General features: G+C 43.1%; 2 protein-coding genes and 1 non-coding gene across 9 annotated transcripts; all 3 read left to right on the top strand.

Annotated features, from left to right (window-relative positions):
* Positions 1 to 7,073: 7,073 nt before the first annotated feature.
* Positions 7,074 to 7,414, top strand: LOC128573997 (cytochrome b-c1 complex subunit 7-like). The gene has a single exon (XM_053574574.1). The coding sequence runs from the start codon at positions 7,175 to 7,177 to the stop codon at positions 7,412 to 7,414; it is 240 nt and encodes a 79-aa protein (XP_053430549.1). The 5' UTR covers positions 7,074 to 7,174.
* A 101,959-nt stretch (positions 7,415 to 109,373) lies between these two features.
* KIF16B (kinesin family member 16B) lies at positions 109,374 to 457,942 on the top strand. Of its 7 annotated transcripts, XR_008376486.1 has the most exons (28): positions 109,410 to 109,592; positions 166,396 to 166,465; positions 169,965 to 170,078; positions 176,979 to 177,095; positions 179,331 to 179,428; positions 180,363 to 180,472; positions 183,229 to 183,371; positions 184,748 to 184,916; positions 185,100 to 185,231; positions 186,584 to 186,759; positions 194,008 to 194,073; positions 201,035 to 201,094; positions 283,390 to 283,509; positions 284,339 to 284,390; positions 286,156 to 286,293; positions 321,120 to 321,202; positions 322,625 to 322,713; positions 338,626 to 338,658; positions 338,995 to 339,048; positions 340,541 to 341,899; positions 346,215 to 346,367; positions 347,765 to 347,861; positions 348,634 to 348,684; positions 363,627 to 363,749; positions 392,138 to 392,227; positions 411,660 to 411,743; positions 447,121 to 447,311; positions 456,669 to 456,800. XR_008376486.1 is itself a non-coding variant. In XM_053573823.1 (27 exons), exons 1-27 carry the CDS (start codon positions 109,546 to 109,548, stop codon positions 456,825 to 456,827), a joined length of 3,987 nt encoding a protein of 1,328 aa, XP_053429798.1. In that variant the 5' UTR covers positions 109,410 to 109,545; the 3' UTR covers positions 456,828 to 457,942. The 7 variants fall into 7 exon arrangements, 6 of the variants coding, with proteins under 6 accessions (XP_053429799.1, XP_053429801.1, XP_053429797.1 ...); XM_053573823.1 differs by lacking the exon at positions 447,121 to 447,311 and having other exon boundaries at positions 456,669 to 457,942; XM_053573824.1 differs by lacking the exons at positions 338,626 to 338,658; positions 447,121 to 447,311 and having other exon boundaries at positions 109,374 to 109,592; positions 456,669 to 457,942.
* LOC128574326 (U1 spliceosomal RNA) lies at positions 375,657 to 375,820 on the top strand. Its single transcript, XR_008376703.1, has one exon. It is a non-coding gene; the product is annotated as a U1 spliceosomal RNA (small nuclear RNA).
* Positions 457,943 to 576,716: the final 118,774 nt, after the last annotated feature.

Raw genomic sequence — 576,716 nt, forward strand, 5'->3', positions numbered from 1 at the left:
CAGCTGCTCCAGAAGCCTCCTGGCACCAGTAGCATCCATAGCCCCTGGGAACTTAACAGACATGCAGACCATGGGCCCCAGCCTCAGAATCAGAATTTGCATTGTTAGTAAGCTTCCCCGGTAATTAAGTTTGAGAAGCAGAGCTCCAACATTCTTTATGTAGATAGTTCAGCTACAAGATTTTCACCCCTGGCTATGCATTTGAACTACCTGAGAAGCTTTAAAACGTGCAGATGCCACGGCCCCACCCTCACAGTTTCTGTGTTAATTGTTCTAGCTGCAGGCAAATTAGAATGATCTGGCTGCATGCGACAATCAGGTGGGTTCCACCACAAACCAATTAAATCAGAATCTCTGATTTGGGGGTGGGTTTCTTGTCTAGTTTGAATAATTTCAGCAGGTTCTGGGACACGGGGGCTGTCCCTGATGGTCTGGGACCAGGCTCTGCGATGATTAGGGCAGGTGGATAGTAGCCTAATGTGCCAGATCCTGATAAAGGAGGTGTTTGGAGTTTGTGATCCAGATTGCTGACCTGTATTTTAAAGACATGCTTCTAAGCAAGCTGTTCACTATCTCCAGAAATTGGGTAGCCCTGTGATGAGCAATGCCTACAGATGGCAAAGCATCAGAATGCAGAAAATAAAAGTCTTGGTCATTACAAGGCTCCAGGAGGTCTATGTCCTCCTTGTTTCTCATTTGTTTTTTTGCTATCACGTGGTAACAACCATCATGCCGTCATCTGGCTAGTAACCCCTGACATTTCTTCACCCAGCAGGCCAACACTCTGCTATGTTTTAAACAAACAAGGGTATCTATTGGTTGCTTGCCTTAAAACTATATATATATTTTTTAAATACCCAGACAGAAGATTTAGGTCTGACAATGGAGGAATTAAATTCTATCACAAGGCCTCAAAAATCTATACAAAGTTCCGTTGTAAAGAATTAAATAGGGGGCGGCACCCATGGCTCTAGGAGTAGGGCACCAGCCCCATATACCAGGGGTGGTGGGTTCAAGCCTGGCCCGGGCCAAAACTGCTAATAAAAAAAAAAAAAAAGAATTAACTAGGGAGACAATTCTCTGCTTCTGGGATCTATTGGCTGCTTCTTTTAAAGAAGTTCACTGAGCCTGGCCAGAGAATGAAGTGTGATAAGGTTATTAAAATCTATTCCAGAATCTGCCCTCCCAGTCTACTACCCTGTTTCCCCTGTGCTCCCAAAGATGCGCTAGGTCTTATTTTCAGGGGACGTCTTATCTTTTCTGTAAGTAGGTCTTATTTTTGGAGGATGTCTTATTTTCGGGGAAACAGGGTAAAAAGGACTCTGATTCTTTTTTTTTTTTTTAGAAATCATTTTTATTTATTTATTTGTTTTTTGCAGTTTTTGGCCGGGGCCGGGTTTGAACCCACCACCTCTGGCATATGGGGCCGGTGCCCTACTCACTGAGCCACGGGCGCCACCCAGGACTCTGATTCTTACCACTGGATTCATTTGGGCCGTCAACAGGAAAGCCTCCTCATGGCCTCCCCACGTGGCCTGGGCTTCCTCACGGCATGGCAGCTGAGCAGCCAGTGTGCCGCATGCTGAGATCCAGGACATGGAAGCAGCTTGTCCTCTCACAGCTGGGACTGACACAGCATCACTTCTGTCCCATGCTATTGCTTAAGCAGCCACTGGGCCATTCCAGATTTCAGAGGAGGGGAATAAATTCCACCTCTCCATAGTGAGGGACAAAGACTCTGTAGTCATCTTCAGTCTAACTCAGAAGGTACAGCCAAATAGAAAAGAAACCAGATTCTCTTCTACATTCTGAAAGTTCCGGAAACAAAAGGAATATGGGTTTGGCCTGTGTGGAGAATGAAGCCATGTTTTGATGCTAATATCATCTCTTTTCTTCTTCCTGGCAGAGAAACATTTTATTATTTGTCCTTAATTCATAATTTTACCAGGATAGGCTGCAGTGTGAGTCTTTTCTCATTAATCACGTTTGAAACTCCATGAGCACTTTTGTCTGCAAACCAAGTCTTTTGTCAAACAAGCAAAGTTTCAATTACGAGTGTGATTAACTCCCCTCCATCTGCTCTGCTTTCCCCAGGTGGAATGCTGATTAGTCTCACTTAGGTCTCCGAGATCTGGCCTCCAAATCTCTTTTTTCTCTGCGTGGTTTCTGTTTCTGCATTGGTCTGTCTAATTTGAGAGAGATCTTTTTACTTTGCACCTCATCTTCTCAGCCACTAATTCAATTGTCAGCAGGGACTATTTCTATCCTTTGGAGGCAGAGGTTGGGGGAGGACTACACCTAACTTTAAAAAAAAATTCCTAAATTCTGGGAGGCCTTTGTCTATAACGTGTTGGGGTGGACGTGTGTGTTTGTGCCCGCATATGTGTGTGCAGTGTATCTAGGCAGATTTTCTACATATGGCATTTATGGAAATTTAGATAAGTGGTCATCTTTCCCTTTTGCTAATATTAGGACATACCCTTCATGAATTATTAATGATTTAATAAAAAATATTATGTCTTGAATATGTATTACACCTTGTTAAGAACAAAACAAATATCTTCCCACATAAATGATGTTATAGGCACTCCTTAAAAAAGGGAAAATTATAGTATTTTCATAGAACCACAAGGATACAAAACAGATAAGATAGCCAAAATTATTGCACACCCTCTCCTTGAAAATTAATCCTGCCTGGGTTTCCTCACATCTGAGTCTCTGCCTATAGCTATTTGTTTGAAGAAATGATCTGTGATGTTTGTTGAACTGCTGAGAATAAAAAGAGAAGGTGGGGCTGGGGGTTCAAACTGTCTGTACAATGTTTAAAGTCTCTGGAGTAGTAACCAAAACTCTAAACTTCCTTTAAAGTTACCCTTGCAGGGGGCCATCAGGAGGTAATTAAACCTTTGTCTGGCATCGTCCCACCCCCACCCCAAGCCTGCCAGCCACTGAGAAGTGAGTGGGGAAGGGGAGTCTGGACTGGTAAAGGCCTCCTGATCAGCATTCTTGCTCTCTGGGCTTGGTGGATTCTCAAAGCTCACGGGTCTCTGGTGGGAGGGGCACTTCCGTGGGTTCCACACTTGGAACTTTAGACTGCAGCACCCTTATTTGGGCGGCGCCTCTCCTACCAGCTGGCAGACCCTCAAGAAACTCTCCTTAGCTCCTGCATCCTAAAATACACCTTGACCCACTTCTAGGTCTAGTCTCGAATGACTGGCATTTATTATCATAATATTCAATATAACAAAGGACTATTCCACTTAGTCTTTCTAGACTAAATCTTCCCTATGAATTCATACACACATGTATTTGTTTGGGGTGGAGTAGAAGCCATACTGCCTGAACCTCTGGGGAGTCTGGGCAGGTGACCGCTGGACCATCACAGCAGGTAAGCTCCAGTAGGTGTGGGTGTTCCTTCCCTTCCAGGTGTCTGCTGAGGCCATCACTATGGTTTGGATCTTATCCAGGGACTTTTGTCAAAATGCGGTCCAGCAGCTTGGCTCACCAGCATTAGGCAAGCAGAGTTACAGCGTGCACTCCCCCTGTGGAGAGAGTAAGTCCCATTGAGCTGTGCACACCCATAGTTCTTTAAAAAAAAAAAAAAAAATTTTTTTTTTTTCCTTTGGAAGACAGGGTCTCACCATGTTGCCCAGGTTAGTCTCAAATTCTTGGCCTCAAATTATCCTCCTGCCTCAGCTTTCCAAAGTTCTGGGATGAGCCACCGTGTGCAATCCCCTGGTTTGATTTCTCTATAGAGGAACTTCTTCTCTGTGACTGATTCCCACCAGGGGCTTGCTTGCACTCCTTTGCTAAGATTTAATGCATTCAAATTAGCCAAGCTGAATCTATACTGACCATAGGAATGATTAGTGTACATGTTAGCTCTGGGTCCTACCTTCCCAAACTAGCCATCGGCAACCCTACCAGGTTGGTGATGATACTATAATTGGGGAGTGGGCACCATCATGTATTGCCACAGATATGTGGTCAGAACTAAGACTTTAAAGTCATAGTTATATGTTTATTTACTCTCAGACCCTACCAGACACAAGAACATCCTCTCAGTACACAACTCACTAGACGTCAGGGTAAGCAACTGCTTCCCTTTCTCCCAGGTGCTGGTGAAAGGTAAGGGGGAAATACAATATCCCTTTTTTATTAGAGAGAGGGGTCTCAGAACGTCAACTAAGCTGGAGTGCAGGGCTGTTCACAGGTGCAACCATGGTGCATGACAGTCTCAAACCCCCACACTCAAGTGATCCTCCTGCCTCAGCCTCCCAAGCAGCTGGGACTACAGAAACGCAGCACTGTGCCCAGCTGTGTATCCCTTCTACACCTAAGATGCAGGTGTTGGCCAGAACAATGACAAACAGTTCTTTTGAATGTTTGACCTAGAACTTGGGTATGAAATGGGAAAATTTGGCATCTGCTGTTTTGAGCCTACGGAGGCCTTGCTGGAAACTTGAGACAAGAGATTTTCATTTTAATAACCTTTTAAATATTGCTGTTCTTTTTAAATAAAAATACATTAAGGTTTACAGAAGAAAATCTACTCATGAAGCATTTACAAAATCAATAAAATATAAACAAGCAATACATAGGCTTTAAAATTGTAAAAAACATACTTATCAGTAAGCCCACTGACATTGTTTTAATAAGCCAGCTTCCCTGGGAGTCATTTTGAAAGGGAAGGAAAAGAGAAAATTGGTTCTTTTTTTCCTCTGTCTTTGTTGCTGAGATTGCTAAAATAATGAAAAAAGCTCCGTCAATGGCTTGAATTATTTTTTCAGTGAAATAAACTGATCTTCACAATTATCACCTTTTCTTTTTGACCCTGTGTATTATAGAAATTTGAATATGCCTGTTCAGGTGGTACTTGATATACAGCTTTAAGCATGAGAGTTTCAGATTGACCTTGGATGTCTGACTTGCCCTTAATCATTGATTTGAGATATACCACCTGTCTCTGTTGCATCATTATCGCCTGGAGTAGCAAAGATCAATGATCCCATCACATGCTGTAATTGCATACAAATTTGCTTTCCATATTTCCTAATTTTGTAATGGCATTTGATTTGGTGATCCTAGCCACCTAATATATTGAAATTTTTGCACAGCAGAAAGGTAGATTAACTTAACCTATCAGGGCGTATTTTACTTTTTTAAAGCGCTGCCATTAGTCAGTATTGAGTAAATTACCAGTAAAACTTCGATAAAATTCAAAATGGATTTTTAGTCTCCCAATAAACCACCATTAGATTAGTAAAAAAATAAAAACATTAAAAACATATTACTCTAGTAAGAGTATGGTGAAATAAGCACTGTAATAAAAGTTTGATAAGCTGGGCACAGTGGCACATGCCTGTAATCCTAGCACTTTGGGAGGCTGAGGCAGATGTATTTCCTGAGCTCATGAGTTTGAGACCAGCCTAAGCCAGAACAAGACCTCATCTCAAAAATAGGTGGGTATTGTGGTAGGTGTCTATAGTCCCAGCTATTTGGGAAGCTGAGGCAAGAGAATCACTTAAGCTCAAGAGTTTAAGGTTTCTGTGAGCTGTGATGCCATGGCACTCTACCAAGGGTAACAAAGTGAGACTGTCTCCAAAAAAAAAAAAAAAAAAGTCTGATAAAATTATAAATTGCCATTAATATGAAAAAAAGGCAAATAATTTTAGAACATTTATTAAAATTAAAAATTCTTATGCCCTTTGACCAGTCTTACAGAAATTAAAGCTTCACAACAGAAACATGTCATCAGTAACTTAATTATCCCTTCCCTTTTTTATGTAGATGCTTAAAAAAATAAATAAATAAAAACTCCCTGTGAGAGAAACTGGGCAAGGATGTTAGTGGTGAGACTGAGAAAGTTCATGGAACATCCTTCATGTCTATTACATACAAAGAGAAATCGCTTTTATCCTAGAGATGTTGATTTTGTGTTGTCCAAACTTTGCATTTCCCTGGAGTATTTTAAATGAAAATATAATTTGTTCAACAAATAGTTCTTGTTTACCACGAGGGAAGTTTCCTGAAGTTAGCCCCTTTCCCCTGTATCCAACCATATAATTTCAATTTCCTTGATATCCCTTTACAAGGATTCTGGGAAAATGAATAACATGGAATGTAAAGAAAGAGGTGAAAATGCAAAAGAAAAACTGATGGACACATAGAAAATTTAAAAAATGTCTTTATCTGCATACATGACTTCTCTCAAAACAATATCCATGATGTATGAATGAATGATGAATGTATGAATGACTGAATGATGCATGAATTCCCTATGTTCTTCCACTTTGCTTGCAATTCTGTCAAACTGCCACCAGGTGGCCATCTGCAGCTGGCATCTGACAACAGGAAATGGGTTTTAGTGCTTTGTTTTCTTTTCATTCACAGTAGCCACTGCATTCCTCCCTAGGCCTGCTAGTCTTTATTTTAAAAATAAAATTTAAAAAGTAGTTCTAAAAATATTTTTCTTCTTTCAAGAACATTTATTATGTAACATTCTGCTACGTATGTGGGAATAAAATAAAAACAAACAAAAACAGTTCCTGCTCTCAAAAACAAATGTCAGAAAGTATGGCCTTGTAGTTCAGAGAGTAGGGAATCCGAAGAAAAGCCTGCCTGTACAGAAGACAACGCAAGGTAGGAGAGTAAGGTGCCATGTCATTTTATGCCTGCTAAATGAATATTATCAACAAAAAGAGGTGGTTTGCACCCACTGCTGTCAAATGTGGGAGAAAGCAGATTTAGTCATACAATACGTGTAACATGAACTAGTAATCATTTCAGGGAAAAATATGACAGGCTCTATTATGGAAGATGCTCAGATGTTCATAGCCTTTGCTCCAATAATTTTGCACAGTAGAGAGAAAGCTAGGCTAATACAGGGATAAAAATGATAGTCAAAAATATATGGAAATTATCCAAATTGAAGGAGGCTAAGGAAACGTGAGAACTAAATGCAGTATTTGACCATAGAATGGATCGTGTACTAGAAGGAAAAGTTAATTCTATAAAGAAAATTACTGGAGTGTCCTCTAGGACTTACCCGAAGGCAGCGCTTCACTCTCAGGTCAAAATGGCTGGCAGGCCAGCTGTTGCAGCATCAGGCTGATGGCTGGATGGTATTCGAAAATGGTATTACAATGCTGCAGGATTCAATAAGCTGGGGTTAATGCAAGATGATACAATATATGAGGATGAAGATGTAAAAGGAACCATAAGAAGGCTTCCTGAGAACCTTTACAATGACAGGACGTTTCGCATTCAGAGAGCACTGGACCTGACGATGAGGCAGCAGATCTTGCCCAAAGAACAGTGGATAAAATACGAAGAGGATAAATTCTACCTTGAACCATACCTGAAAAAGGTTATTTGGGAAAGGAAAGAGAGAGAAGAAAGGGCAAAGAAATAATCATATAGTTGAACTTCATCATACAGTTGAAATCAATGGATGCAGCTGTCATCAAAGTATTTTTATGAAGATGGTTAGACCTTAAACATAAAATTTAAGAATTATTTCATCTGCAGATGTATTACTTTAAATAAATGTCTATAGTAATCAAAAAAAAAAAAGAAAGAAAATTACTGGGTCAACTGAGAGAATTTGGGCATTGGCTATAGATTAGATGAGATAAAGTGTTGTATTAATATAAGTTTATAGTTGACAACTCTATATCCTGTCTAAGGATACTGGAGAGATCCTTATTCTTGGAAAATACACCTGGAGGTATTTAGGAGTAAGAGTTCATGATGTATATAATTTACCTCAAATGGTTCAGAGAAAAGTTATCTAGCATCTACCTAGCTAGCTGGCCAGCTACTAAGCTAGAGCGAGGGAGCAAAGGATAATTTAAATGAGGCAAAATGTTAATAGCAGGTAAGTCTGAGTAAAGAGTGAATGGATGCTCTTTGTAATATTTTTACTGTTGCAAAATATATAAGTTTGATACTATTCCCAAAATTGTTTTAAAAGTACTCCTCTCGGGGTGGGGGGAATAGTCAGGAATAGTATACGCCTTATAGCACAAATGTAAAACAAAGAAAAAAAAGTTTTTTAAAGAACAGTATTCAAATAGAAATGGGTATTTTTATATTTACCTATGACATTAAGAGAAAAATAGGCAGAATATAAAAGTTGTCTGTATCTCAGGTAGGCAAGAAGTGGATGCTGCTGTTGCCTCTTTCCCCGGCAGGTTCCCCCAGCCCCTTGCCTCTAGGTTCTGGCCCTTCAGGGATCACCATGCACACCTCTTGGGGCCACTTCTCCTCCCTGGATCTGGCTCCCAAGCCCACTGCCCAGCATCCCCAGATCCAGGAGGAGATTACCAGTAGCACACCCAGGAGGCCAAGGCAAGCACAGCAACTCCCCTGCCCTTCCCATTATGTCCTGAGCACTCTGTTTCCTGGGGCATCGCGTGCACAGACCCTGCGTCCTTTCCCACCAGCCTCCCTCTGCTGTACTCCCCTCTGTATCCATGTCTCATCCCTCAGCCCTTCATCGCAACAGTGCTCACGCCCATAACTGAAATTCCTCCACCCCTTGTTTTATTCATTTAGCAAAATCCCAGTGCTTTTCCTATAAAGACAAGTCCTTGTGAAGCCGGAAAGGCCCTCGGAGGTGCCACCCCACCCTCCTCCCTCGGGAGGCACCAGCTGGTCGCGTTTCTTTCAGCATCTTGAACAGCTGCTCCCATGGGTCCCCAGGGCAGCTGCTCCTTCTGCGTGGTGCTCTTTCCCTCCACGTTCCCTATTAACCCCCTCTTCTTTAACATCAAATCTCAGCTCACTTTACACTTTTGCCAGAAAGCCTCCTCTGGGGTCTGTACACAGATCGATCCCTTTTAGCACTGCACACCCCCCTGCCCAGAACAAGTTTTAAACAGACTTTACATCATGAGCTCTAAGACAGTGGAAGCGAATCCCCTTGACTCACTGTCACATCAGCCGTGAGCACCACTGGTGCTGAGTGAAGCCCACAGTAGGAGGCAGGTAGCTCATGCTATGGGCCCTGGGCTAACCCTCCAAAGGGGAAGAAGCGCCAGGCTACCTCCTTGGCGTGTTGTCAAGACAACAAAACCAGCTACCTGCTCCTGGTGGTGAAGGGGTTCAAAACATGCCTCCCCCCAAATATGCCACTTGGCCATGTTGATTACTTTGAGAAACAGCAGATGCAGGAACAGCTTTCCGCTCTCCCTCCCCCTTTATACCTAAAAGCAGGTGATAAATTTTCCCACGAGAAAGGTGCCCACGCTGTAGCAGGAAGAGAAGAGCATTCTTATCACCAGAGCCTGGGGGTCGAGTCCCAAATGGAAATGTACAAACCAACCTACTAAAATAGCCCTGAGCGTCCATTAGTTAACCCCATGTATTTTCTAGACTCCTTTGCACAATTTACTGTCCCTAGCCTAAATCTGTTTCTCTTGTTGCTTCTTCACAAATTTATCGATTTCTTCAGGGTGATATTGTTTGGGGGTACTGGGTTTTATTTGGGAGACAAGGTCTCACTCTCTTACACAGGCTGGAATACATGGTGTCTTCGTAGCTCATAGCAATCACAAACTCCTGGGCTCTAGCAATCCCCCTGCCTCAGCCTCCAGAGTAGCTGGGACTACACCTGCCACCACACCCTGCTAATTTTTTTTTTCCTGTTTTTAGTAGAGAGGAGGTCCCACTCTTGCTCAGACTAGTCTCAAACTACTGGCCTCAAACAATCCTCCTACCTCAGCCTCCCAGAGTGCTAGGATTATAGCCTCCCATGCCTGGCCCCATTTCTTTATTTTAAAAAAGAAAAAATCTACACAATAAGCTCCAGATCCTAACTGCTTCTTCAGGTCTTTATTTTTCTTATGAGTATTCCCATGTGCATGTAAAAACATTCAGTACTTTGTACTGTTTTTCCTGTTGATCTGCTTTATGTTGGTTTAATTCTCAGGCCCAGCACCAAAACCTAGGAAAGCAGAGTTCTTCCTCCCTTCTGTGAGATGTGACTGCTGACAGCCTGCCTGCCTACCCTTGGTCAGAACGGGCTCAGAACTGGGTGTGTGGCACCTGAAGATTCCAGACTCAGCTTCCAACAAGATGAAGGTGAGGTCAGTTGTCAGGCATTCATTCCAGCAGCCAGGGAAGACATTCTGATTTAGGGGAGCGTGTATGCTCAGAGCTTGGCTGAGGTCTGAATCCCAGCCGTGGCTGGCAGTACATGGCCAGTGGACTCTGTCCAGAACATCTGAGTCACTGGTGTGGTCCAGGGTAAGATTGGAAGGTCAAGGCCCCTCATTAATGTCAACTGGCAGGAACCAAGATGCTAGAGGTGACCCTGAATTAATAACCTTCCAAAAAATCATCTGTCATTGGCATCTTTGTGTGCAAATGCTTATTATATCATCATTGAGATTAGAGGGGATACCGGGAAGATGGGGAACATCTACAGGTGTGTGGGTGAAGGAAAGGACGACAGTTTTGGACAGGAGAGATTTTGAAAACAAAACTATAAGCACATTAGAAGTAAGAAGCTGAAGACTGACTTTTGGCAGCTGAGAAAAGTGGCTCTAATAAGTCCATCTGTCGGTCAAGCAGGCAGAAAGAAGCGTGTGAGAGAAGGGGCCCGGCACTCTGATCTGCTTTAGCTTTGCGTTTCATTCATCCTCGGGCCTCATTTTCTTTCTGGCTTAGCTGATACAAAAAGAATTGTGTTTATTTTACATTGAGAAGCTGGGTCCCTTGGGCTTCTGCTTGCTTTGAGCAGCAGAAGAACCAAGAGGATGAATTCTGAGAAACTCTGAGAAAACAGATTTGTGGAAATACACTGGAGACGGTGTTGAAGAAGAGTTTGTTCAAGTGAAACCCGAGTCTTTATAACCCTGCCAAGGCCAGCGAATCCCACAGTGTTCCCCATGGATCAGCTTCCTCCCTTGCAGCCAAGAAGGGCCCAATCCTGCCCATGCAGGCTGCTCAGGAAGCTCCTGGTTCCATGGGGTCTTGCTATTCAAAGGCTCATTATTCTGCCCTGGCTCCTGCCTCCAGTCTGCTCCTGCCTATCACCTTTAGGCCATTTCAGCATGCGCTAGCATTGCTGTCAAGAGAGCAGCAGGGAAAATTAAAGGAGCTAAAGCATGAACCACCTGTTGTTGCTCCTGCCAAACAGGCTTGATGACTGGGGTGAAAGGGAAGTAAAACTCATCCCCCAAATAAAGGTTCAAAATATTCTGAGAATTTTGAGGTCTTAGCCTATCACTCATAGGAAATGTGAAAGCTGGCTGTGCCCAGCTCAGAAGGAAGGCAAAAATCAGAACCAAGCAGGTAAAAAAATAAGTTTACACTAAGTGATTGCCTTGAGAGTTTGAGTTTAGATTCTGACTTTTGGAGTGGGGAAGGGAAGTGAAGTAGTGGTTCTGGATACTGATGGGGCCACCCACTTCTAGAAAAATCTGCCCCGTGTCCCCTGATGCTAACGTAGCCAAATGATCTCTATCACGTGACACTTACCAGCACTCATTTAATGAGTCCAGAAGAAGCCTGTAATCAGTACTTGAGTTTGCTGTTAGCTTATGAAAATTTGAGCTTGAAATTCTCAGGAATTTGAATTAAGAAAACTGAAGGACACTTATTTTAGGTAATAGAACTAAGGCCAAAGAAGTCTTACTGGGCCAAGTTCAAGCAGCAATTACAAAGCAGTAGATAATCTGATGAGATTGACCAGTGGAAAGAAGTGGGCTCGTTAGCATGTAACAGGAACCACAGTTACCGCTGCCTCTGGGAACTGTCTTCAGAATCTGCAGCTTTGCTTGTGCAATTTTCCAACCAGTGATTATCACTAAAACAACAAATCTAAATGGATCTCCAGGATGATCTGACAGGAATTAAATAATGAGGATGACTGCTTTGAAGGCTACAGGGAAGACAGCACAAATTATTGTCATTCCAAAAGTCAGTGATTATTTGCCTACCTAAAGTTAGTCCCACATTCCCCTGTTACAAGTTCTGGAAAAAATAATGCTACAGGGATGTGGCATTTGGCAAGGTTAGAACATAACTTTGAATTTTGTCTTCTCTATTTAATTTGTTACCTTTACTGAATGTATTGAAGAATTACGTATAGACAGTATATCTTAAATATATAGTTTGACCAATTTTACAAACTGAGTCCACCTATATAACAAAGTAACTAGTAACCAAATCATGAAATAGACATGGCCAGCTGCCCAGCAGCCCCCTGTGACCATTCCTGGTCACCAACCCTCCCCTGCCACTGTTACTGCTCTTCTGGTTTTAGCAGTGTTGATTCATTTTGTGCTTTATGTAGATGGACTCATAAATACGTATGTTTTGGTGCCTGGGGTCTTTCCGTCAGCATTCTGTTGGTGAGATTCATCCACATCATTGCTCGTGATGATAGAATTCTGGTGAGCAGTATCCTGTCGGGTGGATAGAGCACAGTTGTTCTTTCTACTGTGGACAGACATTTGGGGCTAATATAAATAATGCTGCCATGGTCTTCCTGCGCCGTAACTTTTGCTCAACACAGGTACACATTTCTGTTCGGCATAGAGGAAGGAGTGAAATGGCAGGATAACAGGGTGAATGCTTCACTTTCGTGATACTGCTAAGGAGTTTTTCTTAAGTGGTTGATGTTAGCTGGGACTTTTACACTCTTATTGCAGCTCCTACATTTTTGTCCAGTCTTCACTGACTCCCACCACCACCTGTGTGTTCCTGAGCTCTTAAGTTTGCCTGCTGCCCAGGGATTGGCTGAATGTGCACACACACCTCTACCCTGACCTTGCACATCAGATATACTAGACCTTTTCCCTCTAAACTGAAATCCTTTTCTGAACTCCTGCCTCTACTACTCTCATCCCCAAGATGGTGGACTAACTGCCTCTGGGACTGATTATGTCTTTGTTTTTTTTTGTTTTTTAAGACAGAGTGTCACTATGTCACCCTCTGTAGAGTGCTATAGTGTCATAGCTCACAGCAACTTCCAACTCTTGGGCTTAAGTGATTCTTTTGTCTCAGCCTCCCAAGTAGCTGGGACTACAGGTGCCCGCCACAATGCCTGGCTATTTTCTTGTTGCAGTTGCCATTGTTATTTAGCTGGCCTGGGCCGGTCTCAAACCCACCATGTTCTGTGCGTGTGGCTGGAGCCATAACCACTGTGCTACAGGTGCCAAGCCTGATTATGTCTTCACACAGGGACACTTAAGGACCCAGTGACACATGGAACCTGCTCTTGCTGTGGTTCACATGCCTGGAGCCCCAGTCATCTTCTTTTATGCTTGACGTGCTCCAGTGTTGACTGAGCTCTGTCAGATCCAATGTACCCACCTCCCATGCTAGTGTTGACTGAGCTCTGTCAGATCCAGTGTACCCACCTCCCATGCCCAGTGCTGACTGAGCTCTTTCAGTTCCAGTATACCCATGTCCCACACCCAGTATTGACTGAGCTCTGTCAGATCCAGTGTACCCACCTCCCATGCCCAGTGTTGACTGAGCTCTGTCAGATCCAGTGTACCCACCTCTCATGACCTCCACAGTTTCCTGTATAAGAGCCAAGTTTCATTGCCTCTGCCCAAGCTGAGTGTGGCAATACGTGGTGCTGCAGTGTCCTCTCTGGGGCCCCTCCTTTTCTGGTGATCATCCCCTACAGATTCTGTGCCACAAAGCAGTTTTAGTCATGTGACATGACTTCTTTCGGAGAGACAGCATCTTGAGATCCAAACGAGGGCAACATTGACAAGTGAGCCTTCCTGCCCTCACCAAGGGGTCCAACAGTGCCACACATTTCCTTGACAGAGTTAGATGCCTATATGAAAAGCAGAGACCACCAGGGGAATGGTTTGAAAAAGATCTTTTATCATCCCTCAACTTCCATCTTTTAGCGGCTGCCGTCTGTGCTTCAATGTCACTCAGCGGAACTCTCTGAGTTCCTGTATTTTATTAATTCACTAAGGACCTAACAGGGTGGGGAGTATATATAGGGTATTTTTGAGTCATGATTGCAATGGTTTTTGTTCTCTGCATTTTAAAAATGAATAATGCAAAGAGTGCCTAGTTTATCATATGGAAGTAAGCGCTGAACAAACATAGGATTTTTATTAATGTTTATATTACAGAGGTATCAGTTTTGCTTCTATGTACAATTCAATTCAACAAATATTTGTTGACCATTTATTCTGTGTGAAGTATTGCTGATAAGTTGAAGCCCTCAGCCCTCAAGGAAATCGTCCTTAGAATTTAATCCTTATGGGAAGGATTATCCCTGAGGAATTAAGAGCCATAGGGATGTTTCCAGTAGTTCAGTGCTATTGGTTCTGCTTGCCTAAGGGCAAACCCTCGAGGGCAAGTTGTTTGCAAGGTGTCCTTGGTATTGTTGGTACCTTGCCCAGATCACCTCTACCTCACACCCATGGAGGTAGACCACAGCCAATGACTGAATAATGTGAGTAGTTGGGCATTAGGCAAAGTTCAGTCCCTTCAAATAAATAAATCAAAACAAAATTAACAAATAAAATTAAGGATGTCCCATTAAGTTTGAATTTCTGTGGTCTATAAAACCAGTGTATGGTGCCCCTTGATCGCATTAATGTACACAGCTATGATTTAACAATAAAAAAAATTTTAAAAAAAGTTTGAATTTCTGATTAACAGTGCAGAATTTTCAGTGCTATGTGGGACAGTGCAAGAATGTTCCACACAGTATTTGCAATAGGCTTAATGATAAAAGCCATCAGCTGGAGTAGCGAAAAAATGCTCGTCATCTTTTAATCATCAGAGAAATGCAAATCAAAACCACTTTGATATATTATCTAACTCCAGTAAGAGTGGCTCACATAGCAAAATTCCAAAACTACAGATGTTGACATGGATGTGGAGAAAAGGGAACACTTCTGCACTGCCGGTGGGAATGCAAGCTAATACATTCCTTTTGGAAAGAAGTTTGGAGAATACTCAGGGATCTAGAAGACCTGCGGTTTGATCCTGCAATTTCTCTACTAGGTATATATCCAAAAGACCAAAAATCACTTGCAACAAAGATATTTGAACCAGATTGTTCATTGCAGCTCAATTCATAATAGGCAAGTCATGGAAGAAGCCCAAATGCCCATTGACCCATGAATGGATTAATAAATTGTGGTATATGTATACCATGGAATACTATGCAGACTTAAAAAAGATGGAGACTTTACCTCTTTTATGTTAACATGGATGGAGCTGGAAAATATTCTTCTTAGTAAAGTATCTCAAGAATGGAAGAAAAAGTATCCAATGAACTCAGTACTTTTATGAAACCAATCTATAATTACTCACACCTTCTTATGAAAGATAGATCACAACTATAGCCCAGGATGAAGGAGAGAAGTAGAGGGGGATGAAAGCAGAGGGGGGAGGTTTGATAGAGGGAGTGTAAAGGACGGGACCACACCTATGGAGCATATTGCAAGGGTACAAGTCAAATCTACCAAGTATAGAACATAAATGTCTTAACACAATAATTAAGTAAATGAGGTGAAAGCTATATTTATTAGTTTGATGTAAGCATTCCAAATTGTATTAAAAAATCAACGAACTGTACCCCACAAATGCATAAATGTATCCATGATCGATGTGTATATGACTTAATAAAAGGGGGAAAAAAGGTGTAGTTGGAATGCAGGAGGGGTCAGAGTGAATGATGCTGTGTCAAGGAGAGATCTCAGAATTATTCCCTTCTGCCAAAATGTTAATCTTCTCACCAGGACCTTATCTCTAGTTCAGCCAGGTCCAGGGTAGGTGGCTTGTTCTGATGTTTCAGGAACACTGACCTTGAAGCATCCTAGGAGTGTGGGGAGAGGGTTGCTGTGACCATGCAGTTTGGTTTCTGGTCTGCTTTCTCTCACCAGCTGTGTCCCCAAATGGCTGTCCTCTTGTCAGAGTCAAAAGGACTCCTTCCCTACAACCTCCACTCATTCTATGGATGAGTCCAGAGTATGACTTCAGGCTGCGAAGGAGACTAACTGTTGCATTAAATTAAAATAGACTAAAGTGAATATGTTTGCATGTGTCTGTGACAGAAGATGTTAGAAAATGAACATGTCCTGAATGGTCATCCTGACTTGGAATTGTAGGAAGTGTCTGGGTAGTTCTAAAATTCTTTCTGAAACCGGGAAACAAGTTCTCTTTCCATTTGCAGTTGAACCATGAAGCCAAACAATTGTCTCTTCATCATCAGGGCAAATTTAATTTTAAAATTCTCTTTACACCGATAACTGTCAATACTATGGGTATGTGTTTTTATCATCAGTTCATTGAGTTTCCATTGCCATCTGCTCAAACACATGGGGAATGTATATTTTCTCTTGTTTTTACCATTCTTTGGGAATTGTTTAATCTCTAATCAAAGCCAGAGAAAATGAACAAGACATAATTTCAGTGTTATTTCTTCATTCATTGGGTAAATGTGTGTATCTTTTGGTCTGAAGGGCCAGGGCCCTGCTCAGGAAGAATACAATTCATTTAGACGGTGGTAAGAAATCACTTCTTCCCTTCTGGGTTCTCTTGGCTCAAACTACAGTTTTAAATCATGGGGAATAAATATAATTTGGTCTTGTGACATGTGATATATTCCATTGCTCTGGGGAAAGGGCAGAAAATATTAATGAAATGAAATATCTTTTAGTCTGGTGGCAGAGGTTGGAAGTTGAGTTTCATTGTTTCTAAATAATGCTAAGGACATTCACAGTCTTTTCCCCCCCTTTTTCCTCTCCTTAAAAGATGAGTACTCTATTTGACTCATGTTTACCTTTTTTTCTGTCTTTAAAAGGTAAGTATTCTATTTGATTCATTTTTAAAAGCCAGGTAATGAACCATAGCCCAGCCAATGAAACATGGCCTGTCTAAATTGGTCCATGAGCCAGCTATATTTCTACCCCAATCATTGTACCATTTCTGTCTTGAGAGGCAAATATTAACAGACAGTAGCCACGAACACCATGTATAGTTGTACAGGTTGTCAACAAAAATAATCGAACAGTTGAACTGGGGCTAAAATCCAGCACAGTCTACTCACTAAGCCATGTACATTGAGGCAGTGCTATTTCTTTCTCAGAGGAAGGGGTGCCTTTTCTTAATAAAGTTAGCTGAATAGATTAAAGTGAATCTTAATCATAGCCTTCAGAAGTCATGGGGTCTGCTGATTTTTAATCCAAATTGTTTAAGCAATCCTAGCAGATTTTTCGTTATTACCAACTTTATTATTGTACTTTACCAAGACATGACAGTTTATATATAGTATAGTATCCAGGGTCACTGTACACAGTTGCCGAATCCTTCTCCTCCATGCTTCTAGAAAAATGCAAAGCTGTCTATTTACACCATTGGGCAGGAAAAATGACTGCCAGCTCTCTGAGATGGGTAGAGGGTCCTGATTCTCATGGACAAATTGGGGATGAGGAATTTTCCAGGTCGTGTCAGGACAGCCATCACTATCGAGTTCTTGACCCTCAACAACCCTTGCAACACCTACCTTTGGGGAACGATTCTGAGGAGACAGCATAGGATGGGATAAGCGATTCTTCCCACCTTCGTGGTGAGTAACATGAAGGCAGGGTGTCCAGAAGTCTAGAGACAGTTGAATTTTTAATTAATTCAGGAGTATATATGCTATAAACTTACAACAAATAGTGTTCACAGGTTAGCTTAGTGAAAGCTAATGACAATTTTAGAATAGTGGTAAGTTCTCACTAAATTCAACATGCCCATCACTCTGTGCTATGCGTCGGTCAACTTTCAAGTGTTGTAAACCTTCATCAGATGCTGTTCAGTCAATACCCACGTGATAATTTTGATGGCACCCTCTCCAGTCACAGTCTTGCAGTGCTAGATGAGGTGGTGACAAGCAGGAGGACCCACTGGCCTGAGAAAGCACCACCCAGACACATTCAAAACATCAATTCAAAAGATATATTATTTAACAGTTATGAAATTAATTATGTGCAAAGTAAATGTAAACAGTCAAACTTTCAAATGCTGGTTTTTGTAAGTTCGTAACTTCTGAAGTTATTAAAGCTTAAAACTGCACACAGACTTTGGGGGAGGCCTGTGTGATGCTACATGGATGACACAAAACCACCATCACACATGATCTCATTTAATGTACATGGCATATTCTGAGGTCAGCAGTACTGTCCCCACTTTACAATTCAGTAAGTGAGGTCTCTGAACCAAGGCTGCCCAGCAGGGTAGCAGCTAGCCCTGCGTTGAAAACTGCAATCTCAGTGAGTTAGAACTGAGGCAGACTGGAAATATGAAATGCAGGCTCTATTCTCAAGACTTGGCACCAAAAAAGAGAATGTCAAATATTTCAGTAATAAATTTTAAATGTGGGTTATACATCAAAATAAAAAGAGTTTAAAGTGGGTTAAATAAAAGTTTTAAAAAATTAATTCCATCTATTTCTTTATGCTTTTTATGCTTTAAAATGCCATGTGTGGCTCACGTTACATTTCTATGGACAGCACTGCCCTAGGGCAATGCTTCAACACTGGCCGCCCACCAGTATAAACGTCCTGTCTCACAATTAGGAGTTGACTGGATTAAAGTGTTCTTCTTTGAGAATATCTGAATTTTCTTTTTTTTTTTTTTATTGTTGGGGATTCATTGAGGGTACAATAATCCAGGTTACACTGATTGCAATTGTTAGGTAAAGTCCCTCTTGCAATCATATCTTGCCCCCCATAAAGTGTGACACATACCAAAATTTTCTAGGAGACTTTTAGAGTCCACAAAGTTTAGCCTAAAGAAATGTGTTTCTAATGATGGAATTTTGGGGACAATTTCAAGTGTGTAGTAATTTACTCCACAGAGAGGCAAAGTTATTCTTGATGGGGTAAGAGAACAGGAGAAAGATTACCCTGCATATAAGCTCTCAGGAGCACAGCTTCCAGAAACTTCTATTCCTCTGATGACCTGGTAAATGGCATCACTATATCCACAAAACTCCTTCTAAAGCAGGAGATGAGAGCTGGGTTGGTGTGTAAGGTCATTCGCTCAGCTCAATGCTTTCTTGAATGTACGTTAGAAAAGCTAACAAATACCTAAAACTCCAGCATGGGAGTTCATATGAGTGAAAAGATATTTTTCTGCCTAAGAATGGAGTATAAATTCACTTTGTACCTTGTGTTTCTTCCTTAGAAACTATCTCAAGGATCTGGCAGTCAAGGAGACATCTACCTGGTATCAATGAGCCCTCACTCTCTATCTGCAAAGTGAAAGATAATGTCACATGCTTTGAAGGATTATTATGAGATTTAAATAAGACAAAATCGTGAAGGCAACCCGTATCAAGGCATATCAGTGAGTCTTTTCTGTGATAACTAATAACTCAAAGCTTAGTGACTTAAAATAAAAATCATTTTTTTAATTACTCAGCTTCAGGTTTGCCTGGGCCTCTTTCTGTGTGGTCTTCATTTTCAAGAGGGCAAGACTGGGCTTCCTCCTACGACGGTGGCAGCAATCCCAGAAGGAAGGCCCCATGCCCTCATCAAGCCTCGGCTTCAACGCTGACATCCTACTGGTGAAAACAAGTCACGTAGCCAAGTCTCTAATCAATGTGAGCCATGCCCACACCAGGAGGCACGTTTCACGGAGGGCCATTGATTATAACAATCTGCCACACCAGGTCACCGTTTGTTAGGTCTTCACTACAACCCAGACACATGACTGAGCATTATTTCACATATGTTATGTTATTAATGTATCAACATCCTGATTGCAACACATGCCAACATGCCCAGGATCCCATAACTGATAAATAATGGTGCCAGGATTTATGCATGGACTTCTCTAAAGCTTATATTTGAAACCACTAATTATACCTCTCACTAAATGTTAGAGGAAGGAAGAAAGGAAGAGAGGGGCAGGCCGGGCTCCGTGGCTCATGCCTGCTATCCCAGCACTCTTAGAGGCTGAGGTGGGTGAACTACTTGAGCTCAGGAGTTCGAGACCAGCCTGAGCAAAAGCGAGACCCCATCTAGTTCAGCGTTGTGGCTGGAACCTATAGTACCAGCTACTAGGGAGGCAAGAGGATCACTTGAGCCCAAGAGTTTGAGGTTGCTCTGAGATACGGCGCCACGGCACTCTACCCAGGGTGACAAAGTGAGAATCTGTCTCAAAAAAAAAAAAAAAAAAGAAGAGGGGTGGGGAGAGCCCACTATCTGCAGTGCCTTGAAATTGCCCTTGAGAACAACCCCTGGCCAATATCTCAGAGGCCTAATGAAACAAAGCAGAGGGGGCTCAAGGAACTAGGCAGCCCAGCTTGAAGCAATTAGATACGTCTTGCCCTTCCAAGAATAAGCCTAGTGTAAGCCCAGGAACCAGACGTCAAACCGGGAGTCTGCGGTGACCCCTTATTACACACGTTATACCAGCTCTGAAGTTGTTGGATAGAATTATTAATAAAGATAAAGAGCATAAAACCCATTGAGATTTTAGTAATATTTAATTTCCCATTTTGCCCAATTCCATGTTTGTTTTTAAACCCCACACACGAAGAAGCAAAGATATTAAACAAATTACATATTGCAACCAGCAGATAAAGTCAGTGAAAGAGATGGCTGACAAGCTCCAGCAGAACGGGAAGGCCGTTATCTTTCTTAGAAAATGGGGTACGGCTTAGAAAGTGAACGTCTCCATAGAGAAGCAGAAACCCTCTCCTTAGATAAAAATCTTATTAATAATTCTTTCCTCAAACAGGGGGAGAAGAAGAAAAGATTGGTGAAGATGGAGACAGCAGAGGCAGAGAGCAGCAGTCCCCGGCTGCAGCCTGGATGATTTGGAGGAAGGCACGAAAGGTTACATGAATGAGGATCGTTAATATTCACAGCAGCATCTGCTGCTATGTTGCCAGGAGACAGTAATGAGAACAGAGCATCTTCCAGGTCTAATGGCTCTGCGGCTGCCACATCAATCCTGCTGTCCCCAGAAATGAGATCTCTATCATTTGCAAACAGGGAAGCGTTGGTGGCTTGGCTGTCATTCCAGAAGGTCGCTAAAAGATATGCAGATGAGCTGCCCATATTTCTTGGGCTGACACCAGGTTCCCTGAACAGCTTTGCCTTTCCAGGGACACGGTCTGACAAGCCAACTTATAAAGGGGTTACTTCTGCAACCGCATATTTGTTCTTGATCCTCAGCACACTGGGTCAACTTCTGGCTTCTTGGATTGCATTTCCCTCCAAATATCTGCTACATGCACTTCTGTGGAGGAGTGCAGCCTTGTGAATCATGTTCTCTCAGAACTTGTGTGAAGGTTGTAGCTTCTTCCAACTGTAAACTCCTAAAGAATAGCAATCAAGAAAAGTAATCATGACACTTTACACCTGTTTCTCAGTTTGTATTCTCCCAGGAGCAGACCCTGAGGTTAAGATTCCACTTAAAGTGTTTGTCTCTTCCCATTGGCTAACTGGCTTCTGGAAACGAAGAGATGCTCTGAGATCTTTCTTGTCTCTACAGCCTCCATCGAAGGGCCAGAATTTTCCTTGTACATGCTTAGAGGCTAGGAGAACATAAAGCTCTTTTTACATTTGTATCATACTTTCCCACTTTATTAGCACTTTAAAATATACTCTGTCATGTCATCCTCACCACAATTCGATAGATTAAATCATTCAAAAACTATTTATTCCATGTTTGCTATAAACATATGCCAGGGATGGGCTACCATGTCAAATAAAACTAGACAAAGCCCCTCACCCTTATGGAATAACCAGTTGGCTTATAGGGGACAGACAAAAAATACAGAGATGGATTCACTCATTCATACATTGAACCAAGTAGTTACTGGTTCCATATTCCATGTTAGGCAGCCTTCCAGGTACTGAGGATACAGCATGAAATGGGACAAAAAAAATCCTGCTCTCTTAAAGATTATTACTTGGTAGAGGACACTGAAAACATAAAAATAGAAACCCATCTTAGGTAGAAATAAATACAATGAACTAAAAAACAAGAAGAGATAGAACGGTTGGGCACAGTTGTGTTATTTTATCAGGTAGTCAGGGAACGTGGCATTGAGCATGGACGTGGTTGGGTTGGACCCTGAGAGCCAGGGGGCACATGTCTGCCCAGCTCCATATTAAGAGACATCACATACATAGCTCAAAATCAATTAGAAGGAATTACATGCTAGCGACCAGTAAATGCTATGGATTAGGACGTTTTTTTTTTTTCCAGAGATTTGGCCATTAAGCATTTACCAGTAGCTAACTATGTGCAAATACCTGTGGGAGGATTCTTCTGGGCAGAAGGAACATCTAAACGAAGTCTCCAGGTTGGACAGCACTTTGTTGAGAAGGAAGACCAGCATATCTGCAATAGTGGTTCTCAAGGTGTGAATACCACGCCCACAGCATCAGCATCACCTGAGAAATTCTTAGAATTGCAAATTTGGGGGGCCCATCCCAGATTACTTACTAAACCAGAAACTCCGGGCATGGGGCCCCAAAATCTGTTTTTAAAAGCTCCATAGGTGATCCTGATGCCCGTGAAAGTTTGAGAATCAGTGGCATAGACCGAGCACAGTTATCACATAGGAGAGGGGTGGGAAGGAAGACTGGCGAAGTAATCGGGGCCTGATCAAGTAGGGCTCTACAAGCTTTGGTAAGGGCTTGCGATGGTTACGTTTATGCATCATTTGGCTGGGCCACAGTGCCAGATAATTGGCCAAAGGTTATACTCTGTGTTTCTGTGAAGGTATTTTTGGGTGAAATCGACATTGAAATTGATGGGCTTAGTAAAACAGATAACCCTCCATATTATGGGTGGGCTTCATCCAATTAGTTGAAGGTCTGACATGTCTCAAGCAAGAGAGAATTTAGCCAGCAGATATTCCTTAGACTTGAACTGCAATATTGGCTCTCCCCTGGGTTTCCAGACTGCTAGCCTACCTTGTATATTTTGGATTCACCAATCTCCATAATCACATGAGCTCATTACTTAAAATCTTTCTCTCTCTATATATATATATATATAATATATATATTCATATATGTGATGTAGTTCATATCTATCTATCTATATATATATATATATATCCTCAAACTGTGGCCCTTGGGCTACATGAAGCGGTGTGATTGTATTTGTTCCTGTTTTGTTTTTTTTAGTTCAAAATAAGATATGTGCAGTGTGCATAGGAATTTGTTCATAGTCTTGTTTTTTTTTAAACTGTAGTCTGGCCCTCCAATGGTCTGAGGGACAGTGAACTGGCCCCCTGTTTAAAAAGTTTGAGGATGCCTGATATAGACAGTCATATTTTTTAACCATTTTTTATCGCATGGCACCCTTGAACCTGTAGGTAAACTTCTGCAGTGCAATTGATCAAAAAAAAAAGAGTTCAAGGCGGCGCCTATGGCTCTGTGGGTAGGGCGCCAGCCCCATATACTGAGGGTGGTGGGTTCAAACCCAGCCCCAGTCGAACTACAACAAAAAATTATCTGGCGTCGAGGCAGGTGCCTATAGTCCCAGCTACTTGGGAGGCTGAGGCAAGAGAATCACCTAAGCCCAGGAGTTGGAGGTTGCTGTGAGCCGTGTGACTCCATGGCACTCTACCGAGGGCAATAAAGTAAAGCTCTGTCTCTCTAAAAAAAAAAAAAAAAAAGAGTTTAAAGAAAAGTATATACTTACTGTGCTTTGAAATTCTTTCATAAATAATTTAATTAATGATCTTTATAAATTTCTGTGGCACACCTAAAACCCTCTCACAGCACACCAGGGTGCAATGGCACACTGACTGAAAATCTCTGATATAGAGAGAGCTGTATTTGTGTGTGTGTACATACATACACATTCATACATCCTATTAGTTCTATGGTTCTGTTTCTTTGGAGAGCTAATACATCACACAAGTCTTTACTCTGAGTAAAGTTGAAAACCAAATTGGGGGCAGGGGGCGTTGAAGCAGAGCTACATCATTAACTGGCTTATATTTTCAAAGGTTCTCTCTACAGTTAGGGTCCCTTGGTGCACAGGCCAAACTCAGCCATCTCATTTCTGTACCCTGGGAACTAAGAATGGGTTTACGCTTTTAAATAATTATAAACACACATGCATAAACACAAAGAAAAATATGCCACAGAGACCATATCTGCTGCCCAAAGCTTAAAATGTTTACCATCTGATATTTTACTCCTCCTCAGAAATCTGCTGACTCTTGCTGTACCATATCACATGCCTCCTGATATGAAGCACAGAGAAAAACACAGTCACTTCCGTGCCATTCTTGCCAACAGTGCATAACCTGAATTTAAGCATGCAGAAACATCCAACAAGCCCAAGTTGAGGGATATTCTATAAAATAACTGGCCAATTCTCTTCAAAAGAGTCAAGGCCATGAAAAGTGAAGATTGGTAAACAGTCCGAAGTTGAAAGAGACTTAGGAGGACAAGACAACTCAATGCAACTCATGATCTTGGATTGGGATCTCGTCTAGGAACAAAAATTAATACAGTAAGTGGTGACATTTGAATAAGGTCTGTAGGTGAGTTAACAGGTTTGTATCAATGTTAATCTCATGGTATTAACACCTTATTTGTGATGTATTTAGATGTTAATATTTGGAGAAGCTACGTGAAGGGTATGCAGGAATTCTTTGTACTAATTTTGTGAAGTTCTTATAAATCATATATTATTTCAAAATGAAAAATTTCAAAAGAAAAAAATCAAATTGAGCAAAAACGAAGATTGCAAGCTACTTTTTGGGAAGGAAAATACACTATGGGACCACGAGAAACTGGCTTGGACCTAGATGAAAGCCACAAAGGACGAGTGATATAATTGACTAGAATAATGTCTGAAGTTGAAGCTGACATAACTTGTTGACTACGTTAGAATTCTTTCCTTCATAAAGCAAGAATCCTCCCATTTAAATAGACTTAAATGAAAAGGAATTTATTGACTTACAACAGAAAAGTCAGAGAACAGGCATGGCTGCTCAAACATCTTCATGGTCCTCTCCCCCTTTCTTTCTGGCTCTTTCAGTGACACGATTCTCAGATTGGCCACCATAGCCTCAGGCTATCAATAATATTGGACCACAGTACTTTAGAACCTTCCCATAGCTAGCAATACCAGAGGAAAGGGGGATTCTCTATTTCAAATGGTCAAAAAAGGAGCCTGGTGTTCTGTTCCCATTGCTGGACCAACTTTTCTTGGAGATCCACAGAATACTTTTATTTTCCAGTACTGGATCATCTGGTCACTGCTACAGCCAAGGTGGGTGGGATTATCTTCACTTGAAACTTGACCAAGAGTTTGGGGCAGAGGGTGATTCTAAAAGAAAAGATACTGTACCTGAGGGGGGACAGGGGACATATAAAATGAAACCAAATCCTATATGGTAATGTAGATAAGAGTTATAGTATTTGTGGGCAAGTTCAGTTGACTTGCTTAGAGCCAAAATAGTGAATAAATGTCTAATCAGGTGCTCCAATCAGTGTCTGAGAATTCTGTCTGGTTCCCCACTATCAGCTAGGAAGTTTCCCTTTGGATGGGTCTATGTCAAAGTCTATAAAGAGAATTTTAGTAACCATAGTTGAGAAATTAGAATATACTTGCATTTTCTTTACTTTCCAAATTCTCTTCAAAATGATAAGAGAAATGAATGTCAGGTTAACCTAACTTCTCAGTCTTGAAATTTTGGGATTTTAACCCTTCTGTCCTCCACAAAGCCTTTCCTCCCATTTGCTGAGAGTGAGATTGTGGTTCATGCCCTCCCACCCTCCATCTGTTATTCTGACATTCAATTACCACTAAAGAGAAAAGAAGAGCTGAAGTGATATTCTCCAGGAGGCCAGAACTCTGTGGAACTCCCTGCAGCTGGTACACTCATTGATCTTGGATCCGAGCAATCCATGGGGAAGGAAGGCTAGGGAATTGAGAGTCTGCAGCAGGGACCAGGACTATAGAGGGAGAGAAGGCAGGAGGGAATTTGGAAACCTCCCCAGGAGCAGCCTGTCCCCAGGTGCAGTGATGACCAAGAGATAGGGGAGAGCTAGGTTCCTGGGGTGGCTGGCTGCTAGCCCAGATATGGCCTCCCAAGGCATCTGCCCTGGGCATAAACAATATGGGCTTGTGATCTGGGCCTCATCTTTGAACATCTAGCATTATAATTGTTCATTTTTCAGTTCTGGTCAGAGATACTGATACACAAACTCACCCCATCAAAGACTAATTTGTACATCAAGAGGATACCAGTGAAGGGCGGCGCCTGTGGCTCAGTGAGTAGGGTGCCGGCCCCATATGCTGAGGGTGGCGGGTTCAAACCCAGCCCCAGCCAAACTGCAACAACGACAAAAAAAAATAGCCAGGCGTTGTGGTGGGCGCCTGTAGTCTCAGCTGTTTGGGAGGCTGAGGCAAGAGAATCGCGTAAGCCCAAGAGTTAGAGGTTGCTGTGAGCCATGTGAGGCCACGGCACTCTACCCGAGGGCGGTACAGTGAGACTCTGTCTCTACAAGAAAAAAAAAAAAAGGATACCAGTGAATAAATTGAAGCAGAAGAAATCCCTTTTCAGTGTTCAAAGTACTCAAGTTCTCCACCCAAGACAACTTTTCCCTAGGATGAAGGTAATTGGGAAGCCAAAGTAATCATTAAAATGTTGCTTGCAGGTGTTTGGGGAAGGAAACATATCTGTGGAAGAGAAGATGGCAGTCTAGATCATTTATTTTGCACGTGGCAGAGTTTGGCAGATTTATTCCACCACAGAAGGTTCTTTTCCAGGGACAAAATGGGGGCCAGATAAACCAATGTGCTGCGGCACTCCGGTGTGCCACAAAATTTTTAAAGATCACTAATTAAACTATTTCCAAAAGAAGTTGAAAGCACAGTGAGTATATTCTTTTTTTTTATCAACATAATTTAAGTGCACCACAGAAGTGTATCTATAGATTCAAGTGTGCCATGAGATAAAAAAGGTTGAAAACATTAGTATACACAGACCTTACTAAAATAACCCCAATCTTCCATTAGTTTCCGCCTTATGTTCCCTAATCACTTTCTGCCATGTTCACCCTTTCTTAAAATGTTATATAAGCCCCCAAATCTCACCACTTGTTTGAGTTTTTGTTTCCATGCATGTAAAAATATTAACATCATAAAAGTTGTACCTTTTCTCCTTTTAATGCCCCTTTGTCAGTTTAATTTACAGTCCTCAGACACTGTACCTAAGAAGGTAAAGTTTTTTCATCCTCAAACAATTCCAATAATTCCTCAATTTTCTCATAAATTAAAACAGGGGTCAGTGACTCCAAGATGCCTTCTACTACACATGATCCACAGATTTGAAAAAAATCATAATGGGATTACTTTTCCAGTAACAGCGTCTATTCAGAACTTTTATGAAACAATATATTTATTCATATTTGTAAACACTCAAACAGAGGATGAAGTTCCAACTCTTATTCCATGACCTGTCCTCGGTGAGCCAGACTTGTGACATTGGAAGACGAAGTGTCACCTCGGCCTTTAGCCTTCACTTAGGTTGTTGCAGCCACAGAAATGTACTTTCTTCAGGAAGTAGAAAGCAACATGGAATATTCCAGTTAGGTCACAGCAGAGGAGATGGGGGCTGGAAGAAAAGAAATTAAAGATGGCAAATATGTCCAACCAGGAATGGATGAAAGAATAAATTGAGTAGGAAAGGTACTGTAATTCTCTATTTCTTACTGTGTTGTACTGCTCAGAGCCCATTGTATTATACTTTAGCATATGAACTACTCCACAGCCTCTTATAAATGTTTCATGATGACTTTACAAATTTTCTTGGTGACATTCTTTTGTACTATAATTAAGAAATTATTAAAATGCACAAGTTGTCTAAGACTGTAAAGTTTATTCAGGAGGGGCCACAACCACCTCTGTGTATAGTAAATTTAGAATATTTCTGATTCTTTTTTTTATTAAATTATAGCTGTGTACATTAATGTGATCATGGGGCACCATATACTGTTTTTATAGACCGTTTGACACCTTTTCATCACACTGGTTAACACAGCCTTCCTGGCATTTTCTTAGTTACTGTGTTAAGACATTTACATTCTACATTTACTAAGTTTCACATATACCCTTGTAAGATGCACCGCAGGTATAATCCACCAATCACCCTCCCTTCGCCCACCTCCCCCCTCCCTCCCCTCCCTTTCCCCTTTCCCCCTATTCTTAGGTTATAACTGAGTTATAGCTTTCATGTGAAAGCCATAAATTAGTTTCATAGTAGGGCTGAATACATTGGATACTTTTTCTTCCATTCTTGAGATACTTTACTAAGAAGAATATGTTCCAGCTCCATCCATGTAAACATGAAAGAGGTAAAGTCTCCATCTTTCTTTAAGGCTGCATAATATATATTTCTGATTCTTTGTTTTTTTTTTTTGTTTTTTTTTTTGTAGAGACAGAGTCTCACTGTACCGCCCTCGGGTAGAGTGCCGTGGCGTCACACGGCTCACAGCAACCTCTAACTCTTGGGCTTAGGCTTACGCGATTCTCTTGCCTCAGCCTTTCTGATTCTTAATAAAGAACTAATTCATAAGACAGAAAAGAAAACAGACCTTTTCACAAACCGGGGCACCAAGGCCTTGCCCCCAAACACACACACACACGTGCACACATTCCCCTAATCAGCAGCTCTGCTGGAGTATCACTGGTCCCCACAGGGTATCCACTTCACCAAGCAGAAGCTGGTTGACTGAACAACCAAGCTAATTAATAGAGAAAAATCAGACATGTTAAAACCTGTATTCCTGGCAGGGGACAGTGGCTCATTCCTTGTAATCCCAGCACTCTAGGAGGCCTATGCTAGTAGATTGCCTGAGCTCAGAAGTTTGAGACCAGCCTGAGCAAGAACAAGACCTTGTCTCTACTAAAAATAGAAAAACTAGCCAGGCATTGTGGCAGGCACCTGTAGTCCCAGCTACTCAGGAGGCTGAGGCAAAAGAATTTGTTGAGCCCAAGAGTTTGAGGTTGCTGTGAGCTGTGACACCCATACTCACTCTACCCAGAGAGACTCTCTTGTCAAAAAGAAAAGAAAAGAATCTGTATTCTACACACAGCCAGAAAGATAAATATTTGGTTCTCACATAAGAAAAAAAATTTTTATTCATTTCTCTAAATTAGAAAGCTAACTACTTAATAAATAACAATAACTCCAAAATTACAAATTTAATATCAGATGATATTTTGATATTTAAATACCATTTTTCTCATGAACTTCAGTTCCTTTTTTCATTTAGTAATACATACTGAACCAGGCCATATTTACTCTCCTGCTGACTAATTTTGGTTTATTCAGAACGTTTCAGGTTTTAAGTGCCCAACAGGTATAGTATTGAAAGAAAGCTCAAAAATGTGTCAACAGGAAATAACATGGTTCAGTTGGACTAATACCTATTTCAGCCAGTTTGATAGAATGTCTATAATTATGTCAAGGTTCTATGAACACTAAAAAGTACAAAACAACCATGAGTCCCTTGAGAGGATCTGTTCACAAGTCTGTCCTGTATAGGATATTTTTGGCTTCCCTGTCCGAGGTCAATGACTTTTGTACAAGACAAATATTGACAGAGGGTTAGTGCTATTCCATCTGTGTGTAGCAACCTGGAGAAGGATAATTTGCGAGTCAGCTATTGATAATGATTTTTTTTTTTTTGCAGTTTTTGGCTGGGTCTGGGTTTGAATCCACCACCTCCGGCATATGGGGGCCAGCGCCCTCGTCCTTTGAGCCACAGGCACCGCCCTTGATAATGGTTTCTGATACTCAGTTCATGTGAGAAGATGGCAGTAAGGCCACACACAGTTGATTTCATAGGCTTGTATGGAACCCCGAAGCTGAGACCAGTGAACACCCCAACATTACTACTCAGGCTGCTGCTAATTTTATTTTTTATGAATAAAAATATAAAAATTTTTCTCTCAAGACCCTCAAAATGTGAGCTTTCCCAATGGAAGCCAGGATTGGGCAGCTGAAGCCTGAATGTGCCTCTTAGGCACAATATGAAAGAAAAACTCATGGAATGTGGTGAAGGCTGGACTCCCACCTGCCCAGACCCCAAACAAAGGGACTTTACTTGGAAGGTGACCCCACGAGGATCTGGCGGGGAGGGGAAGAGTGAGACGGGAGTTACAGAGGCTGTGATAGCTAGGGGTCCTCTGCCAGAGATTTTGGGGGGTGTGTAATAGTGGAAATGGGAGACGTGTTCCCATGGACCTGGGAGAAGGTAGGAGCACTGGGTAGGGGAAGTCTTAGAACCCAGTGAAGTTCTTTCTTCTTCTTCTTTTTTTTTTTTTTTTTTTTTTTTTAGAGACAGAGTCTCACTTTGTCACCCTCCTTAGAGTGCTGCTGCATCACAGCTCACAGCAACCTCCAGCTCTTGGGCTTAGGCCAATTCTCCTGCCTCAGCCTCCCAAACAGGTGGGACTACACGTGCCCCCCACAACGCCTGGCTATTTTTCTGTTGCAGTTTGCCCAGGTCTGGGTTTGAACCCGCCACCCTCGGTATATAGGGCCAGCGCCCTACCCACTGAGCCACAGGCTCCGGCCCTGCAGTGAAGTTCTAAGAAAGTTCTGCTAATGTCTGGGGTGGGGGTTGTCCTTCAGCCAAAATCCGCATTTAGAGGAGCCTGTTGGTGTCTCCCCCAAATGGGCCTGCCCCAGTGTCCCTGTCATGCTGAGACCGGGAACAGCCCGCGGGCGGGGAAGACAGGGACCCAACACCGCGGTGGTTTCCGAGCTCGTGAGCGGCCTCCACCTTCAACCTGAAGTCAGATCCGCGAGGCGCGTCTGCAGATGCCGCACACGGCAGGCGGGCGATGGAGGAGGAGCTAGCAGGTTGCAGACCCGGGTAGAAAGAGCTAGAAGAACTCGGGACGATGATCCCGGATGACCCGATTACCCCGCAGAGCACACTCCGGAGGTGGCAGCTGAGAGGGGAGGAAACTGCTGGATTTGTCGAGGGTGAGCTGCTCCGAGGCAGAGCCCCGCACTCTTTCCAGCCGGCCCCGCGGAACCGCTTGGGGCGCCCCGGAGGCCGCGGGGTACGCAGGCGACAGTTCCCAGGCGGGGAGGCGGCCGGGGCCGCAGGGACGGCGTGGGCACCCGGCAAGGACAGGGGAACAGAGCGATCACCCAGCTCGGAACCTGCTGCCCAGCCTCGCGGTGACCCGGTATCCTAAGGCCTTAGCTGGGGCGGGGGCAGCAAGTCACTCTTCTGCGGAGAATGAAGCCGGCAGAGTTCTGAGCAAGGACTCAGGTCACAGCAAGGACACTGGCATCCTCCGCTCGCTCTTGGTCTCCAGTCACTGACCCATGGGTCCCTTAGAATAAAGTGCGGGGAGAAAAGCTTCCAAATGAACGCCAGACGGCAGACGCTCATCCAGACGCCTCTAATAATCACAGCGGTCCTCAGGCGGTGCCCGGGGTGCCACCAGAGTTCCTAACGCCCCTACAACCTCTCTGAGCTCAGAACTTTGGGAGATGACTTTGGTCAGCCTCGTCCACGCGGACTGTTAGGGAGAAGGGCTGGGAATGAGGAGTCCCGTGTTCCCAGGGGGGCTTTGTGACTTCCCAGCAGGAGTCTGGCTTCCAGAACGTAAAACATCTCACTTAAATTACAAATTCTAATGCCATATCAAAAGCCAAATATAAATGTTTAGGTCATCCTCTGTTGCTTATTGTTCATTTCATCACTGATTAATGAATCAAAATGATTTGTTTCCATTAATGTGAGTGAATAATTCAGAGATGTTATTTCCAAGTAGAAATGTCCAGTCTTTGCCCTTCTTCGTCTTGGTTCTGTTCTGTTTCTCCCCCCCCACCCTCCAATCCAGTAGTAGTTTAATTGCAGATGTCAGAAGCCGCCCTATGTTAAACAGAAGGGGATTTACTACAAGGAAGTAGGTGCTTGCGGAACCACTGGAAGGATAGGAGCAGGGCTGGAGTTTCCAGAAAAATCCTTGCACAGCAGCTGCTGCCTTGGCCACGTTGGGAGCTGTCCTCACAGAATGAGCTCCAGCGACTTGTTACCTCAGCTTTAGTCCATCCTGATAAATGGGTTCCTCCTCATGCCCCACCTTCTGAGAGTCTGGGACCTCTGGCTGCACAGCTGCAGACAAACCACGCCTCCTTGCAAAAACACGAGAGAGGCCATAACAGTCTCCATTGCACAAAGGCCAGAGATGTCTGCTGGGAAGTAGCATGTCTTCGGGTGCCGGTGAGTCTGGTAAACGTAGGCTTTCTCATCGCTCCTGTACCAGTAAGACTCATGCCTCTGATCCTAGCACTCTGGGAGGCTGAGAAGGGTGGATTGCCTGAGCTCAGGAGTTTTGAGACCAGCCTGAGCAAGAGCGAGACCCTGTCTCTAAAAAAAGAAAACCAGCCTGGCATTGTGGCCGTGCCTGTAGTCTCAGCTACTAGGAGGGTGAGACAAAAGAATCACTTCAGTCCAAGAGTTTGAGGTTGTTGTGAGCTATGAATCCACCAACTCTACGAGAGCAACAAAGTAAAACTTCTGTCTCAAAAAAACAAAACAACAACAACAAAAAAAAAAAAACAGAAATGGAACTGAGTGGGCCTGATAGGAATATCTGCTCCAGCTTTCTTCATTTGGAAATTTCTTTCACACTAAAGTGGAAATGACTGATAGCAGTTAAGTGCTACTCTTTCCAGGTGGATATATATAAAGTGAAAATAAAAAATGGCAGGACTTTTTATTGGGTGAAATAAAAGCAAGCTTAAGGATGATATTCATGAATGAACACCACATTAGAAAAACTGTATGCATGTTTGTGCATGTGTGTGCATATACCCACATGTGCATGTTCAAAAACGTGAATGCTTATAGAAGATGTCTGTGTGATTCCACATCCATAAAGACAAGCATAGCAAAGGTCCCGGTATACCCTCCACCCCTTTACAAAGATTAAGTGGCAGGTCTTCTGGGAGTGATTACACGGGTATTGACATATGTAAAAACTCATCACTATCTGCATGTAAGATTCAAATAGTTTACCATGTGTGATTTGGTCTTCAATAAAACTAAACTTAAAACTAACAAACACTTTAAGTGAAACAATCTCAGTTACTTGGGAGACATGAGAGCATCATGGCAGCCACACCTAAATAATATCAAGTTATGTGCACCTCAGCAAGTTACTGAAATGCTCTGAAACTCAGTTTTACTCAACTGTAAAATGGGTATAATAATAATAGCTCTCTCAGTATGCTAGTGAGAATTAAATGAGTTCATTTATTTAAAAAATGATTGTAATTATGGAGGGAATCGTTGTTGTTCTTATCCATTGGGGTTTATATATTAGTTTTGTAAAGTTACTGTAACAAATTACCACAAACTAGGTGGTTTAAAACAATAGAAATTTATTTTTTCAAAATTTAAGATGCCAGAAATCCAAACTCAAGTTGTTGGCAGAGTAGGCTCCGTCCGGAGACTCAGGGAAAGAATGTACCCCATGCTTCTCTCCTGGGGCCTGGTGGTACCATCGACTTTGTCTTGTAGATACGCCAGTCCAGTCTCTGCCTCCATCCACACAGACTTCTTCCCTGGGTATTTGCCATCTTGCCTGGCTTCTCCTCTGTTTATAAGGACGTCAGGGCCTACCTAATCCAGTATGACCTCAATTTAACTAATTGCATCTGCAAAGACCCTATTTCCAAATAACATCACATTCTGAGGTCCTGCGTAGACATGAATTTGGGAGGGACATTATTCAACTTCCTGCTGTAAAGCAGTATTATTTGCCTCTGATGTTCATAAACATGTAAAGTGATGGGGTGTGTGACACCCATGACATACACCTGTAATTCCAGCACTTTGGGAGACCAATGGGGGAGAATCGCTTGAGCTCAGGAATTTGAGACCAGCCTGAGCAACATAGCAAGACCCTATCTCTATAAAATATTAAAAATAATCGTCATGGGGGTACATACCTGTAATCCCACTATTCGGGAGTCTGAGGCAAGAGGATCACGTGAGCGCAGAAATTTCAGGCTGCAGTAAGCAAAGATTGTGCCACTACACTTCAGCCTGAGTGACAGAGCAAGACCCTGTCTCTAAAAAAGAATTAATTTAAAAAAATATGTAAATGGCAAGAGCAGATGGGGGTGGTCTTATTCTTCAGGACCCAGAAACTCTGACTACTCGGTATTTATAGACCTTCCCTTATTCCTTGTAATAAAAAATTAAGTGCCAAGTGAAGATAAATCACAAAACTCCTATGGCTGTAATCCAGCCTATTATCGTGACAGCAATATCATTTTATATAACAAAATGCAAACTTTTCATCACACCCAGTAATAAACAAATACTATCAATCTCCCGGGTCTTGTGTAAAGTCTCTGTTTCCCTGAATTTTAATAGGCGAGACTGGCCTTTGTGAGGCTATTTTTCAAATGTGCCACTAGAGGGAGAAAAGGTTGTATGTTTGTTTTCAAAGTGCCTATTGCAGGATAATGAGGTTTTCTTTGTGCAATTACTACAAATATGAGCTCCATGTTTGTGATTGCAGGGTAATTTCATCTTAATGTTGATGATGCAGACCACGCTGCAGAGCAAAGTGAAGCAGCATAAATCACAAGCTGTGTTCCTATTAAAAGCATATTGTTTAGATGGAGATGGGAATCTATAACAATTCAAAAGCCTTCTTTAATCACTGAAGTTCAAATGCTATCTTTAAAATTAGGCATTTGCAACGTGAGGATGGGCATTGCATTACATATGGAGTGGCTTCTAAAAAGAACATGGTGTAGTGATGTGAAAAGATGGAAGACACAAACCAAATATTTTAAGATTTACTGTTTGGAGTCTGAGATATGACCTCTCACCTTTATTTTTCTGCAAATTTTGGCATCATGCAGCCAGCAGGGCAATCTAGAGCTGGGGAGAAAACAGCAATCATAATTAAATTTTGTGAAGTTCTTATAAATCCTATATTATTTCAAAATGAAAAATTTTAAAATAAAAAAATCAAATTTAGCAAAGTTGAGTGGTACTTATTCTGTTTCAGTGCTTTATAATACATCAACTTGGTTAATCTTCACAATAACCTGTTAAAGTAGACATCCTGTTATTATCCCCGTTTTACAGATGAAAAAACTGTGACCCATGTTCATAAAGGCAGTGAGTAGCAAAACTGACTGCGAGGCCTTGACTACTCAACCATGGTGCTATGCATTCTTTCAAGATGAATTTACATGATCCAAAGTCCCACCCAGATGTTTTAAGCTTCCACATCACTATACACTCCCTTATTGGAATGACTACAAACAGAAATTGACAATGCCAAGTGCTGATTGGGATGTGGAGCAACTGGAACTCTCAAGACTATTAGTGGAATGAACTGTGATTCAGACCCTTGGAACAGTTTCATTTCTTATAAAGTTAAATAGTTACCACATTATACATTTAGAATTCTTACTTCCAAGAATTTACCTAAGAAAATTAAAAACTTGTGTCCACACCAAACTCTTAGGTGAATATTTATAGTTGCTTTATTCATAATCACCAAACATAAACAATCTTGTTTATTGATTATTTTCAACTGGTGAATGGAAAAGCTACTTCACATTCCTGTAAAGGAATATTACTCAGCACCAAAATGGAACAGTCTTCTCATACAAAAATATGGATGAACTGTGTATGAATTATGCCAAACAAAAGAAGACAGGTTCAAAAGATTATAGTTTATATTTATATGACATTCTGGAAAAGAAAAATTATAGGAACAGAAAATAATCAGTGGTTGCCAAGATCTGGGGGTGGGGGAAGAATTAACTTTAATGAGACAACATAAGGAACAACATGAGGGAATCTGGGGGTGGTGATTTTATATCTTGCTTGTCGCGAAGATTATACAATTGCATGAATTTGTCAAAATTCATCGAACATATGACACGGAGATATTGGAGCTCTTCCCAGAGAAGGAAAGTGTTCTCCTGACACCCCTGGGTCATTCTAGGAGATGGGCAGGATTAGGTAATTCTGTTGCCTGGAAGGAGTCCTACACATAGTCCTTAGCTCAGCAAATCTTGTTGGCCAAATTTCTCTGGGAAAGTCAGCAACCTACAAGGTCACGTCACTCCTAGATCCTCCCCTGATCCTTAACCAATGTCTAAAAAATACAGGTTCCACTTCAAAACAAAGATGAAAATCCAGTTGCCTTTGCCCATTACATGTACGGATACTCGTTAACCATCTTTATAATGTTGATTTGACTTCATTATCCAGCGTCAGGGCTATTTTGATTGCCCTCGCTAGCTTTTTGCTAACATTGGAGCCAAATATACCTCTGGCTTAGAAGCCCCCCTCACATTCAGACAGAACATCATTCTCCACTCCCACTGACATGGGTGCTTCGGTGCCCTTTCCAGATGGCCTTTACCTTTACTGGCCAGTGCATCGAACTCCCAAACTCAGATGCTGTAAGTGTTGGCTGCTAACAGCCCCAGCTGCCCCTCCAAGAAATTACCTGTGATCATCTAGGAGCCCTTCACACACAAAGTTCCCACTCGTTGTGGGGCAGACCTTGGTCAAAAACTGATTAGTGTGGGTTACAAAAGTCCAGCCCCATTGCATCAAACTGGCACAAATTCCAGTGCAGTTTATGCTCTGGAGGTTCTTAGGGGACCAAGCTGAAGCTCCAGCTGAGCCCACAGCCTTGCCCAGTTTTCTCCTGGCCGGTCCTGCTTCCCTCACTGCCCGGGAAGTCCTCTCCCACCAAGTCACTCCCACAGGATTCTTTCCTGTCTCAGGATGTGCTGCTGGGGATCCTGACACAAGAGCCGCCGAAGTGAACCTCACAGGTGCCCCCAAGCAGTTACGTGCAAGTGTAGTCACCCCCTGCTGTGCTGGTGTCATTTCCCTAAGGAAATGTGTGCTCCAAGCCGTGTGCTCAGGGTTTACGATCCTCAGGGCACTGGGTTCCCGCAGGAAACTAGGGGGACAGGCCAGAGAGGACATGGGCATCCTGGATGGCAAAACAAGCTCCATTCTGTGCAAAGTGCTGTGGTCCTTGGTGGCCCAGGAATTGACTGATCAGATCCCGGTAACAAAATCAAACAATTAATGTCAAGGATGTTCTGTCAATATCTGCCTTACTCCAAATTCAGTTTTTGAAGTTTTTCTTCTTGGTGATTCTGAATTGTGTAATATTCTGTAGGGGAAAGACCATGAATTTGGGAGCTGGTTCTATGCTGTAGATACAGATCACCCAACTCCTCTGTGCCTCACTGTGCTCATCTGCAAAATAGGACACTAATACCTACCCTGCAGGGTCCTGATGAAAACTAATTACTTAAGGTGGGGCCTGGATCTTTTTAAGTGACAACCACTGTTTTTACTATCTTATTATCATGCAAATGAGCATTGAGAATACTATTGGCCTAAAGTACAATGACACTATGCTAACACCATCTTCCACTTGGGACTTCCTCTACCTTATACTCCCTCTTTTCCCTCCCCACATCTTTCTTCACCCCTTTTCTATCCCTCTTCTTTCTCTTCTCTTCCTTTTTTTAAACCCCTTTTTCCCTGAGCTCTATTCCAATGTCAATGGAAAGATGGGCTGATCCAACTTTTGCATCCCAGTAACAGCATCACATCCTTACATATTCTTCCTGTGAAAGATGCTCTTCCTGACCGTCCATACTCCCTTGACACTCACCTTTTCCAGGCATACCCTACAAGAACTAGGACCCGCGAAGGGCTTTGCCTGGCAAACTCAGCCCACTCATGGGACTGTCTGGCAGTGCCAGGGACACACCTGAGCCAAAGAGAAATGAGAGTTGGAAGATAAATGCCTCAGTTTACCCTCTTGGATAGATCAACCCTGAGGCCACAGTCTTCCAGATGTCCCCAGCAGGACTGAGACCTTGTTGCCTCTGGGGAAGCAACTGGATCTTTAACACACTTCGAATCGTCTTCCCTCCTGCCTTCCTATCGTACTCTCTCACCTCCACGCTGTTTCTTCAAATCTTTATCTCAGGCATTGCTTCCTAGGGCTCAGAGTCAGGAACCAGGCAAAATTTACAGTAGAAAGATAAGAGAAGAGAGAGGGGCTGTGGTGCACGTGCTACCTGGTTTGTTTCAAATAGAAAACATGATTACACTCATAACTCACTGGTTATCGTTACATCTCCTAGCTCTTGCTTCCACATGCATTTGTCAGCCAGCATTATCTCTTTATTACTTAACCAGAACTATTTCCCCATTTCTTGAAAGACAAAGCAACAGATCTATGAACAATGGAGACCAAATTGGCTGATAGGGGAAATATATTGAAGGGACCAAAAGCTTACCAGCAAATGTTATTAAAACATCTCCCTGGTACAGTTAAGAAAGGAAACCAACAAACTGCCCCATTTCAGCTGATGTGAGGTAGGGGGAGTCAGGAAAAAGAATGAAATTCCTCATAGACATTCTCATTTTTCTTGTCCCTAGCTCTGTAGCAATTATATGTCACCCAGGAACACCTATTCTTCATTTATTCCCTTACGAATTTATCTCCAGTCAACATGTTTGCCTGAAATTGGAAAGCTGAGAGAGGTACATTTTTTTTTTCTTCCAGGAAACTAACACTAATGGTCAAACTTAAGTGACAGACAGACATTCCTCATGATAAAAATAAAGCCCAAAGCTCCAGCACTGAGAGCATATTTTCTTCAATTCACCTAAATTCTTAATATTAGCAGAGGCTTAAGGACACAGTGAAAAAAGACTTCCACTAGATGATGTGTTCATTATGAATTTTTAAGATGTCTATCTAAAAAATACAGAAATAGGGCAGCGCCTGTGGCTCAGTGGGTAGGGCACCGGCCCCATATACTGAGCCTTAGCGGGTTCAAACCCGGCCCTGGCCAAACAGCAACAAAAAATAGCCAGGCATTGTGGGGCAGGCACCTGTAATGCCAGCTACTCAGAAGGCTGAGGCAATAGAATCACGTAAGCCCGGGAGTGTAGGTTGCTATAAGCTGTGACGCCACAGCACTCTACCGAGGGCAATAAAGTGAGACTCTGTCTCTAAAAAATAAATAAATAAATAGAAACACTATAAAAAAGTAAAATGATTTATAATTTCCTCCACTTTAAAATTTACATAAAATTAATAAAATTAACACCTCCCTTTCATCCCTCCGATCAATACCCCTCACTCCACAGGAGTCATAATTCCCCAGTAATAGACCTCTAGCTCCATTGTATGTCTACCATGAGTATTTACACTCACATATCTACATCCACTTGCCTACTATTTTGTTAAATGGAAATAAAGTAATTTATGCATGTTATCGAAGAATTCCTATTTCTACTTAATGTATCATGAATGGCCTTCTAAGAAATCTGGTATTAACCCACGGCATAATTTTTAATGGATTTATACTATTCCAGTGTTTAGAATTTCATTTCCTGTTGAACAGGCCCATATCAAGTTCGGAAATAGCATCAACCATACAAAACCTCCCAAAAAAGAAAAGCCCGGGACCAGATGGTTTCATGTCAGAATTCTACCAAACTTTTAAAGAGGAATTAGTACCTATATTACTCAACCTGTTCCAAAAGGTAGAACAAGAAGGAAGACTACCTAACACGTTCTATGAAGCAAACATCACCATGATCCCCAAACCAGGAAAAGACCCAACAAGAAAAGAAAATTATAGACCAATATCACTAATGAATATAGATGCAAAAATATTCAACAAGATCCTAACAAACAGAATCCAGCAACACATCAAACAAATTATACATCATGACCAAGTCAGTTTTATCCCACGGCCTCAAGGCTGCTTCAATATACATAAATCTATAAATGTTATCCAGCACATAAACAAATTAAAAAACAAAGACCATATGATTCTCTCAATCGATGCAGAAAAAGCTTTTGATAATATCCAGCATCCCTTCATGATCAGAACACTTAAGAAAATCGGTATAGAAGGGACATTTCTTAAACTGATAGAGACCATCAACCATCTACAGTAAACCCACAGCCAATATCATATTGAATGGAGTTAAATTGGAATCATTTCCACTCAGATCAGGAACCTGACAAGGCTGCCCATTGTCTCCATTGCTTTTTAACATTGTAATGGAAGTTTTAGCCACCACAATTAGGGAAGAAAAGGCGATCAAGGGTATCCATATAGGGTCAGAAGAGATCAAACTTTTGCTCTTCGCAGATGATATGATTGTATATCTGGAAAACACTAGGGACTCTACTACAAAACTCTTAGAAGTGATCAAGAAATACAGCAGCATCTCAGGTTACAAAATCAACATTCATAAATCAGTAGCCTTTATATATACCAACAATAGTCAAGTTGAAAAAACAGTTAAGGACTCTATCCCATTCACAGTAGTGCCAAAGAAGATGAAATATTTGGGAATTTATCTAACAAAGGACGTGAAAGATCTCTATAAAGAGAACTATGAAACTCTAAGAAAAGAAATAGCTGAAAATATTAACAAATGGAAAAACATACCATGCTCATGGCTGGGAAGAATCAACATTGTTAAAATCTCCATACTACCCAAAGCAATATATAATTTCAACGCAATTCCTATTAAAGCTCCACTGTCATACTTTAAAGATCTTGAAAAAACAATACTTCGTTTTATACGGAATCAGAAAAAACCTCGAATAGCCAAGACATTACTCAGAAATAAAAACAAAGCAGGAGGAATTACGCTACCAGACCTCAGACTATACTACAAATCGATAGTGATCAAAACAGCATGGTATTGGCACAAAAACAGAGAAGTAGATGTCTGGAACCGAATAGAGAACCAAGAGATGAACCCAGCTACTTACCGTTATTTAATCTTTGACAAGCCAATTAAAAACATTCAGTGGGGAAAAGATTCCCTATTTAACAAATGGTGCTGGGTGAAGTGGCTGGCAACCTGCAGAAGACTGAAACTGGACCCACACCTTTCACCATTAACTAAGATAGACTCTCACTGGATCAAAGATTTAAACTTAAGACATGAAACTATAAAGATACTAGAGGAGAGTGCAGGGAAAACCCTTGAAGAAATCGGTCTAGGCGAGTATTTTATGAGGAGGATCCCCCGGGCAATTGAAGCAGCTTCAAAAATACACTACTGGGACTTGATCAAACTAAAAAGCTTCTGCACAGCCAAGAACACAGTAAGTAAAGCAAGCAAACAGCCCTCAGAATGGGAGAAGACATTTGCAGGTTATGTCTCCGACAAAGGTTTAATAACCAGAATCCACAAAGAACTCAAACGCATTAGCAAGAATAGAAAAGGGATCCCATCGCAGGCTGGGCAAGGGACTTGAAGAGAAACTTCTCTGAAGAAGACAGGTGCGCGGCCTTCAGACATATGAAAAAATGCTCATCATCTTTAATCATCAGAGAAATGCAAATCAAAACTACTTTGAGATACCATCTAACTCCAGTGAGACTAGCCTGTATCACAAAATCCCAAGATCAGAGATGTTGGCGCGGATGCAGAGAAAAGGGAACACTTTTGCACTGCTGGTGGGAATGCAAATTAATACATTCCTTTTGGAAAGAGATATGGAGAACACTTAGAGATCTAAAAATAGATCTGCCATTCAATCCTGTAATCCCTATACTGGGCATATACCCAGAATACCAAAAATCACATCATAACAAAGATATTTGTACCAGAATGTTTATTGCAGCCCAATTCATAATTGCTAAGTCATGGAAGAAGCCCAAGTGCCCATCGATCCACGAATGGATTAATAAATTGTGGTATATGTACACCATGGAATATTATGCAGCCTTAAAGAAAGATGGAGACTTTGCCTCTTTCATGTTTACATGGATGGAGCTGGAACATATTCTTCTTAGTAAAGTATCTCAAGAATGGAAGAAAAAGTACCCAATGTACTCAACCCTACTATGAAACTAATTTAGGGTTTTCACACGAAAGCTATAACCCAGTTACAACCTAAGAATAGGGAGAAGGGGGAAAGAGAGGGGAGGGAGGGGGGAGGTGGGTAGAGGGAAGGGGATTGGTGGCATTACACCAGCGGTGCATCTTACAAGGGTATATGTGAAACTTGGTAAACGGTCTGTGAAGCTAGTGAGTAATGCCCCATGAATATATCAATGTACACAGCTATGATTTAATTAAAAAAATAATAATAAGAATTTCATTTCCCAAAGAGTGCGCAGTGACACCAGGTCCTCTGAGATGTGCCCTCTCTCATTTTATGTGTATGAATTACTGCAAATCACACTTTAACCCTTTGCAGATTTACAATGCATATTAGCCTGTTAAAAATCTCAATATGTCCTGCAAACCAAAAAGAAAGTTTATTTTGTCTAACATGCAATCCCAAATATCTTTGAAGAATCCTCTGTTATGGGAATGTCTACTATTCTACTAGAAAATATGTCTTGAAATCTCCTAGATTTCATCAAAAGTGAAAGAGAAAAGTCCCCTTTGAGCCATCTACAGAAAACACTGAGAAAGGCTCAGGGCTGACCCCCACCCCATCCCTGGCTGAATATAAAAAACCTGAGCTGCTCCCTGCCTCAAGGGTATTCTGAGGAGTCTTACCAGCACCCTGGTGCCCTGCCCCATTGGAGTCAGGGCAGAGTAGTGGGAATCAAGAATGGGCTACTGGCTCTTACCTATTAGGGCTTCCCCTTTAAAAGATGGAAATAATCATGAGAAGCAAAATCAAAGCAAATAAAGAGAGGATGGAAGAAATTTGCCATAACTAAACCAGCTCTTCAGGATATTCTCAGACCTATCCTCCATAATGAACAACACAATCCTCTACCACCAAAGTAAAATCACTCAGAAACTTTTGATCAAATTCTAACTTCCATAGTGGCAAAAGGATTAAAAATATTTACTGGACTTTCAAAAAACTCGATACCCGAAACTCTGTCTAGTTTATCATTACTCTCAATTAATGTGAATGTCTTAAATTGCCCTCTAAAGAGACACAGGTTGGCTGACTGGATACAAAAACTCAGGACAGACATCTGATGCATTCAAGAATCTCACCTTACCTTCAAAGATAAACATAGACTCAGGGTGAAGGGATGGTTATGTATAATTCAGGCAAATGGAAATCAGAAAAAAGCAGGTGTTGCAATTTTATTCCCAGACACAATAGGCTTTAAACCAATCAAAGTAAGAAAAGACAATGATGGTCACTTCTTATTTGTTAAAGGCAACACTCAACATGATGAGGTTTTAATTATCAGCATCTATGCACCCAACCAGAATGTGCCTCAATTTATAAGAGAAACTCTAACTGACATGAGCAATTTTATTTCCCCCAACAACATAATTGCTAGAGAATTTAACACTCCTCTGGCAGTGTTGAATAGATCCTCAAAAAAGAAGCTAAGCAAAGAAATTTTAGAATTAAACTTAACCATTCAACATTTGTATCTAATAGACATCTATAGAACATTTCATCCTAACAAAACTGAATACACATTCTTCTTATCAGCCCATGGATCATCCTCCATAATTAATCACATCTTAGGTCACAAGTCTAACCTCAGCAAATTTCAAAGAATAGAAATAATTCCTTGTATTTTCTCAGACCACCTTGGAATAAAAGTTGAACTCAGTAACAACAGGAACCTCCACATGCATACAAAAGCATGGAAACTAAATAGCCTCATGCTGAATGATAGCTGGGTCATAGACGAGATTAAGAAGGAAATTACCAAATTTTTGGAACAAAACAATAATGAAGAAATGAACAATCAGAACCTCTGGGATACAGCAAAGGCAGTCCTAAGAGGAAACTTTATAGCGTTGCAAACCTTCCTTAAGAGAACAGAAAGAGAGGAAGTCCATAACTTAATGGGTCATCTCAAGCAACTGGAAAAGGAAGAACTTTCCAACCCTAAACCCAGCAGAAGAAAAGAAATAACTAAAATTAGAGCAGAACTTAATGAAATTGAAAACAAAAGAATCATACAACAGATCAACCAATCAAAGAGTTGGGTTTTTGAAAAGGTCAATAAAATAGATAAACCATTGGCTAACCTAATCAGAAGTAGAAGAGTGAAGTCCCTAATTTTATCAATCAGAAATGATAAAGGCCAAATAACAACAGACTCCTCAGAAATTCAGCAAATCCTTAATGAATACTACATCAAACTCTCAGAAGTATGAAAATCTGAAGGAAATAGATCAATACTTGGAAACATGTCACCCTCCCACACTTAGCCAGAAAGAAGTGGAAATGTTGAACAAGCCTAGAACAAGGTCTGAAATAGCATCAACTATAAGAAATCTCCCCAAAAAGAAAAGCCCCGGACCAGATGGCTTCACATCAGAATTCTACCAAACTTTTAAAGAGGAACTAGTACCTATATTTATTAATCTTTTCCAAAACATAGAAAAAGAAGGAATACTTCCCAACTCATTCTATGAAACAAATATCACCCTGATACCCAAACCAGGAAAAGACCCAACAAAAAAAGAAAATTATAGACCAATATCTCTAATGAATATTGATGCAAAAATATTCAATAAGATCCTAGCAAGCAGAATCCAACAACACATCAAACAAATTATACCCCACGACCAGGTGGGTTTCATCCCAGGGTTCCAAGGATGGTTCAATATACGTAAATCCATAAATATAATACATCACATGAACAAATTAAATAACAAAGACCATATGATTCTCTCAATTGATGCAGAAAAAGCTTTTGACAATATCCGGCATCCTTTCTTGATCAGAACGCTTAAGAAAATAGATACAGAAGGAACATTTCTTAAACTGATAGAGGCCATCTACAGCAAACCCACAGCCAATATCATAGTGAATGGAGTAAAATTGAAATCATTTCCACTCAGACCAGGAACCAGGCAAGGATGCCCACTGTCTCCACTACTTTTTAACATTGTAATGGAAGTCTTAGCCACCGCAATCAGGCAAGAGAAGCAATCAAGGGGATCCAAATAGGACAAGAGAAGATCAAATTGTCACTTTTCACAGACGATAACATTATATATCTGGAAAACCCCAGGGAATCAACTACAAAACTCCTAGAAGTGATCAAGGAATATAGTAATGTCTCAGGATACAAAATTAACACTCATAAATCTGTAGCCTTTATATACACCAACAATAGTCAAGGGGAAAAAACAATCAAAGATTCTGTTCGCTTTACAATAGTGCCAAAGAAGATGAAATATCTGGGAGTGTATATAACTAAGGACATGAAAGATCTCTATAAAGAGAACTATGAAACTCTGAGAAAAGAAATAGCTGAAGATGTTAACAAATGGAAAAATATACCATGCTCATGGCTGGGAAGAATCAACATTGTTAAAATGTCTATACTACATAAAGCAATTTACAGATTTAACGCCATCCCTATTAAAACACCTCTCTCATATTTTAAAGACCTGGAAAAATTAGTACTTCGTTTTATATGGAAACAGAAAAAAGCCTCAAATAGCCAAGACATTACTCAGAAATAAAAACAAATCGGGAGGAATCACGCTTCCAGACTTCAAACTATATTATAAATTGATAGTGATCAAAACAGCATGGTATTGGCATAAAAATAGAAAGGAAGATGTATGGAACAAAGTTGAAGACCAAGAGGTGAACCCAGACACTTATCGTCATTTGATTTTTGATAAGCCTATTAAAAATATAAATTGGGAGAAAGATTCCCTATTCAATAAATGGTGCTGGATAAATTGGCTGGCAACTTATAGAAGACTGAAACTGGATCCACACCTTTCTCCTCTAACAAAAATTGACACTCACTGGTTAAAGGACTTAAACTTAAAACATGAAACTATAAATATTCTTAGAGAGAGTGCAGGGGAAACACTTGAGAAAATTGGCCTGGGACAATACTTCATGAGGAAGACACCTTGGGCAATTGAAGCAACATCAAAAATACATTACTGGGATCTGATCAAATTAAAAAGCTTCTGCACTGCCAAGAACACACTAAGTAAAGCAAATAGACAGCCCTCAGAATGGGAGAGGATTTTTGCTAGTTATACTACCGACAAAGGTCTAATAACCAGAATCCACAGAGAACTCAAACTTATTACTAAGCAAAAAACAAGTGATCCCATTTCATTGTGGGCAAGAGACATGAACAGAAGCTTCTCTGAAGAAGACAGGTGCATGGCCTACAGACACATGAAAAAATGCTCATCATCTTTAATCATCAGAGAAATGCAAACCAAAACTACTCTGAGATACCATCTAACTCCAGTAAGAGTAGCCCACATCACAAAATCCCAAAACATCAGATGTTGGCATGGACGTGGAGAAAAGGGAACACTTCTGCACTGCTGGTGGGAATGCAAGCTAGTACGTTCCTTTTGGAAGGAGGTTTGGAGAACACTCAGGGATTTAAATGTAGACCTGCTGTTTGATCCTGCAATTCCTCTTCTAGGTGTATATCCAAAGGACCAAAAATCATTTCGCAATAAAGATATCTGCGCCAGATTGTTCATTGCAGCTCAATTCATAATTGCCAAGTCATGGAAGAAGCCCAAGTGCCCATCGACCCATGAATGGATTAACAAATTGTGGTATATGTATACCATGCAGCAGTAAAAAAAAAAAAAAATGGAGACTTTACCTCCTTTATGTTTACATGAATGGAGCTGGAAAATATTCTTCTTAGGAAAGTATCTCAGGAATGGGGAAAAAAGTATCCAATGTAATCAGCACTGCTGTGAAACCAATTTATACTAACTCACACTTGCATATGAAAAATGAAACACAACTTTAAGATTAAGGAGGGAAGGGAAGGAGGAGGGATGAGGAGAGGATGGGAGGGATAGTAGGAGATAGTAGGGGGACCACAACTATGGAGCACATTGCTAGTACAAGTTGGTTCTATCATGTGTGGAACACAAATGTCCTAATGCTATAATTGGGTAAATGAGATGAAAGCTATGCTGATTAGCATGATGTAAGCACTCCAGTTTGTACAAATAATCAACACACTGAGATGGGCATAAATGTATTTATGATCTCTGTACAAAAGACTTAAAAAAATGAAAAAAAAAGAAAGAAGGAGAGGACGGAAGTGGGGAAGAAGAGAAGGAGAGAGGGAAAGAAGGAAGGAAGGAAGGAAGGGTATAAGGAAGGAAGGGGGGAGGGAGGAAGGAGGAAGGAGCACATCCTGAAAGACAAAGCCAGCACATCCTCAGATCAAGCTGAGTGGGAGACAGGCTGAGGAGTCACACCTCTCGAGGCCCTATTTCCATCCAGCCCTAAGCATCAGAGGGTGCCTTTGAAAGCTTTTGTGAGAAAGAAACCCTGTTTCCCTCTAATAGGACTCTAGAAATGCAGGAGATCTGGACACAAAGTCCTTTTTAGAAAGGCTGATGCTGCTTCAGCTTTAACAATGCTGCTTTGGGAATCTAAAAAAGCCCGGCTTCTCAGTAATATGTAGGCAGTAGAGAAAGCTTTAATAGCATGAGTCAATAAGGATCATGACTGTGCTTCTGCTTGAGTTTTTGTAATAATAATAGCTAATTTCATTTATGATTAAATAATAATAGTATAATAATAGGCATGATTTAGCACTCAATGTGACCACACTCTGGTGGGAAAGAACTCTCCAATGATTTAACTATCAAATTCTCAAAACAGTCCTCTGGGTGTGTACCAGGATTAACAGAAAGAAAATTGACAAGGAATGTTTACTGATTTTCCCAGGGTCACACAAATGACACAAATACGGCCCCAACTCAAACCCAGCAAGTCTGATTCTGGACTCCCCAGCCCAGTCCACACTGCCTGCCACGGTGTTTAGGGCTCCCTGGCACAGAACGTGAGGTTGGATGGGGCTCAGAACGTGAGGTTGGATGGACCTCCCAGGGGTCCTCAAACTGCGGCCCGCGGACTACATGAGGCGGTGTGATTGTATTTGTTCCCATTTTGTTTTTTTTTTACTTCAAAATAAGATATGTGCAGTGTGAATAGGAATTTGTTCATAGTTTGTTTTTTTTTTTAAACTATAGTCCGGCCCTCCAACGGTCTGAGGGACAGTGAATTGGCCCCCTATTTAAAAAGTTTGAGGACGCCTGTGACTACACTCTGCGGGTCTGCACCTTGCCAGGCCTGGAGCTGCTTTCTCTATCTTTGTTCTTTTACTAGCTGTCCCTACACCTGTGACATTTGAAAAATCCTAATGCTGATTGAGTTCTCTGTAGATTCTAGTTATCAATCCTTTGTCAGATTCGTAACATGCAATTATCTTCTCCCATTCTGAAGGTTGTCTATTTGCTTTAATTGTTGTGTTCTTAGCTGTCCAGAAGCTTTTCAGATTAAGTCCCATCTGTTTATTTTTTTGTTGTTACAATTAAGTCATCTCCATAAACTCTTTCCCCAGTTGACATCATCAAGTGTTTTTCCCATGTTTTCCTCTAGGATTTTTTTTTTTGGGGGGGGGTTTGTTTTTTTTTTTTGGCCGGGGCTGGGTTTGAACCCGCCACCTCTGGCATATGGGACTGGCACCCTACTCCTTGAGCCACAGGCGCTGTCCTCCTCTAGGATTTTTATTGTTTCATTGTCTTAGTTTTTCATTGTCTTAGATTTAAATCTTTTATCCATCTTGAGTCAATATTTGTAAGTGGTAGAAGGTGCGATTCCTGTTTCAGTCTTTTACATGTGGTTGTCCAGTTCTCCTGGCAAATAGAGATTATTTTCTCTCTTTATCAAATAGAGATTATTTTCCCCAGTGTATGCTTTTGTTTGGTTTATCAAAGATCAGATAGCTATAAGAGACTGGTTTCATCTCTTAGTTTTCTACGTCTATGTCTCATTTTTGTGCCAATACCATGTTATTTTGATCACTGTGGACTTGTAATATAGCCTAAAGTCTGAAAGAAGTATGGAGAATCCTCAAAGAACTCAAATTAGACCTCCCATTTGATCCCACAGTCCCAGCATTAGGCATCTACGCAGAAGAAAAAAAAAAATAATTTTAGGGCGGCGCCTGTGGCTCAGTCGGTAAGGTGCCGGCCCCATATACCGAGGGTGGCGGGTTCAAACCTGGCCCCGGCTGAACTGCAAACCAAAAAATAGCTGGGCGTTGTGGCAGGCGCCTGTAGTCCCAGCTACTCGGGAGGCTGAGGCAAGAGAATCGCTTAGGCCCAGGAGTTGGAGGTTGCTGTGAGCTGTGTGATGCCACAGCACTCCACCGAGGGACATAAAGTGAAACTCTGTCTCTACAAAAAAAAAAAAAAATAATTTTATCATAAAGACATTTGCACTAGGTTGTTCATTGCAGCTCAATTTACAATTGCCACGATGTGGAAACAACCTAAATGCCCATCAACCCAGGAATGGATTAAACTGTGGTGTATGTATACCATGGACTACTATTCATCCATAAAAAAGATGGAGGCTTTATATCTTTTGTATTAACCTGGATAGAGTTGAAGCACATCCTTCTTAGTAAAGTATCACAGGAAAGGAAAAGCAAGTATCCAATGTACTCAATACTAATATGAAACCAATAGGCAATCGTTCATCAATTCAAGCTGGGGGGAGGGGAACAAGGGAGCAGGGAAAGGAGAGGAAGAAAGGCGATTGTTGTGCTTCCACTTAATGGGCTCAGTGTAAGGATATATAACACACTTCTTGGGTGCAGGACTAACTACAAGAGGGACCCTACCCAACAAATGCAAACATTGTAACCTTGTTGTCTGTACCCTCCCATTAACCTGAAAATAAATCCTAATGCTGCTGATTGATGTAGGAATTAAAAGAAATGTTTTTGTGCGCCTTAATCAGAGATAGAAAGGAAAGCTGACAGGGGCTTGAGGGCCCACGGTGGGGAGTGGAGTGAACCAACTGTTGTTCAGGTTGGGTGTGAGGATGGAAGGACTAGGAAAGTATGAAAGTGTCGGTGGTCACCAAAGGGTCATGTGGGGGTAAAGCTCTCTCTTGCCTCTGTGGCTGGCACCTCCAAATCAGTAAGAGGATGGCAAAGAGCCTGTTAGTTATTAGTTACATTTGCCTCCCAGCCCGATTCTACCCCTGATTTTTATCGTGAGACAGTGGAAGAGGGAGGAAGGGGAGAAAGGCATAATTCAAAGCTGGCATCAGAAATCTTCTTAGGGCAGTGTTTATAAACCTTTTTTATCTCATAGCACACCTGAACCTATAGTTCAACTTCCATGGCAGCCTGAAATTATGTTGAAAAGGAAAAAAAAGAGTCAAAAAAGAAAAAGAATATAGTTACTGCGCTTTGAACTTCTTTAGAAAATAATTTAATTAATAACACTTAAAAATTTTCAAGGCACACCTGAGGATCCTCTCATAGCACCCTGGTTGAAAGTCATTGTTCTAGGGATGGGGAAGGGTGCATTGATTGACATGCTCCAGCCTGCCTCGGTCCTCTTTAGTCCATCACAGATGTGTTCGCTGAGGCCTTCTTTAACATCAGGCACTTACAGAAAAAAGAAAAAAAAAAGTTCATTTTCCAGCCCATTTTTCAGGGCAAAGGTAGAGAACAAAACCGCACCACCCAGGGCTCTCTTGTTCTCCCACACCCCAGAGCAGAAGTGCTCTGCGTTGCCCACCTCCAGGCTCCTCCTGTCCAGGGCTGGGTTCTCAGGTGCCCACCTTTCCTAAACCACAGAAAACCCTAAGTCCAGCTCAGCAATCCAGAGACACAACATGCTCATCTCCCACCCACACTCTCAAGCCCAGCTTCCAGGGCTGAGCCACCAAAGGTGGGATTCTTTCTCACTGGCCCATCTCTCCGCACTGCACAGAGAGAAGGGCTTGGACTACTGTTACTCAGCTCCTTCGACTTCCTTAGGGAGCAAGTTTGATGGAACAGAAATTGTTTTGGTTGGATTCTATAGACCAATAAAAAGATACCATTTCATTCATGATGCATTTTGAACCAGTATATATATTCAGGGCCAGGAAACTGACCATTCGTGAATGTAACCTTGAAATTTTTTAATATAATTTTTATGGAAGGATGACCATATATGTAGGAAAGTGTCATACACAGGCCAAAGCCTGCTTCACCTTCCTTCCCCCACTTTACCTAACCCATCGCAAGTTTAGGGAAAAAACATCCTCAAATCTCAGAAATGCCCTCTATGAGAGGGATGGGTCATTGGGACTTCTGACTGAGGAGGAGGAAGCCTCAGGACAGAACCAGGTCGAGGTAGCTGATCAGAGAGCTTGGGGACGGGTCTGCCATCATGTGGGAGCAATTCAGAGAATCTGGGAATAGCCTGAGGAGTGGGGTGTACCACAGGAGAATGCTGGCAGACAGGGAGGATGGCAGAGGAAATTACAAGGGAAGCTAGCTTGTCAGAAAGGTCATTTCTGAGCTCAGATTGTCTAACATTTACCTAAAGTTACCTGCCAGGCTTTTATTCTCCTGTGTAACCAATGTGTGTTGTGTGCCTGCATCCACACTCAGCTCCTAGCCCTGATGTGAAGCAGGCATGTTAAGGAAAGTTACTCTCCTGAGTTAAGCAGGAAGGATTCCATAGAGGCAAGATGTTGGGGACCCACATAAGGCTTCACTTTGTTCTTCCTCATGTTGGCCAACATTTTAAACTAGCAATTTCATATATATTTTATATATATATGAAATATATTTCATATATAGGAAATATATGAAATATATTTTATATATAGGAAATATATGAAATATATTTTATATATAGGAAATATATGAAATATATTTTATATATATGAATTATATATATATATATATATATAAATCCAGACTTTCAGCTTCTTTCTAAAAAGCAGAAGAACTAGCAAGGCAGGGCCAGCTACTGTTGGTTGAGGCTGAGTTCCAGGTGACCTCGTGAAATAGGGCCTGGAATCTCCATCTGCTACCATCAGGTCCCTCTCTAAAAGGTTTATTGCTGGTACGCCTGACTCAGCTAAGTTTCCTGGATCTGGCTGTAGCATGGTACGATGACCCCATCTCCCCTCTCTCCCAGTAGTCCAGTTCACAGCTGCCACATTCTCTGTGTAATCATTCTCAGTCAAAGGGGAGCCTCTTTCCTGGGAGATTCTGTGCCTTTCCACAAGGGGCAGCCCTGCCAATGACTGATTGACACAGCTGTACAAAAGGTGAGCCTTGTTGCCTCGAGGTGGAACCAACTCCCTGGCTCAGAGTTCATGCTCCAGAGCTACTGGTAGAATCAGGCAGAAGCGTGACCACCTGCGGCCCTATAGCCCAACCGGAGCTGACTTCTTCCCCCACTCTGCCCTACTCCCCACTCTCCTGTCCTAACAGTAATGCAGCAAATCAAATGCACCCCAATTCTCAGACCTGGCTCAGCTTCTGGGCAACAGCCCCTTGTGAAAATTTGAGTTTTCAATCCCTGGATTAGAGAGAGTGTGCTGAAATAGTTAAAATGGATTCTCACCACAGGCAGTGCTTGCCAGAGAGGCACGCTTCCTGTAGTCACTGTCAGTCTTTAGAGATCAACACAGACGGGCAGATGGACGCACATCATGAAGAAGCCAGGGCGCGCGCCTTCCCGGCCTGAGAGAGTGGCTGGTACGGGCAAGCACACAATTCTTTCTACCACATTCCACGGGCTACTTACCTCTCGATTACTGCTTATGCTGACGTGGGTGTCCTTCCTTTGCTGTCAGTGAGGCAGATGGCTCGTCCATTGTCAACACCATACAACAAATATGTCACCTAACTGTGGCCAGGAAGGGTCAGTGCATGGAATTTGCCTCCTTGACATTTGTCCTGCTAGAGGAATGTAGTCTCTGGGCACAGAATGGCTAGCCCATTATTTTAGACTAATGGGTGGTGCTTCATTTACAGACTCTGCTGGAAATAACGGAATCTCTGTGGGAATGCATACAACATCCTTGTATCTCTAAGAGAACCTTCTAAGGAGAATGTCCTTGGCACAGAGCCCCCTGCTGCTGCAGCGTTCACACGGGGGCAATGCTCCCCTCAGGTGGCTGCCAGCAAACGATTAAATATGGTAGGGGTGCAAGAGCCAGGCCACTGCTGTCAGGACTTGTCCTAGGTCAGTCCTTGCTCTAGGGTTCCCCACTGGCCTGTCCGTGCCTTACTCAGAGCTGCAGGGCGGTCTGGGGCTCATCCTACCCTCAATCCTCTTCTCTCTTCTCCTTTCCCAGGAGCCGGCCCTGAGCCTGCTCTGGAGTTTCTCCCTGCCCGCCCCTCTTCCTTCTCCCTTTCATGGTTTATAGGTGTAATGAGAGAAACGCCTTTGATGAGGTGGAAAACAGTAGGGAGAAAAGGCTCTTGCCCCTTTATGGTTCCCTGAAAAAAATCACTGACATGAGGTGGATTGATTAATAGGAGGAAAAAGATATAAATTTATGTTAATGTATATGCATGGGAGCCTTCAGAATGAAAACTCAAAGATGCAGGGGAAATGATCCATTTCCATGCTTAGGTTCAACAAAGTATGAACAACCATGTAGAGATGTGACTGGGCCAAAAGGGTACGATGTAATGCTGACAGGTGGCGAGGGAGGCCCCAGTGAGGCTGTCTGGTGCCTTCTGGGCTCTGAGCAACGCTCCCTCCCTCCTTCCTTCTGGGGAAGGTCCCTCTCTGGAATGGTGGGTGTACAGCTGACAGTAAAACAAGGCAGGTTGTATAATTAGTTTAAGGAAAGGGTTTACACAGTATCACTTTAGGTTTCATGGGTGGCTTTCAGGAAAGGGGGTTCTGGCTTTGATGAGCCACCTTGGGAAGAGAGATTTTACTTTCTTTGGCGGGACTCAGGGCTGAGAGGCAGAGGACAAGGGAAGGTCAGAGAAGGACTTTTGCTTCTGCTGCCTTCCTTTTGGAGTACTGTTTTCCACCTCATCAAAGGCGTTTCCCTCATTACATCTCTGGTGCTTCTCATTCCATCCTGACATTGGCTTCTCTTAGGACCCAAGTGGACATGCTGTACCTGAGCCCTGGGGTCTGACTTGTGGAGTGTTGGGTGGAAAATGCGTATCAAGTGCAGACAGGTCATTACGGTGGAATCCAAGGTAGCAGCGCTCAGAATGATAGTAGACATTTAACACTTGGCATGGAAAGATGTTCATGATGGATCAAATCAAGAAATTACAAAACAGAGCAGCACCTATGGTTCAGTGGTAAGGCGCCGGCCCCACATACCGAGGATGGCTGTTTTGAACCCGGCCCCAGTCAAACTGCAACAAAAATAGCCAGGCGTTGTGGTGGGCACCTGTAGTCCCAGCTACTCAGGAGGGTGAGAATCACCTAAGCCCAAGAGCTGGAAGTTGCTGTGAACTGTGACACCGCCGCACTCTACCGAGGGTGACAAAGTGAGACTCTGTCTCTAAAAAAAGAAAAAAAGAAATTACAAAACAGCACATAGTATGTATTCCACATTTGTAAACCAAAATATAGAGAGAGAAAGAGAAAAATCTTAGAAGGCTATGCATCAAAATACTGAGACTGGTCTGCTCTGGGTTACAGCACTTCTGCTTGTCTTTTCTGCACTTTTGCATTTTCAAATTTTTGCATAAATAAAATTGTTTCAATTTAAACACTGAGTTGAAAGGAGAAGCTTTTAACCTGGAAGAAGAGCATTTTAGAGCCTAGAACACTTTGGTAGGATAAGGCTGGTGTGAGTTTCCCCAAAGCCCCAGGGCTGCCCCATGAAGGGCACCACATGGTACAAAGGGCCTGGGGAGGACGGGAACTTGAGAGATGAAAGCGTAAAGATTGGAGGGAAAGGTCCAAGGGACTGCATGGCTGGGGCGGGGGTACCCTCCCTTCGAAGGGTACGGATCAGCTCAATTACTGATCATCTAGCTTATTCCTACGCTATTCTGTGTCTCCATAGATCTGACTGTGCATGTCCATTATAGCTCATGCATTCATCCAACCAATATTTATTGAGCTTCTTTACCCTTGGCTAGGCCTTCTGGTAAGGCCTTCTGAGGATTCTGAGATATGCCAGACATCTGCCCTTCTCAAAATCCCAATTTTGTTAAGGGCAGCAGCAAATCTGGTTACAAACCACATGTCCTAGCCCTCATTGCAGCTAAGAGAGGCCATGGGTGGTAAGCAAGAAACTCACCAAAAGGGGGTGGTTTAGTCAGAAGATGCTTTGCCTTTTATTCACTCTTCCTCTTCTCTGCGAAGTAGACAGGACCAGGAAATGAGCGTGAGGAACAAAGACCATGCATTAAAAATGTTAATGCAAAAATCTAAAGAGGATCAGTCACTGATGGCGTTATTGAACCTATAAAATGGGTTTCCAGACTTGTTCTTTGAGAAAAACAAGCCTCCTAATTTGTTTAAGCCACTATTTTGGTAATTTCTGTAACTTGCAGCTCAAAGAAGTCCTAAGACAGAGATGTCTGCCAGCCTGGGGTCCCCAGCACAGTGTCCCTGTCTGTGCCACTCTGCTAGTAAATAGAGTCTCTGTCACATGAAGTCTGAAGGTGACACAGTCCTGGGCAGCACAAAGGTAAAGCTCCAGTGAATTTATTGGAAATGATTGTTGCTTTGGCAGCAACTGAAGGAAACCAGAGGCGACAGCTGCAGCTTCTGCCCCAGTTCCTCAGGGAATGACGTTAGGGGTGGGAGGGGCTGGAGTGAAGGTCACTAGTGCAAATTGGTCCCACTCGATAAAGGAGCTGAAAATCTGCAAATCTACTTTGATTATGATATTTGAACCAGTAGAACAATCATCCTGGGGAACTAGCACTGGCCTCAGGGCAGTGAAGGACAGATTTGGGTAAGGACAAGCCCCTTCCAGCTTCTACCCTCATCCTAGGTCATTGTGAGCCATTGGGCAAAACTCTGCTAACAAGCAGCTCTAGAAGGAAAATGCCTATGACAACATCTTTCACAGCTCCAAGGCAATGTGAGCAGTGGCTACTTTTCCAGGCTCTGGAGTCGGAGTGACTGGATTTGAATGAAAACTCCAAGCTGTGTGTCCTTGCGGACGTTCCTTGTTCCTCCCTGTGCTTCAGTTCATTCAGCCATCGCTTGTGTTTGTTCTCTTCCTCCTACTGGGCTACAGGTTGCATTTCACTCATTTTTACCTTCTGGTGCCCTCTGATTGAAAGGGTCAACGTGCCTAACTCTGTCCATTTTAAGATTTAAGTTGGGAGCCACAACCAATAGGCGTTACTGGGATTCTAAAGAGGGAGACAGAGGTAATTTGTGGTGCTTGTGGTGGTTGTGCTTGGGAAGTTTTGGACAAGAGATAGTATTTAGGCTGGGATTGAGTAATTAGACATTAAGAGGTGCTGCAGGTGCAGAGAGATCTAGGGGCTCAGACGAGGTTACGAGGGCTCAGTGCCCTTCCTCCATCTCCCAGCCCAGCTCTCCTCTCTCCCTCTTCAGAGGAGCTTGCCTCATCTCAACCAGATGGACCCTACCGTGCAGGAAACATGGGAAGCTGCGAGTGACCTTGCTGTGATGTGGCTTCACTGCAGCCTTCCCAGGCATCCTTTATTACATTGTTTCTGTGAGAACATGCATCCTGGGTTCCACACAAGTGCTTTACCAACAAGCTTTTGGAATATAAGTAAGCAGAAGTTAGGAGTGCTTTGTTTACATTTGAACCGATACCCATTCATCTAGCTTCCCACCTTTGATAACAAAACAGCAGCTGACCGAAGTGCTCTCTGAGCAAAACCTGCAAGAGACCAAACTTGGCCCCAGAAGGTAGTTTAGACATTTTCATATTTTGACCACTTTGTCCTTTTATGTGACTTCTTTGCCTTCAGCCCCCTTCATTCATTCCTTAGCTCCACCCCAACACCACGATCTTTCCCTCCCACTCACTTCTGCCAAGTCAGACAACATCCGTGCTGGAAAGAAGTGGTAAGGATTGCACCTGTCTCCAAATGATCAGCTTATCTGCTGACTTGACAGTGCCCCTTTGACAGCCACGACCAGGTGATAGTGGAAGCAGGAACTCCCAGGAGAAGGAAGCCAACAGGCAGGTCACCTGAGCTGACCAAGGCAACCTCCCCACCCCCACCCCCGCCCGGGGTAGGGACTTCTGGGAAGGCAGCGCCTGGGCAAGGCTAAGGGTAGAAAGCAACATTGCAATGACTTGCAGTTTTATCTGTACAGGTCCTTTAAGTGCAAGCAAAAGAATCGCATCCTGGATCATCATGAATGGAGAAATGCAATTCATTAGAGGGACTTGGATGTCCACAAAAGAGGAAGGAAATTTGGCCAACTGCGTCTTAGAGAAGATAGGAATCAGAATGGTTCTGAGACCCTAGACACAGGAATCATTTTCTGTCCTTGTAAGATTTATTCAAGTTTCACATTTCCAGAGGTCTGGTTAACCCACCTTGAGAGCCTAGCTCTGCTCTGTGCAATGGAGCAAAGTTGATTCCCCACAGGAAAACCGAGGGCCTGTGACCAGGAAGCAGTCAAACCATGCATCTCCACTGCATGGGTCAGACTGCTGCGTGGGTGGTTTCCCCTGCAGACTCTGGGATTGCTGTTCTGGGCTGTTTCCCTCTTCCTCGCGAGAACTTCCGAGATAATGTTATTAAAATTCATTCAACAGCAACGCTTACAGGTGTTTTACTGAGTGTCCCTCTGCTGGTCGCTGCAGCCACAAAGGTAGAACTATAGCATTATCATGGCTGCCAAGGTTTAGAAGGGTCAGATGGATATGAAACTTATCTAGGATAATGCTGGTAATATGAGAGAAATATGTGTAAAGGCAATGGGGGCCAGAGGAGCATGGCCAGGTCTGCCCAGGGAACCGGGGCTTGAGAAAAGCATCCTCGGGGAGATGAGCCTGGGGTGGGCCTGGGGAGATGGGGTAGGCAGGGAACCGAGCCTGGGGCAAGTGGCTTGCAGAGTGGCATTCTAGACAGGAGTAGAGTACTCAGAAAGACGAAGGCACAGAGAGACCAAACAGCCTGGATTATTAAAGATGAAGAGTAAGTTTGCAAATGCAGATGATGAACTGGGTTATGTTGAAAGATAAGGCCAGGCCAGGTTATGGAAGGCCTTCTTAGTCCGTATTAAGACTTTGCAAAGAGTCTGTAGGCAAGGGTTTGAAGCAGAGCAGTGACAGAACCTGATTTGCATTTTAAAAAGATCCTGATAGCCTAGAATAAAGAATGGTTAGAAGGCTGGAAGACTAGAAGTAGAGAAAGATTAGAAAAGTGTTGCAAAAAGAGATTATACATGTCAGGGCAAGGACTAAAGCAGCTGCAATGAGAGTGGAGGAAAGGCAACACGTAGGCCAGGTGGGAAGCTGGAAACATGTACAGGAATTAGAGCTGAATTTTTAGGAGTGGTGTGGGAGGAGGAGGTATCTAGGATCACCCCAGGTTTATGGTTTGGCTGAAGACGCGGATGGTGACAATTTTCCCCAAAGCTAGAGTCTTCAGGAAAGAAGGGGAGTAGGTTGGGGAGATAAGTTCAGGGTCAGACAGTGGTCTTGGGATATTCAGTTGAGCACCCAGGAGGAACTCTCCAGGAGGATGGTGGATCTTGGCATCCCAGAGGCAGGAGGCTTCAGTATGTGGGGCATGGGTGGGAAATGAGAAGAGAAGGTGGCCTTCGCCTGGGGGCCTGGGAGCAGAGAGGGAGGAGCCAGTGGAGGAGTCTGGGGAGGAGCTCTTGGGAAAGAGCTCTCAGGGAGGTAGGAGAGAGCTCACAGAGTACTGTCGGAGAAGCCAGCAGAGGACAGTGTTTTAAGATGAGAAACTGCCCAACAAAATCAGGAGCCTCAGAGAAATCACCTACAATAAGGCTCAAAGAAAAGTCGGATTTAACATTTCAAAGGTCAATATTAGGCCTAAGCCAGAGAATTTTCAGTGGCGTAGTGGGCCAGGGCCAGACTCAGGTGAGTCCAAGGTGAGGGAGGGGTGCATTAAGCAGTGGGAACTGTGACCGCAGAAGCCTGCTCCCAACATATCTCCCTTCCAAAGGGCACCATTGGTCCTGGAGCACCTATGACCCCACACTGCTGGCACCAAGATGCCTGGGGCTCTGACAAGGAGATCATGAAGCCATTCATTCATTCAATTATCTGCTTTATCAAACATGTACAGTGTCTGCTATATGCCAGATACTATGCTAGGCACCTGGGCCCAAAAGATGAGTAAGATCCAGATGCTGACCTCATATCGCTGCCTGGAAGATCTTGATTTTCTTCTTTTTCTTTTTCCTTTCTTTTCTTTTCTTTTCTTTCCCTTCCCTTCCCTTCCCTTTTCTTTCTTTCTTTCTTTCTTTCTTTCTTTCTTTCTTTCTTTCTTTCTTTCTTTCTTTCTTTCTTTCTTTCTTTCTTTCTTTCTTTCCTTTTCTTTTCTTTCTTTTTCTTTCTTTCTTTCTTTCTTTTCCTTCCTTCCTACCATCCTTCTTTCCTTCATTCCTTCCTTGCTACCTTCCTTTCTTTCTTATATTTATAGAGATGGGGTCTTGTTATATGGCCTATCTGTCTGGTCTCAAACTTCTGGCCTCAAGTGATCTTCTCACATTGACCTCCCCAAGTCCTGAAATTACAGGTGTGAGCCACCATACCTATCTGAGATACTATTTAATGGAGGAAACACACACAGAGATCATACACGTTGCCTTATGATAGAGCCTGTGTTACAACTGAGTTAAGAAAGACAAGAGAAGTCATGGAAGACTTCGTGGAAAAGGGACAACTGAGCCAGGTGTTTAAAATCTGTCATGTAGATGAGAGCCAGCCAACAACCTCCTTGAAACAGGGGAGTTACATGATCAGACTTTTGTTGTAGTTTCATGCAGAAAAGTGATAAATTTTCACCAGTTTCATGCATTCATATAAGTAGTATCCAGATCAAGAGCAGGACATGACGTGCCCCCAGAAGCCCTCGTGTCTTTTCCTAGGCAACACTACTGTGACTTCTGTCGCCCTCCTTTCATATAAAATGTACATATAATCCTCATTTGTGGCTGGTGCTCAATATGACAAGTTTGGGATTCCTCCGCCTTGCTGCATACTTTGGTCACTTTCAGGTTTGTGTTTTTCGGAAAATATGATAAAAACATGAGTTGTATGTGGGAATTATGAAAATCAGTCTTTTCCTTTGTTCTGAGGTCCTAGGATGTACAATTAACCAATGGCCTTGGCTTCTTATCCCTCAACACATTTAAGTGGGTGCAGCCCACTCTCCCCACCTCCCCGCCTCCTCCTTAGGACTCATTATTCATCTCTCAAATTGCTCATAGTGCTCTTTTAAACGCAATTCTTGGCCAGGTGCAGTGGCTCACAGTTCTAATCCCAGCACTTTGGGAGGCTGAAACGGGAGGGTCACATGAAGCCAGCAGCTTGAGACCAGCCTGGGAAGCACAGCAAGAACCTATCTCTAAAAACAGATAAATTAATTAGCTAGATATGCTGTTATGTATCTGAATTCCCAGCTACTCGGCAGGCTGAGGCAGGAGGATACCTTGAGTCCAGGCATTTGAGGCTATGGCGATCAAACTGCTGCACTCCAGCCTGGGCAATAGAGCAAGACCCTGTATTTTTTTTTTTAAGAGAAAGTTTTCTTGTATGTCCATGTGTGTACATGTTGGTATATGCAGAAGTGTGCGTGTGCTTGTGTGTGCACGTGTGTGTGCACACGCACACATGTACTGGTCGGGGAGGGAAAATGGGACTTTGCAGGGTTTGCTCCAGTCTGTGCTCCACTTGGGGCAGTAGCAGGTGTGGTAGATGGGCGGTTCCAGAGACAGGCCAGATGGGCGTACAGCTGTGACAGAGTAATAAGGGGAACAGTGGCAGTGCCCAGTAATAAAGGAACCACCCTCGAAGGAGACCTAAGTCATTACTGTCATTCTAACTGCCATTCTCCGGAACACTCAGGAAGCTTGCAAATCTCAGAGCAATCCATTCCCCACTTCTGCTGGAAGAAAAAATGAGAAATAATACACCAGGAGGAATAAGTAATTCCTGCCCGTCTTCTTAAAAATACATCAAGACCCTGCAGAGAATACGCTTTCAAACCAAGGCCTTCAGATACTGAGCAGTCAGGCGGCTTCCACGGCTGCCTGACAGTGCCCCCATAAAACTCCTGAAGGAAGAGGCTATATTGCCAATAAAACCTTACCCCAGAGTCTCTCTTGGCTGAGGTTTGTCCTAGGAGTCCTCTATACTTTTCCTGGCCTTGTCCGAGGTTAATAAGCTCACATTTTCAAGGGCAATCATAGATGTATTAATGAAAGAGAACAGGCTCTTCTCCCTCTCCGCCTAGAATGAAGATTTGTTCTTTCTAAAATTGACAGTAGCAGAGCTGTGAGACCTGGCCTGCCATTTGAAAAGATCACAGCATAAATCTTGTAGGGGCAAGTTAGGAGTGATGTCCTGGGAGGTCTGGAAGACAACATCTTGTTGCCTGTAAAATAACCTGTATGTTGACTTTTCTCTCTAAGAGCATCCAAGCTAGCACTCTGCCCCCACGCCCCACCTGCCTATGAGTGTCTGATTATTTTATTTATTTATTTATTTGAATTAAATCATAGCTGTGTACATTAGTGCAATCAAGGGGTACAATGTGCTGGTTTCATATACAATCTGAAATATTTTTCATCAAACTATTTAATATAGCCTTCATGGCATTTTCTTAGTTATTGTATGAAGACATTTGTATTCTGCATTTAGTAAGTTTCACCTGTACCCATTCTAAGATGCACTGTAGGTATGGCCCTACCCATTACCCTCCCTCCACCCCAACCTCCCCCCTCCCCTCTCCTCCCTTGGCCCTTTCCCCATATTCTTGTGCTATTGTTGGGTTATAGTCTTCATATGAAAGCTTCATAGTAGGGCTGAGTACATTGGATACTTTTTGTTCCATTCTTGAGATACTTTGCTAAGAAGAGTATGTTCCAGCTCCATCCATGTAAACATGAAAGAGGTAAAGTCTCCATCTTTCTTTAAGACTGTGTAATATTCCATGGTATACATGTACCACAATTTATTAATCCATTCGTTGGTCGATGGGCACTTGGGCTTCTTCCATGACTTAGCAATTATGAATTGGGCTGCAATAAACATTCTGGTATAGATGTCTTTGTTATATTGTGATTTTTGGTCTTCTGGGTATATACCTAGTAAAGGAATTATAGGATCGAATGGCAGGTCTATTTTTAGATCTCCATGTATTCTCCGAACATCCTTCCAAAAGGAATGTATTAGTGTGCATTCCCACCAGCAGTGTAGAAGTGTGCCCTTTTCTCCACATCCATGCCAACATCTCTGGTTTTGGGATTTTGTTATGTGGGCTAATCTTACTGGAGTTAGGTGATAACTCAACCTAGTTTTGATTTGCATTTCTCTGATGGTTAAGGATGATGAGCATTTTTTCAAGTGTCTGTAGGCCGTGCACCTGTCTTCTTTAGAGAAGTTTCTCTTCAAGTCCTTTGCCCAGCCTGAGATGGGATCATTTGTTCTTTTCTTGCTTATACGTTTGAGTTCTCTGTGAATTCTGGTTATTAGACCTTTGTCGGAGGTATAACCTGCAAATATTTTCTCCCATTCTGAGGGCTGTCTGCTTGCTATACTTACTATGTTCTTGGCTGTGCAGAAGCTTTTTAGTTTGATCAGGTCCCAGTAGTGTATTTGATACTGCTTCAATTGCCTGGGGAATCCTCCTCATAAAATATTCACCCAGGCTGATACCTTCAAGAGTTTTCCCTGCACTTTCTTCTAGTATTTTTATAGTTTCATGTCTTAAGTTTAAATCTTTAATCCAGTGAGAGTCTATCTTAGTTAATGGTGAAAGGTGTGGGTCCAGTTTCAGTCTTCTACAGGTCGCCAGCCAGTTCACCCAGCACCATTTGTAAAATAGGGAATCTTTTCCCCACCGAATGTTTTTAATTGGCTTGTCAAAGATCAAATAATGGTAAGTAGCTGGATCCATCTCTTGGTTCTCTATTCTGTTCCAGACATCTATCTCTTTGTTTTTGTGCCAGTACCATACTGTTTTGATCACTATCGATTTATAGTACAGTCTCAGGTCTGGTAGCGTGATTCCTCCTGCTTTGTTTTTGTTTCTGAGTAATGTCTTGGCTATTTGAGGTTTTTTCTGATTCCATATAAAACTAAGTATTATTTTTTCAAGATCTTTAAAGTATGACAGTGGATCGTTAATAGGAATTGCATTAGAATTATATATTGCTCTGGGCAGTATGGACATTTTAATAATGTTGATTTTTCCCAGCCATGAGCATGGTATGTTTTTCCATTTGTTAACATCTTCAGCTATTTCTTTTCTTAAAGTTTCATAGTTCTCTTTATAGAGATCTTTTGCATCCTTTGTTAGGTAAATTCCCAAATATTTCATCTTCTTTGGCACTACTGTGAAATGAACACAGTCCTTGACTGTTTTTTTCGGCTTGGCTATTGTTGGTATATATAAAGGCTACAGATTTATGGGTGTTGATTTTGTAACCTGAGACATTGCTGTATTCCTTGATTACTTCTAAAGGTTTTATAGTAGAATCCCTGGTGTTTTCCAGATATACGATCATGTCATCTGTGAAGAGTGAAAGTTTGATCTCTTCTGACCCTACATGGATACCCTTGATCACCTTTTCTTCCCTAATTGCAATGGCTAAAACTTCCATTACAATGTTAAAGAGCAATGGAGACAATGGGCAACCTTGCCTGGTTCCTGACTAAGTGGACATGATTTCAATTTAACTCCATTTAATACGATATTGGCTGTGGGTTTGCTGTAGATGGCCTCTATTAATTTAAGAAATGTCCTTTCTATACCAATTTTATTAAGTGTTCTGATCATGAAGGGATGCTGGATATTATCAAAAGGATTTCCTGCATCAATTGAGAGAATCATATGGTCTTTGTTTTTTAATTTGTTTATGTGCTGAATTACATTTATAGATTTACATATACCGAACCAGCCTTGAGACCCTGGGATAAAGCCCATTTGGTCATGGTATATAATTTGTTTGATGTGTTGTTGGATTCTGTTTGTTAGGATCTTATTTTTGCATCTATATTTATTAGTGATATTGGTCTGTAATTTTCTTTTCTTGTTGGGTCTTTCCCTGGTTTAGAGATCAAGGTGATGTTTGCTTCATAGAATGTGTTGGGTAGTATTCCTTCTTTTTCTCTATTTTGGAAGAGATTTAGTAATATAGGTACTAGTTCTTTAAAGGTTTGGTAGGATTCTGACATGAAGCCATCTGGTCCTGGGCTTTTCTTTTTAGGGAGATTTTGTATAGTTGATTCTATTTCAGAACTTGATATAGCCCTGTTCAACATTTCCACTTCATTCTGGCTAAGTCTTGGTAGGTGGCGTGCTTCCAAGTATTGATCAATTTCCTTCAGATTTTTGTATTTCTGAGAGTAAAGTTTCTTGTAATGTTCTCTAAGAATTTTTTGAATTTCTGAGGGGTCTGTTGTTATTTCATCTTTACTATTTCTGATCAATGAATTAGAGATTTTACTTTTTTTTTTTTTTCTGGTTAGGTTAGCCAAAGGTTTATTTATTTTATTGACCTTTTTAAAAAAACAACTTTTTGATTTATTGATCTATTGTATAATTCTTTTGTTGTCAATTTCATTTAATTCTGCTCTAATTTTGGTTATTTCTTTTTTTCTACTGGGTTTGGGGTTGGCATGTTCTTCCTTCTCCAGTTGCTTGAGATGTCCCATTAAGTTGTTAGCTTCCTCTCTTTCCAGCTTCCTCTCTTCCGTTTTCTTGAGGAAGGCTTGCAGTGCTATAAATTTCCCTCTTAAGACTGCCTTTGCCGTATCCCAGAGGTTCTGATAATTCATGTCTTCATTGTTGTTTTGTTCCAAAAATTTGGTGATTTCCTTCTTAATCTTGGCTATAACCCATCTATACTTCAGCATAAGGTTATTTAGCTTCCATGTTTTTGTATGGGTATGCAGATTTCTGTTGTCATTGAGTTCAACTTTTATTCCATGATGGTCTGAGAAGATGCAAGGAATAATTTCTAGTTTTTAAAATTTGCTGAGGTTAGATTTGTGGCCTAGGATGTGGTCGATTTTGGAGTATGTTCCGTGGGCTGATGAGAAGAATGTGTATTCAGTTTTGTTGGGATGAAATGTTCTGTAGATGTCCGTTAAGTCCAGATGTTGAATGGCTAAGTTTAAATCTAAGATTTCTTTGCTTAGCTTCTTTTTGGAGGATCTATCCAGCACTGCTAAAGGGGTGTTAAAATCTCCAACTACTATGGAACTGGAGAAAATCGAGTTGCTCATGTCTGTTAGAGTTTCTCTTATAAATTGAGGTGCATTCTGGTTGGGTGCATAAATATTAATGATTGAAATCTCATCATATTGAGTATTACCTTTAAGAAATATGAAGTGTCCATCCTTATCCTTCCTTATTTGGGGGTTGGTTTAAAGCCTATTGCATCTGCAAATAGTATTGCAATGCCTGCTGTTTTCTGCTTTCCATTTGCCTGGTGTATAGATGACCATCCCTTCACCTTGAGTCTATATTTATCTTTTAAGGTAAGATGAGATTCTTGTATGCAGCAGATATCTGGCCTGAGTTTTCATATCTGGTCAGCCAAGCTGTGCCTCTTTAGAGGACAATTTAAGCCATTCACATTAATTGAGACTATTGATAAGCCTTTCGAAAGTCTGATGGACATTTTTTATCCTTTTCTGAGTGTGGAAGTTGGAATTTGATCAAAAATTTCTGTGTGAGTTTACTTTTGTGGTGGAGGATTATGCTGGTCTTTATGGAGGATAGGTCTGAGAATATCCTGGAGAGCTGGTTTAGTTATGGTAAATTTCTTCAACATGTGAATGTCATGAAAGTATTTAATTTCTCCATCATAAATAAAACTCAGTTTAACTGGATACAGGATCCTGGGTTGAAAGTTATTTTGTTTTAGGAGGTTAAAAGTTGATGACCATCCTCTTCTAGCTTGAAAGTTTTCAGAAGAGAGATCTGCAGTTATTCTAATATTCTTCCCCTTGTAGGTTATGGTTTTCTTATGTCTGGCTGCTTTCAGAAACTTCTCCTTCATATTAACTCTAGTGAAATTGATTATGATTTGTTGGGGGATGTCTTATTCGGGTTGAGTCATGCTGGAGTTCTGAAACTGTCTGCTGTCTGAATTTCAGAATCTGTTGGCATGTCTGGAAAGTTCTCTTTCATAATCTCGTGAAGAAGAGACTCTGTGCCTTGTGAAGATACTTTGTCATTTTCAGGGATCCCTATAAGGCAAATATTGCTTTTCTTCAAATTATCCCAGAGCTCTCTGTGAGAATGATCTGTTTTTGCTCTCCATTTCTCTTCCTCTTTGAAAGTTTGGGAGCGTTCAAAAGCTTTGTCTTCAATGTCAGAAATCCTTTCTTCTACTTGCTCCATTCTGTTACTGAGGGATTCTACTGTATTTTTCAGATCTTTGAGGGCTGCAAATTCTTGTCTCAATGTTTCAAAATATTTGGTCATTTGTTCTTTGAATTTTTTGAATTCTTGAGACATCATTTGGATTGCTGCTTGGAATTCTAATTCGATCTTATTTGCTATCCATATTCTGAATTCGGTTTCTGACATCTCAGCCATTTGTTTATGCATGGGATCTTGTACTGTGTCTGCCTTGTTGTTCTTTGGGGTAGTTAATCTACTCTGATTATTCATATTGCCAGAGTTTTTCCATTGATTCCGCCTCATGATTGTTTTTCACCGTTGCCTCTGGCCGTCCTCAGAGTTGGTAAGGTGTCTCTCCGAGATTAAACCCCTGCGAGATCACTCTATTATTGCTGGATATTTGTGGGGAGTGATCCTGTGTAGCTCCTCTGGGACTGCCCCAGCCAGGGAGTTCTAGCTGTGGGAGCAGCTCCGGAGTGTGGCACACCTGGATCCAGCAACAAGGCAGGGGATGCTGCACACCGTCTGTTAGTGCCTGGTGCCCAGTGACTTTAGCACAGAGAGCTCCAGCAGAGTAAGAGACTACTTTCAAGCTGAAAGGCATTCATTTACTCCCCTGAGAGGCTCCATCCCGATATTTCAGGCTATCCACTGGACAGGTATGCCCCTGGAATTGATATTTGTGGAGCATGCCAGTAAACATGGATGTTATGGGCATCTTGGGTCATCCTCAGACAAGTGTGAAATCCATTTCCCAGCTCCCGGGATGTCTGGTGTCCTCCCTACAGATCTCCCAGTACCTGCAGGTCACAGGGCCACAGAGGCTGCTGCACAGACACTTGGGATCTCCAGGAGATGGAACACCTGAAGAAGAGGCCCCAGCTCAGAGCCCAGCTCAAAAAGCTGTCTGATTATTTTATATGTTGGTGGAGTGGCTTCCAGCTTAGAAATGACATCCTCCACTCAACTTGGAACACTGACTGGGAAGCAAGGTCCTGAGAAGTGAAAGGGTTTGACCAAGAACTTCTAGCTACTTAGGGACAGAATTTTAACTAGATAATTTCAAAAGCCACTGTCTCTTCCCTCCTAAACAAGTTCTCTTTTCCATGTGTTCCTCAGTGACTTCCTGGCGGAATTTCTCTGCTAATCCCCGGTCCTATCTGTAAATGAGCAAGGTCACTTACTCTCTCCTTTGGATCTCCGGGAATGTTTTCCTCATTGCATCAAGTCTTATTTTAGGAGCCAGGCATAGTAGCTCACACCTGTAATCCCAACACTTTGGAAGGCCAAGAAGAGGGGATCCCTTGAGCCCACAAGTTCAAGACCAAACTGAACAACGTGGTGAGACCTTGTGTCTAAAAATAAAAAATGAAAAAAATTAGCCAAGCATAGTGATACCCACCTGTAGTCCCAGCTACTCAGAAGGCTGAAGGCAAGAGGATCACTTGAACCCAGGAGGCTGACTTCAGAATGAGCTATCATTGTGCCTCTGCACTGCAGTCCGGCCTGGACAACACAGCAAGACCCCATCTCTCTCTAGAGAAAGACACATTCTCAAAAAAAATATGATATAATAACCACATGAGTTCATTAATGGTGGCTGATGGGTCATATGTAGTCCCCATTACAGCAAATTTGCATTTCAATGGTGCATAGACACGTACACACCTCAGCACATCGTAGGCTGCACCTCTTCATGCTGGCATGTCACTTCTGTGGGAAGCTTTGAGAACTTACAGTGTGTGATTTGTCACGTTACTTCTGAAAGTGTTTGTCAAGGTGGAGCACCTGTGAGCCTGGATCCCTTAGTGACCACAGTGAGCAGAATCTCCCTACCCACCTGTGTTAGACCTGCAGGAGAGTGAGAAATAAGTTTTGCTGAATTAAGCTTCTGAGATTTGGGGGTCGTGTCTTATTGCAGCATGACCAGGCATACTCATTTTGATCTACATGAGGTGGAATTTCAGGCATTAAAAATTGTATCCCCAGCAGCACTGGCCTGTTGAGAGGTCACATCATTTTGCCCCAGACTTCTTCTACAACCACATGGACCAAGCCACAGTCTTGGGTACGTAGTGTGTACTTAGTATCTCTTGGTTGAACTTATTGGGAGTACTTGTCTTGAAGGCTGAAGAAGAGGTTGAAAGTGAGCACAGGTCACAAAACACATCCTTCATTTCTCTTCAAGGCCAAGTGCATCTCCAAGTCTGTGTGCCTGGAGCAGGGCCTGTTGGTGGGGTCCAGAAGATGATACAGTCTGGCCTATAAGCCCAGGCTCTGTAGCTTATTGAACTGCAGTACAATTCCTTTGTTCTGATTTGCCTTTTTCTTATATGGGTTAAAACTACTTGAATGACCTATTTGCTTTCCTCTACAAATAAAGCATAATCAAATCTTTGCAGTTAGTGTCAAAGAGGTAGAGCCAAATCTATCCCTGTCATCTATTGTAAATTCATTCACTATAAATTATGAAAAGCCTACTATGCACCCTTACAGATGGCTCCTGCCTTAGCATTACAGTCTAGTAGAGAAGAGAGGCACATCAACAAGTAGGAACAGAAAGTGAGCCCTGGGTGGTGCCTGTGGCTCAAAGGAGTAGGACACCGGCCCCATATGCCAGAGGTGGCAGGTTCAAACCCAGCCCAGAACAGAAACTGCAAAATAAAAAGAAAGTGAGCCCTGACTATAGCCCATTCATTTTGTGAACATTTACCCACAGCCATCACACCCTAAGCAACAGAATTCCTAGAAAGCATAGGTACAGGACAAAAGCAGGGTGGGAAGATTTGGAAGTGATGGCCTCTTTCTGGAGGAAGGGAGATGTCCTAGTTCCTATTGCTTCATAACAAACCCCTCCAAAACCTAGTGACCTAAAATAGCCATTGTTTTAAATGTATGGGTTCAGGGGTTGGGGATTCAGACAGGACACTACAAAAATTAGTTGTTTCTGACCCTTAACACCGTAAGACACTGAGGCTGCAGGTGACATCATGACTATGGACTGGAGTCATTTGGACCTCCTTCACTGACATATCTGGACTTGAGCTGGGGTGAGTTGAAGTCAGGGCTTAACTGCGACTGAAAGCCTACGTGTAGCCTTTCAACGTGGCTTGAGCTTCTCATAGCACAGAAGCTGGGGTCCACAAGGGAACATCCCAGAAGGGGCATCAAGAGACAGCAAGTGCTCCAAGAGAAGCAGGTGCACATTCCATGGCCTTTTGTGACCTGGCCTCAGAAGTCTTGGCAATGTCACGCCCTCTGCATTCAATATAACAGTCACAAGGGCCAGTCCAGATTCTACAAGTGGAACACAGATACCAACTTTCAATGGAGGAGTGTCCAAGAATTTGCAGACATCATGGTAAAGGAGGGAACAGAGTCTGCTAGTTGTCTACCAAGGTTCCATTTTTTACCTTCCTACTGACAACATCCCTATGTTAGGCAGTTAACTCTGTTTTGTTTTGTTTGTTTGTTTTTTTTTAATCTCCTTTTCCTGACCTCCCTTGAAGACTCATGCCCAATGAGAAGGAAGGAGAAGCCGCTGGATAAAGCTTCTTGGGAAGTTTCTTAAAGAACTTTAAGGAACGGCTCGGTGCCTGTAGCTGAAGTGGTTAAGGCGCCAGCCACATACACTAGAGCTGGTAGGTTCAAATCCAGCCTGGGCCTGCCAAACAGCAATAACAACTAACCAAAAAATAGCTGGGCATTATGGCGGGTGCCTGTAGTCTCAGCTACTTGGGAGGCTGAGGCAAGAGGATCGTTTAAGCCCAGGAGTTGGAGGTTGCTGTGAGCTGTGATGCCGCAGCACTCTATCTGGGCAACAGCTTGAGGCTCTGTCTAAATAAAAAAAATAAAAGAAGAAGAAGAATAACTTTAAGGAACATTTGGTATATTCTTTTGGAAAGTATCTGTTTTTTCCTCCACCTCTTCTTTGTTCTTCCCACCGGGAATGCAGATGATATTACAGTAGGAGTTCCATTAGCCATCTTGAGACCAGGAGACAACCTTGAAGACAAAAGCTGTACACTAAGGCTGATGGAGCAGAAAAATTAGAGACTGGGTCCTAAGAGAAACCGTGGAAGCAATATGCCAGCCCTGACTGACTTTTCTCCTTTGAATTTCAAGTTATGAGAGAGTGAAATAAATATCTTATTTGGTGATCTCTATCACCAAAATCAATCTCTAACTCACACAAGGGATGAAAATTACAGAAGAGGACATGTCACTTAACTTTTTTAAAGTAATAATTTTACAAGCATGTGCTAAAATGAGCATTAAGTTGCCAGGTAAACAATAAGCGGAAGAACATTCCATGCAGAAGGAACAGTAAGGTTAAAATGTTGAGCAAGTGGAGAAGTTCATAGTGAAGACATCCAAGCATTTTCTCTTGAAAAACAAGATATATTAACGTGGCTTAGTGAGGTTACTGGTAAGTTATCCCTGGTGACTCTAGAGGTAGAAATAACATGACTATAGGAAAGTTGAAAGAGGCAGGGGTGGCACACAGATATTTCCCAGTAAGTTGCAATGAAATAATTCCATATTTTGTACCCTAGTTAATAAATAGTATTAACTCCAAGTAACTAATAATAGAGAATAGAGAAACTCCAAGTAACTAAGTGATCAAGAACTACTTAGAGACTTTCTAGATGAGTTTGGAAACGTCTACATCTCAGTTAGTGATGAGACATCTTAATTTTGTGACTAAGTCAATTATGTGGTTGAGGATATGGTCACCCTAAGTGCCAGAAACACATATACAGTAGAACCTCTGTAAGCTGACCACCCCAGGGACTATAACAAACTGGTTGGCATACATGGTGGTCAGCATGAGGAACTGGGCCAGCTGTACTCATGCATACATGTGGTGTGCGTCTGGTCAGCGAGTATTAGGTCCATTTAAGGAGGTGGTCTGTGTAGGGAGGTGGCCAACCACAAAAGTTCTACTATATTTTGCAAGGAATCATTTTGCACCTGATTATTATTGATATAATCAGAAACAGTGACAATAATTTTTTTGGCCTAATATTCCATTCTACTTTTAAATGCACTTAAATGACTTATTTTCAAAGATTGTAAGATGGTGATGTGACTTCTATAAGCAAATGGGAGATTATTTTAATTTCTGGAAAAAATAGAAAAAAAGATGAGCCAAATTGCACACCTAATTTTTGAACATGCCTCCAGCTTTCATCTCTGGGCTGCTCTGATGAGCACAGGCTCCCAAGGGCTAGCCCCCAGACAAGCTGTACAATCTTGGGGTAGGCTTCAATTTCTTCAACATAAAATGGTAGTAATTCATGCCTACTTCAGAGAGTCATTGTGAGGTTTTAAAAGAGATAAGCTTTGAAAAATGCTTAGAACAGTATTTAAATTCAATAAATGTCAGTTAATTTTCAAAATAAGCCTCTGCCTCTTAGAACATCATCACTCCTCTGGGGGCACCCGTCTTGCCAATTTCACATAATGCTAGTTATACACATAATTTGTGCTCAGTCAATACTTGCTGGTTGAGTTTAACACCTCCTTTCAAGAAGTTGGCTCACACATAAAAATTGGGAAAGTGTGATGCTAGGAGAAATTAGCGTTTTTGTTGGTGGGGAGGGGAGCGGGTTGTTTTTTCTGATTTTGTAGCACATACTCATGATCCAAAAGTCTATTCTGATTTATTTATGACTCATTTTAATCCTCAAGTTTCAAGAACAAAACTTGTTTTAGAAGTCTACTAGGGAATTAGGTAAGTAAAAAAAAATCCACATTCCCCTCAAGTTATTTTATGATGGAATAATATTCACCTAGAGAAAGCTTTCTTTCTTTCTTTTCTTTTCTTTTTTTTTTTTTTTTTTTTTTGAGACAGAGTCTCACTCTGTTGCCCTGGTCTAGTAGAGTGCCATGCTGTCATCATAACTCATAGCAACCTCAAATGTTTGGGTTCAAGTGATCCTCCTTCTTACTCAAACTCCCAAGTAGCTGACTATAGGCACCCACCATGATGCCCAGCTAGTTTTTCTATCTTTAGTAGAAACAGGGTCTTGCTCTTGATAAGACTAATCTTGAACTCCTGAGCTCAAGCCATCCACCCACTTTAGCCTCTCAGAGTGCTAAGATTTCAGGAACGGAGCCACCACCCCCGGCCTAGAGAAAGCTTTCTTTGTAGATAGTGTTCTGGTGTTCTGATGTCATCTCTACTCATTACAACCCTCTCATCAATCCATTCACCAAACCATTGATCAACTCATACCATGTGCTAGGCCATAGGTCTGTGGTGCTATGTAAGTACACACATATCCCATACTCTTATGGTGTGTGCAGTTTAGTGGAAAGGCAGATTTGAAGTAATAACACAAAGAAATCAAAATTGTAATTATAAGTTCTGTAAAGAAAAATAGCGGCAGCAATGTTTTCCTGAAGAACTGAGGCACAAACACATACGCACAGGTATGCTTACATGTGTATATGGATAGGCACAGATGCCTTATTTGAGCTTTTGAATTTGCAGCGTCGTGAATTACAATGGTCAGTAGCTACATTCTAAACCAAACTGATACTTGTATGTGACCTTGGCATGAAAACAGCCAATCACCTTTTCTTTGTGCATATCCCATCTCTTGCTCCTTTCTGACTATAATACAACACTTGTTGAGGACTGACAGATCCTATGCTAAAGGCTAAAGACACACACAGCACTAGGAGGGAGGGGCTGCTATTATATTTCCAGATGAGGGAATGAGGCAAAGGGAAGTCAACCCGAAGTCAGCCATGAGGGGTTATGACTCAGTCTCTGCAACAGACGCAGCAGGCAGGTGGGGCCTGTGGGAGTCGACAGTGTGCAGGGGCCTCATGGAGATGCAGAAAGCCAGGATGTGCCAACAGGTCAGCCTGTATCACAAGAGGTGGGCCTGGGAGGGGCAGTAGAGTTGGATTCTTACTGGCACCAGCTGGCTCTGCTACTCCCATCACTGCAACAGCCTCTTCTGCTGGGATGGCATCTCATCTCAGCCCCTTCTAGAGCTCCCAGGGGTGAATTGCCAGCTCTGTTCAGGAAACTTCTACCTCATGGTGTCCAGCACTTCAAGCTTAAAAGTAGCAAACTCACGACCACCACCATCCCAACCCCATTTCCTTTCCCTCCTGTTCTCTCTTCTCCATTTATGGTGTGGATTTCAGAGTCATCTTCAGCTTTCTCCACCTCCCCCCAAGGTTAAGTTACTCACAAGCTGAGTTTTTGCAGCCCCCAAATTCTTACTTAACTCTTGTGGTTCTTGTCTTACAACAACTCCAGGAGTCCCCTATGAAATGTGTCATTTTCCACTGACATTCCTGTCCACTCAAAATCTGTGTCCCTGCATGACAGCCTACACATCCTCCCCATGCCTCTCAGCTTAGATGTTGAGAATCTTCACTGTACTTGAAATGTATTTCTGGCTACGTGAAAGACCCTAAGGGATTTCTGAGACAGGGAAGCAGGTCAAGTCTCCTTTGGGGATAGATGGTGGTGTCAGCGGATGCACACTGCTCTTTGAACATTGAACTTGGCAATTCCTCAGAAGCACTTGGATCCTCCCCAGCACTGTGTTAGCGGGCCCTCCAAAGAAGCAGGCTTCCTGACTGTCCTGAGATCATCTGTAAGGGGAGCCAGCTGCTCAGAGAATACAAGGCCAATTTTTCAGGGGCCTGTGCCAGATTACACTTCTGGGTAGTGTATGTCTCTGGCTGTGTAGATGGGAGGCTACATGTCTGTGCCTGGGCGTGTGGGCAGGTGGCATATAAATTTCTCAAGGCACAAGTGGGGGAAGGATGTCCAGCCAAAGAGAGACATGAGTCTATTAAAAATTGCTAGTGATCTGGACACTTCTCGAAGTATTGAATTTAAAAGAAAACTTCCATGTTTGCACCAGATGTTAATGACCATTATTATTTATAAAGAACTTAATGACTTAAAAGCATTTCACATATTTCACGTATCTCATTTAGTCCTTATAAGAATTCCAGAGCAAATTCTTATCACCCCACCATGTACTTCTTCTTCAAAGTAGTTGTCACAATGACAATTTTGCATTTATTTCTGAGATTTAAAACATTCGCTGTCTTCCCATTAAACTATAAGAAATACTCACTCACCATTCTAGGCTTAGCACCTACCACAATGTTCTGGAATTTAATAGGTGCTCAGTTAACAGCTAATGAGTGGGCCGGGCATGGTGCCATGTGCCTGTGATCACAGCCACTCCAGGGGCTGAGGCAGGAGGATTGATTGAGCCTCGGACTTTGAATTCAGCCTGGGCAACATCCTGGAAAATCCCTACCTTGAACTGGGAATCTCCCCTTTCCACTTGAATATGGAGGGCTAATGATAGCAGGCCCAGGGCCCCCACTGTGTGCACAAGGATGGGGTCCCAGAAGCACCTGTTTCCTGCTCCCCAACTCTGCCTTCCTTAGAGCCTCTTAGGGTCTCCTTGCCCCACCTCAGGCCTTGAGAGGAGTGCCTCAGAGTGGATTTTACCACTTTCTTGTGATTATTATGGCTGAGAAATTCATTTTCAGTGTTCTTTAGCAGTAATAGTTAGGGAATCAATGTGCACTTTTTTCACCTTTGTGAAGAGTATCTCTTGGAATGGAAAACTGACTCTTTGGAGGCTGGCATATTGTGCATTGGACCCCTTCCCTGGGCAATGAGCAATATGTAATCTTGACAAAAAACTCTGGAAAACATTTGACAAATCAGAGCCCAGCATGTGTTTTTCTTTGCAGTGTACCTGAGCCATTCTAAAGAAGGTTGGCTGACCACTGGTCCCATCTGCCACTCCTAACCTTGCTGAGAATTCAGCACTCTTTGTCCCTCCAGCCAAATCAGATAGATGGGCGAGAAGCTCAAAGATGAGTTGGAAGCAACAGATTTCTTCAAATTCCCAATGTGATATTCTGCTACCTAAGCACCTATCCAAAATGCTCAAATTGTTTATTCCAATCTCCACCCCCACTCTGTAAACAAATGGGAAGATGAGAGAGAGGATGGGGCTTCAAAGAGCTCTCTTACTAAGTGTTTGTGAATTCACTGAAGAATGAATTAAATCATTATTGAATGACAATTCTTGATTTGTTCTAAATAAAATCTGAACTGATGAGCTGCCCTTTTAAACATCCAGTTAACCTGGCCTAAATAAATCTTATGCCTAACTTTCCCCCATATGTTATTCTCTCTTGTTATTCTCTCCAAAACGGCATCATTTTGGGAGAACAGGCATAACTTAATTTCTTTTTTGTAGAGACAAGAGTCTCACTTTGTCACCCTCGGTAGAGTGCTGTGGCATCACAGCTCACAGCAACCTTCAACTCCTGAGTTTAGGCAATTCTCTTGCCTCAGCCTCCCAAGTAGCTGGGACTACAGGCACCCACCACAACACCCGGCTATTTTTTTGTTGCAGTTTGGCCGGGGCCGGGTTTGAACCCATCACCCTCGGCATATGGGGCTGGAGCCCTACCCAATAAGTCTTCTCCTCTGATGTCTCCCACATCTGCTTGTGGGCCAGGACTAGGATGCAAGGACATGGACAAACAGCAGAGGCACAGGGAAGGAACTCTGCACATTGTAGGGTGAAAGTTTGGGGCCTCTCTGGGTAACTGAAACCTCTGGGAAATTATGCATATGGAAAACTGGCTAAGCTGTGTTTTTAGCTTGGTTGCTTCAAGCTTAGTTGCTTCTCAGGAAGAACTTTTTAATTTTCTGTTTTCCTTTGTCTTAAGCTCAGCGGGTAGGGTGCCGGCCCCACATGCCGAGGGTGGTGGGTTCAAACCCGGCCCCGGCCAAACTGCAACAAAAAAATAGCCGGGCGTTGTGGCGGGCGCCTGTAATCCCAGCTACTTGGGAGGCTGAGGCAAGAGAATCGCCTAAGCCTAGGAGTTGGAGGTTGCTGTGAGCTGTGTGACGCCACGGCACTCTACCAAGGGTGATAAAGTGAGACTCTGTCTCTACAAAAAAAAAAAAAAAATTATCTCACTTGTTTGTCCACATGATGTTCAAACTCATGTTCAAAATTACCCACATATTTTGGCAGTAGGATATTACACAGTGGGGTTGACCTCAGATTTTATTTATTTTATTTTTTATGGTCCTGCTTATACTAGTAATGACCTCAGATTTTGAAAGGAAATGGGGAGGTGGAGTATGATGGCAGATGGGAAGGACGTTTAGCACAGCTCTGCTGGAACAACAGGTGAATGAATGGGCTAGATCATTCCCAATGTGGAATATTGGTGTAGAGTGGCAGTTCGGGGTGTGCAGTGAGGCGGCACATTGCTGGACTTGTAGTGTAATCCAGAGCTGCAGAGACTGCCAAGAAAGGTTCTGCCCTATGGCTGCAGTGGCTGCGGGCATGCTGCAGCAGCAACCAGCCCCACCATGGAGGATTGCAGTTCCAAGTTTGTGGGGAAACTGCATTGTGTGGAAATGTTGGTGAAGTGTAGACTCCTGAGCAGAATTAGGCGGCCAGAGTGGGGTGCCGTCTGGTGCGGAACCACCGCAGTTAGACAGTGGGAGAGACACTTAGATGGAAAAGATCCCGGATAGGAAGAGGCCATTGTTTTTGAATTTGGGAGATGGTGGTCACAACAGGCACCTTCTGTGCAGGCCAGGTGCAGCAATTTGAGTCTCACCCACAGACAGTCGTCCTATACCCAGAACTGGCCCAGGATATCCCACACTTCACAGGAATAGTTGCAAGGAGAATTTGTGAAACCTGCCTGTGAAGATTTTTTAAGATCGGTGGAATCAACAGTTAGGCAGATTCTAGGCACTGAGCGGGTAATCAGGCAAACACCAAGAACAATTTAAGCCAAGAAACAGGTATAATCACTGACAGTGCCACCTGGTGTCCAGAAAGTATATTGCAACATAAATATATTCCTACTAAAGTCAATCCCTACGCATATATATAGTCATATATATGCCTCAGATATATATATGACCTCAGATTTTATTTGAGTCTCACCCACAGACAGTCATCTGTACATATATATATAATATATGTCATCGTTTATATATATATAATTATATATATAAATATATAATTTTGTTGCCTTTTTTCTCTCTTCATTCCTTTTGCTTTTTTTCCTTTTCTCTTTCTTGCAGGAGTTTATTGTTAAAATTTTTTAAATTATTATTATTATTATATTTTTTCTCTGCTTCCCCCCCCCCTTTTTTTTTCTAGACAGATTCTCACTATGTCACCCTCAGTGGAGTGCTGTGGCATTGCAGCTCATGGCAACCTCTAACTCTCTTGGGCTGAGCAGGTCTCTTGTCTCAGCCTCCCAGGAGAGGGAGGCACCTGCCACAGTATCTGGCTGTTTTTTGGTTGTGGTTGGTGGGCCCTGAGCCGGGTTTGATCCCGCCAGCTGCGGTGTGTGTGGCTGGTGCCCTGGCTGCTGGGCTACAAGCGCCAAGCCCTCCCCTTCCTCTTATGGTTGTTGAAAGTGCTTACATTAGGCTATTCAAGTTTTTTTTGTTTGTTTGTTTTTGATTGTTTGTTTGTGTGTCTGTTTGTATGTTTTTGTGTCTTTTTTGTTTGTTTGTTTGTTTGTTCATTTTGTTTCAATGTGCTTTGTGTTCTGCTAAAACCATGGGTTGGCTGTTTTCTGTAACTCCAATTTTTACATTCAACAAGAGCAAAGTGGAGTGGGGGGTGATAGCCAACTGAAGCCAGCTTCCAACAGAAGCTCCCATCCAGAGGGAGAGAGGATGGCCAGAAAGAACCCAACAAAGCTGAAGGGTGGAGCTGAGCTGAGGGATGAGATTGATAATTGTATGACTTCTCTGCTGAGGCATGCTGCAATTACAAGGAAACAAATTTCAGGTACATAACCCACCCCAAAAAGTACGTGTGTCCATCCCCTCCCCCAAGAGAGTTGGTGCTTGTTTGCTTGCTGTGAGATCTCTACTAGTGAGTGGTGAACTGAGGTTCTCTTCTCTCACCCCATGGGAGAGAGTTGCTGGAAGCTGGAATTCCTTCACAGAGTCCCTGCTGTGAGCCTGGGCATTCTCTTGTCTGGCATGAAGGTTGAACAAATATTTTCCCTGCCACTTTGAACTCCCAGTCTACCCTTCCCCCTGGCCTGGCAGTCTAGAAGCCCAACACCTACAGAGACCAGAACATTCGTGGTTCTTTGTTAAGACTGGGAATTGCATGGTCTGAGGTAGCACAGCTACACTGTACTGTGAATCTGGTAACAGTGCAGGCACAGGGGAGAAAGTGTCTGGCTTGGCTCTGAGAAAGAGCTACTCTGAAGAGGGCAGAGGCTTGGGTCTCCATATGATGGGTAGAGGCTCAGGAACCACCCAGGCATGGGAACCTGAGTGGAGACACCTCCCACATAGCAGCAGCCTTAATAGAGTGATCCCACCAGGGTCAAATTTTGGAGAGACGCCTCCCCAATTCTGTGCTCTGCCGGAGGGAGCTAAATCTTGCATTGCAGAGATACCAGAGGAGCAGAGTGGCTGGGGCAGAGGCATGGTCTCTGAGGGTGAAAAACATTTGCTGCTTTGTTAACCTCTGGTTTGGAACAAGCTCAGGTGGAATACTCCCCACTTTCCATTGAGCACCCAAGGTAATCAGACCTCAACTCCCCTCGCCAGCTGATGGCAGAGTGTGGTCACTTAGCCAATGAGGCATTGACTTCCCTCTGACTCTGGAAGGCCCAAATCCCTGGTGCATTTGCTCATTGGAGGGAACCAGGCCACATGATTATTTTTGTGGGGCTACACCCCATGCCTGGATGTGATGGAGGTCCAAGGTGGGGAAGGAGGCACCAGCCCCCTGGGCTATTTTGCTAGGTGGGCCTTTCTGACTCCACAGAGCACCGGAGTAAGTTACACTTGAGCTGCCAGTGGACCCCTGCTGCCTAGATGCTGAAGACCTTTCGAACTCTCCCTCCTGATTGGTGTTTGTGTTGACTAGGACAATTGGTTTGGAACTCTTGACCTGGGCCAATCACCTGGGGACCCACCAAGTGTGCACTCTGGTTGTGTTGTTGTGGGAGTGTGGGATTCTCCTCTTCCAGTTGTCACCTGTCAGGGGGCAGGGTGTCTTCATTGCTTATATATCTCCATAGCTGAGATTTCAGCCTAAAGCCACTGATTTACTAGGATTGGACAGAGACTAGCTAAATATAGGTCACAGCCATCTAGCTCCACCACACCAAGAACATCCCTGCAGTTTCAGGCTGTACTACAGAATGGGACCATTGTAAAGCTCTAGGGGAAAAGCTACAATCACCAGTCCCAGTTCTTTGGTAAAGGGATTGTTAATTACAACTCCAGGAGCCCTCAATTCAATTTCACCTTACCAGCTTCTCTAGCCAAATGGTGAAAAATAATCATGGGGCGGAATCAGCAGAAAAACTCTGGCAACATGAATAATCAGAGTAGATCATCTGCCCCAAGGAATGACAAAGGAGACACAACAGAAAATCCCATTCATAAACAAATGGCTGAAATGTGAGAAATCAAATTCAGAATTTGAATTGCAAATAAGATTAACAGAACGGAGGTAAAGTTGGAATTAGAAATTCAAGGAGCAATTCAAAAGTTGTCTTAAGAATTCAATGAATTCAAAGACAAAATTACCAAAGATTTTGACACATTGAGGCAAGAACTTGTAGCCCTCAAAGATCTGAGAAATACAGTGGAATCCCTCAATAACAGAATGGAACAGGCAGAAGAAAGGATCTCTGACATTGAAGACAAAGCTTTTGAACACTCCAAAACACTCAATGAGGAAGAGACATGGAGAGCAAAAATAGATCATTTCCTGAGAGAATTGTGGGACCACTCCAAAAGAGCAAACATTCACCCTATAGGAATCCCTGAAGGAGAAGAGGATGGTCTAAAAGGCACAGATATTCTATTCCAAGAGATTATTGAGGAGAACTTCCCAAGCATGGCAAGAGATACTGAAATTCAGATAGCAGACAGTTTCAGAACCCCAGCACAACTCAACCCAAATAAAACATCTTCTGGACACATTGTAATTAACTTCACCAAAGTTTAATATGAAGGAGAAAATCCTGCAAGCAGCCAGATGTAAGAAAATCATAACCTACACGGGAAGAATATTACAATGACTGGTGATCTCTCTTTTGAAACTTTTCAAGCCATAAGAGGATGGTTATTGACCTTCAATCTCCTAAAACAAAACAACTTTCAGCCCAGGATCCTGTATCCAGCTAAATTGAGTTTCATTTATGATGGAGAAGTTAAATACTTTAATGACATACACACATTGAAGAAATTTGCCATAACCAAACCATCTTCAGGATATTCTCAGAATTATCCTCCATAATGACCAGCACAATGCTCTACCAAAAAAGTAAACTCACTCTGGAATTCTTGACCAAAACACAATTTCCACAGTGGGGAAAAGATTTAAAATGTTCACAGGACTTTTGATAAACTTAACACCCAAAATATTACCAGCTTATCAATACTCTCAATTAACGTAATGGCTTAAATTGTCCTCTTAAGAGGCACGGGTTGGCTGACTGGATACAAAACCTTAGGCCAGATATCTGCTGCATACAAGAAATCTCATCTTACTCTCATCTTACCCTTAACTTAAGGGATAAATATAGACTCAGGGTGAAGGGATGGACATCTGTAATCCAGGCAAACGGAAAGCACAAAAAAGCAGGGGTGACAATTTTATTTGCAGATATATTACACTTTAAACCAACAAAAGTAAAGGAAGACAAGGATGGTCACTTCATATTTGTTAAGGGAAACACTCAACATGATGAGATGTCAATTATTTTTTATTATTTTTTTATTTTTACATATACATGTGTTTATTAGGTGTCTATTTCTTTGCCTTCACAAAATTAAAAAGACTTAAAATTTAATAACAATGACAATGTTTAAGATAAGGACTAGAAACAAAAACCTCATAAAGAATGAATGAACATAAATACATTCAGAAAAGGAATCAGACAATTGCTACATAGAAATATTAAGCAATAATAATAATAGCGCAAATAAAGTAACATTCACATTGTCAAATAAGAGTATGTCTATTATAGAAAGCTTTGACTCTGAGATTCAGTATGGAGTCTTCAGTTTGCTTCTTCTTCTTATTTTTTTTAAGTCTCAAAAAATAGACAACTAATATTTATAAATAAAAGATAATTTTGAAAAACAGATCATGCCAAATCTTATAGACAATAGAAAAAGAAGAAATACTTCAAAATCATTCTACTTGATCTGGGTACACCTGATATTAAAATTGAAGAAAATATATTATCATAAAGGGGAAATTATAAACATATGTCACTTATAAATGAGGATGCAAGATCCTAAACAATTATTAACAAATTGAATTAAAAATTAATGTTAAGTAATGTACTTTGGTCAAATTTAAATCCAATTTATGTGAGAATTAGTCACTATTTTCTTTTCTTTTCTTGTTTTTTTCTTTTCCTTTCCTTCACCCCTTCCCTACTTCTCTGTCTGCTCTCCTCTTCCCCCATGCCCCGCCATATCATTAATTGTCATTACTTGTCTTCATATCAAAACTTCTCCATTCCTGTGATGCTTCACTAAGAATAATGTGTTCTAGCTTCATCCAGGTTAGTACAAATGATGCAAAATATCCATTTTTTATGGCTGAATAATATTCCATGGTATACATATACCACAGCTTATGGATCCATTCCTGGGTTGAAGGATATTTAGGTTGTTTCCACATTTTGGCAATTGTAAATTGGCTGTGATAAATAGCCTAGTACAAGTGTCTTTATAATAAAAGGTTTTTCCTTCTGGATAGATGCCCAGTAATGGGATTGCAGGATCAAACAGGAGGTCTAGGTTGAGTTCTTTGAGGTTTCTCCATACTTCCTTCCAAAAAGATTGTGTTAGTTTGCAGTCCCACCAGCAGTGTGAAAGTGTTCCTTTCTCTCCACATCCACGCCAGCATATGCAGTTTTGAGATTTTGTGATATAGGCCATTCTTGCTAGGGTTAGGTGATATCCCAGGGTGGTTTTAATTTGCATTTCTCTAATAATTAAGGATTATGGGCATTTTTTCATATGTTTGCTAGCCATTCATCTTTCATCTTTAGAGAAGATTCTATTCATCTCTCTTCCCTACTTGATCATGAGATGTAAATTATTAACATTTATGTGCCCAACCAGAATGCTCCTTAATTTATAAGGGAGATCCTAACAGACATGAGCAATTTAATGTCTTCCAGCACCATAATAGTTGGAGATTTTAACACCCCATTTGGCGGTGCTGGATAGATCCTCTAATAAGAAACTAAGCAAGGAAATTTTGGACTTAAACTTCACCATACAACAATTTAATTTAACCAATATCTACAGAACATTTCATCCTAACAAAACTGAATGCACATTCTTCTCATCAGCCCATGGAATATCCTCCAAAATTGATCACATCTGAGGTCAGAAGTCTAACCTCAGCAAATTTAAAAAGTATAGGAATTATTCCTTGTATAATTATTCCTTGGTTGAACTCACCAATAATAGGTATCTGCATACTCATACGGAGACATGGAAACTAAATAACCTTATGCTGAATGATAGCTGGGTCATAAATGAGATTAAGAAGGAAATTGCCAAATTTTTGGAACAAAATAATAATGAAGACACAAATTATTAGAACCTGTGGGAAACTGCAAAGGCAGTCCTAACAGGGAAATTTATAGCATTGCAAACCGTCCTCCAGAGAATGGAAAGGGAGGAATTCAATAACTTAATGGGACATCTTAAGTAACTGGAAAAGGAAAAACATTCCATCCTCAAACCCAGCAGAAGAACAGAAATAACTAAAATTAGAGCAGAATTAAATGAAATCAAAAACAAAAGAGTTATTCCAAAGATCAATGAATCAAAAAGTTGTTTTTTTGAAAAATTCAACAAAATTGATAAACCTTTGGCCAACCTAACCAAAAATAGAAAATTGAAGTCCCTAATATCATCAATGAGAAATGACAAAGACGAAATAACAACAGACACCTCAGAAACTCAAAGAATCCTTAATGAATACTACAAAACACTTTATTCTCAGAAATATGAAAATCTGAAAGAAATTGACCAATACCTGGAAGCATGCCAACTTCCTAGTCTTAATCAGAAAGAATTGGAAATGCTGAACAGACCTATATCAAGTACTGAAATAGAATCAACTATATGAAATCTCCCAAAAAAGAAGAGTCTGAGACCAGAAGACTTCACATCAGAATTCTACCAAACCTTAAAAGAGGAACTAGTACCTATATTACTTAACCTTTTCCAAAACATCAAAAAAGAAGAAATACTTCCCAACACATTCTATGAAGCAAATATCACCCTGATCCCCAAACCAGGAAAAGACCCAACAATAAAAGAAAATTATAAACCAGTATCTTTAATGAACATAGATGCAAAAATATTCAATAAGATCCTAGCAAACTATGCAGAATATAAATGTCTGAACACAATAACTAAGAAAATGCCATGAAGGCTCTGTTAACAAGTTTGATGAAAATATTTTAAATTGTATATAAAACCAGCACATTGTACCCCATGATTGCATTAATGTACACAGCTATGATTTAATTAAAAAATAATTAAAATAAAAAGATCCTAGCAAACAGAATCCAGCAACATATCAAACAAATTATACACCATGACCAAGTGGGTTTTATCCCAGGGTCTCAAGGTTAGTTCAATATATGTAAATCTATAAATATAATACAGCACATAAACAAACTAAAAAACAAATACCATATGATTCTCTCAATAGATGCAGAAAAAGCTTTTGACAATATCCAGCATCCTTTCATGATCAGAACACTTAAGAAAATAGGTATAGAAGGGACTTTTCTTAAACTAATAGAGGCCATCTACAGCAAACCCACAGCCAATATCATATTGAATGAAGCAAAATTGAAAACATTTCCACTCAGATCAGGAAACATGCAAGGTTGCCCATTGTCTCCACTGCTTTTTAACACTGTAATGGAAGTCTTAGCTATCGTAATCAGGCATGAGAAAGTGATCAAGCATATCCAAATAGGGTCAGAGGAGATCAAACTTTCACTCTTTGCAGATGATGTGATTTTGTACCTGGAAAACCCCAGGCTCTCAACTACAAAACTCTTAGAAATGATCAAGGAATTCAGTAGCATCTCAGGATACAAAATAAATACTCACAAATCAGTAGCTTTTATATATACCAAGAATAGTCAAGCCAAAAATACAGTCAAGGACTCTATTCCCTTTACATTTGTGCCAAAGAAGATGAAATATTTGGAAATTTACCTAATGAAGGACATGAAAGATCTCTATAAGGAGAATTATGAAACTCTGAGAAAAGAAATAACTGAAGATGTTAACAAATGGAAAAACATACCATGCTCATGGCATTGTTAAAATGCCCATATTACCCAAAGCAATTTACAAATTTAATGCAATCCCCATCAAAGCACCACTATCATACTTTAAAGATCCGGAAAAAATAGTACTTCATTTTATATGCAACCAGAAAAAACTTTGAATAGCCAAGACATTACTTAGAAATAAAAACAAATCAGGAGGAATCACACTATCAGACTTCAAACTACACTATAAATCTATAGTGATCAAAACAGCATGATATTGGCACAAAAATAGAGAGGTAGATGTATGGAACAACATTGAGAACCAAGAGCTGAACCCAGATACTTATTGTCATTTGATCTTTGATAAGCCCGTAAAAAATATAAATTGGGGGAAAAGATTCCTTATGTAACAAATGGTGCTGGGAGAATTGGTTGGCAACTTGTAGAAGACTGAAACTGGACCCACACCTTTCACCATTAGTAAAAATTGACTCTCACTGGATAAAAGATTTAAACTTAAGACATAGAACTATAAAGATTCTTGGAGAGAGTGCAGGAGAAACACTTGAAGAAATTGGCCTGGGAGAATACTTTATGAGGAGGACCCCTCTGGGCAATTGAGGCAACACTAAAAATACATTACTGGGATCTGATCAAACTAAAAAGCTTATGTATTGCCAAGAACACAGTAAGTAAAGCAAGCAGACAGTCCTCAGAATGGGAGAGGATATATTCAGGTTATGCTTCTGACAAAGGTTTGATAACAGGAATCCACAGAGAAGTCAAACTTATTAATAAGAAAAGAACAAGTGATCCCATTTCTTTGTGGGCAAGGGACTTGAACAGAAGCTTCTCTGAAGAAGACAGGTTCATGGCCTACAGACACATGAAAAAATGCTCATCATCTTTAATCATCAGAGAAACGCAGATCAAAACCACTTTGAGATATCATCTAATTCCAGTAAGAGTGGCTCGCATCACAAAATCCCAAAAATATAGATGTTGGTGTGTATGTGGAGGAAAGGGAACACTTCTGCACTGCTAGTGGAAGTACAAGCTAATGCGTCCCTTTTGGAAAGAAGTATGGAGAATACTAAGGGATCTAAAAGTGAACCCGCCGTTTGATCCTGCAATTCCTCAACTAGGTGTATATCCAAAAGACCAAAAATCACTTTATAACAAAGATATTTGCACCAGATTGTTCATTGCAGCTCAATTCATAATAGTCAAGTCATGGAAGAAGCCCAAGTGTCCATTGACCCATGAATGGATTAATAAATTGTGGTATATGTACACCATGGAAGATTATGCAGCCTTAAAAAAGATGGAGATAAAAAAAAAAAAAGATGGAGATTTTACCTCTTTTACATTTACATGGATGGAGTTGGAACATATCCTACTTAGTAAAGTAGCTCAAGAATGGAAGAAAAAATATCCAATGTACTCATTGAATAATTCAGCTTTGTCAGAATTTATGATTAGCCTAAAGACATCTTAGGCAGATTCCAAAAATTAAAATTAGAAGTCTTCAGGTAAATATAAAAACAAACCTTACTGTTGATTTCACAAAACAATACTAAGTTGTACCATTTGGAACGTTGGTACTCCACTTGCTCATCTACTATGATGAACGTCTATAAGCAGAAGCTTGCCTTAGGCTGCTGGGGAAAAGAATACCCCAACAAGCATTGTTGGAATGTCTCTTAGAGGTGTCTTCTGTCATTTCTTTTTTGTCTTGGTAGATATATTGTTCTGGTCCATTCTGTACCATTTCTTTCCAACTTATTAATTGCATGCAGATTTGACTGCCCTCATTCCAGGTTCTATGGGGTTAGAAGAATGTGAAAAAATAGAATACACAGTTCTGCCTCTTGAAGCACTTTAATTTAGACTGAGTTGGACAAACATATCACCACTAGAAGGGAAATTTTTTTATAAAGACTAGTATGTTAATTATGAAACATATAATCAGTCTCAACAACTCTGGGTATGTTGGCTCAAGCCTGTAATCCTAGCACACTGGGAGGATGAGGGAAGAGAATGCCTTGCTATCAGGAGTTTGAGACCAGCATGAACAATAGCAAGACCCCATTTCTACTAAAAAAAAAAAAAAAAAAAGAAAAATAGAAGAATTAGCTGGGTGTTGTGGTAGGCACCTGTAGTCCCAGCTACTCAGGAGGCTGAGATAGAAGGATCACTTGAGCCCAGAAGTTTGAGGTTACTATGAGCGAGGCTGATGCCACAGCACTCTAGCCTGGTCAAGAGTGAAACTGTCTCAAAAAAAAAAAAATTACTCTCAACATTAGCCTGATAAATATGGTGCTCCACATGGATACCTGTTGGACATTAATGTTCAAATGTAATTGAATGACTGATTATTTGGACTTGAGCAATTTCATATGAAACATGGGGCACAACTGATTGCTTTCTTTGAGCAAAGAAATGGAACAAAGGATTCTTTTCTTATCCTGGAGAAGATGCACAGGTGTGCCATGGGCAATGGGTCTAGTATTTCTAAGTATGCTATAGCTAAGTGGATAATGTAGCAGCCGGAGTATGGATTTCTGCTGCTTTATGTCCCTGACCAGGGGATAATGTTTTCCAAAGTTGGATATAAAACAGCCACTTTTCTTATTTCCCTCCTGGTGCTTTATGTCCTCACTCTCTTCGGGGTGAATAGCAGCAAATTTAGACAGCTAATTTGGAGGGCCTTTCTGTATGTGTCCAGATCCAATGCTCTGAAATTTTGCCTGGTGCTGTTAAATATCAGTGTATACGTTAGCCAAACATTATTGAAATTTTCTTTTTCTTTTCCATACCAATGTGTTCATGCTGAGCAAAAGATGGAGGAAAATGCTTATTTCCATATTTATTTTGTGCACCACTTCATCCCCAAGTGATTGATGATTTAAAGCCGAGTATTTAGCGTGCTTCTTTAAAGAACTGGATTCTCTCTCTCTTCCTCTGCAATACTGACTTCCAGCTTAGCAAGGCAAACAGTAATGCTAAAAACAAAAGCAAAACAAATAGTTTTTATGGGTTCTTTTAGCAGTTTATTGAGATGTAATTCATATACTATACAATTTAGCAATGCAATATATACAGACCAATGGTTTTCAGTATACTCACAGAATTGTGCAACTTTCACTACTATCTACTTTGAAAACATTTTCATCACCCCCTAAAAACTGTATCCATTTTTGGTCACTCTCATTCTCCCTTCCCTCAAGCCCCTAGCAACCACTAATCTATTTATAGATTTGACTATTAAGCACATTTCATAAAAATGGAATCGTATAACAGAAGATCATTTGTGCCTGGCTACTTTCCCTTAGCATAACGTTTTCAAGGTTTATTCACATTGTAGCATGTATTAGTATTTCACTTCTTTTCTTACCGCTGAGTATTATTCCATTGTATAGATATAACACATTTTGTTTATCCTTTCATCTCTTGTGGATATTTGGGTCATTTCCACTTTTTGCCTACCATCAAATAATACTGCTGTGGGGCGGTGCCTGTGGCTCAAGGAGTAGGGCGCCGGTCTCATATGCCCGAGGTGGAGGGTTCAAACCCAGCCCCGGCCAAAAACCACAAAAACAAAACAAAACAAAACAAAAAAACCAAAAAGCAAATAATACTGCTGTGGATATTTCTGTGTAAATGTTTTGGTGGACATACACCTTCATACCACTTAAGAGTGGAATTGCCAGGTCACACAGTAATTCCCTGTTTAACACGTTGAGAAACTGTCAAACTATCTTCCAAAGTGGCCAATTTTGCATTTGCACCAGCGATGAGTGAACATTTCAATTTTTTCTTTCTTTCTTTTTTTTTTTTTTTTTTTTGCAGTTTTTGGCCGGGGCTCCGTTTGAACCCACCATCTCCGGCATATGGGGCTGGCACCCGGCTCCTTGGAGCCACAGGTGCTGCCCTTCAATTTTTTCACATTCTTGTCAGTATCGGTAATAGTAAGTCTCTTTTTATTATAGCCATGCTAGTGGTGTTAAGTAGTATCTCATTGAGCTTTTAATTTGCATTTTTCTAATGACTAGTAATGTTGATCATCTTTCCATGTACACGTCAGACATTTGTGCATTTTCTTAAAGAAATGACTATTTAGACATTTTGCCTATATTTAAATTTGGTTTTCTTTTTATTGCTGAATTTATTGCCAGATTTCCTGTACAGATATATGATTTAAAAATATTTGAAAATATTTTCTCTCATCCTGTGGGTTGTGTTTTTCCTTTCATGATGATGTCTTTTAAAGCATAAAGTTTTAATTTTGTTAAAATCTAATTTATCTTATTTTCTTTCTTTTTTTTTGTCACTGATGCTTTTGGTGGCATAACTAAAAAAAAAAAAAATGAAAAAGCTATTGCCTAACCCAAGACCACAAAAATTTACTCCTATGTTTTCTTCTAAGAATTTTATAATTTTTGGCTCTAGCATTTAGGCCCATGATTTATTGAGTTAATTTTTGTATGTGCTATAAAGAAGAAGTCCAATCTTTTTTTTTTCTTTCTCTCTCTCTCTGCCTGCCTTCCTTCCTTCCTCTCTTTCTTTTTTTGCATGTGGACATCTAGTTTTCCCCACACCATTTGTTGACTCACACCGTTTGTTGAAACGTCTTGGCACCTTTGTCAAAATTCAATTGACCATAAAATAAGAGTTTATTTCTGGGCCAGGATATGGTCGCTCACGACTGTAATCTTAGCACTCTGGGAGGCCAAGATGGGTGGATTGCTTGAGCTCAGGAGTTTGAGATCAGCCTGAGCAAAAGTGAGACCCCATCTCTACAAAAAATAGAAAAACTAGCTGGGTCGTGGTGAGCACCTGTAGTCGCAGTTACTTAGGAGACTGTGGCAAGTGGATTGCTCAAGCCCAAGAGTTTGAGGTTCCATGGAGCTCTCCTAAGCATGATACAGTGAGACTCTGTCTAAAACAGAAAAGAAAGAAAGTTTATTTCAATTCTATTCCATGGATTGATAAGACCGTCCCTGTGCTGGTACCACACTGACTTAATTATTGTAGCTTTGCAGTAAGTTTTCAAATTGGGAAGTAGATTCCTCTATTTTCCTTTTTCTTTTTTTAATTTTTTTTTTATTTTTGCCTTAATGATTGGAAGAGTCTTCTATTTTTCATTCTTCTTTTTCAACATTGTTTTGGTTGTTCTGTATCCTTTAGATTTTCCTATGAATTCAGGATCAGTTTGGCCACTGTTGCAATAAAGTCAGTGGGATTTTGATAAGGATTGTGTTGGATCTGTACATTGGTGTGGGAATTATTACCATCTCATCTATTATATCATCTATATTTCCTTCTGTTATTCTTTTGTATTCATGAATGGGACATCTTTCCATTTATTTGGATCTTCTTCATTTCTTTCAACAACAATTTGTAGTTTTGAGAGTATAACTTTCATACTTTGCTATATTTATCCCTAAGTCTTTTCTTCTTTTTGAAAAAATGAACTTGTCATCTTAAAATCATTTTTGTATTGCTCCTTGCTGGGGCATAACAATGCAATTGATTTTGCATCACTAATTTGTATCCTGCATTTTTGCAGAATTCGTTTATTAGTACCATTTTCTTTTTCTAGTGGATTCTTTAGCATCTTCTACATACAAGATCATGTCTTCTGTAATTAGTATTTCTGCCTTGTATTTCCTTTTCTTGCCTGATTTTTCTGGCTAGAACCTCCAGTACGATACTGGATGAATGTGACGAGAGAAGATTGGTTTAGTTTCTGATGTTAAGGGGAGAGCATTCAGCCTCTCTCAAATATAATTAAAACTTTCATTTTTACTACGTAGAACTGCTTTCTATCTATGCTAGATAGGTAGAGTGTACCAAATGTCCCTGATTATGGAGTAAGGTTGTAAATGCAGATGTTATGATGCAAGACAGATAAATGATCATTGGATCTTCTTTTCTGTTGTTGTCGTTTTTTGCTTTATTTATTTATTTTTTGTTGTTGTTTGGCCCTCTGGTAATGAAACTGGAGTTCACTACACTCATCAGTTCTGTTGTTATTATCATCATCATGCTAATGTCAGTAGTCCACTAGAAGGTCCCTGATTTGTTTATTTTTTTCTCTGTATTCCTAATTCTCACACTCATTCTCCTTTCTCCCTTCTGGACACCCGTTCTGCTATACACTCCTCATATTCATATATCCTCAAACCTTTGGTTCACATTAGAAGTACAGCTGATAAACAAAATGTGCTATATACACGCAATGGAATATTATTTAGAGTTAAAAAGAAATGACTTCATGATTTATGCCACAACCTGGATAAACTTTGAAGACATTATGCTAAGTGAAATAAGCAAAAAGACAAATACTGCATGATTCCTCTTGTATGAGGTATGGAGAATAGTCAGACTCATAGAGACAGAAAGTAGAATGGCCTTCACCAAGAACGGAGGGGGAGAACGGAGAGTTCATGTTTAATGGGTACAGACTTTTACTCTGGGGTGATGAAAACGTTCTGGAGATGGATGGTAGTGATGTACAATAACATGAATGGACTTAATGCCCCTGAACATTAAAATGATACACTTTATGTTATATTTTGCTATAGTTGTTTTAAAACCCCACCAATGAACAAGTTGATGTTCACTCGCGGCACTCACTTATGTAAATGAATTAAAGATACTTGGATTCTGGGCCATCGGATTTTCTTCTACTCCTTGGGGAGAGACTGAGTTGAAGTCTGCTGTTGGACAATACCTGGGATGGAAGACCCCATAGTGTAGAGCTAATAATCTGATACCTGAAACTCAGATAGTAGGTCTGGTGACAGGCTGTGGCTGAGTAAGTGGGATTGGGAGACCAGGACATGAGTGACATTGCTTCCTGGTTTAGCAAGGATGAAACCGTGTGAGGCAGGAGGACCTGAGAACCCTCCTGTCATCCTCACTGTGGCTTGGCCACATGATCCCACTCACCTAGGCATGCCTTAGTGACAGATAAGGAGGGCACTGGGAAAAACTAACCCCTTCCACATCAAGTATATCCAGAACCCATTCTAGCCAACACCTCCACCCACCACATCCACACATCTGTGTGCCCCATTTCTGCTGCCCCATGAGCTAGTGGATTCTCAGCTTCTCATAGGTGGTTACCTCCAAATTCCCCAGGGAGCCAGGTCTGTGCTGGCAGGTGTCTCTCTACAGCTAAATGAATAACTGCAGCCACATCTTTTCTGAAAGGCAATGTACCTGGCGATAAGATAGACCCCCCAAAGTCATTTCTTCTGGAAAGAGTTCAAGGAGATTGGAGGGTGACTATGATGATGAACTGATCTATAATTGTGACAGGCTAATATTGTTTTCCAGCACTGCAACAGGCTGCAAGCATGAAAGAGCTCAGGAAACAATCTCTTTAAAAAAGATGAAGCACAGATAATGGTTTTATTTTGTCTGAACCAAATAGGAAGTCACATCCTAAACCCTTTCAATCACATTGCGATGTCATTATCCCACTCCATCTACACTGCTCATAACCTCTGACAGCTACAAGAAGACCTCCATGATGGCATTTATTTCAGCGAGATGGATGTATCAGCTATTCGTGTGACCTCAAGAGGAAATATTTGCAAGCTGAGAAGCGTCCATAGAAGCCATCTCTCTCGGAGGCTGTGTGTTGGGAGTGAAGTTGATGCTTGCCAGAATAAGATCTCTTTTTGAAGATAGATGTATGGGAGAAAATGCCAAACCTCTCTCCCTACCCCACTCTTTCTTTAGCACCACCCCCCATTTCTTCTCTGCCTGGTCTCAGGATAAATGTCTTTCTCTGTAATCAGGGAAGAAAGAACCGGGACTGCGTGCTCCCCTCTGGAGCTTCGCTGGCATCTGATGTTTATCCAGCAGCTCTCCTTTGTCCTGGCTCACGTTGCCTCTAACCTCCTCCATCTGGTGCTGAGAAAACTCAAGAAGGCTCTGCTCGTACACACCCCAGGGGGCAAAGGCCGTATCGGGCAAACTGACCTTTTAGTTTTCTCGTTCCACTCCTGACTATTATTTATTTATTCTTCTGTATGCAAAATCATACACCTCCCCCCACATCCAATGCGAGGATTTTAGAATTGTGAAACTTTGCACCTCCACAGTTCTACCACAAGAAAGGGCATCTCAAAGGGGTTTTCCAGCTCTGGAGTGTGGGGATTAGCACACTCAAAGGACACAAGAAATCCTCCTCCTCCGTTCTCAGGACAGAGGTGAGGGATGCATGACTCGTAAAGATCAAATGTGGCACAAGCAGCTAAGGCGCCAGCCACATACACCTGAGCTGGAGGATGCGAATCCAGCCCGGGCCTGCCAAACAATGATGGCAGCAACCAAAAAGTAGCCAGGAGCTGTGGCAGGCACCTATAGTCCCAGCTACTTGGGAGGAGGAGGCAGGAGAATTGCTTGAGCCCAGGAGTTGATGCCACGGCACTCTACCCAGGGCGACAGCTTGAGGCTCTGTCTCAAAAAAAAAAAAAATAAAAGATCAAATGATGGAAGATAATTTACTGAGGTCCTAGGAGACATGGATATGAGTAAGTAGCAGCTCTCATTAGATAGGAATCACATACATCTCTATGTCACGTGTGTGCATGCACACAAATACGTATATGCATGACTAGTGTATGTGTGCACACGTGTGCAGATGCATGCACTTACCTATAGATAAACATGGACATAGCTTTTAAGCCTGAAAAATTGGACCCAAAGAAAAGGATCTCAACTTAGTAAAAGAAGCTCTTCATGGCTGAGGGGAGGTGCTGAGATGGACGCAGCCGTGAACCGGGAGCAGCCCGGCAGCTGGTCTCAGAGGGGGATCTGGGTAGCGTGGACCTCATCACATCACTGAAGTAGATATTATTTCCATTCTACAAGTGAAGCATCTAAGTTCTACAAGTTCAAATTGCTTGCTTAAGGACACCCAAAATAAGATTTCCATGGACATGGGCTCAATGGACACATTCTGTTTCTGCCTGCCTGGCACCCACCCTCTTTCTTCCAGCGATAACAGTACAATTGGTCTTTTGGGAACCACCCTTCTCCAATCATGTGCAGACTTCCAGGGACTGTCCTTCAAGCGCCAGGCCATCCTTTGTCCAAACAGCACATAGGTGACCAAAGTCAAGGCCAGTACACTCTTTCTCCTGGGAATCTGTATCTTGAGAGAGCTGGCATAACTAAGGCTGGAGTTGATTCATTCCGGTGGTTGTTTCTGACTTCCAAACCCCATGGCTGCTCTGAGCCATGTCTTTCCAGAGGCCTCATCCTTCAGGTCATCCTTCTGTGCTGTGAGCTTCCCTGTATTCTTCCAGTAAAATGCCCTCTGCTTAGGTGGTGTGGGGGTTTCAGGCTGCACACTCAGACATCTCTCTGCGACCAAAGCACTCACTCTTCTGCAGCCAGCAGCACTGGCTGCTGATGCCTCCTCGCATCTGCCCTCAGCCACAGGGAGCTTCCTCAATTAGGTTGAGGTCCTCTTATAAGGGGCAGCCTGTTAGGGACAAAGGTCTACCCCCTTGCGCAACTCTAGAGCTTCACCAATATCAACTGAAGCCCCTGTTGCAACTGCAGTAGAACCTCCATGGTGACCCTCTCCCTACACTGACCACCTCCTTAAGCTGACCTTATTTTCATAGACAAGACAGACACCTCATGTGTGTATCAGTACAGCGGGGCTAGTTCCTTATGTTGAGCACCTCCACATGTTGCCACAGTCCCTTGGGTGGTCACTGTACAGAGGTTTTACTCTCTGCCGTAGTTCCTTCTCTCCCTCTCCCAGCTGCCTTCACCCATTGCAGGCGTAGCTCCTGGAAGCACTCCCGACACACCTGTTGTACTCAGACCTCTCTAGAGGAGCCCAGTGGACGTGACCCAGAACACCAGTCCTAACCAGATTCCTAAGACCTGCAACCGAAGGCCTCTCATTGACTCAGCCAGGTCTGTGCACCTCTGTGTCAGTTAGCTAGGGCAGCCATAACAAAGTGCCACAGATTGGGTGGTTTGGACAATAGAAATTTATTTTCCCATGGTTTTGGAGGCCAGAGGTCAGCCAGACTGGTTTCGTGCGAGGCGTCTCTCCTTGGCTTGCTGATCACTGTCTTCTATCTGTGCCTTCACAGGGGCTTCCTACTGGCCTTGTCTGTCTCCTGACTTCTCATAAGCACCCCAGTCACACTGATTTAGCCCACCCTCCCGACCTCACTTTCACTTCGTCTCTATCTCTAAATGCAGTTGTATTTTGAGGTACTAGAAGCTAAGAATTTAACATATGAATTTGAAGGCAGCAGGGACAATTCAACCCATAACAACCTCCAAAGGCTGAATTCCTTTTCCAACAGCTCCCCCTGACGTTTCATGGTTCAGGACCCACCTAGGCTGTGACCAGGTGGGTCCAAAGGCTTAGATGTCTCAGTTTTCAACTCTTCTCATTGGCAAATTGGATACACTACAATGCGCAACTCCAAAATATTATGAATTGACAGTCCAGGATATATTAAGTAGAAAGTGTAATTAAGGTATACTCATTTGAAGTGAAAAAGAGTCTTTTTTTTAAGATGCAGCCAAAATATCACATCAGTGGGGGAAGATGGATGATTCAGTGGAGCCAGAATAACCAGAAATCATGTTCAAATAAATCAGGTGGGAGCCTCTTCATATTATTTCTATCAAAGAGAAAACCATGAGAGAATTTATGGCATAATGTGGACTTGGGAAGTGCCTTCTTAAGAATATTACAAAACCAGAAGCAATTTTTAAAAAGGGATCTATTCAACTACATAAAAAAATCACTATCAAAATTCTGAGTGATGTGCAGCTGAGTAAGACTAGAGAAAGCGTGGCAGCTGGAGAAACCAGACAGCTGAACGTGCTGCCATCTCACCCTTCTCCTTGTCCATTGGACACCCAGAAGGTGTTGGACAAAGGCAGCTTCTGCAACCCCAAGTGCCTGCCATCATGGAAGAAACTCTGCATTCTTGCTTCCCGAAAGGCGTCCAGCACGTGGCCACCATCCGTCTGCCGATTGCTCATCCTCCGGTTGCAACAGTATCCTGTCCTACTATCCAACGGTACAAGCAGACCGTGGCTTTTTCTGTGGAGACCGACCCCACTTTCTCACCTGCTGAAAAGGTCAAAGCCTTCTTGACTGGTCCATCTGCACTGGTGGCCACTGCCCCCATGGCCACTGCTTCTCCTGCAGCCCCAGCCCCAGTCCCAACCAAGGCTGAAGCAAAGGAAGTCAGAGGAGTTGGAGGAAGAGATGGGATTGTTCTTCTGACTAATCACTGAAAAGCAACAGACTCAGCAAGCTTTATCTGTTAAACAAGGAAATAAAGACTTACTTCCTAAAACATCCCCCCAGAAATCTACAAGGAAATGAGAACACACTAAACCGCCCAAACTATGGGAGGAAATGTTTATAACAGACACCACTGGAATGCTGCTTCCCCCAATTTAGAAATAATTCCTACAGAGTAATAAGAAAATGATCCAGTGAACAAAAGAGCAAATTATGGGAACAGCTCAGAGATGAGGAAATAGGTGATTCCCAGACATTTGGAAAAGTACTCAACTTTACCAAAAATGGAAGAAAGTTCCTTTAAGCCCAATTAAGACATTTGGGGACGCCATGTTTTAGCTTTCATATTGATAAAGGTAAAAAGAAGGTGTGACACACTCAGGACTATTGAGGGTGTGGGGAATAAGTCACTCTCATATAACGTTGGGAAGGGGGTGAACTGGTACCTTCTCAGTGGATGCAATTGGTGATATCCATGAAAATTAAAAGGCACACAAGTTGTAACCCAGAAATTTCACAGATCTCCCCACACAATGTGAAATAGCACATGCTTGGATAGTCTACGCCAGCGTCATGTGTGAGATCAGAAGACCAGCAACAGTTCTGGAGCAGAATATTCATTCTGCCCTTGTTCTTTCTTAAGAGAACCCCCAATCTTGGGTTATGACTACATTTCTTACCCTCCCTTTTGTGTTTTGAAAAAGGGATGTAACTGAAAGCTGGGAAGTGTTCTTTTTGACAGGGAACATATTGGTCTTTCTTTAGGCTGGAGCATAGACATGAAGGCTGGAGCTCAAGCAGCCATGTTCAGACACAAAGAGAAACCCATGTGCTGAGAGCGAAGGAGCTATGGGCCGGGAGGACTTCAGTCTCGAGACTGTGGCTGCCTATGCCAGCCCTGAGACGCCTAACTCTGCTCATCTTTGATATGAAATAAACATGTATTGTTTAAGTCACTAAGTCATTATTTCAGATTTTTAGCAGTTTTTGGCTGGGGCCAGGTTTGAACCTGCCACCTCCAGTGTATGGGACGGGCACCCTACTCATTGAGCCACAGGTGCCACCCAATATTTCAGATTTTTAAAAAAGTTTTTGGTAACACAAATCATACTATATACACAACATTAAGAAGAATGAGTCACATCTGCTGAGGTATATTAATAGTATACTCAGGAATATTAATATGAAATGCTTTACAAGATATTGATTGTATTTTGCTATGTATAATGTGCACTTTTTGCCCAAATTTTTGAGGGAAAAATAAGGTGGTGCACTATACATGGGAAGTACTAATTTTGTATTTATCTAAATGTTGTAAGTTCTTTTATTTATGCTTATGTGTGACAAGTATACCACAATATGTTAAAAAATAAATGCTAAAATTCCTTTATAATACAAGAAGCAATTACATAAATATAAATGAATGAAAATTTGAATTAAAAATTAAAACACAAGATTTTTTTCTTTAAAGTTTGGGAAAAAAACATAGATGCACATTATACACAGGGTGTGCATTCTGCATGGCAAAACACGGCATTTTATGTAAAACAAGCAAGTTCCAGAAAGGTGTTATTACCTTAGTTTGTTACCATTTGTTCGTAAGTGTATAGAATATCTCTTTCTGGAAGGGGGGGTGACACTGGTGATAGGAATTACCTCTGAGCAAAGGAACTGGGAGCTGGGGGTGGGGGAAGCAAGGGAGTTTTAGGGTTATGGCCTTTTGCACCTTTCAAGTTTGTTCTTTGCACATGTATCATCTGTTTAAAATAAATGATTAATTCAAAACATAAAAAGATGCAGCTGAGTTGTACGTTATATTCATCTGTTTGTGGAAGAGACAATAAGGCAGAAAGATGGAGTGGGGGGGGAGAAAGGGACAGGTAAGGTAAAGAAGGCGTCACCTGTATCCCTCTAATGGCTAACAGCACACCAATGGCACCAGCAGATGGGACAGACGGATGCAAATGAATAAAGCATTAGCAAAGACATCCACAAAGAAGCAACAGGCCAGGGGGAGGAATTTGCATGACAAATCTGAGAGGACCAGGTTCTGACTACATGTGGTTCTGCCTGAGACAGGAAAATCAGCAGAGGTTACCTCTACAAAATTGCAGTGTAGGGCTATGTGTGTGTTGAGGGCTGAGCAGGCAAGTGTTTGAATTTTCTAGCAAAATGCTGAGTGTGATTTTGTTTACTGCAATGAAGGATTGTTTTTTCCTTCTCCAGTCTAGAACACTTTTTGACTGATAGATTCTTGAAAGGAGAAACCGGAGGGATGTTTTATTTTCCAGGCACAGAAAACCCATTTAAATAAGGGTCCTTAGAGGAAGGTTGCTGGGTGTTTTAAAGATGCCAAAAAGAAGCGAGGAGCTATAACTCTTAGGCAAATGCTGTAGGACAGCAGGCGGCAAGAATCAGGAGTTCTGCCTTTAGCCAGTGTGTTAAGGAAATTGGCATCTATTCTGTTTGAGATACAGACAACTAATCAAAGCTGGACTGAATATAAAAGTAACTCCAGTTAGGAACATCACCAAATGTTATTAAACTGCCTAATTAGATTGATTTTAAGTCTTCTCTGAAGACAACAATAAACTCTCTGAATATGTTGTTTATTTTCAAAAATCTGTGCCACATACCTAGTAAAATAGCTTTCTTAAAAACCCAGGAATGCTAAGTACTGGTGAGAACATGGAACAACTAAAACTCTGAGACGTTGCTGGTGGAAATGCAAAATGGTACACACACTCTAGGGAATGGACTTGCTTTGTTGTTATTTCCAAATGAAGTTAAATACGCATTGAGCACAGACTAAGAAAAATCCTACTTCTTAGGTTTTTACCCCAAAGAAATGAAAACTTAGGTTCATACAAAACCTTGCATGTGAATGATTATACCCTGTTTCCCCGAAAATAAGACATCCTCTGAAAATAAGATCTACTTACAGGACAGATAAGACGTCCCCTGAAAATAAGACCTAGCGCATCTTTGGGAGCACACCTTAAAATAAGACACTGTCTTATCTTCAGGGAAACAGCGTAGTATCTTTATTCATAATTGCCAAAATTGGAAACATCCAAATGCCCTTTAACTGGTGAATGAATGTACCGTGTGTGGGATAATTAAGTATGATTCAGTAATGAAAAGGAACTATCTATAGGCCAAACAACATGGATGAATTTCCAATGTACTGTGCCAAGTGAAAGAAGTCAAACTCAAAAGAGCAAATACTGGATGATTCCATTTATCTGATATTCTAGAAAAGACAAACTGAAGGAACAGAAAGCAGAGTGGTGGTTGCTAGGGGTTGGAGATAGTGGAAGAGGTTTACTACAAAGGAGCAAGGGGAAATTTGAGGGGTGGTGGCACCGTTTTGTATCTTGATAGTGTTAGTAGGTATGCATAGTACAACTAGCATTTGTCAGAACTCATAGAACTGTGCATAAAACATTCTGAATGCAACTGTATGAAAACGATGCCTTAATACATCTGATTTTAAAATAAGCCATCTGGACCTTCAGGGAGGTTTCTAGGTTGGTGGAAAGTCTCTGAATCTCATCTGGGTGGTGTTCACAAGGGTATACATACACATATGAAATATTTCACCCAGTTGGACATTTAGTATTTGTATATATTATGCATTCCACTGAATGAATTTTATATCTTAATTTTAAAAATAAGAGGAAAAAATGTTCATATCTTATATAAACTTATAACTAAGAAAAAAGAGAGAGTGAATGTGTGTCTACATATGTTTGTATGAGAGAGAAAAACAGAGAGAAGGAATAGGATGGGGGGATGGAAGGGATTAAATGAATCTACAATGCAGTTTGGATTGACATGAGACTCTTCGTATGGTGCTTGATAATATAATGGCAGGAAGGTAGGCAGCAGCCACAAGAGACAAATATCACCAATGTCATAGTCTTGGGTAAGACTGGCCCTTTTATCCATGTGTGTGTGTTTTTTTCTATTTCTTTAGTTCTGTTTCTAAAGCTCCTTTTCCATTTCTAGCAATTTCTCCCACATATCTCTGCTGAAGAGGAGGGGCTAAAGGAGAAGGCCTGAGCGCTGAGGATGTAGATATCTGGGTTCAGATCCTAGCTTCAATATTTGAAAGCTGGATGAACCACAAACTTGTCCCTATTTTTTCATTTGGCATATTTCTTCTCTCTGAGTCACATATGTATACAGAAATCTTAGTATCTCAGGGACCTCCAGGAACATTACAAATCTCTTGGCAATGACTCTGAAACATCTCGTTTTATACTAATTCTCCTTTTTGAGCGTTTGAACGATTTCCGTCATGTACTTTCTGGAGCAATAACAGTGAACCGTAAGAACTCCATGGCCTCATTATCAAGTCATCTGCGCAGGGCCAATTGATTTGGATGATATCAATCCTGTTAATCCTTTCCTGGAGTGCAGTGGGGCAGAGGCCCACTTATTTATTTTACAGAACAAAAAAACTGCTGAAACTCCTAGGCATCTCAGCTTTATTCCTGGAAATACTCAAAAGTCCAAATGCGTGGCCATCCCCTCCTGGCAATCTACTCTATTCCCAGGAGAGCATGGCGCCCTCCCATGGACAAAAGAACACTTCCCTGACTGCCTGCTGAGGCCATGAGAAAGAGAACTTAAATGCAAACAGGAGTATCGGAATTGGGTGGGGGTCATGAGCAGGCAGATGGAGTTCATTTCCAGGTTGTTAGTTACTCCAAGCTTTTCAGAGTCCCAGCCTCTGAGGAACTCAGAGTGGAGCATCTTTTACAGTTCAGCCTGCTGCCACCAAATCCTGGACTTTATCCCAGATTGACAAATGAGGTCTCAGCCCTGGAGTTGTCCATCATGAGCCTCAGGGGCTGCTTTGCTGTGACTGGACGCTCCACCATCTGTGTGTCAGCTTTGAAACTCTTCCCTCTTTCATCCCAGGAATGCAATTAAGCAAGTTACTTGGAACTGTGTCTTCAGTAATCTCACCCAAGGCTTGAACAGTTGTGGGTGGGTTAACAGGGTGAGGGTATAATCAGGTGAAGTGGATGAACGAAATACTTTGTTTCCTGGTTTGGTTTTGCGCTGTGATATTTGTCTCCTTACGCAGAGAGCGTGCAAACTGCTGTCCTGCCATCTTCCCTACTGTATTGAACTACCGGTATCATTGTAATCAGCACTTCTGGAAAGTGCCGATGGCCTACTTTGTACTCATTTGTGTTAATCAATGTTAATTACAAAGCAAGCACAGGAGTTAACGAATTATAATGGGCTTAATTAAGTCTGACAGTAACAAATGGCATAACCTTTATGTTATGGCCTGGTGAAAGAAACACAAAGGAACAAAATAGGCCAGAAAACCACCACGTAAGAGTTCATTTTTATATACTGGCCATCTACAAAAACAGAATAGTATAATGAGTTCACTAGTCTGCTAATCATCAAGTTAAATTTTTACCAAGCCGGTACTACTCGCAGTATTGAGAACTATAAGGCTCACTGTTTACCCTTGAAGGGTTTGTAAGCTTACTGGAAAAGAGACACAGAAAACTACTTTTAAAATTCTCCAGTGAGTCACAATGAATGGTGCTAACCCGTTACATCACATCAGAGGAGGGCGTGATCACCATCAGTTGGAGTAGTGGGGGAAGACCAGGGCTTACCACTGGGTGGAGGAGAGGAGAGAAGTTAGCCTTCTTGCTGGATGTACAGTACAGGTGGGGTAAAGATTTAGACATGGGATGCAGATAATGGGTTTAGAGAGCAGCCATACCCCTCTGAGTCTGCATCATTGATTTAAGTTCCACAGAGGGGTAAGGAAAGTGGTATCTGAAAGGTGCTTTACTAATAACCAAGCTGATGGGGAAAAAAATATCAAGCCGAAAGTAAGAGAAATGAACTCAAAAAACACTGTTGCCCCTTGGAAAAGAAACTACCCTCTTTGTTTTGTTTAATTAAAACACCTGCAGCCTAATGTGTTTGCTTTAGGACTTTGCTTCCTTAGCCTTGGAGAGCCCTGAGGAGACAGTGAGGGTGTGAGCTCCCTGCTCCAACTCTCTGCTCAGTTTCGGCTAGAAATACCTTTCAAGGACTCAGATATGCTGGCTTCCCAGATAAAAGAAGATAAATAGAAAAAGCAAACACTGTTCCATGGCTGCTCCTGTTATCTGTCTGCTGAAGCAGAAAAAAAAAAAAAAGCCATTTTTACCTTTTATAATACCAGCTGCCTTTCCTCAGCTGCCTGGCATTTTCACTCCTTTCTCTGCCTGGCACGGCTACTCTCTCTTTCTCTTTTCCTCTGTATCTCACTTTCTTTTTTTAATTTTTTTTCTTTCTCAGGAAAATAAACTTTGCACTCTATCCATCCTGATCACTGTGTGTGAATTCTTTCTCTAACCTGGCAGGAACACCTTCTAAATTCTCACCCTAACAGTGTCCACAGTCATGTTGCCTGAGTCTCGATTTCTTCATGTATAAAGAGGAAATGACCGCAGAGACTCTTGCAGCTCCACACTACGGGTGCAAAGGCTTTTGAGCAGGGCCATTTTTCATTTCAGGTTATATTGGGATGCAAGCAATAACACACACACCCTGAAGTGGAAGGCTTACTTGACAACCATTCTTTTATTGTTCATAAATCTACAGGTCATCTTAGTAGTTCTACTGGTCTGGATGGGATCAGTCATTCTGAGCTGCCCCTCCTCAGACATCTGACATCTGCTGATGAGATGGCAGAGGTTGGCTGGTCTGAGGTGGCCCAACTCACACATCTGGTGGTTGACTGGCTGTTGGTTGCAGTGCTGGGCTCCACAGGACACACACTCAAGAGTCAAGTCAAACCTGGGCCTGTACACATGGCAGCAGCAGGTTTCCCAGGGTCAGAGGTAGGAAGCATGTGGGCCTGTTGAGGCGAAGGCTGGGAAACCACATGAAGTCAGCTCTGCTGCATTCTGTGGGTCCCAGCAGGTTTCAGGGCTAGCCATGTTGAAGAAGTGCAGGAAGAGATTCTACCTCTGCTTGAGAGGAGCTGCAAAAAGACATTGTAGGGTGTGAGTACAGGCAGGGGGGAATTTGTAACTGTTTCTAAACCTCTCACAGGATGCTTCATGCAAAGAAAGTTTCTCACCATTCCCGGAGCAGAACTTGCTTTCCCAATTCTGAACATTTGTTCAAGGTATTTATTTATTTATTTTTTGTCTCAGAAGTCACCTCTTCATCATCTTGGGGGTTCAAATCCTGTCCCTCCAGCAAAGCCCATCTCCAAAGTGAATTCATCCATGAAACTTTCCCCTATTCCTTCAACTAAATGTGACTTCTCACTCTTAAGAAGTTAAAATTCCACCAGAGTCTACAAGTCCATTAGTTCTGAACTATTTGTGACCATACGTATAGTTACATGAGATTAAAAGCAATCTTTTTTATCTTAGTATAAGAAATGACTATTATTTCAGGTGATAGTCTCTATTAAATTGAATATGCTGTGATTTCTTCATTCACTTACAGTGTAAAAGAAAGTTTTATTTATTTATTTTTTATTAACTCATAGCTGTGTACATTGATATGATCATGGGGCATCATACACTAGTTTCACAGAGCGTTTGACACACTTTCATCACAATTGTTGAAATAGCCTTCCTGGCATTTTCTCAGTTATTGTGCTAAGATATTTACATTCCACATTTACTAAGTTTCACATACACCCTTGTAAGATGCACCGCAGGTGTAATCCCATCAATCCCCCTCCCTCTACTCCATCCCTCCTCCTTTCCCTCTCTTTCCCCCCTCCCCCTATTCTTAGGTTGTAACTGGGTTATAGCTTTCATGTGAAAGCCCTAAATTAGTTTCATAGTAGGGCTGAATACATTGGATACTTTTTCTTCTATTCTTGAGATACTTTACTAAGAAGGATATGTTCCAGCTCCATCCATGTAAACATGAAAGAGGTAAAGTCTCCATCTTTCTTTAAGGCTGCATAATATTCCATGGTGTACATATACCACAATTTATTAATCCATTCGTGGATCGATGGGCACTTGGGCTTTTTCCATGACTTAACAATTATGAATTGGGCTGCAATAAACATTCTGGTACAAATATCTTTGTTATGATGTGATTTTTGGACTTCTGGGTATATGCCCACTAGGGGAATTGCAGGATTGAATGGCAGCTCTATTTTTAGATCTCTAAGTGTTCTCCATATATCTTTAAAAGAAAGTTTTAATTTCTGGCTGTGTGCCTAAAGCTTTACAAAATCACTAAGTATGATTTTTTTGCGATTATCTTTATTGCTATTTTGGAGCTCAAATTTTCTCTCGGGCCCCAAAGTACAGTTTTTTGAATGATCTCTGCTTTCTTTTTTTTTTTTGTGGTTAATCAATTTTTTTTTTTTTTATTGTTGGGGATTCATTGAGGGTACAATAAGCCAGGTTACACTAATTGCATTTGTTAAGTAAAGTCCCTCTTGCAATCGTGTCTTGCCCCCAGAAAGTGTGGCACACAACCGAGGCTCCACCCCCCTCCCTCCTTCCCTCTCTCTGCTTTTCCTCCCCTCCATGACCTTAATTGTCATTAATTGTTCTCATATCAAAATTGAGTACATAGGATTCATGCTTCTCCATTCTTGTGATGCTTTACTAAGAATAATGTCTTCCACTTCCATCCAGGTTAATACCAAGGATGTAAAGTCTCCATTTTTTTTAATAGCTGAATAGTATTCCATGGTATACATATACCACAGCTTGTTAATCCATTCCTGGATTGAGGGGCATTTAGGCTGTTTCCACATTTTAGCGATTGTAAATTGAGCTGCAATAAACAGTCTAGTACAAGTATCCTTATAATAAAAGGATTTTTTTCCTCCTGGGTAGATGCCCAGTAATGGGATTGCAGGATCATTAGAATATTCTAAATATACCTTTAAGTTTTATGACATAGAAAATGGTTTAGATTTGGTATGTATGATTTCTGTTTTGGATACTATCATACATTTCTTTGAAAACCAGGCAAACACTTGTTTTTGTTTATTGCCTCACTCCATAGCTTATAAGTCCCTTGGTGTCAGGAACACTATAAGGAGAGATTGAGTGTATCTCGTGATGTAATACCTTTGGCCAGCATTTCTAGCACAGAGGAGAACAGATGGGTTTTTGAGATATTAGTTGTATCTAATGGCCCAATTGAAGTGAGCAGTCTGCTGTTTATTGAGGATTTTTAAAAGTTATATTTGTGAGAGAGTAAATCAGTTTTATTCTTTAGAGGCTAGGAAGAAAAAAGCAGAGCTGATGTGGACATGGTATTTTTCTTCTAATGATAGTATTTCTAGATGATTCAAATATTTTGAGGTGAAGTGAACATTTTATTACAATACTATTTCACTTTGAAATGACGAAGCTAAGACTAAGGGAGTTTTGCTCACATTTTATGAATAGAGAGAATGTTAAACATCAGGAAAAAATGTCAACAACAAATGAAGATCAAAATAAATTACATCAAAAAACCCCAAACAATCTTCTTCCTACCTTATACATGAACCTTTTTGGTAATAAGAATTTATACTCTACCAAAACGTTTTTGGTTTTGCTCTAAGTCTCAGAATCTTCCCTTCTTCTTTCAATCACAATTAAAGCTTTTTTGAAAAATAGAAATCCCTTCATCCATACATTTGACTGTGCAAATCAAAGGTTCTCAAACATTTTTGTGCCATGGACCCTTTTGGTTGGTTGGTGAAAACATTTTCAGAATAACATTTTTCAATGCAGTAAAATATATGAGATTAAAAGGAAAATAAATTGTACTGAACTGCATGAAAATGTTAGAAAATACATTTGCGATAGCATAATATATATGCACACATTATTATCTCTCTCTTTTATTTTAGAGACAGGGGTCTCTGTGTGTTGCCCAGGCTGGACTTTGAGTCCTGGACTCAAGGAATCCTCCTGCCGCAGCCTTCTGAGTAGCTGGGACAACAGACGCCTCCACTCACAGCTCTGTGCTTACATTAAGTAGTGAGATCTAAAAATAACTGATAAACTCAATAATAAATAAATAAGTAGCAAGATCTAGCAATAGTATCAAGACTACTATATTTCCAAAGTCATGAATGTCAGAACAATTTGAGAGACCTGCAGCAACTCTAAGATGAAAATATCTGTCATTTCTAGCAGTGTTGGTCTTAGACATTAATAAAAGGTACATATGACTCGGAAGCTATTAAAGGTGTAATCTGTTTCTCACCCAAGTGCAAGGACCTGATGGAAAATTTGTTTCCTTAGTGGCTCCTGAGTGTCCGCCCCCTCCTGGTGAGGTGGCCCCTCCAACACTGACTGGGCTTGGTCGTCTGATCTCAAACAATGGCTTGTGCTCTGGGCTCTCTTGGAAAGGAATTTTGCCACAAGAAGAAACCTAATCCAACTTTTTTGGGGACGGAAGAGAACAAGAGGCATCAACTTACCCACACTTGAACTGAAACCAGTCACCAGTCACATACGTCAACCAGACTAGGCCGGCAACATGCAGAATTGTGAGAAGTAATAACCAGAGTCTATTTGAAGCCACAAAGTTTTGGGCCATTTGTTGCTCAGCATACATAACTGATACAGACTCCTGAATTCTGTCTACTGGCCTTGGGACTTAGACTTAGAACCACTGTGAGTATTTTGCACTTTGTTTAGAGACATTTAGCTCCACAAAGGGCGGGTTACAGACCTGCAGCATCCTCACTTCCTCACTTGCTGGAAAGCTTCACCCCATACCTACCGCGTACCGAATCTGCAGTTTTTCAAGACCCCCAGGTGATTCACATTCAAGTTTTCAAAACTCCTCCAAGTATGCACATTAAAGACTGAATTGAGCAAACCTCGTATTTTATAATTACTCGTCCCTTTCAGAAACTTCTTTCACTCTCCTGTAGAAATATTCTTTGCTACGTGTTGGTCAGGTCTGCAGCGAGATGAAGGTTACTGCCTTCTGTTCAAACTCCAGGAGTGCTGGTGTGGGTCTAAAGTTAGTGGGGCTGCGATGCCTTGCTTTGAGTCAAACAGTAATGCTACAGATGGACGGTGGGGGTGGTGTGGGGTTAAACGCTTGTAGGTTGTTGGAAATACATTTTAAAAAATCAATGAATAAAAACTTCTTAACTACAAATAAATTACCAGACACAGAAAATTGCTTTAATGAATTAGCTAGAACTCCTCCCAAAAAATTTAATTCTGTTGTCCTTAAGAATTTAGGCAGTGTCTTGCGTGCCGAACCCCTCCCCAGCCACTTGGCCCGGGAAATTCAGCGCAGGTGTAGCGGTCTCCGCTCCGCGCGGAAAGGCTGCCCGCGCAGTTTGTCCCCACGCAGCTCCCATATAAGGCGGGCCACACCCCTGCCCAGGGCCGCCAAGGCGCAGCTCCGGCTCCCTACCCAGCTTCTCAAACCAACCCGTGAAGACTGCGCATGCTCAGCTCGCTCGCCAGCTCAAGTGTTTGGAGCCCTGGGATTTCCCGCCGCCTACTTGTTGAATCCGCATCCATCTCCGTGCGGATAGAGGGGGGAAAACCAGGGATTTCAGGGCTCTAGAAATGAAGGGGATTGTTTTGATTCAGGGCTGGCGTTGAGGTTCTAATGAAGGCGATGGGATAATGATTATCTTTCTTTTTTTTTTTTTTTGTAGAGACAGAGTCTCACTGTACCGCCCGAGGGTAGAGTCCCGTGGCGTCACACAGCTCACAGCAACCTCCAGCTCTTGGGCTTACGCGATTCTCTCGCCTCAGCCTCCGGAGCAGCTGGGACTACAGGCGCCCGCCACAACGCCCAGCTATTTTTTTGTTGCAGTTTGGCCGGGGCTGGGCTTGAACCCATCACCCTCGGTATATGGGGCCGGTGCCCTACTCACTGAGCCACAGGCGTCACCCAATGATTACCTTTCTAAGTGGGTTAGCTATTAGCAGTCATGATCTCACTTAGTGCATTAACCACTTCCGTGGTGGTATTCCTGATGTGCAGGTGACGCAAAGCCTCGGAGGCAGCCAGTTTTGCGGCCTGGAGGATTGTCAAAGCCGGAGTTGGAGTGGGGGCTCACAAACAGGAGCCTTGCCTCCCTTGCTTGGATGGAGCCGGGCTGTGAAAGCTTGGCTTTCTGGAGGAGCACTCTCTCCTGCCTTGTCTTGCCTCCTTGATTTGAACAAGGGTCCTGAGGCCAGCTCCCAGGAGCCTTAGGAGTGTGAAATACCAGCAGGGAAAAGCATGGGGCAGAGCAGCTCTTTGCAGCCCCTTTAGGGACAAGGAAGCCAAGGTTGACCTGCAGGTCACGGATATGACCTTTGGTGCCTGTGGCTCAAAGGAGTAGGGCGCCAGCTCCATATGCCAGAGGTGGCGGGTTCAAACCCAGCCCTGGCCAAAAACTGCAAAGAAAAAAAAAAAAAAGAGAGTGCATTGAATAGGCTTGCCAGTCATTATCTGTCAGCTTTGGGGCTTGAGGCAGAAGGGTAGGAGTTTGGGGCTAAGCTGGATGGGCGGTTGTGCTAAGCGGAGGAAGGCCGAGTTTATGCCTTGGTTAAAGTGACCCACAGGTAACCCTGTGGCTCACAGGTGGACTCCTGAATGTGTATGAACCATGCATGCCTAAATTAATGAATTTATATTCTATGGGACAAGGGAGTGAGTTCTACCAGAATACCTAAGCCTTAAGATAAGGGATATCCTCACCCCTCTTCTAATTAAACTAAAATTACTCAGCTCTAACAAAAGTGCAAAACAAGTCTGATTAAAATCTGATCCCAGGGCGGCGCCTGTGGCTCAAAGGGGTAGGGCGCCGGCCCCATATGCCAGAGGTGGCGGGTTCAAACCCAGCCCCGGCCAAAAACCGCAAAAAAAAAAAAATCTGATCCCAGCTGATATAATGACATTTCTGCCTACATTTAAAACATCTATTACTTTTTAAATTTTCATTTCTCAGTACCCTGAATTGACGGGTTCAGAACACAAGCTTGGGACCTCCTTAGGGTAACAGAGAAAGCCCTATTGGGAGTTCTCGCAGTTTGCCTGTAAAATTAACTCATGCACACCTGGGTAAACTCAGGTCTTTGTAAAGAGCTGAAAAACTGTTACCGGTAACCTAAGCATAGTCTTTGTTCTGGCCCTAAATTGCTGCATGCCCTCCTCTGGAATTTTTCGGGAGATGAGGGTGGTGGCAGCTTCCCTGAAATCATCCCCTGACCAACGCCACCGGGTCACCGTTCCATCCCCTCTCGGTGACCCCGGGAGGCGGTGCCCTGGCCCGTAGGCCCCGCCCATGCCCCGAAGCCCCGCCTCCTCCGCGCCGCGCGGCCTCCGTCAAACCCCGGCGCGCGGATCACGCAGGCCGGGGCCGCTCTGGGCATGCTCAGTGGCTCGGCAGGTGGGGCACCGCGGAACTCCTGGTCCGGCCCAGTGCAGAGGGGCGGGGGCGAGAGGGAAGTAGGCGGGATCTGCGAGCCGAGTAGCCAGGGTCGCAGGCGGCCACGGGGTTCTGGGCTGGTGGGAGCCCACGCGGGCCGGGCCGGGATGAGCAATGGCATCGGTCAAGGTGGCCGTGAGGGTCCGGCCCCTGAATCGCAGGTGAGTGGGGCCGTCTGCGCCCCGCCCCCTCTTCGCTCTCCCACTCTGAGGGAGCGGGTCTCCAGCTTCCCTCAGAGGCGGCCTGAACTTAAGTGTCACAGGCCGACCACTCGCCACCGGCCGCAGGTTGTGGCCTCTGGGGGACCTGGAGACCTGATGTTTTGCTGTGCCTTTTCTAGTTGCCCTGGAGGTAAAGAGTTCACAAGGCCAAGGAGAAGATTCGTATAAACTCTCCCCATCCCATTGACTGGAGGTTTGCCTGTCTCCCCTTTGAAAAGCATCAAGGATCACTTCCATGAAGATGTGACAGAGCTTGGGGTGAACATGGGAGTGGTTAGGGGACCCCCCCAGGAGCTGTCAGGCTACTTCCTCGTTTGTGCCAGCTCAGAAGTTCTCTTAACTATTAATCATGTTACTTTTAATGTCTTAATGAGACGGTTTTGATCTCCAACGTAGCAGTTCTTAACTTTAGGTTAAAGGGTGGATGAGAAAACTTTGACAAAGTTTTGACTCCTAGAAAAAAGTCAAGGATGCTTTGGACGTGTTTGAAACATGCTGATTTAAGAGAGAGGAAGGGCTGTAAACTTAGAATTTAATCTTGTTATGTATTTCTACAAAGAATTATTTTCAGAATGATTTTTGTCTTCAATAACTGAAAAATACTCTGTGCTTCCTTTTCAATGACTTTTTAAAATCAGTTTAAAAAGATACTTTGGAAAAGTTATTTTTTAAATTGGTTTAACTTTAAAGATTGAAGTAGACCCTAGGTGGAGTGTGTCATCAAGTGGATAGAACCGATCCCACACAGCCATCAGTTTTTTGTTTGTTTGTTTTTTGGGACAGAGTCTCACTTTGCTGCCTTTGGTAGAGTGCTGTGGCCTCATCATAGCTCACAGCAACCTCAAAATCTTGGGCTCAAGTGATTCTCTTGCCTCAGCCTCCTAAGTAGCTGGGACTACTGGCGCCTACCACAACACCTGGCTATTTTTAGAGACAGGGTCTGGCTCTTGTAGAACTCCTGAGCTCAAGCAATCCACCCACCTCAGCCTGCCAGAATGCTAGGATTATAGGCACAAGCCATTGCTCCCGGCCAAAGCCATCAGTTTTTATTGACTTATCAACTGGATTGGTGGACAGCTGACTTACCACATGGCATTTAGTCATATCAACTTGTTGAGGTCAATGTTTGATGGTTCTGAGAGCTGATTGGGGCATCAGAAAATTATAAAATCAGGAGATCTCCAGAACCTGGTATGACTCATCTGGATCTGTTTTTCTGTTGGCAGGTAGGGAATCATGACATTGGTTTGTAACCATTGAAAAGCAGTGCTTTTAGAAACAAGTGCTTTTCCGTTTTTTTTTTTTTTTGTTTGTTTGTTTCTAATGTTATTTAGGGAAAGAGTTTCACTTTTTTGTGTGAACACTAAGAAAATATTTTTGTCTTCATGCACACCCAATCATGAAAGGTGAACAGAGCCCAAAGCCATTTAGATGATTTAAGATTTTTCTTTGTATGTAGAAGTTTATATGTATGTGGAAGTTCTTTTTCTTCTTTGGAATAATGTGAGCACATGTGAGAAAGTTGTATCTCCTAACTTTAGACAGTGTTTATTAAGTGTCTCCCAGATGCCCAGCATTGTGCTGTGTGCTGTCTGGGGTACAGGTGAATCAGTCCTGAGGAGCATCTTCCAGGAGTCCACAGTTTGGTGAGGGAGGGGCTCTAAACTGGCATGACTCTTGTAAAACAGCAGGCCTGCTGGGAGGGGTGCCGTGAGTGGTGCTTTGCCATTTGAGGCCTGGTGCTGAGGTACTTGGAGGAATGGCAGGAAACAGGTTCAGAGATCATGGGTTTTGAGGAGATAGATTGATATGATGACATTTGTGCTCTGAGCAGAGAACTCTGGTGGCAAGAGGTAAGGAAGCAGTGATCTGGGCCAGAGGTGGAAATGAGAAGGCGGAATTGACAGGAGTTGGTAGCTCAGTGGATGGGAAGGAGGGATCAAGGGAGGAGTGCAGAGTCATTAACTGAGGTTTGCTGCACAAGGAGGTGGACAGTTAGGGAAGGTGTATGATGAAGTTGGTGCATTCTCTCTTGGAGGAGAAGTTTTATGAGATGCACTGAGTGTCACATATAAGCATAGCTCATTGCAAGCAGCGCTAGACACTTGTTTTCCTTGTTCCTTATCTGAAGTGTGGGAAGGACATTCATTCTGTCTGCTTGGTGTGTTCAGTGGACAGTTGAAAATGTCATTGTAGGTCTCAGATAATTTGAGTACTGATATTTGAAAATTTTTTGCATGTAGTCAACAGTTTAAGAGTTAGGTGATGCTGGATGCAGTGGCTTATGCCTGTAATCCTCATACTTTAAGAGGCTGAGGTGGGAGGATAGTTGAGCCTGGGAGTTTGAGATTATTTCACGCAACATAGAGATCCCATCTCTATAAAAGAGAAAAAGAGAAATTAGTTCGGGGGTGATTGTGTGCATCTGTAGTCCCAGTTTCTCAGGAGGCTGAGGCAGGGGTATCACTTGAGCACAGGAGTTGGCATCACGCTGGCACCACTGTGCTCTAGCCTGGGCAGTGGTCCCAAAAAGAAAATAAAAGAATGTTAGGTGAGAAGAAAAGGGAGCCAGGGATTGATTTGGGGGTATGTCCCTCTTTAGAATTCCAGGGAGTGGAGAACTGGCAGAGCAGTTGTCATGACAGGAAGGAGAGAAGTCTCTGAAAGAGGTGGTGTTTGTTGCTCAGATGACCCCAAGATGATGAGAGGAAGATGAGGACCTTGGTCTTGGAGACAAGGATGCTGGTAACCTTCCGAAGAGAAGTTTCACGGAGAGTCAGTGATCCAGAAAGTTATCAGTGAAGTAGGAAGAGATAAAGTGACCAACCAAAAAATACTTGACTAGCTCATAAGGAAAGACAGTCAAATTATAACAATGATAAGAAGCTTTTTTTTTTTTTTAACCCATGAGATTGGTAAATATTAACTAAACATCAATGGCTGGTGAAGGAATGGTGAAACAGACTCCTCTGTGTTAGTCATGGAAACAAAAAGGGCCAAAACTTTTGAAACGTTCATATTGGGAAATTTGACAGTAGCTATCAAGCTTAGACCTCTATAAACCCTTGATCTGTCAGTTTTATTTTTAATTTTCTTTTTAAAAAATTTTTTCTAATTTCTAATTTTTATTATATGGATTATACAACTACCTACCAAGATGTGTAAGGATGTTTGTTGCATCATTGTTTGTAACAACAAAAAACTCATAAATGACCTGAATATACAAAGACGGAGAATTTGTTAAATTATGACCTGAGTTGTTCGGCAGAATGCTCTGTAGCACTTAGAGTGAGTTGATCTTAAAAGAGTTCCAGGGTGATGCTGGAGTGAGACTGTGAGTTGTGTATATGTGTGATTATCTTGAAAAGCAAGATACACACATATACACATGTGGTAGTCCAGAGGGTGGAGTTGTGTGTATGTTTAAAAATGTACACACACGAGGCTTTATCTGTATATAAGAAACCTAACGGTATACCTCTAAAGAAGAGTACTAATCAGTCTATTAGGCAAAGATAGAAGGCTTTACTTTTCCTTTTCACTGTTCAAATGTTTACTGTTCTCCTTCATAGTTTTATTAATAACAATTAAAAGCTTGTTTATATCATTTAAAAAAGTTACCTAAGAAAGTCACTGGCACAGGAGAAAGAAGTTTCAGTTGGGGCTTGGCGCTGGTAGCACAGTGGTTATGGCGCCAGCCAAATACTCTGAAGTTGGCGGGTTTGAACCCGGCCTGGGCCTGCTAACCAACAATGACAACTGCAACAAAAAATAGCCTGGCATTGTGGCAGGCACCTGTAGACCCAGCTACTTGGGAGGCTGAGGCAAGAGAATCGCTTCAGCCCAAGAGTTTGAGGTTGCTGTGAGCTGTGATGCCACAGCACTCTATCGAGGGTGGCATGGTGAGACTCTGTCTCAAAACAACAACAAAAAAAAGCAGTTTCAGTTAGTTGTCTAGGAGAACTGAAGGTTGTTCAAAATTTGTTTAATATTAATTTTTAGATCAGAGGAGCTTTAGGCAAAAGGCAAGCAGGTGACAGACACAGAAGCCCCGGGAGTGAGTGGGAAATGAGGATTGCTGTTGCAGCCAGGCTCTGAGGTTGGGGGGGAAGGTGGTAGAATGCTGAGTTTGACTGAGTTTCTGAACTAGAAGCCTTTGCTGCAATCAGGAGTGCTTGAGTTGGACCAAGATGTGATGAGTTTGTTTTTACAGCCATAGTGTTTTTGGATCTGTGGCAGAAGTTGTCATTTCAGATGTGAAAGAGTGATCGTTGCAAAGGCATAATAGCTGCCACCTTTACTGAGAGTTTGCTCTGTGCCAGACTCTCAGGCCTAAGCAACTGGTGCAAAATTTATTTTAATCTTTGCAACAATCTCAGCAGGCATAGACTATTATTGTTGTGCCATTTTACAGATTGGGACATAATGACTTAGTTGTTTTGGATTGCTATAACAAAGCACCATAGACTTAGTGGCTTATAAACATCTCCCTTCCCCCTCTCAAGTGGAATCTAGTGTCCTATATATTAAGTTCAGAAAAGAAAAAGGAGAAAAAAGAAGAAAAAACAAAGCAGTAGTGTTTTGACTGATATTGGTAATCTTTTTTTTTTTTTTTTTTTTTTTTTTTTTGTAGAGACAGAGTCTCACTTTATGGCCCTCGGTAGAGTGCCGTGGCCTCACACAGCTCACAGCAACCTCCAACTCCTGGGCTTAAGCGATTCTCTTGCCTCAGCCTCCCGAGTAGCTGGGACTACAGGCGCCCGCCACAACGCCCGGCTATTTTTTTTTTGGTTGCAGTTTGGCCGGGGCCGGGTTTGAACCCGCCACCCTCGGTATATGGGGCTGGCGCCCTATGGACTGAGCCACAGGCACCGCCCAGATATTGGTAATCTTTTTAAGAGCAAGGTAGTGTCAAAGGGAAAACAGTTTATGTTTAGCCCCTCAGTTCATTGATAATAGGGAGTGTCTGTCCGGATGCGGCCAGGAAGCAGGTGTCACGCCCGTGCCCATTTCTTTACCCTGGCAACTGTTTCCTCCTCCCATCTGAATGACCCAGGGCCTTTTATCAGGGATTTAAAGAGGAGAGACTGAGACCTAGCAGACGATAAAGCTGGCTCCTGTTCCCTGCAGAGCCCTTTGTGGTGACTTGTTGTCTTGGGGCTCACAGACAGAAACCGTTGGCCTCAGGGAAATGCTGGTCTAGTGTGAGAGAAGGTATAAACACCCAGCATACAAAAATAGCTAGAATAATCTGTGGAGATGGAGCCCCTAGGGCAGTGGTTCTCAACCTTCCTAATGCCCCGACCCTTTAATACAGTTGCTCATGTTGTGGTGATCCCCAACGAAAATAATTTTATGGTTTGGGGTCACTACAACATGAGGAACTGTGTTAAAGGGTCGGGGCTTTAGGAAGGTTGAGAACTATGGCTCCAGGGGATTCTGGAGGCCGAGGAAGTGCTCTCCTGGGCTTCTGCAGGTCTCTTAGCTAAGAAAGTGGAGTTTGAAGTGAGCCCTGGAGGGGTATTACCAGCGACCATAAAAGTGTATCCATTAATAGTAAGTGCTTAGCTGGTGCTCCTTGAAATTTAGCACTGCCAACTGGTTCTACAGACTAGGAACTGGGGCTGGGGACTAATGCAACCTGACCGTCCACAGCCAGGACACTGTGGCGCCGAGTTGAACCTCAGTCTGCCTTACTCTCTGACTTCCTAAAGTCCTTAAGTCCTTCCGATATACAGAAAACTTAGATGAGGGGGTGGGGTGGCTGGGAGGTAGGAACAGGTTTAGTTTGTCAGGGATTTTGGACTGACTGAAGTTTTTTTTTTTTTTTTTTGAGACAGAGTCTCACTTTTGTCGCCCTCGATAGAGTGCTGTGGCATTACAGCTCACAGCAACCTCAAACTCTTGGGCTCAAGCAATTCTCTTGCCTCAGCCTCCCAAGTAGCTGGGACTACAGGCACCTGCCACAACGTCTGGCTATTTTTTGTTGCAGTTGTCATCATTTTAGCAGGCCCAGTCCTGGTTTGAACCCGCCAACTTCTGGGTATGTGGCTGGCGCCATAACCTCTGTGTAAGAACTAGTTTCAGGGCAGGTGGGCACAGTGAGTGAGGGCTTTATTGTATTAAGCCTGCACATTTGGGCTTTTGATCTCTAGAATCTTGTGCTGGCCTTGTGTTATGGATACTGATTATTTCGGTTAAATTGAATGAAATCAAAATTTTAGTTAGTCACCCTGGGCACATGCAAATGCTCAGCAGTCACGGATTGAACAGCATAGACACATGCAGAGCTATCGTCCTGAGCCAGACTGAGCAGGCCTGAACCCGGCTCTGCCGCTTCCTAGCCTCCTGCCTTGGCACTTACCTGCTCTGTGCCTTCACCTGTAAAACGGACACCTTCACACCTTCACAGGTCATGGGGCTGAAGTAGTGATCGAATGAGGTAACGTTTCTAACAGTGCTGGGCCCGAGTGACTTGGGCAAGGTGATTTCACTATTAAGGCTCAGGTTCTTTTTCGTAAAACAATGACTCTCCATGTGCGGTCCAGGAACAACTGGAATCACTGAGACTCCTTGAGGGGGTTCATAAAGTCAGAACTGTCTTTACAGGAATGCCAAGATGTTATTTGCCATTTCCACTTTGATTCCCTCACAAGGGTACAGTGGCGTTCCCAGGAGCGACATGATGTGTGACTTCGTGGCTCTGCGGTCTGTTCATTTGGTTTCAAAGATTTCTCAGGTGTAATTTCTACTATGGTAACTATCGATAAATGTAATTGATGTTAACAGAACTCTTTGGGGCTCCTCAGCAATTTTTAAGAGTGCGAAAGGGTCCTGAGGCCACAGCATTGGAGAACTGTAAAATAACGCTGCGTCAGCATTGAGATGAAATATGCAGTCGTCTGTGTTGTGTGTTCACACCTCCATATGTGTGGTCACCTTTCTTTCTTTTTTTTTTTTGAGACAGAGTCTTACTATGTTGTCCTCGGTAGAGTGCAGTTGAGTCACAGCTTACAGCAACCTCAAACTCTTTGAGCTTAAGCGATTCTCTTGCCTAAGCCTGCCACAATGCCTGGCTAATTTTTGTTACAGTTGTCATTGTTAGCAGGCTTGGGCTGGGTTTGAACCCGCCACCCTTGGGTATGTGGCTGGCACCATAACCACTGTGCTACGGGCACCAAGCCATGTGGTCACCTTTCAGTAAATCATAGCTGGTCTTATTTTTATAATCAGTGCTGTTACTGACAGCCACACTTCAGGAGGTAGGAACTGAGGACCTAGCACTGGAGAAAGAGGGAGAGAGGAAGGCAGGAGAAGAGAGTGTCATGGCCAACCAAGAGGCCTGGGGCTCAGGAGGGGAGAAGGTTGCCAGTGTGGGAGGCCACGTAGGCCATCTTCAGTTGAGTGGGGGAGGCTTGGGGATGTGAGTGGGTGTGGAGGGGTCCCCTGTTAACTTCTCTTCCAACTAATGGAGAGATGAAAAGGAGACAGCACAGTTCCTGTTCACCTGTGTGGAGTTTGACTCCTGTTAATCAAATCTTTCAAACTTTTTTACTCCTTACTTGAGGCGTGGCCTGGCTCGGATCCCAGTTCTCACCTGACACCACAAACCCAGACTTGCCAGAAGAGAGATGTTTTGTTTGTTTTTGTTTTAAAGAAGAGAAGAGGAAGACAAGGAGTTGGCTGAGGAGCAAGGGAGGGAAGTGGGGGCTGGCTGGAAAGAAAGGCGGTATCTGGTTTCTTGGCGGAGAGTCAGGTGGGCCTGCCTGGTAGGGGGCAGCTAGACCAACTCTTAGAGTTTGCAGCCTGTGGAAGTTTTTTCTGTCTTTTAGGTGAATTTGACAAGTAATGTGAAGCAAATGACTTATTTTGTTTTTTCATGTACATATAGTAAAAATTCTGTAAGTTGACCACCCAAGGGACTGTAACAAACTGGTCAACATACAGAGGTAGTCATCATAAGGAACTAGGCCTACTGTGCTGATCTGTACATGTGGTGCATGTCTGGTCTGTGAAAATTAGGTCAACTTAAGGAGGGGGATCAGTGCAGACAGGTGGTCAACTGTGGAGGGTTGATTGTATTTAATAATATCTTAGGGTATATAACACACTTATACAAGGTACATGTGTAATATCTTCTGTGAGTATATTGGAGTAGTTTAAAAATATTCTTCAGTGACTTAGAGTACACATATTTACTAAACGTGTTTTAAACTATTGTATTTTAAACATGTAGCCAGTATGTGAGAGCGTGCAGGAGAGGGAGAGGGAGATCAAGTGTATGTGTGTGTCTTTTTGTCAGAGAAAGAGGTTATTTAGAAATGTCTAGTTGATTTATTTTAGACATCCTCATTTCGTGATTATTTTTCTAAATTATTTCAATAGCATTGGCTATTTTTGTAGGTTTCAGAATTGGTATGCAATCTTTCTGAAGCTTGTTTTGTGAAAGTGAATTTGTTAATTGTGGTTACACTACGGCCTGGGGGAAGAGGTGATAGTGATTTATCCTACCCAGCCCCTTATTGAGGACTGAGAGCCTCTGGTTTCATGGCTTTGAGTACCATCTCTCAAGGTCAGGTTCTAAAAAAATGGGACACATCCTTCATAGGAAGTTGGTTATTTCTGTGTTCAGTCCATTAATTTACCTTAAACACAGAGGCGGTAACGGCCAGTAGGGCCTGGGAGCTTTTATTTGATCATTTACACTGGCTCTGGGTTTTTTTATGTTTCCTGCTCTGTCCATTCCAAATACATTGTTGCTGCCCAATGGAGGGGAAATAGCCCTTTTCGGATCAGTGATTTATTCATAGACATTTCCAGTAAATTTCTGTTTTGTCTTCTTCTTTTTTTGTTTTTTCCTGTTTTTAGAGACTGAGTCTCCGTCTCTTGTCACCCAGGCTAGAATGCAATGATATTATCATAGCTCACTGCAACCTTAAAGTACTGGCTGGGCTCAAATGATCCTCCTGCCTCAGCCTCCTGAGCAGCTGAGTAGCTAGGACTACAAGCACATGACATCACACCCAGCTAATTTTATTATTATTATTATTTTTTATAGAGATGGAGTCTCACTTAATCGCCCTCGGTAGAGTGCTGTGGTATCACAGCTCACAGCAACCTTGAACTCCTGGGCTTAGGCAATTCTCCTTGCCTCAGCTAGGACTACGAGTGCCCACCACAGCACCTGGCTATTTTTTTTGTTGTTGCAGTTTGACCAGGGCTGGGTTTGAACCTGCCACCCTTGGTATATGGGACCAGCACCCTACCCACTAAAGTGCAGGTGCTGCCCACACCCAGCTGGTCTTGAACTCTCATCCTCACTCTGTCCTCCCAGGTAGGCCTCCCCAAATGCTGGGATTACAGGCATTAGCCACTGTGCCCAGCCCACTTTCAGTAAATTTCAATAGAATGTGAAGAATTTAAAATAAATTAAGAAAGTTAGTGCATTCCTCGTAATGGCCTTCATAAGCAATTTTGGTCATTACTATTTGTGGCCATTCATTCACTTACTGGGAATGCCACTAAATCCTGTGCTGTGTTATCTAATTCTTAACAGCAGTTCTACAGGGTGGATATTGTTAGCTTCATTTTATAGATGGGAAACTGATGATTAGAGAGAAGGATCAGGTTCTGGCTCAAATGTCACTTCTTCAGAGGAGAAGTTTCTTTATTCAAAGCCTTTCTGCTTTTTTGATATAGGCATTTATTACTACAAACTTTCTTCTTATTACTGGTTTTAATGTATCCCGGATATTTTGTTATGTTGTATTTTCACTTTCATTTGTTTTGAGAAATGTTTATATTTCCTTCTTAATCTCTTCATTGACCCCCTGGCTATTCAGGAGTATTTGTTTAATTTCCATGGGTTTGTGCATTTTTCAGTGTTCATCTTGTCATTGATTTCTGGTTTTATTACACTGTGATCAGAGAAAAGACTTGATATGATTTTAGCTTTGTTTCTTTCTTTCTTTTCTTTTGAATTTTTTAAGACTTGTTTTGTGGCTTAGCATATGGTTTTCTCTTTGAGAATGACCCATGAGCTGAGCAGAAGAATGTGAATTCTGCAGCTATTGGATGAAACATTCTGAAATATCTGTTAGGTCCATTTGGTCTGTAGCGCAGGTTTAGTCCAGTGTTACTTTGTTGATTTTCTGCCTGGATGACCTGTTCAATGCTGAAAGTGGAGTGTTGAGGTCTTCAATTGTTCTTGTATTGAGGTCTGTCTATCTCTTTAGCTCTGATAATATTTGCTTATATAACTGGGCGCTCCAGTTTTGGGTACGTATGTATATTTTGAATGGTTATATCGTCTTGCTGAAGTGACCCCTTTATCATTATATAATGACCTTCTTTGTCTCTTTTTACAGTTTTTGTCTTGAACTGTCTGATAGAAATATAGCTACTTTAACATTTGCATGGAATATCTTTTTCCATTCCTTTATTTTCAGTCTTTGTAAGTAAACTGTTTCCTGCAAACAGCATATATTTGGTTCTTGTTTTGTTATCCATTCAGCTGCTCTTAGTCTTTTGATTGGTGAATTTACTCCATTCACATTCGATGTTGTTTTTAATAGGTAACCATTTCCTACTGCCATGTTATTATTTGTTTTCTAGTCCTCCTTTCTGTCCTTCCTTCTTTCATTGTTAAAAGTGATTTTCTTTGGTATGTTTTAATTTCTTGCTTTTTATTTTTGTGTATCCATTATTAAGTTTTTTGGTTGGTTTGATGTTACTTGCGAAAAAACATTTTATAACCAATTATGTTAAACATATGAGAATTCTGCCTACAAATAAGCAAAGAGATATTAATAGAAATTCCCCCTTTTAACTCCATTTCCCCGCCCCTGCTTTTTAACTTTTTGTTGTTTTCAAGCCATATCTTTTATACTACCTATCTTTCAAAAAGTTGTTGTAGTTATTTTTGATAGGTTTGTATTTTATTTTTCCTATTATGTGATTTATGCACTACCATAATAGCAATAGAGCATTTTGTATTTTTGTATTTACTATTACCAATTAGTTTTATACTTTCAGATGCTGTCTTATTCATTAACACCTTTTTCTTTCAGACTGAAGAACAGCATTTAGCATTTCTTGTAGGACAGGTCTGGGAAAGTCCTTATTTCTCCTTCATGTTTGAAGGATATCTTTGCAGGACACAATATTCTAAGGTTAAGGTTTTTTCCATTCAGCGCTTTGACTATGTCATGCCACCCTTTCCTGGCCAGCAGATTGAGAAGTCTGCTGTCAGATGTATCAGAGCTTCTTTACATGTAATATGTTATTTTTATTCTTCTCCTTGGACCTTTGGAAGTTTAATTATTAAATGCCTTGAGGTAATCTTGCTTCAGAAGATTAAATCTGCTTGGTGTGTTCTATGACCTTCTTGTATCTGAATATTGATATCTTTCTCTAGATTTGGAAAGTTTTCTATTATTACTTCTTTGAATAAACTTTACATCCCAATCTTTCTATCTCCTATTTAAGGCCAATAATGCTTAGGTTTTTCCCTCTTGAGGCTGGTTTCTAAGTCTTTTGGGCATACTTCATTCCTTTTTATTCTTTGTTCTCTTCTAACTGTATTTTCAAATAGGCTGTCTTTACATTCACTAATTCTTTCTTCTGCTTGGTCAATTCTGCTGTTGAGAGGCTCTGATACATTTTCCAATTTGGCCATTGAATTCTTAAGCTCCAGAATTTCTGCTTGATTTGTTTTTTCATAATTTCAGTCTCTTTATTAAATTTCTCTGATAGACTTCTAAATTCTTTTTGTATGTTGTCCTGAAATTCATTGAGCTTCTTCAGGACAGCTATTTTGAATTCTTTGAAATGTCATGATCTTAATTTTAGAAGTGTTATATTGATTAGTTGTTTTTTAGAGTTGTCCTCAATTTGGGTTTCTCTGACAGTTTATCCTGATTAGATTGAAGTTGTACAATTTTGGCAAGAATACTAAAAAGGTGACTTTGTTCCCGTCATCTGATATTGGGGATGCGTGATGTTAATATCTTATTACTGGTGAGGATGACCTTGATTATAAGATTGTGTCTGCTGGGTTTCTCCACTGTAATGTTTTATTTTTCCTCTTTGTAATTAATAAATATCTTAGTGGGGATATGTTGCAGAAGAAGACTTTTGACTTCAGTTTGCAGGTGCGTTATTGTAAATGTAAGTTTTATTTGAAGCATTTTTTTCCCTCTGACTGAAAAAGGATTTGTCATATTATCCAAAGTGAAGAACATTTGTTTTCTTGAATGCTGATGGTTGTATAGAACCGTGTACTTCAAACGAAATCCACAGCAAGACATATATCTGCTCAGTGCACACTGGTATTTTCTACTTTTTACTACTTCTTTTTTTTTTTTAACGCAAAAGGTGGTTGTTACCCACTAAAATGATTTTATAATCTGTAGTTTGAAAAACTCTGATGTACTTGTTACTAGACGGACAGGATCTGCTTGTCACTGTCAGCCAATATGCAGAGACTGGTATAGGTCCACCAAACATTTTCAGAAGGCCAGCAGTCCTGGAGAACAGTGAGTGTAGCCCCTCCAAGACTGTTCGGTTTTTTCCATTTCCAAAACCACAGTTTTATATGTGAAAGTTCAAAGCAAAAACCATGTTAACCCTTATCTTAAACAACAATAATGGGCATAACCCATGACCTATAATAAACAATAATCAGTAGGATTAATAATCAGGACCCAAAACAACATTCCAATTCAAAAGTTAATCTCCTAAATCAATTGCCCTAAACTATTCAAGATAAACACTTTTAGATGAATTTATGAAATAGCAAGAATGGGAGACATGAAGGTCATGTAGGACCTAAACGGACCACAGCAGCTATGTCCTCTCAGCCCTTGCTGACCGACTCCTTCCTGCTCTCACTACATGTGTCTCACAGTGAATTTATCATCCAGAGAAGCTGGTAAAATCAGATGCTTTTATATGAAAAAACATCATGCCCTTAGAAGATGTTTGTTTTGTTTCCTCTTGGGGCCTCTAGATCCCAAGAGGATAAATAGAGCTTAGAATGAGAATTTTAAACTTTTTTTTTTTGAGACAGAGTCTCACTCTGTCACCCTTGGTAGAGTGTCATAGTGTCACAGCTCACAGCAACCTCAAATTCTTGGGCTCAAGATGTTCTCTTGCCTCAGGGGAGTTTTAAGCTTTTAAGAGTTTAGGATTTTGAACTCAGTGTAAAATGTCTGCTCTCTGGACCCTGGTTTCCTTAGTCCAAGTGGTCTCATGGTTTCTCACCTGGTTGCACTTGCTGTTTCTTGTTTTCAGAGTCTTATTAACATAATCTCTACATCAGCGGTTCTCAACCTTCCTAATGCTGCAGACCTTTAATACAGTTCCTGTGGGTTGTGACCCACAGGTTGAGAATGCTGCTGTAAGTCATCAAAGTGACTCAGCTAGAGACACAGGAGTTCACTGTGTGAACTGCTCTGAATGAGCCTTTAGTTCCTTAGGGGACTTTGGAGAAAATAAGCGATTCAAGGTGTTAGAGACTAGCTCAAAACTGAAGCAATTTGCAGAGATGAAGCTTTTCGAAATAGATTTAGATCTGTCTTTTACCCCGCTTAGTGTTTTCATACCAGCTCTCTGCTTGATTAGAGATGGGCAATTGGGAGAAAAGTGTCAGTAGTCTTGGGCTGGTGCCTATGTATGATTACTCAATTAAGGCACTTTTTCTTTTTTTTTTTTTAATTTTAACTTTTTATCTTGAAATGTTTATGAGAAGTTGCAAAAATAATGCAGGTTACCATGTATCTTTTACTCTGAACTTCTCTGAACGATACTATCTTCTACCATCCTGTAATTATCCAAACCAGGAATATAACAGTGTCTTTTATGTAGTCCCAGTATTGTCTTTTATGCAGTTCACTTTCCAAGATGACACAGTGAATACATTTAGTTGTCATGTAAATACTTCATTCTTACTTAAACTCTCCTTGTCATTAGGGCTAACTTTCCATGTAACTGATGTCACATTAAGGGTCAAGTAGATAAGGTTTCCCCCAGAATGCCTCTGTCCATTCAGAAAATTGAGGAATTCTGCTTCCTGGCATCCTTTGTTGGAATATATAGATAGGCACTTTGAGCTAACATTGTCATTAGATTAACTGTTCAGTCATGCAGGTTAAATGGTAAAGACATGTGGGGGGCCTTTAATCCTTAATGGGGTAAAAGAGGTTAGAGTTTAGAGTGAGTTGGGAGAAGACAGGTCCCAGTGGTATGTCAAGGGGTTGTTGTAGGCAGAATTAGTTAAATATGTGGTGGTATAGGGGTCACAAAATCAATGTCTAGAGGGGCTAGGCCGACCTAGGATAATTCCACATTAGAGAGCCTGAGTGGAGATGGAGGGTAACTAGCAGCAGGTTCTGAGATTCACAGTCAAGGGGTAACAGGGTGTGGAAGGACACTTGCAAGCTTCTGTGACAAACCTGCACCCCTGTTTTGGTGGCTAAGCACTGAAGACACGGAAGAAGTTTATCTTTGGCTGGTGTAAGCAGACCTTTGTGCTTGGTTCCCAGTCAGCAGGTGCTTTTCTTCCATCTCGTGGAGCCCCTGCTCTCTGGGCCACACTGTCAGCTCTTACAGCCAGTGGAAGGAGTGAGAGGTGGAGGAGGCACACCCACTTCTTGGCTACTTCGGTGTGGAAGACACTCTATTGGTGAGAACTGGTCACATGATCACACTCAAAATGCAAGGAAGGCTGGGAACTGTAGTTACTGGCTAGGAGCCACTTTCTGATGACAGTTCTGAACCCCAAGGGGGAACATCTTATGTCTAGAGAGACGATGTTTCTCCTTTCCGACTAGTGATGCATTCAGGACCTCCAGACTCTCCCTTCCATCTGCTAGAGGCATTGTTTCCCAGATGTTTGCTTCTCCCACTTCTTCCCTCCTGAGTTTTTGTCAAACATCATCTCAGTGTGGGCTTCTTGAATTATCCCATTGAAAATAGCACCACCCCCCTCCAGATTTTCTATCCCTCTTCTCTGTTTTTTCTTCTTGTATAGCACTTATCACAATTTGTCCTCTTAGGTACTTTTCGTACTTATTGGTTTGCTGTCTGAGTCCCTCCACGAGCCCTGGAGCCATTTCTGTCTCATTCTTAGAATACCTTGCTTGTGCTTGGAGTATAGCAAGTGTTCACATGTTGAATGAAAGTGGGAACCTGGACTGTTAAAATTCCTAAAATTTCAAATGTTGACAAGGATTACAGCTAAAACATGTAAGCAGACAGAGCCCTGGGTCGGCCAAACAGATCATCTCTGTGGGTAGGAAGCTGTCGCTGGCTGCCAGCCCAAGCCTCAGGCTCAGGGCTAGGTGCTGTGGCTGTGGCTGGACGGTACTGGTTTGCATGCTGGATCTGCCACTTGCTCATTTTGTGAGCTTAGATGTATTATTGAACTTTTCTGGGCTTCAGATCCTAGTACTAAAACATGAGTCTAATAGCTCTTCCTCTTCTTCCTCCAGTGTTATTGTGACAACCAAGGGTAGATGATACATCTGAATACCCAATGTAGATGCTCAGCAAATTAATGGACTTAGGGAGTGTCCGAACGTGCCGGCCCCTGTGCTGGCTACTGGGGGAATAGGTGCCAGGTTGGGCAATTTCAGAAAGCTTCCAGGAAGAAGGGAGGCTTCATCTGGACATTTTAAGATGGGAAAGATTCATAGCAAGGGGAGATTCTTTGAACTGTCAAATCTTGACTGCATGCCTCTGTGCATAGGCCTCTGCTCGAAGTTTGGAGATTCATTGGTGAAGAGGACGATAAAGTGGCTGCAGTCTGGGAGCTTATATTCTAGTGTAGTAAAAATGCAATGTGAGCCACATGTGTAATTTAAATTTTTCTGGTTGCCACATTAAAAATGTAAAAAGAAATAGATGAAATTAACTTTAATGATCTATTTAATTTAACCTGATATATTCAAAATGTTATTCAAAATGCAGTCAATATAAAATGTATTAATGAGATGTTTTACAGTTTTTTCTGCTAAATAAGTCATTGAAATCTGGTGTGTTTTTTGTCCTTAGAGCACAGCTCAGTTTTAATTATTCATGTATCAAGTGTTCAGTAGCCTGTGTGACTAGTAGCTTCTGGTGGCTGAAAGTTCTATAAAGAAAATAAAGCACAGCAGACGGGGGTAAATAACCATAGATAACAGTGGTCAGGAATGAGCTGTCTGTGCAGGTGATACTGGTGAAAGAAGTAGGGTGATGAACAATGGGAATATCTGGCAAGAATGTTCTAGGCGGAAGTAACAGCAAGTACAGAGGCCCTGTGGCAGGAGTGTACCTGGAATGTGCCGTGGGTGGCCTGAGTGCAGGGCCGTGGGGAGGTGTGGCTCATGTAGGGCCTAGTAAGCCCTGGTAAGGTTTTAGGCTTTATTCTAAGTGTGGCTAGGGCCTTTGGCAGGGTGAGGACATGGGGTGATCAGATCTGACTTATGTTGTTTAAAGATCACTTGTGCTTTTGGTGGAGAATGGGCTCTAAGAGAGCAAGAACAGACACAGAATGGTTTGGGCCAGGGGCATGAGGTGTTTGATCCTAATCATTTGCTCAGTGAGCATTTTCTGAGCATCTACAGAGCACGGAGCTTCATGTTGGGCGCTGGGGACTCACTGGGCATGGTCCTTGCCCTCAGGAAGCTCAGACTAGAATACGGAGCTTCATGTCAGGCAGTGGGGACTCACTGGGCATGTCCCTGCCCTCAGAAAGCTCAGACTAGAGGGTGGAGCTTCATGTCAGGCGGTGGGGACTCACTGGGCATGGTCCCTGCCCTCAGGAAGCTCAGACTAGAATATGGAACTTCATGTCAGGCACTGGGGACTCAGTGGGCATGGTCTGGACCCTCAGGAAGCTCAGACTAGAGGACGGAGCTTCATGTCAGGCACTGGGGACTCACTGGGCATGGTCCCTGCCCTCAGAAAGCTCAGACTAGAGTGTGGAGCTTCATGTCGGGTGGTGGGGACTCACTGGGCATGGTCCCTCCCCTCAGGAAGCTCAGACTAGAGTGTAGAGCTTCATGTCGGGCACTGGGGACTCACTGGGTGTGGTCCCTGCCCTCAGGAAGCTCAGACTAGAGTGTAGAGCTTCATGTCGGGCACTGGGGACTCACTGGGCGTGGTCCCTGCCCTCAGGAAGCTCAGACTAGAGTGTGGAGCTTCATGTCGGGCGGTGGGGACTCACTGGGCATGGTCCCTGCCCTCAGAAAGCTCAGACTAGAGCACGGAGCTTCATGTCGGGCGGTGGGGACTCACTGGGCATGGTCCCTGCCCTCAGAAAGCTCAGACTAGAGTATGGAGCTTCATGTCAGACGGTGGGGACTCACTGGGCATGGTCCCTGCCCTCAGGAAGCTTAGGGAGGGAGTGAATGGTTGGTTGGTTCAGGCAGAAAGGTTGAGTGGAGAAGGCGGGGAGCCTTCTGTGAGGAGGAGGTGTGATGCCACCTGTCTGCTGCTCAGTTCCCGAGTGCTCGTGGAACTGATTTGATTGTCTTTGAATTGATCTTGGTGTGAATTCTTTCTTCTTTTGACTTTGAAGAATCAGATTTTGTGGGTGTTTATTTTTGATTTTGTCATCTTTCTCCCTTTCCTTTTCATTCTGCTCTGACTTCTGAGAGGAGACCCTCACTAAGCAGTCCTGGACAGAGCTGATGTGTTTTCCATACGTCAGCTTAGCCTGTGAGGCACATTTTAGTGGGTGATTTGCTGAGGCACATTTTAGTGGGTGATTTGCTGTTGCTTATCCATTCATGCGTCCGTCTAGTCAGTAAACAGTAAGTGCTTTCTGCTCATGGGAAACTGCCTTTTTCTTACATGAGCTCATCCTTGGAGGATGGCTGTTGGACTGTGGCTTGATTAAATCAGTAAAATTTCTTTGGCGATTTCCTTGTCCCATAATCCCAAACTTTGGCACTGTGCTCAGTGTGGTGCAGGGTGTGACAGAGGAACAGATGTGGAAAGGTTGGTTGAATCAGGTGGTCCTAAGAGCGAATCCTGGCATTGCCACTAACTACCCGCCTCATTTTACACATGGCATTTGGTCTTCTGATTTTGTCTTTTCTCATCTGTACAGTGAGAATAATAATACCTTATTGATAGGATTACTTTGAGAGGTTAAGGAATTAATGGCTGTGAAGGCCTTACACAGTCAACTGTTATAATTGTCATAACTAACTCATAACTCAATAAGTGCTGATTTCTATTGTAGATAGTATAGTACAGTAGGTGTTTGGAGAAAGGAAGAACGTGAACCTAAGTCTACAAGCAAGGGGGGTGGTCAGGGGGAAAGCTGAGCTTTTAAGGTACAGAAGAGCTTAGCTGGTAAAGAGGAGATGGTTTCTTGGTGACCTGGCCATATATCCAGCCATCAAGCTTTTATTGAGCCCTTTCTTTGGCCTAATGGACAAGGGCATGATCCCCATTCTCAAGTAGCTCATGATCTCCTGGGAACAACAGAAACAAACAAAGCCTGGAAGGTTTTCTAGTTAATATTGTTGCAGTCAAGGTGCAACACTGTGGGTGTGGGGAGGTGTTGGCTGGAGCTCCTCCTGACAGTAGGGGATACCAGGACTGTGGGCAGGGCTCCTCTGCAGAGTGCATGGGCTGGGCAGCGTAGGCCAGCACCCCAACTCTGGAGTGTGAATGGGTAGCTGTAAAGTATTGTGAAGACTGGAGCCTGACTGTTCTCTCAGGTGAGTGGTGAGAGTGGGGGATTGAGAGGGGGGAGGTCCATATTGTGGGGTGCTTGTTTGACAACTTGTGCTCTTTGGAGTTTTTTTTTTTTTTTTAGAGACAGAGTCTCACTTTGTCACCCTCGGTAGAGTGCTGTGAGGTCACAGCTCACAGCAACCTCCAGCTCTTGGGCTTAGGCGATTCTGCCTCAGCCTCCCAAGTAGCTAGGACTACAGGTGCCTACCACAACACCCAGCTATTTTTTTGTTGCAGTTTGCCCGGGTCCGGGTTCGAATCCCTCACCCTCGGTATATGGGGCTGGTGCCCTACTCCCTGAGCCACAGGTGCTGCCCTGGTCTTTGATTTTATTTTATTTGTTCCTATTGCTTCTTCTAAAAACGATTTCATTTTTTCAGCTTATTGTGCAGGTGATGGGAGCTGTTTTATAAATGGGTGTGAAGAACTGTGTGTTAGTAAGCTAGGGAGTGAGACTGTAGCTACTAGACCTGTTTGGGAGACTGATGGTGTAAGACTGAAGAAAGGGGGGATCCAGCCCTAGTGCTTTGCAGTTGGGGGATCTGCTCTCCCACTCAGCTCCCTACCGAGCCATCCACACACCCAGCCAGCCAGGCATCTCTCCATCATCCCCCATTCACGCAGTCACCCCTGCGCCCACCTACCTACACACACGACCACACAGCCAGTATCCTGTTCCAACCGCCTGAACCCCATCAGTTAGCGGCCCCACCAGTCCTCTGTCTGTCATTTATTAAGCTCTGCTCTGTCGGAGGCTCTGTGCCCGGTGCTCAGGATACCATGTAAACAAGGCCAGCCACGTCCCAGGCCTTCTAGACTTACAGTCTAGTTAGGAAGGCAGGCAATGCCACAGATTAATGGGTGTGTCTTTAGAGGCTGAGGGAAGTGATCTAGAAGAAAGGAAAAAGGTTTCTGTAAGAGCCTTTAATACAGGGACATGATCCAGTCTAGGGAGAAGGGGCTAGGAAATCTCCTGGAGGAAGGGCTGTCCAAGCTAATCCTGGAGGACTGGAGAGATAATTAAGAGGTAGAATTCATAGTGATGGGTGACAACTTTGGGTGACTGGGGGATGTGGTGGGTGACATAGTCTTTGGCCAGTTTCTAAACAGTGTAGGAATATAGTATTCACTACGCCAGAACATGCTGGAGAGGGTTATGAGAGAGGATGGTGTGACTCACTGATAGGCTCTGAGGGTCCCGACTCTTTCTCCCGTGATGGTTCCTCAGATCTGATTCTCTTCCTTCTTAGTCAAGAGAGAGTGAACTGACTCCTGGGCACCTCCTCTCCCCACTTCTTATCCATAACAGATCATAACCTAGACCTTAATGTATTACTAGAAAGAGATTCCATCCATCCCTCACTGATCATTGTTGCATGGATTCATCCATTGTCTGTGAAGTATTTAAAGATTGTTTGGTATGTGCAGGCCTTGTGCCAGACTAGCAGTTCTCAAAGTTGGTTGTGAGACTCCTTCGACTCTTAAAAATTATTAAGAACCCCAAAGAGCTTATGTTTTTGCCATATGAGAAATTAAAATCTATATTTTAATTAATACTTACCATATTAGAAGTTAAAACAGAAGCTTGTAAAACATAGGGCTACATAAGCACATGTTCCCTTAGCCATCAGTAAGGTGAGCATGCAGAAAGCAAATACTGCCCCTGGTGTCGTTGTGAAAATAGTTTGAACCTTGCAGAGACTCCCAGAACCTTTATAAACTACTGTGCTGCATGCTGGTGATACCACATGTCACGCTCGGCCCAGTACTTGCCTTTGCTGTGCTAGGTCCTAATAGACCTGGAAGCCCATGGGGTTGGGTCTGACTGAGACCTGGGGCATCAGGTCAGGTACTAGGGCCTGGAGTGGGGACTGGCCTGGGATGACAGGTGTAGAGGTGGAGGGAGTGGCGTGTGGGGAGCTGGACACCTCATTTGAGAACCTGCAGGGAGCTTGTCATGGCTGCATGTTAACATCGCATTTGCTGGGACGGCACCAACAGCTTGATTCTCCCTGTGGCTTCCTTGTTATGTGATTTTATTCACTTATTTTCAGAGGCACACATGGCTGTTCTCACATCCCTAGTCTGTGTGACTTCAGGGTGCTCAGGACCTCCTTGTGTTAGAGAGCTTCCTATTTCAAGTGCGAACTGGGTTTGTCAAACTTTGAAAATGCGAATGGATGGAGCTGTGAAACGTGAAGGAGGTGCTCAGAGGAGGCACAGTGAGCAGGAGAACGGAGCCTGAACTAAAAAGCATTATTAATCATGAAAGAACAGAAGGGTGACACTTGAGAATTGAGGACTTGAGTGAAACACAAGTGGACTGCTCATTTGATGTCATCGTCTTATCTCAAGATGAGGCCTCTTGGCCTTGGACAGTGAGTGGCTTTACATTGTGTTAGCTTCGGCCCCTCCTTCCCTCCTCCTTTGAAATGAGTTCCAAATTAGAGGTGTAACTGTCCTGCCCTCCTGTAGCTGCTCTGGGAGGGGCCTGCCTTCTGAGGCTCAGAGCATTTGACCAGCTGAGCCACAGAAATGAGGCCAGACCTGTTTTGCTCTCTGTTTCTCTTTTATGGGGAGGAACAGTGACGGTATCAGAGGGCTTTCTTACCTAAGGCCCTGCTGGGTTGAGGACAATGTTATTTCTATCATTCCCTCTGTAGATTGTGGTAGTGTATTCAATTTCAAGGATCCTGGGACAAATTCTTGAGTGATAAGAGCCTGCTGTTATTGTACCTGCTTTATGGCTTGGCAGCCTCTTTATGCAGAAGTTGCATACCTTGAGGGCTCAGGAGGTGAAGATACCCTCAAAGAGCCAGAGGGAGGAAAGTTATGAAGATACATCTCACATTGATAAAACAGCAGAAAGAGAGAGAGAGAGAGAGAGAGAGAGAGAGAGAGAGAGAGAGAGAGAGAGGGGAAGCCCTTCTCTGCTGGTTTCTAAACAAGTCCTAAATGGGAAATTAGAATACCTGGACAAATCAGACCTTATTTTTCCCTATCTGGGTTAAAGCATATGTTGTTTTGTTAGAAGTAGACTCCATTAGTTTCATCATATCAGCCAACACTTTCCTTGCTTCTGTATGCTTTACAGCTGCATTTCCAACTCCCAGGCTGTGGTCCCACCCCCTGGGCTTCAGACCAGTACCTGTGTGTGGCTTGTTAGGAGCTGGGTGGGGGCACAGCCCGAGGTGAGCTGCAGGCCAGCAGACAGAGCATCATCTGTGTTTACAGCCCTTCCCCACAGCTGAGTCACTGCCTGAGCTCTGTCTTCTGTTGGATCTCCCCAACCTCAGGCTGTAGAAAAATTGTCTTCCATGGAACTGGTACCTGGTGCCAAAAGGTTGGGGATGGCTGCTTCAGAGTCACCATGGATGGTGAGAGAGCCCGCCGTCCAGCAGGTAGCAGATAGTGGTGGTTTGAGAAGCCACATCAGATCCTTTAGATTTGCTACCAGTTAGTCATTTAGAAAGTGTCCTGCTGTTGTGGACAGAATCTCTTCCCTGGCCTCACAGTTTCCAGTGGGACTCTGAGGTCCCTTGTCTGGGGAGCTGGGCTTGGCGCAGCTGACTGAGGCTGGACCCTGAGTAGGCCAGAGCCCCTTCTGGGGGGACAGGTGCTGCTTAGTACTCACCTCTGCTTTCCTCTGGAAAGTGGGCACAGGAGGGTCATGTTTTGGGAGAAATAGGAAATCCAGGCTTTTATGTAAAATCTTTTTTTTCTTTTTTTGTAAAATCTTCTTATTTAAAAATACTGACAATTAAAAATGTTTTAGAGCACCAGGCCTATGCACTGGGATACCATTTTAAAACCTCTGGTTTAGAAAGAATGTTTTAAAATCCTTTTTTATTTGCTTTTATTAAAAATTGTTTACTTTAGAGTTTAGACTATTTCCCTTACCATTTCCCACAATATTCTGGTTTTTAGTGTCATTTTGAGTGATCTTTACTTATTCCATTATTGTGCCATAAGTGGCCTTGGATTTCACTTAATGCTTAGAGAAGCTGGTCCCGTCCTGGTGGCTACAAAGATCAGGGAAGGAGGACTCCTGGGGGGCGACGTAGCCAGGGACCTGGGCCTCCTGAAGAGCCAGTGGGACTGGTGATGCTGGACAGCGACTTGCCTCAGTGTAAGCCCTGTTCACTGCGTGCTGTGGAGCCACCCTCTGAATCTCGTACCTCCCCCTGAGGTAGACAGAGCAGGCAAGACTTGTCCCTGTTTTAGTGAGGGGTGGACAGGCTGAGTGGCTGTCAAAGTGCTGGTGAGTTAGAGACGTGGCCTGGAACTGGTTCCTGGGACTTTGAAGCTCAGCGCGTTGCCCTCACCCTGTGCCCTCAACCCGTGCCCTCACCCTGTGCACTCTGCGTAAAGGTGTTTTTTCTTCGCCGAGGGTTTCGCTGTGGGTCTGGGTCCTCTTCCTCTCTGTCCTGTGGTTCTATGCAGGTCCATATCATAGCTCATTTTCTTCTCTGGGTGTAGGTATTGACTTCAGGTTTTGGGGTTCGCCACAGGCTGTCCCTCTGAAACATTTAATGTGGGAGGCAGAGAAACAGGCGTTTCTCTGAATGTCGACTTTCACAGTTGAGGTGCCTTTCTCTCCCCCAGAAAGTCAGAAAGTCAGATCTCAGTAAGCATCAGGATTTTTAAAGGCCCCGGGAGCTTCCTGGGTGTAGTGAAGTTGAACTCCAGGGTTGGGAGTCCTTCACTGGAAACTCACGTACAGTAAGCCTTGCATGGGGTCACATGCTCTGTCGTGGATGCCCCAATTCGTCCCAGGTTGATGGCCAAATGAACACGCACCTCAGTTTGCAGTGTTGCCACTTATCCTGATTTGTTTCCTTGTGCCATGTGCTCAGAAAGCCCAGGTGAGGAATAACGGCGTTGTCTGTCTGACCCGGGGGCCTGAGTAGGAGTGAGGGCAGAGGCACTCAGGGCGCCGAGGCTGTTCAGTAGATGCCGAGGAAGGTGGTCTGACAAGGTTTCAAAGAACATTCTAAGAATACCCTGGGAAAGAATGCTCTGGTGACCTACCCTTCTCCCCTAGTATAAAAAAATGTGATTAGACCAACTTTTTCCCTCACCAAGCAAACCAAAGTCAGGACTCTGCTTGGTGTGGCCACACGTGCCTGGGGTGGGGTGAAGCTCTCATCTAACCCTCAAACTAGCTTTGCTTTTATGCAGCATTACCTGCCATCTGTGGGTGATGGTGGGCAGTTGAGGCATGAGCCATGATGACACTTCTTGGGACCCTCCCAGTGCCTTGTAAAGGGCCGGGAGGCCTCTGTCTTTGTCCCCGGCCTCTTCCTGTCTGTGTGCACTGTGGCTCTCTGTGATTCAGCACGTGAGGGGGCAGTGTGGGCTTGCCTCAGGGAAGTGACGGAGGAGGCTGCTGAGAGCCGGGGCAGGAGGGGCAGAGTATGTCTTTAGATGCGACGGTGTGTAATCAGAATAATGAGACATAATTCACAAGTGTTTAAAAATAAGCGAAGGAATTTTCAAGTATCTGATAATCTTCTCTTTTTTATGAATAGAGGCCTCTGGATTGTGTTGATGAAGACTGTGTTTCATGAACAAACCTATGAAAGCTTCATAAAATCAAGTGTATGGCGGTTTTTCACTATTGTGAAATCTGGTCAGAAAATTTGGCAAAATGTATTTTCTAGGTAACCTCCATTTCCACCCATTGGGGGAAAGGGTTGGAGAGGTTATGTTAAATGGAACCTCGCCTTGAGAATGTAAGCTCCCAGAGGGTAGGGCTTTTTGTTGATTTTGTTCACTGGTTTATATTCAGTGCCTCAAATGGTACCTGGCTCATGGTGGAAACATGATAAACGTTGGTTTAATAAATGGCGGATCTTGACTTTGTGATGGAAGTGAACCCAGATCTCTGCTCAGTGGCTGGCTGTGTATTGCCTCCTATTTTCTGTCACATCTTTTTAGCAAAAAGATTATTTATCAGTGTAACTCAGCAACCACAGCATTGCTGTGTACTTTTTGAGTATAGGTTTTACTCAACACCATCATGCAGGTGGGAACGCCAGGGCTCAGCAAAGTCATATAATGTGTCCAAAGTCACACAGCTGGTAAGAGTCGGAATTTTGCTCCAGGAACCCTAAGCTCAGCATCCCCTCCCCCAGTTATTAAACCATTGTGCTTGACAAAGTATTAGGTGCTATGCTTGGCAAAAAAGTTACAACATAGTGGAAAACTAAAGTTATTCCACTATGACTCAAAGTGAGGTCTTTTGAAGAAAAATCCTGTACTGTAGTTTGAATTTATGCCAATACCCACCTCCTGAGTAGTATACAGTGGTTAGCTGGTGGTGTTGCACAAGGATCAATCTTTTTACAGACCAGCTATTGTATTTTTTTTTCCAAACACTGTCACTGACAGCATTTTTCTATAGAGATCAATCTGGGGAGAGGGCTACAGGGATGTGGATGAAAAGCAGAGAACACACATTTCCTTGAGTTTCATAGTGCTGCAGTGCTGTCAAATAGTCAGCTTTATTCTGAACTTAGGAAAACACAAAGAAGTATTCATGCTTTTATGTTCTTAATGTTTAAACTTACAATATCCCCTTTTACATTTTCGTTTTTTGAAATGAATATGTTGCTTGTGTCTCTTGGGGAAGCATATCAAAGCCATTTGGCCATATGCACATCCTTGTTTTTCTCTTTCCTGTGACACTCAGGAGGAGACAAAAGACCCCTCGTGCCTTGGTCCTGGAGTCAGAGACACAGTTGTGGGTCTGTGGAAAGAGTCAAGCTTCATTTCTGCCGTTGAGGTTAACATTTGCCAAGTGAACTGACACTTATGAGGAAAATGCATCTACACTTAAAAATTAAACATGTGCACGAAGCCTGAGTTCAAGAACAATGTCTTGTTTTCTGTTCACCGGTTTCGGTCGTTCTGCGTTTGCTTATATGCTGTTCATTCACCCAAGTGCTCGCCGTGTGGCGCAGTGCTGGGTGCTGTGAGACTAAGCAGGTGGGCATCAGCTCTGCCCTCAGGAAGCATCTAGACCGCTGGAGAAGACAAGCATGTAGCTTCCAGCAGTAAGTCGGATGAATGTGGTAACTGCCATAGTGTGTTACAGTTGCTGCAGGTGAGATACTGGCTGGGGGGTCTGGGAAGGCCTCCTGGAGGAAGAGACAGTTCTTTGGGCTTCGGAGGATAAGTCACATGGAGGTGATAGAACTGTAGGGGTGAGGGGAAACTTGTCCTTTTCACTGAAAGTTCGCTAAAAGATTAACTCACAATTAAGGTAAATTAGAGAAAGATGTATTTATCAAGTGTGCAGGAGAATTACAGGGTGACCTGTCTTTTACATGAGGAGTATAGTACTCACGGTAAATAGACCTTTCCCTTACTGTGAGCTCATCTTTCAGTGAACTTTGGGGGAAACGACACGTTTCTCCTCATCCCTACAGTACATTGCAGGCAGAAGGACCAGCATGAAGAGGCCCAGAGGCAGGACTTTGTGAGTCCTGTGCGCAGGAACAGGTTGGAATGGGATGGAGGGCAGGGAGAGGTGTGTGGTGGGAGATGAGGTTGGGGGGCTTCTTATGCCCCCTGTCCGGTGCTGCTGCATCCGATGACCTTTGCCCTGTTTAGAGAGTAATCTTCATGCAGATTCTTTAAATGTTCTGATGGCTCATTGTGTTCCCATGGGAGCCAAGCTTACATGCCTCCCATCTTTGGAAAAATGTAGCTGAAATCAAATTAATGGCTTTGTTCTCAGCAGTTCCCTGTGGCTCTGAAGTATTGATTGCTTGAGTTCCTGTAACCTTTTACAACTCTGACTCTTTAGTAGCAATGTTGAGTGCTCTATCACTTAGCCTCTCTGGGCACCTCTATCACTTAGCCTCTCTGGGCCCCCGTTTCTCTGTATGTGAGATGAGGTCACAGGCTGAGTCTCTTCTACTCTGAGTCTGTCCCTTGCCAGGTGCTCCATTTCGTGAAACCTCATCTAGATTTTTGAGCCCCTGACCAGCATGGCCTGCAGATATTCTCCCTGTAGAGTATCCAACATTCTCTGTGGAAGTGTCAGTGTCATCGTTGGTCTTTTTTTTTTTTTTCTTTGGTGACTTCTTTTATTATTAAATCATAGCTGTGTACATTAATGTGATCATGGGGCAACGTACACTGGTTTTATAGACCGTTTGAACCATTTTCATCACACTGGTTAACATAGCCTTCCTGGCATTTTCTTAGTTATTGTGTTAAGACATTTATATTCCACATTTACTAAGTTTCACATGTACCCTTGTAAGATGCACCGCAGGTGTAATCCCAGCAGTCACCCTCCCTCTGCCCATCATCCCCCTCCCTTCTCTCTCTCTCCCCCTTCCCCTATTTTTAGGTTATAACTGGGTTATAGCTTTCATGTGAAAGCCATTAATTAGTTTCATAGTAGGGCTGAGTACATTGGATACTTTTTCTTCCATTTTTGAGATACTTTACTAAGAAGAATATGTTCAGCTCCATCCATGTAAACATGAAAGAGGTAAAGTCTCCATCTTTTTTTCAGGCTGCATAGTATTCCATGGTATACATGTACCACCATTTGCTAGTCCATTCGTGGGTCGATGGGCACTTGGGCTTCTTCCATGACTTAGCAATTATGAATTGGGCTGCAATAAATATTCTGGTATAAACATCTTTGTTATAATGTGATTTTTGGTCTTCTGGGTATATACCTAGTAGAGGAGTTATAGGATTGAATAGCAGATCTATTTTTAGATCTCTAAGTGTTTTCCAAACATCTTTTCAAAAAGAATGTATTAATTTGCATTCCCACCAGCAGTGTAGAAGTGTTCCCTTTTCTCCACATCCACGCCAACATCTCTGGTCTTGGGATTTTGTGATATGGGCTAATCTTACTGGAGTTAGATGATATCTCAAGGTAGTTTTGATTTGCATTTCTCTGATGATTAAAGATGATGAGCATTTTTTCATATGTCTGTAGGCCGTGCACCTGTCTTCTTCAGAGAAGTTTCTCTTCAAGTCCCTTGCCCAGCCTGCGATGGGATCACTTGTTCTTTTCTTGCTTATATGTTTGAGTTCTCTGTGGATTCTGGTTATTAAACCTTTGTCAGAGACATAACCTGCAAATATCTTCTCCATTCTGAAGGCTATTTGCTTGCTTTACTTACTGTGTTCTTGGCTGTGTAGAAGCTTTTTAGTTTGATCAGGTCCCAGTAGTGTATTTTTGAAGCTGCTTCAATTGCCCGGGGGCCCTCCTCATAAAATACTCACCCAGATGATTTCTTCAAAGGTTTTCCCTGCACTCTTGTCTAATATTTTTATAGTTTCATGTCTGAAGTTTAAATCTTTAATCCAGTGAGAGTCTATCTTCGTTAATGATGAAAGATGTGGGTCCAGTTTCAGTCTTCTACAGGTTGCCAGCGAGTTCACCCAGCACCATTTGTTAAATAGGGAATATTTCCCAACTGAATGTTTTTAATTGGCTTGTCAAAGATCAAATAATGGTAAGTAGCTGGATTCACCTCTTGGTTCTCTATTCTGTTCCAGACATCTACTTCTCTGTTTTTGTGCCAGTACCATGCTTTTTGATCACTATTGATTTGTAGTATAGTCTGAGGTCTGGTAGCGTGATTCCTCCTGCTTTTTTTTTTATTTCTGAGTAGTGTTTTGGCTATTCTAGGTGTTTTTCTGATTCCATATAAAATGAAGTATTACTTTTTTCAAGATCTTTAAAGTACGACAGTGGAGCTTTAATAGGGATTGCATTAAAATTGTATATTGCTTTGGGTAGTATGGACATTTTAACAATGTTGATTCTTCCCAGCCATGATCATGGTATGTTTTTCCATTTGTTAACATTTTCAGCTATTTCTTTTCTTAGAGTTTCATAGTCCTCTTTGTAGAGATCTTTCATGTCCTTTGTTAGATAAACTCCCAAATATTTCATCTTCTTTGGCACTACTGTGAATGGAATAGAGTCCTTAACTGTTTTTTCAACTTGACTATTGTTGGTATATATAAAGGCTACCGATATATGAATGCTGATTTTGTAACCTGAGACGCTGCTGTATTCCTTGATCATTTCTAAGAGTTTTGTAGTAGAATCCCTGGTGTTTTCCAGATATATAATCATATCATCTGTGAGCAGCAAAAGTTTCATCTCTTCTGACCCTATATGGATACCCTTGATTGCCTTTTCTTCCCTAATTGCGGTGGCTAAAACTTCCATTACAGTGTTAAAGAGCAGTGGAGACAATGGGCAGCCTTTTCTGGTTCCTGATCTTAGTGGAAATGATTTCAATTTAACTCCATTCAGTATGATATTGGCTGTGGGTTTGCTGTAGATGGCCTCTATCAGTTTAAGAAATGTTCCTTCTATACCAATTTTCTTAAGTGTTCTGATCATGGAGGGATGCTGGATATTATCAAAAGCTTTTTCTGCATCGATTGAGAGAATCATATAGTCTTTGTTTTTTAATTTGTTTATGTGCTGAATTATACTTATAGATTTACGTATATTGAAGCAGCCTTGAGACTGTGGGATAAAACCGACTTGGTCATGATGTATAATTTTTTTGATGTGTTGCTGGATTCTGTTTGTTAGGATGTTTTTGAATATTTTTGCATCTATATTCTTTAGTGATGTATGTCTATAATTTTCTTTTCTTGTTGGGTCTTTTCCTGGTTTGGGGATCAGGGTGATGTTTGCTTCATAGAACGTGTTGGGTAGTCTTCCTTCTTTTTCTACATTTTGGAGCAGGTTGAGTAATATAGGTACTAGTTCCTCTTTAAAGGTTTGGTAGAATTCTGACATGAAGCCATCTGGTCCAAGGCTTTTCTTTTTATGGAGATTTTGTACAGTTGATGCTATTTCAGAACTTGATATTGGCCTGTTCAACATTTCCCCTTGATTCTGGCTAAGTCTTGGAAGGTGACGTGCTTTCAAGTATTAGTCAATTTCCTTCAGATTTTCATATTTCTGAGAATAAAGTTTCTTGTAATATTCATTGAGGGTTTTTTGAATTTCTGAGGAGTCTGTTGTTATTTCGTCTTTGTCGTTTCTGATTGATGAGATTAGAGATTTTACTCTTTTTTTCCTGGTTAGGTTAGCCAAAGGTTTATCTATTTTATTGACCTTTTCGAAAAACCAACTTTTTGATTTATTGATCTGTTGTATAATTCTTTTGTTTTTAATTTCATTTAATTCTGCTCTAATTTTGGTTATTTATTTTCTTCTACTGAGTTTGGGGTTGGAATGTTCTTCCTTTTCCAGTTGCTTGAGATGTCCCATTAAGTTGTTAACTTCCTCTCTTTCTGTTCTCTTGAGGAAGGTTTGCGGTGATATAAATTTCCCTCTTAGGACTGCCTTTGAAGTACCCCAGAGGTTCTGATAATTTGTGTCTTCGTTGTCATTTTGTTCCAAAAATTTGGCAGTTTCCTTCTTAATCTCATCTCTGACCCAGCTATCATTCAGCATAAGGTTATTTAACTTCCATGTTTTTGTATGAGTATGCAGGTTCCTGTTGTTACTGAGTTCAACTTTTATTCCATGGTGGTCCGAGGAGATGCAAGGAATAATTTCTATTCCTTTAAATTTACTGAGGTTAGACTTGTGACCTAAGATGTGATCGATTTTAGAGTATGTTCCGTGGGCTGATGAGAAGTATGTGTGTTCAGTTTTGTTGGGATGAAATGTTCTGCAGATGTCTGCTAAATCCAGATGTTGGATGGTTAGGTTTAAATCTAAAATTTCTTTGCTCAGCTTCTTATTGGAGGATCTATCCAACACTGCCAAAGGAGTGTTGAAATCTCCGACTATTATGGAGCTGGAAGAAATCAAGTTGCTCATGTCTGTTAGAGTTTCTCTTATAAATTGAGGCGCATTCTGGTTGGGTGCATAAATATTAATAATTGAAATCTCATCATATTGAGTATTACCCTTAACAAATATGAAGTTACCATTCTTATCCTTCCTTACTTTTATTGGTTTAAAGCCTATTGTATCTGCAAATAGAATTGCAACACCTGCTTTTTTCTGATTACCATTTGCCTGAAATATGGACGACCATCCTTTTACCCTGAGTCTATATTTGTGTTTTAAGGTAAGATGTGACTCTTGTATGCAGCAAATATCTGGCCTGAGTTTTTGTATCCAGTCAGCCAACCTGTGCCTCTTTAGAGGACAGTTTAAGCCGTTCACATTAATAGAGAATATTGATAAGTCTGGTAAAATTTTGGGTATCGAGTTTTTTGAAAGTCCAGTGGACAGTTTTAATCCTTTCGCCAGTGTGAAAGTTGGAGTTTGATCAAATGTTTCTGAGTGAGTTTACTTTTGTAGTATAGGATTGGGCTGGTCATTATGGAGGATAGGTCTGAGAATATCCTGACGAGCTGGTTTGGTTATGGCAAATTTCTTCAACATATGAATGTCATTGAAGTATTTAATTTCTCCATCATAAATGTAACTCATTTTAGCTGGATACAGGATCCGGGGTTGAAAGTTATTTTGCTTTAGGAGATTAAAAGTCGATGGCTACCCTCTTCTGGCTTGAAAAGTTTCAGCAGAGAGATCTGCAGTCATTCTAATATTCTTCCTTTTGTAGGTAATGGATTTCTTACGTCTGGCTGCTTTCAGAATTTTCTCCTTCATATTAACTTTAGTGAAGTTAATTATGATATGCCTGGGGGATCTCTTATTGGGATTGAGTCGTGCTGGGGTTCTGATACTGTCTGCTATCTGAATTTCAGCATCTCGTGTCATGTCTGGAAAATTCTTTCAGAATATCATGGAAAAGGGTCTCTGTGCCTTACAAGGCCACTTCATCACTTTCAGGTATTCCAATGATGTGGATGTTAGCCTTCTTCGAATTATTCCAGAGCTCTCTGAGAGAATGATCCGTTTTTTCTCTCCATTTCTCTTCCTCTTTGAGTTTGGGAGCATTCAAAGGCTTTGTCTTGAATGTCAGAAATCCTTTCTTCTGCTTGCTCCACTCTGTTACTGAGGGATTCTACTGTATTTTTCAGATCTTTGAGGGCTTCAAATTCTTGCTTCAGTGCATCAAAATCTTTGGTGGTTTTGTCTTTAAATTCGTTACATTCTTGAGAGAAGAATTTTGAATTTGAATTTTGAATTTCTCCTCGAATTTCTAATTCTGACTTTTGAATTTCTCCTCGAATTTCTCATTCCAAATTTTCCTCCATTCTATTAATCTTGTTTGCAATCCAATTTCTGAATTTGATTTCTGACATCTCAGCCAGCTGTTTATGAATGGGATTTTCAGTTACATCTGCCATATCTTTCCTTGGGGGAGTTGATATATTCTGGTTATTCATGTTACCAGAGTTTTTCCCCAGATTTTGCCCCATGATTGTTTTACACCATTTGATTTTCACCTGGACCTTTGTTGAGGACCCGTAAAATGCTATGGCCTGAGAAACTGGAGACCTGTTTGGTTGGTGGGGCTGAGTGTTTCTGTCTTATTTTCAGCTGGTCTTTGTTCAACCCCAGTGAAACAGTTATTCTGGGTTGAATTCTCAGCTGTTGAGAAATACCAGCAATTAAGTCACCCCGCTTCCCACAGGCAACAATTGGAAAAGGAAAATCAAACCTTTGTACAACCACACACCCAGGGCACCACTTGAATAGTCTTCGGGCGATTTGCTCAGTTCAAAAGGTCCAAATCAATTGTCTCAGTCAGCACCTGTCTCAGGTGGGAGAGTTTAAAAGGTCTTTGGCAACTGGTTCACAGGGGTGTTGTGATAACTCAGTTATGACTTGCTCCGGTGCTCCATGAAGTCAGGAAGACCCACCCAGCAAATAGATTAGTCTGGGAAGGTTGATGCCTCCTTCTCCACCTTGCACCTCTGTCACCCCCAATCACGGATAGCCCCACAGGGCTGTGACCCATTTGCCTCTAGTGAACAGATACTCCAGGGGTTTGCACCTGCCTGAATCACAAGGAAATCTGTATCTGCTCAGCCAGGCCGCTGTGTTCTGCCTCTGTCCAGCAGTGGGAGGTGAGGCCTGGGAACCTCAGGCGCTCGATGGAGGCTGGAGGGTGTTCACTCAGTTCCAGACCCGCCCCTGATTGATGTTACTGACAGAACAGAACAGAACAACTTTGTGGGAATTTGTTTCCGTCCCTGCTAAATTCCCCTGCAGAAGAGAAGCTGTTTTGAGTTCCCAGAGCCTGCGCCTCAGGCCCTGTCTTTGCTCCTGCAGGTTTGTATTCGGTTAGCTGTCAGTTCTAGCCTCCTGCCTTCCATTGTCTATAGGCTGACGATCCCCTGAGGGCCGGGTGCATCTTAGGCTCAGTAAAGTGATCCTGTGGGTCTGCCCCACCCTGGGAATTTCCCGGCTCTGTGCTCCACTCAGGCTGGTACCTCCTCAGGCAAACCCTTTACTCACAGGGCCTGTGTTTCCGTCCCAGATCTGTTCCACTGTGGTTGCCACCTGAGAAGATGCCCGGCCTCCTCTGGTTGCCCAGAGAGACAGGGGGTGTGCCTTCAGAATATCCAGGAGTGAGCCCTATTGTAGCTGAAAACGACTGCTGCTCTGCATCTTGGGGCACCGGCGCTGCGGTGTGGTTCCCTCTCAGGCGACCCTCCTCTCCTCACTCCCGTGCCACATAATCAGCATTGACCAGCTGCAGTCTAGGCCCTGTCCATACCCCTCGAGAAATCACCCAAGAATCTGGACTCCTGGGGGACAGGCTTCCAGACCTCAGAGTGAGAGTGGAGGGGAGTGCTGGGAGCTCAGAATTGCAGGTAGAGAATATATGCAGTTTTATGCCTGGCAGAACGCTGTGGCACCTAGTAGGGGAGGTAGGTCCAGTTGTTAGAGGGTCTCTCCTGTGGAGTGTAGTGGGAGGATCTTTGAACTCTGCTCATTTGTTTGTGGGGCACTCCGAGCCGTTCTCATTGGGGAGGGGACTCCCATCTGCTTGGTGATGGATTTTCTACCTTTTGTTTGTATCCTTGGGGTCGCAGATCACCTCAGCGGGGTTGATGTGTGTTCTTCAACCTTCTCTCTTGGTGCAGCTCAAATCCACCAGGTTACTTGCTAAATTTCTGTCCTTTAACTCTCCTGGACAGGAGCCTCTTTTAATAAAGGGAAAGATCAAGTATTCCAACCATCTCCTCAGTCATTCAGCAAAATAGCTTCGTCTATTTTCTCTGAGGGCTGCTTTCTGGGAAGTTCCATCCATAAAGTTCACATGCAATTTTAAAGTTCTGTTCAGGGTGTCCCTAAACTTCGTGTGCAATTTTAAATTGCACACTATTTTAAATTACACATGAACTTTATGGACACCCTGTATAACAAGACCCGTCATCGTTGGTCTTGAGCACACTTTAGTCCTTTATGGTTTGGGGTGTGAACTTCGTAATGTATCACATTCTTCAGCTGTCTGTCAGCTTTTCTCAACCAGGACCAGGATTCCAAGTTGGAATTAAGCCTTGCTGCCCTGAATAGGGCATCTGATTTATGTAGTGTGTAATGAATGAGTCTCTCACTTGTGCCTCTTTCTTTGGGCAAAGGGGGAAAATAGTAACTCAAGTGGCTTTGGTGTTTGAGGGTTCAGAAAAGGAACTACCCCTGTTGGAAGTGATGGTGAGAACCCAAAAGGTGTAGTCCTCTTGTGGACTTCTGGAACTGGGAGATGAGGTACCCTCCAGTAAACCCTGTCTCCGGAGGAGCCCAGGGGTACTGGAGTGCTCATGTTCTTTGGGAATCTCAGCTCCTCTGGGCTGCTGGACCATCACCTGTACATAGCTCTCTGAATGGGCTCCTTGCTGGACTCTCTCCCCACCTGGAGCTTGTGCAGAGCAGCTAAAGGGGCTTCTAAACATCAAGTGTGGTCTTGCCACTCCCCTGTACACAAAACCTTCCCATATGGTGGCTTCTGATCACACTTCCTGTATTTTGCTATGTCTAACACACTGCATTTTGGGGCCACACTTTCAGGAAAAAATACTATTTTAATTTTCTCAGTGGGGGAAGTTGCGGCCCAGTGGTGCCCCCTTCTCTTGCGAGAGGCGGGAGGTGCAGAGCCGGCTGCTGTGGAGAAGCCCGGAGCGAATCAAACAGCAGTGACAATGGTCTGGATGGCCTGCGCCCCCGACGTCCCCCAGCTGTCCCCTCCATGCCCACCCTCATCCCCTCATCCTCTGGTTTCCTACTCCCACCCATGGTGGTCAGTGGAAATGTTCCACGGCTGCTCTGCAGATCCCTGGTGGGCTTATTTCCTGGTGTGAGGGGCCCAACTGGCTCTGCCTGCCCCAGGCTCCTGGTGGTAGATCCCAGGCTGCTCATCTCTCCCTCAGCTGGCCCTGTTCCAAGCCCCTGGGATACTGTGCTGGGATTCCTGATGATGCCCCATTGAAGTACTCTGCATACATTTCTGTTTAGTGACCGTGCCCTTCTTGGGCCACCAGACCTCGGGCACTAAGTACTGAGACACAGTGAATGACATCCGCCTTCCCCAAACTTGCAAATCCTACAATTCACCTGGGTGACTGGTTAATGAGAGTCCTGAACCACACCCAAATCCACTGCATTAGCTCTCCAGGAGAAAGACCTGGGCGTCTGTTCCATTAACAAGCGTTTTAGATGGTTTTTTCCTAGTGGCAAGTTTGGAAAATTATGCCAACTCAATACCACGGGGGTTTAGACAAGTCAGAGGCTCAAAGTTAACAATCTATGGGATCAGGTACTACCAAGCTTTCATGTTTCGCTGACAGGTACCCTGCAGACAGAAACTTCATGGGGACTGAGGCCTGAGGTCACAGCGGTGGGCTATTAGTAGAACCGGGTCTCAGAACTCAAGTCTCCAGGACCCAGGTCAGGGATCTTCCTCCTCATTGTGGTGTCCCACATGCCTCAGAAGATGGCCAGCTGTGTGAGAAGTGAGGCAGCCCAGAAATGGCAGGGTTCTACTGTCAGGAGCTTGGGGCAGGGAGGGCTGGCCCTGGCCCCTTCTGCCAGCTTCTGGGGAAAGAAGCCTGCTGGAGTTCTCAGCAGAACGGCAGTGGCTGTGTTCCCACTGATGGACTTGGGTGGGAACAGGAAATGAGAAGATGTGGGGATGAGGACAAGCTGGGAGGGGCCGGTTGGGGGAGGTCAGGAGTTTGGGCCAGCAGGATCACTCTCACCTGCTGTGTGAACTTGCTCCTGGCTTCCCTGTAGCTGCAGGCCCTGGGCCTCATGCCTCTCATGAGTAAAGGAGGAGGGGCAGCATGGCCACTCCTGCCCTCCTTTTGCCATGGTCTTGATGCTAACTGCCGTGGCCGTCGGTGGCATGTCTGCTCCAAGGTGGTGGTGTGGTGGTGTGCGGCGCAGTCGGCTGGCCGGGCTGGAGGCTCTCGTAGCTGTGCTGCCTGTGGGGGCCACCGTGGAGGGGGATGGTGGGGAGGCGCAGTTACCATATTCCAGGGTATTATTCGGCATATAGATATTGTTATTGCTTTCTAGAGTTATGCCTTGAATGCATAAAAATATGTAAAATAATTAAAAATATTTATATAGATATGAAATTAGTACTACCCATGTGTAAGGTGCATCCTTAATTTTCCTTTTAAAATTTGGGCAAAAAAGTACAGATCATACAGAACAGTGTGCAGAAAGTTCCAGTTCTTAGCCACTTAGCCAAAGCCGGGGCAGACAGGCATGACGTGGCCCTGCCTCCGCCTTTCTGGTTTCCTCGTCCATTTTGCTTCCCTTTCTCTCTTTTGCAAACACAATGGCCTTCTCACCCTTCCCCAGACCTGCTGGTTGTTTGCTCCCTCAGGCCTGTGTACTTGCTGCCCTTTTACCTGGAATGCCCTTCCCACGCGTCTCTGCCTGGCCCGGGCCTAGGTCCATTCAGGACTTTGTTGTCAGGCCCCACCCTAGAAAGGTCCTTCCTGGCTGCTGCCTCCTCTGTCTGCCAGTCCTATCCCACAACAGACCTTTCTTTCTTTCTTCTTCTTTTTTTTTTTTTTTTGAGACAGTCTCACTATGTCACCCTGGGTAGAGTGTTGTGGCGTCACAGCTCACAGCAACCTCCAACTCTTGGGCTTGAGCAATTCTCTTGCCTCAGCCTCCCAAGTAGCTGGGACTACAGGTGCCTGCCACAACGCGTGGCTATTTTTTGTTGCAGTTGTCATTGTCATTTAGCTGGCCCGGACCAGGTTTGAACCTGCCACCCTTGGTGTATGTGGCTGGCTCCATAACCACTGTGCTACGGGCGCCGAGCCAGACCTTTATTTCTTTATAGTACTTACAACTATCTAAAATGATAGTGTGTTAGTTCTTGTTTTTCCCAAGCCCCTCACCCTGAAATGCAGTCTTCCCGAGGGCACAGTGTTTACACTTTATTCCTACATGGAGGATATTGCTTGGCATGTGACTAAACTCACTACATACTTGTGGGATGAAGGAATGTATAAACTCCCCACAGAGTGCCCCCGATAAGGGTCTCTCTAGCCCCTGACTCAGTCTCTTCAGTAATTATTCTGCACATCTTCAGGCAACTCATTCTGTACTGAGAAAATTCTGATACTTAGGCTATTCACCCTTTAACTAAAAATATAAAGTATCTGCTTTTCTTCTTGTTTCACATCCCCAACTCATTGCTTTGCTGGAGAGCTGGCATAGGGTTAACACTGCCACTGGTGTGTGTCCTACAAGCATCATTTTTAAGGAGGTTTGGTGTGGTGGGCACTGTGCTCCCACAAAGAAGACCTCCCTTTTTTGAGGGCTTGTTGCCTGACTGCGGAGTGTGGTTGGCCCAGCCTTCAGCTGTTAGGCCCTTGGGGATGGTCTTGCTCAGTTGCTGCCCTTCTCCAGCAACCCGTAGTGCCTGATGGCTCAGTGCAGGACTATAAAAGCCTGACTATCTTGTCCCATCCTGGGACAACTCTGAAGGGGCACCTGGCTCTAGAAGTGCCCATGGGGTTGGCCAAGGCTGTTGCTGGGTCTGTGTCGCAGCCCTGCTTCTCTCTCCGCCAGCTCTGCCTAGCTCGCCTCTGTTTCCTCCTCTTCCCGGAGTTGAGCCCTAGGCTACAACCTACTGGACGTGCCGCACTCTGTGCTTTCTACCACTGTCTGCTTTTCCAGGATCCCAACCTGTAACCTACAAAAGTTGATGCTTTGCCTAATTTTAAAGGTTTATTACACCTGCTCTAGGCTCAGGATGATAATAAACGGCTCAAGTTAATACCTCCCGCTTGCCATGGCAGGGGTCACCTGAGGATTTCACTTAGCTTGGGAGACTCATAATATCTGTGAGGCTGTCACAGCACAGCATTTGAATGTCCTCTGCTCACTCATGGTGGAGTAGAGTGGAGGCCGTGCCAGTGTCTCACCAGCTGCTACCTGGAGTTGGCATTTGATTAGGTCATGGTGCTACTGAGCTCTGTCTGACAGTAGAGTGGTGAGGTATACTCTGAGAAGCTGATATGAAGCCAGGGTGATTGCCTGAAAAGCCCACTCTACAACGTAATGCAGTAGTTCTCAACCTTCCTAATGCTGTGGCCCTTTAATACAGTTCCTGTGGGTCGTGAGTCACAGGTTGAGAACCGCTGATGTTTTTCTAAAAATTGAGCTGAAGGCTTTTATGATTCCATGGAGAGCAGCTAAGTGTATTGGTAGTCCCAGCCTATGCACTAATTTCTCTTTATAATTTCATATAAGTGCTCAGGATCCAGTTGGGAAGGAACACCATGGGAAGAGATGGTTTCAGGGAGGAGAATAGCCCTCCCTGAGTTTGTGTCAAGGTGGTTTTGAGGTAGGTGAAGTGACACATACTTACAGAGCCTCTGCCCCTCTGCTGGGTGCCAAGACTGCACGCACTACTCAAGACTCAGCTTGCTTGCTCTTTGGACTCGAGGCAGGAAGGCCAATACCTCTGTATCAAACTGTGGAAGTGCATGATGAGTGCAAACTCTGGGCAAGAAGTGGTGGTGTTGCTGGGCATGGCGGTCCACGCCTGTGGTCTTGGCTGCTCAGGAGGCTGAGGTAGGAGGATCACTTGAGCCCAGGAGTTAAAGAATGTAATGTGCTATCGTGGTGTCTGTAAATGGGCACTACACTCCAGTCAGGGCAACAGAGTAAGGCTTTGTCTCTTGGGAAAAAAAAAAAAAATCCAAAAACCAGTGGTGTCAGAGTTAGTTAGCAAAAATGAAGCATGAGTCTATTTCATGCAGTATTTGGGTTAGAACAGTATTAGGCTGAACAATTCACTGAGCCTCGGGGCTTCCTGACAAAGGGGGATTTGGACTGGATTTGAATGTTAGGCAAGTTTTGCCTGGTGGAAAAGCTGAGGGATAGAGAGGGGAAGAGGCAGGTCTAGGCAATGCATGAGGTTGGAATGCAAGGCCAGAGCTGGGGGGACTGTCCTCTGCGACTGTAGTCAGGAACCTGCCCACGTGTTCATGCCACCTAAGGAGGTGGCCTTGTCCTCAAGTGTGAGGAGCTACCCAGAGTTTCAAAGCAGGAGCTTTTTGTCTTTCAATTATCTGAATTTAATTGTAGTGGGATTATCGAATTTTGCTAAAATGAATTCCGGCAGTGAAATGTTTGAGTTCATCTTCTCAGCTTCTGAAGCCCTGTTCCCACTCACTCTCCAGAGGTAACCGCTGTGAACAGCTTCCTGTTTGTCCTTTCAGAAATGCCCAGGAATGTCTTGCGCATCTGGAATTCTAGGTGTGCGTCTTGTTTTGGCTGTATTAATCTATTTACTGAGCTGCAGACTTGGTCACCATCCACGCTTGGTTTGCTACTTGCTCTTTGTCTCGCTTACAGCGTTCCTTGGACTTCTTTCCATATTAGTACACATGGAACTTAGGTATTCTTTTTAAAAATAGAGTTTTAGACTTTATTCTTATATTGAGTGCCTTGCCACCAAAATGAAGGTGGTTAAATATTGCTTCACAGTATGAAACTTCTAAGGTGCATTTGGGGATGCTGGTTTGATTCTAAACTTGAGTGGACAAGCCAGTCTTTAGAATCTTGCAGGCAATGGCTCAGTTTGGAGATCTCAGCATTATCTAGTCTGGCCTGTACTTTGTAGGGACTAAATACCATCAGGAAAACCAGTGGTTCTCAACCTTCCTAATGCCACGGCCCTTTAACACAGTGCCTGTGGGTCGCGACCCACAGGTTGAGAACTGCTGAGCTAAACCAGCTGGATCAATTTGAATTACTGAATAACTAAAACAAATTTCAATATAATTGAATTAACTAACATGTTTTTTTTTTTTTTTTTTCATTGTTGGGGATTCATTGAGGGTACAATAAGCCAGGTTACACTGATTGCAATTGTTAGGTAAAGTCCCTCTTGCAATCATGTCTTGCCCCCATAAAGTGTGACACACACCAAGGCCCCACCCCCCTCCCTCCTTCCCTCTTTCTATTTCCCCCCCCATAACCATAATTGTCATTAATTGTCCTCATATCAAAATTGAGTACATAGGATTCATGCTTCTCCATTCTTGTGATGCTTTACTAAGAATAATGTCTTCCACGTCCATCCAGGTTAATACGAAGGATGTAAAGTCTCCATTTTTTTTTAATGGCTGATTAGTATTCCATGGTATACATATACCACAGCTTGTTAATCCATTCCTGGGTTGGTGGGCATTTAGGCTGTTTCCACATTTTGGCAATTGTAAATTGAGCTGCAGTAAAAAGTCTAGTACAAGTGTCCTTATGATAAAAGGATTTCTTTCCTTCTGGGTAGATGCCCAGTAATGGGATTGCAGGATCAAATGGGAGGTCTAGCTTGAGTGCTTTGAGGTTTCTCCATACTTCCTTCCAGAAAGGTTGTACTAGTTTGCAGTCCCACCAGCAGTGTAAAAGTGTTCCCTTCTCTCCACATCCACGCCAGCATCTGCAGTTTTGAGATTTTGTGATGTGGGCCATTCTCACTGGGGTTAGATGATATCTCAGTGTTGTTTTGATTTGCATTTCTCTAATATATAGAGATGATGAACATTTTTTCATGTGTTTGTTAGCCATTCATCTGTCATCTTTAGAGAAAGTTCTATTCATGTCTCTTGCCCATTGATATATGGGATTGTTGGCTTTTTTCATGTGGATTAATTTGAGTTCTCTATAGATCCTAGTTATCAAGCTTTTGTCTGATTGAAAATATGCAAATATCCTTTCCCATTGTGTAGGTTGTCTCTTTGCTTTGGTTATTGTCTCCTTAGCTGTACAGAAGCTTTTCAGTTTAATGAAGTCCCATTTGTTTATTTTTGTTGTTGTTGCAATTGCCATGGCAGTCTTCTTCATGAAGTCTTTCCCCAGGCCAATATTTTTCAGTGTTTTTCCTATGCTTTCTTTGAGGATTTTTATTGTTTCATGCCTTAAATTTAAGTCCTTTATCCATCTTGAATCAATTTTTGTGAGTGGGGAAAGGTGTGGGTCCAGTTTCAGTCTTTTACATGTAGACATCCAGTTCTCCCAACACCATTTATTGAATAGGGAGTCTTTCCCCCAAGGTATGTTCTTGTTTGGTTTATCAAAGATTAGGTGGTTGTAAGATGTTAGTTTCATTTCTTGGTTTTCAATTTGATTCCAAGTGTCTATGTCTCTGTTTTTGTGCCACTACCATGCTGTCTTGAGCACTATGGCTTTGTAGTACAGACTAAAATCAGGTATGCTGATGCCCCCAGCTTTATTTTTGTTACAGAGAACTGCCTTACTTATACGGGGTTTTTTCCAGTTCCATACAAAATGCAGAATCATTTTTTCCAAATCTTGAAAGTACGATGTTGGTATTTTGATAGGAATGGCATTGAATAGGTAGATTGCTTTGGGAAGTATAGACATTTTAACAATGTTGATTCTTCCCATCCATGAGCATGGTGTGTTCTTCCATTTGTTAATATCCTCTGCTATTTCCTTTCTGAGGATTTCATAGTTTTCTTTATAGAGGTCCTTCACCTCCTTCGTTAGGTATACTCCTAGGTATTTCATTTTCTTTGAGACTATGGTGAAGGGAGTTGTGTCCTTAATTAGCTTCTCATCTTGACTGTTTTTGGTGTACAGAAAGGCTACTGACTTGTGGACATTGATTTTATATCCTGAAACATTACTGTATTTTTTGATGACTTCTAGGAGTCTTGTGGTTGAGTCTTTGGGGTTCTCTAAGTATAAGATCATGTCGACAGCAAAGAGGGAGAGTTTGACCTCCTCTGCTCCGATTTGGATTCCCTTTATTTCCTTGTCTTGCCTAATTGTATTGGCTAGAACTTCCAGCACTATGTCGAATAGTAAAGGTGACAGAGGACAACCTTGTCTGGTTCCAGTTCTAAGAGGAAAAGCTTTCTGTTTTACTCCATTCAGTAAAATCTTGGCTGTGGGTTTGTCATAGATAGCTTCAATCAGTTTTAGAAATGTGCCACCTATGCCTATACTCTTCAGTGTTCTAATTAAAAAAGGATGCTGGATTTTATCAAATGCTTTTTCTGCATCTATTGAGAGGATCATGTGATCTTTATTTTTGCTTCTGTTAATGTGGTGGATAACGTTTATATGCATATGTTAAACCAGCCTTGCATCCCTGGGATGAAGCCTACTTGATCATGATGCATGACTTTTTTGATGATAAGCTGCAATCTATTGGCTAGGATTTTGTTCAGAATTTTTGCGTCTATATTCATGAGTGAGATTGGTCTGAAATTGTCCTTTTTGTTTGTGTCTTTTCCTGGTTTTGGTATCAGGGTGATGTTTGCTTCATAGAATGTGTTGGGGAAGATTCCTTCTTCCTCAATTTTTTGGAATAATTTCTGCAGTACAGGAATAAGCTCATCCTTGAAGGTTTGATAGAATTCTGGAGTGAAGCCATCTGGACCAGGGCATTTTTTGGTTGGAAGCTTTTTTATTGTTTCTTTGATCTCAGTGCTTGAAATTGGTCTGTTCAGGAGCTCTATTTCTTCCTGGCTGAGTCTAGGGAGAGGGTGTGATTCCAAATATTGATCCATTTCTTTCACATTGTCAAATTTCTGGGCATAGAGTTTCTGGTAGTATTCAGAGATGATCTCTTGTATCTCTGTGGGATCAGTTGTTATTTCCCCTTTATCATTTCTGATTGAGGTTACTACAGATTTCACTTTTCTATTCCTCGTTAGTCTGGCCAATGGTTTATCTATTTAATTTATTTTTTCAAAAAACCAACTCCTTGTTTCATTAATTTTCTGAATGATTCTTTTGTTTTCAATTTCATTGATCTCTGATTTGATTTTGGATATTTCTTTTCTTCTACTGAGTTTAGGCTTAGATTGTTCCTCTTTTTGCAATTCCATAAGATCTCTTGTGAGATTGTTGATGTGCTCTCTGTTTTTCGAATGTAGGCATCTAAAGCGATGAATTTTCCTCTCAAAACTGCTTTTGCAGTATCCCACAGGTTTTTGTAGCTTGTGTCTTCATTGTTGTTATGCTCAAGGAAGTTAATGATTTCCTGTTTTATTTCTTCCTACACCCATCTGTTATTCAACAGAAGATTGTTTAATTTCCATGCCTTTGGGTGGGGTCGAGCGTTTTTGTTAGAGTTGAGTTCCACCTTTAGTGCCTTATGGTCTGAGAAGATACAAGGTAAATTTTCAATTTTTTTGATTCTGTTGATATTTGTTTTGTGTCCCAGGATATGATCAATTTTGGATAATGTTCCATGGGGTGATGAGAAGAATGTATATTCTTTATCTTTGGGATGGAGTGTTCTATATGCATCTATCAAGCACAGTTGTTCTAGGGTCTCATTTAAATCTCTTATATCCTTGTTTAATTTCTGTTTAGAGGATCTGTCCAGCTCTGTAAGAGGAGTGTTAAGGTCCCCTGTTATTATGGTATTATCAGATATCATACTGCTCAGACTGAGTAAGGTCTGTTTCAAGAATCTGGGAGCATTTAAATTGGGTGCCTAGATATTTAGAATTGAAATGTCTTCTTGTTGTATTTTTCCCTTGACCAATATAAAGTGACCATCTTTGTCTTTTTTGACTTTAGTTGCTTTAAATCCACATGTATCTGAAGATAAGATTACAACTCCTCTTTTCTTCTGAATTCCATTTGCCTGAAAAATTGTCTTCCAACCGTTGACTCGGAGCTTTAATTTGTCTTTTGAAGCCAGGTGTGTTTCTTGCAGACAGCAAATGGATGGCTTGTGTTTTTTAATCCAGTCAACCAATCTATGTCTCTTCAGTGGGGAATTCAAGCCATTAACATTTATTGAGATAATTGATAAGTGTGGTAGAATTCTATTCGTCTTATTTTGTGAGAGTCCATTGCTTAGTTTTATCTTTTGCAACGGTGTGGAGGTTAGGTTCTGTCCTTTAATTTCTGAGTTCTTACTTTGCTGCTGATCCATTGTGGTGGTCAGTGTGCAGAACAGGTTGAAGTATTTCCTGTAGAGCTGGTCTTGTTATGGCGAATTTCCTCAATGTTTGTATATCCGTAAATGATTTGATTTCTCCGTCAATTTTGAAGCTTAGCTTAGCAGGGTACAGAATTCTGGGCTGGAAATTGTTCTGTTTAAGTAGATTAAAGGTAGATGACCATTGTCTTCTTGCTTGGAAAGTTTCATTAGAGAAGTCTGCGGTCACTCTGATGGATTTGCCCCTGTAGGTCAACTGGCGCTTACTCCTGGCAGCTTGCAGAATCTTTTCTTTTGTCTTGACTTTGGACAGGTTCATCACAATGTGTCTTGGAGAAGCTCGGTTAGAGTTGAGGCGACCTGGGGTCCGATAGCCCTCTGAAAGCAGAGTGTCAGAATCTTTGGTGATATTTGGGAAATTTTCTTTTATAATATTCTCTAGTATGGCTTCCATTCCTCTGGGGCATTCTTCTTCCCCTTCTGGGATTCCTATAACTTGTATGTTGGAACGCTTCATAAAGTCCCATATTTCTGACAGTGAACGTTCTGCTTTCCTCTCTTCTTTTCTACCTCTTTTACTATCTGAGTTGTCTCAAAAACTTTGTCTTCTAACTCGGAAATTCTTTCTTCTGCATGGTCTAACCTGTTGCTGATACTTTCCATTGCATCTTTAAGTTCCCTGATTGTTTCATTTCCTTCAGCTCTGCTATGTCCTTTTTATATTCTTCATATCGTTCATCTCTTATTTGATTCTGTTTTTGAATTTCCTTTTGGTTAATTTCCACTTTATTAGCAGTTTCCTTCATTGTTTCCGTCATTTCTTTCATTGTTTTCAACATGTGTATTCTAAATTCCCTTTCTGTCATTCCTAGCATTTCTGTATAGGTGGAATCCTGTGCAGTAGCTACCTCATGGTCCCTTGGCGGGGTTGTTCTGGACTGGTTCTTCATGTTGCCTGGAGTTTTCTGCTGATTCTTCCTCATGAGTGATTTCTTTTATCTGTTTCCTTGCCCTAATTTTCCTTTCACTTCCTTTTGCTCTTTGAGTTCTCGTGCCTGTGGACTAAGGGTTACAGGACCAGAAGGGTGAGAAGGTTGAAGAGCAAAAAGGGATGAAAGAAAAGAGGACCGAGTGATAAGAAAATAAAAAAAGAAAAATAGAGAAAGGAGAGGGGGTGGGTAAAAGGAATATTGACAAAAAGAAGAGAGGCACAGGAAGAGGGAGACAGAGCAATATAGGTGTATAGTAGGGTACTTTGATTCAACCTTAAAAAACAAACCACCTTTTGGGGGTGCCCAGTTGGGTGGTTCCCTTGAGGTCAGCAGCTCTTTGCTAACCTGATCAGACACAGTACCCCACCTCCACCAAGTAGAGAGGAAAGACAAAAATGCTATAAATCAAACCAAAACAAGCCAACAGAAAACTTTACGGGATAAAATTGGCTGGAAAAAGCAAATAATAGCGGTAGAAACACTAACAAAAATGAAGTTCTAATTATTGAAATAGGCAGCAATGGGAAATAATAATTAAAGTAGAAAAATTGAGAAAGAAAAAGGATCTGCATGGAAAAGGTTGAACTTAAAAAACAAAACAACGTCAACAACATCAAAATAAACAAAAAAAACAACCAAACCAAAAAAAAAAAAAGAAAAAAAACACAACCAAAAACAAAGCAGTATGTATATGTTATTGAATATTGTCTGGGCAACACGTGGTGTTCTGGGGTATGAGGTGTTAATTACAGCTCTGATACGACTAGAGGCTGCTAGTTTCTCAAACCCCAGCAGGTAGACACCCTAAATCTCTCTTCAGCCCACTTAAAAGGCACTTTGAACTTGTTCACTTGCTGAGCAGAAGCTTTCCCAGGGGAAGTGCTTGTCGCTGGAATCATTGCTGAAGCCGCTATCCACTTACCCTGTGTGCCAAAACTGGTCTCCCTCTGCCCCCGAGGGTTAGGGCTGCAAGGCGGCTCAGACCCCGCCCTTAGGCTACTTGGTGGCTGGGTTACCAGCTCCCACCCAATTCTAGCTCTGCAACCCTGAGGGCGGAGCTTGCCGGGGCAGATCGCTCAGAATGGCTACCTGTGACCCAGAGCCAAACACTATTAGCTCCGTCTGGCTCAGCGGCTCAGACTGGGGCCCTAGACAACGGCCAAAGTTCTCCGCACTCCCGCTCAGGCTCTCCCCAAGGCAGTTCAGCTGAGTGCCAAGTCCAAAGACACCAAAACAGTGCACAGGTAAGGCCTTTCTTGTTTGCAGTCTCGCTGCTACTGATCTTACAGTTGTGGGCGGGTTTAGACGGATTGAACACACGCGACCACTTGCCGGTTTTCCACTGTTTTAGTCCTCGTCTTAGGGTCCAGAAGTCTCTCGCTGGCTCCCTGTATCCTCTCAGGGGTGATGATAGGCAGATCCCACCAGCCAGAGATGGCTGGAGTCCTATCTCCCCAGACTCACGGTGCCCAGATGCAAGGAAGCTGTTACTCAGCTGCCATCTTGCTCCGCCTCCCCTCAACATAGGTTTTTTTTTTGCCTATAAACTTTTCCTGCTCATCTGAGAGCTGACATAATTTATCTTCTGCTGATTGCATATTTTCAATCTTTTCTTTCCTTCTGTTCTCCCCATATTGATCAAAACTCAGTATAGTTTCTGCAGCTAGTTCATTTGTAGCATCTTACCGTCCAGTTTCCAGACCTTTCAAATAAATTACTTATTTATATGAGGGGAAGTGAATTGACTTTTCGGTTGAGAAATCCAGTTCACCAGAGTAGCCAGGAGAGACATATTTCATTTTGCCCTAATATCAAATCAATGCTCAAATAATATTTTAGGATTATTTATTTCCCTCAATATAAGAAAAATGTCAAGATTTATTTCCCATGTTTCTTAAATGTCAAAGGAAATTGACCTGAGGCTGGGGTGCTCTCAGTGCTTGGTGTTTTACGGTTTCCAGCTGGAGGATTAAGAGGCAGAGCACCCAGTGTTGATGTGTGTTACCCCTGTGCTCAGTGGGCTCAGGCTGTGGATGTGCAGGAAGCCGGGTCCTTGCTGCTCTGAGACTCTCCAGAGTAACTGGAGAGGTGACATCACCAGAGGTGCAAGCCCTGTGAGTGGGGTGAGCCTGGTAGGTGTACGAGGGGACGTTGTTTCCAAAGGTACCCCAAATAAACTTTGAGAATGTGGGTAGAAAGTGGGAAGATCTCACCGTGAATGGGAAGGAAGGCAAGAACTGAGAACCAAGAATGGTAGGGGATGGGGAGGGAGACCAGTGTGGGGAGCCAGGGGATGTAACCCTGGATTGGCAGAATACTTACTTTTAAGGAGTTCACCGTCTGGTGGGTGAGACAAGCTGGAGGGCCATCCAACTAGGGCATAGGCAGAGGGCCTGGTGAGGTTTTCCAGAGTGTGTGATGTCTGAGCTGAATCCAGAAGGATAGTTGGGAATAGGCCGGGGGAAGAGGATGGGACAGAATGACAGGGTCGGAATGGCAATGTGAGTCAGAGTCAGACCATGAAGACCTTGGATAATAGCCCTGAGAGTTGGACTTTATCCTTTGGCCTTTAAGAAATCACTGAAAGAGTTTAAAGGGAGGGGACCATCATGGTGAGATGTGTATTTGAAAGGTGTCTTTGGCAGCAGAGAATGGTGCGTGGATGGGAGGGGACAGGGCTGAAGGCAAAGAGCCTGAAATGGGACAGATGTTGCGGAGTGGGGAGATGAGGCTCAGGTCAGTAGGTGGTAGCTGGACAGAACCAGGTGACTAGATGCTGGGTAGGGAGTTGGGGGTGAGACTGTTTCGTGGAGTGTCACAGGGACACTGAAGCCACCTATCACAGTTAAAGCCTCTGAAGGTGAAGAGAAGGCCCAGAGCAGAAGCCAGTGTCTCAAGTAGATAATGGGATGGGCCACCAGGGCGTGGAGGGAACGAGCATCCTGGGACCTTTCTTCTTCCTTTCTTTCATCTTTCAAGTGTTTGGAAGTTTGACATCCCTCCTGGAATCTGGAAGGAATGTTTTTTGTGGGTTTCATATGAAGTTTTGCTGTGTGCACAGAATGTGTGATGATGAAGTAAAGGTATTAGGTATCACCTGATTATTAATCATTCTGTGTGTTGGGTACATTTCAAGTCCTCTCTTCTAGGTTTTAACAAATGAAACATATTGTTTATAACTGTCATCACCCTACTCTGTTATTAGACATTAGAACTTATTCTTTCTATCTAACTGTATGTTTCTACCCATGCATCAGCTCCTTCCCCCCAGTACACCCCTTCTGGCCTCTGGTGTCCATCATTATTCTACTTTCTACCTGACTGTGGTTAACTATGTTGTTATAGCTCCCACTTAGGAGTGAGAACACATGATATCTGTCTTTTTGTGTCTGGCTTATTTCACTTAACACAGTGACCTTTAGTTCCACTCATGTTGCTGCAAATGACACGATTTCATTCCTTCTAATGGCTGAATGGTCTTTCATTGTTTATATACACCACCTTTTCTTTATTCAGCCGTCCACTGTGGATTTCACATCTTTGCTATTGTGAATAGTGCTATAGTCACCATGGCGCAGGAGTACAGATATATCTTTGATATACTGATTTATTTTTCCAGTGATGGGTTTGCTGGATTGTATGGTAGTTCTAGTTTTGGTTTTTTGAGAAATCTTCACACTGATTTTCATAATGACTGTACTAATTTGCATTCTCACCAACAGCATATAAAAGTCCCCTTTTATCCACATCCTGATGACATCTGTTTTTTATTTATTTATTTTTTTGTCTTTTTAGTAATAGCCCTAACTGGGGTGAGAGGGTATCTCATTGTGGTTTTGATTTGCATTTCTCTGATGATTAGTCATGTTGGGTGCTCTTACACGTACTTGTGAGCCTTTGTATGTCTTCTTTTGAAAAATGTTTATTTGGCTCGGTGCCTGTGGCTCAAGCGGCTAAAGCGCCAACCACATACACTTGAGCGGGCAGATTTGAATCCAGCCCGGGCCCGCCAAACAACGACGGCTGTAACCAAACAATAGCCGGGCATTGTAGCGGGCGCCTGTAGTCCCAGCTGCTTGAGTTGGAGGTTGCTGTGAGCTGTGATGCCATGGCACTCTACCCAGGGCGACCCCTTGAGGCTCTGTCTCAAAAAAAAAAAAAAAAGTCTATTCATATCATTTCCCTATTTTTAAATGGAATTATTTGTTTTCCAAAATAATAAAGGCCATATATGACAAACCCATGGCTAATGTCATACCGAATGGGGAAAAGCTAAAAGCCTTTCCTCTAAGAACTGGAACAAGACAAGGATGCCCACCTTCACCACTCTTACTCAATGTAGTACTAGAAGTCCTAGCCAGAGTAATCAGTCAAGAAAAAGACAAGGCATTCAAGTTGGAAAAGAGGAAGTCAGATTGTCTCTCTTTGCAGATGCCATTGTCTTATATATATATTTTTTCTTTTATTAAATCATAGCTGTGTACATTGATATGATCATGGGGCATCATTCACTAGCTTCACAGACTGTTTACCAAGTTTCACATATACCCTTGTAAGATGCACCGCTGGTGTAATCCCACCAATCCCCTTTCCTCTACCCACCTACCCCTTCCCTCCCCTCCCCTTCCCCCTTCCCCCTATTCTTAGATTGTAACTGGGTTATAGCTTTCATGTGAAAACCCTAAATTAGTCTCATAGTAGGGCTGAGTACATTGGGTACTTTCTCTTCCATTCTTGAGATACTTTACTAAGAAAAATATGTTCCAGCTCCATCCACGTAAACATGAAAGAGGTAAAGTCTCCATCTTTCTTTAAGGCTGCATAATATTCCATGGTGTACATGTACCACAATTTATTAATGCATTCGTGGATCGATGGGCACCTGGGCTTCTTCCATGACTTAGCAATTATGAATTGGGCTGCAGTAAACATTCTGGTACAAATATCTTCATTATGATGTGATTTTTGGTCTTCTGGGTATATGCCCAGTAGAGGAATTACAGGATTGAATGGCAGATCTATTTTTAGATCTCTAAGTGTTCTCCATATCTCTTTCCAAAAGGAATGTATTAATTTGCATTCCCACCAGCAGTGCAAAAGTGTTCCCTTTTCTCCACATCCGCGCCAACATCTCTGATCTTGGGATTTTGTGATATAGGCTAGTCTCAATGGAGTTAGATGGTATCTCAAAGTAGTTTTGATTTGCATTTCTCTGATGATTAAAGATGATGAGCATTCATTGTCTTATATTTTAAAAAGCCAAATGATTCCACCAAAAAATCATCTTAGAACTGATAAACAAATTCAATACAATCGCAGGATACAAAATCATTGGCATACAAAAAATAAATAGCATTCCTATTCACCAATAATGAAATAGCTAAAAAAGAAATCAAGAAGGCAATCCCATTTTCATTAGCTAAACAAAACAAAATAAAATGAAGCAAAAAAACAAACTCTAGGAATAATTTAACCAAGGAGGTGAAAGAGCTCTACAAGGAAAACTGTAAAACACTAATGAAAGAAATTGAAGAGGACAGAAACAAATTGCGAAGACATTTCATGATCGTGGATTAGAAGAATTAATGTCTTTAAAATGACCACACCACACAAAACAATCTATAGATTCAATGCAATTCATATCAAAATATCAACACCAGTTTTCATAGAAATAGAAAAAACAATCCTGAAATTCATATGGATCCAAAAAAGATCCTGGATAGCCAAAGCAATCTTGAGCAAACTTGAGCACTATCAGACTTCGAAATACATTACAAGGTTGTAGTAAGCAGAACAGCATGGTATCGATATAAAAGCAGACACATAGACCAGTGAAAGAGACTACAGAACCAAGAAATAATCCATGTATTTACAGCAAACTAATTTTCAACAAAGCTGTCAAGAACATACATTGGGGAAGGGACACCCTCTTCCATAAATGGTGCTTGGAAAACTTGATAACCAGGAAACTGGTCTCTTTCATTATATAAAAACAGTAACTCAAGATGGTTTAAAGCAGTGGTTCTCAACCTGTGGGTTGCGACCCACAGGAACAGTATTAAAGGGCCTCGGCATTAGGAAGTTTGAGAGCCACTGGTTTAAAGACTTAAGACTGAAACATAAAACTACTAGAAGAAAACACACGGAAAACTCTTCAGGACCTTGGTGTAGGCAGAGATTTTATGGATAAGACTTCAAAAGCACAGGTAACAAAAACAAAAGATAGACAATGGGACAATATTACACTAAAATAGCTTCTTCACACCAAAATGGATATCCGAGGGAAGAGACAGTCTGTGAATGGGAGGAAATATTTTCAAACTACCCATTTGACAGAGGATTAATATCTGTAGTATGCAAGGGACTCAGCAATAAAATATACATTGGATTTTCTATAACAATTTTTAGAAACTAAGGATGATTTTTGCTCTTTATGGCTCAAACTGTAGCCATAAGCCATTTGCTGTAAATACCAAACTTAGAGATTGATTTTGAAGTCAAGATACATCCTTTTCTTATAATTTCAGTTCTTATGCTTAAGCTAAGAAATTATTTGTGAAATTTCCTTTCTGGAACAGATGGTCTTCACCTTAATCTTGATAACCTGTGATGATTTTTTAAAATGATTTCAAACTATTGGCTGTGGCCTTCTATTGGCATTGGGAAACACTTTGGGTATGAAAAGGGCTAGAAGCTGATGGTTTGGCAGGTGCTGAGAATGAGGGAACACGGGTGTCATGACATTCGCCTGACTTCCTAGATCAGATCGTGTCAGACATTTCTTGCTCTTGGTCAGAAGCCAGTGTACGACTTAAGAGCAAAGAATAGAGACAGTGTTAGCTGCTGACTCATGTTCTATCCGTATTCTGCCATGTGATTTTAAAACTACAATTTAAAGGTCAAAGGAGAAAGTTAGTGAGTTTCCCTGTGTAAGAAGTAGATAAAATTGTGGAGTTCATTTCATAAGAGTAAGACCAGTATATCACTGTGTCAAGGAAAATGTAATGTCAGAGGATAATGTGTTCACCGGAATCATTTACTGCTCTTGCTAAAATGCAGGTTCCCATTCTGGATTCTAACAAATTAGTGTGAGCACTGCCATGCCATGGTGACTTCTAGTGATCCTGGGTACCTGAATAATTTTGTGTTCATGAGAGGTATTTCTTTCTTTCTTTTTTTTTTATTTTTTGAGACAGAGTCTCATTCTGTTGCCCTGGGTAGAGTGCTGTGACATCACAGCTCACAGCAACCTCAAACTCTTTGGGCTCAAGTGATCTTCTTGCCTCAGCCTCCTGAGTAGCTGGGACTACAGGCACCTGCCACAATGCTTGGCTAGTTTTTCTATTTTTAGTAGAGACAGGGTGTTGCTTGTACTCAGGCTGGTCTTGAACTCCTGAGATCAGGCAATCCTCCCATGTTGGCCTTCCAGAGTGCTATGATTACAGGAGTGAGCCACCATGCCCTGCCCATGAGAGGTATTTGTTGATAGTAACAGTTTTATAATTAAAAATCTAAACTCATTAAGTTAGTGAGTGAGTGATGAGTGAGCCACTGTGGGAATGGGAAGATGTGGCAAACTAAATTTTTAGTTTTCTTGCTGGGCAGGCCAGTGCTTTGGGGTAAGGTGTAATTTTATGAAGTATTTGTTTTACACTCACATGAACACTGGGTGTCCCTGATGCTGTTCTCACTTTTGGTTCCACAATGGACTTGCCAAACTCCTGGTGGATCAGAATGGAGACATTCCTCAGACTGGCTCAGGGGTGTTCAGCCAGGCCCCGGGGATCCTCTGTAGTTCTTGAGTGGCGTTTACTGCAGCTGCTCTTTGGGTTCAATTATTATGGCTCCTATTTATTCTCTCTCTGTTCATCCTCAGGTGGCCAGGAAGTTGCCCCCAAGCTGGTTTTCCCACATTTGGCTTACTTAAAATAAATTCCAGAATCCTATAATTTCATTCATAAATATTTCAGTATGTATCTCTATTTCAGTATTTTTTTTTAGTTATAGTGCTGTTATCATGCTTAAAATACATATATAAGTAATAATTCCTTATTATCATCAAATGGTCAGTGTTAACGTTCCTGTATGTATGGTGTAATTTTTAAAAGTGCCCTTTCTGTTTGGATCAAGGTCAAGTTGGTTGACGAGTCTTTGAAGTCTTCTTAACCTACAGGTCTCCCTTCTGTCTTTATACTGCTGCAGTCTGCTGTCATTTTGGAGTCTGCTGGGTGGTTTTATCTGGTTGCCATTCCACAGGCTGCATTTTGCTGGTCCCCTCCCCTGATGATTTTGGCATATTCCCACGTGGTTTGCCTTGCTTGGTGGTTCCCTGTAGATCAGCTCTGGATCAGACTCAGGCTGCTCAGGTGAGGGAGGGATGAGACAGGTTGGGGCAGTGGTGCTGGGGTTGCCGGAATTTCACTGTATTGGAGTCTTTTGATCTCGGGGTTTGAAGAATGAAACCACGGACTCCACCGATAAGTGAAAAACAGAGTTTATTGACAGAGAAAAAAATAGATAAGGGAAAGAAGATCAACAGAACCTCTGGCAGTGGAGGTAGGGAACCCAATCCAGTGGGAAGCCCTGTGGGCCTTTGTGTAGGCCAGTAGTTCTCAACCTTCCTAATGCCGTGACCCTTTAATACAGTTCCTCATGTTGTGGTGACTCCCAACCATAAAATTATTTTCGTTGCTACTTTAGAACTGTAATTTTTCTTCTGTTACGAATTGTAATGTAAATATCTGATATGCAGGATGTGTTTTCATTGTTACAAAGGGGTTGCAACCCCCAAGTTGAGAACTGCTGGTCTAGGGGTTTATATACTGCTTGCCAGCAGGGGCTGCTGGGGAATGCCATATCCAGAATATGTCACACTGGGGCAGGGGCCAGCAGACAGACAACAACTAGCAATGAATATATTAGCAATTGAACAAAGGCCTTACAGTCCCTGTCCCAGGTGTGGCAGCACGGTGCATGCTGTCTACTCCTGGAGGGACAGATGAGCTAGTCATAGGCTGTTTTTCTAGGACTCTGCCTGAGTCCAGAGAATGTGGTCTGGAAAAGGCATGTTTGCCCAGACCTAGAAAATCTGGGGTCCCTGTCCAGCTCTGGACAGGGGAACCTTACGTCATTGGTACTTTGATTGGATCATATATCCTGAGACCTTGTAGCTGTCTCACAGGGGCTGGTGTCGCAGCCATGATGGTCACTCCCTAGAGCCATTAGTTCAGCAGAGGTGACAAAGTGATATTTTTATTCTATCTTTCACTCTTCATTATTACCTGGAATACCTCTAAAAGAGAAATTTCCTTTAATAGGTATTTTTGTTACCTTGAAGGATAGATAGTTTAGGAAATCCAGGATGGATGATTGATTGTTTCTCTTACCAGTTTTCAAAATAATGTGATGGATCCTTTGATCCTTCGAGTGGACCGTTGCGCTTTTATTCTTTAATTATGTGTTTATATGCTCAGGTGTTTATCCTTTATCCTTGCTGCTGTCCATATTTCTCAATTCTGGCAGCAGGAACTTATTCAGATTGGCTCCTGGGTGCTTTTGATGTGGCCCGTACATTAGTTTTCTCTTACTGTGCAACAAATTCCCCCAAGACTTAGAGGCTTGAGACAATGTGTATTATCTCCCAGTCCCTGTGGGTCGGGAATCCGGGTGGGTTTTAGCTGGGTCTCCAAGCTCAGGCCTCACAGGCGGCTGTCTGTGCAGTCAGGGCATCTGCTGGCTCCCGGTCATCTCCCTGGTCTTTTCCTTGAATGGCTGAGGTGCGTCCACGTGCTGACCTGCTGGCCTGCTGCCGACAGCTTCCTTTCCATGTTGGGTGGGTCTCTCCACAGGGCTAAGTGGCCTCTGGCTTTCCCCATTGCCAGGGCCCTGAGAGAGAGCGAGCACAGGAGAGAGCAGGAAGACCAAGGTTACAGTCTTGCATTAACCCTGGGAAGGGACAGGTGTGCTGGGTGTGTTTGAGTCCTAGGAATGGGCAGTGACTCACTAGACCCAAGCACACTCACAGGAGTGAGGGTCATCCGGACCTATCACAGAAGTCACCTGTCATAGCTCCAGTCATCTTTGGTGGTGTTCCTTCTTGCTTGTGTGAGGAGATGGTTCAGATATTTGGATGGAGTCATTTCTCCAAGGAATCCTGACTTTGTGGAAAAATATTATTTATAGGCTATAAATTAAGCATGAAATTCTGGGTCTTTTTAGTGGACATATTTTTTATTTTTTTTCAGTTTCAGATAATGTTAATGCTATTTAGATGAAGTTCATTCAGTTCAGGACTACTTTAACCTTATGTTTGTATCTCTGTTCAACCACTTCAAAAATCTTGGTTCTCAAGGGCAGCAACATAATTACTCATGTATTATCACACAGTACACAGACATCTCAGTATGCCACTTAATTTACCAACAAAAATATGATTATGGGCAGTGCCTGTGGCTCAGTGAGTGGGGTGCTGGCCCCATATACTAAGGGTGGTGGGTTCAAACTCAGCCCCGGCCAAATTGCAAGGAAAAACAGCTGGGTGTTGTGGTGGGCGCCTGTAGTCCCAGCTACTGGGGAGGCTGAGGCAAGAGCTGGAGGTTGCTGTGAGCTGTAATGCCATGGCACTCAACTGAGGGCGACAAAGTGAGATCTGTCTCTAAAAAAATAAAATATATATATATGATTAGAAATTATATATATATATATGATTAGAAATGGTTTAAAATTTCCTCATGGTCTTTTTCTCCTTAGAATATATCCTATTACATTTTATAGTCACTTTCTACTGTGGTGTACAATTAAGTTCACTTGCTTCAACTTATATTTGAGTTTTTGGTTGTTTAAAAGATTTGTTTTGCTTTATTTTTGACTAAATTATTTTATCATTCTAAAGGCGACTTACAGGTCAACATACATTCACAGAAACCAGGCTTTTGTCCTTGTCCCTTCCATCCCATTTTTTTCTTTCTTCATAGGTAGCCTTTTGAAAAATACATACGTTTTAAAAATTTTTTTTAAGTCTAAATGGTAGCATTCTGTGTCTTATGTGTACTTTCTCCACCTCGTTTCTTCCCTGGACACTGCCCAGTGGCCGTGTTATGCTGTTTATAGTTTTCCCGTGGCTGGTCCGGTGGCGTGGCCTCCTTCCCGTAGATATGTGTGCCTTCTGCAGCACTGTACTCCTAGCAACGCTCTAGACCTCCTGTTTGGCTGTTCTCTGGGAAGTGCAGTTTCGGAGTGGACCTGGGAAGAGGTGGGGGAGGGGCCGCGACCTGCCTGCACCTGCTTGTGGCCACTCCCATTTGTCTGCTGAGCTTTCCTCCCGGGTACAGGGATGGAGTGCAGAACCAGGTGGGTGGGGCTGCTTTTTTTTCATGAGTCACAGCCCTTTATGGTGCCCATTATTTCATTTACTCTCCTTTTGGCTTACAGGTGGAAGTTCTTCCAGGTTTTGACAGCACATTTTTTATCAGTCACGGTTTTTGATGGTGGCATCTGTTTTGGCATCTCCATATTTATGTTAGTCAGGATTTGGGAAGGGTGGTGTTAGAGATTGCCTCTCAGATGCCACTCAAAAACAAACCCCTTATGTAAAAAATAAATAAACAAGGCAAGTGGTTTTTGTTTTTGGAAAGCTTTTCTCTTCTAACCAATACTGAATTATTTGTGTTGCAGGGAAAGGGACTTGGAGGCCAAGTTCATTATTCAGATGGAGAAAAGCAAAACAACAATCACCAACTTAAAGGCAAGTAGTGACCTGGCCTTGCTCCAGTTCCCAGGGCCCCCTGTTTGGTGTCCTGTGGGGATGAGCGGTGGGTAAACAAAGCGAGTCTGCTGTCTCTGAGTTCCTCCTCTCAGTGCAGTCGACCATAACAGCATGCTCCTAGAAGCAGGCTCCTTCTCCCTGGGCTCAGTCCTGAGGCAGAAGAGTGATCTCCGGACTCCACTCCCATCCCTGGTTTTATTTGATCTGGAAGGAGAACTTCAGCATTTTCATCCTGAGTCCTTGTGGTGGAGCCTTCGCCCGGAAATTGACTGCTTTTGTGGATTTAAATCAGCTTGGGGCCTAGATTTGTTTCCATTTTTAATTCAAATAATCATGTTTGTAATCCTTGAAAAAGAGCTGATATTGTTCAAAAATCCACAGGTGAAAAATTAAAAAAAGCAACTCTCTTTCCTGGGGAAAAAATGGGAAAAAGAAATATTTTTTTCCATAGTGGCAAGTTCTTCCTTTTACACTTAAAATATCCTATTTGTGGCCGGGGGCAGAGGTTAATGCCTGTAATCCTACCACTCTGGCTGATTTTTTAAGGCTTAAGAAAGATTGCTTAAGGTCAGGAGTTCAAGACCAGCCTGAGTAAGAGGGAAACCCCATCTCTACCAAAAAATAGAAAAATTAGCCAGGTGTGGTGGTTGCACACTTGCAGTCCCAGCTACTTGGGGGCAGAGAGGGGAGGATCCCTTACGCTCAGGAGATTGAGGGCACAGATATCTGTGATGGTGCCACTGCACTCTACTTACTGGCGACCGAGTGGAACTCTGCCTCAAAAAAAAGAAATCTTATGTGTTTCTTTGGTGTCCAGGACCCTGAATACTTTTCACTTACTAGGTAAACAAGGGTATAAAATTGATACCAAAGAAATCACATGATTGGTGGGTTCAGCAGTTTGAGTTTGGGTTTCTGAGGCTTGCTGCTCCATGGTCAAGTACAGCTCAGTCTCCTGTTCGTGTCTGAGGAACAGATTTCTATTAATTTGTGCCTCAAGAGACAGGACACTTTGAGGTCTGATTTCAAAGTAGTGCAAGTTGATCTGTAGTGATAGAAGCTGGGAAATGCTCCTGTCTTCCAGCTGGGGATGCTCGGGATCATTTGTAGGCCTCCTCTGGGGCTCTGGTGTCTCCTTACCTGACACATTCTTCACTGAAATGTTTTCTCTGCGTACACGATCCTGTGTGTCGGTCCTGTGCGTCCCAGCTCTGTCTGGCCCACACTGAGCTCTCTGTCCTTTGTCTCCTGCATCTTCCCTCTTTTCCACCAGTCGCCACCCGTGCGTCCCCCGCTGGTGGTCACCTTTTCCACCAGTCGCCACCCGTGCGTCCCCCGCTGGTGGTCACCTTTTCCACCAGTCGCCACCCGTGCGTCCCCCGCTGGTGGTCACCTTTTCCACCAGTCGCCACCCATGCGTTCCCCGCTGGTGGTCACCTTTTCTACCAGTCGCCACCCGTGCGTCCCCCGCTGGTGGTCACCTTTTCCACCAGTCGCCACCCGTGCGTCCCCCGCTGGTGGTCACCTTTTTCACCAGTCGCCACTCGTGTCTTCCCTGCTGGTGGTCACCTTTTCCACCAGTCGCCACCTGTGCGTCCCCCGCTGGTGGTCACCTTTTCCACCAGTCGCCACTCGTGTGTTCCCCGCTGGTGGTCACCTTTTCCACCAGTCGCCACTCGTGCGTCCCCCGCTGGTGGTCACCTTTTCCACCAGTCGCCACTCGTGCGTCCCCCGCTGGTGGTCACCTTTTCCACCAGTCGCCACCCGTGCATCCCCCGCTGGTGGTCACCTTTTCCACCAGTCGCCACCCGTGCGTTCCCTGCTGGTGGTCACCTTTTCCACCAGTCGCCACTCGTGCGTCCCCCGCTGGTGGTCACCTTTTCCACCAGTCGCCACCCGTGCGTCCCCCACTGGTGGTCACCTTTTCTTTGCTCCATGCTTCTCTTCTGCTCATAGTACTTTTGTAAAAAGACCTCTGGCCTTGAGTGAGTCTCCCTTTTTTGTACATTGTGGCATTTATTTTCCTCAGTTATGCTGTTGCCCTTTGGTTACAAACGTTTTTTCACCTGATGTTGAGTAACCAGAACAGATGCCCAGATTTTTGATGTTTTAGTAAGGATCGTAACAATATTTTCTTTATGTGAATCATATTGGAAAATGTGGTGCTTGTTGAAAGCTATTCGCATGTTTCCAAGGACCTGTTTGGGGCTTTGTGGGAATGTGAAGACTTTTTATTTTTTTGAGGCAGAGTCTCACTTTGTTGCCCTTGGTAGAGTGCTGTGACATCACAGCTCACAGCAATCTCCAGCTCTTGGGCTTAATGTGATCTCTTGCCTCAGCCTCCTAAGTAGCTGGGACTACAGGTGCCTGCCAAAATGCTGGGCTTTTTTTTTTTTTTTTTGATTGAAGTTGTCATTGTTGTTTTAGCAGGCCTGGGCGGAGCTCGAACCTGCCAGCTTTGGTGTATGTGGCTAGCACCCTACTCACTGAGCTACAGGTGCTGGGCTAAATGTGAAGTTTTTGTTTTTTGTTTTTTTTTTGAGAAAGAGCTTCAAGCTGTCACCCTGGGTCGGGTAGCATGACATCACAGCTCACAGCAACCTCCAACTCCTGGGCTCAAGCGAGTCTCCTGCCTCTGCCTCCCAAGTAGCTGGGACCACAGGCGCCCACCACAACACCCGGCTACTTTTTGGTTGCAGCTGTCATTGTTGTTTGGTGGGCCTGGGCTGGATTTGAACCTGCCAGCTCAGGTGTATGTGCCTGGTGCCTTAGCCACTTGAGCCACAGGTGCCGAGTCCAAATGTGAAGATTTTTAAACATAGTTTTTTTTTGTTAACTTTAAGCATATAGCAAGGCAGACAAGATCTATGCAAACATCCGCAGTAAATTCATGATATGATGTGTCCTAGGAGTCTAGATTGTCAGAGGTGGTAGAAACTACGTTTGCACAGAGTGCTCCAAGGAAACTTCATGAAAGGAGGCGTCTGACCTGGAGTTTTCAAAGAGTACAACAGATCTCAGGGAGCGGCCGGTCGCATTGTGATCAAGGTGAATTGCACACCCTGGAGTTGTGCAGAGCCCAGCTCTGGAGGACTTAAGGAGGAGAAAATAGTAAATAAAAATAATTAAAACTGGCAAAACAGTCTAGCTAGAGCATTGAGCTCTTAGCAGTTAAATAGTGATGAAGAAAGGCCAGAATAGTACTCCTGGGTTGCAGAGAACTTGAATTGCTGGAAGGAGTTTAGGTAGTATTTAGGTTTTATTTATTTAGTTTTTTATGGAAGCTAGAAAGAATTAAGTGCTTTTTATCTAGGGTATAAATATGGAAAGTAGTGATCATTTAATTTAATATTTTTTAGGAGGAAAGATTTCTTATTTCCCTATTCGGGTCACTTGTCAAGTGGCAGTGCTCTAATTTATATTGTTATTATTCTGTTTACTGTATTTTGTTACTATTATAATAATCATCTCTTTCTAGATACCAGAAGGAGGGACTGGGGACTCAGGAAGAGAACGAACCAAGACGTTCACCTATGACTTCTCTTTTTATTCTGCTGATACAAAAAGCCCAGATTATGTTTCCCAAGAAACGGTATGACATGATATTTTCAAAATATTTTGATTTATTTTCATATTGAGAAAAACATGCCTGTTCTAAAATACCTTAAACGATCTTGCTAATTTTTCCTGAATATTATTCATATAAAATCACTTTTGGTAACTTTGTCTTTTGATTATTATATAGGATCATTTATTTAAGCCTGAGAAGAATTCAGTTCTGTAAAGGTTGATTTTTCTTTTTCATCTCTGAGCATGATGATTGTAACTTTTAATTTGTGTTGAAACTTGGACATGGCTCCTGTTTTGAAGGAACTCTATAAACAATGAATTTTGGGGGGAACATTTACATGCTGCTAACCCTGGTAAAATAAGCTGCTTAACCTTGAGTCCCACTGAAGTGTGGAGTTTTGGGAGGTGGGCTTCAAACTCGAGTTATTTCCCTTGCTTGTGCAGTTCATTGTAGGTTCTCAAAAGGATTCTAGAAAGGAAGAATGTTTCATCAAGAATCTTTCTAGAATGTAGAATGATACTGACATTTGTCCAAGAAACCTGCCTAAGGGCTGAAATGTAGATGGGAAGTAGGCAGATAAGAACAGACATGAAGGTTCCCCCAGGAGACCATCACGACACTGACAGGCGTCTTCCCCTGGGTGAGGAGAAGCTGGATGTTTGAGCACAGTGGGGTCATGAGGGAGCATTAGGATGGGTGGAAAAGCTCAGGCTTCTTTGCTGGGCTTCTTCCTGGCTTGTCGACGGCTTCTTTAGCTACATTGCTTCAGGTCTCCATGTCTGTCCTGGGTTGTGATACATGCGGCGGCATCATGAAAAGCAGAGCATGGAAACAGTATTAATTCCCTGCAGCTGGCAGTGTCCATGCACCAGAATCACTGGCATTGTCTGAGATGCCATGAGGAATGTGGGCTCTCAGGGCCTAGTCCACAGCCTGCTCAGACTTTCAGTGTTTAGCAAGATCCCCAGTGATTCACATGAACCTTACATTGGAGAAATGTAGGTGGTCGAGAACTGGTTTGTGGAGCAGATTGGCTTTCTGAGGAAATGTAAATGTTGGAGTTAGGGACTAGAGTGGCCGAATCTAGAAGATTTTGAGTCCAACATGAGAGAAAAACAGGAGCCAGACACGGTGGCCTGGAGTCCAGCTGCAAGGAGGGTCTCCGGAGCCCTGAAGTTTGAGACCAGCCTGGGCAACGTAAAAAGATCTCTGTCTCTAAAAAAGACAAAACAAAAAAATGACAACAACAACAAAAAAATGTAGGGAGAAATGGAAAGGGACAGCAGTGATAGGAACAGGAGCCATTCAGAGAGAGGAGGCGTGCGGGTGTGGAGGTGGCCAGGAGAGGAGAGTGGGGCTGGGACTGCCAGGGTTTTGTTGGAGCCAGAGACTCTGCCTGGGGTCCCTCTCCTTCAGTCCTCACGAGAACCAAACGAGGTAAACTTTAGCTCCATCTTTCTTTTTTAAAACTTTATTATTTCATTTTAATTTCAGACCATTATAGGGGTCTGCATGTTTTGGTGACATGAATTGCTTTTGTTCTGCTTGAGCCTGAGTTATATTTTCTTTGTCAAAGAGACTTAGTAAGCTTAAGGAACTTGTTCAAGTTCATAGATCTAATTGACTTTTAATAGTAGCAGAGTAGAGCCCTGGGGCTGTTGCACAGGGCAGTGCAGATGCCACTGGGTCTTAAGGATGTGTGAGAAAGGTGTGGTACGTCCTAGAGGCAGGTGGGTAGGGCAGCCCTGCTGAGTGAATAAATGAACAAGTGAGTGAGTGAAGATGACCTTGGATTAGTCAACACTGGTAACTACTAGTCTGGTGAGGAATAGAAATTGTTATAGATATTGGAATCCATATTTTGGTATAAATATGGGAATGAGAAGGAAGTGGCAGGTATGAAGGAATTTGTTAAGGTTAAAACCAGTTCACTATAGCGATCTCCAGAGTGTCTTCTTCTTCTTCTTCTTTTTTTTTTGTAGAGACAGAGCTTCATTTTGTCACCCTTGGTAGAGTGCTCTGGCGTCACTGCTCACAGCAACCTGTAGTTCCTGGGCTCAGGTGATCCTCTTGCCTCAGCCTCCTGAGTAGCTGGGACTACAGGTGCCCACCACAATGCCCAGCTATTTTTTTATTGTGGTTCGGCCGGGGCTGGGTTTGAACCTGCCACCCTCGGTATATGGTGCTGGCACCCACCTCACTGAGCCACAGGCACAACCCTCCGGAGTGTCTTCTACAGAGGACGAATGGAGAGCCTTGAGGGTCTTCCCTTCTCATTTATCTAATGAGCTTCTTGACTTTCTCCTTATTTAATGGGAATTCTAAGTCTTCTACAGACATGGGCTGTGCTAAGAGAAAGCTAAGGGTTGGAGAAGAGGGTGTTGTCTGACAGCAGGGCTGGCACGCTGGAGATGCTCAGTAAATGTTTGCTGATCAAATGAACATGGTTACATGTGGCTGTTAACTTATGGGAGCAGGGGACGTTTCCTGGGTTCCACAGGAATCAAGATCAGGGAAGCAGTGACAAAATTAGATCTTTGTTTAAAAATAGATGTCCAGAGTGTAAAAATAAAATGAGAAACTTTCAGCCAACAAGAATAACTTCAATGCATCAGGTGTATGTGCAACATCTCTGCTCAGATGCTTTTGGGGCTTTAGCTCCACATGAATAACCTGAGTGTTCCATTAAATTACAAAACGAGAAGAGCTGGGAGATACATTAGTAACACTACTGTCTCGCAGAACCTTGAAAATCTCTCAATTAGAGATCTTCCTTCCTTCTTCTCTAGTTTTAATACCTGCTGTTACAAAAAAGGTTTCAGGACGGCGCCTGTGGCTCAGTGGGTAGGACGCCGGTCCCATATACTGAGGGTGGCAGGTTTGAACCCAGCCTGGCCAAACGGCAAAACAAAAAAATAGCCGGGTGTTGTGGCGGCACCTGTAGTCCCAGTTACTTGGAGGCTGAGGCAAGAGAATTGCCTAAGCCCAGGAATTGGAGGTTGCTGTGAGCTGTGACGCCACGGCACTCTACCAAGGGCGATAAAGTGAGACTGTCTCCAAAAAATAAAATAAAATAAAATAAAATAAAAGCTTCAATTCTGAGTATGGACAAAGGTTTTCATGCTGCCGTTTCAGGCCCAGGGAGGGAGCTGACAGGTGTTGTAAAGGGGAACTTGCCAGGGTGGCCTGATGCTGGCCCTCTTTGGTTTTTTTTTTTTTTTTAATTTTTAAAAATCATGTTAATGTAAAGGCATATTGAGAAAATAGATTGTGCCTATTACTGTAGTTCAATTCAAGTTTCCCTTAAATAAATATCAGGTAAGATGACCATCAATGTTTCTTCCTTCCAAATTAATTTTAGAATTAGAAAAAAAAAATCAATGAGCAATTTAAATCCACAGTCATGTAAATTAAAGACCATTAAATAAGGTCTAATTTTCTTAATGGCTCTTGGAAGCCCCCAAGGGAGCCTTTGATTTCACACAACCCATTCCCTAATTCAACCCTGGAGAAACTGGAAACCTAACATCTCCCACTTGGCAAGCTGGATGGGAGAGTCTTTGTTTTAACAGTGCCCTCTTGTGGGCAGTTTCTTCTCAGGTGAATGCCCTGAACTACTCTGACAATCAGCTTTAGAGTCCTGTGCTCTGACAAGCAGCAAGGTGGATTTCAGGTCATTGGGCCAGGTGAGGGAGCTCAGCGGGTTCTGCTGCCTGTCAGCCTGAGAAGCAGGGCTTCCTTCCCACCTTGGTGTGTGAGCTTTCATGGCCCGATTTCCTTGCCAAGACCCCTGGAGGTGTGGGCAGTGTCTGTGGCTTCTGTGGGTCCCAGGCCTGACCTGGGTGGGTCTGGAAGCTGAGACTGAGTCAGGTGTGTGTCTGTGTGCCCCCCAGGCCTGCATTGTCTAGTCCTGTTTGAGTCATGCCCCCCAGCCTCAGTGCCCCTGACCCCTTGAGTCTGTCAGAAAAGTTCCTAAGCTAACTTTCTGGACAATAAAGTAATAGTAAGATGGGAGGTGCAGATTTTAGCCCTTGAGAAGAATTTCATTCTGAAAACCTTTGGGTTTTGTTTATATATATAGTATTTTCCATGTCTTTGTTTTAGCCAGAGATCAAAGTATGAGAAAAGATCCTTCTTTTATCCTTTGAGAAATTTATAGAAATGTTTTTTTCCCCTGTCCAGTGAACTCATAAAAATGATATTTGCTTTTTGTGTTTTATTTAATCTGAGAGAATTGGAGAAATACTCAAGAGTTTTTACTCACTTTCCGTATACAGTGCTGACATTAAGCCTCGGCCTGGTGGGCTGAGTCCTGAGTGTCTGGGATTCCTTCTTCTTCTTGTCAGAAGTTTGGGAGGGACCTTTCCAGGTGGGACTGGGGCCGAGCCGTTGATGTCGCAGGTTTGGAACAAGGGCACAGTGATGAGGAAGGCTGGATGCAGTCCCAGCCCTGCCACTCAGTGGTGGGTGTCTAGTTACCCGACCTCTGCCCCTTCAGCGTCCTTATCTGAAAAATGCGTCTAGCAACACTGCTGGCCCTGCACTGTCCCCATGAGGATTGGAGCACAGATGCAGGAGAGGGGGAGAGAGTGTGAGCCCAGTGAGTGGGAGCTCCCACGATAGTTGAAAATAGGATCAGAAACTGTCTGCTCCTAAAGATGACATGGTTAAAAATGAACTCAGATCGAAAGAGCCTGGCCTTTCTGGAAGTGACTCAATTGAAATGATAGTTTGTAAATCTTTTACTAATGAAACTAAGGAAACAAAGGCCATGCAAGATGGTGTGATGATGGCACCTAAGGGAAACTGAAGTCCAGTTGGTTGTATTTGTATCTGTCCTTGGATGACGACTGCTTTATCAGCAGGGGTGGTTTATGTGGAGCTGAGATGGAGATGGTTCACCAGGTCTATCAAGAGTGTGGGTGTTCCTGCCAAGGGCCCAGATCCCTGCAGGGGGGTGAGCTGTCCCCACACATTCCCTCTGGTGTGGGCCTGTGTGTGCACCCTACCAGGAATGTGGCTGTCCCTGCAGAATCCCTGGCATCCCATATGTGCTCTAGGCCACTTCTCAAGTTTTGCTATACTCTGAAATTACATGGGGAGTTTGGAATAGTACTAATTGCTGGGTTCATACCCTCTCGGATTCATTTTATTTGGGCTGGCTTGCCAGCTTGGCCATTGGACTTTTCGTTGCTTCCTGAGTGATTTTAACGTACAGCGAAGTGTGAGGCCTGCTGGTCTCCGTGGTTTGCAGTAGTTGGAGATGACTTTCTGGTTGATCCATCTGGGTCTCGTGAGTTTGGGTAGAGTAGCATCATTCACAGACTGAATGCTTCTGTGCTGTTGGTGGGGACCCCTCCCTGGACTGTGGTGACTCCACCAAAGAACCCTTCACCCTTCTGTGGCTCTGACTGAGACCTGACTGAGCTGTCGCCTCTGTGTGACATCTCTTCAGCTGCTGATGTGCCCACTTTGTAAAGCAGGGAGATGTTTTATGTGCCTTTAGTGTGCTGGGCTGAGGGCGGAGATGACAGGAGAGCTTTGGCTCATCCCTTCCCTGCTGGGTAGAACTAGGACAACCTTGCCTCTCATTTTGCCTCATTTACAGTTGTACGGGTGAAATATTTGTGGCATCACTCCTCAAATTGACATTGTGTAGTACATTGGACATGGACTCAGGCCTTTGTAGGTGTGGCCCCCAACCCTACACAGCTTGCCCCCAACCCTGTCTTCTCCTGTCTGGACAATGACACGGGGGAGCCCAGCCCTCCTAGCCTCATCCACACCTACCTACCACTCAGCTCCGGCAACACCTGCAGAGGTTTACTTTGACGAATAGCTGGACCCTTAAAAGGATGGCAGTGATTTGGCTTGTGTTGGGCAATCCTTTCTGGCTGCTGGGACCTTCAGGTTTTGCATACTTAGTTTCTGGAAGCTCTGATAGAATGAGCTTTAGAAGTTTATACAATGCTGAATAGTAAATCATCATGCTTCGAAATCATCGTTGCTTCTAGACGTTGATTGTCACTTCACCTTGTTTACATTTTTATATTTCAGGATTCTTTTTATGTAAACTTAAACAAAAAGAGGATGCTCTTTGCTTACTAAAATTTATTTTTGATCAAAAACTGGGATACATACATACTCTGTTTTTAATGGTTCTGTGGTGATTTATTTATGGTGTAATCCTTAAGAGCAGAAAGTCAGTTGGGCTTTTTCCATGACTTGGCAAATATGAATTGAGCTGCAATGAACAATCTGGTGCAAATATCTTTATTGTCAAATGATTTTTGGCACATCGACCCATGAATGGATTAACAAATTGTGGTATATGTATACTGTGGAATACTATGCAGCATTAAAAAAATGGAGACTTTACCTCTTTTATGTTTGCATGGATGGAGCTGGAAAATATTCTTCTTAGTAAAGTATCTCAGGAATGGAAAAAAAATATCCATTGTACTCAGTACTACTGTGAAACCAATTTATAATCACTCACACTTGCATATGAAAAATGAAACACAACTGCAGCCTAGGATGAAGGAGAGGGGAGGGGAGGGGGGTGGATTGATAGAGAGAGGGTTAGTAGGGGGACCACACCTATGGAGCACATTGCAAGTACAAGTTGGATCTATCAGGTGTAGAACACAAATGTCTTAATGCTGTAATTGGGTAAATGAGGTGAAAGCTATGTTGATTAGTAGGATGTAAGCACTCCAATTTGTACAAATAATCAACACATCGAATCCCATAATGGCATAAATGTATTAATGATCTATGTACAAATGACTTAATAAAAAAAATAAAGTGAGATTAAAAAAAAAGAGCAGAAAGTCACATTCAAGAATATTGTCAACATTGAAGGGTCTTTTATTAAAATCCATGGTAATTGTATCCTTTGTGTGTTTTTTTGGCTTTCAGGTTTTCAAAACCCTTGGCACAGATGTTGTGAAATCCGCCTTTGAAGGTTACAACGCTTGTGTCTTTGCGTATGGACAGACTGGATCTGGGAAATCCTACACGATGATGGGTGATGCTGTACGTTGTTCATACTGTGGGGAAGGCAGCGCCTCGTTATCTTTCTCTGCACCCGTAGATTTATCTCTTTTATCTACTTGGGCTGTACTAACGTGCTTTTTGTGTTGCTGATCATTCTTTAGTAATGAGATAAAACTCAGTAATAAGTGAGACTAAATTTCCTTTGAGAGATTTTAAATTAGAAGTAGTTTTAAGTTTATAAGCATGAATAATGGATGCAAGTCCCAGTTCATTTTCTGTTTTTGAAGGCCTTATAATCTTATCAAGAAAGTATGCTAGGCCCATAAGTAATTTATTCTTCTTTTCTGCCAGCACAACAGTTTGAATAAAATTACTGAAGTCTGTTCTTTTTAAAATTCTTCAAAACATTTTTTCACCAAGAAAAATGTAAGAAAAAAATCCAACTCTTTGTTCAAAGAGTACTATGTGAATCTTGCAAATATTAAAAAAAAGTTATATGGTTTAGTTATAAATGTAGTATGTTCTGAGAAATGTGTCTATGTGAAAAAAATTATAAAAAACATTGTATGTACAGTTTAGTAGTTAAACTATGTAAATTAGCAGATGTTAATGTGATACTTGCCCCCAAACATGGAAGATTACAAACTAGACATTAGAGGAACTTTGTGTCTTCTGCGTTTTTTCCAGATTTAGATCATGTAGTGTGTTGTATTTTTCTTACATCATAGTGAACATTCTGTCCAGCATCTGCCAAGCTTGTGGCCTGGTCTGGATGTGGAGATACTGGTGGAGGACTGAGGGCTTCTGGCATCAGGCACAGAGGTATCTTCTGTGCTGAAAGTTTTGGGTTTCATGGAGTGAACAGGTCTTCCCAGATGAGATTATTTCAGTGCATGTAACTTGCTTTTTAAGCCCAGGCTTTTCCTTTATGTGAGAAGCCAACAAATGCTTTCCTGTGAGTCCTCAATGCTGAAAAGCAGAGAAGAGCAAGCAGATAATTTGCTAAGAGTTTTATATTTCCCTTTATCATTATTTCTTTCTTCCCACTTTCCTACAGTGGTTTTTGAGGGGGAAAAAAACACCTCAAAACCTGTAAAAATGAAATTTGCATGTTGATTCCCTGGTAGTTATTTAATTATTATTATTATTTTTTGCAGCAAAGTCTTACTCTGTTGCCCTGGGTAGAGTGCTGTGGCATCACAGCTCACAGCAACGTCCAGCTCCTGGGCTTTAGTGATTCTCTTGCCTCAGCCTCCCAAGTAGCTGGGACTATAGGTGCCCACCACAATGCACGGCTATTTTTTTGGATGTAGTTGTCATTGCTTTTTGGCAGGCCTGGGCTGGATTTGAACCCGCCAGCTCTGGTGTATGTGGCTGGCACCTTAGCTGGTTGAGCTACAGGCACCAAGTCCCTGGTAGTTACTTAATGTAAATTAAATATTTATAAAGCACTAATAAATTACAAGTGTTTTTCTAGGACCTTACAGTTGAGTATTGCTTGGGTATCCTAGCTGTCTATCTTAAAGTGGGGACCAAAAACGTGGTGAAAGTCTGATTTTTCCTTGATAAGAATTGGTATTGATTTAATGAAGCAAAGAGAAATATCTCTTAAAGCAGTGATGACATTTCTTTTATTTTGTGAGTGGGGGCTTGGGTGGATGTAGGGGGAACTTAAGAATAAAGCATTGAAGCTCCGTTTGGCTTCCTGTTCTTACTAGAATGGTTTTGTCTGATCTTTAGTATCACTCTGAGGTTCATCAGCTTGTTAATATTGATTGAACATGAGTATTGTACCTGCATTGTGTAAGTACTGTGGTATATAAAAATCTTTCTATGTAGGAAGGTCAGGGTGGGGGTTACAGTGTGAGTTTTAATGTGGCCTTACCACCTAAATGTTATTAACTCCTTTGAGGACTTACTAAGATTTTCTTGGTGTTTCTTCTCTGCCTGGTGTGTTTTACCTTCTTTGGTCATTTTACCAGATACCTAACATTTTATCCTGCAGTTGTAGACTATCTTTGAAAGTTAGAGAATGAGTCTTCTCCCTGATTTAATGGATTAATAATTATAACCATATATTACTAAAGTCCCAGCTTGCAGAAGTCAAGAAGGCTCCATCCTCTCATTCAGAGAGTGGGAGGCAGGCCCAGGGCAGGTAATGGTGTGTCTGGAGTCCTGTGTGGTAGGCAAGGTTGTGTGCAGGAAATGGCACGTTCCGTCATCAGTTGCTCTTATTTCAAATGACAGCTGTGACATTCTTCTTTCCCATTGCAGGGTGACTGTGGCTTAATACCTCGTATCTGTGAAGGGCTCTTCAGTCGGATAAATGAAACCACCAGATGGGATGAAGCATCTTTTCGAACTGAAGTCAGGTAGGGCTGGGGGCCTGAGGTACGGGTGCTTGGCTTGCTTTTAGACAGTAGGAATGGATAAGGCCTTTAGATTCCTGAAGAAAGAGTCTGCCCCTTTCCCCTCCTGGACTCATCACAGTAGCTGGGAAAAAAGCTTACCACTGAGGTTAAAGATTTTCAATGAAAGTTTTCAGTGGTTTCCATGGGGACAGTTTGGACAAGGATCTGGGAGGCTGGTAGAAACAACACAGCTTGGTGGAGAACTAACACAGGATGTTCACCTCAAATGAAGTAGACTTTGACTTCGAAGTGTGTGTCCGATAACATTCCTCATTCTTTAGCTGAGTAACGTTTGTAGCATCCTTTACTTTGGTAGGGTCACTATAAATCTAATCTATAAATAAATCCGAATTGGTCGAGGTGCTTTTTCTTTCTTGAAATTAAACCTAAGTTGAGAGCCAAGTTTCTTTAGTAGTTTGGAGGGCAGAAGTGGCAATTTAGGTTTCTCCCAGATGCTTGATGGTTGTGTGGCCTTGGATAAGTGTTTAAACCAAAAAATGAGATAGTAGTGGTACCTACCCTTGGGCTCTTGGAGGGATTCAGTGAAATAAACCACATCAAGTACTTCGCATTGTACAGTAAGATGTCTCTCTGTGTCATCCCATCAGTAGGTTCCTGGAACCTGCTATTTTAAGTGAAATGTTGTATAATGAGACCAATTATTTTCCTCATCATTATAATGTGACGACATTGAAAGGAACATTATCTGAGGACCTGCCATACTTCATTTTGCTTAGATTCCCACTTTCCAAGGACCTGCCAGTGACGCCAAGTGAGGACTTTCTGTCCCTGATATATGGTCACCATCCATAGACAGGTGTTGCTGCTGTGTGTTGTTACTGTTGCTAATGTCTGAAATAATTTATCTGAATTCAATTTTATTTAAAATTTTTAGCTACTTAGAAATTTACAATGAACGTGTGAGAGATCTCCTTAGGCGGAAGTCTTCTAAAACCTTCAATCTAAGAGTCCGTGAGCATCCCAAGGAAGGGCCTTATGTGGAGGGTGAGTGTGAGTAAAGAATAAATAACACTATCAAAGGAAAAAGGGAGCATCATGGAGATTTAAAAAATTTGTTTCATTTTGGAATTTTATTACAGTAACAAAAAGTCATGAGCTTTGACTCCACAGTGGACTTTAGTGAATTCACACTGTGCTGGGCATCCCCTCCACACTGTGCTGGGCGTCCCCTCCTCCACGTCCTGTGGAGCTCACCAGGGCGTGTCCTCTGGCTTTAGAAATCTCTGGAGATTTGTTTTCTAATGTTCTTAACAGGGTAAACATGCCTATAGCTTGTCTCTTGTAACAGCTTTGCCTTTTAGCAGTATATCTTTACTGATCATAATGATAATATATGATAGTAAAGATACTCTAAGAATGCTTATCTGTTAAAAAGAGCTATTATAGGATTTCCTTTGTGTGTTGTGATATGCTGGTTGTGGCACAGTCATTTTTGAGGAACGCCACAAGTAATGATGGGTAAAGGACTGGACCTTGCTAATTATTATAGCGGGCATTTCAAATCAATGCCTTATACAGCAAGAAAAAGAATAGACTGGGCTTTAGGCCGTCTCTGTCATGTGGCTGTCCTCACTGTCTATGGTCACTCAGTGCTGGGGATGGGCTTTCGTGTCCTTCACATGTGTCTCTTTGGAGGCAATGACTGAACTGGTCATGGGTTTAAAGACTATGAACTGGTCATGGTTTAAAGTTATTTCTGGTTTGGGCTGAGTTTTTTACCTAGAGATATCGGGTGCACCGATTGGACCTCATCCGTATTTTATTAAATTTCAATATGAACTTTCGCCTTCTATACCTGAAGCAAGGAGTGCCCTTGTGTAGTTGTTTCATGGAATAGCTGTTACTGTTAATACACCTTTAAGGGGATGGGCACACTAAAATCCAGACTTTACCACCACACAGTATGTACATGTAACAAAATAAAAAAATAATGAATAAGCCACCGTGTACCCCATTTATATGTGTAATTGTTATTTGTCAATTAGAAATATATTAAAAAATAGGTTAGAATAACTCATTCCTTCAGGTTTTCCCTTTAATTGTCTTGTCAGGTGTTCAGACATATAAAACCGGTACATGAAGAGACATAGTGATAAGCGGGGCAGATCATCCAGAATCTGACCTAGACACGTATGCAGGTTTAGTGTCTAATTCAAACACTGGAGGAATTGTTGGAAGGATTATTAAACCATCTCGGAGGAAAAAAAGTAGCTTGGTACTGTAGCTCAACATGTGTACCAGAATAAATGGCAAATGGATCAAAGGTTTAGGCATAAAATACAGATAATTAAAGAAACCCTGGGCTAATTTTTTTTTTCCAGAAACTTGGAGGAGGGAAGGTTTTTTAAGACTTGATTTGAAATTCAGAAAACACAAAATAAAGAATGTTAAATTTGAAATGGTAAAAAATATAAATATATAAAATTTTATGCTTGGTAGAAACATTGGAAGAAAAGTAAAAAATCTTATGAAATAGGGAAGATATTTTCAGTTCAGACTTATTTTCATAATATATAAAGAACACCTATAAATCATTCAGTATAGATCCAACAAACAGTAGAAAAATGTACAAAGAATGTGAGTAGATTGTTCACAGAAATGGAAATACAGATGATTTTTAGGTGGAGGAAGGAATGCTCATAACAAGGGAAAAAAAGTATAAAAATACTTTGAGATAACACTTGCCACCCATCTTCGGCAGACATAAATGGTCTGATAGGGCATTGTCAGGAGGGTGCTGGGAGATAAGTTCTCTCAAACATTATTACTGCTGAGTGCAGACTGCCCTCTGGGCAGGACAATGTTGGAATAGCTGTCAAAATTTAGAATGACCACTGGCCTAGCCATTCCACCTCTAAGAATTTATTCTTCAGAAACATTCACATGCATTTCAAAAGACCTATGTACAAGATTATTTGTAGCAGCATTACTTGTAATTGGAAGTAAAATGTAAACAACCTCTGTAGTCTCATTAGGACACTGGTGAAGTTGGTTATGGTACAAATGTAGATTCAAATGCTCTGCAGCCTTAAAAATGAATGAGTAATCACCTTAACTGTCAGAGAATGTTCTTCAATATGAGTTTTTCTAGAAGACTCAAATGTACCATTTGGTTACCTGACAAAAGGGGAGGTGGGGGCCTCTAAGGTAGGGATTAGGAACCCTTTACCCAGCATAACTTTTTTTTTTTTTGCCGTGGCTAGGTTTGAACCTGCCACTTCTGGCATATGGGGCTGGCGCCCTACCCCTTTGAGCCACAGGCGCTGACCCTACCCAGCATAACTTTTGAAGCTTTTATTTTTCGGAGCATATGGTTCCAAAAAATTTTTTTAAGAAAAATATTCATAAAATGCTTTTGGGTTTTGCATGAAGGTAAAAAATGTGCGTTTACATTTTTCTTCTTTGTGCTGTGATTGATACTAACGAGTTTGGTGACAAGAGCTAACATTTATCCCAAATACCTATGTGATAAGGACACAGCATCAGATGAGGCAGCCAAAATACAGTGAGCCTGAGCAGCTTGTCCCTGACTGTGTAAGTCTGTGGCTAGTCAGTAGCAGAGCTGGGACTAGCTCCTAGGTTGCACCACCACGTGGAGAGGCCAGTGAGCTCGTTACACAGGCTGGCTGATTTGTAGAGTTGTGTATTTCATAGCGAGCAATTTCGTGTTCTGTTTATTATATTAGGGAGATTTTTTCATCTTCTCTGTTTTTTTTTTTTTTGTTGTTGTTGTTGTTCAGATTTATCCAAACATTTGGTACAGAATTATGGTGACGTGGAAGAACTCATGGATGCAGGAAATATCAATCGCACCACGGCAGCCACTGGGATGAACGATGTCAGTAGCAGGTCTCATGCCATCTTCACCATCAAGTTCACTCAGGTAGGGCCGCTGTGGGGCCGGCCGGCTCTGTCCCTGCAGTCTTTGCTTTCTGATTAGCACCAGCTGAGGACTGGTTGAACCAGGAGCAGCAGCAGGTAAAGGTGACTGCCTGTCACTTTCTCGTTAATTAGAGTTGAACAAGGAAGCGCGCTGAGCTTCTCTGTGAAGTGTCCTGATGTGTACCCTTAAGAAATATTTAGCAGGCCTTCTACACTGTTCTAGACATGAAAAAAAAAACAACAAAACTTAATTAAGCAAAAGTTTTCATTGTTGCAAACTCTGTGGGAGATAATGGATTGCCAGTGAGCAGCTGGAAGCGGAGGTGAGTGACTTCGGGCATGCATTATCGCTCCGTGGTGCTGAGCAGTGATGATCACCTTGATGTTAGAGGACGTGAGGATTCATTAGGATCAAGAGGAGGGGAGCATCTTGAATATGTGCGGGAAGTGTTGAGGGTAAACATCTTAACACCGAGGTCAGTAGAACAGATGAATGTGAAAATGTCAGGTCTTCTCAGGGCTAATGCATGTGTTGGCAGCCAGGGCACGTCCTCGCCGGGGGTAACAGGAGAGCACATGAATGAGGGGATCAGAAATCCAGAAAATGGGAGCATCCTCTGAGGTCAATCAGAACAACTGCCTTCAAATTCTCCATGTCTTCACCTTTTATTAGACCCTTGCTTTTGATTTATTACAGTTTATTGGATTTTCTGCTGCTTGGTTAATACTTAATTAGGATATAGACCATCTGTAGTTTCTGAGAGGTTTACATTTATATTAAAATATGGTAATTTGGGGGGCATTTTGGTTCAAAATTTAAATGAAGTTAAGTCTTTTGGGAAAATAAAATTTTGATAGAGTTGAGAAACAAGGACTATAGTAGTTAAGATTTCATAATTTTTATAATTTGGGGAACAAGATGTTTCAACATTGAACAGTGGTTGAATGATCTTTTATGTACTTGTTTGCATTTATGACGTTTTGGAGAGCCTTTGCATTGGGAAAGCTAGAGATTCCAGATGAGAATAAATGTAATTATTTGTTTACTTCACGTTATTCTCTGTCGAGTGCCCCTCAGTCCCTAGTTTTTTGTTCTGCCACCGTCTGATTCAGTAGGGCTTTGGTGAGAATGACTGAGTGATTTGAGTAATTGACTACTTCTTCAGAAAGGTTAAGAATCATATATGGTAGACTCCTCTTGTATTGAATTTAATTTTGAAAGCTTTATAATTAGTATGAAGGCCAATAATATAGTGATAAAGAAAAAAAAAATCTGCTCTGAGACATCTCAGTGAGGAGTGGAAACTAATTAGAATTTGTACCATAAATAACATCAGGGTCCTTTACACCTCTTCAATTTTATATTTTCAACCACAGGCAAAATTTGATTCTGAAATGCCATGTGAAACTGTGAGTAAGATCCACTTGGTCGATCTTGCTGGAAGTGAGCGCGCAGATGCCACTGGAGCCACCGGGGTCAGGCTTAAGGAAGGAGGGAATATTAACAAGTCCCTCGTGACTCTGGGGAACGTCATTTCTGCCTTAGGTAGGTTTCTACTTGTCTCCTGCCTCTTTTTCCTGGTGGCACTGTATTAACATGAAGCAATTATGTTTAATGTTTGTGTTGCAAACTGAGGTAACATCCTCAAGGTTTTTTGAAGCAAAATTAGAAGTAAAAAGGAACTTTACTAATTGTCCTTTCCCCCTCCGTTTCTGTTTCTCCCTGCAGCTGATTTATCTCAGGATGCAGCAAATCCTCTTGTAAAGAAGAAGCAAGTTTTTGTGCCTTACAGGGATTCTGTTTTGACCTGGTTGTTAAAAGATAGCCTTGGAGGAAACTCTAAAACCATCATGATTGCCAGTAAGAGTTTTAGGTTATTTTCCTGAGCATACAATGTTTCCTGTGTGTTAACTGAAAATATTTAAGTTTAAAGTGTCTAATTAGGAAGTAGCACACTTTTTATCTTACAACACTAATGGTTTTTCTATTTTGTAAAGTCCCACCTACCATGCTCGAGTCTGTAGTCACATATTACTAAGTTACTTAGCCTCGCCATAGTGTGGAAACTGATAACATGCAGAAAGATTCTCAGTTTGTTCTTGCTTCAAATAGAAACTCTTAACTTTACTAAGTAACTCATCACGGGGACACAGAGTAAAAACAACCCAACTTTGGTTCTTCCATTTAAAGCAGTAAATGTGGAATTTATAACTAAGATTGAGAGGGAAAATACAACAAGTAATTATAACACTAATATGCTATATTTCACGTTTGGGCCAATTAGCTTTGAAGACACAGAATAGAGAAAAAACACAGAAAGGGGAGATGAGAAAAACTCAAAACTGTTCCTCTTCGTCCATCCCCTCTTTCCTCCTCTCTGTGTCCTTCCCACACCCAGTGTTGCCTATCAGCCACGGACACAAGGGATCTACCCTGGGACCTTCTCCGTATTCAAATGTATAGTCACCTAAACCTAGCCAAAATTTTTTTTTTGTTTTTGTTTTTTTGTAGAGACAGAGTTTCACTTTATGGCCCTCGGTAGAGTGCCGTGGCCTCACACAGCTCACAGCAACCTCCAACTCCTGGGCTTAAGCGATTCTCTTGCCTCAGCCTCCCAAGTAGCTGGGACTACAGGCGCCCGCCATAACGCTGGCTATTTTTTTGTTGCAGTTTGGCCGGGGCCGGGTTTGAACCCGCCACTCTCGGTATATGGGGCTGGCACCTTACCGACTGAGCCACAGGTGCCGCCCAACCTAGCCAAAATTTTAAGAACAAAGAACTAACTGATCTACTGACTCTTTTAAAAGGTTATCATGTTCTGCATTTTTGTAGATGGTAGACTTTGCCAGAACTTGAGAAAATTTTTTAATTCTTACTTAATGTTGACATTACAAATAGTTTTGAAAACCTTTGCTTTTTATATTCTCAACAGAGAAAGCTCCCTAACTATAGCGGGGGATCTCATATCTCATTTTAGAGTCATTTACATGTTTGATTCTAGACTTCAGAAGAGCAGAATGACACTTAATTTGGTATCGGGAACACTCTTTCCTATAAATCTCAGATAATTTTTAATATTCATTACTGTGACCATGAATATTTAGTCTATCCAATGACCTGGGGTTAATCTAACTTTTAAATTACAAATCAACTTTGTGTTAAATGGAACAGGGAGTGCTAGATAAATTGTTTTTTGAATTCATTCTTCACAGCCATTTCACCTGCTGATGTCAATTATGGAGAAACCCTGAGTACTCTTCGCTATGCAAATAGAGCCAAAAACATCATCAACAAGCCCACCATTAACGAGGACGCCAACGTCAAACTCATCCGTGAGCTGCGAGCTGAGATAGCCAGACTGAAGACGCTGCTTGCGCAAGGGAATCAGGTTGGGTTTTCCTGAGATTTATGGATAATTTTCTTTGAGTAATGGCATCTATTTCTAGATCTTAATGAGACAATTATCTCACTTATAGTATTGATTTGAGTAAATAAGTGCTAAGTAAAGCTTTGAATGAGTCAGACAGTCCTTACTTTCCATCAGCTGCCTGTTGGCCTTTGCATTCATTATGAGCTCCGTGTGTAAGATTTTATCCACTAAACCTCTGAAATGATTAACTATCTAGTAGTATCAATTATGGATGGAGATTTAGTGTGCAATAGGATTAGTGCATAATCTTCTTTAGTGGGAAGAAATTGAGATGCTTAGAGTAATATTTAAAATTCTATCCATGCATTTTATGACTTTAAACTGTATCTTTACAAAATGAAAAAAACTGTTTGAGTGCCTTTCTGAATCTCTGATTCCTATCACTGTGATAGAGGTGGTTATGGTGTTTCACTGACACATGCGACATTAGACGCAAAGCCTGGCTGAAGTGCCATGCCTGGGGCTTCACTTGGGTGTTAAATGGGTTCACTTCAGGATCAGTTGCCGTCTTCTGATGATACCTGGTCCTTTCGTGTTTTTCACAGGAAACTTCCTTGTAGTCTACATGGTGTGCTGGCACAGTTACAGTCTATGTGTTAAGTTCTGGTCGGCTTAGGTATGGCTGTGAAGAAAGGCCACCATTGAAAGAAAATCAAGGATGACTTTTTAAGATGTTGAAGTTAGACTGCAGTTAGAAATAAAATATACATTCCGGGGCAGTGCCTGTGGCTCAAAGGAGTAGGGTGTTGGCCCCATATACCGGAGGTGGTGGGTTGAAACCCAGCCTTGGCCAAAAAAACTGCAAAAAAAATGCAAAAAAAAGATACATTTCCTCCTATTTTCTTAACCTGTGAATGGATGTGTTAAATGTATCATGAAAAGAAATACTTTGCTTTAAATGCAAACTGGTCTCTCTTGCGCGGTGCTTTTCATGTAAGATTATGTGGCATTTGACATCCCATAAATGGTTTGATCTATGAAAATATTGAAACGTCACTGGATTTCCTGTGTCCTGAAATCTGCCTGTCGGTTCTTCCCCCAAGATGGCAAACTTGGATAGGATGGTTCATTGCACTTGAAAATGTCTCCACTGGCACTTTGTTCAGCGATGTGCAGCTTCCCTGCGGTGGAGGGAGGTTGTCGTGATGTCATCAGGCCCCACAACTCACAACACAGACCACAGTAGGCACCTACACAGTTGGTTATAGGGATCTTTTTTCAGTGTCTTTGAAACATTATTTGTCAAAGGTAATCCCTTGACAATAATGGATAGGACCACTGAAAGTACTGTATGTGAAGGAAAGTATTTGGAAAATTCTAGTGCAGCTTCTCTTTTACTAGGTTAAGAGAATGAAGGGAAAAAAGAGAGGTTATCCTTGTTAAATGAAACTGAGGAAATGCTTGAAATAAGCCTTATTATAAGGACAGAAAAACTTTAAAACTTTTTTATATTCTCTCTGAAGAATGCCTGTAGAGGTACTGGTATGCCAAATAGTTGCCTTTTATTTTGTGGTCTTTTGTTTGTTTGTTGTTTGTTTCATGACCTAAGATCCTTGCTGTACTTAAGGGAGTATTTTTGTTCCTGCAGTTTTGGGGATGAGGATGAAAAAAGATAGTGAAGTTTATTTTAGAACACATTGAAGATAAAATTTTTTGATAAACTTAATACATTAAAATATAAAAATGTAAGCCCAACTTAAAGTAATTTATCATACTGTGAAGCTGTAAGTTGTTTTGAGACAATACAGGCTTATCCTAAATTAGTTCAGTTTGTGATGCTTAATAAAAAAGTAGCTGTTCTTAAATGGTCATTAAACATCGCTGTATAAATTTTTCTGAGGACACTGATCGATTCCTAGAATATTCTATTCTAAATGCTACCAAGGTTCATTGAGAATGTTATTCAAATCAAAGTTACATTTCTAGGGTTATTTATTTAAGCACAGCTAAATGAAAATCACCTCCTACTTTGCCATTGAAAAATGTCACATACATTAGAGTTTTTTGTTGTTGTTCCAGTTTGGCTGGAGCTGGGTTCGAACCTACCACCTCATTATATGGGGCCAGCGCCTTACCCACTAAGCCACAGGCGCTGCCCCACATACATTAGAGCTTTAAAGGCTCAGGTTTTTTGGTTTATTTATTTTTAAGAGACAGAGTTTTGCTTTGTCTCCTAGTCTGGAGTGCAGTGTGCAGTCGTAGCTCACTGCAGCCTCAAACTCCGGGGCTCAGGTGATCCTCTACCTCAGCCTCCCAAGTATCTGGGACTACAAACATATGCCATCACACCTAGATAATTAATTTTTTGTTTGTTTGTTTTTCATCAAGACAGAGATTCCCTGTGTTGCCCAGGCTGGTTTTGTACTTCTGGTCTCAAGAAATCCTTCTGCTTTGGTCTCCCAAAGTGCTGGGATTACAGCCCTAAAAGCACAGTTTTGTTGAGGCAAAAGATTTTGACATGTGTTTGCTTCTCCTCGTACGTAGATATTTATGTAGTAGCCTATATACTATATGAGCCTTTTATTGAAATGTTGTGTACATGTAGAAAAATTGCAAGTTAGATGTGTACAGTTCAGTGATTTTTCAGAAGCTACATTCACACATCTGCCTGTATCCACCTTAAGAGACAGAACATTACCAGCACCCTACAGGCCCCACTTATGCCTCTTTTCAGGAACTACTCACCCTTCCTCTCAAGAGTGATCAGTTACTGACTTCTAAAGGTATAAATCTGTTTTTAGTTTTGCCTGTTGTCGCTCATCATAAATGGGTCACTCAGTATCTACCCCACTGAACTCACCTTTTGCAGTTGTCCTTGTGTTTGTGAGGCTCAACCTTGGAACTGCAGTTCCACTCGTTCTCATCACTGTGTCGTGTTCCGTGGTACACCTGTGCCCCAGCCCATTTATCCAGTCTACTTTCGAAGGGCATTTGGGGACCCTCTCTCTGGGACTGCTGTGAACTTTCTTTCACATGTCTTTTAGTGAGCAGACAGATGCCTGCATTAGACTTATGCTCAGAGTGGAGTTAGTGGGTCAAAAGGTAAATATAAGTTCAGTTTTAGTAGGTACTGCCAAACAGCTTTTCAAAAGTGATTTAACCCAGTTACCGTCCACTATTACTGCATGAAAGTGCCAGTTCTGGTTGCTACAGATTCTTGCCACCACTTGGTATCGTCCGGTTCTTATCGTAACCATTCTGATGGTTTCATACCAGTATCACGGAATAATTTTACTCTGTGCTTCTAAGATAGTTTATGGAATTGAGCATTTGAATATCTTCTTTGCTCAAATATTTGTTATCTTTATTATATTTAGTATATTTTCAGATAGTTCTACTTTTAATTTGGCAGAGATAGAATGTCTCTTGACTGCTTCATCTCGTGTATCTGTAGACAAGTAAATTAAGCAATATAGAAATAAAATAAGCAACAAAAGTTAGGAAACAAAGAGGAAAATGGGAAAAAATGAAAAAGTAGAATAAATATCTCATTTTTGTACATAGTAGCTGAAGTCAAAGATAAATTTTAAGTAGTAGAAGTATCATTATGTGTAAACTTTTAAAATATTTATTGATTGATTGAGACAGTCTTACTATATATCCTGGGTAGAGTGCTATGGCATCATAGCTCACAGCAATGTCAATCTCTTGGGCTCAAGTGATCCTCTTGCCTCAGCCTCCCAAGTAGCTAGGACTCTAGGTGCCCACCACAACACCTGGCTGTTTTTAGAGATGGGGTCTTGTTCTTGCTCGGGCTGGTCTCGAACTCCTGAGCTTAGGCAATCCACCTGCCTCTGCCTCCCAGAGTGCTGGGACTACAGGCATGAGCCCCAGAGCCTGACCAATGTGTAAACTTCTAAGGTAGTCACTGCGTCTCAGCTAAGGGTCACAAAGTGAAAGGCAGTTCTGTGGTATTTGAAAGAGTGGGTAAAGATATAATTCAGGGGGAAAAAAAGAGGTATTAAACACTATTATGTGAACTTAAGAAAGATTTCAAGAGTACAGTTCACAATTAAAATCCAGCGTGACATCAGTTTTCATAAAGAGAACAATAAAAGGGCGGCACCTTTGGCTCAGTGAGTAGGGCACTGGTCCCATATACTGAGGGTGGCGGGTTCAAAACCTGGCCCTGGCCAAACTGCAACAAAAAATAGCCTGGTGTTGTGGCTGGCACCTGTAGTCTCAGCTACTTGGGAGGCTGAGGCTAGGGAATCGTCTAAGCCCAAGAGCTGGAGGTTGGTGTGAGCTGTGATGCCACAGCGGGCAACAAAGTGAGACTCTGTCTCTAAAAAAAGAAGAAAAGAAAACAATAAAACTGTTGGAAATTGTAGGAGACCAATAGAGCCACACACATTTGTCATAGAAAATTTTAACTCTTCTCATTCTGTGAGAGCTTACTTAGACAAAAGGCATAGATAGCATATTTACATAACATAATGGAAATTTTCTTCAATCAACCTTAACCAAGAAAAGATTGCAAGTCATGAAGCAAAAACTGCCTTCCTTTCTCTGAAAAGAGATTCTATAAAAAAAAATAAGAAAAACATCACAACCCATCAGAAAAGTGAACAAAGAATGTGAGAACAACTCATAGAAAAAACAGATTATTCAAATGGTTTCTGAAGTGGACACAAATATGCTCAATGTAATTTGAACTAAAATAAACACAAATTTTAAGACTAGTGGAACAAGGTGTGTGTGTGTGTGTGTCTGTGTATGTACGTACATGAATACATCAAGTAGTGGACTTGCATATTTGCATGTAAATTATCTTCAAAGTTCTTAAAAAGCAGGGTGTTCTTTTCCTCTGTTTGATGAGCAGAGATCCAAAAGCTCAGTTGTACAGCATGTAGACAAGGCTGAAGGCAGAGGTGCTCTTGTAAGTTGGCAGTGGAGTTGTTACTACGCTTCTGTGGTAGTGTTTTTGAGGTAGCGTTACTCTTGGTTTAACAACATGTAGACTTAATTGGAATACTTTTAAATCCTGAATGTTTCTTCTAAACAGACATTTTGCAAATAATAATTATAATTCAAAGTTATTTACTTTTACCAATGATTTCTTTAAAAAGAATTTAGATAGGTCTTCCTTCACATGTGCTTCAAAATAATTTTCCAGAGGGCTTGTGGTCATAGTCACCTTTATGTATGTATTCAGTCAGTGATTATTTTCTGAGCTGATGATGTCATAGAAATATTTTAGCTTTAATGATAGATAAAAAGTCCCAACAATGGGTTCTATAAAATTACCCACATTATAAAGAGCTTTCTAATTAATCTGAAAGTCTTCAACCATATATAAATCATGCAGCCATACTAACATCTGCCACTTTCATTTCTTCAATGAAAAAGATTTATTAAGTGCCATCTGTGTGTAAGACAGCATGTTAGATGCAATGATGCATTGTAGTAATGCGTTAACAAAGCTTTCCCTTTACTGAGGATGGATTTGACCTTGGATTACCTCTGTGGCTTCGGTCTCTGTAAACAAGGTAAAAATGGGATGTCAGGTATCTAATTAAGCATCATCTCTAATGATAAAAATGACCCCTATTTGGTGAATTGCATCTGGATTAGGATAAACTATATATAAACTATATTACATTTGATCTTAGCCAAAGGCCAGGAAGTGATATATAAACTGTAAATGCCAATTGAGATGCCACAGCTTTGAGTTTCTCTAAAGACAGGGACTTTTGTAACTGTCCTTGTAATGACTCTAAAGGTGTGTTCCTTATAGGGACCTTAAAGCATGTGCCTATGGCATTGTTAAAAGAGATGCTGGGTCCTATGGGCATGGGCTTTTAAACCAGGTAGACCCCATGTGAATCTCACTCCTCACATATGAGAGGTTGCTCATGACAGCTGAAGACAATCGCTCCTGGACACCTGATCACTGTATGGACTGTCTTGAGGACCTTGCTCACCAAACAAACACAGCTGGGCAGCTCTGCTTTCTGTTAAGTACACAGACGCCCACATGCCAAGAGTGGCTCATGCTAGTCGTCTTAGTTTGAGTGTTTAACTGAGCCTGAGAAAGACTGTCTTATAAATGTTTTTGTTTGAATAGAAACTAGAAAAGTAAATAGTAATTAAAAATGCTGCAGCCTCTGAGGAAAACAACTTAGCAATTAAAAAAAAATACATGTAGATGACTTATAAACCCCCTTCTGGGCATTTATTCTATCGATAGAGCCATGTATACTAGGCAGTTCATGAAGAATAGTTGTTGTAGCATTGTTGGTAATGAAAAGGTTAGAAAAAGCTACATTATGTTAACAGGAAGGTACTAACATGAATCATAGGCTATTGGTAAAGTAGAGTGAAATTGGAATTATTAAGAAGAGTGAAGTAGTTTTATTTTTACTGAATTTTCCCCAAGATATATTGTTGAGTGAAAATGGCAATATTCAGAATAGTGTTTTTATGCCACTTATGTTTAAAAACACAACAAAAACCTGCTTGTGTACTACCAGAATAACTGTAGTTTTACACAGCCAACTTAGGAACTGTGGTTGCCTGTGAGTGAGGTGGAAGGTAGTCCCTTTTCTTTCTTCTTTCTGATGATCTCTGAGGCAGTGGGAGGGAGGGTGGGGTAGGGAACATCGTGTCCTCCCACTGGGCTCAGTGGCAAAAACAACATGAGTGCTCAGCCTGGTTCCCTTTTCCTTTCCAGTGCCTAACTGCTTGTCCCTCCAGCTCTAACCTGACTGGTGTTTAACATCCTCACATCAGTCTTCAAGTGGATAAGGAAATAGACCATAGATTGTAGAGTGACCACATCAGCAGTGAAAATATTTGCATATATCAACTTAGATGAACCTCAGAAGCCTATAGTTGATCAATACTTAAGCATTGTACCTTTTGAATTTTATACTTTACACATTTTCAAAAGGCAAATCCTTGAGATCTAGGGAGTTAGAGTGTGTTTGACTTTGGTGAAATGTCAATGTGTTACATCTTCATTTTGTTGACTTGTGTTGCAAATATAGGTTTACCAGGATGCCATGGTTTTGAATACTATGAGAGTGTAGCCCATAATAAAGACTCAGTTATAATCAATCCTTTTTTTTTGAGGGGTGGGAGCATTACTTTTGACCTTCATCTAATAGTATCTGTGGAAGTTTTTGATAATTTACTATGTTTATGGGAAAACCGTCTAGATCATTGCTGTTTATTAACAGTCAGTTCTTTTATGGTTTATTCTAGATTTCCCTCTTAGACTCCCCCACAGCTTTAAGTATGGAGGAAAAACTTCAGCAGAATGAAGCAAGAGTAAGTAGTACTTTGACTTTTTATGTTATTAAATCTTAACTTCCAGTAGTATTTTAAGTGCATGCCTTTTAAGACTTACTGTTTAAGACCCATTTTCTTTCTTTCTTATTACACTTAGCCTTTCCCACCTCCCCAGCCCTTGATTGTCTTTAAAGAAGCACAATGGTAGACTTTTCTGCATTGTATCACATTTTCTGTGATTTAGTGAATGGGATTTGCCTGGCACGTGATGGTTAGTTGCAATTAAATTCACACTCAGACCCTCCTGACAAAGCACTGAGGCCACTTGGGCCATCAGACAGGCCGGGTGGAGGGAGACTGTGTTGAGTGTCCCTGAAGCAGCAGTGGTACCTGCAGCTTAATCATGACCACCGTTCAGCTTTGTGTCACCCTTTTACTTTGTTACCAGTAGGAAGAACAGCATGTGGCAAATGTCTGATTACTCTAGGGATGTGCTTAATTTATTTTAAACCAGATGAGATTTGAGGCAAAGGGAGTGGGGTGGTGAGTAACCAGAAGAGAAAATTGCTTTGGAGGGTTACAACCTGAAGCCAACCTGTGTGTGCTCCTGCTTTTGGAAAACCAGTTTGGGGCTGACCTGATTCTGTACTTTTTAAAAAATCTTCTGTGAAAAGAGAAACAGACATTAAGAACAATTTTATGAGTGATTTTTTTTGTTCATGGTGCTGAATGGTTAAAACAGACTGAGAAAAAATTAGATAAATTAGATTCTGTTGGTAAAAGCTCTTTCAAGAATGTACAATATGGAAGATAAAAATGGGATTATACTCAGGAACTTGTTGACACATCCCTGCATAATCATGCTGATTAATACACTGATTATAGCATTAATAAAAACATTAATTTCTTAATCCCTGTTTTTCTTCATGAAGTTTTACATATTAGTGTTTCAGATTCTAATTTTGAATGCTATAATTTAAGATTAAATCCAGATAAAGTCTTAAAAATTATTTCTCAGTAATAGTTTTCATGAATACTTAACAAGTTAATATAAACCAATAAACATTAATTTGAATGTAATGTACGTGCTGTGACAGAAATGACTGCTTCTCTTAATGTTAACATTTTCTAAATTTTCATCTGTTTTTTGCTGACTCTTTTTTAATTGTTTATAATCTGTAATTGGCTTGGTTATAAATCTCATCACCTGGTCGCTTTATACTGGTCAAAGGAACAATACAACAAGATGATATTTCAATTCTAAATATTTATGCACCTAAGTGAAAAGCTCCCACATTTATGAAATGGACCTTAATTGGTCTGAGCAATACGATATCCTATAACACCACAATAGCTGGGGACATAACACCCCTCTGACAGAACTGGACAGATCCTCTAAAAATAAACCAAACAAAGATACAACGGTCTTAAATGTGACCCTAGAACCAATGGGCTTAATAGACATAAGTATATCCCAAAGCTAAGGAATATATGTTCTTCTCTTCAGCCCATGAAACATAACCCCAAATAGATCATATCCTAGGACACAAATCAAACCTCAAACGCCAACAAAATTAAAAGAATTGAAATAATACCTTGTATCTTCTCAGACCACAAGGCAATAAAGGTGGAACTGAACTGAACTCCAGCAAAAGTTTTCATCCCCACAAAAAGGCATAGAAATTAACCTTATGCTGAATGACAGTTGGGTCAAGGAGGAGATAAAGGAAGAAATTATTAAATTCTTCAAGCATAACAACAACCAAGCTACAACCTACCAAAACCTGTAAGATACTGCAAAAGTAGTCCTAAGAGGTAAATTTATCACATTAGATGCCTATAACTCAAAAACAGAAAGAGAACATACCTACATCCTATTGAATCATCTTAAGGAAATGAAAAAGGAAGAGCAATCCAATCCAAACCCAGTAGAAGAAAATAAATAACCAAAATTAAATCAGAAATAAATGAAATTGAAAACAAAGAATCATTCAGAAAATTAATAAAATAAAAAGTTCTTTGAAAAAAATAAAATCGATAAGCTTTTGGACAGATTAACTAGAAAAAGAAACGTAAAGTCTCTAATAACCTCAATGAGAAATGAAAAAGAAGAAATAACAACAGATACTATAGGGATACAAGAGATTATCTCTGACCACTGCAGGAAACTCTGTGCCCAGAGATTTGGCAATGTGGAGGAAATGGACCAATACCTGCTATCATACCTTCTCCCTAGACTTAACTGGGAAGAAATAAATGTCTTGAATAGCCCTATACAAAGCACTGAGATCGAAGAAACAATAAAAAAATCTTCCAACAAAAAAAGCTCTGGATCAGATGGCTTCACACCAGAGTTCTATCAAATCTTCAAAGATGAGCTTATACTTATACTACAGAACCTATTCCAAAACATTGAGAGGGAAGGAACGTCCCCCAACATGTTCTATGAAGCAGACGGCACCCTGATACCAAAATCAGGAAAGAACTCAACTGAAAAACAGAACTACAAAATTCACTAATGAATATTGATGCAGAAATACTCAATAAAATCGTAGCCAACAGATTACAGCTACACATTAAAAAAATTAAACATCATCATCAAGTAGGCTTTATTCCAGGAATGCAAGGGTGTTTTAATGCGCACAAATCCATAAACGTAATTCGCCATATCAATAGAAGCAAAAACGAAGACCATATAATCCTCTCAATGGATGCAGTAAAAGCATTTGACAAAATTCAACGTCCTTTTCTCATAAGAACATTTAAGAATATAGGCATAGGTGGTACATTTCTTAACCTGATTGAAGCCATTAGTGACCAACCCACAGATAATGTCATATTGAATAGAGCAAAACTGAAAGCTTTTCCACTTAGGACTGGAACCAGGCAAGTATATCCTCCATTGCTACTACTATTCAACATAGTGATGGAAGTTCTAGCCAATATAATCAGGCTAAAGAAGGAAATAAAGGGCATCCAAATGGGGGCAGAAGAGGTCAAACTCTAGGTGTTTGCTGATGATATGATTTTATACTTAAAAAACCCCAGAGACTCAACCACGAGACTCCTGGAAGTGATCAAAAAATATAGTAAAGTCTTGGGGTGTAAAATCAGTGTTCACAAATCAGTAGCCTTTCTATGTGCCAATAACAGCCAAGATGAGAATGTAATCAAGGACATAATTCCCTTCACAGTAGTCTCAAAACAAACAAACAAACAAACAAGAAATACCTAGGAATATACCTAACAAAAGAGGTGAAAGACCTCTGCAAAGAGAGTTATGAAACCCCAAGAAAAGAAGTAGCAGAAGACATTAGCAAATGGAAGAACATACCATGCTCTTGGCTAGGAAGAATCAAGATTGTTAAAATGTCTGTACTTCCCAAAGCAATCTACAGATTCATTGCAATCCCAATTAAAATACTATCATCATACTTTCAAGATTTGGAAAAAATTTGTTTGGTTTGGAACTAGAAAAAATTCTGTATGGCTAAGGTAATTTTTAGTAATAAAAACAAAGCCAGAGGCATCACTCTACCAGACTTTAGGTTATATTACAAGTCCACAGTGATCAAAATAGCATGGTGTTGCCACAAAAAAATAGAGACATAGACATATGGAACAGGATGGAAAACCAAAAGAAAAACTAGTCTGTAGTTGCCATCTGATTTTTGATAAACCAAACAAAAACATGCAGTAGGGAGAAGAATCCCTATTCAATAAATGGTATTGGGAGAACTGGATAACCACATGTAAAAGACTGTGAAGGACTGGACCTGCACCTTTCACCACTTACAACAATTGACTCAAGAGGATTAAAGATTTAAATATAAGACCTGAAAAGATAAAAATCTTAGAAGAAAGTATGGGAAAAACTCTTGAGGATGTCAGCCTAGATAAAGATTTCATGAAGAAGACTTCAGTGGCAATCCCAACAACAACAACAAAAAAAAAACAAATGGGACTTAATTAAGCTGAAAAGTTTCTGCACACCTAAGGACACAAGTAAAGCAAATAACATTCAGAATGGGAAAATATATTTGCATGTTACGAATTTAACAAAGGCTTGATAACTAGGATCTATAGAGAACTCAAATTAATCAACAAAAAAGAGCAAACAATCCCATCTATCACTGGGCAAGAGACATGAACAGAACCTTCTCTGAAGAAGACAGACAAATGGCTAAGAAACATGAAAAAAATGCTCATTGTCCCTAATCATCAGAACTAGCCTGAGATATCACCAAACCCCAGAGAGAATGGCCACATCACAAAGTCCCAAAGTTGCAGATGCTAGTGCAGATGTGGAGAGAGGGGAACACTTTTACACTGTTGGTAGGACTGCAAACTAATACTTTCTAAAGAAGAATGGAGAGTCTTCAAAGGACTCAAATTAGACCTCCCATTTGATCCCGCAATCCTGTTACTAGGCATCTGCCCAAAAGAAAAAATATCATTCTGTCATAAAGACATTTGTACTAGATTGTTTATTACAGCTCAATTTATAATTGCCAAGATGTGGAAACAATCTAAATGACCATCAACCCAGGAATGAATTAACAAACTGTGGTGTATGTATACCGTGGAATACTATGCAGCCCTACAAAGATGGAGACTTTACATCTTTTGTATTAACTTGGATGTCGTTGAGACATATTCTCCTTAGTAAAGTATCATAAGAATAGAAAACCAAATATCCAAGGTACTCAATAGTCAGTAGATGATCTAATATAGTGGTTCCCAACCTGTGGTCGCAACCCCTTTTTAACAATGAAAATACATTGCGGATTAGGAAGGTTGAGAACCTTCCTAATGTATTAGATTCTAATACGTGCCCACAGAAGAGAAAAACTCAATTCAATTCAAGTTAGGGGGAGAGGGATTAAGGGAGGGGGGAGAAGATAGGAGGGGAGGGAATTTGGGTTCTCCCACTTTATGGGCACAATGTTAGGTTGTATGGCACACCTTTTGGGTGTGGGACACAGCTACAAGAGGGACTCTACCTAACAAATGCAAATATTGTAACCTAGTTGTTTGTACTCTCACATTAACCTGAAATATAAATAAATAGTAACCTGAAATATAAATAAATAAATAAACAAGCAAACAAATAAATCTCATCACCTGATGACATTGTTAGAGGTGATATCACCTGATTATTTGACTTAAATGCAATGGTAAAATAAATCTAAGGCATACTTACAATTTTTTAAAGCTCGAATTATTTGATTTAAATTGAAAGTATTGATTTGCTCACCTTCTTCAGTGAGAACATATTGGTTGGTAAAATGCAGAATCATTTGTTATTTTATGCTGTGTGCTCTAAGATTAATTGCCAATGAGAAACTATTAACTGGTTAGTATAAATTACTAAATTCAATATGTTAGTCTTTTCCCCTTCTGTAGGGAGAGAAAGTGTAAGAATATTTCCTCTCTGAAAGAATTTTCAAAGCAAAAAGCCCTGAAAAGCCATCTAACTTTTAGTGCTATCATAAGAGTCTGTGGGGTTGGTGTCACTCAAATGGTGAAATGAAATATTGGAATGTAGGACTGGTTTCAGAGAAATTAGGACAGCTTGTCTTAGCAGACTATTTAAAACAGGCAAAAAAAAAACCAAAAAACCCTTAGGTTCTTTCAGTCTTGTTTTTTTTTGTTTTTCATCAGGAAGACGATAGATTTTGGCCTAGTGAAATAAGTGACATTTTTAAAGATAAGTTACTTTAGATTTCTCAGTCTTCTTCTTCTTTTTGTTTTTTTTAAGAGACAGAGTCTGACTTTATCACCTTTGGTAGAGTGCTGAGGTGTCACAGCTGACAGCAACTTCCAGCTCTTGGGCTTAGGTGATTCTAGGTGATTCTCTTGCCTCAGCCTCCCGAGTAACTGGGACTATAGGCACCTGCCATAATGCCCGGCTATTTTTTTGTTGCAGTTTGGCCAGGGTCAGATTTGTTCCTTTACACAGCATACATTTTTGATGCTTTTTTTTCTCTCTCTCTCAATTCAAGTATCACTTTTTGCTTCTTAGTGAATTAATCAGTAGGATCATTTAAAAATTTTAGGAAACTAGCAGAATATTTCCATCAACTTTTAGAGGTAATTTACAACTGTACTGTGTTCAATGGTTGGGGATATTTCCTCCCCTAAGGTAGAGCAGACTGGAAAGAAGTAATTTTTTTTTTTTGAGACAAAGTCTCACTTTGTAGCCCTTGGTTAGGGTGCTGTGGTATCATAGCTCACAGCAACCTCAACCTCTTGGGCTCAAGTGATTCTCTTGCCTCAGCCTCCCGAGTAGCTGGGACTGCAGACGCTTGCCACAATGCTTGGCTATTTTTAGAGATGGGTCTTACTCTTGCTTAGACTGGCCTCAAAGCCATGAGCTCAGGCAGTTCTTCTGCCTTAGTCTCCCAGAGTGCTAGAATTACAGGAGTGAGCCACCACGTCTGGCTAAAAGAAGTGATTTTTATCAAGAATTTTGCTTTTACTAAAAGAGTCAATTAAAGAAACACCTTTTTAAAAACAGAATGAGATTTATAAACACTATTAATTAGCTGCAAAAGCAAATTATCTCGTTAAAAAAAAAAAAAAAAAAAACCCTGCAGCATCCAAGGTGATTTAGTCACCACATCTAAGTAGAAAGAAAAATGAATCACTATTTCTTATGACCTAACGTGTAGTCAGGAAAAACTAACTCATTTAATGGGATGTTATCGTTGTTGAACTTAAATTTTGGTTAGTAATCCAAGGAAGCAGCTTTTATTTAAACACACCATGATAACAACTTTAGTAAAATTCTAAGCTAATTGACAAATTCTAGGCTTATAGGATGAGATGAGCTTATTTGATTTGTATTTGATGATAGTTCTTTCAGATGTAGCAATTGCTGTCTAATTAAAATTATAGTACATCTTTTCATGAGCAAATTAGAATTTGGAAACTTTCTAGAAGAAAATCATAAGGTTTCTTTATGGCTCATTTACATATGTTTATTTTTCTTTTTTAGGTTCAAGAATTGACCAAGGAATGGACAAATAAGTGGAATGAAACCCAAAATATTTTGAAAGTAAGGACTGTAAAAAGGTCTTTAGTTAATAAGCTGGGTTAAATGGGTAAAACTCCTTTTTTCTCCTCAAACATGACAATTGTGTGGTTTGCTTAAGGTAAGATCAGTGGAGCCATTCAATGACTTCCATGGGGTAGGGGTTCGGTTTGTGTGAAGACACGGGAAAGGAAGCTGTTAGACATTAAAGCTGTGTGTTGTAACATGCACAGGGTATCTTGACGTTTAGCATGTTTTCTTGTTGGAGTTTTTCCATTTTCACTCAGCACATATTATAACTCTGTTTAATATTCAAGGGCATACACTTTATCTTTCAGCTTTTGTTAAAGTCAATATGAAAGCAATAAGTTAAATGAAAAAAAAATACTTCCCATGGTAGTACCGTGGAATATGCTGGCAGAGCATGGCTCGAGTTTTCTAAGCTAGTGATTTTCTATCACAATATTTTTCTGTGTGTCTCCAGGACTAGATGGGGGTGATCTGCATTTCTGGCAAGACTCTCCATGAAAGGATCTCAGTAACAGCCTCCATTTTCATACTTGGTCCTTCAAAATACAAGTTTCTTCTTGTTCACGTTTTCTGCTGAGTTGGTAGGAAACCCCTGTCACCTGTTGAGGGTCAGCCGTACCAGGTTTGAGGTTCAGATTCGAATTTTGTGTTTTTGTGTTTTGAGAGCATCTGGCTGACTTTATGCCTGAGAAGAGGCGATTCAGAATCTGAGGTTTGTTTTTGAGGTCTGTTGAGGTAAACTATTGCAGGGGAGTAAATCTCCTGCTATTGGGGAGGCTGGACAAATGCGGTTTAACTGAATGTCTTAGGGGAATCCTAACGTGGTTCCCTTGCGCATGAAAATGGCATTCCCAATTTCTTTTTCATAGGAGTGAACCTCTGAAGACCTGGATGCCCTGCTGAGTAGAGCCAGGGGGTCAGCTTTGCCTTATGTAAAGTTCTCCATGTACTGTGTAGTCGATGTGGCCTGTTGCAGGGGTTTAACAGTCTGTTTCTTGAGATGTCAGAGGTTGTGTTTAAGTCGAGGTGGTGGTAGGAGGTGCAATACTCCTGGAGAGATTGTTTCAAGTGACTTCTGCTTTGCAGTAAGTGAGGGTTTCTGCATTTAGAGTTCTCTTCCCTGTGTCTTGATTGGAATGATAACAACTTACTATTTTGAGTATTTCAATGTTTCTTTTGTTGAGAGTTTTTTGTGCAGAAAACTGAACAAAGACTTCACTTATATTTTACAATAGTCAGGTGTGGATTAAGCTCACCGAAGATGTGACTTTTTTTGTTGTTTAAGTCGTATCTTCTCAAAGAAGTTGTTTGACTTTTCATGACATGATATGACTTCCCTCAGGAAAGTTGCCACAGAAGGATGATAAAAATCTATTCTGCTTAAGAAATCAAATAATTAGCTATTTGAGAAGTCATTGGTACGTATCATGCCTGTTATCATGGGAGGCAATGCAGGAAGAAACAGAGATTTAAGCTTCATCGCTTCTGCTGCTGTTGGTGGCGCCTGTCCTTGGGCTGCAGTTGGGGGGTTTTATGTCGTCTCTGCAAAGGTTTCCACACCACGTTGTGGCAGCGAGACCCCTGAACAAGTCACGCCTTTTCTCATAAGGTAGTTTTGGGCACAGAAGTTAAATCCTCCTCCAATTCCAATTCTGTTTTTTTTATAAGTCTGATTGTTTTTATTTTTTATGAGTTCAGATGAGAAGGAAGAAATGTAATAGGTGTTGGGTGTTAAAGGTTATGAGAAAGGCAAATGCTAGTTCAACTTTTCCCGCTCTTGACCGTGTAAGCCCATTTTAGATTGCTTTAACTCCACAGCCATTTTCTGGGAATTTGATATCTTCAGGACTGTCTTCAACTCATTGAAAAACAGTGTCTGAGGTCTAAGGAGAAGAGGCTACTCAGATGCTTTCTTATGCAAACATTCTTTAGAAGGTGATTGTTGGTGGATAGGTTTGTACCTGTGGTTCGTGTGATGCTCTTCCATATTTCTGCTGTGGGTTGTATCAGTTATTGTTCTAGTAATGCTGCATAAAACCTGGCCAACTCAGTGGCGGCCAACTCAGTGGCAGCCACCTGTTCTGTGTGCTTCTATTTACTGCGTCCTGAGCAATGTTGGAGTGCAGGAATGTGGGGGAGCCCTCTCTCATGCAGGAGCAGGAGTCTAACGTCAGTGTGTCAGGGAAAGGTCCCTTGAAGTCAGAAGCACTCTTGAAAATTCCCTAAATTTCCCTGGAAGTCACCAGGCCCTAAGCTCTTGGATGCTCGTAAACAAGTCACTTTGCTGTCTTTTTTTGTATCTAGCCTGTGGTTTCTTTTGCCCCTAATGAGTGGTACCCACGGTCTGCTGAGTGACGCTGAGGGAGAGTGAAAGACCATGGGGTGGGCATGAGCCCTGACGACAGGCCCTCACTGTTCTCCCAGAGCCGGTCGCAGCAGCGTGGCGATAGTGGCTGGAGACTCTGGCTTTGATCTGAGGGATCTAGAACTCGGGTCTTAGGCTTCTGTTCCCTTTCTGACTCACTGGGTCATGGCTCTGGTCCGTAACTCCCACACACCCTAGTTCCCAGCTTGGAAATCACACTGGATGTAGCCTCTTCCTCACATCCAGGTAAGCGGGGGAAGGGATCCTAGTGTCTGAGTTATTTTGGAAGTAGCTGGCAGTAGACCTATTCTTTATCTCCAAGAGGCAGCTCTTAGGTCACGAGAGGGTTTTATTATCCTCCGTGCTGTACTCTATGTGGGCAGACTGATTTCTTGCCCCTGAATCTGCCTGCCTCATTTTCATTAATGCTCATTTTCTAAGGTTTAAATAACCTTTCTGGGTCTCTGAGGCCCTGGTCTCCTTTTTCAGTTTCATCTGCCCTGTCACAGTTCTCCCCCAACACTGTTCTTTTTTTTCTTTCCTGGCCTTTGCCCTTGTTATTCCATCTCTCAGCTCGGAGCCCTCCCTGCCTTCGCTCCCTCCCCCCAGTCCTCAGTGAGGGTGTTGCAGCGGTTGGTTTTACTTCTGTCTCTCTCGGTGTGCATCATCATCTGAATGAGGTGGCCCTGGTTTCTCCCTCTTTCTGCCAACTCTCACACAAAGAAAACAGGAGCAGGCCCTGGCAAGGCCTGTCTCCTTACCGCTCTGTGAGCAGCTCCGAGAACGTGGCTTTTTCCAGAGCAGCCGTGCAGAGAAAATTTATAGGATTAAGTCAGTGTCAAGAAACACAAATAAAAACCTTTGTATAAATGTGTTGGGGCCGCCAAAACAAAACACCACAGTCTGAGGGGCTTAAACCACAGAAATGTATTTGCTTGTAGTTTAGAGGCGAGAAGTCCAACATCAAGGGGTTGGTAGTACGGGACATTCCGAGGCCACCTGCTCAGTGTCCCCATGTGGCCTCTTTCCTTTTCGCCGTAGCCCTGCCCCTCCCTCGATGGGCCCTGCCCCTCCCTCCGTGGGCCCTGCCCCTCCCTCCGTGGGCCTGGCTCTCTTATAAGGATACCAGCCAGGTTGGGTTAGGGCCCATCCCAACAGCCTTGTTTTAATCATCTTAATTAATTTTAGCTTAATTAAAGACACTATCTTCAAATGTACTCACATTCTGAGGTACTAGGGTCTAGGGCTTCGGCAGGGAGGGCAGCACAATTCAGCCCTGTGAACCATGCAAGTCTCATGGCCCAAGGAAAGACGGTGGGCGGTGGTGCTCCTCCCTGAATTCTGTCGCACTGTTCTCAGTCCTTCTTGGAAGGCTCACTTACAACTCTGCTGTTCTCGGAGGGAAGCTGGCTGATCCTTTTGATTATAGTTCTGGGTCTCATTTGAGTCAGTTAGATGTTGGCTGTTCTGAGTGTGGTTCCTGCACGTGCAGCATCAGTGTCATCCGGAGCGGGTTGGAGATGCAGGCCAGCTGCCCCTCTCCACACCTCTGACTCTGAATCCACTCTCAGGAAGAGCCCCACGCGATGTGTCTGCGGCTGGCTCCCCTACCTAAGGAAAGGTGGGGCAGCCTGGGACTTCTTTACCCTCAAATCTGTCTTCCCCCTTCTGCTCTGCTCTGTACTGGGGAGGGGAACCCTGTGGTCTTCCCTTCCCTGGGCTCCCTGTGAAGACAGAAACCAGACTCAGCCTTTTCTCTGAGGCCCCAGCACAGTGACTCATGGCCCATAGCAGTTGTAGTTGATCCTGGTGACACAGCCCTGGTGTCCAGAAACACTTCAGTTCTCTTTGCCCCTCCTGCCTAGGATGATGCTGGTCTTCTGCTGATGCCAGGTTGTGGGTGGCCTTACTGTCCCCAATAGCTTTCCAGGTCTTTCTTCATCTGAGTAACCAGTTCCTTGCATTGAAGCGCCTGGGATTTAAAAACTGAAGTAGTTTCTGTTTTGTGTTAGCCCTTGTTTGATACCCAAGTGTGCTCCACCCCCAGCCTGTGGACCTCACCACCAGCTCCTTGAAATCTGGTATGTCACGGTCCTCTAGAGCCTCAGAATGCTGCCCCGGTGTGATCTCCATCTTGGCTGATTTATCTCACAGCTCAGGGACTCTCGAAGTTACTGTTGAATAAACCGAGCTTCTACAAGCCTTGACATCCCTGGATCCGAGGCCCTTCCTCTTGGTCCCCATTTTGTGCAGCTCTGATACTGCGCTGATTGCGTAGCGTTCAAAGTGGTTTAGAAATGTCTACTCAGTACCCCTCGTGTGCACCTTCCAGCCTACTTAGTACCCTCGTGTGCACCTTCCAGCCTACTCAGTACCCTCTGTGTGCACCTTCCAGCCTACTCAGTGCCCCCCGTGTGCACCTTCCAGCCTACTCAGTACCCCCCGTGTGCACCTTCCAGCTTACTCAGTGCCCCCCGTGTGCACCTTCCAGCCTACTCGGTACCCGCCGTGTGCACCTTCCAGCCTACTCGGTGCCCCCCGTGTGCACCTTCCAGCCTACTCAGTACCCCCCGTGTCCACCTTCCAGCCTATTCAGTATCCCCCGTGTGCACCTTCTAGCCTACTCAGTACCCGCCGTGTGCACCTTCCAGCCTACTCAGTACCCGCCGTGTGCACCTTCCAGCCTACTCAGTGCCCCCCGTGTGCACCTTCCAGCCTACTCAGTGCCCCCCGTGTGCACCTTCCAGCCTACTCAGTGCCCCCCGTGTGCACCTTCCGGCCTACTCAGTGCCCCCCTGTGCACCTTCCAGCCTACTCAGTGCCCCCCGTGTGCACCTTCCAGCCTACTCAGTGCCCCCCGTGTGCACCTTCCAGCCTACTCAGTGCCCCCCGTGTGCAACTTCCAGCCTACTCAGTGCCCCCCGTGTGCACCTTCCAGCCTACTCAGTGCCCCCCGTGTGCACCTTCCAGCCTACTCAGTGCCCCCCGTGTGTACCTTCCAGCCTACTCAGTGCCCCTCGTGTGCACCTTCTCCCTGTGTTTTATTGCTGGTGAATTTTTTCAAGTGATCCTTTAGGAGGAGGAGGCCCCAGATTCTTTCTTTGCTCCCGTGTTCTCTTCCCCATCCCAGTCTTTATGCCCCTTTGGGGTTTATCTTCCCTGCACACATTTTGGCTTCCCTCTTCCAGCGTTTTATAAATAAAGAAAAATGCTCAAGTTATGTCATCTGGCTTCCAAATAACTCCTTGAGCTCTGTGCTTCAAAATAGCTCCCAGTTTGGACCAAGCTGGCAGCCCTCTGACAGATGGTGCGGCAGAAGGAGGGACTCCTCTGTCAGTGCCAGTCTGGGGTGGTGCTTCGCCCCAAGAGTGCTCTCAGTTTGAATCTCCCCAGCATTGCATATTCTTCTCATTGTTAAATAAATAGCATCTCTTCCTTGCTGAAAACATATCCTTTGATTGCTCCAGTGTTTGTCCGGACTTGGTGTTTTAATTGCCCTGTGGGGGTCTTCTGACTGCAGTGCAGCAGGTGGTCACATGCAGATACCAAACTGGAGAGGCTTTTCCTGGGAAGAGCAGTTTGTATGAGTTGAATCCAAGGTGTTTTTGTTTTTGTTTTTTTCCCCCAGACTTTTAATTATGTGGAATTTTTAGATGTCTTATACATGGCTAACAATTAATGTGTGTTGAACCGAATTTGGAGGATGGTACACGGCTGAGTCCCTATGATGATGGGGTCCTAACACAAATGTTTATGTCTAAATCATGGCGATGCCTTAATATTCCTCCTGTGGGGGGATAGAAGAAGCAGGATACTGCGAGTCCAAGGCAGGGGAGGACAAGGCACTGATGGAAAAGATCTTTACCCTCCTGCAAGAATGTTCTGACTAAAAAGATATGTGGTAAAATGAAGTTGGGATCCTTTTCTGGCTGAAGGTTTTCTGAGTTTAAATTTCACAGAAAGGCATGCTTTCAACCAACTTATTTCAGTTTTATAATAGAATCAATCCACAGAATTTTTTGTCTCAGAAGATTATGGCAACCTATAAAAGAGTTTTTCCCTGGCTGCCTGTAGTTTTCCGTTTCCTGGAGCAGACATGTGTTGGGAGTGCAATGAATTTGGAAGGAGCATGAATAATGGGGGCTGCTTCTCAGCAGGCTGGTGGCAGGTCAAGTTTATGGAACAAGCTCCTTGAGGATTCCTGCTGCTCAGGGCACCTGAATCCTTTGGTTACTGAGAGAGAACATATCTGTGGCATTGTCCTCTTCTCAGTGTAAGAATTGAGCCTGGGGCAGATGTGGGGTAGAATTTTGTTTATGGACCTCATCTCCCCAGGACTTTAGATTAAGAAGGAGGTGACTGTTGTCTCTAGAGCTCATATGGCTACTTGAAGATAATATATTGAATTTTCAAAGTGTTTATCCAAGTGTTTATCCAGGCAGAGGATAAACAGTGGGAATTTTAGAACCAAACTTCCCCTTTGGTTTCCTCGTAAAAATAGTCCAGCTCAGTGCTTGCATATTAGTGCAGCCCATGTGCAAGTCTTACCTTTAGGATGTCAGTCACATTTTTTTTTTTAGTTTAAAAAAACTAAAACTGGGTCCCTTGTACAGCCTTGAATGGAGGACCCCTTTTCAAGTGTTTGAAAGCTTTTTGCCAAAGTACAGATAAAAGGTGGTGAGCATCCTTTTGACATAGTGACATTCTAATAAACTGGGACTGCTGCCTCTGTTGATAGAGAAATTCCTCCCATCACTATGAGTTTAAAAAATATTCTCCCTTGGAGAGCAGGTATCTTCCCAGCTTGCCTCAGTTTGTCCCTCCCTTCCTCTCTCATTAAGCACATGTGTGTTGGGAGCTTCTTAGGGATCAGACGTAGTCCTGGGCATGGGTGTACTCAGTGAGCAAAACAAAATTTCCTGCCCTCACGGTACATTCTAGTGCTCTAAACTTTGCCCATAATCAGGTGTTGTTTTGTAAAGCTCTTATAGTCTGGTATTGTCTAGTCCTCTCGTTTCTAACAGAACAGACCTAAAATATGTTTGTTGATAAAACAATGTAGCTCTGCTCCCAGACTTTCTGATGTTTGAGGCCTGAGATTATGTAACATAAATAAGTCTTACTGTTTGAGTTCCAGTACTTTATTAATTACATTTACTTAAAAAGATAATGTTTGTTAAAAGAACTTATATATAATATGTTTGTGTATACACTTACGTGTGCATACACACACGTGCACCCTTAAGCATTTTAATTTTTTTGCTAATTTTACTTTTTATTTTTTTTAATTTTTTTTATTAAATCATAACTTTGTACATTGATGCATTTATGGGGTTCAGGGTACTGCTTTGATATACAATGTGAAATGCTTACATTGAACTAAGTAACACATCCATCACAATTATACTCATTTCTTAATAGTTTTGAAATGTATCATTGCATCGTGCACATTAGGTGAGGTCCTCCCAAATACCTTTCCTCCTCCCATATTCCCCCTCCCTCTCTTCTTCCCTTCTACTTTCTAGACTATAGGTATGTTTTGCCATTCGTGTGAGTGTTTAGGTGGTTATATATTGATTTCATAGTAGTGTTGAGTACATTGGATACTTTTTTTTTTATTCTTGAGATACTTTACTAAGAAGAATATGTTCCAGCTCCATCCAGGTAAACATAAAAGATGTGAAGTCTCCATCTTTTTTTATGACTGTACAATATTCCATGGTTTACATATACCACAATTTGGTAATCCATTCATGGGTCCATGGGCACTTGGGCTGTTTCCATGTCTTGGCTATTATGAATTAGGCTGCAATAAACATTCTGGTGCAAATGTCTTTATTGTAAAATAATTTTTGATCTTCTGGGTATATACCTAGTAAAGGAATTGCCGGATCGAATGGTAGGTCTACTTTTAGTTCCTTGACTGTTCTCCAAACTTCTTTCCAAAAAGGTTATATTAGCTTGCATTCCCACCAGCAGTGTAGAAGCATTTCCTTCTCTCTGCATCCACGCCAACATGTGTAGTTTTGGGATTTTGTGATGTGGTCTAATCTTATTGGAGTTAGATGATATCTCAAAGTGGTTTTGATTCGCATTTCTCTGATGATTAAGGATGATTAACTTTTTTTCATGTATTTGTAGGCCATGCATCTGTCTTCATCAAAGAAGTTTCTGTTCAAGTCTCTTGCCCACACAGAAATGGGGTTATTTATTCTTTTTTTATTGATCAGTTTGAGTTCTCTGTAGATTTTAGTTATCAGACCTTTGTCAGAAGCATAATCTGCAAAAATCTTCTGTTCTGAAGGCTGTCTGTTTGCCTTACTTACTGTGTTCTTGACTGTGCAAAAGCTTTTTCGTTTGATCAGATTCCAGTAATAATGGAATTGGTATTATTAATTGGTATTTTTGGTGTTGCTTCAATTGCCCAGGGGGAGGGTCCTCCTGATAAAATATTCTCCCAGGCCGATTTCTTCAAGTATTTTCCCTGCACTCTCTTCTAGTATTTTTATAGTTCATGTCCTAAGTGTAAATATTTTATCCAGTGAGAATCAATTTTTGTTAATGGTGAAAGGTGAGGGTCCAGTTTCAGTCTTCTACAGGTTGCCAGCCAGTTCACCCAGCACCGTTTGTTAAATAGGGAGTCTTTCCCCTACTGAATATTTTTGATAGGCTTGTCGAAGATCAAATGGCAATAAGTAGTGGGGTTCATCTTTTGGTTCTCTCTTCTGTTCCATAAATCTACCACTCCGTTTTTGTGCAAGTACCATGATGTTTTGATCACTATAGATTTATAGTATAGCCTGAAGTCTGGTAATGTGATACCTCCTGATTTGTTCTTATTTCTGAGTAATGTATTTGCTATTTGAGGTTTTTTTCTGATTCCATATAAAACAAAGTACTATTTTTTCCAGATCTTTAAAGTATGACAATGGTGCTTTAATAGGGATTGCATTAAATCTGTAGATTGCTTTGGGTAGTATGGAAATTTTAATAATGTTGATACTTCCCAGCCATGAACATGGTGTGTTTTTCCATTTGTTAACATCTTTAGCTATTTCTTTTCTCAGAGTTTCATAGTTCTCCTTATAGAGATCTTTTACATCCTTTGTTAGGTAAATTCCCAGGTATTTCATCTTCTTTGGCACATTGTAGAAGGAATAGAGTCCTTGATTGTTTTTTCAGCTTGACTATTGTTGGCGTATATAAAAGCTACTGACTTGTAAGTATTGATTTTGTATCCTGAGATGCTGCTGTATTCCTTGATCACTTCTAAGAGTTTTGAAATTGAGTCCCGGGGATTTTCTAGGTATAGGATCATATCAACGAAGAGTGAGAGTGTGACCTCCTCTGACCCTATTTGGATACTCTTGATCACTTTCCTTTGCCTGATTGCAATGGCTAAGACTTCCATTACTATTTATGTTGAATAGCAGTGTAGACAGTAGGCATCCTTGCCTCTTTCCTGATCTGAGTGGAAATGTTTTTAATTTTACACCATTCAATATGATATTGGCTGTGGGTTTGCTGTAGATGCCTCTATTAGTTTAAGAAATGTCCTTTCTATGCCAATTTTCTTAAGAATTCTGATCATGAAAGGATGCTGGATATTATCAAAGGCTTTTTCTGCATCAATTGAGAGAAGCATATGGTCTTTGTTTTTTTATTTTATTGATGTAATGTATTATATTTACAGGTTTGCATATATTGAACCAACCCTGTAACCCTGCAATAAAACCAACTTGGTCATGGTGTATAATTTTTTTGATGTTTTGTAGAATTCTGTTTGCTAAGATCTTATTGAATATTTTTGCATCGATATTCATTAATGATATCGGTCTATAATTTTCTTTGTTGGATCCTTTCCTGGCTTGGGGATCAGGGTGACATTTGCTTCATAGAATGTGTTGGGAAGTATTCCTTCTTTTTCTATGCTTTGTAAAACATTGTATAATATAGGTATTAGTTCCTCTTGAAAGGTTTGATAGAATTCAGATGTGAAGCAATCTTGTCCTGGACTTTTCCTTTTAGGGAGAGTTCATATTGTTGATGCTATTTCAGTGGTTGATATAGGTTTATTCAAGATTTCTCATTCTTTTTGGACGAGTGTAGGAAGGTGACATGCTTCCAGGTATTGGTCCATTTCCTTCAAAATTTCTTATTTCTGGGAATAGAGATTTTTGTAGTAATCATTAAGGATTTTTTGAATTTGTGAAGTGTCTGTTGTTATTTCTCCTTTATCGTTTCTGATAGATGATATTAAAGATTTTGCTTTTCTATTTCTGGTTAGGTTGGCCAAAGGTTTATCAATTTTGTTAATCTTTTCAAAAAACCAGCTTTTTGGTTCATTGATCTTCTGAACGATTCTTTTGTTTTCAATTTCCTTTAATTCTGCCCTAATTTTGGTTATTTCTTTTCTTCTGCTGAGTTTGGAGTTGCAACATTCTTCCTTTTCTAGTTGCTTGAGATGATCCGTTAAGTTTTTGGCTTCCTTTCTTTCTGTTTTCTTGATGAAGGCTTCCAATGCTATAAATTTCCCTCTTAGGACTGCCTTTGCAGTATCCCACAGGTTTTGATAATTTGTGTCGTTATCATTTTGTTCCACAAATTTGGTGATTTCTTTCTGAATCTTGTCTTTGACCCAGCTATCATTCAGCCTAAGATTATTTAGCTTCCATGATTTTTTTTTTTTTTTTCAGTTTCTGGCCGGGGCTGGGTTTGAACCCACCACCTCCGGTATATGGGGCCAGTGTCCTACTCCTTGAGCCACAGGCACCACCCAGCTTCCGTGATTTTGTTTGAGTAAGAAGATTCCTGTTGCTGTTGAGTTCAACTTTTTTTCCATGTTGGTTTGAGAAGATATAAGGAATAATTTCTACACTTTTAAATTTGCTGAGGTTAGACTTGTGTCCTAGGATATGATCTATTTTGGAGGATGATCCATGGGCTGATGAGAAGAATGTATATTCAGTTTTATTAGGGTGAAATGTTCTGTAGAGGTCTGTAAAGTCCATTTGTTCTAGGGTCAGGGTTAAGTCTAATATTTCGTTGTTTAGTTTCTTCTTGGAGGATCTATCCAAAACTGTCAAAGGGGTGTTAAAATCTCCAACTATTTCAGTGCAGGAAGATATCAAGTTGTTCATATCCATTAGGGTCTGCGTTATGAAATGAGGAGCATTCTGGTAGGGTGCATAAATGTTAATTATTGAAATCTCTTCATGTTGGGTGTTTTCCTTGACAAATTTGCAGTGACCTTCCTTATCTTTCTTTATCTTTGTTGGTTTGAAGCCAGTTGTATCTGCTACTAAAATTGCAACTCCTGCGTTTTTCTGGATTCCATTTGCCTGTATCATTCAAGTCCATCCCTTCACCCTGAGTCTATTTTTATCCATTAAGGTAGGGTGAGATTCTTGTATACTGGTCTGATATCCAGTCTGAGTTTATGTATCCAGTCAGCGAGTCTATGCCTCTTTAATGGACAATTTAGACCATTCACATTAATTGAGAGAATTGATAAGCCTGATTGTGTTTTGGGTGTCGTGATTTTCAGATGTCCAGTGGACATTTTTAATCCTTTCACCACTGTGGAAGTTGGGTTTTGTTCAGAAATTTCTGGGTGAGTTTACTTTGGAAGTAGAGCATTGCATTGGTCATTGTGGAGGATGGGTCTGAGAATATCGTGGCAAGCTGGTTTAGTTATGGCAAATTTCTTCAACATGTCTATGTCATTAAAGTATTTGATGTCTCCATCACAAATGAAACTCAGTTTAGCTCAATAGAGGATCCTGGGCTGGAAGTTGTTTTGTTTTAAGAAACTGAAGGTTGATAACCATCTTTTTCTAGCTTGAAACGTTTCTGCTGAGAGATCTGCAGTCATTCTGATATTTTCCTTTTGTAGGTATTGCTTTTCTTACATCTGGCTGCTTGCAGAATTTTCTCCTTTGTCTTAACTTTGCAAAGTTAATCACAATGTGTCTAAGAGATACTTTATTTGGATTGAGTCTTGCTGGGGTTCTGAGACTGTCTGCTGGCTGAAATTCTGTATCTCTTGCAATGCTCGCGAAATTCTCCTCCAAAATCTCTTGGAGTAGAACATCTGTACCTTTAGGACCATCCTTTTCTCCTTTGGGAATTCCTAGAAGATGAATGTTTGATCTTTTGGAGTGATCCCACAACTCTCTCAGGGAATGATCAGTTTTCGCTCTCCATTTTGTCTGCCTCTTTGAGTGTTTGGGTATATTCAAAAGCTTTGTCTTCAGTTTCGGAGATCCTTTCTTCTGCCTGGTCAACTCTATTACTGAGGGATTCTATTGTATTTTGGAGCTCCTCAATTAATTTTTTCATTTCCTTGAGCTCTGCTATCTCTTTTCTCATTATGTCCATATCTTTGTTGACTTGGACTTTGAATTCATTAATTTCTTGAGACAACTTTAGAACTACTCTTTGGAATTCAATTTCTATCTTTTCTTCCATTCTATTTATCTTATTTGCACTCCATATTCTGAATTCGATTTCTGACATTGCTGCCAATTGTCTATGCATGACATCTTCAGTTGTATCTCCTATATCATTTCTCGGGGTGGGTGGGAGTTTTATCTGGTATTCATGTTGCTGGAGTTCTTCTGTTGGGTCTGCACCATGTTTATTTTCCACTATTTGGTTAATAGAACTGGTAGGGTGAGATTGAATTGGGGTTCCCTGGTAGAGAAGATAGCCCCTTACCAAAGCTCTAGGCTTTGTAATTGTGGCTTATCTCCTATAACCTTACAAAGGCCCCTTTCAGCGTTTTAGCCAGAGACTTTGAGGACCTACACGGTGAGATAGCGCAAGCTAGCTCTATTTGATATCAGCCAACCTCTACCCTATCCTAAGGAACCACAGTATTAGGTTTAAATCTCAACTGTGAAGAGATACAAACAGCTGCAGCACCCAGCCGCCACCCTTCAGTTCTTTTCCACTACAGAACCTTGAATGTCTCCAAGTGGATAGCACCAGACATGGGTTCCAACCAAATTGTCTCAGGCAGTGCAAACCCTGCCCAACAGAGAGGGATTCAAGGGTCTCCAACAACACAATTGGAGCCAGGGATCCACACTCCTGTCCACCAGACTCAGTCCACACTGTTGTCTGCTTCTCTGCTCACAGGCCCAGCTGGAGTCAGGGGCCACGCCCCCACCCACTGGTCTCACTCCACATCCAGTTAGCCTCTACGTGCCAGAGCAGTTGGAGTCAGGGGACCATGCTCCCGCCTGCCAGACTCAGTCCACTGCCTGGCAAGCCTCTGTTCGCAGGCTCTATTGGAGTCAGGGCACCATGTCTTGCTCTCCAGTCTCAGTCCACACACAGCTAGCCTCTGCTTGCCAGACCAGTTGGAGTCAGGCAACCATGCCCCCACCTGCCAGTCTTAGTCCACTGCCTATCAGGCCTCTGTTCACAGGCTCTGTTAGAGTTAGGGCACCACACTCCACCTGCAGGTCTCAGTCCTCACCTGGTAAGCCTCTGCTTACTAGCCCTGCTGGAGACAGTGGACCACGCCCTAGACCTCAGGTCTTCGTTCACTCCCAGTAAGCCACTGCTTGAGAGCTTTGTTGGAATTAGGGTACCACGCCCTCGCTCTCAGGTTGCACTCCACAACTATCAAGCCTCTGCTGGCAGGCCCAGGAGGGGCTGGGAACCTGCCCTGTATGCTGAACTCAGTCTACAGGACAACCACTCTCCTGCTGTGGGTGCCCTCGGAGCCAGGGGTTCTGTATCCCATCCTGCCAGACACAGTCCAAGCCAAGGGTCAACACTACCACTGGCTGGGCATAGTCATAACCAGGGAACTGTTCGCCCTCCTGCTGAGTGTCTATTTCTTCCCACACCCTCTTTCTTCCCTGTTAGTCACAGATTCTGTCCTGATGGTTGGTGGTCCATACTATGCCCAGTTCTCTCAGAACAAGACCCAACACTCTGCTCTGCAGGGGGCAGAACTTCAGACTGCCATGCTAGGGGTAAAGGGTGGACTGGGAGTTTGGACTTGTGGGGGAAAATGTCTGTTCAATTTTATGCCTGGTGGGGTGGTGTTTAGGTTCATAATTGGGACCTCCCTAGAAAAAGAGACGTGGATTTTACTGGCTCTCTACAGTGAGGTAAAATGAGAGGTCTTTTGTTCCTTGCTTGTTAGCGAATAGCCTGTGGCAGGCCTTCTGCTTGGGGCAAAAGGTCAATAATGCCCATTAACACCAAGTCCTGGCCAAGTGTAATTCTCAGGATCTAAAACCCCTAGGCAGCCCAGGTAGAGTCTTCCCACTTGGGTCTTTCCCTCTGCCAGAAGTTCTGGTGCTTTTTAGTCCTTCTGTCTAGAAGCTATGGTGATTTTTTTTTTTACTCCCGTATTTCCTCTTTGTCTAATAAATCCTGTCGTAACAATGATCTGTGGTCAGTGGGTTCATTCTTCAAATCCCAGAAACCAAGGACCTATTGCAGAAAGAAATACTGGTAATGTCTGGAGGACTTAGAAAGAATGACACGTGTCCTTGGATATGGGAGGGATTCATGACATTCCATCATTGCTGTTGTTGTAACTGTCCATATGCCCATCATTGGCTATGTTCAATTACAAACTCCTTTAGGTTAGCGAACATGTTTTGCTCATCTTTGAATCTCTTACAACTTATAGTGTCTTATGTACTAGTTCTTTATAAATAGAAAGTGTTCAATGAATGATTGTTAAACTTGCCTTTTTCTCCCATTTCTGGGAAGTTTCAGGACAAGTTTAAGGACTTTGCTCTAGAACAAACCGCCATAAAACCATGTGTGTTCAATAGATTGTTGGGATTTCCCATGACTTTGTGGTTCAGCCGGGCTCAGTGGATTTCTCCCACCTTCACTCACTCCCTGGAATTGCATGGTCCAAGACGGCTTCACTTATGTGCCTGGCAGCTAGCTTGATGTCAGCTGGGGATGATTAGCCTTGTGTCTCTCATCCTCCATTGGGTTAGGCCTCAGGGTCTTGACCTGAGCATGGCAAGAGAGGATAAGCATCAACATCCCCAAGTGTTTTTTAAGCTTTCAGGGTATCTTATTTTCTAGCATCTCTTTGGCTAAAGCTGGTCACGTGACTAAAATCAGAGTTAGGTATGGGGGAATGGTCCAAAGGCACGAGCATAGGGAGAACAATGATTCTTGCCGTTTTTTGCAACACGAATCTACCACAAGTATCTTTTTTCTCTATTCTCTTTGCCTCTTTGCCTTTTACTAGCCCCAGGGCTTTGTGACTGACTGTATGTGTGTGTGTCTGTTTCCTTAGAGGACAGTATTGAAAGTAGGAGGTTTTAGAATAGGGAGTTGTGATGCAGATGACTTGAAAGAGAGTATGGGAAATCATTTGCCTCCCTACTTTAATTTGCAGACTAGCACAGATGACTTTGTGTCTGTTTGAACAAAAGTCACTGTCAGTACCCTCATGTGCAAATGCCTTTTATCTTTTTTCAGTGCATTCGCACATACTATCTCATTGGTTCTTCCTTGATCTTCAAGTGAGAGGAAAAAAGATATTACTGCACTTTATATAGTTTGTAGCTGTTAATTTGTCAACCTCTCATTAAAGTAAGATTCTGGCTATTAATTTCTGTCGAACTGTGTGTTCTTTCTTCTCTAAAGCTCTGTTCTTGCAACTGTTTTTTAAGATGAAAGGCAAAGTAATAAACATAGTTCATTGTTTGCTGCAACTGGGACTTGATAATTAATAGGGGAGATGACTGTCAGTGCTGTAGTACTTGGCAGGGTCAGAGGCCGAGCTGATCTATTCACAGAACCAGCTCTGATGTTGTTATTACTAATTCCAAGCACACCATATTTTCCATGGCAGTTTTTATCTGGGAAGAACTGTCGTAAATAAAGGTATTCAAAGTACATGCTGGTTCTTACTTTTGAATAACATTTTTGGAGTAAAAGGCTCAGAAATATGTCATATGCACCCTGTTAAATGTTGGAATCACGCGGTAAATTATTTTGAACACATAAGGGATTTTCTTTTTGATCTTTTTCAGTGAGGCATGTGTGCTGATGATCTTTTACTGCATATTATTGCCACAGTCAGCAAGGAAAAGATTTCCTGGTCATATGGAAGTGTGCTTTATGTACACCTGTACTCACTAGATGTTAAATTTTTGGAAATTAGTTTAGTAGGAAAAGAAGTTTTTTCTTTTAGCGACAGAGTCTCACTTTGTTGCCCTTGGTAGAGTGCCATGGCATGACAGCTCACAGCAACTCCAGCTCTTAGGCTTAGACAATTCTCTTTTCCTCGGCCTCCTGAGTAGTTAGGATTGCAGGCACCTGCCACAACCCTGGCTATTTTTTTGTTGTAGTTTGGCTGGGACCGGGTTCGAAACTGCCACCCTGGGTATATGGCACCAGTGCCCTACTCACTGAGACATGGACCTGCCTGGCAAAGAAGCTTTTAAAAGCAGCCATTTTATGATACAGACAAGTTTATTTTTATGTCATCATCAAGAATACAGTTGACTCACCTTGAGTGATTTCTAAGAGTTGTCAGTTAGGAGAAGAGTGAATGGTACAGGAGTAGCAGTGAACTTGGGAGTGAGAAGATGGTTTTCCATGTGCCTGGATTAGTAACCCCTCCTTATGCATTATTCTGGATGCATCTTGTATTATTTTTCATGAACTTAGTAACTTTGATTTTTCTGTTTTTCAAAACCTCACAATAAGATGTGGACAATAATAATGCCTATCAGATAAGGTGAGAAAGGAGCACAAGCAGAGTCAACAGTGTAAACATCACAGTGGTGTTGAGGATGATGCCTAGCATGCAGTCAATGCTGTAAACATCACAATGCTGTTAAGGGTGATGCCTAGCACACAGTCAACACTGTAAACATCACAGTGGTATTAAGGGTGATGCCTAGCATGCAGTCAACACTACACAACCCTGTGGTGTTGAGGATGATGTCTAGCACACTGTCAACACTGTAAACATCAAGTGGTGTAGAGGGTGATGTTTAGCACACAGTGAACAGTGTAAACATCACACTGGTATTGAGGGTGATGCCTAGCACACAGTCAACACTATAAACATCAAGTGGTGTTGAGGGTGATGTCTAGCACACAGTCAACAGTGTAAACCTCACACTGTGGGTGGCGCCTGTGGCTCAGTGAGTAGGGCACCGGCCCCATATGCCGAGGGTGGCGGGTTCAAACCCAGCCCCGGCCAAACTGCAACAAAAAAATAGCTGGGCATTGTGGCAGATGCCTGTAGTCCCAGCTGCTCAGGAGGCTGAGGGAAGAGAATCGCGGAAGCCCAAGAGCTGGAGGTTGCTGTGAGTCCTGTGACATTATGGCACTCTACCGAGGGCTGTAAAGTGAGACTCTGTCTCTACAAAAAAAAAAAACAAAACGCCTCACACTGGTATTGAAGGTGATGCCTAGCCCGCAGTCAACACTGTAAACATCATACTGGTTTTGAGGGTGATGCCTAACCTGCAGTCAGCACTATAAACATCACACTGGTATTGAGGGTGATGCCTAGCACACAGTCAACACTGTAAACATCACAGAGGGTGATGCCTAGAACCCAGTCAGTTACCCACTGTAAACATCACAGTTGTATTGAGAGTGATGCCTAGTATCAGTGATGCCTAGCACGCAGTCAACAGTGTACACAACACAGTGGTGTTGAGGATGATGCCTAGCACACAGTCAACACTGTAAACATCAAATGGTGTAGAGAGTGATGTCTAGCACACAGTCAACACTGTAAACATCACACTGGTATTGAGGATGATGCCTAGCATGCAGTCAACACTGTAAACATCACAGCGGTGTTGAGGGTGATGCCTATCATGCAGTCAACACTGTAAACATCACAGTGGTGTTGAGGGTGATGCCTAGAACCCAGTCAGCATTGTAAACATCACAATCATATTGAGGATGATGTCTAGCATGCAGTCAACACTGTAAACTCATAGTGGTGTTGAGGCTGATGCCTAGCACACAGAGTGGTAAACATTACAGTGCTGTTGAGTGTGATGCCTAGCACACAGTCAACACTGTAAACACAGCGATATTGAGGGTGATGTCTAGCACACAGTCAGCATTGTAAACATCACAGTGGTGTTGAGGATGATGCCTAGCGCACAATGCTATAATCATCACAGAGGTATTGAGCGTGATGCCTAGCACGCACTCAACACTGCAAATGTCGCAGCGGTGTTGAGGGTAATGCCTAGCACACAGTTAGCACTATAAACATCACAGTGGTGTTGAGGGTGATGCCCAGCACACAGTTAACACTGTAAATATCACAGCGGTGTTGAGGGTGATGCCTACCACACAGTCAACACTGTAAACATTGCAGCCGTGTTTAGGATGATGCCTAGCACACAGTCAACAATGCAGATGTCACAGTGGTGTTGAGAGTGATGCTTAGCACACAGTTAACACTCTAAACATCACAGCGGTATTGAGGGTGATGCCTAGCACACAGTCAACACTGTAAACATCACAGTGGTGTTGAGGGTGATGCCTAGCACACTGTCAACACTGTAAGCATCACAGTGGTATTGAGGCTGATGTCTAGCACAGTCAACACTGTAAACATCACAGTGGTGTTGAGGGTGATGTCTAGCACACAGTCAACACTGTAAACATTGCAGCTGTGTTTAGGGTGATGCCTAGCACACAGTCAACAATGCAGATGTCACATTGATATTGAGGGTGATGCCTAGCACACAGTCAACACTCTGAACATTACAGTGGTCTTGAGGGTGATGTCTAGCACGCAGTCAACACTGCAAACATCACAGCAGTGTTGATGATGATGTCTAGCACACGGTCAACACTGCAAACATCACAGTGGTGTTGAGGGTGAAACTAGAACCCAGTCAGCATTGTAAACATCACAGTCATTTTGAGGATGCTGTATAGCACACAGTCAACACTGTAAACATCAGAATGGTGTTGAGGATGATGCACAGCACGCAGTTAACACTGTAAACATCACAGTGGTGTTGAGGATGATGCCTAGTGCACAATGCTGTAAACATCACAGCGGTATTGAGGGTAATGCCTAGCACACAGTCAACACTGCAAACATCACAGTGGTATTTAGGGTGATGCCTAGCACACAGTCAACATTGTAAACATCACACTGGTATTGAGGATGATGGGTAGCACGCAGTTAACACTGTAAACATCACAGTGGTGTTGAGGATGATGCCTAGTGCACAATGCTGTAAACATCACAGCGGTATTGAGGGTAATGCCTAGCACACAGTCAACACTGCAAACATCACAGTGGTATTTAGGGTGATGCCTAGCATACAGTCAACATTGTAAACATCACACTGGTATTGAGGATGATGGGTAGCACGCAGTTAACACTGTAAACATCACAGTGGTGTTGAGGATGATGCCTAGTGCACAATGCTGTAAACATCACAACAGTATTGAGGGTGATGCCTAGCACACAATCAACACTGCAAACATCACAGTGGTATTTAGGGTGATGCCTAGCACACAGTCAACACTGTAAACATCACAGTGGTGTTGAGGGTGATACCTAGCACACAGTCAGCACTGTAAACATCACAGTGGTATTGAGGGTGATGCCTAGCATACAGTCAGCACTGTAAACATCACAGGGTGTTGAGGGTGATGCCTAGCACACTGTTAGCACTGTAAACATCACAGCGGTGTTGAGGATGATGCCTAGCACACAGTTAGCACTGTAAACATCACAGCGGTGTTGAGGGTGATGCCTAGCACACAGTCAACACTGTAAACATCACAGTGGTGTTGAGGGTGATGCCTAGCACACTGTCAACATTGTAAACATCACAGTGGTGTTGAGCGTGATGCCTAGCACACAGTCAACACTCTAAACATCACAGTGGTATTGAGATTGATGCCTAGCACACAATCAACACTGTAAACGTCGCAGCAGTTTTATCCATTTTTTTCTTACTAATTTTGTTTACTCTGAATCCATCCCAAGGAACTGTAACACAGTAGTCAGCATATCAATGTGGGCAAGGTAAGGAACTAGGCCTACTGTACTGATACATACATGTAGTAGATGTCCAGTCTCTGAAAATTAAATCAACTTAAGTAGGATGGTCAAGTACAGAATATATGTAGCTTTATACAGATGCAGTATGGCATTACTTAAAAGATATTTTTAACCAGTAGTATTTTATGTTTCTTTCTTAAAAATAGCAGAAAACCCCATTCCTAACTGGTTTCTATAGTATTAGAGTTTATTAGCTCACAGGAGTAATGGTAGGGTGGGATGTAGGCATGGTTTGTTTAGGTCTGTGGCTCATTGTGATTGTTCTTGGTTCTGCCTTTTGGTGTAGTGACTCCAGACTATCTACCCTCTGAATGACAAAGGAAGAACAGAAATTCTAGCTTTATATCTGCCTGAGACATTCTCTAAATTGAAGGAGTGTGAGTTTCTGAGTCCCAACAAAATTTTGAGCTTTGCATTGATTGATGTATTTCTGAAGCAATCCTCAGAGCCAGGGAGATACCGTGTGTTTGGCTGGCGTAGGCCTGGATTGTCTGAAGCATTCACTGTGATAGGGGAATGAGTTATCCTGGTTGGTTGAGATGAATCAGGACTCAACTTTGGAGTCCTATGGGGTGTGGTCAGAACATTCACCACAGCTGTTATGAGCTGGGTTTGGGGGGAGCAGGTAAAGCTTGACGACACCATCTACATTTTCTACCACAGATGCAGAACCTGGTTACTTACTGTCATGCAAAATAGATTCAAGGCAAACAGGAATCACACATTAGTTGAGGAATAACTTCTGTTTTGGGGTATTAGAATGAAGGGTGACATGCAGTGAATTCCATGTGTTTAAACACATTGTCCTTTTCTCCATTAGACAGATTACATGATTCAATAGGAGCTCCAAACGTGGAGGTGTTGTCTTCTCTTCTCCAGCCTTTCCCATGTAGTTTTGAATTTGACTGAATTTTCCATTAGCTCAGTGTGACCTTGCAACAGTTACTGTGAGCAGCAGCTTGGCATTGCCTTCTGTTTGTGTCACAACAGCAGGTTTTAAGAGATTATTTTCCTTAGCATCCTGGTTGATTTTGCCTTTGCATTATGTAAGGATGACAGCAGTTTCTCTTAACTCCAGGCAGCAGAGCTCTGAGTCTCTTAGCAGAAGTGATGGTTTTGAGAAGTAAGGTTCTGTAAGTCATATATTTTGCTAATCAGCATAATTAGCTAGTGGGGATCTACTGATAAAAGAAATATGGACTTATGTTGCTTGTTAATATCTATTACCAGGATGTCCTGATATTTGCAAGGAGGAAGACACTACTACTGCGTAGTGTCAGCTGTGCCAGCCAAAGCCAGCCTTCCTAAGCAAGTTGTCTCTGTCCCACAGATGAGAGGAGTTAATCCCAAATAACTGATTGCTCCTTGAAAGAATCTATCAACACAGACATCACTAAACATGATCAATTTTCCTCTAGATCCAATATATTATGTTGTATGTATATTACATATACATTTTTATATATATTACACTTAAACCTTTTTGGTGTTTGCCATTCAAGCAAAGATTGTATGACACTGCCATTCCTAGTATTTCAGTTCTATTGACTGAAATCCAGCAATAGAACTTGCAAAGACATTTCTTCAAGTTGCAAATTTCAGTTTTTCATCCCGGACAACGTAAGTATCAGTTATTCTTCATGTCATTAGAAGTTGATTTTCCATACAGAAGTGTTTCTATTCAAAATTACTTAAGGATCTTTAAAAAAAAATCATTTTTTCAGCCCTACTGCAGACTCATAGAGGGAGAATGATTATAGTGGTATCCCCATATCTCTAATTTAAACAAATGCCCTGAGCCTCACAGGGCTGGGTACCACAACCCTAAAGCAGGTGGAAGATTATCCCTTGAAAAAGGTCTCTCCGTTTTTATTGCATGGTTGTAGGCTCATGGTGTACCTGACTTCTTCCAGTGTTTTCTGGGAGACAGGTGTTTTTTTTTTTTTTTTTTTTTGAGACAGAGCCTCAAGCTGTGACCCTGAGTAGAGTGCTGGGGCATTACAGCTCACAGCAACCTCCAACTCCTGGGTTCAAGTGATTCTTCTGCCTCATCTTCCCAAGTAGCTGGGACTACAGGCGCCCGCCACAACGCCTGGCTATTTTTTGGCTGTAGCCATCATTTTTGTTTGGCAGGACCCGGCTGAATTTGAACCTGCCAGCTCAGGTGTATGTGGCTGGCACCTTAGCCGCTTGAGCCACAGGTGCTGAGCCTCTTTCAGTGTTTTCTAAATTATACACTCATGCAAGCATTTGGAGACATTGAGTGATACCATTTGAAAAGCAATTTTAGCCAAATAGATTCAGTTTTTTGTTAAACACAGTTATTTGTTTCACAGGACCTTAAAAAGCCTATTTGAATTTGTTTTTTAATTGAGATTTAACTTACACAGAGTGTGCAAATATAACGTGTAGTTTATGAATTTTTGTATCTGTTTATATCCAACATGACCTATGCTCAGATCAGGATATGGACACTGTCAGTTTCCCAGAAGTTTCCTCTTCTTCCTTCCTGGTCACTTACGCCCCATCCCCCTCTCAGTGGAGTGAACCACTGTTCTGACATCTGTCATAGGAGGAGTGCAGTATTTTCTATTTTTGTGTCTGGCTTTTTTGGTTGTGGTTAATTTTGTCTCTGAGGTTGGTCCATGTTATGTTTAGCAATTGTTTGTTCTTCTTTATTATGAGACTCCTTTTGTCCATTCTCCTAAGAGTGATCTTCAGTTGTATTAGAATCTCCACAAGTTGTCATTTATCGTTTTTGTTGGGTGAGTGTATTCACAGGGCTGCCTGTTCTGGCTCTCGTCCTGGTGAGAGTTTGGCTCCACCCTACATTTTCCTGAATATATCTGCGCCATCTTTATGGCCTGATGCAAATCCCCTGAACTGCCTTGCATCTGGTGATTAATAATGATAATAACATGAATAGGAATAACAGTATTATGAAATATTTATTGTACTCTTGGTATGTGCCAAGTATTGGTCCAAGCCAGCACTGTCTAATAGAAATGTCATATAAACCCTGTATGCAATTTCAGATCTTCTAGTAGCAACATAAAAAAAAAGTCAAATAAATAATGGAAACTAATTTTGACCGTACATTTTATTTAATCTATTGTCTGAAAAATATTACCTTTTTGACACATAAATAATATGTAAGTTACTGATGTATTTTACAATTTTTTTATAATAAATCTTTGACAGTTGGCACAAATTTTACATTTTCAGTGAATCTCAATTCAGATGCTGAATTTGTATCAGATACAGTTGATCTGTATTTTGATTTTATCAAATTTACATGTGATAAGTAGATTCTCATGCTAAGTATGCAACATACATTTTAAAAACTTTTCCAGTAATTTTAATTATCAGTTTAAAAATTTAAAACTAATAAATTCAGTTTTCCCAATGCATTAACCATATTTCTAGGATTCAGTAGCCTCATTCTGATGGGATAATTTTGTTATATGTATTTATTTATTTCATTTAACAACCCGATGAAGGTAGTATTCTAACTTTTTCATTTTACAGGGGAGGAAACTGACCCTGAAAGCAGACGTTCTCAGTTAAGGAAGGAAGGAAGGGGTGAGATCAGCATTTGGGCTTGCCTGGAGGTCTGGTCTTGTGGTCCCCCCACTAACTGCCTGGCTCTTACTGTTTGAAACTGACTTCACTTTAATTGTTGTATCAGTTCTGCTTTTTTTCATATTCAAATGAATTGACTTTTGTTTTGTTGTTCTCTGATCCTTATCCTTTTTGCTTTTTCATCTTACAAACGTTGATGGAAAACAGTAGTCTTAAAAAGTGATCCTTTATTTGTAGTGACTTTGGCTGTTTATCAGTATTTCGAAAACCAAAGTAGATGATGGCAATTGCTGAGCTCCATCTGCTCTTCATCTCCGTAAATGTCAAGATAAGATTTGCTTTCTGTGAAATAATGGCTCGGATTTCCCTTTGTGTTTTCTTTAATCACGACTCTGAGTTTTTATTTCTACCCAGGCTGGGCTTAGTTGTCTCTTTCGTGTTGGTTTGTTTCTGGGCTCTTTCCTGAGCAGAGTCCAGGTTATTTCCCTTGGGCGTCATGTTGTTTTTCTAATACGTTATTAGCATTTGATCTTACATTAATGATTTCTCTGAGCATCTTATGGAGGTTTAACTTTTTATTTTTTATGTATTCAGCCAGCCCTGTGTTCTTTGTAGGTAATATTGTATTTCATATGAGAACTTGCTTTTATGTGATTGTTCTATTGCTCTTTATTGCAATGATGCTTGTTTATAAAAGAGGGATCTAAAATTTGTTCTTTGGCAAGGAAAAATGGTGCAGCCATGCAAAGTATTATTTGCTGCCTATGAAGACGGGAAATGTGGAGGTGCAGTGGCAGTTCTGCTGTGTTGTCATCTGCAGCCTGCTCTGCTCCCAGATACCCCGACAGTTGGTTTCTGCCTCCTCCAGAGGTTCCTCTCCTGCTTGTGGGTGTTGCATCCTGTCGCCTTTTCACTGCTTATCTCATTTGGATGAAATGGACAAAAGCCTTATACTTTCTCTAGTTCTTACACATTCTGAGTTCTTGTACAAGTCACTATTTGGAAATTTATTATTATTATTTTTTTTCAGTTTTTGTCCCAGGCCGGGTTTGAACCCACCACCCCCGGTATATGGGGCTAGCACCCTACTCCTTGAGCCACAGGTACCATCCTGAAATATCTTGACTATTATAATTACTTAAGTTTTATTAACTGAAGTGTCCTGGCCTTGTCTTTGGCTTCCTCACTAAAGGAAGGTTGACCAAGGTTCTGTGAGGTTGACCAAGTTCTATCCTCTCTCACTTGCTTTAATCACAGTAGGCCGGCTGGTTCAGGTCAGTGCTCAGGATTTCGTCTGCCTAAAAAGGACTTGCATTGCTTCCTCCTCAGGAGGCTGCATGGAATTATTTCAGTAGGCCCTTACTTATTGTGGGTACAAGGACCTTGCCATGTTTCTCTGTCATCAAGGAACTTTATTGAGAGCTTCTTTTTGCCCTTTGCTTCTAGGGTTTGCTTTGGACAACTCTTCCTTTGAATATACACTTGGAGCCTTGCTTCAATCTCAGCATTCATATATTACATATACATGCAAATCACGAGTACTGCTTGGTGGATTTTCACAAACTAACACACACATATATTCAGCAAGTAGGTGGAGAAACAAAACATCATGAGCCCCTCAGAGTCCCTGCCATGCCCCCTTGTAGCACTTCTCCTTCTAAGGGAGACATGTAGCCTGATATTTAAAAGCTCAGCTTTGTTTATTCTGTTTTTGAACTTTTGTACATATGGAACATATAGAATATAGTTCTGTGTTGTTTAATGAGAGGGATTCTGGAAAATGGGTCGTTCAGCAATTTCGCTGTCATAGGGTGCACTTACACAAACCCGGACGGTACAGCCATGTGGTAAACACCACGGCTATCTGGTGTAGCTCATTGTTCCTGGGCTACAAACTGGCACAGCTTATTACTGTACTTAGTACTGTAGCAGTAGTAATACCATGGCATTTGTGCATCTAAACGTCAGAAAGGTACAGTAAAAATATATATTATAATCTTACAGAACCACTGTTGTATATGTAGTCTGTCATTGACTGAAATGTTGTAACACGGCACATGTTTTTTTTTGTTTGTTTGTTTGTTTGACTGGCTTTGTTAATTCAGTGTTGTGTTTGTGAGATCCACCCATGTCTTTGCCTTTAGATGTGTAGTGTTACACAATGTGACTATATCACAGTATATGCATTCTGTTTGAATTGTATTGTTTCCTGTTTTGGGCTGTTAGAAATAGTGTTGCCATGAACCTTCTTAGACACATCTTTGGTGAGTATCTGCACATATTTCTATTAGGTATGTACTTGGAAGTGGAATTGGTGGGTCATAGAGCAGGTGTGCAGTAGTCTCCCCTTATCCTTGAGGGATCTATTCTCTTGAAACCCTGGACAGTGCCAAGCCTTATATATCCTATGTTTTTCCCTGTGCATATATATGATAAAGTTTAATTTTTTAATTAGGTACAGTAAGAGTTAACAACAATAATAAAATAAAACAATTATAGCAATATGCCAGCATTACTGCTATTGTGCTTTGGAGCTGGCCGTTTTTAAGTAAAATGAGGGTGACTTGAACACCACAAGTACTATAGTTTCCTATGATCTGTGACCAACCCTTGAGTAGCGTGAATATACTGGACAAAGGGGATTCTCTTGAGTGAGAAGGTGAGAAATTTCATCACACTATTTGGAATAGTGTGCAATTTAAAACTTCTGAATTATTTCTTTCTGCGATTTTCCATTTAATAGTTTTGGACCACAGTTTACTGTGGGTAACTAAAATCTTGGAAAGTTAAACTGCAGATTAGAGGGGACTACCGTAGTTCAGCCTTAGTAGACGCTGACAATAGTTTTTCAAAGTGGTTGTACCATTTACATGAGGCTTAGTTGCTCCACGGGATCACCAACATTTACAGAGGGTTTTGTTTGTTTGTTCATTATTTGAGGCATTCTGGTGGGCCTCTAGTTTAATCACATTGTTTCATTTTGAATTTATCTGTTATTTTTAGTTAGCAGCATTTTTCCAGAGATTGCCTTCAGACCTTGTCATCTAGTGAGCTGTCCCAGGGCTTAGCGCCCTCAGCACTGGGCTCTCCTTCAGCTTTCTCCTGCTCACTCTACTCGCCGTCCTCGTTGTATTGCAGAGCTGTCACTCCATCACCAGCTCATCGCAGATGCCCAGCAGGGCCTTCTGAGGCACTCGGGGCACATCAGTGCAGTGCTCTGGAGCCTCCCAACCATGGGTGGGGCTTGGGCATTCAGCTTACCTCATTTCTTTCCTTTCTTCCTTCTAGAGTTTGACTACTCATTGTGCTGGTGGCCGCTCTCCCCACTCCCTTATATCCCTTTTTAGCTGTTGCCTTCCAAGCCATGGCTGTTTCTTTTTAGCCACCTTGTAGCTCTTTTTGCAAAGTAAGAGAGTAACAACCATAATTGTAGAAAACCATAGGCATATTTCGAATTACTTAGAATTCTGTCTCTATCTTACAAAACTTCTTCAACAAACATTCCTTGTAACCTAAACAAAGACCTAAACTTAACTCTGTTGGCAAAACCTCACTTACCCAGAATGTGCATGAAAATCCTGGTTTAGCGATTAAACCCACTTAAATGACGTGATTTCTGAAACTTTTTTTAATTTCAAATTAATGTGAGGGTACACATACAATATGTTACATTGTTTGCATTTGTAGAATCAACTCTAGGTTGTAATTTTTCCTCACCCAGGAAGTGTACTTATATTCATGTTGTTCTTTGAGTGGGAAATTGAAACTCTTTATTAAAAGGCTTAAAACAGTGTCCAGCCTACAGGCTGCATGCAGATTTTGTGAGAACTGTTTTTACTTATCTGTGGTGTTAGAAACTACAAAAAGTATGCACAGACTTTTTTTATTTCCCCTTTTCTCTTGGCTAATCAGCTTTCTTTCTTTAGAAAGTACAGAGTCATAGTGGATGAGATTTAATACATCTTTGATCCACATCAGGAGTCATCATCTAAAGAGATCTTGCAGAGGTGACCAACCTTCTTTTCACCTCTGCCTAAGACATTGGAAGAAGAGTTGTCTTGGCCACACAGTAAATGCCCAACACTAATGAAAGATGATTAGCAAAAAAAGGTCTGTGGTGCGTACTTTTGGGCATATCTGACACCACAGATAAGCAAAAAAGTCCTCACAAAATCAGCATATGGCCTATGGGCTGCAGATTGGACAGCCGGTACCAGTTTCAAGTCAAACCTGCTTTACTGCTTGAGTCTCAATGTATCTTAGCACTGTTAGACTGTTTTCCTCAAATTGCTGTGGTGTTATGTATGGTTTAAATAGTTTAAAAGATGTTTAAAGAGGTTTTAGAGATCACTTTGTTCCTAGAACGCAGACTAGAACAAAGGACTCAAAAAAGAATCTAGACTTTAGGCTAAACTCTTCCCTCAAAAGAAGAAGGTCCTCTCAACCTTCTTCTTTTTTTAAACAAAGAAATTGAAGCCAAGACAAATTAAATAACTTGGTCTCAAAGTTCTAGAGGCAGAACCAGGCTAATCCTGTTTTCTTACTCCCCATCCAGTGCTCTATAATTATGCTTTATTCATCTTTAAAAATGGCATCCAAACACCTATATTCTCAGAACCAAAACGGTACTTCTAAGATGTAAAATTTGGAGGCATGATTTAGCACATGGTGTACCTAAGTCAGAAACCATTCCACGATGGGCTTGATTTGCATTTAAATTGTTCTTTTTCAGAGATTTTAAAACTTGATTTTGAATAAATGGCTTGTATTTATTATTATATCAAGCCAGGGTCCTTTTTGTTAAATTTAACGGGAAGTATTTTAATGTCTGTAGAATATTCTACCATCCCAGTCTGCTGTTAGTAAAGACATGTTTGCATTTAAAGTAAACAAAAACATTGGAAAACAAAATGATTTCTTCACCTTAATAACCAAATGAGTATATCTTTTCAATGGGTGAATCTTACAAGATATTTTAAATTTGGGATTAGAAGATAATTGGCAATCCCAGTTATGGAAAAAGCTGTTTAGTTTGAGTTATATACACACTCCTGTTTCTTAATAGGCATTTAATGTGGTAATAATTGGGATAAATTGCTGTCTGTAGGGTGCGTTTTGGTTTCTTGGCACTAGATGTCACTAGAGATAGGAAAAACAAGCTCTGCCTATTTCTGTTTGTGGTTCCTGGTAGTAGAGTGTCTGAAAGGACCTGACGGGGGTCCTAAGCGGGCTCGGGCCTTGTTACCACTGACTTCTGGATGCCGCATCTGTGTGAGAGATAAGTTGTGAAGGATTCAGTCTAAGTAGTCATTCACGTGGATTGTCTTCTGGCAGCCACCCTGAGAATTGCTGCAGGAAGATGTAAACGTGTCTTCACTTTTCTAGAGGTTCTTTTTCTTGTTCTTTTCAAATAGTTTTTATAAAGTTGTTTCAAGAGCAGAATATCTGTTTACTGCTAAAAGGTTTTTCTTAATCTGGGCACTTAGGTGATCATTTTGATTAGCATGTCACTAGAAAGCTTTTTTTGGGGGGGGTAATTTATTTATATTTGTCACAAGACTTTTCTTGTATTATCTTTTTTTTTTTTTTTTTACTTCTCTCTATCCTCATCTTAACCTTTAGAAGGTCTTAAGAGAATAAAATGTACACTTGTTTGTTGTCCTTTCTCTCAGCATTTGCTGTACTTTTGATAATGCCCACTCTAGGCAAATAACTTTTCCTCGTGGTGTGGTGGATACAGAGTTCTCATCTTTAGTTTCCAGCTGGTTTATGGAAGAAAGAATCATCACAGACATTATCAAATTTTCTCCCAGCTCTTTCTTTGTTTACATAGAAACAGAAAGAAGAAAGTAGTGCCAGTTGGAGACTGAGGAGTGGCAGAGAATATCGGTAAGCACATGAACTCTGGAACCCAACTCCGGCATCCAGTTACAACTCTGCCTATTGCTAGATGTGTGACCTTGGCGACTTATTTAACCTCTGTGTGCTTCGGTTTCTTGGTCTGTGAAATGGGAATGACAGTATCCATCTCATTAGGTTGTTGTGAGAATAAAATGGGTCGTTTGTGGAAGCTTCGAAAGCAGTACCTGGCACACAGTACTTTGATCTAAGGGCTCGTTAAACAAACAGCTTTAGTTTCAGGCTCTCTGTGGCACTTCTGCAATTGCTGAATTCTTTAAAGAATATTCAGTGTAGTTCCAAATCTTTGTGATCCTTTAGAGTAATGTTGTTTCCTTATGAAGGAAGTGGAGACAAATTATGATTATCATTTTGTCATTTCATTCATTTAACTTTCATTGAGCACTCACTTGACAGAGGGGTTGTGTGAACATCAGTGAGACACTTTCATCTGTTAGAGAAAATGAACTCGTAAGCAGATAATGAGGTAAGTTGTGTCTGTACTGGGTTAATAATGAGTCAGTGGGATCAGACAGTAAAACTTGGCTTCAGGTAACAGCAACCTGAGAAAATGTAGGAGGAGGTCCCCCCGGCCCCCAGAACCAGATAGGCTGCTGTGGTTTGGGTTTAATGGTTCATGCTTCTCAGAGCTGAGGTCTGTTTGTAATTCTCTTGGTCTTTTTCTCATTTTTTTTGAAGGTTTTTTTGTTTGTTTTTTTGAGACAGAGTCTTACTCTGTCACTGTAGTAGAGTGTCATGGTGTCACAGCTCACAGCAACATCAAACTCTTGGTCTCAAGCAGTCCTCTTGCCTCAGCCTCCCAAGCATCCGGAACTATAGGCTCCTTCCACAACACCCAGCTAGTTTTTCTATATTTAGTAGTGACAAGGTCTTGCTCTTGCTGGGCTAGTCTGGAACTCTTGAGCTCATTCCTCATGGTTTTGAGAAGTTTTTGAAACTTCATTATCAAATCTGAGATTTGTCAGGAGAAGTAGGGAAGGGCAAAGAAGCATATGTGAGCTGAGTTTACCCCTCTTTTAAGCCCTGTTCAAAAATTCTGCTTTACATTTCATTGTGGAGGTATGCCACATGACCCCCTGCTTCAGAGAAGGTTAGGCAATAATTTCTTCAGCTGGGCACATTGCGATCCCCAACAAAATGGGGTTTCTGTTCATAATGAAGGATTAAAGGCAGGAGACTGTCCTGGGCACAAGCTCTGCTACATGCTAGATGCTGCTCTGAGCACTTTCCATGTGGGAATTCCACTGGAGTCCCATAAAAACCCTGTGATGAGTAAATGGAGGAAGAAGCAGGTAAGAAGCTTTTCACACAGCTAGTAAGTGACAAGGCCTGTGAAAACTCAGTGTTAGGATTGGTGGAATCACAAAGGAAGGCTTGGTCAGAAGGTCTTTGGAAGATGGTAATAAGGATGTCAGAGGGCTTCAAAGAGAGTTGACCTTGAAGGTAGCCGTACAACTAAATTGATGTTGGGAGTCTCGGGTTGGGTAAGAAAGACGTTCTGAGGTTCTAAGCCTTGAAGAATCTAATACCCTGGGGAATTAGGGCTTTTGGGCGAATGGGGTGAGCTTGGGGCAGGGGGCTAGGAGGATGGAAGAGCCAAGGCTGGAGAAGCATGGATTAGATCAGTGGTTCTCAACCTGTGGGTCGCGACCCACAGGAAGTGTATTAAGGGGCTGTGGCTTTGGGAAGATTGAGAACCGCTGGATTAGATGGTGCAGACATTAATTTCCCCATTAAAGCTCATACTGCTTCATTATTGCTACAGGAAAATTCTCAGAGCTAATTTAAATTCTGGACATTGATTCTGAAGACATTTTGCCAGTTTAGTTTCATTATCTGAGCCATCAGTATTTCTTTTGAAGTGTCTAAGTAGTGTATTGAAATTTCTCATTCGTCTCTCTCATTTCACATTGAGTTAATGACATAGAATGAATTCAGATTGGATGGAGTCTGAGTCGATCTTATCCCACCTTGTCATGTCGTAGCTGGGAGAATCTGAGGCCTGCACACGATGCGTTTCTTGCTGAGTGATCTTCAGGATCGCACAGGGAGTTATGTCCATGTTGAGGTCAGATCACCATCTCTGAGCCCCAGTCCAGGGTCCCTCCACCAATCAGCATCTCCCGGCACGCGTTCTCCAGCCTCTGTCATCTCTTTCACAGGATACTGATATTTACTTAATAACTTGCAGTTATGTGTTTAATTTGTATTCTCCCTGGAATCTAATTCTAGTCCTTAATTCTTTGCTTGTCACACAGCAGACTCTTGGGAAATGTTTGTTGATGGGCTATTGTGTATGATTCTTTAGAAAGAGAGAAGAAATAAATCCTTCCCCAATAGAGTCTGAGAAACACAGAGTTAAATTAAACAGGCTCATTTCTAGAAAGTTGGGAGAGCCAACATGCTGCCCTGCTCTGTGGCCTGAAGATCAGTGGCAGGGGTTTTCCTGCCCAAAACTTAATTGGGTTCTTAGATTTCTGTTTAGCTCAAAGCCAAATGCCCTTTTTAGTTTTGGTGTCCAGAACTTAAGATGATTTGTAGCCTAATGGATTCCTTATAGCGAAAGTGCTTTATATTCTCTTTTGGTTTCCTTTTTTTTTTTTTCCTGTTAAAATGGTGAAAAGTTTTCTGCTAAAAAAACATTTTTTTAGAAGATGATGGCAGTTTGAAAAATGAATAGTGAGCGTGCTTAGTTTCTGAGACCCTGGATTTCAGTTTTATCCACTGAGTGTTGATGTTCATTGTAGTTAGGTCTGAAGGTTGACCCCCCAAAGTCTCTCTAACTCAGAGAACAATGATATGCCCTCAGGTAATACTGTATTCAATAAACCTAGGGGATTGGCTTAGGAATGGCGCATGGAATAGGCTGGCAAGGGCAGAAGGTGGGGTCAGTAGGCCGTCAGTCAGCCTGGAGGTTTGGTCTTTACCCGTAAAGCAGATGGTGTGATGTTAACACAGAAGTTAAGACACTGTGGTGTTGGCAGGAATGAGGTGCTCTGGGAAGTGCTTCCTTGGAGTGTGGGGGTCTCTCTGTTCCTCAGAGTGGCTTAGGCCCTTTTCACCCTAGTGCTGGTGAACTTATGTAAAGTTAGGGTGATGGTACTCCCCGCAGCTCCTCCCCACGCAGCTTGGCAGTTTAGAATGTCCATTCTGGGGCCACCAAGTTTGGGGTCATAGCCTAACTTGACCACTTGTGACTTAATCTTGAAAACCCTGTTCCCTCTTCCTTAAAATGGAGATAAAAATCATTTCTCCCTCCCTAGAATCATCTGTGTAAAGAGATAATCTATGTAAGTACTTAGTACAATGCCTGCAAGAATTGGCAAAATTTTTCTGAGAAGAACCAAGTAGTAAAATATTGTCAGTTCCGTAGGCGTGTGGTCTGTCACAGTGACTCAAGTCTGTAGAGGGAGAGCCAGGGCAGATGCAGAGAGGCCATCAAAAGGGGTATGGCTGTGTCCAATAAAACTTTGTTCACAAAACAGCGAAAGTGCTAGATTTGGCGCTCAGACCGTTAGTTTGTGGACCCCAGATCAGATGTGCTTACGACCTCCTAGGAGCTCTGGGTTCATGTTCATGTTAGGACAGGCATGGAGTTCTTGGATTTTGAATGCATATTTATTTAAATATTTTGAGCTAGATATAAATAGGAAACTAGGTAAATAATATCATTATCTTTGGAGTTTGTACAATCATCACAGAATTTTAGAGGATTTAGTTAACAAAAAGTCTTAAAGAAAAAGAGTAAGAATACATACAGAAAGTTTCCAAATGCCGTAGAAGGTAAATCTGCTGCGCTTTCCGTGTCACTGAGAGCTCAGTGTGTGGAATCCACTCTGGGTGCTGTGGCCTCCGAGTCTGGGGCAGATGAGCCCCCGGCTTGCTTGTGCACAGTTCTGAGGTTGATTTTTTTTATTGTATTTTTATTAAGGTACTTATGATAAATACACTTTTTGAGGTATATCATTTTTTTATTTTTATTTTATTTTATTTTTTCATTTCAGGCCCCATATTCACAGGGTCTTCTGGTTTAATTTCAGGTTGAAAACACATGGAAGTGTCTAACTTAAATTCAGAGTCCATTGCTATATGTAATTTTTGTTATATCATTTTTTTAAATGAAGCCTTTCTGTAAGAGAAGTGCCTGAGCTGTGTGATTAAGTGTTGTGAGTTTCCATGGGAGTTCTGCCAGGAAGACTCCGGAATATATTCCTGAGGCAGAGATTCAAATCTTTGTAACAAGGTAAAAATTGTAACATCGATTGTGTGGAGCACCATTTGGGCGTCGCCATCATGTGGCTGGAGCCTCTCTGGATTTATTCGCTGCTCACAGCATGCGGGTCATGGGGCAGGACCGGCTCTGGTTGCTGGAAGGTGCCACTTAGCATCAGAGAGAAGCCGCTCATGTGGGATGTTGCCGTCACAGGATGGCCATGAGGATGTATTTTAGTGCCAATTATTTTATGCTTCCCAAATTGAAGAATTTTTTGAAAATGTTATCCTTTCATGCCACTATTGATACTGCTTTTCAATACAAAACTGACTTCTTTTTTGGTCAGTTCTTTCATTTTGTAAACTCACAGAGGGGGACGGGTTCCAGAGTGGGCATGTGGGTGGTTTGGTCAGCTGTCCCTCAGAGCCTCGCTTAGCACAGGGTATCTGGGGGTGGGGGTGGGGGGTGCCCTGCTCTACTCCACGTGTGGTTCTTCTCTTCCTGTTGGCAGTGGTCACTGTTTTACTGGTCAGTGGAGATGAGACCTGAGGAGGCCAGAGGAGGGTGAGGACGGGACAGAGGGAGGTGCTTCGCCCACATACCCTTGAGTAGAAGGGAGAAAGGGAGACCATCTAAGTACAATTTCACTTTCTAATTATTATTATTATTTTTTAATTAATAAACCTTATTTTTTAGACCAGGTTTAAACAAAATTGAGTAAAAAGTACCAAGTTCCCCTATACCCTCAGGCACACAACCTCCCCCCTTGCCAACATCTCCCACCAGAGTGGTACATTGTTACAATCGGTGAACGCCTCACTGACCCAGCATTATCACCCCAAATCCACACTTTACATCAGGGTTCATTCTCGGTGTGGTGCATTCCAGTGTGGGTTTTGACACGTGAGCCCAGAGACAGGCTCGTGTATAAAGACTCGTGTTTCCTGTTACAGCACCACACACAGCAGACGCGCTGACAGCAGGTCCTGTGTTCTGCCTGTTGTCCCTCCTCCCTAGCCCCTGACAGCCAGTGGGCCTTTTACTCAGTCCACGGTTTTGACTTTTCCATAATGTCATGCAGCTGGAATCTTAGCACAGGCAGCTTTTCAGATTGGCTCCTTTTACTTACCCCATTTCCCTGAAAATAAGACCTCCTCCGAAAATAAGACCTACTTACAGGAAAGATAAGACGTCCCCTGAAAATAAGACCTAGCGCATCTTTGGGAGCAAACCTTAATATAAGACACTGTCTTATTTTTGGGTAAACAGGGTAGTAATGTGCATTAAAGGTTCTTCTGTGTCTTTTCATGGTTCAGAGCTCATTTCTTTTTAGAGCTGATTAACATTTACTGCCTGGGTGTCCCGTGGTTTTTCCGATCATCCACCTGCTATAGGACTTCTCTGGTGCTTCCAAGTTTGGCAACTATGAATAAAGCTGCGGCAATTATCCATGAGAAGGTTTCTGTGTAGATGTAAGTTTCCAGTTCATTTGGGTAAATGCCAAGGAGTATGATTGCTGGGCAGTGTGGAAAGAAAACTGCCCAGCTGTCTTGTGACGTGGCTGTACCTCTTAGCACTTGCATCAGCAGTGAACTAGAGTCCCTGTCCTTCCACAGTCTTGTCACCACTTGATGTTGTCAGTGCTTTGACTTTTGGCCCTTCCTGGAGATGTGTAGTGACGTGGAGATAGGTTTCAGTTCTGTTTTTCTTTGAGATGAATCTCAGTGTTAACTGAAAAAAAATAATGGAGTTTGTAATTTAGAAAAGGAGACCTTTAATTCTCATAAAGTCTTGGCCATTCTTGTGTGCTGGGAAACGGGGTTCCTGGGACACACATTTCAAGGGAGGGACAAAGGGAACAGGATTTTATGCTGAACAGAGTGGCTACTTATACATATTTAAGAAGTGATAGGAGGAGCCATGAATGATTATTAAAAAAGAACCTGTGCCCACACAATGGGGTCTTTCTGTCCCTTTATGGCTGTGGTTCTCAACCTTCCTAATGCCACAACCCTTTAATACAGCTCCTCATGTTGTGGAGACCCCCAACCATAAAATTGTTTTCGTTGCTACTTCATAACTGTAATTTTGCTACTGTTATGAATCATAATGTAAATATCTGATATGCAGGATGTATTTAGGCGACCCCTGTGAAAGGTTCATTCAACCCTCAAAGGGGTCACGACCCGGTGCTTTATGGGATCCTTGTTTAAAAATGGCTGTCCTGTATGTCAGAAAGGTGGAGCAGGGACCTGAAAACCCTCTCTGCACATGTTCTGTAGATCGTTAAAAATACTTCATGGTCTGTGATTTTTTTATCAGGAGAGAATGTTGCTCAGCCTTTAGGAAATAAAGCCTGATGGCCATTCTCATGGGAGGAGTGGAAGGCCACCTGCTGACCCCAGTCCCACATGGCTGAGGCCTGGTTTCCCTCTATGTCCTCAGCAGTGAGGGCCCTGTCAGTAGGGGGATGAATGCGGAGTTTATTGTTTTATTTTTAGTTCACATCAGCCATGGGTTCTGACTGACGTCCTCATCTGTGTTTAATATTCTTTTGTCTGTTATAATAATTTCTGTTTCAGTGTAAACACTTCGCTTAGAACTGCTGCGTTGTGAGTCTCCTGCTTCCCTGCCCCTCACTTTGAAATGTGTGGTTGGAGCCATCACCCTTTGCATCTAGGTCACCACTGCATCATTTATTTAACTGTAGTCACTCGGTGCTCACTGGCTGCCAGGCAGGGTCCCAGGCCCCGGGATCAGAACAAGATAGAAAGGGCTTGGCTGTCCTGGCAGCTCCTGCCCATTTTTCTCTTACAAATTCCTTATGTTCAAGAGGGGAAAAAAAGAGAAGTAAGAGATGATTTGTTTATTCACTGAGAGTTCCACTTGGGATTTTTTTTTCTTTTCTTTTCTTTTTTTTTTTTAGTGAGAGAAAACAGAACTACTTTCTTTAGCTTTGCCTATGTAGAACTTACTATGTGCTATGATTAAACAAATGTCATGCACATATGTAAATATATGTTGGGTTCTTATTGGAATGCCTAAAAGTGATTTTTTTCTTTTACATTTAGTTGTTGAATTATTTAAAATAATTCATGTAGGGATTTTTACATATACACATGTATTTCTGTATAGGAATTTGTAGCTACCTGCTTGAAAATAACGTGTTAAAATGAATTAGAATGAGGAATACTGCCAGGGGCATCTACACTGCTGCACGTGGTACTTGAGAGGTGTGTGAAATGCCTCACTGGCTGAGGGCAGAGGCTGCCTGATAGACTGAGATTGTCTGACGCAGCCAAGGACTTGAGAGGCTGTGGGCCCTAAACTGCATTAGCCAAGGATCTTTTCTATTCAAGAAGCTCTTGACCTCCCTCCCATTCATTATAATTAAATACCAGTACAGCCCCCAGCACTGTGTGGAATCGGTTTGTTCAGGTCTTATCTGGAGGCAGAGAATACACCAAAGTAAGTGACTACTGGAAATCCTCTCTGTCCCAGTGTTAAGCACTTCTGTCTTCCAGGAGCGGGAAATGCTTTTCTGGGCATGTATTAATCTCCTTGAGCCCTCTTTTGTAATAGGCAAAGAGTCCGTATTCTTGTACGTTTATTTTTCAGTAGATGCAAAGCGGCATGAAGCATATAAAACAATTCAATGACTTACCAAAGGTCCTTCCTGGAATTAATGGTGTTTAGAAACTCACCCTCCGCTTCTCTGTATATATGGACCAGAGTTCAACCTCCTCCTGTCATTTCTTAAATATGTGTATGTAGCACTCTGCTCAGCATAAAATCCTGTTCCTTTTGTCCCTCCCTTGAACTGTGTGTCCCAGGAACCCCATTTCCCAGTCCACAAGAATGGCCAAGACTTTATGGGGTAGGTTGATAAATATTTAATTCGAATAGGTTCTCAGAGAGTAAGGAATTAATCTTTAATATTTGGCAAATGACATTTTATTTTATTTTGAAAACCAATAGGTTTAGGCAGTTGGGGTGCAAGTATGAAAGAGTGAATAAAGGAATTAAGCATACAAGGCGTTTGAAGAAGAATTTCACAGTATGTGCTCGGGTCCCCCAGAAAAACGATTGAATCTGAATCTTGGAATACCTGCCTGTCACAAGCCGCAGCTGCACTTGGAACTAGAGGGGAGGGATCTTGAGACCCGCTTCCTGTTTGCTAAAGGAATTTTGTAAAACTATGTACTCCCTTGAACATTTGTAAGTTAGCATCTGTGTTTTGTCATACACTTAACATTTGCACAATGGAATTTTTGGTTGATTTGAAATATTGGTACATTAAAATAGAATTTATGTCACTCTTAAATGTATCCAATGGAATCTAAAACTCTAGAGATTTGATATCCACCATCACCCATGTAAAAATTCATTAATGGTTTCTCTTTTAATTTAATTATTTATTTTTGAGACAGAGTCTCAGTGTGTCACTCCCGCTGGAGTGCAGTGGCGTCATCATAGCTCACTGCAACCTCAACCTTCTGGGCTCAAACGATCCTCCTGCCTCAGCCTCCTGAGGAGCTGAGACTACAGGCCCCCACCACCATACCTAGTTAATTTTTTCTATTTTTAGTAGAGATGGGGTCTCACTCTTGCTTAGGCTGGCCTTAAACTCTTGAGTTGAAGTGATCCTCCTGCATCAGCCTCCCAGAGTGCTAGGATGACGGACGTGAGCTGCTACACACAGCCCAGGTCTCTCTTTTTACCTCCCAGAAATGTTATATGATTTTCTTTTCTCCTTGAATTTGTATATCCAATCTGTCATACAAAATTTTTTTCTAGTTTAATGTATTTTTGTATTTGGAAGTTTTTTTCTGAGCATCCTAGTAATATAATCCCTCGCAATAAAATAGTATACATACATTTAAGTGTAAGTAAAATATTTTGTGTATTCAGGCAGCGCCTGTGGCTCATTGGGTAGGGCACTGGCCCCATATTCAGAGGGTGGCGGGTTCGGACCTGGCCTCGGCCAAACTGCAACAAAAGATAGCTGGGCGTTGTGGCAGGCGTCTGTAGTCCCAGCTTCTCTGGAGGCAGGAGGATTGCCTAAGCCCAAGAGTTGGAGGTTGCTGTGAGCTGTGACGCTAGGGCACTCTACTAAGGGTGACAAAGTGAGATTCTGTCTCAAAAAAAAATAAAAACAATTTCCCATATCAATAAGGCTCTAATTATTAAAGAAAATTTCTTTCAGAGCGAGTTATCATTGTGATTATTAGTGGTCCACACTTTTTCAAAGCAACGTAAGTATTAAACATTTTGTTAATTATTAAACCTAAAAATGCTATTAGGAATTGATCCTTTAACAAGTGTATGGGGCTTTCTTTCCCTTCAGTTAGATCATGTGCCTGTGGATGACTGCTGCCCGGGCGATGACAGCAGTCACAGATTCACCCTTGAGAAACCCTCTCAGGTTGATGAATGATGGAGTTGGAAGGAAAGTTGCTTTTGCAGAGTCCCTCGATTCTTTTTTAGTTTGTTTGTTTGTTTTGTAGAGACAGAGTCTCACTTTATGGCCCTCGGTAGAGTGCTGTGGCCTCACACAGCTCACGGCAACCTCCAACTCATGGGCTTAAGCGATTCTCTTGCCTCAGCCACCCAAGTAGTTGGGACTACAGGCGCCCGCCACAACGCCCGGCTATTTTTTGGTTGCAGTTTGGCCGGGGCCGGGTTTGAACCTGCCATCCTCGGTATATGGGGCCAGCGCCTTAACGACTGAGCCACAGGTGCCGCCCCTCGATTCTTCGAAATATTTCTGTGCAGTAAGAAAAAAGTCATATGGCCATCTGTGATCAAAAATTATCTTTAATATTTGGTATGTTGGACTTGAGACTCAGTCTCCCTTCAATTTTGTTGAAAGCCGAGAATTGAAAACTGCCTGACTTCCATTGGAATTATACACTTTCTCTGCTTATGCAAAGTTTACCAAAAAGCCTTTACCTGGTCTTGGAGCAGGCTGTCAGTCACATCTGTTGCTTTTTCACCTTAAGGTACCTTGTTAAACTCCATGTGACCTGGAAAGGTTGCACAGCACTTTTATATCCCGGGCTTAAGGGTCTTTTGGTCTTTCTATATAGTGTGCGTTTATGTGTGTGGTGAAAAGTGTGGATTTCTAGAATTAATTATTGTCTGTCCAGTTAGGAAATCAGACTTTTTGTTTAAAAATATCTGACTTCACTCTTCAATTCAAACAAATATGCTAAAGTCTCTGGCCTCTGTGACATTTCTGCCTTTTAATGTGACAGAGAGCTAGGTAGGGTCTTCTGGGACTCTGCCAGTATGAATGAAGGAGGCTATTTTCATCATGACATAAAAAGTTCCTTCTGTTTGCCATTATTTATTTTTTTCTTTTTTGAGGCAGAGTCTCACTCTGTTGCTCATGCTAGAGTGCTTTGGCGTCTTAGCTCACAGCAACCTCAGACTCTTGGGCTGAAGTGATCCTCTTGCCTCACCCTCTTGTACAGGGACTACAGGCCAAATGCCCGGCTAGTTTTTCTGTTTTTAGTAGAGAGAGGGTCTCACTCTTGTTCAGGCTGGTCTCTAATTCCTGAGCTCAAGCAATCCGCCCACCTCAGCCTCCCAGAATGTGAACATTATAGGCATGAGCCATTGCACTGGCCTGTTTGCCTTGCTTTCAAGAGTCGCTGATGTGTCTAAATTCAGAGCATTTATTCCATAGTCCGAAATATCCAGATTCTAACACTAGGTTTGCTTTTAACAGAAACTGGTGTAAGACAGGGAAAGAGAAGAAGTCCTATCAGATGCCTTGATTCAAGAAATTTCATGTACTATATATTTGAATTTTTCTTTGTTTGATACTTTGTATCATAAAAAATTAGGATGGGTAAAATGTATATCTTTCTGTTGTAAAATAAAAGAAAAGCAATTGTGAAAAACAAAATGGAAAAGATGAACAGGGTGAGGTGTTGCTGGTACCTTCTCAGGCCGACACGTTTTAGAAAAGTGTACATATGGAACTGAAGATCTAGAAATTGATATTCTTAAAACTGCCAATGCTTAGTGTTCTGCGGTAATTCTAGACCTTAGAAAACTTAAGTTTGAAGACTGCTGCTTTTGGATGGTGATTCTCAAATATCTGCCTTTATTTTAGAAGACCAGAAACCTATGAACAATTTACATCTCTTCTCTCATTTATTCATTCATTCATTTATTGTAAGACAGAGTCTCTAACTCCTGGCTCAAGCTATCCTCCTGTCCCAAGCTATCCTCCTGCTCCAGCCTCCTAAGTAGCTGGGACTACAGGTGCCCACCACCACCCCCGACATCTATAATTGCTCTGGGCATATGGTGCACATTTCTGCTGTGGGGCTTTGTTCTTTTATGTAACAGTTACTTGCTAGTTCAATAAAATTTGATATTTATATAGTTAAATTGGGAATTACTCACATATTTGGCTACTAGTTAGTATTCCATTAAGAAATCTGTCTGCTGGCTTGGCACCCGTAGCTCAGTGTGGTTAGGGTGCTGGCCATATACACTGGGGCTTGTGGGTTCAAACCTGGCCTGGGCCTGCTAAAAAAACAAAACAAAACAAACAACAACAATGACAACTATAACAAAAAAATAGCCAGGCATGTGGTAGGCGCCTATAGTCCCAGGTACGTGGGAGGCTGAGGCAAGAGAATCACTCAAGCCCATGAGTTTGAGGTTGCTGTGAGCTGTGAGGCCACGGCATTCTACTGAGGTGACAGTGAGACTGTCTCGAAAAATAAAAGAAAATAAAAAAAATCTGTCTGCTATTTTCAGGAAAAGTTCTTCTGTTTATGGTTTTCATTCATTAAACACCTTTGGTTTATTTTTTAATGTATAAATTAATAATTACCTTTAGTTTGGTTTCATTGTGATCAGTGTAGTTTATATGTTTTTAATGTTTTTATGTATAACGATAGATAAAATGGTTCTGTTTATTTTAAATAGAATTGACATGATTTTTTTTTCCCTACTTGTTGACATCTGTTCTTTTTCCGTGAGAATGTGGAACCAATAAGTTTCAAGAGCTTTTGGATAATTTATTCTAACTGGGTTAAATTAGGAAAACACTTGGAAAATTACTACTCAAAGATACAGAAAAGATATATTATAATTAAAACATTCTACATATTTCTTGTTAATAGCTTTATATATGTATATTTTTCTTTCTTATATTAGATATATCACGTTTTTGCTTTTTTATTTCTGTGTTGTTTTTAAATTTTGCATTTTTTCAAAAGGTTTATTTCTACATGTTTTACTTCTTTATTATTTAAAGAATTAATTTTTAGATTTTTTTGTATAATAGTAAAATTATAGGTATACATTTTCCTTTGAATGTGCATTTGGGTAATTTTGAAGTATAATATTTATTTTTTTTTACATTTTCTGGAAGTTTATAATTTTTGATTTATTTTCTTTGCTATCCCAGAAGGTATGCAGGAGAGTATTTGTCTTTTTAAATTTCCTTGAATTTTTGATATGTGTTGGGATTTGAATTCCAGATTATTGATTTACTGTTACACCTTATCTTTTCTCACGTCTCTTTTTCCAGTGTTTCTGTGTGTATCCAGACTATGTTTAGATTATTAAACTCAATGAATTCTTTTGGTTTTCATTGCTCCCCAGCACTGCGTTCGGCCATTGGTTGCTCCCTTGTTCTCTGAATGGGATTTATCTCTTGGATGACGGGGGCTGTCCTCACTGAAGTGACCTTGGCTTTTTGTCTTTGAATGACAGCTTGGTTGCCTGTAGGCTCATGGTGTTTTTTTAAATCTTAAACACCTCCATGTTCTTCCATACTCTAGAGCTAAGGAGACATCCTAGACCAACTTGATTTTTGATACTTTGAAGCCAGTCTATACTTTTTTTTTTTTTTTTTGTGGCAAGCATGAAACAAAATTGAGGAAGAAAAAAGGTTTACAGAGTAAGAGCAAGATAAAGGCTTACAGAGCAAGGTATGTTTGACAAGCACAGCGAGTGGGCCTCCCCTGCCAGGGCTAGTAGGCAAAGAGGCCCTTATTTTTTTTTATTTTTTTATTTTTTGGCCGGGACTGGGTTTGAACTTGCCACCTCTGGCATATGGGGCTGGCGGCACCCTACTCCTTTGAGCCACAGGTGCCGCCTGAGGCCCTTAAGTTTTCTTTGTACATTTTTGTGCCACTTTCTTTTTCTTTCCCTTTCTTTTTTTTTTTTTTGTAGAGACAGAATCTCACTTTATGGCCCTCGGTAGAGTGCCGTGGCCTCACACAGCTCACAGCAACCTCCAACTGCTGGGTTTAAGCGATTCTCTTGCCTCAGCCTCCCGAGCAGCTGGGACTACAGGCGCCTGCCACAACGCCCGGCTATTTTTTGGTTGCAGTTCAGCCGGGGCCGGGTTTGAACCCGCCACCCTCGGTATATGGGGCCGGCGCCTTACCGACTGAGCCACAGGTGCTTCCCCCCTTTCTTTTTTTTTTTAGACAGACTATCAAGCTGTTGCCCTGGGTAGAGTGCCGTGGTGTCACAGCTCATAGAAACCTCAAAATCTTGGACTCAAGCGATTCTCTTGCCTCACTCTCCCAAGTAGCTGGTACTATAGGCGCCTGCGACAATGCCCGGCTATTTTTGTGTTGTTGTTGCAGTTGTCATTGTTATTTTAACTGTCCCTGGTCGGGTTCAAATCCTCCAGCCTAGCTGTCTGTGGCCAGCGCCCTACCCACTGAGCTATGGGCGCCACCCTTGTACACTTTCTTTTGCTCTTAAAAGCATGATACAAGCAGGTGTTGGTCATTTCAGTCTCATTCTGTGTGGATTTATGGCAAAAAACAGGTTAAAATTTTTGGGATAGATATGCATGTATGTTATGGATAGTCTTGCTTTCTTGCCCAGGGTAGAGTGCAGTGGCACCATCATGGCTCGTTGCCACCTCAAACTCCTGGGTTCAGACTGTCCAACTCCCTCGTTCTCTCGGGTGGTTGAGGCTGCAGGCACATGCCTCAGCGCCTGGGTAGCTTTTTTTTTTTTTTTTTCCGGTAGAGATGGTGTCTCGCTCTTGCTCAGGCTAGTCTGAAACTACTATCTTAAGGAATCCTTCAGTCTTGGGCTCCCAGGGGTGCTAGGATTACAGCCTAAAGCCATCATGCCTGTAGATATTGCTTTTTTCTCCCAGTACTATTTATTTCCCCCCTTTTATATCTTACCATTCTTTTAAACGAGGCGTTTGTTTGTGATGAGTGGAGATGTGAGACACATTAGGATGGGATAGTTTCCACCACCTAGAAAACAGCCGAGTTCTAACACAGCAAACCCTTTGAGCCCAGGCCAAACGTCAAAGAAAGTATGGAAAATATTGGGCTGTTTTAGGAATTTTCAGTCACAGGAGAGACCCTTCAGTGCATACAACTTAAGATGTGGGTTTTAGTTTTCTAGCCCACAGGAGATTAGCAAAAATCAAATTAGAAGTGAGATGGGAGTTGTGAGGAGCAGGCCCAAGATAGCTCGCATAAGTGACAACCTGCTGATTTTAAAAGAGGCAGAATAATTTAAACAAATCCAAGCACTTTGATGACTCTCTGGTTTAGGATAAAAGCTGCCTCCACACCATTTTCTTAGGCCTCACCAAAGACGTGGACTAAGTTCTGCTACACTTGAGCCATTTGAGGTCCAGGTGATGACCCAGATACTCAGGGTCAAATCCTAGTACACTCCACTCTAGCCCCCAGGAAAGTATGCCACTACTTTTAGGAAAATTTCCCTTGAATGTAATTACATTTTAGAAAACTGTTTGGGACTCTATAGAAAAAGGCCAGGCCTTTGGGGGAATTCTTTTATGGAGAACATCTGACAGCCACCCCAGCCACAGTGTTGGTTAAATGTAATATTAATGTATAGTTTCTATATTTTATGCGTGAGTCACCCCCTTACAATTGTAAGCTTCTTGAGGTCAGGGGTTATACTTCATGCTTCTCGATATTAGTCAATGAACATTTCTGATGACTGCCTTGATTATCAGGACGTAATTCTCAAAAATCAGAAATACCACTATACCTGTAATTAAATTTGAAATTAAATCAGTTTGGCAAGAAATCATGACTTCAGGCACTTGTTAAAAAAATGATACTAATATAAGCATTAGAGTTGGTGAGTGGGGAATTGGTATTTGCTCAGTGTAAGTTCTGAAAGACTTCCTATTTGATTAATTTTCATTGTTAAAGGGGAACAGACTGGATATTAGTTGTATTAGGTTTCATCCTGACGTGAATGAAAATGCCTTTTAGGATAAGAAAATGAATACTTTCCATTTATATAGCCCCTTTCTTCCAAAGAGTTCAAAGTACTTTTCAGAAATTATCTCATTAATCTCTTTGGCTTGCCTGCAGAGTGGCTAATGGGAAGTGGTTTTGTGTGTGTGTGTGTGTGTGTGTGTGTGCATTCCCTCCCTCCTGACCTCCTCTCCCTCCCTTCGTCCCTCCCTCTAATTTTCCTTTTATTTTATAAGATGTGATGCAAGCTATTTTCTTAGTCTTACCTTGACTAGAACTTGCATTTTGTTAAGCCTCATGTTTCAAGGAATTGCATACCGTGTTTAGAATATTAACCCACATTTATTCATAAAGACAGAGTTTTCTGGAAAAAAAAATACAGCTTATGGCTACCCATACACATCAGATCATTAATGAAAAATTGATATCAGAAATGCTCTCAGAACATGAACTTCAGAACAAGCAGCTTCCTGTTTTGATTTTTCTGATAGAATCTGATTTCTTAATAATTGCTTTTATTTTCATGCCCACCCTTGGGCTGAGCGATTGCCTAGGTGACAAAGCAAGTAATTGATAGGAAAAGTGAAAATTGTGAGAAATGTTATTCCTAATGTAACAGTTTTTTTTTATGGAGCAGCCACATTAATTTCCTGTCATCGTCATTTCTTTGCTATGACTTGCTCATTTGGGCAGCTGTTTATGCAGCGTCTGTCACTCTCTTTAATTGATATTCATCTTCAGCAGCCATCAGTGCCTTTGTGGGTTGTTCTCACAGCAGCTGCATTTGGCAGTAAAGTGGCTCACAGCAAAACTACACCGTTTTGATCTGGGTTGTGGCAGAATCTTTAATGGATTTCCTGATTGATTAAAGTAGAAAGGCTTCATGAAGTCAAAAGAAAACTATTTCATTTCTTCCGTCTCCTAAAACACTGATTCTGAAGTTTTTCTCGTGGTTGTGCTTTACTTGTGTAGTGCAGGTTTGTTTTTTTTTCTTCTCAAAAGAATGAAAGGATTTTGCTTCCGTCTTTCTTGCTGTTGTCTTGGACCAGGGTCGCAGGCTGGTCAGGCCAGGAGGCTGTGCTCGGTCATCCTGATACCCTGATTCATATCCTTGCTGATGTCAAGGGGGAGCTCCTTATCTGGACCAGGCCTTACTGTGATTCTTTATAAACACATTGAGCTGGAAGCTTTAAGATTTCATGAGGTAAAGACTTTGTGGGGATTATTTCATAGCCCTCTTTATTCTCTACCCAAGACGAGGCTGGGCCGCATTCATGTAGGACTAGCCCTGCCGCTGACAGTCGGTTACACACAGCCCCCGCCAGGCTCTTCAGACAGCTACACGATGCTCACAGCACACTCTCCCCACCCTCAAACAGAAACAAAGGGCTGACTTGTCATTAAACCAAAAGTCTGTTATTTTATTTGAGCAAAGTCAGACACTGGACTTCCATTATTAAATAAAGTGAGTGTCAATTTTAAACAGAGATATAACTCAAATTTTACAACATGACATGTTTTCTGCTTTTTTTTTTTTTTTCCAGAACATGTATGATATGTCATTTGGTCATGAAGCACACAGATCTTATTTGGGGATAATAGGTTATTGGCATAGTTTGTTAATTTTCGTTTCCACAAAGAAGGAAATACTGGACTTGGACTGAGTCTCCCATAACGTGTACGAAAATAAAGTGTTTTTCTTTTTCCTCACCAAAAAAAGTCTTTCTTCTTCAGCAGGTACATGCACACCTACCATCCCTGATCTTCAGGGCCACCAAAATAAAATGTTTGCCATTGTCCTCAAGAATGGCAAGAGTAAGAGATTGCTGGCATTCTAACCTAGAACTCTTTTTATTTGTCTTAAGGGGGGCTACCTTATAAATGAAAGTAGTTGGGGAAAAAGAGGAGGGGAAAGTTATCATTTATGTTCTTGTCTTGATTTGACACACGAATGGACTCCTCAGGCATCTTAGATCTGTTTTTATCCTGAGGCGTTAGAAATAGACAGTTCCAGCCCCCGAGGCCAAAGCTGTGTATGAGCTTGGACTGAGGCTTGACTGCTCTGCGGCATTCGTGGGTCAGAAATGTGCCAATGAGTTTGGTTTCCATCTTCATATTCCTGCCCAAGCCAGTAGCAGAAACTTGGGCACATAATCCATGGTTTGTGGGGAAGGAGGAGATATGCTATTGGGAGAAAGTAGGGTGTTGTAATGTCATAGTCTCTGAGGTCAAATTACTTCAAGTCCAATACTGGTACACAATTAACCAGTTTTGTGATTGGAGCAAATTCCTTGTATTTTAGCTCTTACAATGTTAGCGATCTCTTTTAGTGCCTATTTGTTTTCTCTTTGGGGCTCAGAGGCTCTCACCCTCCATCAAGGATCTTATTGGTTAAGAGGGCACATGAAGTATATGTGTTTCAGAATACGGGGTGGGTGTGTGTGTGTATGCCTTAATTAGAATATGAAGAAAAGGGCCTATTTTTAGGAATACCCTGGAAGGGCTTTTCTGTTTGAGTTTTTGTTTTAAAGAAAGAAAAGCAATCAATTGCAGAGCCATTAATGTCAAGTTGAATTTTAGAAGTTAAGTATTTGAGAGCTACACGTACCAAATTGCGCCCCCCCCCCCAAGGAGATGCGAATCTGCCACTGTTTCTGTGAGTAAAGCGTGGTGAGTTGGATTCTGGGTGCCCAGAAATCTTCCCTCAATTAGGCCAGACTATCAGAATTACATTTGGACTGCATTGTATTAGCTCCCAGTAGAAATGCTTTTTTGAACTATGTTTTGGAAGAATGCCCTTAACCTATATTGAAGGTCACTGAGAAATGCCGGAGAAGGCACCTGGCCCTGTTATAGCCTGGGGTGTTGCCACGGATAGGTTGGTGTGGCTCTGTGAGACCCCGCGGGGCTGGTTCTCAGGATTCCTGTGTTACTAAGCTGAGGAAAGACACGACTCTGGTAGCCAGGCATGTTCTCTTTTTTGGCAGATAAGTTTAGGGTCACAGGTTTGTCCTCCCTGGACAAATGCGTGTGGCGGACTTCCTGGCAGGCAGTTTGTAACCTGTTCTCACTCCTTAATTGAACCTACTGCTCTTTTGTTTCTCTCCTTATTTTAAAATTTTCTGGTTTTCGTTTTTATTGTGTACAAAATCTTTTTGGACAGTAGAATGGAATAAAGAATAGAATATTTTCATTTTAGTTCACATAAACTGTTTCTTGGGGTTTTGACAATAGTTGACAATTCTTACCTAAACCAATGAGAAGACATTGCAGAATAATGATTTTCTAATTCTACCCCCCTTCCTGCTTTATTGTTGGTTAAGGTCAAGTTTCACCTTAATCACCAGGGTCCATTTCAATCCTTTGAAAAGGCAAGTTAAATGATCCTTTTTAATAATTTTTTTCCAAGATAAAGAAGTTGGTGTCATAGCCGTTTAAATGGTAACAAAGTTTTCCTCCCCTTTGGCTTTTTCTTCTTCTGATTGTTATTGCAGAGTCATGAGCTTGGCCAGATTCAGCGTGCCTCAGTCAGCTACAGACATTTTTCTTTTTTGATGCATAAACTCTCACAACTTTGTTCAGTGGCAGTTTTTCAACTCATGTCCTGACACAACCCTACAAATCTTTGAAAGCTTTCTTGGTTTCTGCCAGAACAAGATGTCCCAGGCACATACTGAACTTTTTCTGAGTGTTGAAGTCAGCCATTTCTTTAGGGATTCTGGTTTCTACTTTGGAGAACAGCAGCTGGGGTGCCCACTCCTGGGGTGCCCACAACTACTGGGATGCCCACTATTGCTGGGGTGCCCACTGCTGCTGGGTGCCCACTACTAGGGTGACCACCGCTGCTAGAGTACCCACTACTGGGGTGCCCACTGCTACTGGGTGCCCACTACTGGGGTGCCCACCGCTGCTGGAGTACCCACTACTGGGGTGCCCACTGCTACTGGGTGCCCACTACTGGGGTGCCCACCGCTGCTGGAGTACCCACTACTGGGGTACCCACAGCTGCTGGGGTGTCCACTACTGGGGTGCCCACCGCTGCTTTAGTACCCACTACTGGGATGCTACAGCTGCTGGGGTGTTCACTACTGGGTGCCCACTGCTACTGGGTGTCCACTACTGGGGTGCCCACTACTAGGGTGCCACAGCTGCTGGGGTGTCCACTACTGGGGTGCCACAGCTGCTGGGGTGTTCACTACTGGAGTGCCCACCGCTGCTGGAGTACCCACCACTGGGGTGCCCACCACTGGGGTGCCCACTACTGGGGTGCCACAGCTGCTGGGGTGTCCACTATTGGGGTGCCCACCGCTGCTGGAGTACCCACCACTGGGGTGCCCACTACTGGGGTGCCCACAGCTGCTGGGGTGTCCACTACTGGGGTGCCCACTGCTGCTGGATGCCCACTACTGGGGTGCCCACAGCTGCTGGGGTGTCCACTACTGGGGTGCCCACTGCTGCTGGGGTGTCCACTACCGGGGTGCCCACCGCTGCCGGAGTACCCACTACTGGGGTGCCCACAGCTGCTGGGGTGCCCACAGCTGCTGGGGTGTCCACTACTGGGGTGCCTACTGTTGCTGGGGTGCTCTCTGTGGCTGGGTGATCACTACTGGGGTTCCCGCTACTGGAATGCCCACTGCTGTTGGGGTGCGCACAGCTGCTGGAGTGCTGTTGTTTCTAAGCCACTTATTTCATAAACACAGTGCTTACATTTATTTTGATTTCATAATTAATTATCTTTCTCTTCTCTTACACTGAAAATCTAGATTCCTCAGACAATTAACAAATGATTTGGTTTATTTTTATTTTTTTACATATACATGTGTTTATTAGGTTTCCACTTTTGCCTTCACAGAATTAAAAAGGCTTAAAATTTAATAACAATAACTGTTTAAGATAAGGACTAGAAACAAAAACATCGTAAAGAACAAACTGCAATAAATACATTCAGAAAAGAAATCAGACGATTGCTGCATCGAAATATTAAGCAATAATAATAATAACAATGCAAAGAAAGTAACATTCACATTGTCAGATAAGAGTATGTCTATTATAGAATGCTTGGACTCTGAGGTTCGGTATGGAGTCATCAGTTAACTTCTTCTTATTTTTTCCAAACTCTCAAAAAATAGACAACTAATATTTATAAATAAAAGTAAAAAATAAATTCAAAAAAACAGATCATGCCAAATCTTATAGACAATAGAAAAAGAAGAAATACTTCAGAATCGTTCTATTTAATCTGGATACACCTGATAATAAAATTGGAGAAAATATATTATTATAAAGGGGAAATTACAAACATATTTCACTTATAAATGAGGATACAATATCCTAAACAACATATTAACAAGTTGAATTAAAAATTACTGTTTAAGTAATGTACTTTGGTCAAAATTAATAACCAGGATAAGAGAGAAATAATAACCAGGATAAGAGAGAATTAATCACTATTTTCTTTTCTTTCTTTTTTTCCCCTTCTTTTCTTTTCCTTGCCCACACCTCCTTCATCCTTCTCTGTCAGCTCTCCCCTTCCCCCATGCCCAACTGTGTCATTAATTGTCCTCATGTCAAAGTTGAATACATAGAATTCATACTCCATTCCTGTGATGCTTCACTAAGAATAATGTGTTCCACCTCCATCCAGATTAGTACAAATGCTGCAAAATCTCCATTTTTTTATGGCTGAATAATATTCCATGATATACATATACCACAGTTTACCAATCCATTGCTGGGTTGAGGGACATTTAGGCTGTTTCCACATTTTAGCGATTGTAAATTGGGCTGCGATAAACAGCCTAGTACAAGTGTCTTTATAATCAAAGGGTATTTTTCCTTCTGGATAAATGCTCAGTAATGGAATTGCAGGATCAAATGGGAGGTCTAGGTTGAGTTCTTTGAGGGTTCTCCATACTTTCTTCCAAAAAGGTTGTATTAGTTTACAGTCCCACCAGCTGTGCAAAAGTGTACCTTTCTCTCCACATCCACGCCAACATCTGCAGTTTTGAGATTTTGTGATATGGGCCATTCTCACTGGGGTTAGATGGTATCTCAGGGTAGTTTTAATTTGCATTTCTCTAATAATTAGGGATGATGAGCATTTTTTCATATGTTTGCTGGCCATTCGTCTGTCATCTTTAGAGAAGATTCTATTCATCTCTCTTCCCCATTGATGTATAGGATTGTTGGTTTTTTCTTGTGGATTAATTGAAGTTCTATATAGATCCTGGTTATCAAGCTTTTATCTGATTCAAAATATGCAAATATCCTTTCCCATTGTGTAGGTTGTCTATTTGCTTTAGTTGTTGTCTCCTTAGCTGTACAGAAGCTTTTCAGTTTAATTAAATCCCATTTGTTTATTATTGCTGTTGTTGCTATTGCCATGGCAGTCTTCCTCATAAAGTCTTTTCCCCAGGCTGCTATCTTCCAGTGTTTTTCCTATTCTTTCTTTGAGGATTTTTATTGTTTCATGCCTTAAATTTAAGTCTTTTATCCACCTTGAATCAATTTTTGTGAGTGGAAAGAGGTGCGGGTCCAGTTTCAGTCTTTTACACGTGGATATCCAGTTCTCCCAGCACCATTTATTGAATAGGGAGTCTTTTCCCCCAGTGGACGCTCTTGTTTGGTTTATCGAAGACTAGGTGGCTATAAGGTGTTGGTTTCAATTTCAGGTTTTCTATTTGATTCCAAATGTCTATGTCTCTATTTTTGTGCCAGTACCATGCTGTCTTGACCACTATGGCCTTGTAGTACAGCCTAAAATCTGGTATGGTGATACCCCCGGCTTTGTTTTTATTACTAACAACTGCCTTAGCTATACAGGGTTTTTTCTGGTTCCATACAAAACACAGTAAACCAAATGATTTGGTTTATTCTCTTAACTTACTTGATTTATTTGAAAGCATTCTGATTATAAATTCTTCTTAATAAAAGCATTCTAAGTACAAAACATCAATAAAGGTATTTTAAACTTCACTCAGTAGTTTTATCATTAGTTATAATGTTAGTAATATTATTTCAAAATGTCTTTCAAGCAAATCAAATAAGTAATAAATAGAATAAGTAAAACCATTTGCTATGGTCTTAGGGAGCAAGCACATGGCTACCTGAGGGGACAAGGATAAAACTAAGATTTATCTGTGTACACCTTTCTCTATTTGTTTAGATTGAAGAGTCGTATAAATGTAAACATATAAACTCATAAACATACATACACGTATTTTTATTTATGTAGAAAGCTTAGCATGTAAATGTGAATAATTTAAAATTTTAAACACTAAAATTGAAAAGTGTGGTGGACTGTAGCAGTAACTTTCATTATTGCATTTGTGGGTTTTCTTTTAGAAAATATGAGTAATATGAATAAGCTTTTTTAAAGCAAGTATGTATATATATGTTAATCTTCCACACTTGCTGTAAGACATAATAAATAAGGAACTATATACACTGTTCTCTACATCATATTTTTATTTACATGGCAGCATATCCCAGCGCTTAGAGATTTTTCTTTCTTTAACAACTGCAGAGTACATCATTATGTGGCTATCATTATAGATTACGCCAAGATTTCTCTGCTGCTCGGCATTTTTGTTTTCAATCATTTGAAGTATAAAGAGCATTGTAAGGAATAACTGAATAACGTGTGAGCATGTACATCTGAAGGTCATTTTGTGCTTCTTGCTGCAGATTCGGAAGTGTCTCCATAAGTGTTGTACTGTTTTGCTTTTCCACTGCGTTGTCAAACTGTAAAATTTGTCTGGTCTTATAGATTAGAGATAGATCATGATAGTTTTGATATGTGTTCCTCTTATTATGAATGAAATTAAGAGGATCTTTTATTGAAAATCCAGTTAATTATATCTTCTTTTCTGTGAATGATCTAGTCCTATAAAGCTTTTATTTTTCTATTTGCTATTTGGTCTTTCAACTTACTCAGAATTTCTAGGGCTCTTCATATATTAACCCTTCACGGCAATATATTTTTTCCCAGTTTTTATTTGTGTTTCCATTTTGTTTTTGATGTGTATGTGTATGAATTATGTAGAACTTTGTATTTACAGATGTATTTGTATTTATATTAAAATATTAGTCACACGGTCGTTTTCATAGTCAGATTTATTAATTATTTTATGGCTTCTGGAGTTCGAATTATAATTAGAAACTATTTTATATAGTTTGATATTTTATATTTACATCTTTGATCCACTCAGATATTATCCTGTGTAAAGTACGGAGTCTATTTTATCTTTTTATAAATGGCTTTCTCGTTGTCACACCACGGACATTTAGAACTTGGTCTTTCCTTTTGTGTGCCCTCGTTTGTTAAATTCCCAAACATAGTTAGGTCTGTTCAGAAACTTTTAGGTTTTCTCTACTGTGCGCCTATTTGCTCACACGTGTTACCTGTTTGCATCATTTAATTCTCTGTTGTTTAATGTCAAGACCATGTCACGACCTTTGCACTCTTGTAGTTTGCATTTTGCTCCTAACTTAATTTTGGATCATACTCATTTTGCATTAGATGTTTCTCGTACATGACATAGAAAAGGGTTTTCCTTCATGGATCTGTGGTTTCTGAATGAAGCCTTTTTATATGGATTGATAAGACCAGTGTGATTGCTTTAGTTCTGTGGGATTACTTTATGCTTTCTGTGTGCATGCTTGCTGTTTTAAAGGATCTTTCCCTACATCGTTTATTGAACAATGTTTTTTGTTTTGTTGTTTTGTATTTCTAGTGTGTAGAGAGGTCTAAATTTTGATTAGTGCTTACTTTTTAAAATTTATTTTATTTATTTTTTATTATTTTTAAATTAAATCTTAACTGTGTACATTAATGCATTTATGGGGTACAATGTGCTGATTTGATATACAATGTGGAAAGCTGACATCAAACTTGTTAACATAACCATCACCTCACTTATTTGTTGTGGTAAGGCACTTATACTCTACTCTTAATGGTTTTAAAATGTATCATTGCATTGTGCACAACGGAGGAGGTCCCACCAAACACCCTCCCTCCGCTGGACCCCCCCTCCCCTCTCCTCCTCTTCCCTCTTGCTTTCTGGACTATAGTTTTGTTTTATTATTCATATGAAAGCGTAGGTGAATATATATTGGTTTCATAATAGTATTGAGTGCATTGGGTCCTTTTTCTTCCATTATTTTTTAAATTTAGTTTAATTTTTATTATTTAAAATTTTTTTTTATTAAGTTATTTGTACATAGATCATGAATAGGTTTATGCCATTCTGGGATTCAATGTGTTGATTGGATTGGAGTGCTTACATCCAGCATAGAGTCCCAAAACCTCTGTCCCCTTTTCCTCTCCTTTAGAACACTTCTCTTGGTTTCTTGTAATGAACAATAGTGAAATTAACTTGTAATGTCTTCCAGTTTCCTACCTTTGGTCAATTGTGTGATGTCCCTTAGTATTACTTTGTATCCTTAAATAAGATTTATCAGGTTAGAAGGCCACCTTTCCTGCCTGACCCAGCTGCCTACCAGGTGGTCTGTGAGCTGCGCTGCTGCCACCCTGTGTGCGAGTGGCGTCCACGTGCGGCTGAGTCACCTCTGTCCCCACTCACGCTGATGCCTTACCCGCCACCCCGTGTGCGAGTGGCATTCACGTGCCGCTGAGTCACCTCTGTCCCCGCTCACGCTGACGTCTTACCCGCCACCCCGTGTGTGAGAGTGGCGTCCACGTGCGGCTGAGTCACCTCTGTCCCCGCTCACGCTGACGCCTTGCCCGCCACCTCGTGTGTGCGAGTGGCATCCACTTGCTGCTCAGTCACCTCTGTCCCCACTCACGCTGGCTTCTTACTTCTGCAGTGCATTGTACTTAGGCGTCTCCAGTTCTTTCTTGCTAAAGTTTGTCCAATCATTTCTGAGTTAGATTTAAAAACTTGTCCTTTGGTGGATTTCTCTCAAAGGGTTATCAGGGAACAATGCTCCCTCCAAGCCTGGTACCTGGCTCATTCCTTCTCCTTTGTAGCTGCGGCTGCGTTATATTCAGGCATTGAGTGCTGATGTTCAAGTCAACTGCAATCTCATTGCTCTCGCTTACAAGTGGCTTGGTATTTGTGTCCAAAGGGATTGTTCATCCTTAAAGTTCATCAGTTTCTCTAGCACACATTTTTCCAGGGATACAGTGTGCCGTCCAATTCAGGGCTTCCTGGAGCAAGGATGGATAAACTTTTTATGTAAAGGACCAGAAGGAAAAGAGTCTCAGCTCTGTGGGCCACGTGGTCTCAGCCAGAACATCTCACCTCTGCTGGTGTGGTGTGAAAATGGCCTCACATGCGTCCTGTATAAGCAGATGGAGCTGAATTTGGCCAGTGGGGTACAGTTTGTCAACCCTTATTTAGAGAATTACCTTATTTCAGGGAAGTTTGCTTGCATTAGATTGCAAATATTTGATCTGTTCCATTACTTTGTTTTTTTAATTTAGGTGGAGAGGTATGTATTTATTTCTTTATCCTGTCTGTTTTTTTTTTTTTTTTTTTACTATCACTTTTAGTAATACCTATCTGATTTTTATACCTTTTCTCATTTACTGTGGCTTTCTGGAGTCAGTTTTCCTGTATGTCTTGTACTTTACTCTTCATTTTCATTTCTTTTGTCCTTTCTTTTCTTTTTCCTTTTCTTTCTTTCTCTCTCTCTCTTCTTCTTCTTTTTTTTTTTTTATAGATAGGGTGTTGGTGTATTGCCCCAGGCTGGAGGGCAGTGACGGCTCACAGTTCAAAGCAGCCCCAAACGTGTGGGCTCAAGTGATCCTCCTGCCTCAGCTTCCCAAGTAGCTGGAACTACAGTCACGCAACACCTCGCCTGGCTGAGTTTTCTGTAATTTATGGAGATGGAGTCTTGCTCTGTTGCCCAGGCTGGTCTTGAACTCCTGGCCTCCCAAAAGTGCTGGGATTACAGGACTGAACCATCATACCCTGCCTACTCTTCAATTATTAAACATTTTCTTCTTCATTCTTCCCAAGTTTCATGTATTTTCTTTCCCCCTCCTGTTGTCTAGTCATACCTTTGAATTCTTAGAATGTCTTATTGTAGTTTTCTAGCTTTGTGATTGTATTTTTCTTGCCAATTTTTTTCTGAGAAATAATTATTTTTTTCTAGTAATGCATATGAGTTTTAGTTGCTTTTTTGCTCACCTTCAAATTATTTGTGTTTTTGTGAATTTTCCACTAGCAGGAGGGTCCCGTGAGGGAGAAGACTTACAGCAGCCTTCCTGGTTTCTGCGCATCCGCAGCTTCCTCCCTTGCTTCTGGAACCTGCAGTCTCTTTGCTACGTGGCACGGACACCTTTGCCCTCTGCCTCTTGCCGTGCTCCCTGCTCTACCCGACTCCTTCTCAGACCTGCCCAGAGCAGTTCCCACTGAGCCTGGGTTCCTCCCCTCTGTGGATGAACATTTGCTAGTGTTCTCTGGTGTTACTGACGGTGCCTCTCACTCCCTGCCCTGTTCTTCCCTGCCACCTTCTCTCCCCTGCACACAGTCATCCTTTCCCGAGTCACTGATTCTGGTGGTGTGGGTGCCTTCCCGCTCACAGTGTTTGAAATTAACATCATCAGGGGTTGTAGTTACTGTTCTATTTTCTTTTCATGGCCTTTAGGAGGAGGAGCAAGAAGAATCCATCTGGGCAGTTCCCATACTCCTTGTAGAACCTGGATAGATCCCACATACTCCTTTTAAATTACATGAACATTGGGTGGCGCCGGCCCCATATACCGAGGGTGGAGGGTTCAAGCCCGGCCTCGGCTGAACTGCAACCAAAAAATAGCTGGACGTTGTGGCGGGTGCCTGTAGTCCCAGCTGCTCGGGAGGCTGAGGCAAGAGAATCGCTTAAGCCCAGGAGTTGGAGGTTGCTGTGAGCTGTGTGAGGCCACGGCACCCTACCGAGGGGGATAAGGTGAGACTCTGTCTCTCTAAAACAAAAAAAAAAAAAAAAAAAATTACATGAACATGAACTTAATTTAAAAATGTTGAATATTAAAATAAATGACACCAAGGCCTGAAAAAAAATTTTGGTCCCCAACCCAAATATTGAGAATGTTTAAAATGTATTGAGTATGTAATCTTCAGCAGAACTGGATACAGTGAGCATGAATACAAAGTATGTTTAATAATTACTTCCTCTTCCGACTTCTGTTTGCCAAGTCCACAACCTAGGGCTTAGTGAACTTGACTAAAATCTTCTGGGAAATAATGATTTTTTTTTTTTAACATGGTAGGAAGTAGTTCCATTTAATGAAAATGGCGTAGTAATCCAAAGAAACCTTCAAATTATTTGGGGCCATTTGTGGATTTATCAGGAATTACCATTAGTGAAAATTTAAATACTAAGAGAAGCGCGGTTGTATACACTTCATCAACTTCCCAAGTAGCCAGAGGAGCTGCACTTTCTCCCGTCTCTCATTATTCTATGAAATGTGCCTTTATGTCTCCCAAGTCTAGCGGCATCTACATTTGGTGCCGTAAATGTCTCCCATCAGAAGGCCAAATAAGGAAGCTACAATTATAGAGATGTTTTCCCTGGAGATGTCAGCCACACGTGAAGCTGGCTGACTGTTCTGTCTCAGTCTTTCTCATTTGTAATTTGCAGACAAGCTTTCCATGTGAATTTGGAAGGCAGCTTGCAGAAGCTGTGCTGACACGGGTTATTTTCTATATAATGTGGAAGAAACATTGATAGAGAAATTTTGACTGACCCAAAGCTGCTTGTGAATGTGCAGGAGGGACTCAGGGTGCTGCTGTCACCTGCACTGCACTCTGTTCATACCTCATATTACCTGTTAGTGAAAAACAAATCGTGGTCATCTGGGGGAAAAATAGCAAGCTAGAACCTGCCAGCAGCATCTTACTGTTGATCTCTTCAGAGAGTGGCACATGCAGTCATCAAAGTGTGGAACTCCTGACATCTAAACATGGACGTGAAATGTGACTGTTTCCGCTTGTTGTGTGCTTCCTCTCGCTGGACACGGTCATCCCCACGCCGTTTGTCCAGCTTCCTCTCGCTGGACACCGTCACCCCCACCCCGTTTGTCCAGCTTCCTCTCGCTGGACACGGTCACCCCCACGCCGTTTGTCCAGCTTCCTCTCCCTGGACACGGTCACCCCCACGCCATTTGTCCAGCTTCCTCTCGCTAGACACGGTCATCCCCACGCCGTTTGTCCAGCTTCCTCTCGCTGGACACCGTCACCCCCACCCCGTTTGTCCAGCTTCCTCTCGCTGGACACAGTCACCCCCACGCCGTTTGTCCAGCTTCCTCTCCCTGGACACGGTCACCCCCATGCCGTTTGTCCAGCTTCCTCTCGCTGGACACCGTCACCCCCACGCCGTTTGTCCAGCTTCCTCTCGCTGGACACCGTCACCCCCACGCCGTTTGTCCAGCTTCCTCTCGCTGGACACGGTCACCCCCACGCCGTTTGTCCAGCTTCCTCTCGCTGGACACCGTCACCCCCACGCCGTTTGTCCAGCTTCCTCTCGCTGGACACCGTCACCCCCACGCCGTTTGTCCAGCTTCCTCTCGCTGGACACCGTCACCCCCACGCCGTTTGTCCAGCTTCCTCTCGCTGGACACAGTCATCCCCACGTCGTTTGTTCAACATGTAGCATGTACTGGGCACTGTTAGGTGCTGGGGTTTCAAACCTGAATGGGAGACTGCTTTTTCTGGGAGACCTCACAGCGCAGGAAGGGAGACAGCATGTAATCACAACCGACAGGGAGAACAGTGACAGAGTGCTCCTAACGAGGGGAGCCTGAGCAGAGGGCTGAGTCTGCTGGGCAGATGGGACAGGCTGCGTGTCTGTGAATGCGGCCGGGGTTTTCATGCTCTCCTGGGCTCTCCTGCTCGCCTTTGTCTACAAAGCTTTTTCTGTGGAACTTTGCCAGCCCTAAGCCCTGCCTGGCATTTTAAACTGCAGGCATTTGGTAGGTCTTTGGGTTCTGTGTGCAAATATTTAATGGTTAATATTGGGGCTTTTTTGTAAAGTTCATTTCTGTCGTGGTGAGTCCAGTTCCGAGTTATATAAACACCACCTCTGAGCTGTGCGTGTAGCTGTTTGTGTGTCTTCCAGCTTCGTATGTATTTCCTTTGCAAAGATTTATAAAGCAGCAAGAGGTTAAAATAGTCTGGATTGTATTTAGAATTTTAAAACACGTACGTTTGCCCTTCCCGTGCCAGGGCCCAGCCTGTCCATAGTGTATCAGTTTGCGTAACTTGCTTTTCTGAAAGACAGAAATCTTTCCTTTCTCCCTCTACTTCTGTACATTTTCTTCTAGTGTTTCTGCTGTTCAGTCTCATGCAAAGTGTTTCTAGTTCTCACCTTCACCTTCCCTGGTGTCCTGGTCACAAGGGTCCTCAGTGGATGTTTGCAGATGCAAATCACGTCAGCTCCGTTCTGTTCTACCAGCTATTTTCCCAGTGACTTTCTTGCCCATCCGCCGTCCATTTTACTGTTGTTGCTATAATAAGGGGTTTTACATCCTGTGATTCATAATTTTGTTTAATCTACCTATTTTGACACTTACATTCCATTTTATAACCTTATTAGCAACAAGTATTGAGATCCGTTTTCACTTTGATGTGGTTTAAACACTTGCTTCCACTCGGTTAGACCTCCTCTTCCTCCCCCCTCCACCTCCACGCCTCCGTTCTTAAATTCTTTATATAGATTATCACTCAGTTGTCATCTCAGAGTGATTGGGAGTAATTGTTTTCAGGGCACATTCATGGACCTTCTTTTGGTGCCTTTGCTGCCTTCACAAAGGAAAAGCTCTTCAGGTGTAGAATTATTTTCTCTTGATCTACCCCCCCTCCCCCGCCCCTTCAAAAATAACGTTGTGGAAGTCCCTTTCTTCTGTTCTGGAGTTTGATGTTACTAAGGGAAATTATTCCATCAATATTTTGTTTTCTTTTGTAAACATTTTCTCTTTTTTTTTTGATAAAGTTTTTTAAAGTTCATTTTTAAAATTTAAAATATTCCTCCGGATTCTACTTCTGCCTACCTATCCTGAGAACCTTTTTCTTAGTCAGACGCTGCCTCTTTTCAGCTTATTTCTGTTGACTCTTTCATTGTAGCTCCTCTCTCATCTATTCTCTTTCTCTTTTTTGGTGTTCTCATTGTCTTTATTTTTAAATTTTCTTTTCTTTTCTTTATGTCTTACTCTGGGGCAGATTGTTGTGGGGTCACCATAGCTCACTACAATCTCAAACTCCTGTGTTTAAGTGATCCTCTTGCCTCAGCCTCTGGAGGAGCTGGGACTACAGGTGCTGGGCATGGTGCCACACGCCTGTGGTCCCAGCTACTCCTCTTTTCTGTTTTTAGTAGAGATGGGGTCTCACTCTTGCTCAGGCTGATCTTGAGCTCCTGAGCTGAAGCAGTGCTCCTGGAGGGCTAGGATTACAGGCATGAGCCATTGTGCCTGGCCCCGTTACCTTTAACTTAGAATTTAATAGAATTTAGTTCATGTTCTCCTACATTGTTTGACACTTTGCCATTGATGACTGTATCCCATATTTTCTGATTTTGTTCATTTGTTTATTTGGAGTGTATATTTTATTCTGTCTTCTTCCGATACAGGATTAATTCTGCAAAACACTCCATTTTGGGTACTTTGAATACACTGTTGTTCTTATTTTACTTTGCAAAACCTTTTTGCTGAGAGTCTCTGCTGTTGTTGGCTCTTGTGGCCTGCTGTTGCTTATTTAAATTGTGAGGTTGTTCGTGGTTTATCATCAGTGCTGAAGGATGTTCGTTGCTGTTTACTGTTGTTGCTTATTTGCTTTTTCCTGTATGAGGAGTGGCCTATCCAGGCTTAGGAGGATCCTCTTTGGTCCCTGCCACCATCTGCCTTCTTGCTGTCAGAAATCTTTGTCAGGTTACAAGCTGAAGCACTGTTGTAAGTGGCCTGTGCTTTGCTAAATTCTTGGTATGTTCAAGTCATTTTCTAGCTCAGCTCGTCTTTCGGAATGAAAAGGTTTATTCCCCTCATATTTTAATGAATATTTAAAGGGATATTCATTCACAAGATATAGAAGCATCTGCATTTTTTTTTTCTTGGCATGAATGCAGCATGAGAAACTCTCCCCTGGTAGGATGCTGCATGGGCAGCTCTCACTGTCTGCCCCTCCTGTTGCTTCCCTGAGAGCCAAGACACAGCGTGCAGTGGCCTGTTCCTTTATCCTCGCTGAAATGATGAATGAGTGAGAATTGATGGAGAAAGAGTGATATGGGTGGGGATGGTTGGGGTTTGGGTGATGAAGTAGTCTAGGGTGGCTGCTTCAGAAAGGAGGGTCTTCCTACGAAGAATTGGCAATGGAGGTATACAGAGGCATGCACAGAAATCTGTCTTTCCATCTGAGCAGCTGGTTTTTTTGGACAACTGCTCATAGTTTCAATGATAGAAATATCTCTCAGGGCCAGGTGCAGTGTCTTACACCTGTAATCCTAGCAGGTAATATATAATCCTGCAATCCTGGTGAAGGTGGGAGGATTCCTTGAGCTTAGGAGTTCAAGACCAGCTCAGTAAGAGCAAGCCTAAAAATAAAAAATAAAAATGTCAGGCATTGTGGCAAGTTCCTGTAGTCCCAGATGCTCGGGAGGCTGAGGCAAGAGGATTGCTTAAACCCAGGAGTTTGAGGATGCTATGAGCTAGGCTGATGCCAGGGCACTCTAGTTTGGGTCGACAGAATGAGACTCTTGTCTCAGAATGTGCATCTCAGGATCTGGCCTATATTACCAATATTTATAAATTCTACAGTATTTGTTAGTTTGCATTTCTTTCTGAGTTTCATTATCATTTTGAATGGAAATAAATGAAGGTGGAACAGCTATCATCATAAGCCACGACTTTTCTTAGAGCTTTTCACTCTGGTAGATGTTTTAAATAGATTTTTTTAGTGTAAGTTTCCACCACACCTTTTCTTTTTCTGGTGACACTGCAGGCCTCCTTCTGGGATTCCCAACACTGCCCCCTCCCCCGCTCTGATCTCAGCTCAGGAAGGTGATCAAAACATATTGTATTTTTTACATCAAAGTGGGACTCTAATTTGTGCTTATCTATACCTATCTGATTCTTCGATTATCTGATGTAAGGATAACGTTTTTTAGACCATAGTAAATCTTTTTAGAACAAGGGGAACATGAAATGAAATGATATTCTAAGTGAATCAGATCAGTTCCTAAAGTGATGTGTTAAGCTCTTTTCTTTTTTCCTGTTTAAAGTATGTTTTGTGATTTGAGGAATTTAAAAAAAATACTCAATTAAGTCCCAAGGGAGCATTCATTTTATGCTTAGTGCTTGCCCTATGCTCTGCCCTGGTAGGAAGTCCAAATTTTAAAAGACCAAGGAGTTCTTGTTCTGGAGTAATGGGGGAGTAGAGTTGGTGAATGTGGGAAGATTTAATCCGGTGCAAGTTTGATTATTTTTATTCCAAATTCAGATTTGCCTGCAAGTTTTTTATAGGGGCATTTACTGTGCAATCTGCAAAGTCTTCAGAAATCCACAGTTTTATCTACCAAGCGTGTCTATTGATGTTTAAGCCTAAATTAATACTACAACGAGTATTTAAATAGAACGTTCTCTTTTAATTAGATTATCATTTTCCCTGTTTAGCATTTAGAATCCATGAACATTTTAGGTAATTGAGGTCTGGCAGCTATAGTTTCATATACATTTAAAATAATTAAAGATAGAGTCTGTTTTAAGGAATTGTTTTGATTTTGTTGATTTCCGTTACCTAGCATTTCTATAGTTAATTGGGTTAATAAAGCACAAATTGACTGCATTATCAGGGCACGGAACAGATGAGAATGCAGACGTAAAATGTCACTGCAGGCAAGAGTTAATGGGACCAGGGCGGTGCAGGAGAGCAGGCCACCAGTTCACTTGCTGCCCGAGGGTGCGCAGTGACATTTAAAAAATGTCTGCTGAAGCTGGACACCCAGTTCATTAGATTAATTACAGTAAAAACCAACATAGATCTGGTGTTTTGATAACAACCACAGGGCTGTTGCAGTTGGAATCATCTAATGTTTGACATTGTTCTCATTAAGATCATGATGGAATTGCCTTTGTGGTTTCTAAACTTTCAAATTCACCTTTTAGCAACAAAGTGAACTTTTCAGCTTTCTCAATTGTTTTCTCCTTGGCTTAACTGACAAACAAAAGTAAATTTTGTTTTTATTAAAGGTAACAACCTCCTTTCCCTGCCCCTTCTCCCAGAGTCTCTATGGGGCCTTGGAGAAATCAAGGCAGCAACAGCAGCCTTTTCTACCGCCCAGGCGTCTATCTGGCAGAGTCCCATAGGAAGAGGGGGTCGTCCACTCCATCTATGGTCAAATGCAGAGTTTTTAAAAAAAAAAAAACTTTTTGGGGGGAGGGGGGAATTTTAATCCATAGCACCTGATTCTTCTGTAAAGCACAATAAGAATGAATGATTATAATAAAATGATGAAAAGGAAAAAAGAGATATACAAAAATATAAGCCACCATATTTTATTTGGTACAGTGCTCATAAAATTACTTACCAGATTGCTCTTAAGATTCTGAATGATTGCATTTAATTTCTGTACTTATTATAGAAAGGTAGCAAATAGTTTGTAGACCATACTCTGAGTCATACTACCTTGGACTTGATGTCCCCACACAAGCGCCCTGCGACTCTGGGAAGTGGAGCCTAACATGCCTTCTCCCGCTAAAGATGCTAACTTAGATAAAAACATGATAGGAGCTTGGAAGTTCATATTTCTAGAAAAGGGCTGTCAGGATCGCACCTAGTTGGGACATTTGAGAGTGGTTGGAATTCTAAGCCATTTGTGACTGTTTTGTTATTCAGATTGCTCTCTTAGAAGTATAATTAAATTTTTGTAATGTCCCTGGTGAGAATGACTTCATATTAAAAATACATATAAATATATATGGATGTAAATATATGTGCACAATAAGAATGAATGAATAAATGTGCACACACATATGGTGTATTTATTTCTGAGGCTACGAACCTCCCCTGGAAGCAGGTTTAGTATAGAACCTAGTTAATTTAGAAGCCCAGGTTTTTGCCTCGTTTCTGATGTATAAATACATGATGAATGCCTGTCCTTTCCTTCAAATGGCACTGAAAGTTTTGAGATATGGGCAGCATTTTTCATCCCAGCATTGTTGGCAATAACTAGTGATTAGACAGTTTGGGAGCAACTTAGATGTCCATGAATGATGGGCAGCTTAAATAAATCCGGACATATCCACAAGGCAGGCTTCTATGCAACTGTGTAAAACCAAAGGGAGACCTGTAGACACTGCCATGGCCTGAGCTCCAGAGGAACTGTAAGTGGAGATCCAGACACAGAGAGGAGAAGCAGGGCACAGAGTGGCATCTGAAAGGTCCTGTCATTTGTGTGCAGAAGGGGAGAGAGGTGTAAAATAATGTAAAGATTTTGTCTGTCTCTCTGGAAGGAGTTACAGGAGCTTCAGGGGAAAGGAAGCTGGCTGGCATGTGGGAGCGGGGGCCAGCGCTTTCACTGCCTACTTCTTTCTGCATTTTGAATTTTGTTTCATGTCATCTATCAGTGATTTAAAAATAAGTTAGTTGAAATTATACAATCTGTTGATCGTTTGAAAAGGGACGTGTGAGTCAGTAACATTGAACCTGCTTGTGGGCTTGTGTCTCAACCCAGACGAGGCTGGCTCGAAAAGGCTGGCTCCGTTTCAGGAGAGAAAACTGTATTTTTCTAAGAGGAGTTTGGCCCTGTGGAGAAATGATTATGTGTCACAATTACGAAGTTGCAAGTATGCGGCATTCTTTGAGCTCCTGTTTGGTGCTGGGCACTGTCCTAAAGGGCACCGAGGTTCTCTGTGCTATCATCCTACTTTTCACTAACACACATTCTGAGGTAAGTAATGTCCCCTCTTTACAAAAACTGAGATAGGACAAGGTTATGAACTCACCTAAGGTCACAGGTCATGAGTGGGAACCCAGGATTCAGTGCAGGAAGTGGGTGACGGAACCCCGCCTCTCCTGACCAGCCCGGCGTGGGCCGTCTGCAGTGGCCCGACTCCCGGCAGTTCCCAAGTGTAGAAACCACCCAGAAACCACCTCTGCTATTGTCCACGGAGAGCACAGCACCGCACTTACTCAGGCCTCACGTCCACATGGAGTCACTGGATGGGCCATATTGTCCTTGGTCAAAACAAACAACAAACGTATTAGAACAAAAGAGTTATTTAGACTGAGTTGATACCTCTTGTCTTACTAATGTGATTTGTCAGATCTTAATAAGAACCACAGTATTCACCAGTCAAGCAAACAACAGTGTGTGCCTGGCACCCTGGGTGCAGAGAGAAGTGGGCACAGTCTTGTCCTCAGATAACTCCCATGAAATTGACTTGATAGTGATCTTGGTAAATATTTCTAACTTGTTTTGCCAAGCACATTATGAAACAGAGCTTGGGAAGCCATTCTTTCTTTGGGTGGTAGTTGTATTTTCCAGTCTGTATAATCTTCTATTTACGTAATCTATTTACATGTAAGTTTATGCATAAAATGGATGAAAAGAACATGGTGTCCTGTACTGTTCTGTGGATGACACCCTTTGTTCAGTGTTGAAGTACAAGTTAAGGAATGCATAGGTAATGCTGCCTCCGTAAGTATTACAGGGTGTATCACTAAATTAAGAATGGAAGGAAGGAAGGAAGGAAAAGAAAGAGTTGAGAATATTTTTAGAACAGACATGATAAAAGTGAGAGCTTAATCTATTCCTGCAACTGAATATTCTTTCAGATAGTTTGCTTAACTGCAGCTGGATATCCATGTATATACGTTTTATTCATTGTTGGTAGAAAGTGGTAGAAAAATTTAGTTTATTAACTAGTTTTAGCTAACATTAATTCTATGAAACTTCAGGTTTTAAGTGTCTCAGAAGAAGAAAAAATACTAGTTTTAAATATAGTAAGTACTTTCAGAAGTAAATGACCTTTATTCATTTTTGTGGTACACAGAGTTCTAAGTCTGCCCCCAGATTCTTGTCTTCTTCCATGCACACTGCTGTATAAGCTCTCTCCTTGAGTGTGGCGAAACATGAAAGATGATGGGACATCACCCCATGATTAGGTAGCATTAGTAAGATCCTTCCATCATAAGTCCAGGTGCAGCGCCTCACACCTGAATCCTAGCACACTGGAAGGCAGAGCAAGAGCGAGGCCCTGCCTTTAACTCAAAATAGAAAAACTAGCTGGGCGTTGTGGTGGGTGTCTGTAGTCCCAGCTACTCAGGAGGCTGAGGCAGGAGGGTCACTTGAGCCCAGGAGTTTGAGGTTGCTGTGAGCTAGGCTGAGACCATGTCACTCTAAGTGACAGAGCGAGACTCTGTCTCAAAACAAACAAAGAAAAAGATGCTACCACAGTAAGTTGGAGTCTCCTGCTGGCTTTGAAGAAGTAAACTGCTGTGTTGGGAGGGCCAGTGTCTGAGACATCAGGGTGTCCTCTAGGAGCTGAAGGTGTCCCTAGCTGGCAAAAAAACAAACAAATTGACTTCAGGTCTACAACTGGAAGGAACTGACTTCTTTCTATAGCAACTTGAATGAGTTTGAAATAGGACCTTGATCCTCAGATGAGATTGCAGCTCTGCCCAACACATCACTGCAGCCTGAGTAATGGTTAACACAGTTAACCCATTATAAACCCATTAATAGACTCTTCACCCTAGAAACTGTAAGAAAACAAGTTTGTATTGTTATAAGCCACTACACTGGGGATAATTCATTATTCAATAACTGAAAAGTACTATAATTTTTAATTTATATGCACTTTAGTTTTTTACTTTTTATAAAATTGCACAGGGTGAATGAATTATCAATGAGACTTTAATTTATCAGTGGAAGGAATTACCTTCTTGACTATGCAGAACCCTTATTATCTAATTCTGTCATAAGTGAAGCATTTGCTATAACTTTCTATTATTTTCTTGGTTACAAAGTTTTTCCTTAAAGCAAAGAAACATGCTATTCATTTGGGATGGAAATTGTTCAGAAAATAGTCAACACACCCACGATTTTAAATTAGTGTAGCAACAGAACAAGTGACTTCATACTTACCATTCTGGGCTTGTTTTTAGTGTTGATATAAACACGGACAGAATTACTAGGGAGGAAGAGGGGACCTCGGCAGTGTTGGAAAATAGTCCAGCCTTTTGTGGTCATCTTTGGAGAATGACCTCTCCCGGCTTGGGTAGATGGGATGACTACTACAGGTGGTTCAGAAGTGAAGAGTGAGATTTTACTATAGTGTCAAGGCACCGTAACAGTTCCTTAATCACCCAGATTGTTATCATTATGAAACATAGATGAATTGTATGCCCTTTCTGTATGCAGGGATCTACCGAGGGCATGATCAGTACTAGTTTGTATTCTTGTGTTTGGCAGGCTGCTAGAAGCAGCAATGAACGTGGGTGGAGTGGTCTATGTGCCAAGTCTTACGCTGAGCACTCTTTCCACTTTTCCTCTGGACATCTGACCTATAAAGGTCCCATCATTACCCCTGTACCTACCTCCAGTCACCTTCATCTCTAGTGCTCACTGGTCATTTCTACTCAGTTGTGGGTCAAAAAGTAACATTATCAAAAGTTACATTATAACTTTTCATTGAAGTGCTGGTTCAGAACCAATGTGTGTAAAATCCTAAGTGTCTAATTTGAATCATATGTACAAGGCGAATACATTTTGTAACTAACATCCAGGTAAAGAAATAGATCATTCTAGCCCTAAAGCCCTCCTGGCCACTGTTTCACTCCTTAATGGTAATTATCCTGACTTCTGTCTGCTGAGGGTATTTTGAGTATTTTTCAACCCTAGAGGAGTGGAATCTCCTACTTTTTCCTCTTGACACTATGTTTGTGATACTCATCTGTGGTGTTTTCTGCAGGTGTTGTTCATTGATTGTCATTAATATACACTATTCCATTGTATGAATGAGCAGTGATTTACCCACCCTACTCTGAATGGGCAGTTGGGTAGGTTACGGGAGGTTTGGTTTGCTGCAATGAACATCTGTGAGCATGTCTTTCAGTGAACACATGTGTGCATAGCGCAGAGGTGGGCAGACGGCTGCTGTAAGGGACCAGGTAGTAAGCAGTTCCCTCTTGTCCTGTGTCACAGCCACTCAACTCTCTCTGTTGTACAGCTCCATGGTAGTGAAAAGTAGCCATAGACAATTTGTGAATGAATGAACATGGAATGCGTATGAAATTAAACTTTATTTATGGACATTGAAATTTAAATTTCATATAGCTTAAACGTCATGAGATAATATTTTTGTTTTGTTTTTAGGCCATCTAATAATGTAAAGATCATTAGAATTCTGAGCCATATAAAACAGGCAACCCGCCTTATTTGGCCTTCAACTCTAACCACAGGGCCCCGGGGTGAGCTGCTGGTCCCATGGTGTGGGTATTATCTAACTAGACACTGCTCAACAGTTTTCCAAAGTGATTGTATCCAGCTTATGATGTATAAATGTTTTAACAAAGGAAGGATGTGGGTTTAGTGCTTGAATTTGTGATGATTTAGGGAAGAGTTTGCTTCCTTTTTGGTTGTGAGAAGTTAAATGTTCAGGTAAGTGGCTTGGATTCCTCCTTTCAGCAAAAGTAACTGATGTATGTGATTGGAAAGTGTTGCATGCACACCTTGTATTTGGTTTACTGCCTTACTATTAGTGAACCAGGTCCCCAAACACTGTTGATCTTTTGTCTTGAGTTTTGTATTTCCTTGACAAGTTCTATAACCGTAGCTACATATTCTTTACTTATAGAAGCTTTCTCATGTAATTTCTCTTTTTGAAATGGATTTTGTTTCTTGTTTTAATCAACTATTGGGACATGTGCAGTCAACATTCAAAATTATATTTGGGCTTTGGAATGTGCTTCTTTGATTTACTGCAGTTTATTTTGTTGCAGGTATATTAATAATGATCCAAAGTGTAATGTATCATGGGGATACTTACGTGTAATATTGTTAATCATAAGGATATTTATACAACCAAGATAAGTGTTTCTGTCAGGCCAGTTTAATGGGAGGAGGAGCTGGTCATTCGGATCCTTTGGGGTTGGTGTTCACATGAAGTATCGTGTTACGATGTAAACAGCATGAACTCTCAAAGGGACAGAATTTGAAGGGCAGATGGTTTTGCAAAGTATTAACTCTGGGTTCACAGAGGACAGTTCATTCAGTCATCTGTCAAGTGCCTGGGTGGGACTTTCCCTCTGTGCGGGGACTTCCTTCCTTTTCCCTGAGTTTGCTGCATGGGCAGGGCAGAAACCCCTTCTCTGCTGGTATGTGCTCTTGACAAACTATCACTGCTCATGGTGTAGCAGCAGCTTGAACAACTTGATTCCTTAAATTAATATGGCTTTAGTGATTGGAGTGCCTGTTTGGTTATTAGAGGAAGGGAGGGAGTTATGTTCTCTTTACGCCACAAAAAGTAGATTTTAGTACTGGTTGAGCAACTCTAATCTGAAACCCCAAATCCAAAATGCTCCAATGAGCATTTCCTTTGCATGTCATGGTGGTGCTCAAAATGTTTGGTGTGCGGGAGCATTTCAGATTTCAGATCTTGTATTAGGGATGCTCAGCTTGTACTAGCTGGGGGAAGCCGGGACCCCCTTGGTCAGGGGCTGGCCTTTGCTTGCTGTGCTTCACCACGGGGAGGGTAGGCCTTTCAGAAGGGAACTGGGAGGAGCGGGAAGTTGGCCCCTTTCCTTTTCTTCCTCCCTCTTGCTCTTCATCCCCTTCTTCCTTTTTCCTAAATTCTTTTCTGAGAATGACACTGGCTCAAGTGTCTGAAAATCAAAGCCTTGGCACCAGGTCCAGGAGTTAATGCCAGCCTCCTTTCTCCTGTTAAAGAAGACTTCTTTTGCTACTTTTTCTCCCCTATCTCCTTGAGTAACTCTAATCTGAAAATCCATTTCAAAAAGAGAAATTACATTTGAAAGCTTTTATAAGTGAAGGAAAAATGATAAAAAGGAGCTTGCAAAAAGATAAACTAGAGAATCTTTGCTTTAATGTATATTTCCTGTATAATTAAAAGAACTAGGAGTCCAGATGTGTGTGATGTCATAGAATCATGCCAAGGCATCATTAGAAGTTGCATGGGATTTAAAAAAGTTTTTTTTTCAAGGTGTGACTTGACATGTAAAATTGTATGTATTTGTCATGTACAGCATGATGTTTTGAAGTATCTGTACCATGTAGAAAGGTTAAATTTTGTTAATTAACAGCACTTTACCTTGCTTAGTTATTTTCTGGTAAGAACGCTTAACATCCCCTCTCAGCACTTCTCAAGAATACAGTATATCCTCATTAACTAAAGTCACCCCACTGTAGGATAGCTGTCTTGGATTTTTTTCCTCTTCTATCACTGTCAATTTGTATTCTTCAGCCAGCATCTCCCAACCACTCCACCCTGCCCAGCTTCTGCACCCACTTCCAGACTGTGAACATGCAGTCTGTGATATTCACACAAGGACAGTCAGCTGACGACACGTTTCTCAGAAGGTGACCCTGTCATTAAGCAACACACGGCTGTATGTCTGTAGATATTTTTGTGTAATACAGATATATCTTTACAAAGGATACAGAAACAGACCAAGATCAAAGGTAGGGATAGATATAGATCATATATTGGAGTCGTCTGCTTCACTAACTCTATCCCTCTACCCCCAATGTAGGCTAGCATCTGACAGGTAAGGATCACAGAAGAAGGGAACTGTCAAAGGAGGGACTCAGGTCACAGCACTTGCCCTGTCGAGCGCTCTCAGAGTGTACCAGCAGGATAGAGGTATTCATCGTTTGAAAGGTACAGAAAGTTATGACACAACCTGGAAGCTTAAAAGATACCAGTGCCTGAGCCCTGCCAGTGAGATGCTCCTTCAGAGAGGACAGGTGTGGATACAGGCCTGGTACTTTCTGAAGGCTCTTTGGGTGATCCATTGGTTTAGCAGGCGAAACAGGCAATGTGTGGATACAAAGTCATGGTCTGTGTTTGACCGAGATCTGTGTGACGAGACCAGATAGCCGTGGTCTTTGCTGAGGAAGGGGGCACAGTCGACCCAAGGAGGTTCTAAATGATTCCTGGGGGAGGAGAAAGGTGGGCAAGTTTGGGAACCTGAGGGCTGAGCAGAGACTGGGAGGTAGAGATGGGCCTGCAGGGCTTCTGTGGGTAGGATGAGAGCCAAGCGTGAGGCCGGTGGCAGGTTGATACTTTCTGGGTTTCAGTACCCCATTCAATGGAACCTTATCACTCACTGTCTCGCCTTGAGTAAGGAGTTTTTACTATCTAGAAAATGCCCTTGTAGAACCTTCCAGAGTGCCCGCGTGGATGTTTTGGTTTTCCATTTAGGTCAGACATACTAAAGTACTTGTGATCACGAGATCCCCCTCTACTTAAAAAGTCTAGTTAAATATTAATGTGAGGAAATTTGCTCTTGCATATTTTCACATGTAATTTCTTTAATTGGTATTATGCATTTTGCATAATTTAAAAACTGACATCTGGATGATTTGCTCAGCCAGCAGAGAGGACTGTTTCATCAGAAAGAGCCACACGGCATCGTCTCTGAGCTGCATGCCAATGGTAGCTGCTTGGCATTTGGATAAAGAATGATGTTTCTGCAGTGGGAAATGTAGTGGAAAATGAACTACCCCAAGAGTTTCTGCTCATTAAAAGGGCAATGTTAATTATATTTACTGTTTAGGGGCTGACTGCCAGGAGTGCCAGGACATTTAGGTTTGTTAGTACTGTGGAGTAGATGGCAGCCAGACCTTTCCCTTCCTAGTTTTACCCTGGTGAGTCCTGGGACTATCCACCATCTGCTCTAAATATGGTGGTTTGACCAGAGGTACTGTGATATGGATTGTTTCAAAGTCAAGGGAAAAGCAGTGTTTTTGCATTTTTAGTTTATTTTAGTGATATAATAGATGCCATTGTGACATCAGCTTTGCGTTAGTATATAGAGGGTTTCTTTGACACACCTATTAAATTATTTGTGATGATAGTCTGTTTCAGTCAAATCTTAACATGCTAACTAGGTTCCCTTATTAGCTTTTGGCTTTTTCTGGTTATAGTAATTACTGTTCTGAGGTTCAACAGCTGATTTTGCCTGTTCATAAAAAGGAACTGATAAGAGAGTCTTGACCCTGGCTGCTGTTTGGTTTTTTTTGTGTGTGTGTGTGTGGTTTTTGGCCGGGGCCGGGTTTGAACCCGCCACCTCTGGCATATGGGACCGGCGCCCTACTCCTTGAGCCACAGGCACCACCCAAGTATTTTTTTTTTTTTTTTTCCCATTCCAATCTCTCCTTCCCTGAGCTTGGTTTGTTGGCTTGGACCCATTGTTTGATGTCTGCAGGGGCAGATAGGCAGTGAACTAATGCTTGAAAAATTTTGATTTCCTCAAGCACTTTGAAGATAGTAAGCCAGGTAGAGTGATGGTGTGTGCTGGGTATCGAGAGAGGTCACTTGTGTAGGAGGGAAGCTCCATCTGAGCGAGGACCTTGTTGGTCCCATTCACTTGTATCTCTGGTCCCTGCGAGAATGCACAGAGGGTGAAGCAAGACCGGAAGGACAGAGACCAGGGCAGAGTTCCCCCAGCAGACAGATGGCCCATGGAGGGGCCCTCAGTGGGAGAGAGGAGGAGCAGAAGGACACCCAGACCGGCCCGAGTTCCCCCGGCAGACAGACGGCCCATGGAGGGGCCCTCAGTGGATGGAGTTTGGGGAGACGAGGTCAGAGAGGGCTCAGGGGCCAGGTTGAGTGAGATGTGGGACAAACCCTTGTATCTTTTTTGGGTAATTGATTGACATTTTTAAAAGGTATCTGTGGCTGACATGTGGAGGATAGAAACCAACTAGGGAGTGTCAGAGCCTCCAGGCGGGGTGCACAGGTGGCTGGGGTCGGCAGTAGCAGCAGGCACAGAAAGTCGTGGCTCATTCAGACTGTGTCATGCTGGTAGAGCTAATGGGATGTGACGGTCTGGCTGTGCGGTTTGAGGCTAAGAGAGGGAGCAAAGGCAAAGGGGACTTCTGGGCTGACCCACTTGCTTTTTCCTCAGTTTTTCAACCTGTGGATTCTGAAACCGTGCATCCCCCCAGCCTCCCCTGGGCCTGCTCCTGCCTGGGGCCTCGTTCTGTGAGAGGCTGGTCTCCGATAGATTTCCGGTCCTTGACTTTCACAGACTGTTCTTCCCTTTCTCTTTTTAGCTCTGTTTTTAAATCGGATTATGATTCAAAGAGCGTAATTAATAGAGCCCTCCCAAGAAGGGTTACATCTTGCCCATCAGGTCTGCAGGGACATAGGAAGCGTTCCTGGCCGACAGGGGTCTGCAGGGACATAGGAAGCGTTCCTGGCCGACAGGGGTTTGCAGGGACATAGGAAGCGTTCCTGGCCAACAAGCACTGTTTTAAATCTCTTCATCAGTCTCTGGGAACTCAGTGAGGAGCATGAAGGAGATCCTTAAGTCTTTGTGTCACAGCGTGGGCAGGCTGCATAGACAAAGTGGGAGGAAGACAGGATGGCGTCTAGGCAGGTGACAGAGCTTTATTGACTTCCTGCTAATTTTGGTGACGTTTCCTCTCTCTGTTAGGTGGCCATGAATCTTTCTGTGTGAAAAAGAATATACAGTGGTCCCCCGATCTGAGGGGATACATTCTAAGACCTTCAATGGATGCCTGAAATCTCAGATGGTGCTAAACCCTGTACACACGTGCATACGTAGGGCAATGCTGAATACTCCCTGTATGAATTAGGCACAGTAAGGGATCAACAACAATGACGGATAATAGAATAGAGCAATTATAAGAATAAGCTGTAATAAGTTATACGACAGGGGTCTTTTTCTCTTAGTCTGAATATTGTATTCTACTGTACTCATCTGCGCATGGACCACGGCAGACCTCTGGCACCTGAGACCACGGGAGCACAGCTGACCTCTGGCATCTGAGACCACGCCTACTGAGGCTGCAGGTGGGAGGGACAGCTGTACAAGGAGCAATGGCTTCTGGGTGAATGGACGCCAGCTGGTGGCTTACTGTCAGGATTTCAGGGCTAATTGGTTTGTGTTGTCAGTGACTTTTAGCATTTTTATATTATTTTAAAAAAACATGTAAGTTACTAGACAACACTTCTTCAGTCAAATTGGTGAGTGATTTTTAACACGTGAACAGTATTCGCTTTCTGAGCTGCCTGGAAAGTGTTATGGGAAATGTCGGGATTTTTTTTTCCCCTAGCAATAAAAATCCTTTGGCATTTATCAGGTTTTCTTGCAATTCTCTAATGTCCGTATTTCTCATAAAGAGCAGTAAAACAGTTGAGGAGAGTGTCTTTTTTTGAGGTCAGTCGGCCTGAATTGTTTGTCACGCAGCCCTTTCTCCCCTGCCGCGTCTCTGAGCTGGGCCTTCCTTGCTGGTCTCTCCTTCCCTTCCCCTGTGTTCCCCTCATCCTACACATCTTTGCCAGATTCATCTTCTGAAGCACCAGTCAGTTCCTATTTTCAAAATTCCTGATGTCCTCCTGTCTCTCTATCAAATCGTGACCCAATCTGCCTGAATTTCCAGACCAGTTTTCCAGTTTTTATTGGCTAAACTGGAGGTCCAGTGGCTTCTTGTGTATTTGGTTGGCCCTCCATATCTGTAGGTTCCATATCTGCAAATTGAAAATTTAGAAAAAAATTCCCAAAAAAGGTTACATTGTTGCTGACACACACTATGTAGATTAGGCCTGTGCTGGTTGTTTGTGTACTGAACACATATGGACTTTTTTCTTGTCATTGGTCCCTAAACAATACAGTATAACAACTATTTACATGGCATTTACATCATGTTAGGTGTTACCAATAATCTGAAGAAGATTTAAAGTAAATGGGTATATGTATGTGGGTTGTGTGCAAATACTTTGTCATTTTCTTTCAGAGACTTGGTATCCAGAAGGGTCCTGGAACCAGTGCCCTGAAGGTTTCAAGGGAAGGTCTTCCGCCCCTGTTTTCAGCCTCCATCTTTGTGAAAGGCATCCCCTAAACCGGGGAGCACCCTTGTTTTCTTTTCCTTTTTTTTTTTTTGTAGCCTTTTGAAATCCTGTTCTTGACTTCCATGTTAAAGAGGCAATTGGAGATGACATCACAGATTTCAAAGAAATGAAATAATAATAAAAAGCAAAACAAACATAGAAGCCTGCAGCAGCAATACTGCCGTGTAATTGCTAAGAGGAAAGGTGTGAGGACAGGCCGTGAGCTGGCTGCCGAGGGACGGGATGATGGCGGAGAGGATTCTGAAAACCCTCCTCAATACCATCAAGTCTGGGGAGGAACAAATTGATTTTACTGTTCTTATTGAGGAGTAATAGCAGTGGCTGATGGAGGGAACTGGGATGAAGCCAAGAGCTTGCTCTCATGGAGGCGAAGGGCTGGTGAAACAAGGAGAAGCTTGAGGGCATCTACCCCCTCCTTCCTTGTGGGCAGGAAGAGGGGGCCCAGTGAGAGGCCAGAGCCCATGAACTCCAACAAAGCCTTTACTGTGCCTCCTGGCCCTTGCTATCATTCTGTCTGTCCAGAGAAAAGCGAATAGCATGCAGGGGACTCAGTCTGCTGACTGGAAAGGTTGTACACGCGCCAGGACAAGTGTCCAGGAGTAGCTCGTCCTGTGTTAGGGCATATGGAATTTCTAGGCAGACACATGTAAGCGTGCACGGATGCACGGGAGAAGAAGGACAGTTACACATGCAGCCGTAGCTGAGGGTGGCTGTCGAGATGGGCAGGCAGACAGAAAAGGAATATGGCATGCCAGAGACAGTCCCAAACATAGGAGGAAGTTCCTTGCAATTGTTTCTTTCATTTTGTTAACAAATTAATGAGAGAAATATGAATTCAGTAAATAAAGTAGATGATGATGAAAAGTAGAATGAGATGAAAAAGGGAGATCACAAACTAAAGAAAGACTGTGAGACACCCCATTCCCACCAGCCTGTCCAGCTGCAGAAATTAAGTACATTTTATCAAGAGTCAACTCTACAAAATTCCACTAGTTAGTGAAGTATGTAAGTAGCAATGCTTCGTAGTAAGCATAAATTTTCACAAAAAGATTCTGACATTTAATTCTTGACTGTTCAAGAAAAAAAATGGCACATAAAAATCACTCCTGTAGTACCCAGTAATCAGCACTTGTTGGTGACTGCAGTACCCGGTGCCTGGTCACCTAACACACTCAGATTTTAATTTACATGGGGCAGACACATGTCTAAAGTTCTCCCATTTTTTTTTCTAGGCAAGATCTAGGTCCTAGGTAGGCTTCCCAAGACAGAAAAAATATATATGTTTTTTGTTGTTTATAAGTTTTTATATCCTCAAAGAACTCAAATTAGACTTCCTATTTGATATTGTAATCCCATTACTAGGCATCTACCCAGAAGAAAAGAATCATTTTATCATAAGGACATTTGCACTATGTTGTTTATCAAAGCTCCATTTACGATCACTGAGATGTGGAAACAACCTAAATGCCCATCAACCAGGAAATGATTAACAAACTGTGGTGTATGTATACCACGGAATACTATCCAGCCATTAAAAAGATGGAGACTTTACATCTTTTGTATTAACCTAGATGGAGTTGAAACACATTCTTCTTAGTAAAGTATCACAAGAATGGAAAAGCAAATATCCAGTGTTCTCAATAATAATATGAAGCCAGTAGATGATGTAATACATGCCCATATAAGAGAAAAACTCAATTCAATTCATGTTGAGGAGGAGGGGAGGGAGTTGGTAGCTCCCACTTAGTGGACACAACGGCACACCTTTTGGGTGCGGGACACAACTACTAGGGGGGACTCTATCTAACATATGCAAATATTATAACTTAGTTGTTTGTACCCTTGCATTAACCTGAAATTAAATTAAAAAAAAAAAAAGGTTGTTGAGCTTTGTAAGGCACAGTGCTGGATAGTCACTAAGGGACTATCTAAGATGTAGATTCCCTGCTAAGTCTATTTGGTGGTTATAGATGGGACACCTCCAGGGAGCCAGTCCTCCCGCGGTACCTGGATCTGGACAGCCTTGTCCACAAATCACTGCAGTCATCAGAATGTTGCACAAGTGATTCTATGACAGTCATGGCACTGGACGTATGTTTTAAATTCAGAGGTATTTTACCTCAATAGGTGTGTGGAGGCTGAAGAGAAGACATATTGAGCATATTATTTGCAAATGTAGTGAATGGTGATGTTTAAAATAAGCTGATAGTATTTTGACACTTTCAGTAAATCTGTAGTTTACCTTTCATCCCAATGAGTTTGGTTCCAAAAGCTTTATTTCGGTGAAACTGTGTGTCCCCATGTGTGTTTGGCCCCCTCCTTGGTTGGGGACCCTGAGGTTGGGGGACAGTGGCCAGCTCTGCCATGTTAAGATTCTATCTTATCCAAAAGGTGTTTCATAAATTATGCATAACAGTAGATACCACTCAATAAATATTTTATATGTGATAGATATTTTTGTCTGAAATTACTTTTTCACTTAAGCAATGATTTAAACCCTCGTTTCCAATTTTATGAGGTGACACTTTTATAATATCGTGCAGTTGAATGCAGCTTGAATGTCATGGAGCTTTAGGGCAGCATTAATCATAAATTCATCTATCCCTTCCAGTCGTGGAAAACTTTCTCTTAATTAAGATTTTACGTGTCTAAAAGTATGTGTATGTCGTGTGTGTGTGTGTGTATGTGTACATGTGTACATGCTGGAGATGGGTGGGAAGTAAGGTTTTTGACCTATTGCTCTCCAAAGTTATGAATTTTCAGTGCTTTCAAAGTCTGTAAGAATTATTTCAAGAAAGAACAAAAGTGTTTTTCAATGTTTAATAAAAAAAAAGTATATTAAACTAAGCTGGGATGTAGTCCAAAGCAATTTCTCTGGTTTGAGTGGGAGCTATTAAAGTTTAAAATATTACTTTTGCGGGGGTGGTTATTGTACACTTTTGTGCAGAAAGAAAATGTATGTGCCTCTGGACTTAGGAGAACCGTCCCTCTCCTTTTCCCGTGGTCCTAGAGGCCTGGGACAGTTAATTGCCCCTGGCTGCTTACCTGTGTCATCGATGCTGTCACAGTTCACAGCTCCCGCTCCTTCCCTGAGAATGTTGTTTTATGAAATGGAGCTGTGTGGTTAAATTCTCCCCTGTAATATATATCTTCTTTGTTTTTTTTTAAATCATGTACTTACCATTTCAGCTTGAATTCCATGGGCAGGAGAAATGTGAATTCTGCTGTGGTTGGGGTGGGAGGAGTTGGGTTGGTTTATGTACAGTGCTCATTTAGGGAAGCTTTGCTCAGGCCGTACTGAAGTCTCTAACCCTGGAGGCTGAGATTCTGAGCAGGGGAATGGGAGCCTAGTTGATAAGGGGAGTAATGGAAGAACAGTGATAGGCTTCGTTTCCTTTTCTTGAATCTAAGTTATGCATTGGTCATTTTCTCTGTAATCTGCTTAATGGTTGTTAAATTAAATTGCTTTCTTTCAAGTGGTAATTTTTATGTCTTTTTCTTAAGCCATTCTTTTTTGCCACTTCATTCTGTCACTCTCTTGCACATCTCTAGGTACTCGGGTATATATTTGAGACTTAAATGGCTGCAGAGAAGGCCTGGGCAACCTATCTCCCTCCTCTGCCCTGTCCCAGAACCTTCTAGGACCTCTCTTATCTGCAAGGTCTGAGATTTGCTTTGATAGTTTTACACTAGGCTGGAGAAGTTCTGAGTCCATCACCTAGAGAACTGGAGACTCTGTAGGTTGTTTTAATATCTAAATGACAGAAAATACATTTATTCCTTCCGGGAATGTAAGCAGTAGCGACTGTGTTTGGGGACAGATGTATCTTGATCACTGCATCTGATGATAGGAGTAGGGCTGGGAGCATCTCCAGCCAGAGCTCCAGTTGGCAGCTTGGAACGCGCCCTTCTGTTGGTCCCATCACTCCTGCAGTCACAGAGTACATGTCATGTTCTTAGACAAGACTCAGTCTGAACTCAGCACTGCCCAACCTCACGCTTGAAGTTTTTGCCTTCCGTCTTCTGGCATTTGCCAGCTCCATTTTAGACTTTCCTAGAAGCCTGACTTTTGGGCCACATGGGCCTGATTTAAGACATATGTGGGCATCTTCCCTCAGGGGCTGCCACTGACCCTCCTTTCGAGGTCCCTCAGAGCTCCAAGTATCTACCCCTTTATTCATTCTTTTGACAGATGTCGAGGAGCTAGCGCGTGGCAGACATGCAGTTAGGTGCTGGATGACATTCTGTTCAGGGTATAGCTGACATGTCACGTATCAAGTGGTGATCATTGCCAAGGAGAGAAACAAATCAGCCTGAGGAAAGCTAGGGATTCCCATTTTGTATGAGCTGACAGGGACAGTGGCTTTGAGTGGATACCTGAGAGAAGGCAGGGCCAAGGTGTGTTCTGTATTCAGGGAGATGCTTCTTAACTGGGGCCAATTTTGTCCCCCGGGGGTATTTGTGTCTGGAGACACTTTTGGTTGTGGCAGCCTTGGGGGAGGGGCAGTGTACTCGAGTCTGGTGGGTGGGAGCACCCCACAGTGCGGATGAGGAAGGGTCTGGTCCAGCATGTCAGCAGTGCTGAGAGCAGGAATCTGCCCCAGGGGACGAGGAGGAATAGCAGTGACAGAAGAAATGGCAGTGAGTACAGCCATGAGATGGGCCGGGGCAGGCCGGCAAGTTGGAGGGACATGGAGGACCCTGGAAGGAGAGAGTGGGAGGTGGGCAAGGGGTGAGATCGTGTAGATCTTGGTAGAACATGACAGTCTCTGGCTTTGTCTTAGTGACATGGAAGCCTTTGAAAGATCTGACAGAGGAGTAAACTGCCCTGATATCCCTCTGGCTGCTGAGTTGGCTATTCACCCAGGGACATGAGTGGGTTACTGTAGGGGCCTGGATAATTGCAGTAACCCCAGTGCAGAATGATGTGGTTTGGGCAGGGGACATTTGACATAACCAGATTCTGGGCATACTTTGCGGGTGCAGTAACACTAAATATTTGAGTTAAGAGAAAAAAAGGAGGGATGTTCAGCCATGGTTTTTGATCCAGGCACTTGTAAGAAAGGTTGACATTTACTGGGATAGGAGAACTACAGGTTTTAGGAGGCGGGGGAATCAAGGGTTTTTTGTTTGTTAGTTTATTTTTGAGACAGAGTCTCACTGTGTAGCCTTTGGTAGAGTGCTGTGGCATCATAGCTCACAGCAACCTCAAACTCTTGGGTTCAAGCAATTCTCTAGCCTCAGCTTCTCAAGTAGCTGGGATTACAGGAACCCACCACAATACCTATTTTTAGAGGCGAGGTCTTGCTCTGGCTGAGGTTGGTCTCGATCCTGTGAGCTCAGGCAGTCCACCCACCTCGGCCTCCCAGAGTGCTAGGATTATAGTCGTGGGTTTTTTTCTTTTTTAATGTATTAAATTTGAGCTGCCTGTTTGATAATCCACAGTGATATACCAAGATGAGTGGTATATATGCTTGGGTATAAAATTTAAGGGAGAGGTCTAATTTAAATTTGAGAGTCCTTAACGTATAGATGGCAGGTAAGTCCAAACACAGAGGAGACCGTCTCCAGGGGTCCTCAAACTACAGCCCGCGGGCCACATGAGGCCATGTGATTGTATTTGTTCCCGTTTTGTTTTTTTACTTCAAAATAAGATATGTGCAGTGTGCATAGGAATTTGTTCATAGTTTTTTTTTTAAAAACTATAGTCCGGCCCTCCCACGGTCTGAGGGACAGTGAACTGGCCCCCTGTTTAAAAAGTTTGAGGGTGTGTCACACTTTATGGGGGCAAGACATGATTGCAAGAGGGACGTTACCTAACAAATGCAATCAGTGTAACCTGGCTTATTGTACCCTCAATGAATCCCCAACAATAAAAAAAAAAAAAAGAAAAAGCAACAGCTAGCAGTTGTAGAGAAAGTAAATATGCAGAGGTGTGTTGTGCAGTTAATTAATAAAAAATGTTATGTTTCAAAAAAAAGAAAAAAAAGTTTGAGGACCTGAATTCTAGGCAGTGAGTGTAGGTAGAAAGGAGTCCTGAGGACAACAGCCTTCATAGAAGGGGTTCAAGAGAGAGTGAGTGGGAGAAGTAGAGACCTACTAGTATATGGAACTTTGTAAGTGATTTTCTCTAAAAGGATATAAAGAAATTGGTAGTAGCTGGAGGAGATGATGCAAGGCCAAGGGAGGCGTGGTGGGAGGTGGGAGGTGTATGCGGATTTGTCTGTAGGTGGGAATGGCCTTGTGGATACTAGAGGCTGATGTGCAGGAGACAGCAGGTCAGGTACTTCTGGTGCAGGGGTGTCTGATGCCCAGAAAAGGCTTCCTCCCAGGACACGCACAGCTCAACCCTGGCAAGCAGAGACAAAAGCCAACAGTTAAGGAGACATCTACATTATAAATGAAATTAAGCTCTGAAGAGGGAGAATGATTATGTTGTTCCTTTCTTAAGGAAGATTGGCTTTGAAGAGCTTACATGTCAGGCAGTAGGTTTAATTCATTCTACACTGAACTTTTGTATATGTTTCAAGTTTACTTTGCTGACTACCCCCCAGGATTTAACATGAAGGCTAAGGTCCATTTTTCTTGCAGTGTTTCTAGATGAGAAATAAAATACTGCTTACTGGGCGGCACCTGTGGCTCAAAAGAGTAGGGTGCCGGCCCTGTATGCTGGAGGTGGTGGGTTTAAGCCAAGCCCTGGCCAAAAACTGCAAAAAAAAAAAAAAAAAAAAAAAATACTGCTTATTATAACAATCTAAAGAACACATAATGAAGTTCTCTTTCCTCAAAGTAACTTTTTCCTTTTCTTTTCCTCTTAATTTTAGGAACAGACCCTTGCCCTTAGGAAAGAAGGGATTGGAGTTGTTTTGGACTCTGAACTGCCACATTTGATTGGCATTGACGATGACCTTCTGAGCACTGGAATCATCTTATATCACTTGAAGGTAGAAGCTGCTTGAGGGAAACCATTTTGTTTGCAGGTTTATTATAATACTCTATGGCCATGAACACAACTATTAAAGAATACACCACAAATCCTTGAGCCCTTCGGAGATTTTAAATGATACCCTGGTTTCTGTGGCATTTGAATTTCCGTGTTTATGTAGTTCTAAAGCTAAATGATGAGCTATTCATTGCCTTCTATTCTGTGGAATCAGTAAGAGGCAGAGAAGGAACAAGAAGGCAGACTGAGCAAGAGAAGTTGCAAACACCTAGAACTGGAATTTTATCGTACATATGCAGTTTCCTGGTCCCTAGTTGAATTATTAAACTGTGCTTCCCACCATCGTTACTGGGCTTGGCTCCTAGCAGGGCATTCATAGCAAGAGTGCAGAACTCCACACCCATGTCACTGGTTTCCTCTGTGACCTTGGCTTGGTAGTGTCCCCTCTCTGATCCTTGACTTAAATGAGAATGGCACTGCACTTGGGTTTTGTGGGCTCCCACAGCTGTATCTTTAGACAAAGAAACTCCCAGAGGAGAAACTTCCCAGAAGGGATCAGAACCATCAGTGAGGTTGCCATCATGAGCAAACTGATAATGCGTGCCAGAATAGAAGCCTGACCATTGTTGAAGAGTGAGCCTCAGGAACCATGCTGTCATTTTCGAGACAACCCGGGGTATCATTATAGAGCCTCAGTGAGCTCTGGTTTCACTGAGGCCGTATCCTTCCCAGGACATTGTTCATTCCATTGGCCACATGTTGTTTGGGCTTAAATGAAAAGTGAAGAAACAAGTTTTTACTAGTAAATTTTGTTTTACTTTTCTTCCCAGGAGGGTCAGACATATGTTGGTAGAGAAGATGCTTCAACAGAGCAAGATATTGGTGAGAATCTTTAGCAATGATCTCTTCCTCATGATATTTTTTTTGAGAACATTAAGGGGATGAGTATGTTTTTGTTGTGTGGATGCCTTGTGTAATGCTTGTATTAGGGCTTTTAGTGTGCCCATCACCAGAAGAGTGTTTGCTGTATCCAACCAGTGATTTCTTCAGGTCATATTTAATGAAGAACCTTCTTTTGAATAGCTGACATTGAAATAATTATAAAGAAGAAAACTTAAAATACGGTATTGGACAATCTCCCCCCTCTTCCCAGGAGATAAGATCTCACTCTGTCCCCTAGGCTGGAGTAAAGTGGTGCAGTCATAGCTCACTGTACCCTCAACCTCAAACAGTCCTCCTGCCTTACCCTGGGACTGTAGGTGGGCACCACCACAGTTGGCCAATTTTTTTTTTTTCTTTTTAATTTTTGTATAGGGTACCACTATATTGCCTAGGCTGGTATTGAACTCTTGGCCTCAAGCGATTCTCTTGCCTAGGCCTCCCAAGGAGCTGGGACTATAGACTTGAGACAATGCAGCACACACACATACAGAAGTGTGAATTTTGGGGTTTCCCAGAAGTCTTCACAAGGCACACAGATGACCAGTGACCTAGAGCATAACTGGGCCAGTGATTCTCAACCTTTCTAATGCCGTGACCCTATAATACAGTTCCTGTGAGTTGAGAACCGCTGACTTAGGCAATTTGTGGTCATCGATTACAATGGAGGTGGTGAGTGTATAAGTGTACAAGGCAAGGTGGGGATTTGCAAGAGACAGACATGGCCTTGACTTGGAGAGTGAGCACCGTGTTACATTTTCTCAGCTGTTTTTAGAATTGCTGGCAATGAACCTGCTTTCTCACCAAGTGTAAGCTATTAATCAAGCCAATACTAGCCTATTCCTGCAGGTATTTACTATTTACTGTGAGGCTGGGAGAGAGATCCCCAGAGATCCCCATGTTCATCTGTTCTTGGGTAGAAGGAAGCTAGGCATCAGGCCTCTTCTTCTAATCATTGAATAATGTATTTGACCCTTGGGGTACTTATAAATGATGAAAAGTAGTAAGAACACCTGTTTTCTTTGATCTGTGAAGATTGATAGTATGAATCTATGGAGAGAATGGGTGCTATTTGGTTGGCACTCCTGAGATTTCAGGTCAGAACCTGTACCTAAAATTGTGTAGGTTTATTTGACAGGCGTTCATGTCCGTGTCTGGGTATTCTTCTGGCAAGAATAATCCAGGTAGCCACACGTGAGTAGGTAAGCCTCAACAGCCACATGCTCGGCTGGGTCTCTGAACTGGCTCAGGCTACACGAGGGCACCTGAGACAGCTTCTGGAGACCTTGTGGGCCTCCGGATCTATGTCTGCTCCTGGAATACAGCATGCTTCAAATGAGGAGGTCATAATACATCCTTCACCAGCGGAGCCCTTTTGCCTCTGTATCTTTCTGTGGCCTCATGGAGCTGGAGGAAATTTATTCAGTAGCACACAGAGCAACTTGAGTTACTCACCCTCTTTGTCTCCAAGGATGAAGTGAGTTAACATCCCAGAACTTACTTCCTTTTATAGGTAATGTTCAGATCCTGATGCCATGAGCTCCTAAAATTCACTTTTCTCACTAAACATCTAGGTTCATTTCCCAATATGTACATGGAATAGGATAGGTATTCAGTATGTGAATGAATAAATATCTGAGAATTACTGCAGATAGTACAAAGGGAAAGTAAAATTCTTGCTCTTTTGTGTTTCCCAATTCTTTCCCAGTTCTTCATGGCCTTGACTTGGAGAGTGAGCACTGTGTCTTTGAAAATGTCGGGGGGACAGTGACGCTGGTACCCCTGAGTGGGTCTCAGTGCTCTGTGAATGGTGTTCAGATCATGGAGGCCACACATCTAAATCAAGGTATCTTGTTTTTGATTTTCAGAGTTCTTTGTATATATCGTTGTGAAAAAACAGGTTGGCTAGGCAGTGGGAGCACATATATGTTTTGGAATTAATTACTGATTGGAGCTAAAGGGTGAAGACTGTTGCTATAGTATGCTGCTTTGTCTGTTTGGCTAGAGGGCTTCTTGTAATTCCCACTAACTTTTTGAATTACACATGAACAAATATGTAATTGTATTAAAAGTTGTTATGGAAATAATGATGCTAATGGAATATAAGTTAAAAAAAATACCGCTCAAAGATACTGCAAAAGCAGTTTTGAGAGAAAAATTCATCACTTTAGATGTCTACATTCGAAAAACAAAGAGAGAGCATCGACAAACTCACAAGCCATCTTATGGAATTAGAAAAAGAAGAACAATCTAAGCCTAAACCCAGTAGAAGAAAAGAAATATCCAAAAACAAACCAGAGATCAATGGAATTGAAAACAAAAGAATCATTCAGAAAATTAATGAAAGAAGGAGTTAGTTTTTTGAAAAAATAAATAAAATAGATAAACCTTTGGTCTGAATAACTAGAAATAGAAAAGTAAAATTGCTAGTAACCTCAATCAGAAATGATAAAGGGGAAATAACAACTAATCCCACAGAGAAACAAGAGATCATCTCTGAATACTACCAGAAACTCTATGCCCAGAAATTTGACAGTGTGAAGGAAATGGATCAATATTTGGAATCATACCAACTTAGCCAGGAAGACATAGAGCTCCTGAACAGACCAATTTTAAGCACTGAGATTAAACAAACAATAAAAAAGCTCCCAATAAAAAAATGCCCTAGTCCAGATGGCTTCACACCAGAATTCTATCAAACCTTTAAGGAAGAACTTATTCCTATACCACAGAAATTATTCCAAAAAATTGAGGAGGAAGGAATCTTCCCCAACATGTTTTATGAAGCAAACATCACCCTGATACCAAAGCAAGGAAAAGAGTCAACTCAAAAGGAGAATTTCAGACCAATTTCACTAATGACTATAAATGCAAAAATTCTCAATAAAATCCTAGCCAATAGATTATCGCTTATCATCAAAAAAGTCATACATCATGATCAAATAGGTTTCATCCCAGGGATGCAAGGCTGGTGTAACATACACAAGTCTATAAACATTATCCACTATATTAACAGAATCAAAAATAAAGACCATATGATCCTCTCAATAGATGCAGAAAAAGCATTCGATAAAATCCAACATCCTTTTCTAATTAGAACACTGAAGATTATAGGCATAGGTGGCACATTTCTAAAACTGATTGAAGTTATCTATGACAAACTCACAGCTAATATTTTACTGAATGGAGTAAAACTGAAAGCTTTTCCTCTTAGAACTGGAACCAGACAAAGTTGTCCTCTGTCACCATTACTATTCAACATAGTGCTGGAAGTTCTAGCCAATACAATTAGGCAAGACAAGGAAATAAAGGGAATCCAAATGAGAGCAGAGGAGGTCAAACTCTCCCTCTTTGCTGATGACATGATCTTATACTTAGAGAATCCCAAAGAATCAACCACAAGACTCCTAGGAGTCATCAAAAAATACAGTAATGTTTCAGGATATAAAATCAATGTTCACAAGTCAGTAGCCTCTGTATATGCCAATAACAGTCGAGAAGCTAATTAAGGACACAACTCCCTTCACCGTAGTTTCAAAGAAAATGAAATACCTAGGAATATACCTAACAAAAGAGGTGAAGGACCTCTATAAAGAAAATTATGAAATCCTCAGAAAGGAAATAGCAGAGGATATTAACAAATGGAAGAACATACCATGCTCATGGATGGGAAAAATCAACTTTGTTAAAATGTCTATACTTCCCAAAGCAATCTACCTATTCAATGCCATTCCTATTAAAGTACCAACATTGTATTTTCAAGATTTGGAAAAAATGATTCTGCGTTGTGTATGGAACCAGAAAAAACCCTATCTAGCTAAGGCAGTTCTTAGTAATAAAAATAAAGCTGGGGGAGTCACCATACCAGATTTTAGGCTGTACTACAAAGCCATAGTGGTCAAGACAGCATGGTACCGGCACAAAAATAGAGACATAGACATTTGGAATTGAATAGAAAACCAGGAAATGAAACTAACATCTTACAACCACCTAATCTTTGATAAACCAAACAAGAACATACCTTGGGCGAAAGACTCCCTATTCAATAAATGGTGTTGGGAGAACTGGATATCCACATGTAAAAGACTGAAACTGGACCCACACCTTTCCCCACTCACAAATATTGATTCAAGATGGATAAAGGACTTAAATTCAAGGCATGAAACAATAAAAATTCTCAAAGACAGCATAGGAAAAACACTGGAAGATATTGGCCTGGGGAAAGACTTCATGAAGAAGACTGCCATGGCAATTGCAAAAAAAACAAAAATAAACAAATGGGACTTAATTAAACTGAAAAGCTTCTATACAGCTATGGAGACAACAACCAAAGCAAAGAGACAACCTACACAATGGGAAAGGATATTTGCATATTTTGAATCAGACAAAAGTTTGACAACTACGATCTATAGAGAACTCAAATTAATCCACATGAAAAAAGCCAACAATCCCGTATATCAGTGGACAAGAGACATGAATGGAACCTTCTCCAAAGAAGACAGACAGATGGCTAACAAACATCTGAAAAAATGGTCAACATCCCTATCTATTAGAGAAATGCAAATCAAAACCACCCTGAGATACCATCTAACCCCAGCGAGAATGGTCCACATCACAAAATCTCAAAACGGCAGATGCTGGCATGGATGTGGAGAGAAGGGAACAGTTTTACACTGCTGGTGGGACTGCAAACTAGTTCAACCTTTTTGGAAGGTAGTATGGAGAAATCTCAAAGCACTCAAGCTAGACCTCCGTTTGATCCTGCAATCCCATTACTGGGCATCTACCCAGAAGGAAAAAAAAATCCTTTTATCATAAGGACACTTGCACTAGACTGTTTATTGCAGCTCAATTTACAGTCGCCAAAATGTGGAAACAGCCTAAATGCCCACCAACCCAGGAATGGATTAACAAGCTGTGGTATATGTATATGGAATACTATTCAGCCATTAAAAAAAATGGAGACTTTACATCCTTTGTATTAACCTGGATGGAAGTGGAAGACATTATTCTTAGTAAAGCATCACAAGAATGGAGAAGCATGAATCCTATGTACTCAATTTTGATATGAGGACAATTAATGACAAGGTCATAGTGTGGCATGGGGGAAGGGGAGAGCAGAGAGGGAAAGAAGGAGGGAGGAGTGAGGAAAGGAAGAGCAGAGAGAGGGAAGGAGGAAGGGGAGGGGCCTTGGTGTGTGCCACACCTTTTGGGGGCAAGACAGGATTGCAAGAGGGACTTTACCTAACAAATGCAATCAGCGTAACCTGGCTTATTGTACCCTCAATGAATCCCCAACAATAAAATAAAAATAATAATAATAAAATAAAAAAAATTAAAAATTAAAAAAATACCCTCAAATGCAAAACTGTAACACAATGGTTGCTTTTCATAATTTCATTTTCGTTATTTATATTTATGAATAGTTATATTATACATAGAGGATCTGGCATTGTGTCTATTTAAAAGAATCAGAGTTATATGAAATTAAATGGGTGGAAGGAGGAGATTAGGACCCTTGAATTCTTCAGTGTGTATTTCCTTTGAACAGTGACATCACGTTGGGACACTCACACTGACATGTTTCTGCCATCCAACCCTTGGACCCCCTTAGCCTTCTCCGTTTGTCCCCACAGTGTTCCTCACAATCTCGCAGTCAGGCTGGCTTCCTGTGTGGCGTTTGGTTGTCACACCTCTCTAATCTCTTTCAGTCTTAGGGGGGTCATAGTTCCTTGGTCTTTATATGACTTGGGCAGCTTTTCAGACAGCAGGTCAGATATGTTGCAGAGTAGCCCTCTGCGTGAATGTAGGGTTTTTCTTTATCTCCGCATGATTACACTGATAGGATGCATTTTGGCAGGAATGTCAGAGGCATGATGTCATTATTCCATTGCTGGTGATGTCCACCTTGATCCCTCGATTAAGGTGGAGATTGCCAGCCTTCTTCCCTGTGAAGTTATTCTTTTCTTGTTTGTTGTTAAGTATATTGAGAAGGTACTTTGAACTCATAATCCAACCTTGATTTTACTTTTAAACACTGATTTTAGATTCCATTTTTTCTTGACTGAACTATTATCTTCATAGTTGCCCACTGGTAATTTTTAATTTTCATCGTTCTTTCTACATATATTAATTGGCTTTTTATGTAAGAAAGAACTTTCTCTTCTTGCTGTTTATCTAATTGATCAGTCGGGTCACACAGCTTGCTATTTCACTTATTAGTTTAGGTCTGTTTTTATCATTATTTATTTTGATACTCAAATTGTTCCAGCTGTGGCCAATGACTGCTCCTTCAAGCTGCATTTGGGGTACCGTGGCTTATCTGCATTGTTCTCTGAGTACTTCCTTACATGCTGAACAAAAGATATTCTGGATTTATTTCATACTTGTCTAAAACTAACCAGTTATCCAAGGAGCCTGGGTCATTTTAGTGGGGAATGACCTGGGTACGTTCATTGCTATTGGGGTGTCACTGCTTCCATATCCTGTGTGTCAACAGAGCTAAGACAATGTGTGTTCGTACATACAACCTTTACACATCGGTATCTATATTTTCATATTGGTATAATGAAATATCTATATTTCATTATCTATTTTACTAACCAAGTGTTCATACCAGTATGCTGGTACCTCTAATCTCAATCTAACCCCATAGCATTCACTTTAGTTCTCTCCCCTTCCCTCTCCAATCCCAATCTAACCACATAGCATTCACTATAGTTCCCTCCCCTTCCCTCTTCAATCTCAATCTAACCCCACAGCGTTCACTCTAGTTCTCTCCCTTTCCTTCTTCATTCCCAATCTAACCCCAGAGCATTCACTCTAGTTCTCTCCCTTTCTCTCTTCAATCTCAATCTAACCCCACAGCGTTCACTCTACTTCTCTCCCTTTCCTTCTTCAATGTCAGTCTAACCCACAGTGTTCACTCTGGTTCTCTCCCTTCCCTCTTCATTCCCAATCTAACCCCACAGCGTTCACTCTAGTTCTCTACCTTTCCTTCTTCATTCCCAGTCTAACCCCACAGCATTCACTCTAGTTCTCTACCTTTCCTTCTTCATTCCCAGTCTAACCCCACAGCGTTCACTCTAGTTCTCTACCTTTCCTTCTTCATTCCCAGTCTAACCCCACAGCATTCACTCTAGTTCTCTACCTTTCCTTCTTCATTCCCAATCTAACCCCACAGCGTTCACTCTAGTTCTCTACCTTTCCTTCTTCATTCCCAATCTAACCCCACAGCGTTCACTCTTGTTCTCTCCCTTCCCTCTTCAATCCCAATGTAACCCCACAGCGTTCACTCTAGTTCTCTCCTTTTCCCTCTTCAATCCCAATCTAACCCCATAGCATTCACTCTTTGTTCTCTCTTCTTCTCTCTTCAATCGCAGTCTAACCCCACAGTGTTCACTCTAGTTCTCTCCCTTTCCTTCTGGTAGCTCCCTTTCTGACAGTGGTGAACCTGACTTCCACTGTGTAGCAGTCTTCTGTTATTCCTTTCATCTCCTTGTGCTGGACCCTCCCCTTCTGCTCTCTTGTGGAGTGTGACCATGCTGGGCTGCTCTGACCTCTCCTCTCCTTGGCCACCTACCTCCCATGCTCAGGCCTCCTTCGCTTTATCTGCCTAATGGCTTTTGGACTGAATTATGTAAGAAGGAAGGAGAGAAACACATTGGTATATCTTAAAACCTTTGTGTATATTATACAAAATCTTTGTACTTTCTAATGGTTGCATACATTATCATTGTTTTTATTGTGCCGTAGCAATTGGACAGCATCCTTGATGTTGGCCAAGTCTGTAAGCAGAAGTCAGTTGTAGGGAGTTACCCCAGAAATAAAGGTGTGTGCCCTACACATTGTGGTGTTTTGAGGAGGCACATATTGTCCATGAAAGTCTTTCCAAATGCAACTGACCAAACAGCTACCCCTTTACCCATCCCGCATCTCTGAATTTCTCCAGCAATCTTTTATTCTTAATTTTCAGTGTCGAGGTAAGTTGCACTGGGGAAAGGTTTGAATATCCTGGAGCTGGCCAGAAAGATTAGAGGTTGGCAGTAGCAAATGAACAGCCTAAGCAAAGCACCAGTGGTTGTCACCAAAGCTGCATTTCCTGTATTTTTGCAACCAGGATGAGCACTCTGGCAATATAGCAGAGAGAAGCAGCTTATTTCCAGACAGCATGTTAGTCATGGTGGGAGGCTGTCTCTGCCCTGAGCCAGGGGAATTGTCATAATTGGCTGGCAGACAAGCAGTCACCACATAGGGCTCTTTAGTGGCAGTCCCTGCTTGAGAACTCGTAGGCTGTAGAGCTGACAGATGGTATGACTGAAGGGTTAACATACAGCCTTACCACTGAATCATGTTTGTAAATCCAGATTGCAGCCAGATCCCCTGCCTGTTCTCTACTGGGGCAGCAGGTGAAGGTCCTCCTGCTGTCCCTCTAGGCAGCAGGAGCTGGGACCTGAGTCTCCATGACAGACACTTTTCTAAAGAGAAGGAACACCTACAGTAGAGATCTCTGCATTGGCTTCACCTCCCTCAGGTCAGAGGTGGGTAACTTATCTAATGACTGCTGCGTTTATCCTAGGATGGTTTTACAAGGGGCTTGGGCTGATTTTCAAAGTCCTTGTTAACATGCGAGCAGTTTCTCTATTGCCTCCCACAATTGTGGGAAATTGAATATGTATTTTTCCCTTGATTAATTTGAGTGTATAATGTATTTACCCTTACGCATATAGCTCATTATAGTCCTTTTCTCATATTTGACTTAGCTATGTTACTAATATTATACTGTTTTCTATTTAAATATAATTTATTTATTTTTTATTAAGTCTCTTGTACAGAGATCATAAATACATTTATGCCCATTTCAGTGTGTTGATTATTTGTACAACCTGGAGTGCTTACATCATGCTAATCAGCATAGCTTTCATCTCAATTACCCAATGATAGAATTAGGACATTTGTGTTCTACACATGATAGAACCAACTTGTACTTGCAATGTGCTCCATAGTTGTGGTCCCCCTACTATCCCCTACTATCCCTCCCACCTCCTCCCCATCCCTCGCCCTCACCTTCTCTCATTCATCATAGACTAAAGTTGTGTTTTATTTTTCATATGCAAGTGTGAGTTAGTATAAATTGGTTTCACAGTAGTACTGAGTACATTGGATACTTTTTTTTCCATTCCTGAGATACTTTCCTAAGAAGAATATTTTCCAGCTCCATTCATGTAAACATAAAGGAGATAAAGTCTCCATTTTTTTTTTTTTTACTGCTGCATGGTATACATATACCACAATTTATTAATCCATTCATGGGTCAGTGGGCACTTGGGCTTCTTCCATGACGTGGCAATTATGAATTGAGCTGCAATGAACAATCTGGTGCAGATATCTTTACTGCCAAATGATTTTTGGTCCTTTGGATATACATCTAGAAGAGGAATTGCAGGATCAAATGGCAGGTCTACATTTAGATCCCTGAGTGTTCTCCAAATTTCCTTCCAAAAGGAATGTCCTAGCTTGCATTCCCACCAGCAGTGCGGAAGTGTTCCCTTTTCTCCACGTCCACGCCAACATCTGATGTTTTGGGATTTTGTGATGTGGGCTACTCTTACTGGAGTTAGATGGTATCTCAGAGTAGTTTTGGTTTGCATTTCTCTGATGATTAAAGATGATGAGCATTTTTTCATGTGTCTGTAGACCATGCACCTGTCTTCTTCAGAGAAGCTTCTGTTCATGTCTCTTGCCCAGAATGAAATGAGATCACTTGTTTTTTGCTTAGTAATAAGTTTGAGTTCTCTGTGGATTCTGGTTATTAGACCTTTGTCAGTAGTATAACTAGCAAAAATCATCTCCCATTCTGAGGGCTGTCTATTTGCTTTACTTAGTGTGTTCTTGGCAGTGCAGAAGCTTTTTAATTTGATCAGATACCCAGTAATGTAATTTTGATGTTGCTTCAATTGCCCAAGGTGTCTTCCTCATGAAGTATTCTCCCAGGCCAATTTTCTCAAGCGTTTCCCCTGCACTCTCTCTAAGAACATTTATAGTTTCATGTCTTAAGTTTAAGTCCTTTAACCAGTGAGTGTCAATTTTTGTTAGAGGAGAAAGGTGTGGGTCCAGTTTCAGTCTTCTACAAGTTGCCAGCCAATTCATCCAGCACCATTTATTGAATAGGGAATCTTTCTCCCAATTTATATTTTTATTAGGCTTATTGAAAATCAAATGACGATAAGTGTCTGGGTTCGCCTCTTGGTCTTCAATTCTGTTCCATATATCTACCTCTCTATTTTTGTGCCAGTACCATGCTGTTTTGATCACTATCGATTTAAAATATAGTCTGAAGTCTGGAAGCATGATTCTTCCCGATTTGTTTTTATTTCTGAGTAATGTCTTGGCTATTCGAGGTTTTTTTCTGTTTCCATATAAAACGAAGTACTAATTTTTCTTTACTAATTTACTTTAAAATATGAGAGAGGTGCTTTTTGGGGGGTGGTGGTGGTGGTTGTTAAATCTGTAAATTGCTTTAGGTAGTATAGACATTTTAACAATGTTGATTCTTCCCAGCCATGAGCATGGTATATTTTTCCATTTGTTAACATCTTCAGCTATTTCTTTTTTCAGAGTATCATAGTTTCCTTGTAGAGATCTTTGACGTCCTTAGTTAGATATACTCCCAGATACTTCATCTTCTTTAGCACTATTGTAAAGGGAATAGAATCTTTGATTGTTTTTTCCCCTTGACTATTGTTGGTGTATATAAAGGCTACAGATTTATGAGTGTTAATTCTGTATCCTGAGACATTACTATATTTCTTGATCACTTCTAGGAGTTTTGTAGTTGATTCCCTGGGGTTTTCCAGATAAGTAATCATATCATCTGCTAAGACTGACAATTTGATCTCCTCTGGTCCTATTTGGATCCCCTTGATTGCCTTCTCTTGCCTGATTGCGGTGGCTAAGACTTCCATTACAATATTAAAAAGCAGTGGAGACAGTGTGCATCCTTGCCTGGTTTCTGATCTGAGTGGAGATGATTTCAGTTTTACTCCATTCACTATGATATGGGCTGTGGGTTTGCTGTAGATGGCCTCTGTTAGATTAAGAAATGTTCCTTCTATAACTATTTTCTTAAGCGTTCTGATCAAGAAAGGATGCTGGATATTGTCAAAAGGTTTTTCTGCATCAATTGAGAGAATCATATGGTCTTTGTTTTTTAATTTGTTTATGTGATGTATCATATTTATGGATTTATGTATATTGAACCATCCTTGGGACCCTGGGATGAAACCCACCTCGTTGTGGTGTATAATTTGTTTGATATGTTGTTGGATTTTGTTTGCTAGTATCTTATTGAACATTTTTGCATCAATATTCATTAGAGATATTGGTGTATAATTTTCTTTTTTTGTTGGGTCTTTTCCTGGTTTGGGTATCAGGGTGATATTTGCTTCATAGAATGAGTTGGGTAGTATTCCTTCTTTTTCTATGTTTCTGAATAGATTAAGTAATATAGGTACTAGTTTCTCTTTAAAGGTTTGGTAGAATTCTGATGTGAAGCCATCTGGTCCTGGGCTTTTCTTTTTGGGGAGATTTCTTGTAGTTGATGCTATTTCAGAGCTTGTTATAGGCTTGGTTAACATTTCCACTTCTTTCTGGCTAAGTCTGGGAGGGTGACATGTTTCCAAGTATTGATCTATTTCCTTCAGATTTTCATACTTCTGAGAGTAGAGTTTTATGTAGTATTTATTAAGGATTTGCTGAATTTCTGAGGAGTCTGTTGTTATTTTGCCTTTATCATTTCTGATTGATGAAATTAGGGATTTTACTCTTGTACTTCTGGTTAGGTCAGTGGTTTATCTATTTTATTGACCTTTTCAAAAAACCAACTCTTTGATTGGTGGATCTGTTTTATGATTCTTTTGTTTTCAATTTCATTATGTTCTGCTCTAATTTTAGTTATTTCTTTTCTTCTGCTGGGTTTAGGGTTGGAAAGTTCTTCCTTTTCCAGTTGCTTGAGATGACCCATTAAGTTATTGACTTCCTCTCTTTCCGTTCTCTTGAGGAAGGCTTGCAACGCTATAAAGTTTCCTCTTAGGACTGCCTTTGCTGTATCCCAGAGGTTCTGATAGTTTGTTTCTTCATTATTGTTTTGTTTCAACATTTTGATAATTCCTTCTTAATCTCATCTATGATCCAGCTATCATTCAGCATGAGGTTATTTAGTTTCCATGTTTTTGTATGCGTGTGGAGATTCCTGTTATTACTGAGTTCAACTTTTATTCCGTGATGGTCCAAGAAAATACAAGGAATTATTTCTATTCTTTTAAATTTGCTGAGGTTAGACTTGTGACTTAATATGTGATCAATTGTGGAGGATGATCCATGGGCTGATAGGAAGAATGTGTATTCAGTTTTGTTAGGATGAAATGTTCTATAGATGTCTATTAGATGCAAATGTTGAATGGTTAAGTTTAATTCTAAAATTTCTTTGCTTAGGTTCTTTTTTGAGGATATATCCAACACTGCCAGAGGAGTGTTAAAGTCTCCAACAATTATGGTGCTGGGCGAAATCAAATTGCTCATGTAAATTAGAGTTTCTCTTGTAAATTGAGGCGCATTCTGGTTGGATGGGTAGATGTTGATAATTGAAATCTCATCATGTTGAATGTTGCCCTTAACAAATAAGAAGTGACCATCATTGTCTTTTCTTACTTTGATTGATTTAAAACCTATTGTGTCTGGGAATAAAATTGCAACACCTGCTGTTTTCTGATTTCTGTTTGCCTGAATTATAGATGACCATCCCTTCACCCTGAGTCTATGTTCATCTTTAAGTTAAGGTGAGATTCTTGAATGCATCAAATGTCTGTCCTGAGTTTTTGTACCCAGTCAGCCAACCTGTGTCTCTTTAGAGGGCAATTTAAGACATTCACATTAATTGAGAGTAATGATAAACCCGACAGAGTTTTGGGTATTGAGTTTTTCGAAAGTCCAATGGACATTTTTAATCCTTTTGCCACTATGGAAGTTAGAATTTGATCAAAAGTTTCTGAGTGATTTTACTTTGGTGGTGGAGGATTGCGTTGTTCGTTATGGAGTATAGGTCTGAGAATTTCCTGAAGAGCTGGTTTAGTTATGGCAAATTTCTTCAACATGTGAATGTCATTAAAGTATTTAATTTCTCCATCATAGATGAAACTCAGTTTAGCTGGATACAGAATCCTGGGTTGAAAGTTATTTTGTTTAAGGAGATTAAAGATCAATGACCATGTCTTCCAGCTTGAAAGGTTTCAGTGGAGATATCTGTAGTCATTCTAATGCTCTTCCTCTTGTATGTAATGGTTTTCTTACGTCTTACAGCTTCCAGAATTTTTTCCTTCATATTAACTTTAGTGAAATTAATTATAATGTGTCTATGAGAATTTTTATTTGGGTTGAGTTGTGCCAGTGTTTTGAAACTATCTGCTATCTGAATTTCAGAATCTCTGGGCATGTCTGGAAAATTCTCTTTAATATTTCATGCAGCAAAGCATCTGTATCCTTTGCAGCAACCTCATCACTTTCAGGTATTCCTATAAGGTGAACATTAGACCTCTTTGAATTATCCCAGAGCTCTCTGAGAGAATGATTCATTTTTGTTCTCCACTTTTTTCCTCTTTGAGTGTTTTGGAGCGTTCAAAAGCTTTGTCTTCAGTATCAGAGATCCTTTCTTCTGCCTGCTCCATTCTTTTACTGAGGGATTCTACCTGTATTTTTTCGATCTTTGAGGGCTGCAAATTCTTGCTTTAATGTGTCAAAATCTTTGGTCATTTTGTCTTTAAATTCGTTAAGTTCTTGAGACATCTTTTGAATTTCTGCTTTAATTCTAATTTCATCATTTCCTCCATTTTGTTGATCCTATCTTCTATCCAAATTCTGAACTCGGTTTGTGACATCTGAACCATTTGGTTGTGAATAGGATCTTGTGTTGTATCTGCTTTATTGTTTCTTGGGGATGTTGATATACTCTGATTGTTCATGTTGCCAGATTTTTCCGCTGATTCCGCCTCATGATTGTTTTTTACTGTTGGCTAGGTGGTCTGGTAAGGTGAGATTGGATTGGGGTTACCTGGGGTTGTGGTTAACCAGCCCTTTGTTAAGGATCTGGGACTGATGACTGCAGTCTTTTCCCCTTTAGCTTTGCAAGGGACCTGTACAGTATTACAGTCTGAGGCTGGGGAAACCTGCTTGGTGTGGTGGGGTTAGGTGGGTCAGTCTTGTATTCAACTGGTTCTTGTCCAATCCTGGTGAATCAGTGACTCTGGTGAAGTCTTAGCAGCAACTCTGCTGCAGCTTGCTCCTTCTGCAGCCGCATCCTAAATATAATTTTGTAACTTTTAAAATCTACTTTTCCTTTGCTTCAATCTACTTTTCTTTCCTTTATGATTTCTTTGATAATTTTTAAATCAGCCACAGAAGTAGAAAACATTTGGTTTTACTGTCTTTTATTTTCCTGGTGCTTTAATTATTTTTCTCAGGTGGTTTTTTTTTTTTTTTTTTTTAAGATGTAGTCTCACTGTATTGCTCCAGGCTAAGTGCTGTGGTGCCATAGCTCCCAATCTCAAATTCCTGGGCTCACATCATCCTCTTGCCTCAGCCTTCCAAGTATGCTGGGACTACAAGTGTGTGTCATCATACCTGGCTCATTTTTCTATTTTTAGTAGAAACAGGGTCTTGCTCTGGCTCAGGCTAATCTTGAACTCATGAGCTCAAGCAATCCACCCACCTCAGACTCCTAGAGTGCTAGGGTTACAGGCATGAGCCACCATACCCAGCCTAGGTTTTTGTTTTGAAATACTTAATTATTTATAGTACTTTCTAGGGTTCATTGGTTTATACATTATAGCTCTAATTTAATTGCCCTTCCTCATATGTTGTACCATATATTATAACCTAACTTCACTTCATACCCACCCACTTTTGAAGAAACTTACTTTACCAAAAATGAAAACACATACAGCAATGTGTTTATTTCTTGGTATTCCACTTTCTTCCAGTATTCTGGGTTTCTACCTTTGTATCAGTGTCACACAGTTTTAATGCTTGCTGCTCTATAAAAAGTTTTAATCTCTTATTTTCATCTGAGGATTTTTTTTTTTTTTGCTACCCACGTCTAATTTTTTAAAAATAATGCAGAATCATTTTTGTGTTAAAATATCTATTGAGGAATTAGATTCTAATTTCATTGTACTTACTTGTATCTTGAAAATATATTTTCATCTTGAGATTTCTGTTTATGCACTGTACCTCTTTTATTCAAATTTCCATCTATTTCCTTTAATAAAACTGTGAACATTTTTTATGTATGTATTTGTTGAACTGTTTTTATTCATGTATATAAAATTCCATCAATGTATAGAATTGGCATTGATTTGGGGGACTCTTTATATAAGTAGTTCTTGACTCAGAAATAACCCATAAATATCAGCATTGGCTGTTGGGTCCACCTAGCTTTTTGCTCCTGCCCTTGGCACCATAGTTCACTGTCCCCAACTCCTTTTTCCTGGGGCTCCTGGAGTTTCTGTCATGTACAGCCCTTGCTACTTGATGCTGAGTGAATTATGGAGTACAGTGAATACCGTTCCTGCCATGCTTGGGTTAAATAGTCTCTTGCCTATGAGAAAATCAGTACCGAATTCCAAACAACATTCTTAAAAAGGAACTTTTAGAGCACATGCTGTTTAACTTAACCTTTGATATAAAAACATGATAGTAATCCACTTCCTTATCTAAATCCTTCTACCCTTCCTTCTCCCCATAAAAGAGATTATTAGCTTATTTATTTAGTTTAAAGAAATTATTTATGTAGTTATGATTATGTCTTTAACATGCTTGTGGATTGAGGCATGGTGCATAAATAATATTTCTTCAATTCAATATTTTTATTGTCTTTTTATTTTTATTTTTTGAGATGAGGGTCTTCCTTTGTAGCCCAGGGTAGGTGGTTCATGAACTTCTGACCTCAAACAGTTCTACCACCTCAGCCTCTTGAGCAGCTAGGATTAGAAGCACATGCTTTATTAAGTGTTATCTTAAATTTTTACCTCTTAATTGAAAATACGCTTTATATACCTCTTCTGGTTAGTGATCCAGGTTGGAAGCTAGATTTTGGATCTTCATATTGAAGATGTGACTTGTCCTAAGAAAGCATTGGTAGTAATTGGCATTAAAGGTTAATGGTAGTAATTGTCTTCCCCCCAGGGATGCCTTAATTGTTTTATTGCCTTGATGCCAAGATCTTCAGATCTGATGGGCTTGAGTTCCTTGGGCATTCTGCTGTGCTGTGAACAGCAGTGTGTTAATGGAATTGACATAAAAATACTATGTTTGAAGGTGTTAAAACACCGTGCCCTGAGCATGAATGTCATTAACAAGTCTCGGGGCAGTAAAATGCAAGATGACTTTGTGTTTCAAAGCATTATGGAACAGAAGCGAGATGACAACTTCTTTTTGTTTTTAAATTACACATACTTAAAGACTGAAAGATCTTAATAAAGGAAAACCATCTAGTCATCAGAAGTGAAGGATTAGAATTCTCTACCTAATCTTTCTTTGTGTTTTTAAAATACAAAATGATATGATATATTGTCTGTGGTTATGGACTGTGTAGTGAAAATTTAAAAATAGTGAATGGGCTAGGTATGTCCCTGTATCAGAAGGGGTTTAACCGCTTCAAAAGAAAGATGTGGTTTGATCAGTGAAAGCTATGAATGGATTTTCATCTGTAAGACTATATAGTTATGATTATGTCTTTAACATGCTTGTGGATTGAGGCATGGTGGAGAAGTATTTTTTTCCTCCTCTAGAGGAGGAAAAAGGCTAAGGCAAAAAACGTTAAAGTATATAGGCTCTTTAAAACATAATAAATGGGAAAAATACTAAACATAACAGCATATCAATACTCCAAAAACTATCTCAGCTTTCCCCATAATACAGTTTTTTTAGTAAATTCACTACCATGTTCTGTACAGTCCTGCCTTCACTTAGTTAATTTCTACAAAGTCAGATTTTCTGAACTACTAGATAGCAGCCAGGCTTCTTGGAGATGGGTCTTGGGGCGGTTGTGTAACTCCCATACTGGATGAACTCCTTTACCCCACAGCTCGTCCAAAAAAATCACAGCAGACCATTCATTGTTACTCTCTTGCACAAATTCATATTTTCTTTCTCTGCAGCTTCAGTAATTACAACAATGCTGTGTGTCTTCTGTCATCTCTTTAGCGCTCAAAGCCGGCTTTGGGTCTTACCCGATGCCCGAGGATTGTGAAGTTCAGGTAACCCTGTTCTCCCACATCTGCTGGTCTAATCCCAGTTTATGGTTCACTGGAATGGGTGTTGGCCTGGGCCCTTTCTGACCTGTTGTCTTTAGCTCATCATGATGAACCTTACTGGTATCTGGCCTATTGTTTAGATCCAGGAAAGGCACAAAAGAAAGAAAGCTTTTGGAACAGACCCAGGCAGAATTTACCTTTAATAGAAGGAAGAGGTATCCAGAATGCAGATGGGGGGTGGGTAACCCAAGTCAGGTTGATTGCTAACTGTGTTAACTGCACAGTTGACTGGATTCCTGATTCACCTTACATTACCAGCAGCTTTCTACCTTCTTAATACCAGTGTTTAGTTTTAGTTTATTGCTGATATTTGGTATTCAGATGTCTTTTTTCATTAGTAAATTGCTGTTCATTTGGAAATGTGTTAGGCTGTCCCATTAAAAAACATGATAGTAATTACCATTTCCTTATCTAAATTACTTGCCACAAATGTGAATGCTAACTAATAGGAGATTTATCTGAATTTAACAGATTGTCACCCTTGGGAGCAAATTCTTTACCTATGTCAGTTAACTGCCTTCCTTCTTTCAGATGACACAAACTATTTCTCCTGCTTTAAAATACAGGAAGCTTTTCCATCTGGTGTGTCTTCACTGAAATGAAGAGCATTTGCAGGCATTGTAAGCATTAATGGTGATAACCCGCAGAAAGCATGTTGCCCAAAGCCCAACAGAGGAAATTAAATGAAAAGCATTTGCTGGCACTGTAAGCATTAGTGGTGATAACCTGTAGAAAGCATGTTGCCCAAAGCCCAACACAGGAAAGTTTTCTTTTCTTTTTTGAGTTCTTGTGGAATAGTGCGACGGGAATACAGCATTACTTCTAACTGTGATCTTCAGTGTTGACTCCTGCAAAGTCTATTTCCTTGAGTTCATACTATGATTCTAGCATTTGTCCTATAGTTGCTAGGAGTTATTCTCTCATTTTAATTATTATTTTTCTCCTTTTGCTATGATATGTTATTTTAAAGATGATAGTTGTTCACTGGAATTAATTTTTCCATTTTATAAGTGGACTCTGGACTTCTCTGCTGGTTTGTCACATCCATTGATCTCTCCTTTTAGAAGTGCTACAGAAACAGCATCTGGGAAATTCATATGTAGGTGCATCTGAATGTGTTGTGCTTGACTGCCAAAATATATTTGCATCTATTCAGCTGCTCAGATGGAATAGATGATTGTCTGTAGAGTGGAGCTGAGAAGTCTTTGATAAAATTTTCATCTGCTGGAGGGCTGCTGTGATTTGTTCAGTGACAAATTAAAAAAAGAATTTTAGTGAAACTAGAAAGGGAAATATGTCTCCCAGTGGTTTAGAGACAGTATCCAGTTAAAGGAAGAGACCTTTTATGTGCACAAAATGTCAGCAGGTATCATTGCCTATTACCCTGCTGACTCACCTGCACCTGCCCCTGAGCACTCATCGTATGTCTTCCTCAAGTTAGGGACCTGCGAATCTAATTCCTTATTACTCATACACGGCCAATTCAACAGATATTTCTGAATGTCAAAGTCCTAACAATTCTTATAAGATGATACCCAAAGCTGATGGTTCTCAAAATGTGACATCAACATTCGCAAAGCATTTCAGTATTACCTGGGAGCTAATTTGAAGTGCAAATTCCCAGGCACTATCCTAGACCTCCTGAAACAGAAGCTCTAGGTACTGTGGTCTGGTTTTTTATAAGCCTGTGAATCTGATGAATGCTTGAGTATAAGAACAAGTGACCAAGGCTAATCATACTGGAGTTAGTCTTGGTGCCCTTGACTTCGCACCTGAGACAACTACTTGACAGTCTCCTTAAACACTTTCTTCTCTTGCTTCACATATCACATCTGTTTTACCTGATCTCTCTTCTCCTTTTTAAACTTGTTTTCAGCTTCGTGCCCCTTCAGGTGGTATAACAATTGTGTCTTGGGGCTGAGTTTCTTGGTATTAACCTGTATGGGTTTTGCCAAGCTGCTTGAATCTACAGGTGTAAGAGGAGATTTCAAAAATTTCATGGAAAAATGGAATTAAAAGATAAAAATTAAAAAATATAAACTTTATTTTTCAGCATAAGTTTTATCACAGTCAAGACATTTTCGTTAGCTGTGGTACCAGCCATTGAGTCTATCCCTGAAGAAGCAAGGATCTCGGGGAACTGAGCCAGGTCAGCGCAGTCTTCTTTCACGCTATTAACTGAAGACAAGTGCATACCCTTTCCAGATTTTTTAAGATTAGGAAACAGAGTCAGAGGGAACCAAATCAGGAGTGTAAGGTATATCCCTAGTGATTTCCCATTAAAACTCTCCCAGAATTGCCCTTGTTTGTTGAACGGAATGAGCAGGAATACTGTCACGGTGAAGGACTAGCTGGGGAAGCTTCCCTGGGTATTTTTCTGACTTTCTCAAAACACTCTCCTAATAAGCAGATGTTACTGTCCTGTGGCCCCACAAAGTCAGTAAGTGAAGTGCCTTAAACATGCCACAAAACTGCTGCCACGACCTCTGCTCTCAACCAGTCTGCTCTGCCATGACTGGACCACGTCCACCTCTTGGCAGTCGTGGCTTTGATTGTCCTTTGTCTTCAGGATCATTCTGATAAGGACATTTCATCCTGTTATGACAGTTCTCTTAAGGAAGGTTTCAGGGTTTTGATGCCACTTATTTAAAATTTCCATTGAAATATTTGTCCTTATCTGTAGCTGAGCGGGGCGCCACAGTTTTGGCACCCACATGGGAAGTTTGCCCAACAGTCAGCTATGTAAGCTGAACCTCCTGGGCTGTGGCTGTCGTTTACGCAGTTAATCATTGGTCCTCTTCAGTTAGGACATCCTCACCTGTCAGTGTGGATGGTCTGCTGCTGTGGGCTTTAACATGGTCTCATCCCCTTTAAATGAGTTATCTGTTGTAAAACTATTGGTCTCTTTGGAGTGTTGTCCCCACAAATTGTCATAAAGCATCAGTGATTTCACCATTCTTCCATACAAGCTTCACCATAAATTTGATGTTTGTTCTTGCTTCAATTTTAGCAGAATTCATGTTGTTCCAATAGGGACTCTTTTCAAATTGATGTCTTATCCTTCTAAGTTTCTTGAAGTAGATCCTTTTAGACATATTATAACAAGTTAGTATGAGTTTATTTTTGTGTAAAAGTTTTTTGCAATCATGCATAGGTTTTTCATAATAAATATTTTGCATGAAAGGTTTAATGACCCCGTATATACCTTTATGCAGATTTGGGATTTTTTAAGCCATAATTTGTTTAAAAAATTTTTTTCTCACTGTACTCCTTGCCCTCTCATTCTGGGGCTCCAGTTATATGAAATTTTGATAATTTGGTATTGTCTCATGGTTCCGTGAAGTTCTGTGTACTTATCATTATTATTATTTTTGCTGGACATTTTTATCTTTGCTTTTCAGATTATATAGTCTCAATTGATTGGTTTTCAAATTCACCGACTTTTTTTGTTATCTCTATTCTGCTGTGGAGCCCATCCAGTGAGTATTTTATTTTGGTTAATGGGTTTTTCAGTTGTAGCTTTTTTTATATATCTTTTATTTTTTTGTAGAAATTTCTATCTTTACATTTATCTCAAGAGTGTTGAGGGGCAATAAAAAAAGTGTTGAAACATTTATTGGAACATTTTTATTGTATAATACATGATTGAAAGTCTTTGTTGGATCATTACAACATCTCCATCATCGCAGCATTAGCAACTGTTGATTGTCTTTAAGTTGAGATTTTCCTGGTTCTTCCTATGCTGAGTAATAATATTGTGTTGTATCCTTGACATTTTGAATATTATGAGACTGTGGGTCTTGTTTAAGTCCTGTGTTAGTAGACAGATGACCTGGCTGGATTCAGGCCGTGAGTCACAGCCGGTCCGTGCCGTGTGGCTGCAGTGCCAGTGCACTTGCAGTTTTCGAAGCCTTTGCAGTACCATCCCCAGAGCAGTGGGGTGTCCTCCTGGGCCCCCTGGACCAGTCTGGGACCTGAGCAGTGTGGCCTCTCAGGTCAGTTCTCACATTCTCACTGTGCTCTGGAGTATCAGATCTATCCATGTAGGGGCAGAGGTGAGCCCAGAAGTTAACAAACAACACTGTTAGGTTGCTTTCTGGAGCAGTTTCCTCTACCCATCTCCCGGGTGCTCTCCATTTCCCCTGCCTCTTCCCGTTTCCATCCTCCAGCTGGAAATCGGGAGCTTTATTTCCCCCAGTCTTTGTATACGCCCTATGCCGGGGCCCGTGTCCAGGGCCAGGAAGGGAGAGGCCAGGGAAGAAAAGATAAAGCAACAGGGGTCTGCCCCAGCCTGTTGGGGGACCACTGTTCCTCAGAATGAAGACAGATGTCCCCTTCTTCATGGGCTCTCTGTTGCCCTTACTCTTTCTGCCAACGGACCCTCTGCCCCTCCTCCAACCTGATCCAGAAGGCTTCTCCTTGAGTTCCTCCTTTGTATGTACATTGGGGAGTTCTTCTAGACCAAGCTGGGGAACACTGAAGGGAAAAAGAAAAGGTAAATCCACGATTGATTGGCTCATTGGTGCTTCAGGTCCTGGTCTTCTCCACTCCACCTGCTGCTGTTCACTTTCAAGGGTCCTCACGTACCCGCATTCTGTCAGCGACTGAGGTGCTGCCTGAGGGAGGAGGAATGTGCCTTTTCTGGTTTATGCAGAGCCAGCACTCCTCCCAGAGGGTGGCTGTGGACGACTGAAGTGCAGGACATTTATCCAAAGTTGAACTCTGGAGTGAGAGAATGTGTCTGTCCTAATAGCACATGGTGAAAACCTTACTTAGATATACTCTGATCAAAGTGTGTAGTGAAGACATGCCTAAGACTGGACAGGCAGCGGGCTGGGATTGGGATAGTGAGGTCAAAGCTGTAGAGTTGTGGGCAGACTTCAGGTTCTGAAGTCCCAGCTGGTTGCATGAACTTTCTGTGGAAGGTGGGAGGGAGTCAGTGCTCCCCACTCAGTAGATGAACAGCGTGGGCGGAGAGGTGAAGGACATGCCAGGTGTGATTAGCCCAAAGTAAGGCTTGTAGACAAGCAGTGACGAAAGGGGGTTGAAGGCAAGAGACGGTTGGAGCTGAGGGATAAAGGAATGGCAGGGAGGCATTTTGTAAGAACTATTTTAGAAGGAACAGTAGGATAGCAACAGCTTGGAGCGTTTGAGAGCCTAGAATTGTGTAGTTGAGATTGTCACTAACAGTGAAGAAGTCCTTGACAAAGAACATGGATTCTCCGACGCCGTTACATGTGACTCCCTCGGATCTTTAAAACTTATCATGGATTATCTGCAGTCTTGAATTGCTCTCCAATCATTTCATGTACTTTCTACATTTTCCTTGAGGACAAACCTCTTCCATACACAGATACTCCTCAATTTACGATAGGGCTGCATCTAATAAAGTTGTCATGAATTGAAAACATTGTACATTGAAAATGCATTTAATTTACCTAATCTGCTGTAAGTTGTAGTTCAGTCTAGCCTTCCTTAAATGTGCTCAGAATGGTTATATTAGCCCGTAGTTGCCCAAACTCTTCTAACACAAAACCTAGTTTATAATAAAGTACTGAATATCTCATGTAATTTACTGAATACTGTACTGCACTATCATAAAGTTGAAAAATTATACATGGAACTACTATAGCTTGGGGACTATCTGTACTATTTGTGTCTCTCTTATGAGGTTTTTTTTTTATTGTTGGGGATTCATTGAGGGTACAATAAGCCAGGTTACACTGATTGCAATTGTTAGGTAAAGTCCCTCTTGCAATCATGTCTTGTCCCCATAAACTGTGACACACACCAAGGCCCCACCCCCCTCTCTCCTTCCATCTTTGTTTCCCCCCCATAACCATAATTGTCATTAATTGTCCTTATATCAAAATTGAGTACCTAGGATTCAAGCTTCTCCATTCTTGTGATGCTTTACTAAGAATAATGTCTTCCACGTCCATCCAGGTTAATACGAAGGATGTAAAGTCTCCATTTTTTTAATGGCTGAATAGTATTCCATGGTATACATATACCACAGCTTGTTAATACATTCCTGGGTTGGTGGGCATTTAGGCTGTTTCCACATTTTGGCGATTGTAAATTGAGCTGCAACAAACAGTCTAGTACAAGTGTCCTTATGATAAAAGGAATTCTTTCCTTCTGGGTAGATGCCCAGTAATGGGATTGCAGGATCAAATAGGAGGTCTAGCTTGAGAGCTTTGAGGTTTCTCCATACTTCCTTCCAGAAAGGTTGTACCAGTTTGCAGTCCCACCAGCAGTGTAAAAGTGTTCCCTTCTCTCCACATCCACGCCAGCATCTGCAGTTTTGAGATTTTGTGATGTGGGCCATTCTCACTGGGGTTAGATGATATCTCAGGGTTGTTTTGATTTGCATTTCTCTAATATATAGAGATGATGAACATTTTGTCATGTGTTTGTTAGCCATTCGTCTGTCGTCTTCAGAGAAAGTTCTATTCATGTCTCTTGCCCATTGATATATGGGATTGTTGGCTTTTTTCATGTGGATTAATTTGAGTTCTCTATAGATCCTAGTTATCAAGCTTTTGTCTGATTGAAAATATGCAAATATCCTTTCCCATTGTGTAGGTTGTCTCTTTGCTTTGGTTATTGTCTCCTTAGCTGTACAGAAGCTTTTCAGTTTAATGAAGTCCCATTTGTTTATTTTTGTTGTTGCAATTGCCATGGCAGTCTTCTTCATGAAGTCTTCCCCCAGGCCAATATCTTCCAGTGTTTTTCCTATGCTTTTTTTGAGGATTTTTATTGTTTCATGCCTTAAATTTAAGTCCTTTATCCATCTTGAATCAATTTTTGTGAGTGGGGAAAGGTGTGGGTCCAGTTTCAGTCTTTTACATGTAGACAACCAGTTCTCCCAACACCATTTGTTGAATAGGGAGTCTTTCCCCCAAGGTATGTTCTTGTTTGTTTATCGAAGATTAGGTGGTAGTAAAATGTTAGTTTCATTTCTTGGTTTTCAATTCGATTCCAAGTGTCTATGTCTCTGTTTTTGTGCCAGTACCATGCTGTCTTGAACACTAAGGCTTTGTAGTACAGATTAAAATCTGGTATGCTGATGCCCCCAGCTTTATTTTTGTTACAGAGAACTGCCTTAGCTATACGGGTTTTTTTCTGGTTCCATACAAAACGCAGAATCATTTTTTCCAAATCTTGAAAGTACGATGTAGGTACTTTGATAGGAATGGCATTGAATAGGTAGATTGCTTTGGGAAGTACAGACATTTTAACAATGTTGATTCTTCCCATCCATGTGCATGATATGTTCTTCCATTTGTTAATATCCTCTGCTATTTCCTTTCTGAGGATTTCATTGTTTTCTTTATAGAGGTCCTTCACCTCTTTCGTTAGGTATATTCCTAGGTATTTCATTTTCTTTGGTGAAGGGAGTTGTGTCCTTAATTAGCTTCTCATCTTGACTGTTATTGGTGTACACAAAGGCTACTGACTTGTGGACATTGATTTTATATCCTGAAACATTACTGTATTTTTTGATGACTTCTAGGAGTCTTGTGGTTGAGTCTTTGGGGTTCTCTAAGTATAAGATCATGTCATCAGCAAAGAGGGAGAGTTTGACCTCCTCTGCTCCCATTTGGATTCCCTTTATTTCCTTGTCTTGCCTAATTGTATTGGCTAGAACTTCCAGCACTATGTTGAATAGTAAAGGTGACAGAGGACAACCTTGTCTGGTTCCAGTTCTAAGAGGAAAAGCTTTCAGTTTTTCTCCATTCAGTAAAATATTGGCTGTGGGTTTGTCATAGATAGCTTCAATCAGTTTTAGAAATGTGCCACCTATGCCTATACTCTTCAGTGTTCTAATTAGAAAAGGATGCTGGATTTTTTCAAATGCTTTTTCTGCATCTATTGAGAGTATCATGTGATCTTTATTTTCGCCTCTGTTAATATGGTGGATAATGGTTATAGATTTGCGTATGTTAAACCAGCCTTGCATCCCTGGGATGAAGCCTACTTGATCATGATGAATGACTTTTTTGATGATAAGCTGTAATCTATTGGCTAGGATTTTGTTGAGAATTTTTGTGTCTATATTCATGAGTGAGATTGGTCTGAAATTGTCCTTTTTGTTTGTGTCTTTTCCTGGTTTTGGTATCAGGGTGATGTTTGCTTCATAGAATGTGTTGGGGAAGATTCCTTCTTCCTCCATTTTTTGGAATAATTTCTGCAGTACAGGAATAAGCTCTTCCTTGAAGGTTTGATAGAATTCTGGAGTGAAGCCATCTGGACCAGGGCATTTTTTGGTTGGAAGCTTTTTTATTATTTCTTTGATCTCAGTGCTTGAAATTGGTCTGTTCAGGAGCTCTATTTCTTCCTGGCTGAGTCTAGGGAGAGCGTGTGATTCCAAATATTGATCCATTTCTTTCACATTGTCAAATTTCTGGGCATAGAGTTTCTGGTAGTATTCAGAGATGATCTCTTGTATCTCTGTGGGATCAGTTGTTAATTTCCCCTTTATCATTTCTGATTGAGGTTACTAGAGATTTTACTTTTCTATTACCATTGGTTAGTCTGGCCAATGGTTTATCTATTTTATTTATTTTTTCAAAAAACCAACTCCTTGTTTCATGAATTTTCTGAATGATTCTTTTGTTTTCAATTTCATTGATCTCTGATTTGATTTTGGACATTTCTTTTCTTCTACTGAGTTTAGGCTTAGATTGTTCTTCTTTTTCCAATTCCATAAGATCTCTTGTGAGATTGTTGATGTGCTCTCTTTCTGTTTTTTGAATGTAGGCATCTAAAGCGATGAATTTTCCTCTCAAAACTGCTTTTGCAGTATCCCACAGGTTTTGGTAGCTTGTGTCTTCATTGTTGTTATGCTCAAGGAAGTTAATGATTTCCTCTTTTATTTCTTCCTGCACCCATCTGTTATTCAACAGAAGATTATTTAATTTCCATGCCTTTGTGTGGGGTCGAGCATTTTTGTTAGAGTTGAGTTCCACCTTTAGTGCCTTATGGTCTGAGAAGATACAAGGTAAAATTTCAATTCTTTTGATTCTGTTGATATTTGTTTTGTGTCCCAGGATATGATCAATTTTGGAGAATGTTCCATGGGGTGATGAGAAGAATGTATATTCTTTATCTTTGGGATGGAGTGTTCTATATGTGTCTATCAAGCACAGTTGTTCTAGGGTCTCATTTAAATCTCTTATATCCTTGTTTAATTTCTGTTTAGAGGATCTGTCCAGCTCTGTAAGAGGAGTCTTAAGGTCCCCTGTTATTATGGTATTATCAGATATCATATTGCTCAGACTGAGTAAGGTCTGTTTCAAGAATCTGGGAGCATTTAAATTGGGTGCATACATATTTAGAATTGAAATGTCTTCTTGTTGTATTTTTCCCTTGACCAATATAAAGTGACCATCTTTGTCTTTTTTAACTTTAGTTGCTTTAAATCCACATGTATCTGAAAATAAGATTGCAACTCCTCTTTTCTTCTGAATTCCATTTGCCTGAAAAATTGTCTTCCAACCCTTGACTCGGAGCTTTAATTTGTCTTTTGAAGCCAGGTGTGTTTCTTGCAGACAGCAAATGGATGGCTTGTGTTTTTTAATCCAGTCAACCAATCTATGTCTCTTCAGTGGGGAATTCAAGCCATTAACATTTATTGAGATCATTGATAAGTGTAGTATTCTATTCATCTTATTTTGTGAGACTCCATTGCTTAGTTTTATCTTTGCATCAGTGTGGAGGTTAGGTTCTGTCCTTTAATTTCTGAGTTCTTACTTTGCTGTTGATTCATTGTGGTGGTCAGTGTGCAGAACAGGTTGAAGTATTTCCTGTAGAGCTGGTCTTGATGTGGCGAATTTCCTCAATGTTTATATATCCGTAAATGATTTGATTTCTCCATCAATTTTGAAGCTTAGCTTAGCAGGGTACAGAATTCTGGGCTGGAAATTGTTCTGTTTAAGTAGATTAAAGGTAGATGACCATTGTCTTCTTGCTTGGAAAGTTTCATTAGAGAAGTCTGCAGTCACTCTGATGGATTTGCCCCTGTAGGTCAACTGGCGCTTACAAAAATGAAGTTCTAATTATTGAAATAGGCAACAATGGGAAATTATAATTAAACTAGAAAAACTGAGAAAGAAAAAGGATCTGTATGGAAAAGGTTGAACTTAAAAAACAAAACAACAATGAACAACATCAAAATAAACCAAAAAAAAAAAACCAAACCAAAACAACAACAACAACAAAAAAAACCACAACCAAAAACAAAGCAGTATGTGTATGTTATTGAATATTGTCTGGGCAACACGTGGTCTTCTGGGGTATGAGATGTTAATCACAGTTCTGATACGACTGGAGGCTGCTAGTTTCTCAAACCCCAGCAGGTAGACACCCTAAATCTCTCTTCAGCTCACTTAAAAGGGACTTTGAACTTGTTCACTTGCTGAGCAGAAGCTTTCCGAGGGAAGTGCTTGTCGCTGGAATCACTGCTGAAGTGGCTATCCACTTACCCAGTGTGCCAAAACCGGTCTCACTCTGCTCCCAAGGGTTAGGGCTGCAAGGCGGCTCAGACCCCGCCCTTAGGCTACTTGGTCGCTGGGTTGCCGGCTCCCACCCAATTCTAGCTCTGTGACCCTGAGGGCAGAGCGTGCCGGGGCAGATCGCTCACAATGGTTGCCTGTGACCCAGAGCCAAACACTATTAGCTCCGTCTGGCTCAGCAGCTCAGACTGGGGCCCTAGACAACGGCCAAAGTTCTCCGCACTCCCGCTCAGGCTCTCCGCAAGGCAGTTCAGCTGAGTGCCAAGTCCAAAGACACCAAAACAGTTCACAGGTAAGGCCTTTCTGGTTTGCAGTCTCGCTGCTACTGAACTAACAGTTGCGGACGGGTTTAGACGGGTTGAACACACGCGACCACTTGCCGTTTTTCCACTGTTTTAGTCCTCCTCTTGGGGTCCAGAAGTCTCTCGCTGACTCCCTGTATCCTCTTAGGGGTGATGATAGGCAGATCCCACCAGCCAGAGATGCCTGGAGTCCTATCTCCCCAGACTTACGGTGCCCAGATGCAAGGAAGCTGTTACTCGGCTGCCATCTTGCTCTGCTCTCTCTTATGAGGTTTTAAGAAAAAACCCAATTAGCTCTCATCTTTCTCCCCTACCCCTTTTCACCCACACACACCTGAGAATTCTTTAAGATAGTGTCTAGAGCATCTGGAAATTTTATAAAGCGTCTCACTCAGCTTATACACAGAATTGGGCAAATCAGTGTCGATGGATAATGTGGCTATAAACCTCAAGGTGAAAGATTGAAAAATCAACTTTCTTTCGTCTTCAAAGTCCTAGAATGTAAGTTTTCAATAATCACTTTACCAAGAGAAAACAGGGTTAAAGTGATTTATCTATACCAAGGAATTATAAATCCTTTTTTGGATTGTGAACATTGAAAAGGAAGGGACAAGGCCTGGCTTTGTGGTCAGGTGTCATGTGAATTTGTGTCCTTCAGAAACACTCACTGATAACCAGGAGGGCTGCTCTGGCACAGATGCGGCACCTTTGATGCAGAGAGCCTGCCTTTCGTTCCTAAGCCAGCCCTTAGCACCCTGCCATGGAGCTTGAATTTTTAGGAAATTATCTTACCCACCCACCACAAACGCTGTGTCAGATCTTAACCTTTTCTATCTGTCTTTCAAAGCCATTTTTGAGGTAGAGAAAAATTACCACAATTCTTGTGTGCTAAATAATAAAGTCTGTGTCACCAAGAACATATTACTTAATCTGTTCTAAAGTATTGGCAGGCTAGTGGAAATTAGACTTTCTCTTTACCAGTTCCCCCAAATGGTGCCATTTTCATAACTTACTTTAATTCAAATAAATATTTTAAGGGACTTTAAATCAGAAGGAAATGATCACACACAAACAAGTTTCTTTTTGCTTGAATCAGGCAATGATGTAAGAACTGTACCCACCCTCCCTCATTCCAGCCTCTCATTTGGTGCCATTTCAGAAAATTACATGTTCCCTGACAGAATTTGGCTTCTCTACCTGTCACATCTAAAATGAAGACCTCTCTTTCACTGAGCACACTTTAGCAGTGCAGTCCATCCTGTCAGAGTGTGGGGGACTTTCTAAAGTAATTTAAATGCAGAGCTAGCAGCCCTGTGGCAGAATTACGAAGGGCCGCCCATCTTTACTGCCACAGTGGCCTCTGAGCTCTTATTACATTGGACCATGCACTTTGGGAAACACAGTTGTCCCATATATTTATATTAATGATAAGTAAGAATGAAATAATTCGTATGTATATCGTCAGAAATATTCATGTGACATCATTGAATAGAAAAAAATAAGTTGGTTCATTTATTCAGTAGCAGAATTAGAAAATGTAATAAAATTTGAGAAGAAGGGTAATTAAGGGTGATATTAATGATTATTGTTCTAGCACTCCTTAGAAATGACTAGAAATGTTTACATGCTTTTTTGTTAGCTTGCTTGAAATATTAAAATAGGAAATCTTATGTGAAACCAGGATTCTATGGTCTGGTCTCTCATTTACAGAGATATAAATGAAACTTTTTCTTTTCTCTCTTCTATTTTTAACAAATGTCTTTGTCCATCCTTTAACAATGTCCTTTCCTCTCCATCCCCTTTTAAGACCCTCTGGAATTTGTCTTCATGTATTTAATAAGCTCTGAAATAATCTCAAAGAAGCCCTTACATATTTCAGGTAGGTTTGAGTCTGCTCTCAAAATGATCAATTAAATGCATCACAAAAAGTCCACCTTCTGCAATTAATCACACTAATCTCAGATCAAGTGTTTCATAGGTAAACAGAATTTAAGATCTGGCAGGAACTGTAGAAATGATCCAGTTTGATGACTAGGAGAATTGTGACTCTTCCTCAGCCACATGGTTTCTTGACAGGACACAGGCCAGGTTCAGAACCTTCATATGATCAGTATTTCTCATTCATTTTTTCCTTCATTTATTTTCTTCAATTTTTTAAAAGTATACTCATGAGTTTTCTTTTAACAACACAAAATATCTGCAGGATCCGTCACCCCAGTCCCCTGGCTACTTCCAGTTCTTCCTTTCTCTTCATTCATAGACTTCTTGGACGAATTGTCTGCACTCCGTAGACCCACATTTACCTGTCATTCACTCCCCAGTCCTGCCTCTGAGGCCCCCTGTGGTCTCCACTGGACCACACCCAATGGTGTTTTCTAGTCTTTTCATCTTCTGCATCACTGGCAGCTCCTTCCCTTGACTTCTGAGTGTTCCCTCCTTCCTCTCTGATAGCCCCTTCTCTGTTTCCTTTGCAAGTTCATCTTCTACTTGGCCCTTAATAGCCAGCTTTCCTCAAGGTGTCTTGCCTGAGCTCCTCATCTTTTCCACCTCCCTCCTCAGGTTTCTTTCCTACACCCAGAGATTCATTTATTAGCAGAAACTCACATCTCATATATACGCAACACGCACACACACACATATTCATACACACATATAACAACCTAGTATCTTTGTATGTGCTCATACATATGCAAAATGCACATTTCTCATCAAAAATTTGAAATGCTCCAAAATTCAAAATTTTTGAGTGCTGACATAATACTACAGTGGAAAATTCCATATCTGACCTCATGTGACACAGGCAAAGCATGAGTGTAAAACACACACAGTTTATTCAGCGTCTCCAAGGGGAAAAAGACCCCCAGACCTCTTCAGCTGCAGTGTATTTTTCCACGTGTTGCCAGCTTGCCTCACATAAGGTGCCCACAAATGGCAAGAAGATGTCAAGTGCAGGCTGGACAGGCCAAGTGCAGGTGTTCACAGTGCCTCACATGGGGCCAAGACCGACACGCATTATTCACTGTGTCTGTTTGTTGGTTCTCTGCTCTGTTGGTGTAAAGATGTTGAAAATTTCAAAAATGCCTGTGAGTAACAGGGATGAAAAAAAAAAAAACAGGAAGAATTTGTATTTATCTGTAGCACAAAATACGAACTATTGTAGAAATTGGACAATGTAAGTGTGAAACGTCTTGCAAAAGAATATGGGATTGAAATGACGATCATGCATGACCTTAGGAAATGCAGGGTAAACTGTTGAAGTTTTGTCCTGGATGTGAAGAATGAACATTAATGAAAACTAGGAAAACACTGCGTAAAGCTAAATACGAAGATACCAGTTGTGCATTGTCAACTGGCTCTGTCAGCGTCGTCGTAAACACATTGCCCCTAATGGTGTGCTAATCACGAAACGAGTAAAGATTAATCACAATGAACTGAAAGTTGAAGACAACTCTAACTATTCAACAGGCTGGTTGCAGAAATTTAAGAAACTACAAAACATTAATTTTTTTTTTTTTCCCAGACAGAATCTCACTTTGTCACCCTCAGTGGAGTGCTGTGGCATCTTAGTTCACAGCAACCTCAAACTCTTGGGCTCAAGCAATCCTCTTGCCTCAGCTTCCTAATAGCTGGGACTATTGGTGCTTGCCACAACACCCAGCTATTTCTTTTTCAAAGACAGGGTCTTAATTTTGCTCAGGCTGGTCTTGAACTCCTGAGCTCAGGCAGTTTACGCACCTTGACCTCCCAAAGTGCTAGAATTACAGGCATGAGCCACTGTGCCAGCCCTAATGACATTGCATTTTTAAAGGTTCATAGTGATAGAGCATCTGCTGATCATAAAACAGCAGAAAAATTCATGGACCAGTCTGGCATGGTCATTGCTAGTGAAAATCTGATGCCAGAGTGAGTCTTTAACGCTAGGGAAACGTCACTGTTTGGCTGTTACTGCCCTAGCAAGACACTCAGTATAGCTGATAAAATAGTCCCTACCCGAATTCAGGATGCCAAAGACAGAATACCTGTGTTGAGATCTGTTAATGCAGTGCGTGATAGGCAGAAGCTTGCAGCTTCTATATTTTTATGGAGTGAAGTTCTCACCCGTCTGTCATCATGCTGACAAAAAGACATGGCTCCCCACAGATGTCTTTTCTCAGTGGTTTCTCGAACCCTTTTCTACCAGTAACTCGTGCTTACTACAGAGATTCTGTTATTCCTTGACATCTGTTCTTCTCATCCTCCATCTGAAATTCTCATTAAAACTAATGTTTCTGTCGTGATTTTTACCCCAAATGTGACTTCATCAGTTCAGCTATGTGACCAGGGTATCCTTAGACAGGGAGCAGCACGCTAGCAGCAGTGCGCAGAGGCATGGCTGTGGAAGGTTTTCAGAGGGAGTTAGCATGAGGGATGCCCTGGGTAATGTGGCCAATGCTTGGATTTCAGCGACTAAAGACAAAACTGCATGCCTGTTCCACAGTCATGATGGTGACTTCAAAAGTTTTTGTATATCAAATGAGGAAAAAATTACGACTGATCTCCTTATATGTATATACACAAAAGTATACCTTTGGAATCCATCAATAAGCTCAAAGAAGTGAATACTGAAGAAGTTTTTTTTTTTTTTTTGAGACAGAGTCTCACTGCGTTACCCTCAGTAGAGTGCCGTGGCGTCACAGCTCATGATACTATGATCATGACACCAGATAGCTCATTATACTATATTCAAATGTTCCAAACTCCACACACACCAGAAATTGGAAACCCTTTTGGTCCCAAGCATTTTGGGTAAGGACTATTCAAACCCCCCCCCACACATTTATATATACTTATTTTAATATATCTGTGTATGGTCAGTTACTCAGTAGGGCAAGTAGGTAGATTGATAGCCTCACAGGCTTTTATTCTAGAACTTCAGACCCATATTTTCATTTGCTACAGGCGTCTCTAGTTCATTATGTCTAAAGCCAGATTCATAATTTCTCCCCTATCCATCTCGCACCTTTTCCGGTGTTCCCAGCCTGTGTGGGCAGCTCCTCATGCGATGGTTGCTCAGGCCCAGACCCAGGAGCCGTCCTCCTTACCCATCCTGTTCTCTTTGTGTCTAGCCCATCGTCATCTCCGAAGTATCTTTTAGAGTTGTTTGCTTCCCTCCTTCTCCACCCCGTCCTCCCCTGTCCGGAGCCATCATCCCCTTGGATGTGGACCACACGGTGGCCGACCAGCTCGTCTGTCCCCGCCTCTCCTTCCCCTTTGGTCATTTTCAGTCTGTTGCTGAGTGGATATTTCTGAAACTCATATCTGGTCACATCATGCCACTGCACAAAGCTCTTTGGTGTCTTCCTGTTGTGACCAGAAAAATCACAAGATTCTCTGTTGTGTATCTGGAGAGTTCCAAGGTAGTCCAGTCCCTCCCTCCCTGTCCAGTCTCACCTTGTAATTGCTGTCCCTTGCTTCTGGTCACCCGTCATTGCCCGCCTCTTCTTCCTCCTCCTCATAATCACCATCACTTTTTCTTTTTCACTTTTCACCACATGCCACTCTCCATAGCTCGTCCTCAGAGCTGTCGTAAGCACTGCCTCCTGTCAGGCGACCCTTCTCTAACGTCCCTGTCATAAACCCCTTCTTTTTTTCTCTTTGAGACTTGGGCCAGTTCTGTCCTTCATTTGCAGCTTTGTATGTGGGTTATTATGAGAAGTTTTGAGAGAGACAACAATCAAGAAATGTAAAATCCTCATGAACTGAAACAAACAAAGCCCTTGCAGAAATACCAAGAAGCCAGTTGAGTTGAGACTGACAGGGGAGAGTCAGAGAGGACGCTGTGACTGTGTTTCTTGGAAGTGAAATAATGGGCCATGACACAGTCTGCCGCAAAACTTTCATATATTTATTTGTGTTACTATTTGATTATTTACTTCTCTTTTAGACCTTTTTTTGAGCTCTGCAAGGGCAAGGCTTACCTCTGACTCTGAATTCTGTAGCCCCAGAGTTTGTCATAGTGACTAGCAAACAGCAAGTGTTCATTAAGTATTTGCTGAATGAATGAATGAACAAACAGCAGTGTCAAGTAAAAATGAAGCTCTGTTTTTATTTACTTTGTTCATAAAGGGAAGAAAAGAATTCAGCCATACTGGAGCCTCTTTTACAGGCTGAACAGTTGGAAATAATGAATTGTCATGGATAGTTTTGCTTTCTTTTTTAACTCTTTTTAAGGGTTTTTTAAAATGTGTATTTCATGCAAATAATGTGGGTGGCAGGATTATTTTCAGTGATTTAATGCAATCTTAAATATGTCTCTGAAATATGATTCTATTTTCCATTAACATATTTTAGCAATTTTCAACTTGCATGGCTGGGCATTTGATTAACAGAATAAAAGAAAAAAGGAATTGGAGATGTAATTAACACCTGGAATGCAATTGCCTTATTAATCTCTAATGTAACTTTAACAGCATTAAATATGAATGTATCTTAGACATGGCTGTTTAACTTTTGACTCTCTATCCAGCACGCAGCTCTGAGACCTAGTTGTAAAAGGCATGGGAAACACCTTTTTAAAAAGGGTAATGGTGCCTCTTTCCATAAATGGAAAAAACACAAATGCTATTTTACATGAGGGGTATAAGCAAATTGTAGAGAGGATGGATAGTCTCCACTGCTGGGCTTCTTTGTCTCCTAAACTTCTCTTCCCTTTCATAAGGACTTCAGTTCTGTGGAATTGACATCCGCTAAGACCAACTCTTCGGTTCCTCCCTATGGTTATGATTTAAACTAGTTAGGTTTTAACCATATTGCATTTGAAACTGTCTTGAAATACCCAAGATATGTTGAATAGTTAGATAGGTTGGCTAAAAGTTCCAGAATATGCAGTTATGATATTACCTGCAGGGTCCACCAAGCGTGAGGCTCATGACAGTGGCCAACTCTAGGTCACCCACCCTGTCTGAAGCCCGCAGCCATCAGCAGCCCAGGGAATTTTGCCAAGTGGCAACAAAGATCTGCTGATACTGTATCTTAACAATTTTTGAAGACATGTTAGAAAGAAACCTAGACCTTTATGTGAAATATCCACATTTTTAACTCTTGCCAACTAAAAATCATGTTTTATAAACATTGAATGGAACACAAAAAACATATGTGTAGGTGGAATCTGTCCTCAGCTACTCCAGCTGCGTGCGCTCAGCACTTAGATGCAAACGCACACACGCACACGTACACACACACACATATGCCGCCCCTCGTGGCTGGCTTCTTGAGTGTGTCTGATCTTCACAAACACTGGGTGAGTCTTTTCCAGGCAAAGACTCCACATGGGAGCCGTCCTGAGGCACCAGAGACTCTCGCGTGTGGAAGGACCATGCAGGACAGTGGCTCTCCTCTGGAGCGTCACTTCTCCTACCTGCTGTGGTGACAAGGAGCCCACAGCCCTCTAGACACCTGTGCTGGCTTGGACAGCTCTGACCATAGAAAGGGTTTGTTTATTTGCTTACTCAAGCAGAAACTTGCGCCTGCTGACTTTGTTATCTTGTTGTGTACCGTGTATTTTTGCCACTTGTGCAGTTGTTTTCTGAGTAAGGAGGACAGCAGTCTTTCTTGTGCATCTAACGTGGCCATCTAAATTTAACAGGATTTTGATGAGAAGCAGCGTTTTTACTTGGGTAGAGACTTTACATGTCCACAACTTCTTTTCTGTCAAATTCTGAGGGAGATTTTAGGAATAGTTACCTGTACTCTGCCAGTTTCCCCATCTTTTTCTTTTGAAATAACTTTTCTTGGCTGGGCACAATAGCTCATGAGTGTAATCCCAGCACCCAGGAGGCTAAGGCAGGATAATCACTTGACCTCAGGAGTTCAAGACCAGCCTGAGCAAGAGTGAGATCCCCTTCTCTACTAAAAGTATAAAAAATTAGCCACGTGTTGTGGTGGGCACCTGTAGTCCTAGCTATTTGGGAGGCTGAGGCAGGAGGATTGCTTAAACCCAGAAATTTGAGGTTGCTGTGAGCTAGGCTGATGCAAGGGCACTCTTGCCTGGGCAACAGAGTGAGACTCTGTCTCAAAAGAAAAAAAAGAAAGAAAGAAAGAAAAAAGGGATTTTTCTGGGATGTTTCTGCTTTTATTAGCATTAATAAACATTTCCAAATCTTTGACAATATGCTTTGCTTCATGTTATGTCTCTTTGGAGGACTAGTTTCTTTTTTTCTTCCAAACAATCAAAAGTCTAATTAGTTATTAAGTTTTAAATATCACTGTGTGTTAGAATGCTTAGATTCATCGCTTCTGGCTGGAATTTTTGAATATTCTGACACTCAAAAATAAAAGTATTCACAGATTAAAATTGGCTTAAGCAAGTAGACTTTTGAGACTAGAGTTTTCCCTTATTTTATAATGCATTGGAGCTTACCTTTCAACTGCAGAATTCTGTGTTAAATTGTTGCCAGCTGACCAATTGCTTAGTGACAGTGTATTACTGTTTCTGTATGTTCTCAGGTGCTGTGATACTCTTGGGAAGAACCAACATGTTTCGCTTTAACCATCCAAAGGAAGCTGCCAAACTCAGGGAGAAGAGGAAGGTGAGCGTGGTATCTCCGTGACATCTTCAGGAGGGACCCTGGATGGGACAGGGGTGTTGGGATGCCCACTCGGGGTCCAACCATTTGATTTTCTGGATAGAGCCACTGAAAAGTTGTTCTGTAGTCAAAGTTGGTTCTAGGGAGTTTGTTTACCATCTGATGATGTGCTGAGGGTGTAGGAGAGGGTACATGTAAGGACTGGAGCAGACAAGGAGAAACTTCTCCTTCTAGATCCTTCTCTTCAACCTTGTACCCCTTCTGTAAAGGAGTCGGGCATCATTCCACATTAAGTATGGAGTGACTTTTACTTATCAGCATCTAATCTTAGAAATTAACCCAGTGTTGGATCATGATCCTTCAGAATCAGCCACAGTAATTGTATTGCTCATTAGGAAGGGCATCAGAGGAGTGAGTGTGGGATAGATGGTGGAGACGTCGGCTTAGGTGGAGGGGACATCTAGAGGCTTCTTTAAGTGCTGAGCAAAGGAGGTGGGCTGAGGAAGGAAGGGAAGAACTGACAGGGAGAGAAATCTGTCCCCAGACGTTCTGGCCGGTCCTTGGCCTGATGAAGATAATAAAGACACATTTATGTGTCTGACATTTCTGTGAGCCAGGAACAGTGCTAAACTTCCACAGATATTCCCACTTTGTGCAGCAGCTGTTCCTACCTCCAAGTCACAGACAGTCAAGGTAGGAAACAGAACGAGAAGCACCTTCCCCACCTCATTCTGTAGCCAGCAGGTGGGGAGCCCAGGCCTCAGCAAGGCTGCATCCCAGAAGCATTTGCCCTTGACTGCTAGTCACACAGCCTCTCGTCTCCCCTTCTTGTAAGGACTGCCCAGGGTCACCCGTGCCTTAGATGGGAAATGCCAGGAAAGCTGTAAACCCCAGTCTTCTCTAGGGCTGCCCACTCCAGCCTGTGAAGCCTCTTATCTGTTCCAGCCAGGGTCTCCCTAGAGGGTCCTTTTTGGTTCAGAGTTTCAGAGGAACAGAGGGAAGAAAACACATTTGCCAGGGGCTTTCCATGGAAACAGAAGAGGTCCAGCTTTTATTTTTCTGGTCTCCCTTCACCTCTCCCGCCTTTGTCTCTATCACTCAGTGTGAGTGAGTGCTGCTGATAACGGGAGGATGACAGAAGTGTCATGAGCCCTTTCCTCGACTGGGAACCAGCTGCATTATGGAATTTCTGGTGAATATACCCAGTCCTAGAATGCCCGGAACCTGCTGTGCTTAGCTGAGGATTTGAGTGTGAGACGTATCTAGGCCTGGCTGCCCTGATCTGCTTTTCTCAGACAGACCAATTAACTGTGCGCCTGTTAATTAGGAACATGCCTCATTGTACACACACTGGAAGCTGTGGGTCCATAGCGGCAGCCTCCTCTGTCTCCTGAGATAACCACTCTGCCCTGTGTTTGCTCATAGAGTGGCCTTCTGTCCTCCTTCAGCCTGTCCATGACTGACCTCTCCAAGTCCTGTGAGAACCTGTCCGCGGTCATGTTATATAACCCCGGGTGAGTGAGCGGCCGTGTCTCCTTTCCCGAGATGATCACTGTTGTGACATATATTGTGCCAACTCTATTACAGACACTGGATAAAAACAAAGCTTCTGCAACTGTGCCTGTCATCAAATCAGCCGCAGTCATTTTCCAAATTCCTTCCCAGCCCTTGTTCTATATGTGCATAATTTTACTTAGTTATAATCACAACATAAATGGGATTGTGTTTTCTGATTTTTTTTTTTTTTTTTTTTTGCTTAACAGCATCATAAGCATCGGTAAGGGCTCCATTATCATTTTCATAACCGTCTAATATTTTAGAGTCTGCATTTTCATTGCTCAGTGCACAATCCCTTTGGCTTATGTGCTTTTATCTCTTTATATAAATTATTAACAGAGGCAGCCATGATTCTCAGGGCGTTCAATAGCTGAGGAAATTATCTTTGCTACTTCTAAACACTAGGGGACCGCCGGAACCATGAACGAGTGTTTTAAATGGACTCAGCGGCTGGGAGACCGTGGGCAGTCAGGTTAGCTGCCCATGCCCTTAGTGGCTTCATCAGTGACAGGACAGTGTTAATGAAAGTGCTCAAAACAGGGAACAGGAGGAAGGGATTTGGGTGCCTTTTTTTTTTTTTTTTTAACCTGTTTTTCTTTCAAGAATGTCAATTTTTGGGGTGGTGCCTGTGGCTCAGTGAGTAGGGCGCCGGCCCCATATACCAAGGGTGGTGGGTTCGAACCCGGCCCTGGCCAAACTGCAACAATAGCAAAAAAATAAACAATAGAATTTCATTAAAAAAAAAATGTCAATTTTTGAAAATGACATTTGGAAATATAGAAAGAAAGATTATCTCAAAATTCAATTCTGTGAATAAGAATAGGAAATAAATGAAGAGTATAAATCTGACATTAGTATATTCCCTTATAATTACATGGCCTCTTTCAAGTTCTGCCCAGTTCAGTTCAACCAGTTCATCCACATGTTTGAGTCAATGGTAGGAGTCCCAGGGGTGTCTATAGCCAGGGAGCAGCCCAATCGTCCTTGCACTGATGGCGGAGCATTGAGAACCCTGCAGAGGCTACCAAAGGGTGCTGGAGGTGCGGGCTGAGCTGAGGAGGTGTGGCATAAACCCACAAGAAGGCTGAGCTGTACAGAGAATCAGGCAGGAAGCCAGGAGGCCTGGATGATTAATTGCAGGTAGGACGTAAAGAAGAAAAAGATGTTGACTCCTAGTTTCTGGCTGAAATAACTGGTTGGGTGGTACGTGCCACCTGCTGAAATAGAAATACGGGAGGAGGAGGAGCAGCTTGTCAAGAGGCAAGGATGGTAATGAGCACAACCTTGAAAACTGGGCGTCAGGCCTTGAACTTTCTCCTGTCAGTGACTGTGGTTTTCAGTACCCTGCCAGCAATCAGACGTCCCCAGGGAAGAGCTGGGGTTTGTGTGGCCTGTCAAAAGCACTGCTCCTGAGCTGGCAGACTGCAGGCAGTTCCCTGGTGAATGAAATAGATGTTCACAACTCTTCTCTTTTGCCTCATTCCTTCAGCTGGTGCTTGAGGGCCCATCATTTGTCCATCCCCATGCTGGGGCTTCAGGGAGGCAGACTGGGACTCAGCCACCTCGGAGCATGATTCAGTGAACAGGGAAGACACTTGTAAAGCCTGGCAGAAATCATGACAGTGGTAGCATTGTCTCTGCATATGACAAATTGGATTAGTTTGGGGGGGTCTTTAAATTATGGAACGTCTAGTTCCACCCAGACCCCTACTCCTCTCTGCCCTTCACCTCCTTGTGAGCCATGTCCTAGTGCACCTGTCCTAGGAGTCCTGTGAGCCATCTCTTAGCTTCAGCAGGGACCATGCTCAGAGAGGAGTGCGGAGCATGGAGTTCCTTATCTCATATTTGCTTCATCTCCCTTCTAGGACCCGTTTCAGCAAGCAGGAATTTAAAAGCATTGATAACACCTCCTGCTCCAACAGCCTTGATTCAGAACTTTCTTCTGCTGCTCTGACAAACCAGCCGCTGGCCCTCTTAATTATTATGTAATGCAAAGTAGGTGCTCCTTATGTTAGCTTCCGGGCGGGCTCAACACGCACAGCCCTCCCCGCCTTCTCCACCTGTTTGTTAAATCCTTGATCCCGACTGTGTGAAGATGCTGGGACTCTTCTTGAATTTTCTTCTTGCGCAGTTTCCTGAGCACCAGCCTGCCTTCCTGAAAGTTGGTAGCAGTCTTCCCCCACTCTGTCCCTTGGGTTTTTTTTTTCCTTCCCAAGTAAAGACTCTGTCTTCCCAGGCCTCCTCCCTTGCTGTCCCCACTTACACCCCAGCAAGCGTGTGGGGACTCTGCCTTCTGAGCCTTCTGCTGCTCATCACTGGGGAAGAACGTGCATGAGAGATTGTTTTCCTTTCAGTGATCAGTGAGGTCACCATGTGAGAAGCAGCAAATGATGCAGAGCTCTGACCGTCGTGTCCCTGACTGAGATTCCTGACTCTTTCTGTGAGATGGGAGAGGGGAGACTCATGGACCTGCCCCTGAACCGTAGTCCAGCCTTGAACCTGAGGGTGGAGCTGACCACCCTCCTTAGTCCTTCCTGGTGCCCTTTTCTCCCTTACCAGCATCTGGCCTGGCCCCTCCATATCCCTAGGGGGTGCCTTGCAGCCCGAACCCGATCATCCTTCACTGGGTTCTGCAACAGTATCTGCACTTTACACCTTGAACTTTATTCTTTGACTTAAGTGGATAATGCCTCTTTACAGGCCTTGGATCTATAAAACCTTCCTTCTCTTCATTCCTTGGTAAGTAGTCTTCATCTTCTAAGCTGAGTTTAAAGATTGTGTCCCTAGGAAGCTTTCTGCACATCTCCCCCTTTAGCTGAGTGCCTACTCTCTGTCCTCTGGCAGGCATTTTGGGCATGTTGTATCATAACGTTTTCCAACTTCATTTAATTATTGATGCTTGTGCATTTAATTGATGTAGGCTTCTTGAGGGCAGGGACCACGCCTTCATCATCCTTGAATCTCCAGACACTCACACACAGGGGACACTTCACTAATGTGCACTGAGCTGGAGATAGTGCTCTTAGTGCAAAGGATGTGTCTGCGCACAGGTGTGCAGGTGCCTGAGCTTCACACGGACCGTTTGTTCTTCTTACTGTCCCCACATCATGGGCCCTGTCTGTGAGTCTCTCGCCCACACTGATGTACTTCCTACCTGTTTGTTGGTGTCTTAGGTATGGCAAATTGACACACCTCTTGGCTTTTTGGTATTGCGTAGACCTGAGTATGTGTTTTGTGATAGACTAAAAAATTACTACACAGTTCTTGATTTTTCCCAAAGCAAAGCTCTCTGAAAGAATTATGGCTGTTTGCATATTATATCCAGTAAGATCTTCAGAGCAACCCAATTTTTGTTGGGATCCTATTAATTTTCCAAATAGTCTATGTCAAAAACAAAAAAAATGCTCTGAGTTATAGTTAAATTTTGAGTTTTACAAATGAAACCACTGCCCAAGAACACTGTATCAACCCAACTGGGTGCAAAAAGTTGGAACATAGTTTTGGAACTTACTGCTGGCCCACACCTCAAGCTCCCTGGAAACCATGATTTGTACACACACATGCGTGATACTTAGTGCCAGAGATTTTTTGGAAAAGGCAAAGCAGCCTGGTGACTTCCTTTGGGAGTGAGCTCCACTTTGGAGAAGTGCCCAGCCAGGGTCTTTGCCAGGAGATAATTTCCCTGCAGGGGAAACGCTCCTTCTCAGCTGGCACAGTCTTTTAAGAAGAAACCAAGCTGCCCGCTTGGGTATTCTCTGCCTTGCTCTGAGACTGCAAACAGGCAGCTAATTTGGCAGAATGTGGAAGCTTTCACAGCTTATTGAAGGCACTCAAAGCAAAATTAGATAACTTCCAAGCTCATTTCAGTCTTGAAAAAAGGAATTTTTCACTGGTGCATTAGCTTCCTCTGAGCACTTACCAGTCAGTAAGTAGTGAGCCCATTTAAGTGGATACACAGTAGAACCTCTAGGTGGTCACCTCCCTACACTGACCACCTCCTTAAGTTGACCAGACATGCACTACATGTACGTGTCAGTACAGTAGGCCTAGTTCCTTATGTTGACCACCTGTGTATGTTAACCAGTTTGTTATAGTCCCTTGGGAGCTCCACTTACAGAGGTTCTACTATATTTGAATAATGAAATTTTGAAGAGGCAAAGCACATGAGTTTCAAAGCCAATTAGAGTCCAAAAGATCAGAAGTAAGGATCACACTTGCATTTGGTGAGCCACTGAGGAGTGTCATCTGGGGAGCAAGCAGCCTTGGGCTGGGCTCTGGTCTGCAGCAGAGCCAGCCCTGACCCCACTGCCAGAGGAGGCCTCAGCTCTGAGGATGGCTGAAGTCATCGCTCATCAGGACAAGAAGCCAGATGAACAATGCTTTAATCTTTTATTTTCATGTCTTCAGTATGTGAAATTTAGAAATCACAAACAAGCAAAAAAAAGGTGAAATGACTAAACATGTCATTAAATATTCCAGCCTATCTCTCTCTTCTGTTGCACTATCCATCTTTCTTTCTCTGCGTGTGTGTATACATGTACACATTTATATATACGTTTACATTTTACATCTTTACCAAGATGGGTTCATACTAGACTTGTAAGATTTATTTATTTATTTATTTTTTGAGACAGAGTCTCACTTTGTCACCCTTGGTAGAGTGCCACATAGCTCACAGCAACTTCAAACTCTTGGGCTCAAGTGATTCTCTTGCCTCAGCCTCCCAAGTAGATGGGACTACAGACACCCATCACAACACCCAGCTATTTTTAGAGACAGGGTCTCACTCTTGCTCAGGCTGGTCTCAAACCTGTGAGCTCAGGCAATCCACCCACCTCCTCCTCCCAGAGTGCTCGGGTTATAGGCATGAGCCACCACGCCTGGCCTTTTTTTTTTACACTTAATATTTCTTTACCTCTCAAATATTTTTATATGTTACTGTGATGTCTACATGGTATTCCATTGTATGGATAGTCCATATCTTATTTAACTTAAATTCTGTTGATATGCATTTTATTATCTAGTTTTTAACTGTCACCAGCTATTGGGAACTCCAGGTAAGGTCATGGCCCCCCCTTTGCATGTCCCACGAGGGAAGACCACACGTCCTTGCAAGCACAGTGCCCCACTAGCTATACTTTTCTCTGCTCTTCTTTCCCAGTTTCTGCTATTTTATAAATTGTCTTATCCTGTTTTTTCTTGTTGACCTTGAGCATGGACATTTTCACATGTAGTTGGCAGTATTTGTGTTGCTAGTAATTTGGTAGTTAGCCTGTGTTTTAGTTTATGGTTATTTACTGTCTTTATCTCTGTGTGTTTATTTTATTGGGCCTTACCATTTTTACAAAAGTTTAGTTTGCTGCAAGGCTGGTTTCTTCTCCAGTTTTTGGTTTCAGTTGTCTTGCCTTTTTATGGACCATTTACTAACTTTACAGTTGCTATAGATTGCCTTAAATGGTTTGTTGAGATACACAGTCTCGGGGAACTTGTGATGAAAGCCACCAAAGAAGCAGGCTTCTTCCTCCATTAACTGAGATTAGTGTTAATTACAGACTTTATTTTTCTGTTTGTTTCTTTTTTGTCCTTGAACATTATTCCACTGTGAGACATTTTAAATGATGAGCTCCTGTGTGTTTTCTGTTTTCAAAGTAGGCAGAAAGATGAGCTGCTGAATTCAGAGAACAGTCTTTGTTACGGAGGGGCGCACTACACTTGTGCTTCACTTATTTTGTAACTGCACAATTTGAAGCTGAATTGTAAAGGTGAAATGATGGATGGTTGTTAGGGCAAGGGTGGAAGACAGTAGATTTCCTCTTTGTCCTACTGGACAGCCTGGTTTTCCTTGAGGGAACCTGTTGTATTAGCTTGATTACATTGTTGCCAGCTCTCTGATGTGTGAGCTCATTAGCTCACATGGCTGATTCAGTCAGGGGTTCCAATCACACATCTCCATTCCTGCTCCCAAGTCTGCATATGCTGTTTCCTCCTTCTGGAAGACTTGTCCACGTTTCCACCGCTCGTCACATGACCTAGTTCCACATGGTCTCTAAGACCCACTTCACATGTCACATCTGGGCCGACCTCCCATGCCCAGTCCAGATTCCATCTCCTGGACTGTTGTCCCCTGGGGTCCCCTATCTTTTTGGTCAGCACTTTACGTAGTTGGTGACTGTGTCTATTGGTGCCTCTGTTGGTCTGCTCTTGGTCTCCGTAGTTGGTGGTAGATGAGGGCGTCTCATTTTCTCAATACCATAATCCCACTTCTAAGTAGATGTTTAAGGAATACTTTTTGACTGAATAGGTGTATTTGTGAATTGTTCTCCAATAAGGCATTTCCTTCATCTTCTTTTATCACAGACCATAATTCTGACCTTGAATAGCTGTTTCCCCAATCAGCGACATCAGCTGTTTAATCACCGTCAGTAACCCTGTATCTCATGACCTAATGTTAATTGTCATCATTGTTGGAAACAAGTTGAAATGAACTAGAGATTGATAGAAGGAAAACAAAAGTGAGGTGATGGCTATAATAAAGTAAATTAAAAAACAAATTTTAAAGGTAGTCTTGCTTGTTATAAAATGAAATATTATAAAAATATAGAATATTCAGAAATGAATGATCACAAATGTTGGTAATACTCCTACCAAGAAATAATGGTTTACATTTGTAATATTTGCTTATATTTTAAAATAACATATATGGTACATCAGCTATAATTATCCATTATGTAGAGTATTTAAGAAAAACAAAATTGATTGCCACTAGATATACAGTTCTGTGTCCCAGTTTTTCTCTTGTGAGTTTTTTCCAGGCCATCGAACATGGTTTTTCATTCCATGTTTATGTCATAATTTAACTTTTGCGAATGATTAGGGACATTTGGAACTATTTATTTTTTTCCAACATAAATTGTTGATGACATTGAAATTAATTCTTTTATATAATTCTTTGTCTGCTTTGTTATTTTATCAGTTAAATCTATACCCAGAATTCTTTGTTTGATGGCAGCTACTGCTTAAACTAAAGCAACAAGGGGAGGAATGAAGAGGGAAATGTCAGGGAGATACATAAGGAAAGGAAGGGATGAGCCAGCCATTGGATTTGAGGCTAGCAAAGAAAAGGCAAAGCTGGGAGTGGCGGACAGGATGGCAGAGGCACAGAGATGCTCCCTGAGCCCTCCAGCGTCCCAGTCTGTGACCCAGAGGCACACACTCCACGCGTGGCCGGATTAAGCATGTCTGCATGTTGTCTTTTGTCTTTCACAGGGAGGAACCAAACGTGATCTCAAAGCAGGTTTGCAAAGCTCTTCGCTTCACCTGTGTATTACCACGGCAGGTGAAGTCTGGCACATCTTTTTAAGTCTTTTTTGCATCTTCAAATTTCCCTTCTCTGCTCTTTGTTTTCTTTCTGCCCACAAATGTGCAGATTTTCTTTCCTTAAATTAATCTCTTCTTGGGCTACCCAGTGTAGGCCCCAACAAACTATTGTGAATCGTGCTGTGTTCATTTCCAACAGCATGAGGTTGTATGCATAAATTAGGGTGCATTTTTGTTCTAGAATTCCATGATACTGGTTTCCTGGTTCTGAAGCGCAAGCCACTGACTTCAAAGCACTACCCATAGTAATCATTGGTTGAACCCTCAAGACACAGCCAGCCAATGGGGGTTTCCCTCCTTGAGGAGTCCCAGTGGAGCGGGAAACAGCCCTCACTGTCAGTGACCTGCAAGGCCCTGGCTTCCATGCAGGCCACCGCCAGTCCCTTCCTGTCCCTTTCTTGGCTTCATCTGTCTTAGCAGGCCATCTCCCAGCGCTCCGCCCACGTCATCTGCTGGTCTTGGTTTGGTTCCTCCTTGGTGTCAGCGCCAGACACAACGGTAAAGTCACTCCCTTCTTCATGCAGCTCTCTCCAGAACGTTCCCTCTCAGTCTGCCCTCTTCCCCCACTTTGTTTTTTATAGAGCTTATTGCACAACACACTCACGATTTATTAGTTTGCTGGTCCCTACTCTAGAATAGAAGGTTTATGAAGGCAGCGACATGGTTTCCTTTCCGGAATCCACTGTGCTTAGGATGGTGATAGGGGCTGCATGGGGCGGAGAAGGGAAGCCTGCCCAGGAAGGAGCCCCAGAGAGCCAGGCGGCATCCTGCCCACAGCCTGACTTCCAAGTTTTTCTTCTCATCACTTCTCTTTATTTCTTCTAAATAACAGCCAGATGAAGCTCCCTCTGTGTCCAGTTTGTTTTTCTTCTCTACCTATTGTGCTCACTCTGTGCCCATCTTAACTCTGCTCATTTTCCGAGGCCCATTCAGACAACTCTTCCTCTGCAAGGCCCCTGTCGTCCCTGCAGCTACCTGTGCTTTCCTGCCAGTAATGTGCCTTTCATACTGGAATCATCACGTCCTGTGTGACTGATACTTGTGCAAGATTCCCTCTCTCAGCAGTGCCCGAAGGCACTTTCTCTGCCCTTTCTTCCCCTGGCAGTCCTGCCTGGCATCTAGCAGGGGGTGTGGAGAGCTTGTTGTCTGCGTGGAGTGTGTGGCTGAATGAAGTGGCAGGAAAGTTACGGGTGGTGCCGTCTTCCCGTGCATCCATGGGGAGAGTTATATTTTGGAACGATGGGTTGTCTTTAACTTTGGGGAAGCTGTTTGTGGGATAAAAGGTACTGTGGTTTGGTTGAGGCAGTGGACCAGTTCTAGGGTAGATGTAAGAATGGCTAAGAACTCTCAGGGGTGGATTAGACTCCTGGCGTCACACTGGGCCTCTCTCTCATACTCTGTGGGCCTTGATCTCCTGGAAGAACAAGTAGGAGGGAGAGGTGGGATGGAGGTGTCTGCTGAGTTGAATAGCGATCACTTGCGTGCCCATCCACCCACTTGTGACTTGATCAGGAATGTCAAGTTTAACACCTATAGTCCTGGTCATCATTTTTAGACCAAGTATACTAATGTTATGAGAGTAAGCTGGGGAGAAATCTACTGAAAATGCCTATGGCTTCAAATTTTACTATTTTTTTTAATAGCAACCATTGTTTCTTTGGGCACTTCCATTTGCAATACGAAAGGGTTAAGCCTGGCTCTTTGGAAGATATTTAGTTAGTACTTTCTAGACTAGGGGTTTTAAAGTTTATTGGAAAGCCGTTCCCAGAGTGCTTTGGATATATCCTCTGTTATGAACTTTGCCTTTTACTTAGAAGAGTTTAATTTTATGACCTCTTAGATTAAATTGTGTATGAGACTTCTTGCCCTTTCACCCCCACCATCTTGATATATACATGTACCTTGAACTGTAGTTGTATGTACTACAATTGTTACCCTACAGTTGTCTACTGTAGGGTAACCTGACACTGATTTGAAAAAAGGGGGAGTAAGTGGTGTTGAAATTCCAATTGTCTCTATAAGGTAAGCTATTCTTGGCATGGTAATGAATGTTTGCTGAGAGCCGAGACATTACAGGAAAGACTTCAGGCCTTTCCTTGAGGAGACAGAGAGCCGAATGAATGGCTGGCTTCGTCCTTTCATCAGTTTCCCTGAGCCAACCCAGGGGGTTTCTGCTCTCTGTTTCTTCAAAGAACGTCTGTAATGTCCGGGTTTTCAGCATTAGGAAGAAGGTTGGGCAGGGCCAGCACAAACCCCAGTACTCAAATCCAAACTTTCTCTTCAGTCTTTAAGATACCCCGGTCTGCTTAAAATCTTGCTCTCTTGTCAGTTGATTTGAGACTGGCTAAAACTTAAAATTCCTGAGGGGTGATAGGGTGGTTAGAAGGTCAATCATTTGGTCTAAAGCGTTGCAGAACCCACTGCAATCAAAGCCTAGGCCCTTGTGAAGGACCAGTGAAAGATGGTCCCACTTGGTTCTAGTCCTTTTCCAGTTCCTTACCAGAATCTGGAGTGGGGAATCCCACCACGCATGTCAAGCCATAGCTGGCAGTTCTTTCAGAAATGACTCAACTCACTCTTGATCCAGGAAGGACATAATTTGCAGGACCCAGTACAAAGTGAAAACGTGGGGCCTCTTGTTCAGATGTCATTAAGATTCAGGATGGCAACAGCAGAGAGTCATGTGCAGGGCCCATCTGAGCTCAGGTCCTGTGCAGCTGTGTGGTTTGGCAGATGGATGTGAACTGCTCACCGAGGGATTTTTCCTTGTTCGATTGACTGTACGCCTACTGAGGCCATAGAGTAAAACACTGACACTAGGGACTTTACCAGTCTGACTGCCCCAAGCCCACCTTTGTTGCCAGGTGGGATCTGCCTTTCCAGCATGTTGTGATCTGGCGGTCAGTGGCCATTCCCCTCCCAGCCCACCTGGCTACAACTGCCGGCAGAGTGCTGGCTGGGCCTGGGTCGCCATCTTCCTTTAGAACAAGGTCCTCAAACTCCGGCCTGTGGGCCACATGAGGCAGTGTGATTGTATTTGTTCCCATTTTTTTTTTTTTTTTTTTTTTTGCTTCAAAATAAGATATGTGCAGTGTACATAGGAATTTGTTCATAGTTTGTTTTTTTTTTAAACTATAGTCCGGCTCTCCAATGGTCTGAGGGACAGTGAACTGTCCCCCTGTTTAAAAAGTTTGAGGACCTCTGCTAGAAAGTCACATCAGAGGTGCAAAACAAGTAAACGTTAGGACAACTGAAGGATGCAGGTATTTATGCTTCTGGTTTATTAAAATTTTTCTTGGGTGGTGCCTGTGGCTCAAAGGAGTAGGGCACCGGCCCCATATACCACAGGTGGCGGGTTCAAACCAGGTGCTAGCCAAAACTTTTTGATAATCACAGTCTCACTTTCAGTGTAATGGTGTGAGCTGAGAAATTCCCATCCTTCTGCTTTTTTCATTTATGATAATAGGAGCATTAATTGCAAGATATGCAGTTTACCTAAAAATGTTTTTAATGCAAAATAAAGGCTCTTTCTGATAAAAATAGGTTGTATCTGTGACTTTTTTGTTGACATTAACACAACATGTAATCTTCCAAATATCATTTTAAAATGCTACAAACAAAAATTACATCCTTTTGTGGTTTTCCTTTTCTTATTACATTTGGAAAGTTAGCATTTGGGCCCACAATAATTCCAGTAAAGTGAAATAGTGAATTACATTTTCTTTAAAGTGAAGCGACATTCAAGTACGATTATAGTTGATGTTCTTTGCTTGACACTGACACGCTCATATTTATATTTGACAATCTATTGTGGTTTTCTGTCTGAAATAATTATCACTGGTTATTGAAAGAGGAGCATTTCACGATATAATTAGTAAGTGTGTGATACTTAACAGATGTGTGAAGTATACCGGTATCAGCAGGAGCTTGTGCCTCTGCATATTTAAAATGTAGTCTCTCTCTAACTTTGAAATGACTCTTTCCTCATACTGTTTGACATTAAGGTAAGACTAAGCATCTTTATGGATTTGTTTTTTAATTGTTACTTTTATTTTTGAGGAAATGGTAATTGTTCGTTAGCAAAGGTACATAACTTTTTGTAGAAAACAAGCAAATTTTCTCCATTTAGAAGCAGCTCACAGAAATGAAGTCACACCTCTTTTTTAGAATTAAAATAGGAATCTCTCTGATTTCTTTTAACTTTTAGTTATTATGGGTACGTGACCGTTGTGTATCTTTACAGGATGCGTGTGGTCTTGATACAGGCCTACAGTGCGAATGATTTCGTGACTCCACACTTCACATGTCAGTACAGGTTTCTCATCACCCTCCCTCCTCTGCCCTGCAGGGTCCTTTCTCATCACCCTCCCTCCTCTGCCCTGCAGGGTCCTTTCTCATCACCCTCCCTCCTCTGCCCTGCAGGGTCCTTTCTCATCACCCTCCCTCCTCTGCCCTCCAGGGTCCTTTCTCATCACCCTCCCTCCTCTGCCCTGCAGGGTCCTTTCTCATCACCCTCCCTCCTCTGCCCTGCAGGGTCCTTTCTCATCACCCTCCCTCCTCTGCCCTGCAGGGTACTTTCTCATCACCCACTCAAGACACTTGCCAGCTCCACTCTTCACTTCTCCCTAATGTTCCCCCGACCCCACCCCCATGAACATTTATTTCTAAGTTTTTCACCACCTTTCTAAGTTGTTCCGTTATCTTAGGTGAGTCTTTGAGGATGACTTATCCTACAGGCTAGTCATTAAATGGTGCTCATGTTCTTTAATTTCTTACTTGTTCCTATAAGGCTTGTCTTGGTCTTGCCCCCACTCCCTTCCACCTGAGCCGTCTGCTTCCCGGCATCAGAGGCTCCTCCTATTCAGAATCCCAACTCTAGCCCCACTGAAGTAGACCAGCCATTGCAACTCAGTGCCTCTGCCAGTTAATGTCTCTGAGCTTGATGATGCCCCCCATCCCGCTCTTGTCCGCTGGCCCCTTCACCATTACAAATAACATCTCTAACCCTTTTACCCTGAACTCCACTGCTGTTCCCTTCACTCTTAGCAGAGGCCCTTATTTCTGACCCAACAGGGGATGCAGAGGTCTGAGGACCTCACCCTTAAATCCCACATCTGCTTTGCATCCATCCTTCCCTCCTTCCTTCCTGTCCACAGGCAGAACTGCCCTTCTGCAAATAACTTCCCCTATCTGTGCTATGGATTCTGTACGATGAAAACTAATATTTTATTAACTGCCAAGTGGGCACTGTGTACCCTCATCGGGTCTTCTCACTCACTGAGGACGAGTTATACTTTCAAGTCTGTTTTTAGATGCAGAAACTGATGTTGAGGAGGGTTGAGAGAGTATCCCATGGTCAGAACAGAAGCCAGGATTTGATCTGGGCTAGACTAGTTCCAGAGCCCTTGCTCTTGGGCACTGCCTGTTTGGGGCCCTCTGTCCACCAGACATTCCCATCCTCTCCCCAGTTTTTTTCACCCAAACTCTTTCTATTCCACCATTTACATATGCACACGTCTCTTTCATCTGCTAAAATGAGCAACCTAAAACCTCCTAACACCACTACCTCCCCTTTGCTAACATTCCTGAGAGGGCTGTCCACCACGTATGTACCCACAGCCCACTGCAGTCTGGCCCCAGCCTGACGAAGGTCACTCCAAGATACCAGTGACCTCCATGTTGCCAAGTTGAATGGGGCACTTACTGGACATGCCCGAATCACTTCACACCACTTCCTCTTTCTGGAAACACCCTCTCCTCTCTGCTTGTTGCACTTACCTTTTCCTGGTTTTCTGTCAGTTTTTCTAACTGATCAGCCCTAGGCTCGTGGAGGGCCCCGTGATCTCTGCTGGTCACTGCATGCCTGTAGCCTTTCAGACTTGGCGCTGAGCTTCTTCATTCTTATTCTGTACATGTGTCCTGGGTAACCTCACTCACTGTTGTGACTTTGATTCTCATCTACATGCTGGTGAATCCCAAGTTGTCTTTCTGTTAAGGGCCTGAGTTCCGGGTTATTGTGGTGTCCTTCTGCCTGCTGGACACTCAGTGCCAGCATTAGGTTCAACATGCGTAAAGCTGAGCTCACCTTAAAAGCAGGATAGAAAAGAGGCTAAACCTGTGAGCTCTGGAGTCTCCCTGATTTGCTGTTACTAACAATGTGTCAATTTCCCATGTGTGCAGTGGGGATGGTGGTGGCACCCACCTCTCAGGGTCATTGTGCAGATTTACCTCCCAAGTCCTCAGAGCAGTACCAGTCTGTGTCTGTAGGGCTCAGAGGATGTTCACAGCACTAGGCCTCAACCCACCTGGAGCACCATGACAGTGGCTGCTGCCGCTCCTCCCCCCCAGGGCTCTCCTAGTTCCGATGCACCATATATAGCCCTGCAAGGCCACGCTGGAGGGCTTCCTTGGTGCTTCTGCAGTGCGGTAAAGAAGCCTGAGGCTGCAGGACCAGGCGCGGTAGCTCACACCTATAACCCTAGCACTCTGGGAGGCTGAGTCTGGTAGATCATTTGAGCTCAAGAGTTCAAGACCAGCCTGAGCAAGAACAAGACTCCATCTCTAAAACTAGTCAGGCCTTGTGACAGGTGCCTGTAGTCCCAGCTACTTGGGAGGCTGAGGCAAGAGGATCACTTGAGCTCAAGAGTTTGAGATTGCTGTGCGCTGTGGTGCCACAGCATTCTACTGAGGGCAACAAAGACTCTGTCTCAAAAAAAAGGGAAGACACCTGAGGCTGGGTGGTGATTTATAAAGAAAAGAGGTTATTTGGCTCACAGTTCTGCAGGCTGAACAAGCAATACGACATCTGGCTCAGTGCCTGTAGCTCAGTGGTTAGGGCACTGGCCACATGCACTGGGGCTGGTGGGTTCAGACCCGGCCAGGGCCTGTTAAACAACAATGAAAACAGTAAAAAAAAAAAAATAATAACCGGGTGTTGCGGCGGGCACCTGTAGTCCCAGTTACTTGGGAGGCTGAGGCAAGAGAATCTCTAACCCAAGAGTTTGAGGTTGCTGTAAGCTGTGACGCCACGGCACTCTACCCAGGGCAACATAGTAGGGTTCTCTCAAAAAAAAAAAAAGAAAGAAAGAAAGAAAGAAAAAGAAATGCAACATCTGCATCTGCTTTGGTGTGGAAGCTTCCGTTCATGACAGAGGAGAAGGAGAAAGCAGGTGTGTCACAGGCGAGAGGGGGAGCAAGAGAAAAGGGAGGCGGTGCTGGGCTCTTTTCAAACCTACATGCAGTATAACTATCTACAAAGCAGCAAAAATAAGACTTCACTATCGTTTTCAATCATCATTGGCACGCAGCTATTATCACTATTATGATTATCATGAGAAGTGTGTAAAGCGTAACAGCTGTGTTTTTGGAGTGGTTGTTTCATGAAACTGTTGAGAAAGTGTGGTGTTTACAGAAAGATGTTTCAATTTGTACATGGCTATTAGCTTGTAAATACCTTTTTTTTTAATTTATTTATTTTTATTAAACCATAGCTGTGTACATTAGTATGATCATGGGGCACCATACATTTGGTTCATAGATCGTTTGACACATTTTCATCACATTAGTTAACATAGCTTTTGTAGCATTTTCTTAGTTATTTTGCTAAGACCTTTACATTCCACATTTACTAGGATTCACATATAAGATGTGAATAAGATGCACCACAGGTGTAATCCCATTAATCCCCCTCCTTCCCCCTCCCTCCCCTCCCTTTCCCCTTTCTCCCTATTCTTAGGTTGTAACTGGGTTAGCTTTCATGTGAAGGTCCTACATTAGTTTCATAATAAGGGTGAGTACATTGGGTACTTTTTCTTCCATTCTTGAGACACTTCACTAAGAAGAATATGTTCCAGCTTAGAGATCTAAAAATAGATCTGCCATTCAATCCTGTAATCCCCCTACTGGGCATATACCCAGAAGACCAAAAATCACACCATAACAAAGATATTTGTATCAGAATATTTATTGCAGCCCTATTCATAATTGCTAAGTCATGGAAAAAGCCCAAGTGCCCATCAATCCACGAATGGATTAATAAATTGTGGTATATGTACACCATGGAATATTATGCAGCCTTAAAGAAAGATGGAGACTTTACCTCTTTCAAGCTTGTAAATACCTTACTGCTGGGCGGCACCTGTGGCTCAGTGAGTAGGGCTCCGGCCCCATATACCGAGGGTGGTGGGTTCAAACCCACCCCCGGCTGAACTGCAACCAAAAAATAGCCGGGCGTTGTGGCTGGCGCCTGTAGTCCCAGCTGCTTGGGAGGCTGAGGCAGGAGAATCGCGAAAGCCCAAGAGCTGGAGGTTGCTGTGAGTCCTGTGACATCATGGCACTCTACTGAGGGCGGTAAAGTGAGACTCTGTCTCTATTTAAAACAAACAAACAAACAAAAAACTTACTGCTTTTTCCCCCGATGCTTCCTCCTGTTAATTTTTTTTCCATAATTGATGCCTGTGCTCTCTCTCTCTCTTTCTCTACCTCCCTGGCAGTCTTTTCCCTGTAAAAGGACCCATCTGTCTAAGGTAGAGATTCTCTGTTTTTATATATTCATCAGTGGCTAAGCTGCATGGCATAGACGTGCTTATCATTTAGAAGCCTCATTTAACTTTGCCTTTTCAGTACAGCGTTTTGTGTTTATTTTTTGTCAAATTCTGTTCTTTTCATGCTTGAGTTCAAGCACCCAAAAGTTTGTGTAATTTCAATCATTGTCACAGAGCAAAGAATACATTTTAAAATTGCTAATTGATGATAATTAAAAATAGTAGCTGAAAAACTGATGCTGTTTGTAATATATGACTTATATTACAGAGAAAAAAGCTTTTTCACACAAGTGACTAATTTTTGTTTGGTTTTATTAGACTTGAATTTGAGAGGCAACAGCGTGAAGAACTTGAAAAATTAGAAAGTAAAAGGTAAGCCACGTGGGGTTCTAGTTTCAACACTGCTGTGGGCTCTGGATTCCAGTGTTAATCTGGACTGAACCCTTCAGTGTCTGCCTCAGGACGTCCCCCCGCAACGCCCCACACCCCCGTGGGGGCTGTTAGTTACATGTCTAATGTCCATAGGTCATTTCTTTTTAAATGGTTGGTTTTACTTCATAATTAATTTTTTTAAAAACAGTTCATGTTTAAATATTTGTGAGAAAGTGAGAATTGTCAGTATACGAATTTAACACACCAAAAATTGAATACATCAAATATATATATATCTGTTTACATTTGATTCTAAAGAGTATCTTCTCTTAGTAATATCCCCTGAGTTTTTAAAAAGCCAAGAGAATGACGATTTAAACACTTTTTTTTTACATTGTTCCCCCATGTGTGCCTCCCCACCCACAGTTCTCAGTTCTTCACTCACTTCTTGTGTGTGTATGTGCAGCTCACATCTGTGCGCACACATGTGGCTGTCTGACTGATGTGGAGAGTTGTATAGATTCTGAAATAATATTTTGTTTGATACAACCATATTTTCTCCCTTTTTTTTCCCCCCTGTTCTATTTAACATAGACTGGAGGCCATAAACTAAGGCCATAGAAAATCTGTAGACTAACATAGATGTATGTTTTGTAGAGTCTGGAGTTTAAATGTCACAAATGCGTTAGTTCGGTTTGCAACTAAACTTATCTGTCATACAACACAGATGTTTGGTGGGTCAGGAGATTGAGGCCACTCATCCAGGCTCTTACTCTGTGGTCTTGCTTGGGAGGCCCTCCCAGTCCCTAAAGCTTGACATAGTAGCCAGTGAGGATCATTAGTTCTTCAAGAGAAGACATAACCTATAACTCCCTAACTCATGCATTTGAGTATTCTGATGGAGATTCCCAGTTATTTTCAGTGTTATGCACTAATATTTTGGGCCATTTGGTGATCATCATTTGTCCCAAACTAGTGATTAAATGCTAAATAGCATGTAGTTGTTTGAGTTGGAACAATGAACTGTTGATTATCTTGACTTTGATATTTGACCCCAATGAGTTAAGGACAGCATAAGCGTTTTTATTTAATGTCATCTTGTAACTGAACTTCTGTTGAGTTTTAGTCATTGGGCTGAATAAAATTATTCACATTTAAATTTAAATTGGCCATGGTTCTTTCTCTTAGAGCTCAGGGGGCTTTTAAAATTGTATCATGCATAACACATTATGATTATAGGCTTTATGAAGAAATACCATCAGAGGCTACGTCAGGAGACCAGGCAGATGGGACATTGGAGAGTTAAAGAATGAAAAAACCTCAAACAGGGAAACTGTTAGAAATTTAAAAGGAAAGTAGTTCCTTCTTGATTTTAATGGAGTGTTGGCTTTATGTTACATATGCATCTTGAGAACGTTTTAGTTAGGGAAGAGTTTGAGCAACTCTGAAACGTAATGATCAAATAAGGATTAATCCACACTTTGCATTTCAGGAAACTCATAGAAGAAATGGAGGAGAAGCAGAAGTCGGACAAAGCGGAGCTGGAGCGGATGCAGCTGGAGGTGGAGACGCAGCGGAAGGAGACGCAGCTGGCGCAGCTGCAGATCCGCGAGCAGGAGCAGAGCCTGCAGCGCCGCTGCTGCCACGTCGAGAGCACGCTGAGGGACCTGCTGGCCGAGAAGGAGAAGTTCCAAGAGGAAAGGCTGAGGGAGCAGCAAGAGCTCGAGCTGCAGAAGAAGAGACAGGAGGAGGAGCGCTTCCTCCGCATCCAAGGGGAGCTTCGGTGCCTCCAGGAGCTCAACCACCACGAGAAGGCTGAGAAGATCCAGATATTCCAAGAATTGGACCGGCTGCAGAAGGAGAAAGACGAGCAGTGCGCCAAGCTGGAGCTGGAGAAGAAGAGGCTGGAGGAGCAAGAAAAGGAGCAGGTGACGCTGGTGGCCCACATGGAAGAGCAGCTGCGGGAGAAGCAGGAGCTGACCCGGCTGCTGCGGCGCGGGGAGGTGCAGCGGGCCGAGGAGGAGAAGCGGGCCCTGGAGCGTGTCCGGGAGTCCCTGCTGCGGGCCCGGGAGGCGTGCGCCGCGGGGGAACAGGACGGCAGTGAGTTAGAAGGGGCGCAGCAGCTTTTCTTCGAGTTCAAGAGAAGGCAGCTTGTCAAGCTAGCCAATTTGGAGAAGGACCTGGTCCAGCAGAAAGACCTGCTGAAGAAAGAAGTCCAAGAAGAACAGGAAATCCTAGAGCATTTAAAACGTGACAACGACGATGAGGCCGGGTTGTTGGGAAGAGATGATGAGCGCATCTCCAGGGTCACCCAGGGGGCTCCAGATTTCGAGAAAATCAAGCCAATGGCGAGCAGGCTGCAGTACAAGGAGCGCCAGCTGCGGTACCTCCTGCAGAGTCACCTGCCAGCGCTGCTGGAAGAAAAGCAGAGAGCGCTCGAGATCCTCGGCAGAGGCCCCCTCAGCTTAGACAACACTCTCTATCAAGTGGAGAAAGAAATGGAGGAAAAGGAGGAACAGCTCGCGCAATACCAAGCCAATGCCAGCCAGCTGCAGAAGCTGCAGGCCACCTTCGAGTTCACGGCCAACGTTGCGCGCCAGGAGGAGAAAGTGAGGAAGAAGGAAAAGGAGATTCTGGAATCGCGGGAGAAGCAGCAGAGGGAGGCGCTGGAGCGGGCTGTGGCCAGGCTGGAGAGGAGGCATTCCGCCCTGCAGCGGCGCTGCACGCTGGGCCTAGAGATCCAAGAGCAGAGGCAGCAGCTGGCCACTCTGCCCGGCAGCGGCGGGGAGCAGGCGGGGCTCCAGGCCAGCCTGGAGGTGGAGCAGGAAGCCCTGCAGCAGGACGGGCAGAGGTGAGCTGCGCCTAGGGCGGGTGCAGCCTCCAGTGGGCGCCAAGGACTGACGGTTCCCTTGCTGCTCCTGGGGTCTTGCTGCCTTAAAACGTTTGGGGCCAGGGTGGTGGCTCAGACCTGGGGGAGGCCGAGGTGGGTGGATTGCCTGAGCTCAGGAGTTGGAGACCACCCTGAGCCGGAGGGAGACCCTGTCTCTAAAATTAGCCGGGCCTTGTGGCCGGCACCTGTAGTCCCAGCTACTTGGAATGCTGAGGCAAGAGAATCACTTGAGCCCAAAAGTTGGAGGTTGCTGTGAGCTGTGATGCGACAGCACTCTACCAAGGGCAAACAAGTGAGACTCTGTCTCAAAAAAAAAAAAAGTGTGATTCTTTTAGCTTTTATATTCTCAGATATGCAAGCAAATATTTATTTTTTCCACAACTGAAAAGTACTCCTTAGGATCCTGTTTTAGAATCATTGGTCTAAAGTTGAAAAAAAAAAAGCAGATAAAAGCTAAGTTCTTGTCCATCATCTCGACTGACCTATAGAATGTGTGTTTGAATATTTTGATAAATGCAGAAGACTGAGAACGCTTACTCTGGGATTCTGCCCTGCTGCTCCCTGTCCCTCCCCCTTCCTCCTCTCCCTCCTTCTTTCCCCCCACCCTCGCTCCTTACCTCCTCTACCCTCCTCACCAGTGGCTTCACATCTTTCCCATGACTAGCACTTGTCACATATCGTAAAGCGTCATTCCCCGAGCTCATGGAATGATGTTGTATACTGATTCTCACAACCTGGTGGGAACTCAGAATCAATACTTATCTCACCACACCTGCTGAATCACAGTATCTGAGAGGAGGCCTTAGGACTCTGCGTTAAATAACCAACCAGGTCCAGGGCGGTGGTTCACACCTATAATCCTCGCACTCTGGGAGGCCCAGGCAAGAGGACCCCTGGTGCTCAGGAGTTTAAGACCAGCCTGAGCAATAGGGAAACCCGTCTCTACTAAAAACAGAAAAAATTAGCTGACGTCAAGGGAGACGCCTGTAGTCCCAGCTATTCAAGAGGCTGAGGCAGGAGAGGATTGCTGAAAGCCAGAAGTGTGAAGTTGCTGTGAGCTAAGCTGATGTCAGGGCACTCTAGCCTGGGCAGCAGAGTGAGACTCTGCCTCAAAAACCAACCAACCAACCAAACTCTCTGGACGATTCTGAACACAGTGGGGTATTGACACATGCTTAGTGATTTCCTGATATTTATTTTGATTTGGGGAAAAATAAAACTAGGAAACAGGCACCTTTCATGTGCCTGGTCATAAATACTCTTAAGTACTCAAAAATACTCTTCAATAAGGTAAGAGTATTTATCTTTCCCCACCTAATCCCTGTCAAACATGCTTACCAGACAGTAGGTTCTCAAAACAAATAAATACATGATCCTGAGAGCACCTTCCCAGAGCCCTGCGGCCGTGATGGGAAGACGCGCAGGAGTCTGGCACCCAGCTGGTGTAGAGACCTGCACAGAGGATCCATGCCCTGGCCCAGCCCCTTCCTGCCTAGGTGACCTTGGGCTGGATCTTTCATCTTTGGGCCTCAGTGTCCTCACTTGTACAAGAAGGGGGTGCAAGAGACCAGGAGTCTGTGCATTACCCTTTGGTCAGTTGAGGTTGGAGGGCCTAGAACTCTGCTGTCTTCCCAGTGTTTCTTTCATCCGTAGCACCTCCTGAGGGGGCTTCAACGCAAGTCCAGGTGCTGGCCTCTAAGACCCCACCTTGGCATTTGGAAAAGGCCTGGGGTCAGTCGCTGATGACAAGGCAAGATCTACTCAGAGGTGTTGCTGTAAGCCTTGGCCCATCACCTTGTCTTGGGTCAGGACAGCCTCCTTTCAAGTGATAGTGTCCTTTGTGGATTATATTTATGTTCCAGCTCTGGTGATCTCTGGAGCAAAATAGGAACAAAATAGCAATCAAAACTTAATGCTGTTATTTCAGAGAAAGAGGTAAGAGATTCAAGAAAATGGTTAAAATTATGTAAATGAAATTGCTGGACAAAGCTGTAGCCCCAGGAAATTAAAGTAGTGGGGGGCATGCTCTCAATTCAATAAGACTGCAGGCCTGAGCTTTTAACTTGAGGTCCCCCGGCTTCTGTCAGTTGGCTATTTAGTATTAATAATCTATAATGGTATTGTGATTTCCTAGGAAGTGATTGCCCCATGTTGGGGGCCTCCAAAGGAGGCATTCAATTCAGAAGTTTTGATGGAATAGATTTTGCTAAGACCCAATTCAGGCCACCAGATTACCCTGGTGCTTTCTGTGTGTATATGTGTGTGTGTTGTGTGTTATTTCCTCTCAGGGTTCTCACAGCCAGTCCTGGACCCACCATGTAGCCCAACTTCTCCCCTTTTGAAATTCCACAAATGTGAAATTAGATTCACGTGGGACCAAATTAGGTCACCATATGGAACTTGGCTTTTCCATCAGCTTCTAGGTGCTTTGTGAACAGGTCTAATACATTTTATTGCCACCTTTTCTCCCACCTGCTCATTCCAGCTGCCCCACTGACATGTATTAAGCAGCCTAACTAGAAAAGCCTCCTGTACCCCTGTCCTTATAGCAGGGTTAACCAAGCAGACCGTTAATACCTACAGAATCCTTTAATGATGTTGATGATGATAGTAATAGTCATGATGTAAGCCGTGAAGAATAACCCTGTGTAGTGCAAGCTCTGTTTTAAGTGCCATTTGAGATGCTCATTCATTCTTCCAATCAAGAGTGCCATCACCTCTAGTTGACAGATGAAAAATTGAAGCCTGCGATGCTTGTGTAGCCACTGGGGGCTAATGTCATACAGTTGGAAAGTGGCAGAGCTGCAGCTTAGGTCCAAACCCTTTCACCACCTGGCTCTGACCCAGATGGCTTCTTCACATGGAGTGCCTTTCTGGGGTTATCCTACTTGTCCCTAGGCACCTATCTGACTATTACTCAGGCTTCAGAGCCCCACTGAACAGTGCCCCCTCTTTGCCCTGTGAAGTTTTTTTCCACTGCCGACCTCCCCAACCCCACATCCTGCAGTATGCCTCAGCACCCCCAGCAGGAGTCTTTCGTGTAAACATGGCTAATTACCTGCTTACACCCTGCTTGTTTTCCTCCTTATCCCTGATCCTCTGCCTACTGCCTGGCTCCTTATATTGTTTTTTTGTCACTTACTTTCTCCTCTTACGAAAACACTACATGTTTGGGAAGCTGATGCCCAGGAAGTATTAGCCGATCAGGAGGCAGATGAAGGGCTGGGTTAAGCCGGGAGCTGCCTCCTGCAGATTCCAGAAGTGCTTACCAGACTAGTGATCACAGGATATAATGGTGAGATTGCTGCTGGTAACACCAGAGGGCTGGCTGCATCAAAGTGTGTCAGCATCTGAAGCAAGAATCTCTGGGGTTTGGAGCAGAAAGAAAATTGAGAGATTAGCTGACTCTTGTTTGATCTGTGAAGGAATTGAGACCTGGATTTAAGTAACTTGCCCAAGTTCACCCAGCAAATGGGCAAGTAGGCTGTAGTCTTATGTTACCTGGGGCCAAATTTGCTGGCAAGCTTGGCCTCCTGAAGGCCCCAGATTACGCACCATGGGAGAACTTTCTCTCGTACACTGACCTCATATAACATATATTATTTATCATTGGAGGTAAATTTTTTATTTCATAGTGTATGGTTTAATTTCTCATGGAATCAACCTGCTCCCGCAGGTCTGTCTGCTCTCCCCTCCGCTTCCCCTCCCCACACGCTCTGCCTTAGACTCATGACTTCTGTAACACAGCCTCTTTGCTCGTGTTGCTTTCTGTGCTTGGTCATGTAGCATCATCTCCAAACGCCCACAGTCCCGCTGGCTTTTGAAGACTCAACATAAAATTGCCTTGCCTGTGAAGTTCTTCCCAGTTTGGTAGTTTTTAAAAACTCTGGAAAGCAGAGCTCTCCTTTGTTGAGCAGAAATATGTCATGGAACACTGATAGGTCGTCCACAGTCCACTCCTATTGGAGCAGGAGTTAGAGAACTCAGAATCCTGAGTGTCTGTCTCTGAGGACTTGCTTGCAATACATTGGGCATGTCTGTGTTCTTGATGGTCAGACTTTCTCCAATTTTTGTATTTATCCGGGACCCTCAGACAGCCCATTATCAGCTCACATCTTGGTCTTACAGGTGTACAGCACCTTTTCTACTAGAAGGTAAAGCTCCTTATACAGCTTCTTGTCTGTAATCCCCATGGTTTCTAACGCCGTGTCTCCCACAGTGAGGATGCTTAGGAAATGCTGCCAATGAATGGGTGATGTGGTTCCCATCTCTATAGGTTAGAATATGAAATCCAGCAGCTGAAGCAGAAGATTTATGAGGTTGACAGTGTTCAGAAAGATCATGATGGGACCCTGGAGGGGAAGGCTGCTGCTTCCAGCTTGCCATTCGCTGCCGAAAAATCTCACCTGGGCCCCCTGATGGATGCCAGGTACTGACCATTCAACTGGTTTCATGATTTTCATTTGATGTAATTTAATGACTCACTGTGGCTAGATTGGCCAGTTTGCCCGTGGAAGGAGGGCTTTATCAAGGCAGCGCATAAGAGATGCGCCTGAGAACAGTCTTGGGCAGCTGCTGCCCTGCCTGGGGCGGTGTGAGAGGTCATTTGAAGGTAGGTAAGGACTTGAGAACTAGTCTGCCAAATCCAAGGAATCTTTGTGTAGTACAGTCATCCAAGTATCTGGGGGATTGGCTCCAGGAGCAACCTTGGACACTAAATCCATGCGTGCTCAAGTCAGGGTTAGGAAAGCTCGAGGTTAGGAAAAGTTGGACACCCTATGAATTCTGTATTTTTGATCCATGGTTTGGTTGCAGATACAGAACCTGCCAAAAGGAAGGGCCAGCTGTATTTATTGGGTAAATAAAACATACATGTAAGTAGACCCATGCAGTTCCAACCCTTGTTGTTCAAGGGTCAATTGTAGTTTGCATGAGAATTTAGAATTAAAAGGTGGAGGGAAACCAGTTCATCAGAATGAAATCAATTAAATTGAGTCAAGAAGGACCTTGTGTTGACACTTAGTTTACATGTCATTGATAACAAATAGATAAAGTTTTGATTTTCAGCTTAGGTGGTGTTGTGAATTGCTCTGTGGCTTTGATAAATCAACTTACAGTACAAGAACATAAGACATTGTTCCGTCTGAATAGTGAGATTCCTAGGGAGTAGAGAGTATATCCACCCCCTTTTTACTTTTCTTTTTTTTTTTTTTTTTTTTAACCCTCAGAAATAACCTCGCCCTGTGAGAAGTTACTATCCTTTTCTGTGTGAGGAAACCCAAGCCCTGGGAATGAACCGTGTTGTTTCAGAGGTGGAGCTGTGACCACAGAGCCTTCTGAGCCCATGGGGTGGTTTTCCCCTCACCGACGGGTGGGGGTGTGGATGGGATGACTTCATCTCCTTTCCATTCCCAATGTTCTGTTATTTGTTGTGTCTTATTTTGTTTGGAGAAAACCCAGATAATGAACACGTGGCCCTAGATTTCTTTTTTAAAAATAGAAAAATGTTTAAAGTTCAAGTTGTTATGTTTGGCATTTAGAATGAGAAAGCTCCATGTTGTGAGGGCAACAGTAAAAGGAGACTCTCAGGATGTCCATCTGGTGGGAGGCATTCAGATTCCCCCCTTTCCTGTTGTGAGAAGGACCAAAGCACGGCAGATGTGAAGTGAGCACATGTTGTTGGACGAAAGGCACCACAGACTTGCTTGAGGAGTGCAGGGTTGTCACATACCTTCAATTTGTAAAATATGTACTCATGAAGCTCAATGGAGTGAAGCATAATAAAACAAACACCAACCCTAATGTGCCCATTTCCATTGTTCTCAGGATCAATGCCTACATTGAAGAAGAAGTCCAAAGACGCCTTCAGGACCTGCATCGTGTGACGGATGAAGACCCCAGTATATCTGCAGCAGTGATGAAGGTGAGCTGAGGGAGCTTTACTGATTTGCAATCAAGTAATGCATTCATTTGTTTTTCTTTCTTTTTTTTTTTTTTTCATTTATTTTTCATAACAACTTTGCAGATAAGTCGTGGTGGTGGTGGTGGGAATCTTTGTTTTTCAGTGACAAAATTCAGATGTAGAATATTCTAGAAAAAATGGTATATATTGTTTGGGCAGAGCTTAACAGTTTACAGATAATATTTATTCAAGGGTAACATTATTTTATAATTTTGTAATTCTGGAAAACCTCTTTAAGCAAATACAAGTTCTCCTAAAACATTTTACTTTGTTTGATTTATAAAAATCTTATAAAAATTCTACATGTAGTATTTTTCTTTTCCCAAAATACTACCAGTTCTCATATGTATTTAATTTACTTTGTAAATATTCCAAAGTATAAACATAATTTTGCCTTTGAGAAAGTACATATTTGTGACAAGTTGATTTTTGTCAAAATCAGTTTGTTCATTTCTGTCTTATAAATTAAGAACTGTCCTGAGGAAACCTTGTTTTTAACAGCATTCTTGAAATTGTAAGATTGTGGGCAAATGGTTCCATTTTCTTATAAATAAGTGGACCAATAGAGTCTTGTTTACCATGGGAATCTAAATTATATAGAAGGGTTTTCATTGTTGAATGACAAGTATGTTTATCTAGAATTTTATTTCCATAAATACTTCTAATTGAATCATCCCCCCTTTCTGTGAACTTGCTATAATTTAATATAGAGGACTTTTTATTTTCTTTTCAGAATAATGAGAAACTCCACAATGGCACCATTCAACGTAAGCTGAAATATGAGGTGGGTAATAATTTTTCAGTTTGATAGGGTTGCCTTAAATTATGGCATGCTCATGTGATTCAATTTTCTTAATGTTTAGTTGCATAATTAAAATTTTGAAGTCCCAGGGAGATTAATGGCTAATAGGGATGGCAGGCTATTATATGAACTTAAAATTAAACGGAGTCCTGAGGGTGGGAACTGCTTTGACTTTATTTGAATGACATGTAGCTGTGGTGGAGCTTTGCCCAGTTTTCCATTGGTAACAGTATCCTTTCCCTTGGTCTGTGTTTAAAAGGCAGAATTCTATAATCAGAATCAGACAAGGGATTTGGAAGGTAAACTGAGTACTTCTCCATGTTTTTGAGACATCGTTCATTTTATAGACTATGAGTTGGCAGCAGTGCAAAGGAACTGCTCTTGGCTGATGAGTGCATTTCTCTGGTGGATTATCAAACCAAGGTTTATTTGGGCATCAATCTGTATGGTTTTACTCGTATTTCCTCCACTAAGAAGTGTGTCCTTGCCACATATTCCTAAATTGAAAAACCCAAGAACAAAAACAGCCAGATGGTGTCCATACTAAGCAGAGCACAAGAGGGTGGCTGTGCGGCAGTAGGTTAGCGGCCTTTGTCTGCAGCCACCCCTCCTGCCAGTCCCCCAGGAACGACACAGTCTTCCTCTAGGTTCCCGCCTCCTTAGCAGGGGATCCCAGGCAGGGCAAGACGCTGGCTCTTACTTGTTTGCGTCTCTAGTGCCTGGCCTGTGGCAGGCATGCAGTAAACCTGCCGAGAGGAGGGTGTCTAGATAACAGTGATGGTAATCTAACTGCAGAAGGCACAATTAAGGATTTTCAGAAAAAGAACCTAAAGGAGGGAGAAACATGACCGGGGTCAAAAGACATGTGAATTTCTCCTGGCCTTGCCATCAGATTGTCATTAAGTATTCCTTGATTTCTTTGACATTTTGGACCATGGGTTTATTTTCACAGTTAAAATGGAACTTTTAAACCTGGAGTCAAAGGTCTTGAAATTTATTATAGAGAAAATGAAATATTAGACCAAGAAATGGATACTGTGCATCAATCCCACACAGTGCTTCTGTCAAAATACTCGGTGATTTATAAAATATTTAATACAGAAAATCGATGTTCTTTGTGTGAATCAGATCATCTCTTCTTAAATCATATGAAAGTACGAATAGTTCAGAGATGTCCAACCTCTTTTCTACTACACATTGGAAGAATAAAAGTTGTCATGGGCCTCACAGTAAATACACAAACACTAACAAAAGCTGATTAGCAAAAAAAAAGGTGCGTGCATACTTTTCATGATATCCGACACCACAGATAAGCCAAAAAATTTCCTCACAAAATCAGCAGGCAGCCCATGGGTCACAGGTTGGACATCCCTGGTAGGCTTTTGATTTAACCTCTAAATTGATCCACCCAATGAAACCAATGACTACAAAAATCATCATGTGCAAAAGAATCGCAGAATGTGATGCCAAATCCCATCTCAACTTTTCTTGACACCTTAAACAGAAAAGGCAGTTGTGCCCAGCACAGTCTGTAGCCCCACTTTCACCCAGAGATGCTGCTGACACTTCCGGTGCCCTTAAACAGGAGAGGAGGAAGGTACATCAGCACAACCACTGGAGTCCTCCCATGACGCAGAGGATCCCAGGCTCTAAAACTTCTTCCTCAGCATCACAAGAGAGAACCGACCAGCAAATGGGGCAGTCCTCAGCGTCTGAGGTGTGGCAGGACAGTGGCTGCAAATGTCATCGTCCTGAGCATGCCAACCATTTTGAACCAAAATGTTTTAACCTACCTAAAATCTCTTCTCTTACTGAAAGTTATAGCAGTGATGCAGAAGGTTTTCAGGGTAAGTCAGAAAGTTTCTGTGAGCCAGTGACACGTGAAGATGAAGGCAGTTTAGGAACTGAGTGCCGGTGGACCTTGCTGCAGCACGTGTCCCAGGAAGTGTCTGTGAAAGGTGCAAGGCAGCAGGCCAGGCAGAGCCAGGTGCTGTGCCTCGTCCTCTCTGAAAGCATCTCTCGGGAGGAGGGTCCACCTGGCAGTGTTCCTCGGGATGGACCGGCTTCCCAGTGTTCTAGTGAACTGCAAGATGAAGAAGTGTTAGCTGCTAAAAACGTCAGCTCTTCAGAGTCACTGACAAATACCAGGACAGAAGGAAACGTTGGGCTGGGACATTTTTATCACAAGTTCTCAGATCTTTATAAAGACACCAGCAGTCACCTGCTACAGGCTGGCACAAAGGTTATCAGCCATGCCAAGCTTGTGGGGAGCCTGTGCACCCCACGTGGGCTCTCCCACATGGCAACATTCATAAGAAAAATGCCATTCCTACAGCACTTACCTCTGGATGTGTCCTTGAAGTCCCACATGCAGTCAGCAGAATCTCGTTTTTTTCCTGATGCCCATGCTGGCAGCAGCCAAAGCCCAGAGACAGGGAGCCTGGAGCCAGCTGAGAGTGCTGCCCCTTCCCCGGTCTCTGCCTTCACAGCTGCAGGTCCAGCCTGCTCCTCGTCAAGCTCTGTGTTCTTCCTTGAATATGAAGACGTTAGAAAGAACTCTGCATTGAAGCAGACTCTGGTGCAATTCCCAGGCCAAATGCTGCACCTTCAACATTGCCCTTTAAAACATCTTCTTGAGCGTGTGACTTGTTCTCTACCAGAACCTTTGGGCAGCATGGACAAAGTCAAAGGCGTTTACTGGCTTGCTGTTGCTAACTGTGTGGAACCTGACCCTCAGCCGGCATGTTTGCTCCTGCTGGGGTCAACATTATATGCTTTGGTCCTGTCAGTTAATCACTCTGACTCAATGCGCATTTTTCATGCTCTGCCTCTCCTGGAGGTACAGGAGATTCAGATTGGCTTTTGTGGGCAGAGCATTCGGCTCCTGAGCTCTGCCGGGCATCTTCTGCTCACTGTGTTCAGTTACAACAAAGCCCTCACTCAGCAGCTGTGTCGTGACCTCTTGCATGTTTTGATGCCAGAGTCTGATGCCCCTGCCTACACTAATCATCCTTTGCTCTGGCAGGATCTGGTTCAGCTTTCTCTTGATTGGAAAGCAGAAATCCCTGATTTAGTTTTGGCAAATGGAGTTCGGTTGTCATCCAAATTCCAGACTACCTTGGTTGATATAATTTACTTTCTTCATGGAAATATGGAAGTCACCATCCTCTCCCTGCCAGAGGTCCAGGTGTTGCTCTACACGACAGTGAGGGTCCAGGGTGCATCTGGCCATGACCAGTGTCAGTCGCTTGTCCTTCTGAACACCCACATCGCACTGGTGAGGGAAGATTGTGTTTTCTTCCCACGCACACGTTCTCTAAACATACCTCCTCCACGTGCACGGTTTGACGTGATTAAATGCCGTGCTTTAACAGAGTTCAGGTGTGTTGTTGTTCCAGAGAAGAACAATTTAACAGTAGAACTTGTCTTCTTACAAAAAAAACTTGCATTGGATTCAGGAAATGGTTCATCTGAGCACCTTCCAGAAGCACCACATGTCCAGTTACCCACCGGCCCCCTGTGTCATCCAGCTAGTCGGAATGTAGCACCTGAGGTCTGGAAACTGACTTTCAATTGTCACGATGAGGCTCTTTGGCTTATCTCATATTTGACAAGACTCTAGGGAGGGGACTTCTAAAGATGTGTCACCTGTTATTTGAGATCATGAATAGCATAAGCATTGTGAAAACAGTCAAAGAAATATGAATATCTCAGTGTAGCTAACTGAATTGGAACTGGAAAAATGCAGATCTCTACCATGGAAAATGGAAATAATTTAACTTTCTACAATAAAATAAAAGTAGCTGATGGCAGAGCACTGAGAATATTCCTTCATCACCACCTTGCTTCACTTTCTTGAAACTCAGGCTTGTAAATTTGGGTCCGCCTCATTACTTGTGAGATGTTAAAGCACGGCTCGTGATTTTGGCTGCATGTTGATTTGTAGTGTTTTTAGTTGGGAATCTTTCTGCTGGATTCCAGCACCCTAATTTGTGCTGCCTAAATAAGTGCCCAGACTGGCAGTGACCTCTGCTGACATCCTCCATTGCAGCCGTGATTAGGACAGCTATGTAGCTGAGCACATTAGTGGTGCATCCAGCTGTAAGGACTGTGGGATTTGGGACGTCTCCCCAGCACTGTAATACACAGAATCAAGATAGGGCTGCACGTCCCGAGTCTCTTCCTCCTCAGTTAATTGCCTTTTCCTTCTTCCTTTCATTCTTCTCAACTATTCCCCTCTTACCTGTGTTATTTCAGTTCTTGACTTATTGGTATATTTTTGACTACTCTTCCCCGTAACCATCCCCCTATCACGTCCAGTTCTCTGTCTGAGCTATGGTGTTTCTACCCTGGAAAGGCTCTCCATCTGAGAGTCTGACTTCCTTGTGGCATCTTTCTGCCGTCTTGTCAAATGAGTGGTCACCTCAGAGGGCCTTCAGCACTTCCCCTGGCTGCTCTCCCTGTGGCCTGTCCCCTAGTGGTCACTCACAGCCTCCTGAACCGGTGGGTTTGCTGGCCTTTTAAGGAGAGTTCCTGCCCCTTCAGCCTGGGTGGGTCTGCTGTCTCCATGAGGTCCCATCAGCTGTCACTTGCCCTCCTCTGTGAGAGGCTTTGCTGTCTGTCCCCCTGTGTTCCACAGTCCTATGAGGAATCAAGTTACATGTTTTGTATTTATTTTTTTTATTTCGTCTGACTGTAGTGGTTCTGCCCTGATTCTTGTGTTTCCCAGGTGTGTGTTCTAGTGAATTCCAGAGTCTCGGGAGTGAGGAGACGTGCCTCTCCTCTCGGTATCCCTCCTTCGCTCTTAGCCGTGTCCGTACCTGGCCCACCGTAGCTCTCCCTGAAAGCTGGGCCCGAGTGAGTGAGTTGCATTCTGTGAAGCTGGTCATTTAAGGCCGGGTGTGGAAGGACCATTTTTTAAACTGATGAAGTCTTTGGATAATGTGCATCATTAAATGTTGTGGCCCTTTCTTCATTTATGTTCCTAATTGGTGACAGCATCAAAGTTTACCCCACCCAGAAGTGGACAGTCTCCCTTTAGCCAGGAAGTGCCGAGCTTCCCTCCTTCCTCTGTCAGAGCTAATGACAAGCTTCTTAGCAGATTCTGCAGTTTCACCCCTTTTCCTTTTCCTGGTTTCTGTCATAGGTGAAGGCAGGAAATCAGAGGACCCATTAGCCACAGACTGGGCTGCAGCCTTCTATGCTTTGGGCCATTAGAGGCTTTTTGAGGCAGTTCTTTAGTTCTAGGTGGAGTGTGTTTTTGTGTCTTCCTAGCCCGTCCCCTGCCCAAAACATGCACGCTGTCTTGCCTCAGTAGGCTTTAACTCTATGGCGAGGACACCATTAAAATTAGTCACTACTTTGCCACTGTCCTGTCTGGCAGGTCATCTTCTACCACGGAAAAAATTCCAAAAATGTGTCATGATACAATCTTTTTAAATATCTTATCAATAATATTTTTCCTAATTTGTTTCCATATTTCTTTTATTTTTTTCAGCTAATATATTTCGTATTCCTTTTTTAGAAAGTTGTCCCACCCAATATTTTCTCAGATATCCTTGATAAGAAAAACATTATCAGTGATCACCTTGACCAGCCGTAGTAAAATTTAAGAAGCGAGGAGAGGGATACCGTGATACCATGGTAGGGAAAAGGCAGCAAAGTATAAACAGTGTGTGATTGTAAGAAAGAGTGTTCAGTATTAAACAGACTGATGTGCTTATTCTCGCAGGTACTAAAGATAATAAAGGTACTAAATTCTCGCATAATTCTATCAGGCTATAAATCTTGGTCTTTAATATGTTTTTTCATAAATTGAACATGGAGCAATCACGAGCATTGCATAAAAATCGTATTGTTCGTTATAACTTCTTCAGGCTGCTTTATGATCTGCAATGGCCATGATGAGGATTGCGGTCAGATCTCGGCACATAATAGCAGCAGCCTACGGTATTTAAATTTTATATGCCACTTCTCTCACCTAAGCATGCTTTTTGAGATAAAACATGGTTCTTGGGTATGATTTAGTATCTGTGAAGTAAGTATCAAGGTTGTTGTGATGCTCGTAGAAGCCAGTGAATGCTGCTGGTGCTGTTGTCCACTGAGGTTTCACTCCTCCCTGTCTGGTCCTGGCTTCCTCCCCAGGAGTTCCAGGCCTGTAACTGTCTTAAAATAGAGCAGGTGTGAGACTCTGGGTAATCAGCCTAAGGTAGCAACGTCCCAATTGTAATGAGCTTTTGAATCCGAAAAAAATATGTTCATACACACTTGGTTTTGTGACATTTTGCATTGTTGTAATATAGGCATAAACATTTACATTGGGAGACTTCTTAATACATTCTAGACAATACCTCTTTGAATACTTTGAAATGGTGATTTCATCTGAATTTGATTAAAATCCATTTTGCGCACAGCTGCCTCTCTTGCAGACTGGTGGTTGGCAGGATGAATTTATTTAGTCTTTGTTGAAAAACATTTCAAAATACTTTGTCTCCCCATTCTCATTACTTAAAGAATGTGTGTGCATCCCTTTGGAAGAAACAACTTAAGCCTTCCAGCAGCAGTAATTACAGTAATTTTTGCTTATATTCTTTTTCCAAAATGATTTAAGGCTTTATATGATAAATAGATTAGATCCACTTTTATTAATGCTTCTTTGATGGTCAAGCAGGATTATTGAATAGACCAGTTTCTAATGAGGTCATTTTGTTAATTTAGTTACACAATCTCCAGCATGTGGCTTAGACAGCTCTGCCTTATTCTTAGAATATCTGTTGTGACAGATGTTATATCAATTAGCTATGGCCAAATAATGAACAAGTCCACATATATCAGGGTCATTCAAAAAAAGAAATTCCATTTCATAGGTGTACTGCTGGTTTGCAGGTAGGTTGAAGGGACTGCTGTGGGCTACCGGCTGTCCGCAGCTTGGCCAGCATTGGTCTGCTCCAGTGTTCACTTTGGGGTCTGTGCGGAAGGCACAGTCGCCATCATAGTGATGACAGAAGCACAGAAGGGTAACCCTGGAAGTCTTTGCCCGCATCATGTCTGCTAACATCCACTGGCCAGCACAAGGCACAGGACCAAGCCCAAAGTCAAGGGTCAGGAAGTACACTGCAGCCACCAGGAGGCCCTGGCAGGACTGTGGGCGTGTGCTGCTACTGTAGGGCGGAGAAGAACCAGGGCCGGTAATTACATTGACAACAAATTACACATTGACAACATACTTCACATAAAGTATGTGTCAATTACATTGACACATACTTTATGTGAAGGTTTTCAAGGCTCTCCTGAAGACAAGACTTGGATGAAACTTGTAGGACTTCTTAATACAAACAGTCAGGTACTGGGGAGGACAAACATCCTAGGACCTTTAAAATTACCTAGTTCGACTTGCTTTCTAGTTCATTCTCTGTTTGAATACCTCTGTGGATGGGCTGATCACTTTCTAATTCAGACGCAGTTTATTTTGAGGGAACTGCTCATACTGGTCGATCATTCGTCTCCTCACCTCCCTTCCTGGGATCTGCGTCTGCAGAAGCTCCCCTCCTGTGGCATCCTCATAGCAGTGAGGCCAGTCTGTCCTGCCGTCTGTATTAGAGCACCTGCTTCAGAGAAGACAGCTGGAGTCTCTCTTCCTCCTCTGATTTTTCTTCTTTACTTCCCACACCCTTCCACCCCTCTACAGTCTCTTACACACTTCCCTAAACACCACCATCTAATCTCTCCTTAAGGATGAACCTTTGTCATTTGTTAAAACCTCCTTTTATAAGGAATGAAAGTGAATAATCAGATTATGAAAAGGAGAGATTCTATTATAAATCACTCCTCCTGCTTTTTAATATCTGCTTACCATCTTTTGTTGCTGAAGGTGCACTGGATTACAATGATGACAAAGGTGCATCATGGTTTACAACGTATGGACTTCTGTCCTTGATACTTACAGTGACCCTCTTCCGAGTTCATATTGATCTCCATTTTGTATTTGGAAATTTAGACTCGGAAAAGATAGCTTAGTTGAGAATAGAGACTTTAACCTCGACCTTCTTACTCCAAAACATATTTTTGTTTTCCAGAATGCCAAAGCTATTTCATAGTCACTGTTACTCTAAACCAGGCATCCTCAAACTGCAGCCCGCAGGCCACATGAAGCGGTGTGAATTGTATTTGTTCCCATTTTGTTTTTTACTTCAAAATAAGATAGGTGCAGTGTGCATAGGAATTTGTTCATAGTTTTTTGTTTTAAACTATAGTCCGGCCCTCCAACAGTCTGAGAGACAATGAATTGGCCCCCTGTTTAAAAAGTTTGAGGACGCCTGCTCTAAACATTGGCTGGGTGGTTTATTTTATTTTATTTTTTTAAAGGAATGACTATCCTAGAAATTTACAAACAAATTGCTAAGTTAATTCTTACCTGACTTGTAAGTTTGTTTCTTGGAGTTTCTAGACTCCAATGTTACTTCTCTTTGAGTTTTTGTTGTTTTCAAGGATTGTAGTTGCTTTACAAGTTCTTTTCAATTCCTTGTTTCTGGGTATGGACTTTGCATCTCTTCTTTGCTGTCTGCAATTTTAGCTCTTGCGGAAGGAGGCCTGGACATGGCCCTAATGTGAATACGGCGCCAACAGCCTTGTATGCTCAGCGTTCCTCCTCTAGCCGGGAGTTAAATAGCGCGCTCCATGGAAACCTGATAAAGGGGGTTACTCACCTTCCTTCCCTGAATAAAGGGGGTCCTTTATTTTCTCTTGGGCCTTAGAATTTAGCAGAGTTTGAACTGAAACCAGGGCTCAACAGAAAGTCAGTGAGTGAAGATCAGTAATGTTTTTCATGATTAGTCAAAGACAGTACAGAACTAGAAAGGAGAACGTGTGATTTTCCCTAAGGGTCCCAAACTGTGTTCACATTTGGCTGTGACAGCCACTTAGCGGATGTTGTCCTATACAAGCCGAGCATACTAGACCCCGTGTTTACTCTTCGGATCAGCCGGTAACTGATGCCTTGTTCAGAGATGGCGACCATTCAAGTTACTGTTCTTTTGTACCAAGAGAAAGATAATTGACATTCCTGATAATGTGAAGTTGAAACATACATTAGATAGTCACTGTTTCCAAACTTTAAACAATGTTGTTCAACTCAAGTCTATACATAAGAAATAATTGAGTCTGGTGACAATTATGGATTGGAAATGGCAGCTAAACTTACTGCATTTTCCCTAACCTTCGTCCACTAAACTCAAAGTATTCCACAAGCACCTATGTACAACATGGTTTGTCACTTTCTGGGCAATTTATCCCTAAAGAGAATGAAATACTCTTTCATTTGAGAACTTGTGTTTTTGTTTCCTGATGTTAGTACTCTAAACTCACTTTAGCAATGAGGTAGTATTAGCGGTGTTTCTTCATGCCAGGCTGCTGCTAAGGATGGCCAGGGTGTGCCTATAGGATATGAAGCTACACGTCTCTGCAAAATCCTGTTCAGTTGTACTTACGCAGCCTTCAAAGATGATGTGCACTCATTGACCAGGACATTGTTACTGCATTAAAATAACGCACGAGGGTCCCTTCGTGGCAAAGGCGGGAGTGGATATAGACGTGTCTTGGTGCTTCTCTGGGTTCATCATTCCCACTTGTTCACACAGGTACCTTGATTTCCTATTTCTTACCCCACGGCTCGTATTTGAGAACATAACAGATCCTCACCATCTCTTCCCCAAATCCCCATTTTCAAACACTGCTGGGGCACAGGAGGTGCTTGATACCTAAGAGTTCTAATCAGAATTCTGAGTATATTCAAGAATGCAGAAGCAAGAATCCAGTGTCCTCAATTCTCATTTGAAGGCAGTAGATGATCTAATATACGGGAAGAAGGGGAATGGTGGGGTCACGGTGTACGGCACACCTCTTGGGGGCTGGGCACAATTACAGCAGGAACTTTACCTAACAACCACAGTCTGTGTAGCCTAATTCTTTGTACCTTCGATGAATCCCAAACAATAAAAAAAAGAGAGAGGGAGAGAGAGACTAGAAATACGGGCTATGCTGGGAACAGAAGCAGAATTTGTAATTTTGTTGAACCCAGGTTTTCCTATGTTGTAGAAGGGAAGCTTAGACGTGGGCTCCTGGAGATGAGGTGGCAGTCCTCAGGTCTGACCTCATCATGGTCCAGGTGTGTACTGAGTAGAACTGTCTGGTCCATAATCGGGGTGTTTAGAGAAAAGTGCCGATGACTCCCTGCGGAACTGGACCACCCTGTGCCCTCTGCAGGGCCGACAGTGATGTGGGTGGACATGAAGCCACTTGCTCTTCACATCTTCAGTTTGCTCCTTCTGAGACAGACAGCCTGAGTGGGAACAGAAGATCGCAGTCTGAATATTTATGATGTAGCCTACATTCTTCCTGTTTCTTTAGGCTAAGATCTCACTGAAGTGTTTTGCCAACAATGGAAAAATTGACGTGTCTTGGTGCTTCTCTTGACACAGGACATTGTTATTTCATTAAAAGCCATAAGGAAGATATTTTTTGGTATTTAATTGTAAAAGATTTTTTTCTTATGTACAGACATGTAATCCAGGTTACCAATTATATACCTTTTTCTTGACCTTTTATTTATTTTATTTTATTTTTTTTAGAGACAGAGTTTTACTCTGTCGCCCTCAGTAGAGTTCCGTAGTGTCACAGCTCACAGCAACCTCCAGCTCCTGGGCGTAGGCAATTCTCTTGCCTCAGCCTCCTGAGTAGCTGGGACTACAGGTGCCCACCATAAACCCAGCTATTTTTTTGTTGCAGTTTGGCCGGGGCCGGGTTTAAACCCACCATCCTCGGAATATGGGGCCAGCGCCCTACCCTCTGAGCCACAGGTGCCGCTCAACCTTTTATTTATAAATAGAACTACTCCATGGTGCCTTTAAAATTTCTTATGTGACATTGCTCCTCATCCGTGCTGCCTGCTGCAGAGAGGAGCTCCACACACACACGGCCGTTCTCGTTTCTTTACCTCCTATGACATCATGTTACCAGCTTCACCCTAGAGTCTGAGACTCTTTTATGCCACATGTAGGGAAGCTCTGACTGATCTGAAATTAATAGTGCCATAGAAATGTAAAAGGTCCAATAAATAATGGGACACATTGTTATACAGAACACATTTAGGTTTCTAGTATAAACTCAAAAAATCCAAAACATAGCTACTTTCACATCAAAAATAAATTTAGGAGACATTTATGCTAGTTTTCCTTACTGTCTGATATAAACATAAGTTTTGGAGACTATCAGGAACTTTTCACACTGTGTCCTAAAAATTCTACATTTCTCATGAAATTACTTCATAAAATAACACTGCAGCAATGATTCCTTGCAAACACATTTTGAATTTATTTCTGCTTTTGCTCAGATCGCTACTTTAATATTTCAGTTATTCATTTCTGTAGTTCATTTCTGTACATTCATCAGTGGTTAGTTAATATGAAATCAGTGAGGTTGAAGTAAACTGTGGTCAGAGATGCCTCTGGGAGTATTGTGAGTCCCCATCATGGTAAGTAATGGAGAGAGCAGCGTCTTTCTTCTCAGCCAAGGATCCTGTGACACTCCTTGTCTACACCCGATTGGGGCAGTAGCTCTTACATCCTGTCTAGAACTGTTTCTTGAAGTGACTGCAGGTGCTGGTATATAAAGAACTGTCCTAGATTGAGGTGAGTTTCACAGATATTACAGGATCCAGTCACTCTCAGATAACTGGGCCCCACACAAGTCAATTCCCCAGTGAAATTGTCAGAGGCAGGGTTTTTTGGGGGTGAGGAGTGGGGTATTTTTGTTTTTGTAAAGCATATGTGAAATATATTTCCTTTTGTTGTGGAGTGACTTCACAATGGTACGTTCTTAGAAACTGAGAACTTTCCAGTTACAAAATACCCTTCCACTGGTCATAAAACGCCAAGACTCCAGTTATAGTCTTATCCCATTTTAAAAAACTGACTTTTACACAGAGAAACTTAAGGTAGCAAAATCTCCCTTTAGAATATAATCCACCTAGCATAGAAAATCTTTAAAAAACTAAAGGTCTTAGAAGTTACAAATCCTTCGTGAAAGTTACTTTGTATTCCCAGGACTTTTGCCTCCTCCATGTGGTACATAGTCGGTGCTCAGTGAAAGATACCCCTGTTCTATTGCATATCCTGGGAGATGCCTATAAGAAAGTCAGGGTTAACGTTGCTTAGTTGAGAATACTTCTGGGCAGTTTTGATCACAGATCTCCCTCAGGAAAATTAGAGAACAGTGACACTTAGAGAACAGTGGACACTGTTTCCACTAAGTGCCTGGCACAACTTTCTGATCTGCCAAGATTATCAGGTTCCTGGTGTGCCTCTACCCTAATTCCCATAGAGTGGGATACTGTGTTTTTAGAGTTGGGTTCCTGCCATGTAATTGGGATTTCACAAACATCACAGCTATTTTCATAGGTGAAGAAACAGGCACAGAAAGGGTGAGTGATGGTTATTCCACGACCACGTCCTAGAGCTGGAATGAGGTTCTGAGTTTCCTCCCTTTCTTTTTCTGAGTCTTTGAGGTGAACACTAGAAGCCCAAGTCCATTTTCTGTGCCTACTTCAGAGAAGCAGATAGAGCTTGGGTTTCAGAAGCAGGCGAGTTGCCCTGTGTGGACCTTGTCCTCCACGCCTTCTTGGGAACCCTGTGATTCACGTGATCTCTAAAGATTCAGGTATATAAATGGAGGTGTCCTTAGTCAAAACTGGAAAACAGGAAGATTGCCTTTCAGGTCCCCTTTCTCAGCAAATAATGTGTGTGACAACCATGTGCCTCAAGTGTCAAAAGTCTAGAGTGTAGTTTTGAAAGAAGCTAATAATGATCCCTTGACAAGCCTGTGTGGTTTTTAAGAATTTTTTTTACTGTTTACTCTTTCTAGTTGGTTGAAGAGAAAAGGTTGGTTACCTTCCTTCCGGCCTTTCCTCCTCCTCACCTCTTAGAATAGAACCTGTCCTCATCCTATGAGCCGTGGTGTTGGCCTTTTGATCTAATTAATCGGGAGGGTCCAGGTTTCTCCTAAGCTCGGGCAGGTGGGCCTTGTCTTCTTCACTGGTATCACCGGTTGCTGGTTGTGGCATTCTGAATCCTCTGCTGACATTGTCCCTGGCTGCAACCTGCCATTATGCCCCATTTCCCGACATGCACACAGCAACAAGTTCACCCCATGGGAGATCACGTCAGATCTGGACATCATGAAAAATACAATTACTGAGCACAGTGTAACAGGGATAAGGGCGTAGGCGACAGAGAAGGAACTTTGGGGCTGTGAAGCATGCCATTTCAGGTGAAAGACCAGTACAGATGTGTTCTTACAAATAAAACTGCTAATTTATTTCTCTATTCACCTTTAAATAGATAAACTTATTTCATGTTTCAAGAAATGTCTACATTTAAAGTAATTTGAAGGTGTATGTTCAGGCAGTGAATTGAAAAGCCTTTATTGGTGCACATATTTTTGAGAAGAATTTCTTGATGGTTTTTGACATCAGAACGGCTAACTAGGCATACTATTACAGTAAACATGTAATTGTTCTTGTTTTGGGTGACCAAACACTCAGGGAGAAATTAAAATGTTCTAGTGGGCTTTGGTGGCTTCATATCAGGTCAGAATATTCATACTGTCAGCCAGATTGAAGCCGCAGTCTGAAATGAACCATCCATGGGTCCGTGTCATCCCACACACAGCTGGGCCGGGCCTCCGTGACTCCAGGTGGAGGACCCTTCTGCCGGGGAGACAGGGAGCTTCCTGCCCACTGTTTTCTGTTTAGTCACATGAGTTTTCAGCTTCTTAAAATATGTCTGTGAAGTGTTCATTACCTTAATTTATCTTATGTGGATGAAATTATTTCAAAGCTTCATAATAGCAACATAACATAGTGGTGACAAAGGTGGGCTCTAGATGAGCCCGACTTCAAATCCTTGCTCTGCTTTCCCCTCCCCTCCCCACAGTGACCTGTGCCCTCAGTCTTGGGTCTCTCCTCTGATTAATACAGTTAATAACAGTTATTACTTCCTGGGGGGATCACAAAGGTTAGTATGATCTGTGCCTGTAAACCGGTTAGCACAGGTCTTGGCACACAGTAAGTGTTCAGGAATTGCTAAGTATAATTATGATTCTAATTATTTTATTGCTGCACCTACTTCAAAATCGTATTTTATTATGTTTTCTAAAGTCCCTAGTTAGTACAAATAATAAGGGTTGTACAGACATTTCCTCCTGTTCACACTCATGAGGACTCATTTTGAAGATTTATTTTTTTCATAATGCTTCTTCCTCAAACCCCTCTGGCTTCCCATCTCCTAGACCACAGATACTTGTCAGAGCCAACTTGCTTATTTATCAAAATACTTTGGATTTGTTTTAATTGCAGTTGAAAGAGCTTTTCCTACTACACTGGCTTGTAAAAGTGCCTCAGAGTTAAAAATTAAGTTAATTTGAATAAAACCTCCAGCTTTTGCAGCTTTATGTGTAACTCATAATCTGGGAAGAAGAAATTTGTCAGATGGTCAAGACTTTCAGAAAGGAATCTAGTGTACACTGTTGTTTTTTTGTTTTTTTGTTTTTTTTTTTTAAGAGTCCGGATAGGTGATCTGTCTTCGTTTTCACTCATTCTCATAAACTGGAAAGAACTTCAAAGGCAGACAACACTCGGTGGCACTTTAGCCCTCCCGTCTCAGAATGGTATACTGAAGAAATGGTCTTTTGTTATGAGACAGACTTAGCATTTCTCTTTCAAAGAAAACCATCATTTTTCTAAGTAAACTGTGCTGGTTTGATGGTCTTCTCTCTACCAGAAACACAGTTTCTGCCTCCTACCCCAGCAGGGTGTTTGCAGTGGAGTGACTTTGGTTTCTCTTTGTTCTTCCTATCTGATGTGCCTCTGATAGCGGATGGTTTCTCGCTCCTTGGGTGCAAATCCAGACGACCTGAAGAACCCAATTAAAATTAGTATTCCACGCTACGTCCTCTGCGGGCAAGGAAAGGATGAGCACTTCGAGTTCGAGGTCAAGGTGAGTGTCCCTGCTCCACCCCCTGGAGAAACAGAGGTTTGGGGCTCTGCGGCACTGTCTCACTCTCTGTTTTCCTGGACTGAAGCGGCACTCCTTGTGAACATCTTGTTTTGTGAGGTACAGGCTGTGCCCTTCTTTAAACCTGTCCATGAAGCCCTAGCCTGGACTGTAACACGTGGCGGGAAGTTATCTCATAGAAGGTGGTGTTAGGTGGTAAGCCAGACAGACCTAGCAGGTACGTCGTACATCAGCTGCGTGTTGCCTAGGACTTCTTTAATTTCTGCCCCTAAAGTGTTTTGCACCCTAGAAAACCCCACAGTCCTGAGCAGCCCAGGACAATTGATCACCATGCCCATGGTCAGTTTCTTCTGTATGAAAATGGGATTAATAATATTTATGTCACAAGGATACCAGAGCATAAAGTGGTACATCAAGGGGCTGGTATATAACACACAAGGAAGCGTAGCTGTTCCTGTGTTGCTGTTGCTGTTTCCATTGTTGATGTTTCAAATATTAAAGGAGAAAAGGGAACACTTTTGCACTGCTGGTGGGAATGCAAATTAATACATTCCTTTTGGAAAGAGATATGGAGAACACTTAGAGATCTAAAAATAGATCTGCCATTCAATCCTGTAATCCCTCTACTGGGCATATACCCAGAAGACCAAAAAGCACATCATAACAAAGATATTTGTACCAGAATGTTTATTGCAGCTCAATTCATAATTGCTAAGTCATGGAAGAAGCCCAAGTGCCCATCGATCCACGAATGGATTAATAAATTGTGGTACATGTACACCATGGAATATTATGCAGCCTTAAAGAAAGATGGAGACTTTACCTCTTTCATATTTACATGGATGGAGCTGGAACATATTCTTCTTAGTAAAGTATCTCAAGAATGGAAGAAAAAGTACCCAATGTACTCAGCCCTACTAAGAAACTAATTTAGGGTTTTCACATGAAAGCTATAACCCAGTTACAACCTAAGAATAGGGGAAGGGGAAAGGGAGGGGAGAGGTGGGTAGAGGGAAGGGGATTGGTGGGATTACACCAGCGATGCATCTTACAAGGGTATATGTGAAACTTGGTAAACGGTCTGTGAAGCTAGTGAATAATGCCCCATGAATATATCAATGTACACAGCTATGATTTAATAAAAAATAAAAAAAGAAAAAAAAGAAATAAGCCCTCAAAAAAAACAAAAACAAATATTAATTAGGAAGCTTTCTCAATTTGTTTCAGGTACTATTTGAATTATTTAATTTTCCAGGAAGACATATGCCTGTTTCTTTATGTCATGCTTTCCTTATTAATGACTTCCATCTTATTTTAATTTGCTCCATTGACTCATAACACTTTATTAAGGGTTGTGGCCACCACCCCAGCTTAATGAATTAGGGATAAATCACAATTCTTCATTTTAGGGATTGGTGAGAGAGTTGATAGGAAACCCATTAGGGTCTCCAGAGTTACTTACGCATGAGGGAGTTCATAGAAAACCCACTAGGGTGTCCAGTGTTAGGTACACATGGGACAGTTGATAGGAAACCCATTGGGGTGTCCAGTGTTCTGTACGTGTGAGGGAGTTGATAGGAAACCCACTGGGGTGTCCAGCATTACGTACGCGTAAGGGAGTTGATAGGAAACCCACTGGGGTCTCCAGTGTTACGTACCCATGAGGGAGTTGATAGGAAACCCACTGGGTCTCCAGTGTTACGTACATGTGAGGGAGTTGATAGGAAATCCACTGGGGTGTCCAGTGTTCCGTACGCGTGAGGGACTTGATAGGAAACCCACTGGGGTGTCCAGCATTACGTACGCATGAGGCAGTTGATAGGAAACCCACTGGGGTGTCAGTGTTCCGTAGGCACGAGGGAGTTGATAGGAAACCCACTCGGGTGTCCAGCATTACGTACCCATGAGGGAGTTGATAGGAAACCCACTGGGGTGTCCAGCATTCCGTACACATGAGGGAGTTGATAGGAAACCCACTGGTGTGTCCAGCATTACGTATGCATGAGGGAGTTGATAGGAAACCCACTGGGGTGTCCAGTGTTCCGTACGCATGAGAGAGTTCTTGAGGTGGCTTCATTCAGGTAACCACCAGACTAAGAATGTGGACACTGAGCTCTGTAGATGTTGACCCAACCTTGGTTTAGTGAGTGGCCCTAAGTCATTCAGAGCCTCAGTAACCATCTTGCTGTTTAAAATGAAGAAGTTGGATGATTATAATGGTCTCTAAATTTCATCTTACCTGAGAAGCACATTTTTTGAAAGAGTATCTTATGCAGGAGGATGCTGTAAAAAGCCTGGAGCTGCTGCAAAGGAGGGGATGAGGCAGAAGAGAGGAGGAGAGGGAGGGGAGAGGGCAGGCGGGAGGAGGAGGGAGCCTCAAGAGCACTGTGCACCTGCCCCAGCCTTGGTGCATCTCAGGGGAGCCCCAGGCTCTGGGGATCCCTCCTTTCAGTTATGCACATTCTTTTAGTCTTCCTGAGGAAATAATATAAATAACTTCTTTTCTAGGTAATCAGATTTTTAGATTTTTATTTCTGTATACTGTTTTCTCCTTTAAAAGGAAAAAACCTGGGCCTCTATTTATTTATGAAGTCTTTGTTAAGAAAAGAATGATGGCTGTGTGTCTTTCGCTCTGCTGCTCAGATTCTGTGGTTTCTCCGTCACTGTGACATCACATCCCTGATCCAGCACTTCCCACTGCTGTGACCTGATTAATCCCCAGTTTCCTGTCAGCTTTGTTTTTCCCATTTGTTTTCAGACATCCTCATGGTGTGTGTGTGTGTGTAGCTCCATTTGAATGTATATGTAATGTTAGATACATATAGAAAAACGATTGCTGGAGCTGTGTTTATATTATTGTTGTATTTATGAATTAAGGGGGTAAAGCCTGGCTTCTACTAGTTCGTATTAGAATTCTCTACTGTGTGGAACTCACAGCAATGAAGGGCATGCAGTGATTTTAGTTGGTACCTGACGTTTTACTTTCCCAAATAAATGTGTTAATCAAACATAGCTATTGAATCCATTTCATGTATAGGACTTAACGAAGAACATAATTATTTTTTTTTAAAAAACTGTATTGATATAAATAAAAATTAGAAACAAGTAATAGTCCAGGTGGTGTGCAGCTCTGGCCAAAAACTGAGAAGATGCTACTGTCAAAGCAAGTTAGGGAACCAGAAATTAGTTGTGCCTGTTCTAAAACACCCTGGAACCATGAGGCGTTCATCTTCCATGGATGCTCTCACTTGACGTGAGTCACTCCCGTGTTGTGCACACTCCTGCCCGGCGCCCCGTTGTGTGGCGGCTTCACACTTTGTATATTCCTTTCTCCTTATTGGAGTTTGTTGTCATGTTCGTACCCGACTGTACAGTTACCGTTCCTGTGTTGCCCCCCACCCCTCTACTTTACTAACCTTGGGGGACACATGCCAGGAAGCCCTGGGTCTGGGGTCAGTTCCTGTTACCCCAGGGGCTGCACCCTGCAGCAGACCCTGGTGGCACACCCACCGGGGCTGTGTCCACAGGACGTAGAGGAACGCACGTCCTGCTGACTGAGGGCAGCATTGGAGACAGGGCAGGGAAGCTGGGAAGTGCTGGGCTGGCGTCTCTCTGAGAAGTGCACACTCTGGGCTCACTGTTGCTGTGTGTCACCTGCTGGTCAGCAGAACGGATCCCGAAACTCGGGCTTGCGCTCAGCCTCACCTTCCACAAACAGCACCACCAAAGGGACTGCAACAGTCCACTGAAAACGCCAGCCTCCTGTGCTTGACCGCCACTGATACCAATGTGAAATCACTTTTGCTGCATTGTGCTTGCCATTTGCAGTTAGCAGTGGCCAGAGTGGGTAAAGTTTAAGTTTTAAAATGCATTTCAGCAAAATACAAAACACTGGGCTGGGAAATTTATGATTAAGGCTAATAGAAGCTGTCATACCCTTGTGTCATAGAAATGAGCTGATATTTCCAGCATGGTTGAAATTCCTGGCATTGAACCTCCACGTCAACGTGGTAGTATGAAGAAATAGGGGCGGCGCCTGTGGCTCAAGGAGTAGGGCGCCAGTCCCATATGCCGGAGGTGGTGGGTTCAAACCTAGCCCCGGCCAAAAAAACCAAAAAAAAAAAGAAATAGGCAACACTGTGTATGTTTTGATGTTTTCTCTCCTGCAGAAAGTTTCTCTTCCCGTGAACGGTGGAGGCGATCTGCACAAGACAGTGCCTGGAATAGTCGTGGGCACCGGGGCCCCTTTCCATCCTGTCCCCTGGGTTGGTCCCTGCCCTTCTGCTCATGTCACAGCTCATGGTCCCGTGCTTTCAGCCCAGTACCGTCAAGTCTGTCATGTCTGCTGCCGGCCTTCCCATGTCAACACAGACGTCCAGGCCCTCGTCAGTCTCACGCAGCACCGACGCCCAGCCCTCACGCAGTGCCTGACAGGTGACAGCCACCCAGCAGATGACTCAGCCGCGTGACGCGGGCGAGCGGTCACAAAGGGTTTTCACTGTGCACAGCCTGTCCGGAGCCGCGAGGGTGACTAAGTGGCTGTGCGCCCTTTGTAAACTGTCTCCACTGGCTCCGTGTGCTCCCATCTGCACTGCCAGTGTCAGTCCTTGGCGGACTGTCCTGCCCCTCGCCCACCCTCACAGAAGGGCTGGCCCTTAGTCCTGCAGGGAGCATGTGGACACATGGAGCTCTGGACCGTGTCAGAGTCAAGCTTGCCTGTCGCTCCTGTTTCCCCCCCGCTCCCACCTTCCCTCCTACCTTACAGCACCACCTTCTGCACACCAGCTGCAGGCACCCGGACCCAGGCTGTTCAGACCACCCCCAGGTTAGCTTTGTTTTGTCTTCTGTACCCCTCCCGTTTGGACTTTGGCCTGGCCCCCCAGGCACTCTTCAGCCCCCTGGTCAGGGAAGCAGGGGTCCCGTTGCTGTCTTCTCTGAGGAGACTTCTGGCACCCCAGCCCACTCCCTTTGTGCTGTTCAGGAAAGGACAGGTGGCTGCAGGATTGCTTTTGACCTGTGTCACTTTAGTCTACTTGTACAAAAGAAATGCAGGGACACATACACCTTACCATGCACACACGCGTGGTGTCCAGGACAACCTTCCTTGACTGATCACCCGTGTACTGTAGTAATAGTTTCCTTCGCTTGTTTTATTCTGCTCTAAATTCTGGTTGGTGGCTTGAGAAGAGGGGGAGAAGCAGAGAAAACCCTAGTTATGAATGATGGTGAGGAAACAATCTCAGGGAAATATTCCTGGGCAAACTCATGACACCTCTGTGTAATTATCAAGGGCCCCATTCAGTACTGTCGTCCTCCCAGAGTCACCCCTCTAATGGCAGTCAGTTTGGCCCTAGATGCTCAGGGCCAAGAGATCTCTCAGATCTGCCAGCTCCTCCCTAAGCATTGGAGACCCCAAGTGAGAGGCAGTGCGTTATGAAAGGGCCGGGGAGAAGTTCAGGTTGGAATCTTGCCTCTGCACCCAGGGGACCGCATGCACGCATTGTGGGCGGGGCCCGACACAGCTGTGGGATGGTGTCCCCTGAGGCAGCAGGAGTGACTGGTGCCTGAACAGATTTTGTAAATTTTGCATGAATTATCACACATAAAACTTGGTAGACTTGACATAGAAATCTAGATTTGCCAGGTAATTGAGAAAGGTCAGAAAAAGTGGGGACCAGGGTGACATTCCCACGAGGTAGCACTGGCGGAGCAGAAAAGCGCCTACTCTTGGGGTGGGTTTGTGATGGAGACCCCAGGACTCCCTGTCAGGGAGGAAGTCACCTGGGTACATGGCAGCCTCCAAGGACACTCAGAGTCCACCTGTGCTGTACAGAGAGTCTCAGCCCAAATCAAGCTCTGTTCACAGGTGGATAAATCTATTAGAACGTGCACAGAGGCACAGGGAGAAGGCCACCAGCTGGGCAGAGCCTCCCGCCTGACCCCCGGGCACACCTGTCCTCTCTGTCTGCCACCTCCGCCTTTCCTGCTAATTACTTGCTTGCAAAGACCCAAATGTTTTGAGCAAGGGTCCACAGCAAATGAAAAGCACACTTGTCCTGCAAGACAGCACGGGTACACCTGGCCTGTAGTCTGGTATGCATAGCCCTGGTTTTCACCTGCACTCCTCAGGTAGTGCCCAGGTAAGGCCAGAGTGGACCAAGGCAGTTGCCACCAACATGGTCAATTCAGGGTGACTTGGCTGTCTTCCCAGAAGTGACATTCCTGTAGGTCCACAGCCTGTGGCTGGGGTTTTGTGTATCTTATGAATTGTGCTATCTGTCTCACAGGCTGCTTGCTACCCATTCTGTCCTGACACAGCCTGCTAGATTTTACTTTACTTATCGGCATTTGGCTGATCTACTGGCTGTGTGTAACACGTCTTCTTAGCTTCATCCACGCTCTGCAGCACACTTGAGTGTCCTCAGATATCAGGTAGGGTTCCCACTGGGCTCCCTCCTGCACCTTACTCACTGGGCCTCTCTGCATGTCATTGCTGGGTAATCTCTGTGGGCACCCAAGCTTGCAGCCCCTCTTCAAGGAAGGAAACGAACATCTCTCAAGCATCTTCTCCATCCCAGGAATTTTGCTAGCCATTCCCACAAATATCAAAAATATCCCCAAATGGAGGAATTAGTCATAATTCACAAATTAGGAAGATATGACTGACTTGCCCACAGCCACACTGCCAGTAAGTAGGTCCAGGTGCCAAGTGTCCATGTCAGCTCCAAGCCCATCATGCTGTAATTGTCTTCTTACCCCTTTTAACATACCTTCTAAGTGTCACTACTTTTTGCACCTTTGGAGGTAGAGGCCTTATGTTAGTGTTAGCCTAGACATGCTGGCCACTTCTAAATCCTTGCCTATGTTCAAAATTTCCTATTATTTTTGTGTGCATTTTAACTTTTTATCTTGAATTCTGACCAAGTCACAGGCACTTTGGGGCTGCTGTTAAGGCTTTGACAAATCTGGAGTATTTAATGGTAGATATGCCAAGAAACATAAAGAAGAAATGCCCAGAAAATTTGCAGTGTGGGAGTTGAAGCAATCACATTTACAGTCAGAGAAATTTATCTGTATTTGGCAGAACAGAAATAAAAGCCATTCCAGTCTAATAGATAAACTATGCACACATACATCTTTGAGAAATACTTACTCCCAACTTGATAGAATATAAATGTTCAGAAAGAGTAGTGTGTTGGCGTCTGCGCCTACACCGATTAGTAACTCGATAGATGACTTCCCTGCATGGGAATTTACTGAGCTGAGAGAGGGGAGTGTGGTCCAGGCAGTCCAAATCTTTGGTCTGTCTGCTATTTTTTTTTTTTTTTTATTGTTGGGGATTCATTGAGGGTACAATAAGCCAGGTTACACTGATTGCAATTGTTAGGTAAAGTCCCTCTTGCAATCATGTCTTGCCCCCATAAAGTGTGACACACACCAAGGCCTCACCCACCTCCCTCCTTCCCTCTTTCTGTTTCCTCCCCATAACCATAATTGTCATTAATTGTCCTCATATCAAAATTGAGTACATAGGATTCATGCTTTTCCATTCTTGTGATGCTTTACTAAGAATAATGTCTTTCACGTCCATCCAGGTTAATACGAAGGATGTAAAGTCTCCATTTTTTTTAATGGCTGAATAGTATTCCATAGTACACATATACCACAGCTTGTTAATCCATTCCTGGGTTGGTGGGCATTTAGGCTGTTTCCACATTTTGGCGATTGTAAATTGAGCTGCAATAAACAATCTAGTACAAGTGTCCTTATGATAAAAGGAATTCTTTCCTTCTGGGTAGATGCCCAGTAATGGGATTGCAGGATCAAATGGGAGGTCTAGGTTGAGTGCTTTGAGGTTTCTCCATACTTCCTTCCAGAAAGGTTGTACTAGTTTGCAGTCCCACCAGCAGTGTAAAAGTGTTCCCTTCTCTCCACATCCACACCAGCATCTGCAGTTTTGAGATTTTGTGATGTGGGCCATTCTCACTGGGGTTAGATGATATCTCAGGGTTGTTTTGATTTGCATTTCTCTAATATATAGAGATGATGAACATTTTTTCATGTGTTTGTTAGCCATTCGTCTGTTATCTTTAGAAAAAGTTCTATTCATGTCTCTTGCCCATTGATATAAGGGATTGTTGGCTTTTTTCATGTGGATTAATTTGAGTTCTCTATAGATCCTAGTTATGAAGCTTTTGTCTGATTGAAAATATGCAAATATCCTTTCCCATTGTGTAGGTTGTCTCTTTGCTTTGGTTATTGTCTCCTTAGCTGTACAGAAGCTTTTCAGTTTAATGAAGTCCCATTTGTTTATTTTTGTTGTTGTTGCGATTGCCATGGCAGTCTTCTTCATGAAGTCTTTCCCCAGGCCAATATCTTCCAGTGTTTTTCCTATGCTTTCTTGGAGGATTTTTATTGTTTCATGCCTTAAATTTAAGTCCTTTATCCATCTTGAATCAATTTTTGTGAGTGGGGAAAGGTGTGGGTCCAGTTTCAGTCTTTTACGTGTAGACATCCAGTTCTCCCAACACCATTTATTGAATAGGGAATCTTTCCCCCAAGGTATGTTCTTGTTTGGTTTATCAAAGATTAGGTAGTTGTAAAATATTAGTTTCATTTCTTGGTTTTCAATTCGATTCCAAGTGTCTATGTCTCTGTTTTTGTGCCAGTACCATGCTGTCTTGAGCACTATGGCTTTGTAGTACAGACTAAAATCTGGTATGCTGACGCCCCCAGCTTTATTTTTGTTACAGAGAACTGCCTTAGCTATACGGGGTTTTTTCCGGTTCCATACAAAATGCAGAATCATTTTTTACAAACTTGAAAGTACGATGTTGGTATTTTGATAGGAATGGCATTGAATAGGTAGATTGCTTTGGGAAGTGTAGACATTTTAACAATGTTGATTCTTCCCATCCATGAGCATGGTATGTTCTTCCATTTGTTAATATCCTCTGCTATTTCCTTTCTGAGGATTTCATAGTTTTCTTTATAGAGGTCCTTCACTTCCTTCGTTAGGTATACGCCTAGGTATTTCATTTTCTTTGAAACTATGGTGAAGGGAGTTGTGTCCTTAATTAGCTTCTCATCTTGACTGTTATTGGTGTACACAAAGGCTACTGACTTGTGGACATTGATTTTATATCCTGAAACATTACTGTATTTTTTGATGACTTCTAGGAGTCTTGTGGTTGAGTCTTTGGGGTTCTCTAAGTATAAGATCATGTCGTCAGCAAAGAGGGAGAGTTTGACCTCCTCTATTCCCATTTGGATTCCCTTTATTTCCTTGTCTTGCCTAATTGTATTGGCTAGAACTTCCAGCACTACGTTGAATAGTAAAGGTGACAGAGGACAACCTTGTCTGGTTCCAGTTCTAAGAGGAAAAGCTTTGAGTTTTACTCCATTCAGTAAAATATTGGCTGTGAGTTTGTCATAGATAGCTTCAATCAGTTTTAGAAATGTGCCACCTATGCCTATACTCTTCAGTGTTCTAATTAGAAAAGGATGCTGGATTTTATCAAATGCTTTTTCTGCATCTATTGAGAGGATCATGTGATCTTTATTTTTGCCTCTGTTAATATGGTGGATAACGTTTATAGACTTGCGTATGTTAAACCAGCCTTGCATCCCTGGGATGAAGCCTACTTGATCATGATGAATGACTTTTTTGATGATAAGCTGTAATCTATTGGCTAGGATTTTTGTTGAGAATTTTTGCGTCTATATTCATGAGTGAGATTGGTCTGAAATTCTCCTTTTTTGTTTGGGTCTTTTCCTGGTTTTGGTATCAGGGTGATGTTTGCTTCATAGAATGTGTTGGGGAAGATTCCTTCTTCCTCAATTTTTTGGAATAATTTCTGCGGTACAGGAATAAACTCTTCCTTGAAGGTTTGATAGAATTCTGGAGTGAAGCCATCTGGACCAGGGCATTTTTTGGTTGGAAGATTTTTTATTGTTTCTTTGATCTCAGTGCTTGAAATTGGTCTGTTCAGGAGCTCTATTTCTTCCTGGCTGAGTCTAGGGAGAGGGTGTGATTCCAAATATTGATCCATTTCTTTCACATTGTCAAATTTCTGGGCATAGAGTTTCTGGTAGTATTCAGCGATGATCTCTTGTATCTCTGTGGGATCAGTTGTTATTCCCCTTTATCATTTCTGATTGAGGTTACTAGAGATTTTACTTTTCTATTCCTCGTTAGTCTGGCCAATGGTTTATCTATTTTATTTATTTTTTCAAAAAACCAACTCCTTGTTTCATTAATTTTCTGAATGATTCTTTTGTTTTCAATTTCATTGATCTCTGATTTGATTTTGGATATTTCTTTTCTTCTACTGAGTTTAGGCTTAGATTGTTCTTCTTTTTCCAATTCCATAAGATCTCTTGTGAGATTGTTGATGTGTTCTCTTTCTGTTTTTCGAATGTAGGCATCTAAAGCGATGAATTTTCCTCTCCAAACTGCTTTTGCAGTATCCCACAGGTTTTGGTAGCTTGTGTCTTCATCGTTGTTATGCTCAAGGAAGTTAATGATTTCCTATTTTATTTCTTCCTGCACCCATCTGTTATTCAACAGAAGATTGTTTAATTTCCATGCCTTTGGGTGGGGTCGAGCATTTTTGTTAGAGTTGAGTTCCACCTTTAGTGCCTTATGGTCTGAGAAGATACAAGGTAAAATTTCAATTCTTTTGATTCTGTTGATATTTGTTTTGTGTCCCAGGATATGATCAATTTTGGAGAATGTTCCATGGGGTGATGAGAAGAATGTATATTCTTTATCATTGGGATGGAGTGTTCTATATGCATCTATCAAGCACAGTTGTTCTAGGGTCTCATTTAAATCTCTTATATCCTTGTTTAATTTCTGTTTAGAGGATCTGTCCAGCTCTGTAAGAGGAGTGTTAAGGTCCCCTGTTAGTATGGTATTATCAGATATCACATTGCTCAGACTGAGTAAAGTTTGTTTCAAGAATCTGGGAGCATTTAAATTGGGTGCCTAGATATTTAGAATTGAAATGTTTTCTTGTTGTATTTTTCCCTTGACCAATATAAAGTGACCATCTTTGTCTGTTTTGACTTTAGTTGCTTTAAATCCACATGTATCTGAAAATAAGATTGCAACTCCTCTTTTCTTCTGAATTCCATTTGCCTGAAAAATTGTCTTCCAACCTTTGACTCGGAGCTTGAATTTGTCTTTTGAAGCCAGGTGTGTTTCTTGCAGACAGCAGATGGATGGCTTGTGTTTTTTAATCCAGTCAACCAATCTATGTCTCTTCAGTGGGGAATTCAAGCCATTAACATTTATTGAGATAATTGATAAGTGTGGTAGTATTCTATTCGTCTTATTTTGTGAGAGTACATTGCTTAGTTTTATCTTTTGCATCAGTGTGAAGGTTAGGTTCTGTTTTTTAATTTCTGAGTTTTTCCTTTGCTGCTGATCCTTTGTGGTGGTCAGTGTGCAGAACAGGTTGAAGTATTTCCTGTAGAGCTGGTCTTGTCGTGGCGAATTTCCTCAATGTTTGTATATCCGTAAATGATTTGATTTCTCTGTCAATTTTGAAGCTTAGCTTAGCAGGGTACAGAATTCTGGGCTGGAAATTGTTTTGTTTAAGTAGATTAAAGGTAGATGACCATTGTCTCCTTGCTTGGAAAGTTTCATAAGAGAAGTCTGCGGTCACTCTGATGGATTTGCCCCTGTAGGTCAACTGGCGCTTACTCCTGGCAGCTTGCAGAATCTTTTCTTTTGTCTTGACTTTGGACAGGTTTATCACAATGTGTCTTGGAGAAGCTCGGTTAGAGTTGAGGCGACCTGGGGTCCGATGTCCCTCTGAAAGCAGTGTGTCAGAATCTTTGGTGATATTTGGGAAATTTTCTTTTATAATATTCTCTAGTATCATACTTACCTGGCAGGGGAGATACCATGATCACGAAGGTGGTTTTCCCAGGGCGAGGCTTATCCATTGCACTCCGGATGTGCTGACCCCTGCGATTTCCCCAAATGTGGGAAACTCGTCTGCATAATTTGTGGTAGTGGGGGACTGCGTTCGCGCTTTCCCCTTAAAAAAAAAAATATTCTCTAGTATGGCTTCCATTCCTCTGGGGCATTCTTCTTCCCTTTCTGGAATTCCTATAACTCGTATGTTGGAACGCTTCATAAAGTCCCATAATTGTGACAGTGAATGTTCTGCTTTCACTCTCTTCTTTTCTGCCTCTTTTACTATCTGAGTTATCTCAAAAACTTTGTCTTTTACCTCTGAAATTCTTTCTTCTGCATGGTCTAACCTGTTGCTGATACTTTCCATTGCATCTTTAAGTTCCCTGACTGTTTCATTTCCTTCAGCTCTGCTATGTCCTTTTTATATTCTTCATATCGTTCATCTCTTATTTGATTCTGTTTTTGAATTTCCTTTTGGTTATTTTCCACTTCATTAGCAGTTTCCTTCATTGTTTCCATCATTTCTTTCATTGTTTTCAACATGTGTATTCTAAATTCCCTTTCTGTCATTCCTAACATTTCTGTATAGGTGGAATCCTCTGCAGTAGCTACCTCATGGTCCCTTGGCGTGGTTGTTCTGGACTGGTTCTTCATGTTGCCTGGAGTTTTCTGTTGATTCTTCCTCATGAGTGATTTCTTTTATCTGTTTCCTTGCCCTAATTTTCCTTTCACTTCCTCTTGTTCTTTAAGTTCTCGTGCCTGTGGACTAAGGGTTACAGGACCAGAAGGGTGAGAAGGTTGAAGAGCAAAAAAGGGATGAAAGAAAGGAGGACCGAGTGAGAAGAAAAAAAAAAAAAAGAAAAATAGAGAAAGGAGAGGGGGTGAGTAAAAGGAATATTGAGAAAAAGAAGAGAAGCACAGAAAGAGGGAGACAGAGCAATATAGGTGTACAGTAGGGTACTTTGATACAACCTTAAAAAACAAACCACCTTCTGGGGGTGCCCAGTTGGGTGGTTCCCTTGAGGTCAGCAGCTCTTTGCTAACCTGATCAGACACAGTACCCCACCTCCACCAAGTAGAGAGGAAAGACAAAAATGCTATAAATCAAACCAAAACAAGCAAACAGAAAACTTTACGGGATAAAATTGGCTGGAAAAACCAAATAATAGCGGTAGAAACACTAACAAAAATGAAGTTCTAATTATTGAAATAGGCAGCCATGGGAAATTATAATTAAACTAGAAAAATTGAGAAAGAAAAAGGATCTGTATGGAAAAGGTTGAACTTAAAAAACAAAACAACAATCAACAAGATCAAAATAAACAAAAACAACAACCAAACCGAAAAAAAAAAAAAAAAAAACACAACCAAAAACAAAGCAGTATGTATATGTTATTGAATATTGTCTGGGCAACACGTGGTCTTCTGGGGTATGAGATGTTAATCACAGTTCTGATAGGACTGGAGGCTGCTAGTTTCTCAAACCCCAGCAGGTAGACACCCTAACTCTCTCTTCAGCCCACTTAAAAGGCACTTTGAGCTTGTTCACTTGCTGAGCAGAAGCTTTCCCAGGGAAGTGCTTGTCGCTGGAATCACTGCTGAAGTGGCTATCCACTTACCCTGTGTGCCAAAACTGGTCTCCCTCTGCCCCCGAGGGTTAGGGCTGCAAGGCGGCTCAGACCCCGCCCTGAGGCTACTTGGTCGCTGGGTTACCAGCTCCCACCCAATTCCAGCTCTGCGACCCTGAGGGCAGTGCTTGCCGGGGCAGATCGCTTAGAATGGCTGCCTGTGACCCAGAGCCAAACAGTATTAGCTCCCTCTGGCTCAGCCGCTCAGACTGGGGCCCTAGACAAAGGCCAAAGTTTTCCGCACTCCCGCTCAGGCTCTCCCCAAGGCAGTTCAGCTGAGTGCCAAGCCCAAAGACACCAAAACAGTTCACAGGTAAGGCCTTTGTGGTTTGCAGTCTCGCTGCTACTGAACTTACAGTTGCGGGCGGGTTTAGACGGATTGAACACACGTGACCACTTGCCGGTTTTCCACTGTTTTAGTCCTCCTCTTGGGGTCCAGAAGTCTCTCGCTGACTCCCTGTGTCCTCTTAGGAGTGATGATAGGCAGATCCCACCAGCCAGAGATGCCTGGAGTCCTATCTCCCCAGACTCACGGTGCCCAGATGCAAGGAAGCTGTTACTCGGCTGCCATCTTGCTCCGCCTCCTGTCTGCTATTTTGAAACATACATAGCAAGCGAAAGAAACAACATTCAGGCTTGAAGAATCCTATTGTATTCTAAGATTTCTGTTTTAATTTGAGCTCCCCTCCCATCTCTTTGAGATCTTTGTCTTCTGCTAAACAGTGATTTCCTTCTGCAGTTTTCACACAGACCAGTGGACCCTCTGCGTGCCCCTTACGTGGACAGTCAGGTTTCTCTTTGCAAAATCAACACTGTGTATCTGAGAAATGTCTGAGAAGAGGTGAGATTGCGTCACAAGCACAGAAGAGGGGTCATCACTTTGCACTCCATTTTTGCCCAGATTTCTATTTTCCCCCTAAAATGCTGTCTTAGTATTCCTTCTTCTTTGATTTCAGAATTTTGGGAGTTTTATTTCTGTTCATAGAATACAGTTTCTTTGGAAATAAATCACAAATTAGTTGGAACTCCCTGTTTCCCACGTGTTACCCACGGTCCCCTCACCGCTCAGGAGTGGGTAACGTAAGGCCTTTCCTAAGGAAAGTCATCAGTGCCGGGAGCGAGTGCCCAAGCTGTGTGCCGGCCTCTTCACAGTGTTTGAATCCCTATGTAGGTTGGGTGAATCAGTGTATTTTACAAATTAGGAAATCAAGACCTGAAGGAACTTAATAATCTAGCCAGAGTCTCAAGGCTCATAAGTGACTAGGCTAAAGTCAGGACCCACGTCTGTGTCATTCCAGAGCTTTTTTTTCACTCTCCCATTTTTTTTTTTCATGCTCTCATGCTGATTCTAGAGAGTTTCCATGCCTCCATGCCTTGCTTTGCCTCTGAATATCTGAGTAATTTACAGGAAGATTGCTTAGGCTGTCATCTTCATAATTTCCCACAGTTTGAAAGTAGAATTATTCCTCCTCGTCCTCTCCTGCTTCACAGGGGTGTTAGGGGACGGGAGAAGCACTTTGTCAGTGACAATCTGAGATTGGAAAGTTCTCCATCTTCCACAATCTCAGGGCCTTCGTGCCTTCCATCAAATTTACCTTCAAACTACCCTGTAAGATAAGTATGCTAAAATAAGCAGCATTACCCCCTATTTCAAAGGTACTGAAATTGAATCATGAGGAAGACATTAATTATTTCTGGTCACTGCAGAGGCTGGGTTTGGGCAGCTAGAAAGTCCCGTTTGATTTAGTGCCACCTCCTGGTTACCTGGAGTAGCGGTGTAAATTGGGGGTTGATTACTAGGCTCAATTCTTCATCTCACCCCAGATGCAGACGTGGCTCTCAGGCCCGAGGCCCTGAGGCAATTTCTGTACTTGTCAGTGATACCCTTGTACAGAAAGGTGTCTGGGATTTTTCTATATAATATGGCCGTAACGTCTCATTTGCGTGGTTCTCCTACTTTCAGGAATCTTCATTCTCCAAGCTCCACATACCTCACATTCATATCCCCAAGAGATGGGCAGATCTAGAACGCGTGTTAGAGTCCTTTCTTTGCATGGTGCAGTGTTTAAGACCAGGCTTCTCCTCCTCAGCTGCTTTTAAGACAGAATTTCTGCAGTTGGTCAAGCTGCTGGTTCACAAGGCCCACTGCAGTGCAGAGGGTACCTGCCTGGTTCAAGAGTTCCTTACACAGTTGTGGACGTGGGCCAGATGGCAGTAGTTCCCTTGCCGTCAGTGTCCCTGGATGGCTGCAGAGCTCCATCCTCCTTGGGGATCTCTAGAAAATGAGGCATGCAGATGTTCCTGAGGTTCCCCTAAGGGAGTCAGAGAAGGGGGTACAGTGTGCATCTTGGGCAGAAAGCTTTAAATATCCTGTGAGACAGTTGTGTTTTTCCCAAAGCACCAGCTTGTCCATTCCTTCTCCCTCAGTGTTCTGGGGAGCTCCAACTGCTTTCCCCTTACTGAGTCTAGAAGTTCAGCTTCAACCAGCTTGCTCAGCCCTTATCCCCCCTGCGTACCCAAAGAACTCTGACACTCAGAAATGAGAGACTCTGAGGTTAATGGGACCTGATAGGACCCGCTGTCTCACAGGCAGGTAGAGACACCTGTGTCTCACAGTGCATCCTTCAGGAGCCATGTGTCCACCTGCCCCCAGATGGTTCCCCACAGTGCCGCTTCTAAGTCAGCAGGTTCTCCAAAGTGAACTTGGTAAACGATATTTTCACTTTCTGTGCTTTCCAGTCTGCCCTCTTCCTTTTCTCCCCTAACGCCTACTTTCTAAAACATTGGAACAGTGATAGGTAAGTCAGAAAAGGACTGCAATGCAGGTCAGCCTCCTGCCCCCGGGTCAGGGTAGAAAAGGAATTAGAAAAGGTGGGAGGAAAGTGTTCATTGAAAAGAGGCCCTCAACTTCACCATCGCCGTTATTAATTCTTTTATTATTTAAAGAAGTACCTGTGATGTAGTTTTCTTTTAAAGAAAGGACTATACTAGAAGCATCAGGATGCTGAGGAGCAGAAAAGACGAATGAGCAGACCATGTAGCAACAGCTGTGTGTGGGGGGGAGAAATGAGTGCAGAGCGGAGCGGCACAGGGTGAGCAGGGAGGTTTCTAGGTGGACTTCGGTGGTTTTCAGTGAGCAGAGAAGGGAGAAGGGACACACTCAGCAGTGGGAGCACTGAGGACAGAGGCCAGGGGTGGAGAAGGACAGGGGATGAGCACTGATGGGAGTGGCCCAGGTGAGGCTAGCCTCACGGAGGGGCTCTTTTCAGCTACTGGGGAATACCAAAAATTGAGTGAAGATGGAGAGGTTCTGGCAGCGGAGGATGAATGGAACAATAGCATGGGTTGGGGATTTGCTAAAAAGATGCTCGGGGAGTTGACCTTGGGTGACTGTAATCACTGCAGTAAACCAAGATCGTTGTTGTGAAGTTTGAAAATAGAGAACATTTCGAACATTCATCACAGATAATGTACGTCAGAAGAGTTTCGAAGTAGGAGGGACTGCTAGGCTAAAGTAGCACCCATGTGACCTGAATGCATTGGAGAGACTGCTAAGCTGAAGCAGCATCCGTGTCACCCAAATGCGTTGGAGGGACGGCTAAGCTGAACCAGCACCCGTGTCACCTCAATGTGTTGGAGGGACTGCTAAGCTGAAGCAGCATCCTTGTCACCTGAATGCATTGGAGGGACTGCTAAGCTGAAGCAGCGCCCGTGTCACCTGAATGCGTTGGAGGGACGGCTAAGCTGAAGCAGCGCCCGTGTCACCTGAATGCTTTGGAGGGACTGCTAAGCTGAAGCAGCGCCCGTGTCACCTGAATGCGTTGGAGAGACTGCTAAGCTGAAGCAGCGCCCGTGTCACCTGAATGTGTTGGAGGGACTGCTACGCTGAAGCAGCGCCCATGTCACCTCAATGCATTGGAGGGATGGCTAAGCTGAACCAGCACCCGTGTCACCTAAATGCGTTGGAGGGACTGCTAGGCTGAAGCAGCGCCCGTGTCACCTGAATGCGTTGGAGGGACTGCTAAGCTGAGGCAGCGCCCGTGTCACCTGAATGCATTGGAGGGACTGCTAGGCTGAAGCAGCGCCCGTGTCACCTGAATGCATTGGAGGGACTGCTAAGCTGAAGCAGCACCCGTGTCACCTGAATGCGTTGGAGGGACTGCTAAGCTGAACCAGCGCCGGTGTCACCTGAATGCGTTGGAGGGACGGCTAAACTGAAGCAGCACCTGTGTCACCTGAATGCGTTGGAGGGACGGCTAAGCTGAACCAGCGCCCGTGTCACCTGAATGCATTGGAGGGACGGCTAAGCTGAAGCAGCACCCGTGTCACCTGAATGCGTTGGAGGGACGGCTAAACTGAAGCAGCACCCGTGTCACCTGAATGCGTTGGAGGGACGGCTAAGCTGAACCAGCACCCGTGTCACCTGAATGCATTGGAGGGACGGCTAAGCTGAACCAGCACCTGTGTCACCTGAATGCATTGGAGGGACTGCTACACTGCAGCAGTGCCCGTGTCAACAGCGCCCGTGTCACCTGAATGCATTGGAGAGACTGCTAAGCTAAAGTAGCACCCGTGTCACCTGAATGCACTCTGCCTTCCTCGGGGATCATCTCCAGTATTACCGGGCACTACAGGAGAGAAAACAGACCTACAGGATGTCTGACTTAAAAGGTTGTTCTGACGGCCTCCACCAAAAGTTCTAGGGAACCAGAAACTTTGAGGTGCCATTCCTGGCCCCCCAGCAGGAAGACCTGGGGTCCAGCCTATGTGTGAGTGATTCAAGAGAGAAGACTTGAGTTGGGAGATCCAGGGAGAGGTGACAATGAAGGCAGCCAGGTGGATTCTGTGCCGTTGGGTCCATGTGCCTCCCAGGGGTCAGAAGGCACTAGTCTGTGTTCTCAGGTTTTGGTGATGGAGAGTTCAGTCGGAACAGAGGAATCGTATAGCAGGCCATGATCTCTGTGGGATATCGCTGTGATTAATGGGGTGTGTGCTTCTTTTACTATCTCTGGCTTAGTTCCATTTGCAGTAGTTGTCTGAGAGATTTTAATTAAATGTAATGTACTAATGTCTGTTACTACACAGATTTGTGTATTTGGAATACATTTCATTTTTCTCAAACATGTTTGTAGTTACGTTGCTGCATAAAAAAACATCGAGTAGAATCAGTTAAAGCATTGGCTTCTGCTGTCTTGGAAATAGTGGGACCTTCGCAAACTCCTCTCCCACCACCAGCCACAACTTAGCAGAGCAGCTCCTAAACTTTTTTAATCACACATAACTATCAGTGAGAAAGTACTGAGTAGATACACCCAATATGTCTATTTTTATTTATTTGGAAAACATAATTTCCTAACTATACGTATTTTTATTATAACACCTATTATTTATTGTAACACTTTCAGACGTAGAGGTATTAAAAGAATAAGATAAAAAGAGAAGCTCCAGTAGTTTCTTTGCACACCCCATGGATCATCTGGTCTCTTCCACATTCAGGACCATCAACTTGGAGAATATGTATTAATTTTCATTTTTGTGGAAGGAGATTTTAATTAAACTGAATGCATTAATGCTTGTTACTGTATAGGGAGATACATTTGGAATGTATTTTATGTTTCTTCAAACATGTTCGTGGTTACATTGTGGCATCAGGCTTTATTTACCAGAAATCTGACAAAACTTTTATTCTAGAAATATTAAGTTGGTGTTGGACCACTCCATTACTGTTACTAGTTGTAGATTTTGTGATATATAATATAATTGAGGCAGCTCCTTAAACATTGTTAAAAGAATAAATTTTATTTGTAGGGAAGAAACTATTTATATGGGAGCCACGTGGAATATTTTTCTCTATATGAAAACTGGTTGTGTATATCTGTGTTAAGGAGGAGAATCAGCAAATAGATACTGATGACAGATCTTAAAATTGACAGTCCTTAAACCAGCAAAATTATGTATATTACATAAATTTGTGGAAAGCACTCAATTGAGAACTGTTTGTGAGTAAATGCAGTCCATCTCCAGGACGTGTTTAAGGTCTATAAGTCACACCTGATCATTTTATGGCCTAGGATAGGTGGATTTGTATCAGAAAGACCATTTGAAAAGGGAGAAGTAAGGAATTTACTCCTCAGAGATGAGTATTGCATCATCAGCTTTGTGTTCTCAGCATTAAGGAAAATTATTTGAGTGTTTGATCTGAGTAATTTGTTGTGCTGATCCTCTGTCCCACCCCTCAGTGTCAGCACTCGTGCCCAGTTTTAACTAATAGGTCCTGCCTTTCTGTGCTTCCTCCCCCAAGACTTCTCATGAGCAGACTTGGGCACGGAGTCTTTCCCTTACAAGGCCCCAGACTTCTCGTGAGCAGACCTGGACACAGTCTCTTTCCCTTACAAGGCCCCAGATTTCTTGTGAGCAGACCCAGGCACGGCATTTTTCCCTTACAAGGCCCCAGACTTCTCGTGAGCAGATCCGGACACAGTCTCTTTCCCTTTCAAGGCCCCAGATTTCTTGTGAGCAGACCTAGGCACGGTATTTTTCCCTTACAAGGGCCCAGACTTCTCGTGAGCAGATCTAGGCACAGCGTCTTTAACTTACAAGGCCCCAGACTTCTCGTGAGCAGACCCAGGCACGGCGTCTTTCCCTTACAAGGCCCCAGACTTCTCGTGAGCAGACCCAGGCACGGCGTCTTTCCCTTACAAGGCCCCAGACTTCTCGTGAGCAGACCCGGACACAGTCTCTTTCCCTTACAAGGCCCCAGATTTCTTGTGAGCAGACCTAGGCATGGCATTTTTCCCTTACAAGGCCCCAGACTTCTCGTGAGCAGACCCGGACACAGTCTCTTTCCCTTACAAGGCCCCAGATTTCTTGTGAGCAGACCTAGGCATGGCGTCTTTCCCTTACAAGGGCCCAGACTTCTCGTGAGCAGACCCGGACACAGTCTCTTTCCCTTACAAGGCCCCAGATTTCTTGTGAGCAGACCTAGGCATGGCGTCTTTCCCTTACAAGGGCCCAGACTTCTCGTGAGCAGACCCGGATACAGTCTCTTTCCCTTACAAGGCCCCAGATTTCTTGTGAGCAGACCTAGGCACGGCGTTTTTCCCCTACAAGGCCCCAGACTTCTTGTGAGCAGACCCGGACACAGTCTCTTTCCCTTACAAGGCCCCAGACTTCTCCTGAGCAGACCCGGGCACAGCGTCTTTCCCTTACAAGGGCCCAGACTTCTCGTGAGCAGACCTAGGCACAGCGTCTTTCCCTTACAAGGCCCCAGACTTCTCGTGAGCAGACCCAGGCACGGCGTCTTTCCCTTACAAGGGCCCAGACTTCTCGTGAGCAGACCCGGGCACGGCGTCTTTCCCTTACAAGGGCCCAGACTTCTCGTGAGCAGACCCGGGCACGGCGTCTTTCCCTTACAAGGCCCCAGACTTGTCGTGAGCAGACCCGGGCACGGCGTCTTTCCCTTACAAGGCCCCAGACTTGTCGTGAGCAGACCCGGGCACGGCGTCTTTCCCTTACAAGGCCCCAGACTTGTCGTGAGCAGACCCGGGCACGGCGTCTTTCCCTTACAAGGCCCCAGACTTGTCGTGAGCAGACCCGGGCACGGCGTCTTTCCCTTACAAGGCCCCAGACTTGTCGTGAGCAGACCCGGGCACGGCGTCTTTCCCTTACAAGGCCCCAGACTTGTCGTGAGCAGACCCGGGCACGGCGTCTTTCCCTTACAAGGCCCCAGACTTCTCGTGAGCAGACCCGGGCACGGCGTCTTTCCCTTACAAGGCCCCAGACTTGTCGTGAGCAGACCCGGGCACAGCGTCTTTCCCTTAGAAGGCATGTGACTGTTTTGCTGTGGCACAATCACATGTGTGGTTTCCTCACCTGCCACTGCGTGTTGGCTGCTGAGGTTCTTCATTCTTTGTCATCTCATTTGCGTGCTGAGGAGATATTAATGTCTTCTATATAAAGTTGGATGGTTGAGCTTTTTAATCCCTGTATTTAACATGAATTCAGGTGATTCTCTGTACACTTCACTATAAACTTTTATTACAAACACATTTGAGAATACAACATCTGCTCAGTGTATTATTTGACAAAGTCGTACTTTTATGACTAATTCAAACAATCTTTGGTTCAGATGAACCTCAGTGAGGCCACCAGAGCAGAATAACTGCTACTGAGATAATGGTAGGCCTTGTCCTCCATTTTGACCAGTCTGGGCTAAGCCCAAATTCCTCCTGACTAAAAAAGCAAAATAATCTTAAGTACATCTCCCAGAAAACTACCAGTATCTAATATTGACCCATGTAGGAGCTCAATAAATGTTTATCTCTGCAATGAGAGTCCACCCACTTCTAAACTTTAGAAGGCTTAAAATCTTATGGATTAGAGACATAATTAATATTATGCAAATTAATACAATATTAATTGTGTAATTAGTATTCTGTGATGTGTTGTCTGATCACGGTGTGAACAGAATGCTATGGAGTCATACAGGGAGGGAATAAGTGATTCTTCCAGGAAGGAAGGGGTCTGCGTGGGTGCTGCCCAGAGAGGAACCATGGTTCAGATGCTGCTGTGGAGGCTAAGGAGCTCTTCAGGTGCAGAAAGAAGTGTGTGGCTCTTCAGAAGATCTGTAAATGTACTGTGGTTCTGCATTGACAAGTTATCTGGAGTGTGACATTTTTCGTTCATGAGGAGCTGGGTGAGCAGTGTAGCATGAGAAGGGCCCAGAATACCGTGTTTGGGGCTGTGACTGTGGCTGGGGGTGGCGGGGATAGTGAAATAATGTCTGGTCTTGGAGTAGCAGGACCGCTGGTAATGTGAAGCCAGGCTTCTCAGACACCAGCCTGTGTCCGCTTCCACTGGAGTGGTTGTTAAAACACAGGTTGCTGGGCCCCACCCCACAGTCTGATTCAGTAACTGTGGGTAGAACTTCAGAATGTGCCTTTCTAACAGGTTCACAAGTGAAGGTGATGCTGTTGGTCAGGCATTCCACTTTGGGAACCACTGGTTTAGACAGTAACCTCAAATCTGAGGGTGGAAGTCATTAAGACCTGTGAGTTTTTAAAAATGCTGAGAAAGATGTGAGGCAAAAAAAAAAAAAAAATCACCAACCAAAACAAGCCAATAATGATCTTCATTGTTCAACATTTTTAATACTGTATACACTGTGTTAATGATTCCAGAGAGCCCCTTCCCTCCATACATGGGAGTCCTGGAGTCACCAGGCTAATACATAGAGGTTCCTCCGATGCACTTACTGATCTCATTAAGTCCAGGTCAAAAGAATATAGGAAGTCATTACTTAACATCCTTGATAAGTTCTTGGAAACTGTGACTTTAACAACATATACAGCAGGTCCTCAAATAACGTCATTTCATTTCACATCATATGTTACAGCATTGTTGAAAAAAAAATTGGTTTTGTTATACATTGTTTCACTTAAAGTCACCTGAGATGTGTCTCTTTTCGAAGATCCAGTGACCAGCAGCTCTCCTAGAGGTTATATTCTAGTGGGGAAGAGAGAGGAGAAACAAGATATGTTAGTAAATCTAGACCATGTTAGATCATCGGAAGTGCTAAGTGGAAAATAAATTAGGGAAGAGGAGTAAGCAGCATTGAACAGGGAGGGGGTGCAGTTTTACGCAGGATATCCAAGGAAGGCTCCACTAAAAAGTGACTTTTGAGCAAAGACTTGAAGGAAGTGAGGGAACTGGCCATGTGAGAAAAAAACATTCTGGAAAGAAGAAAAAACACATACAAAGTTCCTGAGGACATCCTTACTGTGTCGTGTGTTGGGTCTGTTCTACATGAGTAAGAAAACTGGATTAAGCGAGGGAGAGTGTGGGTGGAGACGGGGTGAGTGGGCGGAGATGGACACCTCAGAGATCCGTGCAGGTCAGTGGAAGAACCTCAGCTTGTGTTCTGGGTGAGATGGGGTACCTTGCGGGGTGGAGGGGTGTGCCATTTGGGCAGAGAAATGGCCCCTCTGACTTAATTTTTAACAAGACAGCTTTGGCTCCTGTTGGGAGAAGAATGCAGAGCAGGATACAAAGGAAGATAAGAACACAGGCTGAAAGTAGGGGCTCTCAGCTCTCAGCGGGGAAGCTAGAGTCTTATTCAGTCTTGTGCCTGCCCCGTAATGTTGCCCGGGGAGGGTTGCTGCAATGTACACAGCCCTACTATGAAACTAATTTGGGACTCTCACATGAAAGCTATAACCCAGCTACAACTTAACAATAGGGGGAAGTGGGAAAGGGGGGGTGGGTAGAGGGAGGGGGATCGGTGGGATCACACCTGTGGTGCATATTACAGGGGTATTTGCGAAACTTGGTAAATGTAGAATGTAAATGTTTTGGCACAGTAACTGAGATAACGCCGGAAAGGCTATGTTAACCACTGTGATAAAAATGTGTCAGATGGTTTATGAAGCGAGTATATGATGCCCCATGATCATATCAATGTATACAGTTATGATTTAATAAAAAAAATGCAAAAAAAAAAAAACATTTGAAAAAAAAATAAAAATAAAAAAAAAGAACACAGGCTGGAGGCCAGTCGGGAGGCTGTGCTGGCGGAGGTGTTGACAGTGCGGACAGCGAGGGCTGGCCAGATTCTCTTCCTGTTTTGGAAGTTTGGCAGAAAGGATTTGCCGACTGATAGGCTGCGAGGTGAGAAGAGAAAGAGCAACATCAAGGATGATAGCAAAGACATTGGGTGAATAAGTGGAAGAAGGTCATCATCTTTTACTGTGACGGGGAAGCGGGAGAGGTTTGGGTTAAGTTCGCTAAGAGCAACGTGTTTGAGACGAACGTCGGACTCCGGAGCAGGCAGTAGGATTTACGAGTCTGGGTACAGAGGCCAGGCATGAACATCCAGGGAGTGATCCGCATGTAAATTTAAGCTGTGAGAGGGGATGAGAGCACCAAAGCAGTGAGTGCAGGTGGAAAATAAAACATGTTCAAGGATGAAACTGTGGGGCACTGTGAAGTTTAGAGGTCAGGGGGATGATGAGGAATTCAGCAAAGCAAAGTCGGGTAAGAGAGTGTAGGAACCTGGAAGGCCAACAGGAAAGACGCCAGGGGCCCAGAGCACTAGCCGGGAGCTGTGTCCGGCCCTTCCTGTGGATCAAGGACAGGCAGCCTGGGATGGAGCCAGTGCACTTAGCAACTGGGAGGTCGCTGATAACCTGGCTCGGAGTGTAGGTCAGAGTAGTTTGGGTGTAATGGTGAGTAGATCGGAGTGCCTTCAAAGGGATAACAGGAAGAAAGAAATTGGCTTCAAAAATAAACTTTTTCAGGTTTTCTTTTAATGGAAAGAACAGAAATGGAGTTGTAGCTGGAAGGGAAAAGGAGGTGAAAGTGGGAGTTTAAGATGAGAGAAGTGTTAGCTTGTTTAGATGCTCATAGGAATAATGCTAGGAGGCGGGGGGGGGGGGGGGGGGATGGTCGGGCAGGAGCCAGAAGCCAAGACTGTTCATTGCAGCACCTCACAGGAGGCAAGAGTGTCCCAGAGGGCATGGCTGAACCAGGGGCACTGATCGCTCTCAGGCCTGAAGTAGTGCACAAGTGATGCCAGCAAGGACCCTGCTGAGGCTGCCTGGGGAGGTGTGCTTTCCATTGCCTCTGTTTTCTCAGTGAGATGGGAAGGTGAGGATGGGAATGAGATGATAAAGGCTTGAGGAAAAAGAGGAGTAAATGGTTTCTAAGAGAATGGAAGAGTGCATGGAACTGGAAAACACGGTGGTCCGGGGGGTGTCGTGAGAAGGTGGCATGACAGTGGGGGCTGACTTTACAGTGAGGCCAGTCTGCTTGGCGGTGTGGTCCTCTTGAGCCGCATTCTGCCAGGCGGGTGCAGGCAGGGAGGAAGCGATAGATGGTTTTCACAAGTGTCGTGGTTTATTTTTGTCCAGAGGGTTTCAAGAGCATGGACAAAGATACGAGGTTGTGTTGAGAGAGGAAGACCCTGGGGCAGAGGTGAAGGGATATTAGAAGTGAGCGTGTTCAGAGCATCATCTGTGTGTTTACTGAGATCACCGAGAACCGTGCAGTGGCTCGAGAGCTGGAGCAGATGGCCGTGAGTAGAAACTAAACCTTCCAGGAATTGGGGGAGTGGCTGGGTGAATAGCTGCCTATCAGAAGGGTGGGTAGGATGGCAGGACCTGCAGGCACAAGCTTTCCATAGGAGGGGTTTTTCCAAAGGTTATAGGAGCAGCGGTTTGGAGGTTAGAATGGAGAACAGGACTGTCTACCCCGCAGCCCTCGGCACGGTGGGAAGAAGAGTACAGGGAGAAAACAGCACCCACTGGCAAGGGCTGTGGAGAGCGGCCAGTCAGAGCAAAGCTGAAAGGGGCCTTCCGGGAGAGGCCGAGGATCTAGAAGATTCTGCTGATGATTGTGTGTCCAAGAGGTGCAGTGCAGAGATTTCAGGAGAAGGAAGGAAAGTTGGGACATTGGAGATTAAGGCTGCGGGGACCTTGGCTTCCTGCGGTGACTCTCATGGATTCCTGAGTCCCAGCGTAGCACATTCTCACCTGTGAGACATCTACATCTCACTGCTCCCACCAGTCTCTTTCCCACCAGGTGTGTGTCCATCCCAAGCTGTATACGGTTGTGCTGGTCTCGGTCGCTGCAGGTGTGACATGGACTAGAAGTACAAGCTTGCGGGAGGCTGGCTAACCTTAAGTGCAGAGTAGCCCTGAGCCGCCTCCGCAGTGGCTGTTTATTAAGTTATACACAACAGGTGTGGAGAGTGAAGGCGATGACATAGGAGGGCTGCACGCGGAAGGACTGCCACCTGCTCTTTCCTCACGTGCTCTTTACCCACAACCCCCATGAAGAAGTACCAAGCATCAATGTTTAACACCTGCTTACTAAGGAGTAATCTTATCTCATTCTGGAACACCGAGTTACTTGGGGTATTGCCCCTAAGTCACAAAACGTCTCTAGGTTTGCCAGGAGATGGTCCTGTTCTCACCGTTTCCTTTTAATGTGATAAGAATCAGTAGTAACTGTTCTTCTAAGCATGGTGTCCATTCCTCTACAGTGCTGTTCCCTCGGGCAGCCCCCACATCCTTGCTGATGGTGCTGAACTTGTTCAGGTGCCTCAGTAGGGTCAGCTGAGGAGGAGGGTTGGGGACTGGGAGGTGGCCAGCAGCTTCGTGTCCAGGAGCCGTGTTTCCCAAGCTTGGGGTCTTGCGTACCAGCTTTAGAAACGTGACTGCTGTGGCAGAGCACCTGTGCTATTGTTTACTTAATCATTTCTACAAATACACTCACCTTTTTTATGAAAGTATCTTTTTCAAGGAAACTCATAAGAAGAAACCTGTCAACAGTTAAACAGTTACTGTAAAAACAAATACAGAACCAGAGTGATGGGAATGTTTAAATGTACATCTTTGTACACCCCTGTATCATCTCGTTTGCCACTTGGGGGAATGAATGAACCAGAGAATGGCTGGGACTCGCTCCCTGTGAAGCTGCCCACCTATCTGGGTGTTCTCCCAGGTTGCTTCTGCTTTCCTGCTGGTGGCCCTGTGATTATACATGCTTGAGAAGGTGCTGGATGAGACTTTGCTATAGGGGCATGGCCGGTGCAAAGGCCTAGGGGTGGGAGAAAGTACTTGCCTTCAGCAGAAGGGACCAGGGAAGGCTGCGGTGAGGCTGCTGCAGGCATCAGGGGCCAGCTCAGTAATGCAGGTCTCTTTCTGGAAGCAGCAGGGAGCTGTCCTCAAGCAGGAACCCCTTCCAAATCAAATGATCAGATTTGAGTTTAAAAAGTCCTATCAGTCCTGCACAGAAGGGATTGGAGGAGCAGAGGTGGGTGTAGAAAGCTGGGTGAGACTCCCACAGAGGCCACATGACACTGAGGGTGGAAGATGCCGAGGAGGTGAAAAGAGCAAGACCCTCACTTGTCTCAATGCCAGGATGTTAGGGAGGGGTCAGGGACTTTAGCATCTTTGTCTGGCACCAGGTGGTAGGTGCTAGGTGTTTGTGAGGAGAATGCCAGGGTCCAGCCTGGGGACACCACGTCGAGGACAGTTTTAGACAAGTCAAATTGGAGGTTCCTGTGTGACATCTAAAGAGAGATACCTCCAGCTGGGTGCATGGGTCTAGAACTCAGAAGCAAAGTGGGAAGTGGAGACAGGAATTGGAGAGTCTGTGGCCTGTGCTTTAGGCGTGTTTATAAAGGCGAGTGTGGCCCCCCAGCCTCTCACTGTCCACGCGAGAGGCGATGGTGCAACACGGTTTCACCCGAGTCAGCCTGTTAAGGGCTGGATTGACAATTCTCCCTCTGAAAAAAGCAAAATATGGTGTATTTTTCTGCTCACAGTCTCTAAGAGGCAGTAGGATTTTCCCCTCCGTCCCTTTTCTCAGTTACCTTCACTCTCCCCCTTGTCGCCCCTGCCCCCCTTTCTTCCAGTGTTTCCCCCTCCTGTCTCCCATCATGGTATCTGGTGGGCTACACCTGACAGTTCGTATGGGTGTGTCGCTGTTACAGGGAAGTTACCCTGTGTGGCTTCCTTTCTACAACACAAGCGGAGGGCTGAGGGTCAGTTTGTACAGCGGGTGAGAGGTGACCCTTTGCCCCTCACTTTACCCAGGCACATGCTGCCTGTGACACGTTTTGGGAGCCAGAGCTGTGGTTTAAGCAGAGTGCGGTTATTATTTATAAGTCTTATTTATGCAGCTAGATTAATGGTTTCAATTCTACATGCTCATTACTTTTTGTTAATTTAATTTTTAAATTGTTCATTAAAATTTTTAGTCACTTTTTCTTCTAATTAATGCTGATTCGTTTTGATTTTCCTGGTTAATAGATCACTGTCCTAGATGAGACGTGGACTGTGTTCAGGAGATACAGTCGTTTTCGAGAAATGCATAAAACATTGAAGTTAAAGTATGCAGAGGTGAGTTACGAAGCTATTATCTCCAATTAAGAACACTGATTTTCTCAAGTAAGCGAGCTGATTGCGTTGGAACGTCATCTCGTGTGTGCTGTCACCTGCGCTCCCTGTCTCTCTCTCAATATTAGCTTGTAAGTGTCACCAAGTTTCATTTCAGTTTCTCATCTCACAGAGATAGCTTTTTAATTTTTTCCTTTATTCCATTTCCGTTCCATATAATTTAAACATTTTCTGAACACAAGATTTTGAAAGTGATAGCATAATGATAGTAAATGAACTCCATCCTTTTCATAAATTTTAATATTAATTTTAAATAAATATTTTAATGAACTTACAACTTTTTTTTTTTGTTTGAGACCCAGTCTCACTATGTCATCCTCGGTAGAGTGCCATGGAGTCACAGCTCACAGCCACCTCCAACTCTTGGGCCTAAGCGATTCTCTTGCCTCAGCCTCCCAAGCAGCTGGACTATAGTTGCCTGCCACAACGCCTGGCTGTTTTTTTGTTGTAGTTGTTTAGTTGTCCTGAGCTGGGTTCGAACCCACCACCCTTGGTGTATGTGGCTGGCGCCATAACCACTGTGCTACGGGGCCGAGCCTGAACTTAAAACTTCTCAAGTATAAGACTATTAAAATAAAATAGTAATAAATTTCTCAGCATAGATTGGCCCCTTTTTCTTCTAAAAAAGAGTACACTAATGATTAAACTTCCACTTAATGGAAGTCAAGTTCTAAGAGTTATTTTGCCCTTGAACATGGTGGGGGGGTCGGTAGTAAATATGCAGCTATCTGGAAGCAAGAAAGCATTTCCTGCATCAGATCAGACCACTGGAGTGTGTTTATATGTTAGTAATCTTTTCCTTTTTGGACAAACACTGGGTTTTAAAATAATTTTAAGCAAAGGTAAGTATTCCAACAATGAATATGTGTTTTCCAAGTGATCATGATGATTTTACTTCAAGTAAAGGAAGCTTTGCAAAGGTATGCCTTTGGAGGAATATTAGTTTGAACTAAGTAGTTTGTCAATGAACAGTCACTATCTAAGTAGCCTGATTTACTGAGAATCACTTTTCAGCACTGTTGTGGTTTCTTAGGACATCTTTAAAAAATACTTTAATTAGAAATTTAGTTTCCTAGTTTGGTTCATGTTAGATAGACAAATGTTTCACTAACATCCCCATCCTTTGACCCCTCCTTATCTGATATACAATGCAAAGAAAAATAACTTTTTATAGATAATAATTTTGTTCATGTATATAAGAATCTTGAGTCCAGGTAGAATTAAGTTCTCTCTGAACTTCTTTTATTAAGCTGTTTCTCTAGTAGTCTATTAAAAATTGAAGAAACTTCAAGTATGAATCATAGTTCATTGTTGCCTAGAGGCTTCAGTCCAGAAGTAATTGCATCAAAATCAAGTTATTAAGTTTGTTTCTGCAGTTTAGCCTCCATGTCCCAAATTAATATTGACACTAAAAAGTAGAAATATTGTATACATATTAAATGTACAGAACAACTTATTTTCAGAGTGAGCTTTACAGTTCATTAACTGCTTGGTTATAAATTGCTTTATCAGTATTTTAATACCATTGCCAAATTTCACATATTTTATTAGTGTCACTGAATTCCCACAGCGATGTGGACTGCACTCAGGTGTTACAGCAAAGTGTTCAGGTGTTACCTGATCATATAAGGCTTTGAGCTTTATACATAGTGCATGAGAAGCCACTGTACAGTATAAAAGTAACAAAGCGATCCTGTTTACAGTTTTGAAAGGCCATATGGAGTATGGATTGTCAGGGTGGTACAGAGCTCAAATCCAGAATTCTGTTTTACACACATCAAATTTGAGGATGCTTTTCAACTCCTAATTGGAAATAGTGAAAGAAGTGAAGGATATAAGCTTAGAGTTTAAGGAAGAAAAAATATTCTGACCCTTCCCTTAAAAATACAAGCCATTAAGTGTCTGTGTTTAGATCGTTGTAGATGACAGGCTCAGTATCTAGATGATGACCAAGAACGGTGGGAATTGTTTTCATGTTCAGTTTTGAGACTTATAATTAATGTCTCATAAGGACAAAATGTATCAGTTATGCAGGAGACCGCACAGACAGATGTGTGCATGTATTTGAAAGAGGACAGATGATGTGAGTAGTGTTTTGAAACCATGTGATAAGCATCTAAAACAAGCACCACATGTTGAAAGGGAAGCTGTGCTGATTATAATCCTTAAGGAACAGTCAGGTGTGGTGGGTCACTCATGTAATCCCACCTCTCTGGGAGGCCGAGGTGGTAGGATTGCTTGAGCTTAGGAGTTCAAGACCAGCCTGAGCAAGATCTCATCCCTACTGAAAATAGAAAAGTTAGCCAGGCATTGTGGTAGGTGCCTGTAGTCCCAGCTACTCAGGAGGCTGAGGCAAGAGGATCTGCTTAAACCCGGGAGTTTGAGGTTGCTGTGAGCTATGATGATGCCACTACACTCTACCCAGTGCAACACAATGAGACTCTGTCTCCAAAAAACAAAACCCTGAGGAAGGCATGCCGGTGCCCACGTATGTTTCCATGACCACAACTCTGCCCAGCGTCCTCCCCACTTACACCATGCATGCCGCGCTCCAGCTGCAGGGCCGCGCATCTCATCTGCTTCTGCTGACAGAGTACAGGGACTGTTACTGTCCTCAATTTACAGATGCAGATATTGGGCCTGGGAGATAGGACTAGCTCGCCTCGTGTCACACGACTGCTGAGTGGAAGCCAGTTTAGAAACCCAGTTTCTTTCACTCTACTTGTATTTCTAAACCAATAATAATATAAAAATGGGTTAAAAAAAATCTCTCAAAACACAGTGGCCTATTGTTTTGTATCTAGTAAGCCTTATTGCAGTCGGAAGAGAATAGTATTGTTCATTTGACATTTTCACAATGAAACTTAAATATGAAGTTAAATATCAACTGTCTTTTCTTCTATGAAATTGGGTTTTTTGTGTGCATCACCTGGTCTTACTCGCTAGTTGTTGACACCCAAGATTGTGTTTATTCGGGATTTTACAATCATTATTGCTTGCATTAGTGCTCATGTTATTTCCATCTCTATGTATGATACTAATCTGGAAGTAATCAGCTTCCTCTGCGTGATCTTTAGGGCTTGACAACATCCTAGAAATGACTCAACCTGTTTTAAAGGCATAACTTTTTCAGGAAAGCTAAAGGTTGATGTAGAAGGATTCTGAAAATCCCCTCTCCTAGATGACTGTTTCATACGTTTTATTTGCCTCACTCTTTCACCAGACAGGGCTCATTGTTTCTATGGCCTTTCTTAGAAATAAAGCTCCCGAAAGTGCAAAAGTAGCAAAATGCTTGATGATAAAATGTATTTTTTAAATGGCACATATTAAATTTACCAAGTAATACAAGGCTCCAGAATTTTAATCAAGCTGAAAAATACTCAAAAGGTTTGGGTACAGTGGCTCATGCCTGTAATCCCAGTATTTTGGGGAGGCTAGGGCAGAAGGACTGCTTGAGGCCAGGAGTTGGAAACCAGCCTGAGCAAGAGCAAGACCCTCATCTCTACAAAAAATAGAAAAGTTAGTCAAGCATGGTGGTGCACACTGGTAATCCCAGCTACTCAGGAGGTTGAGGCAGGAGGATTGTTTAAGCCCAGAAGTTCAAGGTTGCAGTGAGCTATGATGACACCATTGCACTCCAGCCTGGGTGACAGACTAAGAACCTGTCCCAAAAAAAGGATGGAAGGGAGAGAGGGGAGAGAAAGAAGAGGGAGGGAAGGAAAGGAAGAAACATATTGAAAAGCGCACTGGAATCCAAAAAATACAGAATTTTTTTTCCTTTTTTTAATTTTTTTATTAAGTCATATATACATAGATCATGAATACATTTATGCCTTTGTGGGATTCAATGTGTTGATTATTTGTACAAATTGGGAGTGCTTACATCCTACTAATTAACATAGCTTTCACTTCATTTACTTAATCACAGTGTTACAGAATTTTTAATATGCTTGCCAAGATAGAGAATCTTTTGTCTTCTCAACACTTCAGTTTTAGTTACAGACTATAATCTTTGGGAACTTTGTCTAAAATTACACCCTATTCATTCACATTTTCTCTGGAGTTCAGCCATGTTCTCTTGGGGAATATACCTTTAAAACTGTTGGATGTGAAAGTGCTCTTCATGGAGATTTCTTTGACTGATTCTTTTTCTAACAATAAATTAAAGGTTTGTGATTAAAAAATAACATTATTGAGAGACATGCAATGAGTGTGAATGTTTTTCTTAATCTAACCCTGGTGCAGCACCCACCAGGAGGTCTTCTTGGGTCCTTCCAACTCTGCATTCAAACTCCCGTAACCCTGGTGGGCCACACTTAGCATCAGATTCCCCAGGGAGGATAAGGAGCGGGGACCATTGCTCCCCGCAGGGCAGATACTTGGAGAAGGCCTCCCAGCAGTCTCTGCAGCCATTCACCATCTGGGAGCCATTCTCTTTGCTCCAGCTCTTCCAGGTGATAGCTTAGGTACACAGAGATGGGGCCCACATCGGCAGATGCAGGAATAAGGAGCCAGTATCTCTTGTAACAATTCCATAAGCAGAATTTGCAGAGTCCCTCCAAGGGACATGCTGAGTTACAAGTCACTCCTTCAGAGAAGCCTGTAGCTGTGGCTTCCCACTAGATGGCTGCCAATCTCCCTGTCCCGAAGCATTTTACCAGTGGGGGGTCATCTTTACCAGGAGCACTGTCACTTAGTAACAACGTGGACAGATCGCCTTATCAGGTTTCCAGAATTCTGTTGATGGACATTTGGGTAGTTTCCAGATTTTTGTTGTTGTGACCATTTGCTGTATGAACATTCCTGAATGTTTGTACATGTATTCTGATTTGTGGTAAAACTTGCTGGGTAATTGTTCAAATGTTCTTAAAGACTTACGAAAAATCAAGATGAGGAAAGAATACACTGCCGTTGGCCCTGAAGGCCATCACTCTAGTGGGGATGTTTTGAGATTCCTTAACCATCTTTCAGCTAAGTCTTCTAATCTCCCTGTTTGCTCACATTTGTTTAGTTAATTATTTACTGCAGTGTCTTCTTAGGGAGAATGATGTGCTGGTCAACTGGAGGTCCCACAGGGACATTTATATACACTTGACTGGTGAGCCATTTAAAACAGTAAGGAATTGTTGCTCATTAGAAAGAGAATAAATTTAGGAATTGAAAAGACAAGAAGCCACTGGGTTCTATAAAACACTGGGGAGTGAGGGGTTCAGGGCAGAGGAAAAGGAGAAACCAAAGAAAAATTTTCTCCTTTTTTTATTGTCTGATGACAAATTTTATGAATTACGATTTTTTAGAAAACTAATTTTTTTACCTTTGGTAATACTGAGAAAGAACAGGTGCTCTCTGAGACATGCCAGTGTTTTGCCAATTCCAGGGGTTGGGAACCTGCATCCTTATAGGTCCTTAAGTACAAGCTTTTAACTGAATCCAAATATTTCAGAACAGATCTTTCTATTTTTATTAATATATTTTTGGTCATCTTTTATATTTTTATTTTATTTTTAAAATGAATATATTCAAAGTACCAATGGATAAAATGAGTTTCATTGAAATAATCCTCCCAGATTGACTAGCACGATTAGAACATCAGTAAGATGTGAGGGCTAAATCACTGGCTGCTGTGCTTGTGATTTAGCTCTTACTTCCCCCACTTGACTGGTGCCACCCCTGCCCGAGGTTACTTGGAGAGAGTTTATGGGGGTTGAGTGTGCCAGTCTGTTACCAGCTTTTAACAATGGCACTTATATTTCTGTTTAAAGTGACATTAGTGAGTAGTTACACAGATCGACAGTGTTTTTTAATTCTGTCTGCTTAACAGCCCATTATATCAGAGAAGACCCAGAGAACACTGGAGGAAGATCACAGAATTTGTCAGTGAGGATTGGAAATGGCAGTCTTATCTTATTTCTGATAAAGATAAGGTGAAGTGCTTGGTTTGTGGTATTGCAGTATCAACATCAAAGAAATCCGGTGCCCGTCAGCATTCTAATACTCAGAAGGACCACAAACGTTTTAAATTAGAGAGATGCAACAGTTGTATTGCAGAAATTAAAAGATGAAAAGCAAAGATTCTTCCAAGCAGTGAGAAGACATGGAAATAATGCCACTGAAACAACATGAAGTAGCTCATGTTCTGGGGGAAAAGGGAAGCCATTCAGTGATGTAGAAATTATGAAAGAATGCATTGTCATACTTGTAGGATGCTTAGCCCCCAATAAGATTTCAAAGTGCCAACAACAGCCTCTTTCAAGGAGAGCTATAACTGAGCACAGCATGAATTAGCCTTTAACTTAACAAAACAACTTCATGCTATATTTCAAAAGGAAAAAATACATTATTCAACTGCTTTGGAGAATCAGCTGATACTACTGACTCATGGCAGTCTTTATACTTCAATCGGATCATAACAGAAGATTTTCTTTGCTATCAAATCATACTCCCTTTGAGCATTCTTGCGAACAGAACATAGAGAATCGATATCTGCAACAATTTTCAGTATAAATGTTGTGAAGTTGGACTCAAATTTAGTGAGTGTGTGTACAGATGATGTACCTTCCAGGACAGGAAAACATGAAGGGTTTATTGCACAGATGAAAAAATGTATTAACAGATCCAGATACCCTCATTTCTTTTCATTGTGTCTCGTATCAGCAAAATCTCTGTGCTAAAGCTACTATTTTAAGTGACATTTTGCAACAAGTTATAAGTATCATTAACTATATTCATGCAAATGCAACAGGACTTCATCAGTTTCATAATGTGCTAAAGATGAAAGATGACGTATTTGGTGTGGATTTGCCTTAGTATTGTAAACTGCATTGGCTCTAGCAGGGACGGGTGCCAGCCGAACTTTTATCTCTGTGAGGACAGACAGAGGATCAGCTGAAACCAAACACAACAAAGTCATTAGAAGGTTAGGTAACTTTAAAATTAACAAATAGTTTTAGTTTTTTAAAAATTATTAAGTACATAGTAGTTCTGTTTTTACAAAATAATGTACATTTTAAAATATATGTAATTGAAGTTGCTTGAATGCAGCCTTACTTGATTACAGCTAAATCAGTGTGGCTTTCCAACATGCTCTTATAAAAGAGGCCTTGGGGAGCTGGCCCCCACTTTCTACCATGTAGGGACACAAAAAATGCCGTCAGTCGGGGAAAGGTCCTCACCAGATGCTGAACCTACTTCTGCCATGATTTTGGACTTCCCAGCCTTCAGAACCATGAGCAATAAATTTCTGCTTTTTACAGATAACCCAGTCTAAGGTGCGTGGACTGAGACAGGGACTGTACCTGTCAGGAGAGACATCTCACAGGAAAAGTGGTTAAGCATTGGGGTTGATCATAGAGAGCCTTCCTCTAATGCTGTTGGCCACCAGTGATTGTGAAGCAGGTTTTCATTGATCTGCCTATAGGCAAGAAAATAAATCACAAAGATGAGACATGTTATATGTTAAGATGCAGTATGAAAATAAGTGTCAAGGGAACTTCTAATGTCTGTGCATCATGAGGGTGTAAGTCCCATGGAATAGTCCATGTTCTCTGCATCATAACTAAGTTACCACAGTAAGTCATTAGAATCCCTGAAGGTCAAACACAATCAGCCACGTCCCTAAAGGGGTCCCTTCTCCCAAAGCTGAGGGAGAAAATGTTCCAAGAGCCTTCGGGTAAAAATGGAAGATTGCTGTGCTGGAGCAATTGTTCTGTCTCAGCTCTGGCATGCTCTGGGTACCCAGGAAATACCCAGTGCAAAGGAAAAAAACAATCAGGCAATAGATTATTTAATTTGTATATGGACTTGCATTTGGTGCTGTTAGAACCATTTCTCACCTTCTTTATTTTTCAAGCAACACTAAGAAAGAAAAGGAAAGAAACTAGCTGTTGGCCTCATATTTGTCTTGGACAGCTGTTTACCATCTATTATTGAAATGCATTATAACAGTTTTATAACTAGCATTTCAAATTTAATATGAAAATTGCAAATATACTCACCACCCAAATTACAATGCGACCAACCGTAGCCACAGGGAATATCCAGTCAGCCTTAGATAAATTCAGTTGCACCAAGCCCTCAGCCTCCTTGAATTTTTAAATATCAAACAGCTATGCAGGCAAAAATAGAATGCTGCCAGCTTCCTGACCTCCTGTGTTATCAGAGGCCCCGGCATTTCGCTGGGTGGTTTGTATCACAGTATTCCCTTTACCAGTAGGTAAACAGCATTTAAATCACTGCTCTCTAGGGCGGGTGGAAGGCAGTTAGCATCTGCATTAACTGCAATGCTTTTCTAAAATATGTAGACCCAAGCCCCAAGCTAGGAAGTTTTGATCCAGTTAATCTGACATGGGGCCCAGAAGTGTGTAGTTGGGAAGAGAACATCCCTCCGGAGCACTGATGAAGGTGCTATCTGTGTTTGCTTTTGCATGTATCTTGGAAGCATTAGTTGATTTTCATTAGCGAAGATAACCAAATCTAAAAGGTGATTTCCAGTGACAAATAACCTTGTCGAAATTAAAGATAGACTAGTTCAAACCTGGACAATGAAGAAGGAATTGTTGTCTCTTCAATCACCAAAGACATTAGCTTGTATCATGCTTCCCTTTACAGCAAACAAGGAAACTTCAACAGCCGTGAGCTGGGCACTGTTGGCACATTATGAAATTTTAGCACTCCAAGGCACCTTTACAGTTAGGGAATGTGGTTTTTTAGTTTAGAAATGAGGAATCAAGTAGAGAGTTTTGTTCAACGTCAGACCAAGACTTAAGAATGGAGCAAGGTTCATGTCTCCTGATTCCTGGTCCGACGTTCTTCGTCTGAGCCTCCCTCTTCGCAACTATGTTTATTCAGAAAGGGGAAATTCAGGGAGGTGCCTGTGGCTCAGTGAGTAGGGTGCCGGCCCCATATGCCGAGGGTGGCGGGTTCAAACCCAGCCCCGGCCAAACTGCAACAAAAAAATAGCTGGGCGTTGTGGCAGGCACCTGTAGTCCCAGCTGCTTGGGAGGCTGAGGCAAGAGAATCGCATAAGCCCAGGAGTTAGAGGTTGCTGTGAGCCGTGTGACGTCATGGCACTCTACCCGGGGGCAGTACAGATACTCTGTATCTACCAAAAAAAAACAAAAGAAAGAAAAGAAAGGGGAAATTCACAGACTGCCCCTGATGAAATTAAATGTAAGAAAATCTAGTCCCTGTAAAAATCTGTTGCGTAGCAAGCCCCTATTTGTAGTAGGTAACTAGATAAATAGAAATTGGGTTCCTTGCCATTGAATATCATTACAGGTCATTATGAAAGTTTTGAGATATCAAGAAATCAAGAGATACCAAAAATCAAGAAATGTATAATCCAGGCACCTAGAAACAAATGGAGCCCTCCCGGCAACACTGATAAGCGAAGCAAGTGGGTACATCAGAAAGGACGCTGTTGACTGTGTCTCTTGGAAGTTAAATAATGGACGATGGACTGTGACACTGTCTGTCTCAAAACTTAAATAATGACAGGTTCCCGTCATGGCTCTGTTCCTTAAAGAGAAAATTGGCATCATGTTAAGAAATGGAAAATGTACACATTTGAATTAGTTCAACTGTGTGTTTATTCTTAAAAAATGCAATATTTAATATTCACAGATCTAAAGTATTTCCCACTTTCAAAAATTGCAGCAGCATATATGAATGTCTTCAAATCCATGTTCACTGGATTATGCCTGAATGAAATTGACACTGAGATTTGGAACCAGTGAGATTTACGTGGAAAACTTACAGTCACTATTACTAAAGATAACTGGAAGTTGGTGCAATCTTAACTCCATTTCTAAGTATGATTTTACAACGAGGATGACGCCAAGTTTTAGCACTTCTGTGACAAGAAGACAGCAGCTTCTGTTAGTGGCATCTCCTCCTGTAAATGTCATCACTGGCTGCTCCACAGGACCAGCAAGGAAGAACCCTGCCTTGCTTCTTTTCCCAGCTGGTATTTCCTGAGAGTGTCTTGAGTGCTGTGCTCCGGGCTGGGCGCTCATCAGTACTGTAACACCTCCAGTTACCCTGTCAGAGGGATAAAGGTAGCTCATCCCTCCCTTAATAATTTGAGTACTGTGTCCCAAAGAGTTGCTGCTTTAAGTCTCTAACAAATCAAAGTTGGAAGAGAATCACTTACTTATTTGTGAGCGTATTTCTCAGTGACAGCTGTTCTTATAAGGCCTTGGGAGCTGCTATTAATTTTGAGTAGCTTCCATCTACTTACTGTGAGAATTATGGCAGCCTTTTGATGAGTTTTCATTATTTGCATTTCTCAAAAACTGGAGTAGCTGAAATTTACAGCCACAAACCTACACGGTGCCAATGTTCTAAAAGCTGCCAGTGATCATGTAGGTGCCTTGACTTGCAGAAGACAGGTAGCAGCTGATTTGACCAGAGTGCTGTGGTGAGTTGTTCCCTCCATTCTTCAGCAGTTGAGTACTAGTTAGGTAGCCCAGTGGCAGTGAAATAAAGACAAGGACGAGTAAATGGGGAATGCTGATAAAGTACACTGTTATCACATGATAACAGATAACGAATGTTTTCCTTTTATTAGTAAAGACTCTGCAACTTTACTAGTGCTTAGTTTTCTTTCAACGCTTTATAATCCAGTTTTAGCTGTTTGTTAAAAATCATAAAAGATAGACAGGGCTTTTTATTACCCATTTTAATTTCTATATTTTAGGGCTGTCATTATATATATCCAAAGTAATAATGACGCCATTTATCAAAATGGCCTGTGCTGTGTCTGTTGGCTGCCAGACCACCTGCACTTAATACAGGGTCTGGCTAAACTAAGAAGCGAACTCAGCCAAGAGAGAAAGGCTTTTAATAAAAGCAAACTTTCCATTACATTTAGTTTATCTTCTTGCTGGCAGCAGACTGGGTGACCTATCTTATTATAATGTAATAAACATTGAAGCCAGGATTTGAGCTTGATGACTCTTAGAAGAAAATTGGGCTGTGTCAGTTCACTGGGAATCAGATAAAAAGAAAAATCAACTTGCAGATAAAAATTTCACTCTGTCTGGGATCGTTAAGAAATACTACAATATCAGCAGAGCCAAATGCTGCCTGTATTTCTGACGCACGTGCCCAGACGCATAGCCGCTGACCTGCTGGGCACGTGGGTGGTGCTCAGTGCTTCCATCTTACGAAACCTGGGACGCACAGATGACCATACAAAGTGACTGTGTCCTGACTCAGTGCTTCCATCTTACGAAACCTGGGATGGACAGATGACCATACAAAGTGACTGTGTCCTGACTCAGTGCTTCCTTCTTACGAAACCTGGGATGGACAGATGACCACACAAAATGGCTGTGTCCTGGCTCAGTGCTTTGTTCTTACCAAACCTGGGACACCCAGATAATCATACAAAGTGGCTATGTGAGCTTTAAATCACCACAAATTGCCTAATCTTACTCTGTGGAAAATTCTTTATGTAGGTCTGTTTTTCAACCTAAAAATTAGAGGCTTATTTGTTGGACATACAAAATAAAGCTCATTGAGTTTTTAGACTTCACGTCTCTTAAAAAGGGAGGGATAAATTTCACTAGAAATGAGTAAGCCTCAAAATTATTGATTTTATTTTTCTAGTGGCTTTTAGGTCAGTCCTTTTGTATTTAGAATATATTTTTATTTCCTGACTTGCACAACAAGCTTGTCATTATGTTTTTCTTAGGCCAAAGAAATGTTCTATTTTCATCCTCATTTGTTTCCTGTGTTTTATTCTGCATAATCAAATTTCATAATTACACAGAGTAGACCACAGGGCTGCTGTTAAATTTTCTTTTGGTATTCTCTAGCCCCATAATGTTTTCACAAATACCCAATTTATTTGACCTCAGCCATCATTTTTAACTTTAGTACACAATTTTCCTATAAGAGCGCAAATGTCTTTGCATCATTTCCCACTCCTGTTATAAGGATAATGGCTTTAGCAGGAAAAGATCCCATGTTAAGCGTTTTCTCATGAATACTGCATTCCCGGTTGTGCCTGTCCTCTTTCTGTTCTACAGCCTCTTAAAAAGTAACATGTTTCATTATTACATCAGGCTCCATTTTCCCTCTGCACATCTGAGCCTTACTTCAAATGAGAATGCAATGAAGATTGTACAGGAAGTAAGAAACCCTCCTCAAAAGCAATGCAGCCAAGATAATGGGCAACATATCTCCATGGCATCTAAAGCATCACTTCTGACTCAGTGTGGAGAGATTTTAATCATCAGTACCTGAGTTATAGAATTTCAGAGCTGAAAGGAAACTTAAAGATCTTAGTTCAGTTCCTTCATTTCAACAGATGATGAAAGTTGGAACTGGAGAATTTTTATACATTGCTCAAGATTATACAACCAGCTATTTGCTGAGCTGAGACTTGAAATCTGATTGCCCCAAATCTTAGGTTATTAAAAGAAAAAGACATATGGTGTTAATTTAACTTCCATTAAATTTGTAAAAAGAATAATCACTTTTTTACTGTTTCTATAAAAGTAATGCATGCTCATTTATGAAAATTTCTCATAATACAAAGACATACCAAAAAAATAAATAAATAAATAAAAAGAAAGAAAAAGAAAGCAACGGGTGGCCTGAAGTCATTCTATAAAAATAATTAATGTTATCATTTAATGAAGATTATTTAAGCGTGTAAACGGATAGGCACAGATAGAAGAATGGATATGTAGACGGACAAAAAAGAAATGAAACAAGAGAAGGAAGAACAGGGAAAAGGAGTCAAATCAATTTAAAACATGGTGTCCATTCTAGATATACTGTTTAAGAAAATGTATAAAACTAAAAAATTGCTGAACTTCACGTTAAAATTTCTCTACCATAAGTCACATTCTCATAAGTACCCAAAATATATGACTTTAAGAAAGAAATTATTTTTAAAATTGAAATATTAAGCTCCATAGATTTCAAAGGATGTGTTTCCATTTTACAAATTGTCAATTGACTCTTCTAATAGAAATGATTAGTTTTATTTGCTCAAATGCCCCGTATTTTGTACATTATTTTTACATTGTCAACATATATAGTTTTCATATTCTTTTATGTTATAAATTATACATCATTTCCTCTTACTTGTGAGATTCAAGAGAAGCAATATTTGTCCAGGTTTCTTCATCCCTGAGATCTCTGTACTGTGCTATCTCCAGGTTATCGATCTTCGGTCATCCAGGATGTTTTTGAAAGATGCCCCTTAATTATGTTTCACCAGAGTTGTTGTCTGCTTGGGAGTGTCTGTCTGTGGCCTGAACAGTTAGTTGAAGTTAACTTTGGTTAGGAATAAACTTTTGTGGTTACATTTTTTCCCACCTTATCAGATTTCATTTTCTCTTATCTTCTCAGCTCTCTATTGTTACATGCTAATCTGTTTTTACTAAGTTCATTCTATGTTTGTTTCTTCGTCTGGGGCTTTCATTCCGATAATGTTTTTGTTTCTTCCATATCTATCTCACGTTCTGATGGATCACTCTTTGGAGGGAGGGGGAGAGAAGAGGTACTGAATTTTCTTTTTTTAATTTTTTTTCATTTTACAATAGTTTCAGACTGTGATTTTGCCTGTTAGCATGCCTTGTAATATTTCCTCGAAAGCCGAGCATGACGTGAAAGGACTTGGTGTAGGTGGACCTTTAGTGGGAGGTTCCGTGTCAGTCTGGCTAGGCTGTAGATAGTGTTCACTGCTCTTTGTAGCAGTGGTATCGGGGGGGGCTGAAATGTCCTCTCATGCCCTTGGTTTTGTCTCCGCTATTGTCTTTGGGCTTCCCTGGAGACTTTTTAACTAGGGTGTGAGGCTTGAGCTCTTTTAGCTGCAGACGTGCTGTACAGCAGCCCCGCCCACCTTCCTCCTAGATGTGGACGTGCCCACTGACCAACTTCTTGTCCCTGGACTCTGTCTCTAATCTGAGAGCGTGGATGCCTGTGCCAGTGGTGGGTGGCTCAGGCTGCCAGGCATCCAAGAGGTGTGGCGAGGGAGGCTGTAGGCAGCCTCATTTCCGCCTTTCCCCGCAGTGCGTTGCCTGCTAATTCAGAGACAGAGTTCTTCCTTTTAAGTTTTTGTTGTTGTTTTTGGTACTGGAGAAGAAGGCGAGGGGAGCAAATAAAGCCTCTGCTCTAAATCTTTTATCAGAACTGTTCCAACAATTTTTATGGATAATAGAAATATTATTTTTGTTATGATCACATTTTTTTCAATGTAAGTCTTTCTCCACAAAAGTTGTAAGGGGAATTGACAGTGCTCATTCTTTATGGAAGTGAAATCTTATAGAAAGACATTTTTTCCCTCATACCGGATCCAGAGTCTCTTGAACACTTTTTTTATATAATTCAGAAATACTTAATCAAGTGTCTCTAGAATTTAGTTGTCGTGAGGAGTATAGAAGCCAAATTGTTTGAAATGTAGGACACTGTTTCCTCGTCGGAGGTTACAGAGGAAGTTGGGGTGAGTGTCTCCACCTACAGACGGGCCCTGGCCGGTTCTGCCAGGCCTGTGTGTAAAAATCAAATCTAGACAATCCACTAGATTAGAAAAATGAGGCATGACAATTAAGGTTATGGCGGGGGGAAGCAGAAAGAGGGACGGAGGGAGGGGGGTGGGGCCTTGGTGTGTGTCACACTTTATGGGGGCAAGACATGATTGCAAGAGGGACTTTACCTAACAATTGCAATCAGTGTAACTGGCTTATTGTACCCTCAGTGAATCCCCAACAATAAAAAAAAAAAAAAGAAAAATGAGGCAGTAAAAATGGAAATGTATAAAGTGCTTGAGAGGAGATGAAGGTGTGTAGATAATGTTTCTGATTTTATTTTAAATTTCCATTTCAACATAAGAAACCACAAACTAACTAAACAAAAGGTGTTGAAGTACAGGTTATGGGTAGAGACATCAGGGGCAATTCAGAATCACCATCCTGCCCCCACGCTGCTTCTCCTATGTGCTTCATTTGTGGGAAATGTTGTATTTCAGACATCAATACAGTCAGCAGAATGGGAGAGGGTGGGAGGGGGGAGGTTTGCAGTTCCTTTAGCTTTCTGATATTTTCTTTGCCCTGACTAGTGACTCCTTTGATCCTGGTAAATTGTCTTCCTTTTAAACTATTCAGGCAGTGTAAAGCATTGACAATTCAGAAGTGAAACCTATGGAGGATTACTTCTGCTGTTCTCTCTTCAGTTGAATGAGGCAGTAGCTTTGCACTTGGAGAGAGAAAGTCCAGGCCTCTTCGCTACCCTTGGCTTCTCCGCTGTTGTAAGGGTTTTCAGGTCCTGTTATTGTAAGAACGAAGCAGTGAGTCCCATCCCTGGGCCCCTCCAGCCCTGTCCTAGCCATCCAGTGGGTCAGCATCCAGCTCACTCTCTCCATTTGTCAGGGGCGTGTTTCTTTGAGCTGAGGAAGCCAATCCAAGTGAAGATGACAATGCTCTTTTTTTTTTTTTTCTTTCTGGAAGGTTTTAGGAGGGATTCTAAGTTAGCAATTATTATTCCCCCGTGGCCCCTCTATCCCAACTCCTTGACTGGTTTAATGTTACATGTTTTTAAATATAAAAGACTTCTAGTTTTTGCTTTATTTTGGGGTGCCTTAGGACAAACATTCTTATTAAATGGATTGATTTAGATAAAGACAGATACCCGATGGCCAATCCTTCAAGTGAGACTATTTTCACTTGGCAGGTAACGAACTGATGGAAATTGAAAAAACCCTAGAGGTCACTTAAAAGTGTGAGAGTTTTATGCAGGGTTTGACTAGGTGGATGTGCTAATATTCAACAGTTGTTAACTTACAGAATTGACAATTTCATCTCATTCAACCTGAGCTTAGATAGCAAGAACTCAACAGCGTGGTTAAGATCTTCAGAGGGAGAAGTAGAGGCAGTCCGCCTCTGACAGGGAAGGGACTCTCTCAGGCTGCGGCTGGAAAGCTCTTTCAGATGTAAGCATTATTTTAATGAGGACTTTTTTAAAAATATACTTTGTTTGCTTTGTGGCCTTGGCTTTTTACTTTGGTTTGTTTATGGCCCAGTCCCACCAGTTGGACATGGATTCAGTAGCTGGCATTTCTATCATGAACCTCATTGGAACTTCTCCTGTTCCTTTTCTCCCTCCTGCTGACACTTTAACTGTATTTAAGGCTAACCACCACTATTCTTATTTCTTATTAGACAGGAGTAAGGTGATAGATGCTAATTTTATATGTCCTAGAATGAACTTCTAGGGAGCATGCCTCCAGACCCCACCCGCACCCTGCTCCCCTCCACTGCCGTTGCCGTCCCCGTGTTGGAACAGACCTCAGGCAGTCCCATTGGCAGCTCTTGTGGACTGTCAGTCACTTTCATAGGCATACTGTCATATTTCTGCTTTAACACACTAAGGAGGAGTGACCTTAATTTTTATTCTAGGTCCCCAAAGCCTTCAGGATGGCTTCTTCCATACACTGCAGACATCCTTTACAGCACTGTCACAAAAAAACAGAGTCAGCCCTGATTCCTCATCCTGGCTGGGCCACCCTAGCATGCTGAACCTTTTCTAAGTCCCTTAACTCTAAACCTTTATTTCTTTAAACTCTCAAGTTAGATAGTTGAATATCACAGTCCTGTGATTAAATGCCTACAAGTCATTTAAAGTTGACCTTTTCTTTTCCCCCTAAAATCTGAATAACAATGTTGTACATAATTTATACATAGTTATTTCACAGGCTGAATATTAATAGCACAAAGTGTTAGCTTCCATCTGGGCCTGCAGAGGAAATACCACTGTTGACTATAAGGAAACTTGAATGCTTGCCCCATACCCGCTTCAGCTGCCTGAAGTCCATTTATTGCACTATTTCTGATTGAGCATGTGAGTGTGACTACAAATTCCCCCCCCCCATAGAAACCACATCACTTAATCAACCACATAAGAAAATGACAGAACAACCAACTGTGAAAGCTTTCCAAGCTTTCAGCGTCACCACGTGGGGGTGGGGGCACATTTGTACAAGATGAAATTGGGGCTGGGTGAAGCCCGGAAGACAAGCTCTGGTGTCTTCTGTCTCCTCAAGCTGTAACACATGGGACTTGTGTTTGTGCCAGCAAGGCCAGTTCCAGAAGACACTTCGCTCCTGGAAGCCTCATCACTAGCCCTGTGGATGGAGAGGGCAGAAGGGATGTGGGCATGTGGCTGTCTTCCCAGTTATCAGATCTCTTAGCCGCTCTGACAGCTAATGATGTAGCTAAAGTCCATTCACCAGTTTTCACTAGATCTTCACAGAAACCTGATATAGTTTAATGTAATTGTCTGTGGGTTTATTTATTTTAGTGGAGAGTACTCAAGCCCAGAGAAACACAGCTAGTGAGCTTGTTAGTGGTCAAGCCAAGATTCAGCCTGGGTCCCACGGACTTCCACTTTATTCTGAACTGATTTTGAAGTCAAACGTCAGCAGCAAAATCAGAACATTGGTGAGAAAAGGAGAAGAGTAGATCCGTCCATGGGTGTGAGCCCAGCCCACTCAGGGCTCTCAGCTGGGGTAGGAAGCACATCGAAGTTATCAAACTTACCTTTAACAAAGTGAGAAGGGAGAGTTATTCTCACAAAGGAAAAGTCAGATGCCTAATTAAAGAAATGGACAAGAGCTAAGCAGACACTTCCTTAAAATGCCTAACCAGACAGTCAGTGAGCATGTAAAAAAGACGTTCAAGATCATCACATGTCAGAAATGCACATGTGAACCTCAGTAGAACTGACAGGTTACCCGCCGGGACTGCTGAAGTGGAGAGAGGAGACCACAGCTCCAAGGGGAGCATCTGAGCGTCTGTGCCTCACGGGCGCTTGTGGTGGGATACAGCGTCAGTCAGTGAAACTACTTTGGAGAACCATTTGATAGTTTCAAATACAGCTGAACACACAGACATGTCCAGGCCTAAGAGCATGACCAACAGAAATGCATACATATGCTCATCAGAAGACCTATAGGAATGAAAAGTAGCACGATTCCTAATAGATAAATACTGGAAACTAACGAAAAGCCCAGCAACAAAACAATGAACAAATAAATTGTGAAGATGACATAATGAATTATTCTGCAATGAAAATGAGCAAACCATTGCTACTTGTAACATGGTTCCATGTAGCAACATGAGGCTGAGCTAAAGCCGGTGTGCACAGAGGAGTTCATACTCTTTGATACCATTTACATGAAGTTCAAAAGTAGGAAAAAGCAAGTGTTAACTTTTGTGAAGGGTGGGAAGGAATGATTGGCAGGGACTGAGTGGTTCCCAGGGTCTGGCAACGTTCTGTTTCTTCATCTGGGTTCTGGTTACACTGTGTTGAGATTTTGAAAATTCATCAAGGTGTTCCCTTGTGATACATCCAATTTTCTGTATGCATATTATATTTTAATAATGTGTTTTTGAAGTATTATAGATACAGATGGTAGTCTTTAATTTTTTGACTCCCACTGTGGCAATATAAATTTAAATCAACTTAGTAATTTGCATAGGCATGAAATTGGAATTATGTGACATATTGTACCCTATACTATGGGAAAAATGTTCATTTTTCTCTTGATAATGCTTCGTGGGCTTCAATTTATCTGCACCCAAAAAGGTGAGAAAGGAAAGAAACAGTGAGTTCCGTCAACCGCACAATTATTGCTGCTCAGCATTTGTTCAGCCAAAGCAAAGTCAGGTTCTCAGCAGATTACAGAATTCTTTCTTGCCTGGGAGTCTGTAACAAAACCTGTCTTATTATTTATGAAGAAAGCATAAGGAAAATGACTATGAAATTCCAAGACTAAAACAAATTCTGAGACTTCACTTCCTAGGAGACAAGGTGAAAAGATGCAGAGAGAAATCCTCTTTTCATGCAGGCAGTCCTCATGTGCAGTAGTCACTAAAAAAAAGGCAGTTCATAATGTTTGGAGAAACTTAGCAATAGTCTTAAAAACTATTTTGCAAATTGTTCAGGTAGTGTGTGGGTTGAGTTTTCAAATTCTCATCTCAATACAAAATTGGATGAATTCTAGTATAAAGAACAGGACTGAAAGAAGAACAAACTTGTGTTTTAAAAAACGAAAATTGTTAGACACCATCTGTCACAGAGTCTGATACGTCATCTGCGACAGAAGATTGAGAGTTAGTTCTCTCCTTCCTAGGGTTCCCATCATCCTGGGAGCTCATTTGACCTTCAGGTAATTTGATCCAAGGTTGCTTGATTTATGAAGGTCACGCCATTGTTGATGACAAAGCAAGGCTGGACCTGCCATCTTTAAGCTTTCAGCCTCTTTCTTTTCCACCCAATGACAGAGATTCCAAGGAATAGATTTATAATAGCCCCCAAATCATAGGTATGGTATTAATGCACCTTTTTTAAAAATGTGTTACAGCTTGCTGCCCTTGAATTCCCACCAAAGAAACTATTTGGAAACAAGGATGAGCGTGTGATCGCCGAGAGGCGAAGTCACTTAGAGGTAACAGAATTAAGCTTTCCCTTCTCTGTGTGTTTGAAAATTTTGCCATCTGATTAATCAGTAAGGAATGTTTTTGTTTGGTGAACACTGTGACATCTTTTCACACGGGTGAAGGTGCTGCTTCATTAATTCAGGAGATGGCAGCAGATTATAAAGATGAGATACCCATTTATTGGAAATATGAGTTCTTATCTCCCTCTGGTCCAGCGGAACATTTTTCTTGTTTTTAAGAAGATAGATTTATTCTAAGGGCTAGGAAGCAGGATGTGAGTGAGAACTAAATATTCAGCACGGACAGATGGTGTGTGATACGGGATGAGGGTAACAAAGCTTGCTGCAAAAAACTTGGAATTAATTAACTGAAGACTTTAGTATTACATCATTGTTGCTTTTTCAAGATAGTTGGAAGCAAAAAGACGCATTCCTATTTTAGTCATGATGAGGTTTAATTTGACTTCCTTTAACTTAGTTTTCCCAGCCAGCTTCATATGTACAATCCTGGTTTAGCACCAATGCACATTGTCAACTGCTTTATGTAGCTTGTATTTGTTTGGGGAATATAGTTGCTTGTCTCGTTAGAATCTGATACTGATAAGACTGGGTCTTTGTGCCACGGCAGGGACCAGTTGTTTTTTTGAGAACAGTGAGCAGCATTGTCACAGGTAGTCTTTGGGTATTGGCCACACTCTTGCCACTGCGAGCCACTGAGGGAGACAAGGGACAAAAGCTCACGTGGCTCGCTGTAATCTAGCCTCAACAGGTGCTTCTTTAAGAGGAATAATAATAACTATTGGAAATGAAATCAAATAAGGAAAAGCCAAAAAGAGCCCTGTTTGAATTGTGAATTAGTACATGAAAAGTGTATTCTTGTTTCTAAAAACGGCTGCCCATGGGGTGCACTTCTTGCCAGTGAACCAAGGATTAGGAAATACCTAGAAGCTGGAGGTTCCAGCGAGTGTGGAAGCGGGACGGGGAGGGAACGTGGAGAAACCAAGGACCAGGAGATGAGTGTCTATGCCGAGACTTTGGAGTTGACGTCCTCAGGGTAGACTGTCTATTGAGGAAGCACAGGTTTCTGGGTGTGGCTGTGTTTGCGTTTGGGTTAGACGCAGTGACACATTTGAAGAAGTCATTTATGATGGCAGGACCCTCCTACCCACCTGAAGAATTTGCTTTCGAGTAAAATGTTGTTGTGATGAGCCTGCTTAATCCAGTTTTCTCAAAGCTTGATTATTATAATACAAAAAAATTAAAAATGAGTGTACAACTAGTACTGCTTTTCTTTACCTTATCCTTACCCGCCTCAGTTATCTAGACTTGTCTTTAATGGAAACACGGAGCATGATGGGGTTTTTTTTATCTTCTTTTTTTTTTTTTTTTGAGACAGAGTCTCACTTTGTCACCCTTGTTAGAGTGCTGTGGCATCACAGCTCACAGCAGCAACCTCTAGCTCTTGGGCTTAGGCAATTCTCTTGCCTCAGCCTCCTGAGTAGTTGGGACTACAGGCGCCCGCCACAACGCCCGGCTATTTTGTTGTTGTTGTTGTTGCAGTTTGGCCCTGGGCTGGGTTTGAACCTGCCACCCTCGGTACATGGGCCTGGCACCCTACTCACTGAGCACAGGCGCCGTCCGTGATGGTTTATAAACTTATTTTTATTTGCTAAAAGAAGATAGATTGTTGTCATCCCCAGCCATTCAGGGACCTGATTTAACTTACAGGGTGTCCAGCTGTAATTATCATAACAGATGGGGCATTTTGCATGCAACGCGATTGTGAGCACAGCATTTGGTACACTTGGTTTTTATTCCAACTTCCAGAGTTAGAGCAAAGTTCACAGTGCTCTTTCCTTCTTGGTATGGAACCCATGCTCTTTCAGCATCTCTGGTTTCATGGATTAACCCTAAGCCACCAACCGTTGGTGAACAGAGTTTTATGTTAGTTTCTGCATGTACAAGGATTCCTTCCTTTGCCTGTGACTGTTGCAGCAGCCATTATAGAACAGGTTCCACAAATTGTGGAAATAAGCACTTACATTTAAAATAAAATGCATTGCACCTGACGTTACTATTAAATCTCAGCATTATCTTCTCTTTAAGGAACAAGTATAATCCACCTTCACTTTGATAGAAAATTAATCTGAGATCCTTGCATTAATTCTCTGCAACTATTGTGACTTTTCTTTTGATCGTCTAACATCAGAAGTTACTGTTTGATTTAGTATATTTTAATATGAAGATTAACATAATTATTTTCTATGAATTTCCTGTTTGATTTAATTCAACATTTATTTAATTCCTAATACATGCTGGAGATAGTGCTAAGAATACAAAGATAAAGGAGACATTTCTTTCTCTTAATATATTAGATACATTAGATAGTGATAGATAAAAAAATATATATATATTTTTTGAGACAGTCCCCAGCTGTCACCCTGGGTAGAGGAGTGCCGTGGCGTCACAGCTCACAGCAACCTCAAACTCTTGGGCGTAAGCGATTCTCTAAGAGCTAATATTTAAGTTTGTATGTGAAACTGTACCTGGAAGTATGAGGTAAATACGCAGGCACGCACAGAATGACGCATTCCAGTAGGAAGGACAGATCAGCACTGGTGTTCTCTGCACACAGGGGATGAGCTCAGAAGGAATTATCTGGCCAATTAGTAAGATCCAGAAATGCAGCTTTATAATCCTTTTCACCGTGATAAAAAGCTGTGTTTTAAGTGAGCATTCAATTGTGGGAGGTTTTCAGGGGGGAGGGGTTGTTTTGGGTTCTTGGGTTTGGGGTTTTGTTGGTTTTTTTTTTTTTTTTTTTTTCCATTTTTTAGATACAGGCTGGAGTACCATGGCATCATCACAGCTCACTGTAACCTTGAACATGAAGGTTTAATAAAGCTGAGACTACAGGGTGCACCACCACACCTGGCTAATTTTTTAATATTTTGTAAGGTGAGGTCTCTTTATGTTGCCCTGGCTGGTCTTGAACCCCTGGATCCTCCCGCCTGGGCCTTCCAGAGATTGGGGTTGCAGGCATGAGCTGCCGTGCCTGGCCTCAGTTGTGTTTAGATCTTCCTTGTATTCCCAAAGTTTGGATCTTGTGTTTATCAGCAGAAAGTATTAAATGTTTTCACGTTAAAGACATGAAACCACTCCTTAAAAGGAGTGAGGACATAACAAGAGTAAGTGGGCGTATGTGAATTGGGTTTTAGGTGCTAACTTTCACTGATAAACTTGTATTGGTCTCACCCACACAGTTATCCGGCCACCTCTCATTACAGCTGGAGGCAGTTGTTGCAGAGTCTGGCCCGTAATTATCATATGTTCAAATGCTTCCTGGCACTTTGGTTCAGAAAGAGCTACAGACTCTCTGTAGATTCCTGACCTGGCCCACCTGGAACCCAGGCAGTGTGACTGTGTGTGTTGTGAGCAGCCCCTGACCTCAGGCTGGCAGCGCCTGTGACATGCACCCAACTCCAGGTGCCCTTCCCACGTCCTGACAACTCTCCCGCCTGTGACATGCACCCAGCTCCAGGCGCCCTTCCCGTGTCCTGACAACTCTCCCGCCTGTGACATGCACTCAGCTCCAGGTGCCCTTCCCACGTCCTGACAACTCTCCCGCCTGTGATATGCACTCAGCTCCAGGTGCCCTTCCCGTGTCCTGACAACTCTCCCGCCTGTGACATGCACCCAGCTCCAGGCGCCCTTCCCGTGTCCTGACAACTCTCCCGCCTGTGACATGCACTCAGCTCCAGGTGCCCTTCCCGTGTCCTGACAACTCTCCCGCCTGTGACATGCACCCAGCTCCAGGCGCCCTTCCCGTGTCCTGACAACTCTCCCGCCTGTGACATGCACCCAGCTCCAGGCGCCCTTCCCGTGTCCTGACAACTCTCCCGCCTGTGACATGCACCCAACTCCAGGCGCCCTTCCCGTGTCCTGACAACTCTCCCGCCTGTGACATGCACCCAGCTCCAGGTGCCCTCCCGTGTCCTGACAACTCTCCTGCCTGTGACATGTACCCAGCTCCAGGCGCCCTTCCCGTGTCCTGACAACTCTACCACCTGTGACATGCACCCAGCTCCAGGTGCCCTTCCCGTGTCCTGACAACTCTACCACCTGTGACATGCACCCAGCTCCAGGTGCCCTTCCTGTGTCCCTGACAGCTGCCCAGGAGACATGTTAGGAGATAAAGCAGCAGAGGTAACAGGGAAGGAATGTCCTCAGTCTCTGCTTAATAAGCTATTTTGAGCAAACGGTGTTTTTTACTGTGTTTGAGGCCAGATGGCATGATCATTAGGTTGAGCTCTAAGAAGCTGCCATTGTCATAGGTCAGAAGTGCTGGAACACGGGCGGTTCTGTGGGCTTCTTCCTTGTATCTGCTTTCTCACATGTACATGGTGTTTGCTGGGCACCACCATGAGTCGAAGTGCTTATAAGATGTCATTTACTCCTCACAGCAACTTGTGAGATGAGATTTATTATTAACGCCATTTTTCAGGTGAGGAAATGTGCCTTGAGCAGGATAAGGAAGGTCACGTAGCGAGTAAGTGACAAAGTCCAGGCCACACCAGCTGTATTCTCTTAATCCGCACACTCTTAAGATTGAAATCGTGTTGGCTGTTCTTCTTTTTTTTTTGTAGAGACAGAGTCTCACTGTAGCGCCCTCGGGTAGAGTGCCGTGGCGTCACACAGCTCACAGCAACCTCCAACTCCTGGGCCCAAGAGATTCTCTTGCCTCAGCCTCCCAAGCAGCTGGGACTACAGGCGCCCGCCACAACACCCGGCTATTTTTTTTATTTTGCAGTTTGGCCGGGGCTGGGTTTGAACCCGCCACCCTCGGCATATGGGGCCGGCGCCCTACTCACTGAGCCACAGGCGCCGCCCAGTGTAGGCTGTTCTTACAAAGAAATGCCATTAAAGAAAAAATCATCTTCCAGCGTTATCTCCACAGTGTTAAGTAAGGTCCTTAAATACCACTCCATTTATTCAGCAATTACTGAGCACCCACTCTGGGCCAAGCAGTGTTCCAGAATGGAAGAAACTCCAGTTAGCAAGACAGTGACCATTTTCGTCATCCTGTAACGGGCCATGGCAGTGAGGATGACATTTATTTATACTTTTTAATTTTTGTTTTTCTTTAAGGAAAGATGCTTGTTGTGATTGTTGATTTTAAATATTCACTTCATGGGTAATAAAAGCTTCTGAATCGCAGTTGCTTGCAGCTTTGTTTATTTACGAGATGCCATATTGTTCTCATGCAGATTTATTTTGAGAATATCTCAAACTCGCCAAAGTATAAAAAAGGGCATCCTTATGAATTACTGGAGAATATAACTCAGAATATTTTTAAAGAAAGTTTTATGGCTTTAAATATTGTATGTAGTATATAAAATGTACAAACATACATACATATACATAACATCCAGTTTATTAATACGGATATCAAACAGATACCAAATTGAGATTTAATAAAAAATATGGTGTATAGTATTTATTATTCATAGGCCTGAAACTTCTCAAGTTTTGCCACAGGTCTCTAGAACAGCTGTTCTCAACCTGTGGATCACAACCCCTTTGTAACAATGAAAATACATTGCGGCATTAGGAAGGTTGAGAACCCCTGCTCTCGAATGTCAAATTGTAAGTCCTGAAGGCTGAGTATTTACATTGCATCACTTATCAGTACTTTTCGTTGATTATATGTAGACTGAATGGACAAAATTGCTCTGTTAAATTGCAATAAAATGTCTGAAGCGCAGGCCACGCGTTGGGTAGCAGCACTCACTATTCTGGAACATCATGAAACCTCCCTCCACTTCTTTAAGATTCCTGTCACTTTCTTGCTTTAAGGAAAGACAAAAAGATGTTTATGTCTCAAATCTTCCCGGTTGTGCTCATAAGTACTTGAAGGCAGCGGAATAAACATCTGATTCAATTCTTAATCTCCCGTGATACTTCACACTTGCTTCACCTTTACTGAATTATCAGACAGTCTACCCAAATTAGCCCCCAATTAATGACTTTTATGTTTTGTTTTATTGTTGTTTATTGGCGAGAGGTGAATTTTGGGTTACTAATTTCAGAGAATGTCATTATCTCCTTGGAAACATTTCTACTAATCATTTTAATCTGTCATTTCAAGGGGCAACTGTAATTAGTAAAAACAAATAAAATCCTCTAAAACTGTAAAGCTTTCCAAAACTTTACAACCATGTTTGGAAGTAAGAATGTGAGAAATTTCTAGGAAATTTTCTTCAAAACTTCCTGGAAAACTGGAGCAAACAGGTGCCCATAGCTATCTTCCTCCATTCACCTCCTTAGCTAAAGCATTGTTGAGATACTGGTCAAAAGAAATGTGGGAGCTAGGCGTGTGGGCCTTGGAGCAGATTACCCCGGTCTTGAATCTTGATTCTATATGCCTTTGGAGTCATTTAATGTCAACTGCTTTAGTTTCTTTATCTGCAAAATGAAGATAATACTAATAATAATATTTTACTCTACTTAGACTGAGTATTAAAGGAAATCACGTACATAACATGAAATCTGCTATGAAGAAAAACACTCAAAAATGTCAGTTGGTACTGTAATGGTAGTAAGAGGGGGTGTGGGTGGTGATGGGGCTTCATGTGGCATTTCGGGTCTAAGAGCCGAGGGAGACAGAAGAGCAGCACCCCCGGCAGGCACACAGCTGACAGCGTGTGCATCTCCGTCTGACACATGTGCTCGCAAAATCAATTTCTGAGAGTAAACACGAAAATGATGTGAATATTCTTATTTATGATTATCCCTGGAAAATGCTAGAACTCTCTTGCTTTAATGCCGTCCTCCCTTTTAGCCTATAAAATTATAATCTGCAAAATAAAAATGGCTCTCTGAAAAATTTAATCTTGATAGAGCTGTTGTCCAATGTGGGAAAAATCAGAGGCCTGGGATCATTATGAAAAGAGCACAGTTTCTCCGTATATTTGCAGTTGTTATTTATAGCTGCTTTGTTCTCTTTATGTGGCCACCATGTCACTGACTGTAAGACTCCCGCTGCAGGGTCCCCAGTGACCTGCTGTATTTCCTGGGCTTCTGCCTGGCGGATAAAAAGTAGATATGTTGATGTGTTTCAGCCAGAAGCCTCTAGGAACACACTTATTTTTAAAAGATGTTAGATTTATTGACTCACTACAACAAGGGAGAAGTTAGGCCATGAGCGGTGGGAGCATCAAGGTGTCAAAAGTCATCGTAGGATGTGGGCTCCTGTTAGGAAATCTGGGGAGAGTACAAGAGAGTAGCTCTCTTGCTCTGGATTGGATACTGAAGGCAATTGCATGACAGCAATTTTTAACTAGAAAGCAAAAAGAAAGGAGTGAGATTTAAAATATGGTTGAGAAGTCAAGATGTGGAATGAACCAAGTGTCTGTCAGTGGATGATTGTATAAGGAAAATGTGAAAGATATACACAGTGGAGTGTGTTATTTGTCCATGAAAAATAATGAAATCTTGTTATTTGCAGCAACGTGGGTGGAACTGGAAATCATTATGTTAAGTGAAATAAGTCAACCACAGAAAGACAGATGTCACGTGTTCTCACTCATATGTGGTTGTTAAAAAAGGGGCGGTGGGGGTCCTCCTGGAGGTAGAGTAGAAGGGCGGTCACCAGAAGCTGGACAGGGAGAGCACAGGAACTCAAAGAGAAGTCGGTTAATAGGTACAAAAATAAAGTTAGACAGGTGGAGTAGTTTTCAGTATCTGTTAGGATAGTAAGGAGGGTATAGTTAACAGTAATGTATTTCTAAGCAGCTAGAAGAGAAGAATTATAATGTTTCCAACACAAAGAAAAGATAAATGTTTCAGGTGAGGGATATCCCAGTTACCCTGATTTGACCATTTACATTGTATATAGGTATCAAAATATCACAGAGCACGTAGACCTCCAAAATATGTGTAACTGAGACGTATCAATTTAAAAAGGAAGACTAGGATAGAGTAGCAGAGTATTAGCCTGGACGAGGGTTTATTTCAGGCATCCTCAAACTTTTTAAACAGGGGGCCAGTTCACTGTCCCTCAGACTGTTGGACGGCTGGACTATACTTAAAAAAAAAAAAAAACTATGAACAAATCCTATGCACACTGCACATATCTTATTTTGAAGTAACAAAACAAAACGGGAACAAATGCAATCACACCACCGCACGTGGCCCACGGGCCGCAGTTTGAGGACCCCTGGTTTATTTGATCAGAGTCATGGTTTTTGCAATGTTCACGTTTTTGTGTGTGTTCTGACGTGGTTGTGGAATGGTCTTTTCTTTTTGTTTTAGTCCTGCTTCTTCATGGTCACAGAGCAGCCTTGTCTGGTTGACACTGTTTATGGTCCACAGGAGAAACCTGGGGCTTAGCTGTGAATATCAGGCCAGTCTCCAGCTGCTTTGCTTTCTTTTCTCACAGTAAAGGGATACCCAGAGTTCATAGATACTGTCATTAATAATGGGACATGTGAACTAAATGAAGAACTCTTTACAAAGTAAATTTGGTAATTCAAACACCTTATTTGCCAAATATAGGAATTATTAGTGGTTGTCAGTATTGACATACACAACCACCCACACACACACACTGCCAGGAGTCATTTTGCTGGCTTATGGGTGACTGTAACATATACAGCCTAGTTTTTTCTAACTAACAATAGTTTCACATTCTACTATAATTTTATTTTGTGAGATGAGACAATTAAGTTCACAAACTCATCCAAAAAAAGGTGCTACATACCTCATCCAAAAAAGGTGCTACATACCTCATTGCTAAATATCTCTGCAGTTACCTCTGAAGACTCCCCTTGGGAAGCTGGAATGGATGCCAGCACTTAGTCCCACCTTCAAGGCACTTTTTCTACGATGAGTTTACAGACTTAATTGTTAGACCTCCTACAAGGACAGCTCTGATGGCCATTCCAGAAAGAGTTCCAAAATTACTCTGGCATCAGTGCATAAATCCCCCAGGGAAGTCCTTCAAAGGGGACTGTCATGATACGCAGCAGGGAGGTCTGGAGCCCCTGTTCTAGTATGGGTTCACAAACTTAATTGCCCAGCCTCATATTCTGAAGCCTTAAATGTACAGCAATAGAATCCTTTGGTTTAGACATTTTAAAGATTTAGCCCTTTCAGTTTCTAGGTAAATTTCAGGAGGTAAAAATCTTCAGGATTTCTGAGTTTCCATGTTTATTTGGCTGTCAGAAAGATAGTTACCAATTCTACATTTAATGTTCTTCCCATCTATTCTCTGCTGATCTAAATGTGTAATGATAGAATTACTATCAAACAGATAAAAATTAGACAAATATCTCATAGGAAGAATGATTTAATTCTTCATTTAGGTTTTTATTTTTTCTTCTGGTCAGCTGGTTATTTATATTAGGAGGGGCTATTTTCTATTTTTATCCCATTACCCCAACATCATCAGTAGCAGGGGGTAAGTGGGTGTCGATGTGTTCAAGATTGAGTTGGAGTTTGCAGGTTGTTTCATAACCCCCTTCATGGAGTCAGAGGAGCTGAGAAGGTGGTGATCCTGAAGCTGATGGCCTATTAAGAAATCACTTTACACAACAAAAATCCTAGCAATATAAATTGGCTCTTGATGATCTCGTCAGTGAGTGAATCTCCAACTGGAGGGAACGTGGAAAGCACTTCGGATTGCGCTACCAGTCATTGGTTTAAGAGGAAAATGCAATTATATATTTTCAAGAACAGAGACAACTTCCAAACCCAGATGGAGGCCTAGAGGAAGACAGAGAAGACCCTTACACCACAGTCCAGCAGTTACCCTTGGCAATTTTCCCCCTTGCCCTTCCCAGTGCCATTCTGTTTTGAGGTGACAGCTGACAACACGGGGACTGCAAGTGCACTGTGAGCGGAACGCGCTCTCTGTCTCTGGACTCCCATTCTGTGTGGAGGTGACAGCTGACAACATGGGACTGCAAGTGCACTGTGAGCAGAATGCGCTGTCTGTCTCTGGACTCCCATTCTGTGTGGAGGTGACAGCTGACAACATGGGACTGCAAGTGCACTGTGAGCGGAATGCGCTGTCTGTCTCTGGACTCCCATTCTAAAGCTCTAAGCTGGCGATTAGGGTCTTCATATCCTTGTTGACTGTACTGTGAGGCAGCCAGAACCTCCCTAAGCTCAGCTCTCTTCTCCCCAGCGAGGCCTTCCCTGCCCTGGGCCCTTCACTCCCCAGAAGATTGCACTGCTATTTCCTGGTCACAGCATTTGCAGTTACTGGAAGGTTTTTTTTGTTGGTTAGTTTGTTGGTTTTGTTTTTTAAAGTGTTTTATGTTTCACTAGAAGGTAAGTTTGTGAGGACATGGATTCCAGCTTTCTTGTTCACTCCTGTTTCCTCAGTACCTAGAACAATATCTGATCCTTAATCAGACTTCAGTAAATATTTGTTGAATGTCCCGTTAAAGCTGTGTTGAATAGCAATTACCATGTATTTTGTTCTGGTGACAAAAATATTTCCAAGTGAGAGTAGATGTTTAAACCTGGACCCAAATGCTGGCCCTGCCGTGTTACAGTGAGCCATCCCGTTCACTGGCCCTGCCGTGTTGCAGTGAGCCATCCCGGACGCTGGCCCTGCCGTGTTGCAGTGAGCCATCCCGTTCGCTGGCCCTGCCGTGTTGCAGTGAGCCATCCCGTTCGCTGGCCCTGCCGTGTTGCAGTGAGCCATCCCGTTCGCTGGCCCTGCCGTGTTGCAGTGAGCCATCCCGTTCGCTGGCCCTGCCGTGTTGCAGTGAGCCATCCCGTTCGCTGGCCCTGCCGTGTTGCAGTGAGCCATCCCGTTCGCTGGCCCTGCCGTGTTGCAGTGAGCCATCCCGTTCGCTGGCCCTGCCGTGTTGCAGTGAGCCATCCCGTTCGCTGGCCCTGCCGTGTTGCAGTGAGCCATCCCGTTCGCTGGCCCTGCCGTGTTGCAGTGAGCCATCCCGGACGCTGGCCCTGCCGTGTTGCAGTGAGCCATCCCGGACGCTGGCCCTGCCGTGTTGCAGTGAGCCATCCCGTTCGCTGGCCCTGCCGTGTTGCAGTGAGCCATCCCGGACGCTGGCCCTGCCGTGTTGCAGTGAGCCATCCCGTTCGCTGGCCCTGCCATGTTGCAGTGAGCCATCCCGGACGCTGGCCCTGCTGTGTTGCAGTGAGCCATCCCGGACGCTGGCCCTGCCGTGTTGCAGTGAGCCATTCTGGACGCTGGCCCTGCCGTGTTGCAGTGAGCCATCCCAGATGCTGGCTCTGCCATGTTACAGTGAGCCATCCCATTCCCTGGCCCTGCCGTGTTGCAGTGAGCCATGGGGCCGGGACTTAACCCTCTGAGCTTTGTTGCCCACTGTGCAGAACAAGGATGAGGACAGCTGACCTTCAGGGTTGTCGAGGGATCAAATGAGAAGGATGTGCAAAAAGCACCTGATAGAAAACACAGCTCAGACTATGTCCTCAGTTGGTACGTACAGAACGAAGGTTCGCAGCACTTGCTGTAGACTCTTCCAGACCTGGTTGTGAATCTTCACCCTGCTGCTTACTGACTGAGTAATCTTGAACAAGTTACTTAACCTCTCTGTACATCAGTTTTTTTTGTCCATAAAATGGAAACAGTAATAGTACTGACTTCATACAATTGTGATGATTAATGAAATAATCAGTAGGATAAACATTTGGATAGGCACTCAGTACATAGCAATCACTAAAAATGATGACTATTTTTAAACTGTTGTTACATTGCAGTTGTCATATAGGGACTAAGAATATAACTCTTAAAGTAAACATTTAAAGTCCTAGCTTTTGCAATAAGACTAGAAATAAAACATATAATGATTGCAAAATAAGACATAAAGCTGTGTTTGTTCGCAGATGACATGATAGTTCATGTAGAAAATTCAAAAGAATTAATAACAACAAAAAAACTCCTGGAAGTGATATGTGATTATAGCATGGTTGTAGGATATGTGGTTAATATACAAAATTCAAAAGTTTTCTATATACCAGCAATTAACAAATGGAATTTGAAATACAATACTATTCACATTCATGCCCCCAAAATTAAGTATTTATGTATAAATCTAATAAATTTGTATAAGCTCTACATGAGGAAAACTACAAAACTCTGATGCAGGATGTTAAGGATTAAATGAATGAAGGGATGGTCCACGTTCATGAACGGCAGAGCATTTTAAGATGTCAGTTCACTGCAACTTGATCTGTAGGTTCAAGTCAGTACCACAGTGAAAGGTTGACAACACCCAAATTCAAGATTTAGTCTAAAACCAAAGTAATCAAGACAGTGTGGTATTGGCAAGAGAACAGAAGGGAGAGCCCGGAAATAGTCTCACATAAATATAATCAACTGATCACTGACACAAGAGCAAAGACAGTCCACTGGAAAAGGACCATCGTTTCAACAGACAGTTCTGGAACAACTGGGCACCACAGGCCCCGTGCTGACAGTTAAACCTGGACACAGGTAGTCTACCCTTCACGAGAATTAAGCTGGATTGTGGGCCTCAAAGTAAAACCCAAAGCTATAAAACACTTAGAAGACAACACAGGAGAAAACCTAGATGGCCTGGCTTGTGGAGATGACTTTTTAGATACCACACCAAGACAGATCCATAAAAGAAATAGTTGGTAAGCTAACCTCCATTAAAGCCAAAAACTCCAGCTGTGTGAAGTACACTGTCAGGAGAATGAGAAGGTGAGATGGAGAGAAAATATGTGTAAAAGGCCTGTCTGATAAAAGACTATTATTCAAAGTATACAGAGAACTCTTAAAACTTAATAATAAGAACTCAGACACCTGATTAAAAAAAAAAAAGTAGTCAAAAGACCTGAGCAGACATCTCACCAGAAGATGCACAGGTGTCAGATAAGCACATGAAAAGATGCTCGACGTCTTATGTTGGTAGAGAATTGCAAATTAAGACAGCAGTGGTCAAAATTTGGAACACCAGCACCACCCAGCCCCGATGAGGACATGTCACTGGGAATGAGGGACAGTACAGCTGCTGTGCAAGAGTTTGGAGGTTTCTTAGAAAACTAAACATACTCTTGCCCTTCCATCTGGTGATCTTGCTCGTTAGTATTTACCCAACGAAGTTAAAAACTTACATCTACTCAGAGACCTGCCCACAAAGGTTTATAGCAGCTTTATCAAATGATTGCCAAATGTCCGTCAGCAGATGAATGGATAAACTGCTGTCCCTCCAAACAACGGGATTTTACTCAGTGCTAAAAAGAAATGAGCTATTAGGCCATGAAGAGATGGCAGAACCTTCCATGCTTATTACTAAGAAGAAGACAATCTGAAAAGACTACACTGTGTAAGTCCAAGTTTACAACGTCTGGGAAAGACAGACTGTCAAGACAATAAAAGGATCAGGGGCTGCCAGGGGTTAGAGGAGAGGAAGAGGTGACCTGATAGGGTACTGAGGATCTTTAGGGCCGGGAAACTACTCTGAACTTGATAGACAGATAGAACTTGATAGAACTATGATAGACAGGCGTCATAGGAAGTGCAAGACCAGGAGCAACCCCTAATGTAGGTTGTGGACTCTGGGCAGTGGTGATGTGTCACTGCGGTTCTGTTGACTCTAACAAATGTACCACACTGGTGGGGCCTTTTGGCAGTGGAAGAGGCTGAGCGTATTTGGGGAAGGCCGATGGGTATGTAGGAAATCTCTGTACCTTCTGCTCAGTTTTTCTGTGAACCCAAACTGCTTAAAAAAATAAATTATATTTATGTATTTATTTATTTATTTATTTAGAGTCTCCCTCTGTTGCTCTGGGTAGAGTGCTGTGGTGCCAGCCTAGCTCACAGCAACCTCAATCTCTTAGGCTCAGACGATCCTCTTGCCTCAGCCTCCCGAATAGCTGGAACTACAGGTGCCCACCACAGTGTTCAGCTAGTTTTTCTATTTTTAGAAGAGACAGGGTCTCGCTCTTGCTCAGGCTAGTCTCGAACTCCTGACCTCAAACAATCTCCCTCCAGTGTACGAGCATTATAAGTGTGAGCCAGCCCCCCCGCCCCCAGCCTGACTTCCATTTTTTAATGAGGTTGTTTGTCCTTTTTTCCTTGCTGATTTGTTTGCGCTCTTTGTGGATTCTGGTTATTAGCCCTTTATTGGATATATAGCTTGCAAATATTTTCTTCCATTCTCTATGTTTTCTTTTTCTCTGTTGATTATTTCCTTAGATGTACAGAAGCTTTTTAATTTAATCAAGTACCATTTATATATTTTTGTTATTGCCATGATTGCCATTGGCATCTTCTTCACAAATTCTTCATCTAGGCCAATATCTGGAAGAGTTTTCCCCACATTTTTTTCTACAATTCTTATGGTTTCACATTTTACATTCAAGTCTTATATTTGTAAAAGCTTTTTCTTTGAAGGTCACTGAGGAAATCTAACAGTGGTTGCCCATGCCTCTACCTCTTCCTTTCCTACAGTGTTATAACTAAATTCTCCTTAGTTTTTTGAGACAGAAAACTTGACATAATCTTCTACCAAGTTAGTGTTCACAGAGCCAGAAGTATTCGAGCACATGAATTTAATATCAAAATGTGTTTAGAATTTCCCATGAAAACAAGAACATCTTCTTTAAGGACATGACTATGGTACAGAGTGACCTTCTTTGGAAATCCTTTGCAACTTTTTCTGGCTCAAAAGAGCAAATTGCCTTTACCTAACAGTGTTGGATTTGTTATTAATAATACCAGGTGCTAAAAGAGATCTTAGAATCAAAAAATGCAGTCCTGCTGTATTAGCAAATTTCTACTATGCAAAGGGTCGTTCAACCATCTCTCCTTTACAAACCTCGTTGAATTAAAGGACTTTTGGACACTATCATACATTAATAAAAACCTATGATCTGTGCCTTCTTTTTTTACTTTATTTTTTATGACAATACAGAGGATGCCAAAAAAAGTATACACATTTTAAGAAAGGAAGAAATTATTAAAATTGTAATAATCAAGTCACATTTGCCTTCTGCAATTACAAGAGATACAAGATACAATATACAAGAAAACAAACACTATCAGCATGTCAGTGTCTACGGATGAAATGGTATGAATTTGCTTTACAATAATCCTCTGTGTACGTGTGTCTAGATAAATGAAACAAGACTGGTGACATGCTGATTATATGCTGAAGCTGGGTGACAGAGGGTTGTGTTAGAGCTCATTACATGATTCTTGGTTTTACATGTACCAAGGGTGCCCAAAAATGTATACACATTTTAAGAAAGAAAAAAAATATTTAAATTGTAATACTCAATATATGCTGATAATGTAAAATCTGTTATTAAGTATATTTGTGAACTTCACATATCTACACATAACCCATGGTATTTATTACCACTTCAGTAATTGTGGTTCAAAAACTGTTGAGTTTCTCCTGAAAAATAAAACCAATAGATAATGAGAGAGTAAAAGGGAGAATTGACTTGTGATTATGGAGGCTGAGAAGTCCCAAGATCTGCAGTTGGCAAACCAGAGACCCAGGAAAGCCAATGGTGCAGTTTCAATCTTGGTATGAAGGCCTGAACACCAAGAGGATGATGTTTAAGCTCCAGTCCAGAAGCCAGCAAGCTCGAGACTCAAGAAAAGCTGATGCTTCACTTTAAGTCCAGTGGCAGGTAGAGGCTGATGTTCTAGCTCCAGTCAGTAAGAGGGGAGTAATTCCCTCCCACACTCCAGAGTCCGCCTGTCCAGGCCCTCACCTGAATGGAAGGGGCCCACCCACATTCAGAAAGGCAACCTGCTATTCTCAGTCTGCCTATCCAGATGTTAATCTCATCCAAAAACATGCCCAGAATAATGTTGATCAAATATCTGGGTTCCCTATAGCCCACTCAAGGTGACACATAAAATTAACCATCATGGAAGCCATTGCTCTTTACCTGAGACACAGATGCAGTGGTAAGTTTTCCATTTGTTGAGCTTTTGATATTCTGATATCAATCACAATTACATTCCCACCTCATGTGCAGCCCTAGCATTGAATTGGTAACATCTGTCATCTCCCCAGCTCCCATGCTCATTTACAAGGTGGTTGAGGCTTGGCGAGTACATAACAGCAATTCTCCAGATCTTCCCCATTTATGGAAATAGCATCAGATGAAAGTAACGCGGAACAGCTCAAGATGCAGACTTAGAGCTGTGTATGATCTTTATGGAGTTCAGGATAGAACGTTTTTCATTTCTCTGGTTAATTTTAAAAGCAAAATGAAATGAAGCCTGAAGATCGCAGTGTTAAACAGCTAGAGGGCTGTTCAAACTCTCCTCCTAGATACAGCAAGGCATTGCTGTTTATTTTCTTTTATTAAATGTCTTGTTGCCTTTGTAACAGAAGCTGATATCACCAGTGCTGCAGTCAAAAGGAGCCTCCTGTGTAAGCTCACTGCTCTGCTGCCTGTACCTGAAGGTTGCTTGACTATCTGGATTTTGGAGACAGATGTCAGCTTCAGGTTGCTACTGACCCTACTGTTTACTCTGCTTAATTAAATACCCTTTTAATATTCCCTTCTTCTGCTGACCCTCAGCTTACATCCATGCTGTGGAGCAACAGGAGTGAGAAGGAAAGGTCTTTGAAACCAAAGCACTTAATTAGCTCCTGGGCCCTGGGAGAAGTGTCAGATAGAAATACAGCTAAAGTAGGAGAGAGGATAGTCAAGGCGTGTGAAGACTGGTGGCAGAAAAGACATCGACCACGGTGCCTGACTTATTAAAACCCTTTTGGAATGTGGACCATTTCTAGTCGTGTACGATAATACCGCATTTGTACCAGCAGTTTCCAGTGGCAACCCATTGTTTATTCAGTTGTAGTTGCTCATTTCTGCCAGACCTACTGTTTCTTCTTTTTCACCAGTATATATATATGTCATCCTGTGTGTAAAGAAGTGAATGGCCCAGCTCACACCATCAGGTGGCCAGCTTGCCAGTTAGGACCCTAACTGAGTTGTTTTAAATGCAGTCAGTATCTGGTTAATACGCATTGGAAGATGAGGCATACAGTAATATGTTAGTAATTATGAAATCATAGTTATAAATATAGATTTAAGTATCTATAAATTATAGATGCAATTACAGATCTAAATGTATAGGTATACTAATACAGATTATAGCTGTATATGAGAGCTGGCCAGAAGGGAGCCAGCCATGTCTGTCTATTTTTCATAGTCCATGCCTGGATACTTTCCAGACAGCCGTGGATTATAGATGTCTATACCAATATCAATTGTATATAATTATACAGATATACCTTGATAGATAGAATTGTTATGCAATAGGATAAATTAAGATACACGGGCACTCTTACTGTGAAAGCATAAAATAAACTCTGGAAATGACCATAGCATCGCCCAACCCCCACACACCGCAGTGACGCGGCATTGTGGCCTGCTCACCTGAGCCAGTGGAAACTAAGAAAGGGGCAAATTGGAAGCTTCTGAGGTGCTCTTTATCTTCTTTGAACACTCTGGAATCATTGTGATAATGGATTTGCTCAGCTCAGTGTATGAGTCTCATTTACCTGAGTTCTTGTTGCCTCAGGTTGCAGTAAAACTTGCATCTTAAATTTCTGAAAATGCTTCTTTATTCTTTGGGAAATAATGAGTCACCTTGCTGTGGAAAATGTCCTCATCAGAAATTGGACACTAAAGACAGAGTGATGACACTGGTGAGGAAACAAAGTGACCAAAACCAAGGCCAAAAACCCGAGAGCAAAAGCCCAGGCTCCCTGCATCCTCACTGCTCACCAGGCGGTCAGCAGGTACCACTAGATGAAGGGCGCCTCATCATGGCTAAAGCTGCGGTCCCCTTTATCCATCAGCCCCAGACGCGTCCCAGCCGCCCTGCCTGTCACACAGGCCATGGATGGACATTGCGGTGTGGTGGCAGCACTCCCCCAGGTCTCTGGGTTTCCTCCCTCAGCCTTGTCTGGGGCCAAGGGAGCACCCTCGGGCCCTGACCCAGTCGGTCTGGAAGGCTGGGGGAGCCAAGGCCCCTGGGGTAATTCTCAAACAAGTCATTGGAGAAATGTGCCCCCCTCTCAGCCTTCCTTCACAGGAACAACTGAGAAGCTGGGGCTGTGTGTCTCTCAGAGCGTCCCCGACGGTGACCACCCCGACAACACCCCCTTTGTTTGTTCTCCCCCTTGTATCCAGAATCACCCCTAGATAACAGCCGCAGGCTCTGCTTTCTGAGGGTTTCACACTGAGTCGCTTGCTGGGGTAACTGCTCTGTGGGGTGGGGCTGGCCTCCGTTTGAACCGTGTATCTGCACACGCACTGTCTGAACCCGTTGCTGTTCCGTGTGTGTTTGCAGTTTGGGAAACTTTAAAAAGAATCACTGTCGGTGATGGATGTGTTCACAGGGCTTATTAGGCTCTTGTGAGAAGCAGTCCTGCCCTTTGCCCCCACCCTCTGGTTCCCTTTCCCCAACAGCACCTGTTCCTCTTTTGTATTGTCTTCCTAACTAAAATCATATTCATGTGTTGCTTCTTCCTGTCTTTAAAACAAAAAAACACTTTAGGTGCTATTTGTGACCATCCAATGGGACCAGGGGTCCCCTGACATTCACCCGCAGGCCTCAGGAGCACTCATGTCCCTCATCAGTCTTCCCACAGGGGCGTCAGGACCACGGGGACTCATCTGTTTGACGGCTTAGTCTGTGACAGTGCAGCTGCAGGCGCTTGGTCAATCGCATATATAGGTCACTTCTGCAACGCCTGGACCACCAGCTGGCTCATGAAGCCGTCTCTCCTTCACCACATGGCCCTGCTCTCTGTCGCCCGTGGCCCTCTCCACTTGCGGCCCTGCTCCCTGCGCCCCATCTGCCCCTCTCGCGACTTGGTTGGTTTGCATGAAGCACTTCTGTAGTAGTTCCCTGAGAAAACATGTGTGAGAGGAGATTTCAAGAAGCATGTCTCGAAACGTCTTCATCTACCTGCTTTAGGTAGAAAATTTTATGTGAAAACCATTTTCTTTCAGAATGTCGAAGCCGTCTCTCCTCGTCTCCTCGCCCCAGCCGTCTAGACTGTGTCACTTCCCCACCCTCACCCTGACTTGTCCTTTCTCCCTCAGTCACTCCATGGCCTTCTTCCTGTGGTCAGTGTCCTACACTTTGAGAGCTGCGCCGTGGTAAGCGGCCTGTCGCTGCTCCTGGACACTCCACAGGCTCTGGCATTCTCCACTCCATCCTTCACCTCTGGGAAATTTCCTGAATGCTTTCCTTTCTTAAGGGTTTTTTTTTTTTCCTGTTGTTTCTGGAATTGTTTGTTTTGTTTCCACTTCCCTGGTATGGTCCTCTCGTTCCCCAGTCTGGTCTTGCTTCCTGAAATAGTCTATTGCGTTTACTTTCATTGATGTCAGAGCAGTTCTTTTTTATACATTTTCTCAGTTGCAGTGGCCCAAAAGACACGTTTAAAATTCTTCTTGCACCTTCATCTAGTTTAAGAACCGCTGTCTCTTTCTGTCTCATCTCTGCTAATTTCTCGTTCATCGTCTGTACCAACATTGGGAACCTTCCTTCTCTTTCCTGAAGCCCTTCCCAATTTACATTTGACCTGCCTGTAGATGCTTCAGTTCCCCTAATCCATTTATTCAGATCTGTTTTCCAAATGAATTGTGCTTTTCTAAGGTGAAAGGCTTTCGCCATAGTCCCCTCCAGTGACACTCATGCTGCCCTTCCTTGCTTTGTGAACGGCATCTTCATTTCAAAACCCCTCTTGCTATTTTCCCCCCACAACAGTTCTTTTTTTTTTTTTCTTGTATGTGTCGCTTATGTTTCATGATGTTGATAAATCACGGCATATGGTGCAACCCTTTGAGACAGTATTTAGGAGAGAAAATGGGTATCAGTTTGCTCCAGTTCCACAAAACTTCTTACCTTCATTGTTTGCCTGTGTGATGCTCTCGTCCATTTTTAGATGTGCTTATTTCTGCTCCCAGCAATTCCTTCCAATACATTTACATATGTAATTTTCATTCCAGGCAACCAAAAAACTATTTCAAGAAAAAAAATTAAGACTTTGCCTAATCTTCATTCTAATTGAGATCACCTGCTTCGTATTATTTATAAGTAAAATTAAGAAACTCACACTGGAATCAAGAAATCGATTGCTAATCAAGGTTGAAAAGGGTAGCACACGACACCGTCGCCTTTTCCTGGGTGGGTTTTTAGCGAGCTGGAAACAGTCCTGACGGGTCCTAGGGTTGTATCCCAGAGCCCTCTGGCCAAACGCTGTGAGCAGCAGGAGGGCTGTTTTCACCTCAGTATTCCAGACTATGGGACATTTCTGTGTCTTGGTATATGTGCACCTTCCCTTTTCCTCGTAGTGTTTATCTTCTCATTTGCAGAGTCGCGTGTATTTGCAGTTTTCTTATTTACAAGGATCTGGGCATACTCACGTACGAGGTCAGTCAGTACACACTGACGTTTCTTTCTTTGAAAGGCAATTTCCATGTGGCAGAAATTATGAATGTCAACTTAGGCCTAATTAGCCCCTTATTTTTTTAGACTAAATACCCTCTCAAATGGATGAGATTGCCTTTTGATCTAAAACATCATTTTTCTATGCACATTCTGCACATCCTTTTTTCTGGTAACTTTTACTGAACTACTTTCAAACATTTCAGTGGGAAGCAGTCACTGGTGCTGAAAGTTCTGACAACTGGAAGACGGATGTTCCAGTCCCGGGGTCCTGTGGTGTTTAACATGGCCTGACACCTGTGACCGAGGAAGCGTCCGTTCAGTCAGCTGCTTGGTTGGAGACATTCCTCATTGTCTCCTCTACAGCAGCTTCTCAGATTTTAAAAGACAACCGGGACAGTTTCAAGCATTTCTCTTCAGTTTGTCTTTGAAGCACAAATTAAGATTTGATAGACTTCCTTCTCTAGAGTAATTTAATAAACTTCCTTTCTTGTTCAAAAGAAATAAGTTACTGTAAACCTGTGACATTTTGCTGGAGTATAGGTCCCAAGGGAAGGAAGCGCGTGCCTCCTGTTGGTCACGGAGGTTCGTTCACTGCATCATTCCTGCATTGAACTGGCTTTTGTCAGAAAAGTACTGTGCTGGATATACATGCAGCCAGTGTATATTTTGTTACACTTAGTTTCTTAATTTGGTATGTAATATTTGTTTTGGAAAATTAATTTTTTATTTGCATTTCCCTATATGAAATATATACCTACCCCACTCTTTATTTTAGAGTCAGGGCTTATAGCTTTTAAGAAGTTTCAATCTGGCTTTTCTCCCTGCCTTCATCTTCCCTGCCATAGTTGTTCGCAGTGAAGGGGATCATTGGTGCATATAATTCAAACCCCCCACTAATTCCCTCCGTGGGCTAGTGACCCCACCACTCAGGGCCATAGTCCACATCACACCTGGGGCCTGGCTATCGCTCCCCTGGGGGACTTAGGAGGGGCTATCTGGACACTGAGGAATAACCCCAAGGCGGGAGGGTAATCTGCAAGGCAAACAGTCCGGCCTGCCTCTCCCCAGGACCCCTTCATCCAGAGAACAAAAAGCTGGCCACAGGTCTTCCTTCCTGGAGTCTGAAAAGCTACCCTCTTGTCCTGAATTCAGAGACTCACTGTCATTCAGATGACCCAAGCCAAGGCCACTGAGTTTAGCCAAAGGAAATTTGCCGTCAGAATACACACTACCTTAGGTCAGATATTAAAGGAAAGGCTTATTTCGTTCCGCCACAGCCACAGCTGCTGGAGAGGGATGTGATAGAGCCCCCCGTGTTCCTAAGGCATTAGCACTGCATTCAGTTCTGGGGTTCCTCTGAAAGGGAGACTTTGGGATACCATCAAATCACATGCACCCACTCCCTGACCCTCAGAGTTTTAGGACTTGGTTCTTTGGCTTTGACTTTAAATACATTATAGCCAAGAGGTAGCGCACAGCAGGATTCTTATTCAAAAGTCTCAGTCACAGTGGTCATTTGGAACCATTTTTATATCAAAAGAGGTCGGGAATTTCTGAAGGTTTATACAGTGTAGGAAGGAACCTTGGGCTTAGAGACAAAATAATATAGTTTTTTGTTTTTCTTTGACAGATGGTATTTTTTAGAATGTAAGCATCTAAAATGCACCTTAAAATAAGCTTTGAGGGCAGAGTTAATTTACCTGGTATGGCTTAGATTTCCAACTTAATTTTAAATGTGATTTCCCATTTTGAAGATATACTATTAATAATAATTCTTTGCTTTAAGTTTTAATAGAGTCTACCAGTATCTGACATGGAATGATTTTGGTAAAAAGCCATTCCAGATTCTTGTTGTGTTTTACTTTCCTTTGAAGGAGAAGAAAACATTGAGCCCTTCCACTTGAAGCCTATGTGTTTCCAAACATCTGAAGAAGGAGAAAATTAACATATTAACTCCCTATAAACATACTATCTGTTAATTCTTTGAGGACAAAGCTATATAGATAATATCAACTACCAGAGGGTTCCTGATTTGACTTGAAACTTTTCTTTGATTCTACAATGGTGTGAAAGTGATCTACATTCAGTAGAAATTATACTTCAAGCATACAGTCATTCTGTTTTTCACTTTAAGTTCAGGGTTCCATAAATTACATGAGATTTTCAAAACTTTTTCAGTAGCACGTGATTTTACCCAACTGTAGACTAATAAAAGCACTCGAGCACATTTAAGGTAGACTACGCTGAGCTATGATGTTCAGTAGGTCAAGTGTATTAGATGCATTTTTGACTTACACCATTTTCAATTTATGATGGGTTTATTGGGCTGTAACTCCATCGTCAAGTATGGGAGCATCTGTGCTTCTTAAGTACATTCTGTCAATTGGGCCCTGTCCCAAGCACTTTACAGACAGTAGCTCATTTAACCTTCTAATCTCAAGAAGAAACTACCATAATCAGACAAGAGGTAACTGAGGAGCAGGGAAGTGAAGGGGCTTCAAACCCCAGTGCTGTGAGGTCCTGTGCCCAGCGTGTAGCTGTATAGGTCTGATTACCCGAGGAGCTCACTCACAGTGCTAGGCTAGAGTCCAAACCAGCCCTGGGGCACCTCTGGGGGTCTCTTCTAGGGTTCTCCCCAAAGAAGGTGAGTCACATGTATATTGTATTGAGCCTATCACCAATCTTTTACCTAGAACCAAAGGAACCAAAAAGGCAAAGGCCTATGGTGATGGGTTCTATCCCCGTTATCCTCCCATTTTTTGTTTCGACCAAATGTAGTCAGTTGAATGGCACTCATCAGGTGATACGGAAGCTGTTCTGTCTCCTGTCCTGCCCTCACTTCTGGTTCACAGGAGCCAGATTCCTCTCTTCCCCTCCATGGCTGACTTGTGCTCTGGAGAAATGCATGTCTTGGTCATTCTAATGTGTGTTGGCTGTTTATGAGGTTTCACTAGAAACCTGCGTGTCTGCCAGCCTGGGTCCTCGTGATCACTGAAGCTACTCAGTACCCTGAGCAAGAACACCAACCTGTAAAAGCTGCATATCAGGTGGACTTTAAACAGATATATCTTGTAAAATTTTTAAAGCTTGCTGGATTTTATTAGAATATGTGAACCAGACTGAGTATATTAAATTTATGAATCCAGTTGATGCAGCACCATAATAATTCAATATAATATGCTTATGTCATTAAACTCATAAAGAAGATTCCCTGAATAGCTGTAATGAATAGTTCTGATTCTGTAATCACAGACTAACATATTCACCCTGATAAATTTTAACTGGGAGCTCTCAGACTTCTCTGTAACATCAAGAAATAAATGCCATATTTCAAATGATGTCTACTTATTTCAAGTATTTACTTTAAAACCTTGGATAATAAATGTGGCTAGAAGGAAGAAGTACCTGCTAAGGCAGAAAAATTATTCATTAGAAATCCTGAAAAGATCACAAAGGTTGGAAGAAGTAGAATAGGACTTTAATTTATATCTAGTCATAAATTTTGGCTATTCATAAATGTAAAAGCCAAGGAAACGATTTTCATTCTGCTTGAACTAATTTATTCCTTCATCTCTTACCTTATTCTCAAACCCATGTATTTTGATTATCATTGTGTAATAAACTACTCCAAAACTTAGTGCCTTAAAAACAACCACCACCTTATTGCTTTGATTCTGTGGCCTGAAATTTGGGCAGGGCCCAGCTGGGTGGTTCGCCTGTTCCAAGCGGTGTCAGCTCAGGCCTCTTAGCAGACCACTTACATGTGTAGCCGTTCTCCTCATGGCTCCACTAAGGCCTCGGCTCAGCTGGGCATTAAAACACCATGGTGGCTTCTTCACTCACAGCATTCCTGTCCAAGCATCCTGTTGGTTAAAGCAAGTCACAGCTCATACCTACATTTAAGAGGAGAGCTATACAAACAAGGGTATGGACCCCAGAAAGCCTGGTTTAATGGGGCCACCAGAGTAGCAAACCAACTATCAGACACAGTACTTCCCCAGTGAACTTCCTCTCTGAGACCACCTTCATCTCTGTTTTACCTTATTCTTGATATTAGGAATTGTATTTTACATTGAACAAAAATAGTTTCTACTTTTAGACTAAAGTTGTTTTTAAATGATTCTGTGGGTTCTGGACATTAGTAATTTCAATTTTGACTTATCCCTACCCAGAGAGATTGACAAGTATATTAGAAAGATGACTGGATAGTTAAGAATGTGTGGAGTTCTAGTACAGCCTCTCTCAGCTATAATTCCTTTATTAAAGTATCAAAGGATCTGGGCAAGATTATTCATCAGTAACATTGGTGATTTTATGAAAACAGAAGAAAGAACTGGGTGACCTTCCAAAGGTGTTTTTCAGACTCTTGAGTTCACAGCCAACAGAAATGTGAAATGTCTACTCTTCAGCATTGCTGGAGAGAACATAAATTGGCACAGTGTTTGTAGAGAACAATTTGGCAATATCTATAAAAATTAAAAATCCACGTACCCTTTGACCCAGCAATTCCATTTTAGAAATTTACCCTATAGGTAAAGTGACATATTTGCAAATACATAAGATTATTAACTATGGTGTCATATATAACCTCCATTCTTCATTCTTTCATTCCACAAATATTTCTTGAGCACCCACTGTGTGCCAGACACTGTGTTAAGTACTTTGAATAAAATTGAAAAATTTTTGTATAGTTCATGTTCTCACAGGACTGCAAAGGATTGACACAGCCTACATGTCCATTAATAATGAGCTTGTACAATCAATTTCAGAATGAGGAACTTTTTATGTACTTCTGAAGAATGAGCTTTACTATAAACCAGTGGTTCTCAACCTGTGGGTCACGACCCACAGGAACTGTATTAAAGGGCCACGGCATTAGGAAGGTTGAGAACCACTGCTATAAACTGTTAAGTAAATGAAGTAAGGTGCAGAAGAGTTTATCTCTTACGTGCCTGTTTGAACTGAAGTGAAGGGTATCTGTATTTCCATTTGCATATGTAGGCATGAAAATGCTCTGGAAGGATGCACAAAAAACCTAGTAAGTATTTTCATATGCTAGAGATTTGGGGAAATAGAGGTAGGTGAGAAGGAAGACTTTTCACCACAGTGAAAATGCACACACATGCTCAGGAACTGTGAAAAGTCCCTTTCCACTGGCATATATGCATGTTTGTGCATTAAACTTTCAACCAGTAAATCAAAGTGTTACTTATTTAACAAGAATAAGTATTATTTGAATGAATTTTTATTTAAATGAATTTTTTAAATCATAACTGTGTATACTGATGCATTTATGGGGGTCATTGTACTGCTTCGATATACAATGTGAAATTCTTTCATTGAACTAAAACCCCATCACAATTATACTCATCTCTTTCACCATTATACTATACTCTTTCACCATTGCTGAAATGAATTTTTAGAGCAGGAATATTAGTCCATACTCTGTGCACAGAATTCATGTGTTAGAAGGTGTGGTGACTCTAGAATCTCAGTGGGCAGCTGTGTTGTCCAATACAGTAGCCACCAACCAAATGTAGCTATTTAATTTTAGCTTAAGATTTTCATTTTTTAAAAGAAATTAATTCCGTTTCTCAGTCTCACCACATATTACCCATTCAGGTGCCACATGGCTGCTGTAGTGGACAGGGCGTACACAGACCCCTCTGTCCTCTGGGAAGACTCCATAGGACAGCTGCTCTAGAGTAGTACTTCCTGCTCAGCCTTGTGGGGGCAACGGGTGCACACTCAGCGGGAGCCTCAGCAGTGACTGTGAGCTGCTCACTAGAATATGATGTGAGTTCTCTGCTGTGGCCGGTCCCTTGTGTCTTACATTATTGGTTATAGTTTTGACTAGGCACACTGTAGTCATGTGGTGGGGAGAATAATAATAATCAACCCCAGTGACCTTCACCCTCATACAATCCTCCACACCTGTAGCGTGTGTAACTCTGTGACTCTGGTGAGCACTTCTGTGTAACTCTATGGCTCTGGTGAGCTCCCACTCCTGTGTAACTCTGTGACGCTGGTGAGCTCCCACTGCTGTGTAACTCTGTGACTCTGGTGAGCTCCCACTGCTGTGTAACTCTGTGACTCTGGTGAGCTCCCACTGCTGTGTAACTCTGTGACTCTGGTGAGCTCCCACTGCTGTGTAACTCTGTGACTCTGGTGAGGTCCCACTCCTGTGTAACTCTGTGACTCTGGTGAGCTCCCACAGCTGTGTAACTATGTGACTCTGGTGAGCTCCCACTGCTGTGTAACTCTGTGACTCTGGTGAGGTCCCGCTGCTGTGTAACTCTGTGACTCTGGTGAGCTCCCACTCCTGTGTAACTCTGTGACTCTGGTGAGCTCCCACTCCTGTGTAACTCTGTGGCTCTGGTGAGCTCCCACTGCTGTGTAACTCTGTGACTCTGGTGAGGTCCCACTCCTGTGTAACTCTGTGGCTCTGGTGAGCTCCCACTGCTATGTAACTCTGTGGCTGTGGTGAGCTCCCAATGCTGTGTAACTCTGTGACTCTTGTGAGCTCCCGCTGCTGTGTAACTCTGTGGCTCTGGTGAGCTCCCGCTGCTGTGTAACTCTGTGACTCTGGTGAGGTCCCACTCCTGTGTAACTCTGTGGCTCTGGTGAGCTCCCACTGCTGTGTAACTCTGTGACTCTTGTGAGCTCCCACTGCTGTGTAACTCTGTGACTCTGGTGAGCTCCCATTGCTGTGTAACTCTGTGACTCTGGTGAGCTCCCACTGCTGTGTAACTCTGTGACTCTGGTGAGCTCCCACTGCTGTGTAACTCTGTGACTCTGGTGAGGTCCCACTCCTGTGTAACTCTGTGAGTCTTGTGAGCTCCCACAGCTGTGTAACTATGTGACTCTGGTGAGCTCCCACTGCTGTGTAACTCTGTGACTCTGGTGAGGTCCCGCTGCTGTGTAACTCTGTGACTCTGGTGAGCTCCCACTCCTGTGTAACTTTGTGACTCTGGTGAGCTCCCACTCCTGTGTAACTCTGTGGCTCTGGTGAGCTCCCACTTCTCTGTAACTCTGTGACTCTGCTGAGGTCCCACTCCTGTGTAACTCTGTGGCTCTGGTGAGCTCCCACTGCTATGTAACTCTGTGGCTGTGGTGAGCTCCCAATGCTGTGTAACTCTATGACTCTTGTGAGCTCCCGCTGCTGTGTAACTCTGTGGCTCTGGTGAGCTCCCGCTGCTGTGTAACTCTGTGACTCTGGTGAGGTCCCACTCCTGTGTAACTCTGTGGCTCTGGTGAGCTCCCACTGCTGTGTAACTCTGTGACTCTTGTGAGCTCCCACTGCTGTGTAACTCTGTGGCTCTGGTGAGCTCGCACTGCTGTGTAACTCTGTGACTCTTGTGAGCTCCCACTGCTGTGTAACTCTGTGGCTCTGGTGAGCTCCCACAGCTGTGTAACTCTGTGACTCTTGTGAGCTCCCACTGCTATGTAACTCTGTGGCTCTGGTGAGCTCCCACTGCTGTGTAACTCTGTGACTCTGGTGAGCTCCCACTGCTGTGTAACTCTGTGACTCTTGTGAGCTCCCACTGCTATGTAACTCTGTGGCTCTGGTGAGCTCCCACTGCTGTGTAACTCTGTGGCTCTGGTGAGCTCCCACTGCTGTGTAACTCTGTGACTCTTGTGAGCTCCCACTGCTGTGTAACTCTGTGGATCTGGTGAGCTCCCACTTCTGTGTAACTCTGTCACTCTGGTGAGCTCCCACTGCTGTGTAACTCTGTGACTCTGGTGAGCTCCCACTGCTGTGTAACTCTGTGACTCTTGTGAGCTCCCACTGCTGTGTAACTCTGTGGCTCTGGTGAGCTCCCACTGCTGTGTAACTCTGTGACTCTGGTGAGGTCCCACTCCTGTGTAACTCTGTGGCTCTGGTGAGCTCCCACTGCTGTGTAACTCTGTGACTCTGGTGAGGTCCCACTCCTGTGTAACTCTGTGACTCTGGTGAGCTCCCACTGCTGTGTAACTCTGTGACTCTGCTGAGCTCCCACTCCTGTGTAACTCTGTGACTCTGGTGAGGTCCCACTCCTGTGTAACTCTGTGACTCTGGTGAGCTCCCACTGCTGTGTAACTCTGCGACTCTGGTGAGGTCCCACAGCTGTGTAACTCTGTGACTCTGGTGAGCTCCCACTGCTGTGTAACTCTGTGACTCTTGTGAGCTCCCACTGCTATGTAACTCTGTGGCTCTGGTGAGCTCCCACTGCTGTGTAACTCTGTGACTCTGGTGAGCTCCCACTGCTGTGTAACTCTGTGACTCTTGTGAGCTCCCACTGCTGTGTAACTCTGTGGCTCTGGTGAGCTCCCACTGCTGTGTAACTCTGTGACTCTGGTGAGCTCCCACTGCTGTGTAACTCTGTGACTCTGGTGAGGTCCCACTCCTGTGTAACTCTGTGACTCTGGTGAGCTCCCACAGCTGTGTAACTATGTGACTCTGGTGAGCTCCCACTGCTGTGTAACTCTGTGATTCTGGTGAGGTCCCGCTGCTGTGTAACGCTGTGACTCTGGTGAGCTCCCACTCCTGTGTAACTCTGTGACTCTGGTGAGCTCCCACTCCTGTGTAACTCTGTGGCTCTGGTGAGCTCCCACTGCTGTGTAACTCTGTGACTCTGGTGAGGTCCCACTCCTGTGTAACTCTGTGGCTCTGGTAAGCTCCCACTGCTGTGTAACTCTGTGGCTCTGGTGAGCTCCCACTGCTGTGTAACTCTGTGACTCTTGTGAGCTCCCGCTGCTGTGTAACTCTGTGGCTCTGGTGAGCTCCCGCTGCTGTGTAACTCTGTGACTCTGGTGAGCTCCCACAGCTGTGTAACTATGTGACTCTGGTGAGGTCCAACTGCTGTGTAACTCTGTGACTCTGGTGAGGTCCCGCTGCTGTGTAACGCTGTGACTCTGGTGAGCTCCCGCTCCTGTGTAACTCTGTGACTCTGGTGAGCTCCCACTCCTGTGTAACTCTGTGACTCTGGTGAGCTCCCACTGCTGTGTAACTATGTGACTCTGGTGAGCTCCCACTGCTGTGTAACTCTGTGACTCTGGTGAGGTCCCGCTGCTGTGTAACGCTGTGACTCTGGTGAGCTCCCGCTGCTGTGTAACTCTGTGGCTCTGGTGAGCTCCCGCTGCTGTGTAACTCTGTGACTCTGGTGAGGTCCCACTCCTGTGTAACTCTGTGGCTCTGGTGAGCTCCAACTGCTGTGTAACTCTGTGGCTCTGGTGAGCTCCCACTGCTGTGTAACTCTGTGACTCTTGTGAGCTCCCGCTGCTGTGTAACTCTGTGGCTCTGGTGAGCTCCCGCTGCTGTGTAACTCTGTGACTCTGGTGAGGTCCCACTCCTGTGTAACTCTGTGGCTCTGGTGAGCTCCCACTGCTGTGTAACTCTGTGACTCTTGTGAGCTCCCACTGCTGTGTAACTCTGGGCTCTGGTGAGCTCCCACTGCTGTGTAACTCTGTGACTCTTGTGAGCTCCCACTGCTGTGTAACTCTGTGGCTCTGGTGAGCTCCCACTGCTGTGTAACTCTGTGACTCTTGTGAGCTCCCACTGCTGTGTAACTCTGTGGCTCTGGTGAGCTCCCACTGCTGTGTAACTCTGTGACTCTGGTGAGCTCCCACTGCTGTGTAACTCTGTGACTCTTGTGAGCTCCCACTGCTATGTAACTCTGTGGCTCTGGTGAGCTCCCACTGCTGTGTAACTCTGTGGCTCTGGTGAGCTCCCACTGCTGTGTAACTCTGTGACTCTTGTGAGCTCCCACTGCTGTGTAACTCTGTGGCTCTGGTGAGCTCCCACTTCTGTGTAACTCTGTGACTCTGGTGAGCTCCCACTGCTGTGTAACTCTGTGACTCTGGTGAGCTCCCACTGCTGTGTAACTCTGTGACTCTTGTGAGCTCCCGCTGCTGTGTAACTCTGTGACTCTGGTGAGCTCCCACTCCTGTGTAACTCTGTGACTCTGGTGAGCTCCCACTCCTGTGTAACTCTGTGGCTCTGGTGAGCTCCCACTGCTGTGTAACTCTGTGACTCTGGTGAGGTCCCACTCCTGTGTAACTCTGTGGCTCTGGTGAGCTCCCACTGCTGTGTAACTCTGTGACTCTGGTGAGCTCCCACTGCTGTGTAACTCTGTGACTCTGGTGAGCTCCCACTGCTGTGTAACTCTGTGACTCTTGTGAGCTCCCACTGCTATGTAACTCTGTGGCTCTGGTGAGCTCCCACTGCTGTGTAACTCTGTGGCTCTGGTGAGCTCCCACTGCTGTGTAACTCTGTGACTCTGGTGAGCTCCCACTCCTGTGTAACTCTGTAGCTCTGGTGAGCTCCCACTCCTGTGTAACTCTGTGGCTCTGGTGAGCTCCCACTGCTGTGTAACTCTGTGACTCTGGTGAGCTCCCACTCCTGTGTAACTCTGTGACTCTGGTGAGCTCCCACTCCTGTGTAACTCTGTGGCTGTGGTGAGCTCCCACTGCTGTGTAACTCTGTGACTCTGGTGAGGTCCCACTCCTGTGTAACTCTGTGGCTCTGGTGAGCTCCCACTGCTGTGTAACTCTGTGGCTCTGGTGAGCTCCCACTGCTGTGTAACTCTGTGACTCTTGTGAGCTCCCGCTGCTGTGTAACTCTGTGGCTCTGGTGAGCTCCCGCTGCTGTGTAACTCTGTGACTCTGGTGAGGTCCCACTCCTGTGTAACTCTGTGGCTCTGGTGAGCTCCCACTGCTGTGTAACTCTGTGACTCTTGTGAGCTCCCACTGCTGTGTAACTCTGTGGCTCTGGTGAGCTCCCGCTGCTGTGTAACTCTGTGACTCTGGTGAGGTCCCACTCCTGTGTAACTCTGTGGCTCTGGTGAGCTCCCACTGCTGTGTAACTCTGTGACTCTTGTGAGCTCCCACAGCTGTGTAACTCTGTGGCTCTGGTGAGCTCCCACTGCTGTGTAACTCTGTGACTCTGGTGAGCTCCCACTGCTGTGTAACTATGTGACTCTTGTGAGCTCCCACTGCTGTGTAACTCTGTGGCTCTGGTGAGCTCCCACTGCTGTGTAACTCTGTGACTCTTGTGAGCTCCCACTGCTGTGTAACTCTGTGGCTCTGGTGAGCTCCCACTGCTGTGTAACTCTGTGACTCTGGTGAGCTCCCACTGCTGTGTAACTCTGTGACTCTTGTGAGCTCCCACTGCTATGTAACTCTGTGGCTCTGGTGAGCTCCCACTGCTGTGTAACTCTGTGGCTCTGGTGAGCTCCCACTGCTGTGTAACTCTGTGACTCTGGTGAGCTCCCACTCCTGTGTAACTCTGTAGCTCTGGTGAGCTCCCACTTCTGTGTAACTCTGTGACTCTCGTGAGCTCCCACTGCTGTGTAACTCTGTGACTCTGGTGAGCTCCCACTGCTGTGTAACTCTGTGACTCTGGTGAGCTCCCACTGCTGTGTAACTCTTTGACTCTTGTGAGCTCCCGCTGCTGTGTAACTCTGTGACTCTGGTGAGCTCCCGCTCCTGTGTAACTCTGTGACTCTGGTGAGCTCCCACTCCTGTGTAACTCTGTGGCTCTGGTGAGCTCCCACTGCTGTGTAACTCTGTGACTCTGGTGAGGTCCCACTCCTGTGTAACTCTGTGGCTCTGGTGAGCTCCCACTGCTGTGTAACTCTGTGGCTCTGGTGAGCTCCCACTGCTGTGTAACTCTGTGACTCTTGTGAGCTCCCGCTGCTGTGTAACTCTGTGACTCTGGTGAGGTCCCACTCCTGTGTAACTCTGTGGCTCTGGTGAGCTCCCACTGCTGTGTAACTCTGTGAGTCTTGTGAGCTCCCACTGCTGTGTAACTCTGTGGCTCTGGTGAGCTCCCACTTCTGTGTAACTCTGTGACTCTGGTGAGCTCCCACTGCTGTGTAACTCTGTGACTCTGGTGAGCTCCCACTGCTGTGTAACTCTGTGACTCTTGTGAGCTCCCACTGCTGTGTAACTCTGTGACTCTGGTGAGCTCCCACTTCTGTGTAACTCTGTGACTCTGGTGAGCTCCCACTGGTGTGTAACTCTGTGACTCTGGTGAGCTCCCACTTCTGTGTAACTCTGTGACTCTGGTGAGCTCCCACTGCTGTGTAACTCTGTGGCTCTGGTGAGCTCCCACTGCTGTGTAACTCTGTGACTCTGGTGAGGTCCCACTCCTGTGTAACTCTGTGGCTCTGGTGAGCTCCCACTGCTGTGTAACTCTGTGACTCTGGTGAGGTCCCACTCCTGTGTAACTCTGTGACTCTGGTGAGCTCCCACTGCTGTGTAACTCTGTGACTCTGCTGAGCTCCCACTCCTGTGTAACTCTGTTACTCTGGTCAGGTCCCACTCCTGTTTAACTCTGTGACTCTGGTGAGCTCCCACTGCTGTGTAACTCTGCGACTCTGGTGAGGTCCCACTGCTGTGTAACTCTGTGACTCTGGTGAGCTCCCACTGCTGTGTAACTCTGTGACTCTTGTGAGCTCCCACTGCTATGTAACTCTGTGGCTCTGGTGAGCTCCCACTGCTGTGTAACTCTGTGACTCTGGTGAGCTCCCACTGCTGTGTAACTCTGTGACTCTTGTGAGCTCCCACTGCTATGTAACTCTGTGGCTCTGGTGAGCTCCCACTGCTGTGTAACTCTGTGACTCTGGTGAGCTCCCACAGCTGTGTAACTATGTGACTCTGGTGAGCTCCCGCTGCTGTGTAACTCTGTGACTCTGGTGAGGTCCCGCTGCTGTGTAACGCTGTGACTCTGGTGAGCTCCCACTCCTGTGTAACTCTGTGACTCTGGTGAGCTCCCACTCCTGTGTAACTCTGTGGCTCTGGTGAGCTCCCACTGCTGTGTAACTCTGTGACTCTGGTGAGGTCCCACTCCTGTGTAACTCTGTGGCTCTGGTGAGCTCCCACTGCTGTGTAACTCTGTGGCTCTGGTGAGCTCCCACTGCTGTGTAACTCTGTGACTCTTGTGAGCTCCCGCTGCTGTGTAACTCTGTGGCTCTGGTGAGCTCCCGCTGCTGTGTAACTCTGTGACTCTGGTGAGGTCCCACTCCTGTGTAACTCTGTGGCTCTGGTGAGCTCCCACTGCTGTGTAACTCTGTGACTCTTGTGAGCTCCCACTGCTGTGTAACTCTGTGGCTCTGGTGAGCTCCCACTGCTGTGTAACTCTGTGACTCTTGTGAGCTCCCACTGCTGTGTAACTCTGTGGCTCTGGTGAGCTCCCACTGCTGTGTAACTCTGTGACTCTTGTGAGCTCCCACTGCTATGTAACTCTGTGGCTCTGGTGAGCTCCCACTGCTGTGTAACTCTGTGACTCTGGTGAGCTCCCACTGCTGTGTAACTCTGTGACTCTTGTGAGCTCCCACTGCTGTGTAACTCTGTGGCTCTGGTGAGCTCCCACTGCTGTGTAACTCTGTGACTCTGGTGAGGTCCCACTCCTGTGTAACTCTGTGACTCTGGTGAGCTCCCACTCCTGTGTAACTCTGTGACTCTTGTGAGCTCCCAGTGCTGTGTAACTCTGTGGCTCTGGTGAGCTCCCACTCCTGTGTAGCTGTGTGACTGGTGAGCGCCCACGCCTGTGTAACTCGGTGACTCTGGTGAGGTCCCACTGCTGTGTAACTCTGTGACTCTGGTGAGCTCCCACTCCTGTGTAACTCTGTGACTCTGGTGAGCCCCCACTGCTGTGTAACTCTGCGACTCTGGTGAGGTCCCACTCGTGTGTAACTCTGTGACTCTGGTGAGCTCCCACTTCTTTGTAACTCTGTGGCTCTGGTGAGGTCCCACTCCTGTGTAACTCCTGACTCTGGTGAGCTCCCACTCCTATGTAACTCTGTGACTGATGAGCTCCCACTGCTGTGTAACACTGTGACTCTGGTGAGGTCCCACTGCTGTGTAACTCTGTGACTCTGGTGAGCTCCCACTGCTGTGTAACACTGTGACTCTGGTGAGGTCCCACTCCTGTGTAATTCTGTGACTCTGATGAGCTCCCACTTCTGTGTACCTCTGTGACTCTGGTGAGCTCCCACTCCTATATAACTCTATGACCTTGGTGAGCTCCCACTTCTTTGTAACTCTGTGGCTCTGCTGAGGTCCCACTTCTGTGTAATTCTGTGACTCTGATGAGCTCCCACTTCTTTGTAACTCTGTGGCTCTGGTGAGCTCCCAGTTCTGTGTAACTCTGTGACTCTGGTGAATTACCACTCCTGTGGTCCTGCTGTGTGGCAAGGTGGGTGGGGCCGTCTCTGTGCAGCTAATCTAACCATGTGAGCCCTAGAATAGCGGAGATTTCTCTGGCTAGAGCAGAAGAGGACACAGAAATTCACACATGCTGACATAAAAAATAGACAAAGATGAATCTCTAGATAAAAATTATTTGGTATTGCAACCCAGGACATACGAGCATCACCCTGATGAATTTTATCTGGGAGCTCTTACCCTTCTCTATACCGTCTAGAAATAAATGCCAGGTTTCAAATAATAACTATTTTAAGTGTTTACTTTAAAACCTAGGATTAGTAAAAATAGCTGTCGGTAAGAAGTACCTGCTGGGACAGCATTATTCATTTGAATAAATGACCTCTGATATGTCCAGACAATAAAGGAAAAGGTTAGGGTTTATTGCGGAAAGAGGAGGTTGCACAAGCTATTTTGAAAGTAAGCATGTTAGTGCTGACCATGTCGTCCAAATGCTGATAAGTGTCCATGGCTGCGAGGCAGGGTTTGTATCTGGCAGTTACCGTTAGGCCTTGTGCTTTGGATTAGGCTTGTGAGACAGGCAGGTGTTTGTGTATCAACAGCTGGCTGTCCTTATGCCTCTAGTTGTCTTTGTGTATGTAACCCGTGTAATAGTAATCTGGGGCTTAGAAAAGTTTCCTGTGGTAGCACTTGTTATCAGGCAGATTGTCTTGAGGGCCCTTCCTTCGTGGCCGGAGTCGGGGTTTGACACAAATTAGTCTATTTGGAACCTTACAGCTGTCAGAGAAACATGAGAGGAACCTGACTGCCGTCTCCAGACATGGAGGGACCTCATGGCACCGAGTGTGGGCAGTCTTTAGGAGCTGAGAGCAGCCCCTGGCTGATAGTCAGCAAGGAGACCTCAAGTAGGACATCAGCCCTGCAGTCACGAAGAGCAGAATTTTGCCAGCACCTGAAGGACTTTGGAGGTGAGCTTCCACAAGAGACTCTTGCCCGTCCCACACCTGATTCCAACCCTCCATAGGCAGAGAGCGTTGCCACAGTGTGCCAGGACTTCTGACTACAGCTGTGAGCTGATTGAAGTGCGAACTTTGTGGTGAAGTTTCTCTTTTGTTACATAGGCACCTACAGAATGTCTTCAATTTCGCCTCCTGGCCCACAAGGCCTGAAATATACCATCCAGCCTTTTAAGAAGAAGTTTTCCCAGCCCTGATCTAGACTGACAGGGAAAAGGTGTGAGAGGGTCAGAGTCAGGCCAGCTACGGTGACCTGAGTCTCACCCTGGAGGTGCCAGTGGAGTTTTAGGGCAGCTCAAGGTCTTCAGGCAAATGGTAGAGGAAATAGAAGTTGGGGATTAGCAGGCGTGTAAAGACTTATGGAAGTCCTCCAGGATCACTTGCCCAACAGCTGTGCAGGGCAGCAGGAAGAGACTTGCCCCACTTCCAGGAGTGTGTCCCCAAATGAATGGGCCATGTCTGCTGCCCAGTCTGGTCATGGTGGGCAGAGATGGTGCCCCAGAGCTCTGCTTCACTGCCCCTAGGCTTGAACATGCTCCCCACTCTGCCCGGAGCAGGCTTCCTCCAGTATCCTCTGCCAGAACTTCTTCTGCTTGACCCTTACTCTTTAGGTCTTAGTGTAAACCCACCAATTCGAGGACTAGGCTGGGTCCCTTCTCCATGTGCTCCAGAAGCATCTTGTTCCTGTTCTCTTGCAGCTGTATTTTAATTAGTGCTTTACCTGTTTGTCCCCCAGAAGGGACTGTGAGTTACTCAGGACAAAAACTGAGTCTTCCTTTTGATACGCAGCACCCAGCCCAGTGCTGGTGTGTAGAAAACATGCAGTGAATGTCCACGGAGTGCATGAGGGGAGGCTGGGGGGTGGGAGGAGTTGACACAGAGCAAACCTTGGGCCAGTCCTTGGAAGACGAGTAGGATCTGGACGCTGAGCAGAACACCAGCAGGAAAAGGAATGACTTTCAGCTAGGAGGGGAGGGCAGAGCCAGTTCCAGCACCTTGGGAGGAGGGGGCCTGTTTATTCAACATTCAGATATCCAGGGTCCATTGTGATGCTTCATGGACAGCAAGTATGCGGTGGCTGTGCTGGACGGACAAGTTGCCCGAATCTAGCTGTCCTCACGCCATCAGAGTATGGAATATAATTGAGGGGGGTGGGTGTTGGGAAAGGAACCCAGCATATTTGGTTCAGTGTAGCCAAATCTTAGGATCCCTAAAAAGCTAGTGAGAGCCATTTAGATTAGAGCATTTGGGATTTAGAACTGGGAAGACTTGACTGGATGAGTCCTATTGACTCCATGAGGTCAGTTCATCGTGCACAGCCAATGGTGACCAGGCCCCTGTCAGATCCAGAAACATCCCAGGGTGTCTCCATTTGGGCCTGATCTGTCTTCGGAGCCCATGAGTTGATGAAGAATCTTCCAAGTGCTGCAAGTAAATGAAACCTCTACGTCTCACTAGACTGAGGCTTATCTTGAAGCTGCCACCATGGCTATGACTTCCAAGAATGAGGAATGCCTCTGAACTCTCTTCCTTGTTAATATGTCACAGCAGAAGGGCAGATAAGGCTTCATTACATTTTTAAAGAATATTTCAATTTTAATAATTTCAATAACTTTAAATTAAATTGTAGATTTATCTTAAAATTTTGTAAAATACAGAGGGCCCCACAACAATGAGATGGCCGGGAAAATCATTAGAATGACACAGCTGGGGTGATATATTGCACATGAAAGAAACAGTGGGTTACAGTTATATTCATGAGCCCTATTAAAACAAACTTCTTAATAACATAAAATGGCCACAATTTTATCTCCTTACTAATTAAAATAGAGGGAAGGGAGCCAACAGATAAGGAGGCTGAGTTCTTTCAAATGCTTCTGAAGGCGCCCTCACTCTCATTCCCGCCTCTCCTACACACACACACACAGACACATGCAGAGCAAGTGATTGAAATTCAAGGAAAATTCTGGAATTCTGCATGAACATAGTATGAGCACCCCTAAAGGAAGACCCTGTTACCTTTCAGGCTTAAGGGATGGAGCTCAGAGAATTACATCAGGCCATTCTGCTTTCTCCTGCAATTTGAAGAGTCAGTTGCTTTGTCAGCCTAGAATGGCCTATTGGTTAGCCAGTCACCACCTTTTGAGATCCCAGTTTCTTCATCGATAAACCAAGTACACCTATACCTGTCCTCCTGTGAGTGTCACAGGGGTTCACATGAGAGGGTGAACTATGCATCATTGTATAAAGTGCCTACAGACCTGAGTCCAGGTTCAAGGCCCTCCACATTCTGCCTCAAGTGCCTTTGTTCCCCACTCAGATTTCTGCACATGCTGGCCTTACTCCCTTGTTCTCATTGTTTGCTTCCTTCCTTTCCCTTGTCCAAAACCTTCCCTTCTTATAAGATCCCAGGCCTAAAATGGAATGGCTGTAAGACAGGGAGGGAGCATACCACGTTGTGCCTTGCTGACTTCACAGGTGTTTGCAGGATGGACGTGTGGAGCCCGTGGTCAGTACTCGTGGACCAGACTAGCATTTAATCCAGAAGATCTAGAGTTGAAAAGAAAACCAGGCAGAGGCCTTGTAAAGGCCAGATTTTGCTCATGTTGTTCCAGTAACTTAAAAGCATGTTTCCTTTCAGCCAGAGCTCACACTGAAATTACATTGGAGGTCACTCATGAGATCACAGTAACGTAAGTGACCTTCCTTAAGAATGTCTAAAGTGGAATAGCATGTAGCCACACATTATGTTTTCAATTTTTTTTTTTCCTGATAAAGCGTACTGATTGAGGTACCAGGCTAAAGCTCTAAAATGGCAGACTAAATTCTTGCTAAATTACTCTATTGCTGTAGGAAGTATGCTTTGCCTTGCAGAACTCATTAACACAGCCAATAAACCATATGAGCCTGTGATTTGGTTCAAAGGATTAATAATGTTTAGATATTAATGTTTTGAAATGGTTTTGGGATGTTAAAGATTGGCCTATGCGTAGAACAAGGTTTGGGGCAGGAGCCTTCCGGCTTAATGGTTTGGCTGGGGACAGACCAGTAGGATACGCTGGGAAGCCTGCTAGGGTTGCCCTCTCCTGAGGCCGGGCTCCACAGGCAAATGCCTTCATCTGACCACAGACTGGGCCTGGAGGAGCTGGGTATGGCCTCAGGAAGGTTTCTTCTGAGTCCGACTGAGAAGCCTCCCCCTGCCAGCACACTGAGGAAACTGCTAGTTGACTTGATTGCAAAGGCGGAAGATGACTATGGTGGTTTGTTAGCAAATGGAATCATCAACTCCCAGTCCTCCCCTGGCCAGCCCCACCCCATCCAGATGAGGTTCCTGAATTTCTCAACTCTTGAAAATGTTCCCTAAGAGCAGCTTGCACATCTGGAGGCTCTCCCCAAAGGACCTGGAACCCCCCCAGAGGGCTGGTGGGAGCTCAGCTTCCTGGCTTGGGGAGTCCATCCCAGAACAGCAGTGGGAAAAGTCACCGGTCCCCTGCCTTACATCAGCCAGATCGGTGATGCCTAGAGAGGAGGTTTCTCCAGAGGGGGATCTGGGTGCTGTCTGGGAAAATGGCCAGTGGCCCATCAAGGTGCTCTGGGAGATAGCTGAGCATCTGTAAAGTATCGGTCTCCAAGTACAAGAGCATAGCCCAGAGGAGAAGTCTTTCCTCATGCTTGCATGGAACCTTAACACTGGAGAGCACAGTGCGGCCACACAGCTGAGAAGCAGGGTGTAGGCAGCCCTGCCCGGTGGGAGTCAGGGGAGCACAAGCTGTGGATGGAGGCCGGACCCTCAGTGTAGTGAGTCTCTCATGGTCCCCACACCCCTCATCCTTCTGCTTGTTTCTTTTGGCTTCAACTTTAAAAGCTTATAACCCCCTATAGGATTTTGCTTTTGTTCATTTTGGGGGGATTTTAAAAATCTCACTTCCCGTGGGGCCCCTCTTTCTCAGCTGCCTCTACCCCTGCTCACTGCCCTGTGTAAGGTGACTTTCCCAAACTACAAAACGCACCCGAACCTGTGGGGAAAAGCACTTTATGATATCAGGGTGCTCTGTGTCAGCTCTGAAATATACCGTACAGATCAGCCAGCTGAATCTGATTCTCAGAACGTATTGATAAGAAGGCACCTTATTCCTTCTGCCGTATTGGTCCAAGTCACAGAGTGTAAATAGCCTTGATAAATGTCTGACACATTTCTGATGATTCTTAAATCCTTTCTGCCAACTTGGTAAACAAATAAATCATGAACATTTCATCCCGACATTGCTGTGCTCCTTTCTTTCCATCTCCGCCTCTTTCCATCTCCCCTCCATCCCAGCCTTTCCTCCCCAGGCTTCCCCCAGACACCCCGTCTGTCTCTCCTTGGCCCCCCTTCTCTCAGGGCCTCCTTCTTTTCCCAAGATGACTCACGCTCAGGCAGACCTCTCTTAGCCCCCTCTTGGTCTGCCATCCCATCCCACCCCACACCCTGGTTTGTGATTTTGTTACAGAAAGGGTCTGGCCACCTGTCACTGTCGGCCAGTATCCATAGACAGGGATAAGTCCAAATAGGCCCACGATTCTGGACAACAGCGAGATTGTTCTGTTCTGCCTCAGTTACAATTCTAATAACTTTTATAATGAAATACAAGGAAACAGACCTAGAAAATTTTAACTTTATCCAATAGGAGGTAACATCACAGTAGTCTCCATCCTAACAATGCAAAATGTGTAAACAATAGAAAGGTGATTTTTTCACATAAAATATCTAAGAGAATCATCAGAGAAAACATCACATCATCAAAGTAACCTTCACTGTACCAATATCACAGCACCTGTTGTCTATATGTGACGACCTCCTATCTCCTGAGACAAACATCCTTACGATCACAGTGGAACCTTAACTAGATAATCCCAGGGACGGTGTGTGGGCAGGAACGTGAACTTGGCGACTCCATTCACCATAATGCTGCAGCCTCGCTTCTCAGACTCCATCTGTAGGCTGCTTTTCTGGCTTTAGACTTATTGAAAGAGGACCTGGTTTCCTCTGACTTCCTCCTCCAAGCTTCCAAGGCGGGGTCCATGGTGTCGCACAGCCCTGGAGGATGCAACTGCGGTTCTCTGCCGCCTTGATGGAGGGCATTTGACAAAGCAGAGACTCAGGAGGTGTGAGGCTCACCAGGGTGAACAAGAGCTGCAGGCCTTCTGTGGCCCCTGACACAACAGAGATTTAAATGCATCTGCTCTTATTTCTCTTCATAATGGGGAAATGTGCAAAAGGCAGAAACAGAAATTGGATATTGGATTTCATGAATCCTCTCCTCCTTGCCCCTACTGACCCTGAGAAGTCACTTAAACTCCTAATGTCCTTCCATTTTTGCAATACTCTGTGATAAAGTGCACTGCCCCGGCAGTGCCACTTGCTTTGGGCCTTATTTTCACATCCCATCAGGGCTGGGATGTCTTTGGATCAACAAAAAGCTTTAGCTGTGATGGGGGACTTTCAGTTTCTCCCTTCAGCCACTGACACTATGGAAAACAGTGAGAGCACAGACGACCAAAGTTACTGAAATGAGTATGTGCAGGCTGGGCGCAGGGGCTCACGCCTTAATCCCAGCACTCTGGGAGGCTGAGGTGAGTGTATCGCTTGAGCTTAGTAGTTCAAGATGAACCTAAGCAAGAGTGAGACCTTGTCTCTATTAAAAATAGAAAAGCTAACTGGGCGTGGTGGCGGGCACCTGTAGTCTTAGCTACTTGGGAGGCTAAGGCAGGAGGATATCTTGAACCCAAGAGTTTGAGGTTGCTGTGAGCTGTGACACCACGGCACTCTACCAAGCGCGACATAGTGAGACTCTGTCTCAAAAAAGGAAAAAAGAAAAGAAATGACTATGTGTGGTGTTAAGTAGGTATGTTGATATAAGGATGACACATGTACATAAAAACAAAATTATAAACGTATATAATAGCAGAATTCTGATACACTGATTCATCTTACACTAAACCTCAAACCCTAAGGGGAAAATTCTCTGTGGGAAGGATGGTGGTAGACTCGACTCATCAGATATCAGTAATATTGGGAAGTCGATTTTCTTATTGAAGAAAAGCTCAAGAAAAAGACCAAGGCAGTAACCATGACTTGTCCTTCTATTTAAAGCTACTTGGTCATTTGTTCACTCCTGGTGTACACATCAGGAATCCTGAAATGACCACAAACACGGTGTGAAGCTGTGGAAGGCAGACACAAGAAACATATATCCCGAGTGTCCCACTAACATGGAATTCAAAAACTGGCAACCTGGTGGTAGAAGTCAGAGCAGCCACTGGCCTTGAGGAAAGGCTTGTCCCTGGATCAGGGAGAGGCAGTGCGGGAAGGCTGCCTGGGGACAGGAAGTGCCTCGTTAATACTCTCGATGCTGGTGGCATAGGGTGTACTTGCCTTGCAAAGATTTAGTAGGCTGTGTGCTTCTGATGTGTGCTGGTTTCTGTGTATATCTTTCAATTTTTAAAAATTAACTTATGAAAATCAGTCGTCAAGATTTCTCAATACCTTTCCTGAGCTTGGCAGTGTTCTAGGGACTGCAGATAATAAGATGTTGTCTGTGGCCTCAAGAACCTTCTGGAATTGTAGTTCTGTCTCCTTTGTCCCCAGCCCAAGGGTTCTGCATCCCTGGGTTCTGTCATCCACTACGCTTTGCTCAGAGCATGTGGCTCTGGACACAGCCCCACAGGTCCTGCCTCGCTGTTGGGACCTCAGAGCGCTTTGAGGTGACTTCAGAGCAAAGAACACGTCCTAATCTAGTAATTTCCTTGCACCAAGGGGGCCACAGCCACTTAATTGTCCTTAAGCAGAGATTTATTTTGCAAAGAGAAAACTTTTCTGTCATGTTCAGAATTAGTCAAATCAGATCTTTCTATCTGGAGTTTTCATCAAACCATGCTAATGAGTTTATTTAAAGAAAAGGGCATTACCTGCAGTTGATTTATAGTTCTCTTTTTTCAGTGCTGCTCTGGCAGGGAAAGTATCTTGAATCCTTCCTCTTTTTCTTTTATTTATATTTTTAACTTTTATTTCTCTTTTCATTATACTCTTTAGGTTTTCTTGGCCCTTTAAAGGGACCCTACTTTGTGAACTAATTATGACAGATGTTGCTGCAACATCTGTTCCCAGATTTAAATTACTTTCTGTACTGTCAGAGTTCATTTTGGAGGCAAGTTGTTTGGGAACATTTGTCTGCCCACTGACGCAGCCCGTGGGAGATGGCTGCAGGGGCCACACAGGAGCTGCCAAGCCGACGCCTGTGGGGCGGGTCACCACTCCATCTGCGTGTCACGCTGTGAAGAGCTGCAGCTCCGTGCACACGCCCCATCTGCGTGTCACGCTGTGAAGAGCTGCAGCTCCGTGCACACATGGGCAGGCTCCTACTCTTTCTTATTCTAAATCATTTCCCTCTTTATCTTCTAAAAGACATCTTCAGGTGTGAGTGTTGCATTTCTTCGTGAGCGCAGTCTAGGACATTTACTGGTAGCTGTGTTGGGTGGAATTCATGTCCCTCCAAAGTTGATTCTCAGAGAGCTTCCTCCAGAGAAGCAGAAAGCCAGGTGCCCTTTTGTGGCTCATAAGTGTTGAGATTAAGATCTTCATCTTTCAGCAGCTGGGGACCTCAGTGTGATTTAAATTTCAGGATCCTTTCTTGAGAGGTGACCGCGAGACCAGTAAGTTAGGAATATTGAACAAGAACCATCTGTGTTAAGAACACCTGTTTTCGTGGTCTTCCCTCTTGACGGCCTTGCCGTTCCCTTCCAGCAACAGCTTCCTCCCCAGGACATGGGAGTTACAATGTGCAATTCTAGGCAGGGTTGGATGGTAACTTGCGACTCAGGAACATGAGGACATGTTCGTTATCTGGACTTGGGGGCAGCTTCACAGGTTCCAGTATTCATCAAATTCCATATTTAAAAAATGTGCAGTTTGGTGTGTACATTAAGAATAAAAAAATTAAATTGGAGTCTCAGAAATTAAGTTATTATAAAAATGTTGTTACTAGTAATCTTTTTTTTTTTTCCCCAAAGAAAGTAGTAAAAACTTTTCCTTAAGCAAAGTATCTTCTTTCAGAAGCAAATTTCAGGGTGACAATTCATAGAGGCAGCTAAATTCTGTTTCCTCTAGGGCAAAGTTTCTCAACTGTGACATTATTGGCATTTGGGGCCAGATAATTCTTTGTTGTAGGGGCTGTCCTGTGTGTTATAGGATGTTAGCAGCATTCCTGGCCGCCTGCTAGATGCAGCCCCCACCTCTCCATCGGACAGTCAGGCTCCAAACCTTTTCGAACGTTACCACGAACCACTCACTGTGCTAGGCGTAGGTCATGTTTCTTAGATGCATTTTTTGTTGTTGTTGTTACTCGAAGTCCAGAATTATATCTGATTTGTAAAATGGTGCCAGGATTGTTTATATCTTTTAAATTCACTGAAACAGTGATACAGGTTTAAATCTGACCCTTTCCCTTGCCCCACTGTGAGCTATAGCTGAGATCTGCCTGCCCTAGAACACAGGGTCTGCCCTTGCGTATGCTCTTGCCTTTAACACACTGCTCCAGCACCCACATCTGACTCCGTCCCCAGCACCACACAGCCCAGTCTCAGCCTTTTCCTCAGGGCCAGAAAAGGCAGGTCACTGTGTCACAGACACCTGTAGGGGTTGGGGGAGCAAAGGGTCCAGAGCAATGAATCCTAGCAAGGGTTCCTTTTGTTGACGATTATCAGATTTCCAAAGAAATCTGTAAATATCGGTGCCTGGAACTGACTTTCCTGTCCCTGACATTTCATTTTATAAGATGAATTCAAAGCAGACACTGATAGGCAATTTAAAAATGACAATAAAAATTTTTTTTTAAATGAGCACCACATTTAACATTGTACAGATGGCTAACCTTTTTTCTCTTTTAACCGTCTTTCTATTTAATGAATCACTTGAAGGAGAAGTGACTTCTTAATAATACATTATTACCTTATGACACTGTTGCTGAGAAGCAGGTCCCCGCACCAGGCACCCTGGCATTCTCTGGCAGCGTCTGCAGATGGCCCAAGGCAGCGTCACCTGATTCAGAGCCAAGTTGAGGAATTTTCTACTGTGTGTAGTGTGTTGTGGCTCCATGTCCTCGGGCTGGCCTGACGATGGCCAAGGCAGTCGGGGACGTTCCTCGTGTGCCAGTTTTAATGACAAAGGCAGCACTTTCCAGGTGGATGGGAAGTTGTTTCTGGACATTACCCCCCCTCTCCTCCATTGTACAACGTCTTGATCCATGTTCTTAACTCTTGTCTCATCCTCAGAAATACCTCAGGGACTTTTTCAGCGTGATGCTCCAGTCTGCGACATCTCCCCTCCACATTGACAAAGTGGGGCTGACCCTCTCTAAACACACCATTTGCGAGTTCTCACCCTTCTTCAAGAAAGGAGTCTTTGACTACAGCAGCCACGGGACGGGGTAGAGCCAGGGCGACAGAGGAACCACAAAGCAGTGCCTTCTCCTCAAAGCGGCCTCCCACGCAGGACCTGGTGTCACCTCCTGTCGCGCAGATGTGAGAACACCCAGGCCACCTCCCGTTTTCATCCCTAGTGCCTGAGTCTGGGGCAGAAAGCTCTGCCTGCCGAGGCGACCTGACTGGCAGCTGTCCAGCTCCGCTGCAGTGACCGTGGCCTTTTCCCACAGTGCTCCTTCCTTGCTGCCCGGGGCAGTCGTCCCCTGTGGCCGGATGGGTGTGGCTTGATCTCGGGCTCCTGTAACTGAGCCAACCTGGGACCTCCCCAAGTGAGCGGTTTACCAGACCACCCTTTAAATGTCTTTCATCTGATTTCCCCTTACACCAAAATAGACTGCTTTTTTATATTCCTTTCATGTGTCTGGCTATCCCCCAAGAAAAGCAATGTAAATTATTTCATTGCATTTTTTTCTTCTTTCTCTCATTTGAATCAGAACTTTTATATGACAACTAAATACTGATGTTTACACAGAATTTCATATTCTGCAAAAGGGATTTTTGGTCCAATCATGACTTTGAGTCTTCCCCATTTGACAAATTGGATGTAGACATCATCCCTTAAAACTTCTGTAAATCCCTGCAAATAGAACATTTGTTTAACCGTGAATATTTAAGGACCTCTTAACAAATCTACGTGGCTAGCGCACGTTCTCAAGCTTTTTCTGCTAAGCACAAACTAAGCGCAAAGCTAAAGGTATACTTTTAAATATTACTTTGCTCACATTTTTGTTACAAAATCTACTGGATCTTTAGCGGAACAAGTAGAGTTTCCAGCCATTTGTTAATGATCTCTTGAAGTGCTCAGGACTTAATGTAGCATTTGCACATCTGTGCCCAGTAAAATTGCTTTGTTTTACTAAAGAGGAAAATGTGAATAGAAAAATTATATATGTGATATATATTGAAATGTATATAATTCTGCCTATAGATTTATATATGTACACACTCCTGTATAATAGTTGTATCAAAATATATAATCATTCACATCAAATTTATTAAAAGTATTTGCTTTTGCAAAGTTTAAATTGAGCTGCTATCAATATTAAATGAAGTTATGAAATCTACCCCGTAGCCCTGTTTAACTTTGTGACATAATCCTTTCTACTGGTCTGTTCAAAAATTGATCTAATGTGCTTAGAAAGATCCATAACATAGAACTTAGCATTTTTTTATTGCAGAAGATGCTATTGGAGTAATGACTAAAGTCACGAACAGTTAACAGAACAGGTTCACATTCAGTCTTCTAGAATATGCTGCTTGCACCACAGAGCTCTCCAACCTGAGAAATACGTTTAAAGATGGACCTATGCTGCACTAATTAAATATCTTAGTTTAGCATAAAAAAATGACTTTTTTAAATTACTGCAGGAAGAACTGCCTCTGTCTGCCGTTGTGATTACAGGCACGGGCTTAGGAGCAATTGCTACTGGAGAACATGAAGCTGGAGATTAAAGGATAAAAGCCAAGGAGATGATAATTAACCGGAGGTCATTATTTAAAAGGAGTCTCTAAGCACTAAAGATTGTCCCTCATTTGCTGAGTGAACCAAATGGTTTTCTTCAACTGACCAGATAATCTATCCCTATCCCTTTTGGACCTGTTTGGGAAGACTAGCTTACGGCAGGTGCTTTGTTAAAATCACACAGGATGCTTAGCAAAATAAATAGACATGTGTCTGTAAAAAGTGCAGGATCAGAAAATCCTTCGATTCTAATCCTTCCCCTAAGTAATTACAGTTGAGTCTGGAGTTCACGTGCTAGCAAGCTCTTACACTGGCTGTCACACAACCGAGTCATTCACCTCTCTGGGCCACAGTCTCCCCATCTGAAAACCAAGCTGATGGCTACATGCCCCCCAGCTTTTATTCTGGTCCCCGTTCACAGCAGAGGAATAAACTATTTCACTTGAACCAGTTACAGTCCAGAGTGTGTGAGCGTGAAGTACACACTTCCAATCTTAGTCAAAGGCGGCTGAGTCTGAATGAAACATGAGGGCAAGCTGAAAAGCAAATGAAAAGTCACATGTAAACAACAGAATTTCTCTCTGGAATGAAGGTAAGACAGATCACAGAGTTAGGATGACAATATTGAAACTTCATTGATTTTTGAGCTAATTTAAGGGAGTAAAAGAAAATCAGCAAATGTGAATTTTTTTACTTTTAAGAACATCAAATAACAAAGTAATGCCAAGCTGACCACTTTAGGCGATTCAGATTGAAGTGCCACAAACTTAGAAATCCGTTTGTAGACAGCTGGACAGAACAAAGGAACTTAAACAGAATTTTCATAAGTAGTTCTAGCATTTCCTCCTAGAGAATAATATAAAAGTTTGGCATACATGTTTATTGTATAAAATAATAAAATAAATATGCGCATCAGACTTGTTATCACTTAATACAGTAAACACCAGCCTGGTTGGAAACTGACCCAGACTGAAGGGCCTGCGGCAAATCCTAACGCTGCGGTGGGGTGGAGAAGTGGGGGGAAAGCAGCTACAAGTTTACTGACCATTTTTTTTCTCTAGTTCTAAATAAGTAATTGACTTTGGGGCTTCTGCCGAATCCCAGCACCTTATCTCAAGATAGTTTGTCACATAGCAACTACAGTTGTTTGGTTTTTTTTTGCAGCAAGAGGAATAGTTTTTAACAAACTTCGTAGTAACTCTTTAATTGCTGGAAAGAGAGGGTTTTGACTACAGGTGAGTTATTTACACTACAATGCTGACTAACTCCCACCCAGAGATGTTGAGGGCAGTGGGAGACATGGGGGATATGGGAGAGAAGGTAGAAAGGCTAGTTAGCAGGGTGAGGCAGGGGGGACAGAGTCCGTCTTTCATCAGGGGCTGAGAGATTCTCAGCGGCCGCCCCCTGGGTAAAAGTTAGCCCTTGTACCCTAACCACAACCAGGGAGTGCCCTCCCAGGTCTCACAGCCTCCGGGCGGGGTCAGTTCCAAATAAAGCCAGCCAATCCAACATGCACTCCTTTGTTTCCACAGCCTCTGGGTGGAGCCGGTCCTAGACAGAGCCAGCCAATCCTAAACCTCCTAAGTTACCTCAATCCCTGCACCAACCAACCCCCCAACTTGGACCTGATTTCCCCCCGGGAAATTTACCCCGCGTTTTGTTGCAACCCAAAATGCATCATGCCAAAAAGTATAAACCCTGACATCATCTCTACCTCGGGGTCGTCCCCTCTGAGCAGAGTCCTGCCAGAGGTACAGCCCAAGCCTGCTTGAGTAAAGTCACTCCTTTGTTTTTTGCATGTGTGTCTGGTGATCTCTCAGTGGCAGAATTTGGTCTTAACAAGACCTTGTGATTTCAAAATTTGAAAGATTCAAACTTATCCCTGTGACTAATTTAGGCACGTGAATAAGGAGTAACCACACCCTGGTGGCTGTCCAGGGACTGACACCTAGAAGATTCTATGGCCCAAAGTGGGGAATACCATTTTTAATTTTTCTTTTTACAATTTATTTTCTTTCTTTCTTTTTTTTTTTTTTTTTTTGCAGTTTTTGGCCAGGGCTGGGTTTGAACCCACCACCTCTGGCATATGGGACCGGCGCCCTACTCCTTTGAGCCACAGACACTGCCCTACAATTTAATATTTTATCTTTTTTAAATTTTGGATTAACATAAAGGCACATACAATTATAAAAGTAGACCTCCCTCTAAGAGGCCCAGGTGGTAGATGGATTGCTTGAGCTCAGGAGTTTGAGACCAGCCTGAGCAAGAGTGAGACCCTGTCTCTACTAAAAAATAGCCGGGCATCATGGCAGGTAGCTATAGTCCCAACTACTTGGGAGGTTGAGGCAGGAGGATCACTTGAGCCCAAGAGTTAGAGGTTGCTGTGAGCTATGATGCCATGGTACTCTACCCAGGGTACAGAGACCCTGTATCAAAAAAAAAAAAAAAAAGAAGAAGAAGAAGAAGACCTCCCATTTGATCTCACAATCCCATTACTAGCTATCTATCCATTGTATCACACTGGGAGATGCTTTTAACGTGCATGAACAAGGTACCTTACCCTGGAACCACTTCTGTTTACATTTTTGCAGAAAACCATTTATGTTCACTTTGGTCCCTGATCTACCCACTCAGAGCTCTAGGCAGCAGATGTGTCCAAATCTGGGCAAAAGCAACCAGGACCTTTGACAGGTTAGAACATCCCATGAACTTGGAGGTGGGGGCCCCACCTGAGGGTCCGAAGCTCCCCCTTTGGAGCTGGGGTTCTTCAGTGTTCTGGGTTCAGCTTTGAAAGATAAGATTTTTTTTTCCTTGGGTGCCTCCCAGCACACAATCCAGGACCCCTGCTCCTGGAGACAGGGTGTGATGTTCTGTTGTGATGGTCACTATTCATAATTTAAGCCTTGTCCCCTCAGACAATGTGAGTGGCAAGTCAAGTTTGACATGAGCAATGACACAGCTGTGTCCTGCTTCAAACAGCAGTACACGTATTAAGTGCCTGAAGTATTGTCTTGAGGTGGCATCAGTTGATAGTTGAGCATTTCTTTTTTGAAGAGTGCAGAGACAGGGTCTCCCTCTGTAGCCTGGGTTAAAGTGCAGTCATATCGTCATAATTCACTGCAACGTCAAACTCCTGGGCTCAAGCGATCCTCCTGCCTCTGTTTTCCAAGTAACTGGGACTATAGCTGTGCACCACCATGCCCAGCTAATATTTCTATCTTTTGTGGAGACAGGGTCTCGCTGTGTTACTCAGGGCAATCTTGAACTCCTGGCCTCAAAGTGATCCTCCTGCCTTATCCTCCCAAAGGGCTGAGATTACAGGTGTGAGTCACCACATCCAACCCAGTTGAACATTTCTGCCATTGGAGACTCTTCTTCTCCCATATCCCTACACAGAAATACAGGAGAGGGTTCAGATCAGACTTTATAGGAAAAGAGGAAAAGGTGTTTTTTTTGTTGTTGTTGTTTTTTTATTAATCATTTTAAATAGAAGAAGGGGAGTAGAAAATTTAGGTAAAATAAATCCATTGCCAAATGAACTGCTTCAGTTTTACTTAAATTATCCTGACAGGTGATTTATGTTTGGGGGAAACTGATGAAAGACCATTAATCTACGGAGGCTCATTCTAGACAAATTGAGGCTTGCGTATTCCGCCTCGGGCTCCTTCCACCTGCAGGAAGAGGAGCGGGTTATTGACGTTTTCTGTTGCCACTGCTTTTCTAATGGCAATTCATTAGAGGGAGAGGCTTCTGTGGAGCTCGGTCCGGGATTTTGCACATAGGGAATTATTTCCAAGTTGTAAAAAACTATCATTATGACAAATTTCTAAAGCATCCTATTTCAAACTGATTCTGCAGTGATACCTTGGAGTGAGTTAGAGGGTGATGTAAGGATTGGCTCGATTGTCATTACCTTTGGAATGATTTTCAGGGATCCAGTGGAACTGTGTTAAATTCTAAAATAGCGGGAGAGACAAAAAGTTGATTGAACTGAAGCAGTTCAAGGATGTGAGCTAATAACACTCTCGTGTACTCATCATTACAGAGCTACGGGCACTAGGCTGTGGCCGTTTCCTGGGGTCATCTCCTGAGGTCATCTTGTGTCTTTCTAGAATGTTCTTTCTAGAATGTGTGCCCATTGCAAAATGACTAAGTACAAAACGTCCTTCCATTGACTATGCTCGTTCCCCTTTATTTGAAAGTGAAGTGGATTTTTTCCTAAGCTTTCCCTCTAATTACACTGATTGCCGTGGGAATCTGAGATTCGCAGACCTGGGCTTGCCCCTGCTCCATTCTGAAAGAGAGCATATCCCCCACTCAGAGACAAATGGATGTGTTTGCAAACAGAGGTACAAACCATCGCTCTTCAGTCACGGGAGACGGGGAAGAGGAGCGAGTACAAACGGGAAATGCATAAAGGGACGCGTGAAGAGCCCCCACGAGGTTAGGATTAGGAAACTGTGGTGACACAGAGAGGGAAGCCTTTCTCCAGAATTTAAATCTGAGGGGAAAAAAGTACGTGGCAAATAATAGTGAAACTTCTTCACTGTTTGAAAGCTGCATAAATTTCCTCAGTGTCACGAATCCTTCTGCATAGTGAATATTTGCGAAGTGCTGTGTCTTTCCAGCGGCCCTTACAGCTGTGCCGGGCAGCATGTGAACCTGGGGCTGCTGTTCCTGAGACTCCTGTGTTCCTGCCTGGTCCTGCTGCAGGAAGGAAGGACGGAGGGAAAGGGAAGGGGGGTGGGGAGGCTGCAACTGCTTCTCAAGACAAAGCTGCCAGGACCATCTTCAAAATTATACCAGTTTATGATGATTAAAAGTTGTTTAAAAAAAAAATTTGCACTGTGGTTGATTTCTAAACCCTGTTAGCTCTTCTCCTAGAAACAGAAGCTAGAAGCCGTGGGAGAGGAGAGGGTGGCCTGCTGTCATAACAGCATTTGTGGCATGGTGTTTTAAGCTTGATTTCAATGACTGTAATAAGAAAAGTTGGTCTGCAGAGAGGGCAAGCCTGCAGTTGCAGAGTAAATACTGGCTGTTTATCCTTTACAAGTGACTGGAGGTCATGTTTACGTTTGTAAAAAGCTCCTGGTATAAGAACTGCGCTCCCAGCTTACCCCTGTTTAAGGGGTTGGTTTGGTTTGAGTGAAGAACCCCTAGTTACAGCATGCAGGGTGCAGGGTTTGGGGCATGGCGTGTTCCTGGGGGACTGTCCGTCTGAAGAGCTTGCTGCCTGCTGTTCACATGTGTCGCTTAGCCCAGAAGACCCCGATGTCCACCCCGGGCCCCACCACACACCTCAGGCCTGCTCCCCACGGCATGAGCACACGGTATTTGCCCCTGTGCTACCCTGACGGCCACCCCTGTTGGTCCCTCGAACTCTGTATCCTTGGGGCCTGGGGGGAGGAAGAGAGAGGGACACCGAGCTGTCCAAAGCATTTGACGTTGACCTCAGCAAGTTTAAGGTATGGAGGACGCTTACTGGCCTTGAAGCCACCTGTGTGAATTCACTCAGCTCCTCCTCCTGCAGTGGGTGGAGAAGGATCAGACCACGCTCCAGTCACGCTTGTGACCACATGTAGTGCCAAGGACCTGGCTGAGAGAGAACATGGCACAGACAGTGGCCAGCAAGCTGGCTGTGCTCTCTTTACTCCTGTTAGAAAACGAGTCTGCGCCCATGGTCACCCTGCAGTCCACCGTTCGGTCAGGTGCTCAGTGGCAGGCAGCGCGGCCACAGGTCCTCCCTCACGGAATTGTCATTCCCCTCAGAAAGACAGACCAATAGCACAATCACGTGACTGCAAATTGTGATGAATGCTGTGAAGTGGAAGTCGAGGATACCAGGAGAGCACCTGCCAGGAAACGGTCTGGTCTGGGAGGCCCCGAGGCTTCTCTCGTGAGCAGTGATGAGGATCACCCCAAAATAAGGGAAGACCTTGCAAAATGGAAACCACCCATTCTGGCCATAACTTGAAGACAACCCCAGAACTGGAGAAGCAGGCAGAGATTTCTGTCCTTTCCTTGGGCTCCTACCGACTTCCTTTGTGGACAGAAAGTCAAGGCGCCCCAGGCAGGAGCTGTCACGAAACACCAGCTGGTTGTAGGGTTCCGTCTGTAACTTAGACCTGAGATTGCACAGAAGCATTGCGTCCTGAAGCCCAGGAATGCCCGGGCATCAAATCTCTTTCTTCTCTGGGCTTGAGCATAATCTTCTCAGTCTTCCCTGTAATGAAAAGATCGTTTTTAGGTTAAGCAGGATGGCCCATGAATTAACGTAAATATGTACATGTGCGGTCACGAGACCTGGGTTGGGTTTTTTACCCATGCCTTGGATTTATGGAGAAACCCCTTTGCTGGAATAAAACACAAACGCCTCTCAGCTACCCTAGGGGTGCAGTTCAGTGAAGCCAGTCGGCATCTGTGGATCACACAGCTCATAGGGGCCTCCAGAAAATGTCGGCATGGTCCAGTTTGCATGAATTCAGTCCTATCAAAAAGATAGTTAATGCATTAACTGGACTATTTAGTGAACTAACTTCTTTGCTTGGCGCAACCAGAAAATGTCCTCCTAAGTCCCCACCAATGACAGGATACCGATAGCTATGACTGCAGCCAGGGATTGCTTCCCAGAGAAGCAAGAGGACGCGGAGGGTCAGGACATACCAGGAGAGGAGAAGGGACAGCAGGATGGGGGAGGGGAGTTGTGCGCGAAGGCACTTAAGGGAAGAGTCACACCTTGATGTGCTTGTGTTGCCAGAAATAATGATTTAATAAGCTTAAATCCAATATTCAATTGTTTATTATAAGTAGGTTAGAAATTGAATTAAGAAAATGATTGCATATGATGGGCAAAGGGAACAGAGACAGGAAGGAAGTGGATCAGAGAAAAGCAGGTTCACATTCAGACTAACTGAGAAATTCAAAGTCTGTTGCAAGAGTGACAGCTCAAAGTCTGGCCTTTTAACCAAGTCTGCTGGACTGTCTTGCTGGAACTTCACCCCACCCCCAGCTCAACTCAGCCCCAAGGTATTTGGGCACCCCAAAGCCAGGACAGCTCTCTCCCATGGAGTGAGGGCAGGGGGTGGGAAAATTTTATAAGACAAGGTGTAAGGCTGTGAAATCAACACAAACACTTTGATCTCATAGGAGAGGAAAAAGTCTCTCAGGGACGTGAGAGAAAATGCCCTTCCCTACCATTTCTCAGTATGGCAGGGCACCAGACTGCCCACAGGGCATCCCAGGTGCTTAAAGGCTCATCTTGGGGTTTGTGTGCAGGGTCTAATCAGGGTCAACCTTGACGTTCTGCACCTGGACCGTGTTCCTGTTCCAGATTTTGTGTTAAGATCAAAAGTAACGTAGAGTGATAAGAAATAAATCAGTGCAGTTAAGGTAGTTAGTTAAAGAAATAGTTTGGTTAGAAAATGCAAGCCCAGGAGGAACCATGATACGAGAGTTCAGTGAGCTAGCTCAGAGCTAGGGGCTGCACCAGTCCTCACGCACACCTTGGAGGTGGTCAGTCCTCTGATCCAGCTCTTTAAAAAAATTTCTCTTCGTGTCCTCATCCTCTCATCTGCGCCAGCTACTGGGAGGGAACTCACGGCATAGTTTGGGGCTGGTCCCCAACAGTGCTCAGGCTGAGGAGTGGGGGGCACCTAGCAGTCTCCAGGCGTCCCAACAGCAAGGCCCTCGGCTGTTCTGCCTCAAATGACTCCTTGCTCTGAGTGTTTACTCAAGCAAGAGTTTATTTTTGTGGAGGTGGGGACCTCCAAGGGCATTCTCTATGAGTAGCTCATGCCCAGGGACAAATGTATTAAAAGCCGGAGGAAGGAGAGGGGAGGCCCTCTAGGGCTTTCCAGCTGCACACAATGTTATAACAGTTTCTGACATCACATAAAATGCCATGCCATCTCCATGAGCCACCTGCTTACACATGGGCTGTGACCTTGGTGATCAAAGCTCCTGACTGCCAGTCTCAGGCACCCAAGGGGATAGCAAGAGCCCTCTTAGTTTCCAAAAAAAAACACAAACATTCTGCCACCAGCGACCAAGCCTCTTGTTGCATCTTTGAAGCAGCCTTCAGAGCTTAGAAGGCAAATCTCCATCTGCTCGGCAAATGGGCAGGTGATGCGGTCACCAGGGCAGGTGAAGAAGGGGGCTGTACACTGACCCCGATGAGCACAACTTCAGTGTGCTTTTCACACTTCCAGGGAGGGTGCATTTCTGAGAGCAGCCCAGACAGAGCAACCGGCTACTGGCATTTTTTTCCTGTGTCTGTGACTGGGCGATGATGATATCATTTGTGCTGTCTGGTGGGACGTCCTCCAAGCTCCAAAGGATGTGAGCAGGGCAGCCCTGCACCTGGGGGGGAGAAGGGATTTCAGAGCTGGAAGAAGCACTCTGGATCCAGGATCCGTTCAGGGGCCGGACAGACAATACAGGTGTGAATGGAGAGGAAACTGAGATTGCATCCTCCGAGTGCACTCGCAGGCCTTGGGCCGCACCTGCCGTGACTGAGAGTGCCCTCTGCCCGTGCTGCCGTTCACAATCTCTGATGAAAAATCACCTCTTAGTTTCACCAAAGGAAAAAGCTGGAAGGAGATTACGACCTAGTCAGGTGACAGAGCTAATGGGGACCCGAAGTCTCAATGTTAACGCCAGGCCCTCTGCCACCTTCTGGATTAGAGAAAAACATTGAGTGAGTCGGGTGAGGCAAGAGGCAGAAATCACACCAATTATTTTCAAGAAGAGAATTTAAAATAATTGGAGTTGACTGAAAAGGAAAAAATAAAAAGGAGCTCAAAGATGTCACACAGGTAGTGAGTCCAGGCAGCAGCTGCCTGCTCTGGGGCTGGGGAGCATGGGGAGGAGGTTGGAATCACTGCGATGGAAGCCTGGAGGGAAAGCCCCCGCCATGCTGAGCTGCAGCCCCCGGCCCCCAACTTCGAGGAGGAGGGAGCATTGGCCGGCCGTGGGGGCTGGTGCCTCCGAGCTGGAGAAGGAGTCCTGCGGGGCTGGGTGCTGGCACCTCTGGGGGTCGGGGCACTGCTGACGTGAGGCGGAGGTGATGCTGATAGGAACAGGAAGTGATCTCCTCAGGAAAAGGAAGCAGATGGGAAGTGCTACTGGGGATGCTGTTCACAAGAACAGAAAACAAAGTGGATCAGGCCCCTTCCCCTCCTCCGTCCCTGAGGTGCCCTGTCTTGGCAGGGCCTAACAGGCAGCATCTGGCAGAGCAGAAATGAGGTCTGCAGCTTCCGGCCCCAGCATCCCAGAGCAGAGGAGGGGAGGGTGGGTTTGGAGCTGTGAGACAAGTGCTTACTAATTGAGCTTTGGCTCCAGCTGAAGCCTGGAACTAATACTCTGCAGCTCTCTGTCGAACCTAGAAGACAAATCTGGAGCTGTGACACCCCGGCTGTCATCACAAGGCATCACTGGGCATCCTGGGCTTTCCAGGATGCTATCCAGGAAGCTCAAAAAACTTCCTTTATTAGGTTTCCTGGTACCCATGCCAGGAACACCCTAGCCTGGGAGGTAATGTTCATTGCCTCTGCTCTCTGGGGAGCTTTACCTTGCAAAGGTAAAGTCTGTCCCAAATCTTTATCAGGTGGCCCAAGAGACTGGAGACTCTTCTTAAGAAGCAGACGTGGCCATGGGGGTCGGGCACAGTGCAGGGCTCCTCCCATGCAGGAAATGCCACAAGCGTCTCCTGCCTCCCCAAGACCACCAGATGCCACCTTTCCTGAGATGGTTCTTGCAAGGAACCAGAACATCCTGAAATACCCCCTCCTGGGCCCCAAGGATGGTTTGGTTTTTTCACTTCTTCCCTCGGGTGACCCAGAAAGTGGCTTTGGGAGGATCCACTTTAATTCCATGGCCACAGGAGGCAGAGCTACAGTCTGGACAAGTCCGTGGGAATGGGATGAGGATGTCCCTAGAGCATCTGTAGGGAGGAAGCTTTATGGGCAAAGCCATGGGGACGGGGACACCTCTGCCGACCTACGTCAGAGTCTCTGCTCCCCATGGACTGTCCAAGGTGGGCAGCTTCATCCCTTCCCCCCAAATGATTGCAAGTGTCACTCACCTGAGAAGTAAATTTCTCTGTGTGTTTATCCCCATGAAGGAAAAATCAGGTACAACATTCCTGGCATTGGGCCATGACATTGACCACCAGAGACCAGAGACGGCTGTTTTCCTCACTGTTTTCCTCCCTGCTTTCCTCCCTGCTTTGAATGTGAGAATGTGAGGAAAGCTCGTTTCTGAAGATAGGTAATGTCCTGTGAGCACACCATGGGGGGGGGGGGGTTGGGGGCTCGTCCTGGTCTAGCTGTTCCAGTCTTGGGCTGGTCTTTCCGTATGACTGCTCTTCTAATGTGAGGCCAGTTTTGCTGAGCCATGAGCCCAAGAGCTGCCTTCCCCTTGAAGCTCTTCTGCCCACCTGTTGCCAGGATGTGGACCGAAGGGGGTCGAGGAGGGGAAGGGAAGAAGAGTTGTATAGGAAAGCAGTTCTGGAAGAAAACTGGCCTAAGTTTCTAGGATCACAGGGAAAATTCTGACTATGTAGAAAAAGCCGCCTGGTTTGGGAGCTCCAAGTTACCTGAATATCGTTCATAAAATCCTCAAGGAGTAAAACTAGTCCTTGCCTGCTTTACTGTCTCGGCCCCCACCCAGCCCGTGATAGCTGGGCTTGTCTTTGTCTGTCTTCTGGAAATGGATGCTGACCAGGAAGCTCAAAGAACTTCCTTTATTAGATTTCCTGGTACCCATGGCAGATGATCAGCTCGTCGGCATGGGGGGTGACAGGTGGCTGAGAGTGCACCGGCTCACACAGAAAGCTTCCCCTTGTTTGCAGCAAAGGCATGGGAACCATGTGCTGTGACCATCTCTGTCGCCAGCTGAGAACCACACCATCTCGGAGCTCGGCACTGGAGACGGCCAAAACCATACCTAGGAATTCAAGGGAATGCAGTTAAAAGTGAGGGTTTTCAGAAGGGGAGGTTTGAATTGAGTAAAACATATTTGAAGTGATGTCTGTAAGTGGCCATCACCTGGGTAAAGAGGGAATGGCAAAATACAGATATTCTAAGAAAATTTGTTCATCTTCCTCTTCACCACCCTATTAACAAAAGTCTGTCATTCTGAACCCACTGGTTTGAGCTATGCCCCTTTTACTTTGTCTGTAAGCAGGAAGGACCAAGGGCACACCGACCAGCCTGAAGTGCCATCTTTGTGCCCTAGATTTGAAGAGTTGTGGATGGTGCTGCCCTGGGTGTCTTGAAGCTTGGGCAGCTGTGGCTCTTGAATTCCTGTGAGCTCCCTTTGACCGAGACATTTCAGCTATGACTCTCACATAGACAAATGCTTTCCGAGGTAGAGCTAGAGCAGGTAGCAGTGGGCCAGCCTGGGGCAGCCCCACCCAGCGGCTCTGACAGTGCTGAGACCTGAGGGCTGCCTCCACCACCCACGCCAGCTGCAGAGCCTGGGGGAAATCGGAGGCCTGCCCCAGGACCTGCCCGAAGGCAGGAGGCACTGTCCACAAGCAGTGACATTTCCACCCAGAAGTGGTGATGCCAAGGGGGGTCTGGCATATCTTTCTCTTCACTCTAAAGAAGATGACCTTCCCATTGTTGTCAGATCCTGAGAGAATCAAAGCAAAAGGCAGCAAAAGAAAGTGGAGGGAAAGCCTTAGAGAACTGGGTCAGGCAATAAATTCATGATGCTTATTTTATACACTTACTATAAGATTCCATTTATATGACAAATCTGAAAAGATCAGACCACAGGGACCAAAGCAGATGAGTGGTTGTCAGGGGCCCGGGGAGGTAGGGGAGCAGTGGCCAGGCAGGGGCGGCCAGAGGGAATGTTCTGGGATTGAGGGGACTGTTCCCTATCTTGACGGGGGAGTGGGGGTTACATCTATGTATGTGTTTGTCAAAACTCACAAAACTGTGCGGCAGGAAGGGTGGATTACGCCTTATGGAGAGTCGGTAATTGAATTCAGTGGCCTGTGGTGATGGACTGTTCATACTGAGCCCATTTCCTCTTCCTTCATGTCAGAGGCAGCTGGTGTGCTCCTGTGAGAGACAAACCAAACCAAACCTCCAAACCTCAGTGTGTGAGCACTAACCTGGGGCCTGACGGGACAGGAGCTTGTCCAGGGAGGGGAGCCTCCAGGTGTCCTGAGGGGCAGGAGGGGAAGATGAGGCTGGCCTGGTGTGTCAGGGCCCACAGGGTCCCACTGGGGAGGCTGCCCCAGGCAAGCTAGACTAGTCTGGACTGAGGGGGTTAAATGTCATACCTCCCTGGGACATGCCGTGGCATCTAACAACTGTCTGGCAGCCTTCCGTTTCCCTGGCTGACCCCTCCTGAGTGGTGAGTTCTGGGAGGATGAGGCCACATCCTTCTTGCTCACTGTGGTTCCTCTGGCCCAGGGCCCAGCATGTCCAACAGCTATTGAACCGAATTGGTGTGTGTGTTTGAGGATGGGGGCGGTGATGTCAGATTTATTATTGTAAAAGTTACCCTGGGGCTGCTCCTTGGAAATAGACTTGAAGGGCCACAGAGGAAGAAGTGAGCTAAGTCAGGAGCAGAGGTGACAGGAACCTCTGGGCAGCCTCCTGGGCACAGGAGGACAGTCTGGGCACCCACAGAGGTGGAATCCAGGGTGATTCCAAGACAAGGCTGGGAAATGCTCACCGCTTTCTAAAACTGTGTCTGGCCTGAGTCTCTGGCCCATCAGAATTTGAAAGGAAAGGAAAAGTCAAGATTTGGGTAACCGGCCTTCCTTGAAGTGCCACCCCAGCCACAAATGTGGAGACTTACTTCCCAGCTCCTGAACGTCTCGCTGTCTCTTGTTAAGGCCAATACAAGGCCAGACAATATTAGTGCAGAGGGAAGTTGTATCACTGGAGGCTCACAGGCAGAGGCACTGGATAGGTGTGCCCTTCTGTGGGACACGGGGCAAAGAGAGACAGGTGAGTTTCTAGGAAGTCTGGAAATGGCACACAGAAGCTGGACGGACCTGACCCAGGGACTGTCAGGCAAAGGGGACCTAAAGTCAGGCTTTGGAGATGAGGGGGTGTAGCATGGCACAGACGAGAGGTGTGCTTCTCCGTCAGGGGGTTGTGTGGGATGAGAGATGGCCTAGCTGGCCTACACGTGACAAAACAGGCGTGGGGTGAAGAGAGGCAGGCGCTGGGGGGCCTCAGTGCAAGTTCCTCCCTTGTCCCGGGTCCACCTCCTGACCCTGGCCGCTGACCCCCATCAGCTGGACGCTGAGGCGAGAGGGCCGGTCTTTCCCCTTTGCCTTCAGTCCACCGGAGGCCGAGCTTTGGCCCAGCCCCTCCCTCTTCTCTCTTCTTTCCCTCCACTGTCGCACCCAGGAACAGAATTCAGAATCCAGGCCCGTGGAGTTCCTGAAGACAATACTGGGGCCACTGGAGCGGTTTAAGATCATCTGCCCTTAGGGAGAGCAGGGCTGGAAGCTGCATCCCCAGGACTGACGTTCTTCTGCCAGAAAAGCAGAATGGTCAGAGGTGTGTAGACATAAGGAACTGATTGTGCAGTTGTGGGATGGCCAAGTGAGTCTCAGAGCCATCAGGCAGTGTGAAGGAAAGGAAGAAAGGAAAGGCAGGGTAGAAGGCTGCAGGCACGGCCCACAGCTGTCCACAGCTGGGATTCTCCTTCTCGCCTTCTCTCTCTCTCTCTCAAACCTCAGGCCTCCTTCGAAGGCCTTCCAACGGCTTCAGCCAGAGCCACCTTCATTATCCAAGACATTTTCTCTTATTCATAGTCAACTGATTAGGGGTTTTTAATTCCATCAGAAAAACACTTTCACAGCCACCCCCAGTGTGAGGGTTAACTTCAGGTTTAAGGACGACCTCGAGAAACGGCAGAGCATTGCCTCTAGCTCCGTCTATGAGGGCATGCACGTGAGTTAGTGGACTGAGGGCAGAAGATAGGCCGTAAATGTGGGTGGACGCCATCCAATAGGCTGGGGGGTCCAAATAGAATAAGAAGGAGAGGAAAGGCTGTCTTCCCTCTCTCTCCTAAGGCAGGGACACTCTCCTCCTCCTGCCCTTGACCATCAGAACTCCAGGCTCCTCAGCCTTGGAACTCAAGGACTTACACAAGTGGCCCCTTCCACTCTGCTAATCCTCGGGCCTTTGGTCTTGGATTGAAAATCGCACCATTGCTTCCCCAGTTCTGAGATGTCTGGATTTGGACTGAACCATGCTACCAGCATCTCTGGTTCTCCAGCTTACAGGTGGCCTGTGGTAGGACTTCTCAGCCTTCATAAGGACCAAATCTCCTAGTAAACTCCCTCCCCTCTATTTATCTACCTGCCATATCCATGTATTTATCTCTCTATGGTTCTGTCTCTCTGGAGAACCCCAATCTAATACATCTAGATTAGAATTCAGTACTAACTGGAAGTGTAGCCACATCACAATAGGATATGGGGGCTGACATCTGCAATCCCAGCATGTTGGGAGTCTAAGGCAGAGGATCACTGGAGGCCAGGAATTTGAGACAAGCCTGGGAAGCATAGCAAGACCATATCTCTATAAAACATTTAAAAATTATCCAGGTGTGGTTGTGTGCACCTGTGGGTCCCAGCTACTTGAGAGGCTGAAGCAGAGGATCGCTTGAGCCCCAGATCCAATGTTACAGTGAGCTGTGATTGTGCTGCTGCACTCAACGACAGAGTGAGATCCTATCTCTCTAAAACAAACTACAACAACAAAAACACATCTCAGAGACACAACTTGAAATTCAGAGCTTCTAGACCCTTCAAGCTGCTGCTCAAGGTGCTCCAAGCCTAGAAAAGTCTAACTTGTGTGCAGGCCACTGAATGGTGTTCTTCTAAGGTGCCAGGCTGGGCTCTGAACCCAGGGAGGGGAAGCTAATGGTCCCTGGCAGAGCTCTGAAATCGTAGATGTGAAGAGGAAGAGCGTCCTCCCAGGGAGCTGGCCCCAGGCTTACCCGGCTCCTCACCAGATGACGTGGGGAAGTCTGCTGAGACAATCTGAGCTTGTTCTTCCATTTCTAAGATCCAGTTCAAACCAGTAAAGTATCCATCATAATCGGTGGGGACATTGGACTCCAGAAACACAGCCTACAATAAACCAAGGCCCCTAAGACATTCTTTGAGCAAACTTCCTAAACTACCATTTTTTGTTGAGGTAAGATACAGCTATCTTTACCATTTTTAAGTGTACATTTCGGTGGTAAGAAATACATGTATCGTTTTTTCCCCTTCATCTCCCTCCTTCTTTCTCTGGCTTCCAGTAGCCACCAGCCCGCTCCCTATTTCCATGAGATACACCTTTCTAGTTTCTACACATGAGCAAGAACGTGTGATATTTCTCTTTATGTGCCTGGTTTATTTCATGTAGTGTAATGGCCTCCAAGTCCATCCATGTGACTGCAAATGATAGGATTTCATTCTTTTTTATGACTGAATAATGTTGTATATGCCACAACTTTCTTGTCCACTCATGCTTTGATGGGCACTTAGTCGATGCCCTGTCTTGGCTGTTGTGAGCAGTGCTGCAATAAATATGGAAGTGCAGGTGTCTCCCCAATATACTGATTCCCTCTTTTTCGGATACCTGTATACACCTAGCAATGGGTTGCTGGATATAAACTAGCATAGCAGATATACCACAGAGTGTCTGATCAGCACAGAACTTGCCCTGAGGATGAACTTGAGGGACAGGATGCACAGGAAAATCCAGCAGGGCCTGACCGAGTTAGAAATCAGGAAAGGACACAGATGGAATTACGTCAGAAACAATGGAAAGCACAGTGCAACATGTGACAGCGAATCAACTGATATGTAAAGAGCTCTTTCAAATTAATAAAACAGAGACACAATCCACTTTTAAATTGGCTTTAAAATTCCTTAATTTTCACCATGACAAGAGTTATGAACATACAGTTAATAATGCAAGAAATTTAAGTGGTCAATGAGCATGGCAACAGATGTTCAACTTTACCGGAAATTAAAAATTAAAATCAAATCATCGCTGGGCTATCATTTGCCATACCTTGATCTTATAAAAGTTTAAAGAGATCTCTGGTACCCTACTGGAGAACACATACAGGACAGACACTTGGACTCACCGCTGTAAGGATATCACTGGTGCAATCTCTTTGGGGGATAGTATTCGTCAAAAGCCTTTAAAATTATCATACGCCTACTTATCCACAGATTGTTTGCAAATACGGCCATAACATTCCCTCCTTCCACATGCCCTGTTGCTGTGATTGTTCATTCTCATAAGCTGTCTGGGCTCACCTAGAGACTTTCTTTGACCAACAGAATGGAGCAGAAGTGAGGTGTGAATCCTCTGGGCATGGCCTTCAGCGATTTGACAGTTTCTGCTATCCTAGGACCCTGAGCTATCATTTAGGTCATGGTGAAAATTCTGTTTTCATAATTACTATGGTGGATATGTTATTTTAATAGCTCATTCAATAGTTAACAAGCAAACCAAGAAAGTGTTGTTTCATACTTGTTAATGATTTACTTAAGTTATGCTCAAGAAACTGGACTGTGTGTATATTTGGGTGTGTTCACACACATCAGCCTGCTGTTCCAAAAATGTGAACCCTGCGATTGATAATAAGCTCCAGTATTATTAATTTAAACATTACTTACAAAGTCCTGAATGAATCCGTATTTCCAATCAGAATCTTCCTTAGATCATTTCGTCTCTCCCAAATCTGGTGATGGATCCCCCTGGCACAGCACATATCACTTTTTTAAATGATTGAGTCATTTGTGACACAAAATGTTTTTTGTTTTTTTTTTAAGTGGGAAAATCAGTTTTTATTTTAATAAAGAATTTCTACTTTATTGCATATTATCATGAAATTTATGACATTGGCAGTAAAAGATGCCTAAATAGGGACTCTGTCAAGACAAATTGAAGGATCGGTTTTTTGTTTTTGTTTTGTTTTCTTTTGCTTTGAGACAGAATCTCACTCAGTTGCCCTGGGGCTGAGTGCCACCACAGTGTCTCAAACGGCAACCTCAAACTCTCAGGCTCAAGCGATTCTCTTGCTTCAGCCTCCAGAGTAGCTGGGACTACAGGCGCCCACCACAAAGCCCAGCTGTTTTTTTTTTTTAGAGATGGGGTCTCACTCATGCTCAGGTTGCTCTTGAACTCTTGAGCTCAGGCGATCTATCCACCTTGGCCTCCCAGAGTTCTGGGATTACAGGTATGAGCCACCATGCCCGGCCTGAAGGCTCAGTTTTCCTTATTTTTATAGGAATCCTCAGAGGTCTCAGCTAATTTTTTCCAAGCTAATACATGGGATTCAGCTTGAAATCTGAATTGAATTGAAAAGGGATAAGGAAGGACCTTGAATTGAAAAGGGATAAGGAAGGACCAGGTGCCCAGGAGGACTCAGTCCATGTGTCATTTAAGAGCGGGGCACTGTTGAGTAGGGCACTGGCCCCATATACCGGAGGTGGCAGGTTCAAACCCAGCCTCTGCCAAAAACTGCAAAAAAAAAAGAAAGAAAGGAAAAAAAGAAAAGACGGGGCCTTGTGTTCCAAAGTCCACCATGGTTGCTCAGGGTCAAAAACATTCTCTCTCTCTCTATTTTTTAAATCACAAGGCATTTTATAAAATTGAGGGTTTGTACAGTTATTGCAGTAAAGAAACATTTTTAATCCAAAAATAGTTCCAGTCATTTGATCATGGAATCTTTTTGTTTGTTGACTTGTTTGAGATGGGAGGGAGGTGATTACTGATAAAAACATGGCCTATTATTCATATCATTTCACGTTACACAGTCTAATGATTAAAAGGTGGATAGACAACAAGACGAGGGAAGGAAGAGGGGGAAGAGGAAATGAAAGAAGGACGGTCAGAAATGACCTAGGACGAGGAAAAGATAAGGTCCATGATTCTTAATTCACAATTCCAATGCCAAAATGCCCTGAAATCAGAACTTTGTTTCTAAGTCTGATACAGTCTCATTAGGTAAAAATACTGACCAGAGGGATGTAGGTTTTTTATAATTTTCATTTATCCCTCTCAGTGAGACTATTCCTGTTTTGCTGCATAAAATATTCCTGTAAGATGATAGTGAAGTTTCCCCTCAGGCCCTGGTGGGGTGCCAGCTAATCTAGGGTCACTGAATCACATTACGTTTTCCAAACCTGAAACCTTCTGAAGTCATCTGAGTTGAAGGGATGTTCAGAAAGGATTGTGGGCTGGGCATGGTGGCTCATGCTTATCATCTTAGCACTCTGGGAGGCCAAGGTGGGTGGATCGCTGAGCTTAGGAGTTTAAGAGCAGCCTGAGCAAGAGTGAGACCCCATCTCTACTTAAAAAAAAAAAAAGAAAGAAAAATTAGCCCGGGCATCATGGCAGGTTGCTGTAGTCTCAGCTACTCCGGAGGCTGAGGCGGGAGGATGGCTTTAGGCCAAGAGTTGGAGGTTGCTGTGAGCTATGACACCATGGCACTCTACCCAGGGCAACAGAGTGAGACCCTGTTTCAAATAAATAAATAAATAAACTATTAAAAGAAGTAGAAGAAGAAAGGATAGTGAACGTGAACCTGATCTTGCATCCACATTTTGTAGAACTGTTTGTACCAGGTACATTCACTGCTCCGCCTGTGAAATGCGGAGGGGCCTCCCTGTCTGTTTTGGAGGTTAAACATTAAAGACAACACATATCAGAAACCCCACAGCGCCTGGACACACTACCCGCTGTGAAATGTCCACTGCTCTCCTCCTACTGTCTGTTGGCCTTATGCCCCAGATCCACCTGGTCAGCATCAGTGCTTACTCATCCCTGAGGCGGAAGGCAGCCAGCGAAGGCAGAAGCCAAGAGCCTGTCTCAGCCGGTTCCTCCGCCCTCAGAAACCCTGCCATCATCACCACCGTGTCAATTCTGCCGTAACAAGCTATGCCCGGCCTTGTTCTGTTTTGCTTCGTACAGCTGGGAGGACTTCCTTGGTATGAAACATACTGCTTCAAATTTAAAAATTAAAAATTAAAAATTCAGAGGTAGATCTCCTGCCAAGACAGAGGCTCCCTCAGTTGGTGGCCGTTGCATAGGTACACCCGGCAATGTCAGGGACCGAGCTGCAGCCAGATTTGTGACTTATGTGATGAATCTGTGTTTACAGTTGTAGGTCACGAGGCTGAGGTATTTATGAATAGATTGGACTGAATCTGATTGCTGCTTATAAATTCACCCAAGTTTATGATGCTGTTTAATGGGACCAAAATATTAGGGGGAAGGGATAGGAAATCCAACTGTCCAATCTCATGTTCTGTTTGAGCCTTACATTTTTCTTTGAGGGCTAGGGATCAGAGGAGGAACAGACATTTGGGGGAAGTTGCTGGAGGCATGAAACACAATAAAAAATAATAAAATGTATTTCTTGCTTGTACTAAAAACTAAGACGTTTAGAGAAAAGTTCTTTAGGAGTTTGAGGGCTGTTAACAAACTATTTTGAGTTTCTTTGAAAATACAGAGCCTGGGCTCAGATGCTGCGAAGTCCCTGACGCCAAACGAGAAAACTCAGAGCCAAGACTAAGGAGGGGCTTGGAAAAATAAGAGGGGGCTTGAGCTCACTGACCTCACTGCAAGGGCAACTCTTGGCCAAAGAAGCAGATATCCCACTTCTAACCTCGGCTTCTGTTATTCTATGGTATAGAACTGTTTATTCTCAGGATTTGTTAAGCACCTGCTGTGTGCCAGTGTTCTAGGCACTGAGGAGAAAATAGTGAACACAACAGACAGCTTGGCCCTTGTTTCCAGCAGCAGGGCAGTCCTCAGGCATCGGATCACGTATATCTCAGGACATAAAGCCAGGTAAGGGCTTCTGCTTACTATAAATGCTTTTTGTCCCCATTTCTCCAAGTCTGGGGTGCCCAATCTATTCCTGTCACCTTCCAGTTGTGTTGGAGATGGCCATTGGTCCATGAAAATCATTCCCTACTTCCTTGGTAATAGAGTTGTCGATGGTAAGCAGCTGCCCAGCCAGGCCCTTTATACCCCAGCAAGGTGTGAACTTGTGATCACTTCTTACCAATAGAACAGACATGGAGGTGATGTGAACCGTTTCAAGGCCAATGGTTTGCTTTTATTTTCCTTTTTATTTTTTTCTTTCTCGAGACAGGGTCTCACTTGGTCACCAAGACTGGGGTGCACTGGTTTGATTATGGTTCACTGCAGCCTCAAACATTTGGGCTCAAGAGAACCTTCTGCACACAGTCTCCCAAGTAGCTGAGTCTACAGGTGTAAGCCATCACACCCAGCTCTTTTCTAAATTTTTTTGTAGGGACAGTGTCTCACTATGTTGCCCAGTCTTGAACTTCTGACTTCAAGCAATCCACCTCAGGCTCCCAAAGGACTGGGATTATAGTGTAAACTACAACATCTGGCCAAGGCCAATGCTGTTAAGAAGTGGGTATACCTGTCCCATACTTTCTTTTCTTTCCACAAATGGATACAGATCACCATGAGACCCTAGGGCAGTGGATCTCAACCTTTCTACTGCCATGAACCTTTAATATAGTTCAAAGGGGTTGGGACCCACAGGTTGAGAATTGCTGGCCGACCCCTTTTACCAACTGTATTGGTTTTGAATCTCACATTGAGGAGAGTAACTTGCTCCAGAAAGTTACTGGGCAATATATAACTGTATTTGATTTGTTGCATTTTTTGATACATTTGTTACAGCTGTTGAGCCTGTTTTAACCAACACATACTCTTTTTTTCCTATTCTGTGGGTATCACTATCTCTTTCATCCAAGTTCCAATTTTTAATTTTCAGGAGTCTTTATCTTTCTTCCCTTTTAGTCTTAATCCCTGCTAATTTTTTCTGTCTTTTTTGCATGTTTCCATTCCTGTTGGGTCATATTTATAGATGAGTTTCTTTTTATACATGTATACAGTAAAATCTCCACAGTTGATTACCTCCCTACATTGACCACCTCCTTAAATTTATCTAATTTTCATAGACCAGATGTGTGCCACAGGTATATATCAGCTAGTGCCGCGGACCACCCTGTCGGTGGGCTTCAGTCCGAGGGAGAGCAGGGAGAAGGAGCGAGGAAGGTTGAGAGGTCGGCGCAGGAATGACAGTCCGACACACTACGGGTTGGAGTATGCAGCTGCGACTTTACTGTGAAACTTATGCAAGTACTTATACACTTCTGCTCACAGGCAGGGGGGCGTCATGGGTTACACAAGGGTCATTCTGAATTACTGGGAAAGTTACAAATTTTTTCTTTACGGTTGCAGTTTTCGTGCTTAGGTAAGCTCTGATTGTTTTAGATATTTTTGACAATGTAATTACTCTGTCTCTGTTCGTAATTGATAACAGCTAAAAGCATACCTAAAATAAACAGTACAAAATTTAACTCACTCATGGTTGTGAAATTGTTTTACTCCTAAATCATTGGTATTTACTGTGATGGTATTTATTGCTTAAACGTTTTAGTGCCTGACTTATAGGCGGCACTGAGTCTAGCAGGCTCGTGCCTTATCTTATCCTGTAGTGCGGTGGGTCCAGCCTTGAGAAAGCACATTGTGATTAGTATCAGAGCACACAGACCTACGCTAAAGAAAAACAAAGTAATAAATTTTAAAGGCTGCCACGGTCGTTCAAGCTCCTGCGGGTGACTTGGCACGTAGAGCACCGTTTCTGATGCCGTTTGTGCAGGGGTCGCTGGGGGCGAAGCTCCGTGGAGCACAAGCCTCCTTACCGGCGTTCTAAAACGCGGTCAGCGCCGCCTCACTACGGCTGTGGTGCCGTGGGTGCGGCAAGCTAGTAGGCCTAGTTCCTGACTTTGACCACCTCCATATGTTGACCAGTTTGTTGCAGTCCCTTGGGTGGTCAACTTACAGAGGTTCTACTGTATTTTAAAATTTACTTGAAGCCCATTCTGAACATCTCAAATAAAGAGATAATTAAATATATAAAGAACTCTCACAAATAAAAACAAAAAATTAATGAATATGTGGTTCACAGAAAAGTAAACTCGAATTATACTTATATAAAAAGGTGCTATTTTCTCAAAAAAGAGAAATGTGAATAAAATTTTATTGAGAGATGGTTCTCACTTATCCTCAAAAAGAGGAAGATTTTATTAATAAACTCTGTTGGCAAAATGTGAGGAAACAGGCATCCTTATATATTGCTGTAGGGAGTTTAAATTAGCACAGGCTAGATAAAGAGTGATTTGGAAATATCCATCAAAATTACAAATGCACTTGCCATTTTACACAGCAATTTCATTCAAAGGAATTTATCTCAGAGATTTTTACATGTGCAAATTTATGCATAATCAAGCTTATTTATTGCAGTTGCTATAATAGTAAAAATATTTTTATATAACCAAGATGTTTATCACCGAGGGGCTGGCTGAAGAAATTATGGCACATCCATGAACAGAATACTAAGAGCCTTAAAAAATAATAAGGAAGATCTTTATGCTGTAGGGGAGCAAAATTTTACTTCCTCTTTTGCAGCTATGTGGGAGAAGAAAACTGACATAAAGACATTTTTATGGGAGAAAAGAATGCAAATTTATATAAATTTTACATTCCATGGAAGCCCTCATAAGAAAATGAAAACCCTAAATGCAAAACTTAAATGTTTTTATATTAGCTTGAACAAAGAGAAGCAATTGTGGAAAAGTAACTAAACTATGTGAGGAGGGTGAAGGAAGACAAGGAGAGTTTTCACCAGACCTGTTTGTACAGAATTCTCTTGGCTATGACGTCCTGTCAAAGGCTGTTTCTTGAGATTTTGTGATATAGGCTAGTCTCATTGGAGTTAGATGATATCTCAAAGTAGTTTTGATTTGCATTTCTCTGATGATTAAAGATGATGAGCATTTTTTCATATGTCTGAAGGCCGTGTGCCTGTCTTTTTCAGAGAAGTTTCTCTTCAAGTCCCTTGCCCAGCCTGCGATGGGATCCCTTGTTTTTTTCTTGCTGATGCGTTTGAGTTCTCTGTGGATTCTGGTTATTAAACCTTTGTCAGAGATATACCCTGCAAATATCTTCTCCCATTCTGAGGGCTGTCTGCTTGCTCTGCTTACTGTGTTCTTAGCTGTGCAGAAGCTTTTTAGTTTGATCAAGTCCCAGTAATGTATTTTTGAAGCTGCTTCAATTGCCGTGGATGCGGAGAAAAGGGAACACTTCTGCACTGCTGGTGGGAATGCAAATTAATACATTCCTTTTGGAAAGATATATGGAGAACACTCAGAGATCTAAAAATAGATCTGCCATTCAATCCTGTAATCCCTCTGCTGGGCATATACCCAGAAGACCAAAAATCACAACATAACAAAGATATTTGTACCAGAATGTTTATTGCAGCCCAATTCATAATAGCTAAGTCATGGAAAAAGCCCAAGTGCCCATCGATCCACGAATGGATTAATAAATTGTGGTATATGTATACCATGGAATACTATGCAGCCTTAAAGAAAGATGGAGACTTTACCTCTTTCATGTTTACATGGATGGAGCTGGAACATATTCTTCTTAGTAAAGTATCCCAAGAATGGAAGAAAAAATACCCAATGTACACAGCCCTACTATGAAACTAATTTGGGACTCTCACATGAAAACTATAACCCAGCTACAACTTAACAATAGGGGGAAGTGGGAAAGGGGGGGGTGGGTAGAGGGAGGGGAATCGGTGGGATCACACCTGTGGTGCATATTACAGGGGTATTTGCGAAACTTGGTAAATGTAGAATGTAAATGTTTTGGCACAGTAACTGAGATAACGCCGGAAAGGCTATGTTAACCACTGTGATAAAAATGTGTCAAATGGCTTATGAAGTGAGTGTATGATGCCCCATAATCATATCATTGTATACAGTTATGATTTAATAAAAAAAAAAAAAGGCTGTTTCTTTCCTCCTGGTATGCGGAGGGCGTCTTTTACATGGGAGTTTTTATCTCATGTCTCCAGGAAGCAAAGGAGAGATTAGAATGCCCTCCTTGCATCTCCTGTTTCTCAAGTGCTGTTAGCCCAAAATAATCCTTATGCCAAAGTGACATATTTTGGGGTAGTGGATTCTGCCCCCCGCCCATCAATCCCCAGATAGTAGGGAACACCGTCTATAGTGTACTACTCTTTGGGTAAAAATATGCATACATATGTAAATGTACTATATGTGTTCTGGGTTTGCTCATCTCTGTCTTTAAACACACACACACACACACACACACACACACAGACGCGCACGCAAAAATATAAAGAATGCACTTGGGAAGCTACCCCCAAATTAGTAACATCATTTGCTATGCAGAAGAAAATCAGGGACATGTATGCAGAGGGGGAAAAGAAACTTTTCAGTGAACACTACATATAGTTTAAATTTTGCATCATGAAAATGAGCAGTCTGCTCAAAAAGGAAATACAAGTATTGTCTAAAACCTTTTCTCCTTCCTGTTACAACTCTCACCTGCTAGAATCACTACTGGGGCTGGAATAATTGATTCTTACATGTTTGTGTGATTATAGTCGCTTTAAAGGCTAAGGAAACCCACTGAACCTCTCTTTAGAAGGATGTACATGTGCACATGGGGGAACACACACAATTTATCTGCAAGTTCAGGGCACGCGAGGACATCTTGAGCTCAGTTACAAATTTGGGGTTAATAAATTCTGTAAGAAAAAATCAGCAATGGAGGGGAAGTGAGAGTTCGGGTCTCCCTCTCTCCCTTGTAGACACCGCTCACACCTAGTCAGGCTTTACTGCATTTGTCTCATTGTTCTTTGTTTTAGAATCTATCCCTGCCCCCTAACTTTCTGAATTTCTTTGTGGTTCTCTTTCCTTTCTTTCTTTTTTTTTTTTTTAGACAGAGCCTCAAGCTGTCCTCCTGGGTAGAGTGCTGTGGCATCACAGCTCACAGCAACCTCCAACTCTTGGGCTTAAGCGATTCTCTTGCCTCAGCCTCCCACGTAGCTGGGACTACAGGCGCCCGCCACAGCGCCCGTCTATTTTTTGATTGCAGCCGTCATTATTGTTCGGCAGGCCCGGCTGGATTCTAACCAGCCAAGGTGCATGTGGCTGGCGCATTAGCCACTTGAGCCACAGGCACCGAGCCTCTGATTCTCTTTTCAAAAGAAGCCTTGGACTAATGATTACTTTCCCTAATTTCCTACCTCTTCTTGGGAATTGACTTTCCCTTGACACACTTTTGCTGGCCCCAGAGACTCAAACTTGAAAAGCTGCTCTTTTTCCTGACCTTGAGCTGATTTAGTAGAAGGCCCGTGTCCCTCTTTCCTTTGCTATTATTAGTGTGGTTTCTGTAACCCAAACCTGAAGAGAATTTTCTTGAACTGAAGCCCCAAGAACCAGCATTTAAGTTCCTAATACTTTTTTAAAAAAATAATAAGAGTATTAATGGCAGAGACTCTTTATCCATATCCTCTGATACTCTGAGAGTCCCAAGTTCGTTATAAAGGACAGAGCATGGGACTGGCTGACACTAAACTCAGTGAATGAGGCGTCTTTCCTTCTTCCCTTCATCCACATCTCTGCCCAAAGCACTGGCTGCCGTGTGTTTTGGCTCCTCTGCTGGCCCAGGGCGTGCACCTGCATGGGGTGGGGCCAGGGTCGCAGATTCGGAGCCCCACATTCAGGAAAAGCACCCTGACTCCCTCCCTAGCTGCCACCCACTCTTCATTCCCGGCTCCCCAGAGGCCGCCCCTGAGCACGAGGCCTTCCTTCCCATGTGCTGGGAATGCGGCTGCTCTTGACGCACAGCTGAGTCCCCCCCCCCACGCACCCCAAGAATTACACTTGGCTGAAGGGAGCGTCCTCCCTGGAGAGGAGGACCCTTCCTTAGCGGCAATCACATCCGACCACTGAGCCAGATTGGGGGTGCCGAGCCTGGCCCCTCGCTTCAGCTCACCTGGCAGGGCGGCCTGAGCTCAGGGCGCTGGGCGGGCTGGGTAGGCTGCAGGGGTCTGCGCAGCGCCCAGCTCTCCAGCCACCATGCCCGCTTCCATCCCTCTCTCCCCACAGTCCACCTGCACCTTGTTCGCCATCTCATCTGTTTGCCAAGAATCCCGGGACTCTGACACTTTCGGGTATCCAGGCGTTCTAGAAAACTGTTTTTATGATTGCTAATGATGCAACAAATACCAGTTGTTTTTACCAGCACCTTTCCCCCCAGGTTTTCCTCTGGTCATCCCCCCCAACCCTGCTCCCAGGCCCGAGGACAGCGGAGCCGAGCTCACCCCTCCCCAGCCACCTCTGTGGGCATGTGACCTAGGCTGTCAATGAGAACACCACGTCCACCTGGCCGCAGCCATGGAGTCTAGAATGGCAGGTGACGTCAGCCAGGCCAATAAGCCTTCCCAGGACTCAGGCTGGAAAACCATCAAGGGTTGCTGAACTGACGGAAGGAAAGAAAATTTCAGAGGCAAGCAGGGTGACAAAAGTGGAGATCCTCGATGAAGTCCTCTGGGCACCATATCCAGCTGTTCCTGAACCCCCCACATCAACTCTGAAGCTTCTCTTGTGAAGTTAAGGCATTCCCTGTTTGCTTAATAATTTGAATGGAATTCGTCTTATCTGAGACCAGAATCAAGAGCCTGTCCTTTAATTGCCCTCAATGAATACTAACAAACAATAGTAACTAACATTTTGGGTTAGAATTTTTCCTAAAGCGTTTTCTTTCCCGCTTCTTCCAGAGAGCTCCAGCATGCTGCGTTTTCCCGGGTGGCTGAGGGCCATGGCTTACGCTGACTGGCATTTTACAGGTTCTGGCCTCTGCACTAAGTTGACTTGGGGTGTGGGGCTCATCAGTGAGCCCTCAAGTCTTCCTATCTAATTATTTTGAATTTAAAATGTTTTCCATACCCGCTGTTCTCTGACATCTTTCTGCTGTCTACTGCACCTGCTTCCCGAAACTGCTCTTTTCCTCCTCGCTGCTTTGGCTTAGAAATTTGGTCTCTACATGTGTTCACATTGTCTGTAGTGTAAGTGAACATACAAGTTTTAAGAAAATTCCGGATAGAACTTTCCTGAGCCTTCAGTACATCCGTTTTTGATAGGGAGACATTGGATGTAAGATATGACCATTCAAATATGATGATGGTTTTTATACATGTCACGGTTTAGGCTTTCAATCAGGAAGCGTTTGGGCTGAGAGACCTCCACATAGGTGAGATGTGATATTCCATGCAACCAGAAAAATTGGTTGGTATGGGGTGGTCTGCCATCTGGAATATTCTGTCCTGAAAATAATGTTTTTGAATGAGCTCATTCCATGGGCAACAGAGGCTTTTTGGAGTCAAGAAAAGTAGAATGAAGCTAACAGGACTTGGATTCAGGTCCATACTCAGGATAGTGTCTTACGGTCTCTATAAACCTGAACTAGCACTTATGACAAGGGATGTCCCCCTTCAGCTGGTATATCTCGGACTACACTGCCATTAATGTTCCTGGGTAATCTGTACCCGAATATGTCTAGAGATGAAAGTGAACTTCTTAGCATTAGTCGATTTCTCAGCTGGAGTCTAATCATAACTTGTCTCACGAACTTGACTGTGAGCAGCCTGGGTAGCAGCCTACTGTTAGCACCAGGGGCAGAATCCAGAAACCTATAATTGGGAACAGGCTTGTTGACTGGGAAAGGAGACATTTGCTTCCGTGTTCCCCTTTCTAGTAGAGCAAAGAACAGATGTAGGAGGGAGGAAAATGTTCCCAGGGAAGGAGGAAGTCTGACAGCTTCAGAGAGTAAAACAGCCTCGATTAGTGTGAAAACAGCATCCATTATTTTTGAACAAAAAGAACTGCTTTTGCCAATCACTTCAGTGCCTCTTTATCACTTTCAAGTGTATTTATTTTGACACTTATTTATTTTTATTTTCAATGGTACATCAGAAATATGGCCCCATCTGGAGACAGTGTCCAACTTGATGCTTTTTATGAGGCTTCCAATCAGGAGTAACTACAGCTGTCGGAGGAGCACTGAAAAAATGTCAATTAGCTATAAAAGTTCCACAAACAAGCATTATGTCTTCCGCTTATGAGTCCCTTGGTGCAGCTCAAAATTGAGCACTAATGTCCACAGTTAAAAATGGCTGTTGGGGGTCCCAGCTCTCGCCTTTGCCATTAATAACGGCTCCGCACTGGAGCTGGAGTCCCTGCCTGCACATGGTGGGACCCAGGTCACTGAGGGTATGTGCATTAAAATTAGCTACATCAAGAATGGAAAAACAAGTATCCAATGTTCTCAATACTAATATGAAACCAGTATGTAAACAACTACACACCCACATGAAAGAAAAACACAAGTATATTCTAGCAAGGGGAGGACACAGGAGGGACAAGGAAGGAGGGAGTGTGATGGGCGGGTTCTGAGGGTGTTCAGCCTGCCCCCTGCATGAAGGGCTCAACTACAACTTGAACTTTACCTTAGAAAGGAAAACAATATAACCTTAACATTTATACCCTCATATTGATCTGAAAGAAAAAGAAGAGAAAGAAAGAAAATGTCTTACAAGTTGATAAGGGAAAAGAAAATAGCTACAGCTCACTTTACAGTTCTGAGTGGGAGCATGGCACTGGGTCCCTCAACATTCACACCAGGGGCCAAGTTCATCCCTCCTGGGGTCAGAGTCTGAGCTGTCTGTGCTGCCCTTCAGCCTCTTAGCACCTCTCCCTGGCCCTCTGGGCCCTGCCTGCCTCTGCACCGTTCACGTTTGAAACCACATCAAGGTCAGGAATCACAGAGAGTCTGCCTCCTCCTGTCACACTTGGTGACCGTCCAGGACTTTATTTGCATGTGGCCTTTATTTACAGACAAGCATGTCCTTGGGGCAAAAAAGGCAAAGAAAGTCTCTTTTCTGCAAGTAAAACCAAAGACTGGGGGCCAGTGAACATGACCTGTCTTGACATGTGAAATGTAATAAAGCCTTATTTAGAAACACAGGCAGCTGGCCTAAGGGTGGTAGTTTGCCAATTTTAAAATTTTTATTTTCAGCTTTATTGAATTATAATTGACAAATAAAAATTGTATATATTCATGGTTTATCCTGTGATGTTTTGATATACAGATGCACATTGAAATGATTACCAAAATCAAGGACAATTAACATATCCATCACCTCACAGTGACCTGTGTGTGTGTGTGTGTGTGTGTGTGTGGTGAGAATAGTTAAGACTTGTCTCCTGGTGAGTTTCAGGAGTTTCAGGAATACATTATTTCTTTTTTTTTTTTGTTTTTGGCCAGGGCTAGGTTTGAACCCGCCACCTCTGGCATATGGGACCGGCGCCCTACTCCTTGAGCCACAGGCGCCGCCCTCAGGAATACATTATTACTAATTATAGCCACATGCTGTGAGTTAGGTCTCCAGAACTCATTCCTCTTATATAACTGAAAGTTTGTTGACAGATAAGGGGAACTGGGAGATGTTGGTCAGAGGGTGCAAACTTGCAGTTTGATTTCCTTTAAAATATTGCACCAAAATATTAATGATAATGATTCTTGAGGGTTTTGGTTACCTCTTAAGTCTTATATGTGACGCTAGTGCCTCACACCGCCATCACCACCACCCTAAGACCAACAGCTCTGCCTTTATCCAGGAGGAAGTGGGCCTGAGTCCTTTCCACAGGTGACAACAGTGTGTTCCAAGAAAACAGCTCTCACATTTAGCAGAGTTGGGAAGAAGGCATCCGCAGTGTCCTGTGTGGGGGTGGCATCTGGAAAGACCAAGCACGTAGGCCGTAGTTCCCGTCCTCATTCTGCAAACATGTGGACTTCAGCAAGGCACCTAACTTCTCTGAGCCCCGGGCTTCCCATCTACCAAGCTGACATCAGAACATCGACTTCAGAGTACAGCTAGGAAGATTAAATAAGATAAAGTGTGTCAAGTAGCTGGCACTTGATTAGTGGCACTGGACAAATGTTTGTGGAGTGAATAATAAATGCACAAAATGTTGGTTTGAAGGAGAGGAAGATTTTATATCATCAGATTGTTTTCTGATCAGGGAGACCTTTCTTTTTCTTTCTTTTTACTTTTGCATCAAGTCTTGGAGATGTCTATACATGTTTATGTTTTGTGCCAGACCTGAGGGCAGAATTAATGTCTGAGTCTTTTCTGTAGCGCACACATAGGGGGTATCTGCTCCTGGGAAACATCTGGTAAGTATTTGCTGTTTGAGTGGAAAGAGAGGTTATGCGTGAACAATGACATGAGTCATGTGGGAGTGTGGTTCTGTATCTCCACTGAGTAGGTGACCTGGGCCATTTACACTGTCAGCTCTTAGGGTTAGACTCAGGGAAGGGAGATCCAGGATTCTAGAAAACTAGAATGACCCAGTGATTCTTAAGTAGAGTCACATGCAAAGGTCTCTGCTGGGGTAAGAAAATTTAGAACTTTTGCTATGCTTCCTGGGTTGGCCCGTGGACATTGAGTTAACTCTTAGCTGTTTGAAAGAAACTTGTGGGTCATCAGAGAAAGACCATAGTGGGGCATTTTTTTGAAAATGAAGCTAAGAGGCAAGCTTATAAGATAGGTGACCAGGTAATTTATCATTCAAACTGGGGTGATTTTGAGGGTGAAAGGAGATAGTGTTAATAATTATACTGGAATTGGCCAGGTACTATGGCCTATGCCTGTAATCCTAGCACTCTAGGAGACCACAAAAGTGGATCACTTGAGCTCAGGAGTTCAAGAACAGCCTGAGCAAGAGTGAGACCCTGTCTCTACTAAAAATGGAAAAACTGGGTGTTGTTGAGGGCCTAGCTACTCTGTCGTTCTAGCTACTCTGGAGGCTGAGGGAGGAGGATGGCTTGAGCCTGAGAGTTTGAGGTTGCTGTGAGCTATGACGCCATGGCATTCTACCTAGGGCAAAAGAGTGAGACTCTGTCTCAAAAAAAAAAAAAATTATACTGGAATGAAAGACAACAAACTAAACTGTCCTGGACAGTGCAGGACATAACTTCATCCTGCTTCTAGGCAATCCTGCTAATAGCCTCCTGCTCAGTGTTGGAAAGAAAAAAACCATTTGTGCCTCTGCCAGGCACAAAGAGCTTCTTTTGCAAGGTGGGCAGCCTCACGTCTGTCCTCTGCAGCCCCCACTGTCTCTGGATCTGTCTGGTGACAGAAAAATTGTACCTCTCTTTGCCTGCTGTGCCCTCTCTTTAGCCAGAAGCCTGGTGTACCCGGGAGCTGTGCTGATTGTCCTCTGCGGTCAGCTGGCTCTGTCCTGGCATCAGGGCTCTTTATTTGAGTGATGTCTTGCAGACACCTGAAAAATGGACTCAGAAGCAGAAGGGCCAGCACAGGCAGAAGGCCAAGGAGGGGCGCAGGGTGGGGTGCTGAACTGCCTTTCAGATAGATGTCTGTTTTCAGCACAGGAAAGAACTGTAGATAATCATTTATTCTAATATCTCACCTAATATCCTCTCCCGCCACCTCAATTTACTGTCGAGGAGATAAAATCTAGAGAGTAAAATAAGGTCTTGAGTTTATTAGTTTCTGCAAATTTATGTCTCAAGCCTCCCTCCTTGGAGTCCAGGCTCAAATATTCTACCGTCTCCTCAGTATCTCTGCTAATAGAAATATCAAGCTCGGCATGTCCAAACAGCCTTGGGGTCTCTTCCCAAACGTGATGCACCCACCATCCTCCCCACTCAGCCAATAGCAAGTTCTCTCTCTCGGCCGCTCACATGAGAAATCTTGGTGTTGACCTTGACACCTTATAACTTCTTTCACACATCACATCTAATCTGCTGGGAAATACCATTTGAAATATGTCCAGAGTCTGATGACTCCATGGCACCGCTGGTCCGAGCACCGTCATCTCTCATGTCTGTCTTCATTGCTGCTAACTGCTCCCACCCCGACCTTTCCACAGGCCCTTTTTTCATTCAATCAAATAGTCAAATAGACCCTTTGAAAGTGCATGTCAGGTCATGTCACTCTTCTCAAAAATCCTGCAGTAACGTCTTTCTCACTCGGAGTAAAAGCTGAAATCTTCTTCTATCCTGCAAATCTCTATACCAACACCACGCTCCCCCTTCCACGTTCTGTCTTATTTTCTGAAAGATGCTCCTTTGTTCTGCCCTCCTTCCTCAAAGGAACCAGGAATCCCTCTACTCTGGGGCCTTTGCACTGACTTTATCTTGTGACTAGAACACTTTCCCCCAAATAAACTTGGCTAAGTCCCTCTCTGCCTTCAGGTCTTTGCTTGAAGGTGAGCATCTATTAAAACTATTGCATCCCATTCCCTTTTCCTATCTTTTTCTCCAGCACATTCTCTGTATTTTACTTCTTATTTTCTGTTTCTTTGAGAGAAAATTCAGGTCTCCGAAGGCAGGAGTTTGTGTGTTTTGTTTACTGCTGGAACGTCAGAGCATGTGTTGGCAAAGAAGGCGTTTTTAAAACGTTTGCTGAATGAATAGACTCAGTGTCAAGTGCATACTGGATGTAGCAGGGTGATTACAGCAAAATCCTCCTTCTTAAAATGGGAGAGGGAAGTGGAATTAAAGCAAGTGATGTTTGCCCAGAGTAGTGGACGCTGGGGCTGCCTCTTGATGTGCTAGTGGAATTTTACTAGTCGAGCAGGGTGACAGAGCTGTCCCTCATGTCTCAGGGAGTTTTCACTCTGCATACTGATTCAGAAGGCTGGCTTGATCTCAGAGGGAAAAAAAATGAATAAAAAAAAAATACCATTCCTTCAGGATGGCAGAAGGATGGCCTGATGACTTCCCAGGACATTTGAGTCCCCAGAGTGATTCAGCCTGCATACCTGCTGGCGAAGTGGGAAGCAATTTCCCTTGAAAGCAACCCCAACCGTGACCCTATGGTGCTACAGCTACCGTACAGAGCACCGTCCGCTAGAATGACACAATTCTACTTTCCCCTGGACTCTCAGGAACCCCTGGTTTGGCAAAAAGGCCTTTGGCTTATGATTTCCTGGGATAATCTCATTTAAGTCAAAGAATTGTGGTAGAATTCAGCTGGTTTGGCTGAACCAGTTGCTTCTGGGGAATGAAAGGCACCCGATAGATGTCTGCAAACTATTTCCATGATGCAACTGAAGGAGAGAGAACAAGATGGGTGGGGCTGCTTTCTGGGGTCTCGGGGACCACAGAATTGTTCTAAATATCATTATTGCTTGCCAGGGTAGGTCTGGCAGTTCTGGTGGTAGTGAGAGTACACAGGTTAATTATTACTGTGTTACAAGTCACCTCTAAACCCATATCAATTTATCACTTGTAATTCTTTGAGTTGGCTGGGGCAATCTTCTGCCGGTTTTATTTGGGCCCACTCATGGGAATGCATCTGGCTAGAGAGTCAGTGAGGCTGGACGACCCCCACATGTTCTGGGTCCTTCACGTGGACTCCTGTCTCCCAATAGACCAGCCTCTTTACAGTGAGGTCACAGCAGGCTCCAAGGGGGATGATGGAGGAAGTGGCAAGGGTCTGGAGGACTAGACCCAGGTCAAGTGGACGCCATGTGGTTTTACTTTCACTACTTTCCACTGGGCAAACTAAGTCCCCAGCCCAGCCCAGACACAAAGTTCAGAGGAGACTCAACCTCCTGATGAGAGGCGCTACAAAGATTCTGAAGGAGCTACAATTAACCTCTCATAGGTTTCCATTTTGCTGCAGCTATTAAGAGTCCCCTCAGATGCAAAACAAATTTACCCCCCTCCTAGGACCTTCAAAGTCTCATCCAGTTGCAGGCTCAAAATCCTGGAGCTTGTGATCTACATCTGGTCTGGGAGCGTTGCTCTTGGTCCAGAAATGTGTGAATTTAAAGCACCCCAGGTTCAAGGGACAAGGACCAGGTGAAACAAAAGCTACTCTCACTCAGAAAGAGAAGAATGAGACGCCAGTAGCAATCACTGGGACACGGAGATTCTCAAGTCCCCAAGGCACATGCTGCCAGAGCTCTCCACCATGGAGAGGGAACAGTCCTTGATCGGGGCTGGCTCTGCTCTCTGGGGCTGGTTCTCTCCTCAGTTATTTTCTTTGGCTCTTGACCGTACCCTTCAAATTTCTTTTTATTTCCATGAGAGAGAGGGTACACCTTTGTAGCTTTCTCAGGCTGCTTCCTACCTGTAGGTTTTTTTGGGGGGGAGGGCAACGTCCTCTATTTGTTTAAAACTGTTTTCTGTTTCCTTCAGTTCAAAGGGCTACAAACTCCTGTAAAAATGTTTCGTGTTTTCTCTGTATCACATCATACTCCATTAAACAAAACCACACCCACAATTATATTTCAAATACGTTTCCCTCTACTTGGATGGATTTTCAGAGCACTGTAGGTCAAGGTCTTTAGACTCTTGCAGCCTTTCTGCTTGGCTGAGAAGATCTGTTAGACCACACCTTAATTTTTCAGATGGTCTTATACCTATATTCTTGATTTCGTTATGATTCTGAAGCCATTTTTCCCCTTGAGAATCTTTTGCCTGTTGAAAACCTAGAAATATTTAATAAAAACAGATTTATGTACAAACTCTGCAGGCACCAGGCCCTCCATGTTTTCTTTAAATTCCACTCATAAACTGAACAGTGTCTTCTTAATTCATCTCTTTCTCTTCTCATACCTTATCCTTTAACATCACACGGTCATCTCCTTAACCAGGTCCCCAAGTTCATTATCATCTTTTCTGTCTATAAAATTGCTTCTGGAACAAGTTTTGCCAGTTGTTCCTCAAGTGGATGTCGTCTCCAGCCTCTTTTCCAGCCTCTAAAAGTAGTTTCCTTGGTATATTTCTAGCTTGCACTGGACTTCCCTTAGTCCTCTATCAGCTCCTGCCCATTGCCCAGGGCTGATGACAATGCCAGGGTGTTTTTCTTTTAATAGCAGCACCCACTTCCAGGTATAAATTTCTGTGTCAGTTAACTCTGCAGTATAAAGAGAGTAATTGTTTAAAATAACAATGACTTACTGTTTTCACATTCTATTAGCTGGCAGGGTTCTTCTGCCAGTCTCCCTGGGACTGCTTGCCTATCTGCATTCAGCTGGTAGGTTGGGTCCAGGCTGGGCTCAGCTGGAACTTTGTTACCTGGAACTTTCATTCTAGTTTCCTCACAATAGGATTGGTGGTCTCAGGGCAGCATTCCCAGAGGGCAAGTTCAAATTCATAAGCACTTAGTAAGCCTCTGCTTATATCCTTGTTAACTTGGCCAAAGCAAGTCCCCTGGGTCAGCATGGAGGGGACCACATAGGGTGTGGATACTGGGAAGTGTGATACATTGGACCATGACAGTGACCATCTTGCACAGAAAGGTAGGAATATCACCAGATGGGCGGCGCCTGTGGCTCAGTGAGTAGGGTGCCGGCCCCATATGCTGAGGGTGGTGGGTTCAAACCCAGCCCCCACCAAACTGCAACAAAGAAAAAAAAATAGCCGGGCATTGTGGCGGGTGCCTGTAGTCCCAAGCTGCTCAGGAGGCTGAGGCAAGGAATATCACCAGCCTGGGGAGACCGTACCAAGCAGGGCCCTCGTCTCCTTTATCTGTTGATCTCTCTGCAGTCCAACCTGCAGCCCCTGTAGCTCCTAGACCATGTGCCCAGGCAGTGTCCAGCAGCATGTCCATCCTTAGCCTGCTGCCCTCGGAGGGTTTTCGGGAAGGCAGACTCTGCTTCCAGCTCTGATTTTGGTCTTGAGAATCCAACCCAATTCGGTGCAGATACCCTTCCTCCTTCTGTGCGCTCATACATAACATTCTTTGTACTAGAAACATGAAACACAAACCCTCAGCATTTGCCGGAGCTGTGTAAGGGATTTGCATCTAGTAGGACAGTGGCCTCCGTGTTTATGCTCAGATGATCTCTCCAAGAGGGCAGCTCTCCTGTCTGTCCCAGTCCTCTCTGAGATGGTCCCTGAGTGTGCGAATGCCTCCTGACCTTCACACCCTCAGGTAATCCTTTCTCCTTGACTGTCAACAGGACTTACTGACTTGATCCCAACCAATAGAATGCGGCAGAAGTGATGTGATATCATTTCTAAGATTAGGTTATTAAGGAACCGTGGCTTCCATCTGGGGTGCCCTGTCACTCTTTCTCAGTTTGCTTACTCTGGGAGAATCGAGCCATCATGTTGTGAGGCAGCCCTGTGAGAAGGCCCACAGTGGGATTGGAAGGCACGTTTCTGAGGCCTGTCCACTGCCATGTGAGAAAGTGAGCTGGGAAGCTGGCCCTCCCCAAGGCGAGCATTGACATGACCGAAGCCCAGGCTGATGCTCTGATTAGAGCTTTGTGAGAGACTCAGCACACAGGTCAGATGTTCCTGGATTCCTGGCCCACAGGAATGGTGAGATTATAGATATTCTTCTTCTAGTTGCCAAGTTTTCGGGTAATTTGTTACATAGCAATAGGTAGCTAATACACATTTTTATTCACAGCTTTTGCAAAAATGTGCATAGCCCACAAGCACCCTATCCCCAAAAGATCTGTACAAGACAAGCAGAGATGCAAAAGAGAGGGTGAGGCTGGGATGGGAGGTGTGGGAGCATGGAGGTTTTTATTTTATTATTATTATTATTATTGAGGATGACAAATCCTCCGCCATTTGTCCCTATTTTCCTTTCTAGATGTTGTGGTCTTTCAGAACCATGGGCCAAGCAGAAAACAGTCCCCTCAGGGTTAAGATGGCAGCAACAAGTAATTTAATGCTTGCTTTTGATTGAGTTAGTAGCAAAGGCATTGACTAGTTTTTCCAGCTGAGACTAGGACAGTTTAGCCTCTCTAAATTAAATCTCTTCGGCATCATTGGTTCAAACAGCCTACTCATTTTTGTTTCAGATGCTTTATACATCTCTGTTGTTGTTCTTCTGGGGGCACCAGGAGAAGCAAAAATAACTTCTATTTTCGTAGGTGGGAGGACTGATCGTCTCTACCTACCTGGGGGGATTATTGCAGCACGTATGGTTTAGAGCTGCCAAGAAAAGTAATGGATCTGCCCGAATAATCGCCTGACTTGGGTGAGCATCGAAGCAGAAATTCTCCCTCCTTTTAACACTGTGGCTCAGTGAGGCAGGCCAAACCCTATAATCAACATTGATTATCTCATTCAGCATGACTCCTGGGAAATCTTGGGTGAAAAGCAAATTGAATCGGATCTTTGCTGCCACTCTTGAAAGAGGGGCCTCCCTTAGATTAATTTCAGGGATAATGGCAGCCCAGAAAATGGGGCCCTGGAGCAATGTGGTCAGGGGGGCTGTCTGGCCTTGTGAGAAGACTCAGTTCATGTGAACCAAGGTGTAGAAAGGGTGGCTTTGGAGGAAAGCCCGATCTTTTACCATAAGGGATTAGTCACAGAGGGGAGGCTCCTTCTCAGATGAGCTTGCCTGACTGGCACCTGGGGAAGGCTGACTGTTAGGAAAGATTAATTAAATAAAGCCCAATCCCCATTGTTCCTGTGGGTATCTGAGACTCCCTACAGAGGAAGGGGCTGCACAGTGCTCTTGGGGTAGAACCTCAGGCACAAAGGGGAAAGAAGCCCTTTTGTGGACTGTGGGTCCTTCAGAGGAATCCTTTACCCTTAGGGGAGGAAGATGAATGGAGAAAACTTAAAAAGGCTAAGGATTTGTTTAATGAGAGGAGGAGGTGGGGCTGGCTCCTGCTGGGGACCCAGTAGCATTGCAGAGAGAGCAGGCCACCGCCTCACATGGAAACATGGCACTTAGCAGGAAGTGGGGTCTATCTGAGTCTGGCAGAGAGACCCCCAAAGGACAGTGATCACGAAACTGAGCAAAAACAGTGCCAACTAGAGAAATCCAACAACGTGGAACCAGCATGTAGGTGCCTCCCCGGCTGGCTGGCAAATCAGCACGTGGGCATCACCAAGTAGAAAAGTGGGAGCAGCAGTGCGACACGGAGAGGCCATCTCTGGGAGGACTTCACGGGCAAGACGAGTGAGACAGCAACAACACTAATACAAACCATTCAACAAATGCCTGGTACACACACACGCACATACACAGCAGAACTGTAACAAACTGATCAGCATACAGACGTGGTCCATATGAGGAGCTAGGCCTGCTATACTGATACGTACGTGTGGTACATGTCTGGTGCTTGAAAATCAGGTCAACTTGAGGTGGTCAATGTACAGAGATGGTCGATATAGGGAGGTGGTCAACTCTGGAGGTTCTACTGTGTGTGTGTGTGTGAGAGAGAGATGTTAATAATAGACCAGCAAGAGCAGCATTGCTATTGGTGATGGGCAAAGTTGTGCTCCACTCAGATCTCTTTGGGTCCCTTTCCACCTGTTTTGTGCACCTGGCTTGAGTGCACATGCTTGCTGCCAACAGCCAGCACCTGTAGCTATTTTTCCTAGCATTTCCCTTGGGTGTGGGGAGCTTGCTTTGCAGTGCTGGAGATGCCTGAGAATTTACAGCTGCCTTCCTCTTCCATAGCCCTTAACCGATGACTATGGCTACAGAAACATGGAAGCCCCAGCTCCCGTGGATAGGGCCAGCTGTGAGGTGTCATTATGGTCCAAAGTCCCCCATCCAGGGGCTGCAGCAGGTTGCTGTGAGACTGTTGACCAAAACCACCGACCTGCTTAGCTGCCTCATTTCCCTTTCTAGTTTCCCCTGGGAGCTCAATTTCTATTTTTCCCTAGAAGATCTTCCTTAATAATACAAATTCCCATCTTGGGGTCTGGGAAACCTAACTTAAGATGTTATCCCTGATTTGCAAATTAGAAAACTGAAGAACATAGTGAGATGAAGTCACCTGCTTGCCTGAGGTCACAAGAATAAATGTCTGAGCTGGGATTTACAACCATCCTGTCTGCTGCAGAATGTTTGTTCTCTCTCTCACCCACAGAACCCACTGTTGAAGAGAGAAGGTTTGTGTATGGAAAACTTGGAGAAAAGGTCATGCTTTCACTTTCAGGAATTTTTGCCCATAGGACCAAGAATTGGCCAGAGTCACAGAAACCTTTTAGTGGCAACTCTTGGGAAGAATGCAATCCACTCATCAGGATTTCTCTGTAGGTGAATTTCTTTTTTTTTTAATTATTATTATTAAATCATAGCTGTGTACATTAATGAGATCATAGGGCACCAACCATACACTGGTTTTATAGACCATTTGACACATTTTCATCACACTGGTTAACATAGCCTTCCTGGCATTTTCTTAGTTACTGTGTTAGGACATTTATATTCTACATTTACTAAGTTTCACATGTGCCCTTGTAAGATACACTGTAGGTGTGATCCCACCAATCACCCTCCCTCCGCCTATCCTCCCCCCTCCTGTAGGTGCATTTCATTTGGCTTTTTCTAAAAATCAAATGTGATAGTCAATGGATTTACCATGTTGAACTTACCCTAAAGAACACCTTTCTTGTAGGTGTGTTTGAAGCTTCTTATATGCCCAAAGTCTCTTCCAGGCCAAAACCAAGCAGGCCTGTGGGATATATCACAGTGAGGGGGTCATTGCTTTCTGTTTATTTTCTTTCAAAGTTAGAGGTCAATCACTGTCATGATCCCGTCATTGTTATCCGCGTGCAGAAGGACCAGCTTATCCTTTGAGGAGCAGATAACACGTTGAAGAGGCTTGAGCATTGGTGTTAGGTATCTGAGAAATTCTGGATTTGCAAAACTGGACAGGGGGAGAGATGGAAAAATAGATGAGCGGTGCTAGAGACAGGGATTGCTCTGGACTCCAGCAGACTCACATCGGAATCCTGGCTCAGAAACTTTAGCTTCAGAGAAATTATTCAGCCCCTCTAAGCCTCATTTCCTCATCTGCCTAATGGGAATTCTAAACTGTCATATGTGGTCATCATGAAAGTTTTGAGATACACAAAAATCAAGAAACATAAAATCTGCACAGATGGAAATAAATGAAGCCTTCCCAGCACTGGTAAGCCAAGGAAGTTGAAACTTTCACAGGTGAATCAGAAGGGACGCTGTTGACTGTGTTTCCTGGAAGTGAAAATACGGACCATAACACAGTCTGTCTCAAAATTTTCGTAGTGACCCATGTAAAATTGCACTGATTTTTTAATGAAATAATGCATGCAAAGGACCTGATATGAGGTTTGGCACATAGTAGGTATTCAGTGATGATACCTGTGTTTATCTAAGAGCTTAGTTACAAACTGGTTTTGGTTATGTTAGGTAGGAGGGCGTGGTTGGAGATTATACAAAATATAGACAGCATATCAATGTTTCTCAGTGTACACTTGAACTCTGACCGACTGTGCCTGCTCACTGAACAGTTCTTGTTTTGTGCCCGCGGGAAGAGATGAAGGCGGGACCTGTGTTATAAAGGCTCCATTTTCTTGTGGGAACTGTGCCTTTCACAACCTTCCCAATGAAGACAGCCCAAAATACGGCACCAATGACTGTCCATGTGGTGGGGCTCCGGAACTTCTACACCTGCAGACAGACACTTAAGGTCTAGGCAGCAATTGCTCAGCTAGGTTGGGTTCTGCTGGTTTCAGGGCTACTCAACTCCCTTCTCTTTGTGGGCCCCCTGGCCTTGTTTTTAGGTGTTAGAACTGATGCTCTGAGTATGAGCTGGGCAGTGGAGACCAAGAGCCCTGAAATGTCCCCAAACGACACCCAAGGGTCTTTTTCCTCTACCCTGGTTTGCTTTTGATTATAAGAGATGAAAATAAATGTATATATATAGATATATGCCACATATATGTGAGCAGAGTCACTACTGTGGTTAAATTGTGGGAGGGGGGCCTCAAAGACTTGTGGGTGATAGCATTTTATAATAGAATCACAATTTTTTGAGCCCTGTAGAATTTCTTATGCAAGCTTATGTTTGTTTTTGTCACTTGGATTATCTGAAAGTAGTTCTTGTTTGGCTTTTAACTAAAAAAATCCTTCCTGTAAATACACATTGCTCAGTCACAGCATTTTTGAAACAGGAGAAATCCCGTAGGGGCTGTGGTACTACTGACAGCCAGGGCTCTTGGCTATTTAAGATGTGCACCTGGGAGAGGTTGTGGGTGATGGTGGTGTTCCTGGGTAAAGATCTAGACCAGGGCAGCATCATTTTCCTTTCTGCAGGGGTAGAGAGGGTGATTTTCAACCCATGAGCTGTGAAAAATTTTAAAGGGCATTAATTTATTTTCAAAAGAAGTTCAAAGCCTAGTATGCGTATTCTTTTTTTTAACTTTTTTTGGATCAACACAATTTAACTGCAGAAATTTAACTGTAGGTTCAAGTGCTCTGTGAGATTAAAAAAGGTTGAAAACCACTGGTGTAGAGCCATGTTCGCCATGAGGGACAGTCATAACCTTAAGCACTGGCATTCCTACAAGAGCCACCCTCTGTCCCCTGAAGGACTCAGACGAGTAGACAGGGCAAGAATCCCTAAAACATTCCCAGATTTCTTATTCCAGCCATGTCCTAGAAAAATCCTATCTGTGCCCGCACCTTCCTCATGGCTTACTGAGCGTGGGAACAAGTTCCTGATGGAGCACTTGCAGAATCTGGAAATGCTGAGTCTGCTGTGCTGCCAGGAACAGGAACAGAAATAAAATAAACCTTGACAAAATTGATCGTGGCCTCTGCTGCTGACAAATGCAGACGGATGTGTGAAGCCCGGCTGCTCCGTGCACCTGCTGTCACTCACCCCACGTCCCGAGCAGGCGTCCCCGACTGAGCTGGGAAGAGCTGGGAGTATCCTCTCCTCAGAGCCGGAAGCCTCTGTGGTTCCCGATGTCCTGTCCTCACTGCTGCCCCAGCTTGCTCTTGCCCTCATGCTGGCTGTTTGTCATCTGACTTTCCCTGGAGTGACATAAGCGGCACCCCACCCCCACCCCAGCCTGGTTTTCCAGGCCCCTGTTTCTCAAGGTTGTGAGAAGGCGGGCGTCGTGCCTGGCGTGGGCTAGCGCCTCGCGGCCTCTATCCCGTCCCTTCCTTTCTCTCGTCCCTGTTTCTATTTTCCCTTTTCTCCTGTCCCACGTCCGCTTCCTCCGTTTCTCCTCTTCCCTTCATGATGCTTTGACATTTATTTGATCTCTCTGGTAAACTTTTTTTTTTTTTTTGAGACAGAGTCTCACTTTGTCACCCTCGGTAGAGTGCTGTGGTGTCACAGCTCACAGCAACCTCCAACTGTTGGGCTTAAGCGATTCTCTTGCCTCAGCCTCCCAAGTAGCTGGGCCCACAGGCGCCCACCACAACGCCAGGCTATTTTTGTTGTTGTTGTCGTTGCAGTTGTCCGGGTTTGAACCCGCCACCTTCGGTATATGGGGCCCGCACCCTACCCACTGAGCCACAGGCGCCGCCTCTCTGGTTAACTTTCAACCAGTTTTCTTTAGTCAGCGGGAGCTCCGGGTCATTATTCTGGCTTATCCTAAAGTGCAAGTTGTATTAAATGTGCCTTCTGGTTCTCCACAATTTCTGCGCTTGAAAGGAAACATCTACAAGGCACAAAAGGGATTCAAACCTGAGTTAAGATGAGGTTTATTGCTCTGCTCTGGGTTAATCCTGGCGTTTGAAGATGATAACCTCGACTGCATTTTGCCTGGGGGTTTTACAGGTACTGAAATTAAACTTCCTCGCCACGAAAATGGAAAATATAATTTCAGTGTCTTGAGACCCATCTAAACAGATGCATAATCTAGGAAATGAAATAGCCACAGGAGAGTCATGAGACTTTTAGAAATTAAAGGGGGCACAGTAACAAATTCTCCACTTGGGTTTCTTACAGGTGAGGGAAAGGAGGCTTTTAGGCGAAGCATCTTTTTCCGGGAAGGCAGGTGTTTGGTGGCAGAACCTTTGCACGAAGTGCCAGGATTCTCTCCTCCTTCTGCAACCTCACTGATGCCAGGGTCTAGAACATTTTCAGTTTCTGCATCTTCAATAGCAAGAATTAAGCTGGGGATTATTAGAGGTCAAGATTATATAACCAATGTAAAGATTACTGAGTAGCCATGCTGACCTTGACACTGTAGAAAAAGCCAAGAAGTTGCAGCCCAGAGAGTGGGAAGGAGAACCCTCCTTGACTTCATTGAGATCTGGGCATAAGCCCTAATTTAGATACTTACTACCTGTGAACTTGGAAATGCCATTTAATTTTCTTAAGCATTGCTCCCCTCATTTGTAAAGTGAAGATAATTTCTGAACTGGCCACTTTAAAAGTTTATGGTGAGTGTCCAAGCATAGGTGGTTTAGTCCAACAAAAGTATTTAATATATACCTACCAAGTGCATGGTGCTTTGTCCCAGGCACCAGCGATTCAAAGATGAATGTGATGAGAGCATGACACATATGTTAGATGATGAACTTTCATGTTTGCATAAGGGAATAGATCATTATTAGTACAACCCTGAAGGCTTCCCCCTTCTCATTGGAAGCAGTGGCTGGAAAAACATCTGTCAGCTCCTCCATCACTCACACAGCTCAGAGCTCGGGGATTTATGGCTTTCAGTAGTTAAAATAGCACATAGTACATGATACAATGGTTATTATTTAAAACAATGTTCCTGAAGTGATTTATTCATATATACGCAGAGTGTGCCCAAAACTATATATACATTTTAAGACAGGAAAAAGCTGTTTTAGAATTGTAATAATATATACCAGTAACAAAAGATGATTGAAAGTCACATTTGAGCACCTCTTGTAATTGAAGATGTCAAACATGGCTTGACTATTACAGATTTAGTGCAGTTTTTTCCTTTCTTAAAATGTGTATACCTTTTGTGGCTCTCTGTGTGTGTGTGCATACTTATAGGTTTCCAGGGTGACTTGCATCTTGTTCTGGAGGAAGAATCATGATCTTCAAGAAAAAATATAACACAGAATATAGAAAGCAGGGGTGGAATTTCTTGAGTTGTTTTATTCCCAACTTACTTTAAGACCCTGGCGTATTTGCTTAATTTTTCCAAGTTTGAATATCCCCTACTCAGGGAAGAAGAATCTTGCCCTGACATCTCCAGAGGTTTCTGGTGATGTCAAGATGGAAGCATTTAAAAAAAAATGATCAGTGCTGGAAAGGAATAGGTCAGCAGCAGGCTGGACACCTATTTTGGACTTTTACTTGGGACACCTGGGAAAGAAACAGTTGACCCAAATTCTCTTGAAAACTCACACTAATAAATGAGAGTTCCTGGAAAACCACGTGAGTGGTATTTACCAGCAGAAAGATAAGAGTCTCTGTCTATGAGCTGTTTTTAGCAGGGTGTACCAAGTCTGTGCCAGTTGCTTGTTGTAAATAAACCTGAAATTTATGGATTTATAGGACATGGCTCACTGGAAAAATGCCACATAGTGATGTAATTTATCTGCAAATTGTCATGTCTTGCTATTGTTTATGGAGTTTGAATCAGAAGTGAACTTGGTCCTAGGTATGACCAGTGATTCCTACTGAATCTCATTTGCATAATCTTCATGTTATGCCCGATGTCACCACAGGGGAGACACTGAAAGGTGTGGGATAAAAGGGAGATGCTCTGTACCTGAGCTGGCTCTGCTGTCAGAGCGATGTGCGCCATGCAGTTCTCAGAGCTCACGAGAAGCCTGAGTCAGCGCGTCCTAACGCAGGAACAAACTGACACTTGGGGGCTGGGAGGCTGACAGCCTTGACCTTTCTGCAGGAACACTGGTGGGCAGTGTCTTGCTATGTCTGGTGAACTTCAAATCAGAAGTAAATTTGATACCCGGCATCATCAATTGCTCGAGATGAGTCTCATTCGTGTCATCTTGGTGCTCTCTTGGGTGTCATTACAGACAGGGCAGTCTAATGACATTTTTGAACATCACCCAGAGAGCTTCTCTAAAATACAGTCTGATCATCAGGGTAAACATTTTGCATATGTGTGGGGCATCAGCACAGTGGCACAGAGCACACTTCTAGGAAGGAAGGAAATCCACTGGGCTTCGCTGACTGTTATAAACAAGGACACGGCAAGTTAGAAACAGCTCTTTGGGGACCCATTGGTCACCCAGTCCGCCCAGTGAGTGTGGTCACCAATGTCCAAGCAGTGTTTTTCAACCTTTTTAATCTCACAGTACACTTGAACCTATGGTTAAACTTCTTGACACACTTAAATTATGTTGATCAAAAAAAGAAAGTAAAAAAAAGAATATACATACCGTGCTTTGAACTTCTTTTGAAAATAATGAATGACCTTTAAAAATGTTTGCAGCACACATAAAATCCTCTCACAGCACACTGGTTGAAAATTACTGGTCTACCGCCTGTCTTTAACTCTGCAGCACAGAGTATCTTGATCATTTGTCCTTGTCGAATTCTCCCCTCCCAACTAGTCACTCCAGCCCAAACCCGCTGTCTCCCCTGATTCTTTCTAGAGCAGTAGCATTCAGCATTCCTGTCTCACCATCCCCTGCCTTTCCCTGAGGAACCTACACTGCAACGGCAATGTGGTGAGCCTGGCCCCTCCTCTCAAGGGCTCCCTCTTCCACACACAGTCCATTGCTATTTTGAAAGTCAAGTGATAGAGGCAAAGTCAGATGCAACAGATGGATATTCTCTGTAGTTTAGGTAAAAATACTCTTTAGGATAATTAACTCAAAAAGGCAAGAAAGAAATATTTTATCTTCTTGGAACCTGCAAAGGCTCATTTTGGCAAACCTCAGACGGAAAGAGAAGAATTAGAGGGAACCTCAACCACAAAATTACCTGGAGTGCTTTGAGGAAAATACTATACCTGGGCCCCCCTCCAGATTTGTTTAATTAGAAGTTCTGAGATTGAGGCCCAGGCATGTAATTTTAAAATTGTTTTCCAGGTGATTTTAATGGGTTGCAATAGCTACAAACCACTAGGGTAGAAATTTTGTGGTGATTTGTTATTGTCCTTATGAAAAAGTGAGGCAGGAAGTGCATTTCAGGGCATCAAATGACTCAGGGCTAAAATATTTGCTGTCATAAGATGAGCCATGTAAAATGGAAACCCAGCTGCAGGCCAGAGCAGTAAGTCAGCCCATGTATGAAATAATTTCTTTTGCACCAAGTCCTGGGATGGTATTTTCAGATGAGAATGAGGTTAATGATTTGAGTCCATCTCTTAATGACCTAAGTCCTTCTATTAATGACCTGAGTTCATCTATTAATGAGCTGAGTCCATCCCTGAGCCAGAGAAATACCCTGACCTGACTTCTTGCTTTTCACGTTTACCATCTTGAGGAATGTGTTAATATTGTTTCTCTTAACGAAAGGACTCGCACTGGCATCTTGTGAGAAAGTGTGAGATCCATATTATGTCAAGGATATGACTCTGTTACCTCCTTCCTTCTCATGGAAAAGCTAACACCTCTGTTCTCAGTAATCAGCACAGAATTGTATGTTATTCCAGGAATTATAAACTCTGCAGCCAACAGGATCACATTAGGGACCCAATGGGGAGACATATTGGTAGTCAATGTCTGCACATGAGAATTTTTTCTCTGCATAATTTTGATTTTAAGGATGATAGAATGAGGGCCACTTTAATTAAATGCATAAGGAATACTAATCCACTTTGAAAAGCATTGGTAATCTACTTATTGGTGGCCAAGCTATGTAGATGCTAATGGGACTTTCAAGAGAACAGAATGAGAGGAAGACAATTTACAGGAAATGCTCACTCCTGGAACAGGCACTGTTTTGTATATATTCCTCATGGTCAAAGGCTACCAAGCAACTATGCAGGTAGACCATTACACCCTGCCTAACTCTGTCTTCATTAGGGGCTGTATACATAATATTCAGAGTCTAGCAAGGAAGGAAAGTAAGAAATCGTGGGTCTGTTACAGTTTGGTTCCCATACTCAATTATACGTTAGTTTGGTCCCCTATTAATAACCTTTTGTTATATACTCCAAACTTCAAGTTATTTCTGTACATACTATCATAGCTTTATATTTCAGTCCTGAGGGAGTCTTAAAAAATAAATTATATGCTACTGCATTTATTGTTGTTATTATAAATAGTTCTATGATACTGTTTTTATTTTTTTTCTTAAATAGACACTGGCACTTCTTTTTTTATTTTTTAAATTTTTTTATTAATATTAAATCATAGCTGCGTACATTAATGCAATCATGGGGCACCATACACTGATTTTATAAACAGTTTGACACATTTTTATCTCACTGGTTAACATAGCCTTCCTCACATTTTCTTAGTTATTGTGTTAAGACAATTATAGTCTACATTTACTAAGTTTCACATGTACCCTTGTAAGATACCCCATAGGTGTACCCACCAATCACCCTCCCTCTGTCTATCCTCACACTTCCTCCCCTCCCGCTCCCCCTTCCCTGTATTCTTAGGTTATAACTGGGTTATAGCTTTCATATGAAAGCCATAAATTAGTTTCATAGTAGGGCTGAGTACATTGGATACTTTTTCTTTCATTCTTGAGATACTTTACTAAGAAGAATATGTTCCAGCTCCATCCATGTAAACACGAAAGAGGTAAAGTCTCCATCTTTCTTTAAGGCTGCATAATAATCCATGGTATACATGTACCACAATTTATTAATCCATTCGAGGATCTATGGGCACTTGGGCTTTTTCCAAGACTTAGCAATTGTGAATTGCGCTGCAATAAACATTCTGGTACAAATATCTTTGTTATGACGTGATTTTTGGTCTTCTGGGTATATGCCCAGTAGAGGAATTACAGGATTGAATGGCAGATCTATTTTTAGATCTCTAAGTGTTCTCCAAACATCTTTCCAAAAGGAATGTATTAATTTGCATTCCCATCAGCAGTGTAGAAGTGTTCCCTTTTCTCCACATCCATGCCAACATCTCTGGTCTTGGGATTTTGTGATATGGGCTAATCTTACTGGAGTTAGATGGTATCTCAAAGGAGTTTTGATTTGCAGTTCTCTGATGATTAAAGATGATGAGCATTTTTTCATATGTCTGTAGCTGTCTTCTTCAGAGACGTTTCTCTTCAAGTCCCTTGCCCAGCCTGCGATGGGATCACTTGTTCTTTTCTTGCTAATGCGTTTGAGTTCTCTGTGGATTCTGGTTATTAAATCCAGAGACATAACCTGCAAATATCCTCTCCCATTCTGAGTGCTGTCTGCTTGCTTTACTTATTGTGTTCTTGGCTGTGCAGAAGCTTTTTAGTTTGATCAGGTCCCAGTAGTGTATTTTTGAAGTTGCTTCAATTGCCCGGGGGGTTTCTCCTCATAAAATACTCGCCCGGACCAATTTCTTCAAGGGTTTTCCCTGTACTTTCTTTAGTATTTTTATAGTTTCATGTCTTAAGTATAAGTCTTTAATCCAGTGAGAGTCTATTTTAGTTAATGGTGAAAGGTGTGGGTCCAGTTTCAGTCTTCTACAGGTTGCCATCCAGTTCACCCAGCACCATTTGTTAAATAGGGAATCTTTTCCCCACTGGATGTTTTTAACTGGCTTGTCAAAGACCAAATAATGGAGGTAGCTAGATTCATCTTTTGGTTCTCTAGTCTGTTCTAGACATCTACTTCTCTGTTTTTTGCCAGTACCATGCTGTTTTGATCACTATCGATTTATAGTATAGTCTGAGGTCTGGTAGTGTGATTCCTCCTGCTTTGTTTTTAATTCTGAGTAATGTCTTGGCTATTCGAGGTTTTTTCTGATTCCATATAAAACGAAGTATTGTTTTTTCAAGATCTTTAAAGTATGACAGTGGAGCTTTAATAGGGATTACATTAAAATTGTAAATTGCTTTGGGTAGTATGGACATTTTGACAATGTTGATTCATCCCTGCCATGAGCATGGTATGTTTTTCCATCTGTTAACATTTTCAGCTATTTCTTTTCTTAGAGTTTCATAGTTCTCTTTATAGAGATCCTTCGCATCCTTTGTTAGATAAACTCACATATTTTTCATCTTTTTTGGCACTACTGTGAACGGAATAGAGTCCTTAACTGTTTTTTCTGCTTGACTATTGTTGGTATATATAAAGGCTACTGATTTATGAGTGTTGATTTTGTAACCTGAGAATCTGCTGTATTCCTTGATAACTTCTAAGAGTTTTGTAGTAGAATCCCTAGTGTTTTCCAGATATAAAATCATATCATCTATGAAGAGTGAAATTTTGATCTCTTCTGACCCTATATGGATACCCTTGATCGCCTTTTCTTCCCTAATTGCCACGGCTAAAACTTCCATTACAATGTTATAGAGCAGTGGAGACAATGGGCAGCCATGTCTGGTTCCTATTCTGAGTGGAAATGATTTCAATGTAACTCCATTTAATACAATATTGGCTGTGGGTTTGCTGTTGATGGCCTCTATCAGTTTAAGAAATGTCCCTTCTATACCAATTTTCTTAAGTATTCTGATCATAAAGCGATGCTGGATATTATCAAAAGCTTTTTCTGCATCAGTTGAGAGAATCATAAGGTCTTTGTTTTTTAAGTTGTTTATGTGCTGAATTATACTTATAGATTTACATATTTTAAACCAGCCTTGAGACCCTGGGATAAAACCAACTTGGTCATGATATATAATTTGTTTTATGTGTTGCTGGATTCTGTTTAGGATCTTCTTGAATATTTTTGCATCTATATTCGTTAATGACATTGGTCTATAATTTTCTTTTCCTGTTGGGTCTTTTCCTGGTTTGGGGATCAGGTTGATGTTTGCTTCATAGAACGTGTTGGGTAGTCTTCCTTCTTTTTCTATATTTTGGAACAGGTTGAGTAACATAGGTACTAGTTCCTCTTTAAAGGTTTGGTAGAATTCTGACGTGAAGCCATCTGGTCCCAGGCTTTTCTTTTTAGGGAGATTGTGTATTGTTGATGGTATTTCAGAACTTGATATTGGCCTGTTCAACATTTCCACTTGATTCTGGCTAAGTCTTGGAAGTTGATGTGCTTCCATGTATTGGTCAATTTCCTTCAAATTTTCATATTTCTGAGAATAAAGTTTCTTGTAATATTCATTAAGGATTTTTTTAATTTCCGAGGAGTCTGTTGTTATTTCGTCTTTGTTGTTTCTGATTGATGAAATTAGAGATTTTACTCTTTTTTTCATGGTTAGGTTAGCCAAAGGTTTATCTATTTTATTGACCTTTTCAAAAAACCAACTTTTTGATTTATTGATCTGTTGTATTATTCTTTTGTTTTCAATTTCATTTAATTCTGCTCTAATTTTGGTTATTTCTTTTCTTTTACTGGGTTTGGGGTTGGAACGTTCTTCCTTTTCCAGTTGCTTGAGATGTCCCATTAAGTTGTTAACTTCCTCTCTTTCCATTCTCTTGAGGAAGGCTTGCAGTGCTATAAATTTCCCTCTTAGGACTGCCTTTGCAGTATCCCAGAGGTTCTGATAATTCGTGTCTTCATTGTCGTGTTGTTCCTAAAATTCGGCAAGTTCCTTCTTGATCTCATCTCTGACCCAGTTATCATTCAGCATAAAGTTATTTAACTTCCATGTTTTTGTATGAGAATGCAGGTTCCTATTGTTACTGAGTTCAACTTTTATTCCATGGTGCTCCAAGAGGATGCAAGGAATAATTTCTATTCCTTTAAATTTACTGCGGTTAGACTTGTGACCTAAGATGTGATTGATTTTGGAGTATGTTCCGTGGGCTGATGAGAAGTATGTGTATTCAGTTTTATTGGGATGAAAAGTTCTGTAAATGTCTGCTAAATCCAAATGTTGGATTGTTAGGTTTAAATCTAAAATTTCTTTGCTCCGCTTCTTATTGGAGGATCTATCCAACATTGCCAAAGGAGTGTTGAAATGTCCAACTATTATGGAGCTAGTGCAAATCAAGTTGCTCATGTCTGCTAGAGTTTCTCTTATAAATTGAGGTGCATTCTGGGTGGGTGCATAAATATTCATAATTGAAATCTCATCATATTGAATATTACCCTTAACAAATATGAAGTTACCATTCTTATCCTTCCTTACTTTTGTTGACTTAAAGCCTATTGTGTCTGCAAATAAAATTGCAACACCTGCTTTTTTCTGGCTACCATTTGCTTGAAATATGGACACCCATCCTTTCACCCTGAGTCTATATTTATCTTTTAAGGTAAGATGTGACTCTTGTATGCAGCAAATATCTGGCGTAAGTTTTTGTATCCAGTTAGACAGTATAAGTCATTCACATTAATGGAGAATATTGATAAGTCTGGTAAAATTTTGAATATCAAGTTTTTCGAAAGTCCAGTGGACATTTTTAATCCTTTTGCCACTGTGGAAGTTGGAGTTTGATCAAAAGTTTCTGAGTGAGTTTAATTTTGTGGTAGAGGATTGGGTTTGTCGTTATGGAGGATAGGTCTGAGAATATCCTGAAGAGCTGGTTTGTAATGGCAAATTTCTTCAACATATGAATGTCATTAAAGTATTTAATTTCTCCATCATAAATGAAACTCAGTTTAGCTGGATACAGGATCCGGGATTGAAAGTTATTTTGTTTTAGGAGATTAAAAGTTGATGGCCATCCTCTTCTGGCTTGAAAAGTTTCAGCAGAGAGGTCTGCAGTCATTCTAATATTCTTCCCCTTGTAGGTAATGGATTTCTTACAACTGGCTGTTTGCAGAATTTTCTCTTTCATCTTAACACTAGTGAAGTTAATTATGACATGCCTGGGGGATGTCTTATTCGGATTGAGTCGTGCTGGGGTTCTGAAACTGCTATCTGAATTTCAGAATCTTTTGGTGTGTCTAGAAAATTCTCTTTCATAATTTCATGAAGAAGGGCCTCTGTGCCTTGTGAGGCCACTTTATCACTTTCAGGGATTCCAATGAGGCAGATATTAGCCTTCTTCGAATTATCCCAGAGCTCTCTGAGAGAATGATCTGTTTTTGCTCTCCATTTCTCTTCCTCTTTGAGAGTTTGGGAGCGTTCAAACGCTTTGTCTTCAATGTCAGAAATCCTTTCTTCTGCTTGCTCCAATCTGGTACTGAGGGATTCTACTGTATTTTTCAGATCTTTGAGAGCTGCAAATTCTTGCTTCAGTGAGTCAAAATCTTTGGTGGTTTTGTCTTTAAATTCATTAAATTCTTGAGCCAACTTTTGAATTTCTCCTTGAATTTCTAATTCTGACTTTTGAATTGCTCTTTAAAATTCTAATTCCAAATTTTCCTCCATTTTATTGATCTTGTTTGCAATCCAAATTCTGAATTGGATTTCTGACATTTTGGACAGCTGTTTATGAATGGGATCTTCAGTTACATCTACCATATCTTTCCTTGGGGGGTTTGATCTATTCTGGTTATTCATGTTGCCTGAGTTTTTCTGCTGATTCTACCCCATGATTATTTTACACCGTTTGACTTTTCCCCTTGAGCTTTGTTGATGACCCGTATAGTTCTATGGCCTGAGAAACTGGGGGTCCTATTTGGTGTGGTGGGGCTAAGTGGTTGTCTTGTATTCAGCTGGTCTCTGTTCGACCCTAGTGAAACAGTTACTCTGGATTGAAGCCTCAGCTGTGGAGAAATACCAGCAATTAAGTCACCCCGCCCCCCACAGGCAACAACTGGAAAAGGAAAATCAAACCTTCCTACAACCACACACCCAGGGCACCACTTGAATAGTCCTCAGGTGATTGGCTCCATTCAAAAGGTCCAAATCAATTATCTCAGTCAGCACCTGTCTCCAGTGGGAGAGCTTAAAAGGTCTCTGGGAACTTGTGACAACTCAAATATTACTTGCTCCGGTGCTCCATGAAGTCAGGAGGACCCACCCGGCAAATAGAGTAGTCTGGGAAGCCTGATGCCTCCTTCTCCACCTTGTACCTGTGTCACACCCAGTCACTGATAGCCCCGCAAGGCTGTGACTCAGTTGCCTCCAGTGAGCAGATACTCCAGGAGCTTGCACCTGCCTGAATCACAAGAGAATCTGTATCTGCTCAGCCAGGCCACTGCTCTCTGCCTTTATCCAGCAGGGGGTGGTGAGGCCCGACAACCTTGGGCGCTTGATTGAGGGTGGGGGATGTTCACTCAGTTCCAGCCCCACCCCTGATTGATGTTACTGACAGAACAGAACAACTTTGTGAGAATTTGTTTCTGTCCCTGCTAAATTCCTCTGCAGAAGAGAAGCTGTTTTGAGATCCCAGAACCTGTGCATCAGGCCCTGTCTTTACTCCTGCAGGTTTGTATTCATAGCACGGTCAGCTCTAGCCTCCTGCCTTCCTTTGTCTATAGGCTAATGATCCCATGAGGGCCAGGTGCATCTTAGGCTCAGTAAAGTTGTCCTCTGGCTCAGCCCCGCACTGGGAATTTCTTGGCTCTGCACATGAGTTTTCTAGTCCTTATGCTCCACCTCAGGCAAACCCTTTACTCACAGGGCCTGTGTTTCAGTCCCAGATCTGTTCCGCAGTGGTTGCCATCTGAGAAGATGCCCAGCCTCCCCTGGTTGCCCAAGGAGACAGGGGTTGTGGCTTCGGAATATCTTGGGGGTGGGCCCTATTGTTGCCAAAAATGGCTGCTGCTCTGCGCCTCAGGGCACTGCTGCTCCAGGGTGGTTCCCTCTCAGCCAACTGTTGTCACCTCACTCCTGTGCCACAGAGTCAGCACTGACCAGCTGCAGTCCAGGTCCTGTCCACACCCCTCAAGAAATCACCCAAGAATCTGGCCTCCTGGGGTACAGGCCTCCAGACCTCAGAGTGAGAGTGGAGGGGAGTGCTGTGAGCTCAGAATTGCAGATTGAAACACCAAACTCATTGAGACCAAATGAGCAAATAAACAGATAAAAAGGCTACCAGACACACAAGCCCACAGATACACAAACAGTCAGAAACCCATAGACATACAGACAACAACAACAACAAGAAAAAAACAACTACCATAAAAATAATGTTAATCATAAAATAATTGAGAAAAAAAGTAAAAAACATGCAAACAAAATGAAGAAACAAACAACCCTCTAGAAATCTGATGTTAGCACTCTCATAAACCATAAGAATGGAAGAAGCAGAAGAGAGAAGGGAAAAATAAAAAGTGGTGTTCATAAAAAAGTTAAAAAAGAAGAAATAAAAAATTAAAAATAGAAAAAATAAAAATAAAAAATCTATATATATAAAAATAATAAAAATTAATAATAGTTCCTCCATGAAAATGATGAGAAAGGAAAAAAAGAAAAAAAAAGGCACCAACCACAAAAGTATTATTCTTGTATATCTGTAGAAATATACATCTATATGTGTGATGTAGGGATCAACTTTCGTAGGAATATATTTATAATGCAATATACTTTCTGACACCAGGTGGCGCTGTGAGTGATTCCCCAGGCTTATACCTGATTCACCATTTATACTGTTACCATGGTAACTGCCCTACCTCGCTGATCACCATTTTGAAGTTTCTGTAAAAGTTTTGTTACCTAATTGTTGTGCAACCTCAGCTGCTCTGTTCCAGACAGCACTCCTATCTGACCTCCCAACTCAGTGCAGGAGTCCACGCTTCACAAATCTTTCCACTCTGCTCCCACATTCTCTTGCAAACTGGCAACTGCAATCGGCTGTGGGGGAGGGGCTGGCAGCCACTGGGTCTCGCTGCTGCTGGCTACCGTGGCTGCTGATGGCTGCCGAGGCTGCTGCTGGGTCCCACGGGTGCTGCCACTTCTGGCTGCCACTGCAGGTGCAGCGCACAGAAACCTTATACTCAGTTTTTGTGGCACTGGAGTTTTGAGACCAGCCACCCGCTAGTTCGCCACACAGCCTGAACTACCAGCCCACACCAATATTCCCCACCAGGAATGGTCTGTCTGTTTAATCACTCCTGTTGTTCTGGGGGAAGGTGCCTGCCATTTCGGAGAATTCAAAATGTCTGTTTCCCGGGCAGGATCCCTTCACTTCAATTTTCTCTTCAATTTTCCATCGGGTTGCTTAGTTCCTTGTGATTCTGAGTGGCTCCCCTTTCGGGTGCCAAACTCTGCTCAGGAATAAATTTTCATCAGTTTAGTTTTGCCAGGAATTGCAAGCTGCTGTCCTCCGTGAGGGAGGGGCCTGCCAGCCAGCACGGCCAACCAGGGAAAATCTCTGCAACAGAGTCCATGGTTTTAAATTACACCTCATATACAGCAATCTGCCAATTCACTGCACATCTCCAGCTGTCTGTCCATACCAATAATCCACGTGGGGAAGAGGTCCAGACCCACTTTCCTCTAACCTGATGACTTGGGAGAGGTGGGCTACACGTCCATCCCATTCACCATCATGCTCCGCCTCCCCTTGACACTGGCACTTCTACAGCAAATTACTTATTCAGAATTTAACTATTGTTCTGGAAAGGCTTGAATATTTTCAGCAGAAGGAAAGGAAAGTATATCATCATCAGTTTGATTGGAAAAATAGCTGCTGTCTAAGAAATAGTCCATGGAGAAGATCATTAAAAACACAAGCTCCTCCAGGCTCAGTGGCTCATGCCTGTAATTCCAGAGCTTTGGAAGGAAAGGCAGATTGCTTGAGAGAAGGAGATTGAGATCAGCCTAGACAACATAGTGAGACCCTGTCTGTAAAATAAAAAGAAATTAGCTGGGCATGTTAGTGCACACCTGTAGTCCTGGCTACACAGGAGGCTGAGGCAATGAGGCAGGAGGATCACCTGAGCCCAGGAGTTTGAGGTTGCAGTAAACTGTGAGTACACTGCTATATTCCCACATGGGTGACAGAGGGAGACTCTGTTAACAAAACAAAACAAAACAAAAAACAAGAAAACAAACAAACAAACAAAAAAGGTCCATGGATGGCTTCAGTATCTCCTCTGAGAATTTTGCAATGCTCCATTAAAAAACAAAAACAAAGAATTCCTCATGGGATTCTGATAGACTCAGTAGTCTATATTTGGCAATTAGCCATGTGCTAATTGGGGGCTGAGGTGGTGAGAGTAGACTTGCTGGTACAATCGCTCTATTTCTTATAATGATTTTATAAAATAGGGATTACTATGTTAATTTTATGCTTTAGAAAACAGTCTCAGAGTCACACAACTAAGACAACTAGTGAATTAGAGATTCAAACGCTGGAGTTGCCTTGACGCTAATGCTGAGGCAGAGAAATATGAATAATGTAACATGAATATCTACATACTCACATATGTATGAGTATTTAGTCATATATATACATGCTGAATATATGTATATATTCAGAGTTTATATATACACACAAGTGTGTATATATACAACAGTGTGTGTGCATATTACAGCAATGGAGAATAGGCAGAAACTGGAAAACTGGAATGGGTTCTACCCTTGGAAGAAAGAACCAGTGGACCAACACTATATGAGTGTCCCAACTTTTTTATAACTTTTAACATGAAGAAAGACCACACTCACTTAGCCCCGTTTTTATAGGCTAAAACCTGCTAATACCCACAGTCTTATTAGCTTAAAGAACTAGAAGACAAACTTTGGGGCTACCCCAACCACTGAAAAAAGAGAGGGAATTGTAGAAAAGTGAGAACCAGAAAGGAGGAGCCCCAAATTCCTATTCATCCCAGTTTTTTTGCTGACCGTTCAACTGTCAATGCATAGAACAGAATCCGCATATCCCAGTTAAAGTTAAAAGAGCAAAACTGATAGCTGAACTGCCTCCCACTGCTGAAAGCAGAAATGTTGGCGTTTAAATACAGGCAATTTAAGTGCCTGCTAAAATAAAACAGCAATGAAAACAACACTCTTTGGAGGAACATAACAGAATCCAATGTCTCTACAACAAAATACCCACAGTGTTGAGAATACAATCCAAACTACTAAACATGCAAAGAAATAGGAAAATATGACTGATATGGAATAGAAAAGAAAAATGTGACTTAACTGGAAACCAACCTCAAGGAAAATGAATTTGTGTCATAATTCCCCTGACGTACAATAGCAACGGACAGGAAGGGAGAAATGAACTGAGGAAGGTGATATTTAGGCTGGGACCACCTGTCTGTGGGTGTGGACACGCCAGAGAGGGATTATCAGTCAGAACTACAAGATCCTTCGGTATTTAGAAAGGTCTTTCTTCCTATTTCCTGGTGTCTCTTCAAAAGCTGTAGCACAATAGCAAGCCTCCTCCATACAGAAATACTGTTTATGGCCAGGCAGGTAAGATTGTGTGGCATAGTTTCCATGGGATCCTGTCATGTTCATAGAATGTTTTAAGAAGGAAGCAAAGATCAGTAGTTTTGAGTGCTGCTGAGAGACCAAGTAGGGTGGTCAACATTTTTGTGCCTCAATTCACTTGCTTGTAAATTAGGCAAAGTTCAGATGAGCAGCTCCCATATGGCAAAGACATTCTTTAAAACAAAATACTGAACTCCATACATTCAACTTCTAATTCCACTGTAATATATTTTAAAATATACTTATGTATCCTTTGTTCCTGTGAGAAATATGGTTTAAATCATAAATATTAACATAATTAGCAGAGGTGTTTGTATATGTACTTTCCAATTTGTCCTCTTAAAGTGTGTCTGGGTCCTTGTTTTTCAGATGTCATCAGTCAGAGCACCAGATTTTCTAGTCCACTCTGCTCCTGTTTGCAGCCCTGGTCAGCTCCCTTATGTAACACCCACATGGATTGCCCAGGCTATACCTCTTTCAAGCTGTATTAGGCCAAGTTCCAAAGATCAGCAGAAAATGTCAATGGTTTTTGCAATGGCAAGAAAGGATTTTCTTGTAAGGTTTATGCTTTCACAGAATTTTTATGCAGTTTAAGTGCTGGGGTGGAGAATTTACAACGACTCTGGTGGCAAGTTCATCCATGGGAAGAAATTTCCTGATGAGAACTTTATAGTGAATCATAAGAGTTTGGAGATCTTATCCATGACAAATGATGAACCCAACATAAATGGTTACTGGTGTTTTATCTACACTGTTCAGACTGACTGGATGACAACCACATAGTCTTTGTAAGAATAACATGGAATATATGGAATGCTTTGGCTCTAGGTTTGACAAGACAACAGGAAGTCCATTGCTAAGGGTAGGTAGCTCTCATGATTTGATTCTGTGTTTTATCTTAACCATCAAACAATTTCTTCTTCAGCTAAGGAGAACATCTTTCCCATTTCTACTCTGTTATCATATCCTATTACTTTGGGGTTCTCATTTGCTATAGTTCTTTGGGTTTCATATCTTCTTTCCTTCCTTTCCAGTCTAGCAAGAGTTCACATTAAATTTTTTTTGATTATTAAATAAAACTAAAGAAGAAGAAATATGTGGATGTCCCTGTAAAGGCCAGCCCTCTCATTCCCCCCACCCCAACACATTCAAAAGAGAAGCAGCACAACAATAATTGTACTGAGCAAATTCCTGCTCATTGCTATCACGGGCTATCAGCCACTGGAAACATCCAGGAGATTAAAGTGTTGCTGTGCCCTTAGGGCCTCAGTTTTCCAAATTTGCTTTTTCTTGTTCCAAAGTGTTTTTTCCAGGAAATACACTCAGTAAGACAGGTAGAATTTCAACTTCTGAAATATGATGGCGTGCGTGATTTCAAAGAACACAGTCTTTCTACATGAGCAGAACACAGACCCATGGTCTGGCTAGGTAAGTACCTTGCTTGACACACTTGAGGTATCTGTAAGGTTCTTAGTAGGTAGCTTACATTATGTGTTATAAAAATTCAAATGGAAACATAAAAACTGCTTTCAAATATTTGAAAGAGTAGGAAGAAGGAATAGATTTTTTCTGTTTTACCTTAGAGGACAAAGCTAAGAACAAATGGTGGAAGAATTTTGGCAGGGCAAATTTCAGCTTCATTTAAAGAAACACCTGCTAACTCTCTGAGCTTGAGTTGCTACCCCATCACAGGACCCATGCTAAAGTGACTGTTAAGCACATGGTCAAGAAGAAGGTCCTACAGTGGGACCACATTTGGAGCAGAAAACTTGAATGATGCCATGATTTACTAATTTACCTTCTGATTTCATACACCTTACATCTTAACCAGATAATGCAAAATTGTCTTCATTAAAGACATAGATGATTTTTCACTGGCCATTTCTTAACCATAGTCCTCAAGTTCAATCCTATTGTCAACACATGATTAAAAGATCCTCAGTCATGCCTATTCAGATATCATAACAGAGGTGTCATTTATTCTCTTTTCTTTATTATTATTATTTTTTTATTTCTCTGTAACTCTCAGAGACAAGTCTTCAATTCCAAGACAACAAGTGTGAGAAAAGTGTGCAGGCCAACTTGACGTTTCCATTTTTGATAGTTAAGCAACCTCAGAAGGTAAATTAATTAGACCAAAGTTTATGGTCAAGATAGTTTGTGCTGTAGTTCAATTAATTTTCCATATCTTCCATTTCCTCTGTGAAATATTAGAAACACGTGGTTATTGAAGAACTCTGTTTGAAGTGAGTCAGGCTCTCTTAGGTCTCTTTAATATTTTCCAACCCCTCTATTTAACTTCAAAGTTGTGCTTAAGCATATGTTCTGGCTTTCCCTTGAGGCTTTGCTTGAAGGAAAATCTCACAGCGAAAGTAACAGGGAACTTGTTATCTGCTAAGATTATCCAGGTTACAGGAGGAAGCAGAGCACATGGGATCTGGGAGTGATGATTTGATTTTATTTCCATCGGAAAAAAGGCAATTAGCCTTACAAATAGAATGAAAAAGTAATTAATGATTGTACATGAAAACTGTTCCTTTATTATTGTGATTTTAAAATATAGCCTTTGTAGGGCTCCTATTTTGAAAATGAGTAGGCTACTAACTAGCTGTGTGATCTCAGGCATGTCATGTAAACTGCTTGACTTTCATTGATAAAATAAGAGGTAGACTATATATTTTTTTCAAAAAAATCTCACTTCAAAGTATCATATAATTCAAATTTTCAGTGTGCACTGGAAGCACAATATTTTTCTCTGAGCTTTTGACTTCATGCAGAATATCTTGCTGATGAGCTTAGAGTTCACAAAATTAGACATTATTATTATTATTATTTTATTGTTGGGGATTCATTGAGGGTACAATAAGCCAGGTTACACTGATTGCAATTGTTAGGCAAAGTCCCTCCTGCAATCATGTCTTGCCCCCATAAAGTGTGACACACACCAAGGCCTCACCCCCCTCCCTCCTTCCCTCTCTCTTCTTTTCCTTCCCCCCCCCATAACCTTAATTGTCATTAATTGTCCTCATATCAAAATTGAGTGCATAGGATTCATGCTTCTCCCTTCTTGTGATGCTTTACTAAGAATAATGTCTTCCACTTCCATCCAGGTTAATATGAAGGATGTAAAGTCTCCATTTTTTTAATGGCTGAATAGTATTCCATGGTATACATATACCACAGCTTGTTAATCCATTCCTGGGTTGGTGGGCATTTAGACTGTTTCCACATTATTTTTTATCCCTGTTCCACCAAATTTTATACATGTTTGTAATACTTAGTTTTCTATTTCCAATTCTCTGTTGAACCTAGGCCAGTTTGTGTGACTTGTGGGTTAATACAATGTGAGAAGAATGACATATAAAGCTTCTAGAATTAAGAGTGGATAATAATTCTTTATTCTCCTCCTTCGTATTACTGTGACTAGCTGGGTCTCTGAGTGAAGATGATGTTGAGAAGATACCTCTACCTACAAGCAAAGAACATGAATCTTAAATAAACTGTTGCTGTTCAAACCACTGAGATCTGGGGAATGTTTGTCACTGCAGCAAAACCTAGCTTATTCTGACTCGTATCACTTCCTTCATCTGTTTCAAATAGATTATGGACAAGTAGCATTTTGAGAAATGTACTAATTGTCATTTAGGTCAGAATTGAGTGATAAAACATGCAACTGGTGGTTTAATACCACTTATGAGGAAATTTAGTACCACAGATCTTCAGTTTACCTGTCACTTAGCAAAGACTTGTAAGTAATCCAAACCAATCAAACTGTCAGCCCCACCTGCTATCATTTCTTATCTTCCTATTAAATATTTAGTGAACAACACATACCAGTCAAAAGTGAATTATAAAGGACACATATATTCTCAAAAAAGAAGAGATTATTTATGTAAATAATTGTTAGAAACAAATGACTATGCACGTTGCAGGTGTTTTTGTCGCTGTTATTTTTGTTTCTGTTGTCACCTGTGACTTCTGAGTGGAATAACATTCGCTACAATGAATTGAATCATTTTGAGGGTGAAAGATCTGACTCCAATCCCAATTTACAAATGACACATGGGTTCTCTGTTTCTTCATACCTATTAATTAGGTATGTAAGGTAATTCCCTTGAAAACAGTTCCGGAACAGCACACAATAGAAGAGAGGAGAGAGTCTTTCAAGTGGCTAATGGCTGCTTTACTGTTCTTCTTCTCTTGAGATCCTTCCTTCTTCTAGTCTCTCTGTGCTCCCCTTATGTGGTCTCACCCCTCTCTCATTTTCTAATAAAGGGACTCAGCAAAGGAAGAAGAAAGGATTTCCTGGGGTGATGCTGAGAATGTGCAAAAACTGAGAATGTGAGCTGAGCTTAACAGCAGGGCCAACCACGGGGTGTTTGGCTTGGATGTTCTTGTAGGTGCTCCAAGGTGGATTCAGGAGCGCAAGTTTCCAGAGAGGGAAAACTTAGGGAGGAAAGAAAGGGAGCCAAGCTTTTGGGACACAAAAGCAGACCTGAAGGCCAAAGGGGAAATCAAGTCAGGGAGCCAGACGTGCCATCAGGAAAGGCAGTCGAGAATAAGAATGAGCAACAGAGACTCAGGAGAATCTCACAAAACAGATGGCTGCTTTCCTGCCAGCTTCTTTGTTTTACTACTGTGAACTCTGCTGTTATGGTTTCAGAAATGTTGGAGACAGAGCTCAGACTCTGTGGGATTCAGCTGCCATTTTGTGATCTTGAGGCTGACCTCTAGCCTGAACTCCAGAATTTATTTTTATTTTTATTTTTAAAGTCTCACTTTATTGCCCTCAGTAGAGTGCTGTGGCATCACAGCTCACAGCTACCTCCAACTCCTGGGATTAGGCGATTCTCTTGCCTCAACAGTAAAGCAGCCACCCGCGTAGCTGGGACTACAGCTGCCCACCACAATGCCTACCTATTTTTTTGTTGCAGTTTGGCTGGGCCGGGTTCAAACCCACCACCCTTGGTATATCAGGCTGGCACCCTACCCAGTGAGCCACAGGTGCCACCCTAACTCCAGAATTTCTAATTACTCTTACTCTTCCCTCCCAGTGTAGCAGCTCTCCTTCCACTATGCTGTGTCTCAGCAGCTTCTCTGTGCCTACTACTGTATTCCAGGCCAGACCCTTGTGTAAGCCTCAGTTTCTCCCTTTCCCTCACCCTCCACATGTACTCAGTTACCAGTCCTGATGTTCTTACTTGACAAATACCCATCTAATCCACACTGCCCCTGGCCCTGCCATCTCTGGTGGGTTTTTTGGCTCCATCTCTTCTGACACAGGAGGCCAGAGTTGATGTTTCACAGAGGAAGTAGATGTGTTGGGATCTCAGACATGACATAATGGGAAAAATGGGGAGTTGTTGTTGTTGTTGTTGTTGTTTAAGAACCAGTGAGTCCCTGAGAAGTTAATTCACAGGATTTGGGGACTGATAGGTGTGAGGAAACCTGTGGATGTGGGGGTCCTTTCTGCCAGGCTCTTGCCCAAGTGCCAGGGGCCATCTTTCCTCCACTTCTGGAGGCCACCTTAAGTAAACCCACACCCTAACAGGCCTGGCACAAGGGAGTGAGGCCTGGAGAGACAATGAGGAGTTTCCCTGCATGATCTGGCTGCTGTTTGTAGCCTGGAAGGATTGATGCCAGCAGTGACCATTCATTTCAAGGAAGACCATGGCTCCATCCCATAGGGGGTGGTCCTATGTGTCTACCAGTAGAGACCCTTCAAAACAGTACCATGCATCTGGTACAGAACTGAAACATAGAGAAGCCAGGCATGAGAGGCTGAGGTAGGATATTGGATGAAAGGGGACAGCCCTGGAGCACTTAATCTGAGACTGCCAAGGGCCCATCATTGGGTAGATGGGGAGTGGATATTTCCAAGTAGGAATAAGGGTGAAGCTGAACGTTCAGTTCAACCTGAGACAATGACTGCATTTGAGCAGGGAAGGATAGATTTTGAGATATTTCTCCCAGTACCCTGTCCTTTTTCTAATTTAATCTTCACAATAGTCTATCAACTCATTGGGAAGCAGAGATACAAAGAAATTAGATAAGTATCGTGAATTAGATAAGTATCCTGGAACATTTTTAAAACTTACTGATCCCTTAGGCTGTACTACAAGGCCATAGTGGTCAAAACAGCACAGTACTGGCACAAAATAGAGACATAGGCATTTGGAATAGTATAGAAAATCAGGAAATGAAACTAACATCTTACAGCCACCTAGTCTTCGATAAGCCAAACATGAACATACACTGGGGGAAAGAATCCCCATTCAATAAATGGTGCTGGAGAACTAGATATCACATGTAAAAGACTGAAACTGGATCTTCACCTTTCTCCACTCGCAAAAATTGATTCAAGATGGATAAAAGACCTAATGTTAAGGCATGAAATGATAAAAATCCTCAAAGGAAGAATAGGAAAAACACTGGAAGATATCACCCTGGGGAAAGACTTTATGAAGAAGACTGTCATGGCAATTGCAACAACAAAAATAAACAAATGGTATTTAATTAAACTGAAAAGCTTCTGTACAGCTAAGGAGATAACAACCAAAGCAAATAGACAACCTACACAATGGGAAAGGATATTTGCATATTTTGAATCAGACAGAAGCTAGATAACTAGGGTCTATAGAGAACTCAAATTAATCCACATGAAAAAAAGCCAACAATCCCATACATTAATGGGCAAGAGACATGAATAGAACCTTCTCTAAAGATGACAGATGAATGGCTAGTAAACATATGAAAAAATGCTCATCATCCCTAATTATTAGAGAAATGCAAATCAAAACCACCCTGAGATATCATCTAACCCCAGTGAGAATGGCCCACATCTCAAAATCTCAATATTGCAGATGCTGGCGTGGATGTGGAGACAAAGGAACACTTTTAAACTGCTGGTGGGACTGCAAACTAGTACAACTTTTTTGAAAGGAAGTACGGAGACCCCTCAAAGAACTCAAGCTAGACCTCCCATTTGATCCTGCAATCCCATTATTGGGCATTTACCCAGAAGGGAAAAAAATCCTTTTACCATAAGGACACTTGCACTAGACTGTTTATCGCAGCTCAACTTACAATTGTCCAAATGTGGAAACAGCCTAAATGCCCAGCAAACCCAGGAATGGATTAACAAACTGTGGTATATGTATATATGTTAATACTATTCAGCCATTAAAAAAGATAGAGACTTTACATTCTTTGTATTAACCTGGATGGAAGTGGAACACATTCTTCTTAGTAAAGCATCACAAGAATGGAGAAACAAGAATTCTATGTACTCAGTTTTGATATGAGGACAATTAATGACCCATATCAGCAGGTTTCTTCATACCTATCAGTCCCCAAACCCTGTGAATTAACTTTTCAGGGAGTCACTGGTTCTCACTGGGGGAAGAGGCGAGCAAAGAGAGGGAAGGAGGGAGGGAGTGGGGCAAGGGAAGAGCAGAGAGAGGGAAGGAGGGAGGGAGTGTGGTAAGGAAAGAGCAGAGAGAGGGAAGGAGGGTGGGGGTTGGGGAAAGGGAGAGCAGAGAGAGAAAAGGAGGGCAGGGGGGTGAGGTAAGGGAAGAGCAGAGAGAGGGAAGGAGGGTGGGGGATTGGGGGTCTGACATACCTTTTGGGGGCAGGACACAATTATAAGAGGAACTTTACCTAACAAATGCAATCAATGTAACCTGGTTTCTTGGACCCTCAATGGATCCTTAACAATAAAAATTATTAGAAAAAAAGGAAGATAGCCAAGTACAAAGGAGAGGTCTATAATAAAGTGATTTTTAAAGTTACTATAAAAAAAATTACTGAGGATCCCAAGGAGTTTTTAGTATATACATTATTTCTATCAATATTTATCTTATTAGAAATTATAACATTTAAAATGCAAGAATACATCCCATTGGCCATCAGAATGATGACCACATCACAGGTCTCATAGCCTCTGGAAGACTCCACTGCACAATCATCAGTGAAAAAGATGAATAACATCGTAGTATTATTATAAAAATAGTTTTGACTTTGTATAGCCCCAAATGAGTCTCAGGGACTCTCAGGACACCCCATACCATACTTTGGGAACCACTGGATTAGATAATTTTCTGAAGTGAAGTGGCTGGTAAGTGGGGAACTGGTATTGTAACCCAGGTCTATCTGACCCTAGACCAAATGTTCTTTAATCCCGTAGAAAACCTGACACTACATAGGAAAGAATCCAGGAATGCACCCTTACCTAAATGCTTAGGAAAAGAGCAACCAATAGATACCCACAGTAGGACGGAGTTGTCTCTACTGGAATACAGATGTTTCCTGATTAATTTGGCATTTGGTTAAGGGGATTAGCAAACTCACGTAGGCTTTTCATGTGGTCCCTTCCCTAGGATGGAGTCCACCGTGTCCTCACACACAGCTGAGGCCATGTGGAGCACACGAAGGCACATGGGCAACATCAGACAGACCCACCGCCAACATTACGCCCCTGCTTTTGGTGCTGGGAGAAAAGGTGGGGTCATGGCTCAACTGACTTCCTGAAATCAGAAATTGCCATTAGCCCCAGCATTGACTGAAGTACAATATCTCAGATGAAAAGCATTTGAATTTAATTCAACTGCTCTTTCTAAGAGCTTTCTGAATTCACAGTGAAAAGCAGCATCCGTCAACCCCGGGCCTCTGCCTCACCCTGCAGACCAGTAAGCTCTTCCATCATGGGGTCCCGTTCACTGGGGTGCATGGAGGAGGAGCTGCAAAGAGGACCTCATTTCTCAGAGCTGTCATGGTGTCAGGTTGGCTAATGTCAGTCTTTAAGCCTCTGCAGCCTGGACTGTGAGGATGTTGTGGCATTCACCTCGGCCAGGCATGGCTCCATTTCAGTTCTGCTGGTTTTTCAGAGGTGATATTTACCAACACCATCCCCTTGGCTTAGCTCTTGAATCCATGAAAGCCCCTTCCAGGAGTTGTCATGTACATCTATAAGTGCCTGGAAATCAATGCTATTTAGCCAGCGGGTGTGACCTTTCAGACAGGGAGATGATTTCAAAATGGCATGTGAAAGATAACATTCAGCAATTCCATTACAACACGCAGAATTTCCAATACCACTTTAATTACCCTCACTGGGGAAAAAGCCCAAACTCGATTTGCTTTTGAGGCAGCTCTCAAAGCTAAAGTAAGCAGGGAGGCTGGACCGATTCACAAGAAAAGTGTCACATGCCCAGTTATTACCCCTTTGTCAAGGTCACATCCAGGTAACTTCAGCCCTAGAAGATAAGAGCACCTGTGGTTTGGAGCAGCCAGGGAAGACTTTGAGCCTGAGGCTCTATCTGAGATTCTATCTGAGATTGTACTCTCTGCACCTTGGCTTCTCCATCTGTAGAATGGGGCAATAATACTACAGTGGTTGTTGTATTTCCCTCAGAGACTCACGACAAGGTTTTGAAACCTGTAAAGTGCTTCTCGTTTTTTAAATTATCCTTTCAAAAGCAATATACATCTATTTTTTAAAAAACTTACAGATAGTAGAATAAAAAACCAAAAATAACTTGAAGTCTCCATCACCAGTTTTTTTTTTTTTTCCAGGTACACTTTCTTATTTATTTATTTAAGAAATGCTTTCTTATTTATTTGTTCCTAAAATGGGATTATATTGAGCCTGCTGTTTGGCAACCTACTTTGTTACTTAATATCTTATTATTTTCTTAGTTTTTGAACTTTATTATGCTTCAGACATTTCTCCAATCATTTCAAATTTATTTCTATAAATATTTTCCTGCATTTTATGACTTGCATTTTAAAATCACAAGTCATTTTTACAAATTTCCATCCTAATAAAACAAAAAGTTTTATTAATAATTCCAAGTAGAAGAGAATGCAATTTGAGAGTTGGCATAGCCAACATAACCCTAAGAAAGGTAAACATCTCTTGAATAAAAAACTGGTAAATATTTTAATGTAAAAAAAAAAAATCAAGGGTTGAAGGAATGAGAAAAATTTCCAAATAGCAGCTGGTGCTTTTGTTACAATTTATATTACTTGCCTTAACCCCCTATTGAGACTTACTGAATCATTCGCTATTTTTTCTGATGGCATAACTTCTAATGATTATATAGTATGCCACCGTGTATTTTTAGCCTAATTCATGTTTTTGGTGTTTGACAGTCACGTGGTTTTCTCTCTGTGTCTTTCCTTCTGTCTCTCCCACCCTCTCCCTCGTCCTCCTTTCTGTGTCTGCGTCTCTATCGGTCTCTCTTGGCTGGTTATAAATGACACCGCTGGACGGTCCACCCCTCGCCCCCACCCCTGTGGTGACACTGAGACCGAGTGTTGCAGAGACACATGGCTCAGGCTTGGCTGGTCACACCCTCTCCTGGGATGCTGAATCGACACGGAAACGCTGCAGGAAAGGTGAAAGATTAGAGCACCTTCGTTCCAGACAGTGCTACCGGGCACTCTGTGCTACTAAAACAATTTGTATCTGGTCTGCATCCATTTCAACCCTGGCTCTTCAGCACCCCCCCTTCCTTCCCAATAATCCTGTGAGATCCTGCAAATCCCTTTGATGAATTTCCATCTGGTCTAAAGGAGCCATTGCCCATTTCTGTTGCTTATGATTAAAAAAAAAAAAAATGCAATCAGGAAACATCTGTTGCTTGTCCAGTACTAACCTGACATTTTCACATTTTAAATTAATCAAGAGAATGGCTTACAGACATTAAAATTAAGGGGAAGTCTATAATCTTTGTTATGCTGAGATTTCATTTATTCTTCTCCATCACGCATGCATAGCTGCCTCTGGAAATAGTAAACTTTTGTTCTCCTTTAGCGTGCCAAGTAAATTGATATCTGTTTAATCTGCTAACAAAATCTATTAGTGTCTTGGCTGGAAACTGTTGGAATAAGTTTCAGCCCGACCCAGTTTTTATAGGCTATTTATGAACCTCAGAAAAGAAAGATTTACTATCATTTTTATGGAAATGCTGGCAGGACCATAACTGTGGCAACACAGATGGCATGGTTGTAAAACGCATACGCATGTGCATATAAAAAGAAGCATGGTGAACTAAATGGATGTGTGCATCACCTGTGAGAGAGAGGCCCTTTGCTGTGGCTTGGTTTCTGTTTATCCATATGGCCTCCCAGAGAAAGTGAAGGGATGACTCATTTTTTTTGCAGTGTTGTGTCTAGTTTTCTTTAAGGACCCATAATCAAACTTCCTTAGAGTCTTCTCATTATTTCCATTATTCCTGCAGACTAGGAATTAGTTGGGAAGTTAACTCTCTTGAGAGCTGCCCTTTGGGAATCCACCAAGGATTAGCCAGTGGCTTCCAACTTATAACCAAGAGCAAAACTGTGACACTCATGACCACTTAGCTCCAGCAAGCTCCCTGTCTGGCTCTGATAGGTGGTGAGGACACGCACAGTACCACAGAGCAGGGCACAGCGGAGAGTTCCCACCTAATGGGCATAAAGCAGGGTCTATGGCGCAACTCCTGGGTGAAGGGCTCAACTACACCTCGGATATTACCTGACAAACACAGACAATGTGTAACCTAATCATGTGTAACCTTACGTTAATCTGAAATTTAATGTGTAACCTAATCATGTGTAACCTTATGTTAATCTGAAATTAAAAGAAAAAGAACCAGACTAATTAGGGATGTGGAAACTGATAGAACTAGTTTTGAATCCAGTTCAGCCAGGTTGACCTGACTTTGAATAATTTATCTGACCAATCCCCCAGAGTTGGACATTCTCTGTAAACACTTAGTTTCTTCACCTATAAACGCTTTCAAGTGAGTGTGAGGATTTGTGAGCTGGTGAATGCCTGGTAGGCAGTGAGTGGTCTTTAACGGTGGCCATTCTTATTTTGTAGTCATTATATTTGCCAGTAAGATATTTTGGGATTTAACGAACTCCAAAAGTAATGGGTTTATTGAAAGAAGACATGCGGGAATTAGAAAAATTAATCCCAGCCATATTAGTAGTAATTAAAACGGGGAAGTTAAACAGGCAGGGCTGAGAGATCAAGGGTATGTCTGGGCCTCAGAGTGTACAGCCAGATCATCAATTAGCGTTCATCTCTAAGATTTCTCTATTAACTTGACTCCCCACTTTATTCATGTTTCTTATTTTTTCAATAAGAACTAAAATTTTATTTCAAATGTTATCCATTCATTTTATTTCATTTTAAAATAGAGTTATTTTACCTTTAATGGTTTCCTGTAATATGGGTGTACCATAACATATTTTTTTATTTTTTATTTATTTTTTTATTGTTAAATCATAGCTGTGTACATTAGTGCAATCGCCTGTACCCATTCTAAGATGCACCATAGATGTGGCCCCACCTATTACCCTCCCTCCACCAAAAACTCCCCCCCTCCCTTCCCCTTCCTTGGCCCTTTCCCCATAGTCTTGTGCTATAGTTGGGTTATAGTCTTCATGTGAAAGCTAAAATTTAGCTTCATAGTAGGGCTGAGTACGTTGGTTACTTTTTCTTCCATTACTGAGATACTTTGCTAAGAAGAATATGTTCCAGCTCCATCCATGTAAACACAAAAGAGGTAAAGTCTCCATCTTTCTTTAAGGTTGCATAGTATTCCATGGTATACATGTACCACAATTTGCTAGTCCATTCATGGGTTGATGGGCACTTGGGCTTCTTCCATGACTTAGCAATTATGAATTGGGCTGCAATAAACATTCTGGTACAGATGTCTTTCTTATATTGTGACTTTTGGTCTTCTGGGTATAAACCTAGTAAAGGAATAATTACAGGATCGAATGGCAGGTCTATTTTTAGGTCTCTAAGTATTCTCCAGACATCCTTCCAGAAGGAACGTATTAGTGGGCATTCCCACCAGCAGTGTAGAAGGATGCCCTTTCCTCCACATCCACACCAACATTTCTGGTTTTGGGATTTTGTTATGTGGGCTACTCTTACTGGGGTTAGGTGATATCTCAGAGTAGTTTTGATTTGCATTTCTCTGATGATTAAGGATGATGAGCTTTTTTTCATGTGTTTGTAGATTTTGCGTCGGTCTTCTTTAGAGAAGTTTCTCTTTAAGTCCCTTGCCCACCCTGAAATGGGGTCACGTGTTCTTTTCTTGCTAGTAAATTTGAGTTCTCTGTGGATTCTGGATATTAGACCTTTATTGGAGGTATAACCCACAAATATTTTCTCCCATTCTGAGGGCTGTCTGCTTGCTTTACTCACTATGTTCTTGGCTGTGCAGAAGCTTTTTGGTTTGATCAGGTCCCAGTAGTGTATTTTTGATACTGCTTCAATTGCCTGGGGAGTCCTCCTCATAAAATATTCACCCAGGCCGATTCCTTCAAGAGTTTCCCCTGCACTTTCTTCAAGCATTTTTATAGTTTCATGTCTTAAGTTTAAATCTTTTATCCAGTGAGAGTCTATCTTAGTTAATGGTGAAAGGTGTGGGTCCAGTTTCAATCTTCTACAGGTTGCCAGCCAGTTTACCCAGCACCATTCGTTAAATAGGGAATCTTTTCCCCACTGAATGTTTTTAATTGGCTTGTCAAAGATCAAATAATGGTAAGTAGTTGGATCCATCTCTTGGTTCTCTGTTCTGTTCCAGACATCTACTTCTCTGCTTTTGTGCCAGTACCATGCTGTTTTGATCACTATGGATTTATAGTACAGTCTCAGGTCTGGTAGCGTGATTCCTCCTGCTTTGTTTTTATTGCTCAGTAATGTTTTGGCTATTTGAGTTTTTTTATGATTCCATATATAATGAAGTATTATTTTTTCAAGATCTTTAAAGTATGACAATGGAGCTTTAATAGGAATTGCATTAAAATTATATATTGCTTTGGGCAGTATGGACATTTTAACAATGTTGATTCTTCCCAGCCATGAGCATGGTATGTTTTTCCATCTGTTAACATTTTCGACTATTTCTTTTCTTAGAGTTTCATAGTTCTCTTTGTAGAGATATTTCACGTCCTTTTTTAGGTATACTCCTAAATATTTCATCTTCTTTGGCACTACTGTGAAAGGAATAGAGTCATTGACTGTTTGGCTTGGTTATTGTTGGTATATATAAAGGCTACAAATTTATGGGTGTTAATTTTGTAGCCTGAGACATTGCTATATTCCTTGATCACTTCTAAAAGTTTTGTAGTAGAATCCCTAGTGTTTTCCAGATATACTATCATATCATCTGCGAAGAGTGAAAGTTTGATCTCTTCTGACCCTATGTGGATACCCTTGATCGCCTTTTATTCCCTAATTGCAATGGCTAAAACTTCCATTACAATGTTAAAGAGCAATGGAGACAATGGGCAACCTTGCCTGGTTCCTGATCTAAGTGGAAATGATTTCAATTTAACTCCATCAATATGATATTGGCTGTGGGTTTGCTGTAGATGGCCTCTATTAGTTTAAGAAATGTCCCTTCTATACCAATTTTCTTAAGTGCTCTGATTGTGAAGCGATGCTGGATATTATCAAAAGCTTTTTCTGCATCAATTGAAAGAATCATATGGTCTTTGTTTTTAAGTTTGTTTATGTGTTGAATTACATTTATAGATTTACGTATATTGAACCAGCCTTGAGACCCTGGGATAAATCCAACTTGGTCATGGTGTATAATTTTTTTGATGTGTTGTTGGATTCTGTTTGTTAGGATCTTATTGAGTATTTTAGCATCTATATTCATTAGTGATATTGGTCTATAGTTTTCTTTTCTTGTTGGGTCTTTCCCTGGTTTGGGGTACCATAACATATTTAACCAGCTTTCTCCTACTAATGGACTATTAGATTATTTGGCGACTATAAAAAAATATGTTGTGAAATTATCTTGATTACCCTTGATCACACACTTTATTTCTTTTAGAGATAGGGGCTTTAACTCCTGAGCTCAAGTGATCCTCCTGCCTCAGCCTCCTGAGTAGCTGTGACAACAGGTGTGCAACACCACACCCAGATATTTTTAAATTTTGTTCTTTAGAGATGAGGGTCTCACCATGTTGCTGGAGCTGGTCTCAAACTCTTGTGCTCAAGCAGTGTTCCTGCCTCTGCCTCCCAAAGAGCTGGGATCACAGGTATAAGCCATCATGCCCAGCTAAGTATGTGCTTTAAAAAGACTGTATTTAGTTGACAAATAAAAATTGCATATATTCAAAGTATACAATATGATATTTGATATACTCACACATTATATAGCAGAGTCAATGTAATTAAGGCATTCTTCACTACCCATAGTAACCATTTGTGTGCATGTGCCAGGGAGGGGGGTGAGAACACATAAGATCGGCTCTCCTATCAAATTTCAAGTAAATAATACAGTATAATAAACTACAATCACTACTGCTGTCCGCTTGAGCCCCAGACCTTACTCATATTACAACTGAAAGTTTACATGCTATATGCTTCCTTTTTTATATTTTTTTTCTCTGTTCTTCTCCTTCTAACAGCTGGCTTCCTGCACCCTCTAGTCCGGACTCTTGCTCTATCTTGTAGCATTTTTTCTTGCTACGTATTTTGTGCTCTCCAATGCTTTGGCGTCTTCCTGACTTCACCTCACACGATGCTCCTTGACATCTCTGGGGCGCCTTTCCATTTCCTGCTGAACTTTTCTGCATCAGCAGTTCAGCATTCTGGCGTATCAGAGTCTAACTTGCCCGTTTGGTGGGAGGCTGTTCTGTCCAGACTCTGCCCAGCCTGCCTGTCTTCCTGTCCCAGTCAGAGCGCATACAGGGAGCTGGCATTGTCTATCGTCTCTTCATTCAGTGTAACTGAGCTCAGCTCTGTGAGCTGTGTGGAGAGGACAGTGGAGGGACACATAGGGAGCCAGAGAGAGGGGGAGCAGCTCTAGAGTTGGGAGTGTGTGTGATTTTACCAGTGTTTCCAGCGGGAGCAGGTGCCTCGCGTTGAGGGTGAAGGGGAGGATTCAGATCTGTGGACTCTCCAGTTTTCTCCGTTCCTGCGGTGTGAGGCAATCCTGACCTGCTGAGATTCTGGTGCTTTAACCTGCATGTTTTTAGCACCACCTTGTCTCAGATCAGGTCTCCTGGAAACAGACTCTGAGGTAGAGGTTTGTGGGCAGGAGATTCACTGGGAAGTGATCTTGGGGACTTGTGTTCCCGAGGGTGACCCCGAGGGTGAGCAGACTTGGGTAAGGAAAAGTTAAACCAGGTGCAATTGTGACTGAGGCTTTAGAATCATCCCAGATTGAGTCACAAGGGCCAGCCCAATGCCCCTCCGAGTCAACCAACCAGTCACAGGATACCAGGTGCACCCCCCCGGAGGGGGGGGTTGCAACTTTGGACAAGGCCACTACTTCGCTGTCAGCAACTACTAGAGAGGCCTTGGATGGAAGCCAGTGACAACCATGGCTCCTGGCACTGGAGAAATGGGGGCCTCAGTCCTGCAAGCGAGATCTGGGTAGCACGCTCCAGCTCTGCCACCTAGATGTGACATCTATTTACCAATGATAAAGTGGATAAAGTTATGTTCATTTATTAATCCATCCATTCATCTATCTATCCACCTGTCCTTTCAGTCACTCAACACACAAGCATGAGTCCCCTGTGCCAGTCACAGTTGGGGATCCACTAAAGCACAGAGCTGACGTCCTCATAGATGGCCAGTTTTAGGTAGCCGTAAATGCTATGAAGACGCATCACGCAAGGTCAGCAGGGTAGAACATGAGAACGAGGGCTGATTCAGACACTGAGTCGGGGAGGAGCGTTCTGCCCAGGTTCATTTTAAGCAGTGATTTCGATGAAGTGAGGGAGCTCCTGGGACCAGTTGGGAAAGGAGAGAGCAGGGAATTCCAAAGTCCTGAGGCCTATATGTATTTATTTGTCAAGGAGGGAGTGTTTCTGTGGCTAGAGTACAGGGAGAGGGGGGATGTGAGTGCTGACGCTGGGGAGGTAGACAGGAGCCACATCACGTGAGGCTGTGCTGGCCACGGCCACGGCTTTGGATGCTACTGTGAGGAAGAGGCCCGTTGGCTGGTTTTGAACAGAGGCACGATCTGACTTCAGCTGAAGCAGGATTAGTCTGGCTCCAGGCAGGTGAGGGAGGGAGCAGGAGGACCAATCTGGAGGCCAGTTCCGTCTAGAGCGGTGGTTCTCAATCTTCCTAATGCCACAGCCCTTTAATACAGTTGCTGTGGGTTGTGACCCACAGGTTGAGAACCGCCGGTCTAGAGGACTGCAGTGGTGAAAGGGGTGGAGGAGAAAAATGTCTCCTAAGTTCAGTGGCTATTTTATTCAGTGTTCAACAAAATAAAACAACGAGCAATTTCCACAATGGGTGAAAAACATCTGTGTCTTACTTGTTACAAGATAATATGCAAAGTGGTGACTTCCTAAGGGATTTTTAAGGGTAACTTTGAAAATGTAGAGTTTTAAGCTTATTTGCTGAATTTAAACTCTTAACTCCTCAGGCCTTCTGTAAGACGAGATGCAAATGAATCGCTGTCAGGGCAGCCAGACCCTTGTGACTTTTATCTGCGCATCCCCCAAACTTACTGTTGTGTCTGGGACTCGGGTGTTTATGGAATGAATGGTGAACAGTCAGAAGAGGATGGTGCTGCAGACGCCAGGCTGAGCATGCTCTCACCTGGACATGACTTTCAAGAAGAATGTGGCAGTGAGAATCTGAGAAAAGACTGTATTTTTCTCTGACCAGTCAAGATGCATTTGAAATAATGACATTCTGGAAGGTCACATGGGATTAAAAGTTCACGATTTATACGCTCACTGTGCAACTAACAGCTTGGAAAGTTGCAAAGAGACGATAAATCATCCTTTATAGTCAGGAGGATGGGCACCCGTACCTCTGGCAGATTATATTTTCTAAAGACTCATCCCACATGTTCTTCTATTGCCTAACTCTTCCAAACTCCCATCAAGAGGAAGAATCTATTTTCTTCTCCTCTGGGTCTGGGCGTCCCCCTGAGCATTGTGACCAACAGGATATGGCAGAGGTGAGTCTGGGCCTGTCCCAGGCTTGGCTGACCTTGCCCAACAGTGTGTTCTTTCTGCTTCTTGAAAGAACACAGGTGCCAAGCTGTGGGACGCCCAAGCTGCACGGAGGTGTTTCTGGGGACAGCGGCAGCTGAGCCGCAGGTGTACAAATGCATCATCATGAACTTTCCAGACCAGCTGAACCTTCCAATGACTGCAGCCCCCACACAACCTGACTGAACTGCATGAGACCCTCCAAGTGACCTTCCAAAGAGCCCCGAGACATCATAAGAAGGTGTTTCAAGCTGCTAAGTTTGGAGTGCTTTGCAGCGAGAGAACTGGAACAACTCATCACTCGGTGGACATCCATGCTGAGTGCAGTGGGTGTCAAATCCCATCCTCTCCGGGTGGCCTGGGACCCACCTACTTGCCATCTACTTCACAGCCCTCATCACAGACCCATGAAGTTGTGAGTGAGCGCTAAGTGGCTCCTTCCAGCGTCTGCACCCTGTGGCACTCTCTTCTTGCTCTCCTCTCCCCGCTCCACTCCTCCCGTCTCATACAGAAGCCGGCCTTCTTCGTTGCTGGCTGGCTGCTCTCCCCTGTGCAGTTTCCTTCCCAGTTTCCCCCGAGTCTGTAGCTGACCTCCTTCTAACTCCTTTGACGCCCACTGTCTTCCCCTCTTTGGCGTTTTCCGTGCGGTCGTGGACAGCTGATACCTCTGTCTGCCTGACAGTCTCTTGCTCTTCATTTTGGTTTCAAAACAGAGACACCTCCGGTCCTTCTGTGTGATCTGTGTGAGCCTGTTAATCAAGCCCCCTTCCTGCAAACCCTCAACCAAAGGGAGGTCCTGTGACCAAAACAGGCCAGAAACTTCCTCCTGAGAATCTTTGCCATTGGTGGGATATTTATAGAAGGGGTCGGTGGTGAGTGCAGACTCCTGAAGAGTCAGCCCATTTGCTCAGATCTAGGGAGCTGGGCTGCCTCATTCCTGTTCTTCTATTTTCCTGAGTCCTACCTATTGCACTTTTTTTTTTTTTTTAGCTTCATGAACATTCTTCCAAATATGATTTTACATTTGAATCCATCAGACCTAGCTGGGCCTGGTGGCTCATGCCTGTAATCCTAGCACTCTGGGAGGCCGAGGTGGGTGGATTTCTTGAGCTCATGAGTTCAAGACCAGCCTGAGCAAGAGTGAGACCCTGTCTCTAAAAAAAACACAGTTGGGCCTTGTGGTGAATGCCTGCAGTCCCAGCTACTTGGGAGGCTGAGGCAAGAGGATTGCTTGAGCCTAAGAGTTTGAGGTTTTTAGGAGCTATGACACCATGACGCTCTACCCAGAGTGACAAAGTGACACTCTGTCTTAAAAAAAAAAAAATCAGACTTATTTTCTGTTGTTTAGAAATGAAAACCTTATTTCCTTCTTCTGCCTCCTTCAATTTCTTTCTCTCATTCTCTCTCCCTCTCCACTTAATTCTTTGTCTTTCTACTTCTATGCTTTTCTTTCTCTCAGTGTCTCCTTTTATTAGAGGTACATACACAAGAAGTTCTCTCATGTGCACACTCCACCATTTTTTTTTTCCTCCAGGGCCTGTTTCTATTCTTCTTCTTCTTTTTTTTTTTTTTTTTTTGTAGAGACAGAGTCTCACTTATGGCCCTCGGTAGAGTGCCGTGGCATCACACAGCTCACAGCAACCTCCAACTCCTGGGCGTAAGCGATTCTCTTGCCTCAGCCTACCGAGCAGCTGGGACTACAGGCGCCCGCCACAACGCCCGGCTATTTTTTTGTTGCAGTTTGGCCGGGGCTGGGTTTGAACCCGCCACCCTCGGTATATGGGGCTGGCGCCTTACCGACTGAGCCACAGGCGCCGCCCTATTCTTCTTCTTATAATCACATTGTTTTTAAATCAAAAGTCTTCTGGGCTATGCTCTCCTGCCCAGGCAATTCCACACAGTTCCCCTTCCCTGCCTGGTGGTCTGCGGGATTACAAGGAATCCGTAAGCCTCTGCTGTTGCTGCTCGCCTGCCAAGCTGGGCCTCAGCTCCCCCAGCCCTCTCCCAGAATGTTTACCGGCTTTGACGGGGAATGAGAGCCCTTTCCTGCTGCTCGGCCGGGCCCTCTGAGCACCAGGCCTCCCCTTCTGGGTTTGTGGTTGGTCGTACCAGGTCTAGTGTTAACATGACACATCTTTGGTGCTGCTATTCCAGAGAATCTTTTAGAAGTCTGGCTGACGGAGCTGGCGCATGGAAAGTGCCACAGTCCAGCAGTGCAGTACCTCTGAGTGGGAAACAGGAGATCTGACTGCATCCCAGGCTGTGGAGCTCCCGTATCCAGCCTCCTCACCAATGTACATGTGGCCTTTCACTGGAGGCCGTCTGCCTCTGCCCCTCTTCTATTTGCCTGTGTTGGTCCTGGTCAGGACTGTGCACTAGGGCCGGTCACAGGTTGGGTCCTCCAGAGAGAGCTCCCAGGGTCCCTCTCTGAGAGGCCTGTTAAGGAGGAGAGGACAGTGTAGAAGGGCCACTGGGAGAGTGGAGTGAGGAGGCTTATGGACCGTCAGTGCCCGGCCCGTGTTTGCTCACCACTCACCATTCCTGGGCACTGTGCTGCTGCCCACTGCCAGCACCTATGAAAGCCTAGGGCGTCTTCCGGCTGCGGGAGTGGAGTGGTCAGCATGGGGGCAGACCAGCAGCTCATAGGAGCCCACTGGAGTGACTTGGAACCAGTGACAAAAAGAAGTTGGTGGCCACATACTCAATAGTAAATTGGAATTAGTGGATCAACACTTAGATGCACATAGAGAAGTAACACTCAACAGGAATCAAGCAGGTGGAGGAGGAGGAGGGTTGGGTTACTGCGTGGATTTTATAATAGAATTATACAATTCTATAAGGCACACACCTGGGGGAAGGGCACACTTACAACTTTAACCAGAAATGTGCAAAACAAACTATGTAACCAAAATGTGTGTACCCTTGTAATATTTTGTAATTAAAAAAAAAAAAAAGAAGTTGGTGGATAAATTCCCCAGCTCCTGTTCTTCTTGGAGGGGGAATTACTCTAAGCCATGTTCTATAGTCCCCTAGAGGTCCCCACTTAAAACTCCTCCTTCTGGCACTGCTTCTCGTCTCCGACTCATTCCCCACGCCCCACCAGGGCTTCAACGCGATCTAAGAAGAGGGTCCTCAGAGTGTGTAAGCACGAGGTGGCATGTCAGAATGATGTGCCTAGGGTGGAAGGAGGCATCGATAATGTCAAAACACAGGTGACCCCCTCGAGGGGTTCCTCTGTTCAATCAGAGTGTGTGTGTGTGAGAGAGAGAGTGGGGGGCAGGTTCCTCTGTTCAATCAGAGTGTGTGTGTGTGTGAGAGAGAGAGTGGGGGGCGGGTTCCTCTGTTCTATGTGTGTGTGTGTGTGAGAGAGAGAGTGGGGGGCAGGTTCCTCTGTTCAATCAGAGTGTGTGTGTGTGTGTGTGTGTGTGAGAGAGAGAGTGGGGGGCGGGTTCCTCTGTTCTATGTGTGTGTGTGTGTGTGTGTGAGAGAGAGTGGGGGGCAGGTTCCTCTGTTCAATCAGAGTGTGTGTGTGTGTGAGAGAGAGTGGGGGGCGGGTTCCTCTGTTCAATCAGAGTGTGTGTGTGTGAGAGAAAGTGGGGGGCAGGTTCCTCTGTTCAATCAGAGTGTGTGTGTGTGTGAGAGAGAGTGGGGGGCGGGTTTCTCTGTTCAATCAGAGTGTGTGTGTGTGTGTGTGTGTGTGTGAGAGAGAGAGTGGGGGGCAGGTTCCTCTGTTCAATCAGAGTGTGTGTGTGTGTGAGAGAGAGAGTGGGGGGAGGGTTCCTCTGTTTAATCAGAGTGTGTGTGTGTGTGTGAGAGAGTGGGGGGCAGGTTCCTCTGTTCAATCAGAGTGTGTGTGTGTGTGTGTGTGTGTGTGAGAGAGTGGGGGGCGGGTTCCTCTGTTCTATGTGTGTGTGTGTGTGTGTGTGAGAGAGAGAGAGAGAGTTGGGGATTGAAATATTGTGAAAATTACTCTGGATAGGAGGATAGGCAATAGAAAGCAGTCCAGACTTTACTACCCACAAACGGATCCCTGAACTTTCTGTATCAATTTCTCTTCTGAGAAGATATAGCCCAAACTGATCTCACCGTGGTGCCATCACAAGAAAATGTTAGTGCAGCTATGAACTTTTTTGAAAAACCGCAGTGGTGCTGGGGCATTTAAGTTCTTTTACTTATTAAAAGTTCTTTAGTTCTTACAGTAAAGTAGCTTTGACAACAATTTCCAAAATGCCAGCATTATGCACTAAGCCGTGGCTATGAACAGTGCGGATTTTCCACAGCTATGTTCATTATAAATTCACTGACATATTAAAAAAGGCGTGGTAATGATGAACTCCTCTGTCCTGAGCTCTGAAATCATGAAAATTTAATGGTTGCACTTTCACTGCCCTGAGTTTTGTTTCCATCGTGGCTTCTTTGTTCCTGTTTAATATGCTTGAAGCCTCCTGCACAGGAGCCAGCTGGTCCTTTCAAGGCAGCTTGTCTTTCACCACGTTCAGGACTGGTGCTTGGGGCTCTGATTTTTCTGCCTCTACTCTGAGGACGAGGCTACGAGTTTCCTTGCAAGGCCAGCAGGCGGTTGCAGGGTGCTGGGAACACCAGCTGTATTTTATACTGGGCCTGGGAAGGATGATGAGTTTGTTCAAGGATTCAGAATTCAAGACTGCAGATTCAGAAAATCAGTATTTTTGGCTTTTTCAAGGTGATTCTGGGGAATGGGTTGAAAGGGGAGAGAGGCAAGAACAGTTAATCCTAAAACCACAGGCAGCGTACAGAAAGTCACATCCCTTGTGCCAAGCTATGTGCTTTCCCCAGGTTTGCCTTGTTCAACCTTCACAGAACTCCTGTCTGTGTATCATTATATTCACTTTTGACAATGAGGTAACTCAAGTTCAGAGATGCAAAGTGACTTGCCTGAGATCACACCACTCATGGGCACAGAGCCGGGTCTACAACTTTGTCCTTTCTTTGCCACTTTCTCCTCCTGCTGTTTGGATATGTGAAGACAGATATTGAGATATGTATTGAGTTCTTCCACTGTCACATACTCCCTTTGAAACTAAGTTACCCTCCCACTTCCAGTTTAGGGTGGTTGGCACAAGTGTTAACTAAAGTTCTTCCCATCACTTAGATTTTCCCACAGACTGTTAAAGGCTGAGCTTATGCCCAAGTGTTCAGGGTCTTCTATTTACCGTTCTTACTGTAGGGTGGATGACTTCCCCTATGAGGTGATTCTAAGACCATGAACTGTTGTTACAATGACTCCACTGGAGACTGCCTTCGGAGACCCACAGACACCTGTGGCAGGGTATTCCCAGAAAGCCCTTGCTTCAGCTGGGTGGCTTCCGGGATAAGTTTCCCACACACAACTGACCCCAGCCACAGTGTGTGGGTTCTTAACTTACTTCTCTACTCCAAAGTGGACCTTAGAAAGCTTTGCAAAGAAGCTAATGAGGGCTTGCCTTGGGGACTTCCCAAATCTGTATGCTGGAGCTCAGTGAAGGGCCACAGGGATTGTGCGACCTCACACCCTCACAGCAGCTTACCTGCCAACCGTGGAGGTGCCCACGGGGCCCCAGCTCTTCCCAGAAATGGCTCAGGGCCTCCTCAGCCTTTGGGCTCTACTTCTGGGTCTTGGCTTTGACCTTGTCTGTAATCAGGGCTCCCAGTTTCATTCTCTCTGCCTGTGACTTTTCTCTCTTGGGCTGTTTATTTTGAGTCATGTTTCTGGTCACCCTCCTTTTGGGATCATATTGTATAGTATGTTCTGTCTTTGGTCTGGTCTCTTGGCTGAGCCCAGCCCCACCCAGGAGAGTGAATGGGATGAGAGCCTGGTCCTGCCTTTCCTTGCAAAGCCTGTCTCTAGTATGAATCTGGAAAATGTGCTCTGCATCTCCAGTTAGAAGCAGGAGAGACAAATGTGAAGAATGTAAGGTGAAAAATTCCCTTTTGCCAAAGCAGTGGTGCCCTTGGCCTGTGACCTTCCCCTGCCTTATTTTTTCTTGGCCATTTCTTCTCCACTTTCCAGAGGTATTCCATTGCTGTATAACAGATGACTGCAAATTTAGTGACTTAAAACAACATCAACTCATTTTTTCAGCTTCCATTATTTGAGAGTCTGGGTTGAATGGTTTTTCTGTGCAGCGCTGTGTCAGGCTGAAGTCAAGGTGTTGGCCTGGGCTGTGATTCTCACTCGGAGGCCCTGGCTGCTGGCAGAGTCTGTTTCCCTGTGCTTGCGTGACTGAGGCCTGGTCCTGCTCAGTATCCACTCTCAGTACCTCCAGGCCTCCTGCTGTTCCTTGCCTCTGGTGTCCACGCACAGTTCTCAGCAGGGCCGTCTACATTCTCTCAGCCCAGAGGGATAAAGTCTCTCTGATGTTCAGAAGGCTCCGCTGATTAAGTCAGGTCTACCAGCTTCCTTTTGATGAACTCAGAGTCACCAGTGACCCAGGGCTTTCGCTGGGGTTGCACCCTGTACCTGGTCTTCACAGTTTATGAATTTTGTGTTTCATTTGGGAGAACAACAATTATTAAAGAAAATAATTTGTTATAACATTAGCTGTGGTCACTGGACACCTGATCTTGTCAGACTCAGCAGCCCTTGGTGCTGCAATTGACACTGTTATTCAACATCCACAAACCATCCTTCTCACTTACTAGCTACCATGGTTCACCATAGTAGGACCCTGCTGGCTTTGCTGCATGGGCATGCGGAAGAGATCCGGTTCTAACTGCCTCTTAAGCAGACTTTTGATCACGTCCCCTTTTCCACGCTACACCAACAACTCCCCACGCCTGAGGTTAGATGCAAACAATCCCTGAGCCTTTGGGGAGTTCTGTGATATATTTCAGGTTCTCCTTGGCTAAGGATTCAGATTTCTGGATTTAATTGACACGGATCCATCTGCTTTCAGGATTCCAGCATTTCGTCTCTGTTGACCTCTCTTGCTTCCTTACTGTTGCTCCAGTGGTGTTTGGGGAGGATGGTGTCCTGAAAGAGCAGACTCCAGGAGCCTTGTTTTGGCCCACAAAGATTCTGTGTATCTAAGATGCACAACGTGATGGTTTGATATACACGTACATGGTAGATGATTGCTGCCGTCAAGCAAGTTAACAAGCCTCTGTGTCATCTTTGCCCAGAACCTTGTTAATTTATTTTTTTGGATATTAGGAGTCTGTGAATGATGCAGAGGTCCTCAAACTTTTTAAACAGGGGGCCAGTTCACTGTCCCTCAGACCGTTGGACGGCTGGACTATAGTTTAAAAAAAAAAAAACCTATGAACAAATTCCTATGCACACTGCACATATCTTATTTTGAAGTAAAAAAACAAATGGGAACAAATACAATCACACCACCGCATGTGGCCTGCGGGCCATAGTTTGAGGACCCCTGAGATGCTGCACAGAACAGAGGACAGTGGGGTCATGAGCAGTTTGGTGATGCAGTTCTGACAAGAGCCAGGTGCATAACCTGAAGCAAGGCATTGCCTCTCGTTGAGTTAAATTTACTTTCTGTTCTGTGAAATAAGGCATTCAATTACATAAATTTGAAAGCATCATCAGTGATTCTACATAATACCTCTATTTCCAGGGATTCCGACTTGATTAGATCGACTCCATTTCTGTCAGTGAAATGGATGGAAGCGTCTGGTGTACCGATACCATCTTACTTAGTTTTCTATCTCAGGGCACACGGTAGGACTGGGGCCAAAGTAGGCTTCTGGTCAAGATGCTCAAATCCTGAGGCTCATCCTCAGACTAAAAGTCTCAGCAGTCGTTCCACATTTAAACACATGCCCTTTTTCAGATGATAATGTTTATTAGGAAGTCAAAGGGTAGCCACGGCCCAGGTGATTTGTTATTTCCATGACTTTTTCCTGGTACCATGTTTGAAAGGCCGTTAAGAAAGATTCAAAAAAGGAGGCATCTCAGCCAGCGTCTAAGTCTGGCTGCAGAGAATGTGGGCCGTGTCCTTGGAGTCCTTTGAGGAAAGCAGAAGGATGGTTTATTTCTAGCCAGGACTGCCCTGTACCAGGCTTGATGGCTGGAACTGTTCTGATCAATTTAGGGAAAGACTTTTATTCCCAGGTCTAAATGTTGCAATCTGGCAAATGCTCCCTCTGTATGTGCTCCTGCAAAGATCTGTTTGGAATAAATCATGTAATAAAATCGTGTTTTGAACTCTTTGGGAGAAAAACATGATTTGTTTCCTTACATGTACATATCTGTCTCTGATGTGTGTGCACATATATTTACACCCGTGTGTACAACACAGACACACATTTAGGTACGTATATGTGTGTGTGTTGTGTGTGCATGTGTACATATAAGGATTAGACCTCTCTGTCCATGTCTGAGGACCTGTGGGCCTTCCAGTGTCAGCTACCTGTCAAAGGAGAGAGGAGGGGACAAAGGCCCCCTTTCACTTGGTTCCTGCCAAGACTCACAGAAAGCAGGAGATCTGGGGACACCCAGCAGTGGCAGCAGGATTGCCGGGGTACCCAGGCAGTAGAGTGTGTCACAGATGGACACAGTCTCTTACTGTCTCTTGAAGCAGGCATGGCTTTGGAAGTCACAGGGATGTCCAGGGCTTGGCGGTTAGGGAAGAGCTCTAGAGGTAGAGATGGAAATTTTCATCACAACTGTCTAAATCAGGGGGCTCCCAGGAATATCCCACAAAGCCTGGAGGAGGGCTGAGTTGGTTTTCTTTCCTTTTTCTATTCTTTTCTTTTACCTTTCTTTCCTCCCCTTCCTTTCCCTTCCCTTTCCTTTTCCTCACCCCCTTCTTCCTTTTCCTCTTAAAAACTTCATCAGTTAGAGCAGTGATTCTCAACCTTCCTAATGCCACAGCCCTTTAATACAGTTCCTGTGGGTCGCGATCCACAGGCTGAGAACCACTGAGTTAGAGGCAAAAGCCAACAAGGTACGTCATTCCTTGGTGCCTCATGAATGTTCCATTCTGCTGGTTGTGGCAGGCAGAACAATTCACTCCCCAGCAAAGCTATTTCAATCCCTAGAATCTGGTAAAGGGAATTAAGGCTGATAATCAGCTTACCTTAAAGTAGAGAGAAGAGCATGGCTTGTCCAGGTGGGCCCAGTCTAATCACATGTACTCTTCAAAGAGGAAAAAGTTGATTCTACATTTTGGCAATTGTGAATTGAGCTGCAATAAACATTCTAGTGCAAATGTCTTTATGATAAAATGATTTTTTTTTCCTTCTGGGTAGAAGCCTCATAATGGGATTGCAGGGTCAAATACAAGGTCTGTATTTATCTCTTTGAGAATTCCCCATACTTCTTTCCAAAGGAGCTGTATTAGTTTGCAGTCCCCCCAACAGTAGCTAAGTGTTCCCTCTTCTCCATACCCTTACCAGCATCTGCAGCTCTGGGGCTCTGTGATATGGGCTTTTCTCATTGGGGGTAGGCGATATCTCAAGATGGTTTTGCTTTTTATTTCTCTGATGATTAGGAATGAGGAGCATTTTTTCAAATGTTTATTGGTCATTCATCTGTCATCTCGGAGAAGGTTCTGTTCATGTTTCTTGCCCAGCAATACATGGGATTGTTCTTTGGTTGTTGATTAACTTGAGTTCTCTGTAGATTCTGCTTATTACCCCTTTGTTAGATTTGTAACATGCAAATATCTTTTCCCATTCTGAAGGTTGTCTTATTTATTTTAATTGTTGTGTCCTTAGCTGTGCGGAATCTTCTTAGCTTGATTAAGTCCCATTTATTTATTTTTTTGTTGTGCAGTTGCCAATGGAGTCTTATTCATAAAATCTTTCCCCGGGCTGACACCCTCAAGAGTTTTTCCCACACTTTCTTTTAGGATTTTTATCATTTTTTGGCTTAGATTTATTTTTTTTATACAGCATGAGTCAATTTTAGTAAATGGTGAAAGATGTGTGTCCAGTTTCAGTCTTTTACATGTGATTATCCAGTTCTCCCAGCACCATTTATTGAATTTTTTCCCTGAAGTAATTTTTAAAAGGAAAGATCCTTTTCAGGTTCTTTTCCAAGAGAAATCAAGACCTATATCCACTTTTCAAAATAAAAGTGAAACCAGCACATTGTCAAACCCCAAAAGTTCAGGCAGCAGGTGGATAATTTAGTCATGGAGCTGGCTGGTTAGTTATTTGGATAATTGAATTTAAGCCATCATGGATAATGTAATCCAGCTTAATTTGCAAAAATGTCAGGCCTGGAGACAGATCAGGAGGAAAACATTTGGTGATGGCAGAAATATCATTGGAGAGACTTGCTCAGTGTTATGAGATGTCTGTAAGAAGTGCCTTTTCACAATATAAGGGCCTAGATTGAAAAGATTTGATTAAGAACCTTGGCAATCTGGTATGTGTCATTATTGTGAGTGTTACATAATGCGTTTTGCTAATTTATTTATGAAATGTTTGATTTAGCAGTCCATTTGCCCCTTGTCAAAAGCATCTGGGAATGCCTTCATTTTCAGTTTGTTTACTTGAATAATAATTTGATTTGGGCTTTCCCATTTGGCAAGTTGATTCTAATTCCAATAATATCTATAACAGCACCAATGGTAGAGTCCCATTGTTCTGGAAATTTTGTGCTTATTGGCTTTGCAAAAGGAGCTTTAGTGAAAATGCACTTCCCCATCTATCTCCTGCGTCTGTGGAGGAACCCTGTTCTTTATCACTGGTCTTTGTTTCAGTCTCAGTTGTGCCCATTGCTTGTGTCCAGAAGATCTGTGCATGATGGGTGGACTGGTGAGAGAGCCTGAGTGAAATTTATTGGTCCAGAGTCTCCTGGAAGAAAACTCACCATAAAAATGGGCTCCAGAAGGTACCTTGGGTGATGTGGGAGGGGAGCAGACATGGTGAGTATACGTGGCTAATGGGTCTCAAGTCTGGTTTGTATCAGACAGACCCATGGGCGCTAGGGTTTTAGACAAAGAGATGGAAATACTGGATCATGCTGGCTTGGGGTCCTCTCTAATATGCAATTAACCTGGTACCCGAGGGTTACACTGCAAATCAGCAGTACTTAGCGGCTCAATGTTAGGAAATAGTGGGTCCTGGCAGGGCTGCAGGGGCAGCCTTTGGGAGAACTGAACATTTATCAGATTCTCCCCACCCTTGGAAGTCTCAGAAATACAGGGAATAGATTCACTTATGCCTGAAGGCAAGCTGACAGTCACTCCAGTATTGTGATCCCCATGCTGGTGACAGCCAGTTAAACTTGGCCTTTGTAATGAGCCCTGGATTTGAACTCTCCACTGAAACAATTCTTTTGCAGTGGTTGATTTTACCAAGAGTGTATCCACGTGTCAGAACAGGGACATGCGCAGTAGGAGTCTTGCCATGACAGTAAGTCCTGGTTCCTTTCTTACCCAGTAAAATCTCACCACTGGAGGGTTAGTGTGTTGTTGCTATGGTCTGCAGGTGTCCTCCAACATTCATTTATTCAAACTGAATTGCCAGTGAGATAGTATTAAGAGGTAGGAATTTTAGGGAGGTGGTTAGATGACAGCCCTCACGATTGGGAACAGGGCCCTTATGAAAAGGCTTGAGGGAATGAGTTTTCTCCCTTCTGCTCTTCTGCCAGGACACAGCGTTCATCCTGATTTTCCACTTCTATCCCTTCTGCCAAGAGATGGCTCCATCGATGAAGGATGGGCCTTCACCAGACACTGAACCTGCTGGTGCCCTGATCTTGGACTTTCCAGCCTCCAGAATTGTGAGAAAATAAATTTCTGGGTTTTTTTATAAGTTAGCCAGTCAAAGGTATTTTGTTATGGCTTACAGGGAAGATAAGTTAATTATGCTTTCTTGCCTGAAGGCCAGCAGATGCCAGAATACTTTGAGTAACCGTGGTCAAGTCCACAAGTGCCATGTTATCTTAGGTAACTGTGATTAAGTAATAAGACGTCATTCTTATTAGCACTTGATTTGAAGCCACTGTTGTTTTGGGGGTGCTATATAAGGATCCAAGGCTTGCCACCTGGGGGAAGCTTCTTACACTAACTTGCCTGCTCCTACGAGCTGAATGAAGGTGGACGTCTCCATGTTTGCTTGCTGGCTGCTGTGAGTTAAATAAAGGGCATATCACAGCTACCTTCAGCTCCTCAGTTTTAGTAAGTTCTGTCCAAATCTGGGGCAAACCTCCTTGGCCTCAGCCCCTGGCACTATATAGCCACACAAACAGACAAAGATAGTTGTCTTCAAGTTCATGTCATTATTCATTAGTACTCATGGATTATTCCCTACAGGTCATAGAGAGAGTAGATTAAAAATAAGTGGAAAAAATTATCTTTCATGTAGAAATGCAACCACATTACAAAAATTCACGAGGACCTGGGCTCAAGTTGCTGATAACTAGTAATGTGATGAGTTATAACCATAGACCTAAGATAGGTTTCTAAAAGTAAATCAGTAGAATATCACTATTACCATTCTAAATCAGGGGAATAGAAGCACGGAGGCTTTTTACTTTTTTTTTTTTTATTTGAGACAAAGTCTCACTCTGCAGCCTTGGGTATCAACCTAACTCACAGCAACCTCAATCTCTTTGGCATGAGAGATCCTCTTGCCTCAGCCTCCCAAGTAGCTGGGACTACAGGTGCTCACCACAACACCTGGCTGGTTTTTCTATTTTTAGTAGAGACAGAGTTTTGCTCTTTTTCAGGCTGGTCTTGAACTTCTGAGCTCAAGCAATCCACCCCCTTGGCCTCCCAGAGTATTAAGATTACAGGACTGAGCTCCTGCGCCCAGCCCTGAGGCTTTTTACATTTACTCATGGAAGGCTCAGAATCTAACATCTATTCACTGTGCCCTCAGCCAAATCTGTTTTTCACAATGTCTTTTTGGCAATATATGTTGGAAGCTTGATTGTCACACTGTATCTGTTTCCATGGGCAGCCTTTCTACAGGTATGAGGACACCCTGGTGGTCATTAAACCAGGCAGAAGCATAACCATGATTGTCCATATTTGATATCAACTGGGATACAGCCTGAGACTCTTTGAGAATCTCATACCTGGGTGGCACCTGTGGCTCAGTGGGTAGGGCGCTGGCCCCGTATACCAAGGGTGGTGGGTTTGAACCCAGCCCCAGCCCCAGCCAAACTGCAACAAAAGAAAAAAAATAGCTGGGCATTGTGGGGGGTGCCTGTAGTCCTTGGGAGGCTGAGGCAAGAGGATCGCCTAAACCCAGGAGTTGGAGGTTGCTGTGAGCTGTGACACTACAGCGCTCTACCGAGGGCAAAAAAGTAAGACTTTGTCTCATTAAAAAAAAAAAGAGAAAGAGAATCACATACCACCCGTGAAGTCCTCAGGAACGTTAAGTTCTTTAGACTTTGCCAGGCGTTCAGCCTGCTTCTGTTGTTCTGCAAGATGGAGACGGAACACTACCCTCCTCTGGGAAGCGGGAAGCATGGCTTTAGCGTAGCCCTTAGTTACCCAAACAGTTAATCTACGTTGGTCTCAGCTCTCACATCTGGAGAGGCAGAAGACTCTTCCTCCCAGAGATTTTGTGTAAGACACTTAAATGAGATTAATGATTCAAGGCTACAAAAACTCTCACATTAGACCACTTGGTGGGAACCATGACTCAGAAGTGCTGGGCCAAATATAAGTGGTAAAAGGATCCTGGTAACTTACACAATAGAGGTCATATTTAATTTTAAGTACATGGATAACATTGCTAACAATGCTATAATTCCTTACAGCCTTCTAGGAGGAGAAGTCAGGGCTGCCAACCTCGCTCTGCAGAAGCTTGCAGCCAAGCCTGCAAAATTTCTGACAGCTGGACCTGCCTTCCACTATGGATTTGCCGCCTAAGCTGCACTTTAGCATCACCTGGAGTACTTTCACATGCTTCTAAAAGCCCAGCCACCATGTAGCCACCCTAATTATATCAACTCAGGCAGCTGTGTTTTTACAGGGCCCTGGGAAGCTACCCAAGAAGTATGGCTTAGAACCCCTACCCTGGTCTCTTTGCCTCTCCAAATGTGATCTTTGAACCAGCAGCATTGGCCTCACCAGGGAGCTTGTTAGAAATGTACAATCTTAGTTTTACCCCAAACCTGCTGATCAGAATGTGCATTTAACATGATCCCCACCTTGTTCCTATGCACAGAAAGCTCAACAAGTGTCCTCTGGACAATCCCAGATCAAGGCTGCTCAGACTGGGGGGAAGGCTGTCCATATCTTTGGTCTTAATGTGATTAACATGGAGTTAATGGTGATTAACATGAAAATAGCTCCATTATTACACACTTTTAAAAATGTATTAAAAATGCTGCTTACATATATTTGTTTTTTAAAATCCAATGCTCTTTTTTAAAAAGTTTATTTATTTACTTAGTTATAAGTCTCACTCCGTCACCCTGGGTAGAGTGCTATGGCATCATAGCTCACAGCAACCTCAAACTCCCGGGCTCAAGTGATCTTCTTGTATCAGTTTTTCTAGTTTTAGTAGAGAAGGGGTCTCCCTCTTGCTCTGGCTGGTCTTGAACTCCTGAGCTCAAGAGATCCACCCACCTCAGCCTCCCAGAGTGCTGGGATTAGGCATAAGTCACCATGCCAGGCTACTACTTACACATATTTGGATTTTAGGAAAAGCTGCCTAATAACTTTTCAAACAAATGTGATTCAGAACTGTAGCCAAGATAATGTTCAAGATAAATTGTAAGGTTTGAACTTTGGCTTAGTGATGCTTTTGAAAGCATCTTACCTATGGAATACAAGGCACATAAAAAGTTATTTTCTTGTTCTTTTAGAAAGACCTATATCTGTTGGAGGAGACATTACTTTTTAAAGGAGGACTTTAGAATAGGAAAGGTTGAATATAAAACGGCGATTGAAAACAATCATTGAAGGCTTTGTCGCTTGTAGAAACACAAATATAGGCAGAGGTGAACTGTATTTTGAAAGCAAAGGAAAATATTCACTCTGTTGGTGGGTGGAATTTACATAGATCTTGTTCAAATATGCACTCCTAGCCTAAGTTTAAGACCAGTGCACGGCACACAGCCTTTTTGCCCAGAGTGCTGCTGCTTTGAAATAGCAAAAAAGGGAGATCAGTAGCTGCTGAGAATGGGCATGAATAATTCTGAGAAACAAACAGAAAGGCGCACCCAGATGCAGGGAGGTCTGCGGTGAAAAGAGAAACCGCCTTTGCTGAGTTCGCGTCTGCTGCCACCACACGTCCAGAGGGCAGCAAGGAGACGAGTCTGCAACGGTGGTCGCCTTGTCCAGGGAGCAGAAGCGGATTTTTCTCTGTCACGCCAGGTGGTCTGGAAGTTCATGAGGACCTCAGTGAATGATGTCACGTTTCCACCTTGCTGTTTCCTCAGGCCTTTCAGAGCCCAGGATGGCATTTCCTCCGCTCTCTTTCCTCCTTCCCTTCTTGCTTTTACCTTCTTGTTCTCTGGCTTTGCACACTGTGGGGAGTCTTCAGAAATCATCTTCAGAAAAGCAATTGCCTTATTACATGGTTCCAGGATACTCATTCCTGCTCAGGTAATTTCCCTTTGCTTCATTTCTGTCGACTTGCCTGGCAGCCATCGAGACCATGTTTCCAAGATTTTCTTTCCCCCCACGTCTGACTTTATCCAATGTTTTATTTACTTAGTATGTGTCTCTTTGCTGTCCCAGTGCTGCGACATGAAGGCTAGGTTTGGTTCTACAGAAACTCCCTGACTCAAGTGTCCTTGCCTGAAGGTCAAGGGCAGTCTGTTCATAGAATATCAGTCTTAGTAACCTCCCCGTGCAGGCCGCAATATGCTACGTCTAACCTCCCCTCTGTACACCTCTGTCCCTCCTGTCACCTCAGTGTCCATAGCTCAATCCCGTTCTGTGCCCTGAACCACACCCCTCTGGCACATGGTGATCTTTGGCCACGGTTACCTTTGTCCTCTCCTGCAGCGTGACCTCTCCCATCCTGTCACAGCCCTCCAAGGCTGACATTACAGACAGCTGCTCAGGCTGACAGACCTGTTTTGTTTTAATGCAGTTAATAAGTTTCCAATATTTAAAGATCAAGATATTCCACCAAAAAAGTACTTTTTCTGTTTTCTTATTAAAACCAAGAACTAAAACAAAACAGAAGATATAGCAAGCTGAGCCAACCTGGCAGGGATAGCTGCCGTGGGTCTGGCCTCTCTCCTTCAAACAGCCAACCTGTAGTCTTTACACAAACTTTCCTTCCCTCCTGCCTGTGGTCTTTACACAAACTTTCACTTACCGTTGTATTCCAATTTCCTACTCAGTACAGGTGTGTGGCCTACACCATACAGCCACAGTGTGTAGCAGGCTGTACTGTTCAGGTGTGTGTAAGGACACTGGAACTGGCCCTGTTACCCGGACACGACTCACTTGCAGCCATTTTAAGTCAAATTATCTCTTGAGGCTCTTGGATGACAAAGGTGCTCCTGACACTAAGGAAGCCCAGCTGGATGTGGCCAGTAGTGTGGGCTCACCTCCCCTGGGCTGTGCTGGCACCTGCAACATTTCCAGGCTACTGACCCTTGGCCAAGGTTTTGACATCTGTTCATATGCAGCGTTCTGTAACCATGGATCAGTGAGTTGTTTCAGAGCAGAAGGGAATAGCCTGTCAGCACTGTTCAGGAATAATATCTGGGTTTATGGTTTGTTTCTGGTTTTGGAAGAGGGTGGGGATGGGACTTGGGGTTTAATAATTATAGCTGGTTATGTGGCTAGTGTGTGTCTGTGAGAGACCTCACCAGGAACAGACTTCCTCATGCCGAGGTGCTTTTCACACATGGACACTCTCAGACAGGCATACACCTGCTCCTAGCCACACAAGGTCATGCACAGGCTCTCATACGCACACGCTCTCTCTCTCATACACACACACACACACATGCCCTCCGGGGCTTGCTGGACACTTGGAGGCAAAGCTTTCCTGCAAGCCCCAGCTGTGGGAGGACAAAGCAGCCATGGCTGGAGGTCTCTGGAGCCCTTTTCACACACATCCTTCTGCTGGGGCTGCAGCTGTGCTGAATTCTTTGTGACAAATCTGTTCTTTGAGTATAAAATGACGCTGTGAGTCTTTTCAGCGGTGGAACACCAGAGGTGAGTGGCTTGTAGTCACCGCAGTGGGGGTTCCTGTTGGTTTCCCAACGTGTGTGGGCCCAGACTTCATCTCCCTTCCCCTGGGCCTTCTGCAGCTGATGAAGGGGGAGCTCAGTGTTCCCCGTGGTCGGTGCGAACACATACAGGGTGCCTCCCTTTGCTCTTGTTCCCTGCTCTCCTGAGGGTTCCTCACTCCAAATCCAGGTCGGGGATGCATTATTTTATCCAGAACTATTTTTTCAATAGGAGCTTATTCAGTATATTCAATCTTCTAAACAAGAAGCAGAGATCTTCAGTGTATGTGTGTAGATGTCCACACACTTAAAGAAGTGTGTGCGTGCGTGCACCTACACATCTGTGCGCCTACACACATGCACACGTGCGTGCGTGACTCTCCGGCCCTGTGATCTGGCTGTCACTGCTCCTCCACTCCACATCCTTTCAGATGGGTGCTGACTAAACACTTTGCCCTCCTTTGTGTGACACTCCGTCTCTTTCTACTGCGTCCGACCATTGCTTGGCCTTCTACTGTTTGCGAGTCACACATGGCTTATCAGCTGTTTTTGTAAATAAACTTTTACAGGGACACAGCCACACTTGTGTGTTTGTACATTGTCCACGACTGTGTTTGTGCTATACAAGCAGAGTGGAATCCTTCCACAAGAGACATTCTGGGCCGCAGAGCCCATAGAGAAAGTTTGCTGGCCCCTGTACTATTTTGTCCACACCTGTGACTTTGACTGCCACCCTGCAAAGTGAAGTCAGATATGTGGCAGATGACCTCCAATATGCTTCGTCATTCTATTCTATATACTTTTTATTTTTTTTTGTATCTGCTATTATTTGAAATTACATGGTTTTCAAATGGAAGCATCCTGATCACTGCAAAACCGTCACCAAGCATCTCACCGTCGGGCACCTGGCGTGCCTCATGTTAGGTGAGTGTGTGCAAGAGGAAAATGATGGCATTTATAGACCCCATGTGGGCGGGTTTGTGATTGTGGACAAAGTTTTGCTGACCTGCCTGCGACTGTCACCCCACCCCCCCCCAATGTCAAGAGTGAGGAATGGAAACCACAGAGTCCCTGAGCCTACCCAGGAAGGTGGGGTGAACATGGCGGCTTCTTGACCATCCTCAGGGACGCTGGTACACACTGACCTGCTCCATCCTCCTGCAGAGGGTGAGTCAGGCTGGGGCCAGGCGGCCACGTCAGCTGGGGAAGTTCAGTCTGGTGCCACCACTGCTTCTGCTCCCAGGAGATGGCAAAGCAGACTGCGCGGGCTGTAAATTGCATCACAGTGAGGGCTGGACCCGGAGGTGGAGCATTTCTAAGTGACATTGCACTTCTCTTATCCGCTGTGCCCTGAGAACAGGCTTCTGTTTTGAGAGCTTGAGTGAAGGCTTAATCCAATCACTTTCAGGGAGATTAGGAGGCCTGTGGATAAGCTGCCCTGCTGAGACAGGGCCTCCCGTGGCACTCTCTAAGAGCCTGGGTGAATCCACTGCAACATATCCAGGGAAAGTCAGGGAGAGGGGTTTTAAGACAGCTGGAGGAAATTGGTTTGAAATCCACATTTCTAAAATGTTCTTATTAGTCATGGAGGTCCCCCCCCCCCTCCCTGAACTAAGTTAGCCTCAGCGAGGCAGCTGAGCTATTTGGGATTTCAGTGGTATGTCCACAATCTGCAGGGAAAATGTGTGCACTGCTCTTTCTGGGACTGCGTCTTCTCATTTACCCACATCTAGGGTCCTCCTGGACCTTGGAACACCTGACCTGGGGTCATGCACAGCTTGTAATAATGACCCCAAAGCAGAGGTCTGTCTTCTCTCCTGGACTCACCCACTTGCTGGGACATATATTCCAAAATCTCCTAGGAAGCTCTCAGAACCAACGCTGTTCCCCTTCTGTACACATGACACCACACAACCTTCACTCACTCAAGCTCAAGGCTGGTTCTGTCTTTTGAAGTGTATTTTTCACAGATTCCCCTCAAAAGGCCATAAAATCTTGTTCTTTCAGACATTCACTCACGGCCTCATCATTCTCACTGTGTCATTATACAAGTGGCCCGACTGGTCTCTTGCTATGGTCCTGCCCTTGTTCAAGCAGACTCCAAGCCCCCACTGCCCTTTGCGTCCAGTCTTCTCCCCTTTCCCATGTTGCAGAACCTGGGGAAGTCAGCAGATGTCTCACATTCTGCCCTGGACAGAACTCACAGCCTTGGGTCCTGCCTCCCTGAGTGCCCTGTGTGCAGCCAAATGCATTTCTAACATCTTAGTGTCTGCCCACTGAAAGCCTTGCCCTCCTTGTCACCATAACCCAACTGTACCCACTGCACCTACCTGCAAGGCACACACCCTGCACTGTGTTCACACTGAGCTATACCCTGCACTGTGTTCACACTGAGCTATACTCATCCTGCACTGTGTTCATACTTAGCTATACTCATACCGCACAGTGCTCACATTGAGCTATAATCATCCTGCACTGTGTTCATACTGAGCTATACTCATACTGAACAGTGCTCACACTGAGCTATACTCATCCTGCACTGTGTTCATACTGAGCTATACTCACCCTGCACTGTGCTCACAATGAGCTATACTCATCCTGCACTGTGTTCATACTGAGCTATACTCACCCTGCAATGTGCTCACACTGAGCTATACTCACCCTGCACTGTGTTCATACTGAGCTATACTCATCCTGCACTGTGTTCATACTGAGCTATACTCATACTGAACAGTGCTCACACTGAGCTATACTCATCCTGCACTGTGTTCATACTGAGCTATACTCACCCTGCAATGTGCTCACACTGAGCTATACTCACCCTGCACTGTGCACACAGTGAGTTACACTCACCCTACACTGTGCTCACACTGAGCTACACACAACCAGCACTGTGCTCACTGATCTATACTCACACTGAAATGTGCTCATACTGAGCTATACTCACTGTGCTCTGTGCTCACACTGAGCTATACTCACCCTGCACTGTGTTCATACTGAGCTATACTCATCCTGCACTGTGCTCATACTGAGCTATATTCACTGTGCACTGTGATCACACTGAGCTATACTCACCCAGCTTTGTGCTCACACTGAGTTACACTCACCCTGCACTGTGTTCACATGGAAGCTATAATCACCATGCACTGTGTTCATACTGAGCTATATTCACTGTGCACTGTGCTCACACTGAGCTATACTCACCCTGTACTGTGTTCATACTGAGCTATATTCACTATGCACTGTGCTCAAACTGAGCTATACTCACCCTGCTTTGTGCTCACACTGAGTTACACTCACCCTGCACTGTGTTTACACTGAGATATACTCAACCTGCTCTGTGTTTATAGTGAGCTATACTTATCCTGTACTGTTTTCACACTGAAGTATACTCATCCTGCACTGTGCTCACACTGAGCTATCCTCACCCTGCACTGTGTTCATACTGAGCTATACTCATCGAACACTGTGTTCACACTGAGCTATCCTCATCATGCACTGTGTTCACAGTGAGCTATATTCACCCTGAACTGTGCTCACAATGAGCTATACTCACTCTGCACTGTGCTCACACTGAGCTATACTCATCCTGCACTGTGTTCATACTGAGCTATACTCACCCTGTAATGTGTTCACACTGAGCTATACTCACCCTGCACTGTGCTCACACTGAGCTATACTCATCCTACACTGTGCACACAGGGAGTTACACTCACCCTACACTGCTCACACTGATCTACACACAACCAGCACTGTGCTCACTGATCTATACTCACACTGAAATGTGCTCATACTGAGCTATACTCACTGTGCTCTTTGCTCACACTGAGCTATCCTCACCCTGCACTGTGTTCATACTGAGCTATACTCATCATGCACTGTGCTCACACTGAGCTATACTCACCCAGCTTTGTGCTCACACTGAGTTACACTCACCCTGCTCTGTGTTCACACTGAGCTATAGTCACCCTGCACTGTGTTAATACTGAGCTATATTCACTGTACACTGTGCTCACACTGAGCCTCACTCACCCTGCTTTGTTCTCACACTGAGTTACACTCACCCGGCACTGTGTTCACACTGAGCTATACTCATGCTGCACTGTGTTCACAATGAGCTATACTCACCCTGCACTGTGTTCACAGTGAGCTATACTCATCCAACACTGTGTTCACACTGAGCTATCCTCATCATGCACTGTGTTCACAGTGAGCTATATTCACCCTGAACTGTGCTCACAATGAGCTATACTCACTCTGCACTGTGCTCACACTGAGCTATACTCATCCTGCACTATGTTCATACTGAGCTATACTCACCCTGTAATGTGTTCACACTGAGCTATACTCACACTGCACTGTGCTCACACTGAGCTATACTCATCCTGCACTGTGTACACAGGGAGTTACACTCACCCTAAACTGCTCACACTGAGCTACACACACCCAGCACTGTGCTCACTGATCTATACTCACACTGAAATGTGCTCATATTGAGCTATACTCACTGTGCTCTGTGCTCACACTGAGCTATACTCACCGTGCACTGTGTTCATACTGAACTATACTCATCCTGCACTGTGCTCATACTGAGCTATATTCACAGTGCACTGTGATCACACTGAGCTATACTCACCCAGCTTTGTGCTCACACTGAGTTACACTCACCCTACACTGTGTTCACACGGAGCTATAAGAACCATGCACTGTGTTCATACTGAGCTATATTCACTGTGCACTGTGCTCACACTGAGCTATACTCACCCTGCTCTGTGTTCATATGAGCTATATTCACCATGCACTGTGTTCATACTGAGCTATATTCACTGTGCACTGTGCTCACACTGAGCTATACTCACCCTGCACTGTGTTCATATGAGCTATATTCACTATGCACTGTTCTCACACTGAGCTATACTCACCCTGCTTTGTGCTCACACTGAGTTACACTCACCCTGCACTGTGTTCACACTGAACTATACTCACCCTGCTCTGTGTTTATAGTGAGCTATACTTATCCTGCACTGTGTTCACACTGAAGTATACTCACCCTGCACTGTGCTCACACTGAGCTATTCTCACTCTGCACTGTGCTCATACTGAGCTATATTCACTGTGCACTGTGTCACACTGAGCGATAATCACCCACACTGAGTTACACTCACCCTGCACTGTGTTCACACTGAGCTATAATCACCCTGCTCTGTGTTCATAGTGAGCTATACTTATCCTGCACTGTGCTCACACTGAAGTATACTCACCCTGCACTGTGCTCACAATGAGCTATCCTCACTCTGCAAACTGTGTTCATACTGAGCTATACTCATCCTGCACTGTGCTCACACTGAGCTATACTCACCCTGCACTGTGTTAATACCTGAGCTAAATTCACTGTACATTGTGCTCACCCTGAGCTACACTCACCCTGCATTGTGCTCACACTGAGTTACACTCACCCGGCACTGTGTTCACACTGAGCTATACTCACCCTGCTCTGTGTTCACAGGGAGCTATACTCCCCCTGCACTGTGCTCACAATGAGCTATAGTCACCAGGCACTGCATTCACACTGAGCTATACTCACCCCGCACTGTGCTCACAATGAGCTATACTCACCCTGCACTGTGTTCACAGTGAGCTATACTCATCCAACACTGTGTTCACACTGAGCTATCCTCATCCTGTACTGTGTTCACAGTGAGCTATATTCACCCTGAACTGTGCTCACAATGAGCTATACTCACTCTGCACTGTGCTCACACTGAGCTATACTCACCCTGCACTGTGTTCATACTGAGCTATACTCACCTTAGAATGTGTTCACAATGAGCTAACCTCACCCTGCACTGTGTTCACAATGAGCTATCCTCACCCTGCACTGTGTTCACAGTGAGCTATACTCACCTTGCACTGTGCTCACAGTGAGCTATACTCACCTTGCATTGTGTTCATGCTGAGCTATACTCATCTTGCACTGTGCTCACACTGAGCTATAGTGACCCGGCACTGTGTTCACATTGAGCTATCCTCACCCTGCACTGTGTTCACAATGAGCTATACTCACCTTGCACTGTGCTCACAGTGAGCTATACTCACTTTGCATTGTGTTCATGCTGAGCTATACTCATCCTGCACTGTGCTCACACTGAGCTATACTCACCCTGCCCTGTGCTCATACTGAGCTATACTCATCCTGCACTGTGTTCATACTGAGCAATACTCACCCTGCACCTTGTTCACAATGAGCTATACTCACTCTGCACTGTCCTCATACTGAGCTATACTCATGGTGCACTGAGCTCACACTGAGATATATTCACCCTGCACTGTGTTCATACTGAGTTTTACTCACCCTGCAATGTGTTCACAATGAGCTATTTTCACCCTGCACTGTGTTCACACTGAGCTATCCTCACCCTGCACTGTGTTCACAGTGAGCTATACCCAGCACTGTGTTCACACTAAGCTATCATCACCCTGCACTGTGTTCATACAAAGCTATACTTACCCTGCACTGTGCTCACAATGAGCTATACTCACCTTGCACTGTGTTCACAGTGAGCTATACACTTCTTGCACTGTGTTCACATTAAGCTATCCACACCCTGCACTGTGTTCACGCTGAGCTGTACTCATCCTGCACTGTGCTAATACTGAGCTATACTCACCCTGCATGTGTTCATACGGAGCTGTATTCACTGTGCAGTGTGCTCACACTGAGCTATACTCACCCTGCACTGTGTTCACAGTGAGCTATAATCACCCTGCACTGTGCTCACATTGAGCTATACTCACCCTGCACTGTGTTCGCAGTGAGCTATACTCAGCCTACACTGTGTTCACACTGAGTTAACATCACCCTGCACTGTGTTCATACTGAGCTATACTCACCCTGCACTCTGCTCACAATGAGCTATACTCACCCTGCACTGTGTTTACAGTGAGCTATACTCATCCTGCCCTGTGTTCACACTGAGATATCCTCACCCTTCACTGTGTTCACTGTGAGGTATACTCACCCTGCACTGTGCTCACACTCAGCTATCCTCACCCTGCACTGTGTTCACAGTGAGCTATACTCACCCTGCACCATGCGCACACTAAGCTAAACTCACACTGCACTGTGCTCAGAATGAGCTATCCTCACCCTGCACTGTGTTCATACTGAGCTATGCTCACCTTGCACTGTGTTCACAGTGAGCTATATTCACCCTGCACTGTGCTCACACTGAGCTAAACTCACCCTGCACTGTGTTCATATTGAGCTATATTCACCCTGAACTGTGTTCACACTGAGCTACACTCACCATGCATTATGTTCACACTGAGCTATACAAACCCTACACTGTGTTCGCACTGAAGTATACTCAGCCTGCTCTGTTCTCACAAGGAGCTAAACTCTCTCTGCACTGTGTTCACAGTGAGCTATACTCACCCTGCACTGTTCTCACACTGAGCTATACTCACCCTGCACTGTGCTCACAATGAGCTATCCTCACCCTGTCCTGTGTTCACAATGAGCTATCCTCACCTGGCACTGTGTTCATTCTCAGCTATACTCACCCTGCACTGTGTTTATACGAGCTTTTCACCATGCACTGTCTTCACAATGAGCTATCCTCAACCTGCACTGTGTTCACAGTGATCTATACTCACCATGCATTGTGTCCACAGTGAGCTATACTCACCCTGAACTGTGCGCACACTAAGCTAATCTCACACTGCACTGTGCTCAGAATGAGCTATCCTCACCCTGCACTGTGCTCACACTGAGCTATACCTTCCCGGCCCTGTGTTCACAATGAGCTATCTTCACCCTGCACTGTGTTCACACTGAGCCTTACTCACCCTGCCCTGTGCTCATACTGAGCTATACTCATCCTGCACTGTGTTCATACTGAGCAATACTCACCCTGCACCTTGTTCACAATGAGCTATACTCACTCTGCACTGTCCTCATACTGAGCTATACTCATGGTGCACTGAGCTCACGCTGAGATATACTCACCCTGCACTGTGTTCATACTGAGCTATCCTCACCCTGCACTGTGTTCACAATGAGCTATTTTCACCCTGCACTGTGTTCACACTGAGCTATCCTCACCCTGCACTGTGTTCACAGTGAGCTATCATCACCCAGCACTGTCTTCACACTGAGCTATCCACACCCTGCACTGTGTTCATACAAAGCTATACTTACCCTGCACTTTGCTCACAATGAGCTATACTTACCCTGCACTGTGCTCACAATGAGCTATACTCACCCTGCACTGTGTTCACAGTAAGCTATACTCACCCTGCACTGTGTTTACGCTGAGCTTTCCTCACCCTGCACTGTGTTCATACTCAGCTATACTCACCATGCACTGTGCTCACACTGAGCTATATTCACACTGCACCGTGCTCACAATGAGCTATGCTCACCCCGCACTGTGTTCACACTGAGCTATACTCACCCTGCACTGTGTTCATACTGAGCTACAATCACCCTGCACTGTGTTCACAATCAGCTATCCTCCCCCTGCACTGTGTTCACACTGAGCTATACTCACCCTGAACTGTGCTCACACTGAGCTATCCTCACCGTGCACTGTGTTCACAGTGAGATATCCTAACCCTGCACTGTGTTCACACTGAGCTATACTCACCATGCATTATGTTCACACTGAGCTATACTAACCCTACACTGTGTTCGTACTGAGGTATACTCAGCCTGCTCTGTCCTCACAATGAGCTAAACTCTCTCTGCACTGTGTTCACAGTTAGCTATACTCACCCTGCACTGTTCTCACACTGAGCTATACTCACCCTGCACTGTGCTCACAATGAGCTATCCTCACCCTGTCCTGTGTTCACAATGAGCTATCCTCACCTGGCACTGTGTTCATACTGAGCTATACTCACCCTGCACTGTGCTTGTATGAGCTATACTCACCGTGCACTGTCTTCACAATGAGCTATCCTTAACCTGCACTGTGTTCACAGTGATCTATACTCAATCATGCATTGTGTCCACAGTGAGCTATACTCACCCTGCACTGTGCGCACACTAAGCTAATCTCACACTGCACTGTGCTCAGAATGAGCTATCCTCACCCTGCCCTGTGTTCATACTGAGCTATACTCACACTGCACTGTGCTCACAATGAGCTAATCTCTCTCTCTGCACCTTGTTCACAGTGAGCTATCCTCACACTGCACTGTGTTCATACTGAGCTATACTCATCCTTCCCTGTGCTACACTGAGCTATACTCACTCTGCACTGTGCTCCCACGGAGATATAATCACCCGGCTCTATGTTCGCAGTAAGCTATACTCACCCTGCACTGTGTTCACACACTGAGCTATCCTCCTGCTGCACTGTTTTCACAGTGACCTATACTCACCCTGCTCTGTGCTCACAGTGAGCTATACTCACTCTACACTGTGCTCAAACTGAGCTATAGTCACCCGGCACTGTGTTCACAGTGAGCTATACTCATCGTGCATTGTGTTGACACTGATGTATCCTCACCATGCACTGTCTTCACAGTGACCTATACTCACCCTGCACTGTGTTCATATTAAGCTGTACTCACCCTGCACTGTGCTCAGAATGATCTCTACTCACCCTGCACTGTGTTCTCAGTGAGCTATGTCATCCTGCACTGTGTTCACACTGAGCTAACCTCACCCTGCTCTGTGTTCACAGTGAGTTATACTCACCCTGCACTATGTTCACACTGAGCTATGCTCACCCTGCACTGTGTTCCTTATGAGCGGTACTCACCCTACACTGTGCTCAGAATGATCTATCCTCACCCTGCACTGTGTTCACAGTAAGCTATACTCATCCAGCACTCTGTTCACACTGAGCTATCCTGAGCCTGCACCGTGCTCACAGTGAGCTATACTCACCCTGCACAGTGCTCACACTGAGCTATCCTCACCCTGCACTGTGTTCACAGTGAGCTATACTCACCCTGCATTGTGTTCACACTGAGCTTTCGTCACCCTGCACTGTGCTCACAGTGACCTATACTCACTCTGCACTGTGCTCACACTGAGCTATTCTCACCGTGCACTTTGTCACAGTGAGCTATACTCACCCTGCACTGTGTTCACACTGAGCTATCCTCACCCTGCACTGTGTTCATATTGAGCTGTACTCACCCTGAACTGTGCTCAGAATGATCTATACTCACCCTGCACTGTGTTCACAGTGAGCTATGTCATCCTGCACTGTGTTCACACTGAGCTCTCCTCAGCCTGCTATGTGTTTACCATGAGCTATACTCAACCTGCACTATTTTCGAACTGAGCTATGCTCACCCTGCACTGTGTTCACACTGAGCTATCCTCACCCTGCACTGTGTTCATATTGAGCTGTACTCACCCTGCACTGTGTTCAGAATGATCTATACTCACACTGCACTGTGTTCACATTGAGCTATGTCATCCTGCACTGTGTTCACACTGAGCTGTCCTCAGCCTGCTCTGTGTTTACAGTGAGCTATACTCAACCTTCACTATGTTCACACTGAGCTATGCTCACCCTGCACTGTGTTCACACTGAGGTATACTCACCCTGTACTGTGGTCTCACTGAGCTATCTTCAGCACGCACTTTGTTCAGTGAGCTATACTCACCCTGAACAGTGTTCACACTGAACTATATTCACCCTGCACTGTGCTCATATTGAGCTACACTCACCCTGCACTGTGCTCACAATGAGCTATGTTCACCCTGCATTGTGTTCTCAGTGAGCTATACTCATCCTGCACTGTGTTCACACTGAGCTAAACTGAGCCTGCACTGTGCTCACAGTGAGCTATACTCACCCTGCACTGTGCTCACACTGAGCTATCCTCACCCTGCACTGTGTTCACAGTGAGCTATACTCACCCTGCATTGTGTTCACACTGAGCTTCCGTCACCCTGCACTGTGCTCACAGTGACCTATACTCACTCTGCACTGTGCTCACACTGAGCTGTTCTCACCGTTCACTTTGTCGCAGTGAGCTATACTCACCCTGCACTGTGTTCGCACTGAGCTAGGCTCACTCTGATCTGTGTTCATATTGAGGTACACTCACCCTGCCCTGTGCTCAGATTGATCTATATTCACCTTAATGTGTTCACAGTGAACTATACTCATCCTGCACTGTGTTCACACTGAGCTATCCTCACCCTGCACGGTGTTCACAGTGAGCTATACTCACCCTGAACTATGTTCACATTCAGCTAGCCTCACCCTGCACTGTGCTCACATTGAGCTATACTCACCCGGCACTGTGTTCACAGTGAGCTATACTCATCCTGCTTTGTGTTCACATTGAGCTATCCTCACCCTGCACTTTGTTCACAGTAAGGTATACTCACCCTGTACGGTGTTCACACTGAGCTATACTCACCCTGCACTGTGTTCGTAATGACCTATATTCTCCCTTCACTTTGCTCACAATGAGCTATATTCACCCGGCATTGTGTTCTCAGTGAGGTATACTCATCCTGCACTGTGCTCACACTGAGAAATCCTGAGCCTGCACTGTGTTCATACTGAAATATACTCACCCTGCACTGTGTTCACAGTGAGCTATACTCACCCTGCATTGTGTTCCCACTGAGCTTTCGTCACACTCTGCACTGTGCTCACACTGAGCTATTCTCACCATTCAATTTGTCACAGTGAGCTATACTCACCCTGCACTGTGTTCACAGTGAGCTATACTCACCCTGAACTATGTTCTCATTCAGCTATCCTCACCCTGCACTGTGCTCACAGTGAGCTACACTCACTCTACACTGTGCTCACATTGAGCTATACTCACTTGGCACTGTGTTCACAGTGAGCTATACTCATCCTGCTTTGTGTTCACACTGAGCTAACCTCACCCTACACTGTGCTCAGACTGAGCTATCCTCACCCTGCACTGTGTTCACAGTGAGCTATACTCACCCTGCACGGTGTTCACAGTGAGCTATACTCACCCTGAACTATGTTCTCATTCAGCTATCCTCACCCTGCACTGTGCTCACAGTGAGCTACACTCACTCTACACTGTGCTCACATTGAGCTATACTCACTCGGCACTGTGTTCACAGTGAGCTATACTCATCCTGCTTTGTGTTCACACTGAGCTAACCTCACCCTGCACTGTCTTGACAGTGAGCTATACTCACCCAGCACTGTGCTCACACTGAGCTATCCTCACCCCGCACTGTGTTCACACTGAGCTATCCTCACCCTGCATTGTGTTCACACTGAGCTATCCTCACCCTGCACGGTGTTCACAGTGAGCTATACTCGCCCTGAACTATGTTCTCATTCAGCTATCCTCACCCTGCACTGTGCTCACACTGAGCTATACTCTCCCTGCACTGTGTTCACAGTGAGGAATTTTCATCATGTACTGTGTTCACACTGAGCTATGCTCACCCTGCACCTTGTTCACAGTGAGCTATACTCACCCTGCACTGTGTTCATATTGAACTATACTCACCCTGCACTGTGCTCAGAATGATCTATACTCACCCTGAAATGTGTTCACAGTGGCTGTACTCATTGTGCACTGTGTTCACACTGAGTTATCCTCACCCTGCACTGTGTTCACAGTGATCTAAACTCACCCTGCACTGTCCTCACACTGAGCTATCCTTTCTCTGCACTGTGTTCACAGTGAGCTATACTCACCCTGCACTGTGTTCACACTGAGCTTTCCTCATCCTGCACTGTGTTCATGCTCAGCAATACTCACCCTGCACTGTGCTCACACTGAGCTATACTCACCATGCACTGTGCTCACAATGAGCTATGCTCTCCCTGCACTGTGTTCACACTGAGCTATACTCACCCTGCACTGTGTTCACAATGAGCTATCCTCCCCCTGCACTGTGTTCACACTGAGCTACACTCACGCTGAACTGTGCTCACACTGAGCTATCCTCCCCCTGCACTGTGTTTACACTGAGCTATCCTCACTCTGCACTGTGTTCACAGTGAGATATCCTAACCCTGCACTGTGTTCACACTGAGCTATACTCACCATGCATTATGTTCACACTGAGCTATACTCACGCTACACTGTGTTCGTAATGAGGTATACTCAGCCTGCACTGTCCTCACAATGAGCTAAACTCTCTCTGCACTGTGTTCACAGTGAGCTGTACTCACCCTGCACTGTTCTCACACTGAGCTATACTCACCCTGCACTGTGCTTACAATGAGCTATCCTCACCCGGCACTGTATTCATACTGAGCTATACTCACCCTGCACTGTGTTCATACTGAGCTATACTCACCGTGCACTGTCTTCACAATGAGCTATCCTCAACCTGCACTGTGTTCACAGTGATCTATACTCACCCTGCATTGTGTCCACAGAGAGCTATACTCACCCTGCACTGTGCGCACACTAAGCTAATCTCACACTGCACTGTAATCTGAATGAGCTATCCCCACCCTGCACTGTGTTCACGCTGAGCTATACTCACCCTGCCCTGTGTTCACTGAGCTATTCTCACCCTGCACTGTGCTCACAATGAGCTAATCTCTCTTTCTGCACCTTGTTCACAATGAGCTGTCCTCACACTGCACTGTGTTCATGCTGAGCTATACTCATCCTTCCATTTGCTCACACTGAGCTATACTCACTCTGCACTGTGCTCCCACTGAGATATAATCACCTGGCACTGCGTTCACAGTAAGCTATACTCACCCTGCACTGTGCTCACAGTGAGCTATACTCACTGTACACTGTGCTCACACTGAGCTATACTCACCCGGCACTGTGTTCACAGTGAGCTATACTCATTGTGCATTGTGTTCACACTGATGTACCCTCGCCCTGCACTGTCTTCAAAGTGACCTATACTAACCCTGCACTGTGTTCATATTAAGCTGTTCTCACCCTGCCCTGTGCTCAGAATGATCTCTACTCACCCTGCACTGTGTTCTCAGTGAGCTATTTCATCCTGCATTGCGTTCACACTGAGCTAACCTCACCCTGCTCTGTGTTCACAGTGAGTTATACTCACCCTGCACTATGTTCACACTGAGCTATACTCACCCTGCACTTTGTTCACAGTGAGCTATCCTCACCCTGCCCTGTGTTCACAGTGAGCTATACTCACCCTGCATTGTGTTCACAATGCGCTTTCGTCACCCTACACTGTGCTCACAGTGACCTATACTCACTCTGCACTGTGCTCACACTGAGTTATTCTACTGTTCACTTTGTCACAGTGAGCTATACTCACCCTACACTGTTTTCACACTGAGCTATACTCACCCTGAACTGTGTTCACAGTGAGCTATACTCACCCTGCACTATGTTCACATTCAGCTATCCTCACCCTGCACTGTGCTCACAGTGATCTATACTCACTCTTCACTGTGCTCACATTGAGCTATACTCACCCGGCACTGTCTTCACAGTGAGCTATCCTCACCCTGCCCTTTGTCACAGTCAGCTATACTCACCCTGCATTGTGTTCACACTGAGCTATACTTACCCTGCACTGTGTTCATATTGAGCTATACTCACTCTGCACTGTGCTCATACTGAGCTATACTCAGCCTGCACTGTGTTCATGCTGAAATATACTCACCCTGCACTGTGTTCACAGTGAGCTATACTCACCCTGCTTTGTGTTCACACTGAGGTATACTAACCCTGCACTGTGTTCATACTGAGGTATACTCACCTTTCACTGTGCTCACAATGAGCTATACTCACCCTGTAATGTGTTCACAGTGAGCTATACTCATACTGCACTGTGTTCACACTGAGCTACTCATCCCGCACTGTGTTCATAATGAGCTATATTCACTGTGCACTGTGCTGACACTGAGCTATACTCTCCCTGCTTTGTGCTCACACTGAGTTACACTCACCCTGAACTGTGTTCACAGTTTGCTATACTCACCCTGCACTGTGCTCATAATGAGCTATATTCCCCCTGCACTGTGTTCGCAGTGAGCTATACTCATCCTACACTGTGTTCACAGTGAGTTATCCGAACACTGTACTGTGTTCACAGTGAGCTATACTCACCCTGCACTGTGCTCACAATGAGCTATATTCACTCTGTAGTGTGTTCACACTGCGCTATACTCACCTGACACTGTGTTCACTGTGAGCTATACTCATCCTGTACTGTGTTCACATTGAGGTATCCTCACCCTGCAGTGTGTTCACTGTGAGCTATACTCACCCTAACTTTGCTCACAGTGAGCTATACTCACCCTATACTGTGTTCATATTGAGCTATACTCACCCTGAACTGTGCTCACAATGAGCTATACTCACCCTACACTGTGTTCACATTGAGCTATACTTATCCTGGACTGTGCTCACCCTGAGCTATCCTCATCCTGCACTGTGTTCACTGTGAGCTATCCTCACCCTGCACTGTGTTCATCGTGAGCTATACTCACCCTGCAGTGTGCTCACAGTGAGCTATACTCACCCTACACTGTGTTCATATTGAGCTATACTCATCCTGCACTGTGTTCACACTGAGGTATCCTCACCCTGCACTGTGTTCACAGTGAGCTATACTCACCCTGCACTGTGCTCACACTGAGCTCTCCTAACCCTGTACTGTGCTCACAGTGAGCTATTCTCACCCTGCACTGTGCTCAAACTGAGCTATACTCACCTTGCACTGTGGTCACACTGAGCTATACTCACCCTACACTGTGCACATACTGAGCTGTACTCACCCTGCACTGTGTTCACAATGAGCTATGCCTACCCTGCACAGTGTTCACACTGAGCTATACTCACCCTGCACAGTGTTCACAGTGAGCTATCCTCACCATGCACTGTGTTCACACTGAGCTATACTCACCCTGCACTGTGTTCACAATGACGTATGCTCACCCTGCACTGTGTTCACAGTGAGCTATACTCACCCTGCACAGTATTCACAATGAGCTATACTGATCCTGCACTGTGTTCACACTGAGCTGTACTCACCCTGCACAGTGTTCACAGTGAGCTATCCTCACCCTGCACTGTGTTCACACTGAGCTATACTCACCCTGCACTGTGTTCACACTGAGCTATACTCACCCTGCACTATTTTCATACTGAGCTATACTCACTCTGCCCTGTGGTCATACTGAGCTATACTCACCCTGCACTGTGTTCACAATGAGCTGTGCTCACCCTGCACTGTGTTCACATTGAGCTATACTCATCATGCACAGTGTTCACAGTGAGCTCCTCATCCTGCACTGTGTTCATACTGAGCTCTACTCACCATGCACTGTGTTCACAATGAGCTATCCTCACCCTGCATTGTGTTCATAGTGAGCTATACTCACCCTGCACTGTGCTCACACTGAGCTATACTCAGTCTGCACTGTGCTCATACTGAGCTATACTGATCCTGCACTGTGTTAACACTGAGCTATACTCATCCCCGCACTGTGTTCATACTGAGTTATCTTTACCCTGCACTGTGTTCACTCTGAGCTATACTCACACTGCACTATGTTCACAGTGAGCTATACTCACCCTGCACTCTGCTCACACTGAGCTCTCCTAACCCTGTACTGTGTTCACAGTGAGCTATACTCATCGTGCACTGTGCTCAAACTGAGCTATACTCACCATGCACTGTGCTCACAATGAGCTATTCTCACCCTGCACTATGTTCTCACTGAGCTATACTCACCCTGCACTGTGTTCATCATGAGCTATACTCACCCTGCAATGTGCTCACAATGGGCTATAGTCACCATGTACTCTGTTCACAGTGAGCTATACTCATCCTGCACTGTGTTCACACTGAGGTATCCTCACCCTGCACTGTGTTCACAGTGAGCTATACTCACGCTGCACTGTGCTCACACTGAGCTCTCCTAACCCTGTACTGTGTTCACAGTGAGCTATACTCACCCTGCACTGTTTTCAAACTGAACAATCCTCCCCCTGCACTGAGCTCACACTGAGCTATACTCACCCTGCACTATGTTTACATTGAGCTATACTCACCCTGCACTGTTTTCAAACTGAACTATACTCCCCCTGCACTGTGCTCACACTGAGCTATAGTCACCCTGCACTGTGCTCCCTCTGAGCTTTAATCACCCTGTACTGTGTTCATAATGAGCTATCCTCCCCCTGCACTGTGTTCACACCGAGCTATCCTCACCCTGCACTGTGTTCATTCTGAGCTATAGTCATCCTGCACTGTGCTCACACTGAGCTATACTCACCCGTTACTGTTTTCATACTGAGCTATATTCACTGTGCACTGTGCTCACACTGAGCTATGCTCACCCTGCACGGTGTTCACTGTGGGCTATACTCAGCCTGCACTGTGCTCACAATGAGCTATCCTCACCCTGCACTGTGCTCACAGTGAGCTCTACTCACCCTGCACTGTGCTCACACTGAGCTATACTCAGCCTGCACTGTGCTCACAATGAGCTATCCTCACCCTGCACTGTGTTCACACTGAGCTATACTAACCCTACGCTGTGTTTATAGTGAGCTGTACTCACCCTGTACTGTTTTCACAATGAGCTATTCCTATCCTGCACTGTGTTCACACTGAGCTATACTCACCCTGCACAGTGTTCACAGTGAGCTATCCTCACCATGCACTGTGTTCACACTGAGCTATACTCACCCTGCACAGTGTTCACAGTGAGCTATCCTCACCCTGCAGTGTGTTCACACTGAGCTATACTCACCCTGCACTATGTTCACACTGAGCTATACTCACTTTGCACTGTGGTCATACTGAGCTATACTCACCCAGCACTCTGTTCACAATGAGCTATGCTCACCCTGCACTGTGTTCACAGTGAGCTATACTGACCCTGCACAGTATTCACAGTGAGCTATCCTCATCCTGCACTGTGTGCATACTGAGCTATACTCACCATGCACTGTGTTCACCGTGAGCTATCCTCACCCTGCATTGTGTTCATACTGAGCTATACTCATCCTGCACTGTGTTCACACTGAGCTATACTCACTCTGCACTGTGCTCATACTGAGCTATACTGATCCTGCACTGTGTTCACACTGAGCTATACTCACCCTGCACTGTGCTCACACTGAGCTCTCCTAACTCTGTCCTGTGTTCACAGTGAGCTATACTCACCCTGCACTGTGCTCAAACTGAGCTATACTCACCATGCACTGTGCTCACAATGAGCTATTCTCACCCTGCACTATGTTCTTACTGAGCTATACTCACCTTGCACTGTGTTCATCGTGAGCTATACTCACCCTGCAGTGTGCTCACAATGAGCTATACACACCATGTACTCTGTTCACAGTGAGCTATACTCAGCCTGCACTGTGTTCACACTGAGGCATCCTCACCCTGCACCCTGTTCACAGTGAGCTATACTCACCCCACACTGTGCTTACACTGAGCTCTCCTAACCCTGTACTGTGTTCACAGTGAGCTATTCTCACCCTGCACTGTGCTCAAACTGAGCTACACTCACCATGCACTGTGCTCACAATGAGCTATTCTCACCCTGGACTATGTTCTCACTGAGCTATACTCACCCTGCACTGTTTTCAAACTGAACTATACTCCCCCCGCACTGTGCTCACACTGAGCTATACTCACCCTGCACTATGTTTACAGTGAGCTATACTCACCCTGCACTGTTTTCATACTGAACTATACTCCCCCTGCACTGTGCTCACACTGAGGTATACTCACCCTGCTATGTTCACACTGAGCTACACTCACCCTGCACTGTATCCACAATGAGCTATCCTCACACTCTGCTATGTTCAGAATGAGCTATTCTCACCCTGCACTGTGCTCACACTGAGCTATCCTCACCCTGCACTGTGTTCACAGTGAGCTATCCTTACCCTGCACTGTGTTCACAGTGAGCTATCCTTACCCTGAGCTATCCTTACCCTGCACTGTATTCACAGTGAGCTATACTCACTTTGTATTGTGTTCACACTGAGGTATACTCACCCTGCACTGTGTTCACACTGAGCTATACTCACTTTGCACAGTGTTCATACTGAGCTATACTCACCGTGCACTGTGCTCCCTCTGAGCTGTAATCACCATGCACTGTGTTCATAATGAGCTATACTCCCCCTGCACTGTGTTCACACTGAGCTATTCTCACCCTGCCCTGTGTTCATTCTGAGCTATACTCGTCCTGCACTGTGCTCACACCGAGCTATACTCACCCTGCAGTGTGTTTATACTGAGCTGCACTCACCCTGCACTGTGTTCACAATCAGCTATCCTCACCCTGCACCGTGTTCACACTGAGCTGTACTCACCCTGCACTGTGTTCACAGTAAGCTATCCTCACCCTGCACTGTGTTCACATTGAGCTATAGTCACCCTGCACTGTGTTCACAATGAGCTATCCTCACCCTGCACTGTGTAAATACTGATTTATCCTCACCCTGCGCTGTGCTCACAATGAGCTATCCTCACCCTGCACTGTGTTCACCCTGAGCTATTCTCATCCTGCACTGTGTTCATACTGAGGTATACTCACCCTGCACTGTTTTCACACTGAGCTATACTCACTCTGCACTTGCTTACAATGAGCCATACTCACCATGCACAGTACTCACACTGAGCTATACTCAGCCTGCAGTGTGTTTATACTGAGCTATCCTCACCCTGCACTGTGCCATGCTGAACTATACTCCCCTGCAGTGTGTTCGCAGTGAGCTATACTCACCCTGCACTGTATTCATACTGAGCTATACTCACCACACACTGTGCTCACACTGAGCTATATTTACCCTACACTGTGCTCAGACTGAAGTATACTCACCCTGCACTGTGTTCCATACAGCTATACTCACCCTGCACTGTGTTCACAGTGCAGTTTACTCACCCTGCACTGTGTTCACAGTGAGGTATACTCACCCTGCACTGTTTTCACAATGAGCTATACTCACCCTGCACTGTTTTCACAATGAGTTATACTCACCATGCACTGTCTTCATACTGAGCTATACTCACCCTGCTCTATGTTCACAGTGAGCTATATTCACCCGGTACTGTGTTCATACTGAGCCATACTTACTCTGTACTGTACTCACACTGAACTATAGTCACACTGTAGTGTGCTGACACAGGGGGTTAGTCACACTGCACTGTTTCACACTGAGGTGTAGTCACACTGAATTGCACTCACACTGAACTGTAGTCACAGTGCCCTGTGTTCACAGTGGACTACCATCACACTGCACCCTGGTCACACTGGGATATAGTCACACTGCACCATCGTCACAGTGCAGCTTGTTCACCCTGGGGTATAGTCACCCTACACTGTGCTCCCCTGATCTATACTCACCCTGCAGTGTGCTCATACTGATATATACTCACCCTGCAGTGTGTTCATACTGATCTATACTCCCCTACACTGTGCTCACACTGATCTATACTCACCCCTGCAGTGTGCTCATACTGATCTATATTCACCCTGCACTGTGCTCACCCTGAACTGTACTCATTCTGCACTGTGCTGACACTGGGCTATAGTCACACTGCACTGTGCTCAGACTGAGCTGTAGTCACACTGCACCGTGCTTACACTGAGCTGTAGTCCAGTGCACTATGCTGACACTGGGCTATATTCACACTGCACTTTGCTCACAATGGGTTATAGTCACACTGCACTGTGCTTACACTGAGCTGTAGTCCAGTGCACTGTGTTCACACTGGGGTATACTCACACTGTACCTTTCTCACAATGGGATATAGTCACACTGCACTGTGCTCACACTGAGCTGTAGTCCAGTGCACTGTGTTTACACTGAGCTGTAGTCCAGTGCATTGTGCTCACACTGGGCTATAGTCTCACTGCACCTTGCTGACACTGGGATATAGTCACACTGCACTTTGCTCACACTGTGCTTATACTGAGCTGTAGTCACAGTGAACCTTGTTCACACTGGGTTATAGTCATACTTCACTTTGCTGACATTGAGCTGCCCTGTGTTCACACTGGGGTATAGTCACACTGTACCTTGCTCACACTGGGGTGTAGTCACACTGCATTGTGCTCACACTGATGTATAGTCACACTGCACTGTGCTCACATTGGGGTATAGTCACACTGCACCTTTCTCATACTGGGATATAGTCACACTGCACTGTGCTCACACTGAGCTATAGTCACAGTTCACTGTGCTCACACTGAACTGCACTCATTCTGCACTGTGCTGACACTGGGCTATAGTGACCCTGCACTGTGCTTACACTGGGGGATAGTCACGCTGCACTGTGTTCACACTGAGCTGTTGTCACACTGAATTTCATTCACACTGAACTGTAGCCACAGTGCACTGTGCTCACACTGGACTACAGTCACACTGCAACATTGTCACACTGGACTATTGTCACACTGCACTGTGCTCACATTGGGGGATAATTACACTGCACTGTGTTCACACTGAGCTGTAGTCACACTGAACTGCACTCACAGTGAGCTGTAGTCACAGTGCACTGTGCTCACACTTGACTACAGTCACACTGCACCATGGTCACACTGGGGTATAGTCACACCACAACATTGTCACACTGGACTATTGTCACACTGCACCATGCTCACACTGAGCTGTAGTCACAGTGCACTGTGTTCACACTGGACTATAGTCCCATGCACCATGGTCACACTGGATCATTGTTATACCGGAACACAGTCACAATGCATCACGCTCACTGCACTAGGCTCACACTGCACTATAATAACATTATACAAGCTCACACTGGGTTATACCAAAAGTGAGCTTTTCTGACACTGGGATGTAACCACAGTGCCCATGTTGGTTTGTGCCCATAGTGACCTGCACTGTGCTGTGTCCACTTGGGCCAGCCAGTTGGCCCGGACCAGTTGGGCCACCTGTATAATGAGGCAAGTGAGATGCATAGTGGCCTGCACTGTGCTGTGTTCACCGTACTCACACTGTACCTCCCCGCTTGGGGCTCTGGAAGCTTTCTGTGCTCAAGCAACACTTGTTGGTCTCCAGTGCTAGGTTATAAGTGCTACTTGGGTGAGAATCTTTGTTTTATTTACAAATAAATTTGCTTTGCACATAGTAGCACATAACACTGTCTATGGAAAAGAAGTCATCTTCTGGGAAATAATTTAAGGAGGTTTATTCTGAGCCAAATTTGAGAACTATGGGCTGGAGCCACATTCAAGAAATCTTGAGCAAGTAGACTCCTGGTGGTGGGCTTACAGTTTGATCTTATACGTTCTGGGAGATAGGAATTACAGGTCAAGTCATAGATCAATAACTGGAGGTATACATTTGGCCTGAAAAAGTGGGACTTCTCAAAGCAGGGCGTTTATAGGTTATAGGTAAGTTTAGAGACTCTGGCTGACGATTGGCTGAAATAGTTAGGGTTTGTCAATTAGACCAAGAATTAGCGAAAAAGAATCTTGGTGAAGATGGGGGTCTGTTAATCAGAGACAAACTATAGCACATATGTCTAGACTTAAGCAGTTTATTGTATATGTTGAGGACCTGCAGATACGTCTTAGCTTGCTCATGCTTATCACAGAGGATATCTCTAAGGAGGGAGGGGACATGACAAGGCCTGTCTGATCTCCTTTCCCGTGGGTGGCAACTCAATTTTAGGAAATCCTCTTGGCCAAGAGGGGGTCCAGTTAGTCAGCCGTTGTAAGGGGAGAGCCTTAAGATTTTATTTTTGTTCACAACATATAACGGGTGGTCAGTATTTCCTAAGGAGTGAATTTTAAGGTTGTTTTCTTCGTCAGGCCCTGGAGTTCCTAAAACATTTTGAGAATGAGTACTTTTTTTTTTCTCTGTTTGAATTAAATCCCTCTTGCTACAGAGCAAGCATGTTTCCTTATCAGGGTTCTGGAGAGAGCTGGGAAAGCAATTTGGATCCATTTGCCATAAGGAGCAGCAGCCTGGGTTCCAAGGAGCCTGGGAGTCCTTGCTGGCAGTTTTTTCTTAACTATTCTGAGTAATTTTGGTTTCTTGAGTATTTTTTTTCTGAAATACTCTATTATTTCACAGACCAATCTAGAAGGGGTCCACCTTAGGTAAGCAGCTTCTGATGTTCACAACGTTATGATATTTGGCCTTTTCTTTCCCAAAACTTCCAATGGTCTTGAAAACACCATGAAAACAATGCCTGTCACTTAAGTAGGTCCAGAGTGTGCTTTGGTCTGGGAAAGTCTGTGATCCTGAAGGCCTGTGGTTTTGGAGCCCTGTCTAATGGTCATCATCAGAGAATAAAGGGCTCTTATTTTTCCATTTGGTGGAAAGCAAGTTGTTGGCAAATGTACCCATTTAAAATCTATTCTCCCAAGGTTGGCTCAAGACTAAAAAGATCTTTGAATCTGAGGAAGGATTGTCCTCAGAAATATTGAAACTAATGGATGGTGACACTTCATCCCTTTGTGCACCCTGGGCATCCTCCAGGCTGTGCTCACTAAGGGGAGGGGAGGTAGGTGGAGAGTGCCACTATATTCCTGGACAGTGTGCTCCCTCAAAACATAGCAGCCAGGACTTGAGATGCCTCAAGATGTGGGACCCTGAGCTACCGCGTCTGACCTTGATGGGGCGGCGCCTGTGGCTCAGTCGGTAAGGCGCAGGCCCCATATACCAAGGGTGGTGGGTTCAAACCCGGCCCCAGCCAAACTGCAACCAAAAAATAGCCAGGTGTTGTGGCAGGCACCTGTAGTCCCAGCTACTCGGGAGGCTGAGGCAAGAGAATCGCTTAAGCCCAGGAGTTGGAGGTTGCTGTGAGCTGTGTGAGGCCACGGCACACTACCGAGGGCCATAAAGTGAGACTCTGTCTCTACAAAAAAAAAAAAAAAAAAGAGAGAGTCTTAAGTGGCCTTAGAAGGGAAATAGCACAAAGCCAGCCTGTGCTGTGCACGTGCAGGAGCAATGAAGCTTTTTATCTCTAGCTGTGCCTCCTGCATATCCATCTCCAACTTGAAGCCCAGTTAATCTTTCCAAATCAGGAAACTGACCAAGACCATTCTCTGCTTAAAACCCCACAATGATGACTAAAGCCTGAGCTCTGACGTCTCTGTGACCCAACCTAAGACAGTGAGAGCACACAACCTCCTGTTTCTCCCGTTGTACCTCCTCCCTGGCTGTTTCTGCTAGGGACGTCCTTCTACTTTCCTAGATTAGACTAAACTCTACCCATCCTTTCAGACTCAATTTATGAGATTCCTATTCTGGAAAAACTTTCTGTGCTTTTCCTGTCTTCCTGTCAACAACAAGTGCTTGCTCATTTGTAAGCATTAACTCAGGGTCAACCGCAAGGCTGGGGAAACTTCACAGTAAGGCCTCATTCAAGAAACTCCAATGAGATATTCTTTAAAATGTATATTATTTTGTAAAAACCTAACTACTATGTACTTAAATAATTTTTTTTTTTTTATTGTTGGGGATTCATTGAGGGTACAATAAGCCAGTTACACTGATTGCAATTGTTAGGTAAAGTCCCTCTTGCAATCATGTCTTGCCCCCATAAAGTGTGACACACACTAAGGCCCCACCCTCCTCCCTCCATCCCTCTTTCTGCTTCCCCCCCCCATAAACTTAATTGTCATTAATTGTCCTCATATCAAGATTGAGTACATAGGATTCATGCTTCTCCATTTTTGTGATGCTTTACTAAGAATAATGTCTTCCACTTCCATCCAGGTTAATACGAAGGATGTAAAGTCTCCATTTTTTTTAATAGCTGAATAGTATTCCATGGTATACATATACCACAGCTTGTTAATCCATTCCTGGGTTGGAGGGCATTTAGGCTGTTTCCACATTTTGGCAATGGTAAATTGAGCTGCCATAAACAGTCTAGTACAAGTGTCCTTATGATAAAAGGATTTTTTTCCTTCTGGGTAGATGCCCAGTAATGGGATTGCAGGATCGAATGGGAGGTCTAGGTTGAGTGCTTTGAGGTTTCTCCATACTTCCTTCCAGAAAGGTTGTACTAGTTTGCAGTCCCACCAGCAGTGTAAAAGTGTTCCCTTCTCTCCACATCCACGCCAGCATCTGCAGTTTTGAGATTTTGTGATGTGGGCCATTCTCACTGGGGTTAGATGATATCTCAGGGTTGTTTTGATTTGCATTTCTCTAATATATAGAGATGATGAACATTTTTTCATATGTTTGTTAGCCATTCGTCTGTCATCTTTAGAGAAAGTTCTATTCATGTCTCTTGCCCATTGATATAAGGGATTGTTGGCTTTTTTCATGTGGATTAATTTGAGTTCTCTATAGATCCTGGTTATCAAGCTTTTGTCTGATTGAAAATATGCAAATATCCTTTCCCATTGTGTAGGTTGTCTCTTTGCTTTGGTTATTGTGTCCTTAGCTGTACAGAAGCTTTTCAGTTTCATGAAGTCCCATTTGTTTATTTTTGATGTTGTTGCAATTGCCATGGCAGTCTTCTTCATGAAGTCTTCCCCCAGGCCAATACCTTCCAGTGTTTTTCCTATGCTTTCTTTGAGGATTTCTATTGTTTCATGCCTTAAATTTAAGTCCTTTATCCATCCTGAATCAATTTTTGTGAGTGGGGAAAGGTGTGGGTCCAGTTTCAGTCTTTTACATGTACACATCCAGTTCTCCCAACACTATTTATTGAATAGGGAGTCTTTCCCCCAAGGTAAGTTCTTGTTTGGTTTATCAAAGATTAGGTGGTTGTAAGATGTTAGTTTCATTTCTTGGTGTTCAATTCGATTCCAAGTGTCTATGTCTCTGTTTTTGTGCCAGTACCATGCTGTCTTGACCACTATGGCTTTGTAGTACAGACTAAAATCTGGTATGCTGATGCCCCCAGCTTTATTTTTGTTACTAAGAACTGCCTTAGCTATACGGGTTTTTTTCCGGTTCCATACAAAACGCAGAATCATTTTTTCCAAATCTTGAAAGTACGATGTAGGTACTTTGATAGGAATGGCATTGAATAGGTAGATAGCTTTGGGAAGTATAGACATTTTAACAATGTTGATTCTTCCCATCCATGAGCATGGTATGTTCTTCCATTTGTTAATATCCTCTGCTATTTCCTTTCTGAGGATTTCATAGTTTTCTTTATAGAGGTCCTTCACCTCCTTCGTTAGGTATATTCCTAGGTATTTCATTTTCTTTGAAACTATGGTGAAGGGAGTTGTGTCCTTAATTAGCTTCTCATCTTGACTGTTATTGGTGTATACAAAGGCTACTGACTTGTGGACATTGATTTTATATCCTGAAACATTACTGTATTTTTTGATGACTTCTAGGAGTCTTGTGGTTGAGTCTTTGGGGTTCTCTAAGTATAAGATCATGTTGTCAGCAAAGAGGGAGAGTTTGACCTCCTCTGCTCCTATTTGGATTCCC

Source organism: Nycticebus coucang, chromosome 21 (assembly GCF_027406575.1).
Source record: "Nycticebus coucang isolate mNycCou1 chromosome 21, mNycCou1.pri, whole genome shotgun sequence".
NCBI lineage: Eukaryota > Metazoa > Chordata > Mammalia > Primates > Lorisidae > Nycticebus > Nycticebus coucang.

Bases quoted from the DNA above. Each gene is read 5' to 3' on its own strand.
- LOC128573997 (XM_053574574.1), top strand. From the start codon at position 7,175: ATGCAAGATGATACAATATATGAGGATGAAGATGTAAAAGGAACCATA.
- KIF16B (XM_053573821.1), top strand. From the start codon at position 109,546: ATGGCATCGGTCAAGGTGGCCGTGAGGGTCCGGCCCCTGAATCGCAG. The intron at 183,372-184,747 runs GTAGGGCCGCTG...TTTCAACCACAG, and splicing joins TCACCATCAAGTTCACTCAG to GCAAAATTTGATTCTGAAAT. The intron at 322,714-338,994 runs GTGAGTGAGCGG...TGGTTTTATTAG, and splicing joins GTCATGTTATATAACCCCGG to ACTTGAATTTGAGAGGCAAC.